Source organism: Chlorocebus sabaeus, chromosome 9 (genome assembly GCF_047675955.1).
Source record: "Chlorocebus sabaeus isolate Y175 chromosome 9, mChlSab1.0.hap1, whole genome shotgun sequence".
NCBI classification, from domain to species: Eukaryota; Metazoa; Chordata; class Mammalia; order Primates; family Cercopithecidae; genus Chlorocebus; species Chlorocebus sabaeus.
Window position 1 is genome coordinate 126925118 of NC_132912.1, and position 563305 is coordinate 127488422.

General features: G+C 49.3%; 6 protein-coding genes and 1 pseudogene across 20 annotated transcripts; 3 read left to right on the top strand and 4 right to left on the bottom strand.

Annotated features, from left to right (window-relative positions):
* Positions 1 to 65194: 65194 nt before the first annotated feature.
* On the bottom strand, positions 65195 to 87520 carry OAT (ornithine aminotransferase). Of its 3 annotated transcripts, XM_073019436.1 has the most exons (12): positions 87435 to 87520; positions 82938 to 83024; positions 80747 to 80831; positions 80174 to 80399; positions 76266 to 76490; positions 76068 to 76163; positions 72985 to 73112; positions 71336 to 71458; positions 70488 to 70616; positions 69301 to 69414; positions 68416 to 68560; positions 65195 to 65994 (listed from the first exon to the last, which is right to left on the bottom strand). In XM_073019436.1, the coding sequence occupies exons 4-12, from the start codon at positions 80370 to 80372 to the stop codon at positions 65834 to 65836; spliced, it is 1320 nt and encodes a 439-aa protein (XP_072875537.1). In that variant the 5' UTR covers positions 80373 to 80399; positions 80747 to 80831; positions 82938 to 83024; positions 87435 to 87520; the 3' UTR covers positions 65195 to 65833. The 3 variants fall into 3 exon arrangements, with proteins under 3 accessions (XP_072875537.1, XP_007962526.1, XP_007962527.1); XM_007964335.3 differs by lacking the exon at positions 80747 to 80831; XM_007964336.3 differs by lacking the exons at positions 80747 to 80831; positions 82938 to 83024.
* A 25176-nt stretch (positions 87521 to 112696) lies between these two features.
* NKX1-2 (NK1 homeobox 2) lies at positions 112697 to 117560 on the bottom strand. The gene is made up of 2 exons (XM_007964344.3): positions 117241 to 117560; positions 112697 to 115646 (listed from the first exon to the last, which is right to left on the bottom strand). Exons 1-2 carry the CDS (start codon positions 117452 to 117454, stop codon positions 114931 to 114933), a joined length of 930 nt encoding a protein of 309 aa, XP_007962535.3. The 5' UTR covers positions 117455 to 117560; the 3' UTR covers positions 112697 to 114930.
* A 10896-nt stretch (positions 117561 to 128456) lies between these two features.
* On the top strand, positions 128457 to 279817 carry LHPP (phospholysine phosphohistidine inorganic pyrophosphate phosphatase). 4 transcript variants are annotated; one of them, XM_073019437.1, is made up of 8 exons: positions 128458 to 128641; positions 149487 to 149674; positions 153934 to 154087; positions 163215 to 163278; positions 164257 to 164349; positions 183784 to 183875; positions 246551 to 246668; positions 279025 to 279817. In XM_073019437.1, exons 1-7 carry the CDS (start codon positions 128517 to 128519, stop codon positions 246654 to 246656), a joined length of 822 nt encoding a protein of 273 aa, XP_072875538.1. In that variant the 5' UTR covers positions 128458 to 128516; the 3' UTR covers positions 246657 to 246668; positions 279025 to 279817. The 4 variants fall into 4 exon arrangements, with proteins under 4 accessions (XP_072875539.1, XP_072875538.1, XP_037865606.1 ...); XM_007964340.3 differs by lacking the exon at positions 246551 to 246668 and having other exon boundaries at positions 128460 to 128641; XM_038009678.2 differs by lacking the exons at positions 183784 to 183875; positions 246551 to 246668; positions 279025 to 279817 and adding an exon at positions 168022 to 170374.
* Positions 279818 to 284326: 4509 nt separating this feature from the next.
* Positions 284327 to 372201, bottom strand: FAM53B (family with sequence similarity 53 member B). Its single transcript, XM_007964346.3, has 4 exons — positions 372098 to 372201; positions 361631 to 361685; positions 346835 to 347607; positions 284327 to 288651 (listed from the first exon to the last, which is right to left on the bottom strand). The coding sequence occupies exons 1-4, from the start codon at positions 372173 to 372175 to the stop codon at positions 288289 to 288291; spliced, it is 1269 nt and encodes a 422-aa protein (XP_007962537.2). The 5' UTR covers positions 372176 to 372201; the 3' UTR covers positions 284327 to 288288.
* A 42-nt stretch (positions 372202 to 372243) lies between these two features.
* EEF1AKMT2 (EEF1A lysine methyltransferase 2) lies at positions 372244 to 456926 on the bottom strand. 10 transcript variants are annotated; one of them, XM_073019440.1, is made up of 8 exons: positions 456749 to 456926; positions 455297 to 455362; positions 454376 to 454490; positions 437829 to 437936; positions 431029 to 431245; positions 427306 to 427427; positions 425222 to 425339; positions 413357 to 413921 (listed from the first exon to the last, which is right to left on the bottom strand). In XM_073019440.1, the coding sequence occupies exons 1-7, from the start codon at positions 456856 to 456858 to the stop codon at positions 425271 to 425273; spliced, it is 807 nt and encodes a 268-aa protein (XP_072875541.1). In that variant the 5' UTR covers positions 456859 to 456926; the 3' UTR covers positions 413357 to 413921; positions 425222 to 425270. The 10 variants fall into 10 exon arrangements, with proteins under 10 accessions (XP_072875544.1, XP_072875541.1, XP_037865611.1 ...); XM_073019443.1 differs by lacking the exons at positions 413357 to 413921; positions 427306 to 427427 and adding an exon at positions 372244 to 372349 and having other exon boundaries at positions 456749 to 456923; XM_038009683.2 differs by lacking the exon at positions 427306 to 427427 and having other exon boundaries at positions 413413 to 413921; positions 456749 to 456923.
* Positions 456927 to 465800: 8874 nt separating this feature from the next.
* ABRAXAS2 (abraxas 2, BRISC complex subunit) lies at positions 465801 to 494107 on the top strand. The gene is made up of 9 exons (XM_038009687.2): positions 465801 to 465927; positions 469739 to 469829; positions 475468 to 475504; positions 478262 to 478328; positions 482764 to 482954; positions 485110 to 485229; positions 485987 to 486071; positions 487945 to 488059; positions 491942 to 494107. The coding sequence occupies exons 1-9, from the start codon at positions 465829 to 465831 to the stop codon at positions 492409 to 492411; spliced, it is 1275 nt and encodes a 424-aa protein (XP_037865615.2). The 5' UTR covers positions 465801 to 465828; the 3' UTR covers positions 492412 to 494107.
* Positions 494108 to 522708: 28601 nt separating this feature from the next.
* On the top strand, positions 522709 to 523981 carry LOC103216668 (nucleophosmin-like; annotated as a pseudogene).
* Positions 523982 to 563305: the final 39324 nt, after the last annotated feature.

Sequence of the window (563305 nt, forward strand, 5' to 3'; positions counted from 1 at the left end):
TCAAGCTAACCATGAGGAAGTAAGAGTGTCTGGAATTCCCATCCCACCAGTTTGACCTAGAAACTGGACAAAACATAGGAAACTTTTCAGACATTGGAAAACAGGCATCATAGGACTATGATGCCTGAGAAAACGGGAAGTGAATAAGGCAAATCTCACTATTACTCAGGCTTTATGCTTAGAGATCATTTCTGGTCTGTGGTGCAAGAAGAACCCAGAGACCTACAATTTCATGGAGTAGAAGAGACAGAGATTGGTGTTCAGGAAAGCCAGAGTAACTGGGATTCATGGGGAGAGTACTCAAAAGAAGGGAGCATTAGAGAGAAACAAAGTAGGAATTTGAATAGGGGTCCTCTTGAGTCTTGGGCTGAATACCAATCTAGGCATGAATAGAGTGATACACAAGGCCAACAAGAACAGCTTCCAGGGAAAGGGACATTACTGGAGAACTGTGAGATGAACAATTTCAAAAGCTCACACAGGACCGGGAATTGATCATACTCACTGCAAACAGAGTGCTGAGACTCATTCAACACACAGAGTCTCTGGACTCTGCAGGGAGCTAGATCTGCAGAGTGCATTTGGAAGAGAATGCAGAAGGGCCATGCCTTCAAAGCAGAGGCTAAATTAGCCTTAGGATAAAGGACATTTGATACCCACCTACAAATCCTAAAAACAAGCCCCAAAGAATCAAATTTAACTTAACAAGTAACGTAACTGCCCTTCCGAAAAAGGGCAGTTAAAGGTTAAAAAAAAATACACCAGAATCCAGCACTCAGTATGAAATTGCAAAGTCCTTTATCCAACAAAAAATTATTACATAGACAAAGAAGCAGGAAAATGTGCTCCTAGGTCAAAAGAAATATCATATGATGGAACAGACCCAGAAATAATGGAAGGTGGAGCAGAAAGAGACATTGAATCATTTATTAGAAAGGTATCAAATCAATAACTTAAACCTCCATTTTATGAAGTAGAAAAAAATGACAAACTCAATGCAAGCAGAAGACAAAAATCGTAAGAGAACAGAAATCAGTAAAACTGTAAGCATAAAAGCAAGAAAGAAAACTCAGTGAAACCAAAAGTTATTCTTTGAAATGATCAATAAAATTGATAAACCTCTAGCAAGACTGATAAATTAAAAAAGAGAAAAGACACAAATTACCCATATCAGGAATGAAACAAGGGATATCATTGCAAATGCTGCAGGCATTAAAAGGATAATATAAAGGAATGCTCTGAACAACTCTATGGACATAAAATTGACAATGATGAAATGTAACAGTCCCTAAGAAAAGGAACTACTAAAACTCATCCGAGATGAAATTGTAATCTGAATAGTCCTATAACGATTAAAGAAATTGAATGTATAATTTTTTTAAAACCTTCCAAAAAAGAAATTTCCAAGCATAAAGGGTTTCACTGGTGAGTTCTACAAAGCTTTTAAAAAATAACCCCAATTCTACACAATCACTTCCAGGACATAAAAGCAAAGAGAACATTTCCCATCTCATCTTATGTTGCCAGCATTACTATGCAATCAAAACCAGACAATACAAGAAAAGAAAACTATAAACCAAAATCCCTCATAAAGAGAGATGCAAAAGTCCTCAAGAAAATATCATCACATCAAATCTAGCAATATATAAAAAGAATTATATGTCATAAGTAAAAGTGCAATTTATCCTGGGAATGCAAGCCTGCTTCAAAATTTGGAAATAAATCAGTGCAATCCACCATATTAATGGTTTAAACAAGAAAAATCATATGATCATTTCTATTATGGGGCTGAATTATTTACCCCCAAAAAATCTGATGTTTAAGTCTCAACCCCCAGCACCTCAGGATATGAATGTGTTAGGAGACAGAGTCTTTAAAGAGGTAAGTAAGTTAAATGACATCATTAGGGTGGGCCCTACTCTAATATGACTGGTGTCCTACTGGAAAGTATACTTACCCATTCTCATGCTGCTAATAAAGACTTATCTGAGACTGGCTACTTTATAAAGGAAAGAAGTTTAATTGACTCACAGTTCAGCATGGCTGGGGAGGCCTCAGGAAATTCACAACCATGGCAGAAGGGGATGCAAACACGTCCTTCTTCACATGGTGGCAGGAGAGAGAAGAATGATAGCTGAGTGAAGGGGGAAACTCCTTATAAAACCATCATTTCTCATGAGAACTTACTATCATGAGAATAGAATGGGGCAAACCACTCCTATGATTCAATTACCTCCCACCGGATCCCTCTCACCACAAGTGGGGATTATGGGGACTACAATTCAAAATGAGATTTGGGTGGGGACACAGCCAAACCATATCAAAAGGAAGAAGAAATTTGGACTGTCTTAGTTCAGGCCACTACAACAAATAACCATAGACTGGGTAGCCTAAATGATAAACGTTCATAGCTCAGTTCTGAAGGCTGGAAGTCAGAGATCAGGATGCCAGCATGGTTGGGTTCTGGTGAGGGCCCTGTTCCAGGCTACAGACAGCTGACCTCTCCCTGTAACCTCACATGGTGGAAACAGGACAAGCTAGCTTTGGCCTCTTTTTTTTCTTCTTTTTTCTTTTCTTTTTTTTTTTTTTTTTTTTTTCCAGAGACAGGGTTTCTCTCTGTTGCCCAGGCTAGAAGGCAGTGGTATTATCACAGCTGACTGGAACCTCGACCTGTCAGGCTGAAGCCATCCTCCCACTTCAGCCTTCCAAGTAGCTGGGACCACAGGCATGCACCACAACACCAGCTAATTTTTTTTTTTTTTTTTTAGAGATGGGGTCTTGCTATGTTGCCCAGGCTAGTCTCAAACTCCTCAGCTCAAGACATCCTCCCACCTTTGCCTCCCAAAGTGCTGGGATTACAGACATGAGCCACCACAACCAGCCTTTGCCTCTTCTTATAAGGACACTAATCCCATTCATGAGGGCTCCAAAGACCAAACCTCCTAACATCATCACTTTGGAGGTTAGGATTTCAACACAGAACTTTTGGAGGACGCAAACTCAGACCATAACAAACACAGATACGCAAAGAGGAAAGACCACGTGGAGATAGAGGGAGAGCATGGCCATCTGCAAACTGAGGGGCTAGGCTTCAGAGGAAATAACTCTGTTGAACTTGATCTCAGACTTCTAGGCTTCAGGATTATGAGAAAATAAGTTTCTGTTGTTTAAGTCATCTAATCTGTAGTACTTTGTTATGGCAGCCCTAGCAAATTCATACATTAGCTATTAGCAAATTCATACATTATCTATTACAGGAAAAGTATTTGCCAAAATTCAAATCCATTTATGATGTCTTAATAAAAAACTCTTAGCAAACTAGAAATAGAAGGAAACTCCTTAACTCAATGAAGGGCAAATACAAAAAAACTATTCCTAACATCCTACTTAATCGTCAATGCTTCCCCCCAGATAAATAGCAAGACAAAGATGTCCACTCTTCACCACTCCTATCCAACATCATACACGAAGTCCTAGCCAGTGCAATAAGGAAAGAAAAATAATTAAAAGGCATACACATTGGAAAGGAAGAAATGAAACTGCCCATTTACAGATGACATAATTATCTACATAGAAAATCTCAAGTAATCTAAAAATGAAGACTGATAAAACTAGTGATTTTAGCAAGGTTGAAAGAGAAAAGATCAACACAAAAATCAATCACATATGCATGTGTATACCAGTATTGAACAATTATAAACCAAAATTCGAAAAACCAATACATTTTACTAAATCTCAAAAAAACATACTAAGCATAAATAAAACAAAATATGTAGAGAATCTGCATGCTGGAAACTACAAAAGCTGATGGAACAAATCCAAGAAGCCAACCTCATGTTGAAATTTGATCCTCAATGTTGGAGGTGAGGCCGAATGGGAGGTGTCTGGGTCATGGGGGTAGATCCCTCATGAACAGATTAATGACATCCCTGTGGGAATGGGGGGTACACAGGAGTGGCGATAAGTACGTTCTCACTCTATTAATTACCAAGAGAGCTGGTACTTCCCTATAAATCAAGAGGTATACCATGGTCATGAATGGGAAGACTCACAAAAGTAAGAAGTCAATTCTCAGACCTGTAGATTTAACACAATTCTAATCAAAAATCCTACAAGGATCTTTACCTTCTTTTTCTTTTTTGTGAGGCAGAGTCTCGCTCTGTCGCCCAGGCTGGAGTGCAGGGGTGCGATCTTGGTTCACCGCAACCTCTGCCTCCTGGATTCAAGCGATTCTCCTGCCTCAGCCTCCCTCTGCCTCCTGGATTCAAGCGATTCTCCTGCCTCAGCCTCCCAAGTAGCTGGGACTACAGGCACGTGCCACCATGCCTGGCTAATTTTTTGTATTTTTAGTAGAGATGAGGTTTCACCATGTTAGCCAGGATGGTCTCAATCTCCTGACCTCTTGATCCGCCTGCCTCAGCCTCCCAAAGTGCTGAGATTACAGGCATGAGCCACTGTGCCGGGCCAAGGATCTTTATATATATATAAGCAAGCAGATTCCAAAATTTTAATAGAAAGGTAAAGAAACTAGATACCCAAAGCAATTTTGAAAAGGAAAATTAAGTTGGGAAAACCACATTACCTGATTTTTGAACCTACTAAAAGCTACATTAATCAGCCAAGCACAGTGGTTCACGACTGCAGTCTCGGCACTTTGGGAGGCCGAGGCAGGTGGATCACCTGAGGTCAGGAGTTTGAGACCAGTCTGGCTAACATAGCGAAACCCTGTCTCTACTAAAAATACAAAAAATTAGCCAGACATGGTGGTAGGCGCCTGTAATCCCAGCTACTCAGGAGGCTGAGGCAGGAGAATCACTTGAACCCGGGAGACGGAGGTTGCAGTGAGCTGAGGTCATACCACTGCACTCCATCCTGGGTGACAGAGCGAGACTCTGTCTCAAAAAAGTAAAAATAAAAACCACTTTAATCAAGACAGTGTGGTATTCTGGAGGGATGGATACATAGATCAATAGAACGTAATAGAGCACCTAGACATAGACCCATACAAATACGGCCAATAGAGTTTTGGCAAAGGTGCAAAAGCAAGTTAATGGATACAGGCTAATCCTTTCAGCAATGGTGTTGGAACAGTTCACCCCTCACCATGCTTTCTGCCCTGCTTGGCACTGACGGGGGACTCCCTGCTCAAGGGGCAGGGTCACCAAGAGCCCCTGATATGGTTTGGATTTGTGTCCCCACCCAAATTTCATGTCGAATTGTAATCCCTACGTGTTAGAGGAGGGGCCTGGTGAGAGGTAATTGAATCATGGGGGCAGATTTCCCCCTTGCTGTTCTCACGATAGTGAGTGAGTTCTCATGAGATTTGGTTGTTTGAAAGTGTGTAGCACTTTTCCCCTTGGCTCTCTCTCTTTCTCTCTCCTTTCTTTCTCTCCCTCTCTCCTGTTGCCATGGTAAAGACATACTTGTTTCCCCTTCACCTTCTGCAAGGGTTGTAAGTTTCCTGAGGCCTCCCAGCCATGCTTCCTGTACAGCCTGAGGAACTATGAGTCAATTAAACCTCTTTTCTTCATCAATTACCCAGCCTTGGGTAGCTCTTTATAACACTATGAGAACGGACTAATACAGCCCCTCACAAACCAATCTGACACCTGGCAGCACCCAGCACTCACCCTGCAGACAGAACAGCCCAGAGTCTGGTGGAGGGAACCAGCATGTGTAGAAGAGACGGAAAAAGGATGACGCAGGTCCTGGGCAGAGCAGCTCTGCACACTTTTGGCACCCAAGCAGAAGTCCTTCCCTTTTATTATTGGAAGGTCTGTGTCTCACTCAGCTCAGGCTACTATAACAAAATGCCATAGAGTGGGGCTTAAATAATAGATGTTTATTTTCTCATGATTCTGAAGCTTGGAAGTCCAAGGTCAAGGTGTCAGCAGGGTTGCTGTCTGGTGTGACCCTCTTCCTGGCTTGCAGGTGGCCGCCTTCTCGCTGTGTCCTCACGTGGCAGAGAGAGAGAAAGAGCAAGCTCTTCCACCATGAAGGCCCCACCTTCATGACCTTGTCTAAACCTAATCACCTCCCAAAGGCCCCATCTCCAAATACCATTACACTGGGGGTTAGGACTTTGCTGTATGAATTGGGGGGAGGGGACAATCCAGTCTATAGCAGTCACTGTGAGTGTGCCACCCCTGTGCAGAAGCCATGGGCACCTCTCCTTCACACACTGGGCTGAGAGCCATAGTTGAGTTCTTCCATCCACTAGGGCTGGCCTCCCGTTTTGTTTTGTTTTGTTTTGTTTTTTTGAGATGGAGTCTTTCTCTGTTGCCCAGGCTGGAGTGCAGTGGCATGATCTTGGCTCACTGCAACCTCCGCCTCCCAGGTTCAAGTGATTCTCCTGCCTCAGCCTCCTGAGTACCTGGAATTACAGGTATGTGCCACCACGCCCAGCTAATTTTTGTGCTTTTAGTAGAGACAAGGTTTCATCATGTTGGCCAGGCTGGTCTCAAACTCTTGACCTCAAGTGATTTACCTGCCTCAGCCTCCCAAAGTGCTGCAATTATAGGTACAAGCCACCATGCCCACCCCATCCTGACCATTTTTAACTCAGGTGGGGCTTATACACCCCTTCCTCATTAAATGGGACCAGGGAGCTCCCTGATGCTCCCCAGCCATGCAAAGTGAGCAGAAAGTGGGCAGCTGGCACAGCTGTGAGCCAACAACTTCCCACCACAGAGCTGCCCCAAGCGGGCTGGAGCTGGATAAGAGATGGGGAGCTGGGATCGCCCACAGCACAAGGTGGGTCATGGGAAGCCTCGATCTACACATGTGGGCTTGCTGTGCCTCCACCACCTCCGATATGCATCTCTCCAGCCCGCAATTCTTGAGCACTCGCGCCATAAGCCAGGCAGGCTGCTGCAGGAAGGAGAGGAGAGTTGGCCAGCCCCTTCCTGTCCCTGAGGCTCCACCAACCCCGCATCAGATGCTATCAGGTGTTACAGACACCCCGGGTACCCCAATGCTTGCCAGCACAAGGCTTGTCAGCAGCCTCTCAGTGGAATAATGGGCCCCAGGGTCCCCCTGACATAGACACCCGGTGCCAGGTGGCAGCAATCTCACAACTGATGTAAACAGTGACAGTGACACCCACCATGCAGGGACCTTGGGGCCAGCACTGTGAACACAATTCACATGCAACTTCACTTCTAGGTTTGGGCCAATTATACCCAATATGGCACAACTGTCACCCCTTTTTCAGACTAGAAAACTGAGGCTCAGAGATGGGAAGTCACTTGTCTAATGGCTCAATTGAGGTATGACCACAGGTCTGAGTCCAGACACTAAGGAGCTTCTGTTTTGGCTCCACTGTTGGGATCTGAGGCAGTTCCCACCCTGGAGAGTGGGTGCTGCGTGAAACGCACCCTCTTCAAAGGTCCTTTCCCACTTCCCCATCATGAATCTTTGCTCCACGGTGACCACATGGCTGACAGATTTTCACAGGAGCTTGGGGTTGAGGCTGACTCTGTAAAGCTGTGTTTAATCTCACCCTGACCCTGTATAGTTTCCATACACAGACATTTTTGTACCATGACTTGCCATTTTCCCATGATTTGACCCAGTGTGCTTGCTGCATCAACTTGTTTACTTTCAAAACATTTGTGTTTCTCTAGGCACGCTCTTGCAAACACCCTCTGGGGCTGACGGGCCTCCAGCAAGAAGCCAGCTGCAGGCCACAGCTGAGCATCCTGTTCTTGAGCCACGCCAGCCTGGTGGAGGCTGAGACCACAGCAGTGAGCCTGGAGCACTGACCCTGATACTGCCCTATGACTGTATCATGGGGCACCAGGCTGCTCAAAACCCTTGTGAATGCATCCATGCAGGCCCCAGAGTAACCACGATCCTCCTGCTCAGCATTACTTTGCTGAGTGTGGTCTGAGACCACCCCAGAGTGACACCAGTATCCCTGCCTCCTTTCCCGGCACAGATGGTCCAGCTCTTTGCCAAGGCAACTGTAGCCAAGTGGCCTGGGACAGACCCAGAGAAGCAGGAAGGGAAGCCCCCACCTGCCGTCTGGGGGCTCCAAGACCCAGGAAGGCACTTCTAGGCAGCAAAGTCCAAGGAAGGGGCTATCTGTGTCCAGGTGACGAGCCCTTCTGAAAAGGCAACACAGAGAGGAGGCCAGGAGCAGGTGCCAGGAAACCTTGGCAAGTCACTCAAAGTCTGAACCTCAACGTCCTCCACTGTCAACTGCAGATAATAATATGAATGATAGAAGGCGTCAGCAGCCCTGCCCCAAGGATTGGATTCCATCCTGAGCGTGAAACTCTGCATGGTGCAGGGCAGTGGTTAGAGCTAGCTAGTGTTGCCATCAACACTGGAGATGGGGGGCCAGGCAGGACTCACTGGCCTCCTGCACCAGCCGCTGAATTAATTTAGTTAATACTATGCGATGTGCATTCAGTGCCTTAGCATCGAGCTGGAGTCCAGCAGGAGGAGTGTCCTGTTCCCTTGCGGGGCACGCTCCAGAGACAGAGGCAACCAAATCCCAGTGCCAGCACCACTCCTGAGCCAGGCCTCCATGGCTGTGAGCTGCCTGCAGATCACAGGAACGTAGTTAAAGCATATTCCTGCAAGCTGGGGCCAGAGCGCCTTCCGGAGCAGCTGCCCTCCATCAGCACATCCGTCACACTAGATGCTCCATGCACTTTATCTTGCTTCATTTCCTGAGAGCTCTAAGAGGCAGGGACTATTGTAAAGCCCATTCGGTGGTGTGGCATCCCCTCAGGGTAATCAGAAATCCCCAGGGTGTGGCCCCAGGAAGACAAGGAGCTCGCCCTGTACTGACGGCAATATGAAAGCTAAAATGCTCACCAGCTGCAAAGCCTGGACTCCCAAGACAGGAGCTCAGAGCAGAGGCTACACTGTGGAGGCAGTGGGGCCACACCCCTGGGCTGCACAAAGGCTGCCCGAACATCCTCATTCTTCCACTGCACACACCCCCCAGCCCCAATCACCCCGGAGAGCTGGGGTCTCTGGACGTTGGTGAAAGTCGTGCATCCACGTTGTGCTACAACACCTTTGAGAGACAGGTCAGCCTCCTAGCCCAAGTACTGCCCTCCTACCGCCCCCAGGCCCTGGGCAGCCCAAGGGGTAGAGCAGGGAGTTAGGACATGGGGGCAGAGGAAGAGAGAGGCCAGAGGGCGAGGACACCGGGGCCTCCCAGGATGAGTGTTTCCTGGCCAGGTTGGCCAGGTTGAGGACTGACAGGAGCCACCCACAACACCAGAATGCCTAGCAGTAGGGTTTCTCCTGGCTCCGACCCACAGGCCCCCCCAGACCGTGTGGGCTGACTCAGAGAGGTCACAGCCATTACACCGCATCACCCTTCACAGTGCCACTGAGTCACCATGTCACAGCCTAACCACATGACAGCATCAGCACACCACAGTGCCACCTTATCACTGTGTCCACATTGCCCTGTCACTGTATTGCAGTCACAGTGTCGCATCATCACGGTCACTGTCACATCACAGTGCCACCATGTCACACCATCACTGTCACACCATCCCCCATCTCCCTGTCATTGAGTCAATGTCACCACATCACACACATGTCAGTCACCCTGTCGCCCTGTCACCACACCCTGCGTCACCATTTATTCTTCTCAAGAGTTTTCCAGGTCCTGCTGATAGCCGCTGAGAAAATATTTTCAGGAAAAGCCACTCATGCCCAGTGACCCACCTGAAGCTCTGCTGCCAGCAGAGACGGAGATCTCCAGCCCCGGAGGGTGGGGCCGTCTACACTGGCTGCAGATCCCCGAGGGCTGTCAGTTTGAAAGCTTTGTGTGACTCCCTTCGCTGTACCCAGGACTTTGTGTGGATCGACTTTTGGCCTCAATCTCTGGATGCGTGGCCTGTCCAGTCCAGGAGCAGGTGGCCTGCGGACGCCTCCCAATAGGACAAATGTGTCCATGCTCACGGACCTTTGCTCCCAGGGGTCATTTCCTCTCAAACCGACAGCTAACAAGGCCACCAGTCCCCTCGATCCAGGGCCACTTCCCTCATGACCAGCCACCAGCAGAAGCAGATGGCCTCAGGCAGATGGCCAGCGTCACCCACTCCCTAGGGCATGAACTCCCCCGGCTGCCCTGCTTCAGGCCGCTCAGCCCAGGCATCACTCACCTGCGACCAGCAGAAGAGACTGATTTCACGAAGGCCAATGCCCCAGAGAAGGGACTGGTCCTGGGCTCCAAAAGCCAGGCCTTCATAGTCGAGAGACATCAGCTCATTTATAGGGCCCACTTCAGCCTGTTCCCCAGTGCCTGCCCACCCACCAGGTGACTGCAAATGACCTTGTCCAGGGGTGGTCAGGCCGTTGAGGGAGATCCACAGAGACACACAGCATCATCGTAACAACACACATTCATGGCGTCTTCACTGTGGGCCGAGCACCATGCCTCACGCAGCAAGTGTGCCGGTCATCTCTTCTCTCGCAGTAGCTACCTGGCCCTGATGTCTGCCTCTTTCTGACCTGCAGTCCAGAAGCTCATCCCTCCCCTCAGCCCCTCCCGCCTCACTTTCGGTCACTTGCCACACTGCCATCCATTGGGAACGCCCACTAGAGATGCAAATCTGACCACAGACACCTCCTCATCCTGTCTCGGAACCTGTTTCCTCACCTGAGATCAGGAGGACCCACACGACAGTTTTCTAGATTCCCTATCAGGCACTGTTCCAAGGTCTTTGGTGAAACATTTTATTTTCTTCCCCCAACACCTTATTAGGGAGGGTTGGTCTAGTTTAGCCCCATTTTCCAGGTGAGAAACTAGGGCTCCAATAAATCCTGTGACTTCCCACCGCCACACATTTGGTCAGCATTGAGTCCCTGCGTGAACACGGGCCCCAGGGCCATGCCAGAGCTACACTCACGCTCACGAATTTTCTAATTTTATCCTTACAGCCTACAAGAAGCCATGTACACAGCTGTGCACAGGCATAGCCAAGTGCAATGAAAACCTCCCAAAGCCACCAGGTCTTGCACAGCTCCCTGGTCCCCACCCCGAGGGCCCTGCTATCGATATCAGCAGACCAACATACGGGGCTGGGCCTCTTTCGGACCCCCAGACCCACGCCCAGCTCAGAGACGGCGGAACCACAAAGCTCCACCCCCAACATGTTTCATACAGCCAAGTGTTCTGCTTCTAAAATTGTGTTTGTCTCAGTCATTTGGGGATAAACAAGATGCAAATTCATTCATCAGAGATATTTCTGAACTGGGAACATGAAAGTCCAGGAGCTGCCTCCAGGCAGCTGTCCCTTCAGCTCGTCTGGCTCCTGGGGGAGGTGAAGCCCTTCACTGGTTTGGACGGGACCAGCAGGTACATGAGGGACTCACCCCTCTCCAGCAGCAAAGCCCTTGCAGCAAGCCGAGCCCACAGTAGCTGTGGTTCCCTCAGCAAATCAGGAAAGGGAATTGACCCCTCTGGAGGGAAGCTGGCCTTTCTGCTCCTGAGTCCAGGTTCCCCAGCCCAGAGGCCACTGTTGGTGTTTCAGGCCCTGGATCCAGCCTTTGTTAGGAGACCTGGGAAGGAGGTGGATGACCTATGGAGGCTGTGTTCATTCTCCTAGTGCTGTTGTCACAAATTTCCACAAACGTACTGGCTTGGAACAACACACATTCATTACATTCCAGTTCCAGAGGTCAGAAGACCAACACCATCTCACTGGGCCAAGATCACGGGGCCAGCAGGGCTGTGCTTAGAGGAGCACCCATTTACCCGCCTCCAGCTTTTCAAGGCCTCGGTGTTCCTGACCCTTCCTCCAGCTTCACAGCCAGTAACGTTGAGTGAGGTTCTTCTCACAGTGCATCCCTTTCCCCCTCCCCTGCCTCACTTCTACCCTCGAGGACCCTTGTGATGACATTGAGCCCATTCAGATAACCAGATAATGCAACCGAGTCGAAACTCATTCTGCCGGCTGCACAACACCCAGTAAGTCAAGAGACAAGGAGGTGAGGCAAGGAAAGAGACTTTCAGAGAACAGCAAACTGAGAAGATGGCAGATTCGTGTCCTAAAGCAGCAGTACCCAACCTTTTAGGTACCAGAGACTAGTTTCGTGGAAGACAATTTTTCCGTGGACAGGGTGTGAATGATGCAATCACATTGCATTTATTGTGCACCTTATTTCAAGTATTATCACATTGTAATATATAATAAATGATTATACAATTCACCATAATGTGCAGCTAGATGGTCCCATCTGGGGTGATGGGAGACAGTGGGAGATCATCAGGCATTAGAGTCTCATAAGGAGCAAGCAGCCTAGACCCCTGGCATGCGCCGTTCACAATAGGGCTCATGCTCCTATGAGAGTCTAACGCCACCACAGATCTGACGGGAGGCGGAGCTCAGGCGGTCATGCGAGTGATGGACAGTGACTGTAAATACAGATGAAGCTTTTCTCACTCACCTGCCGCTTACCTCCTACTGTGCATCCCTGTTCCTACAGGCCACCTACCAGGACCAGTCTGTGTCCCTGGGGTTAGGGCCTCCTGTCCTAAAGAACCATCTCAGAAGGCAGGAATCCCAAGCTTCCTTTTATAATAGGAAAGGGGAACCAGCAGAGGGTTGAGGTCAAGAGGTAACTAGTGACCACACACAGCTGGGCAACAGTGGGGGTCCAAGGAGTTTGCAAAATTTCTTTGTCCTTGGTCGGGTCACAGTGCTTGTATAAATCTTCAACACAACACTGTGACCTGTGTGTACACCCTCCTTATCTTGTTGGGATTTGTTTTGGGAAGGGATTATGATTATCCTTGCTTTAAACTGTAGACTAAATTCCTCCTGTAGTTAGCTTGACTCCGTGCAGAAATGAACAAGGACAGTTAGCTTGTGAGGTTAGATGCAAGATGGAGTCACTTATGTCAGATTTCTCTGACTGCTGCAATAACACAGGATAATCTCCCTATCTTAAGGCAACTAATTAGCATTCTTAATTCCCCTTGGCAATACAAGGTAAGATATTCACAGGTTCGGGGAATTAGGATGAGGCTTCTTGGGTGGTGGGGTCGGGGAGGCACATGATCCTGCCCACCTGAGATGGGGAAGAGACTGCACAGTACCTGGGTGAGGAGTGAATGTGTGCCTGGAACCCAGTGGGCCTCATGCACAGGGTCCAGCCTCACAGAGCCTGTGGAGGTTGGACACTGAAGGGCACAGGGGCTCTTCAGCCAAGCAGGAGGTCTGTGGAGAGGCCCCAAGAGGGGAATCCCCTCAGTCCCTGGAGCACAGACCACTGGCCAGCCCAGGACCCCACACGCACTGGCACGCCCCACAGGGCAGTCAAAGTGACAGGGTCTTACTCTATTTCCAGGATCACATACGGCCCAGGTCTCTTAGGGGGCCCAATGCAGTGGGGGAAGGGTTCCCACAATGACTGAGCCAAACCTGTCACCAACTGGGCTCAGAGCCAAATTTCATTTAACTTCTTTGCTGGATTTAAATGTATATATATAGCCGGGCATGGTGGCTCACACCTGTAATCCCTGCACTTTGGGAGGCCAATGAAGTTGAATCACCTGAGGTCATGAGTTGGAGACCAGCCTGGCCAACATGGTGAAACCCAATCTCTACTAAAAATACAAAACTTAGCCAAGTGCAGCGGTGGATCTCTGTAATCCCAGCTACTCGGGAGGCTGAGGCAGGAGAATCACTTGAACCCAGGAGGCGGAGGTTGCGGTGAGCTGAGATCAAGCCACTGCACTCCAGCCTGGGTGACAGAGCAAGACTCCATCTCAAAAAAAAAAAAAAAAAATTAGCTGAGCGTGGTGGCAGAGGTTGCAGTGAGCTGAGATCGTGCCACTGCATTCCAGCCTGGGCAACAGAGCAAGACTCCATCTCAAAAAAAATTATATATATATATATATTTCTTGCTCTTGAGCCCCATGGGAAGGAAGGTTCTTTCCTGTTATACCAGAAACACATGGGAGAGAACGGTACTGTCATGTTAGGGCACTGGTGATGTGCAGTGGCCACCTCTTGGGTCCCTGCCACTCTGACTGGCCTTCCCTCCTTCCCACTCTCCTTCCAGCACGCTCAGGCCTCAGTATATGGCCCACAAACATGGGTAAACCCTGGTTTGTTTTGTATTGTTTTGTTGAGATAGTCTCCCTGTCGCCCAGGCTGGAGTGCAGTGGCGCAATCTCGGTTCGCTGCAACTGAGATTCACAGGTTCAAACGATTCACAGGTTCAAAACGATTCACAGGTTCAAACGATTCTCCTGCCTCAGCCTCCCGAGGAACTGCGATTACAAGCACGAGCCACCATACCCAGCTAATTTTGTATTTTTAGTAGGAATGGGATTTCACCATGTTGGCCAGGCTGGTTTCCAACTCCTGACCTCAAGTGATCCCCCTGCCTCGGCCTCCCAAAGTGCTGGGATTACAGGCATAAGCCACCACGTCCAGCCAACCTTGTTTTTGTTTGTGGAGACAGGATCTTACTCTGCCACCCAGGCTGGAGTGCAGTGGCACAAGCATCATTCACTGCAGCCTCCACGTCCCAGGCTCAGGCGATCCTCCCACCTCGGACCCCCAAAGTACTGGGAATACAGGAGTGAGCCACCATGCCTGGCCAAACCCTGCTTTCTTTGACTGCCCTTAACCTAGAAAAAGGTGCTGACAGCTGTACAGGTACCTGTTCTGAAAACACCCTTGTGACAGGGAAACAGCAGAAAGGACAACGCTCCAAACCGCAGAAGCAGGCCATGCCCGCACCCAGAGCAGTGTCCAGGCACCATCGCCCCTTGGCTGGCCTTCTCTCTGCCTCCTGGTCTCCTCTCCCTGTCTCCAGCCCCAACCCCTGTGTGCAAGAGAAAACTAAGACTCAAGGGTCATGGGTGGGCACCTACCGCGGGTCAAGCCCATTATTTCCTTTATCCACACGAGCCCACAAGACAGCCGCTGATGTAAACCTAAGAAAGCTGAGGCTGAAGGCATCCGATAAGGTGCTCAGGATCTCCAGCTGGTGTCTGGCGGTGGCGGAGTGGAAACTCACACCCTCCCCTGCCCAGCCTGTGCTCTTTCCCTCGCTGCCTCTGCATGGACGCCCTTTTCCAACAGGCTTGGATCCCTGTGGAGTGCACAGGGCATGTCACACACTATTTGGCTTGTACCACGGAGGAAACAGAGGCCTGAAAAGGAAGAGCCATCTGCCCAGGGCGGCTGTTGGGAAGAGCAGAGCTGGCACCGCTGAGTCCTCACGCCCCTCTACGCGTGCATGACAGTTACTGGCAGCAGTGTGCACGGGACAAAGCTGGCCTTCGCTCCCCAGGTCTTCAAAGCCAACTCCTTTGCACAAGCCCCAAACCCTCTCCGCCTGAGGAATCCCAGGCAGGTCCCAGGCTGGGAGTGAGCACCATGTTCTTCAAAATGTCAACAGCACCTACTCCAAGCTCCCAAGGCCTGAAGAAGCTGGGGTTACAGGGGTAAGCCACCGCACCCAGCCCCTAATGGCAGCTTTTAGCATAGCATCCAGGCAGCGTGCTAACCCAGGCCCAGGGCAAGGCCTCCCCAGACTCATTCACTCAGCAAAGGTTCATTTTGGGTAGACTCCTGGTACTTTGCTGTGAAAGAGACCAACGAGGCCCCTGCCGTCCAGAATTTACAGACAAAATTCAGGTAAACTAACAGACAAAACAGTTACTAGCCCTGGTAAATGCACAGAAGGAAGTAGAAAGGGTGTGCTGAGAAAGGAAATCACAGAGGAGGCTCTGCTTGAGACGGAGTGGGGGTCGGGGAGGGCCACTCTGAAAAGATGCTATACATTCTGGGGCCGCCTGATTGAGAGCAGCACCAAGGCCATTCCAATAGCAGAACCGCAGTGCCAAGGTCAAGGTGGGCTAACAGCTCAGAGTCAGTGAGTTCCTACCTCCCCCAGACACCCCCAGCCCTTTGCAGGTAATGTCTTTCTTCCTGCAAGTCTATGAGGGAGGTACTATCATCATATGTTACAGATAGGGAAACCGAGGCACACAGCAATGAAGTGACTCACCCAGGATCCTACAGCTGGAAGTGATGAAACAGCATCCAGCTAACCAGGCGGTGACCAGGCGGTGCCCAGGCCCGATCTCCCTCCGAGGATGCTCCCAGCTCGGGAATGGCCCTGCCTGCTCATGATCTCATCATTGCCTGGGCAGCTTGGAGCAGACCCAGAGCTCTGGAATCTGAGGGCGAGATCCAGTGGCTCCCAAAGAGTGCTGCTGAGATTGGGTCACTGATTGGATTGGAGAGAAACTTGGATACTGTGTGCTTCCTGCAGCACAACGTGGCCGTCTGGCTCGGGATGGGGCCAAACCCATCCTGGGTAGGCCAGGCCTCCCACAGCCTCAAGTTCAAGCTTGATCCAAGGTAAGGTTAAGCCACTCTGTGCCTCACTTCCCTCATCTGTAAAGTGGGGATGATAAATGAAGGTCACATGAAAATAGCTACAGAATCGCCCTGCAGTGAGAAGGCTTCCCGCACCTTGGTAACCTGCCTTGGGAAATCTCTTTGTCTTTGGAGGGAAAGGGAAACGCTCTCCGTCTTGGTCCCCATTGGCCATGCAGGGCTTTCTGGTGCCTGGCAGGGACACACTACACATTCATATCAGTGTGCCCCTGAGAAGTGGAGGAGAGCTGGCCACCAACCAGGCTTGTGGCTTAGCAGAGCGACCTGGAACAAACTCATAAGCTCTAAGGGGACCAGCTCCCCGCTTGCACAGCCAGTCTGGTTCTCTTCTGTGTCATGCAGGCGCGCGCACACACGCACATGCACGCACACGCACACACGCGTGCACACGCACAAGCACCTGCACACACGCACACATACACACGCACAGCCTCGGGCAGCACCAGGAGCCACGGGGGACACCACAGCAGACACATGTAACCAGGCCTTGGTAGGATGTCCCTCCACTTCAAAGATCCAGGGCAGGGTGGAGGCCCCAGGTAATGACAGGGAACCCCCGTGCAGAAACCACCAGCCTCAGCAAGAAAAGAAACCAGGCCCGGTTTACAGCTAACCCCGTGTTCCTGGGCTTGTCAGCCTATGGCCAGCACGGTGCTCGAATGGCTGTTAGCTGGCCTGTGGCCAACACAGGCCTGCACCCCGACAGCTCCTTCCCCCCAGCTCCTTCTCCTCTGATGTTACCTGCCTCAAAATAGGACACAGTCCCACCCAGCCCCCAGCCTAGCCCGCCTCTGGGCTCTGAGGATGGCCACTCCTCCACCTTCCTCCTGACTTTGTTCCCCCAAAATTCCTAGAAAGCCAACACGGGGCTCCCTGCAGGCGGAGCATGCATGTGAGACAAATACGTCAGATGGCCCTGTCCTTCCTCATGCCTCAGGAGTCCTGCCTGCCTCAGGACAGTGCAGGGCTGGAGGGAAGGGGACAGCTCCCCACTGCAGCTTCGAGCCAAGGAGGTGACAACAATCTTTTTTTTTTTTTTTCCTGAGACACAGTCTCAATCTGTCACCCAGGCTGGAGTGCAGTGGTGCGATCTTGGCTGACTGAAACCTCCGCCTCCCAGTTCAAGCAATTCTCCAGCATCAGCCTCCCCAGTAGCTGGGATCAGAGGCACGTGCCACCACACCCAGCTAATTTTTGTAGTAGAGACGGAATTTTGCCGTGTTGGCCAGGCTGGTCTCAAAGTCCTGACCTCAAGTGATCCACCCACTTTGGCGTCCCAAAGTGCTGGCATTACAGGCGTGAGCCGCCGCACCCAGCCAGAGGTGAGGACCTTTGTGCCTCTCCAGCCTGAGCAGAAAAACAAAGGTTCTGGGTCACTGCAGAGCCCTAGAGATGAAATCAGAGATCACCAGTGAGTCCTAAGGACCTCTGGACAGGAGTCAAAATCACCTGGGTTCCACATCACACACCAGGGCCTGTCGCGGGGTGGGGGACAAGGGGAGGGAGAGCATTAGGACAAATACCTAATGCATACGGGGGCTTAAAACCTAGATGACGGGTTGACAGGCACAGTAAACCACCATGGCACATGTATACCTATGTAACAAACCTGCACATTCTGCACATGTATCCCAGAACTTACAGTAAATTTTTTTAAAAGTAGTCTGTGTTCCAGTTAGTAAAACGCCCCCACACCCACCCTGACTTCTGGAAATTGTTCTTCCTAGGCCCCCAGGGCTCCACTGCCTCCCATGTCTCCCCCTCCAACTCCCTTCTCCCTCCCTAGCCTCTCCTGCAAGTTCCCTGGTCGGTTCCGTCCATTCAATGTTGGGATTCCTCAAGGTCTGTCTTGAACCCTCTTCTGAGCCTGCCCTCTCCCTGGGCCAACTCAGTCACCCCTTCTTATACACAAATTTGTTTTCAATAGAAGTTACAATGAGTGTGCCTGCCTCTCCCGTCTCTCCTGCGCCTCCCCTCTACCTCCTCCACTTCTTCTGCCTCAGCCACCCCGAGACAAGACCAACCCCTCTTCCTCCTCAGCCTACCCAAGGCGAAGACTATGAGGATGAAGACCTTCATGATAAGCCACTTCCGCTTAATAAATAGTAAATGTATTTTCTCTTTCTTATGATTTTCTTAATAATTTTCTTTTCTCTACTTTATTGTACGAATAAAGTATATAATACATGTAACACACAAAATATGTGTTCATTGACTGCTTATTTTATCAGTAAGGCTACTGGTCAACAGTAGGCTATTAGTAGTTAAACCTGGGGGAACTTAAAAGTTATACACGGATTGTGGACTATGTGGGAGGTCAGCGCCCCCAACCCCTGTGTCGTTTATGGGTCAACTGTACAGTCGTATTTGTTACCCCAGTGAATCCTTACAACCTCCCTGCCAGATACGGGTGTCCATTTTACAAATGAGCAAATGGAGACTCAGCAAAGGGAAGAGATTCGCTTCATGCAAAGTAATCAGTGCACTCTTGGACACCCACCTGCTCACATTTTCTGGACAGACAGATTCATTTCCTTCTTGTGGCTGGTGGTGTCCTTTGGCAGGCCCTGCCCAGGCAAACTGCCAGGCCAGACAGTGGGTTCTTGGTGCCCTCCTCTAGAAGTGCCCCTCTCTTGCCTCATGCCTCTCTAACTAAGAAGTGTCCAGGGAACATGGGGACCCAGCTGAAAGAGACCCCTGTTGATCTTCAGGACCCAGGATGAACTGCAGCAGGGAGCTGCAGTGATCACACACACATGCTCACACAGATACACACATGCACACACACCCCCCAAGGCGGGGCACCAACATGCCAATGAGGCAGCACCAGTTCTGCCATCTTCATGCTGTGTGACCTTGAGGGAGTTACTCAACCTCTCTGAGCCTCAGTTTCTGCAATATAAAAATGGAGACAAAGGCAAGGCACAATAGTTCAAGGCTGTAATCCCAGCACTTTGGGAGGCCGAGGCAGGTGGATCACCTGAGGTCAGGGGTTCGCGACCAGCCTGGCCAACGTAGTGAAACCTCATCTCTACTAAAATCACAAAAATTAGCCAGGCATGGTGGTAGGTGCCTATAATCCCAGCTACTTGGGAGGCTGAGGCAGGAGAATCGCTTGAATCCACAGGGCAGAGGTTGCAGTGTGCCTAGATCGCACCACTACACTCCAGCCTGGGTGACAGAGCAAAACCCCATATCAAAAAAAAAAAAAAAAAGGAGAAAAATACCAACTGCCTGGGGTTTTATGAAGATTAAATGAGAATTCATGAGAAAGAATTCTGCAGTTAAAGGCCATATAATAAGACACTTATCATCATCATTATGTGTTAATTATTTCAGTCTTCTTAATATTAGCATTATCATCAAGAGCCCAGGGTGTCCTCCCCAACTAAATCAGAAAGACCAAGAGATTATTAAAATGCAATTGAAGGGCCAGGTGCAGTGGCTCACACCTGTAATCCCAGCACTTTGGGAGGCCAAGGCAGGAGAATCATGAGGTCAGGAGTTCAAGACCAGCGTGGCCAACATGGTGAAACCCTGTGTCTACTAAAAATACAAAAAATTAGCTGGGCGTGGTGGCAGGCCCCCGTAATCCCAGGTATTTGGGAGGCTGAGGCAGGAGAATCGCTTGAACCCAGGAGGTGGAGGTTGCAGTGAACCGAGATCGCGCCACTGTACTCCAGCCCTTGCGACAGTGCAAGACTCCATCTTAAAAAAAAAAAAAAAAAAAAAAGAAAAGCAATTGAACAGCCAAGATAACCCTTGGGTAAGCACAAGAGGGTGGAGAAGGGTCCCTGGACCTGAGAGAAGACCACAATCACTGGCCCTGTTGGCCCAAGGCCTGGGGTGCCTGTTCTGGGCAAGGACCTCATTCCTCAAGGCTTCCCCTGACTCCCCAGCTACACGGGGAGGTTCCTGGGAACATCCAGCCCTGCAGACCTCCTTCTTCTCTCACAAGGCTGCCTCGTGGGCCAGGAACCCATCTCCAGGGCAGTCATAGTCCAGGGAAGGTGTCCTCAGTGTGTTCCCCCACCCTCAGCTTCCTCCCCCTGGCCCCTTGCTGTCCTCCTTTCATCTGGCTCCTCCTTGGGTCAGGCAGCTGCTAGAGATCCCGCCCTCAAGAGTCCAGGCATGGCCACCTGCCCCTTGGCCCCCATGGGAAGTCCTCTGAGCCTGAGCCCCATTGATGCAGAGAGTACTGGCCAAGGGGTGCAGGAAGGAGGTCTTCCCAACACTCCAGACCACAGAGCATAGTTTCTCCTGGCTCCAAACCATATGCCCACTCTAAAGCTCCATGCTGCAGCCAGAGACCACTAAGGCACAGGCTGGGGGAGCAGAGGAAGCCATGGCCCACCCTGGATGAGACTCAGCATCACCAGTGTCCCCGCAGCAGGAGTCCCCCCAACTCCCTACCGCAGGACAGCTGTGGTCTCAAGCCCTTGCGGGTTCCATGACCCGGAGATCCAAGCCAGCACTGCCCCACTCAGCTCTCACACACTGCCACCAACACTCCCAGCCCCAGGAAGGAAAAGAAAATCCTTTTTCCTCTGAGCACGGCTGAGACAGGCAAATTCTCAAAGAAGTGCTGAGGATGCTAGAAGGAAATCTAATCTTGCCACTTACTGAGAGCGCAGGCCACCGTCCCGTGAGTGGCCTCCCATCTCCCTCCTGGGTCCCTGCCTTTGTCCCAGCTTCTTCCTCAGCTGTGCTCACTAAACGAGCAAGGATTTGAACCAGCCCTGCACCCATCAAGGGAATTCCCAGGCAATGCAGGGCGCCAAGGATATCTGCAGGCCCAGAGTACTGGGAAATACAGCCCTGGGCGAGGCCCTCAACCTGCAAGCTGAGCAGGTGGCGGCGAAAGCCCCCAGCAACCTCACCCCTCCCGTGGGATGCCCCAGGCTTCTGCTTCCCGAGACCCCCGGGGAAGAGGGGTCAGCTGCCCTGATAGTGACAGTTCCCAGGCTCACCTCTCCACGCCAGGTGCTTCCAGAATCACCTCCCAAATACACACCCCTCCCTCCAATGCTGGTCTCAGGGTCTGCTTTTAGGAGTGAGGAAACCAAATCAAGATAGAGGGCAAAGACTGAGAGGTTGGCAAAGGAGGGACCCATTCAAAGAAGTGGTCCATGATAGAGGAGACAGGATGGAGGCACCTCCGTGTCGTTTGAGTCTCTCTATGGTCCCTTAGGGTAGGTGATATTATTCCCATATCTCAGCTGCAGCCACTGAGGCTCAGACACACCCCACGTTCCCCATCAAGGACAGGTGAAGCTGGGATTCAAACCCAGGTCACTGACCAGAGCCCAGGTCCCAGATGCTTCTAGGCAGAGCTGGGGGAAATGGCATGTTCTCTAGAACTGGGATATTTTCAACCATTCCACGAAGTTAATACGATGACCAGAAACTGGCTTATTGAGTCCCTGGGACTGATGCGAAGGCAGTCAGAGGGAGGACCACATTTTATGCTCCCTATCGCCCCATCCCCTCCCCCTGCAGGCCCCCTGCCTCCCACAGGCCCGACCACCCGCTCATTCCGCACATTGAACAGCCTCATCTCCCTCTTTTCCCTTATCTCAAAAAGCCCAGAGCTCAGCTTTCTCTTCAAAAGCTCCGCTAATGAGAAGCGCATTTGATTTCCTCGGGGGAGGCAGCTGTGGGATGAGAGTCGGAAGTGTAAACTCTGCTGGTGGTTGAATCATCGCGGTGCTTCTTAATTTTTTTATGGTGATGTTTTATAATTTTCTAAAAACACATAGAAGAATGAGGCTCATCACTCTCGTTATCGGCAATGACTGGAGTGGAGTTCAAAAGGCTACAGGTGGTGTTGAAACATTCTCCACAGGCTGCGGAGGCTGGCCTTCAGAACCCAGGACCCCGTACTCTTCGGGCCAGGCACGGGGAAGGCAGGACCCAGGGTAGCAGCCAGCACTGCGCGTGCTGGGAGTGTTCAATAAACACAGGCTGAATGAATGAATGAACTGATGCAACCAAAACTTGCTTTTTCTCCAAGAAAATTAATATGATTGGCCTATGGTGACCCATTAATAAGATGGAATATGATACAGTCCTAAACTTAATGATTGGGAGAATATTTAATGACATGATAAAGTCTTCCCCTTCTATTTTTAAAGTGAAAAGCAAATTTTGAAAAATAGAGTTAGATCCAAGCTTTATTTTCAACATAGGTATGTAAATAAGCCAGGCACAGAAAGACAAATGTTGTGCATTCTCACTTATTTGTGGGATCTAAAAATCAAAACAATGAATTCATGGACATAGAAAGTAGAAGGATGGTTTCCAGAGGCTGGGAAGGATAGTGGGGGGTGGGGGCAGGGAGATGGGGACACTTAATGAGTACAAAAAAATAGAAAGAATGAGGCCAGGCGCGGTGGCTCACGTCTATAATCCCAGCAGTTTGGGAAGCCAAGGTGGTTGAATCGCCTGAGGTCAGGAGTTCAAGACCAGCCTGGACAACATGGTGAAACCCCGTCTCTACTAAAAATACAAAAATTAGCTGGGCGTGGTGGTGGGCACCTATAATCCCAGGTACACGGGAGGCTGAGGCATGAGAATCACTTGAACCAGGGAGGTGGAGGTTGCAGCGAGCTGAGATTGTGCCACTGCACTCCAGCCTGGGCAACAGAGTGAGACTCCATCTCAAATAAAAAAAAAAAAAAAAAGAAAGAATGAATGAATGAATAAGACCTACTATTTGATAGCACAACAGGGTGACTATAGTCAATAACTTAATTGAACATTTTAAAATAACTAAAAGAGTGTAATTGGATTGTTTATGACACAAAGGATAAATGCTTGAAGAGATGGATACCCCATTCTCCATAATGTGATTATTATGCATAAAATACCTGTATCAAAACATCTCACGCACCCCATAGATATATACACCTACTATGTACCCATGAAAGTAAAAATAAATTTAAAAAAAACAAAATATATGTATATAAATACAGAGAAATATAGCAGAAACATAAGGACAGGCACAAATGCTAGTGGTAGTTATCGCTGAACTGTGGAATAAGGAATGGTTTGCAATTTATTCTTTGTCTTTCCCTGCATTTTCCAATTTTCCATTATGAACATGTGTTACTTCAGTAATCAGGGAGAAACATGTCCGATGGCTGCCAGGACAGGGCACCACCTCACCTACTGGCTGCCTCCCCAGAATCCGTGGTCTACGCTTCCCCCAGAAGGACCAGCGTTCCTCTTTGTCGAATGTGTTCTCTTCTCCATTGGCCATTTCACATTGCAAGGAAATGACCGGCTCCCCTAGATCCAGAGGTGGATCTTATTTTCTAAGCCAATCAGCATTTTCCATTTTACCAGGCTTCAGTGATTGGTTTTGGAATGGGGACCCAAGCCAATCAAAATCAACAAGGCCCCTTCTTTCATAAGAAAGCAATTCAAAGAGACTCAGCCTTTCCCGCTGGACACGAATGGAAAACAATGTAGCCCCAGGAGCTTTGGCAGCCATTCTGTGCCCATGAGGAGAGCGTCTGGATGAAAACATGCCAATACCAAGGAAACAGAGCCAAGAAAAGAAGAGAGAGGAGCCAAGTCTCAAAAAAAGTCTCAAAGGCTCAAATAGTTACATCGTTTGAACCCTGGAGCAAATCATTCATGATAGTTGAGTTTCAGGTGCCAATAAAATATCATGTTTTGCTGAAGCCAGTCTGAGTTGAGCTTTCTGACACAAACTAGAGATCCAAATGGCATGTGGTATATTGAGGGCCTTCTCTCGAGGCCAAACAAGTGGAAAACAGCCAGTCCCAAGAGGGTGCAGCTCCGCCCAGCCAGGAATCAAGGCGTCAGTCAACCAAAGAGACAGGAAAGGACAACCCGGAACCTGGGTTCACCGTGGGAGCAGCAGAGGGAGTGTCTCCTCTGACAAAAAGGGGAAGCCTTCGCTCAGTATCCTTTGGAGAGGCAGGACAGCATGGGGGTTACTTACCAGGAGGGACCCAGGTCTGACTGGCTCAGACCCCTGGACTTGATCCCAGCTCTATTTGTTGCTAGCTGATCACCTTGGGCACCTTTCTTAACCTCTCTGGGCCTCAGTCTCTGCACTTCAGGATATAGTAGCCCCTGTCATGTAGGCTGTTGTGAAGATTAAACAAGTTAATACCTGCAAAGACTTTAGAACAGTAGTTGGCACAGAACTAGCCTCCTTAAGAGATTTCAGCGGCTGCTGTTTTTCTTAATATTATTAATGCTAACGCTTTCCTTGGATGAGTTCCACTCCGGAGGTTTGCGGCCCTCCAGCTTCCACCCACGTATGCATGAGGCCCCTTTGGGCAGGCACTACCCAGCCCTCCCCTGAACCTGACCTGATGCGCTGCTCTGGACCCACCCACGCCTGATAGTGGAGGCATGCGCACACTCAGAGCTCCGCAGCCTTGCCCCAGCCCCAGGCTGTGATGTGTTTCTGCTGCAGGTGACAGGCAGCCTTCCCCACCTTGGATAAATGGGGGAGATGATTTCACTGTCAGGGCTCTGGGGTCCGATGAGGCCGCAAACACTCCACCTCCCACACCTTCCTCAGTCACACTTACCTCTGGGCTGGCGTCACCTTCTGGCAGGGCATTTTCAAGTCAAGAATAGCTTTTCTTTTTTTTTTTTTTTTTTTTTTTTTTTTTTTTTTTAGCTCTGAAGGCTCAACAGATCGGTCACTTAAAAAACTAGAGTTCACAAGAAAGTCATAGAGAAAGATAATGGACTGAATAGCTGAAATTGCAAAAATGCTGAATAATCATGAACATACTACGTGTAAAAATTCATGGGTAATGATTAAAGTTGTTCTTAGAGGAAAACTCAAAGCTTTTAATATGTTAATTAGAAAACAAGAAAAACTGAAAACAAATGAGTTCAACTCAAGGAGCTTAAAATAAACAACAGTCAACTCAAGGCAATAAGGGCATAAGAGAATAGACAAGGGCAGAATTCAATAAAATCAAGAACAAAACAGGAATGTTAAAAAAGTCAAAATACAAATATAGAAAATGAAAACAGAAAACAACTCACATGTAGCAATCGTTTTGGATTTGGGGGGTGTTCTTTTTTTGAGACAGAGTCTCACTCTGTCACCCAGGCTGGAGTGCAAATGGCGCGATCTCTCAGCTCACTGCAACATCTGCCTCCAAGGTTCTAGCGATTCTCATGCCTCAGCCTCCAGACTCCTGAGTAGCTGGGATTACAGGTACACATCACCATGCCCGGCTAATTTTTTTTTTTTTTTTTTTTTTTTTTTTTGTATTTTTAGTAGAGATGGGTTTCACCATGTTGGTCAGGCTGGTCTCAAACTCCTGACCTCAAGTAATCTGCCCACCTCAGCCTCCCAAAGTGCTGAGGTTACAGGCATGAGCCACCACACCCAACCACACATAGCAATAGTTTTAAGTGAAATAATTAAGAAATATTATTCACAACTACAAACCAAAACTTAAAAGCAGATAAATGGATACATTTCTGGGGGGAAAAAAAAAGTGCCAAAACTGGTACAAGAGGAAATAGAAAAGTTGAATAGATCAGTAGCCATGAAAGAAAATAAAAACCCAAGAGAAAAAACAAACTGTTAGAAATAATAGGAGGCGGCCAGGCACAGTGGTTCACACCTGTAATCCCAGCACTTTTGGAGGCCAAGGTGGGCAGATCATGAAGTCAGGAGATCGAGACCATCCTGGCTAACATGGTGAAACCCCGTCTCTACCAAAAATACAAAAAATTAGCTGGGTGTGGTGGCGGGCACCTGTAGTCCCAGCTACTTGGGAGGCTGAGGCAGGAGAATGGCGTGAACCCAGGAGGTGAAGCTTGCAGTGAGCAAAGATCGCGCCACTGCACTCCAGCCTGGGCAACACAGCGAGACTCCATCTCAAAAAAAAAAAAAAGAAAAGAAAAGAAAAAGAAATAACAGGAGGCTTCAGCATGGTTACCAGACATATACTCAACATACAAAAAACAACCAGCCAAAGATATAATAGCATTGGTCATAGCAGCAAAAAATATAAAGTGTCTAGGAATCAGCCTACCAGAGAATGCATGACATCTGTATGAAGAAAATTTTGCATCTACTAAAGGTACAAAATGATATGTGAGCAATGGTGAAATGGACCTATTCACTTAGCACTGCCAAGGGTGATTTCCCTTACCCATTAAATTTTTAATTTAATCTGTAAATTAAAAACAATTACATTAAATCTAACCAAAAGCACAGCCACATATTTTCAGGAATGTAACAAATCAATTTGAAAATTCATCTGAAAAATAAAGATTCATGAATGGCTAAAACAATCTTTTTTGAAAAAACTATCAAAGAAGTAGTGTTGGCAAGAGAAATAGATCAGAAACAGATCAAAGAAACAGAACAGAAATTCCAGGATCAGACCAAAATGATGGATGTGGCATCAAAAGTCAAGGAGGAAAAAAATGAATTATTTAGTAATTGATGTTGGAGATACTGAGCTTGCTATGTGGAGAAGAGCTTGGCTCCTAGCGTACATAGGCTACACCGCCAGGGAACAGCCCCTGGCCCAAGCATGACTCACTGGCTGCATTTACCACCAAAATATTGTGCTGGCTACTGGACAGTCACTGTTCTGGGTATTGCAGTGTGTCTGATAATTTTCACATATATTCATGACATTTTTCAATGTTTAATGCATATTAAATACTTATGTAATTCAAACTTTTCCTACACAGAAAAGTGGTTGAAAGAAACAAGTTCTAAGTGAAAAGCAGGTTTCAAACTCTTTACACTGAATTAAGCAAGAAAAAATTCAGGCTGCTTCAAAGATGAGCAACTGAAGCCTTCGACTTCTAAAAAGACAGAGGTAAACTACCAAAGATGAACAATTCCAACTCCAGTAAGGCAGCATTGCAAGAGTAAGGAGACAAAAGGAATTATGAAGAAAAGTGTTTATCCTGGCTATTTACTTCTTTGGGAATAGGGAAGGCCCAGTGCGCTAGCTGACTCCTGTAATTCCAGCACTTCAGGAGGCCAGGTGGGTAGATCACTCAAGCCCAGGAGTTTGAGACCAGCCTGGGCAACATGGCAAAACCTCATGTCTACAAAAAATACAAAAATTATCCAGGTGGCTTGTGCCTGTAGTTCCAGGTACTTAGGAGGCTGAGGCACGAGAATCACTTGAGCCCAAGAAGTGGAGGTTGCAGCGAGCCAAGGTTGTGCCCCTGCACTCCAACCTGTGTGACAGAGTAAGACCTCGTCTTGAATAAATAAATAAGCCAGGCATGATGGCGCACACCTGTAGTCCCAGCTACATGGGAGGGTAAAGTGAGAGGGTCGCTTGAGCCCAGCAAGTCAAGGCTGCAGTGAGCTGTGATTATGTCACGGCACTCCAGCCTGAGTGACAGAATGAGACTCAAAAATAATAATAATAATTTGGCTGTGCGCGGTGCCTCATACCTGTAATCCCAGTACTTCAGGATGCCAAGGTGGGTGGACTGCTTGAGCCCAGGGGTTCAAGGCCAGCCTGGACAACATGCCAAAACCCTGTCTCTACTTAAAATAATAATATGTTTTTAAAATTTTTTTAAAAAGGGGGATTTTTGATTATTGGTGTAACTTGTGTAGAAGAAAAAACACTAAAAGCTCTTTAGATGTCATTTGTGAAATTTTCGTGTTGTACACAAATACAAGAATATAAAAGCTGAAAAACACGCATGTGCATATAACATAAAATAATATCATATATTATATGATATGGTTTGGATCTGTTTCCCCACCCAAATCTTGTGTTCAATTGTAATCCTCAGGGTTGGAGGTAGAGCCTGGTGGGAGGTGACTGAATCTTGGGGGTGGATCTCATGGTTTGACACCATCCTCCCTTGGTGCTGTTCTCATCATAGTGAGTGAGCTCTTGCAAGATCTGGTTGTTTAGAAGTGTGTAGCACCTCACTGCTCTTTCTCTCTTGCTTCTGCTCTGGCCATGTAAGACATGTTTGCTTCCCCTTTGCCTTCCACCATGATTGTAAGTTTCCTGAGGCCTCCCCAGAAGCCACTATGCTTCCTGTACAGCCTGCAGAGCCATGAGCCAATTAAACCTCTTTTCTTTACAAATTACCCAATCTCAGGTATTTCTTTATAGTAGTGTGAGAATGGACTAATACATTATACATTATAATACATTATAATACTTATATATACATTATAATACTAATACATTATAATACAATGTATCATATACACACACATATACTCCAAACAGTTTAAGGACTACAGATGAAAGTTAATTATAAAGCTAATAAAAAGCCAGGTATGGTGGTTCATACCTGTAATCCCAGCACTTTGGGAAGCTGAGGCAGGTGGATCACCTGAGGTTAGGAATTTGAGACGAGCCTGGCCAACACGGTAAAACCCTGTCTCTACTAAAACTACAAAAATTACCAGGGCACGGTGGCAGGAGCCTGTAATCCCAGCTACTCGAGAGGCTGAGGCAGGAGAATCGCTTGAACCCAGGAGGCAGAGGTTGCAGTGAGCCAAGATCATGCCATTGCACTCCAGCCTGGGTAACAAGTGTGAAACTCCATCTCAAAAAAAAAAAAAAGCTAATAAAAGAAAAAAAAAAAAAAGCTTTATGGTCTCAGAGTTTGTTTTTTATTTTTATTTTATTTTATTATTTTTTTTTTGAGACAGAGCCTTGCTCTGTTGCCCAGGCTGGAGTGCACTGGCACTATCACAGCTCACTGCAGCCTTGACCTCCAGTACTGTACTCAAGCAATGCTCCCACCTCAGCCCCCCAAGTAGCTGGGACCACAGGCACATGCCACCACACCCAGCTAATATTTTTTAATTTTAATTTTTTGTATAGACAAAGTCTCGATATACTGCACTAGGTGGTCTTCAACTCCTGGCCTCAAGTGATCTTCCCACCTTGGCCTCTCAAAGTTCTGGGATTACAGGTATGAGCCACCTTGCCTAGCCTCAGAAAGAGTTTCTTAAACAAGTCACCAAAATAATAAACTATGAGAAGAAAACTGACAGAATCAACTTCATCAAAATTCAAGCTTTCTGGCTTGGCGTGGTGGCTCACGCCTGCAATCTCAACACTTTGGGAGGCTGAGGTAGGTGGATCACCTGAGGTCAGGAGTTCAAGACCAGCCTAGCCACATGGTGAAACCCTGTCTCTACTAAAAATACAAAAATTCGCCAGGCATGGTGGCACACGCCTATAATCCCAGCTATTTGGGAGGCTGAGGCAGGAGAATTGCTTGAACCCAGGAGGCAGAGGTTGCAGTGAGCCAAGATTGTGCCACTGCACTCCAGCCTAGATGACACAGTGAGACTTGGTCTCAAAAAAAAAAAAAAAAAGTTTTCTACTTGATAAAGTATACCACAGACAAAGTAAACAGATGACTGACAGACTGGGAGAACTTTTATTCAATGCCTGAAATTGATAAGGCATTATTACCCAAATTATTCAAGTAACTCCTATAAATCAGCAAGTTGAAGATAGTCAACCCTTGAAGAAGATGAAAAAATGTTATGAACAGACAATTAGCAGCAGAGGAAATCCTGTTGTCACAAAGTAAACGAGGAGCTCCACCTCACTAGTAACCAGAGACACGGAAGTGAAAAGGGGCTCGCACCTTGCTGCCACCTTTGCAGAAAGCAGAAGGTCAAATGATAGCAAGCGTAGCTGTGGTTTGCAGAAATGGGATTCCTCATCTCCCGCTGGTGTGACAAGCATGCAGGCGTTGCAGAGAGCCATCCAGGAGCATAGGTGAGAGGCATGCATGCCCCTGCGACACTGAGATGTGGCTCCTACATTTACATCCCAAAGACACTCTTGCATGACCCGCAAGAAGATACAGAGAAGGACGCTCAGCACAGCATTGCTTTCTACAAAGAGTAGCAGGCAATGGAGAGGCCATCGCCCCGGAACCAAAAAGGTTTGTGTTTTCTTTAATTTTTAGTTGGTTGGTCAGTTGTTTCGGTAGAGACAGGGTCTCATTATGTTGCCCAGGCTAGCGTTGAACTCTTGGCCTCAAGCGACCCTCCCACCTTAGGCTTCCAGAGTGCTGGGACTACAGACATGAGCCACTGCACCTGGACTATTTATTTATTTATTTATTTATTTATTTATTTATTTATTTATTTTTGAGACAGAGTCTCACACTGTCCCCCAGGCTGGAGTGCAATGGCTCGATCTCGGCTCACTGCAACCTCCACCTCTCGTGTTCAAGTAATTCTCCTGCCTCAGCCTCCCAAGTAGCTGGGATTACAGGAGCCCACCCCCCCACCACACCCAGCTAATTTTTTGTATTTTTAGTAGAAATGGAGTTTCACCACATTGGCCAGGCTGGTCTTAAACTCCTGACCTCATAATCCACCCGCCTCGGCCTCCCAAAGTGCTGGGATTACAAGTGTGAGCCACCACGCCTGGCCTGGACTTTGTTTTTAAGTATACTCACACATTGGCAAGTTCATGCAGTCATCAGATGTATTGAACCAGACTTACATATAGCAAAAAGCCAAATCTCAAAAACATAATATCTGGCGGAACGAAGAAGAAAGGGATGAGATTTATGGGCCAATACAATTTATGTAAATTTTAAAACACACGCAAAATAGCGCTATATATTTTCAAGGAGTCTCTTATTTTAAAATAAATGTATAATGTGTTGAAAGTGGATCGGAAGAACATAAATGCATGAAAGCACGTATTATTGGGAGGAGGAAAATGGGAGGGAGGAGGGAGGAGGAAGGGAAAAAATAATAAAGTAAATAAAACCAAAGTGTAAGGCTGCTGGGGAAGGGGGCAGGTCCTCAGCTGGGTGGTCAGCTCAGTTCGGCGGACCTGCGGACCCCAGGAAAGATGAAAGGTGTGTGCCATGCAGACAGCACCAGTCACATGGATGAGGACCAACCCAGACATTTCCCACCATACAAATTCGTGGTATTTGTTGCAATGCAGAAGTTGGGATCTTTCCTGCAACCAGGTAAGCACCAAAGGGCCTTCCCCTTCTGTTTTTCTCTTGTCCACCAGCCCTAGCCCAGCACCTGCAGGCTCACCTGTCTACAGCCCAGCTTCCCTCAATAACACAGCTAGACCCAGGTTCTTGTGTCACCAAGGCCCATCTGCATTGTCCAACTGCCTCTGAGGTCTCTGGCACTCCTGACCTTCCACCCACCCACCCCTCTACCCCTTTGCCAGAGACGCCAACCAGAAATGGAGGTGGTGGCTCAGAGCAACCCAGTCAGGTGAACAACAGCAGTGCCTGGGTGGCAGGTGGGTCTGTCTGTCCCACACACCCACTCCGCCTCTCGGCAGAGCCCCCTGGGAACCCAGCATACACTGAGGGTGAGCCCCAGAGTCTCTGAGAGCATGGAGTCTGAAAAAGATGCCCCAGATGTCACCCAGGTGACAGCCACAGTCCAGGTGCTATCTGAGTAACTTGGGAGTCTTATTTCTTGCTCATTGGGTTTCAGTCCTGATCATTGCAGAATTAAGGGGAAATGCTCCTCGATTTCAGGGATTCCCAGGCATGCTTGGATAGGGAGGGGTGGCCATCTACCCCCTGCAGCAGCAGCGGTGGATGAGGACCCAGATGGCCTCAGGACCGGCTGGTGCCCTGACAAGGCATGGCACTCATTTACTGCCTGAGCAGCAAGGCCTCCGGACAGGCTGGTGCCCCTCCAATGGCACAGGGACTGAGGGATGCCTGCGGAATCCACGGAAGCAGCAAGGGATGGTGGGAAGGAAGGGAGCAGGGAGGGAGAAGAGTGGAGGGAGGGCCTGAGGAAGGACAGGAGCCACCACACCTACGGGCAAACCAGGCCTCCCAGGTGCTGGCTGAGCAAAGGGACACAAAGACTCCCTGACAGTACAGGCTGTTCCCCACACACTCCTGGCCATGGTATAAAGAAGCCTGCTTCATAAAAGCATGGAGCAAGCTAAGCACATTTTAGAATCTTCCGGGCAAATAAAACGTATCCCTTCAAGCACCAGTCTTTTTATTATAACATTTAGAATAACAACACTCGGAGGAACACGCTCATGCTCCCCACGTTTCAACTTATTCCATCATTTATTTCATTACCCACAGGATACCAAGTGTCATTTGATGTTTTCCCAAAGAAGTCATCTGGAATTTGTGTCTTCCCTGTTGTCACACCACGAGATCCTCAGAGTTCATGAGGCCTGAGCGTCCAACCAGCCTGCCCTACCAGCCCACTGGCCTGCTCTCTGCCTACCCCACCTGCCCACTCTTCTATTGCAAACTTCATTCTTCCTGCTCAGACTCCTGGGACCTGGCAGCTACTTCTCTCTCCACCAGGAAGAAGGGAGCCCCGTGTTCCTAGTGAGGGCTCTGCTGAGCAGGACAGCTCCTTGGAGGGACCTGACCTCCTCCCACCCCCAGCGGGGCCAACAGAGGACTGGGGATTCAGCCTCAAGCTTGAGATGAGGAATCATCTGCAAGCTCCGGGCTGCGACGGGGTGAGGATGAATGAGGATGCTCACTGGGACCCCAGCTCAGAGAAGAAGGGAAAGGATGTGGCTTAGAGGACAGCAGGCATTCTCAGCTGCTGGTGTTTGTGTTCGCCTGAGAGAAGCAAGGATAAACCAGAAAACCCATCATGAGCAAAGGCAGTGAGAGGGAGACTGGATGCCCGGTGTGGTCAGCTGGGCATGGAGAGGCCAGCACAGGTGTGCCCAGGGCCCAGGGCCTCAGCACGGCCCAGCTCTCCCCTACACCAGCTCCTCCGCATTTCCCTGCCCACTTATAGACCCAAGAGCCCTGGCGCTCAGTCCCTGGTCCTCTCTACTCTGTCCACACTCAACCTTGTTAATCTCACTCAGTTTCAAGGCTTAATGTCATCTACATGTTGGAAACTCCCAAGTTGACTGAATTGATCTCCTGAATTTCAGACTCACGTATCCAGTTTCCTACTTGTGTTTCTGCTTGGATGTCTAATAGACATCTGTGGGGATAATCCATCACTCCATAACAAACTCCCCAAAACTTAGAGCCCCAAAAGAATGATGTATTGTTTCTCGTGATTCTGTTGGTCAGGAGCTCATCTGGATGGTTCTTCTGCTCTATATGATGTTGGCTAGAGTAGCTCCCACAGCTGCATTCTCTGGGAACTGAGCTGGAACTAGAAGTTGCTTCTCTTCTGCGTGTTAGTTGGTGCCGATTGTCTGTTGGCCTCAGCTCTCCTCCACGTGGCTTCTCCTCCTCCCACAGTCTGCTTCAGCTTCCTTACAGCATGGCAGCTGGTTTCCAAGAAAGCAAGAGGGGAAGCTGCTAAGCCTCTTCGAGTTCAAGGTGAGGCCAGGAATTGGCACGGCTTTATTTACTCCACATTCTCTGTTTTCTCTTTCCTTTTTTTTTTTTCTGAGGCAGGGTCTTGCAGGTCTTGTGCAGTGGCACAATCATAGCTCACTACTGAAACTCCTAGACACAAGCAATCCTCCTGCTGCAGTAGCTGAGTAGCTAGGACTATAGACGTGTGCCACCATGCCTGGCTCCTCCCTCCACATTCTGTCAATTAAAGCAAGTTAGAAGACCATCCCTAATTCAAGGAGTCAGCGGTGTTCTGAGGAGTTTCTTACCAGGACGTTGCATACCAGCCTGCCAAAATCAAGCTCCTGATCTTTCCCCCAGACATGCTCCTCTACAACCTTCCCCCCGTGGATGACAACTCCATCCAGCCAGCCTTCCAGCTGGAAACCTGCATGACACCTAATTCATTACAAGTCCTGTTGGCTCCACCTTGAAAATGTATCCCAAAACCTCGCTTCCCACCACCATCCCAGCTCCCGGCAAGTCTAAGCCCCCAGCGTCTTTCTCTGAGTTCCTCAGCAGCTTCCCAATGGCCTCCCTGCCTCTGCCCTTGGAGTCTCCTCTTCACGTGACAGCCAGGTGGATCTTTCAGTGCTCTGGGCCAGAGAGTAAGTCAGGGGGTTCTGCTCAGACCTTCCTGTGTTTCCTGCTTCCCTCAGAGTAAAAGTCAAAGCCCTTACAATGGTGCTGGGCCCTATGCCGGCTATAGCCCACCCCATATACGCTCGGCATGACTGCCCAGGCCTGGCCCCACTGCAGCCACCCAGGCTCACCCAGACACCCTGGCCTTCCATCCAGCAAGCCCCCTGCCATCCCCTAGCCAGGACTGGCTACATAATTCACAGGTCTCCATGCAAAATGAAACACAGGCCTTTCTTCCAAATGACCGAGCATTTCAGGACAGCAACTGAACAGAATGAACCCAAATGCGGGACCCTTGAGGCTGGGGCCCTGTGTGCTGCCTGCACAGGTCACACACTGTGAAGCGGCCCCTGGAGCAGCCCAGTGAAGCAAGCAACACGGAGCTTTTTGTCATTTTCCTATGTCAAGATCAGGAAACAGGCTACAAGAGGGCCAGGATTGGCCAGGGTCACACAGCTGGAAAGCAGAGGACTCCTGCTGGACTCCAGTCCTCAGCAACAGGGTCTGGACTCTCCTCCATGCCCACCTCCTTCCCCTCCATGCCTGAATCCACCTGAGAGAAGAAAGACCCGGAGTCCCCTTCTTCGCTGCCCCATGGACACTCCTACCTGGCACACCCCTGTCCTTCAGCCTGGGGGCATCAGAAGTCCAGTCCCACCTGCCAGGCCCTCCATGGCATGCCCTGTGTCATGGTCAAAGCCCCTCCTTACTGGGAATTAGGGCTTTGTTTGAGCTGGGAATGAGGCCAAGGAAGATGGTGAAACAGGGAGAAAAGCAGAACCCAGTGGGAAAATGTCACTTCCGAGGACAGGAATCAAGGGACACGAGGCTGGCGGAGGAAACCTGCACAGCTTTGAAGGGGTGGAAGGTACAGTGTAAACCAGAAGCCCCCGCCCAGCCCTGGAAGCCTGAGACAGCACTGCCTGACTCCAGGGCCCAGCCCAGCAGGGCCTGGCCAGGGGAGGTCTCCCGGAGGACCAAAGCCTGGGGCAGAGACACAGGAGCCCTAATTAGGGGCTTGCAAAGGGCTTAGCCTCGGGATTACACAAAGCCTGGAAGCCAGGCCACGTGGGCCCCAGCCTGTGTCGGGACAGACTTAATGGCCTGGGCTGGAGTCGCCAGCAACATAAAGTATTCTTGTTCCCAGCGATTTTAACAAGGCATTTATGGACCCGAGACAACCTCAGGACAGCACTTGGCTGAAGGGGCTGGCTGCCCAGACAATCAGGGCACAGAGTCAGGTCAGCACAAGGGCCCAGTGATCAAGGCCAGGAAGGCAGGAGAACTGAGGGGCCATTCACCCCACGGTGCAGGGATGGCCCCTCCCCAGCCCTGTTAAAACGCAGCCAGTTGGGCTCAGCCCTGGGGGGCCTTCCCCTTCATAGAGGTGAGGAGAGGGCGGGGACACACTGAAACCAGATTCCCAGGCCTGGGACGCCCACCACCAACACCGACACCAATTTCCAAACATAGCCACAGTAGACACTAAAGCACCGGGGGCCAGGTCCCTGAGTCACTGTCCCCAGCAGCACCAAGCACCCTGGGAATATCTTGGGCTCCCTCAGACTGCCCCGCTGCTCCCTGTGTGATGAACCCTATGCACTTCATCACAGAGCGATTAATCTGTTGTCCCGGTTTTTGCTCATCAAAGTGGCCATAACCAGGGTCCAGTGTAGCGAGATGAGCCCTCGTGTTGATGCAGTTCCAACCAAAAGCAAAGACACTTGTTTTGGTTCATCTATCTCAAATGACTGTGAGATTTCCACATTCTACTTGTCTGTAGCTACTGTGTACGAATAATTTAGTGAATGCAAGACCCTGGGTAAGGGCCGCAGTGGGATCCTCTCATTTAGAACTGACAGCAGCTTGGAGGTGCGCGTGCAATCATCAACCCCACATTACAGCTAAGGAATCAGGTTAGGAATAGCCCGAGGCCAGGTACTGGTGGTGACAGGCCAGCATTCCACCCTAGGTGTGTGGCAGGTAGTGCCAGCGTCCTCCAGCTCTCCACATCCTCGTCCACACAGGCGGCCTCCTCAGAGGTAAGGGAAGGCCAACCAGGGAAGAAGCAACCAGCTTGGCAACACCTGGCCCAGTCAAAGGCTTCCTGGAGGTGTGATGTCTGAGTTGGGCCTAGAGTGACAGGAGAGTTTAGCTAAAAAGAGGAGGAGGCTGGCCGCGGTGGCTCACGCCTGTAATCCCAACACTTTGGAAGGCCAAAGTGAGAGGATAGCTTGAACCCGGGAGTTCGAGACCAGCCTGGGCAACATAGTGAAATGTAGTCTCTACAAAAAAAAAGTCAGATGGGCATGGTGACACGTGCCTGTGGTCCCAGCTACTTGGGAGGCTGAGGTGGGAGGATTATTTGAGCCCGGGAGGTTGAGGCTGCAGTGAGCCATGATCATGCCACTGCACTCCAGCCTAAGTGACAGAGTGAGACCCTGTCTCAAAAAAAGGAAAACAAGACAGAAAGAGGAGCAAAGAAAAATGGGGCAAAGAAAGGGGCCCAGGCATGGCAGGAGGGGACCAGAGGAGTCCTGGCCACAGTGTACATCTTTGGAGACTCTGACATTTGAGTTCTGTCCTTTTTTATTTTAGAGACAGGGTCTTGCACAGTGGTGCAATCATGGCTCACTACAGCTGTGACCTCCTGGGTTCCAGCAATCCTCCTGCCTCAGCCTTCCCAGTAGCTGAGACCACAGGCATGCACCACCACCTCTACCTTTTTTTTTTTTTTCCTATAGAGACAGGGTCTCATTATGTTGCCCAGGGTGGTCTCAAACTCCTAGGCTCAAGCAGTTCTCCTGCCTTGGCCTCCCAAAGTGCTGGGATTACAGGCATGAGCCATAGCACCTGGCCTGCCCTATTGTTATTAATAACAGTGACAGCTATCACATATCCAACATTTATTAAGCGCTTTAAAGAATTACATTTTACCCTCACGAATAACCTATGAGAGAAGAACGTTGATTATCTATAGAAAACTGAGACACAGGGAGGTTAAGAAAGTTACTGACGGTGCAACCTTAGGCAGGTAGTGGCGCCAGGTCTAAAACATGGGCCTCATTGGCAGCCAGTGACCACATGCCTGCCGACAGGGTGGGTTTATGTGAGCTGGCAGAAACAACTTTGGACTTGGAATAGGGACACCCTGGTTCCACTGAGCTCTGACACTCACTTTACAAACTCTGCACATCTCCATGAAATGGGGACGCAGCCCCTTTCCCTCCACTTCCCAGGGCAGTGAGCGGGATTGGAGAGGCTGAGCCAGGGGAAGTGCTTTGCTGGCAGTGGTAGCCAAATAATGGCCCACAAAAATGTTCAGTCCTAATGCCTGGAACTGAGCCTTTGTGACTGATATGGTTTGGCTGTGTCCCCACCCAAATCTCATCTTGAATTGTAGCTCCCATAATTCCCACATGTCATGGGAGGGACCTGGTGGGAGGTAACTGCATCATGGAGATGGGTCTTTCCCATGCTGTTCTCCTGACAGTGAATACGTCTCATGAGATCTGATGGTTTTATAAAGGGGAATTCCCCTGCACAAGCTCTCTCGCCAGCCGCCATGTAAGATGTGTGCTTTGCTCCTCATTTGCCTTCTGCCATGATCACAAGGCCTCCCCAACCATGTGGAGCTGTGAATCCATTAAGCCTCTTTCCTTTATAAATTACCCAGTTTCAGGTATGTCTCTATTAGCAGCATGAGACCAGACTAATACAGTGTCCTTACATGGTAAAAAGGACTTTGCAGGTGTGATTACATTAAGGATCATGAGATGGAAGGTTGTCCTGGATTATTATTCGGGGACCCAATGTGATCACAGGGGTCCTTATAAGAGAGAAGAGTGGGGGCTCAGAGGCAGAGAAGGAGATGCAACCACAGGAGCAGAGGCCAGAGAGATGCTCTTTGATGACGTAGGAAGAGGCCAGGGGCCAAGGCCAGGGCAGCCTCTGGAAGCTGGAAAAGGCAGGAAACGGATTGGACAATCCTTGAACCTCCAGAAGGAACCAGCCCTCTGATACCTTGATGTTAGTCCAGTGAGACAGATTTGGACTTCTGACCTCCACAGCTATAAGATAATAAACCTGTGTTGTGTTACACCACCAAGTTTGTGGTAATTTGCCATGGCAGCCACAATGAACTCACAGAGTGGCTCAAACACCCACTCATACGGGAGCAATTCCATCCGCAGCTCTGAACCCTGCGGATTTCACAGAAGTGTCTGCCTTGGTCCGGGCAAAATGATTGCAAATTCCACTCTTGCAGAACAGAAAAGAGGCTTCAGATCATTCCGTTCTACTTCCTGCAGAGGGTTTAAAGAGTAGGAGCTGAAAACTATATTACTGTAAACGACACCAGACTCTTCCTGCTGCCCCCAAATCAAACACATTTTCTTCTCAGAGAGTGATTTTAAGGTGTTTTCTGACAAAACCAGCCCTGTTCAGGTGGAGGCCACTGTCCACCACCAAATCACCCCATGTACCTGTGGACTCTGCCACCAGCCACGGCTAGGCTGAGATCACAGCGCAGGGAAAGGAGCCACACTGGCCAGGCTGGGCAGCCAAGGGCTTTAGACTTTGACAGGGTCGAGGGTTTGAGGCTGTGGGGCAGGGAGTATCCCAAGAGCTATGAATATAACAAGTCATCTGTGCACAGGATGCTGCCCTCTTATATTAACAAAACTTATGGAAATGTATAGGCCGTGGAAGGAATCAGAGCCAAGCAGACGCTTCCTCATCAAACTGCCCAAACAACAGAAAGCAGAGTCCATGTGGATGTTCCCGAACCTGGGGAGACTGTCAGTGCTTGACCATGGGGTCTTGTCCTTCTCCACCAGGGTCCAAGCACAGACGGACTTGGTAAGCAGAGCCTCGACAGACCTGCCTGCATGCTGACACCCCTGCCAGGGAAGCCCCTCAGTGCAGCGGGGGTGAAGCAAAAATGGGAGGTCTCAAGATGAAGATTCCAGTCCCTGCTGTGAGCCAAGGCTGTATCTGGGCCTCAGTTTCCCCAGCCACAGCCAGAGTCAGCTGGGGTATGGGACCCAACCTGAAGGTCTGGGCTCCCCTACCCAGATCCCCAGGCTCAGGACTAGCTCCATCTCTCTCTGCTCACCTCCTCACAGATGTGGCCCCAGCCCAAGCCAGAGCTTCCTCAGTCCCAGATTCTGAAAACGGAAGCTCCTTTCTGCTTGAGGCTCTCCGGCTCCTCCTTGCTCCTCCATCTCCTGGAAGTCCCCGCAAACTTGAGCTTATTTCTTCACCACCTGGCCAAAGGAAACTTTATTCCTAACCCTCTTCATCCCTGGGCTTTGCTCCCTCTTCTTTATTTTCTTCAGAATCTTTGCCCCCTGTCTTAGTTTGGGTTTCCCCGAAGACAAACAAAGCAAAGAACTTGGATGCAGGTAGTTTATTTGGGAGGCAGCCCAGGAAGCACAAGGGAAGATGGAAAAGCAGAGAGGGTGATGGGGGTTGAATCATGTCACCCCGAAAGATGTGTCAAGTCCTGACCCCTAGTACTTATGAATGTAACTGATTTGGAAATAGGGTCTTTGCAGTAATTAAGGGTTAACGTCTGATATGGTTTGGCTGTGTGCCCACCCAAATCTCATCTTGAATTGTAGCTCCCAGAATCCCCACATGTCATGGGAGGAACCCAGTGGAAGGTAATTGAATCATGGGGGGTGGGGTTTTTCCCATGCTGTTCTCTTGATAGTGAATAAGTCTGGAGATCTGATGGTTTTGTGAAGGGCAGTTCCCCTGCACTTCTCTCTTGCTTGCTGCCATGTAAGATGTGCCTTTGCTCCTCCTTCACCTTCCACCATGATTGTGAGGCCCCAGCACTGATGGCCTCCCCGGGTTCAGGAATGTCCAACTGGACTCTGTTTTCTGTTGTGTGGACAGTTTGATGAGGCAGTGTGTGCTTGGTTCTGATTCCTTCCATGGCCTATACATTTCCGTAAGGATGTAGAGCCATGTGAAACTGAGTCCATTAAACTTCTTTCCTTTCCCAGTCTCAGTTTATGCCCTTATAGCAGTGTGGAGAACAGACTAAACAAGGTCTTTACATGTAGATAAGCTGTAAGTTAGGATCCTGTGATTGGGATGAGCCCTAAATCCAATATGACTGTTGTCCTTATTTGAAGAGGAGAAAAGACACAGACACACACACAGAGGAGCATGCCCCATGAAGGCACAGTCACAGTGGGAAGACAGAGACAGAGATGAGAGTGGCATAGCTGCAAGAAAACAAACGCTAAGCACTGCCAGCAAGCACCAGAAGCCGGGGAGAGCATGGCCCTGGGTTTGTTACTCAAAGCCACCTAGTTTGTGCAGCACCACTAGGAAATTAATACTCCATATATATATGTGTGTGTGTGTGTGTGTGTGTGTGTGTGTGTATAAAAACACACACTCTCTCTAACGGTTCTTCTCCTCCAATTGAGACTTGAGTGACACATGTCATTCTCTTTGGCCACCCAGCATCTTGATATACCCCTTCCCCACTTCATGTATCTTGGAGGAAGGCAGAAACCCCAACCCATGTATAAAGCCTGAAAATACCAGAAACCTACCTTCGCAGCCTCCCTTGCAGCCAGGGAAACAGACATTTGATAAGGGTTCTGCCAATTAGATGCATGTGAGAGCCAGCAACATAAAAAGTCTGTCACTCTGTGGATGCCAGTTTTGGGGTGTTGGGGTAGCAGAGATACCCACTGTCAGTTCTAGAGGCTTCCAGAATTGGGTTGAAGCAGTGATGGCCAGTCCTTACACTGGTGGAGTCAGCAGCACACAAGGAGGTGTCAGTACCCATCAGAGGTCTCAGGGTATCTCCCCTGGTCCTGCAACGTGATTTTGAACATTATTTCCAGGCTGCATAGCCTTCAAACCTTGTTGTCCAACCTATGCAGAAATCCTGTGAGCTGCCTGACATCCCTTAGTACATTTCTGGTTTGCTTTAATGAGCAAAAATTACCAGCAGCTGCTTGCAGCTATGCTCCTTGATTGGCGTGCAGTTTCGTGCACACAGCTATTCCGACTTTTGCTTGCAGCTCCTCTAGGATTCTGGTGGGAAGCTTTGGAGTGAGCCAGGAACTGATCTCGGGGTGACCTCCCACTTTCAAGGCTAGGCTGCTGGCTCTCTCCTCTTTCCCATGAGCAAAGTAAGAGAGTGGTTTTGAGTATAGGCTTCAGCAGCCACAGGCATGGGTTAAGATCCTGGCTCGTTGGGGGCTCTTGGGTGAGTTACTTAGCCTCTCTGACTTTTTTTCCTATTTTTTTTCTCTCCCCTCCTCAACTTCTCTGAACTTTTATCTGTGAAATGAGAATAATAGTACTGAGGATTTGTGATCAACCTCAGGATTTTTCTCCCTGAAAATGCTTTCTTCCTTCCTGGTGATAGGGCCTGTTCTTTCTTGCGGGGAGTTCACTCGTGACTCATTCAGGGACGGGCATGGGTCTACAAGAGGCTCATTTAAGTGCCCCAGCATGTTTCTGGTTAAACAGGACCAACTGTTTCGGGTGGAGTGGGTGTGAAGTTTGAGGTGCATCCTGGTTGCAGGCGGCTGTCTCTGCCATGATGCAGGGAGTGCCTCTTGGGGTGACCCAGTCTCTAAATGCCAGCTGGGGAGAGGGGGTTCTGATGACACCTTCCGGCTCCTGGATCCAGATGGGCTTGGAGTTACACGAAAATCAGCCAGTCAGTTTTCTTTTCCCTTCAGCTGGTGTAAACTAGGTTCTTCATCTCCATCGAGTCTCTGAGCAGGATTCAATGAGAAAACACAGAGTTGCTGAGTGTGGATCCCAGGGTAGAATCTGCCAGGTTTTCTTTTCCAGGACACATGAGGATTCAAGTAGACTCCAGGTGGCTGCCAGGAGTGCCCCCAGCCTGCCAGGCATGCCCAGGCCTCAAGCTCAGGGCTAGACAAAGCTTAGATTCAGTCTGCGGCCCCGGCTACACACAATTTTGTATTCTGCTTCACACTGTGTTGTGGTCATTTTTCCATATCATCAATATTCTTTGAAGGCCTGGTTTGTCATGTCTAACAATCCAAAATGAGGATTTCTCATAACTCTTTTCAGCCATCCTCTACTATTTGACATTAAGGTTGTTTCCCATTTTCTACTTTAGAAGTCGTGCTGTTAAATCATATTTGTGCACAAGTCTTTGACTGCATTGTAGATTACTTTCCTGGGATGGATTTCTAAACATGGAACGACTAGGTAGGTCATGGATGTCTTTAGAGCTCTTGATGCCTTTTGAGATGCTCAGTTTTGAAAGAGCATCTGTACCCTTTTTTAAACGCATCATTCCACTGTTAACCAATCTTCACTGCCAGAAATTCTTCCATGGCTACCACTCATTTAGTGCTGTGGGCTAGGTACTCTTGTAAGCACCCATTTACAACAAGCCAATTGCATGGATAACATTACCGCCCAGTTTTAGAGATGAAGAAGCTGAATCTCAAAGGTTTGCAACTTGCCAAAGGCAATGCATCTAGAAAGAGGGAAGGCAAGATATGCGCTAGGTTTGTCTGCCTAAATCCTATACTGTTCTGCCTGAAACCTTCTTCGGAGGGAGGGATCACTTCCTACTGGGAGTCCTACCTGAAAATAATTCCCCCAGCTGGTGCCTGGACACTTCCTGTGTAATACCATGAGATATCCCAGTAGAAACACATTCTAAATTATTAGAAGAGGATGGCCAAAAGTGGTAAAACCTCATCTCTAATAAAAATACAAAAACTAGCTGGGTGTGGTGGCTGGTGCCTGTAATCCCAGCTACTCAGGAGGCTGAGGCAGGAGAATCACTTGAACTTGGGAGGCAGAGGTGGCAGTGAGCCGGGGCCACGCCATGGCACTCCAGCTTGGGTGACAAGAGTGAAACTCCGTCTCAAAAAATAAAAATAAATAAAGATGGTGTCTGGGACAGAGACGTCCTGGAGATGGGAGGAATGAGTCGAGTACCATGGCCCAGGTGGGCGAACCTCAGCCAATGAGGGAAGAGAATCCTTTCTCCATAGGCACCCACACTGGCAGCACATCCATCCTCTCCCTCGGTCTGACACTGCTGTAAGACCACCTTGCCTTCCGGTGCCCTTGGAGCCCCTCCACTCGGGTTCTGTGGGGCCAAGTTAGTTCCTCCCAGCACCCAGGGCTCCCCCGGCTTCTCCCGAAGGCACTGTTAACAAAGACATCATATCACATCATTTCCTCCTTCCAGATTACGGCACACAAGTCAGACAGGAGGTAGAGGATGAGGTAAGGAACTGGGGGAAATGCTGTCATTTCCCCACATTCATTCCTGCAGGTTTTTGGACAGGAGAAAGGCTTGTTATTATAGAGCCATCAGCCTCCTTCTGAAAGCAGGTGGGTGGAAGTCAAGTCCATTTGAGGCCTCCATCCCCTTGGCCCATTCACCATTCAAATCCTCCCCAGAGTGCTCGCCAGTGGCAAAGCCCCGTGGAGTCTCAAGGACTGGGATCGTCTCCTGCCCCGACCCCTACCCCACTATCCCAGGTGAGATTACAGATTTGTGAACTTGGGTATAAAGGAACTTTTTGAAAATTCCACTTCAAAGAGCCAGTGTGTCTGGGCATAACCTCCAAGGGGTGGTAGATGCTGTCTCTCCCAGCCCGAGTCCCTGTAGGGGTTGTTCACAGAGGTTGTGCCTGAGTTTTCTCTCGTGCACGAAAGACTCTACAGAAGCCTTGGAAGACTGTGGCTCTGCCCCTTTCTTTGAGATCTTCCGGGGTCTCCAAGGGACAAGAGTGCATGGGGTTCCTGCCAGTAGCCCCCCCTTCCTCTTGGCTGCCAGGCTTTGTCTTAGAGGGAGCCCGGCTGTTGGCACCAAGTAGGCCCCCCACACTGTGCCGTCTTTTGGAGTGAAGACCACATGGAGGTGGTACGTCAGTCTTCGAGACCACCCTCCTGGTGCCCTTTTCTTTCTCTTCCCTCCCCCTTCTTCCACCACATCACCCACCCCGTTCCCCCTTCAATCAGCTGAGTGTCCATAGGGACCGGCTGCAGGTCCAGCACCTGCTCTGTGAATTGACGGTTTAGGAAATGAATAAAAGGAGGTGGGGAAAGAAGATGGCAGTGGGAGCACCCAGCCCTGTCCTGCTTCTTTGCAGAAGTGGTCGGAGAGTCCCCTAGAGTCAGGAAGAATGATTTTGGCGGACCATGAGCTCCTCCAGGGCCGGGACTGTGCCTCGTCACCTTTGCACTGACTTGGCTCCCAGGCTTCCACTTGCACACATGTGAAATGGACGCCATAATGCTTCCTTCTCAGGGCTGTTGCAAGACTTAGATACAATGCCGCATGGCAAACGACCAGCACAGAGTGCTTGTGGCAGTGCTCTCTCAGCACGGGAGGACAACGTTGGGCAAACTTGCTGGGCCACACGTACATAGTGGTGCTAATGGTAGTGCCTGCCTTGGGATCCTGGGAGGATGAAGTGGAATCCTGATGGTGAGGACCATTCTGGAACCTGACACTTTGGCACCCAGTGAATGTGATTCAGAGACAGTGTGGGGAGCCAGGTGCACACCTGTAATTCCACATACTCAGGAGGCTGAGGCAGGAGGATCACTTGAGGTCAGGAGTTCGAGACCATCCTGAGCAACATAGCAAGATCCCTGTCTCTAAAAGGAAGAAAGGAAAGAGAGAAAGAGAGAAAGAGCGAGCGGGGGAGAGAGAGAGAAAGAAAGAGAGAGAGAAAGAGGATCATGGAGGAGATAGCGAGGAGAGAGAGAGGAAGGAAGGAAGGAAGGAAGGACGGAAGGAAGGAAGGAGGAAGGAAGGAAGGAAGGAGATGCAGAGGGCAGAGGAAGGGAAGAATAACTGGGCACTGGGCTTGTGCTCTTGAAGACTGCCAACTCCTGCCCGCCCAACACAGCCTAGCCCCTGCATGTTTATTGCAAACCTGGTGACATGGAAATGCATATGCCATTTGGGGAAAGAATCAGCCCTCATGGGAGGGAGGATGCAGTGAGGAGGGATGGAGGAGCCCTAAGTCCAAGAAGGAAGAAGGTTGTGTAGACAAGGCCAGGTGGGAAAGGGTCAGGACAGATGCAAAGAAGATGCTAGGTATGGCCAAGGGTGCTGACGCTCCTCTTAGCCCAGGCAGGCTCACCAGGGGCGGGTGGAGAGTACACCTGCCACCTATGCAGCATGAGGTCCTAAGAGCCAAGGGCAGCCAAGAATGTTACCCTTCAAGTAACCATGGAAGGTAAGTTAACTTCAGTCTTCCCAGACTCCATGGTGCCCACAGTGCCCAATTTTGGAAGGACAGTTATGCAAGGATACGGACAGAAGGCCTGGAAAGAAAGTTGCAAGCCATCTTCAGGAGTTCTATCTGCCAGACGGGATTATGGATGATTCTTCCCTCCTCCTGTGTATTTTTCTATTATTAAGGGGTTTTCAAGGAACATGTATTACTTTTATTTCAATTTTCCTTCAGCCTCTAGTTCACTCCAAGCAGATCTACTTGATGGGCAAAGCCACAGCCAAGGGAGCCTGAGCTGGGCAAGACCCGCCGATTGGCACCCAGAGGTATTCCATAGGCAACAAACAAGGCTGCTTCTCTTGGCCTTTCCGACACCAAGGGCATACCTGAGGCTTGAAACTTCCAAGAGGTTTAGTAATCAATCTCTAGCCTCCTGCTGGCTGTTCCCAATTGTCAGCAGAGATCTCAGGGTGGGGAGGTGGCTGGCAGGCATCCCTCATTCAGGAGGCATTTGCCAAGGACGGTAAGGGGCGAGTGTCTCGCCCCCTTTAAGTATCAAAAATCCCAGGCGCTGTGTGTACAATCCCCTCCCTGGCCTTTCCAAGGGTGGCACGAGTCCTAGCCCAGTAAAAAGACTGTCGAAGAGGGAGGAAGGCTGCTGAGAAGGCCTTGCAGGGAGCAACAGGCTTGCCCCAGGGGCCGCTGGTGCCAGCCAGGACAGCCCATAGTGGATCCAGCTTCTTCCCCAGGCCATTCAGTTCCACAGCACAGGCCGTGGAGAGCCTGCCCAGCCCCCTCACTGCAGGAGTGCAGATGAGTGGCAGATGGCCATCCAGTGCCTCTTGGCCCTCGGCTTGGGGACCAAAGGGTTTCCCATAGCTCAGGGCACGTGCCCCACTCCAAAGAGCCAGATTCACAGCAGGTACCCAAGGTTTATAATTTGGTACCTTCCAGCTGATATTCTTCATCTATTTGTTCAAACGTATTTGTTGACTGCAGGAAGGAACCAATGCTGCCTACATTGTGTGCAGGGTAAAGGCTTGATGACATGGGACTTTCCAGCCCGGCAACCGCCACAGAGGCACTTTGAGAGGCTGTTAATTTCTCTCCACTTCCCAGAGCCTTGCGCAGTGATAGGGGCAGGGTCTTTTTACATTTTGCCAATTCCGCTTATTTTCTGTGATGCTGTTGTGTCCTTAAAGGTTGAGATCCCGGGGAATTTTGCCGGCTGGCTCCCTTCAATCTACTCTGCCCGCTCTGCAGCCAAGCAGAAGCAGCCATGTCCCACCACCGACCCCTGGGCCTGCCTCCATTTCCCTTGAGGTTCGCACTCCTCCCAGGCTGCAAGGCCTGATGTAATGGCACCTCCTCCCTGCTCCTCCCCGACTCCCCATCTCCTCCCCACCTCCTCTGTGCTCCTCTCCTGACTCCCCATCTTCTCCGTGAGCCTCCCCTGACTCCCCAGCTCTTCCCCATCTCCTCCATGCTCCTCCCCTCACTCCCTGTCTCCTCTGTGCTCCTCCCGACTCCCCAGATCCTCTCCATCTCCTCCATGCTCCTCTCCTGACTCCTCAGCTCCTCTGTGCTCCTCCCCTAACTCCCCAGCTCCTCCATGCTCCTCCTCTGACTCCTCAGCTCCTCCCCATCTCCTCCGTGATCCTCCCTTGAATCCCCAGCTCTTCCCCATCTCCTCCATGCTCCTCTCCTGACTTCCTAGCTCCTCTGTGCTCCTCCTGACTCCCCAGCTCCTCCCCTGACTCCTCATCTCCTCTGTGCTCCTCCCCTGACTCCCCATCTCCTCTGTGCTCCTCCCAACTCCCCATCTCCTCCATGCTCCTCCTCTGACTCCTCAGTTCCTCCCCATCTCCTCTGTGCTCCTATGACTCCCCAGCTCCTCCCGACTCCCCAGCTCCTCCCCTGACTCATCTCCTCTGTGCTCCTCCCAACTCCCGATCTCCTCCATGCTCCTCCTGATTCCTCAACTCCTCCCCATCTCCTCCATGCTCCTCTCCTGACTTCCCAGCTCCTCCATGCTCCTTCTGACTCCCCAACTCCTCCCCTGACTCCCCATCTCCTCCGTGCTCTTCCCAACTCCCCATCTCCTCCATACTCCTCCTGACTCCCCATCTCCTCTGTGCTCCTCCCAACTCCCTATCTCCTCCATGCTCCTCCTCTGACTCCTCAGCTCCTCCCCATCTCCTCCGTGCTCCTCCCCTGACTCCCCAGCTCCTCCGTTCTCTCCTGACTCCCCATCTCCTCCATGCTCCTCCCCTGACTCCTCATCTCCTCCATGCTCCTCCCAACTCCCAGCTCTTCTGTGCTCCTCCCAACTCCCTATCTCCTCCCTGCTCCTCCCCTGACTCCGCAGCTCCTCCATGCTCCTGACTCCCCAGCTCCTCTGTGCTCCTCCCAACTCCCTATCTCCTCCCTGCTCCTCCCCTGACCCCGCAGCTTCTCCGTGCTCCTCTCCTGACTCCCCAGCTCCTCTGTGCTCCTCCCAACTCCCTATCTCCTCCCTGCTCCTCCCCTGACCCCGCAGCTTCTCCTTGCTCCTCTCCTGACTCCCTAGCTCCTTCCCATCTCCTCTGTACCCCTCCCCTGACTCCGCAGCTCCTCTATGCTCCTCTCCTGACTCCCTAGCTCCTCTCAGCTCCTCTCTGCTCCTCCCCTGACTCCACAGCAACTCCGTGCACTGCCCTGACACTCCAACTCCTCCTCTGATGCCCCAGCTCCTCAGTGCTCATCCCCAGCTCTGTCCCAACCACTTCTTCCTGACTTGTATGAGTTTTGCTCTTTTTTGTCTCTCCTCCCACACGACCTTGAGATGCTATCTCTTTCCTTAGCTTTCATTCTCTGGCCCCTAGCTCAGATCCTGACACTGTAAACACCCAATAGACCCTGGTTTGATTTCGAATTGCTCATCAATGTCTGAAATTAATGCACCTCAAGCTTTTCTTGGCAGTTGTCTGCAAATTGATTCACGATGCCCAGCCGGGCAGGGGCAGGTGTGCTGGGGAAATCAAGGAAACCAACACCCCCACCCCTGCTGGGAAGGCCTCCCACACTCTGACTCGTCTGGTTTCCCTTCACACGTGTATTTGCGGGAAATGAACTTCTGTGCTTGAATAAATATGCAGTTCTTTGTGAACATCAACGTTATAAGTGCAATAAATCACTGGAAACAAGAGGCACCTCTCGCGGTGGAGAACAGGAACGGCTTTTGCAAGCCGCTATCGGAAAGCAGCAGCGACATCAATAAAGCCGCCTGTCAGAGCTGAGGAAGGAAATCAAAGCCCTTCCTGTGGAGGACACGGTTTAATTGATGTCTGCATTCAGGGGATTGCGGAGTATGATCAATGCAGACTGGACTGACTGAGAGAACCCTGAGCGCGGAAGGCTAGCTGGGTGCCCCGGGCTCCCAGCCAACCATGTCAGAGCCAGAATGGGCACCCAAGGATGGTAAAGACAAGACCCCATCTAGAGACAGAAGCGCCCAGAAGCCTCTGTCATCACCCTGCCCCGGCTGTGCCATGGATGGGGGCCCCCTGGCAGAGCCACAGAATGTGTGAAGCTAAAATGAGTGTCCCGGCGTTCAGGGTTCTCTCTGTATACCCGCCTCAGCATCCCCGGCCTCACACACAGCAGGTTCTCAGTAAAGGTGGCTGACTGACGGGTTCTCAACTCCCAGTGCTGGCTGTGGGTCAGCACTGAGCACATAATCCCAACTGCACGGTCTGGTGCACACCCAGGAAAACAAGCTGGTCAACAACTGTCACCAGAGGAAGTCAAGACTAGCTCAAGACAGTGGACGGCACATCTCTTCACTGACTCGCTGATCCGATCGAATCTTCTTGCTTTGATCACTGAAACTTTGCTCCAGGCGTTTTCAACCCTGGCTGTGTTGCAGAAGCACTTGGAAAGTCTGTTAAAATATGCACGTAGGCCAGGTAAAGTGCTTCACGCCTATAATCTCAACACTTTGGGAGCCCAAGAAAGGGGGATGACTTGAGGCCAGCCTGGGCAATATAGCAAGACCTCATTTCTAAAAAAAAAAAAGAAAAAAAACAAAATGTTGGCCAGGTGTGGTGACTCATGCTTATAATCCCAGCACTTTGGGAGGCCTGGGTGACAGAGTAAGAATCTTTCTCAAAAAAAAAGAAAAATTTTTTTTTCTGTTTTTTTTTTTTTTTTTTTTTGAGACAGAGTCTCGCTGTGTCGCCCAGGCTGGAGTGCAGTGGCACAATCTCAGCTCACTGCAAGCTCCGCCTCCCGGGTTCACACCATTCTCGTACCTCAGCCTCCCAAGTAGCTGCGACTACAGGCGCCCACCACCACGCCTGACTAATTTTTTTGTATTTTTTTTAGTAGAGATGGGGTTTCACCTTGTTAGCCAGGATAGTCTTGATCTCCTGCCCTCATGATCCACCCGCCTCAGCCTCCCAAAGTGCTGCAATTATAGGCGTGAGCCACCACACCTGGCCAGAAAATTTTTTTTTATTAGCCAGGCATTATGGCACACACCTGTAGTCCCAGGTACTCGGGAAGCTGAGTGGGGAGAAGTGATTGAGCCCAGGAGTTTGAGGTTACAGTGAACTATGATCACACCACTGCACTGCAGTGTAAGTGACAGACTGAGTCAGGCCCTGTCTCCAAAAATAAGAATTATATGTATACATACACACACGTATGTGTCGGACCCACCCAGACAAGGCATAGAGATGTTGTAAACATGCCCACATGTCCCTGGAGTGCTCCAAAGACTGAAGACCGCTAGCCTCACAGAGGGCCAGAGTGGTGGGACCCTGTCCCAGCTCTGCCTCTGACATCATGTGAAATCGGTGCTAGGCAGACCCTTAACTCTCTTGTCTGTAAAACAGACATCATAAAACCCTAAGGGACCAGGCCAGGCACGGTGGCTCATGCCTCAATCCCAACACTTTGGGAGACTGAGGCAGGCAGATCACCTGAGGTCAGGAGTTTAAGACCAGCCTGGCCAACATGCTGAAACCCCATCTCTACTAAAATTACCAGAAAAAATTAGCCAGGTGTGGTGGCGGATGCCTGTAGTCCCAGTTACTCGGGAGGCTGAGGCAGGAGAATCACTTGAATCCAGGAGGCAGAGGTTCCTGTGAGCCAAGATCACGCCACTGCACTCCAGCCTGGGCAACAAGAGCTAAACTCTGTCTCAAAAAAAAAAAAAAAACTCTAGGCCCCCACTGACCACATAGGTCCACCCCAAGCACAGGAATCCACTCTACAGACTTATAAAGCAGCTGCCAGTCACAAATATTATTTTTATTTGTGTAAAGAAGTATGAGTTTGCTCTATGACACTCAGACTCAAGAAATATCTCATTTGACAGTTTTTCTAAATAAAATTACATCTAGCTGAACTCCCTGACACACCCCGACCTGGCCACCTTGCCTGCCTACTGGCTCCAGGGTAGACCTGACCGAGGGCCCTCTCCCGACTCAAGCACAGTCCATGCACCACTGAGTCGGCTGCACGCGCAGCCCCAGGCAGGCACCTCACCCACACCACAAGCCCCTCCAGCCAGCATGTGGAATCGACAGCCATCACTCCGAGTCTTTGCGATCCTAAAAATGACAGACACAGTTCAAGGTCTCTTATGACTTTTTTTTTTGACCCTGGGTGACAGGGTCTCACTCTGTCACCCAGGCTGAAGTGCAAGGGTACGATCATGGCTCACTGTAGCCTCAACTCCTGGGCTCAGGCAATCCTCCTACCCCATGAATAACTCAAGATAGTGAACAGTACATCTCTTCATCTGCTCGCTAATTCAGCAGGTTGATCTACGCAGTCTCCCCAGCAGCTAAGACCACAAGTGCATGCCACCACTCTGGTTAATTTTTTTTAAGGTGGGGTCCCACTATGTTGTCCAGGTTGGTCTCAAATTCCTGGACTCAAGCGATCCTCTTGCCTCAGCCTCCCATAGTGCTGGGATTACAGGTGTAAGCCACTGTGCCCAGCCTGGGCTAGCTCTCCAGGGGCTGAGGAACTCACATTTATTTCCAGAATCTCTGGCCACCAATCCTTCATTTAAAACCAAAGCAGAGGCAAGGAACCAAAAATGTTGAATTCCTCTGCAATCAGGACACTTGGTGGCCCTTCTGGGCTCCATTCAGCCTCACAGGACCCCAGCCAAGACTTCTCTCACCAGAATGAAAAACCTGCCAGGGCTCAGAGGGCAGGATCCCAAGGGACAGCCTAAGAAATAGCAACCCACTTTTTCAATCCAAACTGAATTGCTTTAGGAGCAATCTGCTAGCTAAGCAAAGCTTTTCCATTTTTCACCTGTCCAAGCGCATTCTTCTGAGTCCTTGAGAGAGGACCGATGGGAATCCCAGCTCTCCCTTCATCCTCGTCACAGACTAATTCACACAGGAATTCATGGTGCCAAGGCCCCAGCGAGAGGTGAGGGGCCTGCAGTAGGGACGTCCCCACATGCCCCTGCCTGACGCCAGTCGGCAGCATGACAGGGAGGGATGTGTTGTCCCGTAGCCAGCGTGCTGCCCCACAGGGAGGACAGGGAACAATGGGGACCAAGCAGTGCCCCGGCAGCCTTGGCCTGCAAGCCCCAGGCCTGTGCGCATGGTTAGCCCAGCACTGCCTGGCACCTCAGTGCTGGAGGGAGTCTCTCAGGACCCCCTTGCTCAAGACCCCTCTGTCCTACCTGATCCCAGTCCCCCTCTCTCTGCCTCTGGCAAGACCACTGAGCCCTGCTCAACCCCAGGGCTCTCTCCAGCAGCAGACAGTTGATCGCCCCTTTGGCCCCATCTTTTGTGATCCGTTTCCCTCACTCCTCAGCATCCCAGAACAAATGCCTCCTAGGGGCCAACCTCCATGCCAGGCACAGACAGTGGGCACAAAATCAAGTGACCTCCCGTGAACCCACTAGATGCCCACCAACATGCATTCAGACCATTCTTAAGCAAACAAGCCGCTGTCATTATAGGGATAGGAACCTCTCCAGAAGGGTCTGGAAATGACTCTCAGCTGCCATCACTGCTACATGGGACAATAGAGTATCACATGCAAAGCCTGGGCATCCTGCAGAGGGGGTCCCTCCCTGGGCCTGTCTTCACGCTGTCCATCAGCACTTTTAAAGGATTCTTCTTCACTTTCCCCAGAACCAGGGTGTCCCGTGTGCAGTGAGACCACAGGACATGGTGGCAAGAGGTTATCTGGACCAGAGATCTACACAGTCCAACCACCGGGGAGCTTTTTACAACCTCACATGCACAAGCCCCATCCATACCCAGAAGGCAGAATCATGGGAAAAAGCCTGACCCCAGCGTGGTGTGACTTGCCTAAGTCAGTTAACCTCATGGAGCCTCAGTTTTCTCACCTGTGGAATGGAGCTAATAATAGACCTTCCAGGGATGAAATGAAATGGGAGACTCTGGGGCTTCGCAGCCTTTCTCCGGACAGCGTGTGTGGAGAATGTGAATGGATTTACATAGTGCACCTAGTACATGAGCAAGCCTGCCTCCGGTCACCCCAGGGCTGAAGGGACCCCCCTCTCAGGTGCAGGAGGTTAAGGGGCAGCGGTGGGAAGGCCCGATGGCTGCAAAGCACTAGGCAGAGGACTGGTATATCGGAGACCCCCAGGCAATTATGGTTTCTGTGGCTCAGCCAGGAGGCCTGGGTTCGGGCTGACGCATCGCCATTGTTTAAGGAGCTCCCTGCCTGACTCTGGAGCAGCTGGCCTGTAGGGTCAGGTGTGGACGGAAAGGTTCCAACAGCTCAGAACCAGCAGGTTCTTCCCCAAACAGGGTCACCAGCTCCCCTCTACATGCCACCCCTTCCTGCAACCCACACACCAGTAGGGTCCTCCCTGCCTAATTAGCAGGCGAATCCCTTTCTGGGAGAACTGAATGGGTCCCTTCTGCTGCGAGGGCTTCCCTCACACTGTCCCTTTGTAGCCACCCAGCGTCTCCGCCAGGCAAAACTGGGTCCTCAGCTGTTTACTCTCCCTGCAATTTTGACTGTGCTCCTCTGGCTCCCACCTTCAAAGCTTCAAGCAGGGCTGTGGCAGGGGACTCCAATGGCACTGAGTTTTCTGCTGGAAAAGTGGCTGGCCATGGGCAGGGCCTGGTCTGGTCACCCCAGACAGGGCTGTTTGCAGGGGCCGTGGTGACCCAGACAAACATGCTTGGGAGGCGAGACCACAAACAGCCCGGGCCCAGGGAGGCAGAGTCCTCGCAAACGGGGTCAGGCGCAGCTGCTGACACTGCCCCTCTGCTCACCTGAAGGTGGAGAAGCCTAAAGAAGCTGGGAGGGGCGGCTCTCCCCGGAATGCACCACGGAGGCAGACACTCCTCCAAACAGAAAGGCAAGGCCCTTCCCACCCCAGGAGAGCACACCCGCTCTTCTACAGGGCAGGCTGGCAGACCCTCTCCAGAGAGGGCCACCCACCCGGGCAGGAGGGTGGGCTCACAACTTGCTAACCCTAACCCCAGGCAACAGGAACAGGTGAGGGAGAGATAGACTCGGCCCTCCCCTTACCCCAGGTCTCCAGACATCCTGGACCCAGCCCAATCCCCCCGCCACACTTAGCAAAGCAACCAGGCCCATTCGCGGTTGGAGAACACCGGAATGGAGTTTCACTTCACTCCACAGCACAGTCCGGGCTGTCCGGGACCAGGCCCAGGTGGATCCAGCCTCAGCGCCCCACCTTAAGACTCTGTTAAGAGGTGTCTGAACTCCCTGCACCTGGGTCCTACGAACTCTGGCTTTTCAAGGCTGGCGTGGGGATCGTGGGATGTAATGCATCAACCGGCCCTCCATAAAGGAAGGGTGATCATCACCATTCATTCACGCATCAGGCTGAGACCGGGGAAGAGACAGGCACAGGGCAAGTAAGCCCAGGATTAGAAACCAGGCCCCGGTCAACCAAAGCCAGTTTGAGGACCTACCCCCCGGGGTGTCCCAGGGTGTCCTCGCTTCCCCGAGCCCTCTTAAGTGGAACACTGATTCAGCGTCCCCAACTAAACCACTAAAATCCTTCTTTCTCAACAGGGTCTTGTGGGACTGGTGGGCCTAGGGAGGGTACCTTCCTGCTGTCCCATGGCCCTGGCACTTTCTTGCCCTGTGCTGGGGGCTGAGAGGGTGCCTGACCAGACCCTAAGAGGGTTGTTCCCAGCGGGATTCCTGGTGCCACCCAAATGAAGCCACCTGTCAAAGCAGGGCCAGGGCCCCTGTGTGTTTATCAAGCCTCAGGTGATCCCAGAGAGCTCAAGAGTTTGACGTCAGGGGCAGAGGGAGCTACAGGCAGGACCAAGCAGCCAATATCACCCTCCCTGCAGCCCGCTGCTCCCATTTCTTCATGAGGACAGAGACTCCAGAGGTTGTGTGACCGGTCCTAGGTCTCAGAGATGGTAACTTGCCTCCTGGGACGCAGACACAAGCTTCCAGACCCCCACCTCCTCTTCCATCCACAAAGTCCAAGGTGAGTCCAGGACTGGGCCCTGGGCACCAGCCTTGCCCTTGGCACTAATGGGGTTCAGGACATGGTACCCCAAAATACGGCACCTTGGCATTTGAGGAAACAGTAGAAGCAGAAAGGTCGCTTTCACCTCCTGCCCTCCCTTCTCCCCTGAAGCAGGATGTAAAACCCTCATTCAGGTGTTAGTCTCCCTATACCCAGAAGAAACATCCTCACCTCTGAAGACACAGGGACAGAGGAGACTGTGAACACGTAGGCCTGGCTAAGTCCCCACATCTGTTACGGTTACATCAGACATTTGTTTCCAATCAAACTTTTCTAGGACTATCCACTTTTTATTTTATCAAACCAAGCATAAAAAACACAGGTTTGGGCTGGGCGCGGTGGCTCAAGCCTGTAATCCCAGCATTTTGGGAGGCCGAGACGGGCAGATCACGAGGTCAGGAAATCGAGACCATCCTGGCTAACACCGTGAAACCCCGTCTCTACTAAAAAATACAAAAAACTAGCCGGGCGAGGTGGTGGGCACCTGTAGTCCCAGCTACTCAGGAGGCTGAGGCAGGAGAAAGGCGTACCCAGGAGGCGGAGCTTGCAGTGAGCTGAGATTCGGCCACTGCACTCCAGCCTGGGCAACAGAGTGAGACTCCGTCTCAAAAAAAAAAAAAAGAAAAAAACACAGGTTTGACCAGGTGTGGAGGCTCACACTTGCAATCCCAGCACTTTGGGAGCCCAAGGTGGGCGGATCACCTGAGGTCAAGAGTTGGAGACCAGCCTGACCAATATGATGGAACCCCATCTCTACTAAAAATACAAAAATTGTCCGGGCCTGGTGGCATGCACCTGTAATCCCAGCTACTTGGGAGGCCGAGACAGGAGAAATTTCTTGAACCCAGGAGGCGGAGGTTGCAGTGAGCAAGATCCTGCCATGGCACTCCAACCTGGGCAACAAGAGCAAAACTCTGTCTCACAAAAAAAAAAAAAAGAAAGAAACAAAAAAAACCAAAAACACGGGTTTACACATTTTTTGACTCTTCATTTCCTTATGAAGGCTCCTGCATCAGGTAAAAATTATATCAAATAAATGTGTATGTTTTTCTCTTGTTATATGAGTCCTAGGCAGGAACCTAGGATGGTGAAGAAAAGCTATTTCTCCTCCCTATAGCATCCACACACCCAGGGCCTGCCACACCTGCCCAGCCCAGGACCGTCACTATCTCAGTGACCAGTGGACAGCGGCCAGCAGGGCCACACGGATCAAGGTGGGCCCCAGCCAGGCAGGGACCAGGCCTCGCATCACTCCACAACTTCGGTCCCCTAATCACCAGTGCAGGTATGAGTAAGGCCACTGCACAGTGGCAAAAACTGAGGCCCGCAGTGGCCCAGGGACCACCACTCAGATCCCTCCCAGCACAGCACAGCCAGGAGCTCCGGAGAGAGTCCCAGGAGGCCCTGCCCACAGGGTCAGAGCGCCCCTGCCCCCGGCCCAACGGACGCGCAGGTGACCATCACCTGCCAAGCTCGTCGCAACGCGGGAGGTGGGGTAGACCCTCCCCTGCCCGGGAGCCCGCACCTCTGCACGGTGAACCGAGGCGCTCCGAGGGGTGCGCGGACAGCACCGGGCACTGAGGAGGTGAACGCGACTCCCACACACGCGGGGCTGAACCAGCGACCCAGAGCCCCAGAACGTGCATGGGCCCGCGGGGCCGCAGCCCACGCCCGGGACAGCCGCCCGCAGTCTACGCAGGGAGCGGCCGCGGGGCTCTGGTTTCTGCATGTTCTGAATTGTCTCCAAGGAGCACATTCCACCGTCAGAATAATAAACTTTTACAGAGTGCATTGCTCTGCAGCGCGGGGGGAACTTGGCCCCGAGAAAAGCGAGCGCCCTACAGGACTCGGCAGAGAAGGGACGACCCCCAGCCCTGCTCCTGGCCCCGCCCACGGCCCCGCCCCAGTCCCCGAGCCCCGGCCTCGCGCACGCGCGTCTCGGCGGCTCGCAGGTCGGCCGGGAAGCAACGCTTTGCGGGCAGCGCCCCCTGCCGTCCCTAGGCGCCTGGGGCCCTGCGGCTGCGAGCAGTTCGGGCAAAAGCCCCAGGACCGGGCCCTGGGGTTGTTGACTTGCACGTGGGCGCTGAGTCTTGGAGGCGAGGGGACAACTCGCCACACCCCCGTCCTCTCCCTAGAGCTCGAAGCCCCTCTCTGCTGAAATGGGGCCTCCTTTTCTTGGGAAACTTACTTTGGGGAAAACTAAGTCTCAAGGGGATCTTAAAACCCAAGACGGGGGAATGGGAACCCCACAGGATGTGAGGGCGCTTTTCTGGCCATCTCTACATAAAACCTGCCAGGGTCCTCAGACCCTGGCCCCTCTGTCAGTTCCCAAGACCCGTCGAGCGCCCACCTGAGCCCAGTGCCCTTCTAATATGGCGGAGGTCCCAAAAGATTGTACCGTATTTTTGCTGTGTCTTTTCTGTGTTTACCTATGCAAATGCTCAGCATTGTGTCGTAGCAGGCTGTGCCATCTGGGTTGTGTAAGTACACGCCATGATGTTCACATGACGACAAAATCGCCAAAGGACGCATTTCTCAGTACATACACCTGTTGTGAAACTACACGTGACTGTTCTGTCCTAATTCAACCCCCTCATTCCATAAAGGAAAGAGAGACATTGAGTTACCATAGGTCTCCTGGTTGTCAGAGGCAAAAGCAAAACTGAAGCTCAGCGCCTCGCAGCAGTCACCCACCGCACCCCTCCCATCATCATCAGGAGGCCTCCCCAGGTTTCTGCCCCAGGAAGCGCAGCCGGTGGACAAGTCCCTTCCACACTCTGAGCCTCCAGCAACATGAAAACACTGGCAGGAGACCCTCCATGATTCCAGGGTTCCCAGAACACTGGCAGGACACCCACAGCCAGTGCCCACTCCCAGGTCACCCCACTGAAAGCCGGCAGCTTTCTGTATGGTCTGCATCCATGGTTTCTATTTCTCCCAGGAGTAATTACTCCATTTGTTCACAGGTACACGGCTTGGCACTCAGGGGCCATAAATTAAAGAGATGTTGTGATAAAAAGGAAGGCAGGAGAGATTAGGGACTGGTGGATCCCACTTGCCCTTCACCGCCCGTCTCAGAGACCGGCCTAGGAGAAAGCCACCAAGATCAAAGGCCCCCAGACCCTGTATCCCCATGGATGTGCAAGCCCGAGCTGTCAGTAGTCCTCCTGAACCCTGCCTTGAGCCATGCTCAGCCATTCCACACAAGCCTTATTTGTAGCAATCATCTGCTGGGCTCTTAAGCATTGTGATGCAAATTATAAAAGCCATATTAGTTCAGATATCTCATTAACAATTTGAAGGACTAGGTTGATGTATAGAGAAAAAATCTCATTTGCAAGTTAATCAAAATAAAGGCTGGGAAACTAATAACCTCTTCTGAGCCATTATACATGCGTGGAACACTGGAGTGAGCCCTGAAATATATTTTAAAGAGCTTTTTTCCTCCATCCTGGCTAACACGGTGAAACCCCATATTTACTAAAAATACAAAAAATTAGCCGGGCATGGTGGCACGCACCTGTAGTCTCAGCTGCTTGGGAGGCTGAGGCAGCAGAGTGGGGTGAACCTGGGAGGCAGAGCTTGCAGTGAGCGGAGATCATGCCACTGCACTCCAGTCTGGGTGAGACAGCAAGACTCTGTCTCGGGGGAAAAAAAAAAAAGGGTTTTTTTACTAAATGGACTAAGCTGCTTTTATATATATATATAAAAAATTCATTTTGATGCCTCCTGCTGGTATTTTAAGAATCCATCCTCCAAGTTCAAAACAAATTGAAATGCTTTACAGGTTGCAGGAGCCTCTCGGCCAAGCTCTTGAGGCAAAGGGAGGAGCTGTCCTCAAAGCCCCCAGTCTCTGAGGTACCAGGACCATCTACTGGCTCCCTCAGAAGGTTTGTCCAGCCCATCCAGGGCTCTTGGGCATCAGCACTATTTCAATGACCTAAAGCAAGCTTGTGTTTCTGAGCCTTGGTCTCCTCATCTGTAAATGGAAGTAACAATACCTGGGGTGAGACTTAAGGCATTTGAAATAGTGCCTGGCACAGACTGCTGAATAAATGCTATTTATTTGAACCACTGTCTATCCTCCGGGACCAGCCAAGTGGTACTCAATAAACATTTTTGAAATAAATGTACCTGTTAAAAAGCCCCTTGATGCCAGGAATCGTGTGCCTTATTCACCAGTAGCCATCAGTGCACCAGCATGGTTGGGTGAATGACACCCTGCCTCACACTCAATACCTACTTTGCAAAGACTGCACATTAGAATCCCCAGGAGCATTTAGTATCCAGGTGCAAGGCCCATCCCGGGAGATCCTGATGTAATTGATTTGAGGTGAGGTCTGGCCATCAATATTTTTTTTTTTCGAGACAGTGCTTCACTCTTGTTGCCCAGCGTAGAATGCAATGGCACAATCTCGGCTCACTGCAACCTCCGCCTCCCGAGTTCAGGCGATTCTTCTGTCTCAGCCTCCCAAGTAGCTGGAATTACAGGTGTGCACCACCACGCGTGGCTAGTTGTTGCATTTTCAGTAAAGACGGGGTTTCACCATGTCAGTCAGACTGGTCTTGAACTCCTAACCTCAGGTAATCCACCCACCCCGGCTTCCCACAATGCTTAGACTACAGCCATGAGCCACTGCACCTGGCCGATAGTAAATTTTTTTTTTTTTTTTTTTTTGAGACAGAGTCTTGCTGTGTCGTCCAGGCTGGAGTGTGGTGGCGCGATCTCGGCTCACTGCTGCCTCCGCCTCCCGGGTCCACACCATTCTCCTGCCTCGGCCTCCTGAGTAGCTGGGACTACAGGTGCCCGCCACCATGCCTGGCTAATTTTTTGTATTTTTAGTAGAGACAGGGTTTCACCGTGTTCATCAGGATGGTCTCGATCTCCTGACCTTGTGATTCGCCCGCCTCAGCCTCCCAAAGTGTTGGGATTACAGGCATGAGCCACCGTGCCTGGCTATACTAAATTTCTAAGCAAGCCAGGTGACTCTGAGTGCAGCTGGCATTGAGCAGCACAGACCTAAACCTATAAGTGTCCCCTATATGCCTCCCCCCACCGCTGTGGTGCTTCCCCATCACATACAGATATGCTGCAGAGAGCATGCTGGGAGCTTCACAGTCCTAGTGCTTGACACACACTGTCACTTTCACCTCTGTTATTCTGGGTACGTCAGATGTCCTGTCCCAACCTCAATTTTCTTACATGTGCAATAATTTAGATGAGTATTCTGGAAGGTCAGAATCCAAAGAACAAGTTATCATTAGGGGTTGTGGAGAGTGAACGTGGTGACTATTTAAAGTGCAAAAATGTACCGAGATTATCATCTTTCTTTCGCACATATCTAACTATGCATCTGGACACCACATACTCTATGAGTTCTCCTCTACTTTGAACCACTCCTCCCCGAAGAAGAAAGACCTTCTAACTTTCTCTGAAGAATGTGATCCCCTTTAAAATTATCAGGCCCAGAAAAGTATCTAAAATATAACAGCAGTCAGGTCTCACTCCCCCTTGAGCTAAATAATTACCTCTTGAAGCCCCTTGCCATGCAGCTCTAAGCTAATTGAAGCCAAATGGCCACAAAAACGCCAAACATCCTGTACTTCAACAATGAATAGCCAATCGCTAACCGATGCCAATTCTCTAGACCAATGAATAGCCAATTGCTAACTAATGCCAATTCTCTAGACCAATGAGAGTTCCTAATAAATAAGTTTTATAATCACATCTTCTCCTGATCTGTCTTTTTTTCTTTATAAATATTCTCCAGAGCACTCCCCAAGGCAAAGTGATGATGTATCCTGGGCTGCAGTTCTCAAGCTTGGCCCAAATGAGAGAGGATTTTTCTTGGCCCCTTTGCCAGGCATGCAGTAGGAGGCACCCCATCTACTGGGCCTGCCAGGCCACGTCTGGCTGGCACTCTGGTACAGATCCCACAGCAGCTGCTACTGCATGCTCAGGCCCTGGTGGGAGCGGGTATGTGAATGAGTAGTGTGGGGTCCGGCCAGCCATTCCAAATGGTGGCACAGGGGCAGGCTCCATGCAGGGTTTGTAGCTGGACCAGGTGTGTCACCCCAAGGGCAATGCAGTGGTTCCCAGGCAGGGGTGCCCATGACCCCAAAGGCCCCAAAGGGTGTTACAATGTGCTCATTAGCTCTTTTAGTCCCACCATCCACAGCCCAACAGTCAGCCCCTTGCCCCATTCCAGCCCACAGCTCTGGGGCCAGCTCAGCGCCATTACTACTTCCCATCACGTGAGGCAGCTGCCCTCCGCCAGTGGAGGGCAGAGGGCCACAGTGTTACATCCTTATGAGTACCCATGTTCAGTGAGTCTGCAGTTCTTGTCCCACATCGAAGAGGAATGAGGTCACACTGGCAACGGAGGGGTAGTGAGGGCAGAGAATTTCATTAAGCGACAAAACAGCTCTCAGCAGAGAGGAGATGGGAAGGTGGTCTCCTCCACTGTGGCTAAGTCTGAGGTTTTTATAGGCACAGGATGGGGGAGAGGCAGGCCATAGGTAGTATCAGAAAAGGCAACATTCAATTGGTCAAAAAACATTATTCAGAAAGAACCCATCGGAAAAGGGTGGGCAAATAGGAACAGAAGTTCTCACTCCAGGTCACACGTTTCATCCAGAACCAACAGTCCTGTCTTTCAGACTTCAGGTTGTTTTGGGCTTGAAGGTAGGGTTTCACTGGGGACCCACCCCTATAGGCCTACGAATTTTGTCTGCCTCCTGCTATCACAAATAACTCTGATTAATTTTGCCTCAGCTTCTTCCTTTAACTTGACATCCGCTTTGTGATACAGCCAGCCTATCAGCTCTATACCATCTCTTCCTTATCTAGATGTCACCCTTACCTGAAAGATTCCTTCTCCAGAAGCTTCCTCTCTCCCAAACTCCTCCAACTGTGTGTGTTGGGGGTGGGGAGGGGGAGCTAGCAACTCATTTATTGATCTGCAACTCTGTGCCAGATCCTCCGCCAGGAGCATGAACTACTCCATCTTTTTTAATCCTCCTAACTCCCCTGAAAGGTAGATAGCACCCCACTTCCTCACAGCTAAGGAAAGGGAGTCTCTAACCACAGCAAGAGCTCTGATGTTCCACCCCAAATCCAAAGCCTGTGTCTGACTCTCCCTGCCTCCCTCTTCACCACCCCTCCACTTCATCCCCAGGGCACTAAGTGCAGTCAGCAGGTTCCTGCCCGCCTGTTCACCACTGGACATAGGCCCTGAGGCCCTACAACCAGTGTGTACTGCATGAGTAAGCCCTAAACCATCAATCAGAAAGGATTTTCTTTTGTTTGCTTCTTTTTTGAGACGGAGTTTCACTCTTGTTGCCCAGGCTGGACCGCAATGGCACGATCTCAGATCACCACAACCTCCATCTCCTGGGTTCAAGTGATTCTCCTGCCTCAGCCTCCCAAGTAGCTGGGATTATAGGAATGCACCACCACGCCCAGCTAAATTTTTGTATTTTTAGTAGAGACAGGGTTCCTCCATGTTGGTCAGACTGGTCTCGAATTCCTGACCTCAGGTGATTCGCCCACCTCAGCCTCCCAAAGCGCTGGGGTTACAGGCGTGAGCCACCGCGCCCAGCCTAGGATTTTCTAACAAGGTCATGCCCCGCCCCTGCTTCAACCCCCTCCTTCAATGACCCCACTGCTCACCAAATTAAGCCAAAATTACCCAAGGCCCTCATCGTCATTAGCCACCTTCTCCACAACTCCCTGTGCTTTGCTACCTCTGGGTCCTCTCTGACTTTTAAAGCCTTCAAAGAACTTAGCAGGAAGATAGTTTTGTTAAAAATCACCTGGCCCTAAGGTCATCTCTGGTGAGAATAGCTGAATGCAAATTAAACTGACTCCTGATAATAATAGTATGCCCTAAGGCAACCTGCAAATGTGGAGTCTCCAGTACACACAGAGACTGAATTCGAATCTGCATCTTAAGGCTGGGCACTGTGGCTCACACCTATAATCCCAGCACTTTGGGAGACCAAGGCAGGTGGACCACTTGGGCTCAGGAGTTCAAGATCACCCTGAGAAACACGGCAAAACCCTGTCTCTACCAAAAATACAAAAAATTAGCCAAATCTGGTGGCACACGGCCATGGTCCCAGCTAGTGAAGAGGTTGAAGTGGGAGAATCACTTGAGCCTGAGAGGTGGAAGATGCAGTGAGCCGAGATCATACCACTTCACTCCAACCTAGATGGCAGTGAGTCTCCAAAAACAAAATCTCCACCTTAATAAGATTCCTAAGACCGGTTCTCAACCTTGAATCCCCTGGAGAGCTTGCCCGGCCTGGGTGCCACCCCAGTTGTAATTGGTATGAGGAGGCCTCACCCATTTAAACGTAGTCATTCAGTGACGGAACACTACCCTGACAGAGTACCAAAGACCCAGCTCTCATACTAAGAGGTAACTTTTTAGAACCTGGGGGAGGCAGGGAGGAATGTGACACCATTAACTTGAGAAGTTTTTTCTCTTTGAAAAGCAAGTCACTTCTAGGCATTTACTCCATAGAAACACTGTGCACTTTTGCACCATCATGAAATGATATGAAGTGGTCACAAGCTTTATTCAAGTCAAATGATCCCCTGATATGAGATGAAATTACAGTATACCCACATATGATGAAATGCTAGTTATCTGAGAATGAGACACAGAAAAACAACCAAAATACTCTGTTCAGGTAAAAAAAAAAAAAAAAGTTGCAACACATATAAAAAGGATAACTTTTTAAAAATGATAAATATTAGTATATGCACAGGGAACACGCTGTTTTGAAAGGGAAGTATAAGAGACCTATCTTTTAGATGTATTCTTTTTATAACTTCTGGTTTTCTGTAGATCAGAGTTGAAATGCTCTTAGAAAACACATGGAATAGGCCAGGCGCAGGGGCTCACGCCTGTAAACCCAGCACTTTAGGAGGCCGAGGCAGATGGATCACCTGAGGTCAGGAGTTCGAGACCAGCCTGACCAACATGGTGAAACCCTGTCTGTACTAAAAACACAAAACTCAGCCGGGTGTGGTGGCGCAGGCCTATTGTCCCAGCTACTCGGAAGCTGAGGCACAAGAATCGCTTGAACCTGGGAGGCGGAGGTTGCAGTGAGCTGAGATCGCACCATTATACTCCAGCCTAGGTGACAGAGCAAGACTCTATCCCAAAAAAAAAAAAAGAAGAAAAAGAGAACATATGGAATAAAGAAGAGTCTCAAAAAGGTTAAAAATGTAACTGATAATACTGCAGTAATAGTACAGTGACATGGGGAATAAAGAAATCTTGTATCTGAAGAACGTGAGCCCCTTTAAACTATCAGGCCCAGGTCAGGCATGGTGGCTGACACCAGCACTTTGGGAGGCCGAGTCGGGGGGATCACCTGAGGCCAGGAGTTCAAGACCAGCCTGGTCAACTTAATGAAACCCCATCTTTACTAAAAATACTAAAATTAGCCGGGTGTGGTGGTACACACCTGTAATCCCAGCTATTCAGGAGGCCGAGACAGGAGAATCATGTGAGCCCAGGAGGTGGAGGCTGCAGTGAGCTAAGATCACACCACTGCACTGCAGCCTGGGTGACAGAGACAGACTCTGTCTCAATAAATAAATAAATAAATAAAAACTAAATTATCAGGCCCAGAGAGGCGTTAGAATGAAACTGTAGTCAGGTCACTCTCTCCCAAGCTAAACAATTATCTCTTGAAACCAAGTATCTATCAAATGCCATATACCCTCCAGTTCAACAGCTACAGCCAATCACTAACCAAGGTTAGTTCTGTAAACCAATGAGAATTCCTGACAAACAAACAGCCAATCACTAACCAAGGTTAGTTCTGTAAACCAATGAGAATTCCTGACAAACAACTTTCGTAATCACCCCTCACCTTGTGTCAGTAGAGGGCATGAGAGCAGCCGATCTATCCTTTTTCCTTTAAAAAATGTTCTCTGGAGAACTCTCCAGGGCAACCTGGAAGTGTGTCCCGAGCTGCAGCCCCCAGCCTTGGCCCACCCAAACATTCTGTATTAATTTTGCCTCAGCTTCTTCTTTTTAAGGTTAAAACTCATCACAAAACAGACATCTGAAATATAAGCTTTATTTTAAATTTAAAGAAATATTGAAAATAAACATTTTTTACAAATTATAATCAAGCACTCAAAACAATTTAAGAATGTTAAACACTAATTCTTAATTCAAAATAATGACTTCCATAGAATACAACCCTGGTGTTGGCCAATATGAAGTTTACTTAATGCTAGTATTTTATATACACTTAACCATTAATCCTTCCTAAAATTCAATAACAATGATTTCATTTTATAAGGTGAAGCCTTTTATGTAACACCCCAGAGATAACTTTTTCAAATATGAAACACTTATACCAGTGAGGAAATTATAAAAACATATATAAATTATACTGAAGAACTTGATTTAGAGGCTGTCTGTATATAGATGCATTTCACTTAGAAAGTACACATGCACATCAAAACACTTTCACTGAATATATATGCCATTACATTCTCTTAGTTATGTTACAAAGCAAATAGCAGGTTCAGAAACGTTGTTCTATTATGTATCAACTGAAAAAAATATATATTCAAAAAAAAAAGTTTTTGAAGACTCATGGGAGTGGAATGTGCCCGCATTAAGAACAAAGCTTTTACAGGACCACCTGTCTCCAGCTGGCTCCCCGGGACCACTGAAAACAGCTGGCTACCCTCAGAAAGACAAGATGGCCTTGTTAATAATTTCAATGGACTCTCGAAGCTCATCCTCCTTGATCACCAGCGGAGGCGCAAACCTGATGATGTCACCATGGGTTGGCTTGGCCAGAAGTCCATTATCTCGAAGTCGTAGACACACCTTCCAAGCATCACAATCTAAAGAAAAATAGTAAAACATACATGCTCAAAGATAAATGTTTAAACATCCCTTGCCATATGTATGGGCAAAGTGCAGCCCAGCAAAACAAAATTCCCAGAACTTGCTCAAATAAGGGAAGCTTGGGCTGGGAGTGGTGGCTTACACCTGTAATCCCAGCACTTTGGGAGGCCGAGGCGGGCAGATCACAAAGTCAAGAGATCGAGACCATCCTGGCCAACATGATGAAACCCCATCTCTACTAAAAATACAAAAATTAGCTGGGCGTCATGGCGCGCACCTGTAGTCTCAGCAACTCAGGAGACTGAGGCAGGAGAATCGCTTGAACCCAGGAGGTGGAGGCTGCAGTGAGCAGAGGTCACGCCACTGCACTCCAGTCTGGTGACAGAGCAAGATATCATCTTAAAAAAAATTAAAAAAAATAAAAAAGGAAGGGAAGCTTGGAGTTGCAAGCTTGGTTTGTTTTTACTCCTAAAAGTGAAGTTACTTTTCACTTTTCAGCAAGCACATAACTAGGTTTGAATGATATGATTAGACATATCATAGTGTTTCATAAATGAAAAAGATCAGGCCAAAAAAAAAAAACAAAAGTGCTAAGGCTGCTGTATTAATCACACAAGGAACTAATGCAAAAGAACTTGGGTATGGGCTGGGCATGGTGGCTCACACCTGCAATCCCAGCACTTTGGGAGGCCGAGGTTGGCAGATCACAAGGTCAAGAGATCGAGACCATCCTGGCCAACATGGTGAAACTCCACCACTATTAAAAATACAAAAATTAGCTGGGCGTGGTGGCACACACCTGTAGTCCCAGCTACTCAGGAGGCTGAGGCAGGAGAATCACTTGAACCCAGGAGTGGAGGTCGCAGTGAGCCAAGATCACGCCACTATACTCCAGCCTGGTGACAGACACTCAAGCCCCACAGAGCGAGACTCTGCCTCAAAAAACAAATAAATAAAATAAACAAATAAAATTTTAAAAAAGAAAAAAAGGAACTTGGGTATGAAACAGATGATTAACTAACATAAAATAGGCAATACTCAAAACCCAGTGAACACTACACATTCTGAAAAGGGACTCACTTCCTGAGCTCAACATTTTATGGCTACGATTCTCAACCTGGCTACACATCAGAATCACCTTAAAGGCTATTGCTAATGCCCGTGCCCCACCCCAGATGCGTCAAATCAGAATCCCTGGGGTAAGGCCAGGCTTTGACTCATTTTTTTAAAAAGCTCCCCAGGTGATTCTTTAAGTGCAGCCAAGGTTGGGAGGTTGGAATCGTTGCTTTAAAAGGAAGAGTTATCACAAGAATATCCAGCAAGGAACACTTAAGGGTTATAAAGGATGTACTAAAACACCCAATTAAGTGACAGCCAGCATTACTTTTCTTATTGACACCATCACTGTCACTCATGTCATTGTTACTGCTGCTCCTATAACCTCTACTGACACAAAGCATGAAAGCGAGGGAGGGAAGGAGAGCGAAGAGGACATTTTCTAGTCCAGACTCACCAACAAAAAAACTTGAACTCTCTAAATACCGCCTGACTAACTTAAGGCAGAAAAACAAATGTCTTAAAGGAACAAGAGTCAAATTGGTTAAATGTGCCTTCATTTAGAAAACAGCTATATTTTTTATACTCTTAATGTAATTATAAATCAGACAATAATCTATCTAAAAGGCTTGGTCATTATGTCAGTCAACAGTTTCAAACAGAACCAACAACCAATTAAAATCCCAAGTATAGCCGGGCGCGGTGGCTCATGCCTGTCATCTCAGCATGTTGGGAAGCCGAGGCGGGCGGATCATGAAGTCAGGAGACAGACCATACTGACCAACATGGTGAAACCCCATCTCTACTAAAAATACAAAAACTACCTGGGCATGATGGCATATGCCTATAATACCAGCTACTTGGGAGGCTGAGGCAGGAGAATCACTTGAACCAGGGCACTGGAAGTTGCAGTGAGCCAAGATAGCACCATTACACTCCAGCCTGGCGACAGAGCAAGACTCCATCTTAAAAAAAAAAAAAAAACAAGTGTGGCCAGGCGTGGTGGCTCACGCCTGTAATCCCAGCACTTTGGGAGGCCAAGCCAGGCGGATCACAAGTTCAGAGTTCGAGATCAGCCTGGCCAACATGGTGAAACCCCGTCTCTATTAAAAATACAAAAATTAGCCAGGCATGGTGACATGCACCTGTAATCAATCCCAGTTACTCAAGAGGCTGAGGCAAAGAACTGCCCAAACCCAGGAGGCAGAGGCTGCAGTGAGCCAAGATCGCACCACTGCACTCCAGCCTGGAAGACAGAGCAAGACTGTCTCGAAAAATAAATAAATAAATAAAATAAAATACCAAGTGTATTTTAGGTCTTTCTAAAAAAATTATCTTGAGTAAAAGTTTTATCTCCATACCTTTGGTTTCTTTAATAACAATGGCGTTTAATAATCCTTTTCCTCTTACGGCAGTTACAACATCAGAAGGTAGCTTCATGAGTTCATTTCTCAAGATAATGCCCAATTTTTCTGCATTTTCAGCAAGGTTTTCTTCTTCTAAAACCTACATTTTAAAAAAAATTATATAAATGTTAAGACTGTCCTTTTTTTTGTTGTTCTTTGGAGGACAACGGGGACTGTAAGCACAGGAAAAACATGACTAAAGACCAGAGGAACTTAACCTTCATTGCTATTTTTCAAAGCCTGTATTAATTTCTAATTAAACATACACTAGCTCAGAGCCTTGCTTTCGTCACAAATCTATTACCAATCATTCATGGCAAAATAAGGATTAAAGTTTATTTAATCCAACTCACATACTGTCATTAATTGAATACATCAATGGAGGAAATGTAATTCTTAAACTGCAATAGTTTCTTCCCCTCCACAAAGATCTATCCTCAGAGATTACATAATAATTGTATGCCTTCAGCAGGCACTTAAAAAAATCGGCCTGAAAACATTATAAATCCACACTTAAAAGAAGACTTGCTTGCTAAGCAAAATGACAGGGCTGGTAGGTGGGTCACAGTTGAGAGTTCTGTGAGGGCCAGCAAGGGCCGAAGAACCCTAAGCACCAGGTGTCTGTGAACTCAGGAAGCCCATGGAAGAAATCCAGTCTACTAGGCCAAGTTAAAATTACTTTTTGAGAATATCTTGTTCCTAAAATTTTTCCTCTGTACTTCATGTCTTCTAATATTTGGCATTCTTATTGAATGTCTTATTATACCAGTGAGCCCAAATTAAAAATCACCTCAACATTGCTTTAAAGAATAGACACTGTGTGGCTGTATCAGTTTTTACCTCAAGGGCTGCGATGGCCACTCGGCAGCCTAGTGGATTGCCACCATATGTGGATCCATGCTCCCCCGGTTTAATGGTCAGCATTATGTCATCATCACATAGCACTGCCGACACCTGAAAGACAGTCAATTCACCACGTCATTTCTCAGCACTAAGCATTCTACTAAGCATTCTTACCCCCAGAGTCTCGCTGTCACCCAGGCGGGAGTGCAGTGGCGTGATCTCAGCTCACTGCAATCTCTGCCTCCCGGACTCAAGCAATTCTCCTGCCTCAGCCTCCCAAGTAGCTGGGATTACAGGCGCCCACCACCACACCACACATGCAATTTTTTTTTTTTTTTTGTAGTTTTAGTAGAGATGTGGTTTCACCAAGTTGGCCAGGCTGGTCTTGAACTCATGACCTCAGGTGATCTGCCTACCTCAGCCTCCCAAAGTGCTGGGATTCCAGGCGTGAGCCACCGCACCTGGCCAAGAAGCTGATACTTAATGACTTCAACAAGAGTTTACATCTGCCAGCCTGAAACTACTGGCAACAAACTAAGTCATACCCTAAAACATTACAAATACTTTAGGTACAAATGGCACAAAACAATATACTTTTGCAACTAAAAGAGAAAAGCTATTTCTGCAATGATGTAATTCCACAATTCCTTCCAACGTCAAGATGAAATGCTTTGTTTAAATGCTTAAAAAACAAAGTTGAGCAACTCTTTTTAGCAAAAGTTTTGTCTATTCAGCAAAACCATCTATACTTCAGAGACCTCTGATACAGTAACAATTACTGGCTCTGAAAGGCAAACCCAAGACATGAACTACAACAAACATTAATTTTTTCAGTCTCTATGTTCACCAGTCATGGTTTTAAACAATTAGTAATATGCCATGCTTCTGAACACTGGAAAAAAGGACAGGAGTCTACAGGAGTCCTTTGAGAGTAAATTGTTTCCACCCAAATCCAATGTCATAGCAAATTCCAATGCACACTCAATTCTTCAGGCAATAAGTAAGTGGGTCACACACTGGTACCTTAAATGTTTTTATTACAGATATTCCAAGTGGCCTACAGCACACTTGGTAAAATCAAACCATCTGAAAGGCATTATTGTCACAATCAGCTGATGTATAAATACTTTAGGGGTATATTTTACAAGAGTAGGAAATGGAAAGAGGGGGGACATGAAACTTACAGGGTATAAGCCCCCAGAAAGGGCCTTTCCAAGGAGGACTATATCAGGTCTGACATTTTCATAATCAACAGCCAGCCATCTACCAGTTCTGGCCAATCCTGTCTGTATTTCATCAGCAATAAACAGAACCTATTGGGGAAAAAAACTTAACTCCATTAGTGATCATTTTCATTTCCACAGGGAAAATAGCCATCTTTATTTCACTGTTCCCCCACCAACAATAAATGTGTAACTCTGATGTGCCCTCGGATTTGTAAAAACTACACACACAATTTGTAAAAACTACACACACAATTTCAAGACTATTTTTATGAGAATCCTGTAGACTACACACACAATATCAAGACTATTCTATGAGAATCCTGCAGACTCACCAACTATTTCCTTTGTCAGGCCACTATCTCCCTAAAGGCCCATTCTGCCCTGCTCTACACAGTGAAACGGTGCTGATGCAAAGCTGAGGGTTTTGTATGGCTTTTCTGGACATAACTACCCTCTGGGAGCAAATTAATTTATTTGTTTATTCCACAAACATTTAATATGTGACAAGAACTCGCCAATGGTAAATAAAATATACTACTATCAGCCCTGGGAGAAAGCAGGAGAGAATACAACAAAGGGCTTGCAGGGGCTCACAGTGAAAGGCTCTTAGAGCAGCGAGGAAGGAAATGCTGTTAAGGCCAAATCTGCAGCTCCGCACCGGGCCCAGGACAAGGCCAGAGACAGGAAAAAGTCGTTTCTAAGCACTAGAAAGTACTAAAGCTCTTAGAATGCCATCGCCCTCTAGTGGAAACTAATGTAAGGGCAGGAGCCCATTCAGTCTTATCACAAACAGCAAACGTGACAACCTGGTGCCTGGTGCAGAGCTCTCGCACTCCCATTAGGTAACCTGGATCCGGAACAACAACGCCTGCTTCACCCTGAATTGGTTCTACCATGAACGCAGCCACATTTGGATCCTGAAGAGCACGCTACAAAAGAAATAGGAATAGGTTTTAATAATATTCTTTCTACCACACTTGGAAATCTGAAAGCATACACCACACATATTTTCTATGAAGTATGCAAAACAAGTTTTTGCACTAACATAAATTCTGACTTCACAAGAATTTGAAGTGGAAGACTTCAAATTCACTGCCATTCAATTATCAGAAGCTCCAAATACTTCACCTTTAAGTTACACTAGCCTACATTTCCTTTTTTGCCTCATTCTGTTGCCCAGGCTGGAGTATAGCGGCACAAACAGGGCCCACTAAAGTCTCAAACTCCTGGGCTCAAGGTGATCCTCCTGCCTCAGCCTCCCAAGTAGCTGCGCACCATGCCCAGCTAATTTTTTATTTATTTTGGTTTTTTATTTCTTTTTTGGAGATAGAGTCTCACTCTGTCACCCAAGCTGAAGTGCAGCGGCACGATCTTGGCTTACTGCAGCCTCTGTGTTCTGGGTTCCAGCAATTCTTCTGCCTCAGCCTCCCAAGTAGCTGGGATTACAGGCGAACACCACCACACCTGGCTAATTTTTTTTGTATTTTTAGTAGAGACAGGGTTTCACCATGTTGGCCAGATTCATCACAACTCCTGACCTCAAGCAATCTGCCTGCCTTGGCCTCCCAAAGTGCTGGGATTATAGGCGTGAGCCACCGTGCCTGACCTTGATTTTTAAATTTTTTTGTAGAGACAGGCTCTCCCTATGCTGCCCAGGCTGGTCTTGAACTCCTAAACATAAGTGCTCCAGCCCTGGCCTCCCAAAGCACTGGGATTACAGGCATGTACCACCATGCCCAGCCTGTTTTCTAATATATAAATGTAGTATGAATTAAATCTGGCTGGGCACAGCAGTTCATGCCTGTCACCCCAGCACCTTGGGAGGCCAAGGTGGGCAGATCACTTGAGGTCAAGTGTTCGAGACCAGCCTGGCCAACAGGGAAAAACCATGTCTCTAAAGCAAATAGAAAAGTGAGTTGGGTGTGGTGGTGTGTGCCTGTGGTCCCAGCTACTTGGGAGGCTGAGGCAGGAGGATTACTTGAACTCAGGAGGCGGAGTTTGCAGTGAGACGAGATTGTGCCACTGCACTTCAGCCTGGGTGATAGAGTGAGACTCTGTCTCAAATACAGAAATTAATTACTTAAATTAAATCTAAAGTAAATAGCCTTTTAAACCCAACTTAAGGCTTTCTTTTAAAGTCTTCCACTTCATAATTTTAAAAAGCTAGCTAAAAACAGAAATTTTACCTAGCAAGTAAAAGCAGGTATACCCAAGTTAATTGTTATGAAGGACACACATCTAAAGCAGCTGGCGGACTCTACAGAGTAGATCACAGAACTCAGCTTTCTCTGTGTTGGAAACTAATTGCTCGCTACTGAGAACAAGTCTGAAATCGTGGCCTAACTTAAGTGAGATAAATTTGCATTACTGTCATATAATGTATTTTGAATTCATATATTCAACAGCTTTAATTTCTATTCACAATGAGCTAAGCACCATGACGCTAGTGAAATACCTCCAGTGCAGGCAGATCATTATAGGGAATGATGTCGAATCCCGGCATAAATGGTCCAAAACCATCGTAACTGGTCGGGTCTGTGGAACTGGAGATAGCAGACAACGTCCTACCCCAAAAGTTTCCAGCTAGAAAGGAGAAACAAACAGCGATTATTTCAAAGAAACCCAAAATTCAATAAGCACTATCCCCACAAAACACCACAAGAAGTTTGACTCAAAAAATAATCAAGGGTTTGCTTTAGTGCACCTTCAGTGGGCTTTCAATTGTTAAAACAAAGTCTGATATTAAACACCATACCTCCTATGACACAAGACCACTAGGTCTGGCCTTGTAATTCCTATTTTAGTCTTTTCTCTCTACTGAGCCTCTTGACTGGAATATATAGCCCCTGAAGTTAGATAACTTACTTTTCTTTCAATAATCCCCAACCCAGTAACAAGCCCTAACAATTGAGGTAATTGAGGTCTTCAGTGCATGCTTTCTAGAGAAGGTGCATTTATGATACTTATATGAGAAAGAGAATATCCTTCACAATTAGCAGTTTTCCTTTCAAAACTCCAATACTGGAGGCTAACAACAGAATGCATTTCCAATTTCATTTGGAGAAAAGATCTTCAAGCAATCCAAACATGCTTCCATTTTGCCTTCCTTGATATTACAATCCTTTATGATGCTAAATGACAGAGGTTTCCCTTTCTTCTGGAACATTTTTTATCTGTTAATAAAGGTGACTGAGGATCTACTATGTGAGGCATTGTTTTAGATGTTGGGGAATAGGCCGGGCATAATGGCTCACGTATGTAATCCCTGCACTTTGGGAGGCCGAGGTGGGCAGATCACCTGAGGTCAGGAGTTCAAGACCAGCCTGGCCAACACGGTGAAACTCCATCTCTACTAAATATACAAAAATTAGCCAGGCACAGTGGTGCACACCTGTAGTCCCAGCTACTCAGGAGGCTAAGACACGAGAATCGCTTGAACCCAGGAAGCAGAGGTTGCTGTGAGCCGAGATCACACCACTGCACTCCAACCTGGGTGATAAAGCAAGACTGTCTCAAAAAAAAAAAATAATAATAATAATAATAATAATAAAGATGTTGGGGAAGCCAGGTGCAGTGGCTCACGCCTATAATCCCAGCACTTTGGGAGGCCAAGGCAGGTGGATCACCTGAGGTCAGGAGTTCAAGACCAGCCTGGCTAACATGGCAAAACTCTGTCTCTACTAAAAATACAAAAATTAGCTGGGCGTGGTAGTGGGCACCTATAATCCCAGCTACTCAGGAGGCTAAAGCAGGAGAATCACTTGAACCCTGGAGGCGGAGGTTACAGTCAACCAAGATTGTGCCATTGCACTCCAGACTGCAGACTAGGTGACAAGAGTGAAACTCCGTCTCAAAAAAAAAAAAAAAAACATTGGGAAATAGATCAGGATCACAACTGGCAAGATTCCTGTCCTCAGGGAGCTTCCTTTCTAGTAGGGAAAAAACACTTAACATAAACCAGTAAAGCAAGTGAGCTGGATAGTTTCAGAGAGGGTTAAATTCAAGAAGGAAAGACACCATGTAAAATGACAGGTTGGGAGTTTGTGACATCATGAATGTTTTTATCTTCTTACCATCTCTGCCAGCAGCAACTCAATTAATCAGTGCTGGATTATCGTATTTTGGCTTCATCTTGTTCTAATTACTATTCTTGCAAAGCGTCTTTCACCAGCATCCCTTACCTACAAGTAGTCTCTTCTTTTACTTGTCCACAAACAATAGCACATTGATTTTGACTAGGTTTGTTCAAGAAGAAATGCACTGATTAGACTATAAGCCTATTTTCTTTCCCCTGCCTAGCCTCAGGAACCTCATCCTTGGTCACTTACCCTGCAGGTATAAGGGACTTACAGTTAGGGACAGTCTTCCTCTGTCTCTCCACCCCACTGACTCACCAGCTTCTTTCAATACTCAGGTGAAAACATCTTTGCACCCTTTGCTATTAAGAAAGAGACTGGACACAGTCTATAAGAATGAAAATCACCAGAAACACCATTTTTGTTTGCAAGAGACAGTTATGTTGTCCTACAATGAAAGCACAAGATTTTTAAATGGCAAGTTCCAGAGTTTTGCAAAGATTTCTTCTTTGGGAATACCAATCTGTCCCCTCAATTACCAATTACCTCTGGCCTTCAGTTGAACTCTGGATTCTATTACGTTATAGGGTTTATCATTTAACTGCATGTGTTCACAAGGCAGAATATTTAATGATTTCAATGATCACAAGAATGAACTTTGACCATTATAGCGACAAATCTATACATACCTGTTTTTAAAAAAATAAAGCTTAAAAAACAAGTGAACATCATATAAAGAATCCAACAGTCAAACTACATCTACTCAATTAATTACCAGTCTCCCTAACCAAAATTCAAGTTATTCCTTTCAACCAGTCCCAGAAGCCTAACAAGGGCAACTCCAAGCCTCCTCTTTCCAACAGCTTCTAAGAGGAACATGGCATAACAGCACCTCCAACAAACCACAGTCTACGTAGGCCATGGCCCCACACTAACTTCACCCAACCCCAGCACCCAACACAAACCCTCCACCAGTAAGACTATCTAATTAACTGGATAACTGCTATAAAAAAAATCTGACAGGCAAATGAGAGGAATAGGGAGTTCAGAAAGAGAAACCCATACATGAAGAAATAATCTCCAAGAAGAAGAAATCCCTCATTAATTGTTATGAAACATTCAGCAAGTACGTACCATGTACTAGGCAAAACATATTACAAGTATTTCATCAGTAAATTAAAACAATAAATTACATATATAATGTTTTTATATATAAAATATATAAATGTGTGTGTGTATATATATTTTTTATTTTTTTTTATTTTTTTTATTTTTTTAATTTAAATAGAGACAGGGTCTCCCTATGTTGCCCAGAAGGCTGGTCATGAACTCCTGGGCTCAAGGAATCCTCCTGTCTTGGCCTCCCAAAGTGCTAGGATTACAGACATGAGCCACCACACCTGGCCACAGTAAATTATATTGTATGTTTCAATCATAGAAGTTAATATTTAATTTCACATACCTGCAAAAACAATCTTTGCTTTGTATTTCTGAATACCCTTCACGGTATAGCCCCACCTACGAGCTAGCTTACAGGCAGTCTCTCCAGCCTCCACTCCTATCAGGAGAGAAAAATGTTCGGATTTTTTTAAATGTTAAACAATCAAAAAATAAAAAGGTTATTTTTGAGGGTATTTAACAAAAAAGGGAAACATTTTACCTGTATTCATAGGAAGAACTTTGTGGTAGTTGAAAAGTTTAGTAATATACTCCTCATATTCACCAAGTACGTTATTATAGAAAGCTCTAGATGTTAAGGTCAATTTGTCCACTTGACTCTTCAGAGCATTCACAATCTTGGGGTGACAATGCCCTTGGTTGACAGCACTGTAAGAACTCAGGAAGTCAAAATATTTTCTGCCTTCTACATCCCATAAGTAAATACCTAAATATATAAGAAAGGAAAATTATTTTAGACAATTACTATGTGGCATGAAGTCCAAAGATTAAGAGTGCTAGGAAGCCCGCTGAATGCCTACATATGAACCTCTATTTATATATTTGTAGCTATATATATACATAGTTATAGTTATATATAGTTATATGTAGTTATATATATATATAGTATTTATATATTTGTAGTTAAAGCTTGTTTTAGCTCAGGCATAATAAACTTTGATTTGTAAGGAATTATTAAGAACTGTATTTTGTCTGCCTGGCTTCAAAATACACATTTAACAAAAATAACACAAAAAGGTTATAAACTGTGGAGTAAAACCTTTACCTAATTCTAAGATTTAGGACCCAAAATTAGAATTTAAGAGGAGAAGTTAGGCCGGGAGCCATGGCTCCCGCCTGTCATCCTAACACTTTGGGAGACCAAGGCAGGGATCGCTTGAGCCCAGGAGTTCCAGATCAGCCTGGACAACACAGCAAAATCCCTGACTCTATAGAAAAATGCCGGGCATAGGTATGGTCCCAGTTACAGAGATTGAGGTGGGAGGATTGCTTCAGCCTGGGAGGTAGAGGATCCAGTGAGTTGAGATTGTGCCACTGCACTCCAGCCTGGGCACCAGAGCAAGATCCTGCCTATAAATAAAATAAAATAAATAAATAAAATTTTAAAATAAAAAAGCAGAAGTTATACATAACAGACAAAAATTATGAGAAATAGTCTATAATAACCCTTAGGATGGAAAAAAAAATTGTAAATCATGTGTCTGATAAGATCTAACTTCCAGAACTCTTACAACTCAATTTCAAAAGGACAAACAACCCAATTTAAGAAATGAGGAAAAGCCGGGCGCGGTGGCTCCCGCCTGTAATCCCAGCACTTTGGGAGGCTGAGGCGGGCAGATCACAAGGTCAGGAGATCGAGACCACGGTGAAACCCCATCTCTACCAAAAATACAAAAAATTAGCTGGGCACGGTGGCGGGCCCCTGTAGTCCCAGCTACTCAGAAGGCTGAGGCAGGAGAATGGCGTAAACCCAGGAGGCGAAGCTTGCAGTGAGCCGAGATCGCGATCGTGCCACTGCACTCCAGCCTGGGTGACAGAGTGAGACTCCATCTCCAAAAAAAAAGAAAAAAAAAAAAAAAAGAAATGAGGAAAGACTTGAATAGCTGTTTCTTCAAAGAAGATATACAAATGGCTAAGAAACACATGAAAAGATGTACAACGTCACTAATCATTAGGAAAATGCAAGTTAAAACCATAATGAGATACCATCTCACACTCCCTGAGATGGTTATAATTTAAAAAACCAGTTTTGACAGGATCTGAAGAAATTGGCACTCTCATACATTGCTAGTGGGAAAGTAAAACAATGTTGCCGTGTCATGTAATATGAAACAGATTTTCCACAGTTCAAAAGAAGATATGTCTATAATACTGGCACCAAATAAAATACAGGCAAATGACAAAAATGTGTGATACTCTTATATTGTCATTTTCTGGTACAAAGCTAAGTAATAAATTTTGGTTTTATTTGGTTAAGGCTGTTATTTATTCCAAATTATAGATTAAATCACCATTTGGCAACTATCACAGTAATCATTTATTCAGGCAAGAATCATTAGTGGATGCTAAAATTGTGCGTAAAACTTCATGAGTAACTGGGTATTTACAGAGTTTTACACTCTGTCCCCACAAGATACTTAACACAAAGGGAAAGAAGACCAAGACACCCAAGAAGAATTGAGGAACTGTTCTGGGTTACAGAAAACTAAACATGACAACTGAATGCAACTCATCAGAGGTTTTTCTTTTGTTATAAAAGAGAACAAACAACATCTGGATTAGGTCTCCAGACTCACGGTGCTGTACCAGTGTTAAGTTCTTGATTTTTACAATTACTCTATGGTTATAAAAGAGAAAGTCAGCTGGGCACGGTGGCTCACAACTGCAATCCCAGCACTGTGGGAGGCTGAGGCGGTAGGATCACTTGAGACCAGGAGTGCAAGATCTCCCTAGGCAACATGGCAAAATCTAATCTCTACAAAAAATAAGCCAGGCATGGTGGGGCACACCTGTAGTCCCAGCTACTTGGGAAGCTAAGGTGGGAAAATCACCTGAAGCCAGGAGTTCCAGGCTACAGTGAGCCATGATCGCACCACTGTACTCCAGCCTGGGCAACAGAATGAGACCCTATCTCAAAAAGTCATTGTGTTTTAGGAAAGACACACTAAGTATCTATGGGTAAAGAAATGTCATGTGGCAGGGCGCGGTGGCTCACGCCTATGATCCCAGCACTTTGGGAGGCTGAGGCGGGTGGATCACCTGAGGTCAGGAGTTCAAGACCAGCCTGGCCAACATGATGAAATCCTGTCTCTACTAAAAATACAAAAATTAGCTGGACAAGGTGGTGTGGACCTGTAGTCCCAGCTACTTGGGAGGCTGAGGCAGGAGAACCACTTGAACCCAAGAGGTAGAGGTTGCAGTGTGCCGAGATCACACCACTGCACTCCAGCCTGAACGACAAGAGTGAAACTTCTTATCAAAAAATAAAAGAGACGTCATGTACGGCCAGGCGTGGTGGTTCACACCTGTAATCCCAGCACTATGGGAGGCCGAAGCGAGTGGATCACCTGAAGTCACAAGAGTTGGAGAGCAGCCTGGCTAACATGGTGAAACCCCATCTCTATTAAAAACACAAAAATCAGCCAGGTGTGGTGGCACATGCCTGTATCCCAGCTACTTGGAGGCTGAGGCGTGATAATTGCTTTAACCCATGAGGCAGAATTTACAGTGAGCTGAGATCGTGTCACTGCACTCCAGCCTGGGCAACAAAGCGACGCTCCGTCTCAAAAAAAAAAAAAAAAAGGGAGAGTCATGTCTGCAACTTCCTCTCAAAACAGGTCAGAAAACAATGTACAATATGCAGGCGTGGGAGGGCAGAAAAGAAGGAAGTGAACACACTAAGACCAAAGCAGTAAAAAGTTAGCACTTGGAAAATCTGGGAGAAGAGTAAAAGAAAAATGTTAGTACTACTTGTTACAACGTTTCTTAAGTCTAAAATTACGCCAAAATAAAAGTTAAAAGAAAAAAATGACAGCAATATGACCATACTTTCCTTATTTCTCTTGCATTCCCTCTTGGTAAGGTCCACATGGCAAAGACAATGGTTCCTCTTTGAAGCCTCCATAGCACCTAACACGGCAGCACTAGACACTCAATAAATGAATTAACTGGCCGGGTGCAGTGGCTCACACCTGTAATCCCAGCACTTTGGGAGCCCAAGGTGGGAGGATCACAGAGTCAGGAGTTCGAGACCAGCCTGGCCAACACGGTGAAACCCCATCTCTACTAAAAATACAAAAATTAGCCGGGTATGGTGGCGCATGCCTGTAGTCCCAGCTACTCAGGAGGCTGAGGGAGGAGAATCGCTTGAACCCGGGAGGCGGAGGTTTCAGTGAGCCCAGATTGTGCCACTGTACTCCAGACTGGGTGACAGAGTGAGATTCCGTCTCAAAAAAAAAACAAAACAAAACCAAAAAAAAAGAATTAACTGTGTCTGCAATATATACATTAAATACATCTAGAAAAATGTATATTGAGAAAATATGGAAGCAATTTTTTTTTATAAAAGGTTTCAAGAAAAGGGAAGAGACAGATTAATTTGAAACGTACCTTTTCCTCTCTCCAGGGCTACAGGTAAAGGATGGTAGTTGTGCGCACCATACTTATATTCCCTTTCAAAAATGTCTTCAGAGGTTGGAGGGCCTTGGACTGTTTTTTTTGTTGCAACAGATGTAGCAGAAGCCACTGAAGAATGAACTCCGCGACTAAGTACAGCAAACCTCTGCAAATGTGCTAGTTTGGAAAACATTGTGTCCTTCAAGCAGAAAAACCAGATCTGTCCAAAGAAAAGAGAATGCATTAAGAGTGAGAATCCTTGGCTTATGCCTATAGTCTTAACACTTTGGGAGGCTGAGGCCAGAGGATCACATAAGCCCCAGAGTTTGAGACCAGCCTGGGCAACACAGCAACACTCCATTACTACAAAAAATTGAAAAATTAGCTGGGTGTAGTGGTGTGCACTTGTAGTCCCAGCTACTTGGAAGACTGAGGTGGGAGGATTGCTTGAGCCTGGAAGTTGAGGCTGCAGTGAACTGAGATTGTGCCACTGTACTCCAACCCGAGAGACAGAGTAAGGCCCAGTCTCAAGAAAAAAAAAAAAAATGGCCAGGCGCAGTAGCTCACATCTGTAATTCCAGCACCTCGGGAGGCCAAGACGGGAGGATTGCTTGAGCCAAGGAGTTAAAGACCAGCCTGGGCAACACAGTCTCTATAAAAGAAAAAAAAAGAGTGAGAATCTTGAGTCAGGTGTGGTGGATTGTGCCTGTAGCCCCCAGCTGCTCAGGAGGCTGAAGCAGGAGGATCACTTGAGCCCAAGAGTTTGAGGCCAGCCTGGGCAACAGAGTGATACCCTGTCAATCAGTCAATCAATCAACCAATCAGTAAGAGTGAGACTCTTTCCAGAGCTAATGCACTGTGTGTTGACCGAATACCTACTAAACACTAAGTATTTGTTAAGCGCCTACCACAGTTCAATACCATCAGGCACGATGCTATGAGACAGCTACAACCGTAGGGCAGAGACCAGAGGCAGGGAGACCAAATCAGAGAAGATTGCCAGAAACTAGGCATGGGGCAGGAGACAGAGGGACTGGCAACTCGTTTGTCCTTGTATATGGAGAGTGAAGCAATTAAGGTAGAATTTGGTTTCTACCAAAATAAAAGGGACCATCCTAAAATAAAAACAACAGGTGTGGAGAGGAAAAAGTTGACTTCTGGGGTATGGGAATTGTTTAACACCAAAGATCTAAACTACAAAAAGTCAAATCTTTTTTTTTTTTTTTTTTTTTCTCCCGAGGGTGGGGAGGACAGGGTCTCGCTCTGTCATCCAGGCTGGAGTGCAGTAGTATGATTACGGTTCACTGCAGCTTCAATCTCCCTGACTCAAGCAATTACCTGACCTCAGCCTCTCTAGTAGCTGGGACTACAGGCAGGCACCACCACACCCAGCTAATTTCTGTATTTTCCGTAGAGATGGGGGTCTTGCCATGTTTCCCAGACTGGACTTCAACTCCTGGGCTCAAGCAATCCGCCCACCACGGCCTCCCAAAGTTTTCGAATTAAAGGTGTGAGCCACTGTGCCCAGCCTAAAATCTTTTATTTAGCCACAAATACCTAAAACTTCTGTAGGTCAAATTTATCATAAATAAAGGTGAAAGGCAAAAAGACTAGGAAAAGAATGCTAACTTATAATAGCTTTAAAGTGTTCACAGTAAGTTGAATTAGACCAAACACATACATACATACATAAATACACACATACACACACACACACACATATATATGAGATTCCCAAACAAAACAATCTATTCTGCTAGGATGGTTGTTTCTACAAAACTTATCCTCAAAAAATTGTAGCGTAAAAGCTATTGTTGGCTGGGTGCAGTGGCTCATGCCTATAATCCCAGCACATTGGGAGGCCGAGGCAGGCGGATCACCTGAAGTCGGGAGTTTAAGACCAGCCTGACTAACATGGAGAAACCCCATCTCTACTGAAAATACAAAATTAGCCAGGTGTGGTGGTGCATGCCTGTAATCCCAGCTACTCAGGAGGCTGAGGCAGGAGGATCACTTGAACCTGGGAGGCCGAGGCTGCAGTGAGCCAAGATTGCACCATTGCACTCCAGCCTGAGCAACAAGAGTGAAACTCCGACTCAAAAAAAAGGAAAAAAAAAAAAAAAAAAGCTATTGTTAGCAAAAGGTAACTGAGAACTACAGAGTGTCAAACTACAAACCACAATCTGTTACTTGTATGAGCCTTAAAGTCTAAACATCACTGAGCAGGCTGCTGTTTACCCTGCCGCCCCATCACATAAGGCAGAGTCAGGGCTACTCTCCCAGTCATCCCCAGCCCTAAAACCAGCCCCTCCACAAGGCTTCACATACCTCTTTGTACCCAATTTACCATTAAGCATCCTGATAAGCCATGAAGTAAAAACTAAACTATGAAGGAAACTAACAATTAAAAGGAAATTAGAGCATGTGCATAGGAATCACCTCTGGAAGGAAAAAAAAAAAAGCTTAAAGATAAATTCATGATTAGGAGAAAGCTGCTAAAAACTAGGCATACTTATTCTATCTATACTTACTTTCTAAAAGACTAGTTAATTCATGTTTCAACAGAAGTCTACCAATGACAAGTCAAACCATGTATAATCTCACAGCACTCTTGATTTGAGCTGCCAAATTAGCAAAACATAATACTCGGAGTTTGGCTTACTTCCCTTTAAACTTGGCACTACCCAGTAAATCCAGCATGTTCAGGAATTTGCAATTACTAAACAAAATCCAGCACTCCAGTTTGCCAAAGACTCACCGACTATTTTTTCTTCCCACGGTTCAGACCAGAATACAGATTTTTAACCCACAATCCAGGGACAGTCTGCAGAGAGCCCAAAATATCCTGAAATAAAATGCAGAATTATATGCAGACTCATATTTTTCCAAGAAGGTGGTCCATAACTTTCATCAGACTTTATCTCAAAGGGGTAGGTACCAACAATCAAAAAAAAAGTGATGTAAGAATTATCAAACTGGAAGTAGCTGCTAGCAAAAATGTCTAATCGTACCATACAGAACTTCCCCAAAATACTACTGCAAAGTCTAAAATACTCATATATGATTTCCTTCTTGGGCTCTTTATGCTTTACTCAGTATGAATTATTTGATCAACTAAAAAATTAGAACATTAATTTTTGCCTATCAAATTAGCAGTAAAACACTCAGGCAACACTTAGTGGTGCTCTAAACTGTAACAACTTTCTAGGGCCAGGCACAGTGGCTCACGCCTATTATCCCAGCACTTTGGGAGGCCAAGGCAGATCACTTGAGCCCAGGAGTTAAAGATCATGGGGAGACCCTGTCTCTATAAAAAATACGAAAACGAGCCAGGTGTGGCGGCGTGTACCTGTAGTAACAAGTACTCAGGAGACGAAGGTGGAAAGATCTCTTGAGCCTTGAGTTCTGGGCTGCAGTGAGCCACGATCTATGCCACCAGCACTCCAGCCTGGGCAATAAAGTGAGACCGAGTCTCAAAATATATATATATCTTGAGATTATCTAAATTCAATATTCTTATTTTATATAAAAGTTATCTGCACAGCTAATTTCCAACAGAAATGGAATGAAAAATTCATTTACCTGTCAAGTTTAGGCAGTTTTATTAAAGAATAACTGGTGATAAAATAATAACATTCAAAACATTACGAATACTCATTCTCAAGGTTTTTGCTTCGTTTCGCTTACAGATGGAGTCTCAGCTATGTTGCCCAAGTTGGCCTCAAACTCGAGGGATCCTTCTGCCTCAGCCTCAGGAGGAGATGGGACCACAGGCGCACACCACTGGGTCAGCTATTCTTAAGGTTTTTAAGATGAAGTCTGGATATTTAATTCGATTGGGAAAGGTCAGAAACTCGATGCGCCATGACGTATCAAAATCCTGTAAACGCATTTCTATTAAAGAACCTTCTGTGTTCAAGTTACTGTGCTTGGCACTGTATGAGAAATCTTACAGCAGAATTAAGATGGACTTAAAAATAGCCAACATCAATAATATCTTCTTCCCCAAAGGTTTCAAAACCAGGAGAATCAAGTGGAAAATACAGAGTTTGGAGACCGGGATTTTAAATTCTGTCTGTGGTTCTTAAGAGTAACTCTGGGTGATGTTGTCAATCTTTCTGAGCTTCAATTTCCCCATTTGTAAAATGAGGTTGAAGCGTTACTGAGGATTAAATGGGTTAATGTTATTGTGCCAAATCCAGCACAAAATGGCCACTCAGTTCCCTTTTGCCCTTAAAACTAGCCAATTTCTGAAATATCAGAATCAACAGTGCCATGATTTCTTTTTAAAACTATTTAAAAAGACACACACACACACCATTTTTCAGTTGATAAAAAATTAGAAAACACAGACAAGAAAATTACCTGCAATTTTACACTTGCATGATAATCACTAACATTTGGTTATTTTTTCTATGCATAGTTAGCATCCGCATTAGCTTTTCTTTCACCCTTCCCTATAGAAGTTACTATTTAAGTCCCTCCTAAAGACTCCCCGGGACTGTGCAGACTTGTAACGGGTCCTAACACTTCAGGCCACTTGTTTTTATGCCTGTAAGTCTATACTCTAACCTCCTTTAAAAAACAGTAAAATTCACTTTGCATTCCTAGAACCTAGCCCAGGTTGGGCATCCTGTGGGCCTTTGTCAAATAAACGACGTCAGTCTTACTTAGGACTCCTGAGGGAGTCAAGGTAGCAAGTGATCAAGACTATGGGATCACCTATTCCTGACCAAGTTGAGTCTAACTCTAAGAGGGGGTGTTCACTGTCTGACCTCATCTAGAAGAACTCATCTCTTCATCAAGAGTTTACTTCATTAGATCTAATGGCCTTTAAAGGTCAAAATAATGTGTTCCAGGTTGCTATCATGCATCTACCTGAGGCCCATACTCAGGTCCCGGAAATGAGAACAAATTGCTCTTGGCAAGCTAGAATTCTAACACTGAAGGTTTCATCCACATAATTAACAGAGTCCTTCAGGCTACCATTACTCTCTCCATCTAGCCCATCCATCTACATTAGAACATACCTAGAGTAGAATTTCCACAAAAGGCTGCATTTTGAAGTTAATTTAGCCTACACTCTTAAAAACTATTTTCTTACTCTAAAAGAATAGTCAGTGTAAAGTCATCCAAAAGCCACTTAAAATATTCAACTTGAGGAGTAAATTTGTTCTTGCTATTTTGACAAATATTTACTTTTCCTGAGGTAACCATTCACAAACACAGGCCTTTTAAAAAAAAAAAAAAGTTCTACCAACAGAGGTCTCTTTTACGTAATCAGTATTCTGGCTAAAATTCAAGTCAAGTGCATCATTGGCAAACAACTAGTTTTACTACTCAGAAAGGATTGGGGTCAACTACAGCACATCCTCCACACACATCCAAATTCGGTGCTTTCATCGCTATTTGTAAATGTTTGAGATTTGACTGGTCCTCAAGAACTCACTAAAGGGCATAAAATATGCACACAAATAACTGTAATAAGGGCAAGCTATGGCATAATACAAATTAAGACAGTTGCTTTGAAGGAAAAAAAATGTCTTTTAAAAATGTTTACTATTTAAAGTTATACTGGGTTTTCTTTGGGAGGGGGGATGCAACACTAATCTTAAACACCATGAAAAACTGCAAACCCAAAACTATAAGCTTTTTTTTTTTTTTTTTTTTTTTGAGACGGAGTCTGTCGCCCAGGCTGGAGTGCAGTCGCATGATCTCAACTCCCTGCAAGCTCTGCCTCCCGGATTCAAGCAATTCTCCTGCCTCAGTCTCCCAAGTAGCTGGGATTCCAGGCGCGCACCACGATGTCTGGCTAATTTTTGTATTTTTAGTAGAGATGGGGTTTCATTCACCATGTTGGCCAGGCTAGTCTCAAACTCCTGGCCTCAGGTGCTCTGCCTGCCTGGGCCTCCCAAAGTACTGGGAGCACACAGGTGTGAGCCACTGTGCCTGGCCAAAAATAAGCTTTTTAATTTAACTCTTGTTTTTATGAAAAGATTCATCTAAAGACAGAACCAGGATACTCTAGTGAAAGGAGTCCATTGTCATTTCACATGGATAAGAGTGATGGATTACAATCTAAAGAACAGTTCCGGGGTTAACTGAAAGAACTGGCTTATCCACAGAAACCCTTTCAATCCCAGACGAAGAAATTTAGAATTTAGAAACTGAACATTAGTCATTTCTTAAGGTAAAGCCACTTCATTCCAAAGCCATTCTCTTTTCCTCCTTATCACTGTAATTTATCTAAGAGGTAAAACTGAACACCAAAAACGTAAGATGTAGACTGACAAAAGGAGACGGTGGGTCACAGGGCGAGTGCCCAGGTGACTTCGGGCCTCAGTCCTCTCGCCAGCAAAGGGCAGACAATGACCGCTCCCGTCCGGCCCGGGAAGGCGACCGAGGAAAGGCACCGGTCAGGCCCATCTACTGATGCTCAGCAGGATTTGCAAAAAGCCCTCAAAGCGAGGTTTTCATGCTGAAAGTCCTGTTGCCCCCCCCCCCCCATCCCCCACTATCTAATTAACCTGCACATTACTGTAAGGAAGGTTCTGCTTCCGTAATTTTCTTTATTGCGACAGAAGCTGGAGAAAAAAAATCATAGGCTGGAAGAGGGGAGCGATGGGCAGGCCGATCTGCAGGGCGCAGAAGTAGGCCAGGAGGACCCAGCCCTCAAAGGCTGCATCAGCGCCCCCGCCGCGTGACCAGGGCCACCTGTTTACTGCACAGCTCCCCCGTCCCCAGAACGCAGCCTCCCCGCCGACCCCAGGAATCGAGAGTGCCCGAAGGCCTCCTCCCCGGAACCCCGGGGCGCCTCGGGGTCTCCGGGCCGGGTGAGCCGAGTCCTGGCCTCCACAGGCCGCGAGCGCAGGGGGCGGCGGCTCCGCCTGGTCTGGCAGGCGGAGCTGCCACATCCTCAGCCTCTCCCTGCCACCCGCCCCACCCGCCCGCCCGTCGGCCGCTCTGGGCTGGAACCAGTACTCTGGCCTGCAAGCCGTGGGGTGCCACGCCCCTGCCACCTGAAGATGCGCGCCTGCCGGCGACTCCAGGGCGCCCGGGTCCGAGCCGCCCGCAGAGTAAACCGGCCGCGGAAGCGGCACTCGTTCCCCGGCCGAGGCCCAGCGCGCCCCCTCAGCCAGCATCCCCAGAACCCCGACCGCGGCCACCCCGAGCCCGCCCGCCTCCCCCGCCGCCGTCAGGGAACCCCGGCCAGGGCCCAAGCCAGAGCCCCACGACTGCGGCGCCGGGGCGGTACCTGACGGCGCCTGAGTACAACCCGCGACACGCGGCGTCTACGAAGCGCAGCCGCGACGCCAGCGCGTCACTGCAACTTAAAGGCTGATTCCGTCCCGCCCCCAAGTCGCCCTCGCCGCTCACTGGCTGGGGCGGAGGGCAGGGCACCAATCGCGTGGGCCCCGTCCTCCGCCCCGCCTTCCCGGCCGCGCATCAGGGATTTTTGCTCCTCCCGCGGGTTGTATCCGCGCTCGCGCCTCCTGAGCCCGCCGGCCTGTATCTGAGCTCAGGCACCTCGGTCGCCTCCTCTGGCGGGACGAGAAGGGTCATTGTCTGTCCTTGCTGACTGGAAGACTGAGGCCCGAAAAGGAAGTCTGTTGGGCCCCCTGCGCGGGCCGGGTGTGGCTGGAGACCGAGAGGCGTGAGGCTGGACCGCCCGCCCTGTGCTCCCGGAGGGAGGGACCAGCCCCAGCTCTGCCCAGCCACAGCTGCGGGAGCCCCATGCCCTTGAACCCTGATGCGCTGCGCAGCTTAGTTGTACCTCTGAATCCACCTCCAAAAGTCGTCGCTGCTTATGGAAAACACACTGTCCACCTGTTCGCAGCTGCTGTCAGATAATTGAGTGGCAGCAACCTACTCAGAGTACAGATTTGCCTGTGGTGCCCTCTGCAACCGATTATTAAATTCAGAACACAAAATAGATATTCCGGGACAATCTCATGTTAGAATTGGAAGGGACTTGGATTTCACTTAGCCCACAACATTTATGTTAAATATTGGAAAACAGAGACCCAGAGAGGGAAAGCGACTTAACCCAGTCATCCAACAGTAGGGGCAGTCTGTTCCTGTATGCCCCTCGCCACCCCTCTCAGAGGGCAGGCGCTGGCAGCTGCCGGCACCACATTCCATTAAACCACAGTGACCAGTCAGGGGGCCCAGCTGGAAACAGAGGGCACACTCCAATGTGAACGTGTCCTAAAACGCGGTGGTGGGGGCCCGTGGCTCACGCCTGTAATCCCAGCACTTTGGGAGATCGAGGCAGGAGGATTGCTTGATCCCAGGAGTTCCAGACCAGCCTGGGCAACACAGTGAGATCCCGTCTCCACAAAAAAATTAAAAATTAATCTGGTGTGGTGGCACACCTATGTTCCTAGCTAATCCAAAGGCTGAGGTGGGAGGATCACTTGAGCCCAGGAGGTTGAGGCTGCAGTGACCTATGATTGCACCACTGCACTCCAGCCTGGGCAACAAAGCAAGACCATCTTAATCAACCAATCCATCAATCAGTGTAGGCAAGTAAACCACAAGGGATGGAGAAATAACCAGGATCTCATGCACCAGGGAAGGCCATTATCCACCCTAGGCCTAACGGCCTCCAAGAGGGGTTTCCAGAATTCCAGAACCCAAAGAGAGGAGTGTGGGAAAGGCTATCTGGTCACGAAAGTCATCAGCAACTGTATGGGAAGGAGCTGGATAATAAGCATCTCCTGTCAGGCTTCCACATGGGCTGAAGCCATTAGGAGGCCAGAGGCCAGGGGAGCCCTTTAAGACAGGTCAGCCTCCTAGGACACACAGCAGGGTGGAAAAGGGTGGAGACGGGGTAGGGAAGCAGTTGGAAGACATTCAACATACATAACTGGCTAAGATAAGTCATAGCTAAGCAGAAAGTAAAGTCCATGCTAAATGGTAGGGGTAAGAAAGTGATATGGATGCAGAGCTGTGAACAGCAGAGCCAACATCTGCAGATGTACAGAACAAGACACCGAAAGGGATTCAGTCTTCCTGGGCTCCATCTGCCCTAGACAAAGGTCATTCTCTCAGACTGTTGTGGCCATGGGCTCTCCAGAACTCACTGAGAGCAGAACGTTGCCTGTTCTTTCTTTGATGTTCCTCCACAGCACCCAATACAATGTGATTAACTTCTTGGAAGTTAGGTTATTCCACCCAAGGGGTCAGAAAGGAAAGGTTTCTCCATGGTCCTGCTCTGTAAACCTGGGCAGGTATGTGGGGCCATGCCCGGCTCTTGGAACTCTTATAAAGCCCAAGACTTCCCAGTTATGCCTTGTGGAGGAGGAGCAGGTGAGTTCAGGAGAAGCACATGACACCCAGGATCCACGGGTAACACAAAGTACGTTACAGTGTCTTTGGGCTCACAGATAAGGTGCTCTTTAAGGAGTTTCATGTGCAAGAAATTGCTGGAAATGTCTGGGTTTTATCTCTTTCCTCTTATCGGAAAAATGCAATAGGTCCAGAGAGCATGATAACATTTTATGGTTTCTGTACTAGAGTTGTTTTTCAGCATAATGTGGCCTTGACAGGGAGATCTGACCTTGAAAGCTACTTCTTTTCTACCAAGAAACAGAGCTGCTTATTTGTATGTATTTTATTTGCACAATCTGGAAACATAAAGTTAAAGTGTACATTACAAAGATTTTTGAGTCTCTGAAACTATTAATAATTCAAGTAATTAACTATATGGGGGCCAGAAAACCTGAGGATATAAAGAGTGGCCCTCAGGCCGCGCACAGTGGTGCATGCCTGTAATCCCAGCTACTCGGGAGGCTGAGGCAGGAGAATTGCTTGAATCCGGGAGGCGGAGGTTGCAATGAGCCGAGATCGTGCCATTGCACTCCGGCCTGGGCGACAAGAGCGAAACTCCGTGGCTCTCATAACAGACATCCAAGACCTAAATTCATTTCATCAGTTCATTCAACAAATGTCCCTTGAGTGCCTCAGGTGCCTGACCTTGCGAGAGGTTTCACATCATCAGGCAACACCATGTGAGTCCTTTTGTTTGTTTGCTTGTTTGTTTTTTGAGACAGAGTCTTGCTCTGGCGCCCAGGCTGGAGTGCAGTGGCATGGTCATGGCTCACTGCAACCTCTGCCTCCTGGATCCTCCCACCTCAGCCTCCTGAGTAACTGGGACTTCAAGCGTGTACCACTACGCCCAGCTAATTTTTGTATCTTTTTGGTAGTGACGGGGTTTCACCATTGTCCAGGCTGGTCTTGAACTCCTGGACTCAAGCAATCTGCCTATCTCTGCCTCTCACAGTGCTGGGATTACAGGCATGAGCCACCTTGCCCAACCCATATTAGTCTCTTCAGTAAGGAGGGAGAAGTTCCAGAAACGTTCCTTTAACAGGTGTGAACAAAAACCTTGCAACGTTGGGAATCTAAAAAAGCTGCAACTGTATTTTTAAAAAGGAAAGAACCATTGATTTTCTTACATAGACAAGTCTCTATTTTTTACTGGCTAGAAAAACAACGCATGGGCTATGCAGGTCTCTTGCTTTGCATTGCTTCCTTCATCGTCCCACTCGTCCTGACTTCTTATTAGTATAGCCTGCATATACCTGGGCTTCAAATGATTAAAAAGGAAAATCCAAGCTGACAGCCAAGGAGGAAAACTGATAATGACACAGAGAAAATAAGTGTTTGGTGATTTTTACTCAGCAGGAGAAATTTTGTTTCCCAGATTGTATTCAAACTAAAAAGATGTCGCAGCAGAAGTCTGGGCAGCATGTGTAACGCATCCTTCCTGCTCCCAGTGCACCAAGTCAGGGCAGGTATTTAGGTCTGGTGGAGAGCAAACTTCCTTTAAGTCCAGAAGGGCAGGGATCCAGAAGGAGCAAGTTAAGCAAAGCATCGAGGACAGTGGGAGGGGGATCGATGGTAAAAGTTCTGAACTGGGAACGATAGACAGAGACTTAGAAATGTTGCTCTTCATCTACGGGTCCTCATATGAGGCTGTGGCTGACGGGAGTATTAATTTTTCTCTCCCCTGAGCTAAGCTCCACCTAAGAACTCTGGCTGCAACCCTTCCCTTCCCCCAGGTGAGACTCTCCCTGATGACTGAGACTGCAGGGGCCTCCTCCTCTTCCTGAGCACTTCCTGTCCACATCAGGCTGGCCTGCAGTCTTTTTTTTTTTTTTTTAATTTAAAAATATACATAGAGACAGGGTCTGGACATCTTGCTCAGGCTGGTCTCAAACTCCTGGGCTCAAGCAATCCTCCGGCCTTGGCCCCCCAACGTGCTAGGATTACAAGTGTGAGCCACCATGCCTGACCTGCAGTCATTTTTTAACCTACAGTATCTCTCTAGATCTCTAGCTCTGTCTATCAATGGTGAGAAAAGAAAACTCATTCAGCCAGGCCCAGTGGCTCATGACTATAATCCCAATACTTCGAGAGGCTGAGGTGGGCGGATTACCTGAGGTCAGGAGTTCGAGACCAGCCTGACCAACATGGAGAAACCCTGTCTCTACTAAAAATACAAAATTAGCCAGGCATGGTGGAGCATGGTGGAGCTGTAATCCCGGCTACTCGGGAGGCTGAGGCAGGAGAGTCGCTTGAATCCGGGAGGCAGAGGTTGCGGAGAGCCAAGATCACACTATTGCACTCCAGCCTGGGTAACAAGAGTGAAACTCTGTCTCAAAAGAAAAGAAAAAAGAAAAGAAAAGAAACAAAAACTCATAGCAGATATGCAAGGTTTGCGAAATCAGGCCAGAGAAACACCAATACCCGACATCAGTTACAACCCCCACAACTCATGCCCCGGGGGTAGATGTTTAAAGGCATTTTTGTTCCCGACTACCTAACGTACTCATGATCTTCATGTTCCTGGAATTTACGTTACAAAAAACAATGTATAGACAATCAGTAGCTTGTTATTTTAATGTTAATTCTTGGTAAACAATTTAGGAATTGCCTTTTCTTTTTTCCTTGAAAACCCACTTGGGGCTGGGCACAGTGGCTCATGCCTGTAATCCCAGCACTTTGGGAGTCCGAGGCAGGCCATCACTTGAGGTCAGGTGTTCGAAACCAGCCTGGCCAACATGGTGAAACCCCATCTGTACTGAAAATACAAAAATTAGCCAGGCGTGGTGGCACGCGCCTGTAATCCCAGCTACTTGGGAGGCTGAGGCAGGAGAATCTCTTGAACCCAGGAGGCAGAGGTTGCAGTGAGCAGAGATCACACCACTGCACTCCAGCCTGGGCGACAGAGCAAGATTCTGTCTCAAAAAACAAAAACGAAAACAAAAAAACCCTCTCGTAACTGATGTCAATCACAGTGTATGGTCAGGGCAATTTGAATGGATGTTCCCAGGTGGCCATCCTTAACTTTGGGCTTGAATAAACTCAATACTTCACTGTATTTTCTGAGTCTCGTTATTTAAGGTTGACAGCGTCTTATCTTCCCAACCAGGTGTAAGCTCTTAAAGGTAGAGCTTGTCTTGCAGGATTTTCACAGCCTCCCAGCGCCCATCTCTACATGGCTCTAGTAGAAATTACTATTCTCACTTGTTTGTCACTACTCGTCTTTCTTCCTGTGGACAGGAATTAGAGGCAGAGCACGTAGTCATTATCGGAGTGGTTCTGAGATTCCAAAAGCCTCTTCTCAACACTAGAATAGTGACAGCTATTCAAATTAAAGCCCCAGAAGCTTGAGTTGAAGGCAGGAGGATACTCCACAGTATTATTGCCCATTTACACTTTGCTAACTGTCCCGCTGAAGGAATGTCGCCCGGGCCTGGCACGTTTACAGTTGTCTGGAGAGGAGATGGACAGTTCTCTGGATGTGGCATGAGATCTGGAGGGGAGCCTCTGTGAGGATCTTGAGAGCTGCGGGGGCTGAGGCCAGAGGACATTGGGTGCCTGAAAGACTAGGTACAGGGGAGTGGGGGGAACAGAAAATACCAGCAGAGGGATAGAGGAGGACCAGGCCCATTCAGTTCACCAAGCGGGGGGGTCAGGGCTATTCAAATTAGCCCAAAAGCAAACACGTAAAAAGCCATTAGGCTCACGGAACTGTGAAAGTCAGCTAAATCTCAATATTGAAAAATAATATGTTGGCTGGGTGCAGTGGCCCACGCCTGTAATTCCAGCACTTTGGGAGGCCCAGGTGGGCAGATCCCCCGAGGTCAGGAGTTCCAGACCAGCCTGGCCAACACGAGGAAACCCCATCTCTACTAAAAATACAAAAATTAGCTGGGCGTGGTGGCAGGCACACTACTTGAACCCAGGGAGGCGGAGGTTGCAGTGAGCCGAGATCACACCATTGCACTCCAGACTGGGGGACAAGAGCAAGACTTCATCTCAAAAAAAAAAAAAGAAAGAAAGAAAGAAAAATAATATGTTTTCTTTCTTATGAATATAAGCATTAGAGATGCAAATACAGAATAGATTTTAGAGATAGACACTTTAAAACCTAATCTAGGCCAGGCTTGGTGGCTAATGCGTGTAATCCCAGCACTTTGGGAGGCTAAGGTGGGCAGATCACCTGAGGTCAGGAGTTCAAGACCAGCCTAGCCAACAGAGTAAAACCCCATCTCTGCAAAAATATTAAAAAAAAAAAATTAGCTGGGCATGATAGCAAATGCCTGTAATCCAGCTACTGGGGAGTCCGAGGCAGGAGAATTGCTTGAATCCGGGAGGCAGAGGTTGCCATGAGCCAAGATCCCACCATTGCACTTCAACCTGGGTGACAGAGCTAGACTCTGTCGCAAAAAGAAAAAAAAAAAAAACCTAATCTAACTCTTTTAAAGGCAGAGAAATCCAATCCAAGATTCCAAGGTAAAGGGCCCCCATCAGTGTTACGAAATGGGTCACGGGGGCAGCCAAGAAACTGTGTGTTCTACCAATCATGTGTTCCATATTTGAGACATTTAATCAGAAGTAAGAATTTTGACTAAGAACAAAAAAGGTTGAAATAAAAATGTTTAATAAAAATGTAAGGAATGAGCAGCAGTATTTATTTAAAGAATATTACATTGCTAGCTAATTTTAAAAACAAGATAAACCTCGATTACTAGTTAAACATTTACTTTATATCCTTATGTATTTAGGTACCAAGAAGATCAGTGTGTTTTGCAATAATTTTTTTTATTGATTCCATGATGGCAAACTTAGATAACTTTGATTACTTTTCTTTTGAAGACTTTAATTCGGACTCTTTGAAGTTGGACTATAATAAAAACAAACCAGAAAAGAAAAAATTTCCACAATTTATTCCTGAAATTCTTGACCTAAGTAAATGTAGCTTTAAAATTCTTTAAATTTCAATGGGTATTGTAAATCATTTCATCTTTGCTGAAAACATTTAATATTTTTCGCATAGAACTTTGCAGACAGTTTCACCGTTTTGGATAATGGAGTTCACCAAAAGCAATGCCAGTCCTGGTATTTGGGTCATCAAAACGCTCTGCCTTTGTGGCTGTCACATCCTTAATAGTGGTATAGGAAGCTGGGCACAGTGGCTCACGCCTGTAATCCCAGCACTTTCAGAGACCGAGGTGGGTGGATAATTTGAGGTCGGGAGTTCAAGACCAGCCTTGCCAACATGGTGGAACCTCGTCTCTACTAAAAATACAAAATTAGCTGGGTGGTAGTAGTGTGCACCTGTAATCCCAGCTACTCGGGATGCTGAGGCAGAAGAATCACTTGAACCTGGGAGGCAGAGGTTGCAGTGAGCCGAGATGGCGCCACTGCACTTCAGTCTGGGCAATAGAGTGAGACCCTATTTCAAAAAAAAAAAAAAAAAAGTCATATAGAATCCTTTCTTTCTTTTCTTTTTGTTTTCTTTTTTTGGAGTTGGGGACGGAGTCACACTCTGTTGCCAGGCTGGAGTGCAGTGGCACGATCTCGGCTCACTGCAACCTCTGCCTCCTGGGTTCCAACAATTCTCCTGCGTCAGCCTCCCGAGTAGCTGGGACTACAGAGGGGCGCCACCATGCCTGGCTAATTTTTGTATTTTTTAGTAGACGCGGGGTTTCACAATATTGGCCAGGCTGGTCTCGAATTCCTGACCTTGTGATCTGCCCACCTTGGCCTCCCAAAGTGCTGGGATTACAGGCATGAGCCACTGTACCCGGCCAGGATCCTTTCCTTTAACCTGAATTCTCCCCCAAAAGATTTTAGTTACAGGCCAGGCACGGTGGCTCACCCACCTAGCACTTTGGAAGGCCAGGGCGGGCAGATCACTAGAGGTCAGGAGTTCGAGACCAGCCTGTCCAACATGGTGAAACCCCTAAAAATACAAAAGATCAGCTGGGCGCAGTGGTGTGTGCCTGAAATTCCAGCTACTCAGGAGGCTGAGGCAGGAGAATCACTTGAACCCAGGAGGTGGAGGTGGAGGTTGAAATGAGTCGAGATCTTATCACTGCACTCCAGCCTGGGTGCCCCAGTAAGACTTTTACTCAAAAAAAAAAAAAAAAAAAAAAAAGATTCTTGGAGATCCTTAAGTTACATTCTTCTCCACCACCTAAAGTTTGACTTAGTCCTTTGATCATACAAATTACTTTTTTTTTTTTTTTTTTTTGAGACAGGGTCTCGCTATGTCACCTGGGCTGGAGTACAGTGGCACAATCACAGCTCTCTACAGGCTCGAACTTCTGGGCTCAAACAATCCTCCTGCCTCAGCCTCCCAAGCAGCTGGGACCACACGTGTGTGCCACCATGCCAAGCTACTTTTTTTTTTTTTGTAGACATGGAGGGGGTCTCACTATGTTGCCCAGGCTGGTTTTGAACTCCTGAGCTCAAGTGATCCTCCCACTCAGCCTCTCAAAGTGCTGAGATTACAGGTGTGAACCACCACGCCTGGCCTCTCCCCATTTTTAATTCAATTTTGAACTGTTTCTGCAGGGCTCCTAACTTGCAAAGGGCAGTGCACAGCCCTTTGATTCCAAGGAAAATCAAAGCAATTAAATACATTTCAGCTCTGGCCCTCGGAGGCACATGCTGGCGTCAGTCTTGACTGTGGCGAACGCTCTAAGAAACATGTTATCCAGACCCCACAGCACCCAGCATTCATACTACAGAGTGCCTGAGAGAGCAGGCTTTGGATTGAGTGAGGCAATCCAGATGTCAAATCCTGACTCTATTGATAATTAGTTAGGTAACCTGAGACCCCAAGCCTCACTTATCCCATCCTGTAAAAGGGGTTGTTCTGAGGATCCCTGACACATGTGAGACTTCTCCAGCTACTTCTAAGCCACCCGGTGGCTTACATGGTGGTGTAATTATCTTTATTTAGAATGATAAGTAAAGGCCCTTCTCCAAGTCCTCTAGCTTTGAATCTTCCCTCTTCTACAGAGATTCTTATTGAAATCTAAAGAAATCAAGTACACGGCCGGGCACGGTGGCTCAAGCTTGTAATCCCAGCACTTTGGGAGGCCGAGACGGGCGGATCACGAGGTCAGGAGATCGAGACCATCCTGGCTAACACGGTGAAACCCCGTCTCTACTAAAACAATACAAAAAACTAGCTGGGCGAGGTGGCGAGCGCCTGTAGTCCCAGCTACTCGGGAGGCTGAGGCAGGAGAATGGCGTAAACCCGGGAGGCGGAGCTCGCAGTGAGCAGAGATCCGGCCACCGCACTCCAGCCTGGGTGACAGAGCGAGACTCCGTCTCAAAAAAAAAAAAAAAAAAAAGAAATCAAGTACACATACTTCGAAAGCTTTTTTTTTGTAAAGTGTCCATTTAAAAGGCAATGATGTCGGATGCGATGGCTCACACTTGTAATCCCAGCACTCTGGGAGGCCGATGTGGGTGGATCGCTTGAGTCCAGGGATTCGAGACCAGCCTGGGCAAAATGGCTAAATCCTGTCTCTATAAAAAAATACAAAAATTAGCTGAGCATGGTGGTGCGTGCCTGTTGTCGCAGGTAGTCTGGAGGTTGAGGTAGGAAGATCACCTGAGCCCAGGAAGTTGAGGCTGCAGTGAGCTGCACTCCAGCCTAGCCCAGGTAACAGAGTGAGACCTTGTCAAAAAAAAAAAAAAAAAAAAAAGGGCAATGAGATTTTTATCACTAGGATCTGGGATCTACTTGAGTAATTGTATTCAGAAAAATCCACTCTTTAATTTTACTCTGTTGAATAAGATGTCCTTCAGACAGCTCAGAAAACTGTTCCCAAGTATGAAGCCAAAGTTTGAATTGGGAAAATTCATGGAGCTTCATGGTGAAGGCAGTAGCTCTGGAAAAGCCACTGGGGATGAGACAGGTGCTAAAGTTGAACAAGCTGATGGATATGAACCACCAGTCCAAGAATCTGTTTAAAGTTCAGACTTCAAATAGTGGCAAATAAAAAGTGCTATTTGTGATGAAAAAAAAAAAAAGAAAAGAAAGAAAACTGTTCCCACTCTGGCACAATCCCTGGCCACCCTAGAGTTATCTCTGCCACTCCCTGGAGTTTGGGAAGCCCAGTGAGGCTGGATTACAGGTTTTGAATTTCACTCTGAGTTGGTCTTCCTCCGCACAATAAACAAGCCATATTAACACTTCCTACTTGGTAATTTTCTAGAGGAAGCTTCAGATAAATCCAGGGAGGTAGCCCAATGCCCCACTGGCAGATTGTCAAAAGACAGTTTAAGTTTTCTTCTAAACTTCCAAAGATTGATGCTACAAGGAACTTTGGAAACCTTCAAGGCATGTCAGTTAAAGCATCTAGCTCTTTTCTTTTTCTTTTTTTTCATCACTCTATAGAACTACTTTCCTCTTTGACATTTTCTCCCCCAGGCAACTCATTCTTTCTGTTTCTTTTTTGTTTGTTTGCTTTTTGTTTTTGTTTTTGTTTTTGAGACGGAGTTTTGCTCTTGTTTCCCAGGCTGGAGTACAATAGCACAATCTTGGCTCACCACACCCTCAGCCTCCCAGGTTCAAGTGATTCTCCTGCCTCAGCCTCCTGAGTAGCTGGGATTACAGGTGTGCGCCACCATGCCCAGCTAATTTTCTATTTTTAGTAGAGACGGGGTTTCTCTATGTTGATCAGGCTGGTCTCGAACTCCCGACCTCAGGTGATCTTCCCGCCTTGGCCTCCCAAAGTGCTGGGATTACAGGTGTGAGCCACCACACCTGGCCTTTCTATTTTATAAACAGCTAATTCATTTCCTTTCTTCACAAATCAAGGCAAATTAAAAAGTACACTCTGAGAATTCTCTTTCCTGCTTCAACCCCACTCAGCCCATAGTGGGCAATGCTTTATACCGTTTCCTTGTTTATCCTTTCAATGGTTCTTCATGCAAATAGAAGCAAATACAAATACATGTCATTATTTTCTTCCCTGTAACACATATGTGCTTTTCGTGCTTTACCTTAAAAAAAAAAAAATGAGGGCCGGGCGCGGTAGCTCAAGCCTGTAATCCCAGCACTTTGGGAGGCCGAGACGGGTGGATCACAAGGTCAGGAGATCGACACCATCCTGGCTAACCCGGTGAAACCCCGTCTCTACTAAAAAATACAAAAAACTAGCTGGGCGAGGTGGCGGGCGCCTGTAGTCCCAGCTACTCGGGAGGCTGAGGCAAGAGAATGGCGTGAACCCGGGAGGCGGAGCTTGCATTGAGCTGAGATCTGGCCACTGCACTTCAGCCTGGGTGACAGAGCGAGACTCCGTCTCAAAAAAAAAAAAAAAAAAAAAAAAAAATGAGAGTGTATTCTTTTTTGCTTTTTTTTTTTAGATGGGCTTCCAAATGCTGGGCTTACAGGCATAAGCCACTGCACCTGGCCTGGGACTTTACCTTTTAATACCACAGACTTCTCTCTGTGTCAGTATGGAGAGCTCTCCTTCATTCTTTTTTACAGCTATATAAACAGCCCTATGTTGCCAAACACTTGGATTATTTCCAGTCTTTTGCTATGATGGACAGTGCCACAAAGAACACTTTGTCTCTGACATTTCATGCAGGTATGTTTGCATGATGAAGCCCTACAAGTGGGATTGCTGGGTCAAAGGATTTGCCTACGTGTCCAACAATAAGGTTAAGACTCTAAACCCAGGGCTTGGACGAGAGGAAGCGTGCTGCCCAATGTGCGGTCCATGGGCTGATGCCAGTCTTTCAAGGAAACACTGTGGAAATTGACAGTAGTCAGAGAATTTAGAGCAACTTTACCTTGTTGCAATACCAAAGTGCATTATCCTTTTTCTAAGGATTGATTTTAACAATCTGTGACCACAGATACGAAAGAAAAAAATTACTTTTTTTTTTTTAAATACGGTCTTGATCCGTTGCCCAGGATGAGTACAGCGACACAAGCATGGCTCATTGCAGCCTCAATTTCCCAGGCTCAAGTGATCCTCCCACTTTAGCCTCCACTTTAGAGTAGCTGGGACTTCAGGCATGTGTCATCACGCCCAGCGAATTTTTGTTGTTGTTGTTGTTGTTGTTGAGATGGCCTCGCCCTATGTTACCGAGGCTGATCACAACTCCTGGGCCAAGCAATAACTCCCACTTTGGCCTCCCCAAAGTGCAGAGATTATAAGCATGAGCCACCGAGCCCAGCCACAAAATACTCCTCATGGCTATGCAAGACATGTTTGAAATTACAAACAAAAATGACACCAGGTGTAGTATCTCACGCTTGTAATCCCAGCACTTTTGGAGGCTGAGGCGGGCAGATCACTTGAGGTCAAGTGTTCGAGACCAGCCCTGCCAAGATGGTGAAACTCCATCTCTACTAAAAGTACAAAAATCAGCCAGGCGTGGTGGCGGGCGCCTCTAATCCCAGCTACTTGGGAGGCTGAGGCACATGAACCATACGAACCTGCGGGGCAGAGGCTGCAGTGAGGCGAGATCGCACCACTGCACTCCAGCCTGGAGACTCCTTCTCAAAAAATAAAATAAAATAAAATAAAATAACAAATAAAAATGAATGTTTCCAAAGCTACAAACAACTTCTTTATTATTATTGTTATTTTAAAATTTTATGTTGCCCAGAATGGACTCAATCTCTTAGGCTCAAGCAATCCTCCCACCTCAGTCTCCCGAGTAGCTGGAACTACAGGCGTGCACCACCACATCCAGCAAAGCTTTTTTGTTAACGTGAGATTTTCCTTTCAAATCATTTCACATCCAGAAAGGATTATTATTCAATGGAAGAATAGAACTACGCCTAAACATCAAAAAATAAAATATAATTAAGCTAACGAAAAAGAGAAAACCTATTTCAATCATTTAACAGCAATGTTTTGAACATCAACATATTGGGGTGTGAGAGATACAAGATTCATCAAACGTGGATGAATTGTTAGAGAGAGAAGGAGTGAGAGAGGGAAAGCGCACCTCTCCCAGATGAAACAAATGGCAATGGCACAGTACAAAATGGTGCTAAAGGACACGGTGACATCTCGCCTGCAAAAGTCCCAGAATCCCCAGGCAGAAAAGCAAAGCATCAGGAGTCAGTCTGTCTACTGGGATCCAATCTCCAAAAAACGGGGAGTGGGGATAAGACAAAATATGAATGAGCAGAAAGAAAAGGTTAGAAAATCTATTTATGTTTTATAAGCTTTTCCCTTTTTAAATTCTGATTATTAGTTTTTTGAGATGAAGTCTGGCTCTGTCACCCAGGCTGGAGTGCAGTGGCGTGATCTCTGCTCACTGCAACCTCTGCCTCCTGGGTTCAAGAGATTCTCCTGCCTCAGCCTCCCGAGTAGCTGGGACTACAGGTGTGCACCACCACGCCCGGCTAATTTTTGTAGTTTCAGTGGAGACGGGGTTTCACCGTGTTGGCCAGGCTGGTCTCAAACACCTGACCTCAAGTGATCCACCCGTCTTGGCCTCCCAAAGTGCAGGCATTACAGGTGTGAGCCACCGCACTCAGCCAATCTTATTCTTTTAAATGTACATTTTACTTTGCAATGTAGATAATCTATTAGCACTGAAGCATATGTAAACATACACATAGTTCAGATAAATACATATATTGGGGATGATGCAGGGTCACTATTTTCTTATTCTGAATGGTATGTGATCCAAAAAGCTGATATGGGCCAGGCGCAGTGGCTCACACTTATAATCCCAGCACTTTGGGAGGGCCAGGTGGGTGGATCACCCGAGGTCAGGAGTTCCGAGACCAGCCTGGCCAACATGGTGAAATGCCGTCTCTACTAAAAATACAAAAATCAGCTGGATGTGGTGGTGCACACCTGCAGTCCCAGCTACTTGGGAGGCTGAGGCAGAAGAACCACTTGAACCCAGGGGGTGGCGGTTGCAGTGAGCCAAGACTGTGCCACTCTAGCCTGGGCGACAGAGTGAGACTTCGCCTCAAAAAAAAAAAAAAAAAAAAAAGCTGATGTGGACTCAACCTAAGTGCCCCTCAATGGAAGAACAGATGAGGAAAATGTGGTACATATATACATAAGAGGATTCTCTTCAGCCTAAAAAGAAATGAAATTCTGTCCTCTGTAGCAACGTGGTTGGAATTGGAGGTCATTATGTTAAATGAAATAAGCCAGACACGGAAAGACAAATATCGCCTATTTTCACTCATATGTAGGAGTTTAAAAGCTGATCTCAGGGAGGTAGACAGTCAAGTGGTAGTTACGAGATGCTGGGAAGGGTGGGGAGGGGTGACGAGAGGTTTGATGAATGGGTACAAAAATACAGTTAGGGGCTGGGCACAGTGGCTCACTCCTGTAATTCCAGCAATTTGGGAAGCCAAGGTGAGAGGATGGCTTCAGCCCAGGAGTTCAAGACCAGCCTGGGCAACATGGTGAAACCCCGTCTCTAAAAAAACAAAACTACAAAAAATCAGCTGGGCATAGTGGTGTGTGCCTGTAGTTCCAGCTACTCAGGAGGCTGAGGTGGGAGGATCTCTTGAGCCTGGGAGGTCGAGGCTGCAGTGAGCTGTGATTGTGATGATGCCACTGCATTCTAGCCTGGGTAACAGAGGGAGACCCTGTCTTAAATGAAAACAAAAACAAAAACACACAAAAAGACCCCACATAAATATAGTTAGAAGAAATAAGTTCTAGTATTTGATAGCACAGTACGGTGACTATAGTTGACAACAATCTGTTGTGTAGTGCAAAATAGCTAGAAGAAAAGATGTGAAATGTTTCCAGTACAAAGAAATAATAAATGTGTGAGGTGCTGGATCGCCTAGATACCCTGATTTGATCATTACATGTCGTGTGCATGTATCAGAACATCCCGTGTACCATGTAGATTTGTACAATTATTATGCATCAATTTAGAACAATTATTTTAAGCTGAAAGGCCACTGGATTAGATACATGGCAGGAATGGAGGGCAGGGACCAGGCTTTCTTGCTCACCATTGCACCCCCAGGGCCTAGCACAGTGCCAAGAGGGGTTATGTGGCTGTTTACAGCCTTGAAAATAAGTACCCGCATCAAGAGCCAGCATGCTTCTGCAGGTGTGGTTGCTAAATATTTCAGTTTCTAAAGACAAGGATAAGGCAAAACATCCCATATCTGCCCTGCCAGGGAGTTGTTCAAACACAGCATTTTCTTTTCTTTTCTTTTCTTTTTTTTTTTTTTTTTTGAGATGGAGTCTTGCTCATGTTGCCCAGGCTGGAGTGCAGTGGCATGATCTTGGCTCACTGCAACCCCTTCGCCTCCCGGGTTCAAATGATTCTCCTGCCTCAGGCTCCTGAGTAGCTGGGATTATAGGCACCTGCCACCGTGCCTAGCTAATTTTTGTATTTTTAGTAGAGATGGGGTTTCACCATCTTGGCCAGGCTGGTCTCGAACTCCTGACCTCGTGATCCACCCACCTTGACTTCCCAAAGTGCTGGGATTACAAACGTGAGCCACCAGGCCCGGCCAAGTATTTTCATCTTTTTGAGTTGAAGGAGAAATTTGAGGCCAGGTGCGGTGGCTCATGCCTGTAACCCCAGCACTTTGGAAGGTCAAGGTGGGTGGATCACCTGAGGTCATAAGTTCAAGACCAGCCTGGCCAATATAGCAAAAACCCATCTCTACTAAAAATATAAAAATTAGCTGGACATGGTGGTGTGCGCCATAGTCCCAGCTACTCGGGAAACTGAGGTAAGAGAATCACTTGAACCTGGGAGGTGGAGGTTGCAGTGGGCTGAGATTGCGCCACTGCACTCCAGCCTGGGTGACAGAGTGAGACCCTGTCTCAAAAAATAAATAAATAAATAAATAAATAAATAAATAAATAACCAGACGCAATGGCTGATACCTGTAATCCCAGCACTTTGGGAGGCCGAGGTGGGCAGATCACCTGAGGTCAGGAGTTCAAGACCAGCCTGACCAACATGGTGAAACCCCATTTCTATTAAAAATACAAAAATTAGATGGGTGTGGTGGTGTGTGCCTGTAATCGCAGCTACTTCGGAGGCTGAGGCAGGAGAATCACTTGAATCCAGGAGGCAGAGGTTACAGTGAGCCGAGATTGTGCCACTGCACTCTAGCCTGGGCAACAGAGTGAGACTTCGTCTCAAAAAAAAAGAGAGAAATTCGAAATCAGCTGTGGATCCTTTTACATGGGTTTGTTCTCTGTAAGCACATGGAATCTTGCCACCTGGAAGACAGAGAAATAGAGACTGCCAAAACACAGTTAAGGTGGTTATAAATCAGCTTATTGTAGAAAACCATGATGGAAGCTCATGGCTTTATAAGTGAAAGGAGCCAGTTATGGTTCAACTAAAAAAAACAAAAAACAAAAAAATAAGTAACTCTGGTACTTTGAACTTGCCTTGGTAATATCATTGACTTATTTGTGAGTAATGTTTTGCTACACTCTGGGAGATATAAATGTCTGGGAGGACTTTTCTTTTTTAAAAAATCACATTTTTTATTCTTTATAGAGATGGGGTTTCACCATGTTGCCCAGACTGGTCTCAAACTCCTGGCCTCAAGCGATGCCCCACCCCCCAACCCCCAGTCTCCGCCTCCTAAAGTGCTGGACTTACAAGCATGAGCCACCAAGCTGGGCCCCTGGAAAAACTTTTCTAAAATACACACCAGATCTGTATAGAACAAGCATGGCAAAGGAGGAATTAGTAGCACAGAGTTCTTTCTTTCCAGCCTGAATCCTAAATGACATCAGTGCAAAGAGCAAGGTTTCTTTGTACGGAAACAGCTGACGAGAAAGCCACGGAATTTTCTGCACTGCATTGTACCAACCATCACCTGTCTGTGACCTCCATCCACCTGAGCTCCCTCGCCAATGCCAAGCCAGGGTCTTCTGTTGTACTCCCAGAGCCCAGGGTAGCACCTGGCACACAGTTGGTGCCCAATAAATGTGCAAAAGAAGAGAGGAGGGAATCTTTAGATCATATATTTATTTTAATTTGTTTTAAAATCCCAAGTACCATGTAGATTTGTACAATTATTATGCATCAATTTAGAACAACTGTTTTAAGCTGAAAGGCCACTGGATTAGATACATGGCAGGAATGGAGGGCAAGGATCGGGTTTTCTTGCTCACCATTGCACCCCCAGGGCCTAGCACAGTGCCTGACACAGCAAACCAAGAGGAGTAATGTGGCTGTGTATTTATTTATTTATTTATTTTTAGATGGAGTCTTGCTCTGTTGCCCAGGCCGGAGTGCAATGGCAAATTCTTGGCTCACTGCAACCTTCGCCTCTTTGGTTCAAGCGATTCTCTCACCTCAGCCTTCTGAGTAGCCAGGATTATAGGCGCCACTACACCCAGCTAATTTTTGTATTTTTAGTAGAGACAGGGTTTTACCAGGTTGGCCATGCTGGTCTTGAATTCCTGACCTCAAGTGATCCGCCCGCCTCAGCCTCCCAAAGTGCTAGGATTACAGGCATGAGTCACTGTGCCTGCCCCATATAGTTATTTTAATATACAAAAGAAATGGAGGGAGGATATAAATGTTTTGAATGAAGAACTCTTAAAACTCAACAAGATGAACAACTCAATTTAAAAATGAGCAAAGGACTTGATGAACACTTCTCCAAAGAAGACATACAAATGGCCGGCAAGCACTTGAAAAGATTCTCAGTGTTATTAGTCATTAGGGAAATGCAAATCAAAACCACAAGGAGTTACCACTTCCTACCTACTAGGATGGGTTTTTTTCTTTTTTTAACTTTTTGAGACAAGGTCTTACTCTGTCACCCAGGCTGGAATGCAGTGGCGCAATCACGGCTCCAACTGCAGCCTCAACCTCCCAGGCTCAAGCGATCCTCTCACCTCAGCCTCTTGCACGGCTGGGACTGTAGGTGCATACCACCACACTCGGCTAATGTTTGCATATTTTCTGGTAGAGACGGGATTTCGCCATGTTGCCCAGGCTTGTCTGGAACACCTGGGCTCCCAAAGTGCTGGTATTACAAACATGAGTCACCCTGCCTAGCCTAATTTTCTTTTTAAAATTTTTGTAGACACAGGGTCTCACTTTGTTGCCCAGGCTGAACACCTGGCCCCCAGCAACCTCCCTTCCCTCCTTCCCTCCTTCCCTCCTTCCCTCCTTCCTTCCTTCCTTCCTTTCATCTTATTCTGTCACCCAGGCTGGAGTACAGTAGTGCAATCTTGGCTCACTGCAACCTCCATCTTCCACGCTGAAGCAATTCTGCTGCCTCAGTCTCCCAAGTAGTTGGGACTACAGGTGTGTGCCACCATGCCCCACTAATATTTTTGTATTTTTAGTAGAGATGGGGTTTTGCCATATTTCGCAGGCTGGTCTCAAACTCCTGAGCTCAAGCAATCCACCTGCCTCGGTCGCCCACAGTGCTGGGATTACAGGTGTGAGCCACCGCACCTGGCCTCTTTTTTTTTTTTTTTTCATTTATTTTTAATTTTTTTTTTTTTTTTTAAGACAGAGTCTTACTCTATTACCCAGGCTGGAGTGCAGTGGTGCCATCTCAGCTCACTGCAACTTCTGCCTCCCATGTTCAAGAGATTCTCCTGCCTCAGCCTCCAAGTAGCTGAGATTACACGTGCCTGCCACCATGCCCGGCTAATTTTTGTATTTTTAGTAGAGACAGGGTTTCACCATGTTGGCCAGGCTTGTCTCGAACTCCTTACCTCAAGTGATCCGCCGCCCTCGGCCTCCCACAGTGCTGGGATTACAGGCGTGAGCCACAGCACTTGGCTTCTTTCTACTATATTTTTTTATTTCAATAGCTTTTGGGGTACAAGTGGTTTTTGGTTTCATGGATGAATTGTGTAGTGGTGAAGTCTCAGATTTTAGTGCACCTGTCACCTGAGTAGTGTATATTGTACCAAATGTTTTTTTTTTAATCCATCATCCTCCACTCATCCTCCCTGATCCTGAGACTCCAGTGTTCATTATATCACTCTCTACGGCTTTGTGTTGGTTTTAATTTTTTTTTTTTCCCCTAGATGGGGTTTCGTTCTTGTTGCCCAGGCTGGAGTGCAATGGCGCAATCTTGGCTCGTCGCAACTTCTGCTTCCTGGGTTCAAGCGATTCTCCTGCCTCGGCCTCCTGAGTAACTGGGATTACAGGCATACGCCACCATGCCTGGCTAATTTAATATTTTTAGTAGAGACAGGGTTTCTCCATGTTGGTCAGGCTGGTCTCGAACTCCCGACCATGGGTCATCCACCTGCCTTGGCCTCCCAAAGTGCTGGGATTACAAGCATGAACCATGGTTTTAATTTTTAAAAAAGGAAACAAGCCGGGCGCGGTGGCTCACACCTGTAATCCCAGCACTTTGGGCATGGTGGCATGTGCCTGTAGTCCCAGCTCATTGGAGGCTGAGGCAGGGGAATTGCTTGAACCCAGGAGGCGGAGGTTGCAGTGAGCCAAGATCACACCACTGCACTCCAGCCTGGCGACATGAGACCCTGTCTCAAAAAAAAAAAAAAATTACCCTGGAGTCATCAGGCCTGATTTCAGGCTCTTCTATTTATTTATTTTTCTTTTGAGATAGGGTCTCACTCTGTCACCCAGGCTGGAGTGCAGTGGTGCAATCATGGCTAACTACAGCCTCCACCTCTCCAGGCTCAGGTGATCCTCCCACCCCAGCCTCCCGAGTACAGGCACAGGCCACCACGGCCAGCTAATTTTTTGTAGTTCTTCACAGACACAGGGTGTTGTCATGTTACCCAGGCTGGTTTCAAACTCCTGGGCTCAAGCGATCCACCCATCTCAGCCTCCTAAAATGCTAGGATTACAGGCTTGAGTCACTGCACCTGGCCATCTCTTCTCTTTTTCTTACTGTGTGTGACCTCAGACTAGTCACTGAATCTCACTAGGTCTCAGTGTCTTTGGGAGTAATGCAGGTGACCTGGGGAAAGTAACTTCCTCTCTAAGGATCAGTTTAGTTAACCAACAAATGTGGGGTTTAGTCAGTGGACAAAAGACTTGACCAGGCACTTCACCAAAATACATATCCAAATGGCCAACAGGCAGACAGAGTCAACATCATGACTCATCAGGAAATGAAAATTAAAACCACAGTGTGGGTCAGGTGTGGTGGCTCATGCCTGTAATCCCAGCACTTTGGGAGGCCGAGGCGGGCGGATCACAAGGTCTGGAGATCGAGACCATCCTGGCCAACATGGTGAAACCCCGTCTGTATTAATAATACAAAAAAAAAAAGAAAAATTAGGCCAGGTACGGTGGCTCACGCCTGTAATCCCAGCACTTTGGGAGGCCAAGGCGGGTGGATCATGAGGTCAGGAGATCGAGACCATCCTGGCTAACATGGTGAAACCCCATCTCTACTAAAAATACAAAAAATTAGCCGGGCATGGTGGCGGGCACCTGTAGTCCCAGCTACTTGCGAGGTTGAGGCAGGAGAATGGCGTGAACCCGGGAGGCGGAGCTTGCAGTGAGCCGAGTCTGTGCCACTGCATTCCATCCAGCCTGGGCGACAGAGCCAGAGCGAGACTCTGTCTCAAACAAAACAAAACAAAACAGAAAAATTAGCTGGGCGTGGGATCACACGCCTGTATTCCCAGCTACTCAGGAGGCTGAGGCAGGAGAATTGCTTGAACCCAGGAGGCAGAGGTTGCAGTGATCTGAGATTGCACCACTGCACTCCAGCCTGGGTGACAGAGCAAGACTTCATCTCAAAAAAAAAAAAAAAAGTGTTTGGCAATATGTACTACAGCTAGACATCTGCATAACCAGTAGTCCCACTTTTCATTTTTTTTTTTTTTTTTTTTTTGAGACGAAGTCTCACTCTTGTCCCCAGGCTGGAGTGCAATGGAAAGATCTTGGCTCACTGCAACGTCTGCCTCTGGGGTTCAAGCGATTCTTCTGCCTCAGCCTCCCGAGTAGCTGGTATTATAGGTGCCTGCCACCACGCCCGGCTAATTTTTGTTTTTTTAGTAGAGACTGGGTTTCACCATGTTGGCCAGGCTGGTCTTGAACTCTTGACCTCAGGTGATCCGCCCACCTTGGCCTCCCAAAGTGCTGGGATTAGGCGTGAGCCACCACGCCCGTCCTAGATATTTTACCAAAGGTTTATTTACCAAAAGACATGCTTAAGAATGTTTAGTCATAGTAGCCCCAAAATGGAAAGAACTCAGTTACCTATCAACAGACAAATAAGTTGTGGTGTTCACAGTACCGTAAAATACCAACAGTAACAGGAATGAAAAATCTACAACTACGCAAAATGATTTGGATGAAACTCATAGTGTTGAGCAAAATAACCCAGACATGAGAGATCACACCATATGATTCTGTTTTTATAATTACAGGAAAAAAGGAGACACAACTTCTCCCTGCTGTTTGAAATCAGAATCATGGTTTCTCTCGGGGAGGGTAATTATTAGAAGGGACACTGGGGTGCTGGCAAAGTTCTGTTTCTTGTTTTGTTGTTGTTGTTGTTTGTTTTTTCTTTTTTCTCTTTTGTTTTTGAGACAAGGTCTCCCTCTGTTGCCCACGCTATAGTGCAGTGGTAGAATCATGGTTCCCTACAGCCTCGACCTCCTGGGCTCAAGCAATTCTCCTACCTCAGCTCCCCAAGTAGCTGGGACTACAGGCACAAGTGCACCACCACATCTGGCCAACTTTTATATTTTTAGTAGAGATGGGGTTTTGCCATGTTGCCAGGCTGGTCTCAAACTCCTGAGTTCAAGTGATCTGCTCGCCTCATCCCAAAGTGGTAGGATGACAGGCAAAAGCCACTGCATCTGGCCTTTCTCCATTTCTCCTTCCCTGAATCTGTGTCTTCCCAATTCCCCTAAAAGTAGGTGTTTCAACTGACCACAGGATGGAATTACGCTTCCAAATGTATTAAAGACTTCATTTACTTTACCAATAAATGTGGGAATTAGCTAGTGGGAGAGGCACTTCATCAAAACAGATCACCCAAATGGCTAGCAGGTATATAGAATTGTAGTATCTTATCCAAAAAGAGTATTCCAAATAGCATTTATTGAAAACAATTTTGTGTTACCCTACTCATAATTCTAAAATCTAGTTAAATTGGTTCTTAGGAGTATTTCTGGGGCAGACATGATTGCTCATGCCTATAATCTCAGCACATTGGGAAGCCGAGGCAGGGGGATTGCTTGAGCCTGGGAGTTTGAGAAAAGACTGGGCAACATAGTAAGACCCCATCTCAAAAAACAAAAGTTAGCCAGGCATGGTGGCTCATGGCTGTAATCCCAGCACTTTGGGAGGCTGAGGCCTCTTCACCCAGATTTTCCAGGTGCTAATATTTTACTGCTTTGGTCTTGGTATGTTCACTCCCTTCTCCCCTCCCACGCCCACATATTGTACATTGTTTTCCGAGCTGTTTGAGAGGAAGTTGCAGACATGATGTCTCTTTACCCATAAATATTTAGTGTGTTTTTCCTAAAGCACAATGACTTTCTCTTTTATAACCACAGAGTAATTATAAAAATCAAGAACTCAACGCTGGTATCTAGAGGCCTAATCCAGATTTCATTTGTTCTCCTTTACAACAGAAGGAAAACCTCCAATGTGTTGCCTTGCTCTACTGTTTAGGCTTCTTTAGCCCAGAACAGTTCCTCAGCCTCCCTTGGTCGTCTTGGTCTTCTTTCCCTTTGTATTAAGTACCTTGTGGGGACAGAGTGTAAAACTCTGTAAATATCCAGTTGCTCATGAATTATTTCTTTTTCTTTTAGAGACAAGGTCTCACTCTGTCACCCAGGCTGGAGTGCAGTGGCACAATCACGGCTTGCTGCTGCCTTGACATCCTGAGCTCAAGCGATTCTTCCACCTCAGCCTCCCGAGTAGCTGCAACTACAGGTGTGCACCACCGCACCAGGCTCATTATTATTATTATTTTTTTCGAGATGGAGTTTCGTTCTTATTGCCCAGGCTGGAGTGCAATGGTGCAATCTCTGCTCACTGCAACCTCCACCTCCTGGGTTCCAGCGATTCTCCTGCCTCAGCCTCCCGAGTAGCTGGGACTACAGGTGCGCGCCACCATGCCCGGCTAATTTTTGTATTTTTTAGTAGAGATGGGGTTTCACCATATTGGTCAGGCTGATCTCGAACTCCTGACTTCGTGATCTACCCGCCTCGGCCTCCCAGAGTGCTAGGATTACAGCTGTGAGCCACCGCACCCGGCCAATAAAAGGAATTTTTTAGTACTATTGTTACAACTTTTCTTAAGTCTACAATTATGCCAAAATAAAAGTTAAAAGAATAAAAAATGACATACCTATGACAGTACTTTCCTGATTTTTCTTGCATTCCTTATTGGTGAGATCCACATGATGAAGACTCAATGGTTCATCTTTGTAGCCCTCATAGCACCTGACACAGCAACTAGCCACTCAGTAAATAAATTAACTGCATCTGCAAAACACACGCTACATGTATCCAGAAAATGTATATTGAGAAAATATAAAAGCAACTAATTTTCATAAAAGGTTTCAAGCAGAAAAGGGAGGAGACAGATTAATTTAAAACGTACCTTTTCCTCTCTCCAGGGCTACAGGTAAAGGATGGTAATTGTCTGCACCACACTTAGATTTCCTTTCAAAAGTGTAATCAGGCCCAGCACGCTGGCTCACGCCTGTAATCCCAACACTTTGGAAGGCCTGGTGGATCACTTTCAGGAATCGAAGACCAGCCTGGCCAACACAGTGAACCCCTGACTCTACTAAAAATACAAAAATTAGCCAGGAATGGTGGCACACACCTGTAGTCCCAGCTATTCAGGAGGTCGAGGCAGAAGAATTGCTTGAACCCAGGAGGTGGATGTTGCAGTCAACTGAGATCATGCCACTGCACTCCAGCCTGGGCGACAGAATGAGACTGTGTCCTTCAATTAGGAACACCACAGATCTGTCCAAAGAAAGGAGAATGCTTTAAGAGTGAGAATCCTGCCGGGCGTGGTAACTCACACCTGTAATCCCAGCACTTTGGGAGGTCGAGGCGGGTGGATCACAAGGTCAGGAGATCGAGACCATCCTGACTAACATGGTGAAACTTCATCTCTACCAAAAAAACAAAAAACAAAAATACAAAAAAATTAGCCAGGCCTGGTGGCAGGTGCCTGTAGTCCCAGCTACTGGGGAGGCTGAGGCAGGAAAGTGGCATGAACCCGGGAGGCGGAGCGTGCAGTGAGCCGAGATCACGCCACTGCATTCCATCCTGGGCGACAGAGTGAGACTCTAATTGTCTAAAAAAAAAAAAAAGAGTGAGAATCCTTGGCTTATGCCTGTAATCCCAGTACTTTGGGAGGCTGAGGCTACTGGACTGCTTGAGCTCAGGGGTTTGAGACCAGCCTGGGCAATGTAGTAAGATCTCTTATCTACAAAAAATACATAAAAAATCAGCCAGATGTGGTGGCAGGACCCTGTAGTGCCAGCTACTTTGGAGGCTGAAGTGGCAGAATTGCTTGAGCCTAGGTAGTTAAGCCCAGCCTAGGCAACCAGACCTTATCTCTACAAAAATTAAAAAATAAAAAATTAGCCAAGCATGGTAGCATGTGCCTATGGTCCTAGCTACTCAGGAGGCTGAGGTGGGAGGCTCATTTGAGCCTGGGAGGTTGAGGCTACAGTGAGCCTTGATTGTGCCACTGTACTCCAGCCTGAGTGACAAAGCAAGACCCTGCCTCAAAGAAAAAAAGTTATTACTATAAAGATAAACACACTGAATTAATTTCTGCCCATAAATTGGATTATGGTTCTCTCAGGGTAAGAAATGCTCTCCAGTCACTGCTATAAATACAGTTCCTTGACTATGTGGTTTCAAACAGGGATCTAAAATGGTAATATTTAACATCAGAAATCTATGACCAGCAGATGGCTGAAGTCTGAAAAGTTACCAATCAGGCTGTTTTGGGGTATTAAGAACTTGTAAGGTTAAGGCTAAGAAGTTAATGTCCCAGAAATCTAATAGGTTGGTGTTGATGTAATTAGCAGCCACTAACTCAAATTCTGTGAAGATGCTTTGCTTCTGCTAAGAAAATGGCCTGAAATGTGTGTCTGTATATACTGCACGCAAATATAGCCACTCTGGGTATATCTAGCATGGGTCTGAAATGGCTGAGCAAAGGAGTGTTAGTGTAGAAATATTCCCTATTTAGGGATTGCGGGGAGAAGGGGAGATACATATATACTTATTTTAAAGCTTTGCTAATAGAAAAACAAGGAATAATGAAACAAGAAATAAAAATGAATGCATTACAAAAAGAATTTATTAGACAAACACACCAATAGATTGAGTCTAAGGATTTGGTTGGAAAGCCACTGGGCCTTTTAAAGCAGCGGAAATCCAAAGTCACACGCTTCAAGCATTACTCTGCAACAATCTGTGGAAACCAGAGGGTCAGGAATTACAGCACCGTGCTAGGCCACGAACACATCAGCCTCCCACCTCCCTCCCTATTCCCTCTCTTCTACTGAAGTCCGTGATTCTGGTACCTGAGAAGACTGGAATGAAATGTTTCCCACTTATTACAGAAATTCAGCGTATTTGTTACAGAGGAATGGTCACACTTGAATTGTCTGTTTAATATGGGATATTGCTTTTGAGAAACCAACGAATAGTTATTAAAGGAGTGTTTACCAAAGGGTAAGGTAAATATTATCTAGTATAGTACCTGCATTTTTAATCTCATCTGGCACCAACTGTCTTTTAGAAAGTTACAATGTGTTGTCTGGGGGACATTCTTCTTTAGAAGGAAAAGAGTCTAATTAGTGGATATTAAGTAATTAAATAATATATACTATCAAACCTTATGAGAGTCACATGAACCATAAGGTCTTCATTTAATTTGGGAGAAATGGGGAATATTTTCTATCATTCCTGATGATAGAACGAGCTATTTCAAGATCATAGTAATGGAACTGCAACCCATAATGCCAAACAGTGTGCTTTACTTTGAAGCCATCGACCACTAAATTTGATTGTTAGTAGCATAGGCTACCAACAAATAGCAAGGAATATGGTATCCACATAGATCTCAGCTGACCTCAAGTAATCAAAAGTGAGAATGAAACATACATGACACAACTGGGGACCTCTGGGTTTCTGAGATGTGGGCTACAAGATTATATTAGGTAGAAAACTAAAGGAAACGTATCCCAAGGAAAAGTGGCAAGGGAATTTCGCAGAACGAATTTTTTAAGGGAGGTAATAAAAGCAGCAGTTAAAATGCATGTCCATGTATCAGGTTCCTGGAGGTGAATCCAGTAGGAACATGACAGCTCTTCACACCGAAGTATTGCTTTCATGGGCCCTTACAGTCTCCACTTGTTCACCACTGTGGAGAGTCTGTTTGTAGTAAGAATTGTTCTCAAGTCAGAATCCTAGATGAAGATCTAAAAATGTTGAGTTTGTGCTTTTAAAAAACAGTTCAGCTGTCCACATGTATTGTGTGCTGGTGGAGCTAGCTCTTCCCCAACTCGGCTCACTATTGGGAGCCCAGGAATCCCTGGGACAGGCAGAGAAGCCAGGACTGAAGTTTTAAAGAATCAGCTACTGCAAATCAAAGTAGGCAGCCTCATGCATAGACTTCCTGATATTAGTTGAGCCATTGCTGCCTTCATTATCATTTTTATGCCTTTGGGGCCACTGTGTGGTTTGGTCCAAGCTGTTCTCAAAACTTGCAGTGCAACAGACCTGTGTCTACTTTAGCAGGTGAGTCTAGCTACACATCAAAGTCACCCTTCCTACCACAAACTTCCGGCCTACTCAGAAAACCAAGGTACCCCCTCCCTCAGGAATAACCTGGGGAGGTTATTTGGAACAAGTATTGCGCTCCAGTCCGAATCTTAAGTAAAGATCTAGAAATGCGGAGTTTTATGCATTTTAAAAATAGTCGTTTCAGAATGGCCGTGTGTGCTCCAGGACCAAGCTTTCCCCAGCCTCGTTCAGGATTTGGAAATCTCTGGGTTTGGGCTGAACCATCCAGCATGACGAGGGGAAGCTATCAGTTGTGAACAGAGACTGTTTCTCAGCCTTTGATGAGCCAGCACCTTTAAAGGTTCCATCCTAGCCGCCAGCAGCTGGCAACCAGGGCGTCTCTGCTCTCCGTGTTTCCCTCCTGGCATCTTGGTTAGCCCCGGGCCGAACACCCAGGGCCTCAAAAAATAGCCCCTGAACTGAATTAAACCTGACCCACAGTGAACAGCAAGGTCCAGAAACCGCAAGGTCTGGGGTCAGCCTCCGTCCCCAGACACTCTGAAGGATAGCAGATCCCTGACCCCGGTGGCTCGCGAGGATCGCAGGTGCCCGCGGCGGGCAGAGGGGCGGAGTCTCAGGCCTCTGGAAGGGAAGGGGCGCGCTGACACCCGCGCACCTGCACCCCAGGTGGAGGAGCCGAGGGCACACGACGATGCCAATCCCTCGTGAATCCCGCGAAGGAGGGGCCGGGGGCTCCTGATTCATAGGTGCGGGGCGTAGAAGGGGGTCAGGTAGGAACGCCCGAGGAACGGCGCGAAAGGGCTCCCGGGAACGGCAGCCGTCAGCGGGAAGGAGGGGGCGGCCGGGAAGAGGACGTTGGCCGCGGGGTAGGAGGGGAAAGTCTGGAAGGGCAGAGCGCCGGTGCCGGGAGGGCCAGGACTGCCCCCTGAGCCGCCGCCGCCGCCCCCCGCCGCCCCTGGCTGGGGCGCGCCACCCCCAACCTGCGCCGCGCCGTCGGCACCCGGGTTCTGCTTCTTCCACTTGGTCCTGCGATTCTGGAACCAGATTTTGACCTGCGTCTCGGTGAGGCTGAGCGACAGCGCAAGGTTCAGACGCTCGCACACGGACAGGTAGCGTGTGGCCCGGAACTTGTTCTCCAAGGCCACCAGCTGCTCGTAGGTGAAGGCGGTGCGCGCGCGCCGCGGCTTGGCGCAGTTGGGCACCACGCGCCGGCGCCTGGGCCGCGGGGAGCCGGGAGAGCCCGGAGGGGACCCCACAGGGCCGCCCCCGCCGTCCTCGCAGGGCTCCCCAGACGCCAATGCCCCGGCCGGGGCGTCAGGTGAGCGCGCTGGGCCCGGCAGCAAGCGCGCAGCCCGCTCCCGCCGCCGCGGCCTCCCCGGATCCTCCGCATCCTCCTCCTCTTCCGCTTCGGAACCCTCCAGGGGGGACGCCTGGCCGGCGCCTGGGCCCGCAGCATCTAGGGGAGAAGGGGTCGGTGAACAGAAGCCTCTCCGGGTCCCCAAACCTCCTCCTCGTCCTCCCTAGAGCAAGCAGTTCTCCCCGCAACCCAACTCCGGGTGCTGCTCCTGTCCCCACATCGCGCTTCCCTCAGGCCGGACTGCACATCCTTGCCAGCGGGTTTAGGGGAATGGTGTCCTCTTGCCGTTTACAAATCTGCCATCAAATAGGCGTCCAAGAAATGTATGCTAAATGAATGAATGACACTCCGCATTAAGAAAAAATAATGACCTTATTGGGTGACCATATCGGGAGGTAGGATCATTGTATTAAGACATCTAGATGTCAAACGCCTTTAGGGCTGTACCTTCCCCAGACCCTGGAAGCCTATTTTGGTCTAGGACTCCTAGCAATTAAAAAAGAAGTTATTAAGCTCTCTGCCCCACCCCACCCCGACCGCCGCTTTAAAGTGAAATTCCCTTTCCCATCTTCTCTCTCCCGCCGTGTTAATAGAGTTTCAGATTTGTGCGGGGCCGGATCGATAGATGTCATCTATTAAAGGTAAGTTTTAATCGAACAATATTAGGATCAGACAGGGAAAGGGGGTTTGAAGTCCGTACCTGCAAGCTGCGGGCAGGAGATATGCAGGCGCCAGTAATAGAATATCGATCACGAGGGTGGGGGAAGGGAGCGCGGCCCCTCGGAGAGAAGATCCGAACAATTACCAGGCCGCTGGCCCGGGCCCACGTGCGGCCGCCAGAGGCGCCCCGGGCCCCAGGCAATCACCGCCAAACTTGGGGAGGGGAGCAGGGGGCTGCGCGGCATCCAGCCTCCCCGGGGACCAGAGCCACTGACCCTTCAGGGAGCCGCCTTTCCCTGTCTGATCCCACGCTCCACCCAGCAGGACTCCTGCTGTCTTCCGTCCTTCCTTCCAGCCACAAACTTTCCCAACCCCTTCATCAGGTGTCCGCCAGCGTTGGGAGTAATTCAGAAAGGGTTTCGAGAAGAAAGTACCAAATGTTTCCCAGCACCTCATCCGAGCCCCGCCCCCAGCCCCAGTCAACAGTTGGGTCTGGGGAGCTTGAGAGCGTGGGGCAGCCCAGCCCCGCAGGCATCTCCAGGTGGCACCTGACCTCTCTACTTACCAAGACCCCCGGCGCAAGCCTTAGCCTCAGCTCCTCCATCCATAAAATGGAGGTGATGTTAATGATGCTGTCCAACTCTCAGGTTCCGAAGTTTTCATCACCTTTATCCCAGCCCTTAGCCCAGGTCCTAGCACGTGGCAAGCGCGTTAAATGCCCAATAAATGAGTAAGCCTGGCAAGGTAGGCGCCAGGTAAGTTAAGTCTCCACCGCGAGCATCAGAGCTGTGGTGCGGGTGAGCTTGGAGGGTGAGCAGGGATGCAGCAAATCCCTGTCCCGTAATGCGGGGAGCCTCCTCTCTGCCTCTATCCAGTTCCGAGGCGGGGGCTACACTTCGCACCCGGTCCCGTGCGCCTTCTCTCTTTGAGGAAGACGCCGTTAAGGGCCACTCACCGGGCCCGAGTGTTCCCCCATACACTCCGCAGTGTTGGGGCTGAGGCCGCCTGGGGCCGGGGCCACCTTGCATCTTACCAGGGGTCTCCAGCTGTCGTACAGGGTCCCTGGAGCTGGCATCTTTCCCCGCTTCGATCTCCGCCAAACTTTTCCTGGCTTCCCGGGGCGCCGGGCGCACGGCCGGGAGCGCTGCGCGGGTGAATTTCTGCGGGTCCAGGATGTCCAGGACGGAGAAAGAGATCTTGTGGTGGGAGGGAGCCGCCTTGGCCCCGCCGTCCTGCCATGCCAGCATGCCCGTCGCCCGCGGGCCGGCGGTCGGCGGCGCGGGGTCGGGGATGGCGCCGCTAGGGCTTGCCTCCGGCTATGGCTTGGCCGCAGCTCTCCAGCCGGGAGCCGGGTCCGCGCGGCCAAGTGAAGCTGGGGAGGGGGGCGGGGAGGCGGGGCGGGGAGAGCGGCGTAGGGGGCTGCGCTCCGATTGGCACCGGCGCAGCGCCGGCCAGCCTCGGGACTATCCGGCGCTGTAAGGAGGCCCCTTGCCTGGGCTCCAGGAAGCCTCCGCGCGCCCGGTGCGCGTGCCCGCGGGGACAGTGCAGTCGGCTCCGCGCGCCTCCGCCCAACCCTCTGGGACTCTCGGAGGGCGTCACGTAGACTTCCATCCCGGGGATCCCTTCCCCCGACACACACACCTCTGTGACTTGAGTTTGTGCCCTTTCTCCGGCGCACCCGCCTTAGACTTGGGGATGCAATTGAGGCCAGGACTGCTTACTTCCAGGGAATGCTCAGCGCATCTCCTTCCCCGCCAGTGAATTACTGTAATAGCTTCAGACCCGGTTACCTCGGAGGTAAAATCCCTCACGTTCTCACAGTTTAGAGTTCACAAAACCTTGAGGTTTGCACGATCTCTTTTGATTCTTTGAGCATCCCTGTGAGATGGGCGTCACGTGGCACAGACCACTGTCCCCGTTTTAAAGATGAGGAAATCGAGTTTCAAAGGTAAGAAGAGATTTGCCCAGAGTCACTGTGAGTTGGTGACAGAGTCTGGGTTTGGACCTGGGTCTTCTACTGGACTGGTCAGTGCTTTTTTAGTACGTCCTGCTATCTCAGAAACGGAGGGAGAAAATCCCGGACTCTCAGTCTTTTGCTTCCACCCAAAGCTAAGCCAGAGGCCAGCAAGAGGTTTGGAGAAGTGATGAGCCCCCACCGGGATGCCTGCCGCTTTGGAAACCTTAGTGGCTTCAGGCACAGAGCCAAGTGAGATGGCTGAAGGTGTCTGCCCTGGTTTGCTATGACCCGGAGCACAGCCCTCGATGGACAAACTTCAGGCCTTCTCCAAAGTCACAGGTTCGATCATTTGCAACAGAAATTGGATCTGAGAATTAGGTTGCATCTCAGACCCCCATTCCCTCCCAGCCCCAGAAGCAGAAGATTCAGAAATGCCTGTCTGGTTTGAATTTAAGGTCAGAGAAGAGAAACAGTTGAAATGGCCCTCATCTGCCCCACCAAGTCCCCTGGGAAGGTGATCACCAGTGGTTGGAGAAGCTTCCACTGACCACACTCATCCTAAATTTCTTCTTTTGTCTCTTGGAGGGCACACAGCAGTCTGTGAGCGCTAAGCATTTGTTTCAGGCAAATTCTGAGACTTCTCCTAGTGTTTGGCTCAGAACCACCTCTGACACTGCTGTTCCTTTCTTCTCTGCCCCATGGGGTTTCCAAACAATGACTTGGCAATTAATATTGTCTGAGCAGGTAAGGAGTAGGAAGAGGAGGAGAAACCTTCTCATTAAAGTGCTGGGGGCTGCTAATCCCATCTGTTATTGAAGAGGCATCCTTAGAAGCCAGCTCCTTGTAGCTTTTCTCATTCAAACCTTGCTGCCCCTCCCAGAGGTGGTCACTGTATTCCCTGCGGACTTTAAAGCCCTGCCGAAATTCAAGCCAGCTTCAGTCCTAAAGTGGAGATGGATTGTGCTTTTAAAGCTCAGGAGAGGAAGTGCCTTTCCCAAGCCCACTGGACCACCTCCCACGAAACGGACTGCACACCATGTGAAAAACCCAAAGAAAAGATGGCCCTGAAACTAAAAAGTGGTGCCCAAGAACCTGGACTGCAAATCACAGAGCCTTCCTGAAATACAGATAGGGTACTTTGTTTTCTGTTTTGATAACGCTTTCTCACCCAGTTCTCGATTTTTTTTTCTAATCTTCTTTTTTGTTTCTTCCCCTTCACCCTTTTGATCCTAGCCGCTACTTCTACCTTTTCCCACCATGTTTACTTTTTTTTTTTTTTTTTTTTTTTTTTGAGACAGAGTCTTGCTCTGTCACCCAGGCTGGAGTGCAGTGGCGCGATCTCAGCTGACTGTGCAACCTCTGCCTCCTGGGTTCAAGCAATTCTCCTGCCTCAGCCTCCCGAGTAGCTGGGATTACAGGTGCACGCCACTGTGCCTGGCTAATTTTTGTATTATTACTAGAGACAGGTTTTCAACATGTTGGCCAGGCTGGTCTTAAACTCATGATCTCAAGTGATCTGCCCACCTCAGGCTCCCAAAGTGCTGAGATTACAGGCATGAGCCATTGTGCCTGGCTCATGTTTACATTTTTAAATGCTAAGGTTCTTCAGGGTAGTTAGTAATAGGTTTCCTTAAGTTAGCCCCAGATGGCAGTATGTGGCTTCCCACTGTCCCTCTTATTCATTCTCCTGTAAGAAACCTTGAGACTCTTTATTTTCACAGGATGGTGGGCATTCCAGGGGCCACCCTATACCTTGAACCAGAGGGTCAAGGGAGGCCCAGACGGCCAAGAGTAACCCAAACCCGGATCATTTCCATTGTACTCCATAGATTACCTCAAAAAATTTTGTTTAAATGATATGACTCATCTTTCCCTTGAGGTTCACGGATGTTAAATATAGGAAAGGAGCTGAAAAAGGAAGAAGCAACAAATTGGAGAAAAAGCCAAGAACGGTAGAGGCCATATTCCTTAAACCTGTGAATCTTTACAAACTCCTTATTTTAGTGATTTTCTATTTTGCTTGCCCCTTATTTTTCTTTTTTTTTTTTCTTTTTTTTTTGGGGGGGGGGTGGGACCGGGTGTCGCGCTGTTGCCCAGGCTAAAGTGCATTGGCGCGATCTCAGCTCACTGCAGCCTTCACCTCCCGGGTTTAAGCGATTCTTATGCCTCAGCCTCCTGAGTAACTGGCGAGTAGCTGCGATTACAGGTGCGTGCCACCACGCCCGACTAACGTTTTGTTTTGTTTCAGACAGAGTCTTGCTCTGTCTCTCACACTGGAGTGCAATGGCACGATCTTGGCTCACTGCAACCTCCGCCTTTTGGGTTTAAGCAATTCTCCTGCCTCAGCCTCCCCAATAGCTTGGATTACAGGCACACACCACCATGCCTGGCTAATTTTTGCATTTTTAGTAGAGACGGAGTTTCACCAAGTTGGCCAGGCTGGTCTTGAACTCCTGACCTCAGGTGTTCCGCCCGCCTTGGCCTCCCAAAGTGCTGGGATTACAGATGTGAGCCACCGCGCCCGGCCTGCACACTTGTTTTTGACTCTCCATGTCCCTGCCGAGTTTCTGCATCTCCATAGCTTGCGTGAACATGTGTCCCTCAGCGGCCACCCATCTCCATTTTCCTTGCCCATTAAGCTCAAGCACCCACCAGTGGCAGGCAGCATGTCCTAAGATGAGGGAGTCGATCTTTTTAAATTTTGGTTTGGGGTCAGGTGGGAAGGCTATATTTTCAACTCAGTTTTCACAAGTTAGTCTATGAGGTGTTCTTTTGTTTGTTTGTTTGTTTTTTAGGAATGCTTGCTGTGCTTGGCAGCCAGAGTTCAAAGCTCTGGTAAACGCTAGCCTTTAATTGTAAATGACCTCTCCAGCACCAAGGGACATAGAGTCCGGTAAACTAACGACGGACTCTGCTATTTGTGGCTTCCTTCTAAAATCTAGTGCCTGCCCTCTCCCATCTTATAGACCAATTTGAGATGAAGAAGCACATCTTGGGGCAGGTGGCTGAGGTACTGGGAAAAGGGGTTACCCACAGGCTGTCTGGCAGATGAAGTTTCCCTGTTTGTCATCAAACTGTCTTATGAAGCTGTCTCTTTGGCATATATATCCTGCCCTGGGGGCTGGCTCAAAATGCAGGGTTTTACCTGGAGAATTTCAATTGCATTTTACTTCAGGAACATAAGATTTTATCTAAAATGCTTTAACACGGCTCATAATATTGCCTGCCCCCACCCACCCCCCCACACTCCCTCTGCATAAACTGCAAATTCTTTCCATTGTTAACACTATTCATGGCACGCAGCGGCTCTTCAAGGCTGTGTTGGAATTATAAGCACCTTTGTTTGTGGAATACCTTGGGAAGCTTGGCACCATTGATTTGCATCAGTGCCTCCGGAATAGCCTTTGCCTCCTCCTTAAAGATACTATCTAAACTGTGAAATTCATTAAATAGCCCCAGAAATGGATCAGGTTATTTAACACAACATCCCTAATGGTGCAATATCTCAGCTGTCTGCACTGATAGTGAACATTGTCTTGGATAGTGTTATCAGCCCAGGACACCCGCTATGAATATTGATCCTGAGCTTGTTACAGGCATCACTTGCCATCAGGACAGGTCAGGGTTGGAACCCACCTAGCATCAAAGCAATTTAAAGACAGCACTCAGGCAGAATTTTAATACCCAGGCTGGAAAAAAAAAAAAAAAAAAAAAAATCAACTCCATGCACAGAGGGAGGACTTGCTAGATCTGGGTATATTTTATAGAAATACCGTGGGTATAAATACACATGTGAGGATGTTAGCGAGCCAAACACATGGCCAAATTGTACTGAAAGGGATGCTCATTGCCTCCTGGTCTTTTACAAAACAGGTGGCCAGAAAAAAAAATTACCTAGGACCTCCTCCTCCACTGTTCCCCATGTTGAAGAATGTATCCTGTTCTTTGGGTAGCAGGTTTCTCTTTAAGTTGGATGAGTAAGAGAGGACATTTCTATCCCTCCGGTGTTGATGGGAGACCCAGTGGAGTTTCTTGTGTGCCATCTATTGCCTGCAGCCAAGTACTAAGCATGAGCATTCACATTACCTCGTGCTACAATGAACACAGAGATCAGAAATACCTGGCCAGGCACAGTGGCTCATGCCTGTAATCCCAGCACTTTGGGAGGCCAAGGAGGGCAGATCACTTGAGGCCAGGAGTTCAAGACCAGCCTGGTCAACATGGTGAAACCCCATCTCTGTTAAAAACACAAAAAAATTAGGCCAGGCGCGGTAGCTCACACCTGTAATCCCAGCACTTTGGGAGGCCGAGGCAAGTGGATCACGAGGGCAGTAGTTCGAGACCAGCCTCGCCCACGTGGTGAAACCCTATCTCTATTAAAAATATAAAAACTAGCTGGGCACAGGAGTGCACACCTGTAGTCTCAGCTACTCGGGAGGCTGAGGCAGGAGAATCGCTTGAACCCAGGAGCAGAGGTTGCAGTGAGCTGAGATCATGCCACTGCACTCCAGCCTGTGTGACAGAGTAAGACTCTGTATCCAAAAAAAAAAAAAAAAATTAGGCCAAGGGAGGCCAAGGCAAGTGGATCATGAGGTCAGTAGTTCGAGACCAGCCTGGCCAACATAGTGAAACCCTGTCTCTACTAAAAATATAAAAACCAGCTGGGTGCAGGAGTGCACACCTGTAGTCTCAGCTACTCGGGAGGCTGAGGCAGGAGAATCGCTTGAACCTGGGAGGCGGAGGTTGCAGTGAGCCAAGATTGCACCATTGCACTCCAGCCTGGGCAACAAGAATGAAACTGTCTCAAATACAAACAAACAAACAAACAACAACAACAAAACAAATGCAGAGCAGAGCGGAGAAGCCACAAGAGACAGGCAGACAGGTGGGCTCCAGCCGCTGCCACTGTTGCTGACTTCTTCCTAATGCTGGTTGTTCCATTCCGGGTTCCCTGGGAGCCTCACTGCATCCCTACAGTACTATTTCTTCTTGAGGGCTTCCCTGATTTACCCCACGCAGACTGGAGCACTCCTTCCCAGTTGTTTCTGGGGCACGCTGCCATCATAACCCTTGATGGACGTCTCTTGGTTTTGCCTGATCTGAGGATCCACTCCCCTTTTTCTGGTGTCTGTAGTTGATTTTGCTGAGACCCCCTGGGCCCCCACCCTTGTATGTGGTAGCGATGGGACTGCCAATCAGGCCCCCCAACCTTCTTCTGGCCAAGAGGTCAGAGTGAGCTCCTGCAGAAGTAGAGTCCTACTAGCCTCTCTCCCGGGAGTATCTGAGTCAGAGTGACACGCTTCATTGTGGCAGTGGTGCCCAACACGAAATAATCTGTTATTTCCCACTCTTGACACTGACAGTTCCAGTACTTGCCCGGGTCTCGTTGTTCAGCATTTCCTTTGATTTTGTAAATTGCCTACACTCTACCCAACCTTCTCTTCCCCTCTGCAGTTTGGAATTCAATTAGCCAGAGTCAAGGAACCCTGACAGGCACAGCCTTTATCACACTGCCTGGCATACAGAATCTGGTCCTTGGATTGTCTTAAAGTCAGGGAGTGCAGAGCATACATCCCTGTGCCCATAGTACCCTGGTGTTCAGTAGGTTGAAGACTTGAAAGCAATAAATGGTGGCCTAATAGCACAAACCCAAAGCCCCACAGTTTGACTAAGATGTATTGGAAACCCATACCTTAAGAGACCATATAGGCTGAAGACAAAAATTGGATCAAGAAATGTTTAGGTGTGGATATAGGTTCATAAGGGGTCTGACTCCCATGCTGAGCATCCGTGTAACTAGCTTATGCTTTTATTCAGGTCATCCATGCTAGGTACTATGTTCTTTATAAAGAAAAATGCAGGGGCCAGGCACAGTGGTTCACACCTATAATCTCTGCACTTTGGGAGGCTGAGGCGAGAGGATACTTAGCCCAGGAGTTTGAGGCTGCAGTGAGCTATGAGTCATGCCACTGCACCCCAGTCTGGGTGACAGTACAAGACCCTGTCTCAAAAAGAAAGGAAGGAAGGAAGGAAGTGAGGGAGGGAGGGAGAAAATAAAAATTCAGGCGTAAAACAGCCATGAATTTAACCCCACATGGCGTTTCTGACACTGGTAGACGTGTTGCGGTATCTAGCCTCGAAAGATGGCCACCCCTAATCAACCATGCTGCTTAGTGCTCATGCCCCTGTGTCATCCATTCCCACACTGAGCCTGGCATGGCCCTGGGTGACCAGTACAACATGACTGAAGTGACTCTGTGACTTCCAAAGCTAAATCACAGGAAGCCCTGCAGCCTCTACTTTGTTCCCTGGGAACACTTGCCCTTGAGACAGCTCCTCTTTGACTCTTGCTGTCATGCTGTGAGATACACAAGCCACACGCAGAGGCCATGTGTAGGACTCCAGAAAATAGGCCACATCAACTGACAGCCATCTTCCAGGTTCCCAGGGCCACCCAGACCTCCTGAATCTAAACCTATGTTTTAAAAAGCCTTCCAGGTGAATCTAATGCACATTAAAGTTTGAGAAGCTTTTCTTTTTCTTTTTCTTTCTGACAGTCTCGCTCTGTTGCCCAGGCTGGAGAGCAGTGGCGCAATCTTGGCTCACTGCAACCTCTGCCTCCCAGGTTCAAGTGATTCTCTTGCCTCAGCCTCCCAAGTAGCTGGGACAATAGGCCTGTGCCACCATGCCCGGCTAATTTTTATATTTTTAGTAGAGATGATATTTCACTGTGTTGGCCAGACTGGTCTCGAACTCCTGACCTCAGGTAATCTGCCCGCCTTGACCTCCCAAGGTGCTGCGATTACAGGTGTGAGCCACTGTGCCTGGCCTGAGAAGCGTTTCTATTATCAATGGTGCTCCGATTTTTTTTCCACTATAGCCCATCTCAGTAAAACAGAAGATTCTTTGGCTCATATGGGCCTCACTTGGTCTGGCCTCACTTTCCAGGGAGATGGACTTTGATAATAAGAAAGTTCTTGGTGACTGGTGGGCACCTGCTACTTTTGCCTGTACCATGTTGCTTCCTTATTCCTCTTTCACAGTGCCCTGCTTTTTTGCTTTCTTTTTACTTTTTCTTTTCTTTTCTTTTCTTTTTTTTTTAAGCGAAGTCTTGCTATATTGCCTAGGCTAGGGTGCAGTGGCCATTCACAGGTGCAGTTGCAGTCATGTACACTATAGCCTCCAACTCCTGGGTTCAAGTGATCTTCTTTTTTTTTTTTTTCTTAGATGGAGTCTTGCTCTGTGGCCCAGGCTGGAGTGCAGTGGTGCAATCTTGGCTCACTGCAACCTCCGCCTCCCGGGTTCAAGTGATTCTCCTGCCTCAGCCTCCCGAGCAGCTGGGATTACAGGTGCGTGCCACCACACCTGGCTAATTTTGTATTTTTGGTAGAGATGGGGTTTCACCATGTTGGTCAGGCTGGTCTTGAACTTCTGACCTCGTGATCCACTCACCTCAGCCTCCCAAAGTGTTGGGATTACAGGCATGAGCCACCACACCCGACTTCAAGTGATCTTCTTGCCCCAGCCTTCAGAGTAGCTGGGGCTTCAAGTAGGTGCTACTGCGTCCAGCTAATGTACCCTGCTTTTTGCTGGGGGGCTTTTCCTCTCCCTTTCCTTCTGGTCATGGTGGAACTGTAGGCATGTGCCCCGCCTCCAGCCCTGGTAAGGGCACAGGTCAGGTTGGAACATGACAGTATCACTTCCACTGGAACACATACAATGGGGGACACTGACCCAAGAGAACCAATCAGAATTCTTTCTGGAACAGCCAGACCAAGTTGAGGAAAAGGATCCTCACCAGGTGGTATACCGGAGACTCTGTGAGCCCAGAGCTGATAACCAGCCATGCCTGACGATGTCCATTGGTAGACTATCTGGTTGTGTGAGCCAATAAATTCCTTTTAAATTTAAGCCATTTGAAATTTGGCTTCTGTCACTGGCAGCCGAAGAGTCCTAACTATGACAAGCAAATCTGAAAGGATGAGACATATGTCTAGTATAGCAATAGATGGTTGATGGATTCATAGTTGAGCTGAAATTCAACATGAGTTGTAGATTTGTTATAGCAGGCCGAAAGCTCAGTCAGTGTGTGTGCTTCCTGGCACACTATAGTGTTCATGTACCATCTGACTAGCTCTGGCCCAAAAGATGTAAACTAGAGTCTATTGGACCAGGGTTCCAGGGAAGCTTTTGCTTTCCGGGTATAAAGGGTAAGACTTGGCTGCCACATGCCCTTTTTTCTTTTCTTTCCCCTCCTTCCTGCCTGAAATGCAGTCATGATGCCTCGGGTGGAGCAGGAATCTTGTGAGCATGAGGGGCAGGCTGCATGCCGAGAGGGTGGTGGAGCAGAAAGCAGGAGGCAGCCTGATGGTCCTGGGAGCTGTTGTCCCATCCAGGGTTGCCTCCCTCTTGGCTTCTTGATATATGAGGAAAAGAAAAATCTGATTTGGTTGAGCAACTATGGCTGGGTTTCTGTTACATGCAGCCAAATGCAACCCTAACATAGACAATGCCCTACATTCATTGCATCCCAAGAAAAGCCTGGAATTCTCAGATCAAGTTTTAGCCTATCAGTGGCCCATACTTAGAGACTTGCCCCCTTGGACCAACTTGTCATTTTTCAGGTGAGGGACCTGGATCCCTGTATTTGTTTCTTGTCACTACTGTAAGAAATTACCATACACTTAGTGGCTTAAAACAACAGATGTATTATCTTACAGTTCTGGAGGTAAGAAGTCCTAAACTTGAAGTACCAGCAGGGCTGCATTCCTTCTGGAGACTCTAGGGGAGAATCCAGTTCTTTGCCTTTTTTAGCTTCCAGAGGCCACCTGCGTTTCCTGGCCCATGGCCCCTTTCTATTCAAGGCCAGCGGTGTAGTATCTTCCCATCTTTCTCCTGACCTCTGCTTCTGCTGTCACACCTCCTTCTCTGCCTCTGACTCTCTCCTGCTTCCCTCTTTCCCTTAGGAGGACTCATGTCCTTACACTGGGCCCACCTGGACCATCCAGGATAATCTCCCTACAGGAGCATAGGCTCTGCAAGATCTAAGTCCTTTCTGCCATGTCAGGTAATAGATTTAGAGGTTGTGGGGATTGGGAAGTGGACATCTCAAGGGGGCACTATTCTGTCTACCGTAGTCCTAGAAATGAAAAGTGACTTGCTCAAGAGTACCCCACAGAGCTGGCTGAAGAAACAACTATAGGTAAGCTCACACCACTGGCAGAAGCACCCCTTTTCCTCCTCCTTGGCATGAAGCTAAAGCCCAGCCATTCTCCAAGGTCCGTTTCAGGCTGCCCCTGCCCAGAAGCCACAGCTGCCCTCCTAGGCCTGCAGAGGTCATCCTCTTGACTGTGTCTGTGTCACTCATTGCCAGTTGGCACACATTTCATCAGCAATCATGAAGGTCTTCCATTGTTCTCTGCCCAGTCTTGATCCTGGAAGGCAAGGATCACACCTTAGAACTTTTTGGTACCCCTAGTGCCCACTGCACAGAGTAGGGTCTCAATACGTATATGGTTCATGATGTTCCTAGCAGATTCTCCAAACTGACTCACTCAGCCCCTGGAAGACTAAAAACTGCATTTCCCAGACTCCCTTGCAGCGTGGACTAGGTTCCACCAAGCCAGACAAAGTGAAAGTGAGTGGGTGGCCACAGGTGGAGAAAGAGAAACTTCGGAGGGCACAGTGGTGGGTATGTTTTGTTCTTTTGGGGGCAGCTGTGCTGGGGGCTGTGCTAAGAAATGGGGCAGTGGTCCCAGTGGAGTAGTAAAATTAAGTGTTTCTCATAGCTGCATGGCTCCTAGCTGTGTAGGACTTAGACTCGTCTCCCCAGGAAATCTGTAAGCTCCTTCACGTCCCATGTAAACAAAACCCCTCTAGCTGGAGTGGTTTCTATTGTCTACTAAGAACCCTTTTACAAGGTATACTACTCCCCAACCCCATTAGTGGAAATCCCCAAAGGGTAGGAATTCTATTTCATTTCACTTGTAAACAGCTCACCTAGTAAGCGTATCAACAAAATATACACAATTCATTGAACTGGACTAAAGCTATAACATCTCAACGAATTCCTCATCCTTTCTGTGAAGCAAGAGCATCCTTTCTGTGAATCAAGGGACTTGTTTTCTGCTTTTCCTGCTCTTTGTCCGCTGATCTCCTGGGAAGAAAACTTCCGAAAAGGAATACCGTTTCGGGGGCGAGCAACGCCAGAGTGCCCAGGCCCTGCCCCAGTTCCGGGTTTGCGCCCGGTCTTCCCGCCCTGCCCCGCCCGCGGGACTACAGTTCCCAGGCGCCCCTGCGCGGCGGTGCCGGCGCCAGTTGGGACGCGGAGCGGAGGAGCACGGCCAGGCGCCATGGCCCCGTGGGGCGAGCGGCTGGCTGGAGTGCGCGGGGTGCTGCTCGACATTTCGGGCGTACTGTACGACAGCGGCGCGGGCGGCGGCACGGCCATCGCCGGCTCGGTGGAGGCGGTGGCCAGGTGAGTGGGCCGCGAGGCGCCGCTGGGGGCGCCGCTGCGGCCGCCGAGCTCTAAGCTCTGCCTGGTCCCCGGCTGCCGACAGGGGGCGGGGCCGCGGCTCAGGCCCCGCCTCGTTCCCCCCCTTCCCACCCCGGTGAGCTCACAGCGCTGACCCCAGACGACCCCACTGCTGCCCCGGGCGAGCACCAGGCCTCTGCTGGTTAGGGCTGTGCGATCAGACAGGGCGGCCTCCTGGTACGTGGGCTGCTGAGCGCTTGAGCTGAGGCCAGTCTGAGTTGAGATGTGCTGTAAGGGTAAAATGCATACCGATGAACAAGTCTTGGCCGGGCGCGGTGGCTCGCATTTGTGATTCTAGCACTTGCAGAGGCAGAGGAGGGAGGATCGCTTGAGGCCAGGGGGTTGGCCAGGGGGTTGGAGACCACCCTGGGCAACATGGGGAGACCCTGTCTCTGCCAAAAATTTAAAAATTAGCTGGGTGTGGCGGTGCACGCCTGTAGGCCCAGCCACATTGGAGGCTGAGGCAGGAGGATCGCTTGAGCCCAGGAGGTCAAGGCTGCAGTGAGCTGTGATCACGCCACTGTACTCTAGCCTGGACTGCAGAGCGAGACTGTCTCAAAAACAAAACCCCCCAAAACATCAGATTTCGTGAGTAAAATGTAAAATAACACATGAAAATGGGTTTATGTTGTTTGCCTGTTGAAATAATATACTTTTTGTTTGTTTTGTTTTTTTTAGACGGAGTGTCGCTCTGTCGCCCAGGCTGGAGTGCAGTGGCACGATCTCAGCTCACTGCAACCCCCGCCTCCCAAGTTCAAGCGATTCTCCTGCTTCGGTCTCCTAAGTAGCTGGGATTACAGGCACCCGCCATCATACCCAGTTAATTTTTTTATTTGTTTTGTTTGAGAGGGAGTTTTGCTCTTGTCGCCCAGGCTGGAGAGCAGTGGTGCAATCTCTGCTCACTGCAACCTCTGCCTCCCAGGTTCAAGCGATTCTCCTGCCTCAGCCTCCCGAATAGCTGGGATTACAGGCATGTGCCACCACACCCGGCTAATTTTTTGTATCTTCAGTAGAGATGGGGTTTCACCATGTTGGGCAGGCTGGTCTCTAACTCCTGACCTCAGGTGATCCACCTGCCTCCGCCTCCAAAGTGCTGGGATTACAGGCGTGAGCCACCGCACCTGGCCAATTTTTGTATTTTTGTAGAGGCGGGGTTTCACCATGTTGGCCAGGCTGGTCTGGAACTCCTGACCTCAGGTAATCCACCTGCTTCCACCTCACAAAGTGCTAGAATTTCAGGTGTGAGCCACGTGCCTGGTTGATAATATTTTTAATACACTGTTTTAGGTTAAAATATTTGAAATTAGTTCTACCTTTTTTTAAAACTTTTGTTAATGTGCTTATTAGAAACCTTTAAATTACCTTTGTGGCTCTCATTATAATTCTGTTGGACTGCATTGGTTTAGGTGAGAGAAAGAGGAAGAGAACATCGTGCCTGCCAAGACTTGACCATGGAGGACACTTTTTTCTTTGAGACAAAGTTTCGCTCTTGTCTTCCAGGCCAGAGTGCAGTGGCGCCATCTCAGCTCACTGCAACCTCTACCTCCCAGGTTCAAGTGATTCTCCTGCCTCAGCCTCCCAAGTATCTGGGATTACAGGCACCTGCCACCATGCCCAGCTCATTTTTGTATTTTTAGTGGAGACCAGGTTTCACCATGTTGCCCAAGTTGGTCTGGAACTCCTGACCTCAAATGATCAGCCTGCCTCGGCCTCCCAAAGTGCTGGGATTACAGGCGTGAGCCACCGTGCCTGGCTGACACTTCTTTTTATAATTTTTTTTTTGAGACTTGTCTCATGATGTTGCCAGGGTGGTCTTGAACTCCTTGGCTCAGGCAGTCCTCCTGCCTCGGTCTCCCAAAGTGCTAGGATAACAGGCATGAGCCACTGCGCCTGGCCTAATTTTTTTTTCTTTTTCTTTTTCTTTTTTTTTTTTTTGAGACAGGATCTTACTTTGTCGCCCAGGCTGGAGTGCAGTGGTTCAATCTCAGCTCACTGCAACCTCCACCTTAAGGGCTCAAGAGATCCTCCCACCTCAGCCTCCCAAGTAGCTGGGACTACAGATGCGTGCCACCAGGCCCAGCTAATTTTTTTGTATTTTTTGTAGAGATGGGGTTTTACCATGTTGCCCAGGTCGGTCTTGAACTCCTGGGCTGAAGTAATCTGCCCATCTCAGCCTCCCAAAGTGCTGGGATTAGAGGTGTGAGCCACCGTGGCCAGCCAGAAGGACACTTTCAGTAGCGTGGTTGGCACCACTGGACCTGGGCTCTGTAAGGCCTCCTGTTGGCATCCCAAGTCAGCACTGCCATATGTTGATAGGCAGTCGGGAAGGGCTAATTGCCAGGACTTGGCCTCCCAGAGTCACTCGCTGGGGCACTTGGTAGCCTGATGTCACTGGGCCGCAATATTCCTATCTGTAGGTGGCAGTTAAGTGAGTCTCTTGGTCCTTCTTAGAGACCCCATCCTGCCAGTCTACACATGTCTGATGTCTGGGAGCTACTGAGATAATAGGGACCCAAATGGTCCTGCATAGTGAAGCCTGAGGTGCTTGGGAGGCTGGGAACTGGGAACAGGGAGACTTGGCTTCCAGGAGCAAGCGTGAAGGGCAGCCCAGACCTAGGACACTCAGCTGGGTCCTGGGTCTGCTCTCAGTGTTGGCTGAAGTTCAGGGTTAAGTGATTCCTGACCTTAGTCTCCATTACTCCAAAGCTTTAGATGAGCTCAGTCACAGATGAGAGCATTCTGTAGGTGGCACTGGTGGGAAACCAGCAGAGCGCTCTGGGCAGTGTTTTGGGGTGAAGTGGGCCTCATTTGGGGAGCAGGAAGCCAGAGCTCAGTGCTGTGACTGGGGCAGGCAAGGCTTCATGGGAGACCTTGCCACTCATTGCTTGCGGAAGATGGATTTGGCATCATCTACCAGTGGTTCCACTTCTGAGAATTTGTCCTATCTCATGCATGAGAAATGACACGAGTACAAGGTCATTCCTGGCAATGCCTTTTAAACAGCAAAAGACTGGAAGCAGCTCAGATATCCATCAGTAGGGGAGTTAAAGGGTCTGTCTGTTTATACAGCAGAGTAACATGCAGTATAAAAAGGAACGAGCACCCCTGTCTATAGACATATTACCAGTGGAGACAGCAAGCACACAGCAGCGTGCACGGTGCACTGTTTCTCGTATGGAAAAGGCAGAAATGCTTGAATGTATTTCTCTTGCTGTGTTTGCATAAAGACACTGGAAAGCTGCTTCAGAGTCTGGGGAGAGCTGGAGGATAAGGAAAGTGGGGGCCACTGTGTGGTTGGAGACAGGGTAGGAGAAAGACTCTTCACTGTATAACTTTGTATATCAACGTTTTTGTTTTTGAGACAGAGTCTTGCTCTGTCACCCAGATTGGAGGACAGTGGTGCAATTTCGGCTTACTGCAACCTCTGCTTCCTGGGTTCAAACAATTCTCCTGCCTCAGCCTCCTGAGTAGCTGGGATTACGGGCACCTGCCACCATGCCTGGCTAATTTTTGTATTTTTATTAGAGATGGGGTTTTGCCATGTTGACCAGGCTGGTTTCGAACACCTGACCTCATGTGATCTGCCCACCTTGGGTTTCCAAAGTGCTGGGATTACAGGTGTGAGTCACCGCGCCTGGCCTGCATATCATTTTTAAGGTTTTTAAACTATGCGAATGTATTTTCTATTCAAAATATTACAGTTCAAATATTAAATTGAATATTAAAATTCAGAATATTAATGTTTGGGCACAGTGGCTCACACTTATAATCCCAACGCTTTGGGAGGCTGGAGGTAGGAGGATTGAGACCAACCTGGGCAACATAGCAAGACCCCATCTCTACAAAAAATATAAACATTAGCCGGGCATGATGGTGCACACCTGTAGTCCCAACTACTTGGGAGGCTGAGGCAGGAGAATTGCCTGAGCCCAGGAGTTTGAGACTATGAGTGTGCTACTGTACTCCAGCCTGGGTGACGGAGTGAGACCCCAACTCCAAAAAACAAAATTGTTTTTTATTTAAAATATTTCAAGGAGATCTCTCTGGCTGCAGTGTAGAGAATAGGCTGGTAGAAGGGCAGGGGCCAGAGAGGACACAGAGTCACCAGTTAGATGGTTCCGGTGGTCCAGGGAGAGCTGGTGGGGCTTGGACTGGGTAGAGGGCAATGGAGATGGGGAGGAGGGCATGAATTAAAGAGGTGTGTTGGAAGCAGGACCTATGGGACCTGCTGACATATGGGGTATTGTCGGGGTCAGGGAGAACTTGAAATAAAGGGTGGTTTCCAGTGTCTGACCGGAACAACTGGCAGGGTGGAGAGGGGGCAGGGCGGGGGTCACGGGGTGGGTATCATGATGGCTCATGATGTATGTCAAGTTCCTGGCCTAGTGTTTGGCACACAGTAGACCCACAACAGTGTAACATTGAAGACCACTTTCTTTTCTTTTTCTTTTTCTTTGAGACAGGATCTGTCTCCCAGGCTGAAGTGCAGTGATAGGATCACAGCTCACTGCAGCCTTGACCTCCTAGGCTCAAAAAAGTCTTTCTACCTCAGTTTCCTAAATAACTGGGACCACAGGTATGCTTCCACATGCAAGTTTTCTTTTGTTTTTTTTAGAGACAGATTCTCTGTCTGTCTCCCAAGGTGGAGTGCATTGGTACCATCTCAGCTCATTGCAGCCTCCACCTCCCGGGTTCAAGCGATTCTCCTGCCTCAGCCTCCTGAGTAGCTGGGATTACAGGTGCCTGCCACCTTGCCTGGTTAATATTTGTAATCAAGACGGGGTTTCACCATGTTGACCAGGCTGACCTCAAACTCCTGACCTCAAGTGATCCACTCGCCTGGGCCTCCCAAAGTGCTGGGATTACAGGCGTGAGCCACCATGCCCAGCCCCCCAGGGACAGTTTGAGCCCTGGCCTGCCCAACCCAGACCCCTACTTGGAATCCTTGAGGGAGAAGGGGCTATTGGGAAACATCACAGGCTTCTCTAACAGCTTATTCTGAGCAGATGGCCCCCACCTGATACAGAACTGTCCAGCAGACATGTGCAGAGTCCAGGTTGTGACATTGGAAGGGGTTCTGTTACCTTCTGTGGGTTCTGGGCTGGCGTCTTCTGACCGATCGATCGCCAGGAGGGTTTTGTTTTGATTTGCTTTGGCTCCTGCAGATTTATCTAGGTGGAGGTGTCTCTGGTAGCAGCTACACTGTATACATCTAACAGCAATATAATAATCCTGAAATGTAATACGTCCTGTTAATGTAGCTGGGAGAGGCTAAAAGCTCCCTGCCCAAAAGCATATGGGATTATTTTTGGTGAGGGGACATCATACCTGTGATCTGGAGGGTTTTGTTATTGTGCTGTCTGTGGGCCTGCAGAACTGATGGCCTGGTCTCTCAACCCTGTGGCTTCCCATGCCATAGAACCAAGTCCCCACGCCCTGCCTTGTCCACAGGGGCCTTCTCAAGTGACCTTTATGGCCTCTCGCACTGGCCCCCAGTTACACGGACTTCTTGGTAGGGTTTTCATGAAGGGGCCGCTGAGCTGTCCAGCACTCACACACCTGTTTCCGCCCACACCGGCAGGCCCTTCAGCTCTCGGCAGACCTTTGCAGGGCCTCTTTCAGCCTTTCTGTTGGCTTTTAAGGGCAAGGCCCCTCCACTCCGGCCCAGTGCTTCTGGGGCCAGATCATCACGCTCAGGGCCCGGGAAGCTCCTATACCCTCCCTTGCGTGCCTGTGGGGCCCGTGACAGGTGCCCAAAGTGGCTGCGAAGGTGGTGCAGGAAGCTCCCCCTCCAGGAAAATGTGCCGCTTTTGGAATTTTCCCTGGGGATTTTCCAGAGGTACAGGACGCCTGTTTTCCTCGCCTGGTGATTGAACCAGGAAGCCTTCACGGAGCAGGCCCTGCTTGCCCAGGTGAAGCCTGTGTGGCCCGCAGCCACCGGGGCGAGGTGGCCCTGCGCCTTTCATGCTGTGGCCTCCTTGATATGCACAGCCTGCTTTGAAGTCCTGCAGGAGCTCAGAGGAAGTTCCTGGGGTGAGACCAGCCACCGCAGAGGGACAAGTGTGATGGGGGGGTGGTCTTAGGGTGGGCAGGGGGAACACAGGCCTCCCTGGTAGCTCCCGGCACTGTGGGCTTTCTGGCAGTATTGTCCGTTCTCTGAGCCTGCGAGGGGTGACACACTGTCACCATTCTTCTTGGATTTTCTGTGGTGACAAGGGTCCTCCGATTTTATTGAGGGCCACGGAGCATAGGGGGAGTAGAAGCTCAGGTTTTTAAAATAATATCCGCAGCCACAGCAGTCACCCTGCATTGAGGGAGGCCTGTCATGCGCCAGGCAGGTGCTTAACCACCCGCCTTCCCTTCACTCCAGCCCCTGAGGTCGGGGGGCTTCCTCTTTTCAAAGTGAGGGCCACAGATTGGAGAGATTCAGAAACTGGCAGAAGTAGAAAAGGTTGCTGAACCCTCATTAAAGATGCACGCGCGCACACACACACACACACACACACACACTCGTTCATTTATTCCTTTTTATTTTTTTTCATGCATTCATTCCTTTACTCATACACTCAACAAGCATGCACTGAGTGCTTCTGCTGTACTAAAAACACCAACCTAGGCCCTGGGGATGTGCCGCAGTGAACAGGCAGATGGCAACCCGTGCCCTGGTGGAGCTGATGCTGCAGTCGTGTGGGACCAGCAGGTGACAGCATGCACTAGGGAAGGCTAGAGCATCTGAGACATGCAGCGAGGTGGGGAGCCCAGGGCTGGGTGCCTGGCCTCGCAGATCCCATGGCGAGGGAGCCAGCCAGGCAGGCGTCTGGGCTAAGGTGGAGGAGCAGGAGGCCCAAACCTCTGAGGCCACACTGGTGCTGCTGGCCAGGCAGGGCCTACATGCTGCTCTAGGACTTGTAGGTGGGCGTGGTCACAGGCCAGAGGACATCTGTAACCTGCTGTGTCCCCCCAACAGGCTCTTTATTGAAGCCCTTTCATGGGCCGATTGGGTTCCCCGAGGGGAGCCATTCAGAGGCAGGGCCGGGCACAGCGAGGGGTGCAGAGGCCCAGCCTCGCGGCCCTGGCCCTATGGCTGGGAGGCATCTGCATGTGAAAGAGGGTGGGCATTTACTGCATCCTGTCTTGGGCCACTAAAGCACATCTGCTGGGCCCAGCCCAGGCCTGGCCTGGCCTTTTTGGAGCCGGCGGAAGGAAGCAGGCTTGGCCCAGGGCAGCCTTATAAAGCAATTCCCACCCAGGACCGCCCCAATCGCCCTGGTGCTATGGGGCCAGGCCCACAGCCCTTCCCTCCAGTAGCACCTCTCAATCGCCTGTGTGTGCGGGTGTCTTGGGAATCCTGATAAAATGCAGGTGCCTCCCAGCAGGTCTGGAGCAGTGAAGGCCAGGGCCAGGGGATCTTTGAAGTCCAGCTGGTCCTGGCACCCCAGGATCCCCTCCTTCATGCCTGGCTTCCCTGGCACCATCCGGCCCTAGGGACACAGGTCCCTGGGAGTAGCAGCAATAGTAACAATAACAACAACAACAATAATAATACTAACATGGACTGTGGGCCTGGGCTGGAGGTTCATCTGTGTTGCCTCATCCAACCCCCATACGCGGTGTGGCACCTGCCAGAGGGGTCTGGCAGGACATTGCAGGGAGAGGGCTATTTGTTTGCATTTGTTTAAGCCAACAGGAGCTTTCCTCATGCAACCTGGACCTTGGACAAGGGGTGTTTGTTGAAAACGTGCTGTCGTCACCTGTGGTCCCGTTTGCTGTCAGGAGGTGAAGCACTTTGTCTTCAGAGATGGGAGCCAGTGCTCTTTCATCCTGGGTTCTGTGATTTCAGCTGTCATTTCAACATTTTAAGTTTCATAAGAAATAGGCGGCCTCCTTATGTAAACATTCTCACCAACCAGTGAATATACGGAGTGAAAAGTCCAAGTCCTCCGTCCTAGACCAAGTCCCAGTCACTTCCCCAGGGTGACATGATACATCCTTTTCCTTTGTATTCCTCAAAAGTGCAGAGGATTTTGAGCCACAGCCTTCCCTGACTCTTGTCCAGGTGTGCAGGCACCCGCCCCATCACTCTTGAATGCCACCGCCCCACCATTGCCTAAGGCACGTGTTTGGATAGTACACAGGTCACTGGGGGCTGGAGACTCTTTGCGGGTCCCAGGGTCAGGGGTTTTGAATTCTTTGTAGCCTCAGAGCACTTATCCAACCAAATGAAATTTTGAGTAGAACTCCAAAATTAAATATATATATATACACACACATACACACACACACACACACACACATAGATATACACATATATATGTATGTGTGTGCGTGTATATATATATATGAATGATGTTTGAATAGTATATTATTTTTAATAGGGATGGGATCTTACTGTATTGCCCAGGCTGGTATCAAACTCCTGGCCTCAAGGAGTCCTCCCACCTCAGCCTACCCAGTAGCTGGGATTATAGTTATCTGCCACCGTGCCTAGCTCAGAATGGAATATGTGTTCTATGTTCAAATTTATAATGTGTCTTCTGAAGTCAGTTGATGAAAATGAAGGAAGTGTTTTTATGAATAACAATGTTGGGCCAGGTGCAGTGGCTCACGCCCGTAATCCCTGCACTTTGGGAGGCCAAAGGCGGACAGATCACATGGGGTCAGGAGTTTGAGACCAGCCTGGCCAACATAGTGAAACCCCATCTCTACTAAATATACAAAAATTAGGTGGGTGTGGTGGTGTGCATCTGTAATCCCAGCTACTCGGGAGGCTGAGGCATGAGAATTACTTGAACCCAAGAGGCAGAGGTTGGGGTGAGCCAAGATCGTGCCACTGCACTCTAGCCTGGGTGACACAGCAAGACTCTGTCTCAAAAAAAACATGTTGAGGCCTACGGCAGTGAACCGCACAACACAGTGTATGTGCTTAGAAGTTTATGTGAGTGCTGGAAGTGAGCTTATTAGGAGGGATGAGTGAATGCGTTCTGGTTTATCCAGACTTCAGACTGTTAGGCAGCTATGAAAGAATGAGTTCACTCTGTTTGGGCTGACATTAGTTTATGTGACATGAGTGCTGCATGTACCAAGTGAAAAAACTGTAGAATAATGTGTATAAACTTCCTTTTCTTTTTGAGATGTATCTCACTCTGTCTTCCAGGCTGGAGTACAGTGGTACGATCTCAGCTCACTGCAACCTCGGCCTCCTGGGTTCAAGCGATTCTCCTGCCTCAGCCTCGTGAGTAGCTGGGACTACAGGCACCTGCCACCACGCCCGGCTAATTTTTGTGTTTTTAGTAGAGACGGAGTTTCACTATGTTGTCCAGGCTGGTCTTGAACTCCTGACCTCAGGTGATCTGCCCACCTCGGCCTCCCAAAGTGTTGGGATTACAGGCGTGAGCCACCACGCCCAGCCTAAACTTACATTTTTGTTAAGAAAAAACAAAGAAAGGAAACACAGCCACCCCCATATATCTAGGGTAGAGTCATAACAGAATCACGAACTTGAACTGTATGGAAGGAGACTGAGAAAAATCTCATGGCTGCTTGGAAGCTTTGCCGTGGCTCTAATGGCAGGAGTAAGGTCTGCTTCTCAGTTTCTGATCTCAGCCTTGGTTGGCAGGGGTCGCCCTGTGAAAATCAAGGGCAGCCAGGGTGGGTCTGGCACAGGATTATTGGTTTACCCTGCAGGTGCTGCCTCTGGTTAGAAGCCCTTGGCCAATTACGAAGTGACTGTGGCACAAGTTACAAATGGATGTTACTCATGAATGGAATCCTGCTCCTACCCCCAGTGCCCCACAATGTACAAGAATCCATACTGGCAAAGCAGTGCCACACCTGCCCACTGTGGTGTGCAGGGTGATTTCCCAGGTGCCCGGCGACAGGCACGTTGCTGTCCAGCTTGTAGAGGAGGAACGTAAGATTCACAGAAGTGAGAGGACTTATTCAGACACCTTTCGAGAAGGAGTCTGCTTCTGCCTGCTGCTTCTGCCAGGGCAGGCACCACATCTTACCTGTTGCAAAGCTTCATCCTGTCACATAAAGTGCCAGGCGCCAGCTCTACTGTGAGAACGTGGGTTTCCAATCCCAGCTCTGCCCCATAGTTGCCATGTGGCCTCAAGGAAGTCCCTTAGCCTTCCATCACCCCATTATGGCTGTGGCTCAAAGGCCCCAGTTTCCTATGTGTAATTCCTGTACCCAGGCTGTAAGAATTAAGTGAAATATTTTCTCCTAAACCAACTTTTGGGCTGGGCCAGGTGGCTCACGCTTGTAATCCCAGCACTTTGGGATGCCGAGGCAGGTGGATCATCTGAGGTCAGGAGTTCAAGACCAGCCTGGCCAACACAGTGAAACTCCATCTCACTAAAAATATTAAAAAATTAGCTGGGTGCGGTAGTGTGCACTTGTAGTCCCAACTACTCAGGAGGCTGAAGAATCACTTGAACCTGGGAAGTGGAGGTTGCAGTGAGCCGAGATTGCGCCCCTGCGCTCCAGCCTGGGCAATACAGTGAGACTGGGTCTCAAAAAAGCAAAAACAAACAAATGCCAACGTTTTCCTTTTTTTTTTAAGTTTTTGTTTTCTTTTCCTTTTTACCTTAGACTATGAGGAGATAAAAGCTAACGTTGTACTTATTCCATATCCAGGAGCTAAAGGAGCATTTTGTTGTTGAAGGGGCAAATAATTTTGAGGAGTGGGTTGTTTTGCCAATAAGCAGACTTTTTTTTTTTTTTTTTTTTTGAGACAGGGTCTCACTTTGTCACCTAGGCTGGAGTGCAGTGACACAGTCTTGGCTCACTGCAGCCTCAACCTCCTGGGCTCAAGCAATCCTTTCACCTCAGCCCCCAAAGTGGCTGAGACTACAGGTGCACACCACTGCACCTGGCCAATTTTTGTATTTTTAGTAGAGACAAGGTTTTGCCGTGTTGCCCAGGCTGGTCTTGAACTCCTGAGCTCAAGGGATCTGCCCAGCTCAGCCTCCCAAAGTGTTGGGATTACAAGTATGAAGCACCGTGCCCAGCCACACGAAGTCGTGTAGTTGTTGAACACGGCGCACATGCTAAACTGAAGCACATAGTTCTGCTCAAGGAGCTGTGTTGTCCACATCTGTTTATGTTTCCATGAGGCTAACGTAAAAGGATTCTCATCCCAGTTCTGTCCCTAGATGAGTCACTGAGCCCCTCCAAACCACAGGTCCCATCTCCAAACCACAGGTCCCATCTCCAAACCGCGGGTCCCATCTGTAAGTGGAAACTTGAACCCACCTCTCAGATTGTCAAGAGGAGTTGACGTGAACATGCCGGTGGGGCTCGGTGGGGGAGGAGCCAGTCACTAGGTGCTGCTGTAGCCACGGCTGGGGGGCTCAGTTTGCCCTGGGCTACCTGCTGGTGTCAACTTCCCCCTCTTCCTAAAGGTGCCCCGGGCGATGCACTCTGGGCTGCTCCTGCTGGCCTGCTTCCCCAGGCACCTGGCTTCCTCTCAGAATGTACCTGCCCCAACCCTGGGTTTGTCAGATACGTGGTTGTCATTGTCACCACCACAGTAATTACTGCCATTTATTTCGTATTCGAAATGTGCCAGGTGCTTCTCATGTCTTTTTTTTTTCTTTTTTTTTGAAATGCAGTCTCGCTCTGTCGCCCAGACTGGAGTACTCCCTCTCAGCTCACTATAACCTCTGCCACCCAGGTTCTAGTGATTCTCCTGCCTCAGCCTCCTGAATAGCTGGGATTACAGGTGCGCACCACCACACCCAGCTAACTTTTGTATTTTTAATAGAGAAGGAGTTTCACTATGTTGTTCTCCATGTTGGCCAGGCTGGTCTCAAACTCCTGACCTCAGGTGACCCGCCTGCCTCGGCCTCCCAAAGTGCTGGAGATTACAGACATGAGCCGGTGGTCAGGAGTTCGAGACTAGCCTGGCCAACATGGTGAGACCCCATCTCTACTAAAAATTCAAAAAATAAGCTGGGCATAGTGGCGGGTGCCCTTAATCCCAGCTACCTGGGAGACTGAGGCAGGAGAATCACTTGAACCTGGGAGGCAGAGGTTGCAGTGAGCCGAGATCGTGCCACTGCACTCCAGTCCGGGTGACAGAGTGAGACTCCATCTCAAAAATAAAATAAAAGAAATAAATAAAAAATATGATCTTCATGACAGCCCTGTCCAGTAGCTACTGTTAGTGCCTCATTTTACAGGTGAGGAAACAGGTTGCAGAGAGTTAGGTGACAAGCCACAGTCATACAGGGAGGAGGTGTGTCTGCTTCCTGAGCCAAGCTCCCACCTTACTCACAGAGGCCTGGCCTTTGTCCCCTGCAGCCACCGTGGCCCTTGGGGACGTCGGGCTGCTGCTGAGGCTCCTAGGCTGAGTGGAAGAAAGGACCCAGGATCCCCACCCCTCTACCCCCACGTGCCACGAGGCATTTCCTGTCCCTCTGGGCCTTCGTATCCCCCTCTGTGAAGTGAGCCACTCGGGCTCGTGGTCTCCAAGGTCTCTGGCTGCCGATTCCTATGCACTTGATTCTAAATTGTGTTTATTGATTCCTGGGACATCGATGCTCATGGGATCAACATGTTCCTGTGATCTGGGCTCCGTGGCACAGGCACTTCAGAGAACACTCTAGATGGGAGTTGTGCGGGCAGGTGAGGAGGTGCAGGTACAGGAAGGTGTGCTTCGTGTTTTATAAGGGCCCTAGCTGGGGACCTGCCCCAGCGTGACCTCATTGCCGCCCCGCTCAGGTCACTGCCCAGCTGACCGAGACCAGGAGGCCCAGCTAGGGACCAGCTCCTGTGTCACTGCGTCTCTTCTCTCCATTCAAACTTTGGACACTGACGACACAAGACTGTGTGCAGCTGCTCAACAGTGTCTAGCGGACCATGGGGAGGGGTCCACGGGTAGGGGCCAGGGAGCAGCTGGCTGCCCGCCTCACTGCTAGGGTTGCCCTGGCCCGTCAGCTGGAAGGAGGAGCAAGTGCAGCAGGTTCAGCTGGAGCCAGTGTGAGGCCTGCCCCGTGCCAGGGGCCTATGGCGTCTCTGCTGTGCGCAGCCTTTACCTCGTCTCCTTCATGACAGCTCTGGAGAGCTGGAAGGCTGGGCACCACCATCACACCGTTTATGGCTGGGGCTCAAGACTCCACGAGCCTTGTGCACGCGCCAGGGTGGGAACCCAGACCCCACTCCTGGGGGACAGATGCCGATCTCTTGCTACTCCTACCTGCAGGTTGTCCCCCAGCCCAAGCTGGTGTGCATCATGGTGCAGGGCACAGGGTGGGCTCATCCCCACATCAGCATGGGCATCCGCGGGGTGTATGTGAATAACTGTATATTTCTATTGAAAAACAACTCTGCTTTGCTTACGGGGCTCCTGCTCGACCTTCTGTTTTGGAAAATTGGAGTTTTGGAGGAAATGAGCACTTTGTGGGTTTCAGTTCTCCAAACGTGCATGTTCAATCTCCATTGCTTTCCAAAGGGGAGCGACTGAAGATCTGAAAATCAGACAGTGGCTAGCACTGCCCAGAGGCCCCGTTATTAAAAACATTTCAAGGTCAGGTGCAGTGGCTCACGCCTGTAATCCCAACACTTTGGGAGGCCGAGATGGGCGGATCACGAGGTCAGGAGTTTGAGACCAGCCTGGCAAACATCGTGAAACCCCGTCTCTACTAAAAATACAAAAATTAGCCGTGCATGGTGGTGCATGCCTGTAGTCCCAGCTACTCGAGAGGTTGAGGCAGGAGAATCACTTGAACCCAGGAGGCAGAGGTTGTGGTAAGTTGAGATCGTGCCACTGCACTCCAGCCTGGGCAACAGAGCGAGACTCCATTTCAAAACAAAACAAAACAAACATTTTGGTGCCACTGGGGCTGCTGAGGGCCTGGGGCTAGTGCTGCGCCTGCATCTCCTTTCACTGCAACCCCTGGGAAAGGGGGCTGGTCAGTGTCCTTTCCCCTCTCTGAGGAAATGGAGGTGTTGAGCTTGTATTTCTCTGCACTGGTTCCTATTTCAGTAGTAATAGCGACCCTCCAGCGCACCAGGTGATGTCTGTGACGTGGCCCCAGGAGGCAGGAGCAGGCTAGGAGTTAGGGAGGCTGAAGTCTGAAGTCTGATATGGGGAAGTGCTGCCCCTCCCAACCCCGCTCCCTGGGAACCAACACTCCACTCCTTTGCCCGCTGCCTCCACACCCCTTTCCTCTGGCTGTGAATTTCTCCATTACCAAGTGGGCCCATCAGATCTGGAATTTGGTCAGTTAAGTGCTTCTCCCAGTAAAGCACTTACTACGCTGGGTACTGGGTACTGTGCTGGGTAGATTTTGGACGGGATTCTTGAGAGCATCCCGCAAAGTTGCTGCAGGAAAGGGCCAGTCACTGCCTGCCAGTCTCGGCACCTGTGAACCCGTGAGTTGACATTTCTCAAATTCCAGCCTCACTCTGTGGGCCAGACAGCCCTTCTGACCTATGAGCTGCCAACCTGGGCCTTTTGATGACACTGACCCCAAGGGTTCCCTGCAGCCCTATGTACTCCTGAGAACCTGGTGGCCCCTCTCTGGCCTCCGAGACCCTGACCTGGGTGCCCACTGCCCCTCATCCCTACACAGGAGATGCTGGGGTGACTCCTCTCGGTAAACCAAGGCTCTGGTCGCTGAGGATGGGGCTGGTCCTGTGCCAGGGTGCCCCCAGGTGCTGATCTTGGCTCCACTGTGGTTGGGCACCAGGCATGGCGGGGGTGCTGAGCAGATAGAGCCCTGCCCTCCCGAGCCCCGAGGCCCCGGCTTGCAGAGGAGGCAGAGGAGGGAGGTGGTGATGGCAGGACCAGAGCAGCACCAAGGGCTGTGTGAGCGCAGCTGGGAGGATGGGACCTGCCTGGGCGCATGGCTCTGGGGCCTCCGGGAGAAAGAGGCATGTGAACCCTAATTTGTAGGATGATCAGGGCCAGCCCCCAGGGGAGCGTGAGGCAAGGACTCAGGTGCTGTGAGGGCCTCTGGGTCACACAAAGGTGACCAGTACGAGGGCTGGAGGGCAGGGGGCCCAGCTGGGAGGGGTTCATCCTGCCCTTTTCCTGCAGCTCCCCACCTCCTGCCCAGCCTCCCCTCCGAGGGAGCCCCTGCTCCTTCCAGCCTTAAGACCCTCGGCGGTCCCCAGAAGGCCAGCTATTGAGCTGTCCCAAGGTCACTCAGGATGTCCAGTAATTGTCCTAACACTTTACCTGCTGTGGAACAGTAATGAGAGGGTTTTCATTATTTGCGGGTGAGTGCTCCTGGCAGATGCCGACAGCCAGCAGATGTGGAGAGTCCGAGGTGATTTGTAAGGGCCGGTTCATCTGATGCTCGGTAATTGCCCCAGGCGACGTTGTCACTCAGAGGCTCGTCCTGGCCTGCTGAGATGAGGTAAAGGTCAGTTCAAAGATCCACTTTGGGCTGGGCGTGGTGGCTTAGGCCGGGCGCGGTGGCTAACGCCTGTAATTCCAGCACTTTGGGAGGCCAAGGAAGGTGGATCACCTGAGATCGGGAGTTCAAGACCAGCCTGGGCAACATGGTGAGACCCCATCTCTACTAAAAATACAAAAATAAGCCGGGCATGGTGGTGGGCACCTGTAATCCCAGCTACTCGGGAGACTGAGGCAGCAGAATCGCTTGAACCCAGGAGGAGGTTTCTGTGAGCCAAGATTGTGCCTTCGCCCTCCAGCCTGGCTGACAGAGTGAGACTCTGTTTCAAAAAAAAAAAAAAAAAAGATCCAGTTTGGCCACAGGAAATGGGAGCAAATCCCCACTCTTGGACTCCTGGGGAGGAGGCAGCGTGTTGAGGTGGGGGCCATGGTCTCAGAGGGGCTGTCTGGCAGCCAGGACCCTGCAGAAGGCCCCTTCCCCGAGGTTCTTGGGTGGGGGGGTGGGAAATAGCCCATCCCAGAGCTGGGCTTGTCCCTCTTTGCAGGGGCTCTTGATGCAGCTCTTTGCAAGGCTTGCTGGGATCCTGGAGCTGTGCCTGACTAGGGCTTTCCTGATATTTTGGAATTCTTGTACTCCATGCCTCCCAAGGCCAAGTCTGTGACATCCTGTGGCAGGCCCCACTGAGGGATAACAAGGATTTGCTTCCTTAGTTGTCCTGGTCGGCCTGGGCTGCCATAACAAGTGCCATTGATGGAGGACTTCAACAGTAGACGTTTATTTTTTCACAGTTCTGGTGGCTGGAAGGCTGATATCAGGGGTCAGCATGGCCAGTTTCTGGTGAGATCCCTTTTCTGGGCTTGTAAGCAGGTGCCGGCTTGTTGTGTGCTCACACGGCCTCTTTGTGCATTCATGGAAAGAGAGAGCAGGAGTGCTCTTTGGTGTCTCTTCCTCCTAGGACATATCCTATCATGAGGAAGTACCACCCTTATGCCTTCATTTTACCTGAATTACTCCACAAAGGCCCTGTCTCCAGATGCAGTCACATTGGGGGTTAGGACTCCCTGTCTGGGCTCACAGGCCTTGCTGCTTACAAGCTGTGTGACCTTGGTCAGGTCTCTGTCTCCTGAGGCCTCCATCTTCTCCTTCTAGAGTGGAGATAATGGTTCTTGCCTCATAGGCTCATTTGCCCAGTGGGTACGACTTATTGAGGGCCACCTGTGAGCCAGGCACCTGGCCCTTGGGGATGTGCATAAGGGAGAGCAAATACCTTGGGCACGAGGACAAAATCAGATCATGGATCTTGAGTGATACCACTGTCCTTATCCAGAGGCAAGGCTCAGTGTAATGTTGTATTAATATTTTACTCTTTAAACAATAGTGCATACTTTATTTTCAGTAACTTAAAATAAGGAAGAGGCAACCTGGGGCTGGTCCCTGGTGATCAGAATGGGTCTCTGGTGACGGCTCAAAGGGGGGTGTGGTCGGGCACAGAAAGACAGAACCCAACGGGAGGGCACTTACCGTAGCATTTCACATCAGATTTTTCAGGGACAGATTTCATCTCTAAAACTAATGCTTGATATTATAAGAGCATATAGGTTGAATGAACTTATGTTGGCATTTCAAAGGAGGCCAGTGGCTTAAGAGTCCCAAAGTGAGTTCTGTGACTTACTCATCTTTCATCCACATCTGAAGTTGTGTTTGGAATAACAGATGTGAGGCACTGTCATCTCACTGTCACATCGATTGCTCACTGTTCTGAGAAGGTCACATCATCATTCATTAGCAATAATTAGTCCCCGGGGACCCCCTGCACTTCTTCACTCAACTGCTCCATTAACTTGGGTGCGAGTCACATGTTCCAGGTGCCAATCAATGGAGATCTATCCATAATGTACAAGGTGATGCTATTAGTTACAATATATTAACTGCCTAATTTAAAAATAAAAAAAAGCTATCTTTATGAAGGGCAATTAACCACTAAGTGTAATTGATAATTCATAAACCTCTGATTAGGAAAGACAAATAGTAAGAAAGGAATGAATCACTTGTGCTATTGAAGAAGACGTTGCCGGCCTCTTGTCTGCATTCACTATGTGGTCAGCAGATCTACACATTTCTTCCTAAATTGCCCCTGTCAGCTCCACAGCTGGGGGTCTGGAGGCTTATTTCAGCGCAGAAACATGTTTTTCATCACTGAAGCCTGTCTGTTTCTGGTGGGAGTTGTAAGGAGGCTGCAGGCTCAGGACACCCTCAGGGAAGTAGCGGGTGAGGTCATTTAGACTTCTCCATCAGTCAGTCATTCAGCAAATGTTTAGGGGGGATTGTGAAGTGCCAAGCCCTGTGGGAAGCCCCGGGGATACCATGGAGGCCGGAGCAGATTCATGCCTAAACTCCTGGAGTTCGGAGGCCAGTAAGAAACACAACAGATGCATAAATCAGATGACTGGAGACACTAGTTAGTGTTATAAACAAAAACTGACAGAGACAGGGTGTGGCAATGTCACACAGGATGGTGGGAGGAGGGGACATTGGCCTGAGTCCTACCACCTTTTCCCAATAGCTGTCACTACCACTCAGGGCTGTATTTGGGGCCCTCCCTCAGTAGTGGGGAATCGTGCCTGGCTTATCTGCCCGTATTTTTGCTTTTGTTTTTGTTTTGAGACAGAGTCTCACTCTATGGCCCAGGCTAGAGTGCAGTGGCTCAGCTCACTGTGACTACCTCCTGGGTTCAAGCGATTTTTCTGTCTCAGCCTTCTGAGTAGCTAGGACTACAGGTGCCCGCCACCACACCCAGCAATTTTTTTTTTTTTTTTTTTTTTTTTTGGTATTTTTAGTAGAGACAGGGTTTCTCCATGTTGACCAGGCTGGTCTTGAACTCCTGCCCTCAAGTGATCCACTCACCTCAACCTCCCGAAGTGCTGGGATTACAGGCGTGAGCCACTGTGCTCTGCCTTATCTGCCCTCTCAGTGGTTCTCCACTCCAGCCTCATTTTCTGGCTCCACCTTCCACATACCCCACGCTGCTCGGATAGTTCTTTCTATCCGAGAGGGCGGGGCCAGTGCATACCTGCCTGTGTGCAAGGTGGGCTGCCCCTCCCACCACCTGGCCTGCCCTTTCCTGCCATCTCCTTGTCCGTCCCTCAGGTCTCTAGTTGGGCCTGAATCCCCAGTCTTTAAGACCCCACCCTGGGCTGTGTCCTTTCCCCACTATGCGGGAGAGCTCCAGAGTGCCGATTTCCTGTTCCTGACTTCACTGTGAGTAGATATCAGCTCCACCTCCAAAGTCTCAGGCTCAAGAGGGGGAACAGAAAGCCCTTGACATTTCTGGGCTTCAGTCCCTCACCCATAACATGGATACATGCCATTCACTGTGGGTTCAGTTTGAGTTGAGTTTTTAGTTGGGTCTCACTTGCTCAGATGGAAGTTGATTTCAAGCTGTAGTTCTAGTAACTGGGTTGAATGTGCATGTATTCCTTTCCTTGGGGCCACATCTGTAAACAAAACTTGAGCACATGCCTCCTCTCTATGTGTATTTTCTATAAATTTTAAATTACGCATTTAACACTGTATTGCTGTTTTGCTTAAATTGTAAAAAATATGCAGCTTGAAAGAATAGGTGAAGAGCCAAGACGTCTGCATCTTTGGAGCTCAGTGAAATGTGTGTGTTTCGGGACCTGTCTGAGAACAGCGCCGGATGCAATTAGCATGGCTGATTAATTTTACTAGGGTTTCTTAAAACCTTCTGCCCTTGGGCTTGCAGCTTGATGTCTTTTCTACGAGTCCACACTGCAGCTCGATGCAGATGTCAGATATATGACCACTGCCTTGTTGGGGCCGGTTTGTCCAGGGAGGCCTCTTGTGATCTGGGTGAGGGAGCCAGGTCCAGCCTGTCACCCTCCCCCCAGGTCTGAGTGGCCCACCCCGCCCACCTCTGCAGGTTCCTCTAACGTGCTCGGGTCCCTTCCTGGTGGGCGCCAGGTCCTCCAGCCTGCTCTCCCTGCACAGAAGCACCACACCCTGGCCCTCACTCTTGCTTCCCCAGGGAGGCCTCCCCTGGCCTTCCCACCCCACCTTGTCACTCTCTGTCTGCTCACCCCATTTATGTTTTGCAATAGCGCCTCTCTCTTATCAGTCACAAATTGCCTTTCCTTCGTGGGGTCTCTTGTTTGGTGCCCTCCTCCTACCCCAGCCTGGATAGTGGCCTGGAGATCCAGGACCTTGTCCATGCTCACAGCTATAGCTCTGTGTACCAGGCCAGTGCCAGGCACGTAGTAGGCGCTCAGTGACAGTTTGCAGAAAGGTGGATGTTATTTCATTTGGTGCATTCTGAGAACTTGCCCAGGTGCAGCCTGGATTCGCGGGTCTCCTGTGAAGTCAGGAGGGAAGAAGCTCGGTGCCGCCGGCCAGTGGCAGCATCCTCAAGTTCATGAGACCTCCAGGCTGGGTTTGAGCAGGATCCAGGTCCTGTCTGTCCGTTCCAGAATAGTTGGTGTCCCTGATGACTTTGGCAAACCTTTCTCCATTGACAGTGATGAGAAGACAAACCTTGTCTCAGGCCATCTGCCTTTGTACTTTTTGGGAAATATGGATCCAGAGTTAGTAAGGCATGGACGTGTGCAGCTCGTTTACAAGTGGAAATGCTAAGTGTGGTGGAAAGGGACAGAAAAATAGCTGTGGACACTCAGAGGTGGCCCCTAGCCAGGCTGAGCAGGACTGTGGAGAGGAGGTATTGCATGGCTCTCAGGGGCTGGGTAGAAGTGGCACAGGTGGGCCAGGCATGGCGGCTCACACCTGTAATCCCAGCACTTTGGGAGACCTGAGGTCAGGAGTTCGAAACCAGCCTTGCTAACATAGTAAAACCCCGTCTGTACTAAAAATACAAAAAATTAGCATGGTGTGATGGCAGGCACCTGTAATCCCAGCTACTCTGGAGGCTGAGACAGGAGAATCGTTTGAATTTGGGAGGTGGAGGTTGCAGTAAGCTGAGATCATGCCACTGCACTCCAGCCTGGGCAACAAGAGCGAGACTCTGTCTCAAAAATAAAAAAAAAAAAAGAAAAAAAAAAAGAAGTGGCACAGGTGGAGATGCGGGGGCACAGAGCTGCATCCCAAGCAGGGGGAGAGGCAATGAAAAGGGAGGTCAGGTGGGGAACCTCAGGGAGCCTCAGGTGTATGAAGTCCAGTGAGGGTGGAAAGAGTTGGGGCGTGGTATGGGGTCCTCTGAGAAGGGGTCTGCTTCAGCTCAGAAATCTCAGTCTGAACACACCCGGGGTCAGCCAGGGCCCCCTCAGGGGCTCGCAGTGGCCTGGCCTGTTCTGGACTTTGCTGGATGCCCTCTGAGAAGCACCGTGCAGCCTCCTTCAGAGGCCCCACACTCCACGTACTGACTGCCCGGGCCCGTGTCTCCGTTGCTGCAGACTGAAGGGCTCCCGGCTGAAGGTGAGGTTCTGCACCAACGAGTCACAGAAGTCCCGGGCAGAGCTGGTGGGGCAGCTTCGGAGGCTGGGATTTGACATCTCTGAGGGGGAGGTGACCGCCCCGGCACCGGCCGCCTGCCAGATCCTGAAGGAGCGAGGCCTGCGACCATACCTGCTCATCCATGACGGTAGGCCTGCTGGGCACCAGGACCTCACGGGAGTGAAAGCTCCCCTTTCCCAGGGTGGGGGCTGTGCAGAGGGCCTCTTTCACTGGGCTGGACCGCTGACTGAGCTAGGCCATCAGCACTCATGGGTGGGGGGCAAAAACCTCATGGGACTTCCTGCTGGGGGCTGGGGGCTGGGGGCTGGGGGCTGGGGGCTGGGAGCAAGTTAAGACCCAGCCCCATCCATTCCTTGGCCTCACACCAGAGGGTCCTTAGAGCAGGTTCTGGATGGCTCCTGGGAGGAAAATCCTAAGCTCTCTTTCCTGATCTAGGATGGATCAAGGGACCAGGGAATTGTCAAGGGGGTGGAGTTCTAGCTCCTGTTGAGAAAGAGACAGAGAGAGAGAGCGAGAGAATATCAGTGAGAAGCTACGTTGAGGTCCATAGCTTCTAACGTCTGGCACCATAGCCTTGAACTATGTGAAAACCAGCTCTGCTCTTTGGAGCAGTTTGCAAATGGCTGTAGGAACAAGGTTTGCATCCTGATTTTAGTCTGAATGCAAGAACAGAGAGCCCCTTTGACCCTCAGCGGGGAGGTTGTTTTGGAATGAAGCAGAAGGAACAATATTATCTGGTGCCTCCTGAATATTTAAAAAGAAGAGACGTTAGCAATTCCAGACACTTCTCCGTTGGTCCACTGCGGCTTCTCCTTCCTCTGCACTTGATATTTTTTTTTTACAAACCACTAGGCAGAGGCAAGCATGGTTTTTCCTTTCCAGGGCAAAGCGGGGGCTCTCAAGAAGTGGCGGGGTGCCCCCTGTAAAGCCTGAATGTTGACTTCATAGACCTGGTGCCAGTGAACACTGACATGCCTGGCCTTTAGAAATCATGTTTCTCAAAATACTTTTTCCGTAATTTAGGATCCCTGCTAGTGTCTTTAGAACATGGTCTTCAAAGAAAGAAGATTTAAGAAAAATTATCTTCCCCTATCCTTCAGAAAAGGGTTGCTGGACCTGGGAATAGAGTTGGAAGAAGCCAGCAAGAGAGGGAGGTGGGCATCTGCTTGGAGGGTGGCCTTGGCCAGTGAATCAGACAAGCAGATGACACAGCTGGGAGGCTGGAGGGAGGATGCGTGCCCTTCCTCAGCTGTAATCCTGCATCCGTGTTCAATAACTAGACCCTTGTTTTCAAACTTGGAATTTTTTTTTTCAATCATTGGTGGATTTTCTGTCTAACATTCTATGAAAAATTTCAAGCATACAACAAAGTTCAAGTAATTTTTACTTGGAATATTTTTTATTTTTTATTATTATTTTTTTTTGTGACAGAGTCTCGTTCTGTCACCCAGGCTGGAGTATAGCAGTGGTATGATCTTGGTTCCTTGTGACCTCTGCTTCCCGGGTTCAAGCAATTCTTCTGCCTCAGCCCCCCAAGTAGCTGGGGTTACAGGTACGTGCCACCATACCTGCCTAATTTTTGTATTTTTAGTAGAGATGGGGTTTCACCATGTTGGCCAGGCTGGTCTTGAACTCCTGCCCTCAGGTGATCCACCCACCTCAGCCTCCCAAAGTGCTGGGATTACAGGAGTGAGCCACCGCCCCCTGCCTTACTTGGCATAGTTTTATACCTTTCACCTAGGTTGTCAATGACATTTTTTGATATTTTCTTCACTTTATATCTGTCCATCCCTCCATCTGTCTGTCCATGTTATTATTTAGATGCATTTCAGAGTAAAATGCAGACACAGGTAAACTCCCCTAAACACTTTAGCATATCATTAGAGTTCGGTATTTGTTTACAGTTTTTCCTGTTGATGTAAAATATACATACAATGAAATGTACACACCTCAAGTGTACTTTTGCTGAGTTTTGACAAATACATGCACCCATGGAACCCAGCCCCGTGAAGAGCTAGACCATCACCATCACTGACAGCTCTGACAGCTACCTCGTGCCTTGCCCAGGCGATCTGCACCTCCTGTCCCCTTAGAGGCAACCACTGTTTGGGTTTTTTTCATTATAAATAAGTTTTCCTGTTCTAGAATTTTATGGAAATAGAATCATACAGTATATAAATGTACTGGGGCCTCCAGTGCTACCCCCAGGCTGAATGATTCATTAGAAGGACTCACAGAACTTCGAAAGAGTATTACTCTCAGGTAGACTTATCACCGTGAAGGAATAAAGATTAAATTCAGCAAAGAGAGGAGACACGTGGGGCAAAGTCTAGGAGAAGACAGGAGTGAGCTTCCAGTTGTCCCTTCGAAGTGGAGTCCTACTGGGCACACTTGATTCTCCCAGCGATGATGTATGACAACACGTGGGAAGCACTGGCCACCAGGGAAGCTCACTGGAGCCTCAGTGTCCAGGGTTTTTGTGTAGACATTAGCACCTGCGTGACTGACCTTAGCAACTCAGTCTCCAGCCCTGCAGAGTCCAAACTGATACAGCTCGGCCAGGGCTTCAGGCATACACAAACAGGTGTTCACCATAAACCAAGCTGTTAGCATAAATGATCTGGCCAGACTGAGAGAGCAGGGCCCAAGGCCTTGAGCACACAAAACCCCTCTTATCAGGTAGGACATTGCCGTGGTTCAGAGGTTATCTCCCAGAAGCCAGTCCTGAAGACAGGCCTTTTTTGGAATGTACAGGGTTTGAGCAACCTAGTCCTGCTGAATTAACCCTTTCTGTCACAGTAGTGTTTTGTGTAAGGCTTCTTTTACCCAACATAATGTTTTTGAGATTCATCCATATTGTTGCTTGTATCAGCAGGGTTGTTCATTTTTATTGCAGAATAGTATTCCATTGAGTGAACAGACTACAGTTTATCCATTCACATGTTGTTGATACCTGGATTGTTACCAGTTTTAGTCTATTATGAACAAATCTGCTCTGAACATTCTTACACAGTTCTTTTGGGTAAATACCTAGCAGCGAAATTACTGGGTCATAGGGTACGTGTATGTTCACCTTTATAAAATACTGCCAGACCTTTTTTACAGATGGATTGTACTATTTTACATTTTTTCCATCTGTTGCAGCTGTTCAGTATCCTCACCAGACCTTGGTGTTATCAGTCTTTTTAATTCTCACCATTCTGGTGGGTATGAAATGGGATCTCATTGGGTATTTCAGTTCGTTCGTTCCTTCCTTCCTTCCTTCCTTCCTTCCTTCCTTCCTTCCTTCCTTCCTTCCTTCCTTCCTTCCTTCCTCCCTCCCTCCCTCCCTCCCTTCCTCTTTCTGTCTCTCTTCCCTCCCTCCCTTCCTTCCTTCCTTCCTTCCTTCTTTCTTTTCTTTTTTTTCTTTCTCTTTCTTTTTTTTTGACAGAGCCTCACTCTGTTGCCCAGGCTGGAATACAGTGGCACAATCTCAGCCCACTGCAACCTCTGCCTCCCAGGTTCAAGTGATTCACCTGCCTCAGCCTCCTGAGTAGCTGAGATTATAAGTGCCCACCACCATGGCCGGGCTAATTTTTGTATTGTTAGTAGAGACAGGGTTTTGACCATGTTGGCCAGGCTGGTCTCGAACTCTTGACCTCAGGTGATCTGCCCACCTTGGCCTCCCAAAGTACTGCGATTATAGGCATGAGCCACCATGCCTGCCCTCAGTTTATTTTTAATTTAGAAAGGTCGACATCTAATCCTAAGAGATATGACAGCATGTTTCTTCTAGGATCTGAAGACACAAAGCCAATGATTTGATGTATCCTTGCAAATTTTCCTATTTTAATTTAAAATGGGAGAAGACAAAGAAGGAGAAGGAGGTAGAGAGTTTCCTAAGGGAGCTGGTGAACTGGGCCTGTGGAGATAGAATTCTGCTTTTTCTTCAGGACATATATGTGGGGTCGCCTGAAATGTGTCAACGGTTCTTACAGTTTGGGACCAGTAGTGCCAACCCTCCAAGGCTTGCAGGCAGCCCCGTTTCCTCCTGCTGCAGGCTCTCAGTGTCTTCTGAGCAGATTTTCCTTCTTAGTTGCAAAGCTGTGGGTTTCCTGGCTGCGATAGTGACCTCAGGGAGCTCCTGGGGCTGATGCGGTATTGGGATGGAGGGTCCTGGGTGGGTCCACCTTTCTCCTCATAAGCCCTCTGTGAGGAGCCAGATTCCCTCCTCTGTCAAATAGGAATAACACCCTTCTGTGTCCACCTCCCATGGTAGCTGTGAGGATCAGAAAGAAATGCATCTGAGAAAGGGGGAGGACATATGAAAGGTGTCCCTGTAGGAGACGGGGAGGTAGGCCACCTCCTCCCAGGGCTCCGTTGCACTCTTTCTCTCTCTCTTTCCAGGAGTTCGCTCAGAATTTGATCAGATCGACACATCCAACCCAAACTGTGTGGTCATCGCAGACGCAGGAGAAAGCTTTTCTTATCAAAACATGAATAACGCCTTCCAGGTGCTCATGGAGCTAGAAAATCCTGTGCTCATATCACTGGGAAAAGGGTAAGTTGGCTGCAGGGAAAGTCATTTCTCAGTGCTCTAGATGAGGCTGTGCTAGTCTCTGACGTGTGGAATCAGGCAGAGAAGGAAGCAGAAGGGGATGTGGGGGGAGCACCGGTGACCTTCTTCTCCCTCCCTTTTTCATGCTTTCTCTCTTCATTTCTTTATTCCTCTCCTTTAATCATGTCTGTAGGAAATAGGAACACTCTGTCTTCAGGAACTGGTTGATGAGGCTTCCACGTGGAGTCTAGACTAGGAGAGGGTGTCACTGCAGATGGAGATCCTTTGGCGATCTCAGGCCAGGTGTTGGTTGTCCCAAGTTTAGAGCAAAGAAGGAGAAGGTACGTTTGCATAGGGTGCAGCAGGATGTCGGAGAATGCTGTCCAGGGTTGTCTAATTAGTAAAAAATAGGCTTGAGGCCTACCCAGTCTGGGCACTGACAGTCTCTGGCCACAGATCACTGTCTCTGTAAAGGTGTGATTTTGTGATCAGTGTTTTATCTGAGCCTCTAGCACGTGCCTTGCCATCTCTTTCTTAAACAAAACAGTGTTGGTTATTTTTAACATTTTTCTTACACTGAGAGAGCACATGTTCATTGAAGAAAAATTAGACAATACCGATGAGCAAAAGAAGAAACCAGAAAATATTTTTAGCCCCACTGCACGAGGAAAACACCTGTCACTATTTTGGTGTATGTCCTCACAAGTGGCTTCCTGTGCGAATAGACCATTATGGATGGAGGTATTCACAGCGTTGGTGTCACACTTGACCTTGTTTTGTCATCCGTTTTTTATTGTTCACCAAACAATATTTGTGAATGACTTAGCATGCAGCAAATGGATATGTCTTGGGGCACGGTTATCTGTTGTGTGGCTATCTTGTTTTTTTTTTTTTTTAGACTGAGTCTCGCTCTGTCACCCAGGCTGGGGTGCAGTGGCGTGATCTCAGCTCGCCGCAACCTCCACCTCCCGGGTTCAAGCGATTCTCCTGCCTCAGCCTCCTGAGTAGCTGGGATTATAGGTGCCCGCCACCACACCCAGCTAATTTTTGTATTTTTAGTAGAGACGGGGTTTCACCATGTTGGCCAGGATAGTCTCGATCTCCTGACCTTGTAATCCACCTGCCTCAGCCTTCCAAAGTGTTGGGATTAGAGGCGTGAGCTGCCGCACCCGGCCTCTTATAATTTTTTTCTTTCTTTTTTTTTTTTTCTGCTTATAAGTTTATTCAATGCAAAAATAATTTACTGAGGTGGCTGACCACATCTACGACCAAATACTCTAAACTGAAATTCGGTTGCTGACCCAGCCCCAGCCTCAGCTTTCTCATTGACACCAGGGGGGACAGCGCTCCATCTGTGGGTGTCTCTCTCTGTCTGTGGGTGTCTCTCTGTCAGTGTCTCTCTCTGTCTGTGGATATCTCCTTCTGTCTGTAGGTGTCTCTCTCTGTCGGTGTCTCTCTCTGTCTGTGGGTATCTCCATCTGTCTGTGGGTGTCTCTGTCTGTGGGTGCCTCTCCCCATCTGTGGGTGTCTTTCCCCATCTGTGGGTGTCTTTCTCTATCTGTGGGTGTCTCTGTCTGTGGGTGTCTCTCTGTGGGTGTCTCTCTCTGTGAGTGTCTCTGTGTGTGGGTGTCTGTGGGTGTCTCTCTGTGGGTGTCTCTCTCTGTGAGTGTCTCTGTGTGTGGGTGTCTGTGGGTGTCTCTCTGTATCTGTATCTCTGTGAGTGTCTCTGTGGGTGTCTCTGTGGATGTCTCTGTCTGTGGGTATCTCTCCCATCTGTGGGTGTCTCTCTCTGTGGGTATCTCTGTCTGTGGGTGTCCCTGTCTGTGGGTGTCTGTCTGTGGGTGTCTCTGTCTGTGGGTGTCCCTGTCTGTGGGTGTCTGTCTGTGGGTATCCCTGTCTGTGGGTGTCCCTGTCTGTGGGTGTCTGTCTGTGGGTGTCCCTGTCTGTGGGTGTCTGTCTGTGGGTGTCCCTGTCTGTGGGTGTCTGTCTGTGGGTGTCTCTGTCTGTGGGTGTCTCTGTCTGTGGGTGTCTGTCTGTGGGTATCTCCCATCTGTAGGTGTCTCTCTCTGTGGGGGTCTCTGTGGGTATCTCTGTCTGTGGGTGTCTCCCTGTCTGTGGGTATCTCTCCCCATCTGTGGGTATCTCTCCTCATCTGTGGGTGTCTCTCCCCATCTGTGGGTATCTCTCTGTCTGTGGGTGCCTCTCTGCCTGTGGGTATCTCTCTGCCTGTGCGTGTCTCTCCCCGTCTGTGGGTGTCTCTCCCCCTCTGTGGGTGTCTCTCCCCATCTGTGGGTGTCTCTCTGCCTGTGGGTGCCTCTCTGTCTGTGGGTGTCTCTCTCTGCCTGTGGGTGCCTCTCTGTCTGTGGGTGTCTCTCCCCATCTGTGGGTGTCTCTCCCCATCTGTGGGTGTCTCTCTGCCTGTGGGTGCCTCTCTGTCTGTGGGTGTCTCTCCTGTCCGTGGGTGTCTCTCTGTCTGTGCGTATCTCTCCCTGTCTGTGGGTGCCTCTCTGTCTGTGGGTGTCTCTCTCTGCCTGTGGGTGCCTCTCTGTCTGTGGGTGTCTCTCTCTGCCTGTGGGTGCCTCTCTGTCTGTGGGTGTCTCTCCCCATCTGTGGGTGTCTCTCCCCATCTGTGGGTGTCTCTCCTCGTCTGTGGGTATCTCTCCTCATCTGTGGGTGTCTTTCCCTGTCTGTGGGTGTCTCTGTTGGCTTCCCCTCTTGTGGGTCGTGAAGGTCGGTCATGCTCCAGACCTTTAGGCCGTAGCCCGCCAGTCACCGGATGGCTGTGGCATGGGATAGCAGACACCCTCTCCAGGGGCAGATGGTGGTAATCACAGAGATTCTGGATACCCGGATGGGGGAGGTACCAGTAGAAGTGTCTCCAGGCAAACTTCCTTCACGCAGCCTCAGGACTTGAGAGACTGCCTGACCTTCAGGACATGAAAGTTGGACGCATTCTCATCTGCCAGCTCTGGGTCTTAGGCAGGTGGACATTCTTCTTGGCCACCATGATTCCCTCCTTAAAAAGGAGTTCATAAATAGCAATCTGGTTCTTCTTAGGCATCAACATCTCTGCGACTGTAGGGTCCGGGGCTGGAAAGGGCAATTTTTTTCTAACTGATCCCTGCTAATGGCATCTAGATTGTTCCTGGTTTTTCACCATAGTAGGGCTGTGATGAGCCTCTTGGTGCATTTCAGATGACATCTCCGGATACAGTTACAGAACAAGTATTTTTGAAGTTCTTGAGGCATGTTGCCAAGTTGTTTCCAGAAAGCTGCACAGATTTATTCTGCACAGCCTAGAATTCTAGAATCACAGGGTTCTGCGCAGCTAGAATTCTAGAATCGCAGGCTCCTAGGGTTGCAAGGACCCTTTGGAGTGTCTACCTCCGCTTCTCATGAAGTGTGGGAATTCCGAGACCATGCAGAGGAAGTGTTTTCCAGCTTTGGTGCTTCTGGTGACAGTGCTCACTGCCTCTGCTTGCTGTGTGGGACCAACTGATGGAACAGACGGAGGGACTTTCTATCTGGCCATTGGCCATTGCCATGCACTTTGTGTACCCCATTTTGTGTAATTCTGACTACAACCTTGTGGGCTCTAGGCAGGTCATTGCCGTTTTGCAGGTGGGGGTGTTAGACCACAAGAGATGAAATAAGCTGCTGTCCCTAGCCGTTGAGTGTTGATAAGACCAGGAGCGCCCCTGGGCATGGCCGACCCTGGACCCTGTGCTTGTTACCTCTAAGCTACATTCTAGAGCAGACTTTTTGCCCACACAAGCCTTAAATGTGGGCTGGGGACAGTGGCTCACGCCTGTAATCCCAGCACTTTGGGAGGCCAAGGTGGGCAGGTCACCTGAGGCTAGGGGTTTGAGACCAGCTTGGCCAACATGGTGAAACACTGTCTCTACTAAAAATACAAAAAATTAGCCAGGTGTGGTGGTGCACGCCTATAGTCCCAGCTACTCGGGAGGCTGAGGCATGAGAATTGCTTGAACCTGGGAGGCAGAGGTTGCAGTGAGCAGAGATTGCACCACTGCTCTCCAGCCTGGGCGACAAGAGCAAGACTCTATCTCAAAAAAAAAAAAAAACAACAAACAAAACCTTAAATGTATTTTTGAGGCTGTGTTTAAAAATGGGGAGATTTTACACAAAATATCCAGATTTCTGGATTCTTTGAAGAATCAGAAGATCTGAAGATACTGAGCCTCACATTCCTGCACACACAGCGGCGTTGCTGGAGCCACTGCCTCCATTAGTTTCAGTTTACCACAGACCCCACCCCTCCCTGTTGTCCCTGTCTCCAGACCGCAGAGTCAGTTGCCATTGATCATGTGCCGTTTGTTGTTTTTTTCAAAGTAGAGAAGTATTTCTTCACGCTTGTTGTCTCTATCAAAAATGGGCAAGTGAAAGATGTTTCAAGAAATCAAAGAGGATTTTCTTTATAGTAACTACAAATTTCTAGTGTGTTCCTCATATAAATAAAATGGGTCCTGTATGTAGTCAGGGTTCCTCACTGACAGAGAAGCCCGAAGCTACAGAACATAGACATAGAGAGAGATTGACTGTGGAGGCTTGGCGAGTCCCAAAATCTGCAGGGTAGGGCTGGCAGGCTGGGGACTCAGGAGCGCATGGCCACGGAGTCCTAAGGCGGTACGCTGTGGAATTCTTGCCCGGGGAAGGTCAGTCTTTGTTCTAGTAAAGCCTGCAACTGGTTGGATGCGGTCCACCCACATGGCAGAAGGGAATGTACTCTCCTTCTAGTTCACCAGTTTAAATGTTAATCTCATCCAAAAACCCCTTCACAGAAACATCCAGAATAATGTTTGACCACATATCTGGGCACCGTGACCCAGCCAAGTTGACATATTAAATTAACCCTTGTAGTCCCTTTTTAAACTTACACCCATTGCAACTTAGGTCGCTGCTATGGAGCAAGCCACAGAACCTGGCCTCTTCACTCATTTCCCCGGGCCGACCCATTAGGCCTTTGAGTCACCAACACCCACCTCACTGGAGAACAAGCATAAGGAAGAAGCTCTGCTGTGATTCGTCAGTGTTAACACTTTTTTCTTTAAAGATGTCTCATGCCGAGCTTGGTGGCACACGCCTGTAATCCCAGCACTTTGGGAGGCTGAGGCGGGAAGACGGCTTGAGCCCAGGAGTTCAAGACCAGCCTGGGCAACATAGTAAGATTCCATCTCTACAAAAAAGAAAAAAAAAAAGTAGTCTCATAATTATTACAAACCACTATTCCAGATCATGGATAATAATAGTCAGAACAGTTATATTGTTGAAAAAGGAAAAAAACAAAAACGGAAGCAGTCACTTTCAGCTTTGTAATGCTGCAGCAAATGTCATAGTAGACAAGGATTTGTTTAGAGTGGGAGATGAGTGTGGTCTCTGCTGACGGGGGTTCTGGCTGTTTAAAAACCAGAGAAAGGAACTGGCAGTTTTGGGGGCTAGGTCCCAGCTTTTCAGGACAGTCCTAGGACCTGCAAAGAGCTGCCATCACTGTGCTGTCCTCGGCTGTGGGTCACTGCTGGTAAGGCCTGTCTACACTGCAGGACGCAGGGGCACAGGCTGAGCAGCTCCCACCAAGGGAGCAGGAGCAGCGGGTGGAGGCGCCGGGGCAGACTGTCCCTCTTCTGGAAATGGAGTGATTTACATTTGGCATCTGTTTGGACCGGAGAGTGGGAATTGGCTTTGTAATTTCTTCTGTCATGCCGCTCTCAGAAAATTAAGCTGTTTACCCGACAGACTATGGAAGGTTAATGGCTCTTCTGGGAAAGGTCAAGTGGTCATTTGCAGGGAGGCTGTGCTGAATAATCGGAAACGGCAGAAGAATAAAGCCTAAAAGCGCATCTGACTCCTCCTCCCGGGCTTCCCTGTTTCTTTCCAGCATCCATGGGTTCCTCTTTGTGGCTAGAACATTCGAGTCCTAAGTGGGGCTGCCATTGGCTGGGTTAAACCAGTCACAGGAGAAATACATCGCATCTCATGTGTGTGGAGATGACCAGACCTTCATATTAAAAAAAATTTTAAATGCTTATATTTGCTGTGTCTCTACAAAAATGTTTTCAGGTAACAGTTGGCCTCAAAATGCCTTTTTGTTTTTCTGAATGAATAAGGAATAAAGAAAAATTCTGGGCACTATAAAATCAAGCCCAGATTCAGTTTTTTAAAAAAGAAATGTTAAAGTTTCTCATTTTGATTTCTGGAAGTTCGTGTTCTCCTTAGACTCTAAAGATTAGCATGCAAAGACAAGGTTTTGATTGTGTATTTTAAGTTGCACGTTCAGTTTTTTTAAAATCCCATCCAGGACTAAATTTAAACATAAGAAAATCCAGGTTTCTTTCACTTTAGAAGAGGCTGCAGGGAACACGAGGCCAGCAGAAGTGGCGCGCGTGGGTCCCTTTGGGAGGTTTTGCCAGATGATGGGAGGTGCTTGCTCCCGTCCACCCAACCTCCAGCTCCTCCAGCTGGCCCCAGGGTAGCTGAGGGACAGGGGTCTGGGCCCAGAAGCCCCCAGAATCCTCAGCTCCAAACAGAGCTGTCCCTGTCACAGTGGAGTAGTTGTGTTGATTTCAGGTTTTCTTTTGTTGCTGGGTAAGCATTTCCCATGTGGGGCACTTTCTTTCCTCCGTCCTGGCTTACTTCCACACATCACTTCCTTAGGGAGGCCCTGCCTACCCACCTCCATGCCCTCCTTCTCCTGGCACAGGTGGGCAGGAGGAGACGAGGGTCGTGGCCTTCGAGGGCCTGCAGAGGGCCTTGCCTGTGGTGGCGTGGCCACCCTGGTCCTCAGCAGGGTGCTCCCTGGACCTGGACCTCCCCTTCATTCCTTTTCACTTAGTCTCAGCTTTCCATACCTCTCCTCCCTCCCTGTCCCCAGCCCGTCTCCCGCCCTGTTCAAGCAGACTGCCCATCACCTGGGTCCTGCCCTTGAAAATTTTTCTGTGGGCTTCTGTGCTTCCCTACCAGACTGTGAGTCCCTGGGGAGCAGGCCTGGGGCTGGGAGTGTCCCCGAGTCCTGCAAAGGATTGTGGAGCATCTGGGATCGTTAATGCCAAGGGGGACAAAGGTAACCTGGGCCATTTGCAGCAGCAGCCAGTGGAGGCCCCCGAACCTGTTGTCCCCTCACCATTTCCTGAGAACTCTGGACCCCACCAGGGGTCCAGAAAATCAGGAAATCATCAGACCAAAGTAGCTGATTGTCCAACTGGGAAAAGAAAAGGCAGTACTTTTTTAGGCCATGTAAATGCAAAATATACGTTTGAAGTCTGCGTCTAAGACATGAACTTAGAGATTTCTAAGCCTGTTTTTGGGGGTCACTCTAAAAAGGAGAGCATTTTCAGGTGCCCTCTCTGCGAGCCTGTTCACAGCATCCCAGCCAGCCTGTATCCCTGTGTTGTGACCCCAGAGCACAGAGCCTCAGAGGCTGTGGAACAGGCCTGGGGTTCACGTGGAGAGTCGCAAGCCCACGTCACGACAGGAGATGCCCACACCTTCAACAAACAGACTCCAAGCTCCAAAGATGCCTAACAGGGGGGTGGTAGGGGACCAGCCCTGGCAAGGCCCGGGTTTGGCTGAAGCTGGTACCTGCAGCCCAGCTTGTAAGTTTAGCCGGGAAGCGTCTGAGGCAGGCAGTGGAGGATGCCCAGGGGTGAGCGGTTCATCCAACAGGAGTGGCCGGGTGGCTTGTACAGCTTCAAGGCGTCAGGCCGGGCAGAAAGGGACAGGCAGAGTCCCCGGGAGTGGCGAAACTGGAGGAAGTGCACAGACCCGGGGGAGCTCAGTTCTCACACCCCAGGTGGTCACATAACACATTTCAACCCCCCAAATTGAACAGGACCGTGTTCATTTTTTCCTTCCCTCAGCTTATATCTTATTGCCTGTGTCAGCCTGGGCGAGCGGTTATTTATAATAATATTCTATCTCATCTGGGCAGCTTCTGCATGCAGGGTACCAAGTTAATAACTCTGCATGCGTTATTTTGTTCAAGCTTCACAGCAATCCATGAGGAAGGTATTGTTTGTTTTTCATTTTGCCCGTTTTACAGATTAGGAAACAGGCCCACAGGCGTAAGCACCCCAAAGCCACACCGTTAGAAGGCAGCGAGATCTGAATGCTGAAGTCAGCATGCGCTCTTCTTCCCTCTCGTTCTCTGCATACGTGCTTTCTCCACATCTCCCAAATCCGAAGGGCATGGCAGGAGGAGAGGGAAACTGATGTGATGGTGGATGGCAAAACATTTCAGTGGTTCCAAGAATCAAGCCCCCTTGCGTATTCTTGGGTTTCAGTGAATTGCGTCTTTAGAGCAGTGCAGGTTAAACCACTTTCTCCCCTCATTGTAGTCAGTTGACTTTGTTCAGCCAGAGCCGGGTCTGGCCTGCCATGTGTCTGGACTGTGGGTGTCTTGAGGCTCAGTGAGACGCCATCGTAGGGTGGGCCAGGCCGGGCTGCAACCAGCCACCAAGCCAGCACTGGGCTCAAAGAGCAGTGAGGCCACTTTGAAAAAGGAATGCTCCCTCATGCAAAGCCTGTCTCCACCTCCGTGAGACATGGGAGAAAATAGTTGTCTTCTCATAAAAACATCTGGCGCCCGTGAAACCTGGCACCTCGCTTGACCTCTGGCTAATAGGGGATGCAGCAGGGTGCTGTGGAACTAATGGAGTTCCCTTCTTCAGCCAGCAATTAGGGGTTAATTATTAGCAATTAGGGGTTCGCCACATGTCCTGTGGACCTGCTGTTCCTTCCCAGGACACAGGTCACTTGTCATTCTCTGTGTTAGCAACTGGAACCATCTGCCCTCCGGGTCCCCTGTTAATCATTGCAGCAGGGTCCCCAGGAGGCTGACAGCAGGGGCACATTCTGTGTGACCCATGGCGTTCCTGGAGCTGCTGGCTGCTGCGCTCTCCCTGCTGGGTGTGGCAGCCGCCACCGGGCTCTGTGGTGCTGGTCCCCTGTGGTCATTCTCAGCGTGGTGCCTGGACCGCCCCTCAGCCCCGGCTTGGCTCTGCAGCCAGCAGGACAGGCCCGGTGCTCAGCTGCCAATGCTTAGCATCCTGCGCTCAGCTCCTCGTGCTCAGCTTCCTGTGCTCAGCACCCCGTGCTCCCTTCTGTTCTCTCCTAGGCGTTACTACAAGGAGACCTCTGGCCTGATGCTGGATGTTGGTCCCTACATGAAGGCGCTTGAGGTACCAGCCCTGGTTCTGTCCCAAGCTCTCTTCAGACCTCAGGGCACCTGGGACTTTTTGGGTCTTTCTTGAGAAGAGGCTGTGCTTAATTAACGTATGAATGGCCTTTTGTGTTTCCACAAAGGCTGCCCTCCTATTCCGGGCTCCCCTGGCCAGCCCTCGCTGTCCTCCTTCCCCATCTCTCCCTCCTCATCTCTCCCTCCCCGTCCTCCAGTGGGCACAGCCCCCCTCCCGCCGTGGACCCTGCTGCTCTCCCAGCTGCTCTCTGCCACGCTCTTCTTGGGCTTGTGGCTTCTGTGTCAGTGCTGGCCACCGGTGTCGTTCCTGACCCTGGGCATCTGCAGCACCTCAAGCTTGGCGGGTCCTCACCGGCCTCCTTCCTAACTTCCCCTTCAGTTTCCAAGAGCAACTGAGGCCAGGCCTCTGGGAGGGGTTCCCCCAGGTCCACTCTGGCCCGGGTCCCATCAGCCGCCCCAGGTCAGCCTCATATCCCATCCCATCCTCACAGCTGTAGCAGCTCTTGCCTGCTTGCCGTCAGGTGGGAGGGAGAGGCAGAGGAGCAGATGGAGCCCCGGGCTTGACCCAGGAGGCCTGTGATGAGCTGGGAGTGGGCAGGGGAGAAGAGGGGAGAAGAAGGGGAGAAGGGATGAGAGGATGGAATTGCAGGTGAGTGAGCAGAGCACTGCTCTGCTGGCCCTTGGGAACCCTGTAGTTTTGCCAGCTGTTGGATGCCTTCTGCTGTGGGTAGGCCTTTGAGTGAATGGCAGGGTGTCTGGTGCTAGATGACCTGAGCGACCCGAGCAGCCCTTTCTGGAGTTGTGAGGCTCCTGCCTGTGAGATGTGTTCTCAGGCCCACAGCATCCTGCTTCTTCAAGGCCCTTGACTCTTGGGGGCACATTTGGGACAGGGTTTCTGTGGCTGGGCATACACCTGTTCCTTGATCCCAAACCCATGCCATATCCCTCTCTCTTTTCCCAGTATGCCTGTGGCATCAAAGCCGAGGTAGTGGGGAAGCCTTCTCCTGAGTTTTTCAAGTCTGCCCTGCAAGCCATAGGAGTGGAAGCCCACCAGGTAGGTTGGCGCCTTGTGAAGTGGGTCGGGGGAGACAGCCCTGTCAGGGAGGCCCTGGAGTTTGGAATGGATTGCAGGACCCAGGCAGCCTGTGGGGTTGGCCGGGCGGCCAAGCGTGGGCTCCCTGTGAGAGCTGACCTGGCTGGGAAGGAGGGGGAAGGCAGCAAATGAAATGCACTGAATAATTTCAACAGTGAAGTTACTTTCAATGTGAAAGCGAGAAGCGGAAATGCCTACGGCTTTTCCTGAGTTTTTGCTGCTTCTCTGAAAGGATAAGAATTGACGAGTCCTATCAGTGTATTAATATAGCTGGCTGACAAGACAGTGTAACGGCAAGATTACAACAATATGGAAGAAATAATAAAGTCACTCATTTTGCAACCTTTATATTTTGACTATTTTGGGATAGATTGCCTTCCAAACTTCTAAATTTTAGAAAGGAAAAAGAATCAGTTATGATTTTATTGTCTACACCTATCCCATCCCCACCCTAAGTGAGTCTGGCTTCATCCTCCAGCGAGTTTTTTCTTTCTTTCTTTCTTTTTTTTTTTTGAGTCAGTGTCTCCATTTGTCACCCTGGCTGAAGTGCAGTGCAGTGTAGTGGCGCAGTCATGGCTCACTGCAGCCTGGACCTCCCAGGCTCAAGCGATCCTACCACCTCAGTGCCCCCTTACCAACCAAGACCCCCCACTGAGTAGCTGGGACTACAGGTATACGCCACCATGCCCGGCAAACCTTTTTTTTTTGAGTCGGAGTCTCACTCTGTCACCCAGGCTGGAGTGCAGTGGCACGATCTCGGCTCACTGCAACCTCCACCTCCTGGGTTCAAGCAATCCTCCTGCCTCAGCCTCCTGATGAGCTGGGACTACAGGCGTGCGCCACCACACCCAGCTAATTTTTTATCCTTAGTAGTGACAGGGTTTCACCATGTTGGCCAGGCTGGTCTCCTGACCTCAGGTGATCTGCTCACCTTGGCCTCTCAAAGTGCTTGTGCTGGTGGCTCACGGTGTGAGCCACCATGCCCAGCCCCGGCTAACTTTTGTATTTTCCATAGAGATGGGGTTTTGCCATGTTGCCCAGCCTGGTCTTTAACTCCTAGCCCAAGCCATCCTCCTGCCTCAGCCTCCCAAAGTGCTGGGGTTACAGGTGTGAGCCACCACACACAGCCTCCTCCAGCAGGTTTTCTGAAAGATTGTAAGAAACCGGGCAGCTGGCATGGTGGCTCACACCTGTAGTCCCAACACTTTGGGAGACTGAGGTGGGCGGATCACTTGAGGTCAGGAGTTTGAGACCAGCCTGACCAACGTGATGACACCCCATCTCTACTAAAAATACAGAAAAAAAAAAAAAAATTAGCAGGACGAGGTGGTGCATGCCTGGTAATCCCAGCTACTCAGGAAGCTGAGGGATGAGAATTGCTTGAACCTGGGAGGCAGAAGTTGCAGTGAGCTGAGATCACGCCACTGCACTCCAGCCTGGGTGATAGAGCGAGACTCCTTCTCAAAAAAAAAAAAAAAGAAAAGGAAAGAGTCCACAGCTGCCCCAGACTGTCCTGCTGCCTCCTTGGAAGTGGGCAGCAGAAGTATGGGTTGGGGGTCCCCCAGGTGTCAAGCCTGGTGCGTGTTTCCCCCGTGTACATTTCAGTCCAGAACACTGGTGCCTCATGGTGCTTTGAGTCTAGACACTGTACCTGTACCTGCCCTGAGATCCATAGAGATGTCAGAAGATGCAGGCTCCCTGGAGTCCCCAGAAAACACCTGGGAAATGTCATGTTAATCTGTTAGAGAAGGAGAGGTTTGTGTTTTGAAAGAATGAGAACTGCAGCAATACATAACCTGGCTTTTTACTACCTTGCTTCATAGAGCAGAGTTTCTTTATTTTGAGAGATTTCAAACATACAGAAAAGTAGAGAGAATGATACACATCCCCATTATATCCATCACCCAGATTCAGTGGTTAAGATTTTGCCACGTTCCTTTCTTCTATCATCTTTTTTTTCCTTTTAAAAAATTTACTGGCTGGGTGCGGTGGCCCACGCCTATAATCCTAGCACTTTGGGAGGCTGAGGCAGGTGGACCACCTGAGGTCAGGAGTTCAAGACCAGCCTGACCAACATGGTAAAACCCTGTCTCTACTAAAATATAAAAATTAGCTGGGTGTGGTGGTATGCTCCTGTAATCCCAGCTACTCAGGAGGCTGAGGCAGGAGAATTGCTTGAGCCCAGGAGGTGGAGGTTGCAGTGAGCCGAAATTGCACCACTGCACTCCAGCCTGGGCAACAGAGTGAGATTCCATTTCCAAGTAATAGTAATAATAATAATAATAAAAAATTTACTTTTTTTTGCTGTCACATTTTAAAGCAAATCTCAATTGTATCCTTTCATATTGTAGCATGACATTAAAAAAATGGTGATTTTTAGAAATAACTACAATACATTAAAACCCCTAACATGGCCAACAGGCACACAAAAAGATACTCAATATCATCATTCATCAGGAAATGCAGATCAAAACCCCAATGAGATACCACTTCACACTAATCAAGATGACTGTATAGTTAAAAAAAAAAATAGAAAATAACAAGTGTTGCCAAGGATGTAGACAAATTGGAACCCTTGTCTATTGCTGGTAGGAAGGTGAAATGACAATGTTGCCACAGAAAGCCACTTTGTGGTTCCTCAAAGTTAAACACAGAATTTGCCATATGACTCAGCAACCCATTTCCAGGTCTATACCCAGAAGAACTGAAACAGGTGTATCAAACAAAAACTTATACACCAATATTCATAGCAGCTCCATATACAGTAGCCAAAAGGTAGAAAAAACCAAGATGCCTGCCCATCAACTGATGAAAGGATAACCAAATGTGGTGTGTCCATACAGTGGAATATTATTCAGCCATAAAGAGGAATGAAGTTCTGACACACGTTACAATGTAGATGAACCCTGGTAACATTATGCTAAGTGAAGGAAGCCAAACACAAAAGGACACCTATTGTATCCTTCCATGTATAGCAAATGTCTAGAATGGGCTAATCCATAGAAATGAAAAGCAGATTAGTGGTTGCCAGGAGTCAGGGTTGCATGGCAATGGGGAGTGCTGCTTCAGGGTATGCGGTCTCCTTTTGGGGTGATACAAATATTCTGGAACTGGGCTGGGCATGGTGGCTCACACCTGTAATCCCAGCACTTTGGGGGGCTGAGGAGGGCAAATCACTTGAGGTCAAGAGTTCGAGACCAGCCTGGCCAACATGGTGAAACCCTGACTCTACTAAAAATACAAACGTGAGCCAGGCGTGGTGGTGGTGCACGCCTGTAATCCCAGCCACTTGGGAGGCTGAGGCGGGAGAATTGCTTGAACCTAGGAGGTGGAGATTGCAGTGAGCTGAGATCGTGCCACTGAACTCCAGACTGGGCAACAGAGCCAGACTCTGTCTAAAAAAAAAAAAAAAGAGAGAAAACAAATATTCTGGAACTGGACAGTGGCGATGGTTGCACAATGTTCTGAATGTGCTCAGTGCCAGTGAACTGAATACTCTGGTCACAGTCATAAATTTTACGTAGTGTGTATTTTACCACAATAAAAATGTTAAAACCACCTAAAAAATTAACAGTGATTTTTGTTAGTATTATTTAATACTAACGCATATTTAAATTTATTTGACTGTCTCAGAAATGCTCTTTGACCGTTGATCTGTTGGAATCCAGTCTGAAGAAGCTCCGTGACTCGTGTGAGGTTTTCGTTTCCTCAGCCTCTCTTTTTAGCCTTCCATCATGGAACATTTGAAATGTCTATGTCAGTAGAGAGGGCAGCTCAGGGAACTCCTAGGTACCCATCACTGTGCTTTAATAATTATCAACTAATAACCCTTTAAAATTGTTTTCAACTTTTCATTTTGAAGTAACTTGACACAAAAAGTTGCAAACATAGTACAAAACGTTCACATGTGCCCTTCACCAGCTTCCCCATCATCATCCAACGATGATAAAACCAGGAAATCAACACTGGCACAAGGCTGTTAGTTAACCTAGAGACCTTATTCAGACACCATCAGTCATCCCACTCATGGCTTTCTGGGGACACATTGCATGTAGCAGTCATGTCCCTAGTGTCCTTTATCTGTGAACTCTGATCACCAGTTGTCTTCCAGAGTTCTCCATTGTCATTACAATTTGTCCCTTTTAATAAGTATCTTTTTTTTTTTTTGAGCAGGAGTCTCACTCTGTTGCCCAGGCTGGAGTGCAATGGCCCAATCTTGGCTCACTGCAAGCTCCACTTCCCGAGTTCAAGTGATTCTTCTGCCTCAGCCTCCTGAGTAGCTGGGATTACAGGCACCCGCCACCAAGCCTGGCTAATTTTTGTATTTTTAGTAGAGATGGGGTTTCTCCATGTTGGCCAAACTTGTCTTGAACTCCTGACCTCAGGTGATCTGCCTGCCTTGGCCTCCCAAAATGCTGGGATTACCAGTGTGAGCCACTGTGCCTGGCCTTAATAAGTGTCTTGTGGGAAAGTACTTTGACACTATGTAAATATTCTCTTTCTGATCATTAGTTCTAATTTTGGCATCTCTTGATAATTTTTTTTTTTTTGAAGCGGAGTTTCGCTCTTGTTGCCCACGCTGGAGTGCAATGGTGCCTCAGCTCACCACAACCCCCGCCTCCTGGGTTCAAGCAATTCTCCTGCCTCAGCCTCCTGAGTAGCTGGGATTACAGGCATGTGCCACCATGCTCAGCTAATTTTGTGTTTTTAGTAGAGACGGGGTTTCTCCGTGTTGGTTAGGCTGGTCTCGAACTCTCAACCTCAGTGATCCGCCCACCTCGGCCTCCCAAAGTGCTGGGATTACAGGCGTGAGCCACTGCGTCCGGACTTCATTGGTGTATTTTATGTGTGGCCCGAGACATTTCTTCTTCCAGTATGGCCCAGGGAAGCCAACAGATGGGACACCCCTGCTCTAGAGGTTTATGACCAAAATACTGTATGTAAAGCTGCTAGGAATAATTCTTTTTTGTGGGTAGTATTCCACCAAGTGGACGCTCTATGAATTCATTTTCATTTTGATGTTTAGGGAATTGGCTTCACATTTACATTTGTTTTGCACTTATGTAAAATATTTATATGGTTCTAAAATCAGATCCACAAAGCAAGACATATTCAAGGAAGTCTAACTTCTGTTCTTTTCCTTCGATTTTGTTTTTACCTGTCTCTTGTAGGTAGCCATGTTTATAAATATCATAGCTGTAAATATTTTATAAAGATTATATATTTTTTTAATTTAAAATATAAGCAACTATGTATATATTTGTATTCCCCTCATAGGAAGAATTTAAGAGACAATAAATTCTCAAAATAATTTGCTTTATATATAGAGAGAAAGGCTAATGCTTTAATCTGAGTTTAAAAATCAATATTTAAAAGTTTATAAGTAGGCTGGGCATGGTGGCTCACACCTGTCATCCCAGCACTTTAGGAGGCCAAGGAGGGCAGATCACCTGAGGTCAGGAGTTCGAGACCAGCCTGGCCAGCATGGTGAAACCCCATCTCTACTACAAATACAAAAATTAGCCAGGCATGGCAGCAGGTGCCTGTAATCCCAGCTACTGAGGAAGCCGAGGCCGGAGAATCACTTGAACCCAGAAGGCGGACGTTACAGTGAGCCGAGATCGTGCCACTGCACTCCAGCCTGGGTGACAGAGTGAGACTCTGTCTCAAAAAATAATGTAAGTGGTATGATCACAACCATCTCAAACAGCCCCCTTCCCCCAACCCAAAACCCAAACAAAAACAAAACCCTGCCACTGCCCGGAAAATAAGACCTGGCCGTGCGCAGCGGCTCATGCCTGGAATCCCAGCACTTTGGGAGGCCAAGGTGGGCAGATCACTAGAGCCCAGAAATTTGAGACCAGCCTGGGCAACATGGCAAAACCCCGTCTCTACAAAAAAAATGCAAAAAAATAAATAGGCAGATGTGGTGGCATGTGCCAGTGGTTCCAGCTACTTGGGAGGCTGAGGTGGGCAGATTGCTTGAGCCCAAGAGGTTGAGGTTGCAGCAAGCTGAGATTGCACAACTGCACACGAGCCTGGGCAACAGTAAGACCCTGCTCAAAAAAAAAAAAAAAAAAAAAAAAAGAAGGAAAGGAAGGGGAGGGGAGGGGAGGAAGGAGGGAAGGAGAGGGAAGGAGAGGGAAGGAGGCGAGACTAGCTGTCCAGATGGCATTGCTGGTGATATTTGGATGGTCTGACCTTGGGTGTTCTCCCTGCCCTTTTTCTTTTGGCATTTTCAGTTATTTTCACAGTCAGATTCTTTCACATTTCAAATGAGATGCAGCTCATCCCCCAAAGGAGACCCCTCATGGGGGTCTAGTGAATCTGGGTTTGTCATTTTTGGATGCTGGGGCCATGCGTCCGCGAGGGAGTGGGGCTGTGGATTCCTGGCGGGTCACCGTGGCTGCTCGCGGTTTTGGTCACTGCGGCTGCCATCCACCCTGAGCATCTGTGGCTCTGGAGAGCGAAGGACTTGTTTTCTCCGGTGGCTCCGAGCATATGTGGCAAAGCTGTGTCTCATTTACCTCCCACATCATCCTCGTCTCCCACCCTCATGTGACATTTCTGCCTGTCCCTTTGACAGTGGAGCAGCAACTGCATGTTGCGAACGTCCCCACCCTGCCGTTTTCCTAAAATGCTCACTAATGTTATTTGATGCTCAGGATGTGTAGACATTTTAAAGCAGTATTTCAAGATAAGGCCGTTTCAAATGAATGTGTCTTATGCACAGGGTAGTAATTCTCTGTTCCTGGCTTTTTTATTTTTAATGAAAAATGCCTGCAAGGACTTCTCTTGCTGCTGAAGTGCCAGGCTGTGGCAAACCTTACGTTTTTCCAGATGCTTTAATCAATAAAGTTATCATCAGTCATTTCCCTTGATGACTGCTGCTTCCCGAGACCCTGACCTGCTTCTTGCTGCTGAGTTTTCAGTGTGCACTCAGAATAGACGTAACTCCCCAAATCCAATTTTCATTTTAACCTTCCCTCAGTAGCCTAGAAATCACAGATTGCTGGTATTACACTCATAGATTGGAAATTCAAACCTTTTAGAGGCAACCTGGCCCTTTCTAGGATCCAGTAATAAGGCAAAGAATAACAGACCTTAAAGGTTACTTCTAGAAATATCTAATTCTCACGGTTTAAGCTTCTGAATCAGTGGATGGTTTTATGGTTTCATGTGAAGGTTTTGGCAGTTTTCCATCATCATAAGAAGTTCTGTGGGATGCAGGTCATGCAGATTTGGTGGAGACTGAGACTGTTCAAACCAGAGCACTTAGTTATATGTAGCAGCCAAGGAGCCTGGTCCGGAGGGGCCCGTTTCACAGGTGAGGAGCCTGAGGCTTAGAGATGAAATACCCTGTCATAGGTGCTTTGCATTCCCACCATGAGGTAAAGGCAGGATTTCTCAGGCTGGGCGCAGTGGCTCACACCTGTAATCCCAGCACTTGGGGAGGCCGAGGTGGGTGGATCACGAGCCCAGGAGTTCGAGACCAGCTTGGGTAACATGGTGAAACCCTGTCTCTACAAAAAATACAAAGAATAATGGCATGGTGGCTGGCACATGCCTGTGGTCCCAGCTGCTCAGGAAGCTGACGCACGAGAATCGCTTCAATCTGGGAGGCGGGAGATGGCACCACCACTGTGCTCCAGCCTGGACAAGACAGTGAGACCTTGTCTCAAAAAAAAAACAAAACAAAAAACAAAAAAAAAACCCGGATTTCTCAACCTCGACACTTGACGTTTTTGGGCTGGATCATTTTGTGGTGAGGGAATGTCCTATGCATTGTAGGGTGCTAAGCAGCATCCCACTGTCCACCCACTACATGGGACCGCCCCCTTCCTAAACTGCGAAACCAAAATTGTCTCTAGACATTGCCAGATGTGCCCTGGGGAGAACCGCAGCATTAAGAGAACGGTCACAGAGAACTCTAGTACTGAACCCCAGATTACTTTGCCAATGAGGAGTGAAGCTGGGCTCCAAACCATCGTCTTCCAACCGCATCCAGTGCTCTTAGCCATAGCCCAGTTCTCAGGAAGGGCCAGCGGCGCAGCAGAATTTCTTAGGGAGGTGAGGAGGTTAGGGAGGATTTCAGGTGGGGGGATAGGGAGGATTTCATATTGGGGAGTAGGGAGGATTTCAGGTGGGGGAATAGGGAGGATTTCAGGTGGGGGGTTAAGGAGGATTTCAGGTGAGGAGGTTAGGGAGGATTTCATATTGGGGGGTAGGGAGGATTTCAGGTGGGGGGTAGGGAGGATTTCAGGTGGGGGGTAGACAGAATTTCAGGTGGGGGGTAGGGAAGATTTCAGATTGGGGGTAGGGAGGATTTCAGGTGGGAGAATAGGGAGGATTTCAGGTGGGGGGTAGGGAGGATTTCAGGTGGGGGGGTAGGGAGGATTTCAGGTGGGGGAGTAGGGAGGATTTCAGGTGGGGGGGTAGGGAGGATTTCAGGTGGGGGGGTAGGGAGGATTTCAGGTGGGGGGTAGGGAGGATTTCAGGTGGGGGTAGAGAGGATTTCAGGTGGGAGGTAGGGAGGATTTCAGGTGGGGGGGTAGGGAGGATTTCAAATTGGGGGGTAGGGAGGATTTCAGGTTGGGGGGGTGGGGAGGATTTCAGGTGGGGGGTAGGGAGGATTTCAAATTGGGGGGTAGGGAGGATTTCAGGTGGGGAGTAGGGAGGATTTCAGGTGGGGGGTAGGGAGGATTTCAGATGGGGGAGTAGGGAGGATTTCAGGTGGGGGGTAGGGAGGATTTCAGATGGGGGAGTAGGGAGGATTTCAGGTGGGGGGTAGGGAGGATTTCAGGTGGGGGGTAGGGAGGATTTCAGGTGGGAGGTAGGGAGGATTTCAGATGGGAGTAGGGAGGATTTCAGGTGGAGTAGGGAGGATTTCAGGTGGGGGGTAGGGAGGATTTCAGGTGGGAGTAGGGAGGATTTCAGGTGGGGGGTAGGGAGGATTTCAGGTGGGGGGTAGGGAGGATTTCGGGTGCAGGGGTGGGGAGAATTTCAGATGGGGGGGTAGGGAGGATTTCAGGTGGGGTGGAGTAGGGAGGATTTCAGATGGGGGGGTAGGGAGGATTTCAGGTGGGGGGTAGGGAGGATTTCAGGTGGGGTGGAGTAGGGAGGATTTCAGGTGGGGGGGTAGGGAGGATTTCAGGTGGGGTGGAGTAGGGAGGATTTCAGGTGGGGGTGTAGGGAGGATTTCAGGTGGGGTGGAGTAGGGAGGATTTCAGGTGGGGGGGTAGGGAGGATTTCAGGTGGGAGTAGGGAGGATTTCAGGTGGGGGGTAGAGAGGATTTCAGGTGGGGGGTAGGGAGGATTTCAGGTGGGGGGTAGGGAGGATTTCGGGTGCGGGGGTGGGGAGAATTTCAGATGGGGGGGTAGGGAGGATTTCAGATGGGGGGGTAGGGAGGATTTCAGGTGGGGGGTAGGGAGGATTTCAGGTGGGGTGGAGTAGGGAGGATTTCAGATGGGGGGGTAGGGAGGATTTCAGGTGGGGGTGTAGGGAGGATTTCAGGTGGGGTGGAGTAGGGAGGATTTCAGGTGGGGGGGTAGGGAGGATTTCAGGTGGGTGGGATAGGGAGGATTTCAGGTGGGGGAGTAGGGAGGATTTCAGGTGGGGGGGTAGGGAGGATTTCAGGTGGGGGGGTAGGGAGGATTTCAGCTGGGGGAGTAGGGAGGATTTCAGGTGGGGGTGTAGGGAGGATTTCAGGTGGGGGAGTGGGGAGGATTTCAGGTGGGGAGGGTAAGCAGAGGCTGCCGTGATCCCTCAGGACCTCCTCATGGCTTGTGCCCTCAGAACTGCCTTGAAAAATGGGGGTGAGGTTTGTAGGCTTATCCAGAAGCCTGGCCATATAAACTGGAGGGTGCCCTACCATTTCATTCCATGATTCTCAGGGCATCAGTCCTAACTATAGGGGTCTACGGACAGTCTGTACCCCTAGGGGGAGGCTGGTGAGTGGGGAGTGCATGTCCGTCCACATGGGGGCAACTCTGGGCCAGTTCTTCCTGCTGTGGCCTCCCTCCCCCATGGGTTTTTCCACTGAGGCCTCCCCGTGAACTCTGTTGACTGAGCCCCGCCTCCCGGCCGTGGGCATTTTCTTTGGGTGTCAGTGTGGGGATGACCCTGCTCAACTCCTGACTGGGAGCAGGCTGGCCTGCTGAGCGGTGCCCACTTCCAGCACTGAAAGAATGGGCCCAGGAGGGGTTCAGTCCTCCTGCATCCTTGGTTTGAATTGGAAACTCTTTCCACCGATGCCTGGCACCTGGCATCTAGCCCTGCAGCTGTGGGTCTGAAACTGACAGGAGTTGCAGGAGCTTCCGGCCCTGGCCTTGTCTCTGTGATGTGTCCTAGTCATAAGGTGCTGTGAGACCTCATGGCTTAGTTTTCCTTCAGAGTTTTTCTCCCTTGGAGCCTTTTTTTTTTTTTTTTTTAGTAGATTTTATTTTCTTCTCAAAACACAAGTATTTAAAATATCTGATTATGAAGCAACTCATGCTCATTAAAGGAGCTAGGAAAAATTCAGAAAAGTACAAGAAAAAAAGAAACCACTCATCATCCCACCAGCCTAGAATAACACAAATCATGCTTGATCTTGCCAACTTTTTGTGTCTAAATATACATTTTTAACACAAAATTGGGATAATCTTGTATCTGCTATTTGAAATCTGAGTTTTCCCCCTTAATATCCTATTGGGAACAATTTTTTTTAACTTATATTTTAGGTTCAGGGATACGTGTGCAGGTTTGTGATATAGGTACATTGTATGTCTTGGGGGTTTGCTGTGCAGATTATTTTGTCATCCAGGTCATAAGCGTAGTACCTGATGCGGTAATTTTTCAGTCCTCACCCTCCTCCCACCCTTTACCCTCAGGTAGGCCTTGATGTCTGTTGTTGCCCTGTGTCCATGTGTATTCAGTATTTAGCCCCCACTCATAAGTGAGAATAGGTGGTATTTGGTTTTCTGTTCCTGCATTAGTTTGCTTAGGGTAATGGCCTCCAGTTCCATCCCTGTTGCTGGAAATGACATGACCTTATTCTTTTTTAGGGAACAGCTTTCTTTGTGCTTATGTAGGCACTTTAACAAAGCAGTTTTCACAGCTGCGTACTATTCCACTGTTCAGACTCCCGTCATGTTCTTGACCATTCCCTGTTGATGGAGATGAGAATGCTTTGAATTTCACTCTTGCGCATAACCCTGATGACTACGTCTTGTATGTACATCCTCTTGTACATTTCTGATTATTTGCTCCAAATCCTAGCGATGTGACTGGGAGGCTGTGATGCGTGTTGCTTATTTCTGTTTCAGAAAGGTGTGTCCAGTCACCTTCATCACCTGCTGCGTATACAGCTGCTTGTTTCCCCAAGTCCTTACCAACACCGTGATTTCTGGCTTTTTTTTTTTTTTTCAAGTAGTCATTGAGTTTTGCTGTTAGTCTTATTCCTTATGAGGGTGTCCGACCACAGTGACAATCACTCAGCATCGCACTGTCTCCAGGTCTCCGTGGGAGCCTGGGTTCCTTTGGGGCCTAGGTCCAGGGCTCATCCTAGAGTGAGCCGTCATCTCAAGGCATCTCCCTGGGGGATATGAGCCCCCTGGGGCTGCAGTTACAGACACTGAGCTCACTCCACCTTCACTATCCAGCCCTGCTGCTTCCCGCCCTAATCCTCCTGGCAGAGCCCCAGGATAAGGAAAATATTTGTGAACCACGGAAGCTCTTCGGCGCTGGAAGTTTGCACTCCAACGCATTGCCGCCTGTTAGACAAGGTTTCCCTCCAGCACCTAGGACGTTGAAGAGGACACCAGGGCAGGCAGGCAGATGTGTAAGAGGGAGGATTGACAGCTGTGGGGCCCGACCCAGGACACCTGCCCCTGAAACTGTGGCGCCTCCCTCCGGCTCTCTGGATTCTGGGTTCTGGGGGGTCCGACCTTTCATTTTTTCTCCACCTCACCCCCAACCATGTTGTGTCTGAAAGGAAGCGAAGCCCAGCCCTGGCAGGTGGAGTATTTTTATTTCCCCTGACGGTGCACCTCCTGACCTCTATCTTCTTGCCAGTGATTTTTTAAATCCTAAATGATTTGGTAATAATTGCTCCTCCTTGCGTGATTATTGCCCTTCACCGATAGTAAATCTGGGAATCCCCCGGGATCCTGAGTGCACTTTGGTATGCGGAGCCCACAAGCTGGCCTGGACAGGCATCGCTGCTCCGGGCAGCTGTGCACCCCGCCAGCCCTGGCGTCCCGGCCCCCAGCCTCCGCCTCCCTCACCAACAGCTTCCCGGGGCTCTGCCTGGATGCAGCCTCGCTTTATCCCACAGAACCTCCATGCTGTTCCTGCATGAGAACTCTTCCTCCGAGTGACCATGTTCCTCTGGTCCTGTCTCCGTGGGCCACATCCACAAATGTCCCAGCCCAGGAAGAACCGAGAGTCTCTATTCTGGGAGGGAAACGTGTGTGCTGTCTGGTTGTGTGTGTGGGAGGAGCATGCACAGTTTTATTTTCCCCAGAAGCAGGGAGGTATAGGATGACATGTAATATTTGAAGACCCGTTCCATTTCCAAGGAACCTTCTAGCAGGATGGCCCTGGAGTCTCTGGCAGCAGAGGACATGGTCCTGAATTGGAGGGCTGTGAATGTTCACCACGGACCTCACAGTTTGAAGACAACTCCTTGAGAAGGGCAGAGGGGACTCGAACACGGGAGCTCTGGCCAGCCCTGCTGCCAGATGCCAGCAACCATGGGGGCTGCCCAGCCAGCCCTGGCTTTTCCTGACCCTTAGAGTGCCCTGTGTACGTGCAGCGGACACTGGGGCTGGTCCCATTCCAGGGAGCACGCGGTGCCACTGGCTGTTTCTTGCCTGGCCAGGAGCTGGTTTGATAGACACAAAAACCTCATTTGGATTTGGCAGGATTTTCCCTAACATCAGTCATTCTGGAAAAAGCACTTTGAATTTTTACCATATCTGGGTATTTTTACCGTATCTGGGTACTTGCCACTAGCTCTATTTACTTCACATTTCTTAAAATTGATTCATTTTATTACTTAAATAAATGTATTTTAAAAGGAACTTTTGATGACTACTATAAATGGAAAACCAGAATCTCTCACTTACCATAATAGATTAATCTAAAAATAAAGACCACATGGTTACATTAAAATGTATGTCCTTGCTCTGCCTGGAGTCAAATAGTATGTCACCCGTGTGCATGACACACTCTGGGAAGCACAGGGGTAGGGGGAGGAAAGACCAGAGAAAATCTGTGCAAAGTATGAAGTATAGAGCACCACACCAGGAAGACGTGGTTTTATTTCAAGCACCTTAAGTCTCGAAGTGGCTTGCGGCTACCAGCAATTGGCAGAATTCTCAACATTGCAGCCCTCAGCCACCTCCTCCGAGCTCTCTCTCAGCACCACCATCCCCTGTGGCTTCTCTGAGGGAGGCCCCTCTGGCCTCTGCTTGACTGTGATACCTGACGAGTCCATGCCAAGTGGCAGAAAAGCTCCGGGTTCAGCTGAAACTACCTCCCTGGCCTCAGGGGGCCTCACTGGCTCTGTCTTTGTCCTTTACCAGGACTCCTGGTGATTCCTTGGTTATCTGAAGGCCTGCTTGGACACAGTTCCCAGGACAGTTGCTTCAGGTTTATATGCGTGTGCTTTCTGGAATTCATGGCATGGCCTGTCCTGGTGAATGGTGGGGAGATGGATAGTGAACACATGTGTGGTAGCCCCTGCTGGGTGTATCCCACCTCTCCTCTGTGTCCTACAACCTGCTTGACTCCTTTTGCCTATCAGACAGAGCAAAGCTCAGAACTTCACCTCCTCTGGGAAGCCTTTCCTGACCACCCCCAAGTCCAGTAGGTCAGGAGATCAGGCCTCACAGCCTCCTGTGCGTTATCCCAGGCCCTGATGATGAGACTGTGGAGTTACCTGATTAACGTCTGTCTTTAGCTCTTGTCGTGAGTTCCATAAGGGCTGGGACTCATCTGTCTGATTCACACTGTGCGCCCACTGCCTGGCCTGGCACCGGCCCACGAAGGCCCCGGGCAAAGGTATCAAGTAACCAAAGCAAGGGCGCCTGCTGCAGGTCGTCGGGCCTCTCTCTCTCTCTGCTGTGGTGAGATAGAGAATTTCCTCAACAAAACCTTTCCTCATGTTTCTGTTTCCTTTTTAACATGTTCAGATAACTTATTATGTCCTGGCCCTGTGCTGGGTGCTTCACTAAGATGATTTCCTTTAAACGCTGCACCAGTTATACCCATTTTATAGATGGAAGTGGAGGCTGGCCCAAGGTCACACAGCCAGCAAACAGCAGAGCTGGGATCTCCACCCCGCTGCTCTAGCTCAGCGTGAGACAGGAGTGAGTCTGTGTGTCCGCTGGCCACATCAGGCCCAGCCCCCCTTTCTGTGGTCCCCTTCCCCCAGATGGAAAGCAAATTTGGACCCATCCTTGCAGGCAGAGTCCAAATCGATGGGCCCCACACTCAGTAAGACTCCCCCGGCTTGGGCATGCTTCACAGTCCTCGTTTCATTTTGTCTTGATTTTGGTTTGTGTGTTTATCGGTCATCCCCACTTAGCATCTGAATTCCAGGGAGGAGACCTGTAGTTTTTTTGTTTTTGTTTTTGTTTTTTGAGACAGAGTTTTGCTCTTCTTGCCCAGGCTGGAATGCAGTGGTGCAATCTTGGCTCATTCTCCTGCCTCAGCCTCCCAAGTAGGTGGGATTATAGGTATCCGCCACCATGCCTGGCTAATTTTTTGTATTTTAATAGAGACAGGGTTTCACCGTGGTTGCCCAGGCTGGTCTGGAACTCCAGGGCTCAAGTGATCTGCCTGCCTCGGCCTCCCACAGTGCTGGAATTACAGGCATGAGCCACCGCGCCCAACCTATTTTGAAGCTTTTAATCAGATATTGGAGTAGGGCAGTGAGAGAAGCTGGTTGGGTTTTTTTTCTTTAAAATTATTATTACTTTTTTTTTTTGAGACCAAGTCTCACTCTGTCACCCATGCTGGAGTTCAGTGGCACAATCTTGGCTCACTGCAACCTCCACCTCCCAGGTTCAAGCAATTCGTGTGCCTCAGCCTCCCAAGTAGCTGGGATTACAGGTGCATGCCTGGTTTGTATTTTTATTAGAGACAGGTTTCACCATGTTGGCCAGGCTGGTCTCGAATTCCTGACCTCAGTTGATCTGCCCATCTCATGGGATTACAGGTGTGAGCTACCACTCCCAGCTGTTTTTTCTTTAAATTACATGTATTTATGTAAAAAAAAAAAAAAAAAAAAAAAAAGAGCATGACTCCATTTAAGCAATAACACATGTTAACGTGGCGAAAGAAGACCCACAAATGACTGACATTTCGGCCACACTGGTGGGGACTGTACGACTCCCTCCACTCTACGTGGGTGACCAATGGGAAGTCTTGTCTGTGACTCATAAGTGTGTTCAGACACAGCTGGCCTTGCCATAATGCAGAGCACTCATCTGCTCAAGACACATTTGCTGAGCATCAACTAAGTGCCAGTTGTCACCCGGATTCCTTGTCCTGAAGGAGCTCCTACTTCTGGAAGGGTGGGATGAGCAGAGTCCATTATGCACTATGACATGGGTGGCACCAGGGTGCGATCCCAGAGTGCTTTGGGAGGGCCACGCAACCCAGCCTGGGGGCAGGGGAAGGGTGGTGGTCACCGGAACTGAGTCCTGAAGGCCTGGGAGGAATTAGCCAGCAGAGGAGGGAGCTGAGCAGGCAGAAGGTCAGCACATGCCCACAAGCTGTTTTTCTGGTGTTGATGTGTATTTCCAGCTATTGTCATTTTCCCTCCCCCTGAAGGACTTCTACATTTCTTTTTTTTTTTTTTTTTTTTTTTTCTGAGACGGAGTCTAGCTCTGGAGTCACCCAGGCTGGAGTACAGTGGCCAGATCTCAGCTCACTGCAAGCTCTGCCTCCCAGGTTTATGCCATTCTCTTGCCTCAGCCTCCCGAGTAGCTGGGACTACAGGCGCCCGCCACCTCGCCCGGCTAGTTTTTTAAATATCTTTTAGTAGAGACGGGGTTTCACTGTGTTAGCCAGGATGGTCTCGATCTCCTGACCTCGTGATCCACCCATCTCGGCCTCCCAAAGTGCTAGGATTATAGGCTTGAGCCACCGCGCCCGGCCGACTTCTACATTTCTTGTAGGGTAGATTTCTAGAGCAGCGGGGTGGAGATCCCAGCTCTACTGTTTGCTGGCTGTGTGACCTTGGGCCAGCCTCCACTTCCATCTGTCAAATGGGTATAACTGGTGTGGCATTTAAAGGAAATCATCTTAGTGAAGCACTCAGCACAGGGCCAGGACATGATAAGTTATCTAAATGAGCCAAGATTGCACCACTGCACTCCAGCCTGGGCAAGAAGAGCAAAACTCTGTCTCAAAAAAACAAAACAAAACAAAACAAACTACAAGTCTCCTCCCTGGAATTCAGATGCTAAGTGGGGCTAAGTGATAAATACACAAACCAAAATCAAGACAAAATGAAATGAGGACGGTGAAGCACGCCCAAGCCGGGGAATCTTACTGAGTGTGGGGCCCATCGATTTGGACTCTGCCTGCAAGGATGGGTCCAAGTGGTGATAAATTCTTCCTCTTCGGATGTCTGAAATATCTTTATTTCATCTTCAGTTTGGAAAGGTATTTTTGCTGGGTACAGAATTCTAGATGGGCATTTTTTTCTTTTACTGCTTAAAAGATGGCACTCCACAGTCTTCTCACTTGCATTGTTTCCAACAAGAAATCTAACATCTTCCTTTCTCTGTATATAAGTATATAACATGTCTCTTTTTTGTCTGTTTTATAAGATTTTCTCCTTGTCACTACTTTTGAGCAATTTAATTATGGTGTGCCTTAATACAGTTGTCTGTGTGTTTCTTGTGTTTGGTGTTCATTGGGATCTTGGATCTGTGGATTTATTGTTTTTATCAAGTTTGGAAAATTTTCAGTCACTATTTCTTCAAATGTATTTGTGTCTTCTCTCATCTCACTTTTTTTTTTCTTCTAATTTTGAGACAGGGTCTTGCTCTGACGCTCAGGCTGGAGTGCAGTGGCACGAACAGAGCTCACTGCAGTCTCAAACTCCCAGGCTCAAGTGGTCCTCCCACCTCAGTCTCCCAAGTAGCTGGGACTACAGGCTTGAGCCACCACATCTGGCTAATTTTTTAAATTTTTATAGAGACAGGGTCTTGCCGTGTTGCCTAGGCTGGTCTTGGACTCCTGGGCTTAAGTGATCCTCCTACCTCAGCCTCCCACAGTGCTAGGATGATAGGTGTGAGCCACTGTGCCCCTGCTCATCTCACTTTCAGGAACTCTAATTGCATGTACATCAGGCCACTTGAAGTTGTGCCATAGCTCACTGATGCTCTGTTCATTTTTAAAAATAATTTTTCTGCCTCTGTTTCATTTTGGGTAGTTTCTATTGCCATGTCTCCGGGTTCATTAATCTTTCCCTCTGCAGTATCTCTTCTGGCATTAATCCCACCCAGTGTATCCCTGTCATTGTAGTTTTCATCTCTAGAAGCTTGATTTGGATTTTTTCTTTTATCTTCCATTTCTCTACTTTTGGAGCATATGGAATACTATTACAAGGGCTGATTTAATGCTCTTGTCTGCTCATTCTCACCTCTCTGTCAGTTCTTTCTCAATTTGGATGGACTCATCTTTCTCCTCCTTCTGCATGATATTTTCCTTCTTTGCACGTCTGATCATTTTTTATTGAGTGCCAGACATGATCAATTTTACCTTCTTTTTGGGTGCTGGATATTTTTGTGTGCCCATAAAGAATTGCAGACTTTGTTATGGGATGCAATTATATTACTTGAAACAGTTTGATCCTTCCAGATCTTGCTTTTAAGATTTGGGGGCAGCACCAGAGCAGGGGTTGCCCTGGATGAATTATTCCTCACTGCGAAGCCAGCGGCTTTGAAGATCACACTCAATGCCCCGTGCGTCGTGAGTGAGCTTTCCCAGCCTGGCTGGTGGGGACATATGCAGTCCTGTGTGAGACACAGGCACCGTTTTCTCTAGTCATTTGGTGTGGCTCTTTCCCAGACTCAGGGAGTTTCCTCCCTCACGGGTGCTAGCAGTGGTCTGCTGAGCACTTGAGGGGACCCTCCACTTTCTCCACGGCTTTTTGTCCATGCAGCCTTCGCCTCTCTGATTCCCTGTCCTGTGGACTCTGCCCCTGGGACTCCCCAGAATCCTAGCTTTGTCTCCCCAATTCAGGGATCCTACTGGGCTCTACCTGGGTTTCCCTCTGTATTAGTCAGCCCAGACTGTCATACAAAACACCACAGACTATGTGGATTTAATAGCAGAAACTCTTTCTCACTGTTCAGGAGGCTTGAAGCCTGAGATCAGGGTGCCGGCAAGTCCAGTTACTGATGAGGGCTCTCTTCCCGGCTTGTAGATGGCCGCCTTCTTACTGTGTCCTCCCATGGCCTCTCCTTTGTGCTTTTGTGGAGTGCACTCCAGTGCCTCTTCCTCTGGTAAGGACAGCAGTCCCATCAGATCAGGGCCCCCTCTGACCTCCTTCAGCCTTAATGAATTACCTCCTTACAGGCCCTGTCTCCAAATACAGTCACACTGCAGTCTAGCGCTGCTTCTTCAAGTGAATTTGTGGGGGACAGACTTCAGTTCACAGCACCCCTCCTGTGCCCACAGTCTGGAAGCATCGAAGGCAGTATGCTGGGGACAGTCACAGGAGCCCACCTTGTTTGTTTCCTGCGTCTCAGAAGTCATTGTCCTTCATTGCTTGATGTCCAGTGTCCTGAAAGCTGTTGTTTTCATCGTTTGGTTTTCTGGTTTTCTCAGGTGAGAGAGTGTATTCCAGAGGCTGCTTTTTGAAATGATACCCGGGCTGCGAGCATTTCCTCTGTGTATGTGTGAATTTTGGTTGGTCTGTTATTTTGTTTTTAAGGCAATACCTTCCCCATTGAAAGCAAAACCTATATAAAGCAAAATTTACGAAGATATGCCAGAGATTTGCTTCACTTTCACAGAATCAAGGGCAAATAACCAGGTTACAGAGTCTTTAGGGGCAGGTGGAATTTAGCGTGTGTTCCAGCGGAGGCCAGGCAGCGTTCAGCATCCCCGCACGTCCTTGGGGTGCCAAATCACTTTGACGTCTGCTGATTGATTTCAAATTGCACAAATATATAGCGTTCAAAGCCATGGCCTGCAGGGGCAGTGTGAGATATATTCAAGGTGGGTTGACTTTTAATCAATACGATGACAATATTATCTTGTTTAATTTGTATGATGGTGGTTTTAAACATCAAATCAAGCCATTTATTACGTCAAAAAAAGATGAAAGAGCCCAGGAATAAAACTCTCCTGACATCACTTCTGAGCATATTTCACTGCCGTGACAGGCCGTCATGATTGGGGACGATATCGTGGGCGACGTCGGCGGTGCCCAGCGGTGTGGAATGAGAGCGCTGCAGGTGCGGACTGGGAAGTTCAGGTCAGTGCCAGCGGGAGTCATTTGTCCACCTTCCTTCCAGGGGATGACCATGTTCTCATTCTGTTTTGTTCTTCAAAATAAAGGGGGTATTTTTCCAAATCAAAGAGCAGTATGTGGGCATTCACTGTCTTGTATGTAATGGACCTCTCAGAACAGAGCTGGGTGGTCTTTTATAGCAGACAGTGATAACGTAGAGTGGCTTTTGATACAGGGTCTGGGTTTTGAAACGGTGTGCAGTGCGGAGAAAAATAAGCAAAGGCACTGTCCCTCCTGGCGGCGGCCCACCGGGGAGTTAGGCCAAATTTGTGCTGCTGTCCCTTCGGCAATTTGATCAGACCCTGCACTGTGGCAGTTACAGCTGTGGGCACTCAGCCCCTTGGGCAGCCTCCCTCTCCTTTTGTTCACCTTCTCCACTCTGAGAGACACAGACAGCCTGGAGATGACAGAGGGTTGCTCAGGGATGCCCTGGAACAGAACCTCCATCTCGAGAAGAAGCTTGTGTTTTATTTGCTGGCAAAAGTCTGCCTGGTCGGAGCAGCTGTCAGGGGTTGGGAGCTCCCGGGCATGTGGAGGGCCCTGTGGTGCCTGAGCTTCAGCTCACCTGGTCATTGAGAGGATTTTGAACATCAGAGTGTTGCCTGGCCTTAGGCTAGATGGTTTCTGTTGTGGCCATTCAGAGAATGCACATCTTTTCTGATGCTGGGGAGACTTGGTTGAAACATGGTTACCTGGGGGTACCTGGATTTGGGGTGGGGTGGGAGCAATTATATTCGTGCTGAGAGATCCACCTAGGCAGGACCAGAGAAGACAGATCGAGGGCCTGACCATGCGCTGAGGTCTCTCCTGCAGGTTGGGGACCGTGGCTGAGTGCAAGGTGAGTGAGGAATGCTCAGCGCACCTGGGTCTACGGTCAGGAAGTTGGTCCCTTCCAGCTACCTCCCAGACCCTCCCAGGCTTGGGGGCCCCCATGGAGCCCCCAACATGTATGACATATGGGCCTTCTTTCTTTCTTGAAGTTGAGTTTTGTGGCTCCCCTTGGTTAGGCCTGGCCTAAGGGAGTGAGGGAGACCCCACTCACAAGCCACAGGAGCATTTCTTCTAAGAGACCAGCCAGGGGTCCCCCAGTCCCCAGTCCTGCCTTTCCTATAAAGGTTGCAGAGGCTGGTCCTGCTGCTGCTCCCAGGCGAGGGGCTATCCGCTGACAGTGGACCTCGGGGCCCTACAATTGATGACAGGCGCTGCCTGGCATCAGCCATCAGGAGCCCAGCCCAGCACCTCGTGCATCTCAGGGCACGTCTGTGACCCGTGAGCACAGGTGGCGCCTCCCTGCTTGGGAACGCAGCGGTGTGACTTGGCAGGAAGTGGAGGGGAGAACCGTACCTGTTGTATACTGGGCTGCTTCTGGTTCCTTGGAGGAGACACATGTTTGCCCTGGATGCCACCTCAGCTGGGGTCTTTCTGGCCAGCCCAGGCCAGGTGCCCCTATAAACTGATAATGGGCCTCTGAGGAAGGCCCCTCACAGCCCACAAATGCAGGTGGGCATGAGGGAGGCTGTGACCACCCTATGCCAGCAAGGGTTGGTGCTTTTCAGATTCCGGTTACCTGCATGCCATTTAAAAAAGAGTATGAGGTGGACGTTCCCCCATGACACTGTCTCCCGGAGAGAGATAAACTGTTTTTTGTTTTTTTTTTTTGAGACAGAGTCTCACTCTGTTGCCCACGCTGGAGTACAGAGGTGCAATCTCAGCTCACTGCAACCTCTGCCTCCCAGGCTCAAGTGATTCTCCTGCCTCAGCCTCCTGAGTATCTGGTACTACAGGTGTGCACCACCATGCCTGGCTAATTTTTGTATTTCTAGTAGAGACAGGGTTTCACCATGTTGGCCAGGCTGGTCTCGAACTCCTGACCTCAGGTGAACCACCTGCCTCTTCCTCCAAAAGTGCCCGGTTGATAGGCATGAGCCACCGCGCCTAGCCCCAGAGAGAGAAATTCCGTCAACAGTTTGCCGAATCCTTCCACATCGCCTTGTCTGCATGGATAAACAGACTGGTAATATCTTGGTTTTTTTCTTTTTACAAAAATGTGACGATATTGTTTGGCAGCCTCCTTTTTCCTTGAACACTGTTTTATGGCCTCTTTCTACAAGCGTCTTCGTAATGGTTTTTTTGGTAATTTTTAAAATTTCAGTAGTTTTTGGGGAACAGGTGGTTTTTGGTTACATGGATAAGTTCTTTAGTGGTGATTTCTGAGATTTTGGTGCACCCATCACCCAAGCAGTGTACACTGTACCCAGCGTGTAGTCTTTTATTTCTCACCTACCTCCCACCCTTCCCCGCAGCCCCCAAAGTCCATTGTATCATTTTTATGCCTTTGCATCCTCATAACTTAACTCCCACTTACAAGTGAGAACATACAGTGTTTGGTTTTCCAGTCCTGAGTTACCTCCATTCCTTGAGGTCTCCAACTCCATCCAGGTTGCTGTTAATGCCATTATTTCGTTGCTTTTTATGGCTGAGTAGTATTCCATGGTGTATATATACCACATTTTCTTTCTTTCTTTCTTTTTTTTTTTTTTTTTTTTTTTGAGATGGAGTCTCACGCTGTCACCCAGGCTGGAGTGCAGTGGCGTGATCTCGGCTCACTGCAAGCTCTGCCTCCTGGGTTCACGCCATTCTCCTGCCTCAGCCTCCCGAGTAGCTAGGACTACAGGCGCCTGCCACCATGCCCAGCTAAATTTTTGTATTTTCAGTAGAGACAGGGTTTCACCGTGTTAGCCAGGATGGTCTTGATCTCCTGACCCCGTGATCCACCCACCTTGGCCTCCCAAAGTGCTGGGATTACAGGCGTGAGCCACTGTGCCCAGCCTCTTTCTTTTTTTTTTTAACTTTTAAGTTCAGGGGTACATGTGCAAGTTCATTACATAGGTAAACACGTATCATGGGGGTTTATTGTACGGATTATTTCATCACCCAGATATTAAACTTCGTACCCATTAGTTATTTTTCCTGATCCTCTCTCTCCTTCCCTATCCACCCTCCAACAGGCCCCAGTGTGTGTGTTGTCCTTTGTGTCCATGTGTTCGGATGCTGTAGGAAAGGAATCAGTGTAGTTCCGGGCACACAGCAAGCCCTCAGCAAATGGCCAGGGTGGGGAGCACATTCAGCCACTACCATCTATATCTATCCGTATCCATCCGTATCTGTCCATATCCACCTAGCTCCAGACACGGAGTCACTTGCCTCTGTTGAAGAGAATGGGACTTAGCCCGTTTGTTCCTAACAAGATTTGAAATGTCGGATCTTTTGATTTGTTTGTAAGGATGCAAATCTCTCTTTGTTAACATGCAGGACAAAGGGAGAAGAGCGTTAGCTTGGCTAAGGTGGGGATCCAGCCACTGGGGGAGGCCACACGGGCATCAAAGGAGGTGGGGCTCTGCGTGTGTGGGTGCGCCCTGGTTAAAGGGATGGGAGGTCTCCCAGCCTCTGGAGCTGCGCTATCAGACACAGGAGCTGCGAGCCGCAGGGGTGACTTGTAGCTCGTCCACAGTGAGACGCACAGGAAGTGTAAAATACACACTGGATTTCAGAGACTGGGTGGGGAGAAAGGATTGTTAAAGAGCTCATGAGTTTTTTTTTTATATCGGCTACATGTTGAAATGCTGATATTTTGTGTTAATTTCGCCCGTTTATTTAAATTTTTGTTAACGTGAATACTAGAAAAGGTTCACTGGCCTCTGCAGGAGTGTTGGTGGCCCCAGGGGGCAGCTGCCCTCCTCCTGCACTGTCCCCTTCTCCCTCTAGATGGTACTCTCGGTGCACAGATACACTGAAGTGCTGGAGGGGCATGGGGTCCTGGATGAGCCGGGCTGCGGACTCTGATGGGATCTCGCTCTCTGGAGGGCCGTGCTGGGCCTGGAAGGGCCTGCGTGGTGCTCCCTGTGGATGTGTGGCCGGCCCGGGGCCAGCAAACAGCCTCTGGAGTCAGCCGGGCACCTGCCACTGGGCCGGCATCCCTTGCTTCCAGGAAATGCCCCCAGCCAGGCTCTATTGAGCAGCACCTCACCCTTCCAGGGCACCCCAGCCCTCTGGCACCTCAGCACGGCCCTGTTCTGCACAGAGGTGAGCCCCTTAGGGGCAGCAGCTGTGTCTCCTCTGCAGCCGAGGCATGTTGTCGCAACCCTTTGCTGAGCCTCTCCTCTCCTGTGAGTGGCCCAAAGAGGCCTCACGGGAGCCAGTGACCACTGGATGGGTCAGCTGGGCATCAGAAGGCCTTCCGGGCTCTGTCCTTTGTTGGTAGCCTTGGCCTAGCCTTGGCTGAAATGGGAGAGTGAAGGGGGAAGGGGGGTGGCCTTGTCCTGGGCCCAGGTGGCAGAGAGCCCTGCAGTGAGTAACTGCGCCCACACTTGGTTTGAGGCCAGGGCAGGATGGGGAGGCCGTCCAGGCTGGAGCAGCTGGCGGGTGGGGGCAGCGGTCAGTCCTGCCAGTCACTGGCACCGGGAAGGGAGGGAAGCTGGAGGGCTGACTGAGGCCTCCCACTGGTCCTCCTGCAGGATGTGCCCTCAGCCACGGTCTTCTGGTACGGAGCACACACACGTGCATTCACTTACATGTACACACACATACACACACACACGATTGTGTTTCTGAGGCAGCTGTCAGGAGTCTGAGAGGCCGAGAGGTGGCTGAGGAGTGGGATTCGGCCGCTCACTGGCAGTGAGATCTCCTTGTCACCTTGGATGTATCCATTTCTCTTGATTTCATTATAAAATGGCCCAAAGAGAGTGAAGCCTCGGGGTTAGGAGAGACTGCGGGTGGCTTAGCTCCGGAGGGAAAGTTTTGCAGGGCCAGCTCCCCAGGAAAGCATCATCCCTGGGCAGCGGGGTCCGGAACTTGGCCCAGCAGGGCTGCGCAAGAGCCCTGGACAGGGAAGCACAAAGCTTTCTTTTCATACCTGCTCCGTGTGGAAATCCTGCCCAGCCAGGGTGCGGCCCTCACCTGGATGGCAGGTAAAGGCCTTCTGGGTGTCCCCCGCCTGCCCTGTTCCCAGGACTCCTGGTGCATTGGACATGGCTGCTCCCCTGGACCCCTCGAGGTCCCATCCAGCCACAGCATTCCTGCTGCCCAGGCCCTGGACAAGAGTGTCTCCTCCGTGGGGGGTCCTGTGCCGTGGGTGGCAAATCCTCATGGATGAGCGCTGCAGCTCCAGAGGGTGCCGCTGCCCTGCCGCGAGAGGCCTTTTCAGATGGGCCACCTAGGACCTTGGCCAAGGCCATCTGGCAAGGTTTTACAGAGGCTGGACTGGAACCTGGGCGGGTGCTTTTGCCTGCACTTTTCCCTGCTGGAATGTCCTGCCCTCGGGGCCACATTTTGCAGTAGTCACAGGGCCCGCCTCACTCCGGGGCCCAGGCAGGGCTCTGCCTTTGGATGTGGGTTCCGGTGGGTCAGTGCACTGTTGCCCATGCCCCGCCCGCAACACTGTCGCCCCGCCCTGCTTGCCTGCCTGTCAAGGCAGCCCTCATCTTCCTTGGAGGATGGGGCTGGGCTGGGACCCTGTGGCCTCCCATTCTGACAAATGAGTAGAGGGAAGGGACGTTTGGCCCAGTTCCAAGGCGCCCTCTCTGTTCTCTGGACAAGGAAGAGCCACTGGCACGTCTGCGCCACAGACCCTTCCTGCCTCTCATATCCCCACCAACCTGTCTTCCTGTGGACATGCCAGAAACCAGGCAGTGTGGCCCCTCAGCATCCCCGTCACTCTGTTCCCTGTTCCACGCCACACCCCGCAGCCACCGCCCAGGCACAGGCGCACCCCGCAGCCACCGCCCAGGCACAGGCGCCACTGCCTGGGAAGCCCCTGCACTAGTCCTGGAACTGCTGTGTAAATAAAGCAGCCGTGCGGGACTCACCTCAGGGCTTCTCTTATTGTTTACCCAAGGCTGGCAGATGTGTTATGAGCCCAGAATGTTCTTGACAAACAGCTTGCCCTTCCAAGAGGGAAAGTTTCCTGGACCGTGATTCCCGACGTCCTGCAAGGTCCCTTCTAGCTGGAGCCTGGGTGCTGACGTTTTCCCCCAGCAGGGCGGCCTGCCGATCTAGGATTCCAGCTGTCTTGCGCAAAGCTGGAAGATGAGGGGCTGCAGGGTGCGTGGCTGTGGAGCTGGCTGGGTGGGGAGAGAGAGGGCCCCCATGCCTGACCCTCTACCTTGGAAGCGGCTGCCGTCAAAGCAGCACCTTGTCCCGGGGCTTCCAGACTTCGCAGCCATGGACTTCAGAGTGTTTCCTGTCAAGAGAAGGCTGTGGATTCGCTTTGGAACACGACAGATTTTTCTTCTGTGCCACGTGGAGTGTGAGGGAAGGAAGTGAACCTGGTGTTAATTTTTCAGCAGTCACATGTCAAAGCGAGTGACTAGCAAGGGGAGGTCCAGGCTGTGGTGGCCCTGGTCAGCCTTCCAGGAGTCAGGACCCTCCTCCTGCCCTCGTGTGTAAACAGACCAGCCAGAGAAATCCTGGCCAGCCCAGGTGGAGAGAAAGGGCCAGTGCTGGGCTCGGGAGACCACCCCAGGTTCCTCAGGCACTCTTCCTGGCAGTGCAGGGAAGGGCGATGGGAACAGGCCTGTGGAAAAATCCACTGTGCAATGAGTCCGTGAATCCCAGACATCCCCTCGGCAGCCCTCTGGTCCTGCCCGGGGTAGAGGCTGTGGCTTCTGGTGTAGGTGGGCACTTCTGGGCTCAGAGGGGTCACTTAGCTCACCTGAGGTCACACAGAGTGGGACACACCCAAATTTAAGCCTGTACATTTTTTTCTTTTGTCTCTTTTGGTAACAGCTTTATTGAGAAATAATTCCCATGCTGTATAAGTCAGTGGTTTTCATATATTCACAGAGTTGTGCAGCCATCACCTCAATTTTATAACATTTCATCACCCCAAAAAGAAGCCTCAAATCGTTTCGCTATTATTAGCAAAGTGCCCCCGCATTCCACCCAGCCCCAGACAATCACTAGTCTACTTTATGTCATGCTTTCCTTTTCTTTTTCTTTTTCTTTTTTTGAGACAGAATCTCACTCTGTCACCCAGGCTAGAGTGCAGTGGCATGATCTTGGCTCACTGCAACCTCCACTTCCCAGGTTCAAGCAATTCTCCTGCTTCAGCCTCCCAAGTAACTGGGATTATAGCCACACACTACCAAGCCCAACTAATTTATGTATTTTTAGTAGAGAGGGGTTTCACCATGTTGGCCAAGCTGGTCTCGAACTCCTGACCTCAAATGATCCACTGCTTGGCCTCTGAAAGTGCTGGGATTACAGGCATGAGCCACCATGTCTGGCCTTATGTCATACTTTCATCTGAAAAAATTTTAAAAATTAAATTGGCTCAGGAGTTTGAGACCAGCCTGAGCAACATAGCAAGACCTCGTTTCTATTAAAAATAAACATTAACCAGGTATGGTGGCACCTACCTGTGGTCCCAGCTACTCAGGAGGCTGAGACAGGAGGATCTCTTAAACCCAGGAGGTCCACAAGGCTGCAGTGAGCTATGATCATACCACTGCACTTCAGCCTGGGTGACAGAGCAAGACCTTGTCTCAAAAACAAATTTTTAAAAAATGTGGTAAAATATATATAACATAAAGTATGCCATTAAACAATTATGGTGTGATGTGAATACATTCGAATACATAGCATAATGAATAACAAAGCGAACACTCTCAGGTCAAGAACTAGGAGGCTATCAGCTCCCCGGAAGACCTAGTCCCTGATTGACACGCCCAGTCCTCCAGAGGCTGCCCCGCCCTGCTGAGGGCACAGTGGCTGCAGTGACTGGGCCTGCTCTGTTCTCCCACACGGCCGACTTCCCTCCAACACGGTGCTGGCTCTTCCTTCTCTGACCTTTATCCAAATGGATCACACACTGTACCGTTGAGCTGTGGCTTGTTCCTCGTGTCCTGTGTGGCTCGAACACCCCTCTCTGCCCATCCCTTGGAGGGAACATCTGGGTGGGTCCCAGTTTGGCCCTTCTGCACAGGCTGCCAGGAATGTTCTGGTTTTTGTCTCCTGGACACATGGGCGTGAGTCCTTCTGGGGCACATCTGCTGATAGATGCCAGCGCTGGGTCATGGAGGAGCATATGTTCAGCTTGACCAGATGAGGTCAGATGAGTTTACGTCCCCACCATGGGGGGCCCTGTTGCTCCCCGCCCCGACCTTCACGAGCTGTTCTGGGAGGGAGGTCCATGTTCTTCCCAGTTTATGGTCCTGGGAGGTTTCTGGACATTGTCGGCACATGGCAGTCCCAGACGCTGGGCCTCCTAAGAGAGCGGGGAGGAAACCCGAGGCAGAGGTGGGTATGTGAAAGGAGGCTGGTGGGGTCCACGTGGCTTAGCAGGTGAACGTGGGGTTTCCAGGGGCAGATACGCCGTCGTGGCCCCCATGGCTTTGTCTGGTTGGGGCAGCGTCAGCTTCCTCCTCCTCTGCTGGGTTTCCTGCCTTCTGTTGGCTGCTGCGGCAGGGCAGACAGGATTAGGAACGGTCGCCCTTCCTGGTACTGACCCTGTTTAGCATTCTTGGTTCCTGACCAAGGCTGCTTCGTGTCCAGGGCAAGAGGGGAAAGATGTTAAAACCTGAACGCCCCTGCTGGGCTTGGTGCCGCCTGTGGGGGAAACCAGTGGACTGAGGGCTGGTGGGCTCTGAGCTGAGGAAGGGTCCCAGGTGGAGGCCGGGAGGTGGCCGCAGAGTGAGGCCACAAGGCCTGGGGGTTGGCCCAGAAGGTAGGACCCCTGTAGGCAGCCTGCCAACCCCAGGAAGTTGCCTCCTGGGAACGTGCAGGTCCTTGAGGCTCTGGAGTGGTGTGACAGGGATTGAGGGAGCATCAGCAGGGCCCTCTCATCTCCCTAGAGCCGCTCAACAGATGTTGCAAGGCGCGTGCTCTGGGCCCGGTGCTCACACGTGCTCTTCTCCCAAGACACTCCCTGAAGCGCGTTCCCCAGGAGCTGCAAGGGAGATAACGCAGGTATGCCTCATGGTGGGACGCGTGCTCGTGCTTACATACACTCGGCCTCAGCTCGTCTACACCCTGCAACAGCCCAGAGAAGCCGCCCGCCTTCTTACCCCTACGATTTAGATTTGCAAATGGAAGCTCAGAGAGGTGGAGTAACTTGCCCAAGGCCACACAGCCTACCAGTGTCAGCGTCGGGATTCAAACCTACGTCTGCCTGATTCCAAGACCTGTGCCCCTGAACATTCTCAGGCCACCCCCCAATTAGCCAAGTGTCGCTGGAACTCTGAGCAGGGTCTGGGCCTCATAAAACAAGAGTAGCCAGTGTGAGTGCTCACAGGACTGGTCAGCTCCTGCCCTCCCCCGCTTTGGCCCCCTCCACACACACACACACACACACACACACACACGACCTGCTGCTGAGCTGGACATAAGCAGGACCTGGCTCTGGGGGCTTCTGACCTAGGGCAGGCCCTGAAGTCAGTCATTAGACCCCACCCACCCCACCTGAGAGCCTGGGGGAGACGTGACAGGTGACAGCCCCAGAAGCCCCATTACTGCTGCCTTTGTGGTTAAAGTCCACTGAACCCGAGCGCTCTCTTTCCCTCCAGTGTGTGGTGGGGAGGTGGGGGGGGGGGGGAGGGGACCCAGGAGGATCTGGGCAGCCGTGGCCGGGCCGCAACAAGCAGGGGAAGAAGGGGCCCATAGTGAGCTTGCAGCAGGAGCTGTGGCCACCATCCTAGCCAGGCTGGCCGCCTGCCCAAAATGTTCTCAAACCTTAACATGAAGCTGGGCCACTTGGGCTCTGCTGGATGCCCCCAGGGCTGCCAGAGCCTGTCCGCCGCAGGGCCCCTCTGAGAGCTGGAGTCTCACCTGAGTCCTCTCGCTGCCCACAGGGCTGGCCTCTGCGTTTCTGCTGCTGCCCTGCGGCTCGGGGACATGGCCAGAGCTGGTGGCACTTACAACCCAGGGGCAGGCAAGGGCACGTCCCCCACAGCCTTCACCGTCGCTGCTGTTTTCTCATGCATCAGGGAATCTGCATTTTTTATCCTTTGATTGCTACATCTTTTCCAGCCTGGAAAAGTAAAGAAGGGAGGAAAGGGGGCTCAGAGGCCCCTGAGTCCCGTCCCTGCAGACACAGCTGCACGCAGTTCTTATTTTCAGCCACCTTGCAGCAGTGGTTTCATTTGTGCGCAGGTCCCTCTGTGTCATGGGTGGGACCCAGGATGTGAACCCAGTGTGCTCCCCTAGCTCCATTGTCCTCAGGTTGGGGACAGCCAGGAACAAGGCCCCCTACTCCGGCCTCCAAATGTAGTTCCAGGCTGGAGTGCCCTGTGCCCAGGCCCAGCCTGGTGGCCCCGGGTGCTCTCCCTGACTTTTCATGAGCCCGGGGGCTGAAACCAGAGCAGCAGGGGGACAGAAAAGCCGAGCCCCACCCTCCAGAGGGGGAGTCCAGCTGCCCGGAGACCCCAAGAGCACCACCAGAATCTGGGTGTGAGACCCAGTCCCTTGCTGCGTGCTAACCATGTAACCTTGGACATGATCTCTTTGTGCTTTTTTTTTTGTTTTTTTTCTTTTTGAGATGGTGTCTTGTTCTGTTTTCCAGGTGGGAGTGCAGTGGCACCATCATGGCTCACTGCAGCCTCTAACTCCTGGGCACAAGTGGTTCTCCCACCTCAGCCTCCCAAATAGCTGGGAAACAGGTGTATGCCACCATGCCCAACTAATTTTTAAATTTTTTGTAAAGATGGAGTCTCCTTGTGTTGCTCAGACTCCTGGGCTCAAGTGATCCTCCCACCTCGGCCTCCCAAAGTGCTAGGATTACAGGGGAGCCACTGCGCCTGGCTTGAGCATGATGTTTACCTTGCTTGGCTCTTGGTTTCCTCATGTATCAAGTGGGGCTGAGCCCCAGCTGTGTGGACTGAACAGGGGAGGGTTAAGCTCGGCCCCTAGGGTGAGGGCCCGCCATGGTGGTAGCTCCTGCGTGGCCTATTTCCCTAACGGTTCCCATTTGGTCTATCCTGCTAGACCAGGCTGGTGGGACATATACTACCTCTGGGGTTCTCTCCACCCTGTGGGTGTGGTCCACCACATGGTCATGGTGGCTTTCTAGGGCAGGCTTGACCTTCCCCACTGCCTTTATTTATTTATTTATTTATTATTTTATTTTATTGTACTTTTTAAAAAATGGAGTCTCACTCTGTTGCCTAGGCTAGAGTGCAGTGGCACAATCTTGGCTCACTGCAACCTCTGCCTTCTGGGTTCAAGGAATTCTCCTGCCTCAGCCTTCCAAGTAGCTGGGAATACAGGTGCCTGCCACCACACCCGGCTAATTTTTGTATTTCCAGTAGAGACGGGGTTTCATCATGTTGGCCAGGCTGGTCTTGAACTCCAGGCCTCAGGTGATCCACCCGCCTCAGCTTCCTAAAGTGCTGGGATTAGAGGCGTGAGCCATAGCACCTGGCCTTCTCCACTGCCTTTAAAATCTCGATGGTCCCCACTGCCCATGAGAGGAGGCCCAAGCCTGTCCTCCGTTAGCCCCCTGGTCCCCATAGATATTTACCAAGCACCTACTATGGTCAGGCACTGTTGAAGATGTGGGGGATCGAGTGAATGTGGCAGGTGTCCCCTGCCCTCTAGGGCTGTTCTTGCTTCCAGGGAGGGAGGTTCAAGCCCTCTCCTGACACCCAGCTGGCCTCCCAGCGTCATGGATCTCTGCTCTGCTGGTCCCCTGGAGTGGCCCTGGGGCCACCATGTAACCCTCTTGTAAGAATAAGAGTTATTTTTTATGGCACAATCGCCCCTGCCCTGGGTTTGTGAATTTGGGGGATTCTTTTTTTTTTTTGAGACAGAGTGTTGCTGTGTCATTCAGGCTGGAGTGCAGTGGCGTGATCTCGGCTCAGTGCAAGCTCCGCCTACCAGGTTCATGCCATTCTCCTGCCTCAGCCTCCCGAGTAGCTGGGACTACAGGCACCCACCACCATCACACCTAGCTAATTTTTTTGTATTTTTAGTAGAGATGGGATTTCACCGTGTTAGCCAGGATGATCTCGATTTCCTGACCTCGTGATCTGCCTGCCTCGGCCTCCCAAATTGCTAGGATAACAGGTGTTGGGGGAGTCTTAAGAAGGAAAACCACCTGAAAGTGCAGGGTTATTAAAAACAGAAACCAACCCACGTACCCACCACTCGTGAACAGCCCACACAGCTCCCACCTGACCAGGCTCCCTTCTCATGGGCGAGTGAAAGTAGCTGAAAATAGGCCTCCTGGTGAGGAATCTCCCAGCCAGCCCTAGCGCAGCCACCCCTATCAGTGGCACTGAGGCTGCGCTCCGACTGCAGCATCCACCATGTCTGTCCTCGTTACTAAGCAAAGATTTGTGCAGAGGGGTGCTCCACACTTTCCAAGGGTTTAATCCAGGAGCTCAGGGCCAGGGGCTCCATGACCGTAGACTCACACAATCTCCTGGGCCACAGTCATCCGTGGTGGGGAGGACAAGGGGCCACACCCTGCACTCTGTCCCAGCATCCCCTCTCCCTGGAGCCGTGCACGGATGGCCTCATTTCGTCCCACACTCACATGCAGGTCCTAGACACTGGCTCATGCAAACACACACACGCGCGCACACATACACACGTGCGCACATGCACCCACGCTCTCTCTTTGGCCTGTGGGAGGGCAGGATCCCAGCCGCCCCGGCGTGGAAGGGGAGTGGACAATCAGCCCCGCAGATGCGGTGGGAGGGGCAGACATTGCATGCTGATCTTTGGCAGTGTGGTCCCGAGTGGGTGTGGCTGGAGGGTGCCTTGCTGCAGGGCCCAGGCCACCCACATGCATCCCATGAGGCTCTCCAAGCCCGTCTGCCCTTTATCAGACAGGACACCCCCGACACGGGGAGGGAGGAACCTGGTGAAGCCAGGAGCGGTGGGCAGGGGCCAGCGAGGACCCCCAGGCCCCCAGGGCAGTGCGCATCTGGCCTTCTTGCATGCCCACCTGGCATCCTCCTTGCCGCCTCCTTCCGCCCGCTCCACCCCTCCTCCTGCGTCCCACCCTGGCGAGGTCTCAGGGTTCACTCTCATTTCCTCCTCCCCACGCCACCTGCTTGGGCCACAAGAGGGCGCCTTGCTGCCAGGGATGGGCCGGGCCGGGCCTGCTGGAGCCAGGGCTGATGCACAGCCACGTACACTCACCCGGGCCCACATGTGCTCACGAGGGGCCCCATACCCACACGATCGCATATCCACATGTACGCACGCCAGACCCCACAGGTTCTCAGGCCCAGGCCACACATCCACAGGCACCCACACACACACACACAAACACACACACACACACACGTCCAGCCTCCCCACACCCCAGGCCGTACATGTGGGCCTGCTCACACTCCACTCATTCCCTCCCAGATGCCGTGGCACCCCCGTGCCCTGTGTGCCCTCTGCCTCTCGGGGCCCTGGGGGCCCCAGCTCCAAGAACCACGAGGTTGCTTTAGCCTGGCCTCCTCAAGCCTGCCAACTCCTCCGGACACCGGCCCTCTCCTCCACCACCCTTCACAGGTGCAGATGATGAGCATGGAGAACACCACAGCGCGCAGGGCCAAGAGCCACCATCAGAGTCTCCTGCAGCCCTGGAGTCCCCAGGCCTGAAGCATGCAGAGCAAGCCGAGGTGGCCTCACCAGCCCATCCTCCTAGTCCCCCTGTCACCTTCTCAGAGAGAGGCCTAAGATCACACTCTGGGCGTTGGGGCCTCCCAGTGTTCCCTGCGAGTGTGGAGAGGCCAGGTCCCTGGGATGAGGACACCCCCCCACCCGCCAAGCTCCCCTCCTGCCCGTCCCACCTGGAACCTTTGTGCACGCTATGTGCCCTTCACCTGTCCCGCCACCTCCTCCTCAGCCCGTCTGGATCCTGCCATATCCTCAAGGCCTTCCCTGGTGATGGAATTCCAGTCTTCCCAATTGCAAGGGACCCATTGTCCCTTGACCCCCTACCCCGTCTCAAGGCCATGTGCTAATCCCGTGCAAGCTGGGGTGTGGTCTGCCTGCGAGGCCAAGCTCTTTTCTATTGTACTCAAAACACAGTCTCACCTCCAGAAGAATTACCTGGCACTCCCTGGAGTTCCCACAGCCTTCTCATTTTCAAATAATTTTCAGATTTCCAGAATAGAAAGACATTCCATACACCCTTCTCCCAGAGACACACCCCATTCAAGCTTTGCCAGTTATTCCATGAACTCCTCTAGAGAGTTCCAAATCACCCCCAGCACAGCCTGGAGGCTTCCCGTGCTCCCCATGACCTTGTGGCAGTCAGTGTCGCCCAGGCAGAGTGTGGCACACCTTGGGGACCAGCCTCTCCCAGATGGATAGAGAGAGGAAGACCCAGGTCGGGGCCAGGCAGCTCTCTCTGGTCTCTCTGGACTCTGTCCTGGAGCACTTCCCTGTCCTCGCCTCAGCTCTCACAGATTGCCAGTTTTGAAGATTACGAGACAGTCGTTTTGTGCGATGTTTTCTCACGATACAACCCAGGTTGTGCGTTTGGGGCTAGCATTGCATAGAAGTGGTGCTGTGCTTGTTCTCATAGGCATGTAATGTTGGTTTGTTCAAATATTGATGATGTTAACTTTGACCTCTTGTTTAATGGCAACCATGTAACATTGTGTTTTTCCCCTTTATGGTTGATACATATTTGTGGGGAGATGCTTTGAGGTGATGCGATGGCCTGCTTTCATCTGCCAGTTTTAGTGTCCCTTAGCATTTCTTGGTTGAATGAATTATTTGTATGATGGTTGCCAAATCACTCCATCGCTCTTCCTTGTATTTACTCCTGGCATTTGACTTTAAGGAAGGATGTTCTCTTCTTTCCACTGATGTATGTATGCCAGTGTGGGCTCCTGGCTTCTTGTGTAATTCAGTGGGTTATCATCTGTTAACCGTCATTATTGGGATATTCAGATGGTCCCCGACGCAGGCACTGGCAGCCCCTCCAAGCTGGCCCTGTGTCCTTTGGGCCCATCCTCACCATTCTTTGAGCCCTTCCTTGCATTTTGGCCCAAAAAGATGTTTCAGGTTCATTTGTTCTGTTTTCGCTTCAGCCCTGGAATCGGCCATTTCTCCAAGGAGCCCCATTTCCTTCCGGTGGAGAGCGCTGTTTAGAATCTCAGCCAGGGCGCCAGTGTGCTTGTGTTGTCTCTGGGAGTTGCTGCTCAGGCCCTGGCAGGGGACAGAGGTAGGAAAGATGCTCATGGTATGCAGGCATGACACACACGTGTGTTCGTGCCCACCTGGACCTGCCCGAAATCCCGAGCTCACACCCGTGCCTCTGATTCCAGTCCAGCAGCACAGGGCTCCTCCTCACCTCATGCCCGTGCACGTTCGTGCCTTCCTTCCACAGCAGGAAGAAGCCCGGCTTCCTCATTCTCTCTCCATCTGCTTGTTGCTCCATCCCATGTAGAGCCAAGTCCCTGACCTTGCCTGTGGTGGACACTCTGCGTCTGTTAAACTGAATAACAACAGTCCTCCCTATTGGGAGAAGCCTTTTCAGCTTCCCAGCCCATGTCTGCATTTGTGGTTCTCATCCAAGCCTCGTGGGCAGGCACAGAAGGTCTTCTCTGTTCTCCGGGGAAGCTGCAGACTCACCCAGGGTCATGCAGCTGGTAAGGGTGTAGTGGGACAGTGTCAGCATGTCTGTCCCAATTGTCCCTATGGCCCCTATAGAAGATTAGCCACATGGTGGCAAAGCGTCCCAGGGAAGTGGCATTCTGGGATGTCCAGGTGCTCGTCTGGGCTGGGACTACCATGGAAGGACTTGTACTCTGGAAATGAGAAAACCCCAGGCTCAAATCTTGGCCCCACTGCTGGCTGGCAGGAAGACCGCTGAGCCTCAGTTTTCTCATCTGTAGAATGGACTTGTTTTGGACTTATTTCCAGGGTATCCTCAGCACCTTTATTACAGGAGCTCCATTAATACCTGGCTGCAGGAGGTAGTTCAGGGAAGCAATGGGAGTGGAGTGCCAGGTGCATCGCGGCCTGGGGCTGTCGGCCTGGCCTCTGCAGGCATCTGAGATACTCCTGAGGGCAGATTCAGCCAGGCCCACACTTCTGGATAGAACCACAGGGCCATAAACCGAGACCATCAAGGGAGACCACTTGGCTTAGAAAACTCGCCCAAGACCATGTGCTCTGATTTGCAAAATACACCCCCCAGAGCGACTTCCTGCCTTCACTTTGTATGGAGTTGGGGGGCGGGGGGTGGATGGACTGTGTCACCCAGAAGTTTGTGTCCTCGGTTGGGGAGGGGAGAGTGTCTGCCCAAGCACAGTCTGGAGGCTTCCCGTGCTCCCCATGACCTTGTGGCAGTCAGTGTCGCCCAGGCAGAGTGTGGCACACCTTGGGGACCAGCCTCTCCCAGATGGATAGGCGCTTGATTGGAAAAGTTGACTTTTCACTTAAATAAGTAACAGTCAGGGCCTACTGCATGGCGAGGAGGAGATGGCTCTTCCCTGCCTCTGTCCTCCCTTGCCCCCGTGAGTGGGCAAACCGCCTGTTCTCACCCAGGTGGCCCGGTCCTCCCACCCCCACTGTATCCAAGACACAGCCCAGCTTTGCAGGCACCTGCCGTGTGCTCAGCAGTGTGCAGGGTGATGAGATGAGCAAGACCATGTGGCCCGAAGGGTCCCACAGTGCAGAGGGCTCCAGCCCAGTGCCGGACCCCAGGTGTGTGCCTGGAGTGACTCGGGTGCATGAGGAGGACTCAGTGGGATACAGAATGCAGGGCCTGAGGCGTAGGAGGTGGCACAGGGGCTCACTGGATTGGCAGGGACCACATCTGCCCTGGTAGATGCCCTGCCCATGCAGGCTCTAACGGCAGTTTGGGGATTGGGGCGGGGGATGCAGGGGGCCTGGGGTGGGAGCTCGGGGGCAGTGGGCCAGGCACAGCAGAGCCCTTTGCTGTGTTGGAAACCCGTCGGAGGCCCTAGGTGTGATAAGTGAGTGTGACGCAGGAGAGTCCTGCTGCGTGGGCCACCCACGATTGCAGAGAAGACGCCCTGCGTGTCATGGGCTTGGCAGTCCCTGCCGGGCATTTGACATCACCGTTTTTCCCCCGGTGCTGGGGAGCTCAGCAGCTGGAGGCAGATGCTGGATTGTCTTTCTCTGCCACAGCAGGGCCGGTGGCTTGTCTTTTAGTTTGTTTTTTTAATCTCCTGTATCTGTGACTGTGCAGAGAGCCGACGGCAGGAAGAGGGCAGCACTGGCTCATCAGAGGCCGAGGACGGCTTAGACAGGAGGTCTGGAGGCTCTCAGCCTGGCCAGCCCTGGCCCAGGGCCGGGGAAAGGCTGGGGCTTTGGGGTCAAGGGCAGGGGATGAGATCTCAGACCCATGACCTAACCGTTGACCTGCCTGGGCCACTTCACCCCTGCGTGCTTCCTTCCCTGTCTGTAAAAGCGGATCGCGTGAGGGGCCTTGCAGGAAGCTGTGAGGCCCAGTGAGGCCCCCATGGGGACAGGCGAGGCCACCATAAGCGCCCGTCCTTCCTGCCCAGTGCCTGGCAGGTTCCTGAGCGCTCTCGGGGCTTCAGGCTGGGGCACTGCTGTGGCAAAGGGGGCTCTCCCCAGGCTGGCGCTGTCGGTGGTGTGGCTTTGGGCCCCAGGCTGGCGCTGTTGGTGGTGTGGCTTTGGCTGACACGAGGTTGGGAGGATCTTGTTGACTTAACTGTATAAAGTAGCAATGATGCCCTACAAGTAGTTCTAGGCCTGGAAAGAAAAGGGAAAGAAAGAGGGATGGAATCTGGCATTTTCTCGGGTGTCCTGGACACCACCTGAAAGATTTCTCCATGGGAACCATTCCCTCCTGGGTCCTTGGCGCCTGTTGTTACAGCACTCAGGTGCCCGGGCTGCGGCCTGGGGGTGAAACCTCATTCGATTGGCCATAGCTGGTTACTTAACTTCTCTGTGCCTCAGCATTGCCACTGTGGGTGGTGGTGGCAACACGACTTCTTCTAAGGTTGTTGGGAAAACACCGATTGCAACAGCGACAGACACAGGACCCACTCCACCAGAAATTGTTCCATGAGCTTGTATGAGACAGAACTGACATCGTCCCCACTTTGCACAGAGGTCAAGTAACTTGCCTGAGGTCACATAGCCTTTGAACCCTGGGAGTCGAACTCCGTCATCTATGCTCTGAACCACTCCGCCACGTGCGGTGGTTACTGTTGGTTCCATTTCTTTCCACACAGTTTTAAATTCGTCCTGTGGTTTGGTTTTATTTTTATTTTTATTTTTATTTTTATTTATTTATTTTTTTTGAGACGGAGTCTTGCTCTGTCACCCAGACTTGAGTGCAGTGGCGCAATCTCAGCTCACTGCAAGCTCCACCTCCTGTCACGCCATTCTCCTGCCTCCGTCTCCAGAATAGCTGGGACTACAGGCACCCACCACCACGCCCGGCTAATTTCTTTTTGTATTTTTAGTAGAGATGAGGTTTCACCATGTTAGCCAGGATGGTCTTGATCTCCTGACCTCGTGATCCGCCCACTTCGGCCTCCCAAAGTGCTGGGATTACAGGCTTGAGACACCGTGCCCATCTGGTTTTATTTTATTTTTAAGACATGGTCTTACTCTGTCACCCAGGCTGGAGTGCAGTGGTACGATCACAGCTCACTGCAGCCTTGACCTCTGATGAGATTCTCCCATCTTAGCCTCCCAAGTAGCTGGCACTATGGGCACATGCGACAATGCCTGGCTAATTAAAAAAATGGTTTTTTGTAGAGACAAAGGTGTTGCTATGTTGCCCAAGCTGGTCTTGAACTCCTGGCCTCAAGTGATTCTCCCACCTCGGGCTCCCCAAGTGCTGGAATTAGCTTGGCATGAACTGCCATGCCTGGCCTAGTCCTCACCATGCGGGGTCACCATGCGAGTCTTACCATGCAGGGTCACCATGCGGGGCTTCAGCAGCCAGCTGAGCACCCTCCCCACCCACAGTCACTCTCCCTGGGGTCTGTAAGCCTCCCTGGGCCTGAGCAGCTCCCAGCCTTGCTGCTGCCTTTCCGCTTCCTGGCAGTGAGGTCTCCTGGGTGCCTTCTCTCAGCCCCTTGGGATGTTTTGCATGAGGAAGGGAGGCTTCGGTGCCTCGGAGGGTCTGTACTGCCCACTCCAGTGGCTTCACAGGAGCAGCTGGCTGTTTGTTCTGAGCTGTTCCACCTTGTGCCTGCCGGAGGGGAGACTGTGGACAGGCCTCCCTCCCCCGAGTGGTGTGGTGGACCCCCTGCCCGCTGTGGCCCCATACACAGGGGCCACGCACCGCTGCCCTGGGCCGTGCAGCTGCTGTGGGGAGTGTGCTGCTGAGACCCGGAAGAGACGGAGGGCGAAGTTGTGTTGCCAGATAGTCCATTTGTTCCGAGACTCGCTTGCCTGTGAGAATCCTGGGAATTAACTAGCCCCTTCTCTCCCATCCCGTTTTACAGAAAAGTGAGACCCAAAGTGGTTTCTGACTTGCCCAGAGGTCATCACTGCTTGGACGCTCGTGGTCCTCAGAGCCTGGGTTTGCTGACCAGCGCAGGCTCTCACAGCCACTCAGCTCCTGCAGCCGTGGCGTGGCGGAGGAGGGAAGCACTTCCTGGGATTTGTGCTGCCTGCCTGACGTTTCAAGGCCCTTCGTTTCTCTAAATATTGGAGGGGTTGAATTATTTTTAGTTCAGCCTCAAGGGATCAGCGAATAAGCTTGCAGCAACGTTGGCAGATGGGCTTCTAGTGGAGAGTGGTTACTCAGGGCCTCTTCTTGAGAGACTTGGATGATTTGAGGAAATCTGGGATGTCCTGAGGCGTACCAGAGGACCCCCAAGTTTTTCTTGTGGCTCATCTGCCATCAGGAAACCAAAATGACTCCCCTCATCCTGGGTTCTCCAGGGTGTGGACCTGGAAAGCTTAAGGGGAGGCAATGGTATATCTTTAAGACAAGCGCAGCTCTGGAGCTGCTCAGGTGCCCAATGCCACATCCTGCTCAGGGCACTTTGGGCCTTAGTTTCCTTATCTTTAAAATAGATGAAGGTGGCCAGGTGAGGTGGCCCATGCCTATAATCCCAGCACTTTGGGAGGCCAAGGCTGGCAGCTTGCTTGAGCCCAGGAGTTCGAGGCCAGCCTGGGCAACGTGGTGAAACCCCGTCTCTACTAAAAGTACAAAAATTTGGCCAGGCATGGTGCCTCATGCCTGTAATCTGAGCGCTTTGGGAGGCTAAGGAGAGCAGATCACTTGAGGCCAGAAGTTCGAGACCGCCTCTACTAAAAATATAAAAATTAGCCGGGCGTGATGGCTCACGCCTGTAATCCCAGCCACTCGGGTGGCTGAGGCAGGAGAATCACTTGAATCTGGGAGGTAGAGGTTGCAGTGAGCTGAGATCGTGTCACTGCACTCCAGTCTCGGTGACAGAGCAAAACCCTGTCTCGGGAAAAAAAAAAAAAATTAGCCAGGCATGGTGGCATACACCTGCAGTCCCAGCTACCCAAGAGGCTGAGGTGGGAGGATTGTTTGAGCCTAGGAGGTTGAGGCTGTATTGAGCTGAGATTGCACCACTGCACTCCAGCTTGGGTAACAGAGCAAGACCATGTCTCAAAAAAATAAAGTAAAATAGACATAATAAGAGTACCTACAACATAGCACTGGGGAGACCAGAATGAGATATCCTGCCGAAAGCACTCGCCGCACTTCCTGGCGCACAGCAAGGGTTCAGTTACCAGCTTCTGCTCATTTTCTTGATGTTCTCATCAGTATGATTATTTGGGGAAACTTGGGTCCCCAGATAACCGTGGGGAGGGGAGGGCTTTGCCCCAGGTGCCCTGGCCCAGCTGTTCCTGCAGCGCCATGCTGTTTCTGTGGCTGTGCACCTTGGTGGAGATGCTGTGGGTGGGTGAGCAGGTGTGCCTTGTGCTATGGCCTCCAGAAACAGGGAGGGCTCTCACCCAGGCAGGGCCCTGCAGCCCAGGCACACAGCCCCTCCCTGTCCCTCCAGGTCCACATGGCTGTGGGTTCCCACCAGGGGGCGGCAGGGCCTTGTGGCCCGGGACCCAGCCTGTTTCCTCCCGCTTTGTGGCCAGGTGGCCTGTGCAGGACGGGGCCTTTTCACCACTGCCTGGAGCCGCTCGCTCACCAACCCCACTCACAGCTCTCAGTCCCCGTTTTCCCGAGCGCCGTTCACTCTGAGGCACAGCACAGCCTTGTGTTCCTGGCCCCACTGGCCTGCTCCCTTAAGCTTCGTTTGCCTTTGCAGTTTGAGTGACATTTTTGCTGGGGATTTGGGGCTGCTCGGGGTGGCCTTGCACACCCCCTGCACTTTGGCTGCCTGGAACACGGCTTGGGGTTCACGGTGCTCCGTGGTTTGACTGTCACAGGCAGGGTTCCAACGGCCACAGAGAGAAAGAGCATCTTCTCCAGCTGGCCCTGCAGCGGCCCCGGGACCCCAAAGGCTGCACCGAGGTGGCCACCAAGGCCGGGGGCAGAGTCCTCCTAAGTGCTGGCCCTAGCTCTAGGCTCCAGATCTCCCAGGAGTTGGAACCAGAGGAACCTGGGCTCATTTCTCTAGCAGGCTCTGGACACACGATGCCTTTAGGGGCTCATGAAAATGTTTAAATTTCTTTTAAAATTAGAAGGAAAAAGTCTCTGGAACATTTAGGGCCAAAGAAAATGTTTTCATGTTTTCTCTCACTTTAGAAATAATATTTTCAAAAATCTATTAAATTATTTAACCGCTTTTTTAATGGAGGAAAGGGCCCCCCAAATCACGAAGTGGCCCTGGGCCCTGGGATGGCCGGGCGAGAGCCTGCCATACCTACGCAGTGTGCCTGAGTCCTGGAGCGCGATGTATTCTGAGCCATCCAGAACGGAGAGTCACCGAGAGGCAGCTTGGAGGTGGGCCGCCACCCCTGCCCACTGTGCTCCGGGGAGACAGCTGACCCGTCCAGCCTGCAGTGCCAGGATAGACAATTTGCGCTGGAGCCAAACTTGATCAAAGGGAGGCTGACTTTTATCGAGGGCTGCTGTGTGGAGAGCGTTCGTTGTGGAGAGAGCCCAGGAAGGAGCTCTCCACCTTGCAAGAACATTGCCTGTGGCTCAAAGTGGCCACATGGGATGCAATTCCTGAGCTTAGAGTTGGCAGAAGAGCCAGCCTCTGCTAGCACCAGACCTAACGGAGGCGCGGCCCATGGCCACCCTGAGGAAGTCCACCTGGACGGTGTCCCTAGCATATCTCGAATGGCAGGCTAAGGCTCAAAAGTCTCATGCCTGTCTGCAGGACTCCCACATGAGCCTGTGACCACCCGTGGGGACAGTGTGTTGCTAGGCCTTGGACAGTCGAGGGGGCACTGAGGCCCTGGAGGGCTTCTGTGGGTGGGAGTTCCCATGACATCATCCCTCAGTACAAGCCACGAGGGCTTCCTGGGACACATTGGGCATCGGGGGGGCTGTAATGGTATTTGCACAAATTTGCAATGCTGGAGACCAGAGTGGGGTGGGCTGGGTGGGCCAGGCCCCAGCCTAGATGGGGTGACCTTTCTTTCCTTCACCCTACTTCCCCACTGCAGGGGTGCTGCCTTCCCAAGGCCCTGGGGAGATGCTGACACCTGCTCATTGGCAGAATGCCCTGTGCCCACACTCTGTCCCTGTCCAGACATGAAATGGACAGCAGGAGGGGGCTTTGAGGGGTCTCTCCTGAGACACCTCTCCAGCTGAGGCTCCTGGAGTTGGAAGCCCCTGCAGACTTGGTGGCTGCCTCACCCAAGGCCCCATCTTGCATTTGCCCCTGTGACCTTTCCACTATGCCTGGGACTGCAGTTAGAGCTGACCAGCACCTGGGGTGGTCTGGGGCCAGGGACTGGTGTTCGGGCCAGCATGGAACGCAGATGCCTTCAGTGGCTCTGGTGGGCACATGGCTTGCACAGATCGGACTGTGACCCCAGGCTGTGGGACTCAGCCACCAGACGACTTCACTTAGTTGTTTACTGACCTTGAAGTTATCCAGCACTTACATGTTTACAGATACCTGCACAACAGCCAGAGAGGTACGAATCCATCTCCACCTACAGGTGAGGGCACAGAGAGGTTAGGGGACCCACCTGAGGGGACGCAGCCTGCAGGTGGGACTTGGGCCCTGGCAGTCTGTTTCCAGCCTGTGTGCTCAGGTCCAGGGTCTCCCTGGGACTGGAGAGGGTGCTGGGGGAATGGAGCCGTCTCCTGTGTCAGAACTTCTCCTGCTTCACTCAGCCTGAAGCTCTCCTGGACCCCCAGGTGGGGACCAGAGAGACGGGCAGGCCGGTGCCACCCTGGGGGAGGGGGCAGTTACTGACCCTGGGCTGCATCCCAGCACCCTGCACCCTGGGGCCCAGCCAGGCTGGAGGCCCATTTTTCCCAGAAGCCCACTTCCCCGCCTCCTTCCAGGGGCTCACCCTGCCCTGCTGCCTCTTCCTGATCGCCTCCTTGCTTCTACTCTCCCCTCTGCCTTCTCGCCTTCCCTCATGTTCATGGGGTGTTGTGGATGCACCTGCCTGCCTTTCACCAGTGGTGTCCAGCCATCTCCCTGACCGAGGCTGAGGGTCCTGCACATCTAGGCCCCGTCATGGTCATCCTCCCCGGTCCTTACCTGCCCATGGCTGTTGCCACAGTGGGGATGCAGCAGCTCTGGGTTGAGTGTCTGTCATTGCCACTGCACTGTGTGTGCCCTGGGAGTGGGGGCTGCTGTGCTGCATCTCACTGCCATCCATGCCCATCTCAGGGTGTGGGCCCACCAGGTCCTCAGGCTGTACCTGTCAGGGGGTTAGATACGGGGCCTTGTCCAGGGGTTGAATAGGAGAGAAAATGCCCCCATTCCAGCCTGGGCAGTACAAGCCTCCATCCTCCCAGACTCCGCCTCCCTGGCTGCTCCTTCCTGTGTGGCCCCCACGGGGGTTGGCAGGGCACACTCCCCAGAGAGACAGGAGTTTGTGGCCAACCTGAGGGTAGACACTGCCTGTCCTCCAGACCCTAGACACCCCCGGTCGGCCCAGGTGTGGGGTCTGCCCAATCCCAGAGCCATCATTCCAGCGAGGACCGTGCAGGCCCAGGTGGCTGTGCCGTGGCTGCGGTGACACGCTCACCGGGAAGGCAGAGGTCTGGGAGCCCCACAAGAGCTGAGCCTTGGGGCCTCGAAGCAGGGAGTCTTTTCTGGGCTCAGGGCCTTTCTGGAGGTGGGACTTCTAGGTTGCCAGGGCCACTAGCCATGAGGAGTTCAGCTGCCCGTGGTGGCGGTGGCTGGGCTGTATCTTGCACTTCTCAGCTGTCTGGAGGGGTCCATGGGCCTGTCTGGGCTCAGCACAGCAGTGCACAGAAAAGCCACTTTATATATTTGGGATTCCATTAATCCTTCTAGTTTGTACATTTCTGATGGCACCTTTGATTTTTTTCTTTTAAAAATTAATGTATTTTTTCCGATTATATAAGAAATGCATGCCTTCTTTGGAAAATACAGAAAATCACAAAGAAAATAGCCTGGGAGGATGGTGGCTCCCAGTGGGTGTCTCCCTGTCTCTGCCCCACCCCGGGGATGTGGGTGCTTTGAGCCGAGTGAAAGAGGAACTTCTCCAGGAGAGAGCTCTGTTTGCCACCTCCCTGGTGGCCCCACCCCCGCGGCAGAGCTGTCCTTACAGGCCACAGCCTCTGCTGGCCCCACAGCCCCTGTGCAGTGAAGGAGGACTCCTCTGTGCGGCTCCCTCCGGATGGACAAAAATCAGGTTTGGATGCCAGGGCCTGGGCCGAGTCCCTCGCTTCTCTAAGCATTCCTGTCCTCGTCTGGAAAGTGGGGGTGTAGTATTGTGTGAACCTCCCAGGCCATCCTGGGATGAAACAAGATCATGCCCATAACACAGACTTCTGCCTGGTCCCTGCTCAGAGCTCTCCAAATGGTCATTGCCACATCCAAACACATTGTTGTTTCTGGGGGGCTGGGGGCCCTGCGGTGGTGCCCATGGCAGCCCATGCGCCCGGGCAGGAAGCTTCTTTGTGCAGGGGCAGTGTGGGCAGGCCTGACAGACTCCTGAGTGGCAGGACTATGCAGGTGCCTTATTGAGCTGTCAGCGGCTGGCAGCTGCTCCCAGGTAGCAGGAAGATGGGCCGAGCTCCACGTGGGCATGAAAGGCCCAGCGGGTGTGTCGGTGGGGGGTGGGAGTGTTAGTGCGAATGTGAGTGTGCGTGCATGCTTGCAGGATAAAGATGAGTTTTTAAAATGTGTCTCCTGTGGTTTTTGATTTTTTTAATCTTTCCCAAAATCAATACAAACAAATCACAGGCGTAATTTGGGTCTGTAAAGGCCGACGCTGTCATTCTGCTGCAAGAGGCAGGGAAGTTCAGGTGGGGGAAAAATGCAGTGCTTTTGCTGTCATTAAGTCCAGTGGTGGCTGGCGACAGTCATGGCAGTGATGGAGCTCAGAGCAGAGGTGGGAGGGGTGGTGTTGACCAGGCGTGTGTGTCTCCGGCGTGTGATATGAGAACCCGGGGCTCCCCGGGATGCTCTCCTCTCTCCATCTGCCAAGCTGGTGGGAAGGCCCTTGCCAAAGCGCACAAGACCCCTTCACACAGCAGGGCACAGGGTCTTTGAGGCAGAGTCGCCTCCAGGCTGGGGCAGAAGGCGTGTGCCCCAGACCCTAAGGATCGCCCACCTCTCCAAGACCATCCCTGGCCGCTGTTGGGCAGGGTGGGAGGGTTGTTAGCACCTGCTGTGGCCAGGGCCGTGCCAGGTCTGTACACGTTGTGCCCTTTGCTGGGCAGCAGCCACCACGTATTCTCAAGGGCCTGTGCTAGGCCCCTGCCAGGCCCTGGGTTGTTCCCTTCCCTGTGAGCTCCTGTTATCAACTAAAGAAGACACTGAATGATCTCATGCAATTGTATCTTTTTTTTTTTTTTTTTGAGACGGAGTCTCGTTCTGTCGCCCAGGCTGTAGTGCAGTGGAGTGATCTCGGCTCACTGCAAGCTCCGCCTCCCAGGTTCACGCCATTCTCCTGCCTCAGCCTCCTGAGTAACTGGGACTACAGGCACCCGCCACCACGCCCGGCTAATTTTTTTGTATTTTCAGTACAGACGGGGTTTCACCGTGTTAGCCAGGATGGTCTCGATCTCCTGAACTCGTGATCCGCCCACCTCGGCCTCCCAAAGTGCTGGGATTACAGGTGTGAGCCACTGCACCCGGCTTTTTTTTTTTTTTCTTCTTTTTTTGAGACAGAATCTCGCTCAACCAACCAGGCTGGAGCACAGTGGCACAATCTCCGCTCTCCGCAACTCCGTCTCCCAGGTTCACGCCATTCTCCTGCCTAAGCCTCCCGAGTATCTGGGATTACAGGTGTGCGCCACCACGCCCGGCTAATTTTTTGTATTTTTAGTAGAGACAGGGTTTCACTGTGTTAGCCAGGATGGTCTTGATCTCCTGACCTCATGATCCACCCGCCTCGGCCTCCCAAAGTGCTGGGATGACAGGCGTGAGCCACCGCGCCCGGCCTCATGCAGTTGTATCTTGGTGGGTGAGGCAGGTCTTTCTGTGCCCCACCTGCCAACCTCATCATCCATGTTCCCTGCCTCGTCATGCTTCTCTTGCTGTTTGTCCACATGCACACCTTTGTTTTATATCAGTTTTTAGATACAGAAATAGCACAGGTAGAATTCTGTATTCTCCATTTTCAGGGAACATCACATCACACATAATGCTGCTCTTTTACTATGGTTTTAATATTTTCTGTACCTCTCCCACCCTTACCCCACCTCCCACCCAGATTTAGCTCTGCTAACCCTTCAGGCTTCTTTTTCTGCACACACACACGCGTGTACACACACAGGAGGTTGTCCTGTTAGGTTTTTAGAAATGGGATTGTCCTGTTCCTCTTTGCACCTTGCTCATTTCACTTCATGGTACGTCCCAGATACCCCCTTCTGAGTCACCGGCAGAAGCAGGACCTTGCGCTTCCCGATGGCTGCAAGCTGTCGCGGCGGCATGCCTGTCCTCAGTGTGGAGTTCCAGTTCATTCCTGCAGTCGCCTGTTAACGGACGTTTAGACTTTCCCTTTTTTCCCCGTTTCATTACAAACAAAAAAACATTTGCTTTCTTAAACTTTTTTCATGTTTTAAAACTTTCTGATTTCTCGTAATTATTTCAACTTTAGATTCTGCAAGTGAATCTACTAGTGTCAGGCTTTGTGGAAGAAAGAAACGTTCTAGAAGAGTCTACAGCTCATTCTCCCACCCTATGCCCCCACTGTCCAGGGTGAGCTTCTGTCTCCCGTCTCTTGGGTGTCTTTTCCACTCAGGGCCTCCCTGGGGCTGCTCTGAGTGAGTAAAAAGCCTCTCCCTGGGCACCCGAGGCCCCTGGCCTGGATGCCGTAGCCTTGCCTGAAAGCGGAGGAATTCTGGCTGCCTGGTGGAGGTCAGGGCTGGCCCTACCCCTCCAGGAGAAACAGTTCGGGGGAGGGCTGCTCAGGCTGGACCCAACCCTGGCCAGCAGGGCCATTGGGCCTCCTGGGCCCTGGCAGGATGTCGTTCCAGGGATACAGCACTTCCTTGCTTCTAAACTGCTGAGTGGTCAGTGTTGGTTATCAGTTGTCCACGTGTATTGCATAATCTCAGATCCTGGCTTGTAACAGTGAGTGGAGGTGGGTGGCCACACTGTCCCTTTAGAATTCTGCACGTGGCCCTGTCCAGGCAGGCAGCCTCTGGGCTCCCACCCACTGCCTGACGCCCCTGTGCCTGGTGAGCCTGGGCTGGGGTCTGTTCGCTGTGAGTGGGTGTGCTCGGAGTTCCCCAGTCAGCAAGCTCCCTTTGTCTCTGGGGGAGTTCCTGGAGGAAAAGGGGAGCCTTTTCAAGCCACAGGGTCACCCAGAAAACCTATGTAAGCACAAAAGTTCAGAAAATCCAGCCAGCCTTGGAGATGGGGAGACTGCATCCCTTGGGGCCCGGGCCACTCCAGAACCATTTCTGTGATGGTAAAATGAGTGGGGGCCCCACGCTGGCTCTACCTACTGTGAACATGATCATCTGGTTTGTTCACTTTCAGGCTCCTGCATGAGCCGAGTGGTTGGTGTTAACCCCATTCTCCTCTCTTTCCACCCGGAGCCCCCTGCCCAGGGCTCCAGGGAGCTCCACCACAGCCAGGGAAGGGAGGGCTCCATTCACCTCCTTCCGAGTTCCTGATTTTGCTCCACTGATTATTGTCTGCAGTGCGTACTCAATCAGCCTGGACCCCAGAGAGGCCTTCTGTCGAGGTGGGTGGGTCTCAGAACTGCAGGCTGCTCCCCGTCTTACCTTGGGGCCCCCACTGTGCACCTGTGGCTGGGGCATGTTTTCTGGGGTTCCTGGCTTTGGCCTGCACGGCTGGGTAGGAGGAGGGCACTGCAGGTGATACTGCTCACTGAGCAGGGCCTGCTTTGGCCGAGGCCTGTTAGATGCCCAGGTAGAGACCCTTGGTGGGGGGGCAGGTGGATCTTCGAGAATGGAGCTCTGAGGGACAGGTTGGCTGATCTCAGCGAACCCTGAGGCTTGCCCAAGGCCACACAGCTTGTCTGGCAGAGCCTCGACAGGACAGGAGCCCGGGTCCCCAGACACCGAGGCTAGCTCTTTCTGCTCTGGCCTTCTCACAGGCCAAGGTGGGATCGCAGCCTTGGTAGCTTTGAAGTCTCCCTAACCTGGCAAGACAGTGGAGAATGGGGGCAGCCCGTAGAACATTCCATTGTAGGATAAATATATGCATGGTAAAACACTTGACATCTAGTAGCTTTTAAGTGAAAGTAGTGATTCTTGTGGTTAGACCTGAATGGGAACTAGTAAGTCTAAAGTGAAAATCTAATTTGATTTTTTCCACAAAACAATTTTCCAGCAATGCGTTGTGGACATAAAGGTTTGATGAATGTATAGCCAGGCACAGTGGCTCACATCTGTATTCCCAACACTTTGGGAGGCCAAGGCAGGAGGATTGCTTAAGCACAGGATTTGAGACCAGCCTGGGCAACATAGTGAGACTCTGTCTCTATAAAAAAATTAATTAGCAGGGCATGGTGGTGTGCACCTGTAGCCCCAGCTACCCAGGAGGCTGAGGCAGGAGGATCACTTGAGCTCAGGAGTTTAAGGTTGCACCATGATTACACCTGTGAGTAGCATGCACTCCAGCCTGGGCAACACAGCAAGACCCTATCTCAAGAAAAAAAAGGATTTGGCCAATGAATTTTATCAGCTAAACTGGGATATTTAAGAGAAAGGAAGGAACTCCTAATTTCTGAGCCCTGGTTCTGAAAAAACTTTCTTTCTTCTTTCTTCACTTTAGTGTTGTTAGCAAAACCTTAACAGTTCATAGAATAAATCATTTTTTACTTTTTTTCCCTTAATCTGAGCACAACATCTGGGGTCGCCATGGTGGTCCATTGGTGTGATTTGCAGGATGGGACCTTACATCCGGGGAAGGGGCTGCCAGGCTGGGCCTGCCTCTGGCGCTGTTGGCATGTCTGGGAAGGGCATGGCATCTGGAATCAGAGGCCTGGGATGAATCCTGGCTAAGTGCCTAGTGGGGCATTTTGGGACAAATGGCAACCTTTCTGAGCCTTACTTTTCTCATCTGTAAATGGGGTGGCATTGCCTACTTAGTTGAATGTTAAATGAAATGAAGTCACGTCTGTGAAGCACCTGGCATGGTAATCGGTGGCCGTAAGGACGACTCTGGCCTCACAGGGACTGGGTGGCACAGGTGCCCTGACCTTGGCATGCAGGGCAGATGGGCCAGGCTTCCAGCCAGTGCTGGATCTCAGAGGCCCAGGGGTTAGAGAACTAAGGGCCTCTGAGCTAGGCTCCTCGCTGCAAATGGACTCCTCTCCTCTGTGTGCTGTGTACTGGGCATGAACACCACCTGTGATGGGGGGCTCACTCCTTGCCGAGGGAGCCTGGTCAGCTGCCAGCACAGTCATCCTCATACCCTCTCCCCTGACCTGTGTCTTGTGGCCTCTGCCCCCAGGCAGCTGTGGGACAGGGGGCTGGGGTGAGCCCCGTCTTGGTTGTTGAGCCCTTGCCCTTGCTGGAGGGTGACTGTTCCCCCTACACCCCCCCACACAAGGCACAGCCTTTCTTGTAGCTGTCAGGAGAGAGGGTCCATCCTCCTTTGCGCCCACGCTGTCCCCGTGCCCTGTGCCACTGCGTTCAAAGTGAGTGCGTCTGCTTTTGTTTCTTCCTAGGACTTCTGAAAACATGTGTGGGTGGGGTGGGGTGTAGAGGGTTTGTGCGGCGGGTGGCTTGGCTGCAGTGGCGTGGGAGGTGGCCCCAGAGAGGCGGAGCCGCAGCGTGTTTATGTGCACAAGGCCGTTCCCTTCCTGTCCCGCGTGTGAACACCAGTGTACAAATGTGTGCACACAGGCGTGTCCCCCATGCCTTTTCCCTACCTTGGCTGGCCGTGGGGAAGAGAGACTCGCTTCCCCTCTCCAGGCGGCGATTCCAGAAAGGAGGCTCTGGAATACCAGCTGGGGGCAGGGAAGCCAGAGCAACCAGGAGGGACCTGGCAGGCCCACAGAGGTCTGGGACAGCCGAACCCTCCTGCCCATGGCCCTTCCGTCCCCGTGTGTCCCCAGGGTAATGTCCAAGCTCCACAGCAGGGACCAACCCTGGGTCCCACAGAGGAGACTGGTCCAGCTGGTAGAGTAGAGCTCCACTTGTGCCAGCGTGGGTGCAGAGGCCTGGCCCAGCCATTCCTAACCTTGCCGTCCTGGGCCAGCGGTTCAGCCTCTCCGTGCCTGTTTCTACACAACCCATCCATAAAATGGGGCCATGGGAGCCACCACCTCCCATTAAATCATGTGTCCCCCTAGGCCTGTTGCCATCATTGGCCCCTCCACCAGCATTAGCGCCAGTGTCTCCATGAAGTTGGGGTTCCTGGGGAGATGGCTCCCCCCAGCCTCACCTCCTCCCTGCCTCAGAGACTGAGCAGAAGGAAGGCAGCTGGACTAATGAGCAACTCGCCCAGGGCCCCAGAGAGGCCCGATCCCATCCCGCCGGGGCACATCCCAGGTCCACGCCTGCCTGGGCACCCTTAGGGCTCTGGACTCACCTCCTCCCCTCCCTCTGCGCCCTTGGTGGTCACACTCACCATCAGCAAGCCCGGCACCCCCGGCCTCTCCAGACACCCATCCTTGCCCTCACACTGACCCCAGCACCCCTTCCCCAGGCTCCGGTGGACTCCTTGCTCAAGCTGCCTGCTCTGGGGGAGTAGAACCTGCCAGCCCCTCCCACGCTTCCCTCACCAAATCACGGGACACTTGAGGTGGAGGCCGGCACATGGGAGGTCAGGGTCAGGTGGTGGGAGGCCGTCCTCAGCAGGGATCCCAGAGTAGGAGACCCGGAGCTTTAGGAGCCCAGCATGTGGAGGCGCCAGGATCCCTGGGGCGGGAAGACGCCTCAGCCAGGGTGGGTGGAAGTGTCGCAGTCCCTGAGACCCTGCAGGCTTGGCTGGCCCCCCGGGAAGAAAACCCACAGCTGGGAGGGCAGTTCACGCAGGGCGCGTGGGGAGCCAGAGCCCTCCACCTGCAGGCCGTGGGGAGCACCAGGCAGGGCTCCCCGGGGAGCAGGGCTGCCACCTCTGACCTCGCTCCAGGCTGACCTCACCACGGAGGTACACGCAGGATGCCCGCAGGCCCCCAGGTGGCAGCTTCCTACAGCACTTTTCCACCAGGGACCCTGCTGAGGCCCAGGGCCCTGAGACCCTCAGGCCCATCGCAGCCTCCCCACCGAGCACAGGCACTTCCATCCCCTCCCCTTCACCTGTCACCTGTCTTCCAGGCTTCACGGGGCTTCCCAGTGCCCCATCCCTGCTTGTCAGAAGAGGGGCTGGGAGAATGGCAGGGCCTGGCACTCCGGGCTCCCCCTGCCCTCCTGCGCTCTTGCCCTCCAGCTTTTCCCCACCCTGGAAGTGAGTTAAGGATGTTAATGGCAGCAGCAGCTGTTTGAATGGAGCAGTCATGGTGCACCAGGCACTCACTCTGCTAAGCACTTTATGCACATTCTTAAATTGCCGGATCCCCGTGATAGAAACGGAGTCTTAGGTTGAAAACCTACTTGACCAAGGTCATCCCAGCTGTCAGTGGCAGAGCAGGCCCTGAATCCAGGCAGCCCAGGCTGATCAGCAGCCCTCTCTCACATACAGGTTCTAGGCCTCCCGTCTGTACTGGAATCCCCCGCAGCAGATCCACCTAGAACTGTCTAAAGGAGCACCTGCCCCTTCCCCGGATGAGGCGAGAAAGCCATCTCCACCTGGAGGGAGAGCAGTGAGGGGCATCATTAGTGGGCTGGTGGGTGTCCTGATTTATTTGAGAGAAGACGGGCTGAGCAGGCACAGCTCTTAATCCTCCAGCCACTGCCCCCCAGGCTGGGGCCTGCCAGCCCACGCCCCTGCAGTCATTTCTAAATCGGGTCTAGATGGACTGGACGCGTGGCTGCCAGAGACCCTTTGAACCCCCCTACCTCCAAATTCCCCAAAGTCCCCGCCTACAAAGGACCAGCCCCAGCATGAGGCCCTGAAAGTGGCAACATTCAATAGCCTAACCCTGGACAATCAGGACGATCCCTTTGCTAATTTATATGCTATACGTTTGGGGTTTAATTGGACCGTAATTGTAATCCATATGCCTGTTAAGGTAATTACACTTATAAACCTAATATAATCCATAGATCAATGGGTTTGGAGCTAATTAAGGCAACCATAATTAACATTTACCAAAAACCTTGCAATTACTGGAATATCCTTTAAGCTGGCCTTCCGAGCTGTTAATGAGCGCCGCTCAGCGCTCCACGGCCTCCTACCGCTCCTTTATTCTGCACAAGGGGGCCTTCTGGGACCTCGATGTGGGGGGGGTCAGTGCCTGCTTTTAGCACCCTGGGACTCCGAGACAGGCACCCAGCTGATGAGTGGCAGCACTACGGGAAGCTAGGTCCCTGTGACTTGGCCGTCCCCAGAACACAGCTGATTTTCTGGCTCAGTGGACTCAGCCTGACAAAGGGGAACTTGGAGAAAGAGAACAAGAAATCGATATGCTGAGCTGGGACAGAGCCCAAGTGGGGTTCTCACGTAGGGAGAATATGGCGCTTTCCTCCTGGCCACCTCCTGCACCTGCAGCCGGGATGCACCTCAGCCCAGACTGCCCTGAAATCCCAGGAAAATCCCAACAGTGGCACCATAGGGCCAGGATTACAGCCATTCTCAAATGTTGTGTGGCTCCCGGTGATATTGTCACCTTGGGAGCTGCACAGAGACCCCCTGGCCAGGCCCCTTCTCTGTCTGCAGGAGGAGGTAAGGGGCCTACCACATCTGTCTTACCACAGGCTGAGCTGTTGGCATCTGTTCTTTTCCTGCTCCAGGAGGGACAGAGCCACCCTGTTGTCCTTGCAGCACCGTGTTCTGGGAACTGGGTGCTCCTGTGGACAGCTCCATGTGGGTCGTCTTTGAGAGATTCCACTGCAGATAGAAGGAGGCCTCGAGCCTGTAGTTGGGGGTGGTAGTCAGCCTGGGCTGCCTGGATTCTGCTCCTGTTCTGGCATTTACAGCTGGGACGACCTGGGCCAGGTAGAAGTTTTTCAACCTAAGACTCAGTTTATTATTTATTTATCTATTCACTTTATTTATTTATTGACAGGGTCTTGCTCTGTCACCTAGGCTGGAGTGCAGTGGTGCAATCACGGCTCACTGCAGCCTTGACTTTCTGGACTCAGTGATCCTCCCACCTCCACCTCGTGGGTAGGACGCATGCCTGAGGTGGGACAACTGGTATGCACCACCACACCGGCTAGTTTTTAAATTTCTTGTAGAGACAGGGTCTCCCTGGGTGGCCCAGGCTGGTCTTGAACTAGGCTCAAGTGATCCTCCTGCCTTGGCCTCCCAAAATACTGGGATTAAAGGCGTGAGCCACTACACCCGGCCTGGACTCAGTTTCTATAATGGGATGTGTCAATTTAATAATGTACATACAGTGCTTAGCGTGGTGCCTGGTGCAGAGTCACGGGTTCATTAATGCTGCTGCTGCTGTCCTTGTCATCTCTATCATTGAGCTGAAGGAGCTGAAGGGGTGGGGCCGGGCGGGAGGGGCAGGGGTGGGGCAGGGCCAGGCGGGCTGTCCGCACCACGCTGACTCCTGGGTGGGCTGTTAACTTGGCAGGTCCCAGGGCTCACTTTTCCCCCATCATCATTTGTGTACACTTTTTCCATCTCTGGGCCTTAGGGCCTTTCCAAAGACTTTGCAACCCTGGCAGAAATTTCTAGACAGAATTAGGTTATTTAATGGAGGAATGAGGCAGATGTGGACAGGAGATTGTTCCTAACAGTGGCTGTCATTTATTGAGCGCCTGCTGTGTGCTCTTAGCCTCTGGGCTCAACACTGCACAGATAATCACTGATTGCCAACAGCAGCTTGATGCGGCTGGTATTTTAGTCTCCCTTTAGGATGAGGAAATTGAGGTTCAGAGAGGCTGAATCACTGGTTTGAGTACGTCCAGCGAGGAGGCAGCTGGGCCAGGATTTGAAGTCAGCCATTGTCAATGCCACTGTGCTGTCCGCCTCCTGAGTGAGGGCCCTGAGCCCTTTGCTGTCTTCCTGGGTGGGGCCAGTGGAGCTGGGTGAGGGGTGAGAGTGTCCGTGTTTCCCTCACTCCAGTAGTGGAGAATGGGCAGGGTGGGCGAACTCCTGGCTGGACCAGAGCCACAGGCCTGCAGGAGGCACCCTTGCCAGAGCAAATGAGGACTGTAGTCTGGGAGACCCTAGAGTGAGATGGGGGCTCTACAAGGCACAGCTCCTCCCTGGAGGAAGGGAGGGTCCCTGCCTTCCAGGGCCTGGCCCTCGCCACTTGCCCAAAGCCCACCTGGGTCCTGGTGTGTCAGCGCTTTGCACCACACCCTGTGCTACCCACCCAACCTGTGTCCTCGTCTGATCTCCCTGGACCCTCCCACAGCCTGGGAAGGGTCCCCCAGCTGTGAGGTCAGCATGGGGGACCTTGCTCTGCAGAGGGCACCTGTAGGGCTGGCCTCATTGGAGTCCCTCCTTTCTAGACCCACAGTCCTGTGCTGTCTGGTTGCAGGGCCTGAATGTCATCATTTCATATATTTTACCCGGTTTTCTAGTTGCTTTAAGGTACTTTGTCTATCATGACTGTTAGCCTCTTTATTTTTCAAAAAAAGAATTCAGTATAATAGTTTGCATTTTTTCTTACTGATAATAAAACCACTGACATTATTGAGCTCTTGTTCTGGGCCCAGCTCTGCCCCGAGCTGTTTCTACATGTTCCCTTGCTGAACCTGCACCCAAGTCCTCAGGCCATTATTCCCCCTTACAGATGAATGAAGTCAGTGGCCTGAGGTCACACAGCTGGGACGTAGTGGAACCAGGCTGGGCACTAGCTGGTTGACCCCAGTGCCCAGTATTTATTTAGTGCTTACACGCACTGGCTCGTTTTGTCTCTACAGCCTTGCAGAGGCCACTGTTATGAGGTGGCGGAGGTGGTATTCAAATTCAGGCCCCTAAACTTGTGTTTGTGTTCCCTCTTGAAAACTTCAGCAAACTGAAGAAGTGAAAGGCAGAGAGTAAACCACTGACCAGCCCACCATCCAGAGGTGACGGTGACCTCTGATACCGCCGGGTGTCCACCTTCCAAACTCTGTGCCCAAATGTGCCCTCTGTGTTCTAGTCCACAGTGAGGTCAGGAGCATGGGCTGTTTTGGGATATCTCTTCCTAGTGCCCAGTTCCAGAACACCCTTCCACACCACCGTGCGTTCTCTGGGGCCATCGTTCTAATGGCTGCACCCTGCTCCCGCGTGTGGGCGCAACCTAAACAGTCCCTTATTATTATGGTTAGTTGCTCCATGTGTTTCCAATTCTTCATTATTGTAAACCCGACTGCATTGCTCATTCTTGTAGCATGACTTTGCACTTATTTTGGATTTTTGCTTGAAGATAACTTCTCACACATGGAATTGCTGGGTCAAAGGGTATGCAAAATTCTAAGGTGTTTGGTACTTTTGCAGAATTCTCCCTCCAGACACCAAGTTGCTCTCCCATCTGCACTGTGGATAATCCTGCAACTCTCGACACCCTCACCAACAAATAACACCAAGGACTAGCAGTGTCATTTTTAAAACGGGCCTCCATTGATAGGAAAAGAATGGGATCTTCTTCGATTGATAATGACACTAAAGGCTTTTTCTGTCTTCCTCGGTCGCTGATATTTGTTTCTTCTATAAATTGCATATTCATATCCTTTCTCAGTCTTTTTTGTATGTTTTTCAAACGAAGGTTTTTCTTTAATGGGAAATCTGCATTTCATCAAAGATGGAGCACAGAGTCTGTGGTTCATTTATTCTCTGGAGAAGATGTTTCTCTTTTGTTCTCTAACCAGAGACCAGCCTGAAGATGCTGGCAAATTAATTTCAGGTGCACGAGACAAGCGGTCGGTGCTCACGAGGATCCTGGCCGAGGAAATCACATTTTAGTCCCAACTCCTCGAAGTGTTGAGGCCGCCTGGAGTCCACACAGACCAGGGTTCAAATCCCCACTCGGCCACTTTCTAGCAGCATGACTTTGGGATGTCCCTCAGCCACCAGAAGCTTCACTTTCTGGGCTGTACCACGAGGCGTTGGTGTGCAGTTTAAAGGAAGTTTGAATGGCTGTTCAGTAGGCAGACCTGGTTTTGAGATGATAGACAGAGAAGACCCATGCGAATGGGCAGAGCTGGGCCTCGCCAGGGCCTGGCGCTCAGTTGTGCTCAGCAAATGCCTGTTGCACAAGGGATGGTGCCCAGGTAACCTGGGTGAGCTACAAACCAGAGCCGCTGGACGAGTTCCAAAGGGAGCTCGGGCACACTAGCCCCCTTTGTTTGTGTTTGGAGTGGGAGTCACGACGTAGCTTTATTCGATTACTTTTTACCCAAATCCCCGTATCCTCAGGAATTCAAGGACAAGGATACATAACCAAATGATTTTTGTCTCGGAGTAAATCACAGTCCACTTGGAAAATCTCCATCCTAGAGGAGGGTGAGGGTGCAGGTCTTGGGATGAGGCTGGAGATGAAGCCTCCCATGGCTTTGTGGTTACCCTGCTGGTGGGCTCACTCTCTGCAGGGCCATTGTTGGAGTCACATGATGCTGGGCAAGGCTGGCCAAGCAGGGTACAGAGCACATTGTGGGAGGGATGGTTGCACAGGGGCAGACCGTGGGGGATCCAGGGTGGGGATCCCACCTGGTGGCCTTGGGCTGAGTGGTGGAGCGTGTTGGCTGAACATGTGAGCCTGCAGACATCTAGGGAGCTTAGGGCATGGCAGGGGTAGGGTGTGCTGCTTGCAGCCTGGAGTGGCCTCGGCTCCTTCATGTCAGCACGTCCTGCCACTGTGACACTGTGTGTGGTCACCTGGAGCCTGTCCTCTTGTACCTGCTTCATCTCTGGCTTTCCTGTCCATCTGCCTGGCGCTTTGGAGTCACAGTAGAGAGGCAGCCTGATGGCGCTCAGTGACAGTGGAGGGTCACCCGGCTGTGAGGAAGAAGCAGCCGCGTGGCCCCGTGTTCTTGTGCTGCAGCTGGGCCAGCAGATATGTGGGAAAGGCCACTTCCTAGTGGCTTTCTGGTGGGAGGGAGCCATAGTCATGAGTCTGCAAGCTGAGCCCTGGCTTGGGAGCAGCTGGAAAGGCTGCCTGTGGCCTCCCTGAGTGGATGTCCTCTAGCAGTTGTTCAGCCTCACTGTCCCCAGCCAGCCACCATCTAGTTGGCACTCCCAGTGGGCCCCACGAGCCGTGTGTTGCTTTGCACAGCCCTTACTAGAATCCCACTTTCCAGATGAGGGCGACAGGAGGAGGAAGCATTAATCCCTTACCCAAGGTCCCACCGGCGAGAGGCTCTGAGCCCAGACATGGCCCGCTGAGCTGCTCTGTCGCCCCTTGGCGTTGGAGCGTCTCAGCCTCTCCCAAGAGTGTGTGCCCTTGCGTCGCAGGTTTAGAAGCCAGAAGGCTTGCAGGGGCAGACCTAGGCGGAAGCCCTGAGTGGGCATCCTGGTCAGCCCTGTGGGAGTTGGGGGCCAGTGGGCAGGGGCACTCACCATGCTACCCGACCCGCCATGGCACCCCCAATGTGGAACGCACGGGCTTAGGACTCACTTTTATTTTGGTAGAGCATGGAGTCCCCATTTCCATATTTTGTTTTTCTTTATAGTCCCAGTGTCGAGCCTGGCAGGCCACAGATGTCTCAGCAAACAAAAATGGGAGCCATCCGAGCAGGCCCTGGGCCATAGACATTCCCGTGCGCAGTGAAACCAGGCCCTCTGGCCAAGCACTCTTTGGGAGGATATTTGGAAAAAATGTCAAGGCATTCGTTTTTCTCTCGACCTTTTCTGTTGGAATTGTGGGGCCTTAACACTGGAAATAAAAGGAGTTATGAGACACGGCTGGCTTCCTGCACCCGGGACAGCCCCAGTGGCCAGACCTGGCCCTGTTCTCCCATCTGGCCCTCGGTGGTTCCTGCAGAGGTTACCAAGCACAAGGGCCCGGCTGTGGCCCCCACCTCTGTGCAGAGCAGTTGGCCATGATGTCCAGGTAGCAGAGGTGCAGGGGGCGAGGTTTCTACCCCCAGGCTGGTTAAGGACAGAGGAGACTTGAGGAGGGAGAGGAGCAACAGAGGACACTCTACGGGGATGGCTTCTGGCAAAACAGTGCTCTCTGAAGATGAGTGTAAAGTCAGGAATGTTTGCTGAGTTGGCCTGGATATTGGAAGTGCCCTTTCTTTTGAGCCCTTTGGCTGTCTTGGCACTGACCATCTGCTGGCAGAACATGGGCAGCCTCCCAGAGCACCTGCCCGTGTGATGTATGCCAGCTGGCTCTCAGCTACACCTACGGGCCTGCGCTGGTGTAGATTTGGGTCCCAGGCTCCCAACCAGGGGCCTGGCTGGCTTCCTCGCGGCCACACCCTTCCAGCGAAGTCACATCACCAGTTGTATGGAAATGGAGGCCACCACCCTGGCCGCAGAGGTGAGGCTAGTGAGGCCCAGGGTGTCCCTGCTGGGGATGCGGCATCCCTCGCAAGTCCAGCTGCTCGAGGCTGGAAGCCGCCTTGCTGCGCATGTCATGTAGGATAATGCCTGGGCTCTTTTCTCGGTCCTGGAGGACTTCCTCGGCCAGTCTGGAGTAAGCCGTGGCTGAGGAGATCGGTTCTTGGAAGTGCTGGGCTTTCCTGCATTTTTGGTCCTTTGGTGGCACAGGCCTTCCCTTGCAGGCCTGAGGCACCTGTCTGGGGTGTGTGCCACTGGCTCAGTAGCCCACGGGCAGTAGGTTCCGTGGAATCAGGCACATCTTCAGCCAGAGCTGCCAAGTGCTCCCTGCAGTGGTGTTACCACCTGAGGTGCCACCCAAACCAGAAAACCCTGGGGCTGGGCAAGGCAGCAGCTTTCGGGAGCTGGGAAGAGGCATCATTTCCACTTTCCAGGCCCTGCGATCTGGTTTGTAGCCTGTACCAGGGCACTGGAGTCCTGCCTTGGCACAGCTTGTGGTCTAGAGGAATAACCCCAGGTCCAGGTGAGACACTTAGCCTGTGATGGCTTCATATGGTCACTATGTTGTTGTATATGGAGAGAGGACTGTTTCTTGGTTTTAAATTTTGTTTTTAATTTTATAAATGTAATATATTCACATGGAAAATGTGGAAAGTATAAACAATCAAAAAGAAGCAACTAAAAAAAGTCCTTTCATGATCCACCGACAACATCAGTTAACTTGTGGCATATTTCCTTCCCGTCTCTTCCACTTCCATTTTTTTGGACTTCTTAAACATAATTGAGATTGTGTTTTATGTACAATTTTATAGCATGTACTTGTTAGCTTTGAAACAGACCCATCTGCGTTTGCAATTTGGCCTGCAGGGAAAAGACCAGATTGCTGAGTCTTAGCTAAAGCTGTGGGAGAAGGAAATCTAAAAATACCCTCCTCGTTGGCCTGCTCAGGGAGCGCCGCGGCCTCTTGTTCTCCTCCCTGTCAGTGCAGCAGAATTAGCCATGACTCAGAGCGGGCCTCCGTGGTGATTCTGCCTCCAGAGAACATGCCGTGCTCCCGACATCAGGCTCACAGGTGAGCGGGGACACTGGCCGGGGACGAGGGGCTGGAGCCTGGCCAGCCCAACTACAGAGGGGCCTGGGGTTCGGCTCCTGCCTGAGGAGCTGCTCTAGGATTCTCCAGGGTCTTCTGTGGAGCGAACACTGAGGGGGGCATCTGTCAGAGACACGTGATGCTTCTTCACCCAAGCCCCACCCTGCCTGCAAAAGGAGAAAATCAAAACCATGAAGAGCATTTTAGAGACTTCCACTTCCAGCGAGATGGAGCAGAAGTGCCTTTCCCTATTCCTCCTGCCAAGTGCAATGAAAAACCCTGGACGTCAGTTATGAAACAAACAGAAGAGGCTGAAAGGAAGAAAGGAGAAAGCAGACTGGCCAGGGACCTCAGGACCTGGGGAATCCTGAGGGGGATCAGTGGAGGGGTGAGTTCCCTGGGTTTCCTCTGTGCCTTGAACATTCTCAGATGTGGAGCTGAAGAAGCCAGAAGAGCCTCTGCAGAAGCCTGCTCTCCCTGGCTGAAGGACCAAGCCAGGGGCACCTGGCGAGACAGAAAACATTTAGGCAATAACTGTGGTACTCCAGCCAAACACTGCAGAAATCCCTGTGGCCCCATCCCTACTCGTGCCAGCAAGGGCTCAGTAGGGAGCCTGGACCAAAACATTCACCGGCTGAAATCAGCCCCTACCACTGGGGCTCAGAGAAGGCCAAGGAGGGAGCCAGGAGCACGGTGGGAATGAGGTCTCCCTAGCTGGAGCATCAGTGGAGACCACATGGTAAGCCTGTGCTTCCCCCAGTCAGTGGTGACAAGACATCCCTTCCCCTCCTACTGGACGGGCAGTGTCACACTGAAGAGTCAGGACTTCATCGCCACTCAGAGGTTACAAGGCCATCCCCCCACAACAGTGTCGATGGAGCCCACATGGGACACAATAATGAGGGGTTCCTGCACCTCCCAGCCAGGGGAAAACTTCCCCCTTGAAGAGTAGTAATGAGAGCACGTCCTCCACCTCAGTGTCAACAGAGGCCAAGTTGGGAACCTGGACGTCCACCCCACCAAAGCAGAATAAGGCAGCACTACCCTCTTCCCCTGCCTGAGTTGTGTCCAGAGAAGGCCAGCTGAAAGAGAAGGTTTAAATAAGACTCAGAGTCTCACACCACACACCCAAAATGTCTAGCTTGCGGTACAAAATCACCTGTCATGCTAAGAATCAAGGAAACCCCAACATGAATGAGAAGAGAAGACCAACAGACACCAGCACTGAGATGACCCAGATGTCAGGGCAAAGACTTTAAAACAGCTACTGGAAAAATGTTTCTATCAGCAATTGCAAATATGCTTGAAACAAATGACAGAGTAGAAAGTCTCAGCAAAGAAATAGAAAATATAGGGCCAGGTATGGTGGCTCACGCCTGTGATCCCAGCACTTTGGGAGGCTGAGGTTGGTGGATCATTTGAGCCCAGGAGGTTGAGACCAGACCTGGGCAATACAGGGAGACCCTGTCTCTACAAAAATTTAAAAATTAGCTGAGCATGGTGGCGCACACCTGTAGTCTCAGCTACTTAGGAGGCTGAGGTGGGAGGATCACCTGAGCCTGAAAGGTCGTTGTAGTGAGCTGAGATCGTGCCACTGCACTCCAGTCTGGCAACAGGGTGAGACCGTGTCTCAAACAAACAAACAAATAAATAGAAGATATAATGAAGAGCCAAATGAAAATTTTAGAACTGAAAAATACAGTAGCCAAAATAGAAAACTCCATGGGTGGGTTTGACAGCAGAATACAGAGGACAGAGGAAGGAGTCTGTGAACTTGAAGGCAGGAAAATAGAGATGACCCAATCAGAACAGAGAAAAAATAGACTGAAAAGAATGAACAGACGTGTCACCAAAGATGATATCCAAATAGCAAATAAGCACATAAAAAGATGTCCCGAGTCACTAGGGCAACACAATTTAAAGCTACAATGAGATATCACTACACACCTATCAGAATGGCTAAAATAGGCCATTTTGGAAGGCTAAGGTGGGTGGATCACTTGAGGCCAGTAGTTCGAGACCAGCCTGGCCAACATGGCAAAACCCTGTCTCTACTAAAAATATAAAAATTACCTAGGCATGATGGTGCCTACCTGTAATTCCAGCTACTTGGGAGGCTGAGTTGGGAAGATCACTTGAACTGGGGAGGCGGAGATCGTAGTGAGCCAAGATCATGCCACTGCACCCCAGCCTGGGTGACAAAGCAAGAAAGATTCCATCTCAAAAAAAAAAAAAAAAAGAATGACAAATTTCAAAAGCCAATGAGAACAATGAGAATCTGAATCACTCAGACATTGCTGGTGAGAAGGTAAAATGATACAAACACTCTGGAAAATAACTTGGCAGTGTCTTAAAACTCTAAATGTAAAACTGTCACATGACTCAGCCATGGTACTCCTGGGAAGTTATCAGAGAAGTGAACAATCATAATTTACACAAAAACCTAGGCCGGACGCGGTGGCTCACGCCTATAATCCCAGCACTCTGGGAGGCCGAGGCGGGCGGATCACTAGGTCAGGAGACCATCCTGGCTAACACGGTGAAACCTCATCTCTACTAAAAATACAAAAAATTAACTGGGCGTGGTGGCGGGCGCCTGTAGTCCCAGCTACTCCGGAGGCTGAGGCAGGAGAATGGCGGGAACCCGGGAGGCGGAGCTTACAGTGAGCCGAGATCGCGCCACTGCACTCCAGCCTGGGCGACAGAGCGAGACTCCGTCTCAAAAAAAAAAAAAAAACAAAAAGCAAAAAACAAAAAACCTATACACAAATGTTCACTGCAGTTTTCTTGATAATAGCCCCAAACTAGAAGCAACCCAGGTGCCCTTCAGTGGGTGACAAGAGGACCTGTATGCATGCCATGGAATAGTACTCAGCAATAAAAAGAAGCAAACTCTCTTTTTTTTTTTGCATAAAATCCAGACCCTACACAAAAAGGAAACAAACTTGATACCCACAATGACTTGGATGGACTCCCAGTGAAAAAGGCTTATCCCAAAAGGTTATGTGCTTTCTGATTCCATGTATAGAACATTCTCAAAATGACAAAATTCGATCAAGCAAAACAGATACTGTTGGATGGGGCGGGGCCGGAGGGCAGTGGGTGTGGCTATAAAGAGCAGCCTGAGGGGTCCTGGTGGTGATGGAAAGCTTCTTTATTTCACTGTATCAATGTCAATATGTTGACTTTGATATTGTTCTATAGTTTGCAATATTATTACTATTGGGAGAAACTGAGTCACTTAGTGGCGTTCTTACAACTGCATGTGAATCTCCAATTATCCCCAAATTAAAAGTGTATTAAAACAACAATGGAACAAGATAAAGAAAAGCCTTTGTACATAGCAACCCAAAACGCGTATGGTAAGTGGCAGGAGCTGATGACAGGCGTTCTTGGTTCAGAGCAGTGACAATTCTGGGACAAGCATGCCGCTGGGAGAAAGAGACCAGGAGCTGCACACCCAGGCAGGTGCTTTTGCAGCGGGATGGTGGTGGGGGGTTGGAATGGATCGTCATTTACTTTTTATATTTAACACTTTTTTTTTTTAAAGAGATGGAATGCTCTGTCACCCAGGCTGGAGTGCAGTGGTACGATCATGGCTCACTGCAACTTTGAACTCCTGGCTTCAAGCGATCCTCCCACCTCAGCCTCCTGAGTAGCTGGAACTACAGGTGCACGTCGTAGCACACAGCTGATTTTTTAAAATTTTTTTTCTTTTTTTCTTTTGAGACAGAGTCTCGCTCTGTTGCCAAGGCTGGAGTGCAGTGGCGTGATCTTGGCTCACTGCAACCTCCACCTCCCAGGTTCAAGCGATTCTCCTGCTTCAGCCTCCCAAGTAGCTGGGACTACAGGCGCACGCCACCATGCCCAGCTAATTTTTTGTATTTTTAGTAGAGACGGTGTTTCACCGTGTTACCCAGGATGGTCTCAATCTCCTGACTTCATGATCCGCCCACCTCAGCCTCCCAAAGTGCTGGGATTACGGGTGTGAGCCACTGCATCCGGCCAATTTTTAAATTTTTTATAGAGACGAGTCTCACTGTGGTGCCCAGGCTGGTTTTGAACTCCTGGACTCAAGTGATCCTTCCACTTCAGCCTCTCAAAGTGCTGGGATTACAGGTGTGCCCCACTGTTCCCAGCCTTGGATTGTCATTTAGCATCTGTTGGAACATCAGTCTCCTACAAATATGAACAGAGCCCCTGTTAGGCATGAGTACTCGGAGCACAAGCTCCTGGTTCCCCAAGTGGGAGACGGATGTGTAAGGAGGCAGTCTCAGGGAAGGATGTGGAGTCTAGGCTGGGGACAGTGCACTATGCTGTGGAATTATGGAGAGTTTTTCCTCATATCTCTGAGTCCCAATGTGTGGCATGGTTATATTACATTTTTATGATGGAAAAGTTATACCGTATATTTAAATGAATTAACAGCATTTACAATGACCTGGATGAGATTGGAGACTATTATTCTAAGTGAAGTAACTCAGGAACAGGAAAACCAAACATCGTTGATGTGTGGGAGCTAAGCTATGAGGACACAAAGTCGTAAGAATGATACAATGGACTTTGGGTATTTGGGGGAAGAGTGGGAGGGAGCGAGGGATAAAAGACTACAAATAGGGTACAGGGTATATACTGCTCAGGTGCTGGGTGCGGCAAAATCTCACAAATCACCGCTAAAGAACTGACTCATGTAACCAAATGCCACCTGTACCCCAATAGCTTATAGAAAAATAAAAGTTATAGCATATATTTAAAAAGGAAACCACATAAGCGAAGTCAGGCTTCTCTGCTAGCCATTCCCAAGGAGCTCATAGGGTACACCGAGTTTCTAGAAAGTCACTTGACAGCCGCTCTGGGTTCTAGGGTCTGACTTGCTAGGGTGGAAGGAAACTGGTTCTGGCCACTTTGTGCTGGGGCTCTGCCCTGCGCTTCTCTGACACCTGCATCCTCAGCTGGGCCAGACCCACCTGTTCTAGCCTGTCCTCCCACCAGGCAATAAGCCAGGAGGCTGTGTCCATGCGGGAGTGAGGGGGAGGCTGTCACAGGAGCCTGTGTGTCCGTCCAGCAGTGGTGTCCTTGTCCAGCAGGCGCTCCGTGTGAGACTCCATGCATCTTTATGCACTCTGCTCTGATGTTTGCAAACACAATGCCCGGCAATAAGTGAGGCCCCCATGAGATACTCAAGGGGTTCCATTCGCCGAAGCTCCCCTCCCCACAGCAACCTGAGCTGCTGCGAAAGCTGAGAAACACGCGTGAGAAGGGCACTTCCTCTGCTTGGAAATAATTGTTTTGGTTGCAATAGGGGGTTTTGTTTGTTGGTTGTTTCTTGCTAGCTTGTTCTTGCAGAAGGAAGAGCTGGTCTCCTTTGCCATCCCTTACCGAGGGTCGAGAAATACAGACAGGTGTGTTTGGGCTCTCTGTGCAGGCCACAGTCCCCAAGAATTCACTTGTGAGCCTCTGTGGCACTTTATGTTGAGGATTAGGTTTAGTTTGCGGGGAGGAGGATCCCTGGGGCTGGGGTTCCAGATTTGATGTCTAATTTTAGAAAGGACACTATTTTTAAATCAATAGCTGTGCAGCCTAGGGTATCAGTCTGACCCTGTGCCCTTCAGGGACACAATGGGGAGGACATTGTTCAGGACACAGCCTGACAAGGAAGGAATGCTATCCCACGCCCTGCGCCCCAGGCGGCCACTGTCGTCCAAGAATTTCCAGGTCTTTTCTGGTATCACTTCTTGGCACAGGCGGAAGAAGCCTCGTTCTCATCGTCCCAACATGCAGCTGGGGACCTGGAGAGCGTTTTGGCCTCACTGAAGGTCACAGGAAGGCAGGGGGAAGGCTGGCGAGGGCCCTGTGGATCCGCCCTGCTCCAGCCCAGCGTCAGGTTACAGCAGCGGGGCTGGGAGGGGAGGGGTGTCACTGCAGGAGCTAAGGAGAAATCAGGGGTTGACACCCTCAGAAACTGGAGACCCAGGAAGCAGAGCGGAGGGTGCCCCCTGCGGTCCGAGGAGGGCCTTTGCCGAGATGGGCGTGGAGCCGTCTCCCTGCCCCTGGGTGGCCCGCAGAGCCAGTCTTGGCCGCCTGGCAGTGTTTGTTGTGGGCAGTTGCCATGCCACTCCGGCAGCAGCAAGAGCAGGGACAGGTGTGGCAGAGCCCGGTGGTTCCAGCCCAGCCTGGCCTCCCAGCCGCACCTTCTCCAGTTACTTGAAGCAGGCCAGGTCCTGGAGACCGGTCGTGTGGTTATGTGCTCTCCAGATTCTCGGCGTCTTCCCGATTGCAGGAGTCTGGTTAGCATCATGGGACCCCTGGGAGACCCACTGTCAGGAGGGGCTGTCCTTCCCCCCCTGGGGGACACACTGCTTACTTGTCCCCTGGGAGCACTGGGCAGGGAGACTGCAGGTGCCAGCCACTCCTGCAGCTTCTGCCCAGTCTCCTCTGGTGCCCCCTGCACTGTCACCAAGCCGTGGCCTCGAGCAACCTGTGGGTGCCTGTGATTTAGGCCTTGGGGTTTTGGAGCCTGCTTGGACCAGCTGGCAGGAGTCAGTTATGACGTCTTTTGCCAACTCTGTTCTGTAGCTTGAAATTGGCCACGGTGGAAGTATTTACACCATGAAAGTTGGCAAATGCACAGACCAGCGTTCCCCAAGCCCCCACTGGAGAGCCAGTTACCAGCACACTTCTGCCTTTTGGGGTCTTTTGTGCAGGGCTGATGGATGGAGCCCCAGCAGACACTTGACCTGGCCACTGAGAGGCTGTGCAGTTGGAGGTCGGGGGCACCTGAGACAGAGGGAGGAGGCCGAGAGTCTGAGGGGGCAGCCAGGCCTGGAGGGCCGTTTGGGATTCCGTTGGATTTCCCTGCACTTTGTCCAGGGGCAGGAGCCTCCCTCCCAAGGTCAGGCCCCATTTCTAGCCGTGCTGGTCACACACCCCTGTGAGCAGGGGTGCTGAGGAGAAGTGGTCCCGCAGGAGCCCCACACCCACTCCCATCCAGCTGTCCTTCAGATGGCACCTCCAGGCACCGGGACCCTGCAGAGGCAGGCCCTGTTCAGCCTGCAGAGCTCCTGGTGGAGAGGGAAGGCGGGGTCCAAGTGGCCTGAGGAGAGGGGTGCAGGCCAGCTGAGGGGCTTCCAGAACTCCAGGAGCTCAGAGACGGGCTCTCACCCTTGCAGCCCATCCTTGGGATGTCCCAGCCCTTCGACCAGACCTCTGCTGTGATTGTGTCGGGACCTGTCCCTGTAGTGGACTGGAAGCTCCAGGTGGGCAGTCCTTGCCATGGTCACCTGTGTCCACAGGCCTGGGCAGAGCAAACTGATGAGCGTTTACTAAATCAGAGAGAAGACCCAACCAGGGAGCGAGTGCATGCCCAGGCCAACCAGGGCTGTGGGCATCACATCCCACTCAGCTGCTGCCTGCCCTCCACGTGCCCCTGACTGCCCCTGTTAGCCTCGGACCCCTCCACTCATGAGTGGGAATAAATAAGAGAGTAGAAAACGTCAGTGAGGTTCTTGGCTGACCGCCCAGCTCATAGCAATGCTTAATTGATAGTAACTGGTATTATGAGTGAAGACGTCCTTTGTGGGCTGTTGGAGTTCTTAATATCCCTGAGTAACCACATGGCAATGCTCTGGCTTGACAAGGGACAGCACTGCTGGTCAGCAGCCCAGCCAGCCTAAGCGGCTACTTGTGTTCCCAGCTGTGGCTTGTGATCTGTGGTTGACTGAGCTGTTACTCTCCTCAGTTAGACACGCATGTGCACACACGCACACTCACGTACTTACACATGTGCACGTGCATGCAATGCACAAGCAAACACACGGACATGCACATGCACGCACACACTGTACACACGTGCACACACATGAGTGCACAGACACGGAGGCACACTGTGATCTGCTCTAATGCATGGTCTTAATCGCTATATAATGTTCCATGGTTCTTTTTTATTTCTTTCCTTTTTAAGACGGAGTCTCGCTGTCGCCAGGCTGGAGTGCAGTAATGCGATCTCGGCTCACTGCAACCTCCGCCTCCTGGGTTCAAGCGATTCTCCTACCTCAGCCTACTTAGTAGCTGGGACTACAGGCGCGTGCCACCACGCCCGGCTAATTTTTTGTATTTTTTAGTAGAGACAGGGTTTCACCATGCTGGCCAGGATGGTCTCCATCTCTCGACCTCATGATCCACCCACCTCAGCCTCCCAAAGTGCTGGGATTACAGGTGTGAGCCACTGTGCCCGGCTGGTTATTTCTTTAATTTTATTAAAGAATAACATACCTACAGAGGCGTGTGCATATCACAAGGGTACAATTTGATGTATTTTCAGAGGGAAATACATGCCTGAAACCAGCTCCGGATTGAGAAGCAGGACATTTCCCACCCCCTTCTTGCCCTTTTCCTGCAACCCCCATCCCCGGGGGAACCATTCCCCGGCCTCTGCCCCCAGGACAGTTTTGTTCGGTCCTTTGCTTTGCGCGCGATGAGGACCCTTTCGAGTCTGGTTGCTTTTGCTCAGCCCTGCGCTTGTGAGATCCCTCCCTCTGCGGTGCTGTGGGAGGTGTGGCTTCTTCTCGCTCCCTGGCGTGTCGTGTTCTGCCATTTCTCTGTATACCGATAGCAGCTTACAGTGCTGGACCGCGGCTTACAGTGCCGGACCGTGAAATGGGGTCTGGAATGTTCTCATACAGGTCCCGTGGGGCAATGGGCGAGTGCTGGCACTGGGATTCTGTGTCTGACACTCTTCATCCTAGACCCGTGAGAGGAGACTGTTGTCCCCAGGGCAGTGAGGAGGAGGCCAGCTTTGGAGTCGTCACCCTCACCTCGCCTTTACATACCTCACTTCATTTAATTTTTAAACAACAGTCCCGCTGCTGGTGGCCTTTTCTGTGTTCTATAGAAGTGAAAGCAGGTGACTGGGGACACTGGGAGGCCCCCCTAGGTTTGTCTGTAAGAGCTTGTGCTGGAGACCGGCATGTTCTGTTCCCCCCACGGCTCCCAGCGCCCTCCCACAGCTTCGGGCAGTTAAGACACGGGCTTGGAGTGGCCAGCGCAGGACCTGCTGGTAATGGGGGTGAGGGGTAAGCCTTGTTTCCAAGGCAGGTCTGTGCCCTGGGGTCTTGTCCCCCTCCACATGCACCCTGCCTGGCTGGGGCTCATTCCTTCGGGCAAGGCCCGGGATCAGGAATGGCTGTCTTTCTTCTGCCCAGAGGGAGCTGCTTGTGGCTTCACGTGGCCCTGAGACTGTGAGACAGGCCACTGGGAAGCCCAGGCTTTTGCAAAAGTGGGGATTTTTTTTCTCTCCCTAGTTTTGGATCAGGTTTTTGAGGTTGTGCAAACGTAGGAATGAGGCCTTTCACCCTGTCAGTTGTCTGTCAGGCTGTGTCGCACAGTGGCCCCTCGGGACAGCTTACAGCGCAGCTGTCTCTTCCAGGCATTGCTGCAGGGCCTGCTGTCTCTGCCGTCCTGGGCCGAGCGTGAGTTCTGTGGCAGAAAGTCTGAGGGCAGAGCTGGGAGGGCAGCGTTTCCAAAGCAAATGGAAAAGGCGAACGGGAATGTGGCGGGCAGGGTGGGCAGGGCAGGGTGGGCAGGGCAGCCTGGACACACACCCTTTGTCCCATGCAACTCATTCACTCGACCAGGATTTGCCGAGTGGCTGGCTGCACTTTGTGGCCCTGAACCAGGGCTGGGGGATCTCGGGGACATGTGTGTCCACACAGCCTGGAGGGGAGACAGGCACCTGCCACCTCCACCATCACAGATGCCATGAAGGCTGTGAAGGGAAACAGACCTGGAAGGCAGCAGAGCCGAGATGGGGTTGATGAGTGTCGCTAGTCACAAGCAAGGTGTGTCGTTTGTTCTTCTACATGTTTATCGAGGTAGAACACCCAGGAAAGGACATCAAGTGTACAGTTTGAATTTTTGCACACACATACACCCATGTAACCCCCACACAGATCAAGATGTGGAACATTCCAGCACCCGGAAGTTTCCCCATACCCCTTCCCAGTCAGATCTCCCAACCCCAGGTCACTCCTGCCCTGACTCGCAGTGTAGAGCTCACCGGCCACTTCCTCTTTTGCTCACAGCAGGTAGGAGGGCCTTTTACCGGGAAAAACTGTGACTATTAATTTAGGTTTAAAATGTATTGGTAACAGGCAGATCTGGCCAGTCCCTCCCTGGCTTCAATCTCTTTGGTGGCTTCCAGGATTAATCTTAGGAGGGACTGGAGGAAAAGCCCCTCTCTGTCACCATGGCACCCACGGTGACTGTCACAGCCCTCCTTTGGGCTCTCACTGCTACCACTGGACTCACTGTCTCCACCTACCCTGTGCACAGCTCCTTAATTTGGGTCCCTCTGGTTTAGCTCAGTGCAGCCAGAATACACCCAGTGCCTAGGGGAGTTGGGCACTGGGCTGGCCCAGGGGCCTCTGGGATGAAGGGGACAGTCGTTGAGCTGGGGTTATCCCCAAATCACACGTGCGACCTTACGAGCAGCCAGGTTTTTAATTTTGTAATTGAGATATTCACATGCCATAAAATTCCTCTTCAAATACACAATTGAGTGGTCTTTAGGTTTTTAATATATTCACAATGCTGTGCAACTATCACCTGTAATTCCAGAACATTCTGTGACTCCAAAGATAAACCCTGTACCCATGAGCAGTGACTTCCCACTCCCCACACCCCCAGCCCCCAGCCCCCAGCAGCCTCCAGCCACTTTCAATCTCTGTGGATTCACCTGCTCTGGGCATTTCATATAAATGGAATCAGACGATATGTGGCCTTTTGTGTCTGACTCCATTCACTTTGCTTAATGTCTTGACCGTTCATCTGTTCTGGTGTGTGTCAGAGTTTCACTTCTTTTTTGTCCCGACCCGCGGGATCGTCAATGTAGGCCCTAGAAGAGGGAGTGGGAACTCGGGGGGACAAGAGACACGAGAAATGGAGACAAGACAGTATCCTGATCAAGTCTCGTTTATTGGTGGCAGTGTAATGCCTTATATAGACCAGCAGGGTGGAGGTTGGGCCAAGGCGATGATGGTGGCCCTGCAGTGGGTGTGGCCAGGTAGGTATTGGTTTCTTCAGTCGGACGTCATGTTGCGCCTGCGCCGTTGGTTGGTAATTTTCCCGGGCGCGGGATGGCGCCTGCGCTGTAAGTTGATCATTTTCCTGGGCGCAGGAAAATGGGTGATGAAGAACCCAGAAGAGCGCCATTTTGTACTGGCGTATGAGACAGCAGAACAAGGAAGAAAGTAAATCTAGGGAGGAGGCATAAAGTGGAAATATATAGAGCTCAGGTGTCAGTCATCAGTTATAATCGCTATGGCCAGGCCACGCAGCTCCGGACACTTTTTGTGACTGAGTACTATTCCACTGTGTGGACAGGCCACATTTTGTTGATCTGTCATCAGCTGATGGACATCTGGGTTGCTTCCTGATGTGGTCTGGCTGCATCCCCACACAAATCTCATCCCCACACAAATCTCATCCCCACACAAATCTCATCTTGAATTCCCACATGTTGTGGGAGGTCGTTGAATCACGGGGGCAGGTCTTTCCCTTGCTGTTCTGTTCTGGTGATAGTGAATGAGTCTCACAAGATCTGATGGTTTTAAAAAGGGGAGTTTCCCTGCACAAACTCTCTTCCCTTGTCTGCCGCCATGTGAGACATGCCTTTCACCTTCTGCCATGATGCTGAGGCGTCCCCAGCCACATGGAACTGTAAGTCCATTAAACCTCTTTCTTTTGTAAACTGCCTAGTCTCTCTGGTATGTCTTTATCAGCAGCATGAAAACGGACTAATACACTTACACTTTTTGGCTGTTGGGAATAGTGGTGCTGTGAATACCAATGTACAGGTTTTTGTGTGGACACGTTTCCAGTTGTCTTGGATATATACCTAGTTGTGGAATTCCTGGCTCATGTGGTAATTCATGTTTAACTTTTTGAGGAACGAGTGGCCATTTTTAAAGACTGGATAAGAATATGTAAGGAAGAAAGTAAATTTATGGGAACCTTTAGGGGCTTGGCTGGATGGCCCTGCACAAGGCGTCTAGGATGCACTGCCTGAAAGCTGTGGACCCTGTGCCTGGGAGGAGGACCAGCGAAAGGCAGAGGCCCCCATGTTTCAGACGGAAAGGTTAAGTAATATGACTCTGGTAATGCAGTCCAGTTCATTTATGAGATCATGGACCTCTTATACTACAGATGTTTTTGTGTTTTTTGCTGAGTCTTTTGCTCCTTAACCATATTCCCTGGGTGGCCACCCTGCCAGCTGGCCCTCAGGAAGCATCGTCAGCCAGAGACACAGGCCTTTGCTGTGGCCTCACTGCCAGCAGAGGAAGACAGACAACATGGCAGTGGATGAGGAAGTTGGGTTGTCTGTAAGAGGATGACAAGGGCTGTCATTAAACATTAAAGGTGGGTTCAGGTGGGTCTCATTGAACCGTGAGATTTGAACCAAGACCTGGGGGAGTGAGTGAGGGGTTGGGGAAGGGAGATTAATGCGAGTTCTGGGGAAGGAATATTCCAGGTGAGGAAACAGCCGCTGCACAGCCCCTCAGGTGTTGGAGAAAGACACTCAGGTGGATGGAGGGGTGGAGAAAGCATCGGACAGGGAGAGGGCTGCCGAAGGCTTTGCTTCTCTTCTGCCAGGCCGGCCATCACGTGCACAGAGGAGAGCAATGACCTGCCTTCGGGTTTCAAAAGGTCCTTCTGGCCGCTGTTTGAGAGAAGGTCACAGTGGGATGAGGGCAGAGCAGGGGGACTGCTCAGGAGGCTTTCGCAGTAACCCACGGCGTGGTGGCGGTCACTGGCACCGAGTAGTGTACATGCTGTGAAGAAAATACTCTGTTCAGGAGGCCGGGCATGGTGGCTCACGCCTGTAATCCCAGCACTTTGGGAGGCCAAGGTGGGCAGATCACTTGAGGTCAGGAATTCGAGACCAGCCTGGCCAATATGGTGAAACCCTGTCAATACTAAAAATACAAAAATTAGCTGGGCATGGTGGTGGGTGCCTGTAATCCCAGCTACTCGGGAGGCTGAGGCAGGAGAATCGCCTGAACCCAGGAGGCGGAGGTTGCAGTGAGCCAGATCGTGCCATTGCACTCCAGCCTGGGTGACAGAGCAAGACTCCATCTGAAAAAAAAAAAAAAAAAAAGAAGGAGGGAGGGAGGTTGGGAGGAAGGAAGGAAGGAGAAAATGCTCTGTTCGCATAAAAAAGAAATGCAGACGTTTGACCACAGGTGTCATCTCATCGCTGCACTCGACAGAAGTCATTGCTGCTGTTCCCGTCTGGCTCAGTCCTGTCGTCGGTCCCTGTTGTGTGTAAAACACATACTCTGTACTTTGCCGGGATTGTAGCAGAATATCAGCTCCACCAATTGTGGTTCCCCGATGGCGACACCCACGCACTCAGGGCGTGTGTCCGTGAGCGTGGAGTTGCCTTGCGCTCGCCTGCGTGGTGTGTGTAACGCAGCTGTGCCATTGTGTGTCTCACAACTCCCAGATGGGTCAACATTGTTGCTTCTAGTTTTTTGCAACTTAAGCAGTGTCACAGTGAATATTCTTATATAAACGTGTGTTTTAAAAATTAGCTTATTTTGGAATAATTTCATATGTACCGGAAAGTTATGGAGTTAGCATGTTTTCATCCACTCTTCATCCAGTTTCATTCGTGAACACCTCACACATCCATGGTACATTTATCACAACCAAGAAATTGACATTGGTACCCACACTATTCATGAGACACCAGACTTTATTTGGACTTTTTTCTTTTTGGGATGGGGTCTCACTCTGTCACCCAGGCTGGAGTACAGTGCTACAGATCATAGCTCACTACAGTCTCCATCTCAAGTGATCCTCCCACTTCAGCCTCCCAAGTAGCTGGGACTACAGGGGCACGCCCCCACACCCAGTTCAATTTTTATTTTTTGTAGAGACAGGGTCTCACTGTTTTGCTCAGGCTGGTCTTGAACTCCTGACCTCAAAGGATCCTCCTACCTAGGCCTCCCAAAGTGCTGGGATTACAGGCGTGAACCACTATGTCCACTCTTTATTTGGACTTTACTGCAAACATACGCTTCTGTATACTTGTGTGACTATTTGTTTAAGGTGCAGTCCCTGAAGTGGGATTGCCCTGCCTGATCCTTGCTGCCACATCGTCATCCCGCAGGGGACAGGGCCCCACTGTCCCCCATCACTGAGCAATGTGCCCAGGCGAGATCATAGACTTGGGCCCCCTAGGCCAGCCCAGTCTCTTTGTAGCCGAGAAAAGTGAGGCTTAGCTGTCGGGGGCTGTGGGGGGATGCAGCTTGCCACGCCTGACACCCAGACGCTGATTTTGTTTACATGAGACTCCGGTCCGAGCTCATGTCTGAGACCTGGGAATCAAAAAGCCGCCACTGCAGCCTCCAGGGACACGGCTCCCCTGGAGCCACCGTGCTGCCCCGCAGTTGTCGCCCATGGAGGCTGTAGGAGCGCCTGGCATGGCACAGGGGACGCAAAGCCCGGGCGCTGGCTCCTCCCAACGCCCATGTGAGTTCTGCCTTCCATAGACCACGTGTGTCATCTGCGTGCACATGTGTGAAACCCGAAAGACAAGCAGATGAGACCCGCCTGCCAAAATATTTGCTGCCGCGCAGAACAGTAAGTCGTTTTTGACATATGGATCTCAGCGCGCAGCCACAGCAAACAGGCAGCGCGGCGCTGAGGGGCACAGGTTTGCTGGGGGATGTGAGCTGGGAGCGTCGCCAGCAGCAGGCTCACTCCCTTGCGAGGGCACGCGTGGATTCGCTTGCCACTGAGAGCAGGGCCCCGAGGGGGGTCCTCGGCATAGTCCCCTCAAGTCCTCAGAACTTCACAGGCAGAGAGCCTGGCTCGAGAGTGGGCGGGAGCTCGGTCCGGCTTTGATCTGCAGGAGGTGTTGTGTGCAGAAGCTGTGGGTACCGGGGGTTACAGAGCTTCAGACCTGGAGCTGCTCCCAGGGCCGACCCGAACCCAGCACCTGTGCTGACCCAAGGGTCAACCAAAGTCCTGAGTTTGGCCGCACCGAGGGAGGGGAGTGGTCACATCCCACCGGGCGTGTGGAATGGCTGGAAGAAGTGTCTGATTTGGGCCCTGTAGGGCCAGAGAGGGGATTTGTAGGGACAGAGCAGGAGGGAGTGGAGCTGAGGCTGGGGGAGGGCATGGTCGGAGGTCCAGAGGTGGGAGAGGGGCCGCCATCCTGAAGCACACCCCTTCTGGTCTTCCTGCAGCCTCCGTCCCTTCCTGATCTTCCATGTCATGGGCTCCAGAGGGGCTTGGCTGGGGCCCACAATGTCCTTCTCCACTGTCTCCCCAGGGGACCCACCTGGGTTGTGGCCTTAAACCTAGCCAGATGATGCTTCTCCAGCCTCTGCCTCCAGCCAGGCCCTCCCCTGAGCTCAGGAGCTGCCATCAGTAGCTGTGCGACCTCCCCCTTGCCATCATGAACTATCTCAAACTTGGCAGCTTCAAAACAGGGCCCTTTGGGAGTTTAAGCAGAAACAGAATATTTATGCATCATCTTAAAGTAATTCCCTCGACCTCCAAATATTTAGCAATTACAAAGGGCAAAATAGGGAGTTTACAGTGAAGAATCCTGGTAGACACAGCCTTGGCCAAGTGATCAAGGTTCGTGTCACCAGTCATGAAGCGGCGTGGGCTCCTGGTATGCTGAGACGGGCAGCTCACCTCCTGCGGGTGCCCTTCCCCCAGCACACCACTCAGCCTAACCATGGGGAGCATCAGACAAAACCAAGCTGTCCGCATCTCCAAGGACAGGCACGCTGGGGGTTAGGGTTTCAGTGGGGATGAGGGTAAAGTTTACTCCCTAATTTGCCCTTTACTTGGAGAAGCCCTCGCCAGCTGCCCGAGGCAGAAGCACCCGGTTCTGTCTCTGCAGGACCCCTGCTTTGTTCTTCCTGGGATGTGTCAGCCCCTGATTTTCTGTGACAGTCCCCTGAGCCCACGTCCTGCTGCCTCTCCTGGGGGCGGGAGCTACAGGGTTTCTTGACTCCTACCTCAGCCCTGGGTCCAAGCTCTGAGCAGAGACCTCTGTCTGCATCTGCAGGACTGGCAGGCCCTTGTGTCTGTCTCTCCCCTCGTCCTGGCCCCGTTTGTCCACTCCTGCACCAGCTTCCCTGGACCCACCGCCACTGCGTCACCTGGTCGGATCTGTGTCTCCTGCACTCTCACCACCACAAACTTGCATCCTGGTCCCCCACACCCTGGCCCCCAAAGGCACTGTGCATGTGGATGAGTGAGTGAAGGAAAGGCTGGCATGTTGGGTGTGCGAGCTCACAGGGCGTGAGGTGCCTGGATGGCAGAGAGCCAGGGCTGGGTGAGGACCTGGGTGCCAGGTGGGGGGGTCGGGCAGCCTGGTGACCCCCTGAAAGGTTCACACCCCTTGGGGTCTGCTGTGATACATACTAATCTGTGCTTCATGAGAAACGTATGAGCCAAAAGAAATGGGGGTTCCCATTGGATTGGTTGTTTCTGCATTGTCCGGAGCTCTTAGACCTGGTTTCTTAACCGCTGTGTTCACTGAACACCCCGGGTTTGATGATCAGCTGCTGAGGGCGACGTCACGTGAGATTGTAATCGTACCGCCTGATGAAGTGCTCACACATGTTAACAACCACCTGGCAGGCAGGAGTTAGAATACAGCTTTCCCAGAAACATGTTCAAAGAAAAACCCATCACCAACCCGGCAGAACATACAGCACTAGTGTGGGGTGTGAGGCAGCAAGTGGGGGCGCTGGGGCGGCAGCAGGGCCAGACTCCACTCCAGGGGTTGCCCCCAGGACCCCCTTGTGGTACCCCCATACCCCTCCCCCAGACTCCTTTACATGAGCTGCCCCCAGACCCCCTCATATCCATCCTGCCTCCAGAACTCCTATATCTTGCTCCCACCCCCTCCCATATGCTTCTCCCAGACCCCCCTCCATGGCCTCCCCCCAGATCCCCCTTTGCTACCCCCCCGTATCTTACTCCCAGACCCCCCCATATCTTGCCCCCAGACCCTCCTCCATGGCTTGCCTCCAGGCCGGCTGGTAATGTGGGATACAGAGGTCTCCTCCCTGCACACACAAAACTCCTTCCCTGAGCAAGGGATAAGCAGAGGTGAGGGCGGGGGGACTGGGGGCTGGGGTGGGGGGTTCTTTAGGGCAGGAGTTACCTGCCCTGTAGATGGGGAGACCACGTTAGTGTTTGTGCAAAGCCCTGCCCTCGTGCACCTGTCCTTCCATAGCCCACGATACCCCGTCCAGCCCGGGCCCTGGGTAGGCTGCTGGGCACCCGAGCACAGCCAGGCCTCCACGTGCCACCGTCAAGGGGACTTGGCCAGCCATGATCCTGCGCACACAGGTACATTGCTCCACCCACCCAACAGCCACGACCCAGAAATAAAGCAGGCCCTGTCATTTGCATTTTGAGGATAAGGAAACTGAATAATAGAGTCTACTGAGCGCATACTCAGTCTTTCCAGACCCTAGTGAGTAGGTACCACTGTCATCCCCATTTCAGAGCTAGGAGAGCAGAGGCCAGACAGGTTCCATAGCCTGCCCAGGCGGGACCAGGAGAAGAGCCAGGCGGACTGATGGGTCCCGAGCTCGTGCTCCTGACCGCCAGGCTGTGTGTCCTGATGGCCAAGGCCAGGGTGGCTCTGCCAAGCCCAGCCAGCCCAAGACTGGACCATCCCCAGAGTCCACTCCAGCCTCCTGGGCACGGGTCACCTCCCACCCCTACCCATCCATATAGCCTTTTCCCATCTAACCTTTTCTTTAAAGCAAGACATCCCTTGGAATGGGCCCACCCTGAGATTTTATGGATCCAAAGAAAAAACTTAATTAGCTTCATAAACTGTCACTTGAGACTCTCCAGGGGACACACCTCAGCTTTCAGGTTCCCCAGGGAGTCTGAGGCTCTGAGGCGGGTGCACAGCCAGGTCCCTCTTCACCCAGCACCAGGTGACCTGAGAGGCCTGGCCCTGCCTTCCTCATTTTGAAATGTCATCCTGTGGTCACCTCTCCTTCCCTGATGTGAAGCAGTGACCAGCTCTGCCCCATCCTACGCATGTGTGCACACATACACACGTGTGTATACATGCACACACATGTAAATCCACATGCACGCACAAGCATATGTTTACACACATGCACATACCTTCACCTCCCTATCCTCCTCAGGGAAGGCCTTCCTCGGGGCCGCCCCTCCTCCACTCTGCCAGCATTGGGACTTGGGTCTTGTGGCCCTATCACAACTGTGCTTAGCTACTCCAGCTCCTCATGTGACCTCTCGGACCCCAGGCTCTGAGCTACCTGAGGTGAGGTGGGGCCACACTGGTCCCTGCCTCCGTGCAGCACACACAGCCCCGTCCTGGGAGTGCCACCCAGGTGCCCTCTAACAGTGCTTTCTAGGGGCTGGGAGGACCTCTTCCTCTGTGACAGGTGTGGTGCCAGAGTGGCCCCAGCTGAGAACCTGGCTGGCACCAAGCCCCAGGAGAGTGGTCCAGCGCGCACCTGAGTCGCTCTTCCTTCCATAGACACATTTGGAGTTCCCACTGCCTTCCTAGGCCCCACCAGATGCTGTCACCTCCAGGAAGCCTTCACAGATTCCTCCCTGCTGATAGCCTCAACCTGGTTCCCAGGGCATTTGCAAGGGAGTAGAACAAATACCAAGTTCGTGCAGGGGCTGCCGGCTGTGTGCTGAGCACGCACCCCGTGACCACCTCAGGGGCAGCTCTGCGAGTCCCCACCTGGCAGGTGAGCCACAGGGCCACAGGCATGGCTGGGGGTCCTCTGCAGAGCCTGATGTGTCACTGGCCCTCATGTGTCCTTCTCCAATCTGCTCATTCATTCATTCATTCAATCATTTATTCAGCAGGGGTTCTTGAGTGCCTCTGAGGGGGAGCGTCTGCTGTGAAGGACTGGCGGGATGCAGACGGTTACCACTGGTGTGACGGGCTCTGATCAGGAGGCACAGGGTATCGGGGAGCTCAGAGGCTGACATCTCACCCTGCCTTGGCAGATGTGGGGAGGGAGAGGGGTCAGGAAGGACATAACTGTGTGTGTGGCAGGCGCTGTGGCAGCAGAGCCGAGGGGACATAGACACAGTTGCTGGATGCAGGGCTCACACCGTGCCATACATCAGAAGCTGGCAGGGACCGAGCAGCATCTTTGCCCTCCCCCTTGCACCCTCACCACCCAGTGCAGCCCAGCACCTGGGGGGCATGGGTCAGTGCCTGGCACATTTTGTCCTGACTGTGGAAAACTCTTCACAGCCCTGAGTGCTGCTTTAGCTTTGGCCCCACCCATCTCAGGCTGCTTGGAGGCCTGAGGCCTCTCTGGAGGGCCAGAAGGGATTCCCAGTGGCCGGGTAGCGTGGGCAGGGGGATCTGCTGTGTAAGCCTGGGAAATGCTGGCTGGTTGAGGTTGGCACACTCCCCTGAGGCTGTTCCAGGCACAATCACTGGGTCTCCCCGTTGAAGTGGCTCTAAGGCAGGTCTTCCCGGTTACCAGCAAGCAGATACATGTTGCAATGGGCTGAGAGCGGGTGTGTATCTCATATTTCCCAGAGGAGATTAATGACAGCCCCTCTTTAAGGAACATCTCCCGGACCCAGCGTTCTGAGCGCCCTCTGAGCAGGCAGCCCGCCACGGGGGAGCCGGCCAGTCTGAGTCAGTCCTGCCTGGGAGGCAGTCAACTCTGGGGAAGGCAGAAGAATCACAGCACTGAGCGCCGTCCAGTTTCCCCTCAACTATATTCGTGGACACGGCGCCAACAGGGGAAAACTTACATAGCACCTATTCATTCTGAGGCCTGGCCGGCCTCTGGAAATCAGCATTTCAGTGTTGGCCAGGAAGGAGGCCAGAACTGGGCTGTAGCATTTCAATGTATGGCTGTCGCACATTTTATTTTTTTTATTTTTTTTATTTTTTTATTTTTTTATTTTTTTTTGAGACGGAGTCTGGCTCAGTCGCCCAGGCTGGAGTGCAGTGGCGTGATCTCGGCTCACTGCAAGCTCCGCCTCCCGGGTTCACGCCATTCTCCTGCCTCAGCCTCCCGGGTAGCCGGGACTACAGGCGCCCGCCACCTCGCCCGGCTAATTTTTTGCATTTTCAGTAGAGACAGGGTTTCACCGTGTTAGCCAGGATGGTCTCGATCTCCTGACCTCGTGATCCGCCCGCCTCGGCCTCCCAAAGTGCTGGGATTACAGGCGTGAGCCACCGCGCCCGGCGGCTGTCGCACATTTTATATTCCAGTCCCCTGTTGATGGACACGTAGGCCGTTTTCAGTTTTTTTCATGATCATAGATCATGCTACCATGAACAGCTCTGGACGTGTCTCCCTGTGCAACTATGGTGCTAGATGGTTTTCAGAGCATTTTTCTCCAAACTTGCCGGGTAATATTGGGGAGCTTGTTAAATATGCATATTTCCAGGTCTGTTCTGGTGGGTCTGATATTTGGAGCCAGGAATCTTTTCTTTCTTTTAACAGATACTTAAGTGATTCCTGTAGTCCAGGAAGTTTTACAAGCCCTGATGCGGAAGAGCTCACTGGAGCAAACATGCATGTTCTGTTTTACTAATTAGATATACACTACTGATGACGCCAAAGTGGACGTGCCATTTCTATCCCCTCCAGCAGTAGGAAAGAATCCCATTATCCCACATCCTGGCCAATTCTTGGTATTGTGAGATTTTTTTAAACTTCTTCTCTGAAGACTGTGATGGTATTTTGTTGTAATATAATCCACATTTTCTGTATTATTACTGTGCTTGAGCACTTCTTCAAATGTTTGATGACCTTGACCATTGAAACTTCCTTTTTGTGAATTACCTATTCATATCCTTAGCTTCACTGTGGAATGCTTGTTACTGATTTGTGGCCATTCTTTATACATTTCACTCCCACTCCTTTGTCAGTTATGTGTGATGCACACGTCTGCTCCCAGTCTGTGGTTTGTCTTTCCACTTTGTTTATGGCCTCTTGTTGGGACACAGTTTTAAATTAAAATATAATCAGATGTATTAATCATGTTGTTGTAGTTTGTGCATTTTCTATCTTGTCTAAGAAATTCATCCCTCTCCTTGTTATACCTAGAAAGAAAGATATTTTACATTCTCCTTCAGGAATTCTAAAGATCTGCTTTGCACATTCAGGTTCCAAATCTACTTGAATTTGACTTGTGTATATGGTGTGAGGTAGGGATTTGATTTTTATTTTCTACATGGATAACAGTTATTCCATTATCCCTTTTGAATAGTCCACCCTTTCTCTCACTGACTTGTAATGCCACCTCTGTCATATGTCAGCTTTTCATATTTGCTTTATCAGTTCCTGTTAAATGTGTTTTTAAAACTTTATTGAGACATAATTCACCTATGATACAATTTACCCATCTAAAGTGTATAATTAATGTTTTTCTTATAGTCGTACACCATCGCCATCAGTCAATTTTATAACATTTTCTTTTTCTTTTTCTTTTTTTTTGTTTTTTTTGTCTTGCTCTTGTCACCGAGGCTGGAGTGCCATAGCACCATCTTGGCTCACTGCAAACTCCGCCTCCTGGGTTTAAGTGATTCTCCTGCCTCACCCTCCCGAGTAGCTGGGATTACAGGTGCCTGCCACCACACCCAGCTAATTTTTGTATTTTTAGTAGAGACGGGGTTTCGCCATGTTGACCAGGCTGGTCTTGAACTCCTGATCTCAGGATCTACCCTCCTTGGCCTCCCAAAGTGCTGGGATTACAGGCGTGAGCCACTACACCTGGCTATTTTCATTACCCCCAAATAAACCTTGTACCCTTTAGTTACCTCCTCATCTCCATAGCCCTAAGCAATCACTTACCTGCTTTCTGCCTCTGTGAGTTTCCCTATTCTGAACATTTTTTATGAATGGAATCGTATAGTATGTGGCCTTTTCTGTCTATCTTCTTTTACTCTGCATGTTTTCAAGGTTCATCCATGTTGTAGCATGTATCAGGACTTCATTTCTTTTCATGGCTGAATAATACTCCACTGTATGGATGGACCAGTTATTTATTCATTCCTGTGTTGGTGTATATTTGGGTTGTTTCTGCCTTTGGCAGTAACATATAGTAATGCTGCTATAAGGATTCATGGGCAAGTTTTTATGTGGACGTAGGTCTTCATTTCTCTTGGATATATGCCTAAGGAGTGGAATTGCTGGGTCACGTGGTATCTGTTTTTAATCACTTGAGGAACTGCCAGACTATTCAAAAGTAGCTGCACCATTTTATACCATTTTACATTCCCACTAGTAGTGTATGATAGCTGATTTATCCATGTCCTTACCAATGCTTCTTATCCGACTGTTTAATTCTAGCCATTCTAGTGGCTGGTGAAGTACTATCTCATTCAGATTTTGGTTTGCAATTCCCTACAATGATGACTAGTGATGTCAGGCATCTTTTCTTATACTTATTAGCCATCTGTGTATATCTTCCTTGGAGAAATGTCTATTCAGATTCTTTGCACATTTTAATTTTATATATATATATATATATATTTTTTTTTTTTAAAGTCAGGATCTCTGTCACCCAGGCTGGAGTGCAGTGGCACAGTTACAGCTCACTGCAACCTTGAACTCCTGGGCTCAAACCATCCTTCTGCCTCAGTCTCTCAAGTAGCTAGGACTACAGGTATGTACCACCATTCCTGGTGAATTTTTATTTTTATTTTTGTAGAGATGGGATCTTGCTATGTTGCTCAAGCTGGTCTCAAACTCTTAGCCTCAAGCAATTATCCTGGCTAGGCCCCTCAAAGTATTGGGATTACAGGTGTGAGCCACCACATCTAGCCTCCTTTGCACGTTTTAAAAGTGGATTAGTTGCCTTTTTATCATTGAGTTGTAAGAGTTATTTGCATATTCTGGATATAAGGCCTTTATCAAATATATGATTTACAGATACAGTTGACCCTTGAATAACATGGGGGTTAAGGGTGCTTGCTTCCTATGCAGTAGAAAATCCGTATATAACCTTTGACTTCCCCAAAATTTAAATACAAATAGCCTGCTGTTGACCGGAAGATTTACTGAAAACATAAACAGTTGGTTAACACATATTTTGTATTTGCATTATACCCTATATTCTTACAATAAAGGAAGCCAGATAAAAGAAAATTTAAGAAAAGCATAAGGGACTGGGTATGGTGGCTCACACCTGTAATCCCAGCACTTTAGGAGGCTGAGGCAGGTGGATCGCTTGAGCTCAGGAGTTCGAGACCAGCCTGGGCAACATGGTGAAACCTTGTCTCTATTTAAAAAAAGAAAATGTATTTACTGTTCATGAAGCAGAAGCGAATTATCATGAAGGTCTTTATCTTCATTGCCTTCACACTGAGTAGGATGTGAGTAGGCTGAGGAGGTGGAGGAAGAGGAGGGTTGGTCTTGCTGTCTTGGGGTGGCAGAGGTGAAAGAAAAACTGCATATAAGTGGTCCCATGAAGTTCAAACATGCAGTTAAGGGTCAACTGTATTTTCTCACATTTTGTGGGTTGTCTGTTCATTTTCTTGATGTTGTTTTTTAAAGCACAGAAATTTTTAAAGTTTTGATGAAGTCCATTTTATCTTTTCTTTTGTTGCTTATGGTTTTGGTGGCATATCTAAGAATCCTTTGATAAATCTGAAGCCATGAAGATTTACCCCTGTGTTTTCTCCTAATAATTATGTATTTTTAGCTGTAATAGATAGGTTTTTGATACATTGTTAACTCACTTTTGCATATGGTGTAAGGTAAGGGTACAACTTCTATTCTTTTGCATGTGGCTATCCAGTTTTCCCAGCAACATTTGTTGAAGGCTATTCTTTCCCCTTTGGATGGTTATGGCACACTTGTCAAAAATCAGTTGACCATTGTAGTAGGCTGTTCTTGCACTGCTATAAAGAAATGGCCTGGGTAATTTATAAGAAAAGAAACTTAATTGGCTTATAGTTCTGTAGGTTGCACAGGACGTATAGCAGCATCTGCTTCTGGGAGGCCTCAGGAAGCTTCCAATCATAGTGGAAGGCAAAGCAGGAGTAGGCATCTCACATGGTGAAAATGGGAGCAAGGGTGGTGGGGGTGCCATATACTTTTAAATGACCAGATCTCATGATAACTCACTCACTATTGCAAATATGGCACCAAGCCCTGAGAGATCTGCCCCATGACCCAAACACCCCCCACCATGCCGCACCTCCAGCATGGAGGATTACAATTCGACATGAGATTTGGGTGGGGACAAATATTCAAACTAAATCAACCATATACACAAAGTTTTATTTCTAGACTTTCAGTTCTATTCCATTGATCACTGACATGATTACTGTTGCTTTGTAGTAAGTTTTGAAATTAGGAAGTATGAATCTTCCTACTTTGTACTTCTTTTTCTAGATTGTTTTGGCTATTCTGGGTCCTTTATAATTCCATATGAATTTTAGATTCAACTTGTCAATTTCAACAAAGAAGTCAGCTGGGATTCTGAAGGGGATTGTATCACATCCGTAGCTCAATTTGGGGAGTATCTTAGTCCATTTGTCCCGATATAACAAATACCTGAAACTGGGTAATCTATAAATAAGAGAAATTTAGCTTGGGCAACATAGGGAGACCCCATCTCCAAAAAAAAAAAAAAAAAAGCATGGTGGCATGCACCTGTAGTCCCAGCTACTCAGGAGGCTGAGGTGGGAGAAACACTTGAGCCCAGGAGGTCAAGGCAGCAGTGAGCCATGATCCACTATTGCATTCCAGCCTGGGCAACAGAGCGAGACTCTGTCTCAAACAAAAAAAAGAGAGAGAGAGAAAAAGAACAGCAGTTTATTTCCTCACAGTTCTGGAGTTGGGAATTCAAGATCAAGGCACCAGTAGGTTGGTGAGGGCTACTCTCTGCTTTCAAGATGGTGCCTCTTGGTTTGTCCTCACGTGGCGAAGGAGGGAAAGAAGAAACAGGGACAAACAGTGTTCATAGCAGCTCTTTTATTTATGAATTGCTAATCCCATTCATGACAGCAGAGCCCTCCTGACTGAATCACCTCCTAAAGGCCCCATTTCTAAATACTATCACGTTGCTGGTTTAGTTTCAACACATGAATTCTGGGGGGACGTTCAGACTGTAGCAGGGAGCATTGCCATCTTAACAATATTAAGTCTTTTGCTCCAGGAACATGGGATGTTTTTCTATTTATTTAGATCTTCTTTAATTTCTTTAAACAAGTATCATTAATCCAAAAATCTGAAATCTGGTATGCTCCAAAACCCGAAACTTTCTGAACACTAACATGACAGCAACAGTGGAAAATTCCACCCCTGTCCTCACGTGATGGGTCGCAGTCAAAATGCAATCAAACCTTGTTTCATGCACAAAATTATTTAAAATTTTGTATAATTACCCTCAGGCTATGTGTCTAAGCATATATGAAACACAAGTAAATTTTATGTTTAGACTTGGGTCCCATCCGCAAGACAATCTCATGTATATGCAAATATTCCAGAGTCAAAAAATATATATAGAAATAAATTTGAAACACTTTTGGTCCCATGCATTTTGGATAAGGGATTCTTTACTTGTATTTGTAGTGTTCACAATATAAACTATAATATAATACAAACAATATAAGCTTAAATATAAAATTTGCCCTTCTTTTGTCAAATTTACTACTGAGTATTTTATTCTTTTTGAGCTACTATAAATGGGGCTGCATTCCTGTTAGATTTTTTTCTTTCTTTCTTTTTTAAGAAATGGAGACTTAAGGGGAGGAATGGCATTGGGAGTTATACCTGATGTAAATGACGAGTTGATGGGTGCTGACGAGTTGATGGGTGCAACACAGCAACATGGCACAAGTATACATATGTAACAAACCTGCACGTTATGCACATGTACCCTAGAACTTAAAGTATAATAATAATAATAAATAAATTAAAAAAAAAAAAAAGAAATGGAGACTTAGGCCGGGAGCGGTGGCTCACACCTGTAATCCCAGCACTTTGGGATGCCGAGGCGGGCAGATTGCCTGAGCTCGGGAGTTTGAGACTAGCCTGGGCAACACAGTGAAACCCCATCTCTACTAAAATACAAAAAATTAGCCAGGCGTGGCGGCATGCACCTGTAGTCCAAGCTACTTGGGAGGCTGAGGCAGGAGAATTGCTTGAACCCGGGAGGTGGAAGTTGCAGTGAGCCGAGATCATCATTTTTGGAGATAGAGTCTTGCTCTGTCCAGGCTGGAATGCAGTGACACAATCTTGGCTCACTGCAACCTCTGCCGCCTGGGTTTAAGTGATTCTCCTGCCTCAGCCTCCCGAGTAGCTGGGACTATAGCTGTGTGCCACCACACCCAGCTCATTTTTATATTTTTAGTAGAGGCAGGGTTTTGCCATGTTGGTCAGGCTGGTCTCAAACTCCTGACCTCAAGTGATCTGCCTGCCTTGGCCTCCCAAAGTGCTGGGATTACAGACGTGAGCCACCGCGCCCAGCCTAGATGTGTTTTTAAAACAACATTGTGTAGTAAATTTTTCTTAGGCTGGTTCAAGGCTAACATGCTGAAGGTCCCAGGTAGTGAAGCAGGTGAGTCCTGAAGGACTGTGCCCCTCCCACACCCACCCTAGCAGCTGTTTCACGTTGTAGATGGGTCCCTGCGTCCCTGCATTGTCACCTTCCTGTCTAAATGAGAGGCGGGGAGAAGGAGGGGTGAAGACCAGTGAGCTTAGTCACCTCGAGGAGTGGGGCCCGTGTAGAGAAAGATGTGAGCTGTTCCCCTAGTCCTCTTCCTTCTGGGGTTGGGAGGGGGAAATAGCCCTGATCCAGCATGGACTGTGGTCAGTTACAAATGTGAGGGGGCCGGGCCCCTGCCCTGAAGGATCTCCCAGATTTGTGGGGAAGACACAAACTCAGCACAGAATGGAAAGGGGCCTGGGGACACAGTGCTATGCCGAGCTTGGAATTTGCTTCATGAAGGGACAGCCAGTAGTGTCTGTGCAGGTCCAGGGAGGCTCCACAGGGGAAGTGAGATTGGAGCTGAGGCTTGAAAGAAAGGCGGACTGAGAGGAGAGACGACTTTCGAGGACAGGAAGTGGCCTGCACAGAGGCCCTGAGGCGGGAAGGACCACAGCTCTCCTGTGGACCTCCTCTTAGTACTATCAATTTTAATTACTCAAAGAATTATATAATTAAAGGTTTGCTCATTTAAACAGACCTTCCCTGGATTAAGAGTAATTAGGTTTTATTGTCATTATCTTGGAAATTGCCTTGCCATGGACCTGTGAACACCAACTTATTTATGTATATGTGCAGAGAAATCATCTCATGGATTTTCTTTTCAACTGAGATGACCTTGGGCGATTATCAAGGTCAAGTGGTGCCCATTAAAGGTAACAAACAGCCTTTTGGGCTGGTGTAGGGGAGCCCTAATTTGCAGCGCTTTCCACTTTTTTTTTTTTCTTTTTTGAGACAGAGTTTCACTCTTGTCACCCAGGCTGGAGTGCAGTGGTGTGATCTTCGCTCACTGCAAAACCTCCGCCTCCCAGGTTCAAGTGATTCTCCTGCCCCAGCCTCCCGAGTAGCTGGGATTACAGACACCCACCACCATGCCAGGCTAATTATTTTTGTATTTTTAGTAGAGATGAGGTTTTGCCATGTTGGCCAGTCTGGTCTTGAACCCCTGGCCCGAAGTGAGCTGCCCGCCTCGGCCTCCCAAAGTGCTGGGATTACGAGCATGAGCCACCATGCCCGGCCTCCACTTTCTGTGGTGTAAATATTCCTACCATGGCCAGTTTCCTCTGGGGGATCCATGTCCCCTCCACTTCTGCCTCCATGGTCTTTGCTTGTTTATTTTCAAATGTGGCCAAAGTCCACCCTGAGGCTGGGTGCAGTGGCTCACGTCTATAATCCCAGCACTTTGGGAGGCCAAGACAGGCGGATCACCTGAGGTCGAAAGTTTGAGCCAGCCTGACCAACATGGGGAAACCCTGTCTCTACTAAAAATACAAAAATTAGCCGGGCATGGGGGCACACGCCTGTAATCCCAGCTACTCGGGAGGCTGAGGCAGGAGAATCACTGGAACCCAGGAAGTGGAGATTGCAGTGAGCTGAGATCACGCCACTGCACTCCAGCCTGGGTGACTCCATCAAAACAAACAAACAAACAAATAAAAAAACCCAAAAAAACCCACCCTGAGTTTAAAAGAAAACTAAGAAATGCTTGCTGGGCTGTCTCGGGGTGGCCACGGAGCTCCCGTGCCTGCCACAGATGAGGACGTGGAGGCCCTGGCTGGGTGCTGAATGCAGGTTGTGGGACAGGGCTGCCGGCCTCTGTAAGGATGGGGACCCCAGACCCACCCGGTGGAGCTGGGGCTGATGGCTGTGATAAACACAGCCTCACCCCGGCATTGCCCACCTCCACTGGCTGCCAGCTTTGATGGACGGCCCCACTGCCACTGCCCCTCTCCAGGCAGGCCACATTCACAGGTGCTCTGTACAGAGAGTAGAAGTTTGAGGAAACATAACCCCTGAACAGGCACTTTCTGAGGCCCGGGGGCTTCATGTGTCAGGCCCAGAGGTGGCCACAGGCACAGCACGCGTCCCTCAGTCTCGCCACCTCTGCTGCCTTCCAAAGTGCCCTGGGTCCAGCTGACGGGAAGCACTGCTTCCTGGAGCAGCCACTTATGCTTGTACTTTTTTCTTTTCTTTTCTTTTTGTTTTTTTTTAGACTGAGTCTCGCTCTGTTGCCCAGGCTGGAGTGCAGTGGCACGATCTCGGCTCACTGCATTCTCCAGTTCAGGTGATTCTCCTGCCTCAGCCTCCTGAGTAGCTGAGATTACGTGCATCCACCACCATGCCTGGCTAATTTTTGTATTTTTAGTAGAGATGGGATTTTGCCATGTTGACCAGACTAGTCTCGAACTCCTGACCCCAAGTGATCCGCCTGCCCAAAGTGCTGGGATTACAGGCAGGAGCCACAGTGCCCAGCCCTGCTTTTTCATTTTGAAATCAATACAAGTTTTTACAAATGTCTGCAAAAAAATATCCATATTGGTAGGTCCTGGCTCCTCAGAATCTGAGGTGACAGCAGCTTGCAGAGGACACTGCTCCCCCAACACTGCCTACCAAGGGAGACATGCCCCACCCCAAGGCCTCCCTTGTCCCCTCCCTCCTCTGACAGTCAGGTCCAGGGGGCCCTGGAGAGGGCCCTGGCCCACCCTCCACACATGTTGCACAGTGCCCTGGGAGTGAGGAAGGAAGGGCAAAGGTTAGGGAAAACCAGACGTCAATTTCTTGACCAGCCGCAGCCCGCGCAGCGCGGTTATTTATAGCCCTGTTGGAGCGCCCCTAAATCAAGGCTTTCCCCAGCAGCGCGGCTGTGAGGGCTCCGCGATGATGTCATGGTGCCCCTCCCTTGAACCATCCCAGAGAGCAGGCCTGTCACCTTCAAGGACCAGTGCTTCTGCCGGGACTCGAGCAGAACCTGTTCCTGCTGCTGCAAGGTTTACAGGCAGCCTTGGGGACAGTCTGTGCAGAAATGTCAGGAGCCTTTTCCTGCATAAAGTATCTCAGAGCTTATAGCACCTCCTTGGCGGTGGCCGTGCCTGCAGTCTGATACATGGGACCTCTGACCTCTGTCTCACTTGGAGTGTGCACCGCAGGTCCTAATTCCTTCTCTGTTCCAACCGCAAAAGCTTCCACTGCGGGATGGAGCCCTGCTATCATTCAGGCTTCTGAGCTACCTGGAAGGCAAAGGCCTCTCTGTGAAAATGCAAACTTGGCTTTAAAAAGCTGACACGGGGCTGGGCGCGGTGGCTCAAGCCTGTAATGCCAGTACTTTGGGAGGCCGAGACGGGCAGATCACGAGGTCAGGAGATCGAGACCATCCTGGCTAACACGGTGAAACCCTGTCTCTATTAAAAAATACAAAAAACTAGCCGGGCGAGGTGGCGGGCGCCTGTAGTCCCAGCTACTCGGGAGGCTGAGGCAGGAGAATGGCGTGAACCTGGGAGGCGGAGCTTGCAGTGAGCTGAGATCTGGCCACTGCACTCCAGCCTGGGCGACAGAGCGAGACTCCGTCTCAAAAAAAAAGAAAAAAAAAGCTGACACGGGCTCAACCATGGAGTTGTTTAGATGCAGTTCACAATCTCGCAGGCTCACGGCAAGATTCCACCCAGGAGAAGGTCCTGGAGGTGGCCATGTGGCTCAGCAGAATGAGCTGGGAGGAGTGGGACCGTTGACACAAGAGCAGGGGCCAGGCTCAGTGCACGGGTCCCAGTGTGCAGAGCTCACCGGCCCCAGCTTTCATCACCCATCTGTGATCGGCCTCCTTCACTCCCGTTCGTTCTCTGGGACTTCCTTGCTGTGTTAGAGACTCGAGCAAGACCTTTTCTCGGCCATCCCCGGACGGACCTGCCTTTCCTGCATCTCGGGGGTGAGGTCGGCTCTCGTTCAGGCCTGCAGGGTCCCTGGTGCCGCAGCCCCTCTGGTTGGAAGCACCCCTGCATGCAGCCCTGTTCTCCAGCCCTGCTCAGCTCTGAATGAGTTCATTATTTCTCAGCTCGCCCTGGCCGCCAGGCTGGCAGTTCTTCGGGCCGGCGGGGTTCGGGAGCTGTCAGCCTGCCAAATCCAGTTGTTTGACTTCATGTTTCAAGGCCAAGTCCTTTCAGGAAAGTTCTCTCCATCCCACCACTCCACCACCCCCCGCCCTTAGAAAAATAAATGCATGACTGACTGGCTTTGCAGGTTTTTCGTCCACGGTTCTTTCCAAAGAATAGTGTGAAGAGCTCATTTGGCTCGTTCCTGTGACGTCCTCTCCCAGTCCCTGTCTCTCTCTCCTTCCACAGCCACATGAAACTGAAGTGGGAGAACGAGGTGTGGAGCATTGTTGGGGGTGGGGTGCGGAACAAGCATTGGCTTTGGTTGAGGTGTGCAAAGGAAAGCACCACCACTGCCAGGCTGCTCAGGAGTGGCTCCCACCCTCGACGTCGGGGAAGTGCTGGAACCCTCTGCACGAGGGCAACCTTTCTTGGGCTCTGAAGGCGCCTGTCATCCTCTGAGCCCAGCAGACTTCTCCTGACCCAGAATTCTGAGTTGAGTTCTGATGCAGGCATGGGCGATGCTGAGCAACTTCAGGCTGCCCCAAGAAAGCCACTGTGTGACCCCATTAGGGGACTTGGCTCCCCTGCCAAGCCCCCACCCAGCACCTGTCCTTTGTGTCATGACTAGACTTGTCACTTCTAGCCCAGGAGCTCCAGGTGAAGGGGACTGCGTTGGCCCTGTCTGCCCAGGGCTCACAGTGCACCTGTCCCACGGAGGTACCAACAAGGCTCAGCTGAGCCCCTGCCAGAGGAGACACGGTGGGCTGCAGCCCCAGCGCTGCCACCTGCCTGCCTGCTCTGCCACCAAGGGAAGCCACGTCCCCTTCCTGAGCCTGCTTCTCTGTCCACAAAACAAAGACCAGATAATTAGAGTGCATACTTGGAAGGACAGGATGGCTTCGTATCCATCTGGCTGTGCCCTGTAACTCAAGGGATGGGACTGTGTCATTGGTAAACACTTCAACAGGCCTCCTTCCCAGGAAACAGGATCTCTGTCCCAGACAGAAGCGGTCTCGCCCATCCTGGGGCCTGAGAGCATCATTCCTTTGTGAAGTTTCCACCAGACTCAAACCTGAGGAATTCCTGTTTCCTCAAGTCTCTGTGTGGGGAGTGCAGAGCGGTCCTCTGAGCGGGGTGGAGTGTGCAGGAAATAAGCCGGGGGAGGGGGCACAGCGGGTGGGTGTTAACTGCTGCTTCGGGGTCCAGTCTTGTTCATGAAAGCAGGGGCGAGGCAAGGGGGGAAGACTCCCTGCACCCGACCAGTGGCGTGTGTGTGGCTCCAGCCGGCATGGCCTGAGCTGCCAGTGAGGGAGAGGGCCTCGGAGAAAAGACAAAAGCTGGGGTACCCCTGAAGGTGGGGCAGAGCTGGGGCAGTCGGGTTCTTCCACAGGTGCAGGCCTGGGGCTGGAGGACAGAGTCCATATCACCCCCTACCCCCACCATCTCCCCCACCATGGACCGTGTAGAGCAGGCTTCTGAGGATGAGGCAGCCTGACTCCTACCCCTGGGCTGTCCCCCTGACTTCTGCTTTCTCTGGAAGCCTGGGGTTCCAGGCCACGCAGGTAGAGAACATCAGGTTTAGGACAAAGTCATTATGGGCACTGAGGCCCAGAAAAGGGACTTGCCCAAGGCCACATAGCAGGTGGCTGGCACTGTGCCCGTGTCTCTGTTATTCCTTCCTCTGCTTGCTTTGGGGTTTATTTTGCTCCTCTTCTACTCCCTTAAGATGGGAGCTTCAATGATCAATTTCAGACCTTTCCTCTCTTCTAACAAGCATTTGGTACTATGAATTTCCCTCTGAATCCTGCTTTAGCTGCATCCCAACTTCTGATACCAGGTAGGAGTAATTGTTCTAAGCTCCACAGCTGACTCCAGAGAGCGGCCACATTTGAGAAACGTTCTCATCTTCTCTCTGATCTTGGGTCTCTGACAATGGAACTAGCAACACTTCCTGGTTCTGAGGGCTCCGAGGAGCAAATTAGACTCTGTCTGGTGGTGAAGAACTTTGTTTAGGAACAATTTCAGATGCCAACAGGTTCATCTGCTCTCCTCCCTCCTTCTCCCCACCTTGTAACACACCCTAGACAAGTCAGCGCTCAAGTTTATATGAACAAATAAGCAAGTAAAATTAGTTAGGAAATCAAATCTTGGGCTTGGGGAACAATAAGAGGAGGCAAGCCCTATGGGATGGTAAACTGCAATATAAAGCCCCATTTGCTGGCACAGTGTGGTCTGGCATGTGACTAGGTGAGGGACAGTGCAGGGTGGCCTCCTGCATATGCCAGGCTCTGTGTACTGCATCTCTCACCAGGAAGGCAAAACCTGGCAGATGGCACCTGGGTCTGATGGATCCTCAACCCTCTCAGCACCCCAAAGAGGGAGGTCCCATTACCCTCGCTCACCCAGCCCCAGGCTGGCCCTATCAGCTCTCGAACTGCAGCATTACCCAAGCCCTTAAAGCACAGTGGACCTAAGGCTCAGGTTTGAGCTTTCATGGTGAGACCCTGAGGTTACTGGTGGGGAAAATGAGTCACTGGAGCATTCCCCGAACTTGGGAAAAGCCCTGGCCCCAGAATCCTGAGCCTAAATTGCTGCCAAGTTCCCGATTTCCCTTCCAGTCCTCAGTTTCCCCTTCTCTCTGGCACCCTCCTGAGGACCACTGAGCCTCAACCATCACCATGCCCATGGCTGGTGCCCAGGAGGTGGGAGCTGTGGAGCTGCCTCCAGGCCTTCCCGGAGGCCCCATGGCTGTCTTACTTGGTTTATGGCTTCCCAGTAAACGGTGGGACAGGACCAGGGTCTGAGGAAAAGCAAAGCAGTGTTGACAGAGTGCCCTGGAGGGCGGCTTGTCTCCCTTGCCTGGAGATGAAAACTGAAGAAAACAAGATTCCGTCTAGGAATCGTCCAGGGCGCGGCGGCCCGCCAGGAGACCAGGCAACTTGGATGGGGTCCCTGTGGGCACAGTCGGCCCACTGTGGGGTGCACTGCCCCGGGCAGGCTGGCGTCTCGGCGGCCAGAATGAATGGACCCTCACTGGGCCGCTTTGACAATTTATGAGGTGACGATGTTGCAGCTATGATTAATGAGGTGGCCTCAGTCAGCGTTTCGGGGAACCGGGTGCAAGTTGCTAGGTAAATACAGGGGGAGGGTGCTGCCCTCCTCACTGGCCTGCTCCAGGTCCCTGTGCTATGCCTCAGTCTCCCCATCTGTGTGGAGGAACTGATGAAGACAGCACATGCCCCCTGCCCTGTCCCCTGGATTGCAAGTCCAGACAGGAGAGAGCATCCTGGGAAGCCAGCCGAGAGTGCCTCTTTCTGTTCGGGTCCTGCAGCCCGTGGGTGGCAGGCGGGTAACCCTGTCTGCCCAGAGCCAGGTTGCGCTCTCAGGAGGGACACAGACTCTTCTCCTCTTAGGTACAGCCTCCCTGGCTGCCTTGGGCGAGCATCTGCCCTTCCCAGGCCTGTTTCCACACCTGAGATGTGAGGGGTTGCGCCCTAAAGGCCCTCCAGCTCTCAGGTTGGGGGAGCACTCTTCTTTCCCTGCAGTTGTTTCCAGCATTAGAGTAACGCTGGGGTCCGCGTCCCAGCCCCCGCATGCTGGCTGCATGACCCAAACTTTACTCCCATGTCTTCGTCTTGGGGGTGTGACATGGTCTTCCCCAAGTGACCCTGAGTGAGGCACCACTATGGACCTGCTGGGCAGACCCTCAGGGCACTCTATCCAGAGAGTGGCAGATCCAAACATGACATCCCCAGTGGCCATGGCTGAGGAGAGGGGCTGGGGCGAGGACCAGCCTTGGGCAGTCTCCAGGTCATGTGTGTTTGACGCGGGAGGTTTCACTGACTCCAGGGGCTCCCTCGGCTGACTGAAGCTGTCCCTTACTCCATAATTTACTGATATGGTCTGTGGAGCAGGTGGCATTTGCCATGCCTGCCCTGCTTGGGTATTTGGCCCCAGGGCCAGGGCTGGCCTGGATTTTCCCTCCCACAGCTATTGAGCACCAGGCCCTTGCCGCGTCTGGCTGGGCTGCACAATGCTTAGTACCTCTGTGGAATGGCACCATGACCAAACTAGAGACTTTGCTCTTGTTATGCACATTATTAAGACAGCATCGCCAGACATGGTGGCTCACACCTGTAATCCCAGCACTTTGGGAGGTTGAGGCAGGCGGATCACTTGAGGTCAGGAGTTCGACACCAGCCTGGTCAACCTGGGGAAACCCTGTCTCTACTAAAAAATACAGAAGCTAGCAGGGCGTGGTGGCGTGCGCCTGTAATCCCAGCTACTACACTCAGGAGGCTGAGGCAAGAGAATCGCTTGAACCTAGGAGGCAGAGGTTGTAGTGAGCTGAGATCATGCCATTGCACTCCAGCCTGGGCAATAGAGTGAGACTCCATCAGAAAAAAAAGAAAAGAAAAGAAAAAAAAGAAAAAAAGAAAAGAAAAAAAAGACAGCATCACTGTAGCCAAAGGAACTTAAAAGAAAAAAGTGCATGTTTACACAGTTTTCATTTCCTCCAGTTTCCTGCCAGCCCCCTTCTGTAGCTATGGGCATGTGCACATGTAAAGTCTTGTCTTCTCTTTCTCACCCTGCTCATTGTTCATGGCTGCATAATATTTTACAGAGCAGATAAACTCTGCAGGCCTTAACTACTCCCCAGAGTCAAACGTCTCCTTTTCTGTTGTAAATATCTCTGCAATTCCTATAGCTTTTTCCCTTCAATTCAGTAAACTTTTATTTTTTATTTTTTTAATTTGAGACAGAGTCTCACTCTGTCACCCAGGCTGGAGTGCAGCGGCATGATCTCAGCTTACTGCAACCTCTGCCTCCCACATTCAAGCGATTCTCCTGCCTCAGCCTCCTGAGTAGCTGAGATTACCGGCGCCTGCCACCATGCCTGGCTAATGTTTGTATTTTTAGTAGAGATGGGGTTTCACCATGTTGGCCAGGCTGGTCTAGAACTGACCTCAGGTGATCCACCCACATTTGCCTCCCAACGTGCTGAGATTACAGGTGTGAGCCACCGTGCCAGGCCCAATTCAGTAAACTTTTAAGTTAAAAACAAATGTATTTTTAATTGACAAATAATTGTATTAGTGAGACTTTATGGAAAACTTTCCACGTGCCAGGCTGTGGGTGGGGTCTCTTTAGAGCTGAGTCTCTGGGAAAGGCTTCCAGGAGGGGGGTTGAAGAGCACGATCTCCTCGTGGAGTTAACAGCAACATTCGGATCGCCCCCAGCAGAAGCGCCGCCAGCCGGCACCTCTGGGGAGGGAGATCGCCGTGGAGAGCGGGTGTGCGAGCAGTACAAGCCCTGCCACATCACCAGCCAGGAGCCCATCACCAGCCAGTGCTTCCTACGCGGTGCCTAGTTGGTCCTCACACTGATGCGCCTCCGAAGGGAGCCACCTGTTCAGAGTGAGATTTGGATCTGGAGCATAGTCTGGAGCCTGTGCTGGAAATGTTACAGCCAGGCCCTCTGCACCAGGGTCCCGTGCACCCCAGGGGGTACAGTCACCTCCCTGGGCACATGGGGAGTTCCCACTGGAGCCCAGTGATGGGTGGGAGCTGATGGAAGCTGACGTCCCGAGAGGGTCACGAGTGGGCCGGATGCGGTTTCCTGTTCTCCCCACCCCTGCAGGGCTGGACTCCAGTGATGGTTAGCGTGTGCTGGGCCATCACCCGGGACCCTCACCACAGAGCATGTGAGTGTGCAGAACCGGCATTAAAATATTTCATTCCATCAGTGTGGTGGCTCATGCCTGTAATCCCAGTATTTTGGGAGGCCAAGACAGGAGGATCACTTGAGGCCAGGAGTTTGAGACTAGCTTGGGCAACATAGCAAGACCTCATCTCTACAAAAAAAAAAAAAAATCAGCTGGGCGTGGAGTCGTGGAGTGGCTGTGGTGCTGTGCACCTGTGGTCCCAGCTACTCAGGAGGCTGAGGTGGGAGGACCACTTGAGCCCAGAAATTTAAGGCTGCAGTGAGCTGTGATCACCACTGCACTCTAGCCTGGGTGACAGAGCAAGACCCTGTCTCTAAAATAAATAAACAAAATGTTTTGTTTACCATGCGATATGGTTTGGCTGTGTCCGCACCCAAATCTCATCTTGAATTGTAGCTCCCAGAATTCCCACATATCATGGGAGGGACCTGGTGGGAGGTAATTGAATCACGGGGGCAGGTCTTGCCCGTTGCTGTTCTCGTGATAGTGAGTAAGTCTCATGAGATCTGATGGTTTTATAAATGGGAGTTCCCCTGCACAAGCTCTGTTGCCTGCCGCCACGTAAGATGTCCCTTTGCTCTTTTTTTGTTTGTTTTTTTGCTTTAGACAGAGTCTCACTCTGTTGCCCAGACTGTAGTGCAGTGGCGTGATCTCTGCTCACTGCAACCTCTGCCTCCCAGGTTCAAGCATTTCTCCTGCCTCAGCCTCCCAAGTAGCTTGGAATACAGGCATGCACCACCACACCCAGCTAATTTTTGTATTTTTTAGTAGAGAGGGGGTTTCACCATGTTGTCCAGGCTGGTCTTGAATGCCTGATCTCAAGTGATCCACCTGCCTCAGCTTCCCAAAGTGCTGGGATTACAGGCGTGAGCCACTGCGCCCAGCCCCTTTGCTTTTCCTTTGTCTTCCACCATGATTGTGAGGCCTCCCCAGCCATGTGGAGTTGTGAGTCCACTAAACCTCTTTCTTTTTTTTTTTTAGACAGTCTCGCTTTGTCGCCCAGGCTAGAGTGCAGTGGCCGGATCTCAGCTCACTGCAAGCTCCGCCTCCCGGATTCACGCCATTCTCCTGCCTCAGCCTCCCCAGTAGCTGGGACTACAGGCGCCCGCCACCACGCCTGGCTAATTTTTTTTGTATTTTCAGTAGAGACGGGGTTTCACCATGTTAGCCAGGATGGTCTCAATCTCCTGACCTCGTGATCCGCCCGCCTCAGCCTCCCAAAGTGCTGGGATTACAGGCGTGAGCCACTGCGCCCAGCATAAACCTCTTTCTTTTATGCATTACCCAGTCTCAGGTATGTCTTTTTTAGCAGCATGAAAACAGACTAGTACACCATGTCATTTAATGAGGCTGGGCCTGCCTCTCTCTGATGGAATGACTCCTCCCCAGGTGACAGCCTCTGGTCCCCTCTGCCATCACACTGGCCTTTGGAGTGACTTCTGCATGGGGGTGCTGGGCGCGGTTGGGGGGTGAGCACTGGAGAGGGAACAGCCCCAGCTCTGTTCTTCCCCACCCGCTGCGACCTGGTTGGGGACACGAGGAGGGCACCCAGCAGGCTGCCGGGGGGAGGAGGAGGGACTGCAGTCTGGCCCCAGAACCTGGCTGTCCCCTGTGGCACCACACAGCGGGGACCTCAGAGTTTGCATTCGTCGGAGATGGCCAGGGGTCTGCTCATGTGGGAAGCGTGGCTTCTGAGCCCCCAGAGAGCCTGTGCTGGAGCCTGTGCTGCCATAGAAGGCCATTCACATCCCTCACGCCCTGGCCTGTGCTGCTGGGAAGGTTGTCACTCCTAAATAGTTATCTGCTTCTGTGTTAACCTACAGGGATTACTTCTTTGCTTTGGCTGCCAGGGAACTCAAAGCTAAGTTTTTTCACTCAAATTCCCAGGCCTCTGGTGTAGATATTTCCCTTCTTTCTTACTGTGGTTTCTGAGCCACCCTGCAAACTTCCTCTGGATCTGTCCCAGTACAAATATAACTGTGTGCCCTTCTAGGCTACCTGGGACACTTAAAAAGAAAAAGTAAAGATAACTCTTTGAGGCTTAACGTGCATACAGCGAAGTGCATGAATCTGAAGTGTGTGGCTGATGAATCTGTACACATGACTGTCCCTGCACAGCCACCCAGAGATGATGAGGAGTACCTCCAACACCAAGCCCCCTCCACCCAGTCACCACCCTTCTCCAGAGGGAGCCAGCCCGTGCCTTCACCCCCCTCTTCTGCCTGATGGTAAACTTGAGGTGAATGGGCTCCTACACATGTACACCCACTCGTTCATTTCATGCGTGTTGTTCTGTGCAGCCAGACTCCGTCCTACGGCATCTGTGGATGTTTCATCACGAGGCTGGACCACGATGTATTTGTCGTTTCACTGTTGCTGGATACGGGCTGTTTCTGGCTTGGGGTCCTTATGAACAGAGCTGATCAGAACGTGCCTGTCTTGGTGGACATAGCCTCATTTCACGTATGTGACTCAGGAGCGAGGCTGCCGGGTCCCGCGGCATTTATGTGTTTAGTGTGGGAGATTCTCGCCAAACATTTCCCCACAGTGTCTGATGCACCATATTGCGCTCCCGCCAGCCTCGCGTGAGTTCCCATAACACCATGTCTTCTGCAGCACACGGTGTGACTGGACCTCTCCACGCTGGCCATTCAGGTAGGCGTGGAACGGTGTCATTTCCTTCCTGAAGGGCCTGCATGAGTCCCTTTTAGGTGGAACACACGCAGAGTGGGCCGACACGCATAGGAAGTCCCGTGTGAAGCCTTGGAGAGCCATGGAGGTAGCACAGCCGCATCTCTAAGTCGGGGCCGCGCTTTTCTTGGAACAAGAGCCCTATACGTGGGACCCTAAACAACACCCTGGGAGGGGCAGCCTGGCCTGTGAGCAGGGGGGCACCATGAAATTGTGTGAGCGGGTGGGGAGGCCTGTCTTTAAGGGACCTGCTTCCCAAGCAAACGGGCCAGGACAGAGGCTGCAGGTGTGAGGCCTGCCGTGCCACCATGATGGTGAATGTGAGGTGTCAACTTGATTGGATTGAAGGATGTCTGGATGGCTGGTAAAGTATTGTTTCTGGCTGGTAAAGTGTGTCTGTGAGGGTGTTGCCAGAGGAGACTGACATTTGAGTCGGTGGACTGGGAGAGGGAGACCCACCCTCAGTGTGGTGGGCACCATCTCATCGGCTGCCCATATGAGTGGAACAAAGCAGGTGGAGGAAGGTGGGAAGACTGTTTGCTGGGTCTTCTGGCTTTCATCTGTCTCCCGTGCTGGATGCTTCCTGCTCTTGGACATCAGACTCCAGGTTCTTTGACCTTTGGACTCTGGGACTTGTACCCATGTTTTAGCTGGAGCTCTCGGGCAGTGTCGGCTTCCCTGCTCTTGAGGATTTTGGACTCGGACTTAGCTGCTACCAGCTTCTGTCTTCCCCAGCTTGCGTACGGTCTATCGTGGGACCCGCCTTGTGACCGTGTGAGCCAGTTCTCCCTAGTAAACTCCCTTTCATATATCAACATGGATCCTATGAGTCTTGCGCCTCTGGGGGGCCTGCCTAACACAGTGGCGTAGCGCTCCAGGCAGGCCCCTCACCTGGCCTTCCGCTTCAGTTTCTTTGCCTACTGGGCCGAATATTGGTGTCACCACCCAGGATAGCAAGTCCCCATCAGTGTCACTGCCACCTGTCAAAAAGATCCCCCAGCCCAGTACTCAGGTCTGTGAGTGGCAGTGGAGATGACACTAGGCTCTGAAATAGTGGGGCTGAGTGGCTCCAGCACCCCTAGGACCAGCAAGGGCACCCTGAGCACTGGGGGAGGACTGGTGCCACCTCTCTGAACCCCTGCTTTCTCCTGGGCCACTGGGTTAGACATGGGGCCTCCCTGCCCCCATGTGGTTTGACCTGAAAAGGAGAGGAGGTAGGGTGACACTTGTGGGGCGGCCCAGAGTGAGTGCCCTGCCGTGAGCCCAGCGTGGGCCCCACCTGTGCCCCTGGGTGGGGGGTGCATGCAGACCTCGGGGGGATCTGGCCGTTGGAGCACACGCTGGGAGGGGTGGAGTGAGGCCTTTTTAATCTAAACACACACCAGGTGCTTAACATGTTTTTATCAAAATATTATGAACAGCTGCAAGAGGCTGCTCTGCTCTGAGGCCCTTCACCCAGACCTGTCCCTCTGCCAAAGCGAGCCGTTTAGGTGAGCCCTGCCGGCCACCTGCTAGCCCAGGCCCCGGCTCCTGGTGGGCCCTGGACCAGGCTGCAAGCATCTCCAAGCACACGGTGGCGAGGCATCCAGGCCTCCCAGTCCCGCTCTGAGCCTCTGGTCAGCAGTAAGATGCGGCTGTGGCACCTACCTCCCCAGCTGCTGTGAAAACCAAGTGAGCAGAAGCATGACAGCCCCTCACCAGGTCCCCAGTGGGAGGACTCGGTGACTGGCACTGCCAGGAGTGATATTACGAGACGAGCGTCTCATCAGCCTGGAGGGGCCACAGGCTGGGTCAGCACCCACAGGGGCTTCCGCTTCTCTGTCTCGGGGAGTCCAGGGTGGCCCCTTGCCCTGGTCCCCAGGCACAGTCACACAGGTGCCTCTGCAGGGTCTGGGAGTCAGCTGTCCAGGGCCTGCTTGGCTACTGCGGGGCAGGAGTGTGGCGCCGTGAGCCTGGTGGCCTGGCTGGGCGCGGCCTTGAGGTTCTGTTGAGGACCCCATGGGGAAGCCCCCTTGAGGTGTTTGGGCATCGGACCTCCCTGCCGTCTCCTGACAATCACATCAGCATGAGTTCTCATGAGCCCAGGGCCAGCACGAGCATCTGCTGCGAACAGTCCATCTACCCATCCGTCTCTCCATCCATCCATCCATCCATCCCTGTCCACCTGTCCACCCCGATGCAGTGCCTGCTGTACACCCTTCTCTGTCCATCCCCGTCTATCCATCTCTATCCATCCATCCGTCCACCTGTCGATCCCCATCCATCCATCCCCCTGTCCGTCCCTGTCCATTCGTCCACCCATCCACCCTGATGCAGCACCTGCCATCTACCATTCTCTGTCCATCCCCATCCATCCATCTCATCTATCGATCTCTGTCCATCCATCTCCATCCATCCATCTGTCCATCCACCTGTCCATCCCCATCCATCCATCCCCCATCCATCCACCCTGATGCAGTGCCTGCCGTCCACCCTTCTCTGTCCATTCCCATCCATCCATCCGTCCATCCCTCTGTCCATCCATTCATTCATCGTCCATCTGTCCACTCATCCATCCACTCATCCCACCCACCCACGCATCCACCCATCCGTCCCCAGCCATCCATCCTCCTGTCCATCCCTGTGCATCCGTCATCCTTCCAGGCGTCCATTTGTCCATCCCCATCCACCTGTCCACCCATCCACCCAGGCGAGCGCCTGCCATGCCCACCACCTGCACCATCTCGGTGAGTCTCCGCCGTAGCCCCAGGAGGGGCTCTCTTAAGCCCCACTTTCGGGATGAGAGAAGGGAGGCTCTGAGTGGCCATTTGCCCAAGGTCACACAGAGCTCAGGGCCAGCCCTTCCCATGGCCAAAACCTAGGCCCCCTCTGCCAGCCCCGCCTCCGGGCTTGCAGGTGGAGCAGCCAGGAGTTCCGTGCTCCCTGCCAGGCAGCCGCCAGCCCTGCCCGCTCCCCTCTCGGGTCCTCAGCCTGGCTGTGGGAGGCCCCAGCCCCTCATGTTGTTGGAATTAGGGAGGCCTGGCTCTCAAAGCTTTCTATAAACAAGGAGAAAAAGTGAAGCCACGTTTGCTGTGGGGACGTGCTGTGGGCATCCTGGGGAATGTGCTGCCCCCTGCCTGGGGCCTGATTTGGAGTGCCCGGAGCTGTGTCTGCGCCGTCGCCTTGAACCGGGTGTCTTGCTCTGTGGACAGAGCTGCTCACTCAGGGTGCTCTTCCCATGGCACCGTCAGCCCCCATTCTGGAAGGTCCCAACTGGGTCCCCCAGACCTGCATCCCAGAGACCTTCCAGGTCTTCATTCATTGATCATACATGTATTTGGGGGGTAGGATAGGTCCTGGAGACCACGGGGCAGGGATCTCTGAGTTGGGCCTGGCGGAGTGAGGGAGGTGAGAGAGTGTCCAGGCAGAGGAGGTGGCAGAGAAAGGCGCCAAGTGAGGCAGAGGCAGTTGAGGACATGAGTGCTGGGGAGCGGGGATGGGGGGCAGCTGGTGGGTAAGCAGCGGCCAGCTCCAGGGTCCCCTTGTGGGCCACGTCAGGGAGACAGGGTCTGGCCTTGTTGGTAGTGGGGCCCCTCGCGGTGATGGGTCTCCCGTCAGACCTCCAGGATCCCGGATTGCTGATTTGGCGCAGCCCTGGCTTTGAGAGCTTTCATTTCCATCACTGGTGTCTGCGGCTCTTCCTAGGCCCCTGCCCTGGGGCACTGGTGCCTGCTTCGCCAAAGGCACAGAGGGCTGCAGACGGCCGGGGCAGGGTGGGGGGCTTGCCTCTTAGGGCTCAGCTTCACTGGCCAGAAACAGGGCTGGCCCGATCTGGGTGCTGGCCTGGGTGGAGTGGCCAGCATGCCCACACCCCTCAGTCTGGATGTGGGGAGAGGGTGTTCCAGCCAGGGCAGCTGGTCTCCAGAACGAAATTCTCTGTAGCTGGGTGCTGCAACCTAGGTGCCCGGGGTCTCATGCGGTGGGGCCTCCCCTGAGGAGGTGAAGTGCATGTGGCCCCTCGTGCTGGAGCTGGACTCTAGGGAGGACCAGGAGGGTGAGCTGAGGCCAGGGCGCCAAGGCCCTGAGCCCCAGGGGCCTGCCCGTCTGCCCATCACTCCTCCACTCATGGGGAGGGACTGCCCCCCAGCCCAGATTTCTAGGAGGGCCGGGGCTCATAGGAAGCCAGTGCCGGGCAATCACCACAGTCCCCAGTGGTCGGGAGGAAGGAGGCTGCCTGCTTGTCCGCTCAGGCAGTTGGCCGACTGCTCCTGTGCTCACTAGGATCCAAGGCCGTGAGGCCACTAACAGAATGTCCCTGATCTCAGGGATCTCAGTGTGGAGGGGGCAGCACACAGGTAACCAAACCATTGTAGCAGATGGATGGGTGCTGTGATGGGGTCCACACAGTTGCCATGGAGTGCAGAGTGGGCACCTAACTGAGGAGGCGAGGGTTGGAGGGAGGAAGGCTTCAGGGAAGACTTCCTGGAGGAGGTGACTTGTTCTTGGGGAATGAGGCCCAGGGAGCTAAAGCTTTAGGGCAGGGCAGCAGATTCAGAGACACCCACAGGGGCAGGGGGAAGGGCACTAGAGTGACGGCTGCCTGGTGTGGGAACAGGGAGACAGAGAATGGCGGGAGTGTGGCAGGCTGGGCCCACCTTGCCCCTTTCAAGGGAGCAGCTGCCGTGTCACACCCTGCAGCACACTCTGCTGCCCATGGTTTGTCAGCCCATATTGTGGGATCGTTCACATTTTCTCAGGAAGCCAGATTTCCAGCTCCTAGTTTTGAAAAGTTCTATGTGCGCTTGACTGGGGGCCCTATGTGCATGAATTGGGTGAGGGCCTGAGACAGGCGGGTGAGCACTTGCCGCACACTCCAGCCAGGGTCCGGAGTTCAAGGGACTGCATTTGCCACGTGAGGGAGTCTCTGGAGACCACCAACCAGCTGGTGGGCGGCCAAGCATCACCACCAGTCCCTCTCGGTGCGTCCCACCTCTGTTCTCAGCCGCTGCGGTGCCTGAAGTCAGTGGGGCAGCGAGAACCACGCAGGAAATAGCTGGCGCCATGGTGTCGGTTCTGGTTGACAAGGTGCCACCTGGCTAAACCCAGCTGTAAATAAGCCCCGTTTCCTCCCTGTGGACAGAGACTGGTGGGTGCCAAGGTTCACGGCAAAAGCCCTTCCCTGCCAGCCCCACTGCTCTCTGCCTGCCTGGCACATGCCCTTGCCTCAGGCCTGGCCCCCCAGGTCCTGTTGATCACCAGGCTGCAGATCCCAAGGAACACAGGCATCTGGGTGGCTCCACGAAGAGCACTGGCCAAGGGGAGGCGGTGGGCTACCAGGCCCCGCGTGCACTCCCAGCACGCACCAGCTCCCGTCTTCTCCAGCTCCCGTCTGCCTCCACATATGCTGTGCCCCGCCCCCCGCTGCACTGCCTCTTCTTAGTGCCCCGGCTCCATCCGGGGGAGCTGAGCTGGGTGGGAGGGAAGGCCCCTGCTTACAGGCCTCCAGGTAGCCAGAGTCAACCAGCCCACCAGAGACGCCCAGATGCAGGCTATGCCCCGTGTGCCCAGGGAGGATTCGCTGACGTGAGCCCAGATTTCGATTGTTGTGGGAGGGAGATGAACCGGGTTTAAACCCCAGCTCTGCTGCTTCTGGCTGTGACTCTGGGCATGGCCCTTCCTCTCTGGGGTCTCTCTCCTCATCTCAGAGAAGCGGATCGTGGTGCGCTCCCCACGGGGCGCTGCGCAGAGCACATGGAGATGCCACCCGCAGCTGGCTCACTGCAGAGGCGTGGGCCAACTGTGGTATCGCGGATGTCCTGGAGGCCACACATCTGCTAGCTAGAGGAGCCTCGCCTGCATCCCGGGGCCTGCCCACTGGCTGGTGCAGAGCTCTGGGTTGTGGGCAGCACGCAGGCCTATTGCCAGTGAGTCTGTGGCTCCTGGGGATATGTGAGACCTTGGGCAAGTCCCATCCTGTGCCTCAGTTTACCCACTAGGGCTCAGAGTCCCAGGGGACTGGCTCAGCGAGGAGAGACTTTGTCCTTACTAGCTAGAGGACAGGTCAGCCGGGGCAGGCTCTGGGCCCTGGGTACCACCCACTGGAAGGAAAGGGGGTTCAGTTAGCCCAGCCCTGCCCCCCAATGGAATAAAATTGGGGTTCAGTTAGCCCAGCCCTGCCCCACCTCAGCTCTTCACACATCCAGATGGGGGCCAGACCACCAGGAGACTGTAGGGATCCAAGGTCGTGCCCCTTTCCTGTCTCTGGGTTGCATCCACCCACACATGTACACACAGGGAAGGTGTCTCTCTTGGTTGGGGGCACAGGACCCCACCTCACTCTTAGCTCTGAGACACCATTGTCAGTCCTCCTGGACAGGGAGTGACGGAGCAGGGTGGGGTGTGGCCAGCTGCAGTCCCTGGGAGGGGTACTGGGCCTGGGGCCAGGCCGGGGCAGGACAGAGTTGGGGAATCCAGGCTCCTCACCATTGCCCTGGCTGTCTTTGTACACAGTGCCGCCTGGGGGCCGCAGCCTCGCTGGATACCTGCAGTGCCCTCGTGCCCAGCCCTGTGGGTGTCTGGCTTACCCCGGGTGGGAGGAAGGTGGACGGTGGTGGTTTGGGCTGGGTAGGCCCAACCAGGGTGCACAGCTTTCTCATTCACACATGGATTACATGTGTAGGGGCTCAGGGGGAGGGGTCACCTCCTCCCTCTCCACCCCTCCTCGTTACAGAAGAGCAGATGGCCAAACGGATGGGGGATCGGCACCTGACCAGGCCGCTGCTCCTGATCTCAGCTGGGCCAGTGGGAAAGGGAGCTTGGCACCTCCAAGGGAGGTGTCCCCATCCCTGCTCCTGGCCAGAGAGGTGAGGGACCCAGAGAGGCCCAGGACGAGGACTCCTTCAGGCCTGAGTTTTTCTTTGGATTTTATTTTCTGCCAAGTGGCTTTAAAGCAGCCCAAGAAGTTCCTGTATGTGTGAGCGGGTTGGGCAAGGGGAGGGCAGGTCTCCAGGCTGGGAGCCTCCCTGCGGCCCTCGCCTCAGGGCTGGTATGTGGCCCTGGACCCTCCGGTCCCTCTAGGCCACCCTTCTTGCCAGGACCCAGCTAACTTCAATGTCAGGAGGTGCCCTGGGCTGGAGGGTCCCCAGGCTGGGCTCCGGGGCTCCAGGTTGACTCACAGCAGTCCCCAGGCCTGTGGGCAGAGTTGGCCTAAGGGGACACAGGCCTGAGGGCTGAGCAATGCCTGAGTGAGAACAGGTAGCTGAGGCTGGAGCCTGTGTCCACCAGGCACCTGCTAAGGCCCGGGCCTGGAGCTGGAGTGCCAGGCTCGGGTGCCATGTGAGCTCTTTGCAGGCAGGGACCAGGTCAGAGTCCTTTGTGTGCCTCTTGACCCCCAGGCCCTGGGAGAAGAGGGGCTTGGGAGGCCTTGGCTGGACGCACAGGCTCCGTGGGAAGGAGCTCCTGCTCGGGTTTCTTTGTAAGCAGCAGGACATGGCACCTTCCCAGAGGTACAGGGGTCTGGGCATGTCATCCCCCGACCTACTTCCAGAACCCAGGGCACAGAGGGGTCAGGGCTGCCTGCCTGAGATCTGCGGCCATCTCCACCCCACCACCCGACCATCCCATGAGGAGGCCACCGACCCTCGGGCACCTGCCAGGAGCCCAGCTCAGGCCAGGTCATGGTCTGGACTGGATGTGGGATGTTCTGGGCCTCCTGCCCACCTCACTGGGCCCCAGCAAGCTGCTGTCCTGAGGGTGGCCGTGCTGGGCCAGCACGTGAACAGCAGGGAACCCCGTGGCACAGGCCTAGTGTCCGTGACGTGCCAGTGTAGACCATCTGATAATCAGCCTTCAGAGAAGCTGCGGGTGTCCAGGCGGAGGCAGGTCTCCCAGCCGCGTCCTCCAGGCACTTGCCAGGGCCAGGCTCTGGTGAACACCCTTCTAGAAATAACCCCCCAGGACTCCGGGGGTCTTGGGCTCCTGGGGTTCTGATGGAAGGATGCCCCTTGCCTGGCCTCACTACTTCCACCTCATGAATCACCCTCCGTCCTTGCCCTGCAAGTCTGTCAGCACAGCCGAACTGGCGTCACCCTCTGATGCTAGTGCCCGGATCCCTGAATTCACGGGGCAGTCGCTCCCAGCACCCGGCTCCCAGCCACTGCCTTTCCAAAGCAAATGGGGACGGAGATGCCTGCCTCTGCCCAGGGGCAGCTGTTGCGGCCTCCAGGTGTGAGAGCCTCTGCCCCACCCTGCCCCTGCCCCTGCCCCTGTAGGGTGAGGAGAAGGTAGAGGCGGGTGGGCCACCCACTGGGAGCTCTGGGCAGCGCAGGTCCCTCAAGAGCCCCTCCGGGAGAGGCCGCACCTGTCTCCCCTTGGTCAGCGTTCCCCAGGAGGCGGTGCTGGCCTGCGTGTGCCCCGGAGGCGGCGGCAGGGAGACTGCCCTCACTGGTCTCTTTTGCTGCGGCCCGGCCACCATTTTCCTTCGATTGGTACAAAGACTGTGCCTGTGAAGCTGGCCGGCGACAGGCACAGAACCGCCTTGTCTTCTGCCTGTCACTCAGCCATTCCCTGCATTTGGCTGACAGGGCGTGAGCGGGAGGAATCACTGGGATGACAGGCACTGGCCTGCCCAGCTGGGGCCTTTGTTCATTCATTTGGTGGGCACTTCCTGGGTGCCTGCTCTGGGTCAGGCCTGTGGGAGGACCACCGAGGGCAGGAAACCTGGCCTCTCCCTCCAGGAAGCGAAGTCAACACTGGCACCTGCAGGTGAAGTGGCAGAGCAGCCCCCAGCTGTGATGGCATGGAGTGGGCGGGGGGCGCATTCTGCATGCTCAGAAGAGACAGCAACTCGCCCTGTGGAAGGAGCTTAGAGTGGGAGATGGGGACAAGTGAGTGGGGTCTTAAAGCATGAGTAGGAGTTTGCAGGTGGAGCAGGTTTCAAGAGCATTCCAGGGCATAGCATGGGCAATGGCAGGGAGAGCTGGGATGTCTGAAGAGCAGCAGCCCAGGCACCGAGTGGCTGGCATGGGGAGGGAGGTCCGTGGGTGGGGCCCCGTCAGGATGGACTCGTGCCATGCTGAGGAACCAGGCTATGATGTGGGCAGTAGGCAGCCACAGCAGTTTACACAGGGGAGGCAGGAAGCAGGTGGGTGAGCTTTTAGGGAAGCTACTCTGGCTGCAAAAGAGAGGAGAGGGGACCAGGCTGGATGGAGGAGCCAGTGGAGGGGAAGGGGAAAGGGAAGGCAGTAGACTTTGGCAGAAGACCTCCTGTCCCCAGGGGGCCCAGGTCACTCTCTGGGGCCTGGTGGAAACCATGCTGTCGCCAGGCCGGCCTCCTGGTCCTGCGGCCCACACGCCTCCCAGCCATATGCCTCCGCTTCCACCTCCGAAACCGGGGCAGCAGGACCCACCTTGCAGGCTGCTGTGCAAGGATGGGGGAGGTACCTGGAGGGCCACCCCACACCAGAAGCAGGTTCTCAGCCAGAGACACCCAAATGCAGCCCGAGGGAGGCTGCACCCAGGAGAGGAGAGGAGAACCCACGGTGGCCCTGCAGGTGCCTGGGGAAATCTCTCACTGCTTCCACCTCCCAGCCAGGCCCCTAGGACCGGGCACTCTGGCTTAGCGAGGAAGCCGCCCTGCAAAGGCCTGGTGTCTCCACGCCATTCTCAGGAGGACAGCAGCAAGGACGATGGATGGGAACAGTGCTTGGCCTTAACGTTCCTGTTTCCGGAAGCGTCCCTGCCCTGCTCCCTCTCCCATCAATGCCCTCAGACTCCAGGCCCTTTTCTTTCTTTCCCAGCAGTGCTGACAACTGAGTGTGGAACTGGACTGTGAACCCTGGAGGGCAGAGGGTGGAGGTGGGAGGGTGCAGGTGCCGGCGCCAGGGCGAGCTGCAGGGTCCCCAGGTGCAGGGGAAACGCCAGCTTTGTGTTCAGTCTTGCCTCGTTTCATCTGTTTCATCTCAGAGTGGCCCCCAGAGCCAGGCCCTATGCCACCTTACAGATGAGGAAACCGAGGCTCAGGCAGGTGAAGAGACCGGCCCTGGGTCATGCAGTTTGTTGGGGACAGAGCAGGGTGCTCAGCTGTCTGGGGGCCTGGGCTGGGCCTGGGGCAGGGGGAGGAGCAGTGCTGTGACCCCCACAGGGAGCCCTCAGCCAGGCCCGTAGGCCAGGGAAGGGCAGAGGGGCTTATGCAGGCCCACGTGGCCAGGGCACAGAACCATGGGGGCAGCCCCAGCCCCTCCCTGTCTGTTGCAGGCCCCTGCCCCACACTTGGTGCTCTGTCTCTCTCTGTTCCTGTGTCCTATGCCTGTCCCCTCCCTCCGTGTGTGGCCGTGTCCCTCTGTCTGTCTCTTCCTCCTCCTCTGGCTCTGTCCCAGCAGGGCCATTCAGGGCAGGATGGTCTGAGGCCCCTTCTGCTTCACCCTCTCCGCTCTGTCCCCACTGCCAAGGACGCACCTTTGCTGGGTTTCTTGGTTCAGCTTTTGTACTGTGACATCTCTGAGGTCCACAGGTCACAGAGCACTGGCCCGCATGGGGCAGGGACCCTTCCTATTGGGCAAAGCAGAGCTGCTTCAGGGGCTTGGGGCCACCAGGCCAGGAACAGGTCCCCTCCTGCCTACCCCAGCTCCCTGGGAGACACAGCCCACAGCAGCGTCACGTAATTAAGACATAAAAGTCCACGATTTCCACTGTGTGTGGGCAAACACCAGCCGGGTGCTAATGCAATCCTCTCTTTTAGTGGATTCTTGAATTTAAATGATATGTAATTAAACATAATTAGCCATGGACGCCATTCGGCTAGGTACGTGTGCGGAGTGGGGCTGGCCGGATTCTCGTTACAAAGCGTCATCTTCTATGGGGAGAACTCTTGTTCCCTCTGGGGGCTGGTTTCTTTTGCCTGGACAGTAAGCATGGCCCCAGGGCACCTGGGGTAGGTGTCCAAGGAGGGAGGTCCTGGGGGCCGCTCCCCCGGGGCTTGGATGGTGACTCATGAGCGGTGTTTGCTGGAAGAATTTTTGTCCGGCTTTGGGCAGGAAGGAGCCCAAACCTCTCACTGTTGCGGGAGAAAAGCTGGGAATCAGATGGGAACGGGCTGCAGGACCAGAGAGGACGGCAGACCTGGGCCGCGGCCTCAGCCCCCGACTCCTTGTAAGTGTGGGCTGGGTGCACACATGGCGGTGGCGAGCCGTGCTTTGGAGCTCATGTCCTCAGACCCTAGTGGGAGCTGAGAGCAGCCCAGCAGCGCTGATCTGGGGCCATGCACACAGGCCAGGCAGAGGTGAGACCAGGGAGTAGCAGCGCCGCAGGTGCAGAGGGCAAGAGCGGGCAGAGCTGCAGCACAGGAGCGAGTCTGCTGGCCCTTCCCGCAGGCACCCTCCCTAGTGCCAGGTCTGCTGGGACTCCAGGCTGTTGGGATGCCCCCTAGGGTGCTGCTTGGAGCCTTCCTGACCCTCCCCCTCCAGTGCCTGTGCTGGGCTTCCTCTCCACTCACCCTGTCCTCCCTGTACCCCATGCAGCCTATGTCCGTCCGCCTGCCTATCTGCCCCCTCACCAGCCTGTGTGCCCAGGGGAAGGCTCAAGGCCGGTCACGCTCCACCTCCCTGACCAGCCCAGCCCTAGCCCATGGTGCATTTCCTGGACAGGACTGCTGAGTTTTCAGTTTTAGCCACGACAGCAGCCACACCCGCACCAACCAACCTGTCCGTGCCACAAGTGTCGGTCCCTGCCCTCCGCACGGGAGCCTGTGGTACATGCTATTATGACCTCGGTCTAGAGGCAGGGACACCAAGGCACAGGGGCTTAAGGAAGTTGCCTGAGGCCACGTGGCTGGTAGGGGGTGGAGCCAGGTTTATCCTCATGGCCAGAGGAGGAAACTGAGGCAGAGAGCTGTTTTGCCAGGGGGCTAATTTACTGATGCAACCAGCCGTTCTGGTTCTGTCTCTGTCTCGTTCGGAGGGTCCCTCCCGCCCACCTGCCCACCCAGCTTGCCGTGCCCTTGGCCAGGGCCAGCAGTCTCAGAGGTAAAGCTGCAGAGAGAAGCCCCTTCCCCTCATGATGTCTGTCCTCCAAGAAGGATCTGAGTAAGCAGGGAAGCATCAGCAGCCTCAAGGGGACCTTGGACCCCTGCCCACCCTTCATTCTGTACCAGGACAGGGTGTGTCTGCACAGCCTGGAGCCAGGCGTGGCTGGCAGCCCCGGGAAGACTGGGCCAGCTCTGCCGAGCCCAGAGCAGCCGCGTCTCCTGAGCAGCGGGGCACTTGAGTGGAAGCACTCGCTTCCCAAGAGCAAGAACTTGCTCCCAGGAGGGCCTGTCCAGAGACCTGGGGGACGGTGGACAGCCCAGCCCAGGGGTCCGGCCTTTCCTGTAGGGGCCGAACTGTTACCGCTTCAGGCTCTGCCAGCTTCCATTTGGTCTCTGTTGCATATTATTTTCTTCTTTTTACACCCTTTTAAAAATATAAAAACAGGCCGCAGGTAGGATTTGGCCCACTGGCCTTTACAGTAGCATCTGTGATCATCACATGTGGCTTTTCTTTCTTTTTGAGACAGGGTCTCGTCTGTCACCCAGGCTGGAGTGCAGCGGTGTGATCACGGCTCACCACAGCCTCCAGCTCCCAGGCTCAGGCGATCCTCCCACCTCAGCCTCCCAAGTAGCTGGGACTGCAGGCACCCGCCACTATGCCTGGCTGATTTTTGTATTTTCTTTTTTTTTTGTAGAGATGGGCTTTCACCATGTTGCCCAGGCTGGTCTCCACCTCCTGGGCTCAAGCAATCCTCCTGCCTTAGCCTCCCAAAGTGCTAGGATGACAGGCGTGAGCTACCACGCCTGGCCCATATGCGGCTTTTTAAATTTTTGAGGTGTAACACTAGTAAAGTGCTCTAAAAGTGAAGAATAGGATGTTAGCCCCACCCAGGTAAGATCTAGAACATTCCCGGCACTCCTATTCACCTTTCCGTTGGGAAGCCGCCATCCCACCCTCTGTCTCTAGTCTGCCTTCGCCAGCTCTGGAGCTCTCTGTAAGTCAGTCCTACTGTGTGTATTCCTCAAGCCTGGCCTCGGTTGCTCTTCAGGTCAGGGACTCACCCGCATTGCCGTTGCGGGAGCTCATCCCAGTTTGAGTCATTGTGGAGTATTCCAGTGTGCGATTCTGCCACTGTCTCCCATCCTCCCCTGGCGGTCATTTGTCCAGTGTTTGACTTTTGCTATTGCAACTAAAGCTGTGTGGAACATTCTAGAATATGCCTTTGGTGACTGTGAGGATGCATTTCTGCTGTGTACATACTTAGGAGTGGAACTGCAGGGTCGCAGGTGGATATCCACACGCAGTTTTCCAGCGTGGCCCCTACCGTAGGCCTCGTGGTGGTGCCGAGTCCCTATCCCAGCACTGACAGGATCGCACGGTGCCGAGACCCTATCCCAGCACTGACAGGATCGCGCGGTGCCGAGTCCCTATCCCAGCACTGACAGGATCGCGCGGTGCCGAGTCCCTATCCCAGCACTGACAGGATCCCGCGGTGCCGAGTCCCTATCCCAGCACTGACAGGATCGCGCGGTGCCGAGTCCCTATCCCAGCACTGACAGGATCCCGCGGTGCCAAGTCCCTATCCCAGCACTGAGGCAGGATCGCGCGGTGCCGAGTCCCTATTCCAGCACTGACAGGATCACGCACGCTTCAGTGCCCCTCTCCTAGATCGTGGACACCCTGTGTGCCATCACAGAAGGGCCCACACAAGACAAGAGGCCTCTGAAGCCCCGACACTGACATGGGTTGTTCTTGCTGGGGCTGCTAATGGAGCGGGTGCAGGTGAGGGCGCTGACGGGGCGGGCACGGGTAAGGGCGCTGACCGGGCGGGGTGGGTGCGGGTGAGGGCGCTGCACACTCGTCCCCTTGCCTGGTCCCCCAGGCTCATACTTTGGTGTGTGCTCAGTCAGGAGCAGCAGAGTGGCCACACTTGGGAGGGCCAGCCAAGTGATCCCCACTGGTACTGGCATCTGTGGGTGCCCCTGCTTGGAGCGGGTGCTGTCAACCACCCTTTGCTGGAAGGGGCAGGAATGTCCAGCAGTGGTGGAAACTCTTGAAAGAACACAGGCTGGGAGTAGAACTCAGATCCCAGCTCCGCTGTCCCTGCTGTGTGACCTTCAGCAAGTCTCTGAACCTTTCTGAGCTGTTTCCTCACCTGTTCAAAATGGGGGTGACCATTTCTTCCTTGGAGGATGGAAGGGAGAGGGTTGTGAGGCTCCTGAGTGCTGTGCTTGGAGACGGTGCAGGAGGGGAAGCAGCCGTAGCCCCATACAAGCGGGTGGGCGAGAAAGTGGGGGCACTGGAGAGGCTTGGGGGACAGGGTTCTGTCCTTGGGACCTGGACAAGAGCCAAAAGGTACACCCTCCCAGTCACAGGGGAGCCCACACTGCCATCCCCTCCCAGAGACTGCCCTTGTGGCCCCTGTCCAGGTCTACCGCCTCAGCAGTCCCTGAGGGCCAGGAGGTAGCCTCCAGGCCACTGGGCTGAGAACCCTTAAAAGAAAAAGCGCCCCACCCATGACAGTCATTTTAGGGTAAAGAAAGCCCTTTGCAGAAACTAAACCCTTTGAAAGGGATAACACGGCTTTTAGATGTGAGAACCAACTTCAAGCACTTCCTCTTAGACCAGGGTGGCAGCTTCCAAAGTGGGGGCGCTGCTGCCGGGAGGCTGCGGTGTCCCTGCTTCTCAGGAAGCTTAGGCCAGGCCGTGGGGTGATCCGAGCAACACGTCCTTTGGCAGTGGTAGGTTTGCAGATGGGCTGGTCCCCACTTCCTGCCAAGCTCCAGCAGCGCCTCTGTGGGTGCAAGGCTGTAGGGAGGGGCCTTCTGGCTCACAGCCCTCCAGGCTGCCCACAGCCCCTGGGATGAGGTGCCACTTCCTCAGATGACTGTCAAGACTCTGGGATGTGGGCCGGGCAAGGTGGCTCACTACTGTAATCCCAGCACTTTGGGAGGCTGAGGCGGGCAAATCACTTGAGGTCAGGAGTTGGAGACCAGCCTGGCCAACATGGCGAAACCCCATCTCTACTAAAAAAATGCAAAAGTTAGCCGGGCATGGTGGCAGGTGCCTGTAGTCCCAGCTACTCACAAGCTGAGGCAGGAGAATCGCTTGAACCCAGGAGGCAGTGGTTGCAGTGAGCCAAGATCGCACCATTGCACTCCAGCCTGGGCAACAGAGTGACACTTGGTCTCCAAAAAAAAAAAAAAGACTCTGGGATGTCTGCGCCTGGGGCTCTCCTCTCCCACCCATGTGTCTACCCATAGCCCCTACCTGCCTTCAGGACTCAGCCCACAGCCCCTTCCAGAAAGTCTCCTGGCAGGGAGGGCCCAGAGGCCTCTGCACTGTCTCATGGCCTCATTCCTGTGTCCTCAGCATCCAGTGAGACCTCGGGAGATGCCTGGGGAATGGTTGAAGGCTTTGGGAGGTTCCTGCCCCCAGAATCCCAGCCAGAAAGCAGCTTATCCAGGAGCCCGGTGCCTCCTCTGTCGGGTGGGCGTGGCCTCAGAGGGCACCAACCAGAAGGCATGTGCTGTCACTGACACAGGGGCCCCCAGCGTTAGGGCAGGCAGGAGCTCCGGGTCTCTGCCCCCAGCTGTCCCCACAGTGCACATGTACTAGGCTCCTCCCATGGGCCACTAGGCCAGGCCAGGCGTGTGGGGTGAGCCCCTGGGGAGCCCAGAGCAGGGTACATTCACGTCCCCACCATCCAAAGTGAGATGCCTGTGCTGGAGGGCCAGAGGGAGCTGGGCTGGCTGTCACTGCACCACAAGGCTGAGCAGGCTCCCAGTGGGAGACAGGTCTGGGGAGGTGTCCAGGTTGAGGGCACAGTCAGGAGGGGCCATTGTGCCTGAGTAGGGCACAGGGAGGAGGGGGATGGCCAGTGGCCACGGGCCAGGCTGCCTGGCAGGACCTGGAGGTTTCCTCAAGCTAAGGCCAGGCCCGTGCTAGATGCTGCGAGGGTGGGTGTGGCTGCAGAGTGGTCAACGTAGGGGCACCTACTAACCTCCGGCAATCCTCTCCAGGCCCAGTGACGAGCACCATCCAGAAGTGAAGGCTGATGGGTACGTGGACAACCTCGCAGAGGCGGTGGACCTGCTGCTGCAGCACACGGACAAGTGACAGCCTCCTGGGAGAGCCCTGCTTCCTCCACCCCTGCCTCTCCTCCACCCACCCCAGTGCCCAGACCACCCAAGGCCCTGACAGCCCTGCCCTCTGCCCTCTGCCCTCCGCCCTGCTGCACAGGCAGGCATTTGTTCCCTGCCTGGGTGGCTGCTCCCCTGCCTGGGCCCTGACTTCAGCTCACTGTAGTGAAGTCCAGGAGGGTGGGACAGACCTGTCAGGCCTCTGGGAATCTCCCAAACCCCAGAACTCACTCACCCACCATGCGCACCTGGTCCTTTAAATTCGGGAAACTCCACCTAACCGGATTCAGAGGCACTGGCCCCGCTGCCTCCTCTTCAGACTCTGCATTTCAGTGAAGAGCCTAGAAGAAACCCAGGGGCCTCCTATGCACAGATCTTGCAGCCCAGAACCAAGTCAGCCTCCTGCGACTGCCTAGGCACACTGCCCACCACCCCATCCCCGAAACAATGCCAGCCCGCTGCTTTTTCTGTCCTCCTAGGCACCTTTGCAAAGACCAGGGGCAGCTCCTGAGGGAACTGTGAAGGCTCCCGTGCCACACAGCAAGAACTGCAGCCTCTGCGCCCAAGGCACACAGGGTACTTTCTGGAGCCATTGCTGGACAGACTTAAAGGTGTCATGCCTGGTGTGTGCAGGAGGAAACTAACAGTTCAATAAACTCCGCCTTGACCAGCAGCCTTTGACTGGGGCTTTGACTGCTAGGAAGAACTGTATGGGGGAGGCCACCAGCAGGGTCTGGGCCACTGTCTCTGGTCCTGCCTTATGCTTGAGCCATTGAATATCAGAGGTACGAGGGACAAGGGCCCTGAAACACCTCACCTGCTCCAGCCCCTTCACTTAGCAGATGGGGAAACTCAGGCCCAGAGGGGCCAGTGAGCTGCTGTTGGCCCCATCTGGAACAAGGCAGTCCAGGGCAAACTTTGGCACTGCCTTCCCTAACGGAGCAGCCTGTGGCCTGGTAGTAGTGAGCGCTGCTTTCCCGACCAAGGGCATGGCGGCCTTCCCACAAGGGAAGCAATCACCCATCACTCAAGTTTCAAGTTTCAGAATCAGTCAGCTCAACAGATGACTTGATTGCTCCATTTCTCCCCAGATCAGTTCAGAAGCTACTGATAACCCTTGGGAGACTGCTTCTTTATTTTATTTATTTATTTAAGATGGAGTTTTGCTCTCGTTGCCCAGGCTGGAGTGCAGTGATCTCAGCTCACCGCAACCTCTGCCTCCCAAGTTCAAGCGATTCTCCTGCCTCAGCCTCCTGAGTAGCTGGGACTACAGGTGCCCGCCACCACGCCTGGCTAACTTTTTGTATTTTTACTAGAGACAGGGTTTCACCATGTTGGTCAGGCTGATCTCGAACTCCCGACCTCAGGCTATCCACCCACCTCAGCCTCCCAAAGTGCTGGGATTACAGGCGTGAGCCACTACGCCGGGCCTGGAGACCGCTTCTTATGAGAGAAGCCATGGGTCCCCAGAACAGGATTTCCATCATATGAAGGTGGACAATGAAAAAGTGTGGGACCCACGCTGGGGAGGGGCAAGTGCAGCCCCTGCAAGGCCGGCCACCATTAAATCAGGATTGGGGAAAGCGGTGACAGTCTTTTCAGCAAGGTGAGAGGCCACCAGCCAGGCCAGTGTCACTGGATTTGAGGGAGGCCATTTGGCCCCTTCGTTGGAAAATACACAGATGACTGGCCCCTTGACAGAGTCCCCTGATGGCAGCTCCTTAGGAGACAACACAGCACGTTCAGGCGGCGGCTACAGTTCAGTGGCGGCCTGGAGGGGCTGTGCGTGATGCTGGGTTTGTCTGTGGGTCTTTAGTTTTTTCTCCTTTCTTTTGTGTTTAATGGGGAGGCTTCCAGCCAAGACAGCGACCCCTCTGGGGGAAGGAGTTCAAGCTGAGACCTCCTCTTTCCAGCTGCTGCCCAGGACTGGGGTGCCCAGAGGGATAGCCCCTGGAGGTGCAGACCCCTGCTTTGTTGGTGCCGGGAGTATGCTGCCCTCTGAGCCGTGTTGGGCTCAGTGAAGTGGGCGTTGTCATCCTTCCCATTGCACAGGACTAGAGTCGGGCGCAGTGAGCTACAGTGGCTTGCTGAGGGCAAACAGTTAGTGAGGGGTGGAGCTGCACCTTGCAGGAAGGTCCAGCCCCACCTCCCAGGTCCTTTCCAGCCCCTTCCACTTCCCACTCCTGCCTGGAATCCTCCCGTGGGGGAGGCATGTGGTGGCCCCTGTGGCTGACTGTCCGGCTGAGCTGGGGAACCGGTGTCCTCGCTCTAGAGATGAGCTCTTCCGAGGGGTGAGGTCCAGCCACACCTGTGGTGGGGTGGTGTCATCCCTGAGCCTGTTACCCCATCTATAAAATAGGGGGATTCACTTCTTTAACAGGCACTTCCTGGCCCTGCGGGGCGCCCTGTCCCCTGGCTGGAGCTGATGAGTCGTGCTGTGATGCTTACCTGGGGATCGGTGCTGCCCACAAGTGAGGAATGACGTCCTTCCCCCGGGTCCTTCTGGCAGCCTGGCCATTTCCAGCATGCTGGGGGGGGGTCCCGGCTCCTGGCAGGGACGGCGTGGAGCCACTGGCCACATGTGGGGCTGGAGTTCAGGGCTGGCAATGGGCTAAGGCCCTGTGTTCAGCACATGTCATGGAACTGCCATGAAAAAGACTCAACACCCAGGGCCACAGCTCCGGGGCGCTCCCAGGCGTCTTTCCCCCCAAGGCCCGGAGTGAGCAGCAGCCTGGGCCCAGTCACACCTCCCAGGCTCCGGAGCTGCCAGGTCAGGCAACCGTGAGGAGTAGCAGGGTAGGGGGTGGAGGGGAGGGCAGGGAGAGCAGGTCTCTCACCCATCCTTGCACCTTCCAGCTCTAGGGCCCACACAGCACCAGGTCCTGGGCTCAATATGTCACCTATGAAAACTCAATTCAAATTGGTTTAGTCCAACAAGAGATTTGGTAGTCTCACAAGACTTCAAAGTCCAGGCCTGGCTGGGTCTGGGGTCCCAATCGCTGCCACAGGAACCCCATCTCTTCCCATCGCAGCTACTTAGCAGGTGGCAGGATGCCCCCCAGCCACCGACTTCCCCCTGCCTGCTCAGCAACCCCAAGGCCTGCAGAAAAGGCCCAGGAGATTCAGACTGGCAAAGAGACCAGGGCAGACCAGGAACAGGGGCGCAGTCTCCGTCCCACCCAAACCCTAACCAGAGAGAAGACGGCATGTTGTGTCGGACGGAGGACAGAGGCCAGCCAGTGTCCATGCCCTCATCGCTGACGAGGCTGGGAACTGGGCCAAGTGAGGCAGAGGCCTTCACGTCAGATGTGAGCGCCACTGGCCCAGGTGACTGCAGTTCTTCCCTCCTTCCGTTCAGCTTGAGCCCTCTGGAGGATCGGAAAGGCTGAGGCCTGACTTGGTGCTGCTGTCCTGGGTGGGCCTGTCCTGCTGGGCGGTTCCTGCCCTCTCGGGGAGGCTGGCTGGTAGCTGCAGGTGGAAAGACTCCTGTGTTCACCTCAGGGCAGAGGTGGGGACACGGGGCGGGATGGGCGAGGGTGGCGCACCTCTGGGGTGGGCGCTCTTGGGTCCGCCTTCCGTCCCAGAGTGTGTGTCAACAGTTCCATCTGCCCCTCTCAGAACTGTCCTGGTTTAGGTGGTAAACACACTGGGCAGCCTACATTCTACATGGCTTTTTTTTTAACATTATAAAAGCAGTATGTGTTATTACGGGAAATTTAACAGAAAAGTATATAAAAAGAAACCAGAAGTCACTCGGGAGTCTGAGCACTGTGCTCTCTGGGGCCTTTCCTTCCGGCCTTCTTCCTTCCAGCCCTTTCCCTGCACACTGGACAGAGTGACTGTCCAGGGTGGCCGTGGAGTTTGCACTGATTCTCTCTCGTAAGCCCACAGGGTTATGATCGCTGTGCAGATAAGGAGACTACACGCGTGTCCCATGTCAGAAGCACCTGCGCCTGGCCTGGAGTGAGGCCTGAGGCCAGGCCCCATGTGGGGGCAGAATGGAGCTGCTACCCAGCCAGGGACCTCATCTAGGGATTGGGGACGGCAAGGGGCTGGTAAGGGCCAGAGGTTCTTCCAGGGCCACTCTGTGCCCTACCCTCAGGTGGGAAACAATGGTGGGGGCACTGTGCTTGGTAGAAGCCCCCGGCTGGCCTCTGGCCTGCCAGTCATCCGTCAGATATGGAGGCAGGGGTGAGGTGTGCTGGGGAAGTCAATGCGCCCAGCCTCGCATCAGTGAGTCCCTGGGCCTTGGGTAAGGCAGGGCTGCAAGGATGGCAGTGAGGACGAGGGCCTCACCTCCCAGCAGCAGCCCTGCTTCACCTGTTTCTTGAGTTCAGTGTTCATAGACTTAAAAAAAAAAAAATCTTGCTAAAAGGAAAAACAAACCAAAAGAGAAGTGGGGGCTGCAGAGCCTCATTCCCAGAGGGCTGCTCTGGCCCTAACAAGCGTTCTAGGCCAGACTTCTATGGGCAGGTCATGTGGGCAAGTGCTGAGCTATGGAAATCAAGAAAACCTCTCCACGCCTGTCCTCCAGGCCACAAACACCCCCATCTCCTGAGAGCGGGTAAGCAGAGGGCCACGCACGGAGACGGTGGCCCACGCTGGGCTGGGCTCCCTGCTTCTGGGGCCCCGCAACTCATGCAGCAGAAGTCTGCACTGTGCTGCCTGCAGCGGGGGCAGAAGCCCGGAGCTGGTGAACCTGTCTATGCCACCTCAACCACCCTGGTGGGTGGGTGGTGGGGGCCATCCCAGGCCCCTCAGGGCTCCAGGCCAGGCTGGGCCCCTCTCCGCACACTGCCGTACGGCCTTACCTCCCAGCACTGTCGAAGGCTGAGCTGATGTGCTCAGAAGGACAGACTCCTCCATGGCTTCTAACTCAAGTGACACAAGGAGTGTCTCCCCGCTGCTGTCCTGGGGCTCCTGGCCAGAGCCAGGAGAGCCTAGCCCTAGAAGGGCTCCCCATGATGCAGCCGTGACCACGGGCAGGCCTTCTCCCATCCCCCAGCCTCTCCATAGCTCTGATGTCTGCTAGCCCCATTTTATCGATTCAGACCCCAAAGCTTGGAGGGGACAGAAGGGTCCAATCTATGTCCCTCTCAGCCCAGAGCTAATGCTCCTGTGAGCAGGAGGGACCTGCTGGTTCACCACACCCCACAGAAACCACACAGCTGACACTAGGCACTTGGGTATTGAACCAGGAAGCTTTATTTACACAGTAAAAGTAACAAGCAAATTCCTGAGAGACTAGAGCGGCTGGAGCGCAAGCCACGGCCTGTGCGGTGAGGCCAGGCTGCAGGGAGGCAGGCCCTCGGCCCCGGGTCTACACTTTCTGGTCGCCACACTTCCTGAAGCTCTGCAACACCCACAACATCCAGCTCAGGGAAGCTCCTGCAACCCCAGAAACAGCCTATGTGCTATCTGTCACCCAAGCCCCCAGGACAGCTTCCCCACGCACTGAAAACACAAATCATTTGCCAAAAAGACTACGCTAGGTCAGACTATCCTATCTAGGCTACAAGATCTCCACTTCGGTCTGCCATTAAAAAACAAAACAAAACAAAACCTTTCTCTTTTCTCTTTAAAGAGGCATGACAGAGGGGTTTGACCAACAGCGTGGACATGGCAAGGTGCGGCATCATTGCCAGTGTGGGGCCAGGGTGCCTGATCCCGGTGCGCGGCCAGCCTGCTGCATCCCTGCCGGCTGACGTCTAGAATGACCATCATTCAAGTGACCACCCCCCAATAGTCACAGACGGCACGTCAGTGGAAACGGGGGTGCAGCAGGCATGACACCAAGGCCGAGCCCGCAGCAGGGGGCCCAGGGGTTCCGCAGCTAGGGGAGCTTGCTCAGACAGGCAGCACACCCAGTGCATGGCCACTCACGCCCCTGCACCAGGAGACCCATTTGGAAGTTGGGGTTTGTTTTCTTTTTAATGTGGACTTCCCCTTTATTTAAATTTTCTTGCAGTGTACAAATTCACAAAACTGGCTACAAAAATTTGGTTGAAAAGTAAGGCTTTCTGAGAATGAAAATCTGTACGTCTGGTCAGAACAAGCTCCCCGTGGGCCTAGATGCACGTCTGTCCGTGCAAGTCTGGCCTCCACCGTGAGTAAGGCAAGAGGGTGTGGCAACGAAAATGGTGAGGCTGTGGTCCCGGCCCCCAGGCCCCACAGGTGGATGGCAGCCCCTGGCAGTTTGGTGGCTTTGAAACGAGTGGGGTGCACGTGGCGCTAAGCCCCTCCTCCCACTCGCCTTTCCTGTAGGCTTAGCCCGCTCTTCAGGGCCCACGAGCAGGCAGATGGCCTGGCACGGCTTGCTCCTGGCTCTGGCCTTCCTTGGTCTCCCCTCAGAGGCAGGGTTCGCGGGCAAGGCTGTGACAAAAGCGAGGCTCCTGCCGCTGCCCCCAGCTGGGGCCCTCATGCTGGTGGGGTGAGCTGCCTGCCTGCTGCCCGTGGGGACACCAACGTGGGGGGCACCTCCTGGGCAAGCCTCCCTCCCAGAGGACTGAGATCAGAAGTCCTGGGGCCAGCAGGGTGGAGTGCAGGAACAGGCCGCTCTGGGCTGTGTGGCGGCTTGGATGATGGGGTGGCGCCTTATAGATAGGGTCTACTCTCTCCAGTCAAGAGACAAACACGAAACCAGCTGCAGGCCATTTCTTTCTCTAAGCAGAAGGGACAGCCACCATCTTCTCCCGATTGCTGTGTGGTGGGCTTGGGCTAGGAGCGGTGGTGGCCCAGGACAGGCAGGTGGGGTCTGAGGAGGCTGGGCCATTTCTGCCTAAGCGCCCGGAGGCTGGGCTTGCTGGTCAATGGGACCAGCTTGCAGGGAGGTGGGGAGGTGGCTGTGACTCGGCCAGCTCCACAGCTTGTCCCTCCCTGCCACCAGGCCTGAGTGGGGAGGTGGCAGGCAGGGTTTGAGGGCAGGTCACCCACACCCCAGTCCCATGACACACACCTGTCACCATGTGCCTCCCGCCTCTACCCTCAGCAAAGGCAGCTGGGGGCTGCTGCACGCCTTAGCCTCGGCTGGCACCGCCCGCCTCCCTCACTGCCTCTGCCTTCCACAGGAAGGCCTGCTTTAGAGGCTGTGTGCCCTCGGTGGCCACACTGGCTGTGTGACGCCAGGACCTCCCGTGCCCGGTGATACTCTGGGAGTGAGGCATGGCCATGTGCTCTCCACATTCACCCAACAACTGCCCGGTCTCCTCTAAGAAGGATTTACTCCAAGAAGACATGGTCTCCAGGACCCCCAGGCAGGGACAGGCCAAGATGTCCCTGCTCAGAGCCACCAGCTCTTGGGTTTGGCTGTCCAGGATCACAAGGAGATGTGCCTCTGGCAGGAGCTACAGCAACCAGAGGCGAGCTGGTTCCCCCGCTCTGGGACCTGCCCAGTGCCCGGCATACCCCCATGTGCCACCCACCCTGGGATGGCAACACCATCTCTCAGGGCTGTGGAGCTGGGGGCTTTCTGCCAGCTTCTTATAGCTGATTTGTAAGAAGTGCCACCCACATATTGGGAACTTGAACCACCACCCTTTTGATGTAGTAAAAAAAAAAAAAGAAGGTTTAAACAAGGTTTCCCAAAAAGCAGCTTTCTTGAGAAGAAAGGCGAGAAGCATCTGGACTCGACCTGCAGAAGCAAGGCGTTCACTCGTCCATGGAAGACGAGTAAAAGCAAAATGACTACAAAAGTGCTTTTAACGCATATCAGCTAACGCGAGGGAGCACACCAGTTATTTTTAGCCTTATGGGAAAATGAGCCACTTACTCCTAAGCCAGCCCAATTGCTATTGTCTGCAGAAGATGCCAAATTCACTAAAAGCCAGATTCCCATAGAGCAGAGCCCATGTGGTGGTGTCTGCAAGGGGCGGGAGAGCAGCTACAAACCCGGAGAGGACAGCAAACCCTCAGGGGGCTAGGCTCCTTGGATGCCCCAGGGTGAGGAGCCAGGGCGGGGTAGGGGCGGGGAGTATCAGTTCAGCTTTGTGCCCATGGCTGGGCCTAAGACAGAGATGCAGCCCTCAGGACTGGGCTCCCCCGAAGCTGACAAGGGAGGGCGTTTGTCTTGAGGTGGGTGGTGTGCCCTGGTTACAGCCAGCAGCCCTCAAGGACAAATGGGAGGTGCGTGGAATCCTGCAGGGGCCTCTGCAGATTGGTCAGCGGACGCCCTTCACCCCTGAATGGGCACAGGGCCTGCAGCTGTCCACCTGCCCCCAGCTCCTGTCTCCCAAGGCCATTTTCAAGAGGCTGCCCTGGTATCGTGCCATCCCTACACTCACCAGAACCAACCACACTTATCACTCAGTGACCAGTCAACCACAGAGAAGGGCTGCCATCTGCTAACCCTGCCCCAACGGTGGCAGAGCGATGGGGTCAGGCCCTCCATGCTGCAGGAGAGGCAAGAGAGTCCGTTCAGAAAACAGACCCACCAAATTTCTGCCCAACATGGAAGGCCCTAACATGCGCCCCTCCAAACTGTTCCTTGGGCCCGAGACTCTGGACATGGGCTTACCCTCTGGGGGGCCAGTCCAGCACCCCAGGGATTCTGTCTCTCACACTGGAATTAAGGCCAAATGGTTCTGGTGTTACAGAAGGAAGCATCTCCCGAACCTTCCCAAGCCTGAAGCAGGGAGACCTGGGAGAGAAGGCACGGAGTAAAACTGAGTGAAAGAAGCTGCGGGACCGGCTCTCCAAAAGTGAACCTGAGAGAGGCCAAGAAGGGCCCTGACACAGCAGATGGCCCCTGGCCCCCACCCCAGGGCCTCCCTGACAGCCCCCACCAGGGGGATACAGAGCGGTGCCCAGCTCTGCCAGGGACAACAGACACTGCCCAACATCCCACGGGGAAAGAGGCAGAAAAGACGCAAACTCCAAAGCTGTCCTCTGGGCTGCAGTAGTTCTGTGGACCTGGTGGCTGCCACACTCGGGGAGCCAGTGAGAGGCTGACACACCCACTGTGTGACGCGGCCAGGCGAGGCTCTCCCCAAGGCAGCGGGTGGGCTCCCTCTCTGGGACCCGACACCCCACTCAGGAAACTTTCATCAGGCCCACGAGTTGGGCTCCCCTTCCAGGGCCCACCTAGTGCCCAAAGGGAGGGCTGTCGATGCCAGCGCACCCCAGCCCTGCCTGGGCCCACACGTCCCCTCAGTTCTTCTCTATCTGCTCGATGTCCAACTCGCCATCCAGGGAGCAGAGGCTGTTCCCGGGGGCCCCGCGGTCCCGCCAGGCTGCGGCTGGCTCTGCTCTCCTGCCGCAATCCTCATCCAGGGCACAGCCGTCTGACTCCTCACAGGACAGGTCCTCCTGGCAGGCGAGGTGGTCGTCGAAGGAAGAGGGAAGAGGCTCAGGGACCGGGGTCCCAGCGGGGGTCCTGCCCCCTGGGCCGGAGGCTGAGAGCAGGGCGGTCCAGGCCCTGGTGTTGCTGACGTGGCGGGCGAAGGGGCTCTGGGGACCGCAGTCCTCTGTCCCTGCGCTCAGGCAGCTGAGGCTGCTGAAGGTCTGACAGTTCTGTGGAGGGGCAGACACACAGGTTACTAAGGGTTACTCCCCTCCCGGAGCCCCAGGACTGCACACCCTACAAAGCGACTGGACCACCAGGCTGTGGCAAGACCAATCAAGTCCCGGGTTCCTCCCATCCAGGCAAGGACAGGGGCCATGAGCAACGCACTCATGAAGATGCACCTCCGGCCAATGAGCGCTCTGTGCTCATAAAGACACGCTCAGTTCCATTCTTCACCTACTAACTCGGCAAAACACACAAATTTGATGCAGGCCCAGTTCTGGGGAGCTGCAGTGAAACAGAAATGCTCCTAACACTTTGTCCACAGCCTTTCTGAAGCGCAACCTGGGAAAAATGTATCCAAGTCCTTGATCAGGTAATTTCACTACTCGGATTTTTGTGTTAAGAAAACATTCTAAGATGTGTGTAAAACTTCGGCAACATACTGTTAAACAGAAAAGACAGCAACCCAAATGCCCTACAATGGTGGTGAAATCAATGATGTTTCTCAGGCAGGACCTCTATGCAAACATAACTGACGCACCGCGATGCTCCCCTTGAGAAGAGACCTGACTCGGAGGAAACGCCAGGCTGTGCTGCCAGACAGGAGGACACGATGCCCACTCTACCGCTCTCTCCACAACCAGAGTGGGAGACACAGGCTAGAAGGGGCCGAGCTGAAGTCCTGAGCCTCGTGTGTAATAGAGTCACACAGGGAGCTGGGGAAACATGAGTTCTCGGCCTCACCTGGAGACGCCGAGCCTCTAGAAAGGAGTGGCCCCATGCCCTCCACAGGTGCTGGGGCCTGGGGGGTCTGAGCTGCTGAGGAGAGGCCAAGCTCTAGGTTCTAGTGCCCACCAGCTCCCTGCCTGCCTTGCTGGGCCCCTTGAGGCCCCAGAGAGAGAGTATGCAGCACAAAAGCTTCTCCGCCCACCAAGTGCTCCCTCTGTGTGGGGTCTGGCCTGGGACAGGAGGCAGCCTGGGGCCTTCTCCAGTGGCAGGTATAGCTTGAACAGGATGGATTTCAAGGGTACACAAGCCGGTTCTGCTTGGCGTCAGCTGCCAGCGATGGGGGCAGGGCTGACACTGTGCACAAGTGTGTGCAGTTCAACACCTGCTCCCAGGACAGAGCACAAAATCCAGCCTTCTCCTCAGAATGATGCACACTCCACAGTCCAGCCACAGACAGGATAGAGGCTGGGACAGTGAGGGGCACTCCCGGCCCAGTCCTGGATATCCCTAACAGGACTGCAGCAACAAGGTCACATACCAGAGGGGAGCGAGGGAAGAACTGCGCGCAGAGGGCAGGGGGGAATTCCAGCCTTTGGTCTCTTCCCGGCAGACGGGTGGACTGGGGGAGCAAAGCAGGGCTTGGAGCACCCGCCGCCTCCCTCGCCGCACGCCTGCCGACACCAAGACCACAGACCTGTCCCGAGGGCCTGATCCTTTCAAAGGCTGCAGTGTTTGTGTGTCTCTTTGAAATACAGGTGACCACCGGCTGTCACAGCCAACAAGCTGTTGAACCAGCCTCAGCGAACGGGAAATAAAAGGTGTTCTCTCCGGAGAAAGGTGTATGTGCCTGCCATGGGCACGCTCATTGTTCCTGAACACTCCATGGAGGAAGCCGTTCTGATGGGTTTGCTTTGCTTGAAATCTTTTGATTAGCTGAGAAAGGTGGAGGCTGAGGTGCTGCAGGGAGCTCTGCACGGGGTCAGGAGAGGGGCAGGGGCACCCATTAGACTGAAGATGCTGGCCCAGGCTGCTGAGGGAGCCCTGTCCCTGCAGCTGGCCCCCCACGGAGCCACAGGTCCACCCTCTGGGCCATGGTGGGATTCGACACAGCCCAGTGGTGTGCACACAGCACACTCCCCCAACCATAACAGAGGGCTGGAGACGGCAACCCCTGCACAACAGCCCCAGGATCCTCGCCTGCCCCGGTCAGGCCTTGGCGATGGACCAGCACCCAGGATCCTCGCCTGTCCCCGGCCAGGCCTGGATGATGGACCAGCACCCAGGATCCTCACCTGCCCCCGACCAGGCCTGGACGATGGACCAGCAGCTCCCAAGGCAAACCTGCCGCTTGTAAGGTGGAGGCCCCAGTGCTTTCGAGGGGGAGGGTCTCTGAGGCTCCTCCTGCTTCTCAGCCACCCTCTTGACTGGCCTAGACCTGAGCCAGGACAGAAGAAAAACTGAGTAGGGGGCACAAAACAGGGGCAAGAAGGCCCACCCTGGGTGACCTCAGCCATGTGTCCCAGGCTCTGCTGAGCCAGGCTGCCCCGACAGAGGAGGCCTAGGATGAGACCAGGATGCATCAGAGCCTGAGGTCCCCAGGGAGCCAGACCCACCCTCTCCTGACCCTGAGCAGTCTGTTTCTTGGCCTGTATAGAAGCCGTGGTAAGTAAGAATAAATAATCACGTCCAGTCAAGGCCACAGCAGCTTGGATGATGTGCTGTGAACAGGTTCTAGGTGGGTGACGGGTACTGAGGCTGACTGCCTTGGGCGTCAGCCACATCTGTTGAGACCAGTGTGCTTGACACCTGAACGTGTGCTCGCGTTTTCTGCGAGCTGTCATGTGAAGGGCCTGGGACGTGGTCTGCTGCGAGTGTTTTCTGTGGCCTCTCACGTGAACAGAGCAGGAGCACAGCCTGTACACTCGGACAGAAGCCGCACAGCGCTTGTCTGTGCTCACCTTCTCGGTCCTGCTCGGAGCTTCCCACTGACCACCTCTGGCATAAGGTGCAAGTGGCAGAGGTGTCCAACTTATGGCCACCATGACTGTGTGGGTCTGGGCACTAATCGTGGTGCTACGGTCTAAATGTGTGCCCCCCCGCCCCCCGCCCATTCCTATGTTGAAATCTAAGCCTCTGTGCAAAAGTATAAAGAGGTGGGGCCTCTGGGAGGTGATGAGGTCATGTAGCGGCCTTCACAGATGAGATGAGGGCTCATAACAGAGGGAGTGCAGGTGCCTCTCTCGCCAGGTAAGGATGTGAGAAAGTGCCAACTATGAAGAGCAGGCCCTCACAAGACCCCAAGCCTGCTGGCACCTGGATCTTGGACTTCCCAGCTTCTAAGTAAGAGAAATACATTTCTGTGGTTTGTAAGTTCCCCAGTCTAAGGCATCTTTGTCACAGCAGCCCAAACAAAGTGAGACATGTTATGCGTTAGCCACAGCCAGGCGCGGGCGCTGGGGACCCATTAGCTGGACCCGTCACAGACGTGTGGCTTTTGCCTCACTGTGCTCTGGAAGGGGCTGAGGTTGGACAGGCAACACGGAGGCAGACTCTGTCCGCATGGGCATCACGGCGCCAGGCAACTCTTCCACCTCCGGGCGGCAGCCGGCCTGCCTGCCAAGTCAGGGTGTTCCGGGCTCTCTGGACCAACTGGGCCCTTTCTGCTGTGATGCAGGGGGAGTCTACAAGGAAGGGCTGGTGAACCTCATCACAAGCAAACCCCAGAATGCCACTCAGCCCCCAATATCTTCAAATATACCAGCTCCTTGGCCACAAAGCCAGCGAAACCTTGAGAACTCTGTTGACTCAAAACAGCCATTTCAGCCACAGTGAGAGAAAGCCAAGAACCACCCACTGTTTGCCCCAGCTGGTGGCAAGCCCCACCTGTCAGGAAGGAATGTGACTGCCACAATGGGGCGGTGTGTGTTCTGCCCAGAGCCCCATCCCTCGTGAACAACCCCCAGGCAGACACCCAGGGTGTCTGTGCCCTGTGCCCTCCGTGCCCCGGGGGCAAGGTCCCGTCCAACATCTCCTAGCAACTCCAGCTACCCCATGGAAGAACACTGCATAGGCAAGTTGGAAGCCTGGAGGCCTGTGTGCCCTCAAAAATGTCTGCAAAAAGCTGCAAAATGGCTAAGTTCAAAGTGCCGTATGAACACATTATTCCAAGGTGAAACTGCTGCTCCAGGACCAACTGTCCCCCAGCCCGCCGACTTCTGCTCTCTTGACATCCAGCCCCAGCTCTGGGCTGGGCCACCAACTCTGGCACAGGCCTGCCCAGGTAAAAAAGCTCAGTGGAAACTGTCCACATGGCCTCAGGCTAGTGGCCAGGGACAAGGATCAAGACCTACTCCTAGAGTCTGCAAAAGGCAGACCACAGCAGCCTGCCAGAGAGGCAACTTTGGGATGGAGGCCCTGCCTTTTCCATCAGACCCCCCTAGACCTCAGCTCTAGACACGACAGAGGCCCTGGCCATTCCTTGGCCATTCCCACCGGCCCCAGCCGGGGTTTCCTGCTCTGCCCGCCCCAGCCAGCCTCCCCAGGGCTTCCCAGCTAGGAGCAATGACCCTTCTTCTGCAGGGCTCTTCTGTGCAGATATTTATTCCTATACTTTCTCCTGAGTGGGAGGTCCCTGGCTGGGCACGGGGATACAGATGAAGGTGGCCTGGTCCTTGCCTTCTAGGTATAAGCTGAAATCCAGTTCCGCCTCAGCAAACTCATTGACTCAACATACCAGCTCTGTACTGCTGCCAGGCAGACCACCACTCACTCTGTCCAGCCTCAGCCCAACAAGTTCATTCCCTCTGCCAGGTGCTGCTGTTCCTGGGCCAGCAGGGTGAACACGTAGTAGAGACTCTAGAAACATCTCCTGAGCTGAACTAAACCACATGTTTTATCAGTAGTGACCGAGAACCCACTCTGGGCTGCGAAGGGCAAGGTCTGGGGAGTGGAGGGGAAACAGCCCCAGGATTTCTCTAGGGACTGCTGCCTGGGGCCTGGGAGTCCCCAGAACTCATGAACTACACCCCCACATGCAGGAGTGGGCATCCGGTGACAAAGACAAAGCTGGCTGGTCAGGTGATGTGTCTGGGAGCAGACAGTGACCACTCCCCTTTGTACTGGTTGTCTCCTCCAAAGGAGGCCGGGGCATTCTCATCCCCTGGGCCCTGGCTCTCCCCAGAACCTGGAGGGTACCGGAGAGGAGAGTGGGGAACTAGATTCTGCAGTTGGAGGCACTGAGTTCCTCCACTGACCAAGTGGCCTCACTTCCCGTTTCCTCTCCTGGGGAGTAGAACTGCTGTCTCTGGCCAGGCAAGGGCCACTGCAAGGATCCTAAGAGGAAAGCCAGGCTGCTGGTGTCCTGCCTGGAGTCCCAAACCCACGGCAGTGCCCACTCTCCACTGCTGAGTGTTGGCTCTGACAGTTCATGGCTGCCCCTTCCGGAACTATTCTGGGCTGGGAGACCTAGGACAGGAAGGAGGCTACCCTTTCCCTTTAGGGTCACCTCCAGCCAATGACTGACAGGTGCAGGGACAGGAGCTGCCCCTCGCCTTGGGCAGGATCAAGTCCCACGTGCTAGTCACACTTTGCAGCTCCCGAAGCACCAGGCTGAGAAGCAACTTCAGCTGAGCCCACCTCTTTGCTGGGCCTCTGTTGGTCCAGGGGCTTCCCTCGCCTCCCTGAAGGTTCCTGCTGGGAGCATCCCTCTCGGTGTTACTGGCATAAGAATCCCCAGCTCAGGCCCTGCTTCTAGGGACCCAATCTAAAGCCACAGGTAAAAGCACCCTGGGTGTTAATGTAGTTAGAGGTTATGCACCTGCTTCTTAGTACTACTGTTCTTTCTAGAACAGGAATGTCAAGCCGTGGTCAGAGATTGGCCACGGGGCCCTGTGGGGAGTCCAGTTCCTGGCCCCAGTCCGCCTGAGACGTGCTGGGGAGCGGCGGGTGCTGGGGACGCCTCTCCTGGGTTAGTCGGTGTCTTAAGCGTAGTGCCCACGAGGCTTCCTCTGGGCCCCTGCCTGCGCCAAGCCCGTCTCCCGGAGGCGCTCGAGTGCCTCTCTTTTGGGCGAATAATGACCACTTCCCTCCTGTGCCACCGCTCCTCACGGCGGGCCCAGCTGTGTTTCCTCCTTCCCTTGCTCTCTCCCTCTTTTTAGTCCAGTTTTATGGCGCTCTGTGTTAGACGTCTTCATGGAGCTACCTCAAGTCCCTCTAAGAAAGGGCCATCAACAAGCCCAGCTCACAAGTCAGGAGCAGAGCCTGGCCTGGCAGCTGCCCTGCTAAAAGCTGCAAGGGCCCCAGGCTCCGGCTGAGCGGACGCATTTCCTCCCCAAACATGCTTGCATGAGAACAGAATTCTCCAAGTATCAAGAAAACACCAGGCTATGAGAACGGATGGCCAACAGCCTGGAAATTTTCTAAGTCCCATTTGTGCTGGAAGCTGGCACAGAAACAACCAAGACGGCAAGGCATGTGGTTTCCTAGGCTCTTTAAAAAACTATTTCAGAAAAGAAAAAAAGGCACAAGCATATTTCTGGCCCATCTTTACTCCATCTTTGGTAAATCTGGATTTTGCATGAAGGCTGTACTCTTTCTCACAGGAAGCTGCTGCCCCTGCCCCTGGGGCCAGAGGGGTCAGGTGGCCGCGGCTTCTTTTCCTCAGAGGTGGCAGGTGCTAGAGATGCCTCGAAGGTCATGGGCGTGGCCAACCTTTCCCTAGGGGCTGACTGCCCATGCTCTGCAGGGCCCTTCCCCCTGGGCATCTGGTCTTCTGCTGCTTCACAGCCACCTCCTGTGTAGGCCAGGCCAGCTGCTCGCCCAGGACTGTGTTGGTGCCCAGTCTTAAAAAGGGATAGCATCAGCCAGGTGGGGTGGGTCACACCTGTAATCCCACAACTTTGGGAGGCCAAGGCAGGTGGATTGCTTGATCAAGATCCCAGGAGTTCAAGATCAGCCTGGGCAACATGGCAAAACCCCATCTCTACCAAAAAAACTAAAATTAGCCTGACATAGTGGTGCATGCCTGTGGTCCCCGCTACTCAGGAGGCTGAGGTGGGAGGATCACTTAAGCCCAGGTGGCAGAGGTCACAGTGAGCCGAGATCGCACCACTGCACTCTAGCCTGGGCGACAGAGCAAGACCCTGTCTCTCCAAAAAAAAAAAAAAAAAAAGCGGGGGACAGTATCATGTCCAGCCCATTTTTGTGAAATGCTTACCACCTTTGGACCCCAAAAGAGGCAGCCCTTCTGAGTCTGGACTGCCCTCAGGAATCAGGGCAACACTGGCAGCAAAACCCAGATGGGGAAGCCAGGTTGCCAGGGCCTGAAAATAGGGAAATTAAGTTGCCAGGAGCGGGAAGGTCCTCCAGGGTCCTTGGAGCTCCACGGATTCGGCAATGGATACTCAAGGCTCTTCCCAGACCACAGGTTCTAGAAGCAAATGGCCCAGTGGGGGTGGTAAATATCTACAGGGTGGAAGGCTGGCCCTGGTCAGTTACTAGGGAAGTGCCCGCCTTCCTGTGACAGTTTCCTCAGCTCATTTCTGCAGAGGCCAGCAAACGTGTACTGAGCGCCTGCCACATGCCAGACAGACTGTGGTCACGCTGTTGCAGGAGCCAGTACCTCAGGGGACAGACTTTGGAGGCACTGACTCAGGCTGGTCAGGTCCACAGGGCAGGCACCATTTTCCCTTTTCTGTGGACAAGGTATCTTGCCCCAAATCTGACATCCCCTCCAGGTCTGGGAGGCCCAGGTGGTGCCAGAGCCAGGTGTGCTGTGTGGCGGCCAGTCCAGGCCACCCTGAGTCACTTCGGGAAGGGTGGCACCAGTTTGGGGCTCTCTCCATGGTCTCCACACCCCCAGCCATCCCTGGGCCTTGCTGTCCCTGCTCTGGTGGCTCTCTTGGGGCCCCCATGCTGCGCATCGGGGGCACCCCTCCCACTGGATTCTTTACGCAGCGTGGCCTTGCCTCTGGTAACTTGAGGCCTAGGGCCCAGCTGGGGACGAGGACTATAAGGAAAATGACCTATGGCCTCCAGAGGCTGAAGGAATCGGGGAAGGAGGAATTAATCTTCGGGACAGCCCATCCCCAGCCCAGACACCTAAAAACCTGGGCCTCTACAGACAGACCTAGGGCCAGCAGGCCCAGCCTACCATCTCCCCTGCCAGACCCGAGGAAGGCAAGCGCGGGCTCCAGCAGGTCCCCTGTGGACTCCACTCATCCCGTGGGCTGTCAGCAACAGAGGGTTCCTCGTAACGGAGCCCTGGAAAGTCACTCCGTTGGTCTAGGGAGTTGTAAAGTTCACCAGAGTGGTGCTCATCGGGCCAAACCCGCCAAGCAGGCCAGAGCCTGGCCACCACTCTCGAATGGCCTTCCCCAAGTCCCCTCTTCCTCAGGTTCTGCTGCCTGGGCCCCTCCGCCCTTGCTGTTCCCACTCATGCTCTGGCTCCTTCTACAGCAAACCTCTTTCAGCCACATAAACCCCCTCTACACCAGCCCTGGGTCAGCACCATCCTGATGGCCCCGCCCTGTCTCCCTCTTCACTGGCAGATACCTTCTCTCCCACCAAAACCCACCTCTGCAGCAGCCAATCCGGAAGCAGGCCCAAGCTCCTATGTGTACCCCATTTCCTGCCAAGCATGCAGGGAACCCTGACCCCACATGCCATGGCCTGATTCACAGTGGGTGCATCGTGCAGCCTGGGGGCAGAGGGTAGGTGGGAAGGAAGGGTCCACCCCGGTTGGCCCTCCCGGCTAGGCCTCTGTTTGCACAGCCCTGGGGTCCTGCGGCCTACACCCCAGGGTGCTGTGGGTAAGAACAGGCCTTGGAGGCCCAGAGCCACGCGTGTCCTCTGAATGGTGGCCAACCCAGTGGCCTCTCTGAGGGCACCCCACAGGCCACACGGTGGCGACGTTGCTTCTGCACCAGGCCCCAGATGGCAGATGGCCTGCCCGAACACAGAAGGTGTGGGAGCTGACGCCAAAGGGCCTCCCGGCGCTCTCACAATTGGAAAACAAACATTTTGTTTCTGTGGTGTACATTCCAGCCAGCACACACTCAGGACAGGACTTGTGAAACCACCTCGCTCGCAGCTTGGCGTGAAGAGAATTCTTTGCCTAACAAAAGTCGAGGAACCTTTCCAAAGCACACAGGGTCCTGGCGGGGGCTGAGGCCAGCACACTGCCTGCGCCCACAGACCTTCAACAGAGCCGACCAGCAGGGCGCACAGTGTCGGGGGTGGCTTCTGAGCAGGACTAGCGATGCAGAAGGTATGTCCGAGGCTCTCAGAGGGGCTGCTGGGCACTCGTTCGCATTCAGCTGCCTGGGGCCACGTCGGGGTGCTGAAGACAGGACTGCAGGGTACGGGGGCCTCTGGGCTCCACCCCAGCAGCTCACAGCTCTGTTCCAGATATCGCCTTCCGTGGAGGGCACACTGGAGAAAGGGGACCCTTCTTGGAGAAGTGAGCAAATCACCAACCGGTTTAGCCACTCTTGCAGATGAGCAGACAGAGGCTGAACGAGGAGAAGGGATGTGCCCCAGACTGCACAGCTGTGTGACGTGCAATCGGACCTCATCACTCCTGCGCTGTGCTCAGGAAAGCATGCGGTCCTCCAGCAGGGCGGTGGGGTAGTACAGGCTGGACAGGCCTGGGCTGGAATATCCCAGCTCGGGTGTGCCCTGAGGGACCTTGGCAAATCATTAAACTTCTGTGCCTCAGTTTCTCATGTGTACGAGGCTAATAACAGCCTCAAAGCCTCAGAAGTGTTTGGAAGGATAGAGACCACCAAGGAGGCCACGGAGAGTGCGATCCCCCCTTCCCACACTCCACCCCACAACTGTGCCTGTGACTCTCTCTCTGGACACAGCGAAGCCACAGCAAAGGGGTCTGGGAGCTCTGCTTATATCCAACTGCTCTTGCTAAAAAAAATTTGCTTTCAAGAGCAAGAAGACACGCCAGCAACACAAAAGATAAAATACCTAGGAATGAACTTGTAAGAACTGGTAAAACTGATAGAAAACAAGAAAACACTTTAAAGAACAGAAAAGTAAGACTGAACAAATGGAAATAAATCTTGTGTCAGGGATAGTTAGATTCAACCTCAAGTAGGTGTAAAATCTCCCTAAATTAATTCATAAGTCTAATATGATCCCAATCTAAAATATCAACAGCACTCCCAATCCCCATGGTCTTAGGACAAACTAATTTTCAAGTTTTTAATGAAAAAATAAACAAGTGAGATTAGTCAGGAAACTCTGTAAAGAACAGTGGGGAAGCTAACTCTCCTAGACTAGTCCGTATCATATAATATGCCAAACACATTGCTAAGCCTCCAAAACTACAACAGCATATTAGTATGAACGTACATGCATACCTACAGAGACCAATGAAACAGAATGTTCTCAAACAGACCCAGTTTAGTATATGACAAAGGTAGAATCTCAAAGCAGAGAAGAAAAGATGGCATTCTCAACAGACAATACTGAAACAGACGGGCAGCTACATTAAAGAAAAGGTTGGCTCCATATTCACACCACACACAAGATAAACTCAACACAGACCAAAGAGTGTAATATAACCCATAAAAGTACTAGAAGAAAACAGGAGACTTCCTTTATCATCTTGAGAGAAAAAAAGGCCTTTCCAAAACTCAAAATCCAGAGCCATAAAATAAATAAGTCATAAATTTGGTAAAAACATTTACACGTCAAAAAACGCCAAATGCACTGGTAGGAATGTAAGATGGTGCAGTCACTGTGGAGAACAGTTTGGCAGCTTCTCAAAATGTTCAACACAGAGTTACCATCAGACCCAGCAATTCCACGTCTAAGAAATGAAAACATATGTCTATGCAGAAACTTGCACACAAACATTTACAACAGCGTTATTCATAATATCCAAAAAGTAGAAACAGCCCAAATGTCTATCAACTGGTGGGATACATAAAATGTGGTCTAGCTGTACAACAGAATATTATTTGGCCATAAAAAGAAAGGAGATACTGATACATGCTATGGTGTGGAAGACCCTTGAAAGCATGATGCTAAGTGACAGAAGCCAGACGCAAAAGGCCACGTATTGTGTGGATCCATTGATATGAAATGTCCAGAATAGGGAAACCCACTGATTCGGTTTGGCTGTGTCCCCACCCAACTCTCACCTTGAATTGTAGTTCCCATAATCCTGACGTGTCGTAGGAGGGACGCAGTGGAAGGCAACTGAATCATGGTGGCAGTTATCTTCATACTATTCTTGTGATAGTGAGTTAGTTCTCATGAGATCTGATGGTTTTATAAGAGGCTTTCCCTGCTTTGTTCAGCACTTCTCTCTCCTGCCACCATGTGAAGAAGGATGTGTTTGCTTCCCCTTCTGCCATGATTGTAAGTTTCCTGAGGCATCCCCAGCCATGAGGAACTGTGAGTCAATTAAGCCTCTTTCCTTTAAAATTACCCAGTCTCAAGTATTTCCTTATGGCAACGTGAGAACGCACTAATACACCCATCAAGACAGAATGAAGTTTTGTGGTTGCCAGTGGCTGGGAGTAGGGGTGGCTGAAGGGGATGGAGAGTGACTGCTAAGGGGTATGGACTTTCTTTTGAGGTGATAAAAATGTTCTAAAATTGACTGTGATGATGGCTGTGGAACTCTCTGAATATATTCGAGACCACTAAGTTGTACACCTTAAATGGGTGAACTGTGTGGTATATGAATTATATCTCAGGAAAGCTCAAGAATCTCAAAAGCAAAGTCAGAAAACAAAGAACAAATTAGTAATAAGTATTTGTAACTCATATCACAGGCAAAAATTAACCTCCCTAATATACAATTGAGAAGAAAAAGACCAAAGATACAATTATCTTTTATTTTTATTGTTTTTGGAGATGGAGTCTCGCTCTGTTGCCCAGGCTGGAGTGCAGTGGCATGATCTCGGCTCACTGAAACTTCCGCCTCTTGGGTTCAAGTGCTTCTCCTGCCTCAGCCTCCCGAGTAGCTGGGACTACAGGCGCCCGCCACCACACCCGGCTAACTTTTTATATTTTTAGTAGAGACGGGGTTTCACCACATTGGCCAGGCTGGTCTCAAACTCCTGACCTTGTGATCTGCCCACCTCGGCCTCTCAAAGTGCTGGGATTACAGGTGTGCAGGTGTGAGCCACCGCGCCTGACTGACACAATTATTTTAAAAGGGTAAATGAAAAGAACACAGAAAAGGACACAAGAATAGCCTTTACATATACAAAAAGATGTTCAACTGATTAGAAAACTGCAAACCAAAATGACAGAGAAACTGTTTTTTTACCTATCTGGTTGTGAAAATGTCAAATGCTGGACGAGCCTCTGGGCAGTGGGGAAACTCAGGTGCAGGGAGGAAGGGCTCCTATAATGTTAACCTGACAACATCCTCCAAGAGGCCAAAGGCACACGATGTGTGACCAAGCGATCCTGATGGGAATTAACTCAGCAGAAGACGGATCTCCCATGTCCAAAGGGACTCATGCACTCGAAACTCACAGCTGAAGAAGCCCAGAAGAGTCAGCAGGGGACCCCGCAAAGTGGGCACATCTGAGCAGTGGAACACCACGCAGCCAAAAAAAGGGCATGAAAACACCTCCAGGGTTTACTGTTCAAGAAAACAAGGTACAGCAAGGTATGTATTGCATGCTATTATCTCCTTTGTTATAAGAAGAATTGAAATTCCTATTTGCTTGTATTTGTAAAATGAGCACAAGAAACTAGCAGTCTGTCTGAGGGCATGGGGGATGGGAGAGATGGGGCAAGAGTTTACTCCATGTTGTTTTAATTTTCGAACACATGAAGGTACTATCCAAACATGAAATGCAATGTCTATCTCTGTGTGTGTTTATTTACCTTAAGAGCAAAGGATACACTAAGTTAGAAAAGGCCAAAATCCTATTCACATGATCACTTGTATTTCCCAAAGGAGAATCCCCACCCCATCTCCATATTAAAATTTCCCAGTGTTTCTCTACCAAAGTTCTTTTCTTTCCTTTTCTCTTTATTGGTAGCAACAAAGCGTATGCATTTTTTTTTAACAGCACTTTGCAAAATTTGTGGACAAAAGAACTCTACCAGCCCCAGGTTCCTGCACTTAATAATCATGAAATTAAATCTGAGTTTCACACAAGGGGGACATGCAAACATCAGGAGGGGCCGACCCCTAAACGGCCAGTGTGCCACCCTGTGCCAGACACCTGCATGTGGGTGGTTAGCCAGGAGGCTTTTCACATGGCTGGTAGGTGCTTTCACAGAACAACAGGAAGAGAGAGATCCCAGGAAAACACTCACTGTTTTGCTGTTACAGAGGTTCAGGTGGCCTCCTGCCCGCCCACCCTGGGGCAGTTTTGCACCTGCAGCCTCAGCTGCACCTGCCTTGTCCACAGAGGCCCACGTTGGCCACTCGGGGAAGCTGCTGGGCTGGGCCCCACCCTGCGGAGGTTAGAGGAGGAGGCTGCCTGTTGGTCACCAATGGTTATGGGGGGGAATGGTCTCTCGTGTCTGTGAGCAGCCTCAGTGGCCACAGGAGCATCAGGAGCATTCTGACACACACAGAACATGGACGCCTGGGCCAGGTGTCTGCAGTTCTGATGCTTGTGAGGCTGGCCGGAGCCCCGCTTCCACCGGCCGTATTTTCACACCCACTGAGCAGATGAGATGCAGAGGTGGAGTTCACAGAGTCAGATGCATAGATTTCCTTTTGATTTGCTGGGAGCAAGACTTCTTTCCTCCCAACAATGAAACAGAAGTCACAAGGAGAAGGCAGGCAAATGCTGCAGAAACACAACGGATTTATCTGCCCAAACAGGCCTCAGCACAGAAACCTCCAGAAGCAAGCAGTCACCACGACCCTCCAGAGGCTGCCCTTTCTGATAAAATGCTCCCTGCTCCCACTCGAGAGGGCCCCCTTGGAAATGGGGTCTAAACGCATCTCTGGGGACCTCCATCTGTCCTCCATTCTGAGCAGGAGCTGGGTCACCCTTTCTGGGCCTCACAGGGTCCGCAGGTGGCAGGAGACAATGAGACGTGCCATGAGGCAGCGTGGGTCCAGGACGTACCTGGCAGGACCCGGGTGCCTGACGTTGGCTCCAGCTGCCTTGTGCTGGCCATGCCCTGGGGAAGTCTTGCTTGCTCTGGGCCCATCTGCACAATGAGGATCTTCAGCTTGAGCCCCAGGTGTCCCTGCCCTACCCTGCAAGGCCACTGCACTGAGACTAGCTTCGATGCAACTTGAGACCGGGCACCAAATCCAACTCAGACCTGTACTGCTGACCACAGCGGCCCTAATGGCCACCTAAGGCCAGATCCCATCTCGAGCTCCAGACCCAATGGGCATGTCCCTGCTGACGTCCCACGGTCCTCTCAGCTCAACGTGTCTCAAACCTGATCCAGCACCTTCCTCCCCAAGCTCTCAGAATAAAAAGCAAATGCCTCACTCCAGGGCTAAAGGCCTGATATCTCCAGTCCCATCTCACTCACAACCTCCCTGCCTTCTCAGGCTCCCCAGGACACAGAGTCCCTCCCATGGAGTGCCCTCCATAGGCCAAGATCACCCCCTTCCTAAACCTCTCTCTCCCTGAAAGACTCTTCCTCTGCACAGCCCAGCTGAAACAGCCACCCCAGTCCCATTAAAGCCTCCATGGAGCCTCTCTGTCCAGGCAGAGGGAACTGCGCTCTCCATCCTGGAGCCTCCCACACCCATGAGCTGGTGCGTCCTTCCTGCCTGAGTACCTCTGTGGGCTGCATCCCTGATACCTGGAAAAGCAGGGCCAGGTGGCTGAATGAAGCACTGAAATGATGATCCATTTGGGGTGGGATCCTGCCTCTCAACACTAGGAGCGGTGGCTCAAGCCTGTAATCCCAGCACTGTGGGAGGCCGAGCTGGGCGGATCACGAGGTCAGGAGATCGAGACCATACTGGCTAACACGGTGAAATCCTATCTCTACTAAAAATACAAAAAAATTAGCCAGGCTCGGTGGCTCACGCCTGTAATCCCAGCACTGGGGCGGGGTCAAGGCGGGCGGATCACGAGGTCAGGAGATCGAGACCATCCTGGCTAACACGGTGAAACCAACCCCGTCTCTACTAAAAATACAAAAAAATTAGCTGGGTGCCTGTAGTCCCAGTTACTCGGGAGGCCGAGGCAAGAGAATGGCGAGAACCCGGGAGGCGGAGCTTGCAGTGAGCCAAGATCGCGTCACCGCACTCCAGCCTGGGCGACAGAGTGAGACTCCACTCAAAAACAAAACAAAACAAAACAAAACACTAGGACCGGTGTTTCCTTGGGCATGTTACGCAATCTGAGTTTCTTTTTTCCCATCTGTAAAATGGGGAAATAAAACTGCCCTAGAGGGGCCGCCTGGAGTTGAAATGAGATCACAAGCAGCGCCAGGCTCAGAGGGGTTTGAACAGCAGCTGATGGTGCCAGCTGCACCACGACAGAGGGAGGGGCCCACGTTGCCCACGAGCAGCCCCAGGCAGATGCAGCACAAGGAGAACCTCTGACCACCTCACCCCACCCACAAGCAGTCCGTGAAAGCAAAGATCCCAGGCATGCTGGGGACGGGGGAGGCCATGCTGGCCCTCATGACTACTGGAGCCCTTCAGGGCTGAGGACAAGTGGCAGACCAGCAAGACTTGGCCAGCACGTCCCAGCACGTCCAGCAGGGCAGCTGGCCATGGACATGCCCGCTGCTGGTGGGTGTGGCAGGACATTCCTGGGCACATTCTGCCCCTCTGGGCTCAGCTGGCCCCACCTGCAGTGCCAGAAGTGAGAGGTGGGAACAAAATGTGTGGGCCCCTGGTGTTCCCTGAGCCCCAGAGGACCTGCTGGAAGACTACATTTGCTAAGGCTTTTCTCACCTGGAGGCAAACCAAACACTTGCTTAGCTATTGGGTGGAGATGTGGGGAGACTCACCCCAGACTTACCCACCAGGGACCCTTCCTGGGGTGGCTCAGCCTCTTGCCCATATAAGTCCCATCGCTCTAACCCAATGTGACGCCCTGACAGGGAGACCCTAGTTCAGGACTTCTGGACCACAGGGATTCAGGGGTGGGCCATGGGGAGTGGGGTTCTGTATTCTCTACCAGACCTGGCCAGACCCACCCCAGCAGGAAGTCAGGATTCTGTGACAGGTTCAGGCACTCAGGAGACGTTTCCTTAAAGGGCACTGGAAGTGTCAGGAGATCCCCAAGAGGGCTGACGACAGGGCCCATCCTCAGCAGTGGGCACGCAGCCCAGGGCATGCTATTTGCCACCAAACAGACACAGAAATAGAGAATCTGCCCTGTCTAGCTGAGTGGCCTTGGGCAGGTCATGGTGGGCATCATGAGGCAGACCCCTCCAGGCGGCTGTGCAGGCTGGATCAGGAGGGATCCGGGGAAGGCCCAGCTCAAGGCCCAGGGTTCCTGGCAGGTGGCGCTCCCATTCAGAAGCCCAACTCAGGCTCCAGAAGTGTTGGCCGGGGTGGGTCTCTGTTCTTTTTACTTCCCCAGGGACGCACCTCAACATAACTATGAATTTCCTGATAGGCTCCCCCTGCTTTCTATATTTTCCCTTTTTGTTCATTACTGTTTAAATGCTTGGCAGAATATACAAACACAGCACCCGCATCCCACAGCGCCTAGTTGCAGTCTGAGTGAAAGTGCTGGAGACAGATGCCTGGGGCGGCCACGGGGGGACCTCTCACCTCCATCAGCACATCATCCAGGCACGAGGAACAGGTTCTGCCAGCCTCCTGTTTATACCCGGAGAGACAGAGGTTGGTTTGGGCAAACTCTCACCAAGGGGCAGTGGCAGGGCCAGGTTCAAATTCGGATCTGTCTGTCAAAGCCTGCACCCACCCTTAACCACCACGCTTCACCTCACTGCTACCATAAACACCAGAATTCACGACGGCAGAAAATCACTTTCTACCCCTAGGTACCCCCAGCAATCCTTGCCTGCTGCTTGGGAAAAATTCCCAACTACAAGGCTGACGGCCCTTGGGCAGAGCCACCCCACCAACTGGAGCAGCAAAGAAGGAAATTCAGGGAGCCCTGACGGCTGCACCTTGCTACAGGTGCGTTCTCGGGTGCACCCCCTGGGCTTGTCTGCGAGTGTGAGGAGCAGCACAGCCTCGGGCCCTCCACGCCTCTCTGGACAGCACCCTCAGCCTGCACAGCTCTGCATGGCAAGTGGGGAGGGATCATGTTCCTGAGCAGCCAAGCCTTGACCCCAGAAAATGGCAGGCAGGGGCTGGGATAACAAGGGGAGTAGGGGGGCGCACCAAGATGGCCCCTGAAGAATGTGCCGCCTTGGAGCACATTAGGCCTTGGAGCCGCCCTAAATCATTCTTAAATCCACATGTTTCTTCCTGTGCAGAAAACCAACCCAAAGGTGGAGATGCCATAAATCCCATCAGTCCGTCATCCCCTAGAATCTTGTCTTGTCCTGGGAACAAAGGCAGGGCATTTCTGGAGGTCCATTCTGGTGTCCTAGCAGCTGCAGAGCCCCGAATGATGGCAGAGCTAATGTTTACTAAGAATTTACCCTGAGCTCCATGGGATCATCCCACTAAACCTTCACCTCAACCTTGGGAGGGGGCGCTACTGTCATCAGAGGTTTGGAATCTTGCTGAGGCCACACGGAGTGAGTGGGGAGGATCTGAGCGCCAGCAGTCCGAATCTGGGATCAAGTGCTGACCACCATGCAATACGGCCCCCAGCGCAGGATGAGAGGAGGAAAAAGACAGGCCTCCCTGCGGCAGAGCAGAGTGAGGCAACAGCCTGGCAAAGGCCGCAGAGGGCGCGCCCCGCTGACCCCACACTAGGTAGAGCCCTCAGCCAGATGGGAGGAAGGGACAAAGGCTGTGGGTATTTTACTTTTCTCTGGAGCATACCCCGCCTAGGTGACAAATGATGTGTGGGGGAGAGGCTGAAAGCACCCAGAAGACAAAACCAGTAAGACAAAACAGGCAAGAAACCAGCACAGTGCCCAGAGCAGGCAGCCTCCGGGGGACCCCGATTGGCTCTCATCCAGTTCCTTCCCTTAAAGGTAAATGCTCACAGGTCACACACACACCTCTTCCTCGCTATGCTGGATTCACTTCAAGATGTTGCAGTTTCTACAGTGACCAATAATGCTGGGGCCAGTTTAACTCTGAGCCCCCAGTGACCCTTCCAGTGCAGATGTGAAGTGTGAGCTGTGGTATAGCAGTGAGAAGACGGGTGCCTACCACACTACCCCAAGACCAGCTTCAGGGCAGGGCCCCAGCCTCTGGCTAAGACCATCACTGAGCCCATCACTAGCTCAGCCCAAGTGGGGAGATGAGCCGACTCTGTCCTGGCACCAACATCTGGTGCTTCAGAGAAAGCACAGAACCCACTGGGAAGGTGCCTCTCCTTCTATCAGCAAGTGGCTACCACAAAAAGGAGCTGCCAGACACCACGTGTCATCACTGAGGCCCATGTTCACTAGAAAAGGGGAGTCAAGAGTCTCAGGGAACTCAGAGAACTCAGAGGTAAGATTCTAAAATCCTCGAGGGAGCCACCACCATGGCCTAGGGGAAAAGCACCCCCCACCAACACACTGGATCCCCTGTGCCTACAAGAGGCCCCTTCCTTGGGAGCCAGAGAGGAGCCCCTTCTTGACCCCCTGTCCGAGGTGTCAACAGGTGCATCTTATTAAGATGGCAAGCACTAAGACTTACAGGTCCCATGAAGTAGACCCTAACTATGTTCCGGGCACTGCAAAAGGAACTTGGCACACCGTGACTCGCTGGTTCCTCCAGAACCCCCAGGAGGCCTGTGCCAGTGATACTATTTTATAGTTGAGGAAACACAGGCCTAGAGAGGCTGAGGAGTCTGCTAAGGTCACCCAGCTGGAGAGCCGGAAGCCTAAAGCAGGTATCCATCTGAACCAACGGCGTGCGTGCGTATGCATGTGCACACATGCCCACCCTGAGAACCTGAGAGTTCCTCGAGGAAGAACAAGCCATCAGAGCCCTAACTGGAAGTCACCACAACTGCAGTCAGTGGCCACAGGGCGGCCACTTCTGTCTCCCACCCTTGAGAACAGTAGCCCTCCCTGCTGAGAGGCTTTAAGGGCAATCTGCCATGCCAGCAGGTCCTGGAGATCTTAACAAAGGCATGGGCTCCAGGGAAAGAGAGGAGGACAGCCAGAGCGCCACGCATGTGAACACGTCCACAGTGGCGGGTCTCATTCTCACACCAACGCCTCTCCGGTGGTTGTGACAAGAGCAGGCCAGCTTCAAGGGTGGGACAATGAAGGCAGTGACTTTGCCAAAACAGAAGGGCAGCCTGGCATAGCCCAGATGGCCCAGATGTCACCTTCTCAAGCCTGATGACTCCCATCTGCAGAACCTGCCCGGTGGCCCAACAGGCAGATGGGTGCTCAGGCTGGCTTGCAGGCATACCACTCAGCCACAGCAGCCAAACTGGTTAACATCCTTCGGCAGTAATGTCCCTGACTGAACACGGAACTTGAAATCCCTGTGAGTATCCCCAAGAAAAATGGGCACATGCAGCTGCCGATCACAGAAGCTTTAAGACAGTGACTCCAGGTAGAAAGGGTGGCCTTCTCTTCTTATACAGTTGGAATTTGTTCTCATTGTAAAATTAAATAGGAGCCAAGAAATGTCCCTGTAACTGTCCCTGCAGGGTGGAGGCTGGTCTAGGAGAAACCTCTTGAAGTCACAGCACACGGCTCTCTGGCGGTCCGGCGAGACTGTCTTTTTCCTTTCCATACTATGTGCACTCCCCTCCTTCCTTCATCTCCACCACTGTCTCCTCTAAGTGAGACCCCACAGTGTTTTCATGAAAGCAAGAAAAACGGACATTCCTGATGGTATTGTGGGACCTGTTGAGGCGGAATCGCTCACATATGCCTTTTTTCTCACTGTTAGCTTGAGATGATCTTAAAGAAAGAAAAGAAAGAGCACAAAAAGGACACACAAAACACAAACAAAAAAGTCCCTTCCTCGATGGCCGACAGGAAATAAAGCCAGCTCTCTGTCTCTAGAGAGAAACATCAATTGTTGGAACACTCAGGTTAAGGGAGAATCACAGAATCAAGGATCCCACTCACCCAGCTGAAAGCAAGAAAGCAACTTCCAATGGATTGAGGGAAAAAAATTAATTGCAGCTTTAGAAAAACCTCTTCTGCGAGGCTGGGCTGTGGGGCCATTGAAGCCCAGGCGGCTCGGCAGGGCCCTCAGCAGTTCTCCCTATTCACGACGCGCAGGTGGCTGATAAATTTCCCAGGGTTTCTCGGCGCGGTGATTGCGCCTGGCTCTTTCAGCGCGGCTGCAGGAATCTATACAGGTCCACTTAAATCAGTCTGAAGCTGTGAAAGGCTCCATCACTCGCCGCCCGGGGCCCGGCCGCCCAAACAGAGCCCCAGGAGGGCCGGCGGGCGGGTGCAGGGCTGGGAGGACAGTGCCAATTAAAAATCTGAGCCTGTGGGCCTTTCTCTTTCTCGTTTTCATTCCTACAGCTACATTGTGTCCACTGGCAGCGGATTCCAAAGGCGAAGAGGCTGCATTCACAGCCTGGAGCTTTAGAGCCGCCATCCCGAACCAGGCTAATTAAAAACGTGATTTCCCTCACAGGGCTGCCCCGGGGAGCAGTGAGGATGGAAGGCTCAGAAGATGAGGTGCAACTGTACTCGCTGGGCAGCTCCTGGAGTGGCTGGCAGGCTAGGAATACAGGGCCCTTTCTGACCACCGCCCCATCCTCAGAGAGACACAGGGCATCTGGAGGTTGGAGTGGCCCATCTGCACACGGCATCTGTCCCCAGAAAAGGCTACTCCCTTGGGTCTCTGGAACATTCTAGTGTTTCCTGCTAATGCCAGTGGCCTCCACACCTGCTCAGGAAGAAAGGGCAAAACTGGCAGGGTGGGGGAGGGCCATCTCACATAGCCTTGCTCCAACAAGGATATGACTCACCTGCTCCCAGGGCACCTGGTGGGCCGCAAGCCACCAGGCCACTACTATTGAGCTGCTTACAGTTGGGGGAAGAGGGTACCCAGGCCTGGCCACTTTGCAGCTATTTGTCTACCACCTGGTCACTTGGCCCCTCCGAGCCTGCCTCCTCAATTGGAAAATGCTGATAAGGAGAGCTAGCCCACCAAGTCAGCTGGGCTAGCACAGTCGTGGAACACAGCCCTTACCCAGTGACAGCTAAGACTGCAACCCATAGCACTACCAGCGGCTACAGCCCCTTCACGTCCTCTGCCAGCAAACCAAGGAGCTTTGGCTCTGCAAAGGCCAATTAAAACCCCCAGAGACACGGGACTGGCGCTGCTCACTGCCCGCCCTCCTACCTTCCTTCCTTTTAGAATTCCAGGACAGCTCCTAGCCTAGAAATGGATGAAGATGTGGGTGGCAATTCTGTTCTTTCAGTGAAATGCACATCACTTCTGGCTGACCTGCCTGGCATTCAGCAACCCTTCTCCAAATTACCAGGGTTTCCTCCTGGCAGAAACCGCTCAGAAATGCACCACTCAAAGGGTTTTGCCACTGAGGGAGGCCTGAGAGGTGACCTTCCTGGGGTGCTCAGAGAAGCTTGGGATGTCAGTTTCCCAGATGGCTGTGGATAGGGGACCTGAGAGGGCAGACGGGTCCTGGGGGTGGCAGCAGGTATGGGCATGGGGGAGGGAGGCAGACGAGGGCCATTTGGGCTGGCTTTTGCAGCCAGAGCCTGCTCTGACAGGTAGACTGGGAGGCGGACGGGGACATCAGTCCCTCTGCTGCAGGACTTGATGCTGCAAGAACATCTGTTCCTAAGTGGGCGATGGTGGCCCCTCCACATTCCAAATTCTGAGGAGCCTGCCTCTTGTTCTCCCCTTGAATGCCAGGAGGAGGAGCCACGTGACTGTCACCTGCAGGGCTGAAGCCAGGCCACAAGGCAAGGGCACCCAGCAGGGGTCACCTTGGGGACCGCAACAGAGTCATGACCAGGTTCAGCCTCAAGCAAGGGCCCAGAGTACCTGTGGCCACAAGGAGCTGGCTGGAGCCCTCAGCATAGGATGGGGTAGCCAGGGCAACTCAGGCCCTCTCTGGAGGCCTCAAGTGCAGAGTGGGCCCTGCCATCACCGCCATTCTGTACCTATCTGCTCTCTCAGCCTCTTCCTCAAGAGAGTAACTGGGAAAATCCCTTCTCTTTAATTAAAATTGAAAATGGAGAACAATAACAATTGAGAGCAATAATAAAAATAACACTAATTTTGAGTGCCCCTCAGGCCCTGCTGAGAGATGCAAAATCTTAGCCCCTGCGACAGGCTCTAGGGGCCCAAGAGGGGCCCACGCCAGCAGCACTCCCCACCCCACCCCCATTCCACCAACAGCCTTCCCAGCCTCTGCTGAAGGCAGACAGGTGAGGGTAAATTGAGTAGGGATTTTGCCAGGCAGTTGCTAAGGTCACTCCAAGAATCCTGAAATCCTGATTAATGGGCAAGATGGCTCTGTGCTTTGGCAGTCGGTCTCAGGCGCCTTTTCTTATGGAAAGCAGCAACGCACACTGTTGGCGGCTGTCTGGCATAACGCCTGCTTGCCTGGTCTCATTCGAGGGGCTCAGGAGACCCCAGCATCACCCGGGAGCTGGCAGAAGTGCGCCAGGAAACCATCATGTGACCAACCTTCCCAGCTCCTGGGGACTTGGACTCAGGGATAGGGAGGATGGAAAACGTGGGGCCAATAAAGGTAAACAGCCTGTCCCAGGGGGCAGCAGGCCTCTGTGTCTACAGGTAACAGGATGCCCTGCCGCCCAGCTCCACCCCACACTGCATGGCATTTGAGCCGAGTGGGCACCAAGAAGGTGCGTCTCCTTTGCCACTGCCCAATTCAGAAGGATCAGCTTTCCTGTCTAAGGCCAAACAGGTAACAGGGACTCAGGGACTGCAGCCACCAGAGAGGTCAAGGTCTTTCACTCCAGTCAGTGGTTCTCGACCACAGCAATGTTGCTCCCAGCTGATGATCACCTGTCATGACTGGGGGAGGGGAACAATGAGCATCTAGCGGATGGAGTCAGGGATGCTCCCATGAAGAATAGCTCTCCAAAGACCCACAAGCCCCGTGTCCCTCTTCACATCACAGCGTCTCTCCTCTGATCGCCTGTGCGAGTGCAGCTTGCTTTCTTTAGGCATTTGCTATGTGCCTTCAAGAATGTTCCCACTGTGGCTTCAATACAGATGGGCTATATCTGCTCTGGCCCTGCAATGGGCTCAAACATCTTCCCCAGGTCTCTAATGCCTGACAGGAGAGGGAGGAGAAACATGCCATTCTCCAGCCAAGTGTGTACGGAATCCCAGAACAAACGGAACCGTTCTGTTACCATCTCCCCCGGGCCAAGCCCTCCCATTGCTGCACCGGTACCTTCTGTTTCCTCCCTGGTCTTTCTGCTCCCAGCCCGGAGCCTCTGGAATACATGACACGAGGTTCCCAATAGATGCAGGGCTTTACGGCTCCCTCGGTATCCCTGCCCTCCAGCTCAGATGGCCACCCTGTGACACTCTTTCGCCCAGTCTCCTCCTGCTGCTGGGAGACCTGGCCTCCACCCAACCCCCTTTTGTGAATTCTGACTTCCCTTCTTATCTAACTCCTGAGCCTGCAATACTGGGGTGATTCATTCCATTACTTTAAGGAGAGGCTGGAAGCAGCCATGATGGATGCCAGGGAATCTGGGAAAACTGCTGGCATCTCTCGCCCACTGCAGAAGCACCCAAGGCAAGCAAAGAGGCAAATGTGGCTATATGGGTGTCGACCTCTCCAGGTTCTAAGTGAGGCCCCATCCATGGAATCTTACACAGCCAGCCTCCTGGCTGGGCCATTCCTGGGCACCAAGCCCTCCCTTGGCAGACCCTGCACCAGGTGATGAGAACTGGGAGCAGAAGGAGAATAGCCTCCACCTCAGAGGAGCCCACACTCAGCGAAGAGGCGGGACTGGGAGCAGCACACACTGGGAAGGGGTGTGGAGCGAGGCATCAGGGCCACATGTGCTGATGGTCAGGCTGTGCTGGGCGCTCTGCCAAGCACATGGGAAATACCATCTCACTTAATGTGTATCACTGCCCTGCAGCGCTCAGGTTTATTACTAGACCCATTTCATAAATGGGGACTCTAAGCCTAAGTGACTTGAATGAATGGCGCAGAAAGTCACTGCAAATCTCCCTGAGAAATCTCCAGGCCTCAGGTGTTTCTCTTGCTCATAAACCCCACGTCCCAAGCAGTGACAATCAGGCTTTTCAGGGTCTCAAGCAGAGTGCTGATCTGTACATTTTGAAGTTCCTAAGGAACTGGAAGCTCCCTGTAGACAGGCAGGCAAGAGAAGAAAGGGAAAGCTGCTCACCGAGCCCCCACCACATGCAGGAGCTTTACATTAGCAGGACTGTTCTCAGACCAAGTGTGGCAGAGATGCATGTCACAATGCACGCGTGTGGCAGCTGAGGCTCGGGGAGGAAGGTATGTGTCCAGTGTCACAGCTAGGAAGCAGCAGACGGCAGGGAAGGCCTGTACCCTTCCCATGTCACCCCACGGGGTTGGGGGGCTATGTGTCCCTTGGGGTCACCCCCTCCCCCAGGGTACCTCACTGAAGTGTTGAAGGCAGACCCAAGATGGCTGCTTGAGATGAGCCAAGGAAAATGTCTTTGGCTTCACCAGACACAGTAGGAGCTTTATAGCTCAAGGGATGACCCTGGCCTGTGGTCACTGTTTCCTACAAAGCCCAGAACAGCCCAGCGTACATGAAGCAGGTCAGTAGCCACATGGAGCTATCAGCCAGCAGAGCGCTCAGGGTGGAGCCAGGGATGGGAAAGGAAGTGGGTGTGGGCACGGGGAGAGTCAACAGGAAATGCACTGGGGACGCCATGGGGCTGGCTGAGGCCTCACCACCCCCAGACTTCTGCATTCTTGGTTCTTCCTAGGATGCTGAAAATCTGCTTGGCCCCGCAGGGCACAATGGCACGCCCTGCCTCCTCCAGAAAACCGTCTCTCTGGGAACACTGCAGCAGCCAAGCTTCTGGGAGGAAACCAAGACACACCGAGGCACCAAGGCTCCAAGGCTCTGGGAGCATCTGCTGGAAAACCCCACGCTCAAGACCACAGGCCTGGGCACGGCAGACGGCCAAGCCTTGGGCAGAACCTCCAGGGTGGAGAGGGACAGATGGGCAGTGGCTGCCTCCAGCCCAGCGTGCCAGTGCCCACGAGCCTGCAGTCTCCATGGAGGGGAAGGTCTGGGACGCTGGGGGAGGATAGGCTGCGGCCTGCTGTCTCCTGGCCTGGCTCTCCACCACCTGCCATAAGGTCATCATACATCTCCCCTCCCTGGGAGCCTCCCCCCTCTGTAAAATGGCAATAATGACCTCTGTCCTTCCTGCCTCACAGGAATGCCAGGAGACAGACCTCAAGAATCACTGCCATGGGGCTTCAAAAGGGAGAACCCACTAGAAATGCAACAGCAGAGCCCTCCACCATGTCCTCACAATGGGCCAGGCACTGTGCGTGCACCAACGACAAGCCCCCAAAGGTGCTCTTTTTTGCTTTGCAGATGAGCAAACAGGCTCAGAAAGATTAAGTAACGCCCAAGGTCCTACAGATGAAACAGAACTCAGACCTAGTCCACCTGTCCCGCCTGTTTGGGGCTCCTCTTGCTGCTAAGAGGCCTGGCCAGGATTAGCAATTGTGGGAAGCCGCCCTGAGAGGAGAAAGCACCGTCCCAGCCCTTAAGGAATGTGCAGTGTCACTGGAGAAACTGGTGGTGGAAAGTGCTTGCCACAACAAGCGAGCCACTTATGGGAGACAGGATGGAACTGGTAGAGGATGAGTGACAGCTGTCCTACTGACTTGCAGAAGCAGCTGCAGGCCTGCTGGGCAGACTGCAAAAGGCAGGCAACAGCAGCAGTGGAAGGCCAGGTCTGGTCACTGCCCCATCATCAGCTAACTTTTTAAGTGACCCAGGGAAAAGGACTGCAGCTCTCTAGGCCTCAGTTTCACCAGGTACATGACAGGTCCCTTCCAGCTCTGAAACTTATGGGCTCCAGCTAGAACCTTCTGCACCTACCTCTTCAACCTCTAACCTGGGAGTAAGGAAACGAGCCTGGATTATTTCAAAGTTTCCAATGTCTTCCAAGAGAAAATATTGTTGTCTCAGTAGATGGCAGCCAACTAATCCTAGCAGAGGCCTTCCTGCTGTTGTTGGACCAGCTTGGCACCCTCTGACCACCCACCTGACCGAGTAGAACGGAGGGTGGGGTAGAGAGGGTGCTACAGGGCAGGCTGGCCCAGGCATCAAAGCCATGGTGGGAAAGAGAAACAGCAGGCCTGGCTGGCCCCACCTCCAGGCAGGTAAGCAGCTGTTTCCCCCAACATGTCTGCCCTCCGTCGAATAACACAAGGTATTGTCAAAATCCCAACCACTGCAAGGATTTGGACAATGCCAGTTCTAAAAAAGCTTCCAGATCAAGCCTCAGTCTGCTTTCTCACAACTGGATAAAGGCCGCCTACCATGAAGAGTGTACCCCTGTAAGATGGAGGGCTTACTGCCAGCGATCTGCCCTACCTAGAACTCAAGGCTGGCAGTGTTCCTGGCCTCCCTCACACACTGGGAAGTGTGCACTTGATTCTATGTACTCCTTCAGACCCCAAAAGCAACCAAATATACATAAGTCCCCATAAGCAACCAAATATATGTAAGTCCCAGGAAACGTGCCATTCATTTTAAGTCTCCATGGTACCTTTAAGAAGGCACTACTGTTTCCATTTTTCAGATAAGAACTCTGAGGCCCAGGGCAGTCACTTGCCCAGGCCCTCTCCTCACAGGCTCAGTCCCTCTGCACTTTGCCTGCAGATTTCCGGCCATCCACTAGATATTTCTAGCAGTAAAAGCTAACATCATAACAAGATGAGCTGGCGACAGGTACAAATGACATAATTATCTATCAGATGACTTTCTTCCTAATGGAGCCAGGATATTCTCAGTAATATTATTAAGCACAGGATAATTTTACAATACTGTAGGCTCTGCCCTGCTCCCAGAGTAGGCACTAAGGAGGCAGACCTCTCCCTCCAAGGAAGGGCTCTCTACCAGTCGGAGGAGGCCAAAGGTAAAAGAGGCCCAGGTCATTGCGGGACAGGCGTCGTCTACCCTGAATCTGAGAACCAGGCATGAGCCTGGGCCTTCTCAGTGTTCCAGCTGGACCCTCCACACTGGAAAATGACAATGATGGTGGTTTTGGTAGTGGGGCTTGTGATGCTGAAAGTAAGGGTGGTTATGGTGATGATGGTGATGACAGCAGGTGCCATCTGCCAGGCACTCACAGTGTGGGATGTGCTAGGTGCTCTACACCCTTTGGCCTGTGTGATCTTCACACCAACCCTGTGAGTCAAGTTATTCTTCTCATCTCCACTTTACAAATGAGGACTCTGTGGCTCAGAGCTTACCTAGCCAGAGCACACCAAGGCCAAGAGCTGAACCCTAACCCCAGGACTCCAGAGGTGCTGTTTTCTTCCACCTAATGCCTCCCCAAGTGAGGCATTCCTCCTCCAGAAGGAAAACCACTTCTGCAGATGACCAATTTCCAGACTATTTCCCCAGTACGAATGTCCCCAGCCCTGCTAGAAGGCCAACATTCCTCTGCCATCAGCCATTTGTTTTGAGAGAGAGATGTATTTGAAAACAAATGGTTCATCCTAAGGTGGATTTTCTGTGCCCTAAACTCTGAACCCTTCTCTTGCCTTCAACAATGAGAATGAAAACAAACCTAAGACAACAAAGGAAAAAGAAATGTGGGGACTCATGGGTGCCGGGTCACACCAAGGGGCTCCATGCATGTGAATTAGCCATGCCAGACACTGGGAGCCCCTAACCTCCCTTCAGAGGCCACTTTCTGCCCAAACCACCCCAAAGCCAAAGCCACTGCAGCAAAGGTGGTAGCAAGGCGGTGGCGGAGCAGGGCCAGCTGCACTCAGCATGGGGGCAAAGCCAAGCCTTCTGTCCTTGCTAGCCTCGGTTTCTCCCTTTGTGCCACAGGGAGACAGAGCCAGGTGGCCACCACTTTGCTCTCAGAGCCTCTGTTGTGGCCTTGCTGCCAGCCTTTTCCAGGAGCTGAGGCCGCAGGGCCCTAACTCAGTTCCCTCGTGTTCCATTTCCCTCTGCACCTTCCCAAAGGTCCAGAAGGAGGCTGGAGGGGCGGAGCTGAGCAGAGGGTGCTGCCTGGCATCCTCCTGGGCCTGCTCTGTCCTCCCAGCTACACGGGACAGGCAGGGACGAGCTGAAAGGGCTGCCAAGGGAGGCAGTATAAAGGCATGCTGTGGCCCCTCACTGCTGAACTGCAGGCACTGTAGCAGGAAGCCCAGCCGCTGGACAGAATCGCAAGCCCACACACGGGCACCAGGGACCTGGACTACGCACCCCACTCCTCCTGCTGCTCTCCCCTGCCGCCCCCGCCCCCGTGACAGCAAGGCCCAGCGGCCTCATTTCCTCCTCAGGGGAGCACTGTGGAGACTGGCGGCTGACTTCTGGCCCTGGGCCCTGCCTGCTCTGGAGGGTCAAGGTCAGTGAAGCTCCACAGATGTCTAGCCCCTGCCTCAGGTCGGCAGTGACTAGGCACTGGCACATGGCAGGAACACGCCACCCCTGCTGTCTACTATGACTGGGCCTGGAATGTTCACGCCAGCCCCAGCGTCAGGACAACTGTGACTGAGGGTGGTTCTCAACCCAGACAGCCTTTGCTTGCTGGTTCCTTTATTTGTCCCCCATCTGTGAAGCATCTGTGGTCCACCAGGTGCTATCCTGAGCAGCGTGAACTCAGGGGCCAGGAAGCGAGGCCCCTGCCCTCCAGAAGCTCTTCCCAAAAGCATGCCTGGAGAATTTCAAAGCCAACATCAAAGTGTGATAAGAACGAGCATCCTTTTGACGCTGGAATTACCCCTTTAGTTTTTCATTCACAGTCCTCTCTTCCGCTTGGGTCCCAAGACTTTCCCAAGTTTGTCCCTGCCGGTGTCCAGCGATGGTTATGAAAACCCGCAGAGGGAAAAGCTGTTAATTCCCAACTGTTTCTACTCAGTAGGTGTGAACCATACACCAGCGCTTAGGACTAGCCAGGGTCTTACCATGTGCACAATACGTCCACATCCAGCCCTGCCCAGGGGTGAACTGAGCAAGCAACTCATGCCCAATTCACAGATCGGAAACTGAGGCCCCGGGCAGCACCGTCATGGGCTGAGTTCATGCTGTTGTCACGTGTCGGAGGTGGCTGTGGTCACAGCCTTGGGGAGAAGAAGGGGCCCGGCCCACAGGTGCACTCAGATCTGGTCCCAGCCTGTCACCCACAGTGATAACCCTGGGTGACCATGGCCAGCCACTTCCCTCCTCTGGGCCTCAGTGGCTTCACTTGCAGAGGCAAGGGGTCCAAGGAGGTGAGTGACATTCAGTGTTTCCTGGTGCTCACATTCCAGGGCTATAACAAACACTAGTCCCAGAGGTCGTGGGAAAGGACAGTATGTATTTTAATGACACAAGGAAGCCTTGTGGTGGAGGGCCTGAAGCAGCAGCATTCTCCATCTGTCCTATCTGGCTCCAGTTCGGGGTCCCACTTCCTTCAATATGGAAGGCAGCAAGAGTACCCAGGGACTGGCCGAGCAAACTACAGAAAGGCAAAAATCTCCTCCTAGCTGGAACCCTCAGGCTTGTCCCCAGGACAGAGGAGCCTCTTGCCTCTCCAGCCCACACAGGCAGACGACACCTTGTGTTGGTGTGTGCTTGACCAATCAAAGGAGCTGTAGACAAAATGGCCCTACCTTCCCTTGGGAACTCAAACGCCTTGGCCAGGAGGAAACTGCTGTCAGGCCCTAAGAGGTAGGATCCATGTGTCCTTGAGGCCCGGACAGCATTTTTCAACCAGGTCCCCAAGGGCTCTGCAGATAAGTAGTAAGCTAAACGGAGCCTTGAGGGCTGCCTGCCTCACCTTATGTGCCCCAATGACACTGGTAGGGTCTTGCTCTTCAAAAACTATTTTGATACGACTTCTATCCCTGCTCAGTGAATGGGGAGAAGCCCATAGGCTTTGATATGTTTCTCTGATGAAGCCCAAGCTCAAGGCCAGCCAGGAGCTAATGTCCTCCAGATTTCCGGAAGAGCTGTGCCTGAGGCTGGGACAACCAGCTTCCTTTATGCCAGGAGGGTTGGAGTAAAGCAGAGGCTTGCCAGAAGGGCTCTGGCTTGGGAACCCTGATGCTGACTCAATAGGGGCATCTCACAGAGCTGAAAATACCCAGGCACTGCCAGGGTTCTGGATGGCCAGGCCTCACTCTCCATGTTACACTTTCAAGAGGTCTTGCAAGAGCAAGATGGGCTGCCAGCCCCTGCCAGGGCACTGGCCCAGCTGATGGCACTCGTCTGTAGGGCAAAGAGGCCCAGCTGGGTCTCGCTGGCACAGTGGGGTCAGACTCATGAGCCAGACAGACTTGGGTCAAAGCCCTCTCTTAACCACTTCTTCTCAGGGTAACCTTGGCCAGGACCCTCCCAGTCGGAGCTTGCTTTCCTCATCCACATGGCGCAAGCAGAGCCTATCTCAGAGGGATCTTGCAAGAAAGAAATGAACAGGGTGCAAGAACACACTTTGGGACCTCCAAGGTGCTGGGCAGATGAGGGGGTCCACATGTGGCCAGGTCTGGAACACGTGCTGCCCAGTTCAGGGTTGATGCCAGCTGGATTCTCCAGCTTCTTTATACTGACCAGTGCTGTGCAGAAACTCAATTGGAAAGCCCCAGGAGCCCGGTCCCACCTGGCAGCATTCTGGAAGCCGATCAGGCAGCTCCAATCAGTACCCCTCCTGGGCCGAAGTCTGCCAGGTTGCTGAGGGCGCAGGAAGGACAGGCATTCAGAGCCATTAAGGAACCTGCTGGACACTAGCCACAAGCCTCCTTATTTTGAAAAACTGTGGCTCTGGGAACTCAGGTGCTATCCTAAAGAAAGAGGCTCCTATCATTACCAAAGGAAATAATTAGGAAGCATTAAATGAGAAAAATGCACATTGAGTGAAACACTGCACCCAGCCATGTCAAGTGCGACTGTCATCGTCATGCAACGCTATGGTGCTCAGAAAAAAAATCTTCAACCAAAGGACCTGGAGCCTGGGGCCTGGCCCTCCCAACCCCTGGCTCTGAGTGGACTTCCTCTCTCCACACCAGGACTAAAACTGGACCACACTGGAACATCAGCTCTGGGAAGGACCATTTCCGGTCTGTGACCGTGCTGGCAAGGATGGGAAGGAAGGGCGCTCCCAGGGAGGGGTGTTTGGCTCCCCAAAGGTCTGCAGGCATGGGGATGGCAGCAGGGATGGTGAGGCTGACTTTCCAGCAGAACAAAGAAGGAGTTACTGGAAGGCAGAATACACCTCTGATTCATCTCCCCGTGGCCCTCCCTGCCCAGGGCCAGGGTACAAAGCCTGACTCCAGGCATGTGCCGAGGTCCCCAGCCCCAGCTCAGGTGGTAGCAGAACCCATTCCCTTCCATTACAAAGGAAGGGACAGCTCTGTGGACATGAGTGGCATTGTGGGTAGGGCTGTAGGTGTTTGGCCTTCCTGAGGCCTGGGACCTTCTGCTCCCCTAGCTCCGAGTCCCTGGGTTTGTGAGTAGGCCCCTTTCAGAAGGAGGTAAGGAGGCCCTGGCGTGCCTCTGCTCGCCCTGCCCGTATCTGTCTGAGGAGCTCCACAGGGGAAGTCACACCAGGCTCCTCTGGCTCCTTTTGAAAGCAAGACAGGCAGGAAATGCACAATGATTGCTTTGCCAACAGGCAAGACTGCAGTGAGCCACAGGTCCCAAAGTAGTACCCAGGTTACAGAAGCCCCAGGTACACACAGGTCATTGGCCTTGGACAATCCTGTTTTAGATGATGGCAACACTCGAGCTCCAGGGCCCGGGGCTGCCTCCTCAGACCCATTCATAACTTCACTCCACATTGGACACTCTTGGCTGGAGAGGGGGGACTGACCACAGTGTCCTGTCACATTCAGGTGACAAGGCTAGCTTCAGGACACTGTCATCTCCCATCTTCCCACCCACACCCTGGGACTGCCTCTTTGACACCACCCAGTCTCACACAGCAGGAGGCCATTCAGAGGCTCAGCATTTCCACATGAATTCCGGTCAGTGTCAGGACCTGCTGGCCTGGGGAGGGGCCTGAAAGCCACACCCTCCTGGATGTCAATAGGAAGACTAGGGGCTCCTTGAGCTTGCTACCTCCTTGGCTTTCCCCACCAAGACATCTCATCCCATGAACCTTCTCAGGCTGATACCAGCAGGAAACACAGGATGCCGAGGAATAAGGAAGAGCTGCCCAGCACTGGGGCTCTGGAGATGGCCTCTCCTTGGGGTAAGCATGGCCACTCCAGGCAATGTCCACTGTCGTCCAGGGAGTGCTTAGTGGCAGAGCTGGGGTTCCTGACTGTGGCAGTTCAGCAGGCACAGATGAATATCCAGCAGCCTGTTCTCTGCTGCGGTCCCTCTGCACCAGCCACAGCCAGCTCCTCCCACACACGTCAGCCTTGGAGGTCACTCATGTCATCCTTTCAGGTGGAAGAGCCTTCTACTTCTCTGCTCGTCGCCTGTGTCCCATTACCCATGCTCCTTGTCTTTGCAGCACTTACTGTGTCCAACATAATCTGCTTTGCTCCTAATACTGTCTGCCAGTCTATACTAGACGGAAGCTGCCAGAGAGAAGGGTCCATGGCCATCCTGCTCCACACAGTCCTCAGTGCCAAGAGCAGTGTGTGCACACAATAGGTATGTACCAAACAGAACTGGCCCCAGAACGGGATCCATCCAGCAGCAGGCAATGGGGCATTGCTTCTGTTTTTCCTGCTCGACGGCACCAGTACAGTACCCGGCACACAGTAGGTCCCAGAAAGACACGCTGGATTAAACAGGTAGCAAAGAGAAACCTGAACATGGGTCCTTTATGAGTACAAAGGAAATGAGGAGGAGGCCTGGATTCTGCCCACTGGAACAGGGCAAGGCCCAAGATGTGGGAGGCTGACACACAACCAAGAGGCGTCTGGGTCTGCTCACTCAGAGCAGGGCTCCCGCTGTGGAGTGGAGGCGGTCTGGAGGCACACCAGGCCCCACGGTAAGCATGCTCTGAATGATCAAGAGGGCCAAAGGCTCCCGGGAGCCCTGCTGGAGTGGGAGCGCAGGTGTTCCCAGGCGCCATGGCCCTAATGGAGGACTGGTTTGGGTACAATGCCACAGTGAACACAAACTCCCTGAATTCACATATAGACTATTCATTTAGAGCAAAACCAAATGAATCACAGGGCACTGCCCCATCAGCACCCCTGCTCTAGTGTCCATGGCACAAACCAATATTGGAAACGGCTCTTGTTCACGGACAGGTTGGAAACAGTTGGTCAAACTGTGCTTGGTGCAGCCAGGCCAGCCCAGCCCCTAAGGCCAGACAACACGACCCTCCCGAAGGGACAGCGGGATTGATTAACTCATAGGTGATGCGCTGCCCTCCCACTGATGGGAGTGTGTTCTGTGGTGTTAAAAGGAAATAGCATTATTACAAACTAAGGCTACAAGAGCATCAACATTCACAGTCTTTGAAACTGAACAGCCTAAAATAATTCAATTCTATGTTGCACGAGCCAGGAGTGTTTTTAAACTGTGTCTGCTTTTCCTGTCGGATAGAGTAAGAAAGCAGTGCTAAGCTCATATATTTTGTTTTAATTCGTGTTTCTTTCCCCCTTTTAAAGCAACAAATTCGTATTTCTTGTCATTGTTCCACACCTTGGTAGATGCTGATGATTTAAAATCTGTATTGCACCTGTGGAATCCATGAACTCCCGGGGCTAGAAAGAGTGTCAAGAGTCACTACTCAGCATTATAACTGCTTAGAAAATGGACTGCAAGGAACTACACCAATTATTTAAATATCATTATCTCTGTAGGTGGATTTCAGAGGAATTCAAATTTCTGTGCTTTTACATTTCCAAACTGTATTTTTTGTCACCTGAACTTTAGACTTGTTTACATGTATGCATTAAGTTTTTAGCCAGTAGAAACAGAAATGTCAGTGAATCTGAAACTGACATAGTCCTGAGCTGATATACAAGTGTTTGTACCCTCTACCAACAAGAATATTACTATTTATCATTAATTGAGCATTTGTTGTGTGCCATTAGCCCTGAGCATGTGACAGACATTATTTCACTTAACTCCCTCTTTTCATGCCCATTTTACAAATGAGGAAACAGGCTCAGGGAAATACAATGACTTGCTCAAGGTCCCACAGCTAGAGCTGCAACCAGCTCCATCTGCTCCAAAGGCCTTGCTCGCAGCCAGCCTATTCCACAGCTTCTCCCACAGCTTCTCCACAGCCACGAAGGTTCCTTTCTACTTGCTCGCTTTTCTACTCGGCCACTGAAAGCAGCTGTGATGATATGTAGGTCACACTAACCACAAATATTACTGAGACCATGGAATTGGGTGGGCACTTTGGCAGCATCTTGGTTGTGACTGGTGACTTTTCTCCCACAGTCAAAGAACCAGGTCAGTTCCCAGGCTCACCAAGCAGACAGCCTGGGGCAGGGCCAGGGCAGCGAGCAAGAGCCCAGGGGAGGGGCTTTGCTATGCAACAAACTAAGGAAAACTCTGGAGTGCTGGGGGATAGGGATCCTGCCTGGCAAATGTGGAGGCCTCTAACCATATTCTGTGCTGCCATACACGATGCCACCCAAGGAGGTTTCGGGACCAGAAGCACCCCAGGTCACCGCAGCAGGAGTCCCAGGCTACAGACCTCTGAATAGATGTCAAGGGGGACCCTCTTGCCCACTGCCACATCCCCACCCCGGTAACACGTTACTGGTATTTCTCAAAGGCTGCTTTGCCAAGCGGGTGGCCCCCACTCATACATGCAAAACGGGCTAAGAGAGGTATTCCTCACCCCTTCTAGGAGACACAAGCATATTCAGACCTGGAGAAGTGTCACCTTAGTTAAGATCTATTTAATTTTGCTGGACCTTTGAGAACCATCCATACAAGTCCTGGAGAACAGCAAACTACTGTGGGAGACAGGGAGGAAGGTGCACACGGCATGTGGAGGAAGCCGAGATCCTAGAAGCAGGCCAGGTGCCTCCAGCAACATCCCTGTACTTCACCCCGGCAACCCAGGCGCAGCTGCAGTGCAGTGAGCTAAAGGGCCACAGCCTGGGGATGGGACACCAAGGCCATGTTCCCTGCCTCCACCCATGCGACCCGTGTCCACCTATCAAAGCTTCTCCAGCCTGCTGGTCCTCAAACCCTGCTCCCTGTGCCCCCTCTGAGGCTGCACTGCATGAGCTCAGCACACAGACTGCCTGTCACACCACCCAAGTTCGAATCCCACACTTGCCTAGAGCTGGCACCATGGCCCTAGGTGAGTTATTTAAATTAGGTCTGTGCTTCTGTGTCTGTGCTGGTAACCTGGCATGACTAACAGTAGCTGTGTCCCAGATACTGGGATGGCAATGGTGGGGATAGGCAGGTATGGTGGCTGACGTGCACCCACCCCTTCTGCCAGCATCTTGCACATAGTGGGAGCTTGGTGTACACTGACAGGACTTGCAGGACACATACAGTCTTTGAAGCTGAACTACCCTTTGGAAAATCGTGACTCCCTCCACCTCTAGCCTTCCTGCTTTCAGCCATGATAGGCCTAAAGTCTGAGCAGAGCTCCTCACCACGGAGGGACTAAGAGGAGCCACAAGGAGCAACTTTATTTAAAGGGAGAGACACAACTGATCAGCAGCTTTTCCTCCTTGCCCCTCATGTTCTCATTGTCAGTCTCCAAACAGGCCAGTGCCAACAGCAGTGGAGGAAGTGTTCTTGGTTACAGTAAGAACTTTCTAACACATTTCTGGGTCCCCAAAGATGCTCCAGCCCACGCAACAGCCTCCCGGCTCCAGCCTGGCTGCTACAGGTTTCTCAGACAACGGCAGCATCTGCCCTCGGACAGCCTCCACTGCCTAACTGTGAGGTGGGGCATAGGATAAAACCATGACCGGCTGAGGCTTTTAAATCTGAGCCAACCCTCCCCACCCTTACTTTCACAGAGTGGCTGCAAAACCACCTTGCCGGGCCAAGCTCTGTTACCACAAGCTCATCTCCTCTAGCAATTTCTGAGCTGGCTGTCCACCTAAGGGGCCAGAAGACATCTGGCTGAGAGAGAGATTTCTGGGTCCCAGGCCAGAGTCAACCTTGGTTTTGTTTTGTTTTTTGAGATGGAGTCTCACTCTTTCACCCAGGCTGGAGTGTCATGGCACAATCTCAGCTCACTGCAACCTCTGCCTCCCGGGTTCAAGCGATTCTCCTGCCTCAGCCTCCTAAGTAGCTGGGATTACAGGTGTGCGCCACCACACCCAGCTAATTTTTGTATTTTTAGTATAGAGGGGGTTTCACCATGTTGGCCAGGCTGGTCTCAAACTCTTGACCTCAAGTGACCCACCCGCCTTGGCCTCCCAAAGTGCTGGAATTACAGGCGTGAGCCACTGTGCCTAGCCCAGAGTGAACTTCCTAGGGGTTTGTCTTCAGTGGCGAGAAGCCCAGTGCTGCCCTTGCAGTTCACGTCTGGGTTTTGTTCCACCATATGGAGTGTAACAACCCCACCAAAATGCTTCAGGAGACAGAGGAAATTGAGGCAGCAAATGAAAGCAGAGGAAACGATCCGTCCTCGCTGTGGCCTACAGTGTCTCAAGCATGAGGGCAACACAAGACAGCATGGAAAAGACCAGACAAACCACCCAGCTGGTGCTTCCAGAGGAATGCCCCAGGAGAATGCAGTTTTCATTTTAAAAATTACACTTTTGTGCACCGAGATCAGCTGAATACACAACTCACTCTGATACCAAGGCTCCAGTTAGCCAAGCTTCACGAGCACTAAGTGCCCCTTTCCCACAGCCCCCTCACCAGCATGCTTGCCTACCACCTGCGGGGCACAGGAAGGGCCCACACCAGGCCAACGGTGAGCACAGCAGAGCCGGAGACAGCAGAGCCACTGCCTTGTAGCCCTGCCACATTCCTGGGCCCTATCAAGGGCCAGCTTTAGCTTTTGGTGAGAAATTGCCAAATCCAGTGACTTTCCAAACCGAGATGTAAGGTCATCTAGATCAGGTGCCAGCAAACTCTTCTTAGAGAGCCAGAGAGTAAATATTTACGTTCTGTAAGCTATCGGGCTCTGTCATAATGATCCAGCCCTGCCACTACACAACCCTGCCGTTGTAGCGTGAAAGCAGCTGGAGACAACATGTATGTACACAGGCAGAGCTGTGTACCAATAAAACTTTATTTATAAAAATAAAATTTTATTTATAAAAACAGGCAATCACTACATATTGGGTACAATGTACACTCCCTTAAGTGACAGGTGCACTAAAATCTCAGACTTTACCACTATACAATTCATCCATGAAACCAAAGGCCACCCATACCCCAAAAGCCATTGAAATTAAAAAAAAAAAAAACAGGCCGGGCGCGGTGGCTCAGGCCTGTAATCCCAGCACTTTGGGAGGCCGAGACGGGCGGATCACGAGGTCAAGAGATCGAGACCATCCTGGTTAACACGGTGAAACCCCGTCTCTACTAAAAAATACAAAAAACTAGCTGGGCGAGGTGGCGGGCGCCTGTAGTCCCAGCTACTCGGGAGGCTGAGGCCGGAGAATGGCGGGAACCCGGGAGGCGGAGCTTGCAGTGAGCTGAGATCCGGCCACTGCACTCCAGCCTGGGCGACAGAGCTACACTCCGCCTCAAAAAAAAAAAAAAAAAACAAAAAAAAACAAACAAAAAAAAAACCGGCAATGGAAGGATCTGACCTGTGGGCTATGGTGTGCTGACCCCTTCTCTGAGGTGACAGCTGTCGCCACTCCTGGAAGACATGGCCATAACTGGAGTCATGAGTACAGTGAATGTCCCCCTAATCAGGAGGTTCCAGGGGTCTGTCCACTCAGCAGATCTATAGTTAGCATATTAAACGGAGGTTATGTCACATCCCACACAGAACCCAACAGACACTGGGACCTCTGTCCTCTGTGAGTGTTCCCCAGGTCATGCTGTGATGAGAATGGTCCCCAGAAGGTTGAGAGAGGCCCAGGAGGAGACGGGCCCATGGCTCCCCTCTAACCCACCTCAGTTGCAGAGGAAAAAGGCAGAGTCTAGCTCTCCTTGTAAGCCAGGCCTCCTGAAAGGACCCAAACAGGATCTGACTCCTGGAATAAAGGCTGCGCCTGTCCCGTGCTTTTCCTTCTCCCAGCTGGTGGGCTCTGAGACAATTTCACAGCCACCGTCCCGCACTGCGAGGTCTCTCTAGGCCTCAAAGCCAGGGCAGTGGGGAGGAGGGAAGGGACCTTTTATGTCCTCTGCCCCCACCACCCCAACACCTCTGGTGCCCGTCAAAAGCACGAGGGGGTTCCTTAAACAGGCTCCTGGGCTTTACCAAGGCCACCATTACTGCCCCCGTTTGGGCACTGCGTGTTGTCACCACTTAAATTCAAGTTTCAGATTTCAGTAATGATCCAATCTTAGCCTACTTCATCCAGAACAGTGACAACTTAGATGTCTTAGATGGCTCTGATGGCTGGCCTAGCAGGGGCCAGAGCAAGCTCCCTAGATGATGTCATGTGAGATCCCCGCTGCCATCCCAGGTCTGGGTTCCGATCGGTGAGCCGGGCTGCTTGGCTGTCTCACACCAGGGATCCTCATGTGTCCACCACAGCAAGGCGAGAAGTCCTAGCCAAGCCTCAGTTCCATGACTCCAGCCCTCACTGGACCGGAATGCTTTGTGGACAACACCTGAGATGGGAGGGGCCTGGCACCCAGAGCCCTGCCCAGACCCCTTCCTGGGGAGTGGAACAAGCATGGGCCTCATGGCCACAGCTGGTCCTGTGACCATGGCTGCTACTCTGAACCTCAGCCTATTCCGTAAAACAAGCACAACAATACCCACTTTCCAGGGCTGTATTAAAGATAATCCACAACTACACGAACACTTAGCACAGTGCCTGCCACACTGTCCCCAATAAACAATGGTGTCATCCTTGCTTACTGAGTTTCATCAATGTAGGAGCTGATGTGCCCACTAGGGAAGAATCCAGGCCTCCTGCCTCCATTCGTTAGTCCGTCCATCCATCCATCCATCCACCCATCCATCCATCCATCCATCCATCCATCCATCCATCCATGTATTCAATAAATTAATTTTAGAGGGTGGGCATAGTGGCTCACATCTGTAATCCCAGTGCTTTGGGAGGCTCAGGCAGGAGGATCGCTTGAGGCCAGGAGTTCAAGACTAGCATAAGCAACATAGCAAGATCCTGTCTCTACAAAAAATTAAAAGATTTAAAAATCAGCCTGGCATACTGGCATGCATCTGTAGTCCCAGCTACTTGGGAGGCTGAGGTGGGAGGATCTCTTGAGCCCAGGAGTTCAAGGTTACAGTGAGCTACGATCACACCATAGTACTCCAGCCTGGGTGACAGAGCAAGTCCCTGTCAATCCATTGATTTTCTGGGAAACCACTGACACCTTGGTAGGTGCTAGAGGTCTAGTTAAAGAACCACACAGGTACAGGCCCTGGCCTCAAGGACCAGCTGTCACCACTGCGTGGTTACCGTGCCTCAAGCCTGGACTGCCCACCTGTCTACAAGCCTAGACCAGGTGAAAGGGGGTCTCACACAGAGCAGGAACAAGAAGTGGTCACTGAGTCCTTTGCACACTGAGGGGCAAGTCTCAAATCTAAGCTTGTTTCTTCTTGTCCTTGTCTTTCAATGTCATGTGAGTGTGGACCCCAGAAGACCACAAGGCAGGCTGCATCTCCTCCCAGAGCCTCATCCCTGCCTCTCAGAGCTGCAGTGGTGGACGGGACACACACACAAAGTGCAAGCCTGTGCATGACCAAAGCCATCAGTGCTGTCATTGGTGTGTTGTCCAAAGTTCTAAGGAGCGGGGCCTAGGCCAAAGGAGGTACAGAGCTCTGGCTAAGGTTCCTGACATGAACCATACTGCCCTCGTTCCTGGGAAAAGAGACAATGTGAGCAGGCGACCAACATCAGAGGCTAGAGAAAGGCTAGCACTGGAGTGGCTGCCAAGTAAGGCTCTGGCCCCCACTCTGCAGAACAGGCCCAACCTGTCCCCAGCTGCAAGAGGAGCCAGAGGGCGGCCCAAACCAAAGACAAACCAGAGATGGCCTTCCACAGAGGGCCCGTCTCCCATATTCAGCACTTTCCATATTGAAGGAGCTCACGATGCACCTGGTGGTCTTGTTAAAACACAGACTCTGATCCGGCAGGTCTGGGTTGGGGACCGAGCTTCTGAAGTCCCATTGTGCTGCCAGGTGATGTCTTCGTGCCAGATGGTGAACTGTACTCTGGGAGCTGGAAGCTTTCCATGGTGATTTTTGGGCCTTTAACAAGGGTTCGTCGTGTGCCTTCATTTACCCCAGGGTGCCGACCAGCAGCCTGTATTCCCTGTACTTCTACCCTTGGGAGTCTCCAGAGACCGATGCTACTGCTCTTCACCTCCTCCCACCCACCCAGGAGGCTCTGGGCCAAATCTCCCAGGTCTCCCGAGCCAGGCACGGGACACCTCTATGCCCAGCCTCCCTGTTCGTCAGTGTACTCCATGAACACTGCGAGGTTTAAGTGAGCTAACACGTGCCAGGCCCTGCGGTCAGTGCTGCCTGGATGCCTCCATGCTTTCCAGGGAGCTTGGGCACCAGATTCACACACCACCAGGCACTGAGGAGCTTATGAGGCTCAGGCCTCACCTGGCCAAGACACACCTGTGGTGAGCAGGTGCTGGTCTCCACTTGAGAAGGGATGGAACTTGCACACACTGGCACCTCTTCTCGGGTTGGCCCCCAGGGCTGCCTGACACCAGCAGATCGAGCACAAGACTTGCCAGAGAGCAGCCTCCAGCACCTTCACAGAGCCCCTGAAGGGAGGCTCAGAGCTGGGGCTCACTTACCCCGGGCAGCCTTCAAAAGCAATCCAGCACACGTGACGATATTTGGCCTGCCTCCCAGGTGCTGGGTGCCTGGTGTTCACAGGAAGTGGGCAAAACCCCAGCCAAAGCAGGCCTCCAGGACCAAAAGTCAGTGGTGGCTGGTGCACCCTGGCATGCTGCTCGCCTCTAGGAAACTGGTCAGATTGGAGAGCTTGAACACTGGGCCGGGAAGGCAGCGACCTGGGCTCCAAGCCCAGCTCTGCCATCACAATCTGCCTTTCTACCAGGGGCTACAAGGCCCCAAAGTCTTCAAAACCCGCAGGGCTACAGCTCTGAGGGTAGAAAATTCCACGCAGATGGCACAAAGTTAGCCAACTCTCCGGCCCTCAGCAAGTCACCTAAGGACGGCAAAAGACAGGACCTGGCTGTGCCCAAGGCCAGACCCTCAGTACTCATGCTCAGTGGCTACCCCAACCATCCACAGAAATGGGATAGTCCCGTATTCCAAAACAATGATTTATTAGGCACTTGCTGTATGTAGGCACTGCTTTTACCCAATTTTCAGACCAAGAAACTGAGGCACAGAGAGGTTAAGTAGCCTGCCCAGAGCAGAAGTCCCCCCATCATCTCACTGCGTGGGGCCAGAGGGAAGTCCCAAAGCTTCTTTCTGCTGCTGCTTGATCCAGGAGTGTTGCCTCTGGCTTTCTTGGCTCCTGATTTCTGACTCAGGTTGGCTCCCCTAGGACAAAGTTGACAAAGCTCCTTTTTCCCTAATGAACTTTCCCTTCCTGGTAAGGCAGAAGGAGAACCCACTTGACTGGCCCTACAGAGGTCAACCCCAGCCAGTGGCCCTTGCTTGTGTGCACCAGGCCCTTGGACCCTCATTGAGAACCAGGCAAGAAATTCCCAAGGGCTCCAGGCCCAACCAGTTCACAGCTTCCAGTGCTCTGCACAGCTCCACAGCCCCCTTCTCCAATGAAGGGTACCAAATGCATGGGCACAGCCTTCTCTTACTGCCACAAACTTGTCTACCGCCTGAGTGAGGTTCAAGTCTCTGGACACCCTACCCAGGGGCTACCCTTGGCTGCCCAATGCCCACAGAATAAAGCCCCAACTCTCCAGGTGGCTCTCAGGGCTGTGGTCTCCACTCCAACCCCAGTTCCAGCCCGACTGTCTGTTCCTGGTCTTAGGAACATCTATGTGCCTGTGTCTCCTCTCCACTCCAACTGAGGGGCAGACCGAGCCTGTTCCCCTGACAAGAGAGCTTCTTAGCTCCCCTGCAAAGGAGCCAATGCTAGGCCCTGCCCATGACAGGCAGAACCCAAAACATGCCCCTCACTTCCTAGAACAATCCCATATGCATACTAAGTGAGAAATGAAGGCCCTATGTCCATCATCTTATTTCGTCCTGGCAACTGCTATTATGGATCCTGCTAGATGAGTGAGAAAACCAAGGCTCAGAGGGCAGAGGTGGGCGTTGGTCACATGGACAGGTGATATGGCCTTTTCCATATTTCTAGGTGATGACTTGTTGGTCCGGTGACCTCCAGGAGGCCAGGGCTAACTATCCTCTCTATTGTTGCATCCCTGGTGCCTACAAGGGCCTGACTCACAGCAAATACTAGGTAAATAAATAGTGGCTGAACAAAGAGATCAATCTAGAACTGAATCTTGATCCTCAGAGGACGAGACTGGCTCATCTTACTGTGACTCGGCTTATAGTCGGCTACGCAGACACAGCTATCTCCACCCCAGCCCTGTAGCCTGCACCTACCTTACAGGTAAGGATGGGGTCTTGTACATGCTAGTCTTCCCTGAGCCCTGGCCCAGGCAGTTGTTTACAGCTGGTGTTCAATCAATGCATGCTGATTTGAACCAACTTACAAGCTTGTTGGCTGCCTAGACTCTGAGGGCCTAGAAAGTTCCCGTGGTGGGCAGGGCCATGTTTCTGAAGCTCCCGGGCTGATAAGCTAGAGGCCCTGACATTCCTGTGAATCCCTCCCAGAAGGGCGGGGCAAACCAGAGCCACAAATGCAATTTTCCAGGAAAACTATGGTTAAAAGGCTGCCAAGCCCCAGAGACAGGATAGCTCTGGAACCTTCAGCTTGGTCCAAAGCCATCTCTGCCATATTTCCTTCCACTGGGGCCTTCCCTCCACCTGCCACTGTAACCTTCCAGGCTGACACTCACTGCTGGAGTGCTGGTAGGTGGGGCTCACCCCAAGGAGCTCCTTGCTGATGGGGCTTGCAGCTGGCCAGCTGTGTAGAACCTGACACGAGTGGCTCGAGCAGGGGACGTGTGGGGACAAAGGCACAGCCCAGTCATGAAATGCAGGACTACGACCGTGGAAAAATGGCCCAGGGTTTGTCATGCTGCAAAGCTGTCTTCTCAGCACCCCTTGATGAGAAGCCCCTGTCTTCCTGTACCACCCCGTCTCCTGCCACCTCCCATCTCCCCCAGCCCTGCCCTGGCCACACACCAGGAACAGTAGGCTGAGTGGGGCTGCACGGGTACGGCAGAAAAGCAGGCCTCAGAGACCAGGGCAGGATGCTCAGGGAAACAGTGAACTCCCCGGGCCTCCCGGACCAGCCCCATGAGGAAGGTGGAGCAGGTGAGCCTAGGAACCTCTAGTTCCACCATGGACAGCCTGTGGGCACCAGACACTCTGGTCCTCAGGTCTCCTGGGGCCTGCTATACCCGAGGCAGAGGGCACAGCCCAGAGCACTCAGCACCTCAGGCGGGAGCCTCTTGCCCAGTTCCTCCTTTATCAGCTCGCATTGGGGTCTTCCAGAGGAAAAGAGTCTATGGCAGCACCAAGTGGGAACCAAGGCTGACCCCCAATCCCCACTCTTACACCGGTACCCCAAAGCCCCACTCGGCAAAGCTACATGTGGCTGCTAAATGCTGGAGCAGTGGCCAGGCCAAACTGAGACCTGCTGTCACCTGACACACCAGTGGATCTCTGAAACTGATACTAAAAAAGAACATAAAACAGTGCATTAATGATTTACTTACATCGATGACATGTGGAAATGACGGTATTTTAGAAATACTGGGTTAAATATATTATTTAAAGTCATTTCACTTTCTTCTCTTAACAACTGGCTACTAGGAATTTTAAATTATATACATGGCTTAAGTTCTGGTTTCACTGGACTGCTTCCTCTAAGACTCAGCCACAGCCTCTAAAATGGGTAACGACGCGCCTTCTTCATGGGGCTATCCAGAGGAGAAAATACAACAGGTGAGTTTCTTCTGCAAATCTTCTCCCACCTCACCTGCCAACAGTCAGCAGCCCACAGCTGTGGCCCGGCACTCCACCTGCACGGTCAGAGGCTGCCTTCTGAACCTCCACATCTGCAGGGCTGAGGAGGACTGGGCAGGGCTGGGAGAGACTCCTGTTCCTGGTGCCTGGGGTGCGAGGCACCCAACTCTCCCCATTCTCGAACTACAGCCTCCCAGCCCCACCCAGGGTCACAGGGCAGAGGGCTGCTGCCTCCCTCACTGGACTGCCCCTCAAGCTAACGAGAATAATGCCTCCAGAGATGCCTCAAATGGAAGATTTCATAAGAAGCAGAGACCCTACTGGAAGATCACAAGCAGCAACAAAGTAAGATCAAGAACTCCGAGCCGGTGCTGAGCCTCTCCAGGCAGTACTGCACAGCTGCCAGCTCTAGAAGCTCTCCCTCATCAGGCTGCTTAACTCCCACGGAATGAGGAAGAGGACACTGAGGCCCAGGGAGGGGCAGCAACTTGCTCAGGGCTACTCGGCTGGTGAGGGGCACACCAAACCCCACACCAGGCCCACCTATCTCTGAGGCCCAGATTCCTCCCAGCAGGGGAGCCCAGGCCAGACACTGACTTCCACTTCCTGCTGTCCTGGGTTTGGAGCCGATGCCGGCATGCATATTTGCTCATAGTTTTCCCGTGTGAATCAAGCTGAAGATCTGGTGCCTCTGCTGAGTGACAATTAACCTCACACCACTTCAGATGAGATATTTTTTCTTGCCAAACAGTTAATGCTGCATAATTAGCCAACATCTGCTGAAATGCTCTCCCCAAACACACAGCCATCTCACCCCTTCACCTAAACTGTGTCTGAGCAGGACTGCACCCCTCAAAGCAGGGTCTTTCTAGCCACTGGCTCCCCTGCCGCCAGGTATTTGTTCCCATGTTTATTTGCCATCAATTCTCAGAAAATTTTGTTGCCCGAGACTGTTGTAGATTACAGTGAGATGGAAACTCTCTAGGTGAATCAGGCTTGTTTAAAGCTGGCTACCAACTAGCAAGGGGATACAGGCACATACACTTGTAGTTAGAATTGCCTGGCAGACAAGAGCACAGCATTGAGTCCATCCCAGGCAGGACCTGTCCTTCCACAGGGGACACATGGCACAGAGCCAGAAAGGTACGACAAGGCCCAGGCAGCCCACAAGGGTGCTCTCCTTGTCTCATCTTCCTAGGGAGGCACAAGAGCAAAGAGGCAGATGAGAAGTGGGGCCAGGGGCCATGAGGCAAGAGGGGACTTCATGGAGGCTGAGTGCGCCCAGCAAGTGTGCACAGACCAGGCCTGGCGGGGTATGGTGCGGCACAGCCGCCGTTACAGTGAGCCCTCAAACCACCTTCCCCTTGTGTGCCAAGTTTCAAGTGTGGGCACTGATAGGCCTTTTCCTTCTGGGACACAGAATGCCAGGTTCTCCTGCCACTCCCTCCCAAGGCCTGATGCGCCAGTCACTCCAAAGGTGCCCCTCGGGAGGGAAGTGAGTGGAGGGCATCCGGTGCTGCCTCTGGAGCAGCTGCCAAGAGGTCCAAGAGAGGAGGCCAGCCAGGCCCCTGGCCTGGGAAAGTGCAGGGCTGGCTTGGACTTCCTCCCCACCATTCAAGACAAGCCATTTTGGGGGTTGTGGGGGGTAGAAGGCAGTGGCCAAGGGCTCAGAAGTCTTCAGCAAAGTCACCAAAAAAATGGTTCAAAGGTTCTGCTTTGGGCAGTAAGAGGATTATTTCAAATTCTGGATGTGTCCACTTGAAGGATGTAACCCGCACTGTCCACACGCCTCCACTCAGTGTGGCAGAGCACCAGATCACTGGGCCCTTCTCCCTCACGTCCTGGACTTGTACAACCGGACAGCTGAACCGCAGTGCCAGGCAGAACTAAAGCGCTCTTCCAAAGAGGCCATGGTGCTGACCACAGAGCCTCTCTATCACCCCCGTGCCCAGCTTTACCAACCTGCTTATAGCTCAAGAAATGCAGAGTCTGCTCAACGGTTGGGAGGAGAAGTCAGGGCCACTGGGGTTTCAATGATCCATCTGTTTATGGGCCCAGGGGATGTGATAAGTAAAAGCCACACATTCTGAGCACGGCCTGAGTACCAGGCCCTGGGCCAAAGGCTGGGAACAGCCCCACGTGAGGATGTCACCATCCCCACCTGACCATCAGGGAACCCAAAGCCTAGGGCAAATCCCAGACTTCCCTGAGCCCTGTGCTTCACAAGTGGTGGGGGAGCTCACCTCAGGAAGGCAGCCCTATGGAGACACGGGGGCCCACGGGCTGTCGAGGCCAACGACTGAGTGGGCCCCACTCACCGCTCTGCCACGCAGCCAGTGACACATGGCCTCAGCACTCCATTTTCTTCCCTGAAAAGCAGAACAGGAGGAGCCGCTCACAGGGCGGGTGAGGCCCACACGCCTGAGGGAGGACGCCCTGAAAACAGTGGCCCGCGGATTAGGAGTTAGTGACCCACTTCCCAAAGCCAGGGCCAGGCTGATGTGTGTGCAGATATGGCAGGGGAGAACTCAGAACCCCCGTGAGCCTAGGGTGGGAGGTGACACTCATCACCATGAGAGGCACTTGCAGAGGTGCCTGATTAACTTCCTCTGAGCCTGTGCCTGACACTGGGACCTGCCTAAGCATCTCTCTGGTAGGCTTTCACCCTCATGTGCCTTCTTGCCATGACCTCCTTGCACCGGTTTCCCTGGGGCTGTCTGCGGTCAAACCCCCAAGGTGGAAAATAAGCATAGCAGTCAGGTAAGGCAGGTGACTGAGCATCCCATCAGATCCTGGCCCCAGAGGCCCCGATGGCATTCCAACCCTGGGCCCAGGCAAAAAGCCCGCTCCTCACCCCAGCCTGCAAGGACGACCGAGATGGCCCTGCCGACCTCTCAAGCATCCTTTGCACCCCCGACTCAGGAACCTCAGCTTCGCTGTACCCTGCACTCAACCACGCCCGCTCCGACCCCAGTCACCCCAGGTTCGCTGTGCCCTACACTCACCATGCCCACTCCCACCTCTGGCGCTTGCCTTCCCTCTACTTGGGACGTTCTCCCTAATTATCTTTGCAAAGCTGAACACATCTCATCATCTGTGATTTGTGCCAGTGTCACCTCCTCAACAAGGCCTCCCTGTCCCTTCAATCTAAAGCTGGCCATGTCCCACTTCCATCTTCTCTCATCCTGCCTGGTGATCCAAACCACGCTGGCCTGCTGGATTCTCATTAGCGCAAATATCGCCATCTGAAATGGCCCTGCCTGCCTGTTGTTGGCCTGCATGACATCCATCCCCCTTTCTGCATTGCAGAAACATCCCCAGGGCCTAGCTGAATGCCAGGTGGCCAGCACACTCCAGGCAAGGATCTGCTGAGAGAAGAACAAACTAGGACGGAGCTGCGACGTGCGCTAGAAGAGATCTCCAGCCCCGCTGGAGAACGTCAGACAGCATTCAACAGAAGGATGCTGAGCAGAGCGAGGCTGGGGGACAGAGACAGCCGTGCATCTCCTGTCTGCTTCCTGTGCCATTACCATCATCCAGCCATGCTGCGTGACCTGCAGGAGCAATCTGCTCCGTTCGCAGCAGTTGCTTCCCGTTTGCTGCATTTCCAACATTCACAGAACCAATTTCATCACCTTCCCTTTCTGCAGGACCAGCTGGCCGGCGCCCCCGCCTCTCAGGTCTTGCCCTAGCCCAGTGGGGCCAATGGACTCCATGCTGCCAAGCTTTCAGAAGTGCAGTCTCTGCCCGGGGGTCCCCTAGCCCAAAGTGGGGAGTGGCTTCCTGTAGCTGCTTCTGCGTGATACTAATACTTCATTTTCTCTTCTTGGCTTTTCAGTTTTTCAGAAACCTAGCTAACCATTGCTCACAGTGAATTCACCTCATCTAATGGGCTGGTTTCTGCCTCTGACAGGCCCTGGCTGACCCAGGAGGCCTGCCTCACCCACTCCACCCACAGAGCTCCAGCAGTGAAACAGCGGGGGCCTCCATACCGCCACCACTACTCCATGAGGAGTAAATGCAGTCTGTGGCCCTTCAGGGAAAGGGGGGGTGCCTGATGACCTCTAGTGACACATTACTGATGTGAACTCGCGTTACTGCTCACAAATTAAGCTTCTGGTGGTTGCATTATATTTTGCAACCAATTGTTGCTTTTGTTTTCCAAGAGATTTTTTTTTAAGCCACTCCTCCCCCTCCCAAAAAGGAATTATCCAAGAGCTCTACTATGTCTAACTTTCAAAGGAGGCATTGTTAATCTTTTGGCCATAAATAGGCAATTAACACCCACTCTGAGTCTAGTCTAACCAAGTTCCCGCCAGCATGGGGACTGCAGCAAAGGGTTTGTTCTTCGTGTGGCGTTTGCTTTCTGATTTCTTGACTGTGGCCTGAAGTTGCAAGAAAGAGTGGTAATTCCGGATGGCTGATACCACAAAAATGGTAGATAAATGGGCTCCTGTCAGCAGGAGAAATTCTCTACTGGTGCAGTGCTTGGGGCGACAGAGGACCATGCTGCAAAAGGCAAAGTGGGCTAAAGTAAAGGCTTCACACTAATGGACCCACAAAGGTCAGCGGCCTGCATGGTGTCGGGAAAAGGCCCGGTCAGGCACCAGCCGTGCTGGGCTCTGGGCACAGCTCTGTCTCCATCCCACACCCATCTCGCTGATGCACCTCTTTGTGTTTCCTGCTCTGGCCCTCACTGGGCGCAGGCACCATGCTAACCTCGGGCTGGGAGGGGCTTCCCACCAGGCGTTCTCCTGATGTCCCAGATAAGGAAGCAGGAATAAGGCAGACCTCCCTTTCGCTGCATCCTCTGAGGCCCAGCTGGGGATTACTCGGCTTCATTAGGAGAATTGAGGAGGCCATCACAGGCCCCTTGTTTCCGGGAGCTGCTGTCCCAGCTGTTGTAAACTGACCAGATGTGGCACAGCTGAGACAAGATCCAGCGTGACAAGCGTTAGAAACCATGAAAGAATCCTCCTGTGGCCCTAAGCTGCCCCCAGCCCTTCTCCAGCCCAGAGTTCAGAATGGGCAGCCACTTTCAAGTGGACAAGAACAGAGAAGCTTGGGCAAAGGAGTCAGAAGTTTGCAAACTGAGGGCTGACAGGAAAGGGTAAGGAATGGGGCCTCCCCAGTGGCAAGGAGCAGCTGCGCCAGCAAATCACAGATGTGCAAGGACAGGAGGTAAGAGAGTCCCATAGATACTTTCATACAGAGACAAAATAGGTCATGGTGATCCACTGGATTTCAGTTCTACTGAGAACAGATGAAGAAGAAATACAGTCAAAGTGAGGACTGCAGGTTAGATAACAAGAGGGACTTACGATGAACAAACACTAAACAGGGTAGCTTAAAGAAAGTTGCCACCTTTGGGGATTAAGATGATTGATTCTCTGCCCAGTGAAGCCTGTGACTAGAGTGAGTTGGAAGTCAGCCCTGCTGCTTTTACCTTGAGAACATTTCTTGAGCCCCTTATGCCTATCACCACTTCCACTGCCCCCACCATCGTCTAGCCCACCTTCATGTTTGCCAATAGCCTCCTGCCTGGCCTCCCCACCTCCCCCAGAACCTACAGTCCATGCTGCTCACTGTCGTCCCAGAGGAGCTTTTTACGGGGTGCTATTGCTCCCCTGCTTAAAACCTACTAATGCTTCTACCCTGCACTCAGAGTTCCTGTCATTCATTCACTCTGCCGTTGCACACAAGGCAGGATATCAAACAGGGTGTGGAACTTGCCCTTAACAACCCACCCATGAGAACTTGCCTTGGAAATGTTCAACACCATATACTAGAACAGGCTTTCCAGACATTTCTGAAGCAGCGCCTTGTACTCGACTCAGCGTAAGTCAACCCCGAGCCCTCCTGCATGGGCAGTTTCATTGGCAGGCGGGGCACCATTGCTCTGCTTGGCACAGCAGCTCAGTGGGCACTCACCCTAGGACCCGGATCCTCCTCCAGGTCAGACCCTTCCTAATCCAGGCTGAGCTGGTACCTCCTGACTGAGGGACCTGAGCTCTCAATGCCATCTCCATATGACACAAACTAGTCCCTGGGCATCTGTGGAGTCACTGGGCTAGGAATATGCCCATCTCTACCACCCCCACAAGCCACAGACTCAACTAGGGAGCTTCTGGGACCCCGAGGTACTAGGGTTCTGCCCCAGACCTGCTAATTCAGACTCTCTCGGACAAGGTCTAGGAACCTGCAGTGTGTTGGCTTCCAGGTAACCTGACACTCATGGCTACACCTGGGCAGATGCACGCACGGTCAGAAACCCGAGGCTCAGAGAAGCAGGGCAACCAGCTCACAGTCACCACACAGCCAGGTGGCAGAGTGCCTCTCAAACCCAGCTCTTCTGACTCCAACTGCAGCTCTATTCCAACAACAGCGTACCTCTGTTTCCCTTCGGATATGAGAGGCCTCTACCACGTGGCAATAAGGCAAATCCCTGCCCTCAGAGTTACAGAGCCCGGGACTCATACCCCTGCAGCACCGCTCAACAACTCAGTTGTGACCTCAGGTGAGGCCTTCTTCTGGGGAGCAGGGATGCGGCAGAGCACGTCAACGCTGCAGAGACAAGGAATTCCTGAGGGGAGGACAGTTCACACTTGAAGAACAGCAGGTCCCTCCTTTTGCCAAATTTTTCCCCTTACTCCTAAAGTGCAACTCCCAATATGGCAGCCAACTCTTACTGAGCACATGTCCTGGGCACACAGTACTAAGCTCCGAGCACTTCATACAAATGAACTCATTTAATGAGACATTTAACACAGTGAGAGAGGGCGTCACCACCCTTCCTTGAGGATGGGGAAACTGAACCATGAAGAGATTCCATAAGTTGCCCAGGATGAAGATGGGGCTCAGTTCGTGGGCAGGGCTCCAGCCTGAGGCCCCGCTCTCCCACCAGCCCTCTGTCTCCTCATCTCAGCCCACGCTCTCTGCTTCTCCTTCAGCAGCCTGGGAAAAACATGAGGGTTTCTCTAAACCTTCCACTGGGGGCCCTTGGAGTTGAACCAGCCAAAGGGGCAAGAGCCAGCTGACCCACAGGCTGTTCTTACTCTGGCTTCCATGAAGCAAGACTGGCGATATCCTCTGATGTGGCGAGGCCTCAGCTGGTAAGGCCTCGTTCTCCCCCCGGCCCATAAGCCTTCCAAGGGCAGAGCCTGCTAGGGTCTCTGAAGCCTCTTTGCCAGCACCAGAGCAGGGCCTGGCAAGCCAAAAGCACTCCCAGCACACCCAGGGCTCTCATCTGAGCAGCTGGCTTAGGAAAGGGCCCCTACTTCAGAGAGCCGGGGCCTCCCAGAGCCTCATAGCTTCTCAAACATTCTCTGCTCAGGATGGCTCTCAATTGAAGCATGGAAATCAGTAAGTGGCACTAAAAGCTGCCTCCCTAGCAGTCCCCAGATGAACTCCCATTTTCCTCTTCCCCAGGAGAGCAAAGCTATTGTGTCAACACTCGGCCTCGATCCCAGTGACCTTAAGCAGATTGCTTGTGCAACCTGAGGGCTGTGACTACAGACAGAAAGGAGGGATCTGGGCGGAGGCTGCAGTGAGTCAAGATCTCACCACTGCACGCCAACCTGGGCAACAGAGCAACACTCCGTCAAAAGAAAGGGAAGAAAGGGAGGGAAAGGATGGGAAGCAGGGAAGACGAGGACTAGAGCTGAAACTAGTCTCCTGGAAGCCTGACGCCAGCATGCGCCACGGCTGGCAGGATCCCAGCCCACCAAGAGTGGAGAGCCCAGGACACTGTCCAGAGCAGCAGAGGGTACGAGGGGAGCTACCATGGGAGAAAGGCTGCAGCAGGCCCGGGCTTTCTTTGTTCATCAAAGCTGGCATTTGCTGAGTGCCAACCATGTGCCAGATCCATGCCACATGATTCCTCCCACACTCATGAGCAACAGGCACTGCCATTCCCATTTTACAGACACAGACATGAGGCCTGGGGCACACAGCTCAAAAGTGGCAGAATGGGGACACAGCCCCAGTTCTCTGACTCTGAAGCTCCTACTTCTCACTGCCACACTCTCTATGCCCCATGCACATCAGTTCTCTGGAAGGGCCAGCTGAGTGGTCCTCACTCAGGACCAAGCACAGCAGCGGGAGCACTGAGCCTGGGGTCAAGAGGTCAGGGTTCCCACCTTCCGGGGTGCCTCACCATGTGACTTTGGGCAAGGCCCCAACTCCTCCTGGACTCTAGAGGCCTCATCCTCAAGTGAGGGGATGGGTTAGAACAGAGATGGCAGATAACGTTCAGTTACCCATCAATTAGCAATGGCTGCCAAGACTGCCAAGGGGAGGATTCTAAGACCTCCACTAAGTTCACCTGAAAAGGCTGCCATGATTGATTAGCAATGTCTGTCAAGAGCACGGAAGGAGGCGTGCTAGTTCAGCACCCAAAGCTGCCCCCTTGACATCCCTAAACTCTGACAGTCCAGGTCTTACAGGCTCTCTTCCTTTGTTCAAGTCTATCCTAACTATCTCTAAGTCAGAAGCAACTACTCCCATGTGCCTGCCCACAAAAGTTTTTGCCTTTACTTATATTTAGCATTTCTTTCATTCCAATGGGCTTTCTAGGGCTTTCCAAGCCTATCTCTCTCACCAGATCTTCACATTGTCTGCAGTCCGTGTTATAAGGGGTGCTCCACCTCTGAATTCCTCTACTTGCCATCGGCACAGCTTCCCACCCTGAGAGGAAGGGTGCTGAGGGTGCAGGGCGGCGGGAACCATAAGCAACTGAAGAGGAACAGCCACTGGCAGGGTGGACCGGAGAAAGTCACAAAGGTGCAGGCAAGCTGGGTCTGCCACACAGAAACTTGGCCAAGGAAAGGCACAGCTGGCCTGCAGCTGCTGGGAGTGCCGGAGCAAGAAGTCATGTAGCCAACCCCATGGCGACCAAGAAGGGCCACTGTCCCTCAAAGGTGGCCCCCCCGGCACAAAAGATGGAAAGTGGAAGCTGGCTGGGGGGCTTCACTTGGAGAGGACCTGTCCAGCAAAGAGCTGCGAGTCACTGATGAGCATCTGCACAAGCTCTCACGACTTCCTGCAGCAACCCCTCATCCTGCACAGCCCCTGTAGCCCCGCCCACCCAGCTCTCCTGGACTCACCCCCAGGAATACTGCTCTCAGCGGCTTCCCAAAGACATGCTGGCATGCTGGTTTCTACCTCATGCTTCTTTTCTACCCCAAACTGCCCCTGGCCAGCTTTCACGGTCTCTCAAACATCTGCTAACACAACAGTTGCTGCCTGTTCTGAGGCCTGCTCAGGGAGGTTTGGGGACTCAGTGTGTGGGCAGCTGCAATCAATCAAACCTCTGTTTCGGCATCCCGACCCCTCCCCACAAACATCTTGCTTCTGTTTGAAGCACTGTTGAGAAGTACAATTTGTTGCTCTTTCAAGATGACCAGCTTGGAGTTAAAAATACAGCAGGGACTATGACACCCAGGGGGACTGCATTCAATGGGTGATCTTTTTAATTGTTGCTTTTTTCTGAAATCTTTGCTCACACACATGTGATCTATGTCTAAATGGCCTCATATAGCTCAAGTCTTGCTGGGAGCCAACCAATGCTGGGTGGTCAAACCAGGTCTCAAAAAAGCAGTAAGGAAAATGTCAGCAAAAGTCCTGCTAATAAACGACTCACACCCTCAGGCTGGGCCCTGCCCTCAATGGCACACATTGTCATTCTGCAAAAGGAAGGCTGCAGCCTCACAGAAAACACCAACCAGGAGGGCCAAAAACACCATGTGAGGAGGAAAGCTGTGCAGGAGGCCCATGGGGCCAGGCTTGCGCAGGGATAGCAGCACAGCCAGTCCTCTGAGCTGCCTTTGGGCAACTTGCTCTGTGGAACCAAGTGGTTGTAATTACAAGTACAGGGAGGGCGGCCACTGCGGGACTAGGTCCCTGCGTCACTTCCCCCATTAGGGCTTTCCTCACTATAGTCAGTCTCCCCGACTCAGGATCCAGATGGCCACCTCACCTGCAGCCTCATTCAGCATCTCTGCCTGCTCTCTTGGCATTGGGGTTTTAAGAAGACATGAGCAAAGACAATCTGAAAGCAACGTCGACACCCCACCCTGTGCGTCTCATCCCCAACAGACAAGAGTTAACTGGGACAGCTGTCCCCCAGGGATGCGGCTAGGAAGGGGGAGGGTGGCCAGCGTGCCCCCGGGATATTTCCACCCTCGTTTCAAGGGTGACAGATAGGAGAATGCTCACACACAGCCAACTTCCTCTGGCAAGAGGGGGGCGAATCCAATTCTGTCACCATTTCATAACCCTGGGCTCTGAACACAGAGTTGACTGCAGGCTGAGCTGAGCTGCAGGGCAGGCCTCCTTCCCATTTACAAAAGAAAAGCGATGAGGCAAGAAGATGAACAAACAAGACACAGAAAGTGGCATGAACAGAAAAGGGAGGATGGAAACACAGGGAAAACGGTGGACAAACAAAGAAAAATAGGCATAGGCTTTTTTTTTTTTTTTTTTTGAGACGGAGTCTCGCTCTGTCACCCAGGCTGGAGTGCAGTGGCGCGATCTCGGTTCACTGCAAGCTCTGCCTCCCGGGTTCACGCCATTCTCCTGCCTCAGCCTCCCGAGTAGCTGGGACTACAGCCGCCCGCCACCACGCCCGGCTAGTTTTTTGTATTTTTAGTAGAGACGGGGTTTCACTGTGTGAGCTGGGATGGGATGGTCTCGATCTCCTGACCTTGTGATCCGCCCAACTCGGCTTCCCGAAAAATAGGCATTCTCATAGCAGACTGAGGGCACCTCCCAGGAACGTCCACCCTCTGCTCCTACCTCTGCCTCTGGAGCACCCAGAAGCAGCCCACACCTTCCCTCCAAGTCCCGTGACTGTGACGATGATCATGAGTATCTGTCAGCACTCAGCCTGTGCCAGCCAAAGCACTAGGTGGGGGGGTGGGGGGGTGGGGGGGTGGGTGTGTGTACATATACAGACACACACACACACACATATCAACAGATGTGGACACACACACATATACAAACACACACCCATATGGATAGCGCATTATCCACATACGTTGTTTCTCTTACTCCTCCCACAGTCCTGTGGCAGTGGTGGCATTTGCTGCACAGACATGTCAAGCAATTTGCCTAGGGCTTCCAGTCTCCGGCCCCACCTCTGGAGGCCTTCTAGTGTGTCAATGTCGCCTTCTAAATGCAGATCCAAAAGTGAACACCATGCCCAAAAGAGCCCTGGCAAGCATAGGGACCAAGAGAGCTTCAGTTTCCTCAAGAGGGACTGGAATGGACAAGCTCTGAGGTCACATCTCCTGATATCCTCTGCTTCTAGCACAGAGTCTACACCCCCGGGCACTTGCTCCTGCTGAACTCAACGGTGGATACAGATGAGGGCAGGGCCTTGGACCTCGGAGCTTCCTGCCCTCTTACTCTCTTGGGTTCTCTCCCTGGACCCTTTCCTGCAGGCAGGTTGGAGGGGCTCCAGCTACCACAGTCCATCTGGCCATACCGAATCATGGCCAGAGGGAAGACCCCATGTACTCACGCACACCCTCAAGATCTGCTCTGGGCCCCAGTCGGGGCCTCTAAGGGAGCTGGGGCTCTTCAGAATGGCCAGCTGCTCCAAAGGTCTAACTGAAAAGGCCTTCTGCAGACTCTCACACACCTGGCCTCAGAACCCACATACGAAGGGCGCCTTTACAAGAATGCACAAGTGGAGCTCTCACCCCCAAAGGCAATGTGTAAACCAAGATCAAAAGGCCCACGAAAGAGAAGCCAGAGCCCAGCGGAAGGAAGCATGGGCCACACCTGGGTACAAGCCTACCCTTCCAAAGATATGGAAAGCCCAACTCCAAGTCTTGCCTCCATGGGCATGCAGAGCAGACCCCAGCCCCTTCTCAGTGGTCCCAAATGTTGAGTGAAGCCACAGCATGTAGAAACTGGGGTCTGTGGCTAGTGGTCTAACCTCAGTGGCCATCTAGCAACATGTTAGTCCTTGTACACCAGCAACATGCCCAGCTCATCAGGTTACCACGCACAAGGCCCTGCACGGTCCAGGGCTCTTGATAAATACATAGTATGGATACCCTAGGCCTCGTTCTCAGGGCCCCAGAGAAAAGCAAGGCCCACCTCCCCCGGCTAGAAATCAACTGATGATGGAGCCAAAGCAGGCCGAGCCCCATGAAAAGAGGGCTGACTAGGGTCTAGACTCTTGGTGGGGGCATGGCTCAGCGTTCACGGGCCCAGCCTCAGGGCTCTGGCCATAGGCCTTGGGCACACACACTTTCCAGAGGCCCCTCTCTACTTTCCCTGTGCTCAAGACCCGCTGCCAAGAAGGCGGCCAAGGACAGACAGGCTGAGCCAGAGCAGCCTCCTCAGGTTCCACGCACCTTCCCAGATCTGGGAGGCCTGCCTGGGGCCAATGAAGCCATCTATACAACTGGGCGCAGCCCCGCTGAGCATTGTATTTTTAAATAGTATCTAACCAAACGAGGTCAAGAAATGTCTCCAATGATGCCAGTGGTGTTATTCCAGCTGTGGCTAGTAACATATAATAACATATATGTTGTTTTTATTATCTATCTACTCATTAGGTAATAAAATATGCTCAGCATTAAAAATGTAACTGAAGCATTATCACACCCAGAACTCTGGGCTCTGGGTTTTCCTCAGAAGTCACCCAAATCTGTCACCTTTCCAGACTTTTTACCTATTTACATTTTTCTGGAGAAGGGAAATTCCTCTTGGTGTCCAATAAATGCGTTCAATCCCTGTCCAGCTAGTAAAGTCAAAAACGTTCCACTACACTGCAAAAAGAACAGCACATGCCTGGAGCCACGATGGAAGAAATGGAAACTAGCTGAGAAGGGGCAGAAGCGCTGACCCACACCCCTTCAGGCCTCCCCCAGGCGGATCCCACTGACACAGGGGAGAACAAGCACACCACCATCTTGCCCTCCCACTGCCCCAGCCAGTGCCCAGGCTCTTGAACAAAGGTAGCCAGAAAGTCTGGACTCTGGGGCCAGATATGCTTTAGACTTAAGACACTTGCACCTCTTCTTTTCTGGGTAGACCTCTGCGTTGGGAGTAGGAACTAAAGGAGAGAAGAACAAAACCCCATGAAGAGAAACTGCACATTCTTTATAAAAGAAGACCCAATTGAGAAAACAACATTGGGCTTGGAAGGAAGTCAGCTATGCCCGCCCAAAACACAGTGAGCATGATGAGCCCGCCTGCCCTGGATGTGGCCATAGTGCTGAGTGACCAAGGCCAACCCCTCTGAAGCCATCCTCACCAACAAGAAGATCTTCACCCCTTGAAACCCAGTGAGACCAATGTTTACATAAGTAAGTCCAGAAAAGATGATGGTCAGACTGCGGCATTAAGTAACTGACAGCTCCTGGATGAACACAGAGCCAATAGTGTTGTGGCCCATCACATCCACCCATCCTTGAGTCAGAGGTCACAAGGGCCAGCACCACTTCCTCATCCCCAGCCAGAACCAGATGCAGCCAACTCTCAGGCTCAGAGACGCTCCTGATGACAGAGTATGAACTCCAAGTTCGTATCATTCAAATCAATATCCAAGATCAGTGTTAGCACAAGGCAGAGCTCCAAGACAAAGAGGATAAAGTCCAAGTGACAGGGGCGTGTGGCCAGATACTTCTACAGCAAAGGGCAAGGATGACTGCAGAGGCAGCTCAGAGAATGTTGGTCACAGCATCTTGAGGGCCTCACATTTCAACAGTTTAATCAAAGGAATAAGCTCTCCACAATCACTAGCTCTCAGAAACCATTACCCACACCCCTGATCTCAGGACCAGCATAATCCAAGGGACGCTGAATCCCAGTGTGTATAAACATTTCTTGCAGCAGCTGCAGGGGCGGCTTCCTGGGAGAGACGGCTTCAGTGAAGGGCCGGAGGGGAACACCAGTGTTTGGTCCAGTGAGTCTGCCCACCAACAGCCCACCTCTCCCCATCCACCTGCCCTTGTACCCCTAGCACTGCACTCACAGTGAAAGGGAATATTTGGTTGTAAATAGAAAGAAATAAACGCTTTTAAAAAACCAACTGGAAATAATCTTTCTTTGAAAAGGATTTTTAAAAACAAGGAAACTAACCCACTCCTGGGTATTTCTGAAACTGGTGTTCTACGCTTGTCTAGGACGGCCCAGACCCAGCAGAGGCTCCAGTGAGCACCAAGGTGACTCCAGGATGCTGGGGCTCTTACCTGTGCCATCTTGGCAAGGTCTAGAGAAGGCCTCTGCTCTTGCACTTCTTCAGGGCGCCGCCTTTTAACACCGACCTTCTTATCGTTAAGGACACACGGCTGGGAGCGGCTGCGGGAAAGGCCGCTGGAGCGTCTTGCCAGCTCTGGCGTGGAGGCAGGTGTGCTGTTGGCTGAGGGAGGACAGTATTCCACAAAGGAAAACTGCTCATGTGAGCAAGAGAGGGACCGTTGCAGGTCCAGCCGGCCCCCTCCCATCGGGTGCGGGTCAGGGTTCCAGGTGTCACCTGCCTGTCCACACGGGGCTGAGCCTGGCACCCCTTGGCAGGGCTGCCCTCCAAATCGATGGTGGAGTCCTGCCTGGTCGCAGGGTGAGGAGAGCACGTTGGCCCGGGAAGGGAGGCTGAAGCTGGAGCTCCTCTGCATGGTGCTGAAGCCGTTGGAATAGCGCTGGACGCTGCCCCCACTGTAGCAGCGTCTCTTTTCCACAGGAGTCCAGACTTTGGAGCCCAGGGGCCTCCATGATGTCCGGCAGCTGGACATCTCATCGGAGAAGGACAGTGAGCGGCACTGACGCTTGCTAGGGGGTGCTGAGGGGTTCCCGTTGTGGTCGCTGATGCTGAGGTCTTTGATCAGACTGGTCACAGCACAGGCGGTCACTGCCTCCCGGTGCCATAGTGAGTTGTCCTTTTCAGGCAGGCATTCCCAGATGCTGGTGCTCGGTTGGTCAATCTGAAGAGGGCATTTCCTGTCCAGGTCTCGCCATCTGTCATTTTCTGGTTCATAAATGACAAGGAGAAAACAGGATTTGAGAAGGCCTTCACTCCAGCCCTTTAATATCTCCACACCAACAGCCCGTTTCAAAAACAGTATCTTAGAGCCAAAAGGCCCTTAGAAACCATCCAGTCCAACCTCATTTTACAGATGAGAAACTGAGGCTCAGAGAGGAGAAGTGAATCTCAAGGCTTTGAGTTGGAAGTTGGAAGCGGAGCAGGGCCTAGAATCCAGATACACCCCTGGGACTCCTGATATGGTTTTCTTTCCAGTGTACCATACCGTCTCCCAGGAGAATCCAAAGCAATATTTTTCATCCAAAATGCTTTCTCATCTTATGGGTGGGAAACCGACTTGCCCTGAGCCCTGCCCTGGCCAGTAAGAGAGTCAGGACAAGACATACGTTAAGTGCCACTGGGTTCTCTGCAGTTCTCAGGACGGGGACTCGATGCCCTGGCAGAAGCCCACAACCAAAGATGTCTCAACACCTCAGATGGCCAAGGCCAAAAGATGGCTGGGGCACTGCCAGGTTAGTTCACCCCAATTCCACCTTGAAAGCCTTTGCTAATAGAAGCTGGAGCTGGTACTGATTTAGATCACCTCCATCAAAATGCTCAACATCGATGTCACCAATGGCTGCCAATCACAGCATTTTCTCTGTGTTCACTCGATTTTTCACTTAAAGCAATTAAAATCTATAAGAACAAGTCTTGGGCTTCACAGACTTAAAGGCACCACTTAAACTTATGTATTCAGGTCTTTACTTGAATACACAAATAAATAACCTATCCTGCTATGAAATGCTACATTTGCACTTGAACCTTTATTTTGTGAAATATTCAAGAACTATTTACTGTTTTTCTACTATGAAATCAGGCACCATGTGGGGAATTTTAAGAGATGCAAAGATAAATTTGACATAGTTCTTGTATTCAAGTCTACAGTGTAAAAGCAAAGTTAAGAAATATGCCATGCTGTCAGGGAACAACCTGTTAGTACTATTTTCTCGAACCTATATATATTTATAAATCATGCACATGTGAATGGCTTGAGTCAGTCAAGAGAAGAATACAAGTGAAACCTGAAATGATATTTGGTAGGTATTTAAATGCACGCAGGGTCTCACAGCAATGCAGATCACTTACTGAGCATTCGCCTGGGCTGTGTAATCCGCACAGCACCCTGAGTGCAGGTACCATCATGGACCAGATCAGGAGACCAAGGCTTGGGGGACATTGAGCAACTAGCCCAAGGCCACACAGCTAGCACCAGACAGGATGTAAACCCAGCTTAGTCAGGCCCCAGAGCACAGGCCCTTTTCACTACACTGCAGCGCTGAGGCAGACTGCAGGGGAGCCTGACTCTGCCCCTGGCTTTAAGGAGTTTATGGGTCAGGCAAGATGGGCTCAGGTGCAGAAAACTGAGACTTAACCCATGAGTGCTCGAGGCAGCAAGGACTACAAACCTATCTCCTCTACCAGTGGCCACTCCTCAGAGGGCACCAAGAGACACAGCCAGCTGAGCGTCACAAGCAGCAGCTTCTTGACTGACTCAATGGGAATGACCTGTGCAGCCCAAAGGGAGGGCCAGGAGCCCAGAGGAAAAGCTAAGGCACAGCTAACAGTGGTACTCCTTCCTCTTGGGCATCCTGCCAAGGTCATGAGATACAGATTGAGGGGCTGTGCCCCTGGCAGGGGACACTGCTAGAAATTATCCAGAGGCTGTATTCATGGAGGGCCTCAGAAGCTGGAGATGCAGGAGAGAAACCTTCCAAAAGCCCAGGCAAGCCAGCTGCAACAAAGCAAGACTGTCACTAAACATCCAATTCCTTCATCATACATCGTTCATCTAATCTCTGAAATTTCCCAGGGCCTGACCCAGCAGGTCTCAATAACTGCTCCTCCAACTAGACTGGATCAATTACTTCCAAAAATCATCCAACATACCCCTTCCTTCAAGTTATATTAAGTTGTAGACAGGCTTCACCACCAAGGAAACCATTCCCTTTGGGTATTCACCATTCTATTAAATCAGCTTCAACTTGACACTGGTCAGCAGCTGAAAGTCCAATAAACTAATATAAAGTTAAAAAAATTTTTTTTTCAGATAGGACCTGGCTCTGTGGCCCAGGCTGGAGTGCAGTGGCATAATCCCAGCTCACTGCAACCTCCACCTCCCAGATTCAAGCTATTCTGGTGCCTCAGTCTCCTAAGTAGCTGGGATTATAGACGTGTACCACAAGCCCAGCTAATTTTTGTATTTTTTGTAGACATGGAGTTTCACCATGTTGGCCACGCTGGTCTCAAACTCCTGGCCTCAAGTGATCCACCCACCTTGGCCTCCCAAAGTGCTGGGATTATAGGCATGAGCCACCGTGACCGGCTATAAAGTAAAATTAAAGGAAATATAAACTCTTGTTGACAGAGTCACAAATATCCCAGTTATCTGATTTAAAAGAAAACAGAAAGTTATCCTAAGAAAAAAGTGAAGATTTATGTATGATGATGTTCATCAAAATGATGAGTGATAGCAAAATGGTAAACATAATAAAAACATCTTACAGCAGGGGCTGGTTAAATAAATTATCAAGGAATAACATGGAGCATGAAGAAGCAGAGTTTCAAAGAACATTAAATGATGTGGGGAAATGCTAATAACATAAAGTTGAGCATAAAGAAAGAGGATGTAAAACTGTATAGAGGGTGTGATTTCTACTTAGCAAAATATGTCTGTTGTATGTGAAGGTAAGAAGGAAATAAACCAAAATGTTAATAGTGGATTGGCAGACAGCTGGTTGGTTAATTTATTTTTTCTCTTTTGTTTTTCTATAGTCTCCAAATGTTCTGAGAAAAAATGTCTTACCGAATATGTGGGGGATGTGACCACCAAGCCCACTGGTGCTGTGCCCTTGCTGAACTCAGGAAGTGAGCCAGGGTCAGGGTGGGGGCCCACAGCCCGCCCTCTGCTGAGTTGGCTCCTCTGGGTTTTCAGGAAGTTGCTGTACCAAACACCAGTCACTAACTTCTCTTTTGAGACAAGGCACTGAGGCACCAGATGGGCCAGGAACGTGGCCGACTGAGGAAAAAACCAACGTGTTTGGCACAGAGCAGCAAGGGTGGCCGGTGCTCACGGAGCCTGAGACATACTACAGACTGTGTCTCCGCCAGGCCTCAGGGAAACCTGTGAGATGAAAAGGAGTTGATCCCACTCTCAGAGGATGCCATTTTCTATTCCATTTTTGCGCCACTGGCCTGGAATTTTCCCCATCTCTAGGGAAATCATAGAAGAAAGGGAAATTGGGAGGCAGCTAAACCATCCCTCCCATCTGCCCTTCCTTTCCCATGGCCAGCCTGCGATCTTGGTGCTTCTTGAAGGGATCCCTCAGGGCCTCCCTACTCCAGGCCTACCTCTTTACTGCCTCTAGATAACTTCCTGAAGCCCCCACCTATTGTGGCCTATTCGCTTCAGTTGTCACCCGCTGCTTCAGGGAAAGAAGACAAGCATTTCAGACTGGCACCCAGGCCCATCTCCTCATCATTTCCCCCAACAAACCCTACACTCCAGGTAGCAAACCTCCTATGACAGTGGAGGTCAGAAAATAATCACATAGAGTCAAAACCATCCTTGAAGAATTCCTGAACCAGCCCACAAAGTACACCTCCTCTACCCAGCTTTGTGTAGACAACCCAAAAGGGTAATTCTTACGCACCAGCGATTCTTTATAAAACTGAAGTTTAAGTAACTAGACTGCAGGAGCAAGCACAGGTTAAGACCTATATGCAGAAAGGCTGGAAGTCCAACTTGCTGGGCCTTGAGGTAACCACCAAAACCCAGGGACATCAGAGTTGGGTGATGAATTCCTATAGGACCTACTCCTTCTGTGTTACAGAGTAAGCCTCTATGGCCTATAAGATTTGTTGTAGGGAAGATTCGAAGAGTCAGTTTTTAACTGTGAAGACAAGTTGTAGCTTCCCCCAACATCAGCTCTTTCACTCATTCACACCCTTGCAAAGGCCTGGAATGTTCTTTTCCTGCCTTTATCCTCATTTCACCAAGAGTCTCCTCATTTAAAAAGCCAACTCAAAGATCCTCTGAAGATACGCCTTCTCCTAGCTCTATGATTGTACAGCACAGAGGTACCTGAACTTTATGGATCTGCTTACACATCTACTTCTCCTCCTAAAGCCACAGACTCTCAAGCACAGCCCCAATGTGGCTCCCCAGTGCCTAGCACAGAGCAAGGCAAACAGCAGACCTTAGTCAGTGGTGCATGAATGAGGGAGTGGATTGCAAACTGCAGATAAAAGCTACAAGAGGATGTGGTGTCCCCTTGGACTCAGCTGTCTTTTGTCCTTGGCAAAGGTGAGTCTTCCTTGGCCAGGTAAGTCCAACCTGGGCTGTGCCCTGAACTGTCTGCCCCACCTGGGCCATGTGGCCATGTGTGACTCAGCCAGGAGATGGGTTGGCAGAGTCATGTCTAAGACACTCTGAAAATGCAAAGCACTGTTATTGTGTATCAACACCAGCCAGGTGGCCACTTGTTCAGTCTGCAGGCAGATAATATTGTAATTGTTTCTATCTTTATCGCTTTGAGAAGTACAATATGAGAAAAGTAAAAACAATCAAGGCTATGTTTAGCCCTGTGTTTTCCCCATTCGCTCAGGGAACAGAAAGCGATTTGTTGGGTCAGATCACCAGACAAAAGAAACAGGAATAGAAGCTAATTTTTAATGGCAAACTGCCCCAAGCGCTAGGCCCTCACGTCACACCGTACAAAGGGCCTCGGTAGGCCTCCAAGAAGAGGATATGGGGTGCCCCTGCCCCCTCCATTCAGTATCACTTCTGCACAAACAACTATAACTCTTTCAAGTCACAATGGCCATGATGTAGGAGTCTACTGAGCAACAGTCACTTGGTGTAGCGGAAAGGGCAAGGACCTGGGTTCAAACCTCAGCTCTGTTAGTTACTCAGTTCCTCATAGCTATTATGAGAATTAAATAGGCATCTCATACAGGGTATAGAGTAGGCTCTCAAAAGCAGCAGTCATCATAAGGATAATTAACGGTCCGGAAAACGCTCTCCTAGCTGAGGCTTGACTCAACCAGAGCTGCAACTGGGTGCCAGCCTCTGTAGAATCTGGCTGGAATGGAAACCTGGCTTCTCTGACTAGGATTTCTCAAAGTGTGGCTTCTGGGCCACCTACAGGAGCATCCTTTGGGGGTGTTTGTTAAAATGCAGGTTTCTAGACCCCATCTCTGACTTGGTAAATCAGAACCTCTCTGGGTAGGCATTTGCATCTTAACAAGCTCCCCAGGTTATTTCAATGCAAAAATGTTGAGAAATGCTGTTCTGGAAAGCGGATGACATGGAGAACTGAGTTCTCAAACATCTGTCAGAATGGCAGCCCATCCAGACCATCCAGCACCACTGCCCCGAAGCTTCAGGAGGATTGACAATTCTGGTCTCTACAAATGTGAATTCATAACATCACTGAAAGTTGGTGTTTTATGTTTCGGTTTGGGCCAATTCCAGGAAGAAGAATGGAGAAGGATCACTTCACCCTTCAAGTACTTAGAAGTTTCACAGGACAGGATGAGGATCCTTAGGGCCTCCTTCTCAAGCTACACAACATGCTCTCGATGGAGAGCCACTAGCAAAGGCCTTAGAAGCTAATTTACTCCTGTGAACAAGATGAGTGTGAAGCCTCCCACTTTCTCCCTGTGAGCATGCAATGGCCCATCAGCTGTGTCCTAAAGATACACAGAAGGGCCCCCACCCACCTGCAGCCTGACACCAAGCCGCTGGCAGACCTGAGCAGGGCGCGACAGCCCACAGCCTGAGAGCACAGCACCAGCCCATTCAGCTCTATGCTGTGCCTGTTGCTTTAGCCTTTAGGGCATGTAAAGCTTCTCCGTGTCCCCACTAAGCATTATCTTCACAAGTCTGAAATGATACATACGTGAGAGCATGTGCATTTGTGTGTAGCGCAAACACACATGCGCCTTTGCCTGCAGATGGGAGGGCGAGCCACACAAGCATCCTCGGGCCCAGCTCTCTCACAGTCTTGGACAGACTAGGCTCTTCCAAAGCTGAGGCTTGATGACTGAGCTTGCAGTTTCTGACTTTTGACTATGCCACAAAGAACAGGAGAATGAGATGCCTACATATGCAGAGACAAGGACCCAAATCCCCAAATTTGCACTCACAAGGCTCTGGTCCTGTCACTGTTTGACTAAGAAGGGCAGAAGACTGCTGTGTGCACAGATCCTAGAGCTCGAATCAAGAAAAACACTCAGAGGAACACGAATGGTATTTGACCTCAAATGTTCTTATTTCCATTTCTACCCTTAAATTTGAAGGAAAATTCCCAGGGCCCCAGATTGTTGGGGGACTATAAGCCTTCATATATTCAAAAGATAGAGGAGCTTTATAGCCCTGGAGAGCTTGTACTATATTTTCGATGGTGCCTTATGGTCACATAAGTACAGCAGAATGTGGTTTCCAGAAAAGGTTACGCACCTCAAGTACAGACCAAGATACAAAATGCCCCAATTAGCAAGCCTGCTGTCAGATCAGGACCAGCTGACTCATTCTTACATTTCACACCTATCTACTTGTGCTGACAGTGAGTATCTCTCCCCTGCCCTGTGGGTTGGGTTGTGTGAACTTGGCCTCAGGGCCACAAAGATTCTATGCTTGGTTTGGGGAGAAGCTCACCAAATCACCAATGGGAAAATCAAGAGAGCCGAGTGTCTTTCTGAAGGTGGTTTTGCTAAACTGATCTTACGAAAAGAACGTGAGGGTGCGGGGGACACAAGCAGGGCAATGACATGAGCTCCCCCATGATTGTTGCATCTGTTTTTAAATGGACTTGAGAGCCTCTGGCTCCCTGGAGGGTCTCTTTGCTCATATGACCAGAAGGAGACTCAATTCAGAGCAGTGTCAGGAACGAAAGGTCCTCGGGCTTTGCCTGCCAGGCCTTAGCTTCAGGTCCTGCCCACGCACCTGAGATGGACTGTAAAATGGCAGCTGTGTCTTGGGTTGGGGGACAGCAACACAGGACACCAAGTTCCTCACACAAGGCACAAGGAATTCGGACGGCTAGAGACAGCGCTCCATCAGGACCCACATCCAAGGAAGAAGGCAGGCAGGTCTGCAGGGCTCTGGGAGGTGACAGAGGCTACTAAGGACAAAGTTCGGGGTTCAGAGCCATTACCAGGGCCCTGCTCTTACCAGCAGAGTTGTGGTGGCCCATGGCAGCTGCCGCTGCTTCTGGGAAGTCTTTGCTCTTACAAAAAGATGCCCAGTGGGATCCTCAAGGTTAAAAACCATACCAGATGGGGCACTGGGAACAGGGGCCTCAATCTCACGATCTGCACAAGGTGGAGTAGACTAGGGTCTCATGACAGCCCTTTTGGTTCTGACCAGGACTTCCTATTCCACCCCCCAGGCATTCATAAATGTAAGGGAACAGCTAGTATTTGCAATGGCAACAAGAATTCTGAAGGGACAACAAGGTCAGTTTGGTCCATCTCCTCTGGATTTCCATCCTGATTGTGGGTGTGCACAGAGCATGGGAAACGGGCAGCTGCTGGTGATGCATCTCTCAACTGATGTGCACAACAAAGCTGGGTGCCATTAAACAGATGAGGGAACTGGCGACAGGCAGAGCTTTTCACGAAACTGTCAACAAATGCATATTTATTGTTCATCAGCTAACACTCTAATAGGGTCCTTGCTGAAGCTGAGGAAGAGCATGAATGTGCATCCCAAGCATGTGATTCATCTCATGGGCTGTCACAGCAGTCCCCATCTGACTGATGGGGAGACTGGGCTTCAGAACGATGTCACATCTCCCCCATGGACATACGTCCAGCAAATGACAGAGCCCGGATGTCAAAATAGTCTGCAGTCCCAAGGTTATGCTCTTGCAGTTGGGCCAGGCTGCCTAACTTGACCATCTCTTCATGTGGAAGGCATGGCACCCAGATAGGCTGGCAGTGGCCATTTCCTGTCTTCTGGCACTATTGCGGTCCCCTCCCCATCAAGTCAGCCCAACCTGGGTAAGAAGGAGCCCCGGGAAGCTCTGTTTTCACTTGTCACTGGCAACACTTGTCATGTGCCAACCACATTTTACATCTACTTCCATTCTGTGCTTTATTATTCCTGAAACACTGCCTGAAACCAATGAATGGTACAAGGAAGAATTTAAATGCCCTACATGGACAAACTATTTTAGAGATTTTTAAAAATCATGCATATGACCATAATAAAAATAAAAATAAAGCAAACCTTAAAAAATCCTATATACATATACATATATACACACACACACACACTTATATATGGATATAATTTTTTTTCAATGAAAACAAATCTCATTCTAGCCTATACTGGTTAACACGCAGTCTCTTATTGCAGGACCTGGCCCAACGACCACATTCAAAATGGCTGTCCCTGCAAAACAGAAAAAGTGGCAGAGACCAAAAATTGGGCCTGAGAAGCTCTGATTTTGTTATTGCTGTCATTCATTTTGATTCATTCATTTGTTTATTTGTTCTAAGAATCAAAAACACTCAAGCTCTGACGGCCACCCTTTTCCTACAACGCACAATCACTTTCCACTTTCCATGACAAACAGTGGCTGAGTTTAAAGACCAAAGCTACCAAATCTCAAAGCAAAATCTTTTAGTCCTCCCCAGCTCAACACAGCCAACTGGTTTACCCTGTAGAAATTAATACAGAGAGTGCCCCAGGGAACAACCCTTTTATGTACAGAGTAGACTTTAACAGCCAAGTAATTAAACCCTGAAAGTAAGAGCTTATAATTAAAATGCGGACAAACCTGAACTGGGGCGGCACAAGGAGGGCTGCTATAATATTTTTACAATTCCTTTTTATACATAATGTATGATCCTTCTGCTCAAGTTTCCTCTATGTTCTTTGCCTGTGAAATAATTTACATTAATAAATAATTTATTACCATAACTCCTAAAGTAATTATGGGTTTCCATCCAATTTTTTTTAGCACATGAATTGTTTTGTTCTCTGTCCACTGACTTGTATTTACAAGACTTTTCCTAGTAGCCTTTTTAAAATAATTGGTATTGCCTTCGCTTTCTTACATATGAGTGATTTCCAGGTCTCCTCCTCGCCTGAGTGCTGAGGAAAATGGAATGTGTGGTGCCCATTGTCCCTACAATACAAATGCACTGAATGGCTGCAATTAGCCAAGGGTGGTGAATGGAGACTGCGCTCACTCCACTTGCCTGTTTCACCAAAAAAGATTAAACTAGTACACGTGTGACCCTGGGTCCCCCACTGCAAATGGCAGAAGATGTGGAGGGAGCCTGGACTGAGAGTCCACATGTGGCCCTGCTTTTCCCCACACAGGATGACTCTCAGCCACAGCCTGGGCCCCTCTTTGTACCCACTAGAAATCAGAGTCAGGAGCAAGGGCTGGCTCCCTCGCCCAGTCGGCTGACCAGTGGGTGGGCCGCACCACGGAGCTGCCACCTGACCTATGTTTCCTGTGTCGAGGGCACAAGAACCAGTCATATAAATGGCTCTTTCCCAGAGCAGCTTTGTAGAGGAAATTCCATTTCAGCAAAGGTGAGCTGGGGATGCTCTGGGAGATGAGAAAGGAAGCCAAGAGTCAAAACAGCCTCTGCTGGCAGGAGCCCTGTGCTGGGGACTGAGCTGGCACCCTAATAAGGGGCACTCAATCCTGGTGCAGGGCTGGCTGGGCAGTGCTCAGCTCTACCCTCTCTGCTTCTCCCATCCACACTCCATGCTGGCTTTGTTCTCTCTTCCACACTGAGAAGCACAAAACCACTTCTCTGTATCAAGTTCCTAAACTGGGGTAGGGGATAAGAGTGGGGAGGGGCCTGGTATCCAGCTTGCAATCACAGGGCGTGAAGTGCTTTTAATTAAAAAAATAAATAAAAAGCATAGGCCAGGCGCGGTGGCTCACACCTGTAATCCCAGTACTTTGGGAGGCTGAGGCGGGTGGATCACCTGAGGTCAAGAGTTCAAGACCACCCTGACCAATATGGTGAAACCCCATCTCTACTAGAAACACAAAAATTAGCCAGGCATGGTGGCAGATGCCTGTAATTCCAGCCACTCGGGAGGCTGAGGCAGAAGAATTGCTTGAACCTAGGAGGTGGAGGTTGCCCTGAGCCAAGACTACACCATTGCACTCCAGCCTAGGAGAAAGAGCAAGACTCCATCTCAAAAAAAACAAACAAAAAACAAAAATAAAATTAGGCCGGGCGCGGTGGCTCAAGCCTGTAATCCCAGCACTTTGGGAGGCCGAGACGGGCGGATCACGAGGTCAGGAGATCGAGACCATCCTGGCTAACACGGTGAAACCCCGTCTCTACTAAAAATACAAAAAACTAGCCGGGCGAGGTGGCGGGCGCCTGTAGTCCCAGCTACTCGGGAGGCTGAGGCAGGAGAATGGCGTAAACCCGGGAGGCGGAGCTTGCAGTGAGCGGAGATCCGGCCACTGCAGTCCAGCCCGGGATACAGAGCAAGACTCCGTCTCAAAAATAAAATAAAATAAAATAAAATAAAATAAAATAAAATTAAATTAAATTAAAAAGGCATTGTTGTGAGTATTCGATTTATATTAGTTACGTGTTTTATCTAAGTGGGTGCAGAGGAGGCTGAGCTACTTGAAACGGTGGCATTTTAAGAAGTGACCAGGGTGCTGTGCTCCTTGCTCTACTGCACTTGCCCAGATTTTCTGCAGAACATTCGGGAAACTTGAACTCATACTGGCTTCCAGCGAGGACCCTGGCATGGGGGCTCAGGAGGAAAAAATCCTGAGTCACAGGACTAACTGTCCCCAGCTCTCATGGGAGAATTCCACTGATCAGCACCAGAACATGAATCCTTTATCTTCAGGAGACAGGCTGGGGGTTGGTGATTATGATAATTTGGTGTTTTATCTTTGCACAGCATTGTCAAGAGCTAGAAGGGCCCAAAACCCTCTTGAAAAGTCCAGCTGGCCCCTCAGAGTATTCTCTTCCCCACTGTTGAAAAGCTGGCATGCCGGGCGCGGTGGCTCACGCCTGTAATCCTAGCACTTTGTGAGGCTGAGGCAGGCAGATCACGAGGTCGGGAGATCAAGACCATCCTGGCCAACATGATAAAACCCCGTCTCTATTAAAAATACAAAAATAAGCTGGGCGTGGTGGCACACGTTTGTAATCCCAGCTACTTAGGAGGCTGAAGCAGGAGAACAGCTTAAACCCAGGAGGTAGAGGTTGCAGTGGGTCAAGATCATGCCACTGTACTCCAGCCTGACGACAGTGAGACTGTCTCAAAAAAAAAAAAAAAAAAAGAAAAAAGAAAGAAAAGCAAAGCAAAGCAGGTACACCTCTGATGAAATCTTGCTGCCTGGAGTGCACTCCCAGTTCACGGAGCACCAGAAGGGCTGGAGAGGTAACCTGAGCTTCCACTAGAGAGTGTGCAGGGTAAGGCTCCTGACTGCTGACCCCTCTCTCCCAGCAAGTGCAGGAAAGGGACAGAGGCGGGAGGGAGGATGTGCGCTAGTGTGTGGCCGTCACCTTAAATCCCCACAATTTGCAAGGTGAGGAAACCTAGCCAGGAAGACGGGGTGGTATCCCCATAGTTCAAGGGCCTCCACATCTCATGGAAGTTGCCCTAAGCAGCGCGGAATTCACTGTTCATTGATCTTTCTCCTCCACCAGACAGAAAACTCCCTGAGGGAAGGGGCAGGGTCTGACCCACTCTATCCCTCACCAGGTGCCTGACACACAGCAGGTGCTCAAGTCGTATCTATGACAGCACGTCACTGTAAATGAAACAAAACGCAGTCAGTGAAACACCTCAGTGACGCACAGCCATGCAGGTCAGGGTTTTCCTGAATCAGGGAGGGGCTGAGCAACAGAAAGATGAGGCCCATAGACAGAGAGCAGCAGAGGAGAACGAGGGGACTCCAAAGACCTCCCACCAGTACAACGGCTCCCAGCTTCTCCCTCTGCTGCCTCGTAGTGCCCTGGCACTGTCCCACAGAGCAGAAGGAAGACAGGACCATGCTGAAGAGGAGAAGAGCCTGGGACAGAGGCACTGGGACCCCGCCAGCACTTCCTAAAGAGTCACTCTGTAAACAGGAGTCTGGAGACACAGCGTAGTCCCTCCTGGAAACCACGGCCTCCCCGGTAAAAAGCAGGTTGCTGGGCTCCGCAGCCTCCGATAGACACTCCTGGGCCATCTGGGCTTTTCCCCACAGACCTCCTCTCCCCGGGGCCTCTGCCTTGGTCCCTGGGCCTCAAGACCTGCCCCTACAAGGGTGAGTCTCTCTGCCATCACAAACCCACCACACATTCACCTTATTGTAACTTACCAAGTGCAAAGACTACAATCCTTGAAATAAAGACCAACATCTCCACAACCCAGTTGACTGGTCTGGCCCGGTTTACAGCTAAAGTTTAGGCAGGGTTGAGGGTTTGGGCATGCCAGGGCCTCTCTCTCTTTCCCAGCATGACACAGGAAGGAAGCTCAAAGGTGAGGCTGTCCCAGGAAGCAGGCAATGAGGCAGGCTTCTGAGCTATGTGTCTGGGGCGCTGAGGGTTTGCTGAAAGCCGTAAACCATGAGGGAGGTATTCAATCCTGTGGGGACAGGCCTCCGAAGTATGTCATATGGAAAACCAGGGCCAGGTGATCTCCCTGTCTCCATCTTCTTCAGCGGCAGCATCAAGAGCACCGCCACATGTCCCAGAGCCATGGCATATGGTTGAGAAGAAAACAATCTCCCTTCATCGCCCACCTGAGTCCAACTCTGCCTACTGAGGGAGCTTGCAGAGGGCCATCTCACTAGACCTCAGTTCTCCCGTATGTGCATGAAGCCGCTGGCAGAGCCAGCGGGGCCCGGCATGTACGAAGCCTGGCACAGGGCTCAATCTAACATATCGCCTCAGATACAGTTGGAAAAACAAAACACCTCACGTGCAGGAAGGACCGAGAAGGAAAGGCAAGGGAAACTCTGAGGTCTGACCAAAGTAACCTTCCAATCTGAAAGCCCACAGTCATCATCCATCATCCAAGAGTGGTTTCTGAGTCCACACAGACGTTACAGAAACTCATCCGGCAAGACGTCCCCAAAGGTGGGCAAGGAGAGCCACAGACGGACACTGAGAGGTCAAAAATGCCCAATCACCTGAGGCATCAAGAAATCAACATAATCAATGGTCATCTTTTTTGCCCCCTATAAAAAACAGTAATTCACACTTGCACAGAAACAGATCAAGGCAATCTTCTCTGGAAGGCATGTCAGCAAAATGAATCAAGAGCCTTAAAAATGTCCCTGCCCTCCAGCCTGTCTATTCCACTCCTGTAAACTATCCTAGCAAATCACCTCAAAGGCAGACAAGCAGTTAGACACTTACACAGTCACTGTTCATCACAACAGCAAATAAAACAGCCCCTTGACCCACCAGCCTAGATGTAGTTACATCACTAAAGACATCCTGACATGCTTACCACACAATGCGGCACTGTAAACCATTAACATGCATGGAGTGAACAATTGTAATGCTGTGGGAAGATGATGGTAACTACTCCAAGTGAAAAAAGCAAACGAATATAGTTTTACATAATTATATGTTCATCGTGCAGTGGGCTATATAAAAAACGCTAAGAATATAAACATACACAAAAACATCAACAGTAACTCTCCCTGGGCATTGGGGCTATGAGAGATTTTTACTGCATACTTTACACTATTGTGCATTTTCTGAATGAAAAAAATCAACATGAATTACTTTAATCATCAGACAGAAATTCTCAGTGTTGGAGTTGTAAACCACACATTAGTGCCCGTCCCTTCACTCAGGCACCATAGGGGACCAAAATAGTTAAAACACACAGAAGAGTCCCGGGGCTGCTCTTTTTGAACTTGTGTCCAGAAAGTGCTTTGAGCGTCTCACCTGGAGGACTCAGACCCTGGCTGGAAGGACTAGGAGGACAGCTTCCAGGACGGCCTTGAGTACTTACCCATAATTCCACAAGAGAAAAGTGTAGGTCCTTGACTCATCTTCTTTGGCGTGTGCTGAAAACAACCAGAAAAGCTATTCACTCTTCAAATCATAGGAAGCATGTTTTGCACTGACTCTCTACTGATCCCTTCTAAAGTCACAATAAAAGGGTGACTGTCCTTTGCCAATGTCAGATCAGGGAAAGGAGGAAAAGGTATTCAAAGAGAAAACATCTGCACAGAATTAGGCCCAGACTTTTTGTCCCAAGTCTCTAGTGAGTTATAGAGTCCATTGAGTTAATGGGCTTTGAAAACACACAGAAAGCCCCATCACTTCTGACATGAGGGGATTTTTCCACATAAGAGATGTAGAGGCGGCCCAGGGGCAGGATGGATGGTAAACAGTGGAACAAGCTTCCTTGAGCTGGGCTGAGAAGAGACCAAAAGAGGAGGGGACCTCCCTGGGGACACGAAGAACTGCAAGTAGGGAGCAGAGGGCCCCAGGTCCAACTCCGAGACCCCTCCCTTCCAGATCCAGGGGGAACAGCTCTCCTGCTCTGGTGAGAAGCATGGGGAGAGCTCAGAAGGGCTGGCCTCTGCTCTGCAGACGGTTTTGTGGCTACACTGAGGCCCGCTGAGGCATTTTCTCTGAACTGAAACAGAAACTCAAGGGTTATACTTGGTCTCAACATAACAGCGATGGCTTTTGAACTCCTTGGCACTGTATTTCCACAATAGTTTCCTTTCCACTGTAAACATTCTACATCTTTCCTGATGCCCCCCGCCTACCCTCAACTGAACGCTATGGCCACTGGGCAGAAAATAGGCCAACGAGGCCTAGAAGAACCCCAAATCCAGGGCACTTGCTCCACGCCTACACAGTAAGCTGGGTGTAGAATATTCTGGGGGTTCCTCATGCTAGGTGATACCCAGGTCAAGAGGCTTGCCTGGTCCTCTCATGAGCAGAGACTACCCAGCCAGAGCCCCAGGAAGCAGCTCTGCCTCAAGTGCTCCGAGGCTCCCTCACTCACTCGCCCACTCGCTCAGTGGGCACGGGGTGGTGATTCTTTTTGGGCGGGCTGTGCTGGGGGTTGATCATGCAATGGTGAAAGGAGCTCTCAGGCCCAGAGAAATGAGCTTGTCAAAGAAGGCTCTAACTTCTGAAAGGAACCCCCAACACTCCCCATCAAAATGACACAAACAGACAAGGCTTCCAGGCTGGTAAGTGGACGAGGGCCCAGGTTCTGGCTCTTTAAGGCCTGGCAGGACAGTGGGGCTGACTGGGAACACCTGGCCCATCCAGGTAAGAGGGTGGCAAGCACCTGGCACCAGCTCCCTCACCTCATCCCCATCTACCCAATCCAGGGACCTCTGCACGAGGTCAACACTGTGTTCATCCCACAGGGTTACTAAGGGTCCATCCTGACCAGCCTGGGGACACAGAGGTGAAGGAGGGCTCACACTTCATGGAAGACAGTCACAGACAAACCACGGGGAGATCAGGGCTGGAGGGGATGTCCAGGGCAAGTGTGCTGGGATGGGGGTGGACACCGGGGCGGCCTCCTGGGAGGGATGCCTAGACTGGTACTGAGGACCACAGGAGCTTCTAGGGCTGAAGGGGAACAGGGTAGTCCTCCTACAGGTCGCCCTCCTCAGTTTAAAATGATCCTAACAGTATCATCACACTCGGTCACCCTCCTGGATTCCACAGTGATGTAACCATCCCCTCTACCACCATCTGTGGAAATATCTGGGAAGAATTCAAAACGGCTGCACCTGCTTCCTCCCATCCCCCGCCACACAATCCCAGCTGAGAGGTGCAGCTGAGACCACACCAAAGTCATGCATTGGAAAGTGGATGACAAGCGCATGAGAGCCCTGCTGCTGGGGCTGCACTGCCTGCACAGCCGAGAGCTCAGCCTGTGGATGCCAGGCAGGCCCCCAGTTCCCAGGTTCAGAGAGGGAAGTCGGGCCAGGGTCTGGCTTGCCAAGGGAGGTGGCTCCCAGCACTAAGGGAACACCTGGGCATAAGGAAAACACCCCCTGGGGAACCCCGGCCCCCAGTCCATGCCTGCCCGGTGGGAGAAGGCAACCCAGGCTGGGAGGCCACAGAGGCCACACCAGGATGGGGGCTGGGGAGAGCAGAGAGAGCAGGAACACTGGAGCACCCTGTGTGCTTCACTGGCACGCATGCAGGAGGGGCTGGGGCTTTCCACACCGAAGCAGGAAGCCACATAGCGAGCCGCCCCCTGCCTGGCCAGCAGAACAGTGCTTGCTGGCCGCCTCTCACCAAGCCGGCATGTTCTAGACCAAGGGGGACCTCAGGGCCCTTCTGACCCAGGAACACTGCCAGAGATGCCGGGGTCTGTCTGCCCACAGAAACAGCACTGGGCCAGCACACACGCACCCCAGGCACTCGTTCATACATTCACTCGACTTGCTCATTCATTCATTCAGTGAGGACTTATCAGCATCTGCAGCAGGTCCCCAGAGTGGCCTGCCATTTCCAACCTGGAAAACAGACTCCTCGCCACCCCACCATTGGCCCTGATCCCAGCCACTGCCAGCCCCAGTGAACGCCCCTCCTAACCGCTCTTACAGCCTGTACCCTGGGCCCCCATTTTCCCACCCTCCACCCAGAACCCAGAGCCATCTTCTTAAAGCAGAGATCGGACCACGTCATCCTGTTCCAACAACTTCCCACCACAACCAGAATCAAATCCCGGCCACTACCTCTCCTCCACAGTGCACAGTGCTCCACATGAGCCAACCTGAGTACCCCCAATCTTGCTCTGGTCCTCCCCTCCTCACTCACACCACCCAGTGGCGCCAGGCCAGTCACTACCATCTCAGGGGCTTTGTGCCAGGATCTTCACGCAGCACGCTCTGCGCTGTTCCTGCCCCGTGGCCTCCTCAGCGGCCTTGCTGGACCATCCTGGCTAAAGCGGTGCCTCCCACCCACTTTTCTCTCTCCCATCGCCTCATTTAATGAACACAGCAGGTATTGGAACATCTGTTCCTGTACTGACTCTCTGCTCCATGGGAACGGAAGCTTCTTGAGAAAGGAGGGCTGTCTTGGTTTCAACTTCACAGCCGACAGCAGGCACCACGGCTACAGGCACCTGTCAGCGCCAGCCTGTCCCACTCCTGAGGCGACACACTCAATGGATGTCAGGCAACAGACATGGATTTTCACTGGGCAGAAGTTACTGTCTCCCAAAATCGCTGGCCTCACGCAAAGTCAAACCTCAGTGGGGACGGGCTGAGAGGCCAGCCTGAGAGTCAGAGCCAGCTCGCAGGCTGGCCTGGCCTCCTCATGCCGGTCTCCAGCCCTCTACCTAAGGGTTCCCACGAACCAGCAATGGTGCACACTATGATTTTCCAACTCGAAGGAATGACTTCTCCATTTCCCCATCCCAGGCAAGACACTGCTTGCTCCTCACTGAAGAGATGAAACTGCGCAGCCCAGTGGTGCGGCCCCCTTCTTCTGTCAGCAGCACCCCAAATTTTGAATTGGGATACCTTCACCCTCACTGGATCATGTCTTAGTGAGACTGTCAACCAAGGTGCCTCCACCTCCCCTGGCCCCGGGCTAGGCCCAGATCTCAGGCCTAGACACTGGTTCCATGGCTGACTCCTGAACCACAGAGCTGGGCCTGATCCACCCAGCAGGGAGGCCCTCAGTCTGCCCATGGGCACCTGCTTCTGAAGTCCTCCCAGCTGCTCCAGTCATGCCCTTTCTGGGGCCCGACCAGCCCCCTCCTCTCCAGCCCTGAGAGCTCTCCCTGTGCTCCAGGGAGTTCTCTCTTGGGGTGAGTTAGCTGGGGACGGCCTCTGGCGCTGACAAAGGAGGAATCCTGACTAATTTCGTGCTTTACCTTGAGACCAGATCAGGGCCCATCTTGCTTTCTGAGCCCCATCTGTGAAGCTAAGCCAGTGGCGGCCAGGCCAGAACGTCATGTACTGACAGCTTTCCAGGGTGCCAGGCCCCAGTACACCCTGACCGCTGGCAGGTTTCCCTGGTCCAACTCCACATGGGCAAACCAGCAGAGTTCCTGTTTGGCTCTAGGTTGGCCAGCGCCTTTTATTCCCCAGGCTACCCGGTATATGCTAACATTCCCACTGGTATGTACCATTCCTACACACACAGCCTTTCCAACACTTTGAACCTCCTGCACCCACAGTGGGAAGAATGAGCCAATCATGGTGTGGAGGCCCCACCAGGCCCTGAGGGAACCCCTCGGCCCTCTGAGGTTTCACAAGACACTCAGTGTCTGCACTCAGCGAGCATCCGAGCCCTGCAGTGCTGAGTGAGGTCTGCAGTGAAATAAGACCAGAGCACATTTCCCCTTTGTGTTTCTCCCACTGTGAAGCCTCTGTTCCCGAGCCCACCCTGGGGCAGGGCCTCATCTCTGTGAGACTCCTCAGATCACGAGAAAAGGTTTTTGGAATTAGATCCTCGTAGGAAAGGCAAAAGCTGGAAATCAAATGGAGGCTTCAGGGCCATCTGTCTGACTAAAGAAAGCAGCCCTGGCTTAAATAAAGACACAATTAAGGCTCCAAATGAGGAACTGGCCCTGCAGAAAATGCCAGGCCACAACCACGGTTCTTCGTAACTTTCCTCTGCACATTATCAACTAAAGCAACCAAATCACATCTTCCATCGCCTGACACGGTGTTACAGGGAGCCACAGAGCACCTGGGGGAGGCTCACACTCATGCCCTACGGGGGAACAAGCGGAACACCCACACTCCCAAAATGCAACCCCGCGAGACTGTGGCAAAAAGGAGATCCAGGCCTGAGACAAGAAAGAGAAGATGAGGAGGGAACAATGCCTTTGGATGAAGATTCTCAAAGATGCTGATAGAGACACGGTGGCCCTGACTCCTGAGGCTCCGGGGTTAGCCAAAGCATAGGCGGGCCCCTTGGTATCTCTGCCTGCCCAGGGTGAAAGGCATCACACTGCCCTGGACCCTACGCACTCCTGCGTTCTAACTTCAGGCCAGCCTGGGGCCTGCCAGAGATCCTGGCTGGGGCTATTGAGCTCAAAGTGCCAACTTAGCATGGCCCAAAGTATGAAGAACCCCAGTGCCCAGGCAACTGTGTATAAGGCCTGACATGGCCACTAACTCCTCAAATAAGAAAAGTCATTTAGCCTTTGGCATCCTAATCGGACAACTGCAGAAGGAAGTGCTTGTCTATCTACCAGATCAGCCCCTCCAAAAGACTAGTATTGGTTGTTATAGGGAAAGTCAGGCAGTCTGGAGCCGCATACTGCCCTCTGCCCAGGAGCAGCCAGCCATCAGCTCCCTTTGGTCTTCAGCCTTAAGGGAGGATGGGCTGCAGAGAGAAGAGTGGGCCTGGCCAAGGGAGGTGGTCATTCTGGAAACAAGAGAACAGGCTCTTGGCCTGAGCGTGGGCGTGCGGGAAGGAGCTGAGGGAGCACAGTGCTCCAAGGTCAAATGTCTGGGCTGCCTTCCAGGGGAGCAGCTAATGTTAGAACACTGGAAGGAAGAGCCCACTCGACAGAGGAAGGCACCAGGCAGAGTCGGGGAAAGGGGAACTGGACCCAGCCATGGCTGCTGGCCGTGCAAGCGAAGTCAGGGCCATGGGCACAGCTGAGCCTCAGGGCCATCTCTCCCCAGGCAGGTGGGCCCTGTGCTGGGAAAGGCAAAATGCTGAGCACTGGTCAGTCCTTTTTTTCCTTTTTTCCTCACACCTTTCTTTGAGGGAAAGGCAGTTGTTTCACCAGCATTTAGTTTTTTAAAACAGGGGAACCAGAGAAACATGGCATGAACCCCAAAGAAGGCTGGGAGGGAGACCAAGTCCTCACACCCCTCAACAGGCCTCAGAGTTGGCCACGAACTCCTCTTCCAGTGCCACATGACACCCAGGGTTGCGAGGACCCTGGTGACTTTCCCTTGCACGTTGAGACTTTCCCGCCTCTGTGACTGAGGCCTGACTCTGGGGACCCAGGGTGAGCTGCGCCTCTGGGGTCTGCTCCCATAATTCCAAAGTGGCCTGTGCTGATACCAGTCCCGGCCTCCCCCACAGTCATGCTCTCCTTTTAAATCTTAAACCTCTACTTGTCATCTTCTTAGTCTGATTAGAAAACAAAAGAAAATTTATTTTCCATCGTTCCTGTTGTTATCTTGATGGTATTTACACGGGGATGATGTTACCAGTTTAGGAAGCTAAAGCAAAACCCCGTCAACTTCCTCTGAACCTCTGCTGGCTGTTCAAAGCAAATGCTAGCATCAGCGTATCTCACATTCTGTCCTGTGGATGTCATCACTAGACTAAGATTATTTTCGGTATTTCTTCAGTTATTTACATCGTGTATCTCTCCCCAAAGCCTGGAGGGGCTCCAAGGTGATCACAGCCTCTGGAATAGGGCCCATGCGAGAAGGTGCTGGGGGAAGCAGACAAGGGCCTGGACTTGAAATCTGTGCCTGGGGCAGCCCCTCCCTGGGCTCTCTGAGCCACAGCTTCCTGTCTATAAATGGGGTAGAAATGGGTGCACCCCTGCCCCTCAGCAGGTAGCGTGAGGCTCAAGGACAGGGAGGAGGTACCTGGACCTCTGGGCATACAGTTTGGATGTTGTCCCCTCCAAATCTCATGTTGAAATGTAACCCCCAATGCTGGAGGCAGGGCCTGGGCGGGGGTGTTTGGGTCAAGGGAGCGGATCCCTCATGAATGGCTTGGTGGCCTCCCCATGGTAATCAGGGAGTCCTCGCTCTTCTAGTTCATGTGAGGGTTGGTAGTTTAACAGGTCTGGCACCTCCTCCCTTCCCTCTCACTCCCTCTCTCACCTCGTGATACACCTATTCTCCCCTCACCTTCTGCCGTGACTGGAAGCTTCCCTAGGCCTCACTAGAAACAGATGCAGATGCAATACTTTTCCATGCTTCTTTTTTTTCTTTTTTGAGACTGAGTCTTGCTCTGTCACCCAGGCTGGAGTGCAGTGGCGCAATCTCGGCTCACTGCAAGCTCCACCTTCCGGGTTCACACCATTCTCCTGCCTCAGGCTCCTGAGTAGGTGGGACTACTACTCAGGCACCCACCACCACACTCGGCTAATTTTTTGTATTTTCAGTAGAGACGGGGTTTCACCGTGTTAGCCAGGACGGTCTCAATCTCCTGACCTCGTGATCCGCCTGCCTCAGCCTCCCAAAGTGCTGGGATTACAGGCTTGAGCCACTGCGCCTGGCCGGTGCCATACTTCTTATACAGCCTGCAGAACCATGAGCCAAGTAAACTTCTTTTCTTTATAAATTACCCAACCTCAGGTATTCCTTACAGCAACATGATATGAACTAACACATTTCCCAAGACCCTCAGCATAGCCGCACCCCCAACATCTTCCTGCTGGCCCACGCTATAGGGCACGCAGCACTGAGCTGGGCCGGGCCAAGCACTGGCACCCAGTCACTGTGTTCTGGGCGAATCAGCAAACTGAGCAATGAGAAAGCCCTTCTCCAACAGGGCTGTTCCCCACAACAGAGCTCTCATCTGGAGCCAAGGGGAAAGAAAAGGAGGAGGAAGACAGATGGGCCCAACACTGGGTGGTTCTGGGCCTGGACAGGTCAGTAACAAAAAGCAGCAGAAAGAAGGATACTTTCCAACAAAGCAAGGGAGAGTTCAGGAAGAAAGCACAGATTCTAATCTGTGAGGCCACAAGAGAACACGTGGTAGAATCCCTTCCAGCAAAGCTGCCTGCTCTCCCCTGACTGCTTTCCCTTTCTGAGTTTTCCTTCCCTGGCTAGGGCTGGGAGGCCATGCTCCTCCTGGCAGGGACTCAGGCCACACCTCTTGGAAGAGCAGCTCAGCTGACGTTGGGCCCACATGTCCTGGAAACAACTCTGAAGCCAACACCAGGCAGTCCCACCCTGAGAAGGGACCAAGCACAGAGGCGGCCACTGCAGCCAACAGCACAGCTGGACCCGGGAAGGGCTCCTCCCTCAGGACCTCCAGATGGATCCTCACCCTTGAGGTCTCTTCTTTTTGGTCAGAGCTACTCTAGTCACACCCACTCAGTCGTGAACTGGAGCAGCAGCCAGAGAGAGAGTAAGACAATGGTGAATGAGAAGAGGCCAGGCGACAGGAACCTGCAAGCTCATCCATCCACAAACATCCACTGAGCACCTGCTAGGCGCTGGGCCCCGTGCATTCAGCAACAAGCAAGAGAGACATCCCCTGTCTTCACAAAGCTCCCATTCTAGTATAAGGACTCGGTCAAGATCCATAAGGACATGTTTAAAAGTGCCAAGTACCTAAGAGGGAAAAAGATAGGAAAAGAGGAGAGAAAGTGTGGTGGGGGTAAGCGGTGGGAGCTGGTGCTGGGACTGAACTATAGGTTGAGTGGCCAGAGAAGGAAGGAGGGAGGGAGCATGTCCTACTGTGGGGAGAGAGCTCCAGGCCAAGGAAAAAGTGCAAAGGCCTGAGGCAGGCTCACACTTAGCGTGTTGGAACAGGGAGGCCAGTGGGGACCAAGCAGAGGGGGCAGAGTGGCAGATATGAGGTCAGAGCAGTCACATGGACAAGAATACACGGGGCCACATACATCCTAGTAAGGGCTGGGTGTTTGCTAAGCATTCAGTGTAAAGCCAGTGGAAGCTTCTGCGCAGTGGAGGACAGCTCTGACTGGGATTCTCTGGCTGCTGGGCGGAGAACAGGTTAAAAAGAGCCAGAGGCAGGGGACCAGTTACCACAAGAATCCATGTGAGAGAACAGCAGGTGGAACCAGGGTGGTGGCAGTGGGGCTGGTAAGAAGTAATCACATTACACAGCAAATGTGAACTGGAAAGAAAGGGGTGGTGGCAGAAGAGCTGAATGGTCACAGCAGCTCTACTCCTTGCTGCAGTGACCAAGGCTGCCATCGAGCAAACACACCTCAGGTGCCTGCTGTCTGCCCTGCCCCAGTAGTGCTGGGGACGTGGGGAGAAGCAAAGCTGAGTCTCTACCCTTGCAGCTGGGGGTGACACCCCATGGAGACCTCACAGGCTGAGGCCCACGAGCAGAGTAGCACCAGTGTCATGCCTGGTAAGGGCTGGAGAGACCTGACTGAGGGAGGGCCGCCAAGACTGGCGTCCAGACACCAGGCAGTGGGCAGAGGCCTGAACGCAGGCTCAGGAAGTGGGGCTGGAGGGGTTGGAGGGAAAGGGGAGGTGCAGCCAGTGAGACAGTTACTGCCTGCTCCAGGCTGCAGCTGCCTCATTTGTAAAACGAGGAGGCTAGACCCAGTGGTTTCTAAGCCACTTCTTCCCACCCTTCAAGGCCAAATCAAGTATCCCTGCTCTGCAAGGCCTTCCCTGGTGTGCTACAGCCAGGCTGGCCCTGCTCCTCTACACGCCCTGGGCTTCCCGTGGGCTTCAGCTACGAGTTCTTGTTCATGGGATCCTCAAGTTGTCACTGTATTCACAGCTCTCCAGACACCCTCTCTCTAGACCCAGAGCTTCTCAAGGGTGAGAAGTACAGGGCCTGGCTCTGGCTCATCCTGTTCCCCAAACTCCTCCAGCCTAGTGCCCAACACACGGAAGGCGCTCTGTGAGGCCTGCGAAAAGAATACAGATCTCGGTGGCTTTCCCAAGCTCCTGACACAGGCAGAGACCTAGGTCTTATCTGCTCAAGGTCTGGTTTCACTGGCATGAGATAGGGGAAGGCGGCCCACCAAGGAGGCTTAGCATGGGTCCTCGCGAGGGGCTGTGAAGGGCGCCAGGAGGGGTCCTGGGTGAGGCGACCCTGGGCATTTGGGCCCTTCCTGACCACGGAAGCTGCAGAGAGTTCCAAAGACCTGCCCATCTCCGCAAGACTGCTTATGACTGAGCATGGCTTCTCGCTCCCTCCACAGGCGAGCAGCCCCCACTCACATCTGAGAACTGGGCTTCGAAGGACAGGTCTGCTGACAGGGTTCAGCTATTGAAGGCTGGTTTGCTTGCAGTCTCAGACGGCCGAGTTAGCTACTCTCTGCACTAGTCCACCACATGGTCCAGGGCGGGCAGGGCGAACCACCTTTGGCAGAGGGTGGCTGTTGCCATAGCTCAGCACACCGTCCTTCCCCATCGTCTCCCACTCTTGACGTTCCTGAGGCAGCACCACCCTTCAGAGGGATAGGCTTATCTTAGCCCCCATTCAGGGCACCACCCCTCTCTGGAAACCACCTCCCCTTAACGGGTAGAGACAGAAGGAATGTCAGTCCTGGCCTGGCAGGCTGCAGCACCACACTTGCTATTATTTACCAGGGGATAGCCTCCCCTCCTCATTCACCAGATGACCTCAAATCTGAGCTGACTTCCTTCCTTCCAGTGAGTTGTCAGTCAAGCTCTGCTCCTGTGCTCTGTCGCCCCAGCCCAGGACGCCTCACAGAGCTTTGCTCTTGGGGGCTCTGGACTCAATGTGCTAAGCCTGGGTGCTCAGTCCACAGCCCTATCTGTACATCAGGCCTCAGAAATGGTCAGGGAAAGCAGGAAGCCTGCCAGGTCCTCACCAGTTCAGGGCTGAAGGTCCCGCATGCGATGGAGTCAGCTCCCCGGGTGCTGAGGCTTTCACTTAGGACCATCACCATGATAAGGGCCTCAGGCGCTGGGCTCCATCCCAGGGTGGGTATCAGCCATCTTCACTTGGGCAGACTTGGGCTGGGTACCTCCTGGGGAATTGATGTCAGCAGAAACAGCTCCTCATTGGCCGCTCACCCTTGGGGTGGGGCCGTTCCGGGAAATGGCCAAGTGTGGTCAACTCCCTGGAAAGACAAAAGAAAAGCAAAAGGATTCAGGACTAAGAAAGACCAAGGCCCTGAGAGTCACCCCTCCCACAGTACTGGAAACCCCAGGGGATTGGAACCACCTCTCTGCTAGCAAAGGAGATGTACTCAGGGAGAGTCACCAAGGCCCAGAGTTACCTTCTCAGAGCTCCCCACACCCCTGCCAGGCCAGCCTTGGGCTGCCTCACTTGTAAAATGGCCTGGTGGGTAGAACAACAGATTGGGGTCCAGCCACGTGATACCTTTAAGATCTATCTCAGGGTCTGGGTGGCTAACAATCTGCTGTCCCTGCAGCATACTCAAGTCACGTGACATCTTACCACTGAGTTGGCTTTACAGGCAGCTTTAGCACACACCAGGATGCATTAAAGTAGGCCAAGGGTCAGAACATGCCTCATCCCCACATCCACACCAAATGGGTCAGCCCTCAGGCAGCCAACTGGCAGCAGGGGACCAGCAGTCAGCATGCTGGCTCCCTTCTCCACCCAGTTATGAACAGAAGCTACTGGAACAATAAGGAGGGTCCATTTAAAAAGGCATATATTTGGCCAGGCATGGTGACTCATGCCTGTAATCCCAGCACTTTGGGAGGTTGAGGCAGGTGGATCACCAGAGGTCAGGAGGTCGAGACCAGCCTGGTCAACATGGTGAAACCCCATCTCTACTAAAAATACAAAAAATTAGCTGGGTGTGGTGGCATGCACTGTAATTGCAGCTACTTGGGAGGCTGAGGCAGGAGAATCGCTTGAACCTGGGAGGCAGAGGTTGCAGTGAGCCAAGATCGCACCACTGCGCTCCAGGTTGGGCAACAAGAGTGAAACTCCATTCCCCCACCAAAAAAAAAAGGCATACATTTCTGGTCCTTGGAAGTGCCACATTTCAACATCAACATCTTTGCAACACTGGGGGCCTTCACAGCTTTGTCATCTTCCCCAGAAAGAACTAAACTAAGTGAGCTTCCAGCAGTGATGGGACCCACTCAGCACTGCCATTCTGCACAGCCTGTCCGCAGCCCCTCTCCGATAACCCACCACCATTTCCCAGCAAGCAAATGAAGAAAGAGTGCAGCCTTCAGTTCAGGTTTGAAAAATCCCTCCTTACAAACTCATATCTCTGATTCTATTTCCCCACGCAGCTAAACCTTCAAAGAAAGTCACACAGATACAAGGAACCTGAGGGTCACCACCAAAAAGTAAAAAAGAACGATGATAATAGTATTAAATAGAAAAGCAGCTCCTAATCTGTCATCAGAAACAAACTGCTCAACACAGGAAAACATTTTAGAATCTGCTGCTCTGTGTAAAAATTAATTGCACCCTGGTATTTACTTGCTGTCCAGATTGTAAATCATATTTTCCTGTTTACTTCAATTAGACTTTACAGTGGGTGTTATTGAAATTGCTCAATTACAGGCCAGCTGGCAAGCACAGGAAAATTACCTTCTACTGTTCTTCGAAAACAAGGTTCATCCAAAGTGCAAAAGCAGGGAAGGGGAGGAGGGAAATCAATACATGTTCCAAAGCTTGACTGTTCAGGAAGAGAGCCCAAGGGAGGCTGAAGATTCCCAGGTCTCATTGAGAGATCTGGTGCACAGGTTCAACACCACATCAATCTAGAAGTGACACGTTCTGACCAACTGTGGTCTGTTCAAGGAAAGAGTTTCAGACCACTCCTGCAAGTTCTGGCCAGGCAGCTGGGTTCAGGAACAGGCCAGAGAGGTGCTCCTGGATTTGCCTTTCAAAGCAGCCTTTTGTGTCTCCTCAGTGGAGGAAGCCTAATGGCAGCCATCATCTTTCTATGTGTGAGCCCCAATTCAGCTCTCAGGCAGCCAGCCTTAGGCACAAGGCCTGGGAGGTGAGCTGCCTGTTCCCTCCACCCTCATTTCCATCCTCTCTAGGAAGCCAGGTGAGTTCAGTAGCTACAGAGGCTCAGATCCTGAGTCAAGCACAACTGAGTTGGAATACCAGCTCTTGAAATACATTGTTTGAGTGGCCTTTGCCAAGTTACTCTCAGAGCCTCAGTTTCCCTCTCTGTACAACAGGGAAAACAGTGCTTGCCTCACAAGGTTACTGTATCTGATGAAAACAGAGCCCAAGTCCTTTGCACGCTGCCTCGCTCATCCAGGTGAGTGCTCAATCAACAGCAGCTACTGCTAGCAGTTTCATGGGGGAGGCTGGGAATCCAGATCCTCTTCTCGGCAATGGACGCCCAAGCGGCCATCCTCTCAAACGTGTTTAAAGAGAAACGAGCTAAATTCTGTCAATAAGGGCCTGGCTATATGATGGCCCATCCCTCTGATGAAGCAGGAGGAGGCCGGTAAGAATGAAACTGTGGAAGTCTGTCACCATGGGAACACATCAGCCCATCCAGACACAGCTCTGCATAAAGCAGGAAGCCAGAACGAAGCAAAGATGGGGCGGCCCAGCTCTCTCCAGCTCCATCCCCAGCAGAGTCCCGACAAGGGGCCAGGGCTCAGAGAGGCAGGAGAAGCACCAAAAGCGCATGGGTAACTGGGTGGTCAGCACATGTGACAGGCATGGAAAGGAGAAGGCAGGTGTAGCACAATCCCTGCCCTGGGGGGTCTCACAGAGAGTGCAGTGACCCAGCCAACACATTTCAGAGGCAGGCAGAAAGGGGGACGTGAAGTCAGAGGTAGGCTTTAAAGAGACTCCTTTGCACTGTAAGAGCCCAAGAGTGGGGACAACCTCGATGCCTGCAAACAAGGCGAACTGGTTAAATAAATTACGGTGTTGTTACATAAGGGAATACCATGTGGCCTTCAAAAATACTATAATAAGCCAGTTCAAACTGTACAGATATGAAACAATCTCCAAGAAATGCTATAAAGTGACAAAGGCAAGAAGAGCCGAGTCCACTAGCCTGAGCGACAGAGTGAGTCTCCGCCTCAAAAACAAACAAACAAACAAACAAGGAGTCCAGCACGGTCCCACACAGTGGTTGCCTGGAGAAGGGAATGATGGTTCTGGAGAGGAACCACGTCCAACCCTATGTGAGGTCTGAATATTCCATCCCACGTCCGCCCATGGTACTTTTAGTTCTTAAGAAACAGGCAAGATTTCATCAGGAAGGGCAGGGCACCCAGGCAGAGGGAAGGGTGTAAGCAAGGCATGGCCGCCGGGCCAGCCTCGGAGTATGGGAATGGTGAGAACGCTGGTGGCTGGCACACAGGGCACGCAGAGGGCATAGCAGCAGGATGGCAGCTAGAGAGAGACTCAAATCAGACCTAGGGCTCCGAATGTCACACTCAGTGGAGACCTTATCATTGCGGCTGTGGGGGCTCCCGAAGGAAATTAGAAGCTGGAGTTGGCTGCTTTGATCTGTTAGGAGAGCAATTTTTTCTGAACCCTTTGCAACACCTACCACAATCCCTCACATACCCTAACAGCTCAAAACACATTTCCGGAATCGAGCTAAATTGTAGCAACATCTGAAATGATCTGGGCAGGTTCTCAGAATTTGTGAGGCGAATCCAGACCAGCAGAGCCCAGCACGATCTAGAATTTCCTGGGATTCCTATGACCCGTGGGCCTGGCCTGGCCAACTTCACTGCGGAATGCCAGGACCAGGCCGGAGACTTCGAGCCCAGTCTGCAAACACGGTCAGGGTCTTCTCAAAGAGAAGCCGGGGGCACGGCCAGGAAAAAGACAGTAACTGGGTGATCCCACAGGGGGCAAGGTGGAAGCCTCGCAAAGCCCTCCCACAGGCCACCTCTGGGGCACAGACCCTGCCATGGTCTAGTGGGTTTTCTCTTAACCTATATCAAGAATCACTTCTATCTATTGAGCACCTACTAGCTACCAGGCACTTTACACACATTAGCCACAAGCCAGGTTGAATTATCCCCATTTTACAGCCATATACAGCAACTCACCCAGGGTCCGGGTTCAAAGCTGGGATGTGAACCCTGGTGAGCCAGCACCCAGGTCTGCACTTCCCACCAGTGCCTTGCCCCTCCATCCCCTAAAAAACCCCTTCAAATGCCCATTCAAACAACTACCAGCAAGAGTTCTCCTTTGCATTTATTCCAGAGAGATGAAGATTTACGTTCGCACACAAATGTTTGTAACAGCTCTTTATTCATAACAGCCCAAACCAGGAGATACTCTAGAGACCCTTCGCTCAATGAATAATTAAACAAAACGTGGCAGGGCACAGCCACACTGTGGAATACTACTCGGCAATAAAAAGGAATCAACCAGAGACACACGCCACAACCTGGATGAGCCTCCAGAGACTCATGCAGAGTGAAAGAGCCAGTCCCCAAAGGCTCACTATTCTAGGAGTCCATTTATATCCCTTTCTTAAAATGACAAAATTATAGAATTAGTGCAGAGACGAATGGCTGTCAGGGGTTGGGGATGGGGCGTGGGAGCAGGAGGGAAATGGGCATGGCTGGGAAAAGGCAGCGGGAGGGATCCTTGGAGATGGAGATACTCTGTGTCTCAACTGTATCCGTGACAATTTTCTGCTTGTGATACTGCATTAGTTTGGTAGGATGTTACCATTAGGGAACAGTGAGTAAGGGGTATGTGAGATTTCTCTGTATTATTTCCTGTAACTGCATGAGTGTAAATGATCTCCAAAAAAAAAAAAAAAAAAAAAAAAAAAAAAAATTAAATAAATCCCAGCCGGCGCGGTGGCTCACGCCTGTAATCCCAACACTTTGGGAGGCCGAGGTGGGCGGATCACGAGGTCAGCAGATCGAGACCATCTTGGCTAACACGGTGAAACTCCGTCTCCACTAAAAATACAAAAAAATTAGCTGGACATGGTGGCGGGCGCCTGTAGTCCCAGCTACTGGGCAGGCTGAGGCAAGAGAATGGTGTGAACCCAGGAGGCGGAGCTTGCAGTGAGCTGAGATGGCGCCACTGCACTCCAGCCTGGGAGACAGAGCAAGACTCCACCTCAAAAAAATAAAAAAATTTAAAAAAAATCCCAATCTATGCATTTATCAAAATTCATAGAACTAACCACCAAAAGACTGTATTAGGCTACATATAAATTTTTAAAACTTTTTTTAAAGCCCACTGATTATACCAGGGAGGCCATGTGCAAGAGGAGGCAGGGGAACGTGTGTGTGCTGTGGAATTTGGCAGCCCCGGCCTTTGCCATAAAATCACTTGACTTCAGTTTCCTCATCTTTAAAACGGGGGTGAGGCTCGTCACAGTGGCTCACACCAGTGATCTCAGCATTTGAGAGGTTGAAGCAAAAGGACTGCTTGAGACCAGGAGTTCAAGACCAGCCTAGGCAACACGGCAAGACTTCCATCTCTACAAAAAATAAAAACTAAAACAAAAATAGCCAGGCGTGGGAGTGTATGCCTGTAGTCCCAGCTACTCAGAAGTCTGAGGCAAAATCGCTTGAGCCCAGGAGTTTGAGGTTACAAATGAGCTATGATCATGCTACTGCACTCCAGCCTGGTGGTTGAGGGAGACCTTGTATCAAAAGAAATAATTAAGCTGGGTGCAGTGGGTCATGCCTGTAATCCCAGCACTACGGGAGGCTGACGTTGGTGGATCACTCGAAGTCAGGAGTTCAAGACCAGCTTGGCCAACATGGTGAAACCCCAACTCTACTAAAAATATAAAAATTAGCTGGGCATGGTGGTGCATGCCTGTAATCCCAGCTACTCAGGAGGCTGAAGCACAGGAAACACGTGAATCTGGGAGGCAGAGGCTGCAGTGAGCCAAGATTACACCACTGTACTCTAGCCTGGGCCACAGAGCAATACTCTGTCTCAAAAAATAATAGTAACTGTTATTATTATTAATTAAATAAACACAGTGAGGATAATACCTTTGCCCTGGGGCTGCTGGGAGATCTAAATAAGAAAACACATATAAAAGAGCTCGGCACAGAGAAGGCCAGGCATTGGTGTCCGTTCCCCTTTGCACAAGTAGCAATCGTGGGCCGCACTCTCATTGGGCACCATCCTTGCATCTCGACTGCAGTTTTCCTTGCCCTGTATTTAAGTCTTGTATTGTCACTTCCCAGTCCCCGCATTCACCTCCCACCTCTCTCCCGTGACTCCCTGGGCAGTGCTCATGATAGGGGGCCTCCAGCCTGCCTCCATACACAGCTAGGGCTACCCAGTATCTGCCAAAGGAGGGCTGGGTAAGGGTCTCCCCTTGGTTGGCACCCCAACCCGATCATGGGGACACAGTGCTCTCTGACTCAACCCCAGGAGCTCCTACTCAATGACTCATCTTCACCAGGATTTCCACTGAAAAGAGCAAAAAGCAAGGTCAGACTTTCCATTGATCCATGTGTATGCTCCCTGGGTGCAGACAAGGTGGCAGAGGGCCCCTGCCCACCTCCCAAGTCCTCACCTCAAAAGTGCATCTGCCCAAGAACAGCCCCAAACTCGCCAGCATTGTGCCCAAAGCAAGGCCTATGGGTGGGAGGGCACACACACAGGTGGCTGCTGCCGTGGTCAGCAAGATGCCCCGGGCCCAGAGCCTACCTCCACCTCCATGTGCCCCACACAGCCACACTTCTAGCCACAGCCCTCCACCCTCACCTCCATTCCCCTCTCCCTGGGCATCCACCAGAGGCTGGGTTCTTCTCAGCTAATCCTCTCACGTTCCTATGAACAGGCATTATGGTTGGCAGCATGCATATTTTCCAGATGGGAAGATTGAGGCTCCAAGAAAAGAAATCAAGTCATTTGCCCAATATCCTACAGCTAGCAGGGGCAAGACCAGGATTCAAATCCCCAGGCCACTCTGTCTCTGACACCACAGAAACAGGGGAGAAAGCTTTGCTCTCACACAAGTTCTTGCTAACATGAAATTTTCTTGCTTTTGTTCTACAGTCTTCAATATGTCTTCCATTGTTTGCCACCACTGAACACAGCTGTCTGCTATCACTGTGGCCTGGGACTCTCAGCTTCCAGCAAGTGGGAGCCCCACCTGGCTCATCCACTTCAAAAGAGGATTGCATGCTAATGAATTAATACATACAAGAAAGTGTTGCAAACTCTACAATCCTATATAAATCTTAAGAAGATTGGAGGAGTTTACCAAATGCTCTGTAATGCATTTTGAAGGGCTATCCCTTAAAAGAAACTGACCATACGAGAAATCATCAAGACAAGTTTTTCCTTCTTTTAGTGTCTTTATTTAGTCTGTACTTACTACTCGCACATGTTAGTTTCACAGTTAATTTTACCACCTTAAAAACAGGACTCAGATCAAAACCCAAACATGAACTTAGCCACTGACAGTGATTTTCCTGGTGGCTCACGGAAGCCATTGCTCTCAGAGCTTCCATTTCCCCCTCCCATTCAGCAAAGGAAATGGGAGGGAAAGACAGCAATTCCGCAAGGTCTTTGTGCACTTTGAAACTTTTGTAGCTTCAGTTGTTGGTGTGACAAAAGCCATCTGTAGACAGAATCTAGAAGCAAGTATATGAACATTTGGGGAAGGGTGTTGCTTAGTGGGTCATGATGTCTCCTGCCAAATTCTGTGACAACCCAAAAGTGCAAGAAGGGTTCCGAGAGGAGCCGAATGCTGCAGTCAAGCTTCATATCCACCAAGACAAAGGGATTTAATCTGCTTGGGGACGATTCCGCTCGCTGATTTTATATACTAACTAAGTCATCTGAGTCTAAAGGATAAAAGTTAAAAGCTGCCTAAGAACTTTATCCAGGGCCTCTACTTTCCCAGACTAAGTTGATACTGGAAAGACAGTCTGGTGTTTCAACCAGAGGACAGAGCCCACGAATGTGCAGCTTCCATACTATAGTGAACATTTCAACGACCCCGCAGCCGGGGTTCCCATGTCTTCAGGTCCTACTGAGAAAAACTAACAGACAGACCTGCCGGTACCACCCTCAACGGACAGAAAAAAAGAGGCAAAGAAAACCCCTTTCATCAGTACTTTGCTAGTGCAGAAGTAACAGGTGACACAGAGCCTACCTCTTAACGCAGCATGAGTAAAATACTAGCCATAGCAACAGGGCCGGGCCCTGTGCTTACCGCAACCTCAGAGTATCCCTGTCAGAGGGCACTACTGTTATCCCATTTTACAGAGGGGGAAACTGAAGCCCAGGCTCAAGGTCACCCAGTTGTGAACAAGGCACAAAGATTCAACCCACATCTACTGAACTCCAAAGTCTTTGTCTTAACACCTGGACCCCACTACTCCAGGATCTGTAAGTTTCATTGTTAATCATCCCTTCAGTACTTGATTTGTCAGCTAAATGATCAAATGCCAAAGCAGGCACCAATTCTGCAATATACACACTCTCTAATACAGCCCATCCTAAGGTGTCCCAGCCAAATATCAACCTTCTGGAACTGATGTTGAAACATGGTATTAGGGGTTCCACTGCAGGCAGGAAAAATGGGCAGATGACGAGTATCTTGGAGAGGGTAGAAGTGGGACAGGAAGTCATCACTTTCCATTTTTAACTGCATGGATGTACAGACGTGCTGGATAACTTGCAAAGGGTGAAGTGTCTCCCAGGAAGCTCAGGGTGCTTCTGGGCCTGCAGGGAGTCCCAATGGCTTCTTGCAACCCCAGCTGGAACCTGTATCCATCTGTCCCTATCTCCCCAGGTCCTGTGCCTCCTGCCTCTGCCTCCACCACAGCCACCCTGCCCTTCTCTCAAAGTTCATTTCCAGGTTGTTTGTGGGGAGCCCTCCCCTCCACGTGTGCAGCCTAGGTGTGGCCCTCCCTCAGTCATCCTGTGGCCTCAGCACACAGCCTGCCCACAGCAGCAACCTGACTGATGCCTATCTGCTACGTCAGTATCACAGCAAGAGCACTGAACTTGAGTCCACGCTCAGCCTAGCTCAGTCCCAGAGGAGCTGCAGGGCCCTGGCTGAGCTCTGTAACTTTGCTCAGCTTTCTGCCTTTGTAACAGGTAAGAAGTCACCCTTGTTCTGCCCGCCTCAGCTATAAGTTAAGGAGGTAACGCCCTGTAGGTGGGGGCACTACAAAAATATCCCTAGAAACACTGAAATCCTTAGGCAGGCACAATTCCTAGCAGGGCACAGACCCTTATTAAATGCTCATAAATTGGATAAAAGCATCTCGTCTTCACAGCTACAGCATTAGCTTCCAGGGGCCAAGAATATGCTTTTGAGTCCTCCAAGCACCTCGCTCCTGCAAGTGGGCTGGTGGACATTCGCAGGGCGAGTGAGAGTGGCTGGCTGCAGGCATGAAGCACCTGCTGTCCCTAGACAGAGAGGGCATACTCACCCCTCCCTCATCCCTCCCTCCATAGGAAGGTGTGTCCTTGGAGGTGCTTTCTTCAGTAACTGGGGCTAAAACATATTCCCTGATCTAGTCCTTCAGGTAATCAAAGGCTGCCAAAGGCCACACTTGGGGAAGGACTGGGAGTCACACTACACAGCTTGAAAGAGACTTGACCTGTGTCCCTGGCTGAACAAAGTGGCCCAAGCTCCCCTATGTGTCTCCTTAATGGAAGGGGGGAAAGCAAAACAAGACAAAACAGTAAACTGAGCTGCTGAACCAAATCGGAACTCTGCTCTCCTGGACTTTTCAATGTTGTAGGGATTTTCTGCTTTTTAAAGCAAATAACATTTCAAGAGGAGGGGGAGGAATGACATTATTCAGGGACATAAAAGTGCTGAGATCCAAAAAGCCAAAACAAATCTGAACATGGGAATGAGACAGCCCATGTAGTTTCTTGAAACTGAAGCCAACTGCATGCATGACTTGTCAAGAGTTCATTTATCAGTGAAAAACAACTGACAGACGAGGTTCCTATACGCACTCCCGTAATTCTCACGACCGCTCGTGTACTTTTAACCCACAAACACTATGAAAGAAGAGCTTGCTCTAGACTGGACGTTGCTTGATACACTCAGAAGGAAGAAGACAGGGACAAGAGGCACAGAGAGAGGAGAACTCACACTTACCGAGTGGCCACAGAGCTAGATGCCGCCTTCTGCTCCAAACCAGAGGAAGGGAAAGAATGGGAAGAGAATCAGAAGACAATGAGGAGACTGCAGCAGGCCCCAAAGATAATCTACTATCATGTTAAGCCACTTAGCCTAAGACAACCATGACCTGTTCTTCAGTCAGACCTATTTACAAGTATACTGAATTTACTTAAACCATGACTAAAAACCCACAGAAGAGGGGTGAAAAAAAAAGATTTAAAAACAAAAATGGAAAGACCCAAACAAAAGGCTGTGTGGCCTAGGTGGATCAAGCAGGACTTAGGGGATGGGGGCTCTGGGCCTGACAGTGCCACTTACTGGCTCTGCCCAATTTGCCAAGTTATTTCCCTCCTCGGAGCCTCAGTGCCCTCACGTGTCAAATGGGATGCTGGGCCAGATAAGTTGTTTCTGACTAGTGAGACTGTAACTGCAGTCACATATCAGGTATGTGGCTTTAACCAGGTCTTTATGCCTCTCTGGGCCTCAGTTTCCTCATGTGTCATAGGCAAATGGCAGCTCTGGAGAGAGCATGAAAATCAATAGATTTGAAGGTGCTGAATGAACTATGAGAAAGGACAGTAAGTTGATGATGCCCGTCTTGGATCAACTGCTATGCTGGCCTTTCCAGTCCCACTCAGACCTGACATGCAGTTCAAGGTCCAGGAAACTGGACAAAGGCAAAGGCCAAATCCTTACTTGCTGCCATCAAGTGCCCTGGCTATGACCTTCCATAAAGCAGAGTCAGAAGCAGGCCACAGTGACATTCTTGCAATGGGTGGGACAGAGGTAGGGAGGAGGTGGTGTTGCAGAACCAGCCCCCTCTCTTACATATCCATGGGGTGAGGATGGGGATGTATGCATGATTGCATATTCCGAGTCTAATCTTTACGCATACAGGGGCATCTTGGTGTCATTCAATGACAACCTGATTTACAGGAGTTTCTTAGAGAGCCAGGAAGTTAGCCAGTGACCAGTTTTGACATCTTCATCTTCTACCTCTCAGGACAAGAATCTCCTTTTCCTTTACAAAATGTTTATGGGCTCTCGGACTCTCCCTCTCCTGCAGGACACTCCACCCCCAGCCCAGGCTACACACACAGCTTTCCTACCGGTGCAGCTCCAGTCGCTCAGCAGGCAGGGAGAAGCATTCCCGTCGGTGTCTACAGCTCTCACAGAACCCCCAGAGCCACTGCACAGAGGGAAGGTAATCTCTCAGCAGCTGGGCCTTAGAACACAGCTGCGAGGGCAGTGATCTCTTTATCTAGGAGGCCTGCAGTCTGGGACCCCAACACACTGGTTGAAGACAATATCACACTGGGACATGACAGGTGATGCAAGAAGATCCCAACAAGCTCTGTAAGAACTGCTATAGGCACGAGAGGCACCAGGTTGCCCATTTGCCACCCACTCATCAGAGGTCACATCCTAACCTCAGCTCACACTTCAGGACTTCCCCCTTCCTGAACTGACTGAGTCATATCTACCAACCTACAGGGTCTGTTGTAGAAATTAATCAGACAGGCTCATCAATCACATGGTAAGCCTTCCGCCTTCTCCCCTCTACCCCCACATCACGCTGCAAGCTCTACCACGCATTCGAGAATGCCATCATCTGCCAAAACAAAACTGGAGGGACTCTAAGCTGACAGGCAGGTCTGTCATATGACAAGTATACCCGAGCTCTGTGGCACCTCTCAGGTCAAACAGCCAAAGCTATCTACCTGACTCCTACTGCAGAGGAGGGTTCTGGAGGGCAGGATAAACTCTAGTAAGACTACTCCCACCAGCAGCCACAGCACAATGGCGGGGGAGCTGCTGCATGTGTAACAACAGCCATCTGTCTATACACAGATCAAAATAGCACCAGATTCTTGCCTCTTAAGGCAGAGAAAGAGATTCCTGCAAAGAAGAGCTTCACCACCAGGCGCTGTGGCTCACGCCTACAATCCCTGCACTTTGGCAGGCTGAGGCAGGTGAACTGCTTGAGCCCAAGAGTTCAAGACCAGCTGGGCAACATGAAGAAATCCCCATCTCTATAAAAAATTTTAAAAATAGTCCAGCATGGTGGCACACACCTGTGGTCCCAGCTACACAGGAGGCTGAGTAGGGAGGATCACTTGAGCCAGGAAGGTCGAGGCTGCAGTGAGCTATGATAGTACCACTTCACTACAGCTTAAGTGACAGAGAAAGATCCTGTCTCGCAAAAAAATAAAAAAAGAAGAAGAAGAAAGCCTTCATGGAGTCCTAAGTCAAAGCTAAGTCCAGGCATGTGGCTTTAAATTACTTAGAACCGGCCAGGGAATTAAGAAGTCTGGGGGAACAGCTGCTCAACGGGTCTTGAGCTCCTTCTTTATTTTTTGGCATGCCATGGGGGTGGGGGAACAGGAGAAGAAAGGGGCACCTCATTTGTAAACACTTGCCCCACTTCCTTCTAAGCACTCTGGATATGACAATCAGGCCTCCTGACAGGGCAAAGACCTGGATGGAGGAGTGTTAAAGACGAAATTACACAGCCAACCAGAGTCACCCGGCTTAAAAGCAAACACCTTGGGATGCCAAGGTGAACTCTTCTAGGCTTTTCGTTACAGATCTAAGCAAGACTCAAAAGACTCCGGAAGAGTTAACCCAACTTCCAAAAATGAGTAATCATCTTCCTCATTAGAAATGGCCCAGGCTCCAGAAACAAAGATTCATCCTATTGTTTGTCCGCAGCACACCCCAAAGTGCTTGACGGACTGCCAAGTACACCAGCTGCAGCTGTAGCTGTCACTGTCCCCCTAGTGGAGCCATCTGAACCAGGCTTGGGTGTACTTCCCTTGCTCTCAGGAAGCTCATTCACTAAGTCAGCAGCAAAACTCTAAAGCCAGGACTCTGAGCACTCCTCCACGCACCTCCCAAACCAAACGTGGACTGGCCTTCACCTCGCTGTGGAAAAGGGTTCTTCCCCAGTGTCATCTGGATGGAGGAGTTAAAAAATGTGCAGGAGAAGGAAAGGTTACACATCAAACCACCAACACAGCCAGGCACAGTGGCTCACACCTATAATCCCAGCACTTTGGGAGGCCAAGGCTGGCGGATCGCCTGAGGTCAGGAGTTCGAGACCAGCCTGGCCAACATGGTGAAACCCTGTATCTACTAAAAATACAAAAATAGCCAGGTATGGTGGTGGGCGCCTGTAATCCCAGCTACTAGGGAGGCTGAGGCAGAACTGCTTGAACCTGGGAGGTGGAGGTTGCAATGAGCCGAGATCACGCCATCGTACTCCAGCCTGGGTGACAAGAGCGAGACTTCATCTAAAAAAATAAAAAATAAAAACCACCAACACTAGCCACCTCGATCAGGAGCAGATCCAAGGGAGGTGGCACAGATGATGTTCTCAGACTTAAAAATAACAATAATACCAGCCTAGGCAATATAGTGAGACCTCATCTTGACAAAAAATAAATTAGCCAGGCATGGTGGCATGTGCCTGCAGCCCCAGATACTCAGGAGGTGGAAGCAAGAGAATCACTTAGGTAAGCCAAGGCTGCAGTGAGCCCTGATCACATCACTGCACTCCAGCCTGGGCAACCAAGTGAGATCCTATCTCAGAAAATAATAATTTTTTTAAAGTCATAAAATGTAAAAACAAAAAAAGAAACCCTATCAGACTGAATAGCTGGATGGGATCAGAATGGATGAAATTTAACTAGTACTGGTCAGAGGCTGGCATTGAAGCACCAAAACCCAGTTTCCAGTGTGCTGATGAATAGTTAACAGCACGCCACAAACCCTGACAAAAGCCTGCCTGGCAGGCAATTGTGCCCATTCATTCAACAAACCCTTACTGAGTGACTACTTTGTGACTGCTGGGATGATGATAGGGGTTGAAGACACTAACATACATAAGCCACAGTCTCCACTCCCACGGAAGTGAAAACTGTTAACAACTGATGGATGAGTGAAATAAAAACTAAATAAAAATGCACTAAAAGGCAGACAATATTTTTTAAATAGCATGATAAAAATAGCATGATAAAATAACTGGGACCGCTAAAGTTCAGAAATCTGGACCGGCCGCGGTGGCTCACACCTGTAATCCCAGCACTTTGGGAGGCCAAGGCGGGTGGATGGCTTGAGCTCAGGAGTTCGAGACCAGCCTAGGAAACTTGGTGAAACGCATCTCTACCAAAAATAAAAACAACTTAGCTGGGCATGGTGGTGCATGCCTGCAGACCCAGCTACTCGGGAGGCTGGGGTGGGAAGACTGCTTGAGCCCGAGAAGCGGAGGTTGCGGTGAGTCTGGATCATGCCGCTGCAGTCCAGCCTTGGGGACAGAGTAAGAACCCATCTCAAAAGATAAAGTTCATAAACTTGCATCACAACCTTCATGGGATGGCACAAAGTCACCCTGCGGTCTCTCCCTCCCATACCCTGGCAGGTCCTCCGCCTGGACAGACTCTTACTCAGTTCAATTGTTAATAAATCAACAAACTATTGACTAGAACTGTGATGTTCACGAGGCCCAAGTCTAGCAAGTGCCAGAGGTGGCATCCACATCCACAAGGCGCCAGCATACAACGCTGGCAGAGTCGCACTGCAGGCCTCGGTTCTGGCTGGCCCTGTCCTGCAGGGCATGGCCTGAAGGTCAGAGTCTGTAAGGGAGTCTCCCCGAGCAACACCAACCACACCCCTGGGCGAACCTTGCTTCCAGAGACCACACTGGGCCAGGTCTCCTTTCGCAGAGGTTACTTATGGGAGACAGTAAAGGAGTAAGACAGCGTCCCCAAAACTCAGCAGAATCCAACTTAAAAGTCACTTGCCTTTCACAAGGAAAAATAAGTCAACCTCTAGAGAAATGAGCGTAAAACACAACCTGCCCGTGTCCTCGTGCAGTTCTATCCTCCTTACTCACTCTCCCTGTGAACACATGTGCCTCAAGTGCCAAATCAGCCTGCCCTGCAGACTGTCCTACTCATGAGCAAAATAATACATATCGTCTCGTTAGGCACAGCCAAGGTGGGAAGTGACCTAACTGCCTAACAGGAAGGACAGGATAAAAACACACTGCAACACCATGCAAAGGACAAAACACAGCTTTCTAAGAGGCTATGAGAATATGTGGAAGCTTAAAAAATTTTGATGTCATAGAAGTAAAAAGCAGAACAGAGGGGACTAGAGGCTGGGAAGGGTAGGGGGAAGGCGGGGAATAGGAAGAGATTTGTTAAAGGATACAAAAATACAGCCAGATAGGAGAAGTAAGTTCTAGTGTTCTCTAGCACTGTAGGATGACTAGAGTTAACAATATTATATAGTTTCAAATAGTTACAAGAAAGATATTGAACATTCCTGACACAAAGAAATGATAACCGTTTGAGATGTGGATATGCTAATCACCCGGAGCCCATCATCATACATTATATGTGTCGCAACATCACTATGCACCCCATAAATAGGTACAATTATGTGCCAATTTAAATTTTAATTTTAAAAATTAAAAAAAAAAAAAAAAAAAAAGGCTTCAGGAGCCTAACACGTCCAAAGAGGAAACCATCTTCAGGTACAGTGCTAAGCAGAAAACCAAAGATCAGAACCATGGGTATATTAAGCTCCCATTTGGGTGAAACTAAATAAAGAATTGTGCCAGTAATACAGAAGTCCTGGAAGGATACAAAGGAAACGTAACATAAAAGCTGTCTTCCGGGAGGGGAAATGGGTAGCTGGGAACAGAGATGAGAGAAGACTCTTCAAGAAATGGATTTTTGTATGTTTTGAATTTTGAACCAAACGAGGTATTGACTTTCACAAGAAATAGGTAATATTTTCTAAAATCAAAAATATAAAAAACACTGTATTTTTATATACATATTTGTGCGTGTATATATCTGTATATTCTTGCACATGCATATGGAATATCTCTGGGAGGACAAACAAGAAAATGGCATTAGGAGCTCCCCCCAGGAAGGAGGGAGACGTGTAGCTGGGGACAGGGATGAGGAAACTGCTTTTCACTGCTGAGTTTGTACACATCCACATACTGCCTATTCTTAAAACATTCTGGAGTTCTCCAAATACCACATGCAGTTTCCTGCCTCCAGGCCTCTGCTCATGCTGGTCTCTGGGGCTAGACCTTGCCGCCTGCTTCCGCTGTTCCCTGCTGCCCTCTCAGCCTCCAGACTCTCTAATCTCATCTTTTAAACTCAGTTCAGGTGTCACCACCTCCAGGAAGACCTCCACACCCCACGCTGAGTCAGGTCACGCACTCTGCCTCTGTGCAGAATGCAGAGCTTGAATCACAGGGCCATGAAACGAACCAGTGAGCTGCCGCCCCAACAGACTGTGTGCTTCTGGAGGGCATGAGCCCAGCCTCAGTCCCCTGAGCCCCCAGAACCTGGCACAAAGAGCTGCTCAGGAAGTGTCTGCCGAAACAAAGAACACGATCACCACATTAAGTCAAGTCTCAACGTTCTTGGTGCCAAAGATACTGAAATCTCTCTTGCTTGCGGGGGGTTTCCGACAGCTATCAAAATGTTGTTAACACTAATCCCAAGCACTGCACCTCCCGATCCACGGAGGGGCTGAGCTCAAAGTTTTCTGGGTTCCACAGCAGCACAGCATAACAGGAAAACACAGTGACCAGCACAAAAACCCCTGTATCTGATCATGCTCACACCTCCTCAGGAACCTGCAAACACTCATCAGAGTTTCTGTGGGCGGGAGGGTGGCCAGCAGCCCTCTCACACCCAACCATGGGAAAACCGAGAGCCCAGGGCCCTGCCCTAACAGCCTTGTTTTCTATGTTCTTCTTTTAGGAGGAAGAATCTTGCTGCAGTCAGGGCCTGATGTGAGGGAGGCAGCACTTGCAGGGCCGGCCCTGGGCCAGGCAGAGCCTGGACAGACCAGGCCTCTGCAGGAACCCCAGTGGGACAGGGAGGGCCAAGGTCTTGGGAGCCTCCACAGAGAGCAAAAAGGGTCAAGGGGAAGATTATATACACATGTGATGCTGCACTCCTTAGAACAGACTTTTACTCAGAAACAAAAAGTATTTCTAGGTGACTGTAGTTAAACTGGCAACTCTCATGCACGCCCTGTGTCGTGCTTCTCTCTGGACAGTATTTCCTCCCGGCATCAGTCTCGTCCCAAGTCCAACACACACCAGGCTGGCTGTGCTAGGGACTGAGGGATGATGGCAGGTAATACATAAATAAGTTCATGTAAACAGCAAGTGTTCAATTAGGTTTCCCACAAGGCATGGCATGTCATATGATAATAAATCCACACAGAGGAGTGAGCCTGGAATTCCAAGTGGGGTGGTAAAGATCTGGGGAGATTTCCTAGAGGAAGCAGCAGGAGTGTTGGGCAGGAGTTCAATGCCAGAGACGGGGTGAGGGTATTCTATTAGGATGCTGCTAAATGACAGGTCTGACACTCCAGCAAGCTAGGGGCATGGGGCTGGGGGTGGAGGGCCCCTTCCCAGCTTTTGATGGAAGGGGCCTCAGGATGCCCAGACAGGTCAGCCGCCACAGAATCAGCCAGTGCCAGCGCTCTCACAAGGCCCAGGCAGGGGAAGCTCCGCACACCAGACAGCCACAAGCCGCCACCCTGCTCCCTGCCTCCCATCACTCTGTTTCTCTCCACCTCTCAGCGGTCTGCCCTCCCAGAGCTCTCCTGCCTGAATAGCAGGCAAACAAGCGGAGCTGGGGGCACGGGGAGGTGCACAGGCTGGTGGTTTACTCAGCTGAACAAAGCCAGGTGACCCAGGGGCTTCTAAGAGGTCATCCCAAACGTCCTTCTTTTGTAAATGGCAGCATAAAGGTAGGAAGCTGCAAAACAGTGATTTCCATCCCCCAGTATACCAACAGTCCAGCCCTGACCCAAGCAGCTCGCCCAGAATGCCGACAGACAATACAGTAATTGTGTTCTCCCTTGGGGAATGGGAGTGGCCACACACAGCCCCATACGAGAATGTCACGATCATCTCAGACTCCCGAGTTACAAATATGTGATCAAGGCATGTGCTGGGCACGCGCTTCCCACGTGTTTTCGTGGATATGAAAGCACAAGGGCCAACGTGCCCAGCTGCTGGGGACTGGGAGCTGCAGAAGGCAGAGTACTGGGGCAAGGAGAAAACCACACAGAAACGCTCCATTCAAAGCCATGACTGAGTCAGTGTCCCCTTGTTTCTGAGGAGCGAGAGTAGCAGGGGGAACACTCCTTGACAAAACAATACTATGAGCAAAACTGCAAGGCCAGGCAAAGCCAGTGGCTGCCCGCCACCTCCCAGTGACTACATCTGGAGCTAAAGACACAAGACCAGCAGTTCACTCTGGACAACTAAAACCCCCAAATGAGAGGAAACCACCACTAACCACTTAGATGTGCCCACTGGCTGAATGTATGGACTCCAACACTCCACGTCCTGGCTCTGGGCCTGCTTCCCCAGATGGTGAGGGTCTCTCACCTCCAGCAGCCCTGGCTAGGCTCAGGTGTCATCAGGTAAGGGAAAGAAAGGGTACAGCAGTTGATTCTGGACATGGTTAAGCACTCTATTTCCCATCACTGCACAGAGACACTGATTTCAGGGCACCTGAAACAAAGGGCGCCCAGCCTTGGACCTACGGCCGTGAGTGGGAAGCCTCGTGAAGCATTCTCGAGTACAGGGTAACCTGCTGTGTCCATGACAGCTCTGTCAGTTCGACCCAAACACAGCCTGTCTTTGGTGAGAACGGGCAAAATCAACCTATCTGGGAAACCAAAAGCTCAAAACTCAAAATCACCAAGGCTGCCTCTATTAGTATCTGGGTTCCAGGTGGAGGGTGGAAACCGAGATGGATAGTGGATGGTGTGTGTTAGTGACAGAATTACCTAAAGGTAGGAAATCAATGTGTCTCCAGCTATCACGGTGGAGAGTCTGAAGACAGCTTCCACGAAGATGGCTGAATGGAAAACAAAACATCTCTGGGAATCTAGTTTCAAGTTTCCCAGAAAATAAGACACAGTGGGGAAAATGCAAGGAAAGATGAGCCTCATATGCCAGGCAGCTGAGACCCACACAGGCCAATCCACATCCTTGCTGGGGGGAACACTGGGGTATCTGGCACCTGCTTCAGCAATGTGCACTGGTTCTCCAAGCGTGGACCCCGGATCAGTAGAGAATTGCCTGGGAACTCATTAGAAAGGCAAAGTTTCAGTCCCCAACCCCAGACAAACTGAATGAGGGGTGGGACCCAGCAACTGTGCTTAGTTAAGCCCTCCAGGTTGAGTCCGGTAGTCCCTAAAGTTTGAAAAACACATTTTTACTGGATTTGGTACCTAAAACCCTAGTAACTGGGAGGACAATTTTGCAGATGAGAAAATTGGGATCCATAAAAATTGAGTTTCTTGCAAAAGTGATGAGGTCAGAATTGGACAGGTGACCTACTATCCACCCCCAGCACGTCCTCTGGCCAGGCCCTGGAAATCTAAATCTAGATCAAGATGATCCTTGGCCTTCAGGAGTTCCAACAGTCCCTAGAATGCACTGAAGGAGGAGAACAGTGGCATTGTCAGAGCCTTGGGGCCCCTTCTCAAGGCTCTTGGCCCAGCAGAATCAGAGGCTGAACCAACCACCCAGGCGCACAATGCCCTGACCAGTAGGTGAGAAGGAGGCAGGTGAGGATGCCGTGTTTCTGCTGCAAATAAAAGGGGTGGGAAGGGCTTTCAGGCAATGGATTGACAGGCTACATTTTTCAAATTCAGCAAACCATTTGGAATGACACCAAGAATCCCAAAGGTTGACTAGGCGGTGAAATATGTGTGAGAATCAGAAGGAAACAAAAAGTCACAGAATAGTTGCCACAAGAAGAGGCAAAAACAGGGTTGAGTGAAAAAGATAAATAACAGGAGGGACTGCTATTAGATACTTGAAGAAATATGAACAGAACACCTCAATTCTTTGAAAAATATTAATTACCATCTGGCGAATCTTTACTTTACTTCCACTTGCTGTATTGGGTCTCTGTCAAAAGAATGAGCTAGAAGAATGAGCTGAGATGCATGTTTCATCTACCCTAAGAAATGTGTCTAACACCAGAAGTTATCTACTTGGTACACAGCAGCTAGGCTGCCTATCATGAGAATTTAAAAATTAAATCTTTATTTGTAAAAAATCCCTTGCAGTATCTATTAAAATCCAGAAGGCACTTTTTATTTATTTAGTTACTTATTTATTTTTGGAGACAGGGTCTCACTCTGTCACCCAGGCTAGAGTGCAGTGGCACAATCTTGGCTCACTGCAACCTCCACCTCCCAGGCTCAAGCGATCCTCCCGCCTCAGCCTCCCAGTAGCTGGGACCACAGGTGCCTGCCATAACACACGGCTAATTTTCGTATTTTTAGTAGACGGGTTTTCTCTATGTTGACTAGGCTGGTCTCGAACTCCTGGGCTCAAGTAATCCACCTGCCTCGGCCTCAGGAAGGCACTTTCAGATAAGAAAATTAAACTAGGTGAAGCACCTGAGTGATTGGCAGGGGGCGGGGGGGGTGCGGGGGTACAAAATGAATCCCCAGGTCACCCAGCATCACAGGGCCATTCAGGGGGTAGAAGGGCCCCTGGGCTGAGACTGGCTCCTGAGACTTAAGGGACATTATTTGTACTTTCAGAGTTTCTATTAGTGCCCTGAGTACTGGCTTATCTTTGCAAGTTTACTAGCAGGTGGAACACGAGGTAGCAGGATTATGATGGCAATGACCTTGAGCACTGCGAATAGCCTGGGCATTTCTACTAGTCACTGCCATTCACCATGGTTCGCCCCGTACTAATAACCTGGAGAGCCAGAAAATCTGAATCTGTCTTCTGAATGTCTTATCCACTCCCGGGATCTCAAACTCAAATGCCTTCCAGGGCCAAGTAGGAAACATAAATGAGAGAAGCATGCTGCACAGGAACCGAGATGATATATGCCTGGTCCACCATGGACGGCTCTGGCTACAGCTAACTGTGGTGGGCTGTTTGGGAAAGAAGACCCAGGCTACTATTCTTCTGGCTTGTTAAGAGAAACTGAAAGTAAAGACTTCTTTGCACAATCTCCTTTTTATGTTCTCAAGAAATTTAAAAATTTGTAAAGCATCATATGAGCCAAACAAATCATGTGTGAGGACCACATCTGGCCGCCAGACCACCAGAGTGCAAACTCCGGTCTAAATGATGCTGACGATTCAGACCCCCTGAAAATACCGAAACAGCTAAGTTTCATCTTGGTTTGAAGACCTCAATGGACTCGCTTGGCCTTAGCGATTCAGTCACGCATTCTCATTGGCACCACTCCCTTGCTCATTCAGTGAGTTCTAGACAGCTCAGACTGTGTGAAATTCCATGCACAACAAAGTAGACCCATAAAACTCCCAATCACAGCCAGCAGAGGCCTGCCTTCCCACCCAAGGACCTGGAGAGACAGTTGATCCAGTTTGTTCACTTGGCCTGATCCCATGGGAGGCTGTGGCACCCATTCCATGGAGCAAACCATGGCATTATCTGAAGTAAAGCAGAGTCTGGGGGCTGCCCTGCCCCCACCAGAGAGCTCCCTTCTGGCCTCGCCCACGAGGTGGGGTAGGGAAACAGTTTCCATGCCAAATACTTCTAACACATGCAAGTAAACCCAGCAGATGGAACAGACAATTCTGGATCCCTGACGCCTCCAGACTGCTGGCTTTGGTTGGGTCATCATGAAGAGAACAGCTGCTTCCTCAATCATGACTACTGCACAGAACAGAGGATGCTGTTTTGATGACTTCTATGCAAGATATAGAAACAAGAGGGGAGTTTCCTGCCTTTTATTTCAAAATAGCCCAGGACAAATGAAGACTTCTTGTACCATAACAACACATTCAAAGGGAAAGTTTGATGGAGTTGGTTTTCTTAAATGTCACCCCACAGTGAGCAACCTACTTCTCTGCCCACAGGCCGTGATAAAAATGTCATCAGGGACCCATGCAGAGGAGCAAGAGATTTCTCTTTGAAACAGCAGCATGTGCAAGACTGGGGACAAAACTAGGTGGTAAGGAGAAACTGGCTTTGTGAGCAGAGGGACCTGGATTTCAAGCCAGGCTCTAGTCCATCACAAGTCACACTCTCTCAGGGACATGGCAGAAGCTCAGTTCCTGCCCAGTGAAGTGGGGCTAGTCACCCCCGGCTAGCTGTGCGATGAGCAGATGGAGAGAGAATGTATGCAGAGTGCTTGGCACACAGTAGGTGCTCAGAAAACGGCAGCACTCTAAAAACAGATAATTTCCATTATAAATGTATTTGTGCCTGGGTTCTTTTGGGCACATGGAATTAGTCTCCCTAATTCCACTACTAGGACAGCAGTGAGAAATTAAGGGCAGAGCCCAATCTCGAATGATCTCACCCTCCACTGGCTGAAGAAGGAAGACACAGGCCATTTCCAGGAGTGGCTGGCTGGAGGCAAGCACAGTGTCAAAGGTGGCAGCGGGATGGGAGGGGGACACGTAATCAAGGCTGGCCTTCCAAGGCTATTCTTTTCCCTTTTAAACCATGTGGGGAAAAAATCTTCCATGTACGACGTCTTAAACACAACTTCCTCCCTACTAGGTACTTCCTTCATGCAACTGTTCTAGAGCTAAGTTCACCAGGCTTTTACTTATCTGATTTTCTTCTTCTTTTCACTCTTGCCCAAGGTCCTGAAAAGTCCTCCTGGTATCTTATTCTTGCATTTTATAAAGGTTTCCATCCTGATTACAGAGGGAGTGGGCATTGTTTAAAGTGTGAAGATTCATGTAGACTGTACCCATGTAAACCAAACATGGAAAAGCCAGCCATTCCCAACAGGAGCGCTGGACCAGACTTCTGACTGTACAATGCATTTCAGAGACTCCAATGTAGACGGCCTGGACTACAACCAGCCCTCTGGTTGTAGTCACACAGCTCTTCTCCACACTCAGAGTCCATCAGCACGCACAGATGTGGGGGAGATGGGGCCAGCACTGATGCGTTCATGCCTGGGTCTGAGGAACTGGAGATCTATGCCCTCCATATTTGCCTTCACCCCTCAAAATGACTCTGCCCCCAGTTAGCTTCCAAAGAGATTCCTATTTAGAGCATTTATGGACCAAGCAAGACAAGAGCTACAGTTCAGCCCAGCTCTAAGCTACTCAACACACGGCATCAGTGTTAGCAGTGGACAACATTTTAAGAAGTAAGTCACATGATTCTAGCTAGCTGAGGGACCTGGAACTCACCTTCCTTTCTCATGCCACACAATAGCCATCATTTTGAATGAATGAAGTAGTTCTTTATCTGATGCCCATGGAAGACATGGTCATTTCATCAGACCACGTATTTCCCATTCCAGCACAGTAGGAACAATGGTATAACCCATCAGGCCCAAATGGCCCAGAGCAGAACAGAACTGAATACATGAAAATGGGATTTCTGCAGGACCCAGCATGCAAACACACATGGGGCACTGGACATGGCAGAATTGATGAGGCCAGTGGCCCCAGTGAACAAGGAGCTGGGGTTACAGACTGCAAAGGGGCATGGCGAGGGCCTGCCAACCGTCATAAGATCTAGGGACAGCCTCTTCACTCCAGGCCCAGGTTCCCTCTGCCACAGCAGACATTCCTCCATCACCTTAGAGTCAACAAACTAATTTTCAATTTTGTGTTTTGGGAGCAGGAAGGTCCACTGTCTTGTCTTTCACCAGAATGCCTCCTCTGCACTTTTGGTTCCCTCAGATTTGGATTCTCCCCACACTGGGACACAGTCTTGTGTGCTCCTACCTGCAATGACAGCAACGTTCTGGGTCTGTGCTGTCCAACGTGAGAGGTGACCAGCACATGCGACTATTGAGCATGTGACATGTGGCTAGTGCAACCAAAGAATGAAGTCCTCATTTCATTTAGTTTTAGTTAATTTAAATCGCCACATGTGGCTACACCTAACATACTCAATAGCCCAGGTCAGGAGTGCAGAGTATTCATGTGGAGAAGAGGTCAGTACATTTTTTTCCTGTAAAGGCCCAGGCAATAAATATTTTAGGCTTTGTAGACACCGTGGTCTGTAAATTCTACTGCTCTGGTGTGAAGGCACCCACAGATGTTACCTACACAAACAGGTGTGGCTGTGTCCCAGTAAAACTTTACTAACAAATGTAGGCAGTGGGCCAGGTTTAGTTATCAGGCTATAGCTTGCCAATCCTGAAGTTGGGAGTTCAAACCCCAGAACTACTGCCCATGAGCTAAACGACCTTGGGCACTTTACCTTACAGAACCCTATATTCTTCATCTACAAAAGCACTCACTTCTCAGCGTGGTGATATGAATTAACTGCGAAGCCTAACACACAGTGGCATTCAAAAAGTACTTGCTGGGCCAATGGAAACGGGAAAGAACTGGGTGCTTGGACTCGCACTATCCTATTTATTCCTCCTCCTCTGTTAAGTAGGCACTATTATTCCCAGTCCACAGATGAGAAAATCACAGCTCAGAGAAGTGAAGTGGCTGAACCAAAGTCAAAAGCCATCAAGTGGCAGCACTAGAACCCGGGGATTCTTTTTACTGGTTCTGTGCCCTACTCTCTCTTCTCTCAGGCTTTTCTAACTGACATCAGCCCTACCCAACATTCTGTCCAACTGGCTGGGCTCATCTGTACTGCCTCGTACTATAAGAGGCTCCATGTATAAAGGAAATCATTAAGAAACACAAAATCAACCTTTTTTTCTTTTTTTTTTAAGGAATCTAAGACGTTGAACTCTACTAGTTCCTGTTATAGACACTGTTCTGGAGCCCATGTCACCAGCAGTAACTCATTGGAACACCTCTCACAAGGCGGCTCCCCTCTATCGTGCAGGGACCCAATGAGGTATGGCATGCTAGACCATCACATGAAGTTCCGGCTGTGGCCCTTCCCCACGTCACCTCCAAAACTATAAAATGCTTCCCCCACCTTGGAGATGGGAGGCCAGAGAGATGCTCCCTGCAGTTCTTTCCAGAGGTGCAGGGGCCTTCACATGGGCTGACGCAGCTCAAACATGAACTGAATGATGGCTTGTTTCTTCCTGCACTTGGCATGAAGACCCAGCTCCTCCCAAGTCTTCTCCTTATCTCCTCCTGCCTATCTCCTCCTCCATGCCTGCCAGGATCAGCCCTGAGCAGAGGAGACGGCAACCTGGGATTGCTGTCTTCTCCTCCAGGGCCATAAGACACCAGTGGCTGTGACCACCATGCTGGCTCCAGTAGACACCAGGGGGTAGGACAAAAATTGAGCCAAAGCTAAATCAGAGACGAGCAGTCAGCCACTGAGGGAACAAGTGCCTGGGTTCCAACTCTCGCCTGTGCCTACACTCGGGGCTAGAAATCAGCCCTGACTCCAACAGCACCCAAAGCCTGGCCAGGCCAATGGCTGCCTCCCATAAGGGACTCCACCCTGGTTCCCCCAGGTTCCACTGATCCACCCAGAAACGGGCGGGATCAGCCATGCTCAGTCGTCGTCTTACAAGTGCAGGGGAAGGGGTTGGCCAGGCAGGAAGCTGGCAGACCCAGTAGTTTGGTGAGCAGACGGACAGGTGAGCAGACGGACACCACGCTGGCCATGCTCCTCCACAGGAGAGGAGCATGCCACCACGTCATGTCTCAGAACAATGACTTCCTGAACTCATGTGTAACATATAAGGACTTACCTGAACTTCACACATGCTTTTAAAAATCATTTTTTGGCCAGGTGCAGTGGCTCACACCTGTAATCCCAGCACTTTGGGAGGCGCAGGCGGGTGGAGTACCTGAGGTCGGGAGTTCAAGACCAGTCTGGCCAACATGGTGAAACCCCGTCTCTACTAAAAATACAAAAATTAGCTGGGCATAGTGGCACACGCCTGTAGTCCCAGCTACTTGGGAGGCTGAGGCAAGAGAATCACTTGAACCCAGGAGGTGGAGGCTACAGTGAGCCGAGATCACGCCACTGCACTCCAGCCTGGGTGACAGAGCGAAACTCCGTCTCAAAAAAAAAAAAAAAAAAAAAAATCTTTTTTTTCCCCAAAGCAAGTTAGAACTCATTTTCCTGTGGTCTATCACATACTCTCCTGAACCTAAGTGTCTGATCCCCTCTCTGCTCCAACTTCTGGCCATACAGCTCTTTCACTCCAGTTTGCTGCTCAACTTTTGGCCTATGTGGACGCAGCCAGGCCAGATCCTCTTTTACTTTCTTTTCTAACAGGTGAAGGCATGTGCTAACCTCCCCAGGAATGAGATGAATAGAGAGGTTTACTGTTAAAATCAAAACCATCTGCGGCTAACTTACTCACTTTCTTCTTCCCTCAGGAGTAAATGCAGATGAGCAAAACCCTACCAACCCTGGAAAAGACACCCCACAAAGCCAAGATGGGCTGCTAACTGCAGTTTTGCCTCTGCCTCTGCACAGGTTCAGTATTTTTCTTAATTCTCCTCTTCTGGGCCCAGGTCACATGCCACACAGTCAACGGGGCCTGGAATCTGGGCTGGCATCTGAGGGCGGCGGAGGCCTCAGGCGCACTGGCCTCCAGGAGTCAGGTGACTCAGGCCCGCCATTCTCGATTGTCTGTGTCAGCAGCTTCCCCCTGCCTTTGAGAACACCGGTGAGAACAGGCTATGACAGAGCCCAAGAGGCACGGAAGCTCCTTCTTCCATCGCACCAACATGGTTAGGTGCCTGTTTTTCCCTTTAAATAAAAAATAGTTTTACACTGAATTGGACTGTTTCAACTCACACGCCAGAACTTTGACTTCTTTAGTTCCAGTGCAGCACAGGCAAGAGGTTCTAGAAGCTCTTGGGAATCCCAAGTGCCCCCGCTAACTGCGAGAGTTTTGCCTAAAAATAAACAAAGACCACATCACTCTGGCCAAGGCGGCACTTGATGAAAATTCTCAGAGGCTAGTCTCATGCTTCTCCAGGAAGGTCACTCCAAGGTCAAAAAGCTGGGCCCCTGGGCAGTGGCGCCCCGAAGGTGGGCCTTCTCCCAGCACTTCGTCCTTCCCTTTACTGCCATCCTGACCTAGATCAGCTCCGCTCCCCTCTGAAATCTACACTCTTCTCACCCAGGCTCCAGGTCTCCCAGATTCCCTGACACAGTCTCATGCTGCTCTCCTGGTCTGGAATATCTCCTCCTCCCCATTCTTCATCTGTCTAAACTCCTACTCATTCCTCAAGGCTCAGGTCAGCTGTCACCCCCTCCAGGAAGCCTTCCCTGCCCTCCTCTCTTCAGCTCAGTTAGAGAGACCTTCTATGACTTCCAGAGGACAGTGTGACTCACCAGTACCTTGTGTAAACATATCTTCATTCATTTATTACACTGTGTCTGGCACATAGTAGAACCTCAATAAACACCTGCAGTCCAACTGTCCATAACATGAGCTATGAACTCCCTAAAATCAGGGATTCGGTAGATGCATCTCTGAATTCCTCGGGGCCTGATGACGTGCCTGACATACAGAGTAGATGTTACTCCATACTGACTGAATTGCACTGAGCCTGGGGGCCACCACCATGGCAGGTATGTTCTGTGCTTATCACAGGAACAGTGACACACCCAAGGAGGACACAGCGGGCGAGGATGACATACTCCACCTGGCAGATGAGTTCTGTCACATCCATGAGACCAGAGGCAGCCGAGACACCTCGGAGACCTCCCTTATGCAGCCCTCGCTCACAAAGCTTCAGGATCTCATCGTCCTAGCAGAAGGTCTGCTTCAAGGCCACCCATGCCCAGCCACCTTGGTGGTTCCTCTGAGAGGATGCTCTAGGACCAGCCCCAGAGGGGAGGGGCTGCCACAGTCTGGAGTCAGGGCCCCCTCCCAGAACCTAGTAAACAGCATGAGTCTTCACACCCCAAACAAAGGGGTCTCCCTCAAAGCTACCCAAAGTGCAGCAGGAAATCTCATGAGTCAAGACTGTCCATCCTGTTCACCCCACAGGATGCCAGCCAGCCCTAGACTCATGAGGAGTGATGCTCACCAGACCCAGGGAATAGACGCATCAGGAGTCAGAGGCCTGCACCAACAGAAGCCCAGGTGGTGCAGCCTGGACCCTTCCCTCTGTCCTCCAAGCCAAGGGCTCCTTTCAAAGCTTCAGCAAGCTTAGATGAGCTCTTACTCCTGCAGACACTGAGGTCAGGTTCAGGTGGCAAAGGGATCTAGAAGCAGCCAGAATCACACCGCAGGCTGAGCCAGGGGCAGGCGCCCCAGCTGCAACCACATAACCCGCACCCAGAAGACGCTGACTCCAGGTGTCCAAAGCAGCTCCCCCAACATGAGAGGAATAGCAAAAAACAAAGGTGCCCACTGCAAAGCATCTAAACAGAATCCAAAAGGTGGTAAGTGGGCCCCTTACTCTCAGTCTAGGTAGGGGTGCAGCCATTAATTCCTTGGTTTCCAAAGAATTCATTTACAGAAGTGTGGGTCGCAGCAGAGCCAAGACGGTGAGGCCACATCACGACCCATACATGCATTTAACTTTCTATGCTTAGGACCAAAACTAAATCACTTTTGGTAAACAAAGATTTAGTTTCCTAAAGAAAAAACTTAAAAGATTTCACCAGTCTCAACTCTTGGTAACAGACACACTGCAAACTAAACTGTAATGCACACTTTCAACTTTTCCTCCCAAGAAAACCCTGCGCTACCTGAGAGAGGAGGATGCTGGAGGAGAAAAGGCTCTATCTGCCCCAGCCTGACCCGTCCAGCCAAGCCCAACTCCAGCTGAAGTCCCCTCTGCTCTGTCCTGTATCTTGTCACCACTGACTGACCTCCTCAGGGCAACCTGCCTGACTCCCTTCCTTCCGGCCCTCCTTCAGTCCTCACAACAGCACATGATTGCCACGGGCTGTGTGAGATATTCACTAACGTTTGGGGGGCTCTAAGTGTCCCCACGTGTGGTCTCATTCAGGGTCCCGAACCTATCGGTTGGGGTTGCTGTCAGCACTGTCATACTCCAGGTGAGGGAATGGGGGCCAGAGACAGTCACCTGCTCAAAGGCACAAGGCATGGCCAACAAAGGGCAGACCTGGGATTTGAACCCAGGCTTCTGATTCCAAAGCTGAATGCTACTTTTGCCCTCAATGATACAGAACTGGGTTTCACCTAGATTCTGTCCAAAGTTCCTCTGTGATGCCAAAGAGTCCCCATTCTTCCTGCAACCACAAGAAGCACCTGGTTGGCATGCAGCTGACCACGAGCTTTGCAGCAGAACCCCTGCTTGCCCAGTCACACTCATCTCCTACCTGGCATCGCTCTGCAAGGCACTACGCCTGTTGCAACGGGCTTCTCAAACAAGCTCTAAACTGATCTTCCTAAAAATGTTGGGTGGCAGGACCAGCAAGGTGAGAAATCGGAGGCTCAGAGAGGGTTACAGGGCAAATTAGGTCCAGCAAGTAGGCAGTCTGTGCCCACTACCTTCCAGCCAGGAAATTCAATCGTTTGACTGCCAAAGGGATTCCATGGGAGAACGGTTCCTACGGCCCGGTCCCCACGATCATGCCACAGAGGGGCTTCCCTGCATCCTGCTCTCCTTCTGGAGACTCAAAACCACAGACACCTCTTTGCCCCCGGGGCTCAGGAGCCAGGCTCCCTCTCCTCACCCAGATCATGGAGAGAGTCAGCTGCAGAGAACTTCTTTCCACCTCCAAACATGCAGAGAAGCTGCTCCCAGCCAGCGGACTGAAACTCCCTCCGCTCCCAGGCCCATGGCCAAGACCAATGCCAGAGCAAGGGGAATTCCAGGCAGGGCCGGAGGCCTCTCCCAGCTGGGCTTTGTCTGTCAGGGTGCTTCAGGCTTCAGCCAGAGGGCAGCCTGGGAGGGAGGGTGGCCTCCACGAGGTGGGGGCAGGCAGCAGCAACTGGAACCTGCATAAGCTACCTCTCCTGCACAAGGCACGGTCCAGCTGCCAGGACACACAATGGCCCCAGACAGGACCTGTACAAACCCAGCTATCCAGGAGCTCGAGGGCCCACCCACGCCCCCTCCTAGAAGTTGCAGCATGGCACCCGGACAGGAGCTGCCAGGGAACGCCCACTGGGCAATGCACATGTCTTACAGCAGGAACTCTCCTCCCCTGGTGAGCACTGGATGGAAAAGCAGCAGGGTGTGGTAGAAAGAATACAGGACTGAGGTCAGCTGGGCCAAGTTCAAATCCCAACCTCCCCTCTCAACCTGGGGTGAGTGATTTCTCCAGGCAGCATGTCTTCAGCAATGAAATTGGGCTAGTTCCTGAGCCATAGGTTGTGCTGACGATTAAATGAACTAATGAAGTAAAGTGCCCGGCTCCACACTGGACACCCAGCAGATGTCCAATCGATGTCTGCTGAATGAATATGGAAATTGTAGCCCTGAGGAAACACCAATTCTCTTCTCCCTTCACTCAGCCCAAACCCAACTCCCCACAGCGGGGGGAAAAGCCCTTATTCACTACTCACCACCACCACGACACAGCCAGGCAGACTGACACTTTTGGCATAGAGGCCAAAACCTTTTTCATCAAACTCACCTTACAAGGTTTCAGCACCTTCCATTGGGGCTGGTGGGTGGGGACAGGGGATGGATAGCATGTTTCACTTGGCTAATGAACTCTCTGAGCAATGATCGAGTTCACCTGCTGGTCTATGCTAAAGCAGGCTGTCCTGCAAACAAGAATAAGGTTCCACGTCATGAGAGCACAGCAGTAGGGCAGGGACTCAGGAGACAGAGGCTGCACCTTTGAGAACTGGCTACAGGACCCTGGGAGATTCACCTCACCTCTTAAGGATCAGACCTCTCTTCCAGAAGTTTACATCAGCAGGCCCAAGAAGCTCTCGCTCTCCAGGCACCCTGGCCATTCCAAACACAATTCTATGAAATGTCATCCTGAGTATGTTCACAGGAAGACAGGCTCTGAGCTGTCAGGGACAACCAAGTGCCTGATAGAGTGACATTCACTGCAAACCTGGGTGAAAAAGACTCACCACTCACTGAGAGTTGCCAGGATATGCCCTGGAACCTAACTGCATCTTTCCTCCCCTGAGCCCCAGGGGCACATGGTGTGCCAAACCCCCACAAGGAACAAGACCACTAGGACCGTGGGGAGGAAGGGCCTGCATGAGAACTACCCTGACACCACAACCTGAGTAAAATCTGTCCCCTTCAATCTGGAAAGAAGGTGGTTCAGAGGGACTGTGCTGAATCTTGGCCCAGCAGAAACAGAAATGACCTCGAGGATGCCCACAGCAGACACTTCCCCTAGGGACGGTGCCTTTCAGATGCCACTTCACCGAGACATAGCAGCAGTCGCAGCAGAATATGCCAATAGGTTTGCTCCACTCCCGAATATGAAAGCCCCCAATCTCCTGCTAAGGAATAGGGAAACTAAGGAATAGACCCCTAGGTATGCATGGGGTCTATTACAGCCCTCACTCCTCAGTCTTGGATGCACAAGAGAATCGATTCAGGAACTTCAAAGATACCAGTGCGGGATTGTTGCCCACCCCTCCAAGATTGTGATGTAATTGGGCCTGAATGCAGCCTGGGCATCTAGATTTTTTTTTTTTTCAACCTTCCCGGGTGACGCTAATGTGCAGCCAAGGTTCAGAACCACTACTCTAGCTTCTAGAAGTTCCAGCACTCTCCTACAAACTCTTCAGGGGCAGAAAGGACAGCATGCCCAGCCAGGCAGGCCTTGCTAGAGATGGGTCTCCTTATTCTTCCTTCAAAACACACGCATACTCACACACCCCCGCCCCCAGAACCAACCTGCAAAGAGCCATCTGTCTGAGACAGAATGCAGGGCCGCTACCCAGCCCTGGCTGGGGCGTACCAAGTTCAGCCACACTGGAGGATATACAATTGTGTTCAGTGACTTGATTACTTTAGGCACATAAACAAAATATGATATTGTACAGACCCGGAGTGGCAAACACCACATCATAATTTACTCTGAGACATCTGAATTACAAATGCAAAAATAAAAAAAGTTGGAAACGCTTTTAAGAATCTCTTTGAATGGAAAACGGAATCTGAATAAATGGCGGTGCTTCCAGTGGGCTGCCAGGTTTACTTCCTGTTTCCCCCAGAAGGTCACCGGAAATGTTTTCTTGTGAATCTACCTTTTCTGAGATTGAAGCAAAACATCTCAGCCTCCCAAACTATGGCACTACCTTTGGTCCTATAGTACATGCAGATTTCAATCACTCCAAAAAAAAACACACACACACACAGCCATAGGAAAGGGGAGTGGAGGGGAAAAGGCAGTTAAAAGTTCTAGGTTTCCCTGTGGTGTTAACAAGACTAAACAAAATTTCTGCTTTGAAATAAAACAGAACCCAGTGCCTCTATCGTATGAATACACAGCACAGCGTATAGAAAGCAAGCAGGCTCTGAAGGGACAGAGCTCCTTCCTGGCTTTCTGCCTTCCGGCTATGTGGCCTTGGGCCGGTTACTTGGCCTCTCTGAGCCTCAGCTATAACTGCAGGTTTGCTTTGAGAATTAGAAAATGTATACAAAGCCCAGGGCCCTGGGTGGGCCTTCAACAACCAGTGGGTGCTGCTATTATTCTTTGAACAATCTGCACCCATTTCAGCTAAATCCTTGGGAATCACATTATACCAGCGCAGGGGAAGAATCTGTTTCTTTGTTTAATGAGAGAACAAAAAGAGTGAGTGGAGAAGTCAGGAGTTAGCCTGCCACCGCATTCTGGGGTCAAATGGGCTGTTTACCAACATGATTTGCTTTCACCCTCCTGAGAGTGGCACTGTGGAAAAAGTCCTTCCCAAGACTTACAGATGCCCAAGAGGCAATGTGGTTTCCATGATATTCCAGCATGGTCTGGCCAAGCTGTCCCCCATCCCCCATGCAAAAGCCAGCTTCCCCGTGCAGCCCCCACAGCAGGAGAGAGGGAGAACCATTAAAGAAGCGGGGGTGCCTGTCACACTTCTCTGTAACCCCTGACGTGATGTGAAATTCTACAAGGTAGACCCTTTGAAATGCAAAATCTTCCAGAGTCCTTCAAATGTGTTTTTATTTTCTCGGGTTCCTAAGGCTGCTTTCAGATCCACCCATCAGTATTTCCCCCTCTCAATCAACCCACATTTAACAAAAAAAAAAAAAAAGAAAGAAAAGAAAAAACAAGAAAAACCCAAGGACGTCTCTATTTTTCAGAAAAGCTCAAGTATCTCCAATCACTGTGAGGAGAAAGAAAATAAAATCTTCAGCTCCAGCCTCCTTGCATCACTCCAAGATACCCAGAAGCCAAGTTTCCTCTGGAAGATTCCCTCCCATCCTAGCCAGCACAGCAGTCTGTTGCTCAGATCTCAGAGAACTTTCTGAGATAAGAATTCAAGTTCCCCCGACCCAAGTTCGGTAAGGTTAAGACAGGCACCACCAAAACCACAACCCGCAATATACCAAGCCCAAATCTTGCCCCAAAACCCGGTGCACAGGAGGTTTGGATTAAGCATCAAAGAAGTTACCTTAAAGTTGTTTGGCAAAGAAAAATACTTCACTGTAAGAAGAACCCTAGGGAACGGTAAATTGCTTTTGAATATGGACTTTTCAGTGGCGCAGTCATTAATCATGTTAACGTAAACTGCGCTACAACAAAAATTTTCTAAGCAAGTCTCAGGGCACATCAGCATATCTAAGCCTCTGGGTTTGTTTCCAAAGTTCACATCCCGGCAGGCAATGAAACTGCTGTTAATGGGGTCAGCTATTACAGTGCCGTCCCCAACCTTGGGCCATAATAAAGGTGACTCAGCCATCCAGAAAAAACTCTCAAAGTTACGCAGGAAACAAACAAATTAATCAGAGAAAGAGAGTCAATGATTTTTGGAAGGTGTATTCATTGAACAAGTTTAAACAGAAACTCTCCCTGGATGATCGGACTGACACTTCAGGAAGGAGCTGAGGGACAACAATCAACACTCCTCCCAGCACCCAAGTCCCCTGGCCAGACCCTTTGTGGAGTGGAGGGGAAGGCAGCAGCCGGATGAGGCGAGGAGGAGAGTCCAGCAGAACTAAGCTTCACTGAGCCCCGCCAGCTCCAGCCATGTGCTTCGTGTTGGCAACAAACCGGTTCTTTCAAGAGAAGAAGAGTCTGACAAAAAGGACAGCTGCAGCAAAGCAGAAGCTAAGGGTAAAAACCTCTCCAAAGCCGTATAGGGATTCTCCCCTAAAGTTAAACAAACAAAACACCATTGGGGTTTCCAAGGACTAGTTAATCTATTAGTCTTCCCCTTGCTGGATCAATTAAAGAGAGTCCCTCCACATCTGGTTTCCATAGAAAACCGAAACTTGTATTATCAGCACATTACATAACAAATTATGCCTGCAGGTTTCTTTTATTACACATCAGAGAGGTGTGTGTGGTGGTGGTAATGATGGGGGTTGTGCCGATCTGAGTATTTGCTTATTTTAGTCTTTTTATTTAAGGGTAAGAACAGAAAGTTTTCCATACAATGCGCAATTTAACTGCAGAAAGTCACGCCACCCAAATAAAACATCAACTGAACAATCCGAAGGTGGGCCCAGAGCTCAGTCTTCAGGGCCCAAGGCAAGGAGTGAGAAGGCTGTGCTTTTTAAAAGAGCTCTGCAGCGTCCCCTGCTGCCAGCTCCTAATATTTAAACACGGCTCTCTCTCTGGCCTCCAGAAGGGGAGAGCAGGCTGGCCCTTCCTGAGCTTCAATCAAGGGTCAGGCGCCTGCTCACTGGACCCGCTTAAAGGAACCCAAGCCCGCTAGGCTTCTATAGGGAGGATGGGGAAGCTAGTGGGGCAGTAAGGGAATCAACAAGGCGAGAGAAAGACTAAAACATGCAGACAGAAAGGGCCCAGGAAATAAGACCAGGACTTCCCATAAAATGTCAATTAAGCGTAACCACCACAGTGACAAAAAGGTATCATAAAGCTCTTTCCAAAAGAACTTTATGAACTTCCAAAATGCTATGTGCAACATAGCCCAAGTTGAAAAGAGAAGAGGGAAACTGAGTGAAAACATTATGAACCAAGACAGTGGAATGCTCTACTTTGTCCTGAGAATAATGGAACATTCAAGTCCACCTCTGTGGCAATGAGGTTGCTAGTTTCTATTTAAAAACTTGTCTTTGATATCAAAATGACTGCACATGAATCTTACCTTCCCAAAAGAAAATAGGAAGTAGTTGGGCAACATCATTTGATTTCAAATAGCTTCATTCTCTGAAGGAATGTTTGGAAGAAAAAAAATACAGGCCTTCCCCACGCCTCTCCTTAGCTTTCTAACCTGAAAAAGCGCCTGGAAGCTGGATCGGCACACTCCCAGGTCTCATGATGGGTGACAGCCAAGTGCAGACACAGAGTCAAGGGCTACCAATCCTGATCCAGACCTTCTCCCACTGAATGGGACGATCAATTGGGACAAGTAGCTGTTTATGTAGTCCACAGCTAAAGGTGGGGTGGGGGACCCTGTAGACCTGCAATTCAGTATCAAAACTGTAACTGACACACGTTACTCTTAAATAGCTAAATTAAAATGAAACCAAAACCTAGCCTAATAAGGAACAGTCAGTTTCACCTGGTCGGCTAACTCCATTCCTTCCCAATTCCTCAAACCAGGTGGCATCTTTTAAACGAGTCCAGGATCTGGAGCAAGGAGGAATCTCCCTGCCAGCCGGTGGGGACTGCTGGGAACACATATGCTAGCATGTCATTTGGAAGTCTGCTAATATGTTGTAAGCAGCACAAGACGCTTGCCTGGCTTCCCAGGCCAATAAACAATGCCATTCCAACTCCTGCAGCAGTCAATAGGAAACAGTCTCTTTTCTCCACCATCCAACAATTCAACAAACATTTGTTCCTGTTGAACAACCGTCAGCCTGGCTCCATCTGCACCCGCTCCAGCAAGGCGAGCGCAGCGGCACAAATGCCCACCCCAGGATCCCAGACCCGGAATGCAAGCCATTCCGGGGGCCACTTTCCTAACACCACCGAGTCCAGAGATTGTACCGTATGGAAGACTCGGAGTGTGGCCTATAGGAGGCAGAATCCCATTCATCAAACGCTGCAAAGAGCTTTTCTTTGTTCACCATCGTCCTAAGTACAGTACGTGTTAATGAGCCTGGGCGGTCAGATGGAAGGAGCTCGGCTTCAGGGGGCGTCCGAACGCGAGGGACCCGGGCAAACCTGTCCGTGCGGTTCGTCGCTGCTGCGGCGCCCCGGCCCGAACCACGAGCATTGTTCCCCAAGTCCGAAGACGGGGGTGGAGAGCTGGGGGCTGGGGGACACGGTGGCGGGCGGGGGAGCGAGAACACACTTGGGACAACACAAACCGCAAACCCTCCCCGGATTCTGGGTGTCCTCGATTCTTTCGTCTCTGCCCCACCAAGAGAAACCCTGAGCGCGTAACCTGCCTCCCACGGGCTTGCAAAATCCAAGACAGGCAAAAATGTGACTTGACCAGTGTGCCTGTGCCGGACGGCCCTTCTCGCCATGTGCAAAAGCCACGCCGACGCGGACGCCCCCACTCGCAAGCCCCAGCCGTGGCCTCCCCGCGGGCTTCCCCCGCCCGGGACAGAATGCCCCCTTCACCACCATCCTGACCGCCCCGGACAGTCCAGCAGCAGCGGAGCCCGCCGCCTCGCGCCCGCATCCCGGGGGTGACGGGTGCAAACTTCCGCGAACAAAAGAGTTGTCTGCAAACGATGCGGGAACTTCGGGGCGAATGGGGACGCCCGGCTCCCGAGACTCCGCGCCTCCTCCGCAGAGGCTAGTCAAGGCTCAAGTCGAGACGCGGAGAGGACACCCCTGGACGCAGCAGTCCCCGCGGCCGCCCGCCCGTCCTGGCCTGGGGAGCGCAGACTTTTCCGCCGCAGCCAGGCTTGTTCGTCCCCATGCCTGTGCTCTGACAAGTCTCACGCCTGCATCAGGGGCGAGACCGAGCGCCCGGAGAAACCGCCCGACCCAATCCAAACGCGAAACAAGGCAGAAAAAAAGACAACCAGCAACACTAGTTAAAAAAGAAAAAAAAACCAGGCAAGCCCATTGCACACTCGAGCCAGGCTCCCTCCAGCCGGCGGCCGGGACGCACCCGGCCCGGACCTCGCTCGGGGCCAGCCCCCCGGCCCCCGCCGCCGCCGCCGGCCCCGGGTCGCTTACTGTGCGCGGCGGGGCGCTCCGGGCGCGGACCCCGCGCCGTCACCGCCAGCGCTCGCCAAGTCGTTAGGGCTGCCCGCCGCGCGTCCGCCGCGCGCACGCTCGCCTGCCGGCGCCGAGCGCTTTGTACGAGCGGCTCCCGGGGAGGAAATCGACTTGTCACTTCCTGAAGTATTTGCAACTCGTCCCTTTAACCGGCACCGGCCAGGCCGCCCGCGCCCGCCGCCGCCGCGGGGCCGCCCGACAGCGGCTGCGTGAACTCGGCCCGGCGCTCAGCGGGCTGCGTCGCGGGCCCGGGCGGTAGGCGCGGCGGCGGCGTGCAGGAGGCAGGAGGCAGGCGGCGTGCGGCGGCGGCGGCGGCGGCGGCCGAGTGTGCAGTGCGCGCAGCCGCCGATGGGCGGGGAGTGGGGGCTCGCGGCGCGCCGCGGGCGGGGCTAGAGGGCGTCCTGCGGGCTCCGCCGCGCGCCGCTCGCCGCGCTCGCGCCTGCGAGGCCCTGGGACGCGGGAAGTGGCCCCGGGCCTGGGCCGCGCCACCGCGGCTGCCCGGGCCCCGCGCCAGGGGCCCTACGGGCTTCTCTCCCCGCCCCCCGCACGAGCCGGGATGAAAACGCTGGGCCACATAGGCTTCAGGCGTGCAGCTTCCGGGTTGTTAGGTGCCGAGGTTTAAAAGAAACGGTCACTTCAGTGGCGTGCAGGACAGCGGGCGGATGGGGTCGCGGCGCGGGGGGGACCTTGAAGTGTTGTCACACTTTGGGAAAATAAAACGCAAGTTTCCTAACTCGGGGCGCTGATCAAAATGAAGGAATGTGTACTTCAGAAGCCACATCCAAAATACATGCAACTGGCGAAGGAAGGATTTGTGGTTGCTAAGCAGAGGCAGAGCATGTTTAGTTCTGTAACTTAGGATGTTGACTTAAGTTCAGGAATGTAACCCTGATAGAATAAGCAGAGTATTTTCATTGTGCTGCTCACCTGGGGGAGGGGGATTGTTTTCCTTGTGAAGTGAAGCCCTAGATTTCCCATTACTCCTTCCTACCGGTGTATGTTATTTTATTGACCTTGTATCCAAAAAACAATTTTTAAAGAGAAGGTTTTTTAAAACCCCCTATGCCTGTTTTGTGTTCTCCTTTGCCAAAAAAACAAAACACCTCATTACTTTACATGGATTGTGTCTGCGCCATTTGAATGGTTCTATTCATAAATAGGGAAACTTTTTCTGCTGCTTCTAGGAACATTTAATTGGTTTTAATCCAATGTTTCAATCCCAGTATCAAACATAAATGAACAATTAACTTCTTGAGCTTTGTGCGCTTGGGAAACTATTACATTTCATGCTATTGCTGAAATAGTTCAGAATATCATCACACTGGACCCATTCTTTTCAGAAAAGCATGAACTGACATCTCCTTTCACACTACAGCTCACTCCACTGAGTTCTGCTGCATGATTAGAATGGACAGCAATCACTGGAAAGGATATGAGTCTATTCATTTCAAATTACATGATGTGGGATAGAGTCAATTCATCCTAAGAAAGCCAAAATGAACATACAGAATACAGAATACTAAGATACTGATACCCTTACCCATATACGTTGCTTTTTAAAAATGCATTAAGGACCAATCTCGAAAGGAACAAGATCCAAGAACCGATGGTAAACAAAAGAAGGCCCAAGGAATAATTTTAAGAATGCTGCTATGCTTAACCGAAAGAGTCAGTGTTTCCCTAAAGCTATCTGATATCACACAATCACCTCAGCGTTTGAGGGCTTTAAGGACAAGAGTTTAATTTACTAACTTTTTATTAGGAAGCCTAGAGTGACTCCTGCTGGCAAACATTCAGTTTATTCCGACAATTACTAGTTCATCAGGTCAACTTAAAAAACAAGATGCAGGGTCCCAAGCGTGGAAACAATTATTACAACCATTATTCTTGTTGCTTTCAGGATGATTTGCATTTCACATTCCAAGGATGGTGGTCATGGCCAGTTCCTCTGCTGTAACACCTCCTTTCCAACCTAAAGCAGCCTGTTTTTCTGGTTCTGAGGCTTTCTTGAGGCTGTCTAGAACTAATATACTTGCTTAAGAAGTTATGCTATTAACCAATAAATAGTTACTTCTCATTTTCTAGATTTGTATCTCCAAAGACTAAAAAGATACATAAAGACCTGTGTCACACTTAACCTTCCATACTATAGGCTCTTCCCACATGATGTAATAATCCTACAGCTATATTATAAAACACCCTCACTTCTTAGTGCTCAGCTCCATAGTTCTTTACTATGAAAAAATTCTACCCAAAAAATTGTTATATTAGAGTTCTGCTCAATTCAGAAGAGTAGCTAAAAACGTAGAACTCTGGATTTAAAGCTATGTAAAAGCTGCAATGGGGCAGGGACATGAAGCTAAACTCTCTATCTTTGTTCAATCCGAAATGGTCAAACCAAATCAAAACCAGATTTTGAACACAACCAGACACCTAAATGCAAATTCATAGGCCAGTTTAGGAATAAATCCATAAATAATCTAAAAACTATTACTTGTAACTTTTCCGTTATCATCAACCAATGCTAACCTGATTAAGCCAGAGAACACCCTGGGAAATATAAAATGCAAGGATTACTTGCAGTCTTACTTCAAGACCAATATATGATGGCCCCGCACAATGGCTCACGCCTGTAATCCCAGCACTTTGGGAGGTCAAGGTGGGCGGATCACTTGAGGTGAGGAGTTTGAGACTAGCCTGGCCAACATGGTGAAACCCTGTCTCTATTAAAAATACAAAAATTAGCCAGACATGGTAGCAGGCACCTGTAATCCCAGTTACTCAGGAAGCTGAGGCAGGAGAATCGCTTGAACCTGAGAGGCAGAGGTTGCAGTGAGCCAAGATCGCACCACTGCACTCCAGCCTGGGTGACAGGAAAAGACTCCATCTCAAAAAGAAAAAAAAAGAAAAGGAAAACGGGGGAAAAAAAAAAGAAAAACAAGCAAACAAAATATATGAAAACCAGTGATAAAACACAACAATCCTAGTTCCCCCAAAGGAGGACTACCAAATAGAGGCACACTTGTGTGTAAACTATGAAACACATTTCCACTCAAAACTGCTTGGGAGATAGAAACTGAGTATCATTCTATATTAGAGAGCTCCCCTATTATAAGTTTAAAGCTCTTAAGCAACAGGAGACAATAAGGGTGTGTTTTATTAAGGGTGTAACCTACTAAAACTTGTATCAACAAGCTAATAAAAGTATTCACCTAAGCACATTTGTGCAGAGGAGGGTAAAGGTTGGGTTTTGATATGCACTAAGGAGTGTCCTAGGTAGTTAGTGGGTGTTTTATTTTTATGCCTTTAGAACCAGATAAATGTGACATTCACACAAAGAGCTGAGCTTTGAGGCTGGAACAAGTACCAGCAAATGTTCAGTTTTTCCCATCGAATCTATCTGTATGTATGGTTGTAAAAAGAGCTCACCATGAAAAAATTATCAACTGGTTTGAGAAAATAACATACTATCCTTTTCAGACTAACAAGTGAAGTAAGCAAACGCCAAAAGTTATACACTGGACCCAACAGCAGTATGCAGATGCACGTGTATTCACCCCTTTATTTGGCTTCCAAAAGCCACTGCCTCTTTGTCACAACCCTTGTATTAAAAGCCAGTCATTCACATTTCACACTGTTCTTTCTACATTTGAAAAGATCTTTTTTAAAGCAGAACCTTTTAAAATTACTTATAATAAATTATGAGAAGACAGACATCACCAAGTCCACCTTAAGTATTTTCAAAAAGATTGGTGACTAGAAATATGTTAGCAAAATATACTTCTTTGGAAAATATAAGAAGTTTCTGATTATTGATGGAAATAAAAAATCTGAACCTATCATGGGGGCAATTTTCACGTCTTACTCAGAAAAAAAAGTTCTGTAAATTTTCCCACATCTTTGTGCAGCTACAACTAATAACCCTACCTACATTAGCATGTAGCGATCACATGATACATTAATTCTTCTGTTCCTTCTTGTCTGTTCTTTTTATCCACTGATGAAAATAAGAAATGAATTATAGCTCTAGCTGGAATCATGCGTGTATGTATATACATACATACACACATGATATATATACACACACCTTTTTAAAGCGGTATTTGGTTCCTGAGGACAAAATTACTCTTTGATCCAAGAACTAAATAAAACAATTTATTTTCATTGAAAAATAACCTCAGCAATGAGTTTAATAATACCAATCCCACTCCTTTGATACAAAGTAAGAGTTGAAAGCAGCTTGAAGAGGAGTGACTATTGAGATCAGCGCATGTGAAGCCACACAGCTTTGTAACTGACTGTCTAGCACCATTGAGGTACGAAAGCATGCCAGCTGGGCCAGCATTGTGCACCACAAAGTATGGGTTGTGAGCCTAAGTCCTGAGCACAAACCCTGCTTTCCAAGTTGGCAGGTGTTGAAAACACAGCAAATGTCACGCTTGCAACTCACTGGATGGAAGAGTTCTGGTAAGTAAGCTAAAAAGAACCAAGCAACAGTTAAAACTTATTTCAACTTCTTTTTTTTTTTTTTTTTTTTTTCAAAATTAATAGTAGCTACTGGTATTATGTGCTACAAGAAAACACAAGCATGAATAACAAACATTTAAAAGTTTATGTATGGTAAATAAAAAGCTTTAAAAAAGTGTAAGAAAGGCTTTTCACTACATTCAAAGTAAATGGCATACGTAAAACTTATTAAACCTATTTTATTATTCTAATACTAAGGTTCAAAAGCATCTGTTTATGATCTTACATAAAGTAGACTCTATTATCATTATAACATGGTGAGTTCCCTAGTTTGCTTCAGTTACCCCACCAAAAACATATCTAAAAACAAATTACAATATTTTCGTATTGCTATATTATAAATTACATTTAATCTAGAAAATATTTCAACTGTAGACCAGGCTAAATGTTTATGTTAACATCTTTAAATTAAACCATTTCAACTTTTTTTCTTAAACATTCTTTAGAGGAATTCACATTCAGTATTTGAGATATAAGCTCAAAACTTAATTTTTCTCTTGTCAACTATCTGCCATAAGTCATTGTCTCAAGAAAAATCGATTTTTAATTCCTCCCTAGTGATATGCTCAAAGCTACCGCTCTCCTGCCTTTCCCCCTAAAAATGAAACTGAGTAAATTTCATTTTCATTAGGTAGAAAGGAAACTAAAACTAGATACAGTTGGTGATTTCACAGAGCTTAAAAACCCAATCTAAAGGCTGAATCCTTTGGATTTAAAATGTCAAGAAAAGAAATCAGCCTCTAGTTCTAAAGGGTAGAACATTCCTGGGAGCAGTATGAAAAGAACATTTAGCCTACATAGTAGCCTGTGAATTTCTTAACTCTCCTCAGCAGTTTGTCAATCTATTATATTAACCAAAAGCAAAGATCTTTTGTTTGAATTCATACCCATGACTGTTCTAAGAGAGACTAGCCTTGCTGATTTTGTATGTGCGTAACCTGCAGCTATAGGTTGAACTATACCACAATATAAAAGAATTGACATGAATGAGAAGTTGGCTTACTATTTCAATTACTAGTTTACAGCTTCTCTTAACTTTTACAAGGGACAAAAACCAAAAAAAAACACCTTGATCAAAACCAGGTTATCAACCACTGTACTGTTAAACTACCTAACATAAATAACTGGAGCTTTGATTCTGTTCTGTTGTAAAGAGGTACATCATATCATATTGACCTCAACTCTGTAGAACTCTCTCAGAATGGTTAAAAGACTAAAGTCCTCTAGGATGAACTAGAGAAAGCAATATGGCTCTGGCCAACATGTCTATAGTCATACTAAGCAACCTAGACATTGAGATAGTCATATAACCACCAACAAAAAGGCTAAAGAAATAAACAAACCCAAAAAACCAAATGTTTTCTTTTTTTTTTTTTTTTTTTGGATACGGAGTCTCACTCTGTTGCCCAGGCTGGAGTGCAGCGGCACGATCTTGGCTCACTGCAACCTCCGCCTCCCGGCTTCAAGAGCAATTCGCCTGCCTTGGTCTCCTGAGTAGCTGGGACTACAGGTGCACACCACCACACCTGGCTAATTTTTTCTATTTTAGTAGAGAAGGGGTTTCACCGTGTTGCCGAGGCTGGTCTTGAACTCCTGAGCTCAGGTAATCTGCCCGCCTTGGCCTCCCAAAGTGCTATGATTACATAGGTGTGAGCCACCGAACCTGGCCAAACCAAATGTTTCCTAGAGTAGCATAAACAACTGATTCACCATGCCTTTTACACTACACTGTCAATTCTAGTATAAACTAAGGACAAATCAGATAAAGTATTTAAAGTATTACTCAACATCAAACTTGAAAATGTCACTGCGAATGGCACTGTTAGCTTACAGCAAAGGAAATAAACCTGAATCACTGATTAAGGATATCAAATCTGGACGATGCAAAGTAGCAATCAATTATAAAATCTCAGGCCACTGCTTCCTAAATGGCCAATACAAGACCCAAATCCAATTCAACACTTTCATTAAATCCAATGCCACCAGCTTCCTAATGCATGATCCTACAGGGACTTGCTCTTGGTTCTTTTGTCACTTGGAATAATGCTTTGGCACTCAGACCTAACGAAGGAAGGTATATCATATCCTTGTCCATTTGGTTTCAATTCAAATGCACCCACATTAACATTTTCCCCCATCATACCTACATTTCTTAGTGAATTATTACTGGGGCTGGATGCAGTGGCTCACACCTATAATCCCAGAACTTTGGGAGGCCAAGGTGGGAGGACTGCTTGAGGCCAGGAGTTCGAGACCAGCCTGGGTAACATGGCGAAACCCTGTCTCTACAAAAATTACAAAAAATAGCTGGGCGTGGTGGCACATGCCTGTAGTCCGACCTACCATGGAGGCTGAGGTTGGAGGATCACTTGAGCCCAGGAGGTTGAGGTTACAATGAGCCATGATTGCACCACTGCAATCCAACCTGAGTGACATAGTGAGACTGTCTCAAAAAAAAAAAAAAAAAAAATTACCACTTAAAACAGATAACGATCTAAATCCAAGGGGTATTCTTAGTCTCTGCTGACACATCACAAAGGACATTTCATGAAAATCTGGCATTATAATATCTGGTCCTGATTTCTTAAATGACTGAAAAAAAAAAAAAAAAAAAAAAAAAGGTACTTCAAGTCCAGCACAGTGGACTGCTGAGGAGTCCCAGCTACTTAAGAGGTTGAGGCGGAAGGACTGGTCGAGGCCAGGAGTTTGACTCCAACTGAGCAATACAGTGAGACTTGGTCTATCAAAAAAAATAAATAAGTGCTTCAGCACCAGCTCTAGAGACTAAGGAAGAAGACGCTATACAGTATGATTTCTAAGAAGTTCTGAAAGGCCTACCTAAACTTTCCCTCTCACTTATCTAGCACTCCTCCTCTCTTCACTCATTTAATCACTCCTGGAACACAAATGCCTACGATGGAACTGAATATACTAAAACCGTGGCACTGAGGGGTAAAATCTCAAACAATTAAACATATCAGCTTCATGGGAAAAAGGGTCCTTGGAGGAAAGAACACTGATTTGGCCTTGGCGTGTGGCAGCAATCCCACTAAGCTGCTTTACATTTCTCACTTAATATTCACATTCCTAATATGCAGGGTCTAAAGCACTGCTTCTCTCTCCAAGCTGTTTCAAAGAAATGTATGGAACAGAAACCAACCTTAAATGCCCACTATACAGAAGGTACTTTGTTAGCACCTTTAAATACTTCAATTTCACTGGGGAAATAAGCAGTTACAGAGACAAACTGACAGTAGCCTGGAGAGACACAGGGCATCAGGGCAGACCCATATACTATACTCAATATACTATATATACTGTAGTATATACAGCATACTATATATAAGATGGGCAGACCCATATACTATACTCATATGCTACATATACTATAGTATATACAGCACACTATATTTAAGAAGGGCAGACCCATATACTATACCCATATTCTATACTCGCCTTAGAGTGGCAAATTAGGTCATCTGTGTGTAGTTTGTGTCTTGTGTCAAAAAAGAAACATATCGGGGAGATTCCTCAAATTATCACAATTTTTCTAAGGCCCAGTCTTGATCTCAATCTTTCTATATATAAAAATGGAACTGGACTAAACAATAAGATGCAAATTCCTAAGTTTCCTGGATATCTCTAGGCCAGGTGCGGTGGCTCACGTTAGTAATCTCAGCACTTTGAGAGGCTGAGGCAGGAGGATCACTTGAGCTCAGGAGTTCAAGGCTAGCCTAGGCAACATAGTGAGACCCCATCTCTACAAAAAATAGGAAAATTAGCCTGACATGGTGGCATGCATCTGTAGCCCCAGCTGCTAGGGAGGCTGAGGCAGGAGGATCACTTAACCCTGGGAGGTCAAGGCTACAGTGAGTCATGATCACACCACTGTACTCCACCCTGGGTGACTGGGTGACTGGGTGACTGGGTGACAGAGTGAGACCCTATCTTAAAAAAAAAAAAAAAAAAAAAAACCTCTGGTCAAATGCATACAAACTTATCAAATAGAAGATATCAGTGACATTACTCAAATACAAAGTTTAAGAAAACATGGACAAAGATTTTTTTAGACTGAATATTCATCTGACTGCTTCGAATATTTTACGTACATATGTATATATGAGTACAGATACCTTGGTTAAAAAGAACCATCAAGTTACCTAACAACTGACAGTTAGCAAATGGAGTATTTAATCTCCCCACATATACAGTCGACCCTTGAACAACATGAGTTTGAACTATGTGGTCCACTTATACTTGGCTTTTTTCAACCAAACTCAGATTGATAATACAATACTCTTGGGATGCAAAACTCACCTATGTATAGATTTGGTTATAAGCAGGTGGTCCCAGTATCCCTCGTGCATACCAACGGACAGCTATTCTAGAAGCCTATTTCATAGGGCTTTTTCTAAGCCTCAATTGATTTCAGGAGTATTATGGACTAAATGTTGGTTTCCCCCTACAATCTACATGTTGAAGCCCTGACCCTCTACCCCCAACACGATGGTATTTGGAGATAGGGCCTTTATGAAATAATTAGGGTTAGATGAGGCCATGAGAGTGAGGCCCTCAGGATGGGGTTAGTGCTCTTTATTTTGTTTTTGTTTGAGATAGAATCTCGCTCTGTCACCCAGGCTGGAGTGCAGTGGTGTGATCTTGGCTCACTGCAACCTCCACCTCCCAGGTTTAAGTAATTCTCCCGCCTCAGCCTCCCATGTAGCTGGGACTACAGGGGTGCACCACCAGGCCCAGCTAATTTTTGTATTTTTAGTAGAGATGGGTTTTCACCATGTTGGCCAGGTTGGTTTCAAGCTACTGACCTCAGGTAATCTGCCCTCCTCAGTCCCCCAAAGTGCTGGGATTACAGATGTGAGCCACCATGCCCGCCTGGAGTTAGTGCTCTTTATAAGAAGAGACACCAGAGGGCTTATGCGCTCCCTCTCCTCCAACCCCATTGCACATAAAGAAGTCATGCAGACACACATAGATGGCAGCCACTTACAAGCCTAGAGAAGAGGCCTTAAAATAAAATATACCTTGCCAGCACAATGATCTTGGAATTCCAGTGTCCAGAACTAACTTTCTAGAAATACATTTCTGTTGTTTAAGCCACCAAGTTTACAGTATTTTATTACGGCAACGTGAACTAACAAGGATACAGAATGTTAAATACCACCTAAATGCCCTTGTTTTATGGAGAGAAAAACTGAAGACCAGAAAAGGAAAGTGACTTGGCTAGGTCTAATCATTTTTCTCCAAAATTAAATATTTTTTAAAATCATTTGTTTGACATCTATTCTATTGCTTAATAGATTTTAACAAATTACCTGCTGTCATAAAATGAAAGGAACCAAAATAAATTCAACTGAATTTCAAGTTCAGAAAATAATCTCAATTCATTGCAAATAATGAAATGATCTTACTTCTGCTACATAATGTCTTCATCATACAAATTCCAATAGGAAACCTAGGCTCACTAACTGAATACTGGGGGAAGACAGCTTATTTCTTAGTGAGCTCCAGTATTCAGAATTGCTCTTTTAGTTTAATCCAGTTAATTACTTTTTTTTTTTTTTTTTTGAGACGGAGTCTGCTCTGTCGCCCAGGCTGGACTGCAGTGGCACGATCTCCGCTCACTGCAAGCTCCGCCGCCTCCTGGGTTCACACCATTCTCCTGCCTCAGCCTCCCGAGAAGCTGGGACTACAGGTGCCCGCCACCACGCCCAGCTAATTTTTTTTTTTTTTTTTTGTATTTTCAGTAGAGACGGGGTTTCACCGTGTTTGCCAGGATGGTCTCGATCTCCTGACCTCATGATCCACCCGCCTCGGCCTCCCAAAACGCTGGGATGACAGGCGTGAGCCACCGTGCCCGGCCCAGTTAATTACTTTTTAATTAAATAACAACTACAACAATTGGTACTTCCAACTACAAAGCCAAGAATTCTGTCCTATCTCTTGAACAAACTATATTATCAATTGTTTGATCCAACTGGCTCTCTCACTGAATCTGGGCTTCCCCTCTAGGCCTGTTGGAGTTTATAGAGGGGATAAACAGCTCATTCTTGTATGCTTTGCTTATGACCGCTTCTCAAAAATCAAAATATTACTCTCATTCAAAATAACAGTATAAAAGCAGCTTCCTTGAAACACAACTGCATCTCAAAGGTTCTATTTATACATAGCACCACATGTAGTTTTCACTCACAATTTCAGGTCTTTCTTCCAAAGCTTGCCTACAGCTCTTTAATTCCGCCAGGTATGTTTTATTAAATACCATATTATGACTTGCCCCATTCAGAAACCAACTAGGCTTCTTACTGAGAACATAGAAGGAAAAGCTAATTATCAGTGCTTCAATGCATCTAAATTTATTTCATTACCAAAATCAACAGAGTAGGGGCTAGCTGCTTTTGCAGAGAGGCAGACGGATATGGAGTATAAACCGCTCTTTCCTCCACTCTTCCTTCCCCTACTCCACCCCTCAAAGTTCCATGGTTGGAAATCATCCTAACATTTTTTCATCCCAACATTTTTTTAGCCAGGATGTACTAAAATTAGATGGGAACAAAGGCCTGACATTTTCCTATTAGAGAAGGGTTAGGAGGAAAATGTGAACTGACAGCACCCACACTCTTCTACATTTAGCCTCTTCCTCCCAACGGTTCTCTCCTCTTTGCAGCAGTAAGGCAGGCTTAAAAGCTGGGGAACTACAGCCATTCCAACACCATTTCGATTCTGCTATCATCACTGATGATAAGCTGTCTGATCTGTAATATATTAATGAAAAATGAGAAATACAGTTCACAGTCCCCTTATTCAACCAGAGCATTTTCATATTTTTTCCTAAGCTACTCGGATAATATACACGATATGCTAATTGCTGGATCATGTGTAAGTTTTTACATATTTGGGAAAACAGATGTATTAGATTCACTTTTCTTAAGATGCTTCCAGATACTATAAACAATAAAGATCACTCACTTAAATACTTATCATTTGCTGATACGGTACAGTAATAAAAATACATACGTAAAAATATAACATGGAAGAATTTATCATTTCTCATCTCTTCAGGAAACAAAGAAATCATTTCTTTTGAAAACAAAAATGCAGATTTTGGCTTTTTATTTCTTCTTCTAACAAGCTAGGCAAGTAATTTGCAAATACTTTAGGGCTCAATTGATCTCCTAGTTTAAGTCTTTTTTACAATGGTATCAGCATGACAAAAGTACATTCTGCCAGCCTATACATCTCAGTTTTTGAAGTCCTACTCCAGAAAAGCAGGATAGGATATTGATACATTCATGTCTTAGGAATTATTCCTATCTTTTTAAGTTTATTTCCCTAGGCCTAAACTATAGTGACAGCTCAAAATTCATCTAGAGAAGCCCTTTTAATGCTCAGTCTAATACACTGTGTTGCAAAAGATTTTTAAAACTCAGTAAGTACTGACTCAAGCTCTCTTTTTTTCCTGGTTACTAGAGCCCATCTTGACATCTAAGCTGGAAATGAATGATCTTTCAACAACACTCCAGGGATTTTGCTAAGGTCATATTCAATCATTCATTAGGCTTCTTACCCGTCGCTTTTCAGAGTTCCATTGTAGAGCTGGTTTTATTCAGCATTTATGTAGCCTGTGGGCTTGGGTATTTGTCTGCTTGATGTTGAGTTTCATTTCTATGCCCTGAACATAGGAATCCATCAATTGACCAAAGAATTTCAAACTATTCTTTTACTTTTCTAACAAATTGCATGGTGTATATGAAGAATAAATTAGCATTAATTTTCTTCCATTAACTGTTAATAAAACATGCTGATGAGCTCCCCCTTCTTCTATGGACATCTCTGTTTCCTGCCTAACCAAGAGAAATATAAGGATTTCCTAATTTTTTTCCCCACTATGCAATTGTCTTTCAGCCATATATGCTCCTCACCTCCCACAATCAAGCTCTAGGTCGTGGGCAGCCTTCATTCAGTGAAGTGTATGAGACAAGACTTCTTTCAGAGCCCATCAACACCACCACACACACACACACACACACACACACACACGCCCACACGCCATTAGCTAAAGAGGTTACTACTGTGGAACACAAGACACTTGGTCTCATACTATCAAAGCAGAGGGCTGTCCAGGAGCACATACATGTTAGCTTACACAGCCCAAAACAGGAACTCAAACCTCAGGACTCTCCCCTGGAGACAAACTGTTCACATCTGTACAGATTTTCATTGTAGGCCACTAGACAGAGAGAGAGACACACACACACACACACACACACAATTCATAAAATAAAATTACTTAAAAGAACATAAACGAAAGTCATTAACACAGGCAGGAAAACGCTATTTCTTTGTATACCAATTTGAAGAAAATTATTTCAAGGCCATATGAAACTTAACTAATAATGTAGGTTCCTTAAAAATTGAGGTTTCTATTATACTCTGGATAAATGTGAATTGAGGTCAACATACAGTACCGTATTATAGTATCATAGAAATTTTAAAATAAGTAAGTCCACTGAAGCACATGATTCAAAAAAAGACTAAAAGTCTTTTGTATATACTTAGCTCCCTTATTTCTTCAAAAAAAGAAAACCCAGAAGATTGCATGCATACCACAGATGAAGAAAAAAGGAAAACTCAGTGCTACTACAATGGGAAAAAAATCATTCAAGGAGAGTTTGTACTTATTTTTAAATGGCTTTAGTCAGACTGCCAAGAGTGATATCAGGTTTGATTCTCACATACATAAATGCCAGTCCCAAAAAGCAACTCTAACTTGTGCACCTGGCTTAAAACAAAATGTACTGAAAACTTTGTATTTGTTAATTGGTGTAACCCACCCATTCAGGCCTCAATTCCCTTTGGATTTGCACACGTACTTCCTATACACAGAAGTGGCCTGTGCAGCAATAACATCGTAGTGAAAAGCAGCAATTCCAGGCAGGCTGCACTGAGAAATTGCGTTTGCATTTCAAACAAGTTTCTTCAAAATAAGCGTCTTTCGATTAAATGAAATTACAATTCCAAATTCTTATCCACAGAAAATAGCATTCACTACGTAACTTACTGCCCCTTTTTATAACTGCATAATTTGTCACAGTTACCCACATATTTATACAATTTAACAATACTAAGTTAAATAATGTATTTATGGTTTGTTTCAGGAACCTGAGGACATTTGCTGGCCTTGTTTTTAACAGTTTGGTATTATGTGAAAATACTAATTTCTTATTAGCATTTTTGGACCTTCCATTTGTTCTGGTTTTAGTCCCCAAGAAGCTAGCTTCCAGCAGGATTAGAGTAATAAGAAGAGATGACAACTTCCTTTTCCTAATCTTATCAAAAAGCTCTATGGTTAAAAAAATAAATAAATAAAAAACTTCACCTTTACAAATGGCACAAACATGCTCCAAATAGTGACTCAAAAAACTTCTCAACAAAGAACCATTCCAAGCTTTTTGTGAATCAGACTCAACATCTCAGTCTAGTCACACAGAAAGCCTAGTTTTGTAGGATTAGTGCATTAAAATAGCATATACTTAACTCAAAATTCTAAAAGAGTACTTATCTATGTTATATTTGAAATCAAAGAATATTAATGTGAAAAAAAGACAAAGACCAGATCTCAAAAACTATAAAACTATCTACAGTTTAAGATCTCCTGTCTTGTAAAATCAACAAAATTTTGTAAAAAATTTAAATTGCATAATTTTGAAGTAATTTCTCAGTTTTTACATGTTGAAAATAAAAGCTTTTCAAAAATGTTATTTTTGTTGAAAGTCCACATATATGTCTTCAACCATCTTGTCTTAATGGTTGATCAATGTTTATCTAAATGAAAAACTCACTCCCCCGTCTACCCCTCCCCAAAAAGAAAAGGGACATAATGTTAGATTTACTCAATACAGGAGTAACATTTGCCAAATAAACAAAAAGTCTGTTAGTTATGTAACCCAACCGGCACACAAAGCTGAAAATCTTCAAAAAATTATGCAAAAATGTGTATTATGGCTCCAATATTAAAATGTTACCACAAATACATAATGGTATTAAGTATGAATATGCCTTATCTTTTCAAAAACATTACTAAACTGTTTCTCTTGCTAAATTAACTCCTAACTAGAATATCTTTGTGCATGTATCGCTGAAGGCTTATATAACTTACACTACTCTTTCACAGAAGAATGACAAAATTCTTAATAGAAGCAAGTCTTTGAGTACGGAGATTGGGAAAATTAATGAAGGATGATATGAGACAGAGTTGACTGGCTGCTATTCTGATACTGCACAGATGAACACTAACAAAATAACTACCCATCTTTTGTAACTAAACTTTATATCATCATAGGTCTCCAGCTGTACTGTAAATGCTATAAAGGCAGAGACTTAGCACCTGTGAGGGAGAATGTGCTAGAAGAGAATGTGTTTTAAAGTCAGACAGACCCAGATAAAAATCCTGGCTCCCTCCTGTACTGCTGGACCTCATAAAAGTGACTTCACTTCTCTCAGTTTCATTTTCCTTATAAGTAGAAACAAGAACAAGCAATACATACCTCAAGAAGATATTGAAAGGATTCAATTACTTAATAAGACAACTCAACATAGCACTAGCAAATAATAATATTCCTTAGTTCTCTTTCCTTCTACTACCTGTTTATCCCTTACAGTGTATAGAAGATCATAGCTGCAAAATGCAGGCTTGATAACTTTTGAGCAACTGATGTATTTCTCTGATTTTGTTTAATTATATACATAAAGGTAAGAGGCCTTTTCACAGGTATTAAGTTTAAGAATAACCACCATCCAACACAAAATAATATTTCTTGTTATATTTCATAAATAGTCTAACAAAACACTAACAACGTTGTTTTGCTTATTATTCTGATGCTGGAATAATTTGGTCAAATCTTCATAAATAGTTTTCAACTTTACCAAGGCGCAAAAATCAAGAATACATGGTTTCTATAAACTCATTTACTACTTTAAAGTTTTTAACTGTTTAGCAGTTACAGAAAATCTTTTTAATCAAAAACTATTTACATTTCAAATACAAAAGAAAATTAAAAATTATTGATTGATCTCTAAAACCCAACCACTTAGATGCTTATTATTATTATTTTCTTTTACCAATCCAGTATATTCTATTTCAACATGTGCATCCTGTGTACTCACTAAGCATTTATTTACACAAGGATTTTCTGTGTCAGGTTAACTTTGCTGTGTAGATTCTGTGTAGCTACCTGAATTTGTCCAAGAAAAAGTCTCACATTTTTTGGAAAACCAATGCTGCTACACTGTTTCCAGATCTGCCTCCAAAGCTGAACTTGGGTGTTGGCAGCTCTTCGAAAAGTTCAAATCCTGTCAGACAAAATTTAAATATTTTTATTAAGGATTGAGTCTCATAGTTACATTTATTTATATGCATGCATTAACACTGTACCTTTCAACCCTTTGTAAAACTGTAAGTCCAAACTCTAAATTGTGCTGAATTTCACTTCATGGTTTTTCAGTTCTACTATGTACGTACACTATATGTATGCTCACCCAAAATCACTTTGAATTTAACAAGGAAAAGACAAGACCAAAAACAAATTGCAAAAAAACAGGCTTTCCATCCACCTCCCATTTCCTGAACTTCCTGTTTGTCACCCCCGCAAAGCTGTATCTCTGTTAGCCTCTATCACCTCATTTGTAGGAAGCAGCTAGCATGTGTCAAATTTTTTTGTTTGTTTGTTTGTTTTTTGAGACGGAGTCTCACTCCATCACCCACGCTGGAGTGCAGTGGCACAAGCTCAGCTCATTGCAACCTCTGCCTCCAGAGTTCAAGCAATTCTCACCTCAGCCTCCCAAATAGCTAGAATTACAGTTACATGCCACCACACCCAGCTAATTTTTCGTATTTTAGTAGAGATGGGGTTTCTCCATGTTGGCCAGGCTAGTCTGGAACTCCTGACCTCAAGTGATCCACCCACCTCAGCCTCCCAAAGTGCTGGGATTACAGGTATGAGCCACATCACCTGGCCCTGTGTTGAGTTCTTACTATGTGCCAGGCATTATTTTGAGTGCTTTATATGTAGCAATCTAATTAATTCACACCACACACATAAAAGCACTTAATATAGAAAGGCAAAATAACTTGGAAATGTAAGTGAATTTGTAGAAGATGAAAAAGTTCTGGAGAAGGATGGTGAAGACAATTGCACAAAAAATGTAAATGTACTTAATACCACAGAAGTGTACATTTAAAAATGGTTATAAAGTGGTATGTGTATTTCAGCAGAATTAAAAACAATAATTTATAACAAAGATGAAGACTCAAACTAAACTAATAAATGTCCTAGGAATATAAAGAACTAGTAACTTTCAAAGCATCACAGTATGGTTGTAAAAAAATTAACTTTGAATCAAAAATCCTAGGTTCAAGTCTCAGCTTCACCACTTACTAAATGAGATAGGCTATCAAGTTACCTCTACCATGATCCTGATTTCTATGCAAAGAGGCTACTAATACCAATGCGCTCCCCCACCCCACCAAATTCACTGTGATTTTGTAAAGATCCAAATAAGGTAATGTAGTGTTTCCCTAAACTATGAAATAAAATGTTTTATTATTTTGCTTTTAAAAAATAGAACAAATAAAGCTGGAAAGTCACCTACTAAAATGCCAACCAGGGCCTGGCATGGTGTAATCCCAGCACTTTGGGAGGACGAGGTGGGCAGATCACTTGAGGCCAGGTATTCAAGACCAGCCTGGGCAACATGGCGAAACCCCGTCTCTACAAAAAATACAAAAATAAGCCATTGTGGTGGCCTGCGTCTCTGCGCCTGTAGTCCCAGCTACTTGGGAGGCTGAAGTGGGAGATGCCCGGGTGATGGAAGCTGTGGTAAACCAAGATTATGCCACTGCATTCCAGCCTGGGCAACAGAACGAGACTCTGTCTCAAAATAAATTTTAAAATTAAAGTAAAATAAAACGCCAATCAAGCTTTTCCCTTATTGATGGAACTATCAGTTTTGGAATTTTTTTTTTCTTGAGGCAGGGGTGGGGTTCCGTATTTTCTAAATTTCCATGCTTTGAGCTCAAATAACTCTTGTAAACAAAAAAAAAGTGTTTTAAATGATGTATATTGACTGGGTGGAGTGGCTCAGGCCTCTAATCCCAGCCTGAGGCTACTAATACTAATGCGCTCCCCCACCCCATCAAATTCACTGTGATTTTGTAAAGATCCAAATAAGGTAATGTAGTGTTTTCCTAAACTATGAAATAAAATGTTTTATTATTTTGCTTTTAAAAAAAATAAAACAAAGCTGGAAGGTCACTTACTAAAATGCCAACCGGGGCCTGGCATGGTGTAATCCCAGCACTTTGGGAGGCCCAGGTGGGAGAATCACTTGAGCATAGGAGTTCGAGACCAGCCTGGACAGCATGGCAACACCCCGTCTCTACTAAAAATATAAAAATTATCCAGGATGATGATGTGTGCCTGTAGTTCCAGCTACTCAGGAGGCTGAAGTGAAAGGATCACTTGAGCCCAGGAAGTCAAGGCTGCAGTGAGCCAAAATCCTGCCACTGTACTCCAACCTGGGCAACACAGAGAGAGAGACCTTGTTTCAAAAATAAAAATAAAAATTATATTATGGCATCAATTGGTCTATCATACTATTTCATTATACATCCTAATTCATGTTATCTAATTTCACTAAATCATAATAACTCAATATTATAATGCTTATTAAAAGCTTATCACAAAAAAACTTTTCCGGCGGGCGCAGTGGCTCACGCCTGTAATCCCAGCACTTTGGGAGGACGAGACGGGCGGATCACGAGGTCAGGAGATCGAGACCATCCTGGCTAACACGGTGAAACTCCGTCTCTACTAAAAATACAAAAAACTAGCCGGGCGAGGTGGCGGGCGCCTGTAGTCCCAGCTACTCGGGAGGCGGAGGCAGGAGAATGGCATAAACCTGGGAGGCGGAGGCTGCAGTGAGCTGAGATTCAGCCACTGCACTCCAGTCTGGGCGACAGAGCGAGACTCCGTCTCAAAAAAAAAAAAAGAAAAGAAAACTTTTCCAAATTAGGACATTTCTTTTAATAAAATAATATGATGTATCTTAATGCTGGAAAATGCAGGCATTGTGCTAGGTACATACATAGTTATATACCCATATTTGTTTTCAAAAATTTTATAAATACTTTGGATATTTAATAATAAAAATTTTCTGTCTGTATAAATTTTCCAGGACTAACTTTTTAACTCCCTGAACTAATCCTACAGAACTGGAATTATTATATTTCAAAATAGAATACACCAAAATATTAATAGTGGTTGTACTCCACTGATGATAAATGAATTGTCTTAATTATTTTAATCTGTATGCTTATGTGTTGACGTTATTTATATTTTTCAATTATTTATATAATAAATTTGAATTACTTTTTCTTTTAAACGATAGCTCCCCAGCCAAGCGCGGTGGCTCACGCCTGTAATCCCAGCACTTTGGGAAGCCGAGACAGGCGGATTACAAAGTCAGGAGATTGAGACCATTCTGGCTAACACAGTGAAACTCCGTTTCCACTAAAAATACAAAAAAGTAGCCGGGCATGGTGGTGGGCGCCTGTAGTCCCAGCTACTCGGGAGGCTGAGGCAGGAGAATGGCGTGAACCCAGGAGGCGGAGCTTGCAGTGAGCCGAGATCGCGCCACCGCACTCCAACCTGGGGGGCAGAGCGAGACTCTGTCTCAAAAAATAAATAAATAAATAAATAAAATAAAGGATAGCTCCCCAAACCCGAATAGATTCAGAAAGACTTCCTTACATTACTTCTGAAGTAAGATGGGTGGTTATTGCTTTCGTTCATTGTCATGAAGTCAAGTCCCTTGGACATCAAATTAGAACATGGACAACTGGTTCCAGGTAACCCTCACCAAAAAAATTATAACACAAAGTATTTGTATAATCAGGGGTATCATGGAAAAAATGCAACATCTGTTTCAACAGTTTTATGAACATTTATAGTTCAAATAAGAAAAGAACCTTAAAAGATTGGTGAAACAAGCTTTATTTTGTGCAAAGAGAATGTGGCAGCCAGTATGAGTAGTCAGGAACAAGACCTTTGGCAGACACAGGGCAGTGTATTCTGTTACTGTCCCGTATCTAACTTCAAATACCATTTTCTAAGGGACTCATGCCTAAAAAATGTTTTCAATTGTATATATTTATGTAACATTTCCCATGATAACACTTCACTTAAATTCTGTATTTCGATCTAAAATTGAACATAGTTTACTCAATAGTTTTCAGACAAAGACACATTTTTAAGTACTCTAACCAGGCTAAAGTCTGTTCCTCATTATCAAAGACAGACAAATATGTTTTTGTCTGCTGGTTCTAGGAGTAAAAAAGAACACCTGTATTTAAAAACCAGGAAAGAAACTTGCCCTACACAGTGTAACTTTGAGCATTTATTAAAACTGTCAAAGTTCAGGAAGAGGAAAGGCTTATTGATACAGGACCTCACCAGTTCTAAAGGAAACAAATTTAACACGGAAGATAATAAAATAAATGACATGTAATAAAAGACAATAAATCACATATAATTCTTGTTTTCCAGAGGCAATAGTAATGAAGCCATAAGCTCATATTTCAAGCCTCAAACACTTCAGGTTTTATATTATATAATCTGTCAAAGCCACTGAACACACACAAAAGGACATGTGTTAAGTGTTCTCTCAGCCTATTCCCTTAATACTAAAAAGAAAACAAACTCTAAAATAAGGTATATGCAGTACAGTTATAAATAATGGTACACAGTAAACTATTCTCTTGAGGTAATTCACTTCCCATTAGCTTGTGACAGTTGAGGTTCAAAATTTAACCAAATATTGAGTACCATTTTACCCAAGACTCCATCCTGAAAATTTATCCTATCCTTAAAAAAAAAAAAAAGTGCAGGATTTGGAATAAAAAGGGGGGAAAAAAAAAACTAATCTGAAAAGGATTCTAAGAAAAAAACAAGCAAATATCCGTAGATTCTCAAGATACTTTCCCAGAAATGCCTGTGCACTACATGAAAAACTGGCAGATAAAATATTTCTTAAAAAATGCAAGGAACAGTCTGCCAGAGAACTCAAAATATTTTGTGTCTAGATTACAGATTCTCAGTTCTCATAAGATCTCCACTAAGCAGATACTGCACTAACTACACTTTGCTAACTAGGCAAAAAAGGATCCTGCCTCAGCACCAGAATCTTCTATCAATTCCCTACATTTTAATTCTGTGCAATCTTAAAAATAATTGTTCTATATCCTCTGAAAACAAGAATTGTTCTATAATCTCTGAAGACCTAAATGACCACTAGGGCAAGACCAGCTAAAGTATCTATAATATTAAAACTCTCATCATGTTAAGACAAAAGTACTTCTTTCATCTGCATTATTATGGATTTGCCAGTAAATCAGTGCACTGAAGTCAGAAGCACAATATATGTTTTGTTTGATTCTATAAATAATAGATTATCTTAAATAAAAGATTGTACAATTCAAATACAGAACTTAATTTTGTTTTTTTGTTTTTTTATTTGGGTCTCACTCTGTCACCCAGGCTGGAGTTCAGTGGCACAATCTTGGCTCCCTGCAACCTCCACCTCCTGGACTTATGCAATCCTCTCACCTCAGCCTCCTGAGTAGCTGGGACTACAGGCACGCGCCACCAATCCCAGCTAATTTTTTGTATTTTTAGCAGACACAGGGTTTCACCACGTTGCCCAGGCTGAGAACTTAATTTTTACAGGCACATAAATGTTAGTACTTAACTGCCAGGATTTCTCAGAAAATTTTTTAGAAGATCTCTGGATCTCAACCAATGTTATTTCTCTGTGCTTTGCATATACAGTCAAAAGTTATTGTCAAGGTCATTAACAGAGAAAAAAGCAGGCAATTCCCACAAATAGAAAAGTAAACCACTATTAACACAAAATGGGGAGAAAACCTGTTTAAGTACATGAAACCTGAGGTAAGCACACATTTAAATGCCATATAGTCATTTACCTTCACTGAATTCATTTAGCAACTCTTCCTTGGTCCAATTACATGACGTTATCAGAAAAAAGCCTTTTACTTTCAACACCCTGGAAAGAGATTTCACATATTGCTTCCTCTTCTCAATTGCATTGTCAGGATTAAGGCTTATGGCATCAAAAGTCCCTTTGTCAATACAAATATGAAATCCAGACAGCTGTGTGGAGAGATTCAAAAAGTCTTCTACCTATATTAAAAGTCAATGTCTATGTGAGAACAATTAAAACAAAATCCTTACAGAATGTGACAACCTGTAAAAGGTTATTAATAAAAGGACCCATTAGTTATAATGGCATTTTACATATAATAAACATATTTTCAACGTTATACCTTTTATGAGCTTCATTCCAAGATCATTAAAGCCAAGATTAATAAGAGAGACTGATATTTCCTGAACATTCCAAATCTCTACAAATTTGGAAACAAATCAAAGACAGCCATATTCCCTAATAATACCAGCACATTATGGAGCTCACAAGCCTAGTTTATGAAAAAACTGTTTCTGTCAAAAAGTAGAATATTTGACATATTCTTAAAAATGACAATTTATTTGGAAGTAAAGTCACTGGAAATAAGATTTTTGGAGACAGGAGTCTTGCTATGTTGCCCGGGATAGACTTGAAAACCTGAGCTAAGCAATCCTCCCATCTCAGCCTCCTACGTAGATGTGGCCACAGCACTCAGCTATGGGAGTAAGATTTTTAGCTTATATTCCTAGTGTGTAACCTAAAATAAACACAGTAAATCAAAAGTTCTTGGGCCTTGGCTGGTCCGAGTGCAGTCGTGTTTACAACTAATAGATCACAACCAGTTACAAAGTTCCTCCTTCCTTCTCTATTACCACTGCTTCACTTGACCTGCCTTTAAAAAAAAAAAAAAGAATTTCTTGGGTCTTGACTGAGCAGCTCACGAAATTACTAATGGAAATAACGAATGGCATAAGGCTTAAGAAATTAAATAACTTTTAAACTGCAATTACTTAAGTTGGTAGATTTCATGCACTTTAGATGTGTAAAGTCATACATCACCATCTCATTCACTGTCAATAACTTGATGCATAATAAGCATCAGAAATCGCAATCTGTCTCAATTTTATAAAATATTCACAATTTACCACTGAAAATTCTGAAAACTCATTTTGAAAAAAACAATTAGGCAACTAGCTCACAATTATTCATACAAATTTAATACAGTAATTATAAACCATGTTTAATCTAAAACACTTATTGACTTAAAAATGTATATATTATGTTGATGTATATTGGAAGGTAGGTCTTCTCCCTTCTTTCATGTCCAAAGTATTCATGATACCTGAAGCAAAATAATGACTATCACTCTGAAGAGCTAACTTTGAAGAGGCTTCCTCATTCTAAATGCCTATATAAAAATACTCATCTGGCCGGGCACAGTGGCTCATGCCTGTAATCCCAGCACTTTGGGAGGCCAAGGTGGGCGGATCACCAGGTCAGGAAATCGAGACCATCCTGGCTAACACGGTGAAACCCCGTCTCTACTAAATACACAAAAAATTAGCTGGGCAAGGTGGTGGGCGCCTGTAGTCCCAGCTACTCGGGAGGCTGAGGCAGGAGAATGGTGTGAACCCGGGAGGCGGAGCTTGCAGTGAGCCGAGATCACACCACTGCACTCTAGCCTGGGTGACAGAGCGAGACTCCGTCTCAAAAAAAAAAACAGAAAAAAAATACTCATCTATTCAACAAATATTTTGTGGACATCTATTGTCAGGTACTTTTCATCTGGATATAATAGTAAACAAAATAGAAAAGGTCCCTGTATGAAAATATACATTGGCTGGACATAGTGGCTCACGCCTGTAATCCCAGCACTTAGGGAGGCCAAGGCAGACGGATCATGAGGTTAGGAGATCGAGACCATCCTAACACGGTGAAACCCCATCTCTACTAAAAATATAAAAAATTAGCCGGGCATGGTGGCATGTGCCTGTAGTCCCAGCTACTCGGGAGGCTGAGGCAGGAGAATCGTTTGAACTGGGAAGCAGAGGTTGCAGTGAGCAGAGATCACACCACTGCACTCCTGCGTAGGTGACAGAGTGAGACTCTGCCTCAAAAAAAAAGAAGAAAAAAAGAAAATATACCTTATATTCTACAAAGAGAAAGATAAAAGATAAATAAGCTAAATAAATAACATCAGATAAAGTGCCATGAAGAAAATAAAAACCAGAGAAATAAGACACTAATTGACTTGGAAGATAAATAGTTTGGAAAATAGAGTAGAATGTTTTCTCGGCCAGGCGCAGTGGCTCACGCCTGTAATCCCAACACTTTGGGAGGCCAAGATGGGCAGATCACCTAAGGTCAGGAGTTCGAGACCAGCCTGACCAACATGGAGAAACCCCGCTTCTACTAAAGGTACAAAAATTAGCCAGGCATGGTGGTGCATGCCTGTAATCCCAGTTACTCGGGAGGCTGAGGCAGGAGAATCGTTTGAACCCAGGAGACGGAGGATGCGGTGAGCCAAGATCGCACCATTGCACTCTGGCCTGGGCAACAAGAGCGAAAGTCCATCTCAAAAAATAAAAATAAAGAAAGTTTTCTCTAAGGTGTTATTTGAGCAAAGATCTGAATTATGAGAATGAACCAAACATGCTAAGATCTGAGGCAAGAATACTAGGCAGAGGGCAGCAAGTATACAGATTCAAAACAAACTTGACATGTTTCAGGAACAGAGGAAAAGCCAGTGTGACAGGAGTGTTGATGATAAAAGAGGAAGAAGGTAAGAAATGAAGGAGTTTGTAAGGCTGGATGAGGTTCAGAATCCATTTACAATGCAATGGAGAAGTCAATTCAGGATTGTGAGCAAGGAAGTGACATGAACAGATTTACATTTTTAAAAATCTGGCCAGGGCTGGACACAGTGGCTCATGCCCGTAATCCTAGCACTCTGGGAGGCCAAGGTGGGAGGATCACTTGCGGTCAGGATTTTGAGACCAGCCTGGCTAACATGGTGAAACCTGGTCTCTACTAAAAATACAAAAATTAGGCTGCGCACAGTGGCTCACTCTTGTAATCCCAACACTTTGGGAGGCTGAGGCAGGCAGATCACCCGAGGTCAGGAGTTCAAGGCCAGCCTGACCAACATGCTGAAACCCCATCTCTACTAAAAAAATATAAAGAAAATTAGCTGGGTGTGGTGGCTCACGCCTGTAGTCCCAGCTACTTGGGAGGCTGAGGAATGAGAATAGATTGAACTCAGGAGGCCAAGGTTGCAGTGAGCCAGGATGGTGCCACTGCATTCCAGCCTGAGCAATAGAAAAAGACTCCGTCTCACGTCTTTACAGGCGTGAGCAACCACACCAGCCCACCAAGGGTGTTTTTGTTTATGTTTTCATTTTGCTTAATTCTTTAAAACCTTAAAACAGGGCCGGGCGCGGTGGCTCAAGCCTGTAATCCCAGCACTTTGGGAGGCCGAGACGGGCGGATCACGAGGTCAGGAGATCGAGACCATCCTGGCTAATACAGTGAAACCTCGTCTCTACTAAAAAATACAAAAAAAAAATAGCCGGGTGAGGTGGCGGGCACCTGTAGTCCCAGCTATAGGGAGGCTGAGGCAGGAGAATGGCACAAACCCGGGAGACGGAGCTTGCAGTGAGCTGCGATCCGGCCACTGCACTCCAGCCTGGGTGAAAGCGCGAGACTCCCTCTCAAAAAAAAAAAAAAAAAAAAAAAAAAAAAACCTTAAAACAGGACAGGCACAGTGGCTCACACCTGTAATCCCAGCACTTTGGGAGGCTGAGGCATGCAGATCACGAGGTCAGGAGATCGAGACCATCCTGGCTAACTTGGTGAAACCCCATCTCTACTAAAAATACAAAAAATTAGCCGGGCGTGGTGGCAGGTGCCTGTAGTCCCAGCTACTTGGGAGGCTAAGGCAAGAGAATGGCATGAACCTGGGAGGCAGAGCTTGTAATGAGCTGATATTGCGCCCCTACACTCCAGCCTGGGTGATAGGGCAAGACTCCATCTCAAAAAAAAAACAAGATTAATCGTCATATATATCTCCATCAGAGTTCTTGGGTGAATTCATGCATTGTCAATGAACGGTAACACTTTGAGTCTTTTTCTTTTGGGACAGTAGGTCTCAAAAATGGGCTTAAAATATTCAGTAAACCATGCTGTAAACAGATGTGCTGTTATACAGGCTTTGTTGTTCCATTTATACAGCTCATACAAAGAATATTTAGCATAATTCTTATGGGCCCTAGGATTTTCAGAATGGGAAATGGGCTTTGGCTTCAACTTAAAGTCATCAGCTGCATTAGCCCCTTCTAACAATAATGTCGGCCTCTCCTTTGAAGCTTTAAAGCCAGGCACTGACTTCTCCTCTCTAGCTATGGAACTCCTACATGGCATCTTCTTCCAGTATAAGGCTATTTCATCTCCATTGAAAATCTGTGTGCTGTTTAGCCAGCTTCATTGGTTATTTGCTAGCTAACTTGCTACACCTTCTACATCAGTACTTAGTGCTTTATCTTGCACTTTTATGTCATGGAGATGGCTTTTCTCTTTTTTTTTTTTTTTTTTTTTTTTGAGATGGAATCCTGCTCTGTTGCCCAGGTTGGAGTGCAGTGGCACAATCTTGGCTCACTGCAACCTCCGCTTCCCAGGTTCAAGCAATTCTCCTACCTCAGCCTCCCAAGTAGCTGGGATTACAGGCACCCACCACCATGCCCGGTTAACTTTCTGTATTTTTAGTAGAGACAGTGTTTCAGTATGTCAGCCAGGCTGGTCTTAAACTCCCTGGCTTCAGGTGATCCTCTCGCCTTGGCCTCCCAAAGTGCTGGGATTACAGGCGTGAGCCACCATGCCCAATCAAGATGGCTTCTTTTCTTAAATCTCATGAACTAACTACTGCTAGCTTCAAACTTTTCTTCTGCAGCTTCTTCACCTCTCTCAGCCTTCACAGAATTGAAAAGAGTCAAGGCCTTGCTCTGGATTAGGCTTTGGCTTGAGAGAATGCTGTGGCTGGTTTGATGTTCTATCTGGACCACTAAAACTTTCTCTGTATCAGCAATAAGGCTGTTTGACTTTCTCATCATTCATGTGTTCACTGGAATACCACTTTTAACTTCCTTAAAGAAATTTTATTTTGCATTCACAACTTGACTAAATTTTGTCACAAGAGGCCTAGCTTTTGGCCTATCTCAGCTTTCAACACGTCTTCCTCACTAAGCTTAATCATTTCTAGCTTTTGATTTAAAGTGAGAGATGTGTGACTCTACCTTTCAATTAAAAACTTACAGGCCACTGTGTTGAGGTGGGGGTTGTTTATTTTTTGTATTTGTTTTTTTCTTTTTGCTTTTTGAGATGCAGTTTCCCTCTGTCACCCAGGGTGGAATGCAGTGGCACAATGTTAACTCACTGCAACCTCCACCTCCCAGTTCAGGCGATCCTCCTGCCTCTGTTTTTTTTAAAAAAACAGAGTCTCCCTCTGCTGTCCAGGCTGGAGTGCAGGTGGGACTACAGGCACCCACCACCACGCCTGGCTATTTTTTTGTATTTTTGGTGGAGACATAGTTTCACCATGTTGGCCGGGCTAGTCCCAAACTCCTGACCTCAAAGTGATCCGCCCACCTTAGCCTCCTAAAGTGTTGGGATTACAGTCCTTAGCCACCGCACCTATTCCACTATAGCGTTTTTAATTGGTCTAATTTCAATATTGCTGTGTTCCAAGAAAGAAGGAGGCTTGAGGGGGAGGGAGGGAAGGAGAGACAGCGGGAGACAGGAGACCAGCCAGTAGTTAGAGCAGTCAGAACATACAACATTCATTAATTAAGTTCACCATCTTACGTGGGCACAGTTCACGACATGCCAAAACAATTACAATAGTAATATCAAAGATCATTGATCATGAATCACCATAACAGATAAAATAATAATGAAAAGCTCTGAAATATTACAACAATTACCAAAATGTGACACAGAGATACAAAGTGAGAACATGCTGTTGGAAAAACGATGTCAACAGATGGGCTCAATGGGCTTGCCACAAACCTTTGATTTGTCAAAAAACATATCATTCGGGAAGCCAAAAACATGGGGCATGCCTGTCTATAACTCTAGAGCTCAGAAGAGAGGCCTGGACTAGAAATATAAATTTAGGAATCATCATCTCACAGATTATAGGACACAAAAATAAACTAAATGATGTTTGGTGACATTACTACTTGACGCATTTAAAACCTTTTGATCAGCCGGGCGTGGAGGCTCACGCCTATAAATCCCAGCACTCCGGGAGGCCAAGGCAGGGCGGATCACAAGGTCAGGAGATCAAGACCATCTTGGCTAACACGGTGAAACCCTGTCTCTACTAAAAATATAGCCGGGCGTGGTGGCGGGTGCTTACAATCCCAGCTACTCAGGAGGCTGAGGCAGGAGAATGGCATGAACCCGGGAGGTGGAGCTTGCAGTGAGCCGAGATGGCCCCACTGCACTCTAGCCTAGGCGACAAAGTGAGACTCAGTCTCAAAAAAAAAACTTTTGATCTGGTTAATCCATAGTTAAGTATTATGTGTATTTGCAAACATCAGGAGCAGTAGTTTATGAACAAACATACAAAAGAAAAAATAATTTCACCAAACCAACTAAATTTTTAATATAGCTATTTAAAAATGTTTCAATTTGTATTATTTATGATTGATCCCTAATTTACGTGAGTTTAAAACTTGTCAATTAATATGTTCTAGAAACATTTAACCTCTATTATAAATAGGATAGTAATATAAATAATATTACCTTTAACTTAATGTTAGATAAACCTTCTTTTTCTATAACACTTCCAGAAAGCTGAATTGCAGAAGGAGAGTAATCAATTCCAGTAATATCAGAGAAACCAAATTTTGCCTAGACAGAGAGAAATAATTTTATACTTTAGTATAAAATTTTAATATAATGTTTTATGAATTATAATATTCCTTTAGGACTGGGGTTGTCTTATTTTTGTTGTAGAGAAAATGACATATAATCCAATAATTCATAATGCTTAAATTTTATTGTAGACTCTAAATAAAAACTGTAAGTTCATATACTATGACAACGCCTTTGTTTTCATAATATTTTATCTCTTTTTCAAAAGGAAACTCATGTTCTCAAAAATAATGAAAATATATGTATAAGCCCTCAGGCAAAAAAAGGTAACATTAACTTTTGATACTGATAATTTCCAATTCACACATAAATTTGTCATAAATTTTACTTAACTCAATTAAATTATATGAATAAAATAAATGCAAATGTAATAAGCTATCAATTTTTAAATTTTCCCTTCAGTGTAATTATACATTATGCAATTCTCCACCAGCCATGTGATTTTTAACTACCCTACATTTGTATATTACTTTTTCATCTTTAAAAGTATTTCATACATCCCACTAGATCTTTACAAAAAACCTGTGAGGTGGCCAGGCGCAGTGGCTCACGCCTGTAATCCCAGCACTTTGGGAGGCTGAGGCAGGCAGATCACGAGGTAAGGAGATGGAGACCATCCTGAGTTAACAGGGTTGGGCGTAGTGGCGGGCACCTGTAGTCCCAGCTACTCGGGAGGCTGAGGCAGGAGAATGGTGTGAACCCAGGAGGCGGAGCATGCAGTGAGCCGAGATCGTGCCACTGCACTCCAGCTGGGCAACAAGTGAGACTCGGTCTCCAAAAAAAAAAAAAAAAACTATGAGGTAGGGTGGGCAGGTATCAGTATCCCCAAGGAGTTTCTTTAACTCATTGGACTTGAGAGTTTTGGTGTTTACTAGCCATTAATCCATCCAGGCTGTGTAGTGTCTGTGGCAAAAGCATGGAAGCTTCTGGTTTTTACATACCCCCTAACAACGATGAACATTTTTAGACCAATGAGACTAAAAATAATTTCAAAAGAAACATGAAAAACTTTCTGTCAGTAGTTTATTCTTCTAGTACAACTTATAACAAATAGATGTTTTAGGTTTCTAGAGATATCACTCAGGGCCTCAAACTATCTCCAGTGTCTTTCACATTCAATTTCTGGCACCCAAAAATGAGCAGACATTCAAGGAAACAACCAAACCCAAGGGGAGAAATTGACTTTAGAAACAGACCCGACAGGAGACCCAAATAAATGAATTATCAGAAAAAGATTTTAAAGTAAGTTACAAAGTACAGTGTAGCCTGAAATTCCCTTCCTCCTCTTCACCATTTACTAAATGATTACTTCCTTTAAAACTTAACTTACTGGCTGGGCACAGTGGCTCACGCCTGTAATCCCAGTACTTTGGGAGGCTGAAGCAGGTGGATCACCTGAGGTCAGGAGTTCAAGACCAGCCTGACCAACATGAAGAAACCCCATCTCTACTAACTATATAAAAACTAGCCAGGTGTGGTGGCACACGCCTGTATTCCCAGCTACTTGGGAGGCTGAGACAGGAGAATCGCTTGAACCTGGGAGGTGGAGGTTGCGGTGAGCCAAGATTACGCCATTGCACTCCAGCCTGGGTGATAAGAGCGAAACTCAAAAAGACCTACCAAGTCTTTTTAACCCTAAGTAACTGATTCCTAATCTAAACTCAAGAAACAAGTATACCAATTATTTTCTACAGGTAGATTGCTCCCTTTATTTTTGTTTTTAATCTAAAGGTCTAATATTCTCTTTTTTAATGCCAACCTTCTACCCTTTTAGCTGTATCCCTCCTTATTCCTTGAGATCTTATTTTCTCTCCATTTCCTTTAGCTCCTTCTCTGGGAGACCTAGAACCCAGGATGAGTCTATTAACTGATTCTTACTGGTTCCTTCATTTTTTTTTTTTTTTTTTTTTTTTTGAGACAGAGTCTTGCTCTGTCCCCTGGGCTAGAGTGTGGTAGCATTATCTCGGCTCACTGAAAGCTCTGCCTCCCGGGTTCACACCATTCTCCCTCCTCAGCCTCCCACTTAGCTGGGACTACAGGCACCCACCACCACGCCCAGCTAATTTTGTTTTTGTATTTTCAGTAGAGATGAGGTTTCACCATGTTAGCCAGGATGGTCTTGACCCCCTGACCTTGTGATCCGCCCACCTCGGCCTACCGGTTCCTTCTTCTCCCATGCCTGTTTATTCTTCTAGTACAACTTATAAAAATCACAAATAGATGTTTTAGGTTTCTAGAGATATCACTCAGGGCCTCAAACTATCTCCAATGTCTTTCACATTCAATTTCTGGCACCCAAAAATGAGCAGACATTCAAGGAAACAACCAAACCCAAGGGGAGAAATTGACTTTAGAAACAGACCCAACAGGAGACCCAAATAAATGAATTATCAGAAAAAAATTTTAAAACAACTGACAGAAATGACAATGACAAGTGGGAGAATTCTAGCAGAGAACTGAGAACTACAACTGAGAAACAAACAAGGCCAGACACAGTGGCTCACAACTGTAATCCTAGCACTTTGGGAGGCTGAGGCAGGCGTAGCACCTGAGGTCAGGAGTTCAAGACCAGCCTGGCCAACATGGTGAAACCCCATCTCTACTAAAAACACAAGAATTAGCCAGGCGTGGTAGCAGCTGCCTGTAATCCCAGCTACTCGGGAGGCTGAGGCAGGAGAATCACTTGAACCCAGGAGGCGGAGTTTGCAGTGAGCCAAGATCATGACACTGCACTCCAGCCTGGGCAACAGAGCAAGACTTTTGTCTCAAAAATAATAATAATAATAATAAAAATTAAAAAAAACAAAGAAACACTAAATAACATAATTGAAAAACACAATAATTAGGAAATTCAAGAGTGGGCTTGACAGCAGATGAGATACAGCAAAAAATAAAAAAATAAAAATTAGCAAAGAACAATCAGAGAAAATATCCCTGTCATACACAGAATGACGAAAGAATGGAAAATTAAAAACAGGAAAGAATATCAAAGACACAATATGGGCTGGGCGTGGAGGCTCACGCTTGTAATCCTATCACTTTGGGAGGCCAAGGCAGGTGGATCACCTGAGGTCAGGAGTTCGAGACCAGCCTGGCCAACATGGTGAAACCCCATCTTTCCTAAAAATACAAAAATTAGCCAGGCATGGTGGTGGGCACCTGTAATTCCAGCTACTCAGGAGGATGAGGCAGGAGAATCGCTTGAACTCAGGAGGTGGAGGTTATAGTGAGTCAAGATCACACCATTGCACTCCAGCCTGGGCAACAACAGTGAAACTCTGACTCAAAAAAAAAAAAAAAGACAGAATATAGCACAGAATATGAGATGTAACATGCACACACACAGTTATGTGTCACCATGGAGTGTACTTACACACACGTAAATGGTGGAGCCTACTGCACACTTAGGCTACATGGTAGGGCTTATTACTCCTAGGCCACACACCTGTATAGTATTTTCCTGTACCGAATACTGGAGGCAACTGCAGCATAATGGTATTTGTGTATCTAAAGATTTTTTTTTTTTTTGAGACAGGGTCTCAGTCTTGTAAGTCAGGCTGGAGTGCAGCAGGATAATCATGGCTTACTGCAGCCTTGCCCCCTGGCTCAGTCAATCCTCCCACCTCAGCCTCTCAAGTAGTTGGATAGGCTCATGCCACCACCACACCTGGTTAATTTTTGTTTTTTTGTTTTTTTGTTTTTTTTTTGTAGAGACAGGGTTTCACCACGTTGCCAAAGACGGTCTTGAACTTCTAGGCTCAAGTTATCCACCTGCCTTGGACTCCCAAAGTGCTGGGATTACAGGTGTGAGCCACTGTGCCCAGCCCTAAAGATATCTATACATAGAAAAGGTAAAAACACGATATCATAACCTTATGGGACCACCATTGTATATGTGGTACACTGTCAACTGAAACATTGTTATGTAGTGTATGACTATACATACATATACACACACACAACCCTCTATATCCACAGGGGTTCAAGACCAGCCTGGCCAACATGGTAAAACCCCATCTCTACTAAAAACGCAAAATTAGCTGGGCATGGTGGCAGGTGCCTGTAATCCCAGCTACTCGGGAGGCTAAGGCAGGAACCCGGGAGGTGGAGGTTATAGTGAGCTCCTACAATTTTAATACACAGTCCATACACAAACACATACACACAAACATATATATATACAATCCATATGCGGAATCTGAGAGGAAAGGAAATGAGAACAGGGCAGAAGAAAAAAATGGCATATGGCTAAGAATATTTCAATAGTGACAAAGGACCCAAGCCTCAGATTCAAGAAACACTATAAATTCAAGGCAGATGAAAGCAAAGAAAACTCTACCTAGGCACATTATAGTGTATCTGATGAAAAGAACAGAAAAATCAGCCGGGCGTAGTGGCTCATGCCTGTAATCCCAGCACTTTGGGAGGCCAAGGCTGGCGGATCACCTAAGTTCAGGAGTTCGAGACCAGCCTGGCCAACATGGTGAAACCCTGTCTCTACTAAAAAGACAAAAATTAACCAGGTATGGTGGCACATGCCTATAATCCCAGCTACTCAAGGAGAATCACTTGAACCTCGGAGGCAGAGGCTGCAGTGAGCAGAGATGGTGTATGGCGCTCCAGCCCGGGCAATGGCGCAAGACTACCTCCCAAAAAGAAAAACAAGAAAAAAAAAATCTCAAAAACATACAGGGAGTAGGGATGCGGGATACAAGGAGACAGATGACCTTTAAAAGGACAACAATAAGGCTTACAGCTAACAATAAGTGATAAAGAATGGAAGCCAGAAGACAGTAAAAGAAAAATAGTAACCTAAAAGGATATAGCAAAAACATTCATCAAAAATGTAGGAAAAGTAACCATCAAAAATGTTGCTGATCAATGAAAAAGTAGTACGTATAAGAAACGGTCTTCAATGGCTGTTAATATAACAAAAAGATAACCAAATGTTCTACGCCACATATGCAAATATACACCAACACCTAATAAGTTTACTTGCCAAAAAAATAAATCTAATAAAAAATCTCTCGGCCGGGCACGGTGGCTCAAGCCTGTAATCCCAGCACTTTGGGAGGCCGAGACGGGCGGATCACGAGGTCAGGAGATGGAGACCATCCTGGCTAACACGGTGAAACCCCGTCTCTACTAAAAAATGCAAAAAAAAAACTAGCCGGGCAAGGTGGTGGGCGCCTGTAGTCCCAGCTACTCGGGAGGCTGAGGCCAGGAGAATGGCGTGAACCCGGGAGGCGGAGCTTGCAGTGAGCTGAGATCCGGCCACTGCACTCCAGCCTGGGCAACAGAGCGAGACTCCGTCTCAAAAAAAAAAAAAAAAAAAAATCTCAGTCCAGGGTCAGCAATCTTTTCTTATTTTTATGGAAATGGTTTCCTTCTGTGTCACCCAAACTGGAATGCAATGGCGTGATCACAGCTCACTGCTCCCCAGGCTCCAGCGATTCTCCCACCTCAGCCTCCTGAGTAACTAGAACTACCAGCACACATCTCCACACCTGGCTATTTTTCTGTGTCTTTAGTAGACATAGGGTTTCACTATGTTGCTCAGGCTGGTCTCAAACTCTTGAGCTCAAGCAAACCTTCCACCTTGGCCTCCCAAAGTGCTGGGATTATAGGTGTGAGCCACCACGCCCAGCCAGCAACCGTTTTCTATAAAGAAACAGAATAAATATTTTAGGCTTTGCCAGCCATACAGTCTCTGTTATAACCAGTCATCACTTAAGCTGCCATAGACAATATGCAAATGAATAAATGTGGTTTTATTCCAACAAATATTTATAAAAACAACGGAAGTCCAGATTTGACCCATAGACTGTGGTTTGCTGACCCTTAATTTAGATCTAATGTCCAACCTAGAGACAAGACAAGGGGCAGAACACATGTTAAATACTACAGAGATGCAATTAGAAAATTCATTGTGAAAAACCATTTGGACAAATGAACTACCTTCTACAAAAAATAAATCATAATGGTAAATAAAGAAATAATGCAGAAAAAAATTAAGACATACCAACCAATTGCAATGTGTGGACTCAATAGCAAAATGAAGGTGACAGAGAAAAAAGTCAGTGAACCTGAAGACAGATGAATAAAAATATAACATTTGGCCAACAAAGACAAAAATGACTTTTAAAAAATTGAACAGAGACCGGGTGCAGTGGCTCAAGCCTGTAATCCCAGCACTTTGGGAGGCCGAGACGGGCGGATCACGAGGTCAGGAGATCAAGACCATCCTGGCTAACACGGTGAAACCCCGTATCTACTAAAAAAATACAAAAAACTAGCCGAGAGAGGTGGCGGGCGCCTGTAGTCCCAGCTACTCGGGAGGCTGAGGCAGGAGAATGGCGTGAACTCGGGAGGCAGAGCTTGCAGTGAGCTGAGATCCGGCCACTGCATTCCAGCCTAGGCAACAGAGCGAGACTCCCTCTCAACAAAAAAAAAAAAAAAAAAAAAAAAATTGAACAGAGATTCAGGGACCTGTGGAGCAACAGAAAAATTGACATTTCATGTGTATAGACTCCCAAAAGGAAAGGAGAAAAACAGCAATACAGGAAAAAAAATAGAAAAAACAAAAGCTAGAAATATCGCAAATCTGGCAAAAGGCATAAGCTTACAGATGCAAAAAGTTCAGTGAACAACAAATGGGATAAGCCAAAGAAATCCAAGCAGCAGCACATATCATAAGCAAACTGCAAAAAACAAAAGACAAAGAAAAAAAAATCTTAAAAGTATCCAGAAAAAGGACGCATTCATAGGAAAACAAAAATTCAAATGCCTGCAGATTCCTCATGAGAAAACATGGAAGTCAGAAACAAGTGACATAACTTATTTTTTGAGACAGAATCTTGCTCTGTCGCCAAGCTGGAATGCAGTGGCACGATCTTGACTCACTGCAACCCCCGCCTCCCAGGTTCAAGCTATTCCCCTGCCTCAGCCTCCTGAGTAGCTGGGACTACAGGCGTGTGCCACCACGCCCAGCTAATTTTTTGTATTTTAGTTGAGATGGGGTTCCACCATGTTGGCCAGGATGGTCTCGATCTCCCAACCTCATGATCTGCCCGCCTCGGCCTCCCAAAGTGCTGGGATTACAGGCGTGAGCCACTGCACCCGGCCCGTAACATTTTTAAAGTACTGAAATAAATGGCTAGCTCAGAATTCTATATTCAGGCTGGCTGTGGTGGCTCATGCTTGTTATTCCCGCACTTTGGAAGGCCAAGGCAGGCAGATCATCCGAGATCAGGAATTCAAGACCAACCTGGCCAACATGGTGAAACCCCATCTCTACTAAAAACACAAAAATTTGCTGGGCCTGGTGGTAGACACCTATAATCCCAGCTACTCAGGAGGCTGAGGCAGAAAAACCCAGGAGGTGAAGGTTGCAGTGAGCTGAGATTGTGCCACTGCACTCCAGCCTGGGTGACATAGTGAGACTGTGTCTCAAAAAAAAGAAAAGAAAAGAAAAGAAAAGAAAAGATTCTATATTCAGCAAAAAAAAAAACTCCTTAGGAATGAAGGAGAAATAAAGCTATTCTCAGGTAAAGGAAAACTAAAAAATTTATTGCGAGAAAACTCTCTCTAAAATAATTTCCAAGAAGAGTTTCTCAGACAGAAAGAAAAAAAAAAGCTCAGAAGATCCAGAATACAAAGGTGAAATAAGTATCTAGGTGAATATAATTAAATATTCTTAGCCTAGTGCATTCCTTAAAATGCTTGAAAAACATCATAATATTATCTAATGGAATTTTCAACATACAGGTAATATTAAAGGCAACTACAACATAAAGGGGAAAGATCAAGAACCCAACATAATAAGGTTTTCACATTCCACTTATAGTGGTAAAATACTGATTCCAAGGAGATTTTGACAACTATATATATTGTAATCCACACAAGAAACACTAGAAAAGCTGTATCAAAAGACACAGTCAACTGCTTAAAGCAACCACTAAAACAGGCATATGCAAAGATATACATTCAAGAAGATACACATAAATTAAATTGAAATATTAACAAATGTTCAAATAAGCCAATACCAGCAGGAAAGGAGAAAGAGAAGAATAAAAAACAGAGGTTAGGCCGGGCGCAGTGGCTCAAGCCTGTAATCCTAGCACAAAGGGAGGCCAAGGGGAGGGTGCATCACCTGAGGTCAAGAGTTCAAGACCAGCCTGGACAACAGGGCGAAACCCCATCTCTACTAAAAATACAAAAATTAGCTGTGCGTGGTTGTGGGTACCTGTAATCCCAGCTACTCAGGAGGCTGAGGCAGGAGAATCGCTTGAACCCCGGAGGTGGAGGTTGCAGTGAGCCGAGATCCCCCCATTGCACTCCAGCCTGGGCAACAAGAGTGAAACTCTGTCTCAAAAAAAAAAGAAAAACAGGTAAAAAAGAGAAAACAATAAAATGCAGACCTAAATCCAAACACACCAATAATCACATTAAACATAAATGTTCTAAATACACCAGTTAAAGGTTAGAGATTGTTAGGATAAAAATAAGTACCAACTATATGCTGGCTACAAGAAACTCACTTCAAATATAATAAGTTGGCCGGGCACGGTGGCTCAAGCCTATAATCCCAGCACTTTGGGAGGCCGAGACGGGCGGATCACGAGGTCAGGAGATCAAGACCATCCTGGCTAACACAGTGAAACCCCATCTCTACTAAAAAATACAAAAAAAACTAGCCGGGCGAGGTGGTGGGTGCCTGTAGTCCCAGCTACTCGGGAGGCTGAGGCAGGAGAATGGCGTGAACCCAGGAGGCGGAGCTTGCAGTGAGCTGAGATCCGGCCCCTGCACTCCAGCCTGGGCGACAGAGCAAGACTCCGTCTCAAAAAAAAAAAAAAAAAAAAAAGTAGTAAGTTAAAAGTAAAACGATGGAAAAATGATATAACGTGTAAAAACTAAACAAAAAGGGGTTGAACATCAAGTCCACTAGGATGGCTATAATTTAAAAGATAGATAATAAAAAGTATTGGTGAGAATATAGAGAAAAAAATTTTTTTTTTTTTTGAGACAGAGTCTCACTCTGTCTCCCAGGCTGGAGTGCAGTGGTACCATCTCGGCTTGCTGCAACTTCCACCTTCCAGGTTCAAGCAATTCTCCCACCTCAGCCTCCTGAGTAGCTGTGACTACTCAGGCACACACCACCACATCTGGCTAATTTTTCTATTTTTCGGTAGAGACAGGGTTTCACCATGATGGCCAGGCTGTTCTCGAACTGCTGACCTCAAGTGATTCACTGGCCTTGGCCTCCCAAAGTGCTGGGATTGCAGGCATAAGCCATTGTGCCCAGCCAAGAATATGGAGGAATTTAAACTCTCACGTATTGCTGATGGAAATTTAAAATTGTGCAGCCACTGTGGAAAATGGTCTAGCAGTTCCTTAAAAGGTTAAACTTAGAGTATGCTTAACTGGCGTATGACCCAACAATTTCCCTCTTAAGTGAAATTTCACCCAAGAGAAGTGAAAACATATGTACACACAAAAACTTACACATGAATTTTCCTTTTTTGTTTTTGGAGACAAGGTCTGTCACCTAGGCTGGAGTGCAGTGGCATAATCATGGCTCACTGCAGCCTCGACCTCCCCAGGCTCAGATGATCCTCCCACTCCAGTCTCCTAAGTAGCCAGGACTACGGATGCACTTGCCACCAACCAAACCTGGCTAAATTTTTTTACTTTTTTTTTTTGTTTTTGAGACAGAGTTTCACTCTAGTTGCCCAGGCTGGAGTGCAATGGCGCGATCTCGGCTCACTACCACCTCCACCTCCCAGGTTCAAGTGATTCTCCTGCTTCAGCCTCCCGAGTAGCTGGGATTACAGGCATGCACCAACACGCCCAGCTAATTTTGTATTTTTAGCAGAGACGTGGTTTCTCCATGTTGGTCAGGCTGGTCTTGAACTCCCGACCTCAGGATCTGCCCACCTCGTTCTCCCAAAATGCTGGGATTACAGGCATGAGCCACCATACCTGGCGATACATACATTTTTCAAGCTCACATGAAGCATTCACCAAGACACACTGTATCTTGGGTCATAAAACAAACCTTAACAAATTTGAAAGGATTGAAATCATACAAATCATACAAGGCATGTTATCTGACTATAACCGAATTAGACTATAAATCTGTACCAAAAACATAATAGAAAAATCCCCAAAACATGGAAATTAAAGAAATTTCTAAATAACTCATGGATAAAAGAAAACAAAATTAGAAAAATTAGAAAACATTTTGGAATGAATAAAAATACAACAAATCAACAATTTAAAAAACAATCCAGGTGAGATATAGAACAATTTTTTTTAAATACAATATATCAAAATTTGTGGGATGCAGCAGTGCTTACTGATAAATTCATAGCATTCATAGCATTAAATAATTTCGTTAGAAAAGTCTCAAATCAATAACCTAAGCTTCCACCTTAACAAGGTAAAAAAAGGAACAAAGTAAATTCAAGAAGAAAGAAAAAAGAACAGAACTCAATGAAATTAAAAACATAAAAATAGGCCGGGCAGGGACAACACAGTGAAACACTGTCTCTACTAAAAATATAAAAATTAGCAAGGCATGGTGGCACATACCTATAATCTCAGCTACTCAGGAGGCTGAGGCAGGGGAATTCCTTGAACCCCAAAGGCAAAGGTTGAAGTGAGCCTCTGCTGACTTCAGGCCACTGCTCTCCAGCCTGGGAGACAGAGCAAGATTGCATCTTAAAAAAAAAAAAAAGGTCTAAATGTAAAAGGTAGGCTGGGCACAGTGGCTCACCCCTGTACTCCCAGCACTTTGGGAGGCCGAGGTGGGTACATCACGAGATCAGGAGTTTTAGACCATCCTGGCCATCGTGGTGAAACCCCATCTCTACTAAAAATACAAAAATTAGATGGGCATGGTGGTGTGCTCCTGTAGTCCCAGCTACTCTGGAGGCTGAGGCAGAAGAATCGCTTGAGCCAAGGAGGTGGAGGTTGCAGTGAGCCGAGGTCATGCCACTGTACTCGAGCCTGGGTGACACAGCAAGACTCCATCTCAAAAAAAAAAAAAGAATGTAAAAGGTAAAATGTTAAAACTTAAAACAAAAACACAGGAGTTCTAAGTGACTCTGGGTTAGGCAGAGTCCTTAAATATGACAACAAAAGCAGGATCCAAAAAAGGAAAAAATTAATTGGACTTCATCAAAATTAAGAACTTCTGCTCTTTAGAAGATACTGTTAAGCGAACGAAAAGATAAGCCAAAGAATAGAAGAAAACACATGCAAATCCTGTACCTGGTGAAGAACTTATATCCAGAACACATTAAAAATTGTCAAAACTTAGTAAGTAAACAACCCAATTTAAAAATGGGCAAAAGATCTGAACAGACATTTTACTAAAGAAGATAAACAGAACGAGCATAGTGGCTTACACTTGTAATCCCAGCACTTTGAGAGGCCAAGGTGGGTAGATCACCTGAGGTCAGGAGTTCGAGACCAGCCTAGCCAACATGGTAAAACCTGCGTCTACTAAAAATACAAAAAAATTAGCCGAACGTGCTGGTGCACGTAATCCCAGCTACTTAGGAGGCTAAAGCACGAGAATCACTTGAACCCAGGAGGTGGAGATTACAGTGAGCCAAGATCATCCCACTGCACTCCAACTGGGGCAACAGAGCGAGACCCCGTCTCAAAAAAAAAAAAAAAAGATATACAGGTGGCAAATAAGCACATGAAAAGGTGCTCAACATCATTACTCATTAGAGAAATGCAAATTAAAACCGTAAGAAGCTACTACAGTTAATACCAAAAACAGCCTATCTGATAGAAGTGACAGCAGTGGTCACCTTTAGAAGGGAAGGAGTGGGAGGGGCCACAAGGAGGCTTCTATGGTACTAGAAATGTCTTATTTTTTTTTAGTAGCGTTGGTGAATAACCCAAGGGGTTCATTTTGTACCACATATGCTCACCTTTCTACATAAACTACACTTCAATTAAGAAGTTCAGGCCAGGCAGAGTGGCTCACACCTGTAATAGTAGCACTCCAGGAGGTCAAGGCAGGCAGATGGATCACCTGAGGTCAGGAGTTTGAGAACAGCTGGCCAACATGGCAGAACCCCATCTCTACTAAAAATACAAAAATTAGCCAGGCATGGTATATGCCTGCAATCCCAGCTACTCAGGAGGCTAAGGCAGGAAAATCGCTTGAACCCAGAAGGCAGAGGCTGTAGTCAGCCAAGATGGAACCACTGCACTCCAGCCTGGGTGACAGAGCAAGATTCTGTCTCAAAAAAGAAAAAGAAAAGGAAAAGAAAAATTCACCTCAACAAAGAAAAAGACTTCCCAAAAACGACCCTTCATCTAGGTGGTTTCACCAGTGAATTCTAACAAACATTGAAGGAAGAAGTAACACTTTTTTTTTTTTTTTTTTTTTGGAGACGGAGTCTCGCTCTGTCGCCCAGGCTGGAATGCAGTGGTACGATCTCGGCTCACTGCAAGCTCGGCCTCCCGGCTTCAAGCCATTCTCCTGCCTCAGTCTCCTGAGTAGTTGGGACTACAGGTGCCTGCCACCACACCCAGCTAATTTTATGTATTTTTAGTAGAGACAGGGTTTCACTGTGCTAGCCAGGATGGTCTTGATCTCCTGACCTCATGATCCGCCCACCTCGGCCTCCCAAAGTGCTGAGATTACAGGCGTGAGCCACCGCGCCCAGCGAGTAACACCATTCTTAAAATTTCAAAAAATAGAATTTCAACTAATGATACCAGCATAACCTGACAACAGAACTTGACAGTAGCATCAGAAGAAAATTAAAGGACAATCTCCATCAGGAGAGAGCTGCAAAAATCCTAAACAAAATATTAAACTGAATCTAGTGGCATATATGAGTTTGGTTTATTCCAGAAATACACTTAACATTTGAAAATGGGCCAACATAATTTATCAACATTAATAGACTGTAAGAGAAAAATTACTTGATTATCTTGATAACAGGAAAAACATTTGACAAACAACAAGATTCATAAGAAAAACACACACAGCCAAGTGTGGTGTTGGGTGCCTGTAATCCCACCTACTTGGGAAGCCAAGGCAGGAGAATTGCTTGAGCCTAAGTGTTCAAGGCTGCAGGGAGTTATGATCACACCACAGCACTCCAGCCCAGGAGACAGAGTGAGGTTCCGTCTCCAAATTAAAAAAAAAAAAAAAAAAAAGACACCAGCCAGGTGTGGTGGCTCACACCTGTAATCCTAGCACTTTGGGAGGCCAAGGCGGGCAGATCACCTGAGCTCAGGAGTTCGAGACCAGCCTAGGTAACATGACGAAATCCCATTTCAACTAAAAATACAAAAAATTAGCTGGGTATGGTAGTGCACACCTGTAATCCCAGCTACCGGGGAGGCTGAGGCACGAGAATCACTTGAACCTGGGAGGTAGAACTCGCAGTGAGCCAAGACTGTACCACTGCACTCCAGCCTGGGTGACAGAGTGAGACTCCGTCTCAACAAAAAAAAAAAAAACAAGAAACACACATACATATATACACATACACACACACACACACACACACACACACACACACACACACACACCTCTCTTAGCAAAGCAGGAATAGCTTCTTTAATCTGATATGGAGTTATCTACAAAACAAACAGCTAACATCACACCTAAGACTGAAATATTGAAAGCATTTTCTGAAAAGGGAAAAGAACAATGTCTTCTACCACCACTTCTTTTCAACATTCTACTGCAGGTCCTAGACAATGTAGTAAGAGGAAAATTTATAAAGGATTGGGAAGAAAAAAATAAAATTGCCACTATTCATAGTGTACATAAGTGAAGAAAGCCTAAAAGAATCTACAAACTGGCCAGGCACGGTGGCTCATACCTGTAATCCTAGCACTCTGGGAGGCCAGGGCGGGCAGATCACTTGAGGTCAGGAGTTCAAGACCAGCCTGGCCAACAGGGTGAAACCCTGTCTCTACTAAAAATACAAAAAAATTAGCCGGACATGGCGGTATGAGCCTGTAGTCCCAGCTACTTGGGAGGCTGAGAGGCAGGAGAATTGCTTGAACCCAGGAGGCAGAGGTGGCAGTGAGTCAAGATGGCACCACTGCACTCCAGCCTGGGCTACAGAGTAAAACTCTATCTCAAAAAAAAAAAAAGAAAGAAAGCAATCTATAGGCTATTAATCTTGAAGGATAAATCATTAGCCTCTACCAGTAAACTTTTAAAACTCAAAAGAACCTATGTAAGTAAACAAAGAATAAATGAAACTGATATCATTGTACAAAGGAATCTTTTTTTTTTTTTTTTTTTTGAGATGGAGTCTCACTCTGTTGCCCAGGCTGATCTCCGCTCACTGCAAACTCTGCCTCCCGGGTTCACACCATTCTCCTGCCTCAGCCTCCCGAGTAGCTGGGAAAACAGGTGCCCGCCACCACTCCCAGTTAATTTTTTGTATTTTTAGTAGAGACGGGGTTTCACCGTGTTAGCCAGGATGGTCTCAATCTCCTGACCTTGTGATCCACCTGCCTCAGCCTCCCAAAGTGCTCGGATAACAGGCATGAGCCACCGTGCCTGGACACAAAGGAATCTTATACAGCAATAAAAATGAACTACATAGCCAGACATAATGGCGTGTGCCTGTAATCCAAGGTACTCAGGAGGCTGAGGCACGAGAACTGCCTGAACCCAGGTGGTGAAGGTTGCCGTGAGCCAAGATCCTGCCACTGCACTCCAGCCTGGGTGATAACAGCCAAAACTCCGTCTCAAAAAAAAAAAAAAAAAAAAAACCTGAAAGACACCAGAAATAGCACATCCTAAAGAGTTTCATTTATACTTTCAAATGTATAAATGAAAACAGGTAAATTAATCTGATGTTAAAACTCATCTTTGGTTCATGATTGGTAGATAGTGGTTACTTTTAAAAAGGAAGGAGGGCCAGCCTGGGCAACAGAGTGAGACCTTGTCTCTATGAAAAAAATCAAAAAATGAGGAGACAGGATCACTTGAGCCTGAGGGGTTGAGGCTACAATGCGCCATGATCACACCAGTGCACTCCCACCTGGGTGACAAAGTGAGACCCTGCCTGGAAAAAAAAAAAAAAAAAGGAAGGACGGAGCAACAATTGGTAGGGAGTTAAAGGGGAATTTCTAGAGTTCTGTAATATTTTACATCTTGACCAGGTGATTGTTAACGTGGATGTATTCACTTTCTGATAATTCACTTAGCTGTACACTTCTGATTTGTGCATTTTAATGTATACATACTATATCTCAATGTTTCAAAAAGGGTTATTTCAAATATTTCTAATCATATTCCACTACTAAAAACACTTTAACAATTCCCCATAGCCTAAATGCAAAATTGAAGCTCTTAAGCATGGCAAAGCATAATATGGTTCCTATCTTTAACTTAATCCTCATGTCTGTCCATCCCCACGGATACTTTGTATTTCAATTTGTCAAATTATTTACAGGCCCAGAACATAAAATACTGCTTCAGCCTTCATGCCTTTAGATAATATTTCCATTAGTTGAAATTTTCTCCCTCTTTACACTCCACTAGGTCACCATACTGTCCTTGAAATTTCCACCCAACTTGGATATTAACTCCTCCAAGATGCTTCCCTATCCTTCCACTCCAAAATTAATCACCCTCTTTTCTATATTCAGTGTAATACTGCATGCATCAAGTGATAGCACAACTGTCTAGGTCAGTCCATACTCTATTGTAATGTAAACAATTCAAGCACTAAGTCTAAATTTTCATGTTGCCAATGCCAAACATGAGGCTTGGCATGTGGCGGTTACTCAACAAATTTCACTCTTATGTTTATTTCTGTACTAATTAAGACTGTAAAACTATCTAGGATGAAACCTAAGTCTTATAATTCCTCCATAGCACACAGCATAGCAAGAGCACACTACAGGCATACAACAGCGATGGTTTAGCTAGCAGTGGAATGTTTACCAAAACACAGTTCCATGGACAAAATGTGCTTTTCAAACCATATGCTCACCTAACATATGTATGTCCTACTGGAATGGCAGAAGGTCATATTTTTATATCTATATATGTGTGTGTGTGTATGTATATATGTGTGTGTGTGTGTATATATATATGTATTTCCAGAGTTTTGATCTACAAGAAACCAACAGCAATCACCTAGTTACAACCCTTAGGGAAGAACTGAAGCCTAGAAAAATTAAGTGGCTTGCTCAAGAATAAGGCTATAGCCAGAAGTCAAGACTAGGACTGAGATTGCCTAGGTTCTCTCACAATCCATGTACCCTCCCTTTTGTACTATGTGACTTCTCAAAGTATGACTGCTTTACTGTTTTATATTTACATGGTTAATATCCACAATTGCAGGGCTTTTAAAAATTTTCATCTTAAAATTTGTCTCTAACGAACAAATACTAAAAGTACCAACAAGTTCAACCAGGAAAACACCATTTCCAGTTCCAATATCAAGCACTGAAGCATCCAATGGAATCTTGTGTTTCTGCATCCACCTTATTAGTCGGTTCATACTCTCTTCTCCAAACCTGTTAGAGAGAATCAGTCAAATAACTGAGGGGTACAGAGCAAAAGTCACCACTACATTCCATTTAAGCTATTTATACCATATGCTCAAACTCTTATTTGAAAGTGACAACATCTGTGACTGCTTAAGCTTTGTCTCTACTGTAATTTAGAAGAAACCACCTCCAGGAATACAACAGAATAGACAAGGTCAGTATGTTACTAACATTTCTCTGTATCAGCATTAACACTTGTATGTGTTGGTGGCTCAAAATTTTATTGCTTATTGAAAAAGGACAACTACAGGGTGAAATGTTGTCATCAAATGTAAATGTGAGATTTTAAAAGAGGACTCACACCCATTCTCCCAACATTTGGGAAGGCCACAGTGGGAGGACTGCTTGAGGCCAGGAGTCTGAGACAGCCTGGGTAACACAGTGAGACCCTGTCTCTACAAAAAAGAAAATTTGCTGGGCATGGTGGCACACAGTTATAGTCCCAGCTACCCAGGAGGCTGTGGCGCGAAGATCACTTGGGCCCAGGAGGTGCAGGCTGTAGTGAGCTATGATGATCATGCCACTGTACTCCAGCCTGGATGACAGAATGATACCCCACCTCTCTTAAAAAAAAAAAAAAAAAGTAAAAAATAAAAAATAATAAAAGAAGAGACATACTTTAAATCTACCCACTAAAGCCAGACTTAATCCAGGGTTCCCAGGATTTTTAAGCTTTCTTTGGGTATAAGCACTTGAATATATACATATTTGTTTAAACACACACATATACATACAATCTTCTAGATTATAACTTGATTCTTTTCCTAACTCACCAGATTTCACCTGTATCTCCAAATTCTCGGAAAGTTTGCAGTTCTCTCTCATAGACAGCATCCCAACTATGTAAACAATGAAATGCAAAGCGAAACTTTTGAATTAAACTGTATTATGAATGAAATGTATGTTTCTAATACATTACAGAGCTATTTATGACAGAGGTTTAAAACATCACTAGTGTTATTAATAAGTACACATAGTTCAATCTTTTAACACCCTTGAGTTAAAAGAATGAAATACCTGGGCAAGCAGAATACATTTATACTGTACACGTAAAGCATTTACGACAGTATCTGACGCACAACAATAAGTTTTAGCCTAAAAAAACACAGACATTTGTCCACGTATCCCTAAGTCCCTGACCCAAGTTCAAAACTTGATGAAACAAGCACATCTGGTCTCAAGCGTGCAGGCACACAGTCTCTTTCCCGTGCTATTTGTCTCTGCCTATTCCAGTCTTCTAGCCCTCCGTTTAAATTTTCTCTCAACGCTTTTCTTTCTTTTTTGGGACGGAGTCTCGCTCTGTCGCCAGGCTGGAGCGCAGTGGCGCGATCTCTGCTCACTGCAACCTCCGCCTCCCGTGTTCAAGCGATTCTCCTGCCTCAGCCTCCCGAGTAGCTGGGACTACAGGCGTGCGCCACCACCCTGGCTTATTTTTGTATTTTTAGTAGAGACGGGGGTTTCACCATGTTGGTCATGGCTAGTCTCGATCTCCTGACCTCGTGATCCGCCCGCCTCGCCTCTCAAAGTGCTGGGATTACAGGCGTGAGCCACTGCACCCGGTCCTCCGGATCCTTTCCATTTGCCTTGTCTTTTCCTACAGTGATTCTCTAGAATCCCTGCTCCCTCTCATCCCGCCAATTTACCTCTCCCCAGCGGTTCCCTGCAGTTATTGATCCACCCACATTAATTCATTTAATAATTCCTGAGCGTCTATTTTACGTCAGATCGCTTTCTCTCACCCCATGATCCCCCACCCTCTTCCTCGCTCCCGCCTCGGGCCATCCGCTATTCCCACCCCACTTCTAGCTCCCACATCCCTCCCCTCCTACCCTTAGCCTTTTCAGCTCCCAGGCCCAGCACTTCTCCCTCGGTCTCTCACTCTCGCCCACCAGCCCTATTCGCCAGCCTCGCCCTCTCCCCCTTTCCCCCAAGCCTGGGCCTCGGTTCGAGACTCTCAGAAGGCCTCCCAGGAGCTTCAAAGCCTGTCCCGCACCCACAAGCCCCTTGGGCTCCCATGGCTTGAAACGTCGGTTAACCGCGCAGGGCGACCCCTAGAGATTCCACTCTTTCAAATCCCCCTGAGACCCCCGCCAGGTGGCCCTGCTCCCGTAACGCTCCCGAGGGTCTCCCTGTCCCCGAGCCCTGGGTCTCTACCCCGCCGTCCCCTTCTCGGGGCCCAGGCAGGGCGGCACGGCTCATCCTCCCCTGCCCAGCGTCACACTCACTGCTCGCGGGTCCCCAGCGCCGACGGGACGAAACCGTCCTCCCCGGGACTGCCCTTGTCCGACAGTGCAGCCACCTCGGCGCCACTGCCGCCGTCAGCATCCCAGCTCATCTCGCTCCACGTCCTGGACGGCCGTTGGGTCCGCCATAGAGACGGGGCACAGGCAGAGCGGACAAGCGGGCCGGCGCCTCTAGGCGGCGGGAGGCCGCCCTCTCGACTGCTCCATCCCCCGCGCTGGGGCTGGGCTGGGGACGCGAAGCCCTCTGGGCTGTACCCGGCCTCCAGGCGCCGGCGCGGACCGTGGGCTCTCCCCAAAGCGTTAGTACCCCCTTCGTCGAGGTCCAGGCGCGGCTGTATTTGGGGACTGCTGTTTGTGAGGGACCATTACAGATATTGCCTTTTGGTAAAAGGCTAGCTTCGGTACTGTGGACACCTAAAGCCGACGCCGCTCTACCCAAACGCAGAAGTCACCTCACCTCTGCACCGGGTGCGCCCGTCTGCGAAGCGGATGAGAGCGTCCATCCAGTTATTCGGCTTCTCGACAAGAGGCCAACTTCGTTTCTGGCTGAGATTCTGACTTCAAAATTGCATTCTGGCCTCTTGTGATTTGATGTCACCAGTAAACGATGGAAATTTATGTCCAGGGAAAGGAATGCCCTGCAACTCCCCACAATATGCCGAACACGGGGATCAGTGTGTTGTGAAAGAAAGACTGCTAAGTGAGAGGATGCCTGGCCTCGACCCAAGCACCTGGCCTTGTCTAAGTGTGTTGGGGTTTTTTTGTGTTTTGTTTGTTTGTTTTGTTTTGTTTTTTTGAGACAAAGTTTCGCTCTTGTCGCCCGGGCTGGAGTGCAATGCAATGGCGCCATCTCGGCTCACCGCAACCTCCGCCTCCCGAGTTCAAGCGATTCTCCTGCCTCAGCTTCCCGAGTAGCTGGGATTACAGGCGTGCGCCACCACACCTGGCTAATTTTGTATTTTTAGTAGAGATGGGGTTTCTTTTTTTTTTTTTTTTTTGAGACGGAGTCTCGCTCTGTCGCCCAGGCTGGAGTGCAGTGGCCGGATCTCAGCTCACTGCAAGCTCCGCCTCCTGGGTTCACGCCATTCTCCTGCCTCAGCCTCCCGAGTAGGTGGGACTACAGGCGCCCACCACCTCGCCTGGCTAGTTTTTTGTATTTTTTTTAGTAGAGACGGGGTTTCACCGGGTTAGCCAGGATGGTCTTGATCTCCTGACCTCGTGATCCGACCGTCTCGGCCTCCCAAAGTGCTGGGATTACAGGCTTGAGCCACCGCGCCCGGCCGAGATGGGGTTTCTCCATATTGATCAGGCTGGTCTCTCCAAGTCCCGACCTCAAGTGATCCGCCCGCCTCGGCCATCTCGGCCGTCCCAAAGTGCAGGGATTACAGGTGTGAGCCACTGCGCTTGGCCTCTTGCCTAAATCTTAATCTCTGTGTGTTTCCTTCCTGTACCATGTCAGAACTAGGCGGTGACTTTGTTCCACAAGACTGCTCCCAACCCGCGAACCGAAGATTGCATCTGCCTCTAGGTCTGACTGCCATTGGTAGATCTGCAGTATAATACGAGAGATCTTATGGGCCAAAGTCTGGGGTATTTTCTGTAGTAGCTATGAAATGCTGTTGGTTCAGTGTCCTAGGAAAGGCCCCCAAAGACCCCTAGCGAGACTGCCTTCCAACCAAAAAGCATTGTTTCTAAGCCACGTTTCTGTTGGCTTGGCAGACAGAAGCGCAGTAGCAAGTCCCTAAAGATAAAACAGCATTAGAAATCCTTCCTAGAATCGGAAGCGCATCTCCTATGCGTGGTGTTCTGAGGTCTTCAGGCAGCCACTAGTAATAGGGTAAGGTAAAAGGCACATGGGAGGCCAGACGCGGTGGCTCACACCTGTAATCCCAGCACTTTGGGAGGCCGTAGGCGGGCAGATCACGAGATCAGGAGATCGAGACCATCCTGGCCAACATGGTGGAACCCTGTCTCTACTAAAATACAAAAAATTAGGGCCGGGCGCGGTGGCTCACGCCTGTAATCCCAGCACTTTGGGAGGCCGAGACAGGTGGATCACGAGGTCAGGAGATCGAGACCATCCTGGCTAACACGGTGAAACCCCGTCTCTGCTAAAAATACAAAAAATTAGCCGGGTGCGGTGGCGGGCGCCTGTAGTCCCAGCTACTCCGGAGGCTGAGGCGGGAGAATGGCGTGAACCCGGGAGGCGGAGCTTGCAGTGAGCCAAGATCCTGCCACTGCACTCCAGCCTGGGCGACAGGGTGAGACTCCGTCTCAAAAAAAAAAAAAAAAAAAAAAAAAATACAAAAAATTAGCCAGGCGTGCTGGCGGGTGCCTGTAGTCCCAGCTACTCAGGAGGCTGAGGCAAGGGGAATCACTTGAACCCGGGAGACGGAGATTACAGTGAGCGGAGATTGCGCCACTGCACTCTAGCCTGGCGACAGAGTGAGACCCTGTATTTAAAAAAAAAAAAAAAAAAGGCAGATGGAAATCCATGTGCATAGTGGTTAAACAAAAGGCCGGACGCAGTGACTCAAGCTTGTAATCCCAGAACTTTGGGAAGCTGAGGCAGGCAGATTACTTGAGGTCAGGAGTTCGAGACCATCCTGGCCAACATGGCGAAACCCCATCTCTACTAAAAAGACAAAAATTAGCCAGGCATGGTGGCAGTTGTCTGTAATCCCAGCTACTCAGAAGGCTGAGGCAAGAGAATTGTTTGAACCAGAGAGAGGATGGTTGCAGTGAGCAGAGACTGCACCACTGCACTCTAGCGTGGGCAACAGTGTGAAACTTTGTCTAAAAAAAAATTTCAAGAAAGAGCTTTAGTAACCTTATTACAGAGCAATAAAACCGCCTGATGCCACAGCCAATTAGTGCTGGGCAAGTGGTTGTTTTGATATTTTCTAGGTTCTAGATGCTAGAGAAAGCAAGCTTGATTGGGGCTGAGTGAGCCTTTAAGAGTTTTAGGTCAGCCAGGCGCAGTGGCTCACGTCTGTAATCCCAGCACTTTGGGAGGCTGAGGCGGGCAGATCACGAGGTCAGGAGATCGAGACCATCCTGGCTAACATAGTGAAACCCCGTCTCTACTAAAAATACAAAAAAAATTAGCTGGGCGTGGTGGCTCCCGCCTGTAGTCCCAGCTACTCGGGAGGCTGAGGCAGGAGAATGGCATGAACCTGGGAGGTGGAGCTTGCAGTGAGTCGAGATCGCACCACTGCACTCCAGCCTGGGCGACAGAGTGAGACTCTGTCTCAAAATAAATAAATATAAATAAATAATAAATAATAATTTTTGTGAGTACATGGGTGTATATATTTATGGGGTACATGAGATGTTTTGATACAGGCATGCAATATGAAATAAGCACATTGGAGAAAGGGGTATCCATCCCCTCAGGCATTTATCCTTTGAGTTACAAACAATACAATTACATTCTTTAAGTTATTGTAAACAATTAAGTTATTATTGACTGTAGGCACCCTATTGTGCTATTGAATAGTAGGTCTTATTCTTTTTTTTTTTTTTTTAACCCATTAACCATCCCCACTCCCCACCAACTTCCCACTATCCTTCCCAGCCTCTGGTAACCATCCTTCTACTTTGTATGTCCATGAGTTCAATGGATTTGATTTTTAGATCCCACAAGTAAATGAGGACATGTGATGTTTGTCTCTGTGCCTGGCTTATTTCACTTAAGGTAATGATCTGCAGTTCTATCCATGTTGTTGCAAATGATCACGTTTCTGTTGTCTTGGCAGACAGACAACTTTGGCCCTCATTCTTTTTTGTGTATTCCCTTGTATCTATGTGCTACATTTGCTTTATTCATTCATCTGTTTTTGGACACTCAGGTTGCTTCCAAACCTTAGCTGTTGTAAACACTGCTGCAACAAACATGGGTGTGCAGTTATCTCTTTGATACACTGATTTCCTTTCTTTGGGGTACATACCCAGGAATGGGATTACTGGATCATACAGTAGTTCAATTTTTAGTCTTTTGAGGAAACTCCAAACTGTTCTCCACTATGATTTGACTAATTTCCATTCCTACCAACAGTATACAAGGGTTCCCTTTTTCCATGTCCTCGCCAGCATTTATTATTGCCTGTCTCTTGGATAGAAGCCATTTTTTTTTTTTTTTTTTTTTTTGAGACGGAGTCTCACTCTGTCACCCAGGCTGGAGTGCAGTGGCAGGATCTCCGCTCACTGCAAGCTCCGCCTCCGGGTTCACGCCATTCTCCTGCCTCAGCCTCCCAAGTAGCTGGGACTACGGGCGCCTGCCACTACGCCCGGCTATTTTTGTATTTTTAGTAGAGACGGGGTTTCACCGTGTTAGCCAGGATGGTCTCGATCTCCTGACCTCGTAATCCGCCCGCCTCGGCCTCCCAAAGTGCTGGGATTACAGGCATGAGCCACTGCGCCCAGCCGATAGAAGCCATTTTAACTGGAGTGAGATGATATCTCATTATAGTTTTGATTTGCATTTCTCTTATGATCGGTGATGTTGAGCACCTTTTCATATGCCTGTGTTAGTGACTTCTGATTCCAACCTCTTGCTCTCCCTCCAGATTTGTATTTTCTCTTATTTTATTGTATTGCAGCTGCCTGGATGTCCCTTGCTACATTAAACTCAATGTGTTCAAAACTGAACTCACTTGCATTACCATCTCCACACCGTGCCTCCCCTCCAAACCCTTTCTCCTCTGTGTTTGCAGGTGGTCCCTGACCATCTACACTGTCACCCAAAGCGGAGCATCATCCTCCTCCTTTCCTTCCTGCTCACCTCCTCTTGGTCTCTTCCTGGTCCCTGGGCTCACTTCCTTCTGTCCACTCAGGCCATTGCAGCAGCTTCTGAGTAAACCTTCCGCGAGCCATTTGGCACTTGGCCCTTCCTCAGGCCCCAGCTATGCCTTGTTTCCCATTCCCTCTTGAAAGGCCTCCAAGACTTGCCCAGTTTTCCTCTCCTTCAGTGCCTGACATCACTCACTCTTTTCCTTTGCATTTTCCCACCTGATCATGGACTGTAGAGGCAAACCGACTTGAACTTGAATCACAACTTAGTCCATACAAGGTATGACCTTGAGTGAGTTACTTAATTTAAACATCTTAAGTCGCAGTTTCCTCAAATGGGCATAATCCAAATGAAGCTGGACTTTCTTGCAGGCCCATCATAGCCAAGTGTGGCATTCTCATGCAGAAATGCTTTGCATTGTATTGATACATATAAATGGAATCTTACTATTTGCATGTTTGCATTTTACATCTTCATTTAACAATATCCCAGTGATATACTGTACTTGGAAATCTTTTTTTGTCAATGCCTGTGGATCTCTTACCTTTTAAACTAATTCATGATAATAGAAATGATGGCTAGCAATCGTACAGCTGTCACTGTGTGCCAGGAACTGTGTTCAGTGCATCCAATGTATTATTTCAGTTACTACTAAAGATAGCCACATTCCTAGCACTTTGGGAGGCCAAGGCAGGCAGATCACGAGGTCAGGAGTTCGAGACCGGCCTGGCCAACACAGTGAAACCCCATCTCCACCAAAAATACAACAAATTAGCCAGGTGTGGTGGTGGGTGCCTGAAATCCCAGTTACTTGTGAGGCTAAGGCAAGAGAATCACTTGAACTCAGGAGGTGGAGGTTGCAGTAAGCCGAGATCATACCAGTGCAGTCCAGCCTGGGTGACAGAGCGAGACTCAATTAAAAAAAAAAAAAAAAAAAAGATAGCCACATGAGGTAGATACTAGTATTAGCCTCATTTTACAGATGAGCTAACTAGGGCACATAGAAGTAAGTTCTGGAGCTGAGATTGGGACCCAAGCTTTCATAAAGTTTTCAAGCATAACCACTACATGAGTGTGCTCTATCACTATGGGTGTTTTGCTGAAGATTTTCTTTTGTTTGTTTGTTTGAGACAGGGTCTCACTCTATCCCCCAGGCTGGAGTGCCGTGGCATGATCTCGGCTCACTGCAACCTCTGCCTCCTGGGTTCAAGCAATTCCCCCACCTTAGCCTCCCGACAAGCTGGGATTTCAGCTGCATGCCACCACATCTGGCTCATTTTTTTGTCTTTTTAGTAGAGATAGGATTTCACCATGCTGGCAGGCTGGTCTTGAACTCCTGACCTCAAATGATCTGCCCGCCTCTGCCTCCCAAAGTGCTGGGATTACAGGCATGAGCCACTGTACCCGGCCCAGTGGCATGATCACTTAACTCACTGCAGCCTCGATTTCCTGGGCTCAAGTGATCCTCCCAACTCAGCCTCCCAAGTAGCTGGGATTACAGGTGCCTACCACCATGCCCAGCTAATTTTAAAATTTTTTTGTAGAGACAGGGTCTCACTATGTTGCCCAGGCTGGTCTCGAACTCCTGGGCTCAAGCGATCCACCTGCCTCGACCTCCCAAATTACTGGGATTACAGGTGTGAGCCACCAAGCCTGGTCAGAGCCTAAAAATTCTTTATCCTCATCTCTCTGTCACCAAAGTCCAGAACCTCACTGTAGCCACTCATCTCTTCTTCTCATCCTCTTTCTCCTTCACCCCCTAAATTTTCCCAGTTCATCTGCCTCTCTTTCCTCTCTCATTTCCTACATCCCAAATTGTTTCTTCAGTGAGCAAACCTAGGCACCTCCTTATTAGCAAGCCTACACCTTTTATCAGCTACTTTTGTCTCCATCCCCCTCCAGCACCCTGCTGATCAAACACAACTATCTCCCCTAAAACCCGCTCACTTTTTCATGCAGCATTCATTCTACAGTCCTGTATTGGGCAACATGTACATGCCAGCTATTATTCCAGATGATGGACATGCAACAGTAAATAAGCAGGAATCCCTGTCTTTGCTAGATGTGGTGTCTCACGTTTATAATCCCAACTACTGAGGAGGCTGAGGCAAGACGATCACTGGAGTCTAGGAGTTTGAGGTGCAGTGAGCTATTGAGTGACAGAGCGAGACCCTATATCTAAAAATAAAAATAAAAATAAAAGAATCCCTGTCTTCATGAAGTTCAGAACGTGCTCCGAGAGGGAGAAAGACAATGGACAGGAAAGATGAATAACACAGAGATGCTGCTAAATGATAAGTGGTAAAGGGAAAAGTAAACAGGGAAGTACTACTGAGAACATAGGGTGAAGGTTGCAATCCTTGATAGTGTACCAGGGAAGGACTGTCTGAGGGGGTGGCAGCACTAAGTGAAAACCTAAAAGAGGTTGTCATACGTTTTGTTCCCAGGGAGCAAAGTGTGACACTGAGATGAACAGGGAGGAAGTTGATGAGGGAGTATTCTGAGAGTCATCAACTGTTGGAGAAGAAAAAGCAGCAGGATTGGCTGAATGAAGTAGATGGACCGAGGTACCACTACAACAGAACCTCAGCAAATCCTCCCGGCCCTCCCCTGTATTCATCTCCCTCAACCAGGTATTCAATGCTGGATGCCCACAAAGGGGAGGACTGGCCTTAGGCAATGAAGCTCTCTTCAACTAGGAATGCTTACAGGAGACAGCTGACCTGCAGCAATGGATCAATCCTGCAAGGTGGACCGGAAGTCTCAGTGGCACATCAAAGCATCTAGGGCGGAAACAGTAAACCATGCAGCTGCCTGGGAGAAAAGCATCCCAGGCAAAGAAAACAGCAAGCGCAAAGTCCCTAAGGTGGAATGAGCTAGGGATGTCCAGGAAGCAGAAAGAAGACCAATGTAGCTGAAGCTCCGTAAATAAAGGGGGCAGTAGCAAGTAATGAAGTCAGACAAGTAATAGGGGCCAGGTCTTGGCAAGACTTGTGTGTTTGACCAAGAAGCAACATGGTTTAATTTTTACATGTAAATGTCGACCATTTTGCTATGTTGAGCATAGATTTGGCAAGGAGGAGATTAAAAGCTGAAGCAGAACACCGGGTTTCTCAGCCTTGTCACCACTGATGATAATTATTTGTTGTGGACCTGTCGTTGTGCACTGTAAGATTTTTAGCCACTTCTCTGGCCTCTACCCACCCACCAGATGCCAGTGGCACCTGACTCCGCATTATGATATCTGATAATGTTTCCAAACATTGCCACTTGCCATTTTGGGAGGCAAAACTGCCACCAGTTCAGACTCGGTGAGTAAGAGGATACAAAATTCCGAGAGAGAGAGATGATGGTGCCTTGAACCACCATTTCACTTCCCTCCCACCCCATGACGCTACAGTCTCAACTCTGCAGCCAAAGCAGTCGTATTATCTGTTATCACATTATGTCACTACTATTCCAAACTGTTTATTTGCCTGAATTACCTTTGTCCTTTTATCCTTGAGCTTGGTAAATGTTGGCCTTTTTTCTTTTTCTTTTTCTTTTTCTTTTTTTTTTTGAGACAGAGCCAGAGTGCACTGGCACAATCTCGGCTCACTGCAATCTCTGTCTCCCGGGCTCAAGTTATCCACCTGCCTTGGCCTCCCAAAGTGCTGGGATTACAGGTGTGAGCCACCGCGCTCAGCCTAAATGTTGGCCTTTTTTTTTTGAGACAAAGTTTCGCTCTTGTTGCCCAGCCTGGAGTGCAATGGCACGATCTCGGCTCACTGCAACCTCCGCCTCCCGGGTTCAAGCGATTCTCCTCCCTCAGCCTCCCGAGTAGCTGGGATTACAGGCATGTGCCACCAAGCCCGGCTAATTTTTGTATTTTCAATAGAGACGGGGGTTTCTCCATGTTGGTCAGGCTGGTCTCGAACTCCTGACCTCAGGTGATCCACCCAGACCTCAGGTGATCCACCCACCTCGGCCTCCCAAAGTGCTGGGATTACAGGCGTGAGCCACTGCGCCCGGCTAGAATGTTGACTTTTAATACTAAGAGTTTCACTTGCAAAGGGAAAGAACTGTTTGTGGAATTATCAATCGCTGTCTGAGGTGTGTCGGAAGCGACACCCCTGCGGAGCATACGGTGCCGGGGTCCTTCCGAACAGGCGTTCCTCAGCCTTCAGGACTGGGCGGGCACAGGGCCCTCAGCCGCTGCCCGCCGCAGACTCCACTTCCCATGATGCCAAGGGGTCGGGCCGGCCGGAAGGCCGTGTGCCCTCCGCGGGGCATGATGGGGGAGCTAGAGATTTCCATCATGGCGGCGTCCATTTCGGGCTACACCTTCAGTGCTGTGTGTTTCCACAGCGCCAACAGCAACGCGGACCACGTAGGTGCTGGGCCCCCTGCTGCAGCCGCTGGGGGCTTTCAGCCTCTGTCTCGGGCCGGCGCTTGCGGCTAAGCCGGAACCTCATGCGGCTCGCCCCCTGGGCACCAGGGCCGGCCGGAGGAGCTGGTGACCCGGGCGGCTCCCGCCCCCGGTGAGCTCTTGCCTCTGGGGGCTCCTTCCCCCCTGGGACGGGCCCGGTAGCTTCGCGCTCTCAGCCGCTCGGCCGTCCCGGCACAGCCGCCTCCCATACAGCAAAGCTGTCCCACCTGGCCTCCTGCAGTGTCAGGAGTCGCTCGGTGGAAACCCAGCGCCTGCCCCTCCCTGAAAATCAGGCTTCTAGACTTATGAGGGGCGCACGGGGTCGGGAAGGAATCTAGAGGCCGGGCGTTTAGTCCAGAAGGCGAGGTACTCATCCCCACCCGCCAGTCTTACAGGTTGTCGTGGGGGTGCTACGAGTGAAACCATGGCTGTCACTATTGATACTTGTTAGACACGGTTGTGTGTTTTCTTCGCCCTGATGCAAAATGGAGAATGTAAACAGGAGCGTTAGGTGCACGTTCTATTTTGTATTTCCTTGAAGTTGCGTGTTTAGTTCTTTGGCCGGAGTTCTAAGACCACGGGACTAGTCACAGTGAAATAGGGAAGTGACAGGCCCACTAGTGAGTGATCGGAAATGCATAGGCTTTGGAGCCCACAAGAGGATCAGATCCTCTCTGTTTTAGTGCCTTTATTTTACAAATTGTCTTTTAACGTCATTGACCTCTGATTGGAAATGCTTTGTGAAACTAGATCACTTCTCTCTTAAAGGGCGTATATAATTTGGCTACCAAATTGGGGGATTATTTTAAGTTATGTTAACAGTGAATGATTCAAACTCATTAAACCTATGTGTGGGGTTTTTGGTTGTCATTACAAAGCAAAATGGTACACTGCAGAAGGAGGAACCGCATTTGGTTTGATGTCAGCAATCTTAGCCTCTATTAATAAAAACTGATTTCACAGAGAGGTGATTCCATTAGTAAATTGAATGCAATTAAATTATTGTACCTTTCATCCCTTCAGTGTTGATGGTAGAACTTAATGATAGGAATAGGAATATATACATCATGGGTTTTTCCAGAGGCAGCTTTGAACACTATGGCCTACGGTACTACAACCAGCTGTTTAATAATGTAATATAGTTCCATATGTAAGGTTTTGTGATACCCTTAGTGTCCATGAACTATTAAAAATGGGTCCTTTATTTCTTGAGTGCCTAGTAATATCACAGTTTATGTATATGGCAAGATTACTGTAAGAACAAGCAGCTACCTGTTGAAAAAAATTAATTCAAGAGATATCCCTTAATATCTACTCTGTGCAAGGCGTCGTACTAGACTTCATAGAAATTTTCACCAATGCCAATAGTTTGCAACTGTGTTTTATATGACCATGCCTGTTTATATTAACTTTCCCACAATTATAGATGTGGAATCCTTGAAAATAATTTCAATTTTAAGGTTGAAGAACCAACAATTTACTTTTGTAGTACATACTTATTTTGTCCAGGCAAGAAATTAATTTAAAACCACTCATCTGTAGACCTGGGGCTGGCATACTTTTCTGTACAGGGCCAGATAGTAAACTTTGTAGGCTTTGTAAGCCATATGGTCTCTGTAGCAACTATTCAACTCTGCTATTGGGAGAAAGCAGCTATAGACAGTAAAACATTCAAGTGACTGTTATTAGCTGGGCGCGGTGGCTCATGCCTGTAATCCCAGCAGTTTGGGAGGCCGAGGCGGGCAGATCACTTTAGGTCGAGAGTTTGAGACCAGCCTGACCAACATGGAGAAACCCTGTCTCCACTGAAAATACAAAAGTAGCCGGGCGTGGTGGCACATGCCTGTAATCCCAGCTACTAGGGAGGCTGAGGCAGGAAAATCCCTTGAACCTGGGAGGCAGAGGTTGTGGTGAGTCGAGATCATGCCATTGCACTCCAGCCTGGGCAACAAGAGCAAAACTGCGTCTCAATAGTAATATTTAAATAAAATAAAAACATAGAAACCATTCTTAGCTTACAGGCCATACATTAATAAGCATTAGGCTGGAATTAGTCCCCATGCCATAGTTTGCCAACTCCTACTATAAAGTAACAGTGGCTCAGATAATCCAGACCAGTAGATGTATAAACATTCCTCTTATCCTTGGCTTTAGAATGTCCTTTTAAAAAAAAAATTACAGACAAGTCTTGCTGTGTTGCCCAGGCTGATCTCAAACTCCTGGCCTCAGTCGATCTTCCCTCTTTGGTCTCTTGAAGTGTTGATTTTACAGGCGTGATCCACCGCATCTGACCTAGAACACTGTTGAGTTATATCGTTATTCCACAAACGGAAGACTGTTGTAGGGTTACCAGATGAAATACAGCACACTGAGTTAATCTGAATTTTAGATAAATAGCAATTTATTTATAGTATAAGTATATCCCAAAACTTACAGAAGAAATTATTTGTTATCTGAAATTAAAATTTTATTGTGTGTCTTGTATCTTTTTTGCTAAATCCAGCAACCCAATAGTGTAGAACACTAGGAATCTAGCTAAGTTCTTAAGGTCTAAAGTTCTGTGTGAACATGAAATTATTTTTTTGCTTTGATTTTTTGAAAGTGGGTTTTGGTTTGGTTTTGTCTTTTGCTTGTGCAAGACAAAACTGCTTTTGTGGTGAGAATTCATAACCGAAAGATTTTCATAGGGTCAAACAAGCTTATTTAGGCAGTGTTTCTCAAATTAGTAGTCATGGACACTCCTTTGGGTCTCAGAGTTTTTTTTAAAAGAGAATATATATATATATATATATATATATATATATATTTTTTTTTTTTTTTTTTTTTTTTTTTTTTGAGATAGAGTCTTGCTCTGTCACCCAGGCTTGAGTGCAGTGGCACAATCTCAGCTCACTGCAACCTCTGTCTCCTGGGTTCAAGCAATTCTGCCTCAGCCGCTCTAGTAGCTGGGATTACAGGTGCATACCACCACACCCGGCTAGTTTTTGTATTTTTAGTAGAGACAAGGTTTCTCCACGTTGGCCAGGCTGGTCTCAAACTCCTGACCTCAGGCAGTCCACCCACCTCGGCCTCCCAAAGTGCTGGGATTACAAGTGAGAGCCACTGTGCCCAGCCTACGTATTTCTTAAGTTTGAGAAATGCTCTGTGATGATTTGGTATTTTAGGACACTCCCCCTCCTCAAATCAAATACAAAAATTAGGCCGGGCGCGGTGGCTCAAGCCTGTAATCCCAGCACTTTGGGAGGCCGAGACGGGCGGATCACGAGGTCAGGAGATCGAGACCATCCTGGCTAACATGGTGAAACCCCGTCTCTACTAAAAATACAAAAAACTAGCCGGGCGAGGTGGCAGGCGCCTGTGGTCCCAGCTACTCGGGAGGCTGAGGCAGGAGAATGGCGTGAACCTGGGAGGCGGAGCTTGCAGTGAGCTGAGATCCGGTCACTGCACTCCAGCCTGGGCGACAGAGCGGGACTCTGTCTCAAAAAAAAAAAAAAAAAAAAGGTTTAGGTGATGAAATTCACTCTTCCAAAAACTGGGAAGAGTTGAAGGGATTAAAATAATATTTTATCTTGTTATCCTTTTTTGGAACAATCCAATTAATAGATATACCTCAGATTGCTTTAGACTATTTGTTGGTTTATGGAACAGTGGTTTACATGGGAAGCTTGTTTGGATTATTGTGAAAATTATAAATTTATATATCCTCAATTCCTCTTAATTTCAGTAAAAGTCATTTTTATTTTTAGTCTGCAACTATTTTCTTTAATTTTAGGAAGGATTTTTACTGGGAGAGGTAAGACAAGAGGAAACGTTTAGCATCAGTGACTCACAAATCAGCAACACAGAATTTCTGCAAGTAATTGGTAAGTAAACTTCTCAATGACTTCAGAAATATCTTTTTTGTATGTTTACCTAATGTTCGTTTTGTTGTTTTGCCCTGAACTGATTTTATCCTAAAGAATTCAGAGTATGCCGGGTACAGTGGCTCAAGCCTGTAATCCTAGCACTTTGGAAGGCCTAGGCAGGCGGATCACGAGGTCAGGAGATCGAGACCGTCCTGGCTAACACGGTGAAACCCCGTCTCTACTAAAAATACAAAAAAATTAGCTGGGCATGGTGGCTGGCACCTGTAGTCCCAGCTACTTGGAAGGCTGAGGCAGGAGAATGGTGTGAACCAGGGAGGCAGAGGTTGCAGTGAGCCAAGATCGTGCCACTGTACTCCAGCCTGGGGGACAGAGCAAGACTCCATCTCAAAAAAAAAAAAAAAAAAAAAAATCAAAGAGTATGTAGAAAAGAAACTAAAAGGCTGGCCATGGTGGCTCATGCCTGTAATCCCAGCACTTTGGGAGGCTGAGGCGGGTGGATCACCTGAGGTCAGGAGTTTGAGACCAGCCTGGCCAACATGGTGAAACTCTGTCTCTACTAAAAATACAAAATACAAAAATACTAAAAATACAAAAATGAGCTGGGCTTTTTTTGGTGGCAGGTGCCTGTAATCCCAGCTACTCAGGAGGCTGAGGCAGGAGAATCACTTGAACCCAGGAGGTGGAGGTTGCAGTGAGCCAGGATCTTGTCTCAAAATAGAAAGAAAGAAAAAAACTAAGATTATTTGCACTAATAAATGATACAAGATGTTTTTATGTCACTATAAAGTCAGAGAAAACAGAATGTCTAACTATAAGTATGGGTCTTCTATAAAGTATTCCTTTCCCACCAGTGGGGGTGACTTTCACTGAATTGCTGTGTGACCACTTGATCGATAGTCTCTTCAAAACCACCATGAACCTCAAGTTTGCAAATTAGGCTCTCCCCATTGCCAATATCACCTCATACTATAACAAATGCATCTGTTGTGCTGGTCCTTCCTAAAGGGATCCAGCAAGGATATTTACATTTGTTTACATGGGATATTACTAAACCTATACAGCCTTCTGAGGGATAAGCCAGATACCACTTTGGAGGAGATATCTGGGGAAGATGAAGGAGTCTTTGTAGATATAGATGCGCCCACTCTCTGTGGATCAGCCTCCTTTTGGTGAATAGAGGTCATAGTCCTTTCAGGTACACTTCAGGCAGATCACCAAACCGCATATCCTAATACTCTGAACAAAGCAAGGAACTTTTCATTTATTTATGCGGCAAACATTTATTGAAGAATTTTCATATGTGAGGTGTGTGCTGGGCAGTGAAGGAAATACCCAGAATCGTCCCTGCCTTCTAGAGCTGCTTGGAGGATTAGACAGGCAGGAAGAAATACCAGACAGTATGAGAAGAATGATATAAGAAAGTAATAAAGAAAATCCCCGAAGTGCCCAAAGTTGAGAGGAAAACTGCTAGTGGGGAAATCAGTGAAGATGTGTGTCAGGAGGTAAACTAAATGGGCAGTACATTCAGGGGAGCACAGAACAAGGTCTGCATAAAATACACAGGGAATCTGGTCTGTTCATATGACTAAAATACAGAATATGTGGAGATGAGTGGTTTATGGTTTGAAATACTGTTGGCTAGCCAGGTGCAGTGGCTCACGCCTATAATCCCAGCACTTTGGGAGGCTGAGGCGGGCAGATCACCCAAGGCTGGGAGTTTAATACCAACCTGATCAACATGGATAAACCCCGTCTCTACTAAAAATACAAAAATTAGCCGGATGTGGTGGCACATGCCTGTAATCCCAGCTATTCAGGAGGCTGAGGCAGGAGAATCGCTTGAACCTGGGAGGCGGAGGTTGCGATGAGCTGAGATCGTGCCATTCTACTCCAGCCCGGGCAACAGGAGCAAAACTCTGTCTCAAAAGAAAAGAAAAGAAAAAGAAGGAAATACTGTTGGCAAATGGCAAGTTCGGTCATGTTGGGAGCAAATAATTAATTTCAAGCCTGTTCTGATAGGCTTCTAGTATGTGGGGTAGGGGACAAGGGTGTTTTATTTATTTATTTATGTTTGAGACGGAGTCTGGCTCTGTCACCCAGGCTGGAGTGCAGTGGTGCACCTGCCTCGGCCACCCAAAGTGCTGGGATTACAGGTGTGAGCCACCACGTCTGGCCCCAAGGGTATGTATTGAAGTTAGGTCAGGATTAGGGGGAATCAAGAGACTGAACTACCTACTAATGCAGGCTTGTCCAACCCACGGCCTGTAGGCTGCATGCGGCCCATGAAGCTTTGAATGCAGCCCAACACAAATTTGTAAACTTTCCTCAAACATTATGAGGTTTTTAAAAAAAAATTTTTTTTAAGACCAAGTTTCGCTCTTGTTGCCCAGGCTGGATTGCAATGGCGCGATCTTGGCTCACTGCAACCTCCGCCTCCCAGGTTCAAGCGATTCTCCTACCTCAGCCTCCTGAGTTGCTGAGATTACAGACATGCACCACCATGCCCGGCTAATTTTTTTGTATTTTTAGTAGAGACGGGGTTTCTCCATGTTGGTCAGGCTGGTCTCGAACTCCCAACCTCAGGTGATATGCCTGCCTCGGCCTACCAAAGTGCTGGGATTACAGGTGTGAGCCATCGTGCCCGGCCATTGTGAGATTTTTTTGCAATTGTTTTTAAAGCTCATCAGCTATTGTTAGTATATTTAATGTGTGACCCAAGACAATTCTTCTTCTTCCAGTGTGGCCCAGGGAAGCCAAAAGACTGAATACTCCTGCCCTAGTGGATCAAAACTATAAAACCCACTCACCACATTATTGACTTGACTTATTTACTAAGTAAAGGCTTGAGGCTGGGTGCAGTGGCTCATACCTGTAATCCCAACACTTTGGGAGGCCGAGGCAGGAGGATGGCTTGAGGCCAGGAGTTCAAGACCAGCCTGAGCAAGGTGGCGAGACCCTGTCTCTACAAGAAATTTTTATAATTAGCCAGGCGTAGTGTTTTGCTACTGTAGTCCCAGCTACTCAGAAGCCTGAGGTGGGAGGTTTGCCTGAGCCCGAAAGTTTGAGGCTGCAGTCAACCGTGATCGTACCAATTCACTCCAGCCTGAGCAACAGAGCAAGATCTCATCTCAAAAAAAAAAAAAAGACTTGTGATGTGTAAGACAGTAGAGCTAGTCTTTCATCACGGGTGTTTTTGTTTTGTTTTATTGAGACAGAGTCTCGCTCTGTCACCAGGCTGGAGAGCAGTGGCACAATCTCGGCTCACTGCAACCTCCACCTCCTGGGTTCAAGCGATTCTTCTGCTTCAGCCTCCCTAGTAGCTGGAACTACAGGTGCGCGCCACCACTCCCAGCTAATTTTTGTATTTTTAGTAGAGATGGGGTTTCACCATGTTGACCAGGATGGTCTCGCTCTCTTGACCTTACGATCTGTCCGCCTTGGCCTCCCAAAGTGCTGGGATTACAGGTGTGAGCTACTGCACTGGCCCATCAAGGGTGTTTTTGTTTTTATTTTCATTTTGCTTAATTCTTTAAAACCCTAAAACAGCCGGGCACGCTGGCTCAGAGATTGTGCCACTACACTCTAACCTGGGCAACAGAAAAAAAAAATTAAAAAAGAAATGAAGCAAGAGAATCGCTTGAATGTGGGAGGCAGAGGTTGCAGTGAGACGAGATTGTGCCACTGCACTCCAGCCTGGGTGACAAAGTGAGACTCTGTCTCAACAACAACAAAAAAGAATATCACCTTTTGAACATGAAATGTCTGCATCTTGTTTTGAATATGTATGAATTGAAAAAGCTGTGCTAACTCACTTGAAGCAGAGCTGTCCACCCTTAGTTCTAGGAGTGGCAGGGAGAAGGCAGCAACAGACGTGTCCCTAGTTAATGAGGTGATGCAGTAACAATTATTGGAAAGAATGAAAGGAGGAAGGAGAAGAAATGTTCAACTCACCCAACAGAAAGAAAAGCAAGAACAATGGTACCACACAGCAGGGATTTGTAAAGAAATGTGTGCTGCGAGGCGACGTGTACATGAACAGGTGTCTACTGTGTTGTTGAGGCACAAGAAACTCTGGAAATTCCAGGTGAGGCTGCCCAGCCCCTGCCTGCTTCCAGAGGTTTACCTGTCTATTAAGGTGTCCTCCAACTTCATTTCGATCTGCAGTTTTTCATGTTTGAGATAATCACCCTGTTTTTCCATGAGTGCTTAATATTGCAAAACATCTTAGAAAGCTTTAACTTCCTTCAAAAAATACCACACAATTTCCATAGAATGTCTTTAGCGTGCTTCTAATCCAGTTTGTAAAGTTGAAAGAAACTGCTTTGGTAACTGTGTGCATTCAGAGTTCAGAACTTACTCCAGGAATTTCATTAAATGACAGTTCTTTAAAGTAGAAGATGATTTTTTTGTATTTTTAGTAGAGACGGGTTTTCACTGTGTTAGCCAGGATGGTCTCGATCTCCTGACCTTGTGATCCGCCACCTCGGCCTCCGAAAGTGCTGGGACTACAGGCTTGAGCCGCCACACCTGGCCTATGGTTTCCTTTTAATTGAGTTAAGATTACAGCCTAGAACTCTGAGGCTGTGGTTTTTTAAACAGCAGGTAATAAGCTGCTCTCTAGGAGAATGTGATTATTATAACTGAATGGTCAATTAGTTTCATGGTCTTATAAAGAAACCCAGACCCTAAGCCCCCTGATGAGCTCGAAGAAATTGTTCACTCTGCTTAATCACAGCAACTTTTCAGAAGCTGTTACAATCTACCCTGTAGTGATTGTTTCCCTCGGTACTGACCATCTTTGAAAGGATTAATAGACTTCCAGAGTTCCTTCCACTTCAAAACACCTGGCCCAAGTTGTCATGAGTTATTGGTTATTAATGGTAGGGCGAGGGTGGTTAAGGCCCTCTGTCCCCAGGCTGTCCTCACTGCTGTTTTTTTTTTTTTTTTTTTTTTTTTTTTTTTTAATGAGACAGAAACTCACTCTGTCGCCCAGGCTGGAATGCAGTGGTACAATCTCTGCTCACTGCAGCCTCAGCCTCCTGGGTTCAAGCGATTCTCCTGCCTCGGCCTCCTGAGTAGCTGGGATTACAGGCGCCTACCACCACGCCCTGCTAATTTTTGTATTTTTAGCAGAGACGGGGTTTCACCACTTTGGCCAGACTGGTCTTGAACTCCTGACCTAGTGATCCGTCCGCCTCGGCTTCCCAAAGTGCTGGGATTACAGGCGTGAGCCACTGCACCCAGTCACCTCACAGCTTTTATCCCACTTGATTGAATGCTTCTAGTCAGTGGTTGCTTTTTCCTGTGATGCTTTTTTAAATAGATAAGATTGAATAAGGCACATAATAGCTGCATATTCCTGAATAATAATCTTTCAGATGTGTGCTCATCATACATGGGCAAATAGAACTAGAACTTTCATTCTGTAGTCTCCTTTATTCTGAGAGTGTGTCACTGAGGGTGAGTGTTCAGAGGTCGTGCTGCCTTCACTGGTGTACACGTAGCAACTGTTTGGCAGAGGAAAAAGCTGTCTTTGTTGTCAGAGATTTTGGTTAAAAAAAAAATCCTGAGCTATTTTATAGTTGCCTATGTCTTATATGATTAACTAAGATGTATTTCCTCTTTCTAATTACAGAAATCCATAACCATCAGCCTTGTTCAAAACTTTTTAGGTAAGCCACGTGTAAGCTTTTAGTCCTTATTGAAAGGATTGATTGATGAAAAGCTAGTGAATTTTGGCCTGTAGCTGATTGTGGCTGTAAAGTCACGAGGGTACCCAAATCCATGGATTTCTTGAGTGCTATGTACACGGCATTGTGTTAGGTTAGGAAAAGGGAAGGGGAGAGTGTCAGTTGTGGCCATAGTGATTTAGAATGGAAGTATTTCCTCTCAGCCTATCAAGGGCTCTTCAATTATAAAGAAAAAAGTTAATCAACATGAAATAATTCAATGGATGTTCTTAAGAGGAATAAAAAATGTTTAGTGTTCAACTTTAAAAATGTAAGAAAGGCCGGGCGCGGTGGCTCATGCCTGTAATCCTAGCACTTTGGGAGGCCGAGGCGGGCGGATCACGAGGTCAGGAGATTGAGACCATCCTGGCTAACACAGTGAAACCCCATCTCTACTAAAAATACAAAAAATTAGCCAGACGTGATGGCGGGCGCCTGTAGTTCCAGCTACTTGGGAGGCTGAGGCAGGAGAAAGGTGTGAACCCAGGAGGCGGAGCTTGTAGTGAGCCGAGATCGCGCCACTGCACTTCCAGCCTGGGCGACAGAACAAGACTCCGTCTCAAAAAAAAAAAAAAAAAAAAAAGTAAGAAAAGGGAGTATAAAACGTTCTTTTTGTGTTCATTGAAGTGAATACAGTAGTCCCTGCTTATCCTCGGGCGATATGTAGCAAGACTCCAGAAATCATGGATAGTACTGAACCGTATCTATATGTACTATGGTTTTTCCTATATGTACGTACCTATCATGAAGTTTCACTTATGAATGAGGCACAGTAAGAGATAATTGAAGTTATGTGAATGTGTCCACTCACTGTCAAACATATTTGAGAGATTGACCAAGGGTAACTGAAACTGGAAAGTGAAACCACAGGTAAGAGGGGGACTACTGTATTCACCAATGCCATATTATGACCAACTAAAGGACAGAACGAAAAAGAAATAAGGGGAGAAACGTTCGGAAAGGAGAAAGCATACAACAGAGAGACATCTGGAGGGAAAGGAGTGAGGAAGAGTAAGTCCAGGGTCTCTTACTCACTGGACTTCCTCCAAACCACCACCAGGCCTATGCCTTCTTTCTCAGCCCTAAATCCTTCCACCTAATGGCTGGGATCATGATTTCAACTCTGTGTTTCATAAAACTCCTCCAAGACCCAACTTCTTACTCCCTTCCAAAAGCCAGGCCAATACTTTCCTTCTAGCATTGCCCACATGAATACTACCAGCATTCCTCATCAGCACTTCCTTCTGTAACACCAGCCAGCCCTTTCGCTTGCCTCTTCCTGCTGTTCCCTGCAGCTTTCACCCTGACCACTCTCCCACTGTCAGGTGGCCCAAACACCTAGCCCCCTTGCCCACAAACCCCTGGAGACTTGTGTCACATTCACCCTCGCACATCCACCCCCACCTATTGATTGCTTCAGAGAATTGTCACCATGCAAGATGGCTACCTATAAATGAAGCTATCAGTTGCTGAGAACCTCACCTCTTTGAGATTTACACATAACCGAAAGAGGAATGGGGAAGCAAGACGAGCAGTCAGCAGTTCGTTTGAGAGGAATCTCAGAGCAAGTGAAATTGTTTAGACTCTGGTTCACACATTGCCTCTGGTCTACGAAGGTGTCTGATTTGGTTTTGACTGTCCAAAGCTTCACTAGGTGTACCCTGCCTCAGCCTTCTGAGGAATTCATTAAAATACTGTCAGCAAAGCAGTACTAGAACAAGGATTTGAGTTTAAAGAATAGACTCAGTTATTAGAGCCAAAAGAAACCTTAGATAACATCTGTCTATTCCAAACTCCTTATTTTGCAAAAAATGGAATGGAAACCAGGTGAAGTGACTTGCCCCAGATCATACAGTGAGAAACAGAACAGAAGCTGGAGCTTGTGTCACTTGCCTTTCAAGTCAGTGGTTTTGTTTGTTTGTTTGTTTGTTTTTAACCATATCTTGAATTCCTTTCTGTCTTATAAGGCCCGGGCTTATGGTGGTAGGGAAAGAGGTAGAAGTGTGGCTTTCCCAAGCCCACATCCAGTGATAGAGGAGGCCCATGCATCATTATACCTGGATGTACACCACGGGATCCTGGTCATGTTGGTCTATTTTGGAGGTGATTGTATTAGGTTTGAAGCTAGCCAGACATGGCTTCAAATTCCAGCCCCTCTGTCTACCAGCCCTGTGATTTGGAGGAAGTCACTTGGCCTTGGTGCGTTTATCTACGAAACTGGGAATAAAACTTGTGGAATTGTTGGGTCAAACTAATACCTCCCAGCACTGAGGCAAGAATGGAATGAAACAACCTGAGAAAGTATGCAGCCCAGTGTCTTCTTCCGCATCCCACAAATGTTTATTTCCCTTCTTCATTTCTCAGAAAATGAGCTGCTATGTTATCTTTTTTTCATAAGTAATTGATACCTAGAAACAAAGAAAAGATGTCATAGCCATTTGAAACCCCACATTTTATAATTACTTGCTATCAGCACCTCCCACATGTGGAAGTAATATCTCTTGAATGTACCAATCTCTTGAGTATTCTTCGATGCAAAAGGTACCTCATTTCAGAAAAGCATTTAGACTGATTTCTCTTTATGTGCCTATGTAAGGTGAGAAATTAGGTCTTCATTAGGGTTACCACAGACATGTAGCTCAGCACATCTGTGTTACAAAACTATGTGGTTTTAGTAAAAGATTTTTTTCTCTTAAACAGTTTTTATGACTACGCAAGCAAAGTGAATGAGGAGAGTTTGGACAGGATTCTTAAAGATCGGAGAAAGGTATGTTCTGTTTGTTGCCCAGTGTGATTCTGAAATCGTTCCTTATCTCCCAAAGCTAAAACCAGACAGGAATGTAAAATGGAACAATAAGATTTGATGTTAATATGTAAGAGTTTTGTTAACCTATATAGATTTTTTGATATATTAATAGAAAAAAATTTAGATATTTATAGCCTGATACCATTATTGTTATACGCCTGTAATCCCAGCTACTCGGGAGGCTGAGGCACAAGAATTGCTTGAACTCAGGCGGCAGAGGTTGCAGTGAGCTGAGATCGCACCACTGCACTCCAGCCTGGGAGACAGAGCGAGACTCCATCTCAATTTAAAAAAAAAAAAAAAGTTGAACACAGATGTTTCTCCAAAAGGTCATGTGTTTATTATTTCTATCAACATTTGCATATGATGTTCTAGTTATGTATAGACTAGGTAAGCAAGTCTGAATACAACTGAAAATAAACCAAAGTTTTCTTGTTGCAGTAGTGACTAATAATGCCATTTGTAATTTACTGTGTTGTACTATGTATGGGTTTTACTTTTTACCTTGGGATATTCTATAAAAATAGATCCATTACTAACCATTTCTTAAGAAAGAAAGTACCAATAAAAGTTTTCAACTTGTTGCCGGGCACAGTGGCTCATGCCTGTAATCTCAGCACTTTGGGAGGACGAGACAGGAGGGTCATGAGGTCAGGAGATCGACACCATGCTGGCTAACATGGTAAAATCCTGTCTCTACTAAAAATACAAAAAATTAGCCGGGTGTGGTGGCAGGCGCCTGTAATCCCGGCTACTTGGGAGGCTGAGGCAGGAGAATGGCGTGAACCCGGGAGGTGGAGCTTGCAGTGAGTCGAGATGGCACCAGTGCACTCCGGCCTGGGCGACAGAGTGAGACTCCGTCTCAAACAAAAAGGTTTTCAACTTGTCAAGCGGGAAACAAAATGCCTTTGTTTAACAGTGTTAGGAGTAAGTGCAGTTAGATTAAAACAACAGCCTTTCTAATGTACAGGAGGAGGTAAGGATAAAAGGAAGAATAGGAAGTGTGGAAGGATAGGTCAGAAGAAAGGCAAATGGCTTTATGCATGATAGTAAGCTGAAGAGGTGCTCCATTCTGGTAGTCTAACCAAGCTGCCTGCCCAACCAGGAAGGGGTATTAAAGCAGCCACAGGCATCACATGGTCCAGCACTCTCATATTAGTGATTTGCCTGGGAGCAGACATTCTGGAATCTCTTAGCAGCCCATCCCTCACCTCTCAGATGCTACTTTACACCCTCATTTTTCATATTTTAAATTATGAACCTTTATTATACTTTTTAAAAAAATTTTTATTTATTTTTTTGAGATGGAGTCTGACTGTGTCACCCAGGCTGCAGTGCAGTGGTGCGATCTCGGCTCACTGCAAACTCCACCTCCCAGGTTCAAGCAATTCTGCCTCTGCCTCTGCCTCCTGAGGAGCTGGGACTATAGGGGTGCGCCACCACACCCGGCTAATTCTTACATTTTTGGTAGAGACGGGGTTTCACCATATTGCCCAGGCTGGTCTCAAACTCAAGTGATCCACCTGCCTCAGCCTCCCAAATTGTTGGGATTACAGGCATGAGCCACCGCACTCAGCCATGAATCTTAATTATACTTTCTAAAACTAAAATTTGTTCTATACAGATTCTTTTTGGAGCACAATTTTCTAGAGCATTCACTACATATTAGAAGTACCAGGAAGTATTTTTTTTAAAACAGATTTCAAATTTTTATTTGATTTGATTTGTATTTATTTATTTTGAGATGGGGGTCTCACGCTGTCACCCATCCTGGAGTGCAGTGGCATGATCATGGCTCACTGTAGCCTCGACCTCCCAGGCTCAGGTGATCCTCCCACCTCAGCCCCCCAAGTAGCTGGGACTACAGGCATGCGCCATAACACCTGGCTAATTTTTTTTTTTTTTTAGTAGAAACGGGGTTTTGCCATGTTGCTCAGGCTAGTCTCAAAGCCCTGGGCTCAAGCGATCTATTCATCTTGGCCTCCCCAAGTGCTGGGTTTACAGGTGTGAGCCACTGCACCTGGCAGATTTCAAAATTTTAAGTGAGAAAGATGAGTAACGACCTTGAACAGGAAATTCACAAAAGAAGAAATCGACTGGGCACGGTGCTCATGCCTGTAATCCTAGCATTTGGGGAGGCTGAGGCTGGTGGGTCATGAGGTCAGGAGATCGAGACCATCCTGGCTAACATGGTGAAACGCCATCTTTACGAAAAATACAAAAAATTAGCCAGGCGTGGTGGCATGCGCCTGTTGTCCCTGGTAGTTGGGAGGCTGAGGCATGAGAATTGCTTGAACCTAGGAGGTGGAGGTTGCTGTGAGCCAAGATCATGCCACTGCTCTCCAGCCTGGGCAACAGAGCAAGACTCCATCTCAAAAACCAAAAAAAAAAAAAAGGCAGCTAGGAAAAAAAATGAAATAAAAGAGTTCAAATTGGCATAACTGAAAAGCACTGTTATTCATCCAATAGCCACTTGAAAGATTCTATTAGTCAATGAGTATTTCATGAAAACAGCCAGTGTGCTGAGCACCGTTCAGGTCTTTGCAGGAAGGCAGGGGAAGTGTGAGGCATGCCTGAGGTCTACTGAGTAGGTAATTCCAACATTCCAAATAGGAGTTGGGTACAGAGTATTGAATCTTAGAATGAAATGTGCCGTGTTCACATACATCAATAGCTCTATCTAATTGTATCCACATTTTCTTGAAAACTACTTTTACCTTTTTTGTGGCCACCATCGTGTCTAATGTAGAATGTGAAAGTTAGTGTTGCCCAGTGGAAAGAGGCAGGCATCTTGATTCCACATCTTGGCTGTCACTCATGAGCTCTGTAACTTTGGACAAAACATCTCTTCTATAAGATTATATACTGAGGCCAGGCACAGTGGCTCATGCCTGTTATCCCAGCACTTTAGGAGGCTGAGGCGGATGGACCACTTGAGGTCAGGAGTTCAAGACCCACCTGGCCAACATGGCGAAACCTCCTCTCTACTAAAAATACAAAAATTAACGGGGCGTGGTGGCGCATGCCTGTGATACCAGCTGCTCGGGAGGCTGAAGCAGGAGAATCACTTGAACCCAAGAGGTGGAGGTTGCCGTGAGCCGAGATCGTGCCACTGCCCTCCAGCCTGGGCAACAGAGCAAGACTCTGTCTCAAAAAAAAAAAAAAAAAAAAAGATTATACCCTGAAAGAAAAGCTTGGGTTTTCTTTTTATTTAAGGAATATCAGAATTAATTGCTTTAATCTATGGGAAGATTTGTTTTATGTTCAGTAGTACTCCTTGAGTCAGGAACTCTTGCTTATTTCTTTGTTCTCTGTAGTTCTTTGCATGTGATATGAACTCAATGGAGAAAACATTATTCACTTAGAGTGGTGTAATTAGTGAAAATATTTGTGACATAGCTAGCCTCAGCAAAAGTTGGCTTACTTTCTACATGAAAGTGTCAAAACAATCTCAATTTACTGTTAATTTTAATTTTAATATGACACTAATAGCTTTAAACTACCTTTACTTCTTAAAACAAGATTTTAGCCCAGAGTTGGTTTCAAAGAAGGAAGCTGTATGAAGATTGATCTTCTAATAAATAATTAAATGTTTTGACAACAGATGTTTTTAAATTTCAATATGCAAAAGAAAAATTCAGAAACTGACTGAAATTCAGATTCCTGGCTCTGTCTTGGGAGGTTCTGATTCTGCAGATGTGGGTGGGGCCCAGGAATCTGCACTTTAGCAGTCTTTCGGATATCCCTGAAGTCATCTGTCTTCCTGATGACCAACAAATCTCATTATGAGAAGTATTCTTCTAGAGAGTGTAACAGTTTCATCAGCCAGTTTAGTTGTGCTGTAGTTAGAGCTGACAAAGCCACACTTTTAAAATAGTTTTATTGAGGTAAAATTGACATATCATACATATTTCAAATGTATACTCTTAGAAGTTTGATGTATGTGTAAACTTGTGAAACCATCACCATACTAGGATAACGAGCATCTCTATTACCTACAAAAGCTTCCTCATGCCTTTCCAGTCCTGCCTTCTCCCCCGATTCCTGTTAACCACTGATCTGCTTTATGTCACTGTAGATTAGTTTTCATTTTCTAGCATTTTGTATAAATAGAACCCTATAACCTATACTTGTTTTAGTGAGGAGGTGTCTAGCTTCTTTCGCTCAGCATAGTTATTTTGGGACTCATTCGTGTTCTTTTTGTTACTAAGCAGGATCCAGTGTATGCCGGAACCAGTCTGTTTATCCATGCTCCTGCTGATGGACACTTGGGTTGTTTCAGTGTGGGGCTTTTGCACATAAAGCTTCTGTGAACATTTGTGCACTTGTGTTTGTATGGATACATTCAGAATTAAATTTGTAAGATTTCATGCAACTCTTCACACTTTTCTTTCAGAAAGTCATTGGGTGGTACAGATTCCGGCGCAACACACAGCAGCAGATGTCCTACAGAGAGCAGGTTCTTCACAAGCAGCTCACCCGCATCCTCGGTGTGCCCGACCTCGTCTTTCTCCTCTTCAGCTTCATCTCCACTGCCAACAATTCCACTCACGCTTTAGAATACGTACTCTTTAGACCAAATAGAAGGTAAAGCTTTCTTTTCCATCTGTCTCACATATAAGAAGGATGTTGGGACCAGGCGTAGTGGCTCATGCCTGTAATCCCAGCACTTTGGGAGGCCAAGGTGGGCAGATCATGAGGTCAAGAGATCGAGACCATCCTGGCCAACATGGTGAAACCCCGTCTCTGCTAAAAATTCAAAAATTAGGCCGGGTGCGGTGGCTCACGCCTGTAATCCGAGCTCTCAGGGAGGCAGAGGCAGGAGGATAGCTTGAGCCCAGGAGTTCGAGACCTGCCTGGGTAATATAGCGAGACCCCATTCTCCACAAAAAGGGAAAAAAAAAGACAAAAAAAAAAATTCAAAAATTAGCTGGGTGTGGTGGCGTGTGCCTGTATTCCCAGCTACTCAGGAGGCTGAGGCAGAAGAATTGCTTGAACCTGGAGGCGGAGGTTGCAGTGAGCTGAGACCGTGCCTGGCAACAGAGCAAGAATCCATCTCAAAAAAAAAAAAAGACAGACGTTGGTACAAGTCATTGAGATTCATGACTTTGAAAATGTGCATTATAGTGCATTTTATGCTTTTTTTTTTTTTTTTTTTTTTTGAGACGGAGTCCAGCTCTGTCACTCAGGCTGGAGTGCAGTGGCGCGATCTCAGCTCACTGCAACCTCTGCTTCCTGGGTTCAAGCGATTCTCTTGCCTCAGCCTCTCCAGTAGCTGGGATTACAGGCACACACCACCATGCTGGCTAATTTTTTTGTATTTTTAGTAGAGACAGGGTTTTGACATGTTGGCCAGGCTGGTTTCGAACTCCTGACCTCAGGTGATTCACCTGCCTCGGCCTCCCCAAATTTTATGCATCTTTAAATAAAAATTTGTATTATTCTCTTTAGCTCTTTTTGTGGTTACAGAAGGTATTTTTCTTGTCAGTTATTTACATAAAATTGTTTTTGGATCAAGAAGCATTAATAAGATGTGTTTATTATGCATAAATCCTTATAAGGAATAAATAGCTGGAAATCATCATTTGCTTCTCCATAATCCACTGTGTGGAAATGCAGTTTTATTGCTGTGGAAGTCTGATTATAATTTTGAAACATAAATTTCATATACAAAATTGTGAAATTGATCCACCTGCTGGTTAATAAGGGTTTTGCATTGTGAACTTGTTAAAGCAAAAAAAAAAAAAAAAAAACCCCATATGATTATACGATCATGTTGTCTGTTTGTAAACAGCAGAATGGTTTCCCTCTGGAAGTTTATTTGTTGTAGAATAAATTGACATCAGTGAAAATAATTGTTAATTGTTAAAAAGGTTTTTATAAGATTTCATTACATAATCTGTACGTGTTTCTTGAGCGCTTACAATAGGCTCAGCATTGTGTCAGTCACTGTGGGTATATGAAAGATGTGTAAGGCATGACCTCTGCTCTCAAAGAGTTGATAAGCAAGGTTTTACTTTATAGGAGGGAAAACATTACTAACTCATGTATCTTTGGGTTTTCTGTAGAAGGAGGTGCTCCATGAGACCTTCCTGTTAGTTTACCAATGTCAGCAACTAAGACTCCTATCACCAAGCCCCATTCTTTTCTTAGTTAATTAATTTTATTTATTTTAATTTTATTATTATTATTGTTTAGAGATAGGGTCTTGCTCTGTCACCCAGGCTGGAGTACAGTGGCACTATCATAGCTCACTGTAACCTTGAACTCCTGATTCTGTCACCTCAGCCTCTTAAGTAGCTGGGACTGTGGGCACATGCCACCACACATGCCCTTTTTAAAGAATTATTCATTTATTTATTTATGTAGAGATAGTCTCGCTCTGTCGCCCAGGCTGGAGTGCAGTGGCACAATCTTGGCTCATTGCATCCTCCGCCTCCTGGGTTCAAGTGATTCTCCTGCCTCCGCCTCCTGAGTAGCTGGGACTACAGGTGTGCACCACCATGCCCAGCTAATTTTTTTTTCATTTTTAGTAGAGAGAAGGTTTCACCATGTTGGCCAGGCTGGTCTTGGTCTCCAACTCCTGACCTCAGGTGATCTGCCCACCTCGGCCTCCCAAAGTGCTGAGATTACAGGTGTGAGCCACCACACCTAGCCCTTTTTTTTTTTCAAACTGTCAATCTCACTTGAATATGATAGAATGGTACATTTAACATGATCTCTTTCTGAATTTTTCCCATAGATATAATCAAAGGATATCACTTGCTATTCCCAATCTAGGAAATACTAGCCAGCAAGAGTACAAAGTGTCTTCAGTGCCAAATACTTCTCAGAGTTATGCCAAAGTGATTAAAGAACATGGGTAAGTTGAAAGGTAAAGTGCTAGTTTTTTCTTTTGTCAGCAATATTTCTTTTGTTAATAACATTTAAAAGGTGTATGGAAAAATGTAAAACCAAGTTTGATATGATTAAAACTGAAGAATACAGTAAGATAATTGTCTGGATACCACCAGCGTGTATCAAAATTTTGTTCTTATTGAAAAGAGAATTTACTTTCATTAATTTTTTTTTTTTTTTTTTTTTTTTTTTTTTGAGATGGAGTCTGGCTCTGTCGCCCAGGCTGGAGTGCAGTGGCCGGATCTCAGCTCACTGCAAGCTCCGCCTCCCGGGTTTACACCATTCTCCTGCCTCAACCTCCCGAGTAGCTGGGACTACAGGCGCCCGCCACCTCGCCCGGCTAGTTTTTTGTATTTTTTAGTAGAGACGAGGTTTCACCGTGTTAGCCAGGATGGTCTCAATCTCCTGACCTCGTGATCTGCCCGTCTCACAATATTTTTTGTAATTGATACAAAAGTTTTGGATAGAGTATTATTTCTGAGGTTCTAAAACCTAAACATAGTCACTGAAAAATGCATAGCTTTTTATTATTTTTTAAATGATCTTGGTAACATGGGTTTTTAAAATTTCTGTAATTCTTGTGGTATGAGCATTATTCCTTAAACACTGTCACCTTGGAGTCACAGCATTTAAACAATAAAGTGGAAGAGATAGGAAAAATGCCTTTCCATTTCACAGCGGTTATGGTAACCTTGTGACATCTTTTTCTGTTTGCCTTCTAGTACTGACTTTTTTGACAAGGATGGAGTAATGAAAGATATCAGGGCAATTTATCAGGTTTACAATGCACTTCAGGAGAAAGTTCAGGTAACTGATTTATTTATTAGTTTTCATCTTATTTGTCTTGCCCAAAAGTTTTTAATTCTACTTTAATTTTTAATTATCTTCCAACTGACAAATAGAGTTAGGATCCGAAAGTCAGAATCTGCTTTCCCAGAACAGAGTCAAGCTGTGGAATAATGATTCGTGCCGTCTTGCAGAAGCCCGGCTCACTCACTCTGTGCCTGAAGTAGATTGTTAATGCTACTGTTTCAAATACTTACGGCCCCATTTGTGATAGTAGTTTTTCTAGGAAAATGTAGAAAGTCTTGCTAAGAACACAGCTATCTCCATCAGTTATATTCTAAGTAGAGACAATATCAAAAGGCACCCATAACTGGTTGCAGCTCTGCTTCTTCATCCTAGTTCACTCATTTTGCCCCCAGCTGCCTCCCTGAAGTGGAAGGATCTCGGCAGAGCCTGTTCATTCCTAGTCATTTATGCAGCAGGCATCAATGGAAACATCTCCTGTGAGCCAACTACTGAGCTAGATGCTAACGATACTTTCCCACATTCTTTTCATCATCCCCACTGTCTTCTTAGGAGTAGTTTGCTCTAAAATCTAAGAACAGAATAGCCTTTGAACTTGCCTTTGAGTACAGCAAAGAAAGTGGTAAAGTTGATGAAGCGCTTGAGATCCAGAGAAAGGCCTGACTTTAAGGAAAAAGGCTTTGGCCAGGCATGGTGGCTCACACCTGTTATCCCAGCACTTTGGGAGGCCTAGGCAAGAGGATCTGTCGAGCCAAGGGGTTCGAAATCAGCCTGGGCAACATAATGAGACCCCATTTCTACAAAATAGTTAAAAATTAGCCAGGTGTGACAGCATGCACCTGTAGTCCTCTGCTACTTGGGAAGCTGAGGAAGGAGGATTGCTCGAGCCCAGGAGGTCAAGGCTGCAGTGAGCTACAATTGTGCTGCCACTGCACTCCAGCCCAGGTGACAGAATGAGACCCCAACTCTAAAATATAAAAATAAAAAGGATGAAGGCCTCAATGAGTAGAAAGAGGAATGAAGGCAGATACTGAAAAAGAGGAAAACAGGCTGAGTTCAGCCCGGGGCAAAAGGAGAAGCATACAAGAGCCATTTTCAGTCTAGTGCTCCAAACTAGGGTCACTGTGCACCTACCAGTATAGGGAGCTTTATACAGACTCACTGATAACCAGCCTACTTTCTGGAAGCTTCTGGTATTTCTGTTATGGAAGGAACGTGCAGTGGAAAATAGCTTTTTGTCCTGAATTCATGACCATGCCCTTTTCAGAATATCAGCACTGGCCAAAAGTGGCTGTTATATTTCATTGTTGATTGAATAAGGCCTGCTTTGAAAATACCAAATCACATAGTTTTCTCAGGGTTATAAATAGCTACATTACACAGATGCAGTCTCAAAAACTACCTTTTATTAAACCTTGACTTTGAAACTTTTTTTCAACTTTTCTTTATAAATATTTTCTGTTAAATTGTCTTATCTGATTTTTTGAATGTTGGTGATAAATAAAAGTTGAAAGCATCTTATTCCTGTCTTATCTTTTGTTCTTCCTTTGTATGCTAAACTGGTACCAACAGTTCCCTTTTCATTTCAATAAAAATGATTAATCAAAGGAAAGAGTAAATCTTTCCTATCTTACCCTTATTGGTCAAGAATTTGTAAGCTAAATAGCGTAATCATCTTAAAATTAAAGCAAATCAGTGAATAATAACAATTCTAGTCTTTTGGGCTTTCTTGATTTTGTTCTACCTTATGTGGCTGCTTTTTAACTCAATAAACCATCTGGACTTTTCCTGGAGTTGTAATCAGCGCTGAATTTATGGAATGCCTTGTGCTTGAACTTGAAGCTAACCTTGTTGTCGTTTTTTTCCTCAGGCAGTGTGTGCAGATGTTGAAAAGAGTGAGCGAGTTGTTGAATCTTGTCAGGCAGAAGTGAACAAATTAAGAAGACAAATCACTCAGAGGAAAAATGAAAAGGAACAAGAAAGAAGTAAGTTTCTTATTAATTTTACCATTCAGTATCAGGGAAATGTTGTTTTAAACATCAGATTATATTATACAATAAATGATATGCCTCTTTCTATGCTCATCAAGTCTCAGATTAGCCTGGCTGGGGCAGAGTAGTCTCTTGTTCAACTTCTCTGGAGGGCAAGTGCTGTTTTTCATAGTAGCCCCCTCAATTCTCTGACACTTGAAGAAAAAGAAGACCAAAGGTAGAAAAGCTGAAGTGGAAATTAGAATAAATCCCAATAAGTTATTGATATAGATTTGTGTATATATTGACAATCGGATCTAGTTACAGTGAATGTGGTGGTTGCTACTTAGTTAACCCTGTCATACCCAGCAGAACACTGTGTCCTGTATTTTTTTTTTTTTTTTTTTTTTTTTTTAGACAGAGTCTCCCTCTGTCACCCAGATTGGAATCAGTGGCATGATCTTGGCTCACTGCAACCTCCACTTTCTGGTTTCAAGTGATTCTTCTGTCTTAGTCTCCCGAGTAGCTGGGACTATAGGTGCCCGCCACCATGCCCAGCTAATTGTTTTTTTTGTTTGTTTTTTCAGTAGAGACGGGGTTTCACCATGTTGGCCTGGCTGGTCTCAGCCTCAGGTGATCTGTCCGCCTCGGCCTCCCAAAGTGCTGGGATTACAGGCGTGAGCCACTGTACCCAGCCTGTGTCCTGTCTTAATATAGCCTCATAGAGGAGCTACCAAATATTATTTTAGCTTTATGTTCGGTCATAGTAAAGGTTTTAAATGTCTAATTTTCGTAACCATGGATGAATAGACACCATTAGGCTAAGGAACAAACTGAATGAGAATTAGGCCCATGAACCTAGTAATTCCAGCATAACAGCCATGTTTGCTGTAACACCACCAGAATTATTATCTGTATGTAAAATTTATAAACATATGGCAGATAATATCAAGTGTAAAAGATAAGGTTAGGGCTAAACTTTTCTAATTTAATAAGAATATATATAATCCAGTTAAAATGTGATTCATGTTTCCAGGCAAATATAACAGTCTGATTTACTGTTACATTTTTCTAGAAATAATCAGAAATACAGTTAGGGCTGGGCGCAGTGGCTCACGCCTGTAATCCCAGCACTCTGGGAGGCCGAGGCGGGCAGATCACCTGAGGTCAGGAGTTCGACTAGCCTAGCCAACGTGGTGATACCTCGTCTCTACTAAAAATACAAAAATTAGCTGGTCATGGTGGCGTGCACTTGGCAGAAGAATTGCTTGAACCTGGGAGGTGGAGGTAGCAGTGAGCCAAGATCACACCACTGCACTCCAGCCTGGGCAACACAGTGAGACTGTCTAAAAAAAAAAAACAACAAAATAGAGGCTGGGCATGCTGGCTCATGCCTGTAATCCCAGCACTTTGGGAGACCAAAGCGGGCGGATCACAAACTCAGGAGTTTGAGACCAGCCTAGCCAACATGGTGAAATCCCATCTCTACTAAAAATACAAAAATTAGCTGGGCATGGTGGCAGGCACCTGTAATCCCAGCTACTTGGGAGGCTGAAGCAGGAGAATTGTTTGAACCCGGGAGACAGAGGTTGCAGTGAGCCAAGATCACGCCACTGCACTCCAGTCTGGGCCACAGGGCGAGACTCTATCTCAGAAAAAAGAAAGAAATACAGATAGGAATTTTTATTTTCATTTTTTTAGAGATGAAGTCTCACTCTATTGCCCAGGCTGGTCTCAAACTCCTGAGCTTTAAACGATCTTCTTGCCTCAGCCTCCCAAAGTGCTGGGATTATAGGTGTGAGCCACTATGCCTGGCCAAAATAGGAATTTAAAGTAGTTAAGTCAACAAAAGTAAAATAATTGAATAAATTACAGTATGTTATAAATATGTATAGCTATAATTTGTCAATTTACAGTTATAAATTTTATTTAAATTATGGTATATATATGTATGATGGAATATTATACAGCCATTGAAGTGAATTTGAGTTAATGCCCAATATATTATTTTATTTTATTTTTTCTTTTTAAGACAGAGTCTTACTCTGTCAGCCAGGCTGGAGTGCAGTGGCTCAGCTCACTGCAAGCTCTGCCTCCTGGGTTCATGCCATTCTCCTGCCTCAACCTCCTGAGTAGCTGGGACTATCGGCACCCGCCACCACGCCTGGCTTAATTTTTCTGTATTTTTAGTAAAGAGGGGTTTTCACCGCGTGAGCCAGGATGGTCTCGATCTCCTGACCTTGTGATCTGCCTGCCTCAGCCTCCCAAAGTGCCGGGATTATAGGCGTGAGCCACCGCGCCTGGCCCCAATATATAATTTTAAGTAAAAAAACTAGACCAGGCACGGTGGCTCACACCTGTAATCCCAGCACTTTGGGAGGCTGAGGCAGGCAGATCCACAAGGTCAGGAGATCGAGACCATCCTGGCTAACGCGGTGAAACCTCGTCTCTACTAAAAATACAAAAAATTAGCCGGGTGTGGTGGCAGGTGCCTGTAGTCCCAGGTACTCGGGAGGCTGAAGCAGGAGAATGGTGTGAACATGGGAGGCGGAGCTTGCAGTGAGCCGAGATAGCGCCAGTGTACTCCAGCCTGGGTGACAGAGTGAGACTCCGTCTCAAAAAACAAACAAACAAAAAAAACTAGGCCAACCGTGGTGGCTCACACCTGTAATCCTAGCCCTTTGGGAGGCCGAGGCAGGTGGATCACTTGCACCCAGGAGTTCAGACCAGCGTGGGCAACATGGCAAACCCCGTCTCTACTTAAAAAAAAAAAGAAAAGAAAAAAAGCCAGGTGTGGTGGCATGCACCTCTAGTCCGAGCTCCTTGGGAGGCTGAGGTGGGAGAATCACCTGAGCCCGAGAGGTCAAGGCTACAGTGAGCCATGATTGTGTCACTATACTCCAGCCTGGGTGACAGAGTGAGACCCTGTCTCAACAAACAAACAACTAGGATATAAAACAGTATAAACTAGGTGATGTCAGCCATGTTTTATATACATGTGTGCAGACAAACACTCAAAGCTGGATAATAAAACCGAGTTCAGCAAGGATTAGTGACTTCTGTAACACAGCAAGGAAGTGAGGGCCTGATACTTACAATTTAGGTCTCTTCGCTTGAAATCTTGTGTCCTTTTCATCCTGACAATGTTATTGGGATGATGGAATTGTGGGCAGCTTTTATTTTCTTTCATCCTTTCTAAATAATCTAAATATTGTACGAGTGTGTATCAGTTTTATAATACTTTTAAAAAATTTAAATGTTACCTACAAAAACTTTCAAGACTATGTGGACTATGTGGGTTCTTTCACAGCATTAATAAAAATAGAGTAAAGCTGTGGTTCAGTACCTACTTAACATAGGGCTTTTAAAGTTTTCAGGTGTATAAGTGTATTATGACAGGTAGCTATAAAGAAATCGGCTTTTTGATAGGAGGCTGCCAAAGAAAGAATCTCACATTTCCATTCCGTGGACAGGAGGTTTCCATTTCAACCTTTGGGCCCCACAGCATGACACAGCAAACCCCACGCCAGGGAACCAGCACAGGGTGTGGAGCGGCAGAGCCTGCATTCTGAGTCTCAGGCCCACTTCCAGCTGTCCCCTTAGCCACATCACCTCACCTTTCAGAACTCTGGTTTCTTTGCATCTATAATGGAAACAGTAGTCATAACGATAATGATGACACTTCAGAAATTTGTCATGGCCTTAAATAAATTAATGTGTAGGGAAATATCTTGTAAATTATCAAGTACTATGCAATTGTAAAATAATTAATAGTAACAGTCAGCTTCATTGCCTCACTGCTGTTTTCCGGAACATTCGGGTTGACCATGTTATACATTGAGATGAAAAGCTGTGAGAATCTAGAAAGTGTTAGAATATTCTTTTCTTTTCATCCAGGATTGCAGCAGGCAGTGTTAAGCAGACAGATGCCGTCTGAAAGTTTGGACCCGGCATTCAGTCCTCGGATGCCCTCTTCTGGGTTTGCAGCTGAAGGTAGAAGTACACTTGGAGATGCAGAGGCCTCTGATCCTCCTCCCCCCTATTCTGATTTTCACCCAAACAATCAAGAAAGTACTTTGAGCCACTCTCGCATGGAAAGGAGTGTCTTTATGCCTCGACCTCAAGCTGTGGGCTCTTCCAATTATGCTTCCACCAGTGCCGGACTGAAGTATCCTGGAAGTGGGGCTGACCTTCCTCCTCCCCAAAGAGCAGCTGGAGACAGTGGCGAGGATTCAGACGACAGTGATTATGAAAATTTGATTGACCCTACAGAGCCTTCTAATAGTGAATACTCACATTCGAAAGATTCTCGACCCGTGGCACATCCCAACGAGGACCCCAGGAACACTCAGACCTCCCAGATTTAACTAAACAAAAGGAACTCTCCACCTAGCACTGGTTTTCTTCATTGCTTACTGAGAGGGTTTTTGAGAACTTAATCTGGGGGGAACTGCTTTCTCAGATACCTTGACTCCCGAGAAGAGAGTCCTTGTGCACAGAACCTGTGGGAGGCTCCATCCGTGGGTCTTTTCCTTTGGATACAGTGTGCAAGCTTCATGGCAGAATCATTAAGATAATCAAATTGTCCTAATTCTGGTGCGATTCATGGATGTACTGGTAAATTTAGGCAAAGTGAAACTTATCAGCGTAGTTTCTGTTCTTTAAAATAAATTGGAAATTAGAGACTAAGCACAATTAGTCTATAAATGTTCTATAAATCAAAAACTTACCTCTTGCACTATCATGCCTTGAAATTTACTTTTTCAAAGGGAAACAAGTTTAGCAGCAGCCTTCAAAGAACTCCTTTCTATGATGAGCCAAATTCATCTTTGCCAGAAAAGAAATTTTGATAATTCCAAGAAACCTGATTGGAATAAATCAGATATACCTTCTCTTGTCTGCATGACTTTGTGAGATAAAAGAGAGGGCTTTCAACTTTTTTCTACTAGCTTGATATGTATTATCACTTAAAATGGTTGCCTTTAAAAAAAAAAAGTAGAGATACTAATTACCAGTAAGTAATCATCCAAATAAATATGTCATAAAATAAATTAATTATTTTTTTCTTGATGGATTACAGTGACTACTGTGTTGCACTGGCACCTGTATGGTCTCTGTTCTGGAATCTTAGAGGACACACAGCAGTGGAGAATAGAAGGAGTGAGTTTTACAATGAACAGATTCCAGACACGGTAGGTTTAGCTGAGTTCATACAGAGGAGATATAACTCATTTAGATCTTCTGACAAATCCTAGTGTTAGTTTTATTTGTGGAGGAAAGACATATAATAATAAACTGTTTGGGAATCTTGGTGAATAAAGATTCATTTTCAAGCTGAATAACCATACTTATTTTATTTTAAGTTGCCCTTTAGGGAATAATTGCGGTATGTGTAGAGACTCTCTTGGGATGCACTTATATTTTTATTTAATGACTACTTGTTTTCTAGTTTTGCCCACAACGTGTGAAACCACTAAGACATTCAGGAGCATGTCGGGCTTCTGGTTTGGAAACTGCAAGACCCGCCATTTATGACAAGGACAGCCAAGAGGGTTAATACTTGGAGTTTAACTGCCTTTCCTTTGAACTAGTTAAAACCTGTAAGAATAAGGAAGTTGTTGGAGAGGCTTAAAATCTGGGTTCTGAAAAAGTAGTTTCGGTTTATAGGATAGACATTTACTCATTGAGCTCCAGTTCCAGTACTAAATTAGACAGTATCATATAGACCGAAAATGAAACGCTAGAACTGCCGTTCTTTGGATCGCCCCTCTATGGGGGTCTGTCTTTTAACTACTCTTCTGGTTTTGTTGGCCTTACACCACTGCCATTTGATTTAAAATGCTGCAGACCACTTTATCTGCAAATGTGTTCCAGTTTTTATCAGCTACCTACTACGCAGCTTCAGCGCCAGTGTGAATTTATTTTTTTTAAGTGCCATTACCATCTCCTCTGTTCAGATTTTGACATTCAGGAAAATATTTTTATTTTGATGCCATACTGAAATCTACAATGTATATCTGACAAAGCAGTTAAATGTGACAATAAAAAACTTATTTAATCATGGTACCATTGTTTTAATGTCTGTCTCAGCACCGGACAAGGCCTTTCCTCAGTGTACTCATTTCTGGCAATTAATAATGGACTTAAAAGAGCTTTTTAAAGGGCATTAAAACTCATCTCCATACAAAGTTTTTGTCAGGCTGCTTTCAGGAGACATCCAGGAACACAACTTGCTAAAATGTTTCTGTGATTTTCAGAAGTTTCTGTTTCCAAAATGTTTCTGTTGATTTCTTGTTACCTACAGAACTAAGTATCAGTTGAGTATAAAATTGAGTCTTGGAAAGGTCCCCACAAGGCATCTTCCACAGAGGAACTGATCTTGTTTAAAGTGACCCCTCAGCCTGGATCCCCTAATAATTGAGATACTGTAGAACTTGCTGCCTGAGAGCATCTTAGGAATCGTGAGATCACTTGAGAACAAGGGTCAGCTGGCTAGCGAGTGTATTCTGGATTCTGAGGGAGCCATTCCTGTTGAGTGACGTATCTCTTCCAAAATGCAAGGGGAGAGTGTTTTCATCAGGGTTTTAACGTGTGAATCACAGCCTTTTAGGGTTCTACTTGACATCTCCAAGAATTTGGAGAAAAGGAAACTGGATTCTTTTTCCTTACTTCAAAGTCTGGAAATGCCCGGTTACATGTTCTAATTGTTTTTTCTGGAGTAAAATCAAAACAGAAATCTCATCCCCAAATATTCAGGATACATATTTATTTTCATTGCAGACCCAATGGGGCATTGACCGTAACTGCTTTAACAAAAATATTTAAATTTTCTTGTCAGTCTGTGTTTTAAGCAGATAAAAAGAATCTGGAATGATGTAAAATAAGAATACAGTGGCAATAACTAATGGTTATTAACTGTGTTCTGGGTCTGACTTGCCTTGGCTGTAGGTTTCATTTCAGTTACTGAAAAATCTTCCTTTTTTCATTAGGATCTGCTTCATCCTTTCCCATAGCAAACCTGAATTCCGCCAGACAGGCAGGAAGCCTGAAGGCAAATGGATTCGTAAATGTAGTGCTAATAAATAATGGAAAATGTTTACTTTTCAACTTTATGACAAACAGACTTCGGAAAAGTTCTGGGATTTAGCTTAGCTGTCTTCCTTTTCTACAGTGATCTTTGTAATGTCCTAAATAAGGCGAGTCCGGACATAGAGTACCTCCAAACTGGGTTACTCTAGGATTCTTCTGATCCCTAGAGATGGGGGGAGGAGTACCTTCCAGCAGTGAGGCTTTGTAACATCTGCAAGCAAATGTCCCTCTGGATGCCAGATGTGACATGTGGTCCAGAATGTAGTACTTAACAAAAGAAAGCTCATTGCAGCATATTTCTAATAGCAAAAACCTGGAAGTGACATTAATCCTAATGTAGGGGAATGGTTAATTTTGATACACTCCAGAAGAAATAGTCTTTGCAGCCATTAACAATATTTAGGTAGAAATAAAAAAGATGGGTGGGCGCAGTGACTCAGACCTGTAATCCCAGCAGTTTGGGAGGCTGGTGTGGGCGGGTCGCTTGAGCTCAGGAGTTCAAAACCAGCCTGGAAAACGTGGTGAAACAAAGCAAAACCACTTGCGGTGGCTCACGCCTGTAATCCCAGCACTTTGGGTGGCCAAGGTAGGTGGATCACCTGAGGTAGGGAGTTCAAGACCAGCTTGGTCAACATGGTGAAACCCCATCTCTACTAAAAATACGAAAATTAGCCAGGTGTGGTGACGCACACCTGTAATCCCAGCTACTGGGGAGACTGAGGCACGAGAATTGCTTGAACCCAGGAGTCAGAAGTTGCAGTGAGCTGAGATCACACCACTGCACTCCAGCCTGGTCGACAGAGTGAGACTGTCTCAAAAAAAAAAAAAAGATTTCTTTACATGGAGATACCAAATGAAGAAACCCAGGTGTCCAAACAGCATGTTAGATCTGATTTTTGTGGGGAAAAAAATTAGTATTGTTCTTGATAGAAAACAATCTGGAAGGATATTCACATAAGTGTTAACAATGTGGTCCTGGGATGTGGCAAGATGGATAATTTTTCTCTCTTTCACTTGTTTGCATTTTATAATTTTTCTGCAGTAAGTGTTTGTATAATAAAAGACTTCAGAAATGGTGGTCACTGACTACATGAGTTATTTCATGCACACCACCTTAGAGGGGATTCTAGAAACATTCTGGATTCTCTGGGTTTATTTACCACGCTTGAATTTTTCAGATCTGTGGTCTGTATAAGATCAACCTTGTTGATGCTCTTCTCTTCCCTTCCGTCAACCTTTATCTCATTTCCAGATAAAAATCATGTTTTGTTTTGCCTTGACACTAATTTTTTTTCTAATAAATCTGGAGCCTGTTCGACTTTACTTAGTTCAGAATCCATTTCCTAAATTTCCAAGAAGCACTTAAGAAATAACTTCAGAGACTGAAGGTAATTCAAAACTGGAGCAATTATTTATATTTTTCTCAAGGCAAAAGTTTCTGTCACATGGATGTTTTGAGTCTTAAAATATCAGGCCAGCTTTCCTTGATCTTGCAGATACTCTCTTTGCAAGATTTTTTCTTTTTTTTTTTTTTTTTTTTTGAGACTCTCTTTGCAAGATTCTTTTTTTTTTTTTTTTTTTTTTTTTTTTGAGGTAGAGTCTTGCTCCATTGCCTAGGCTGGAGGGTAGTGCCACCAATCTCAGCTCACTGCAACCTCCACCTCCCAGGTATGAGAGATTCCCCTGCCTCAGCCTCCCAAGTAGCTGGGACTACAGGCGTGTGCCACCACACCTAGCTAATTTTTGTATTTTTAGTAGAGACAGTGTTTCACCATGTTGGCCAGGCTGGTCTTGAACTCCTGAGCTCAAGCAATATGCCCACCTCAGCCTCCCAAAGTGCTAGGATTACAAGCATGAGCCACCACACCCGGCCTGTTTGAAAGATTCTTGTGTCATGCTTGCTGTAATGCTGAACAATGCCTTTCCTGCCTGGTGTTCCCTTAGGTTGTATTAAGTATTAGGAGATGTAGACCCTTGTTAGTCCAGTCCGCACACGAACAAATCTGGGAGGTGTTTTATTGCAAAGTAAATCTATTTTTGTTTGGGACATTTGTTGTGGCCAATCAGTTGTGGGCTCTGCTTGGTAGAGGTGGGGGCCATTCGGTCTCAACTGATTTGAAGCATGATTTATCTATACTAGAATGTGTATCATCCAAAAGACCTTGTCCAGGGCCAGGCAAGGTGGCTCACACCTGTAATCCCAGCACTTTGGGAGGCTGAGATGAGTGGATCACCTGAGGTCAGGAGTTTAAGACCAGCCTGGCCAACATGGTGAAACCTGTCTCTACTAACAATACAAAAAATTAGCCAGGTGTGGTGGCGCGTGCCTGTAATCCCAGCTACTCAGGAGGCTGAGGCAGGAGAATCACTGGAATCCCGGAGGCGGAGGTTGCAATGAACTGAGATTGTGCCACTGCACTCCAGCCTGGGTGACAGAGCAAGACTCCATCTTAAAAACAAACAAAAAAAGACTTTGTCCATAGTTTCAAGGTATGTGAGTGGAATTGGGCAACAGTAAGTAACTGCTCTCTGGAAATACTAAGCACAGGGTAAATCCCTGGCACACATGTAAGATGGGAAATCTGGAGATGCTTTTTTTTTTTTTTTTTTTTTTTTGAGATGGAGTCTGGCTCTGCCGCCCAGGCTGGAGTGCAGTGGCCGGATCTCAGCTCACTGCAAGCTCCGCCTTCCGGGTTCACGCCATTCTCCTGCCTCAGTCTCCCGAGTAGTTGGGACTACAGGCGCCCGCCACCGCGCCCGGCTAGTTTTTTGTATTTTTTTAGTAGAGACGGGGTTTCACCATGTTAGCCAGGATGGTCTCGATCTCCTGACCTCGTGATCCGCCCGTCTCGGCCTCCCAAACTGCTGGGATTACAGGCTTGAGCCACCGCGCCCGGCCTGGAGATGCATTTTATACAACTTCTTAAAGAGTTCTTCATCTTCTCAATCTGTCACCATCCTACCCATTTTTGTTGTTGTTGTTGTTTTTGTTGTTTTGAGATGGAGTCTCACTCTGTTGCTCAGGCTGGAGTGCAGTGACCTGATCTCGGCTCACTGCAAACTCTGCTGCCCGGGGTCAAGCAATTCTCCTCCCTCAGTCTCCCAAGTAGCTGGGATTACAGGTGCCCGCCACCACACCCAGCTAATTTTTGTATTTTCAGTAGAGACGGGGTTTCACCATGTTGGTCAGGCTAGTCTCGAACTCCTGACCTCAGGTGATCCACCCGCCTTGGCCTCCCAAAGTGCTGGGATTACAGGCATGAGCCATCACGCCTAGCCACATGGCCATTTTTAAATTTTTTTATACGAAAGTTTTAAAAGACATATAAAAGTGAGACAGTAAAAGAACCACAATTTTTTCCTTCCTCACTTTCAAGGATTATCAACTATTTGACACCCTTGTTTAATCAACCCCCTTTCTGTTAAAAAGTTATTGCTATCCTCTTTTAATTTTTAATGTATTTGTTTTTTTAAATTTTGTTTCTGAGACAGGGTGTCGCTCTATTACCCAGGCTACAGTGCAGTAGTGCCATCATAGCCCACTGCAGCCTCAAATTCCTGGGCTCAACCAATCCTCCTCCTTCAGCCTCCTGAGGACCACAGGCATGTGCCACCGTGCCCAGCTAAGTAGTTTTTTTAAGAGATGGGGGTCTCATTATGTTGCCCAGACTGGTCTTGAACTCGAGCCACTGTGCCTGACCTGCTATCTTCTTTTAAAGCAAGCTTGAGAGGGGCACGGTAGCTTGTGCCTGTAATCCCAGCACTTTGGGAGGTCGAGACGGGTGGATCACTTGAGGTCAGGAGTTCGAGACCAGCCTGGCCAACATGGTGAAACCCCCATCTCTACTAAGAATACAAAAAAAATTTAGCTGGGCATGGTGGCGGGTGCCTGTAATTCCAGCTACTGTGGAGGCTGAGGCAGGAGAATCACTTTAACCCTGGCAGTGGAGGTTGCAGTGAGCTGAGATCGCGCCACTGCACTCCAGCCTGGGCAACAAAAGCAAAGCTCCATCTCAAAAAAAAAAAATTATTTTTTTTTTGGTAAATAAAAAGAAAGAAACATAGCGCCCTGGATTGGCCTCAACTTCGAAAAAACTGGAAAAAACATAGGACCTTTGGGGAAATGATTGTGAGTTTTCTTAGGCATAGTAATGGTATGGATATGTGAGAGAGTCTCCTCTCACATATCAGTCTCTGATTTTTTTTTTTTTTTTTTTTTTAGACAGAGTCTTACTCTGTTGCCAGGCTGGAGTGCAATGGCAGCATCTTGGCTCACTGTAACCTCTGACTCCCTGGTTCAAGCATTCTTCTGCCTCAGCCTCCTGAGTAGCTGGGATTATAGGCACGCACCACCACGCCCTGCTAATTTTTGTATTATTAGTAGAGACAGGGTTTCACTGTGTTGGCCAGGATGGTCTCAACCTCCTGACCTCGTGATCCACCTGCCTCAGCCTCCCAAAGTGCTGGGATTACAGGCGTGAGCCACCATTCCCGGCCGAGAATCTCCTGATTTTTAAGAAACACAGGCTGTGTGTTTAAGGGTGAAGAGTCATGATGTCTGAAGCTCACATTCAAATGGCTCAAAAAACACACATGTATGGAGAAGGACAATCATGGCACAGGTTAGATTGTTGAATGTAGCTCATGGGGATATGAATGTCTGTGTCCTAGTTTTTCAACCTTTTTGTATGTTTGGAATTTTACATAATAAAAGTTGGGAAAAAGTAAAAGAAGGGCTGATAATTTCTACTCCACCATTCCATAGGCAGAATGATATTAAAAATGTTCAATGACTGGTATGGAACATAAATTATGCTAGAAATAATAAAATTGATATATGTTCTTTTACTTTTGAAATACACTAAAATGTATAAAGAGGCTGGGCACGGTGGCTCACGCCTGTAATCGCAACACTTTGGGAGGTCAAGGCGGGTGGATCATTTGAGACCAGGAGTTTGAGACCAGCAGGGCCAACACTGTAAAACCCCATCTCTACTAAAAGTACAAAATTTAGCCGGGCGTGGTGGCACATGCCTGTAGTCCCAGCTAGTACAAAAATTAGCCGGGCATGGTGGCACATGCCTGTAGTCCCAGCTACTTGGGAGGCTGAGGCACAAGAATTGCTCGAACCGGGGAGGTGGAGGTTGGAGTGAGCCAAGATCACGCCACTGCACTCCAGCCTGGGTGACAGAGTGAGACTCAGTCTCAAAAAATAAAATAAAATAAAATATAAAATTAAAATAAAATGTATAAAGATATTTCAAATATGTATATACATCTTGAATGAAAGGGTATATAGTAGAGTATAAATTATTTACCACATGATTGTAATAATCTCCAAATCAGTTTTTGATGTTACAGATTCTTAGCACGCTGTTTAGTTAGCTGTCACTAGCTAAATGGCGCCCCAGTCTGGGCCACGATTTGACATAGGAATTGCATCAAACTCTTTCAATGGCTTTCTTGGTAAGTTTAAGTAGAGGAGCATTTCTATCATCAACAATCTTGTTCACAATGCTGGATTCCCTCTTAACTTCTGCTAGCCCCAAAGCATCCACATTTAGACTTTCTCTAGCCTTAATCATACTTAGGTTTTAACATAGCCAGTATCTCTGTCATTAACTGTATTGAAAACACTGTTAGAATGGCTGTTTCATTAATTTTTGTTTATTTAAAATCCACAGAACTTTGCAAACATCAGCTGGCCAAATGTCAGGATTAAGTAAATTAAAAGACCTCAAAGTTTACTATATTTGTTTATGTTTATCATAAAACAGCAAATACGTTCTCATGTAGTTTGTTAGACAATTTAATAGTTTTTCTGGGAATTGGCACTTCATTATTTCAAAACGCTCTTATATTTTTTGTTTTTCTAATGCTTTCTGCCTTTTCAAGCTTTATCAGTTTTATATATCCAATCACTTTTATTATTTTGTCAACTTTAATAATTTATTCCTTATAGACTCAAAGAAAGTACTGACATCTCTGTTAGAATAACATTTACTGCCAGGTGCTGTGGTTCATGCCTATAATCCCAGCACTTTGGGAGGCTGAGGCAGGCGAATCACTTGAGATGGAGTTTGATTCCAACATGGTGAAATCCCATCTTTACCTAGCACTTTGGGACGCCAGGGCGCGTGGATCACCTGAGGTTGGGAGTTGGAGACTACCATGACCAACATGGAGAAACCCCATCTCTACTAAAAACACAAAATTACCCAGGCATGGTGGCACATGCCTGTAATCCCAGCTACTCAGGAGGCTGAGGCAGGAGAATCGCTTGAACCCGGGAGGCGGAGATTGCCGTGAGCCAAGATCGTGCCATTGCACTCCAACCTGGGCAACAAGAGTGAAACTCTGTCTCAAAACAACAAATAAACAAAAAACAAACAAAAATTAGCCCGGCATGGTGGCAGATGCCTGTAATCCCAGCTACTCAGGAGGCTGAGACAGGAGAATTGCATGAACCTGGGAGGCAAAGGTTGCAGTGAGCTGAGATCACACCACTGCACTCCAGCCTGGGCGACAGAGCGAGACTCCATCTCAAAATAAATAAATAAATAAAAGACTATCATTTACCAAAGCCATTTCTCTTTAAGTGTTTCCATTGGCCAGACATTTGACTACTTCTCTTTTATAAATTCCATTAAAGAGAATATTGAAGACTCACTTTCCAAACTACTTTTGTAGCTCTAGCTCCTCAGATTGCCCACTGAGGTCCAAGTATTCTAATTTTTAATTTTTAGGTTCTCAGCTCTTTTAATATATTATTTAATTTTCTCTCTTTGATAGAGTTGTAAATATAATTTTTTATAAAAAAGATATAAGGTGATTTAACTGATATATCTTTTATTACACTATTGACAAATAACTGAATATATTCCACTTAGTATCATATGAAAACATTCAAGGCTGGGTGCAGTGGCTCACACCTGTAATCCCAGCACTTTGGGAGGCTGATGTGGGTGGATCACCTGAGGTCGTGAGTTCGAGACCAGCCTAGCCAACATGGTGAAACCCTGTCTCTACTAAAAATACAAAAATTAGCCAGGCGCAGTGGCAGGTGCCTGTAATCCCAGCTACTGGGGAGACTGAGGCAGGAGAATCGCTTGAACGCAGGAGAATCGCTTGAACCCAGGAGGCGGAGGTTGCAGTGAGCCAAGATTACCCCATTGCACTCCAGCCTGGGAGACAAGAGTGAGACTTTGTCTCAAAAAAAAAAAAACAAAAAAAAAAGAAAAAGAAAACATCCAGAAAATTTTCTAAACTCTAGCCAAAACTTTAGACTTTCTTTGTAACATTACACTGACACTATCTACATGAAATCAATGTTTACTTGTAAATTCTTCTCAATGGAATCATTTCTTTTGAATAGTCAACAATAAAGCTCAGTGGTTTTTTTTTTCTTCTTCTTCTTTTTTTTTTTTGAGACGGAGTCTCACTCTGTCACCCAGACTGGAGTGCAGTGGTGCAATCTCGGTTCACTGCAAGCTCGGCCTCCCGGCTTCAAGCCATTCTCCTGCCTCAGCCTCCCGAGTAGTTGGGACTATAGGTGCCCACCACTACGCCCGGCTAGTTTTTCATGTTTTTAGTAGAGGCGAGGTTTCACCGTGTTAGCCAGGATGATCTTGATCTCCTGACCTCGTGATCTGCCCGCCTCAGCTTCCCAAAGTGCAGGGATTACAGGCATGAGCCACAGCGCCCAGCCTCAGTATGTTATTTCAAGTATTGTTCATAGGACAACAGAAAGCATAATATATCTTTAAATTCTTTAATTTTGTGTCCCAGCCTACTCCAGAGGCTGAGGTAGGAGAATGGCGTGAACACAGAGGCGGAGGTTGCAGTGAGCCGAGATCACACCACTGCACTCTAGCCTGGGCAACAGAGCAAGACTCTGTCTCAAAAAAAAAATCTTACATTTTGGCCAGATATGTTGGTTAATGCCTGTAATCCCAGCACTTTGAGAGGCCAAGGTGGAAGGATCGCTTCAGCCCAGAGGTTCAAGACCAGCCTGGACAACAGAGCAAGACCACCGCGTCCGGCCAGCCTGGCTAATTAAAAAAAAAAAAAAATTTAGGCCAGGCTCGGTGGCTCATGCCAGTAATCCCAGCACTTTGGGAGGCCAAGACGGTCGGATCACGAGGTCAGGAAATAGAGACCATCCTGGCTAACATGGTGAAACCCCGTCTCTACTAAAAATACAAAAATTTAGCTGGGCGTGGTGGCGGGCGCCTGCAGTCCCAGCTACTTGGGAGGCTGACGCAGGAGAATGGTGTGAACCCGGGAGGCGGAGGTTGCAGTGAGCCAAGATCACACCACTGCACTCCAGCCTGGGCGACAGAGTGAGACTCTGTCTCAAAAAGAAAAAAAAAAAAATTAATTTTTTGTTGAAATGAGGTCTCACTATGTTGCCCAGGCTGGTCTCTAGCTCCTGGGCTCAGGCGATCCGCCCACCTCAGCTTCAAAAAGTGCTGGGATTACGGATGTGAGCCACTGCGCTCAGCCCATACCACGGTGTTCCTCCAGTTTCACAACTGCACAGTGTTGACTGAGGGGTTCCAAGCTCCCAGGTGCATGGACATGTTCATGTGCATCAATGACCTGGGCGACTCTGTGGTCCTGCCTGCCATGTGCAGCATGGATGCAAGTCCTCCGCCCTCATCCTTGTTCTCCAGTTGACATTTCTAAAAATGCCCTCGAGTGCTGAAGTCCATGGGACCAGCAGCATTTTGAAAGTAAGGACGAATTTCTTGGACAGTAGCCACTCATTAGGGTGACAAACTGTTCTGGTTTGCCAGGATCCCCCCGGTTTTAGCATTGACATCTCCAGGTCCTCTAGATAGTTGGTCACCTGACCTTCTGTGTAAACTGAACCCAAGGATCCAAATCAAAAGGTATTCAGGGAATGGTGGTTTTGTAGGACACCGCCCAGCCTGCAATAATAGCTTGTTTTTCCCCCGGGAGACATTGGCAAAGCCTTGGAGGATCCTGAGCCATCCAGGCCAGTAAAACTCTATGTTGAATGTAATCACTTACAGGCTTCATAGATGAGAAGAAATGAACACTCCTGGATGAACAGCGACTGTGGCTTAAAGAAGAACCACAGGGGAGAAATCCACTGGGGGGGTGTGGCAGGAGGGTGAAGAAACCAGAGCTGGCCTCCTCAAAATGCCTTAAGCCAGTGTATCCTCCAAGTAATGGGGGCCATCCCTCCTGCCATGGAGTGTTCTGTAAGAGTGGCCTTCAAATCCTCTTTCCTTTCAGAGCGGAGGGACTATCTCTGCTCCCCATCACTTCCCCAGGCCATCAGCTTTGGTCCAGTTGGAAGGATTGATTCCCTGTCCGTTCAGCCCTGGCTTCTCTCCTGAGCCCCCTTTCCCCAAGCACACCTCTGTCCCAGGGAAACACCAAGACTTTCTGTACACACTCACTCGCTGTCCAGTGGTGATGGAGACCTGTATTCTGGTGTGGTGACCTCAGGAGATTCCGGGCCACCCATCCCAGGCCTGGGAAGTAGCTTACAACAGTGGGCTTTGGAGTCAGACTCACCTGACACTTGAATTCCAGCCCTGCCGTTTCCATAACTGTGTGCCCTGGGCAAGTTATTCAACCTTTCTGAGCCTCATCTGTAGGTACAGTAAATATGGATGGATGGTAATACTTTTTTCATAGGGTATTGGAGGATTATGTGAGTTAGAGTATAGAAGCTTTAAAACAAGCCTGGAAGACAATAAACTCTGATAAGTTGTGGCTACTGTTGCCTTGAACTAAGTCTTCTTCCAAGAGGCATCGTTTTATAGACCAGAGGTCAATTGGTGTTGTAAGCGTAGGACTGCTGTACTCAGACCTTCTTTACAGATGGGGCCCCATGGAGGAGCCTGGGGATCATTGTGGGAAACACAGGGGGATCAAGCCACTTCTTGCTCATTTTATCTGTTGATTAGATTGGGCTTTGGGCAAACTTTGCTCAGAAAAATTTTATTTTATTTTTTTGAAACAGAGTTTCGCTCTTTCACTCAGGCTGGAGTGAAGAGGCGTGATCTTGGCTCACCGCAACCTCCGCCCTCTGGGTTAAACTGATTCTCCTGCCTCAGCCTCCTGAGTAGCTGGGATTACAGGCACCCACCACCAAGCCCGGCTAATTTTTGTATTTTTAGTAGAGATGGGGTTTCACCATGTTGGCCAGGCTGGTCTCAAACTCCTGACCTCAGTTGATCCACCCGCCACGGCCTCCCAAAGTGCTAGGACTACAGGCATGAGCCACCGCATCCAGCCCAGAAAAATTTTAAAAGGTCATATAACCACATGGCTGGGTGTGGTGGCTCTTGCCTGTAATCCCAGCACTTTGGGAGGCCAAGGCGGGCGGAACACTTGTGGTCAGGAGTTCGAGACTGACCTGGCCAACATGGTGAAACCCCTCTCTACCAAAAATATAAAAAGATTAGCTGAGCATGATGGCACGTGCCTGTAATCCCAGCTACTCAGGAGGCTGAGGCAGGAGAATCGCTTGAATCTGGGAGACAGAGGTTGCAGTGAGCCGAGATCGAACCATTGCACTCCAGCCTGGGCGACAGAGCATGACTCCGTTTCAGGAAAAAAAAAAAAAAAAAGGGAAAAAGAAAATCGAAAAGGGGTCTCACTTTGTTGCTCAGGTTGCCCTCGAACTCCTGGCCTCAAGCGATCCACCCTGCTCCAACCCACTGCCACCTCCCAAAATTCCGGCATTACAGGTGTGAGTCACTGCACCTGGCCTGAGTTTTAAATTTCATTAAATTTTAATTCATTTAAATCTAGATTTAAGAAGCTGCATGCCATATGGCTAATGGTTACCATATTGGATGACAAAGGATGCTGACCCCTCATTTCACAAAGAGGGAACAAGCGAGGCAATAGTAGCATGGTGATGGGCCCAAGGTCACAAAGCCACTGAAAGACCCAGAGCCCAGGCCTCCTGCCTCCTCCTACAGCTGCATCTGCTCCAGACCATGACGGGCTTGGAGAATGTCAGCCCAGGAAAGGACGGTAGAGATCCTCTCCGGCAACATTTGTCCCAGATTGAAATAAACAAAGAACAGGCTGGAGCATTTGCTCTGGGCCCCACGGGGCTTGGCATACTGCTCAGGAAGTGTGGCTGTCCTCGGCCCAGCCTGGGATACTCTTCATAGTGTCCTGGCACCTTGGATGCAGGCAGGCCAGAGCGGGAAGCTCGCCTGGGGCAGTCGCAATCTCGGCGACCCTTGTCCTGACAAGCACAGTCCTCCCCCTGCTCAGGCCGTGACAGGGAAGGCTGCATCACATAGAAGTCAAGCTCATTTCTGCAGCTCATCCACACCTTCCACCTGCTCAGTCCTCGGCCTGCCTGCTCAGAGGTACCCAGGTGGAGGATCAAATTAATCCCCTTCTTCATCCGGAGGCTGGCATTCAAATCTCCACCCACCCAGGGAGAGTGGGCACAGAGTTACGGGTGAGGCTGAGTGACATCCAAGCCCTCAGGAGAAGGAGGATGGTGAGAGAGAGCCCTGGCACCTTGCTCTAGCCATCTGCTGCCGACCTAGCCTGAGTGCGCTGTGCCTGAGCAGACGCTGGGAGAGGGTGCTCCAGGCACCTGGAGACCAGGTGGGACCCATGTGCAGCCCCGTTTTCTTAGCATCTTCTCTCCCTCCTTCACTCTTTCTCTCTGTTTTTCTGTTCTCCAACCTTCCCTCTCTCCCCACCCCTTCCCCTTCTCTTCTCTTTTGTTTGAGTAAATTTTTATCAAGGTGTAACATATATACAAAAAAGGACACAAACCATAAATGTGTAGCTTGTCAGATTTTCACAAAGTGAACATACCTATGTAACTGGCACAAATATTAAGAAACAAAACATTGGCCAGGCACGGTGGCTCATGCCTGTAAGCCCAACACTTTGGGAGGCCGAGGTGGGTGGATCACCTGAGATCAGGAGTTCGAGACCAGCCTGACCAACATGGCAAAACCCTATCTCTACTAAAAATACAAAACTTAGCTGGGTGTGGTGGTGCGTGCCTGTAATCCCAGCTGCTTGGGAGGCTGAGGCATAAGAATCGCTTGAACCCAGAGATGGAGGCTGCAGTGAGTTGAGATCGTGCCCTTGCACTCCAGCCTGGGAGACAGAGCACCACTCCAACTCTCAAAAATAAAAATAAAAATAAAATGCAGGCCGGGCATGGTGACTCACACCAGTAATCCCAGCACTTTGGGAGGCCAAGGCGGGCAGATCACCTGGGGTCAGGAGATTGAGACCATCCTGGCTAACATGGTGAAACCCCATCTCTACTAAAATACAGAAAAAACAAAAACAAAAACAAAAACCCAAAAAACAAAATTAGCCGGGAGTGGTGGTGCATGCCTGTAGTCCCAGCTACTTGGGAGGCTGAAGGAGGGGAATCGCCTGAACCTGGGAAGCGGTGGTTGGAGTGAGGCCAGATCACACCACTGCACTCTGGTCTGGCCACAGAGCAACCGGGCGGGGTGGAAAGCACCTGTAATCCTAGCTACTCCAGAGGTTGAGGTAGGAGAATCGCTTGAACCCGGGAGGCAGAGGTTGCAGTGACCCAAGATGGCACCACTGCACTCCAGCCTGGGCAACAGAATGAGACTGTCTCAAACAAAACAGAATAAAACAAGACAAAACAGAACATGCCTGTGCCTTACAATGCCCCTTCATGTCCCCTCTTGGTTGTTACCATCACTCTGTTAACCTCTCTCAACATAAAATGACTTTGTCTGGGCCAGGCACGGTGGCTTACATCTGTAATCCCAGCACTTTGGGAGCACTTGGGCAGATCACCTGAGGTCGCGAGCTCAAGACCAGCCTGACCAACATGGAGAAACCCCATCTCTACTAAAAATACAAAATTAGCCAGGCATGGTGGTGCATACCTGTAATCCCAGCTACTCAGGAGGCTGAGGCAGGAGAATCACTTTAACCCGGGAGGCAGAGGTTGTGGTGAGCTGAGATCGCGCCATTGCACTCCAGCCTGGGCAACAAGAGTGAAACTACGTCTCAAAAAAAAAAAAAAAAAAAAAACAAATTGATTTTGTCTGGTTATAGACTTTCCTACTTCTTTCACCCAACATGATGCTCGTATGATTCATTCAGGTTGTTGAGTACCCAATGGTCAACTGTTGATGGACATTTGAGACTTTTGAAAGGAGGGTGCAAATGATGCAGGTATAAACATTCCCATCATGTGTTTTGGTAAATGTATGTCAGATGTCTGCATTTATTTGGGGTACGCAGATAGCTAAGAGTGAATTGCTGGCCAGAAAGGCTGCAAATGTTCAACTTTAGTAGAAGTCAATAGTTTCCCAAAGTTGTCCCACCAAGTCACACTCCCACAGCAAAGTATGGGCATTCCAGGAACCCCATCTTCAACCACATTTGGTATGGCCAGTTTGAAACATTTTAGCCATTCTGCTTAGCCTGTAGATCATTGTGATTTGCAGTTGCATTGCCCCAGAAACTGACAAGCTTATTTGGTTCTGCACCTGTTTGGTCATGTTGTCTGCCTTTTTCTTACAGATTTGCAGACTTCATATATATTCCAGATATGAGGTTTAAGATATATATGCACGTGAATGTATACATATGTGTTGGTATACATACATATGTATATATAACAACTATCTTCTTTCTCCCATTATAATAGCTTATCTCTTAACTCTTTTTCTTTTTCTTTTTCTCTCTTCTTCTCGTGGGGGGAGCAGAGGGTCTTGCTCTGTCACCCAGGCTGGAGTTCAGTAGGTGCAATCCTAGCTTACTACAGCCTCCACCTCTCACGCTCAAATGATTCTCTCAGGCAGCTGGGACTGCAGGCTCACACCACCACTCCCAGCTAAATTTTAAAAAATTGTCAATAGAGGCAAGGTTGTGCTATGTTGCCCAGGCTGGACTCGAATTCCTGGACTCAAGCAATCCTTCTACCTTGGCCTCCTGAAGTGTTGAAATTACATGTGTGAACCACCTCTCCAGGCCATTTTACTCTTTTAAAGATGATTTTTGCTGAACAGAAATTCACAATTACAATCTAATCTAATTTACCAATCGTTTTCCTTTATGGTTCTTTTTGTATCTTGTTTAATAAATCTTTACCTATCTAAGGCCATGAAACTTTGAGTTTGTTTTGTGTTTTTTTTAAGAAGATTTATTGTTTCAACTTTTCACATTTTTATTTTTGTATATGGTATGAAGGAGTGGTCAAATTTTTTATATATTTTGCAATCTAAAGGCCAACATTTACTTTTTCCCTGTGAATATTCAGACAGTCTGGGCAACATGGGGAAACCCCATCTCTGAAATACAAAAAAATTAGCCAGGCGTGGTGGCATGCACCTGTAGTCCCAGCTACTTGGGAGGGGGAGGTGGAGGTGGAGGTGGGAGGAATGCTTGAGCCTGGGAAGACGAGGCTGCCGTGTGCTCTGATCGTGCCTATGAATAGACACTGCACTGCAGCCTAGGTGACAGAGTTAGACCCTCTCTCAAAAAAAAAAAAAAAAAAAAAAAAAGAATGTCTGGATGATTCAGCCCCAGCTGTTAAAAATTATCCTTTCCCACTGCCCTCAATTATTACATTTGTCATAAGTCAAATCAGACAGATCTGTTCCTCGGCTTCGTTTTTTTTTTTTTTTTTTTTTTTTTGAGACAGAGTCTTCCTCTATCCCCCAGGCTGGAGTGCAGTGGCCCGATCTCGGTTCATTGCAACCTCCACCTCCTGGATTCAGGCTGTTCTCCTGCCTCAGCCTCTCGAGTAGCTGGGATTACAGGCGCCCACCACCACGACCAGCTAATGTTTGTATTTTTAGTAGAGACGGGGTTTCACCATGTTGGCCAGGCTGGTCTCAAACTCCTGACCTCAGGTGATCCGCCTGCCTCAGCCTCCCAAACTGCTGGGATTACAGGCATGAGCCACTGCGCCCAGACCTGTCCATATATTTTGATCTTTATTAATTTCTCACTATACTGACTTGGAATCAGTATAGATAGCTTGCGTGCCTTTCATTTGTTTTGCTCTAAGGCAGTCAATGTGTGCTGTGTGTTTGTGTGCAGATGTGTATTATTGTAAATAGTATTATCTTAAAAATTTTATATTCTACTTATTTGTTCTGAATACATTGTAATGCAAGTGACTTTTGTTGATATTGATCTTGTATTCGGCAACCTTGTTAAATTTGATTATTAATTCTAAGAGTTTATAATTTTTTTTCTTTCTATGTATACAATCATGTTTCCTGTCAATACAGACAGCCTTATTGCTTCTTTCCCAGTCTTTACACCTTTTACTTCTCTTTTTACCTTTGGACCTCAAGCATAATGTTAAATAGAAGTATTCCTCTTGGCTGGGCGTGGTGGCTCACGCCTGTAATCCCAGCACTTTGGGAGGCCAAGGTGGGCGGATCACCTGAGGTCAGGAGTTCAAGTCCAGCCTGGCCAACATGGTGAAACCCTGTCTCTACTAAAAATACAAAATTAGCTGGGTGTGGTGGCAGGCACCTGTAATCCCAGCTATTTGGGAGGCTGAGGCAGGAGAATCACTTGAACCCAGGAGGTGGAGGTTGGAGTGAGACAAGACTGCGCCATTGCACTCTAGCCTGGGCAATAAGAGCAAAACTTCGTCTCAAAAAAAAAAAAAGTATTAGTCTCAAACCTGATCTCAGGGAGAAAGTTTCCAATATTTCACACTCAGTAAGATGATTCCTGACCAGGTGCGGTGGCTCACACCTGTAATCCCAGCACTTTAGGAGGCCGAGGCAGGCAGATTGCTTGAGCTCAGGAGTTCGAGACCAGCCTGGGCAATGTGGTGAAACCCTATCTCTACAAAATACACACACTCGAAAATCAGCCAGGCATGGTGGCACATGCCTGTAATCCCAGTTTACTCAGGAGGCTGAGGCATGAGAATCGCCTGAACCTTGGAGGTGGATGTTGCAGTGAGCCGAGATCATGCCACTACCCTCCAGCCTGGGCAACAGAACAAGACTCCATCTCAAGTATATAAATAAATACATACATATATACATACAAAGATATTTCCTCTAGATTTCTTTTTTGGCAGATATTCTATCAGATTGAGGATGTTTCCTTAACTTTCTATAATCTATTCCTTTTGTTTTTCTTTCTTTCTTCCTTTTTCTGTTTTTTTTTTTTTGTTTTTTTTTTTTAAGGTAGGGTCTCACTCTGTCACTGAGGCTGGAGTGCAGTGGTGCGATGGCTGCAGCCTCCATCTCCCAGGCTCAAGCCATCTTCCCATCTCAGCCTTTGAGTAGCTGGGACTACAGGCATGTGACACCATGCCCAGCTAATTTTTGTATTTTGTGTAGAGATGGGTCTTGCCATGTTGCCCAGGTTTGTCTCTAACTCCTGGGCTCAAGCCATCCACTCACCTCGGCCTCCCAAAGTGCTGGGATTACAGGCGTGAGCCACTGCACCCAGCCTTATTCCTTGTTTTCTGGTAAGTTTCTTTTTATTACTATAAATGAATATGAAATGTTATCAAACACATATAATTTTCCCCTTTTTTTAGTTTAATGTGGTAAATTATATTGATTTTTAAATGTTAAAATAATCTTTCACTTGTAGAAGAAGCTAAGTTTCTTGTTAGAGGTATTCACCTTTTCATATGTCACTGGATTTCATTTGCTAATATTTTGCAAAGGGACTTTATATCCATGTTCATGAAAGAGTCACCTGTAATTTTCCTTTCTTATAACATCCTTATCAGATTTTAAAATCAAGATTGTATTGGCTTTGTAAAATCAGCTGGGCAGTGTTCCATCTATTACCATTCTCTTGAAGAGTTTGTGTAACATTGGGGTTATTTTTTCTTAAACTGTTTGAAATAATTATCTAGTAAAGCCGTATGTACCTGGTGTGTGTGTGTGTGTGTGTGTGTGTGTGTGTGAGAGAGAGAGAGAGAGAGAGAGAGAGAGAGAGAGAGACATGATCGTGGCTCACTGCAGCCTCAAACTTCTAGGATCAAGCAATCCTCCTGCCTTAGCCCCGTGGGTAGCTAGGACTGTAGGGGTTCACCACCACATCTGGCTAAGTTGTTTTCCTTTCTTTTCTTTCTTTCTTTTTTTTTTTTTTTGATGGGGTAGAGATGGGGTCTAGCTCTGTTGCCCAGGCTGGTCTCCAACTCTTGGGCCTAAGTGATTCTCTTCCCAAAGTGCTAGGATTACAGGTGTGAACAACAATGCTCAGCCCTCAACTGCACATTTTTCTTTTTTGAGACAGGTTTTCCTGCTGTTGCCCAGGCTGGAGTGCAGTGAGGTGATCATGGCTCACTGCAGCCTCAACCTCCTGGGCTCAAGCGAGCCTCCCACCTCAGCCTCCCCAATAGGGTGGGACTACAGGCTTGTGCCATCAGGCCTGGGTAATCTTTTTTGTTTTTTTGAGACGGAGTCTCGCTCTGTCGCCCAGGCTGGAGTGCAGTGGCCAGATCTCGGCTCACTGCAAGCTCCACCTCCCAGGTTCACGCCATTCTCCTGCCTCAGCCTCCCGAGTAACTGTGACTACAGGTGCCTGCCACCTCACCCGGCTAGTTTTTTGTATTTTTTAGTAGAGACGGGGTTTCACCGTGTTAGCCAGGATGGTCTCGATCTCCTGACCTCGTGATCCACCCGTCTTGGCCTCCCAAAGTGCTGGGATTACAGGCTTGAGCCACCGCGCCCGGCCAATCTTTTATCATTTGGTAGAGAAGTCTCCCTGTGTTGCCCAGGACAGTCTTGAACTCCTGAGCTCAAGTGATCCTTCTCGCTCAGTCCCCCAAGGTGCTGGGATTACAGATGTGAGCCGCCACCCCCAATCACATTTCTTATTTCATTAATTTATGCTTATATCTTTATTATTTGCTTTCTTCTATTTTACTTGAATTTTACTTACTGTTAACCTTTTCCTAGTTTCTTATAATGGATAAAGCCTTTCTTGTTTTCTAACATATGCCTTTAATACTATAAATGTCTTTCTAAGTACAGCTTTATCTGAACACCACAAATTTTGTATTTGTCCAAATATTAACTCTTTCTGGCACTTTCTATTTTTTTGTATAGATCTGCATTTCCATCGTGTATGATTTTCTTTCCGCCTGAAACATTGCTTTTAACATTTCCTGCAGATCAGGTCTGCTAGCGATCAATTCCCTTGGCTTTATTTCTTTTCTTTTAGAGATGGGATCTCACTATGTTGCCCAGGTTGACTCATATTCCTGGGCTTCAGTGATCCTCCTGCCTCAGCCTCCTGAGCAGCTGTGATTACAGGTGCATGCCACCTTGCCTGGCTTCTTCTTTTTTTTTTTTTTTTCCCTTTGATAAAGGTATTTATGTTGCTTTCATTTAAAAAAATATATTTTCTTTTCTTTCTTTCTTTTTTTGAGATGGAGTTTTGCTCTTGTTGCCCAGGCTGGAATGCAATGGTGTGATTTTGCCTCACTGCAACCTCCGCCTCCTGGGTTCAAGCTATTCTCCTGCCTCAGCTGGAACTACAGGTTTGTCACCACACCGGGCTAATTTATATATTTTTAGTAGAGACAGTGTTTCACCATGTTGGCCAGGCTGGTCTCGAACTCCTGACCTCAGGTGATCTGCCTGCCTCAGCCTCTCAAAGTACTGGGATTACAGGCATGAGCCACCATGCCTGGCCTAAAAAAGACATTTAAAAAAAAAAAAAAAAGACATTTCCACTGTACATAGAAAGATAGTTTGATGACTTTTTTGTTTCAGTACTTTGGATATATTTTCCCATTATCTCCTGGTCTAGAAAGTTTCTGATGAAAGTCTACCATCATTTCTTATCTTTGTTCCTCTGTTTGTAATGTGCTTTTTAAATTAAAAAACTCTGGCTGTTTCCTTTTATTATTATTATTATTATTATTATTTTGGAGACAGAGTTTCGCTCTTGTTGCCCAGGCTATAGTGCAATGGCACGATCTCGGCTCACTGCAACCTCTGCCTCCCAGGTTCAAGCAATTCTCCTGCCTCAGCCTTCCGAGTAGCTGGGATTACAGGCCACGCCCGGCTAATTTTTTGTATTTTTAGTAGAGACGGGGTTTCTCCACGTTGGTCAAGCTAGTCTCAAACTCTCGACCACAGATGATCCGCCCACCTCGGCCTCCCAAAGTGCTGGGATTACAGGCGTGAGCCACTGCGCCCAGCCTATTATTATCATTATTATTATTATTATTATTTTTTTTATGGAGACAGAGTCTCACTCTGTCGCCCAGGCTGGAGTGCAGTGGCACGATCTCGGCCCACTACAACCTCTGCCTCCCGGGTTCAAGCAATTCTCCTACCTCAGCCTCCTGAGTAGCTGGGACTACAGGCACACGCTGCCATGCCTGGCTAATTCTTTTTTTTTTTTTTTTCCAGTAGAGATGGGGTTTCATCATGTTCCCCAGGCTGGTCTCGAACTCCTGAGCTCAGGCAATCCGCTCACCTCAGCCTACCGATGTGCTAGGATTACAGGCGTGAGCCACGGCGCCTGGCCAACTCTGGCTGTTTCTAGGACCTCCTTTCTTATCACTGGTTTTCATCAAGTAGATTATAATGTGTTTTGGTATCGTTTTCCCTGTGTCTATCTTGCTTGAAGCTTGTTGAGATTTCTGGATTTGTGGGTTAGTAATTTTTTCATCAAATCTGGAAAATATTCAGTCATTATTTCTTCAAATAGTTTTGCTGCCCTCTCCCCTCCCTTCCTGAGGCTCCAGTTAAACAAATGTTAAGCTATAGAATTTTATCCCACAAGTCACGAGGTTCTATTCTCTTTCTTTCAGTCTTTTTTTCTGTGTGTGTTTCAATTTGGATAGTTTTTGTAGTAGCTACATCTTCAGCTTTACTGATGTTTTCCTGTGTAGTATTTTATTTTCTGTTAAACCTATTCTGTACAATTTTATTTCAGATATTGTAATTTTCATCTCTAGAACTTCCAGGAGGGTTTCTTTTAGATCTTCAATGTCTCTCTCCACTGGGACCCTTTTCTTTAAATACGTCAGCATATTGAACATATTTCTAATAGCTGTTTAAATATCCTTGCATACTAATTTAATAATCTGTCCTTTTAGGTCTACTTCTTTTTCTTTTTTTTTCTTTTTTTTTTTTTTGAGACAGGGCAGTGTCTCACTCTGCCACCCAGTTTGGAGTGCAGTGGTACAATCTCGGCTCACTGCAGCCTTGAACCTCCCTGCAATCCTCCCTCCTCAGCCTCACAAGTAGTTAGGACTACAGTCATGTACCACCACCCCCAGCTAATTTTTATATGTTTTTTGTAGAGACGGGGTTTCACCATGTTGCCCAAACTGGTCTCGAACTCCTGAGCTCAAAAGATCTGCCCATGTCTGCCTCCCAAACTGCTGGGATTACAGGCATGAGCCACTGTGCCTGGCTGGGTCTATTTCTAATAACTGATTTTTCTCCTAGTTTGGGTCACATATTTCTATTTCTCTGCATTCCTGGTAATTTCAAACTAGGTACATTTTGTGTTTTTGAGTATTACATTTTGTGTTTTTGAGTATTATATTTTGTTGTATTTCCTTTAAAGAATGTTGAGCTGTGTTATGGTAGACAGGTTATGGATGGATCAGTTGAGGGCTGTTAAACTTTTTAAGGGCATGGCGTCTAATATTTTTAAACAGAGAGAAATTTAGAAGCTCAAAGAAATTTTAAAAATCTGAATACATATTCTTCAAAGCTACCTCCCAAAAACTGGGAAAAAATATGAAAGTCTGTTCATTTGATGAATGACTAGGGAAGTTTTGTGTTCTACTACGGGAAAACTTTTTCACAGTTGCTGGCAGATTATATTAAGTTTTTATTTTTATTGCTCTCAAATAGCAGCTCTCAAAGTTTTTGGTCCTAGGACCTCTTTAGACTCTTAAAATGTTTGAGGACTCTAAATTTAGGGCTTTTGTTAGGTGGATTATATATATCAATGACTCCTATTAAAAATGAAAATTAAGGACATTTTATTTTATTGGAATCTTGCCATATTGCCCAGGCTGGTCTCAAACTAATTGACTCAAGCACTCTTCCCACACTGCCTCCCAAAGTGCTGGGTTTTACAGGCATGAGCCTGGACAGGAAATTGAGGAAATTTAAAATTTTCATCAATTCATTCTAAAATAACAGTAAACCTGCTAGTGTGAAGACAAATAACATTTTTTAAAAAGAGATGTACATTTTCTTTCCTTTTTTGAGACAGAGTCTCATTCCGTTGCTCAGGCTGGGGTACCGCGGCATGATCTCTGCTCACTGCAATCTCCACCTCCTGGGTTCAAACAATTCTTGTTCCTCAGCCTCCTGAGTAGCAGGGATTACAGGAGCCCACCGCCACATCCAGCTAATTTTTGTATTTCTAGTAGAGATGGATTTCACCATGTTGGTCAGGCTGGCCTCAAACTGCTGACCGCAAGTGATCTGCCCACCTTGGCCTCCGAAAGTGCTGGGATTACAAGTGTGAGCCACTGTGCCCGGCCAAGTAACTACATTTTCTAAAACAAAAATGCTTAGTGAGAACAGTAGTATTATTTTACACTCTTACAAATCTCCTTAATGTATGGCTTAATAGAAGACAGATTTTCATATTAGCTTCTACAATCAATCTGTAGCCCCTCAAAAACTCCACTATACACTCATGAAAGAGTAAGAGTATAAAGAGGTAAATAACAATAACAATTTAAGAATATTATTATTTTCTTTTTTTGAGATGGAATCTTGCTCTGTCACCCAGGCTGGAGTGCAGTGGCGCAATCTCGGGTCCCCGCAACATCTGCCTCCCCGGTTCAAGCGATTCTCCTGCCTCAGCCTCCCGAGTAGCTGGGATTACAGGTGCGTGCCACCACACCTGGCTAATTTTTGCATTTTTAGTAGAGATGGGGTTTCGTCATTTTGACCAGGCTGGTCTCAAACTCCCGACCTCAGATGATCCTCCCACCTCAGCCTCCCAAAGTGCTGGGATTACAGGCGTGAGCCACCGCACCCAGCCTTACTATTTATTTTCTATTTATCTACCAGTTTTATTTCTTTTTTCTCTTTTTTTTTCCTTCTTTGAAAAAATCAGGTATTTACTATTATTTTAAGTTCTAGCTGTCTCAGGAGTTATCAAATCCTTTCAAACTGATTGTGCATATGTGTGTGTTTATCTGGGTTTTCTAGTTTTCAGTGGGAAAATTGGCATATGCTCAAAGCTACCGCATCGCAGCTGAAAGTAGAATCCTTGATGAGCTCTTGAATGGGGCTTTGCTGCAAGTGGGTCATAGCTGAAAGAACTAGCTGTGTGAAGAGCTCGAACCCCAGCTTCACATGCACCAACAAGGTTGCACTTTTAGACAGTGGTAGACTCAGACCCACATGGGGAGCAGGAGCAGGGTGGTTTGGGAGAAGGGTTATGGACAATTGGGCCTGTCACACTAGGACGCTAGGAGTGAATTCTGGCTTGGCAAATTTACTCTTAGTGAGACTTTGAGCTAGTTACCAAGTTTCTTTCTTTCCGTTCTTTCTTTTACTCTTTTTTTTTTTTTTAGATGGGGCCTTGTTCTGTCACCCAGGCTGGAGTGCAGTGGTATGAACATGGCTTGCTGCAACCTCAGCCACCTGGGCTCAAGCCAGCTTCAGACCTCAGACTCCCGAGTAGCTGGGACAACAGGTGCGCACCACTGTGCCCAGCTGAATTTATTTATTCTACTTATTTATTTACTTAAGAGATAGGGTCTCACTCTGTCACCTCGGCTGGAGTGCAGTGGTGCAATCTCAGCTCACTGTAGCCTTGACCTCCCAGGCTGAAGTGATTTTCCCACCTCTGCCTCCCGAGTCCCTGGAACTACAGGCAGGCACCACCATGCTGGGCTAATTTTTTTTATTGCTTGTACAGATGAAGTCTCACTGGGTTGCCCAGGCTTGTCTCAGACACCTGGGCTCAAGCAATCCTTCTGCCTCGGCTCCCCAAAGTGCTGGGATTACAGGTGTGAGCCATTGTGCCTGGCCTTTTAAAATGTTTTATAGAGATGGGGTTGCATCATGTTGCTCAGGTTGGTCGGAAACTCCCGGGCTCAAGTGATCCTTCCACCTCCGCCTCCCAAAGTGCTGGGATTATAGGTGTGAGACACTGCGCCCAACTGCTTATTTCTTTATGAAATAGAGACGGGTGTTCCCCATGTTGCCCAGGCAGGTCTTGGACACCTGGGCTCAAGCGATCCTCCTGCCTTGGCCTCCCAAAGTGCTGAGATTACTGGTGTGAGCTACTGCCCCTGGCTTTGGCTAATGTATGTAAAGTAGATAGTACCGGCTGGGTACTGAGCCAGCCCTGAAGAAATGGATGGTAATGATGTTGTTAGAGTAATTGGGCCTCACTGGGCCTGGTGGCTCACACGTGCAGTCCCACCTAATTGAGAGACTGAGGCAGGAGGATTGCTTGAGCCTCGGAGTTCCAGCCTAGCCTGAGCAGCAACATAGTGAGACTTCATCTCCAAAAAAAAAAAAAAAAAAAGAAGGAAAGACCCCTGGGGTCTGAATCCTTAGCATTTTTTAGACCGCCAAAGACCTGGAAGGGGTCAGAGGCTGCCGCCTGGCTGGCCCAGCTGTTGGAAAGAGGCCTGGGTAAAGGTAGGAAGAACCGTGGATTCCTCCTGGAGGGAGCTGCCCTTCCCAGCCCAGGGTGGGCGTGCTTGGGAGTAGGACCCTCTGGGCATGTGCAAGGAAGTCCCACCAGGCCCACAGCCCAGGTTATGCTTGATGTCTTCCCCTAACAGATTCCAGGCAAGTCTCTTGTCTCCTCCAACCTGTTTTCTCCCCAGCCAGGGCAGCAGAGCAGGTCCTGCTGGCTGGCCTTTGAAGTCCTGCTTTTAACTTAGCCCCATAGCTGGGATGGGGTCAAGTGAGGAGACCTCGTGAGGATAATCAATAACCTGAAATGACATTTCTCTTATCAGTGGATCTTCCCCCTGGTTACACTTCAGAATCCCCAGGGGGGAGCTTCAGCAAATACCATGGCTGGGGCCCAATCCCGGGGTTTCTGGAGCAGGACTGGGGCCACTGGTAGGGTTCAAGAGCTCAGCAGGTGATTTTATTTATTTTTTGAGATGGAGTCTCACTCTGTCACCCAGGCTGGAATACAGGGGCATGATCTCGGCTCACTACAACCTCCGCCTCCTGGGTTCAAGTGATTCTCCTGCTTCAGCCTCCCGAGTGGCTGGGATTACAGGTGCCCACCAGCACGCATGAATAATTTTTGTATTATTAGTTGAGACAGGGTTTCACCATGTTGGCCAGGCTGGTCTTGAACTCAACTTCAGGCGATCCACCCTCCTCGGCCTCCCAAAGTGCTGGGATTACAGGCGTAAGCCACTGCACCTGGCCTCAGCAGGTGATTTTAACGAGCAGTCAGAGTTGAGATGGCTAGTCTAAGCCTCTAGTCATTCACATGCGTAGCCTGTTGAGGCTAGAAGAGCTCTAGAGCCCCTCCGTCTGGCCCTCATCTTACACAGAGAGACTGAGGTCTGCAAGGAGCCCGTGGGCTGGGAATGACGGTCTCTGTTTCCTGCCCTGCCTAGGACCTGAGACTACATTCCTTTTTTAGAGCACAGCACGGCAGTGAACCAGCATCTCAGCCCCAAAACAGGTCACGCCAGGGAGGAGTCCAGGCCTGGTGACCATAACTGCTGTCACTCGGGGCACACCCACTGCCTGCCAGGCTCTGGGCGGACACCTTCCTTCCACCACATAGGTGGCATTGTCCACGCTCTCTGGTGATGACAGTGAGGCCCACTTGGCCAAAGGCCATTTGGGAGGAAGTGACCCAGGCAGGAATCATCCCAAAGCTCACTGACCCTGAGGCCTGCATGTGTCCCATGAACCCTTCCTCTGCCTCTCCCTCCCAGGGGAGGAGACCACCAGTGCCGGAGTCAGCGGACAGGGGCCCCGTCCTGGCACTGCCAGCCAGGCCAACAAGAGGAGAGAGAGGCAGGAGCAAACACCTGCTTGTCTGAGCCTTGGTGTCTCTGGCAGTCCAAATGCCATCTGATCCTCGGTGCAAATATATTTCTAGGAAATCAGTGATGTCCGGGCTGTCTCAGCCTCACCTCTGGACACGTATATAATCATTAACAAATGTCTGCCATTAAAGAGAAATGACTGTCATTTGACATCCAAGCTACATTTCCAAATGGCAGACTGGTATTTACCCTCCTCTCGAAAAGAGTGGATTCTAAAACAGACAGCTGAGCTCACCTCTTCCTGATTTGCAGGAAACAATCCTCCAAATGTAAAGGTCTCAACCCAGCCTCCCAGCCAGGGGGTCCTCTGTCCACAAGGTTAAGGCTCCTATTCAGATTCACCTAAAATGTCACTTCATGAAGTTGACTTTCTTTTATTTATTTATTTTTTGAGACAGAATCTTGCTCTGTCATCCAGGCTGAAGTGCAATGACTCGATCTCAGCTCACTGCAACCTCTGCCTCCCAGGTTCAAGTGATTCTCCTCCCTCAGCCTCCTGAGTAGGTGGGATTGCAGGCACGCACCACCACACCTGACTAATTTTTGTATTTTTAGTAGAGATGGGGTTTCCCCATGTCAGCCAGGCTGGCCTTGAACTCCTGACCTCAAGTAGTCGGCTGGCCTCAGCCTCCCAAAATGTTGGAATTACAGGCATGAGCCACTGCGCCCAGCCAGCCATTGTGCCCGGCCCCAGCCTTTCTTCTAAAGGAAAGCATTTAACTATGTAGGTAGGAAATGTACTCTTCTGCCTTTTAGATTACAAAAATGCTTCCGAGGACATGAGGCGTTCTCTTGTGGCCTCATGGCTGTAGGAAGCCCTTGAGTGAAGGGTAGATGGTGGGGTTTTGAGGGTCACGTGGCAAGTGCTGGGCTCAGCTTGGCCACCGACTGACTTCAGGAACTCGGACAGATCACTTCTCCCTGCGCCTCCACCTCCCCACCACTGCCGTTTGGTAAGGGAGCTGGAGCAGCCCAGCTGTCCACAAACCTAGCCACCCATCAGAATGACCTGGAGAGCTTCTTGGTCTGTTGCCTTTTAAGCTCCTCGTCTCTCTGAAGCATAGCCAGGTTTGGGAACGCCTGGCCAGCAGGCTGCCAAGCCCCCACCTCTGACGGTCTGAGTGTCTGATGGAAAGCTGCAAAGCCCTTGGCCCATCAGCAGGTCTGACCTGATGTTTTTTGCCCACTTCAACTCCTGGCGTGTTGTAATGATGACAGATCTGGTTATCCCGGGATGGTCCATTCAGGCTTAGGACCATAGCTAACATTTGTCAAGCCCTTACGAAGGGTCAGGCTTCCTGACACTGGTATCTTGTTTATTCCCTAGAACAGCCTCAGAGGTAACTACTGTTATTAGTTTTTGTTTATGGCTAGAGAAACTGAGGGACAAAGTATCTTGCATGCATTTAGGTTGGGACTTGAAGCATGGAGCCAGGACTGGAACTTGGAGGGCCTGGCCCCAAAGCCTGTGGTCATAGTCACTCCATCACTCAGTCAAAGTAATGGGACCACCCTTGGGGGTGCAAGGTGAACCCAGAAGGAAAATGGCTGCTTCCCCAAAGCAGCACACTCTCCCGTCCTCATGCCCAGGTACCCCCGATAGGGACAATTTACTGTGTTCTGAAAGGTGTGCAGGGACCTGGTTCAGTCTTTGACATCGTGGCCAACAATCACAAGTACCCTGAACATCTCATTCCTTCCAAAATGGGTTTGCTGCCTGCGTGCCTGCTTTCTTCCTATGACCCTAGAAGAGATTGCTCCGGAAGGTGCCCACTGTGTGGATGGGAAGCGTCAGAGGCAAGACTCTGGGCACATCAGCGTGTCTGTAGACATGGACCTGTGGCTGCCATCTTCTGCCTCTTGGTCAGGTAGTTGTCACTCAGCTACGTTTTTGCTCTGGATCCTTCCGGTGGGCTTGGCCAACCTTCTCCCATGTGCCAGCCACACTGAGGCCGTCTCAACCCTGGCTACTCATTAAAATCACCTGCAGAGCTCTTGAACCCTACCACTGGCCCCAGCCCTGCTCCAAAAGCCCTGGGGGTGGGCCCTGGCCATGGTATTTGCTAAAGCTCCCCAGGGATTCTGAAGTACAGCCAGGGGGAAGATCCATTGATAAGAGAAATGTCATTTCAGGGAATTGATAGTTTAGCCTCATGAGGTCTCCTCACTTGACCCCATCCCAGCCATGGGGCTAAGTTAAAAGCAGGACTTCAAAGGCCAGCGAGCAGGACTTGATCTGCCTGCCTAATGAGGTGGGTGGATCACTTTAGGCTAGGAGTTTGAGACCAGCCTGACCAACTTGGTGGAATACTGCCTCTACTAAAAATACAAAAATTAGCCAGGCATGGTGGTGCACGCCTATAATTCCAGTTATTTGGAAGGCTGAGGCATGAGAATTGCTTGAACCTGGGAGGCAGAGTTTGCAGTAAGCCAAGATCATGTCACTGCACTCCAGCCTGGGTGACAGAACCAGACCCTGTCTCGAAAAAAATAAAAAAATAAAAAATAAAAAGCTGCTATGATTCTATCCTGTGCAGCTGTTCTCTTGAGCAGTGGTTGTTTGCCTCCGTCTGCCTTCTCCGCCACCTAAGTGCATGCCGCCACCCGATGGAAAATTCGATGGACATGGGCGTGGACATGAGTCCCCTGAGGCCCCAGAACTCTCTTTTCAGTTGTGAACTTAAGGCCAACAAAGATGATCACTTCGAGGTAGGTAATGATGAAAATGAGCACCAGTTATCTTTAAGAACCATCAGTTTGCCGGGCGCGGTGGCTCACGGCGGGCAGATCACGAGGTCAGGAGGTCGAGACCATCCTAGCTAACACGGTGAAACCCCGTCTCTACTAAAAATACAAAAGATTAGCCGGGCGTGGTGGCGGGCGCCTGTAGTCCCAGCTACTTGGGAGGCTGAAGCAGGAGAATGGTGTGAACCCGGGAGGCGGAGCTTGCAGCTAGCTGAGATCCGGCCACTGCACTCCAGCCTGGGGGACAGAGTGAGACTCCGTCTCAAAAAGAAAAAAGAACGATCAGTTTACGGGCTGGTGCAAAGGATGATTGCACATTGTTGAAGCACAGGCAATGAATTATGAAGGCAGTCCAATTAAAGTAACACAGGCAACTTTGAAAATGTCTGTACGGTCAATGGTTTCCCTTGGGGACTTTGAAATCACACCACCAGTGGTCTTACGGTTGAAGTGTGGCTCAGGGCCAGGGCATATTAGTGGACAGCACTGAGTAGCTGTGGAGGAAGATGCAGTCAGAAGATGAAGAGGAGGAGGATGTGAAACTCTTAAGTGTATCTGGGAAGCAATCTGCCCCTGGCGGTGGTAGCAAGGTTCCACAGAAAAAAGTAAAACTTGCTGCTGATGAAGATGAAGATGATGATAATGATAGTGATGAAGAAGATGATGATTTTGATGATGAGGAAACTGAAGAAAAAGCACCAGTGGAGAAATCTGTACGAGATGCTCCAGCCCAAAATGCACACAAGTCAAATCAGAATGGAAAAGACTCAAAACCATCAACATCAAGATCAAAAAGATAAGAATCCTTCAAAAAATGGGAAAAAACTAAAATACCAAAAGATCTAGTTCTGTAGAAGATATCAAAGCAAAAATGCAAGGAAGTATAGAAAAAGCACATCGAACAGTCCTGGGCACTACTGATAAATTAAGCCCAAAGATGGGGAGAAAGGAAAAGGAGAGACAAATATAGCCCATACTGAGTGTCATCAACAATCTAGACTGTAGTCTTCTATTTTAATCTCAATCCCCTTTTCTGATTTGCCACCCATGCCTCTTCAGGCTGGAAACAATCTCACTCTTGGTTCCCTAAAGCACTTTCTTCTGACTGCTGTGATCGGTGAACCTTGCCCTTTGCTTTCTATTACTTGTGCATTTGCTCACCTCTGACCGCGTTTTAAATCACCTTTGTGTCTCCTTAGCTGCTCAATACATATTTGAATTAAAAAAAAGAAGCTGGGCGTGGTGGCTCACGCTTGTAATCCAGCACTTTGGGAGGCTGAGGCGGGCGGATCACCTGAGGTCAGGAGTTCGAGACCAGCCTGGCCAACATGGTGAAACCCCACCTCTACTAAAAATACAAAAATTAGCCGTGCCTGGTGGCCGGCACCTGTAGTCCCAGCTACACGGGAGGCTAAGGCAGGAGAATTGCTTGAACCTGGGAGGCGGAGGTTGTAGTGAGACGAGATGGCGCCACTGCACTCCGGCCTAGGCGACAGAGCAAGACTCTGTCTCAAAAAAAAAAAAAAAAAAAAAAAAGCTAGTGTTTGGGAAAGTGTTTATAACCTATAAAGAGCAGGATTTGTCTATTTTTAACATCCTCCCTTCCACCCTTTTCCTTCCTTCCTTTCTTCTTCCCTTCCTTCTTTTCCTGCCTCCGTTTTTTTTTTTCTTTTTGATTCTCCCACTTTCTCCCACTGAATACCCTCAGACTTTGCCCCCTTGCCTGCCACACTCTTGCAATTGCTTCAGTCTTGAAAGCGAATGCCTCTGACCCTAACTTTCCTCCGGAAGCCCCTTCAGCTTTCCCCTGTGGCAACTCGGAGAATCTCAGAGCCTTGCTGGCAGCAGATGGTGGCCTGCACCTTCACCTGCCTGTTAGGGAATGGCTCCCCTGAGTCTTTCCTTCCTTCTCTCTCTCTTTCTCTTTCTCTCTTTTTCTCTCTCTCTTTCTCTTTCTCTCTTTCTTTCCTTTCTTGAGACAGAGTTTCACTCTGTTGCCCAGGCTGGAGTGCAGTGGCATGATTTTGGCTCACTGTAACCTCTTCCTCCCAGGTTCAAGTGATTCTTCTGCCTCAGCCTCCCAGGTAGCTGGAATTACAGGAGTCTACCACCATGCCTGGCTAGTTTTTATATTTTTAGTAGAGACGGGGTTTCACCATGTTGGCCAGGCTGGTCTCCAACTCCTGACCTCGGGTGATTTGCCCACCTCGGCCTCCCAAAGTGCTGGGATTACAGGCATGAGCCACCATGCCAGGCCTCACCTGAGTCTTTACAGCCACAGACTGGTGAATGGGGATGGTGCACTGGGTAGGCAGGTTGGGTGTGGCATGGAGCTGAATGCAGCTAGCAGAGTGCATACACCTGCAGGGCCTCCTTAAACTCAGGCCGGCAATGCCATTGGGCTGTCCCTATGTCAGTCAAAGCCATTGAGGCACCCATGGGCTCGAGTGCCTGCCAACCTCAAGCACAGCACCATCACTCTGGGCTCAGTTTCCCATGTTCCAGAGACTCCTCTGAGGCCCTTTCCTGCTATGAAACTGCTGTTCTGGGGCCAGGAGAACCTGAGGACTGCCCATGTGTCCGGGGTTTCCTGTACCTTCTTGCCTGAAGCATTGGGTGGGCAAGAGAGGACCTCCTCTCCAGCTCCAGCTTGCAAAGTAGCATTGCAGACCCACCTCCTCTGCTGTCCGACAAGAATCCCAGCTGACCACGCCATGTCAGGGGCTGGCTCCATGCAGGGCGCTTCCCACTCTCCACCTCACTGGCTTGTCCTTCCCAAAATGTGGGCCACGCATGAGCCCATCATTTCACCCCGGTGGTGTCAGTGTGAGTCTGCCAAGAAGACACCAGGACAGGATTAGACACGTTTTTTCCTATGGGGGAAGGATAAGGAGAGGAAGCAGGAGGAGCAGGGAGGACTTTCGGGTGGTAATACAGGTCTCACGTCTGTGCAAGGAGCGGTCAGGAAGGAGGTTTGGATAGAAAGAGTCCCAGGTCCCAGGAGATGGAGACCAGCCTGACCAACATGGTGAAACCCCTTCTCTACTAAAAATACACAAATTAGCTGGACACGATTGTGGACACCTGTAATCCCAGCTACTCTTGGGTGGCTGAGGCACAGGGATTGCTTGAACCTGGCGGGCAGAGGTTGCAGTGAGCTGAGATCATGCTGCCGCACTCCAGCCTGGACAACAGAGGGAGACTCTGTTTTGAAAAAAAGAAAGAGGCTGGGTGCGGTGGCTCATGCCTGTAATCCCAGCACTTTGGGAGGCCAAGGCAGGCAGATCACTTGAGGTCAGGAGTTTGAGACCAACCTGGCCAACATGGTGAAACCCCATCTCTACCAAAAATACAAAAAATTAGCTAAGTGTGGTGGTGGATGCCTGTAGTCCCAGCAACTTGGGAGGCTGAGACAGGAGAATCTCTTAAACTGGGGAGGTGGAGGTTGCAGTGAGCCAAGATCGTGCCACTGTACTTCAGCCTGGGTGACAGAGAAGACTCTGTCTCAAAAAAAGAGGAAAGAAAGAAAGAAAGAAAAAAAGAAAAGGAAAAAAAAAAAGTGAGACTTAGGTCTCAGTGCAGCTCTGAGAAAGTCTCAGCCAGGCTGATGGGGAGGCCCAGAGCCCAGAGCCCAGTGGGGAGTCCTGTGTCCTGCAGGAATGGGCCAGAACTAGCTCCCACCATCCCCAGTCATGGGCGGGGAGGAGCTAAGAGAAGTGCATCCCAAGGGGCAGTGCTGGCTGTTAACCACCTGGGCCCCCAGTGGGGCAGGTTCTCGTGAGGGAGACATGGCTGGTGTGCTTCTGTGGCCAGCGCATAAATAGTTACCCAATATAAGTGGAAACAGCTGTCTACAAAAAGTTATACAAAAATGTTCTTAGCACCTTTATCATAATCACCACCAACTGGAAACCACCCACCTGCCCGTAGACAGGCAGACAAAGAAATGGGGCCAGGCAGGGTGGCTCACGTCTGTAATCCCAGCACTTTTGGAGGCGGAGGTGGGTGGATCACTAGAGGTCAGGAGTTCAAGACCAGCCTGGCCAACATGAAGAAATCCTGTCTCTACTAAAGATACAAAAAAATTAGCCGGGTGTGGTGGCGTGCACCTGTAGTCCCAGCTACTGGGGAGGCTGAGACAGGAGAATTGCTTGAACCTGGGAGCTGGAGGTTGCAGTGAGCTGACATCGTGCCACTGCACACGCAATGATGGATATGAATTAAAATGAATGAAAGGGCCAGGCGCAGTGGCTGGCCCTTTCATGGGAAGCTGACGTGGGCAGATCATTTGAGCCCAGGAACTCAAGACCAGCCTGTGCAATATAGGGAGACCCTATTTCTATGAAAAATTAAAAAATTAGTGGGGCATGGTGGCATGGGCCTGTAGCCCCAGCTACTCAGGAGGCTGAGGTGGGAGGATCACTGGAGTCCAGGAGTTCAAGGCTACAGTGAGCTATGATTGTGCCACTGGACTTCAGCCTGGACAACAGAGTGAGACCCCATTTCTAAAAAAAAAAATTTTTTTTTAAGTGTAAAAAAAGGAATGAAGTACTGATACATGCAATGATATCGATGAATCTCAGAAACATTACATGGAAGGAAGCAACACACAGGAGAATACATATCATATGATTCCATTTGTAGGAAGTCCAAGAAGGCAAAATTAATCTCTGGTGATAGATGATTAGTGCCTAGTGGATGGAGAGACAGGGACTTGTCTGAGATAATTCAATGGAGTGATGGAATGCTCTAGATCTTGATTTGGGCTTGGTTATACTTTGTCACAACTAATTGAATTGTACTACAAAGCATATGCATTTTACTGTTGGTAATTTTTACCTCAATAATTAAAAAAAGCCTCCACTCTATGGATGAGGCTTAGAGAGGTTAAGAGTTTGCCCAAGATGCACAGCAGAAGGTTTCAGGTTGGAATCCTGCCTGCCCAGTCCCTAGTGCGTGCCCATCAGGGTCCCAGCTGCCTCATGGCTCCTAATGCTGACTCAAGAGACTCCTGCGCAGCCAGATACACTCCTGGATCCCTCTCCCAGGTGGGAGGCTGAGGCCTCAGGATTCCAGAAGACGCTACAGCTCCTGATCTGGGGTTCAGTCCCTGTCAACAAAGCTGGGAGTTGGCCTGAATCAACCTTCTTCTCCCTAACACCTGGAAACCAGTGATCTTTTCACTGTCTCTATGGTTTTGCCTTTTCCAGAATGTTGTATAGGTGGAATCATACATCATGTAGCCTTTCAGTTGGCTTCTTTCACTTAGCAATATGTATTGAAGTTCAGGTCTTTTCATGGCTTGACAACTCATTTCCTTTTTAGGGCTGAATACTATTCCATTGTCTGGATGTACCGCAGTTTACTTATCCATCCACCCATTGAAGGTCATCTTGCTTGCTTTCAATGTGGCAATTATGAATGAAGCTGATATAAACATCCATCTGCAGGTTTTTGTGTAGACATAAATCTTTAACTTACTTGGATAAATGTGTGATTGCTGGATTGTATGGTAAAAGTATGGTTAGTTTTGTAAGAAACTGCCAAACTGTCTTTCAATGAGGTGGTACCATTTTATATTCTCACCAACAATGAATGAGAGTTCTTTTTTTTTTTTTTGAAGATGGAGACTCGCTCTGTCACCCAGACTGGAATGCAGTGGTGCAATTTTGGTTCACTGCAACCTCTGCCTCCCGGGTTTAAATGATTCTCCTGCCTCAGCCTCCTGAGTAGTTGGGACTACAGGCGCCCGCCACCATACCCAGCTAATATTTTGTGGTTTTAGTAGAGATGGGGTTTCACCATGTTAGTCAAGATGATCTCGATCTCCTGACCTCATGATCCGCCTGCCTCAGCCTCCCAAAGTGCTGGGATTACAGGCGTGAGCCACCGCGCTCGGCAGAATGAGAACTCATGTTTCACATCCTTGCCAGTATCTGGCATTGTCAGTGTTTTGGATTTTAGCCATTCTAATAAGTGTGTGGTGGTGTCTCACTGGTTTTTTGTTTTGTTTTGCTTTTTGAGACACGGTCTCATTCTGTCACCCAGGCTGGAGTGCAGTGGCATGATCATTGCTCACTGCAGCCTTGACCTCCCTGAGCTCAGGTGATGCTCCCGCCTCAGTCTCCTGAGTAGCTGGGACTACAGGTATGGGCCACCATGCCTGGATAATTTTTTGTATTTTTAGCAGAGACAGGGTTCCACCATGTTGTCCAGGTTGGTCTTAAACTCCTGAGCTCAAATGATTCATCCACCTTAGCCTCCCAAAGTGCTGGGATTATAGGCGTGAGCCACCACTCCTGGTCCTCATTGTTATTCTGATTTGTAATTCTCTAATGAATGATGTTGAGCACCTTTTCATATGCTTATTTTCTATCCAAATACAGTCTTTGATGAGGTGTTTATTCAGATCTTTTGGCCTTTTTATGATATTTAACTTTAAAAAATATATTTGCTGCTACTGTATAGAAATAGAATTATTTTTGTACACTGGCCTTCTATTCATGTTTAACTTATTCTAGTCAGTTTTTGTAGATTCTTATTATTTTCTATGTGAATAACTATATCATACACAAAAACAGTTTTACTTAGTCCTTTCTGGTTTTTTGTTTTGTTTTTGTTTTTGTTTTAGACAGAGTCTTGCTCTGTTGCCCAGGCTGGAGTGCAGTGGCATGATCTCGGCTCACTACAACCTCCCCGTCCCGGGTTCAAGCAATTCTCTGCCTCAGCCTCCCAAGTAGCTGGGATTACAGGCACCTGCCACCAGGCCTAGCTAATTTTTGTATTTTTAGTAGAGATGGGGTTTCACCATCTTGGCCAGAGTGGTCTTAAACTCCTGACCTCATGATCCACCTGCCTCGGCCTCCCAAAGTTCTGGGATTACAGGTGTGAGTCACTGAGCCTGGCCCCTTTCTGATATTTATGCTTTCTGTTTCTTTTTCTTGCCTTATTGCAGTTCTAGGAGTGTGTTTAGGTTTGGTTTTTTGTTTGTTTGTTTTTCTGTACTCATGTTTTCAAGAGATTTTTCTCTCTGAATCTTTCTTTCCTTCCTTCCTTCCTTCCTTCCTTCCTTCCTTCCTTCCTTCCTTCCTTCCTTCCTTCCTTCCTTCCTTCCTTCCCTCTCTCTCTCTCTCTCTCTCTCTCTCTTTCTTCTTTCTGAGATGGCATCTTGCTATGTTGCCAGGCAGGAGTACAGTGGCACGATCTTGGTTCACTGCAGCCTCTGCCTCCCGGATTTCAGCAATTCTCCTGCCTCAGCCTCCTGAGTAGCTGACTACAGGTGCGCGGTGCCACGCCTGGCTCATTTGTTTGTGTTTTCAGTAGAGACAGGGTTTCACCATGTTGGCCAGGATGGTCTTGATCTCTTGACCTCGTGATCCACCCTCCTCAGCCTCCCAAAGTGCTGGGATTACAGGCATGAGCCACCACACCCCAGCCTGAATGTTACTACCTTTTTTTTTTTTGAGATGGAATCTCGCTGTATCGCCCAGGCTGGAGTGGAGTGCAGTGGCATCATCTCGGCTCACTGCAAGCTCCGCTTCCTGGGTTCACGCCATTTTACTGCCTCAGCCTCCTGAGTAGCTGGGACTACAGGTGCCAGCCACCACGCCCAGCTATTTTTTTTTTTTTTTTGTATTTTTAGTAGAGATGGGGTTTCACCACGGTCTTGATCTTCTGACCTCATGATCCACCCTCCTCGGCCTCCCAGAGTGGTGGGATTACAGGCATGAGTCACTGCACCCGGCCCTGAATGTTACTTTTTATAGCATCCTATTCTTGTTTCCTGGATGTGATATCATCTGATATCTCTCATTGATCTTTGTTTTTTTATTTATATTATTTTATTTTACTTGAGACAGGGTCTCACTCTGTTGCCCAGGCTGGAGTATAGTGGCACAATATCAGCTCACTGCAACCTCCGCCTCCCAGGTTCAAGTAATTTTCCTGCCTCAGACTCCCTAGCAGCTGGGATTACAGGCATCCACCACCACACCCAGCTAATTTTTGTATTTTTAGTAGAGAAGGGGTTTCACCACATTGTCCAAGCTGGTCTCGAACTTCTGACCTCAGGTGATCCCCCTGTGTTGGCCTCACAAAGTGCTGGGATTATAGGTGTGAGCCTCTGCGCCCAGCAATCTTTGTTGTGTTTGTTTATTTGTGACGGAGTTTCACTCTTGTTGCCCAGGCTGGAGTGCAATAGCATGACCTTGGCCCACCACAACCTCCGCCTCCTGGGTTCAAGCCATTCTTCTGCCTCAGCCTCCCGAGTAGCTGGGATTACAGGCATGCGCCACCACGCTTGGCTAATTTTTGTATTTTTAGTAGAGATGGGGTTTCTCCATGTTGGTCAGGCTGGCCTTGAACTCCCGACCTCAGGTCATCCACCCACCTTAGCCTCCCAAAGTGCTGGGATGACAGGCGTGAGCCACTACACCTGGCCAATCTTTTTTAAATTTAATTTTCTTTCTCTACATAGTCTGTTTCCTCTAAACTATTTTCCTCTTTCTTTCACTCTCCTCAGATCAGTTTTCTCAAATTTTCAATAATTCTTGTTTATCTATTTGCAATTAAGACATGGAGGCTAAAAAAAAAAAAAACATATTGGAAGCTCTGTGCATACGAGTGCGACTTGCTGACTTTGTGCTCCTTCTTGGCATGATCAGGTTACCCACTTACGAGGGAACTCCTGTTGTCAATAACTTCAGATACTTCCTCACGGCCAGCCAAATACCCCAGGAAATAGTCTTCCAATTCTTGGAGAGTAACAGCCTGGCTGCCAGCCTTCTAGGAGCCCAGCAGGAGGCTGTGCGGGATTTGAATAACATATTCGTGTGCACTTGGTAGGGAGGCCACATCTTCAGCCATGCCCGGCATCCCCCAATTCAGACATTCTGTTTTACAGAGGTGGGCCTGGGGTGGAGCTGTCAGCCAGCCACATGGACGAGGAGGGCATCTAGGAATCCAACTGATGACTAACAGCTTCCAGCAGCCCTGATTTTAGTCCATTCCCTTTCTCCTCCAGTGCCAGAGGCCCTGGTATTGCCAGCTTCTGTACTTTTTTGAGGTTCTGCAGCATAAACCAAGTTGGCTGTCAGCTCTCCTCTCTGCCGGGGCAGAAACTGCCTTTCCTGGGTCTTCCAAACCAGTTCCCCTCAGCTCACTGGCTTTCTAGTTTCCAAAACATGGCTGCTGTTTTCCTCTCCTGTTCTCTCTTTGTTGGTTTCTAACTGTGTTTGTTTAATAATCTGTTTATTGTAGGGTTAGTGGATTTCAGGAGGAAGTGAAGTTAGATACATATGTTCAATCCATCATTTCAACCCAGAAATTCTACTATTACCTTTAATTTACTTAATACAGAAATAAATAGGCCGGGCGCGGTGGCTCACACCTGTAATCCCAGCACTTTGGGAGGCCGAGGCAGGCGGATCACGAGGTCAGGAGATCGAGACCATCCTGGCTAACACAGTGAAACCCCGTCTCTACTAAAAATACAAAAAAAGTAGCTGGGCGTGGTGGCTGGCGCCTGTAATCCCTAATTCCAGCTACTCGGGGGAGGCTGAGGCAGGAGAACGGCGTGAACCTGGGAGGCGGAGCTTGCAGTGAGCCGAGATCGTACCACTGCACTCCAGCCTGGGCAACAGAGCGGGACTCCATCTCAAAAAAATAATAATAATAAAATAAAATAAATAAAATAATGTATTGATTCTTCTTACATGGCAAATCTAGTATAACCTTTTTTATTTTTTTTTGAGACAGGGTCTCCCTCTGTCACCCAGGTTGGAGTGCAGTGGCACAATCATAGCTTACCATAGCCTCTGTCTCCCACTGCACCTGGCCTTTCTAGTACGATCTTAAAAATTAATGTGGGTCCCCCAAGATGTAAATGCTCTTGCTTCAAAATTCATTTTAAGGAGAGGTTGCTAGGCTGGGCATGGTGGCTCACACCTGTAATCCTAGCACTTTGGGAAGCCGAGGTGGTTGGATCACCTGAGGTCAGGAGTTCGAGACCAGCCTGGCCAACATGACAAAACCCTGTCTCCCTTTAAAAAAAAAACAAAAATTCGCCAGGTGTGGTGGTGGGTGTCTGTGATCCAGCTACTTAGGAGGCTGAGGCAGGAGAATCACTTGAACCCGGGAAGCGGAGGTTGCAGTGAGCTGAGATCACGCCATTGCACTCCAGCCTGAGCAACAAGAGTGAAACTCCATCTCAAAAAAAAAGGAGACATTGCTCACGCCTTGTAATTCCAGCACTTTAGGAGGCCGAGGCAGGCAGGTTGCTTGAGCTCAGGAGTTTGAAATCAGTGTGGGCAACATGTAAAACCCTGACTCTACAGAAAATGCAAACGTTAACTGGGCGTGATGGCATACACCTGTGGTCCCAACTACTCGGTAGCCTGAGGCAGGAGGATCACTTGAACTCGGGAAATTGAAGCTGCAGTGCATCATGATCACACCACTGCACTCCAGCCTGGGTGGCAGACTGAGACCTTGTCTCAAAAAAATAAATTAATTCATTAAAGAGTGTTGGAAAAAGCCAGGTGCAGTGGCTCATGACTGTAATCCCAGCATTTGGGGAGGCTGAGGCTGGCAGATCACTTGAGGTCAGGGGTTCAAGACCAGCCTGGCCAACATGGTGAAACTCTGTCTCTACTAAAAATACAAAAAAATTACCCAGGCGTGGGTGATGCATGTCTGTAATTCCAGCTACTCAGGAGGCTAAGGCACAAGAATTGCTCAAATCTGGGAGGCGGAGGTGGCAGTGAGCCAAGATCATTGCACTCTAGCCTGGGCGACAGAGTGAAACTGTCTCAAAAGACACAAAAGCAAAAAGAAAAATTAGCCAAGTGTGGTGGCTCACCCCTGTAATCCCAGCACTTTGGGAGGCTGAGGCAGGGAGATCACCTGAGGTCAGGAGTTCAAGACAGGTCTCGCCAACATGGTGAAAATCTGTCTCTACTAAAAATACAAAAAATTTAGCCAGGCGTGATGGCGCATGCCTGTAGTCCCAGCGACTCAGGAGGCTGAGGCAGGAGAATTTTTTCAACCCAGAAGGCAGAGATTGCAGTGAGCTGAGATTGTGCCACTGTGCTCCAGCCTGGGTGACACAACAAGACTCTGTCTCAAAAAACAAACAAAGAGTGCCAGGGGAAAAGCCTTGCTTTGTCTTCATAGTCATTACATAAGAGTTCCTGAAAGCAAGATATGGTACTGACAATTCTCTTGTCTGAATACCTATATTAAGGTGGGACTCAAAAAAAGTATTGCGGACCCACTGTGTACCAAGCCTGAACCATGACTAGTGAGGCTTCAGCTCCGATGACCCCTCCACCAGCCTCTCCTTGGGCCATCTTTACAGGTTCCTGGCTCCAGGAGTCCTAGCACAAACTTCCTGGTCACTTCCAGCCAGTTCTCCCAGTTCCTAGTCCAGCTGGACCTGTGGGGCAGGCCTCCCACTCAGCCCTTCCCACTTGGCTTCTTCCACTGTCCTGATGCTGAGAACAGAATTCTGGAGCTGGTGACCATGTAGTCACTGACACTTATGTGGAACCTCCACTTCAGGTTAATTTCCTCTATTTAGCTAATAAAATGACTTTTGGCCAGGCGTGGTGGCTCAAGCCTGTAATCCCAGCACTTTGGGAGCCAAGGCAGGCAGATCACCGGAGGTCAAGAGTTTGAGACCAGCCTGGCCAACATGGTGAAACCCCAGCTCTACTAAAACCACAAAAATTAGCTGGGTGTGGTGGCGGGCGCCTGTAATCCCAGCTACTCTACTCGGGAGGCTGAGGCAGGAGATTGCTTAAACCTAGGGGGTGGGGGTTGCAGTGAGCCAAGATTGCGCCACCACACTCCAGCCTGGACGACAGAGCAAGACTCCGTCTCAAAAAAATAAATAAATAAAAATAAAAAAATAAAACGACTTCAATGACGACAACAAAGCAAAGCCTGTTCCTGCGATGGATGTAGTCAAATGACCCACAGCGGTTGATTGAAATGTAGTCCCATTTGTTTATGTAACTTTTTCTGTCTAGGAAGAAAGGTTGGTGAGTGACAAGGGTCCCCCTATTCCAGAGATAGGACAGGGACACATCACAGCAGAAAGGCAGAGAGAGAGCCAGGCTGGATCTGCAGGTGTGCCCCGCCCCCACCCACCGCACACGTGGGAGTGAAGAGTGGCTGAGAAGGACGGCCAGACTGGGGGGTAGCGAGCGCCTGGCTCTCCTCACACCCTCCCTCCTCAAGGCAAGGAAGGGGGGCACTGACAGGACCATTCTAGGGAGTGGGGTGCTTGCCAGAAGGAGAAACTGCTAGTTCACCCCTCAGGTTGATGTCTGCAGGACTGCAGAGATTCCCCTAGAGGTGCTACTAGTGATGAGTTTAGAAAAGCCCATGTGTGGGTCAGAGTGGGCCAAAGGCTGCCCGTGAAGGAGTAGGGCAGTGGCATGAGAGCTGGGAGTAGGGGAGAGGTCAGTCCCCACCTGTATCAGGGACTTGTTTGTGTCAGAGAGCCCTGGAGGTGTGAGTGGGTCCCTAAACCCCACCTCTACCCTCCCCGGTTGATCCCAAGAGAAAGTCAGCATTTAGCCACCTGTCATCATAGAGGCATTTGATAACACAGTGAACGTAACAAGCTAAGTAAAAATACACGTGTGATCCTTTGCCCTCCCTTCCTTCTCCATGCCCCAAGCCTGGAGGAGCTGCTGGCAGCAGTCAGCAAGTTGAGGAGATGGGATGCAGAAGACAGGAAAGATGGGCTCTGGCCCCTCTTTGGGCTCACCTTGGGAGAAGGGGAGAAGCTTGGAACTGGTAATGAAATTGCGGTTTTGATTTAAATCAGACCACACTCTTATTATATAAAATGAGAATGGTTGGCCAACACCTAGAAGCCACTGGGAAGGCATGGGATCTGTTGGAGTGTCCTTCGGGAGGGGAAGAGTCAGCAAAGGAGGTTTGCAAAGCAGCGATGGGAGGAAAGTATGGCTCACTCCTGACTGCAGCAAGTCCAGCCTCTTTAAGAACTAGGTTACCCGGCCAGGCACGGTGGCTCACGCCCTGTAATCCCGACACTTTGCGAGGCAGAGGCAGGAGGATCAGGAGTTCAAGACCAACCTGGCCAACATGGTAAAACCCTGTATCTACAAAAAATACAAAAATTAGCCAGGTATGGTGGCAGGTGCCTGTAGTCCCAGCTACTGGGGAGGCTGAGGTGGGAGAATTGCTTGAGCCTGGGAGGCGGAGGTTGCAGCGAGCCGAGACTGCACCACTGCACCCCAGCCTGTGCAACAGAGTGAGACTCCATCTAAAAAAAAAAAAAAAAAGGGAAAGAAAAAAGAACTGGGTTGCCCTTACTGTATAATAAAGAAGGTGCCAGAAAGCCCTCTAGTTCTTCCTACTTATCCTTCGAAACTCAGTTCAGGTGGTCCTTCTCTGAGGAACTTTCCTGGACAAGGACTACCTGGCCCCCGTACCCGCTCTGTCACAGCACACATTTACTCTGTGGTACAGGGTTTATCTGGACACTAAGGGCCACAAGGGCAAGCACCAGTTCTTACCCCTGCGCTGAGCACATTCTGGCACATGGAGACTGCTGAGTGTTTGTTGAGTTAATGAATGAAAAGAAATGAACATGGCAGGCCCGGGTACGGGACCACCTAAAGATAAATTCTATTTGTCTTTATATATATATAAATTAGCCAGGTGTGGTGGTATGTGCCTGTAGTTCCAGCTACTTGGGAGGCTGAGGTAGGAGGATTGCTTGATCCTGGGAGGTCAAGACTGTGGTAAGCTATGATTGCACCACTGCACTTCCGTCTGGGCAATAAAGTGAGAACTGTCTAAAAAAATAAGCAAATAAAAAAGGAAACAAAAATAAAAAATGGTTAACAGCAGGTTAGCTACTGTAAAGGTTAGGGAAACACAGGTCTTTTTCAAACTCATTAGCAAATTCTGTTTATTAAATGTCCTCATACAGAAATAAGTAGTCCCAACTGTCCCAAGAATTAAAGGGAAATGTAGCAAGTAAAAAGTTCCTCTTCAAAGTTTTTCCTTCTTATTAAAGAATAAATCATAAGTGTTAGAAATAATAGTTTCTTTTAAAGACTAACTCCCTTCAAGCCTTCTTGCTTTGTGCTAGTAACTCTTTGTTAAGCCTTATCCTATGTAGCTGTTAGATATAAAGGAATACGCACATTCTATGTCCTTACACTTTAACCAAAATGCTTACGCTAGACATGCTCACAGGCAAGTAGTATATTCTGTGTCCTTGTACTTCAACCAAAATATTTGTACTGGATGTGCTCACAGGCATGCCCCAGCTCGCAGCCTATACCCCTTCCTTATTTAAGAATATTATTACTTTTCTAAGTCCTTTCACAAGCAACTTCCTATTTTCCTCTGTTCTCCATTGCTTTTACCTATTTAAAAAATTTTTAAGCTGTCAGTCAATCAGGTTCAGTTTAGACTGTGAGGTCTGGCTCCAGCCAATGGAAGCAGGGCACAGTAACAGGGACAAACTGCGTAAGGGATAAAAATTGCTTCCCTCCTCTGTTCAAGTGTGCTCTTGCCATTGTTCCATCTGCGAGGAGCACCCTTCCTACAGAAAGTAAAACCGCCTTGCTAAGAAAACTTTTTACCTAAATGCCGATTTTTCCTCGCGGTACCAAAGCACAAGCATTCTGTTTCTAAATAAACATTTTACTTTTAACAGGGAATAATTCATCTCAGCTTCTCGGACCTCTTTTTCTGAATGCCACGTCATTTCACATCTTTCCAGGAGACCAAAGGTCTGAGCTAAAATAGACAAAAATGTGTGCAGTGCTCTTTTTTGAAGTATAACAAGCTTGCCTACTCACTTACCCACACAAAGTTTCTCACATCTGTGATCTCGTTTGCTTCTCACTCTAACCCCATGAGGTGTAAGAGACTCGGCAGGTGTTATCATTACCTTAATTTCAATTTTACAGATGAAGAAACAGCTCAGGGAGATTAAGTGATTTGCCCAAGTCACAGGAAGGAGGTGGTAATGCTGCCAAACCATCTCAGGAATTCTTATTCCAGATTCCGTGTTGCTTTCTGTGACATCAGGCTGTCCATTAGAATGTAAGGGTTAAGAAGTGGGAGCATTTACAAAACAGATTCATTTCAACAGTGTTTGTATGTTGATAAGGTATGTTTAAAATAGAGATGTAGAGAAAAACTTTAGGACAAATATGTTCACTGCAAGTGTTGTTTATAATAGTGTTAAGGACTTAGTTTAGGTGCGGGTATGTATCTAGGTACAATGTGTACACACATGTACATGTAATTACATAGGGAAATTACAAATGTGAGTTTTCAAAAGCAGAATATATACATAAAAACATACACAAACCAAGTCCAATAATGATATATTCAAATAATATCTTTCAGGAAATTTCTTAAAATTTTATCTGTGGTTATATCTCTTGGTTTGTGATATATGGATAACTTTCATTTCATTCTTTACGTCTATCTATATTTTCCAAATCTTTTTTTTTTTTTTTTTTTTTGAGACAGAGTCTCACTCTGTCGCCCAGGCTGGAGTGCAGTGACACGATCTCGGCTCACTGCAAGCTCTGCCTCCCGGGTTCTCCCCATTCTCCTGCCTCAGCCTCCTGAGTAACTGGGACTACAGGCACCTGCCACCAGGCCCAGTTAATTTTTTGTAGTTTTAGTAGAGACAGGGTTTCACCCTGTTAGCCAGGATGGTCTCAACCTCCTGACCTTGTGATCCGCCTGCCTCGGCCTCCCAATATATTTTCCATATTTTCTTATTTATTTATTTATTTATTTATTTATTTATTTATTTGGAGGGTCTCACTCTTTTGCTCAGTCTGGAGTGTAGTAGCTCACTTCAACCTCAAACTCCTGGGCTCAAGCGATCCTCCTGCTTCAGCCTCCCAAGCATCTGGGACTACGGGATTGTACCACCACACCCAGCTACTTTTTAATTTTTTATAGAGACAGGGTCTTGATATGTTGCCCAGGCTGGTCTCAAACTCCTGAGCTCAAGTGATTCTCCTGTCTCAGCCTCCTAAAGTGCTAGGATTGCAGATGTGAGCCACTACACTGGCCCAAATCTTCTGTTAAGAAATGAGTAGGCTGGGCGCGGTGGTTCACGCCTGTAATCCCAGCACTTTAGGAGGCTGAGATGGGCGGATCACAAGGTCAAGAGATCGAGACCATCCTGGCTAACATGGTGAAACCTTGTCTCTACTAAAAATAAAAAAAATAGCTGGGCATGATGGCACACACCTGTAGTGCCAGCTACTCAGGAGCATGAGGCAGGAGAATTGCTTGAATCTGGGAGGTGCAGGTTGCAGTGAGCCAAGATCATGCCACTGAGTTCCAGCCTGCCAACAGAGCGAGACTCTGTCTCAGAAAAAAAAAAAAAACAAAGAAATGAGTATTAGGCTGAACATGGTGGCACACATCTCTAGTCCTAGCTATTTGTGAGGCTGAGAGGAAGGATCACTTGAGCTTAGGAATTATAGTCCAGCCTGGGCAACATAGTGAGACCCCCATCTCAGAGAGAAAGTAAGAGAGAGAGGGGGAAAGAGAAAGGCCAGGTGCGGTGGCTTACGCCTATAATCCCAGCACTTTGGGAGGCTGAGGCAGGAGAATTGCTTGAATCCAGGAGGTGGAGGTTGCAGTGAGCCGAGATGGCTCACTGCACGCCAGCCTGGGTGACAGAGAGAGAGACTTTGTCTCAAAAAAAAAAAAGATAGGAGAGAGAGAGAGAGACAGAAAGAGAGAGAGAGAGAAAGAGAGAGAAAGAAAGAATCAGTATTACTTTTGTCTGGTTTTTATCCTCCTAGAGAAGTGGGCCCTGGGTGAGCAGGTGGTGGGTACTGAGAAGCCAGGTTGGTTGGGCGGCTCATCTGGCCCTAGAGTACAACTTGAAAGTTAGGATACTGGGGAAATGTCACAGCAGAAAGCCAGATAAACTGTCTAATGCGTCATAAACTGGAATAGGCTAGCAAGATGGATAATTCAGGTGCACACTCAAAGAACCAGATGAACTGCAAAGGTTGGGGTAGAGGGTGTCACACTCCTGGGGCAAACAGGAGGGAAATTGAAGGGCTTTTTATTTATTATTTATTTATGTTGAGATGGAGTCTCGCTCTCTCATCCAGGCTGGAGTGCAATGGCGTGATCTCGGCTCACTGCAACCTCCACCTCCAGGGTTCAAGTGATTCTCCTGCCTCAGCCTCCCGAGTAGCTGGGATCACAGGTGCCTGCCACTCTACCCAACTAATTTTGTATTTTTGGTAGAGACAGGGTTTCGCCATATTGGCCAGGCTGATCTCGAACTCCTGACCTCAGGTGATCCGCCCACCTCAGCCTCCCAAAGTGTTGGGATTACAGGTGTGAGCCTCCGCACCTGGCCCTGCAGGGCTTTTTAAGGAGTACTTGTGCCTCCTGTATGGACAGAATCATAATGTGCCAACTCAATGGGGACAACACTTATAATGGTAGAAACGTTGGCCAACATGATCATGGTGGAGTAGTACTGCCCTGAGTCTCCTTCTGTGCGCACAGCCAACCGTGGTTCTCTCAGCATGGCAGACTGCTCTGCCTGTTGCCTTTAAAGAGCAATGGACAATGTCTTGGCAAAACTCCTTTCTAACTTCTGGGACCAGCAACAGTTGATAATAGCAGGACCTACAGCCTCAAAGAGCCACAGCCTGGAGGGATACAGGAAGCATGAGTTTAGGGCCACCAAGTGAAGGGAGAGAAGTGAAGGTGAGGCTGGGCGTGGTAGCTCACACCTGTACTCCCAGCACTTTGGGAGGCTGAGGTGGGTGAATCAACTGAGGTCAGGGGTTTGAGACTAGCCTGGCCAACATGGTGAAACCCCGTATCTACTAAAAATAAAAAAATTCGCTAGGCGTGGTGGCGGGCACCTGTAATCCCAGCTACTGTGGAGTCTGAGGCAGGAGAATTGCTTGAACTGGGAGGCAGAGGTTGCAGTGAGCCAAGATCATGCCACTGCACTCTAGCCTGGGCAACAGAGGGAGACTCCGTCTTAAAAAAAAAAAAAAAAAAAAAAAGAAGTGAAGGTGGCAGCAGTGGCTGTTGGGAAAAGGCCATGAGCCACCAGGACCCAGGAGGATAAATGATCTGGGAAGTGGAGCATTTTCCAGCGGGGAGCTCGGGGCAGGCTGCTGCAGTGCCACTCTGCCCTATGGTGGCCCGGGACTGATGAAGCCCTCTGACCTTCCCAGGCCCCTGCCTTATGCTGGCGGCGTCTCATCCTTATGTAGCTATGTTTTTTTGCACTCCATTGCCCTTCATTGGGGGCCTCTGTAGGTGTAAGATCAGAATGTTCCAGACCCTTGGGACACATATACCTTATCTCTATGCATTTTGAGAGCCGCTTTCTTGAGAGTTAGGACAGGCCGGGCATGGTGGCTCATGGTCGTCATCCGTGAGCACTTTGGGAGGCTGTGGTGACAGGATCTCTTGAGCCCAGGATTTCAAGACCAGCCTGGGCAACAGAGAGAGACCTAGCCTCTAAAAAAAGAAAAAAAAAGAAAAAAAAAGAAAATTACCTGGGTGTGGTAGCATGCACCTGTAGTCCCAGCTACTCAGGAAGTTGAGGTGGGAGGATGGATTGAGCCTGGGAGATTGAGGCTGCAGTGAGCCCTTACAGCGCCACTGCAGTCCTGCCTGGATGACAGAGACCCTGTCTCAAAAAAAAAAAAAAAAAAAAAGGGTCAGGATAACTGTCTAAGTCAGTTGTCCAGCTTTTGTATCTTTGGCCATTCTGCAATGGCCCTCCCTCGAAATGATGCCATTCTGTCCCTGCCACTTGGCACTCTCCTGTTGGTCAAAATGAAGAGCAGAGGCACAGTAATATCCCCTTTTGTCCTCTTCTAGATTATATGGGAAAAAATTGTCATCAAGTCCATAACTCACTGAACTTTTGTATCTGAAATTCTCAATTTTAATGCCTTCAGTGAATAAACGTGTCATCTCAACGCTGCCGTGACTTCTTTTTCTTAGGCCCCTGGCTCAGGGCTGAGAATCTCCAGACACTGTTATGTATTGTGCAATTTGGGTTGCTATGGTGCTGGAAATAGCCTGTAAATGCTGAAATCCTGCAATTGCACGGCTGCCTCTTAGAGAATGACGTGTTATGTGTGGATCTGGGTTATGTGTAGATTTAGCCTCCGTGACATCGGAGATGTGATTTGGTGCTTCTCATCCTCTTCAGATCCTAATCTGATCACCTTCTTGTCCATGTCAATGGACTGAGTTACAATAGATTGTTCAAATAGCCAAATAACCCATTTGATAAAAGGATGCTGAACTCAAAGCTGCCGGATACAGTTTTTTTCTAACCTTGATGGTTCATTGCATTTACAAGCTCTGCGGCTGCTTGTTGATGTTAGCCAAGAAGTCCGTCTGGACTGGGGGCTGGTGACTATAAATCTCCAAAGATGTAGCCCCCCCTGCCACCCTGCTTAGCTCATCATCTTCCATTCCTCTGCTCCCCCCAGCAACAGCCTCCTGAGCCCATTATCACCATGCTCAGGGCACTACCCCCCAGGCTGGAGGAGAGCCCCGACCCCTGGTCAGGGGAGATTTATGCAGCCTCGGGAGAGGAGCTCCATCGTTCCTCATGTCCCACTCCTTCACCCTAAGCCAACTGGACCACCATTTGTCAGACACATTGGGTGTAGACACATTTGTTATAGATACACTGGGGATACTCTAATGCCCTCATGCCCCCCTTTCTAGGCATGCTCCCAAAGCCCTGGCAAAGGGAGGGGGAGCTAGGTAGGCATGTTTGTATTAGGTGATCTCGGCTCCTGGCCAAAGATGATTGAATAAGGAGACATGCTGATTCCATCAAACTCTCCAGAATTTGAGCCAGTGTCTCAGTGCCTGAGTCAGGTGGCTTCAGTGCTGTGTTGGGTGTTAGCGGCCGTCATGGAGCTGCACGTAGGTCCATTCTTGGATGGTGCCTTTGGGCTTGGATGTTACCTCGGGTCCTCCTAGCATGTGCTTTTGGACAGCTCCTTGTGTATACTCACTGGGACTCACCCCTTCACTCTCTCCACTTCGGTCCCCCAAGTAGAGCACCACCTAAACTCCTGTCCACGATACTCACCTTAGCTGTAGTCAGCTCCTCATTGGCCTACTCCTGGCCTCACTCTTTTTTTTTTTTTTTTTTTTTGAGATGGAGTCTCGCTCTGTCATCCAGGCTGGAGTGCAGTGGTGTGATCTTGGCTCACTGCAAGCTCCGCCTCCTGGGTTCAAGCTATTCCCCTGGCTCAGCCTCCCGAGTAGCTGTGACTACAGGTGTGCGCCACCATACCCGGCTAAATTTTTTTGTATTTTAGTAGAGACGGAATTTCACCCTGTTGGCCAGGATGGTCTGGATCTCCTGACCTCGTGATCTGCCCACCTTGGCCTCCCAAAGTGCTGGGATTACAGGAGTGAACCACCGCACCCGGCCTGGCCTTACTCTTTCTTAAGGCCCAGGGCCAGTAACTAGGGCCTTGGAATGCCTTGTATGAAGACTCAGAGGGAGGGAGGGACTAGCAAAAGAAAGGCATCCTGCTGGGCAGTGAATTCTACCCACAGTGCCAGCTCAGTGGGCCCTTCTCCAAGGTTCTCCTCAATCACCGCCAAAGGGGCACCTCACCTGGAGCTGCAGCAGAACTTTTGTGATTTAAATGGAGCTGCCCATTGAAAGTGGAGGTCAGGCTGGGTGTGGTGGCTCACACTTGTAATCCCAGCACTTTGGGAGGCTGAGGCCTGTGGATTGTTTTGAGCCCAGGAGTTTGAGACCAGCCTGGGCAACATGACAAAACCCCATCTCTACAAAAAACACAAAACTTAGCTGTTCGTGGTGGTGAGTAGCTGTAGTCCCAACTACCTGGGGAGTTGAGTGGGGTCCTGAGGTGGGAGGATTGCTTACGCCTAGGAGGTTGAGGCTGCAGTGAGCTGTGATCACACCACTGCATTCCAGCCTAGGTGACAGAGTGAGACCCTGTCTCTAAATAAATAAATAAATAAAAGAGTGTGGAGCCCCGGAGAACAGGCCTGTCCCACCATTGCAGGGCCCAGGGTCCAGGAGTGGAAAAGGAGGCTCAGGTGCATGTGTCTAAATGTTTCAAATCATTAAGCAAGCTCCCTGCTACATAAAATATGTTCTACCCTCTTACTGTTTTTATTTTCAGAAAGTTAGCTAAATATCAAAGGCAACTTTGATATTTTGATTTTAATTATTATTGTGTATGTCTAGATACTTCGTTAATGGGCTGGTGATGTTGCCAGAGCAGTAAAGACGAATACAATTCAAAAATTATTCTAGCCGGGCATGGTGGCTCACGCCTGTAATCCCAGCACTTTGGGAGGCCGAGGCGGGTGGATCACCTGAGGTCGGGAGTTTGAAACCAGCCTGGCCAACGTGGTGAAACCCTATCTCTACTAAAAATACAAAAATTACCTGGGCGTGGTGGCGGGTGCCTGTAATCTCAGTTACTCCAGAGGCTGAGGCAGGAGAATTGCTCGAACCCAGGAGGTAGAGGTTGCCATGAGCCAAGATTACATCATTGCACTCCAGCCTAGGTGACAGAGCGCGACTGTCTAAGAAAAAGAAAAATTCTAATTTAAATTAAAACATTTATTTTTCTTTCCTGAATTTCAGCAAAGTCACTATGTTATTGTAGGCAAAATTTTCATATAATTTGTGTTGAATTAATAGTAATGCTAAGTTAGACAACTTTTCTTAAGTAATTGCAGTTCTTAGATAGTGTTATTAATTTCAATTTGGAAAAACAAAATTTTGCTCTATTGAAGCAACAGCAACTGGAATTGTCAGTAAAATTATCACTGTTATTATTATTATTTTGAGACAGGATCTTGCCTATCACCCAGGCTGGAGTGCAGTGGTATAATCATGGCTCACTACAACCTTCACCACCTCAGCTTCTTGAATACCTGAGACCACAGGCACGTGCCATGCCTGGTTATTATTTTTTGGTAGAGACGGGATCTTGCTATGTTGCCCAGGCTGGTCTTGAATTCCTGAGCTCAAGCAATTCTCCCACCTTGGCCTCCCAAAGTGCTGGAATTATAGGGATGAGCCACTGCACTTGGCCCTTTTTCTCCTATTCATCTGCCCTTTGTGAGTTGATTTTTTTGTTTGTTTGTTTTTTGTTTTTTTTGTTTTTTTAGCAAACCTTTAGAGGACCAAAGGGAAAGCTCTCCCTTGGCCCCTGCACATGTGACAAATTATCTTTATTGCAGAAAATATGTCACAAGTTTAATTTTTATCACGTAAATTGCTATCAGTTATAGTGGCAATCTTCCTCATCTCTTAAAGCAATAGCTAGAGGCATAGAGTAACATACATGGCTGGTATTATGCTTCACACATATTATATCTGGGCCCTACATAGATACATTTAGAATAATATGCGCAGTGGCTTATGCCTGTAATCCCAGCACTTTGGGAAGCTGAGGCAGGCGGATCACCTGAGAGCAGAAATTCAAGAGCAGCCTGGCCAACATGGTGAAGCCACATCTCTACTAAAAATACCAAAATTAACCAGGCAGGGTGGTGTTCACCTGTAGTCCCAGCTACTCGGGTGGCTGAGGCAGGAGAATTGCTTCAACCCGGAGGTTGCAGTGAGCTGAGATTGTGCCACTGCACTCCAGCCTGGGCGACACAGCAAGACTGTACCTCAAAAAAAAAAAAAAAAAAAAAAAAAAAAAAAAAAAAAAAAAAAAAAGGAGAAGAAGAAGAATATGAACTGTGTAATATTATACAATATTTCTTGGTCACCATATGCAGCTGTTGTGAAACGTGCACTAATCTGTGAATGCCTCCCAAGCCTGAATTCAAACATGAGAAGAAATGCAGGGACCCAGGACTACTGGGAAATAATATTTCCATGAGTAAGAATCAGTTGTATTTATACTATCTGACAAATTGAACAACCTGTCTTTCTCTGGCCTAAGGTCTTCCCTTGGCTAAATCCTCTCTGCTCTCTGAAGCAGTGCCTGGCTCCAATGTTGGAAGCAGCACAACCCACAAATCTCCAGGATGACCAGACAAGGTCACCTTCTGTTCAAAGTCAGGGGCCAGGCCTTGTGGAGAAGCATCTCTCCAGGCCTGACACATCCTAGTCCTGGCTGGTGGTGTTTACGGTGACAACTTGTGCTGGGCCAATGCTGAGCACAGGATCCCGTGGGGCCAAAACACCCCTGTGCTCCTCAATACATGTGTTTCATGTGTATGTTTGTTATGTATAAGGCTCATGGAAAGGGCCTCTTGTGCCTGGGTGTAAAGGGAAAGACTTTTCTGTAATGGCATAAATGCAGCCCTGTTTCCTGCAGGGAGTGGAGTGGCAGATACTAAGGATTATCTGCTAGGTTCCAGGCCCTGTGCTAAGCCCACCTTTCTTTGCTTCCTCCCTTTTCTTCCCTCTCCCTCTCCCTGCCCATCCCCCCTACTTTTTTTTAAGACTGTCTTGCTCTGTCACCCAGGTTGGAGTGCAGTGGTGCGCTGCAACCTCCGCCTCCCGGCTTCAAGTTATTCTCCTGTCTCAGCCTCCCGAGTAGCTGAAATTACAGGAGTGTACCACCATGCCTGACTAATTTTTGTATTTAGTAAAGATGGGGTTTCAGCATGTTGACAAGGCTGGTCTCGAACTCCTGACCTCAGGCAATCCACTTGCCTCAGCCTCCCAAAGTGCTGGGATTATAGGTGGGAGCCACCACACCCAAACTTTTTTTTTTTTGAGATGGAGTGTGGCTTTAATGCTTATCGGGGGAACCTGCCCCCAATATTTCAACATAGGTTCTTTCTATTTTCCCTAAGTGTCCACCAGCTGAGAATAAAGAGAAAGAGTACAAAGAGAGGAATTTTACAGCTGGGCCTCCAAGGGTGACATCACATATCAATAGGACTGTGATGCCCACCTGAGCCACAAAACCAACAGGTTTTTAATTAAGGACTTTAAAAGGGGAGTGTACGAACAGGGAGTAGGTCACAAAGATCACATGCTTCAAAGGGCAAAAGGGAGAACAAAGATCACATGCTTCTGAGGCCAATAAAAATCACACGGCAAAGGACAAAGCAAAGATCACAAGGCAAAGGGCGAAATCAAATCTCCTGGTGAGGGTCTATGTTCAGTTGTGCACGTATCGTCTTGATAAACATCTTAAACAACAGAAAACAGGGTTCGAGAGCAGAGAATGGGTCTGACCTCAAATTCACCAGGGCGGGGTTTCTTCCCAGGGTCTTAATTATTAATATTCCTTTCTAGGAAAAGAATTCAGCGATATCTTCCCTACTTGCATGTCTGTTTCTAGGCTCTCTGCAAGAAGAAAAATATGGCTCTATTCTGCCCGACCCTGCAAGCAGTCAGACCTTATGGTTGTCTTCCCTTGTTCCCTGAAAATCGCTGTTGTTCTGTTCCTTTTCAAGGTGCACTGATTTCATATTATTTAAACACACATGTTTTACAATCAATTTGTACAACAGTGGTCCTGAGGTGATGTGCATTCTCAGCTTATGAAGATAACAGGATTAAGAGATTAAAGTAAAGACAGGCATAAGAAATTATAAGAGTATTATTTGGGAACTGATAAATGTCCATGAAATCTTCACAATTTATGTTCAGAGATTGCAGTAAAGACAGGCGTAATAAATTATAAAAGTATTAATTTTGGGAACTGATAAATGTCCGTGAAATCTTCACAATTTATGTTCCTCTGCCGTCGCTCCAGCCGGTCCCTCTGTTCGGGGTCCCTGACTTTCTGCAACAAATGCTCAGGCTGGAGTGCAGAGGCACAGTCTCAGCTCACTGTAACCTCTGCCTCCCAGGTTTAAGCAATTCTCAAACCTCAGTCCCCCAAGTAGCTGGGACTACAGGTGTGCCACATGGCCATGCCTGGCTAAGTTTTTTTTTTTTTTTTTTTTTTTTGTATTTTTAGTAGAGATGGGATTTTGCTCTGTTGGCCAGGCTGGTCTCACACTCCTGACCTCAGGTGATCTACCCACCTCGGCCTCCCAAAGTGCTGGGAGTACAGGTGTGAGCCACTGCCCTGGCCCATCTCTCCCTTTCTGCTTCCCTCCCTCCCTTCCTTCCTTGAAAAGGAACCACATCGACTGGATGCAGTGGCTTATGCCTGTAATCCCAGCACTTTGGGATGTCGAGACGGGTGGATCTCCTGAGGTCAGGAGTTCGAGACCAGCCTGACCAACGTGGTGAAACCCCATCTCTACTAAAAATACAAAAAAAAAAAAAAAAAAAAAAAAAAGGCTGGGCATGGTGGTGTTTGCCTGTAGTCTCAGCCACTCAGCTGAGGCAGGAGAATTGCTTGAACCTAGGAGGCAGAGGTTGCAGTGAGCCAAGATAGCGCTACTGCATTTCAGCCTGGGCGACAGAGCGACACTCCTTAAAAAAAAAAAAAAAGAAGTAGAAGAAGAAAGAAAGAGAAAGAAAGAAAGCAAAAGAAAGAAAAGGAGCCCATGCAAATAGTACCATATTGTGTTCCCTGAACCCTAACGCACCCAGGGCAGGACTACAGGAGTGCACTGGCTAAGAGGAGGGAATGGCTTCAGGAGAACCCAGAGCTCCTGGGATTTTGCAGGGAGGAGAGACGTGGGGACACAGGACTCTGGAGCTTGTCCCAGTATGAAGCTCAGCTCCGAGGATGGTTTATTCCCTTTGCTATGGCTGCTTAGGCTCTCTGACTCTTAGACTGCTGGGGTAAGGGCGGCAAAAGTTTATCCTTTAAAGACAAGTTCAGGGCACTCAACAAATTGGATGTAAGAACTTTGTGCGATGCTCACCATTTATTTTGTGCCCAGCAGAAGACTGACATCATGGTTACCTAATAGGCTTTTCTTTTTAAAAAACACAATTTTTTTCCTTGCCAGAATATAATGGCGATGCTGCCTCTGAAGCCTATGGGACCCGTAGTCAGGCCCAGCTTAATCTCTCTGTGGTCAGATTCCTTATCTGTCAATGGGTGCTGACCTCCAGGAACGGTGGGAATTCTGTGAGCTGGCCTCTTTGAGGGCAGACAGCTCGGCATGCACCGGCAGCTCAGGGGATGTCAGCTCCCTTCCTCCTTCTTTTGTAAATAAGGAGAAAGAAACAAACCTATATGTGCCTGCGTGTGTGCGTGTGCACAGGTACATGCACACAGGTACATGCACACACTTTGCAGGGTATACTCAGTTGCCAGGGCTGCTGTAATAAACTCCCATAAACGGAGGGCTGAAATCCTGAAATCAATAGAAAGAAACTTAACTCTCACACTTCTGTTTTGTTGTTGTTGTTTTGCTTTTTTGAGGCAAGCTCTTGCTCTGTCACCCAGGCTGGAGTGCAGTGGTGCAGTCATAGCTCCCTGCAGCCTCAATCTCCCAGGCTCAAGTGATCCTCCTACCTCAGCCTCCCGAATAGCTAAGACTAGAGGTGCACACCATCATGCTGAACTAAAATTTTTTTCTTAGTAGAGACAAGATCGCACTATGTTGCCCAGGCTGGTCTCAAACTGCTGAGCCCAAGTGATCCTCCCGCCTCGGCCTCTCAAAGGCTGGGATCACAGGCATGAGCCACCATACCTGGCCACTCTCACATTTCTGGTGGCTAAAAATCAGAAAGCAAGATGTTAGCAGGGCTGTGCCTCCTCCAAAGGCTCTAGTAACGTCTCCCTCTTTGCCTCTTCTAAGCTTTTGATGTTCCAAGGAACACCAGTAAAGCTTGGTGTTCCTTGGCTTATAGACACATCACTCCAAACTCTGCCTCCATTGTCACCTGGTCTTCTTCCCTGTGTCTTCTTTGTGTCTTTGTGTGGCCTTTCCTCTCCTTATAAGGAATCTGGTCATGTTAGATTTAGGGCTCACCCTAAACAGTATGAGCTCATCTTATGATCACATCTATAAAGACTTTATCTCCAAATAAGGTCACATTCTGAAGTTCCAGGTGACACTATCAACCCAGTCAGTGTACAGGGTTAAGACAGAAAGCTAAGACTCTATTGTGAGAGGCATCCCAAATTCAAATACATTAAAACGTGAAAAAATGTTTAATGAATCTGAAACTCATTAAATAAATCTGAAACTCCATGGCATATGCCTCTTACACAAACACACGCACACATATGATTCAACAATGTAAGTGAAAAAATGTGTTCTCAGAAGTGGCCACAGTAATCTTTTGGTGGGATCCCCAGTTGAGGTGCCTCAGCTTGGACGGACCAAAGGTACTCACATTCTCCAGAAGTGTTGACATTTCTGGAAAGGCTTTACTCAGGAGGAAGTGGATCCTATGAAATTGCTAGAATTGGGCTTAGTTCATTAAATTGTGAGATAATGGTGGTGAAAATGCTTTGCAAGCAGTCAAATGTGATACAAATAAAGGTCAATGTACATGTGGGTGTCTCTACTTTATGCCCTTAGGGAGGGTCATCCATTCCACACACAAACATATACAAACACACACATAGAGATCATTTGAGGTCAGAAGTTCTAGATCAGCCTGACCAACAGGCTCTACTAAAAATACAAAAAAAAAAAAAAAAAAAAAAAAATTAGCTGGGCCTTGTGGCATATGCTTTTAATCCCAGCTACTCGGAAGGCTGAGGCAGGAGTATTGCTTGAACCCAGCAGGCAGAGGTTACAGTGAGCCGAGATGGTGCCACTGTTCTCCAGCCTGGGCGACAGAGCGAGACTGTTCTCTCTCAAAAAAAAAAAAAAAAAAAAAAAAAAAAAAAAAAAAAAAAAAGGTGGGCGCGGTGGCTCACACCTGTAATCCCAGCACTTTGGGAGGCCGAGGTGGGTGGATCACAAGGTCAGGAGATCGAGACCATCCTGGCTAACATGGTGAAACCCCATCTGTACTAAAAAAAATACAGAAAATTAGCTGGGTGTGGTGGCGGCGCCTGTAGTCCCAGCTACTCAGGAGGCTGAGGCAGGGGAATGGTGTGGACCCAGGAGGCGGAGCTTGCAGTGAGCTGAGATCGTGCCACTGCACTCCAGCCTGGGCAACAGAGTGAGACTCTGCCTCAGAAAAAAAGAAAAAAAAAAAAATGTCCTTTATCACTGGGGTAAAAGAAAGGGCAATTCCTCTGGGTTGATAAACACAAACTTCGTTATTCATCAGGAGATCCATCAGCTCCCTCTGGGTTTATCTGCCTTAGAGCCCTACACAAGTTTCTCACATGGTGGGTTTTTGTTTTACTTTGAGACAGGGTCTCACTCTCTCACCACAGTTGGAGTGAAGTGGTGTGATCACTGCTTACTGCAGCCTCAACCTCGCAGGTTCCGGTGATCCTCCCACCTCAGCCTCCCGAGGAGCTGGAACTACAGATGTGCACTACCACACCAGGTTAATTTTGTATTTTTTGTAGGAGTTTTGCTATGTTGCCCAAGCAGGTCTCGAATTTCTGGTCTCAATTGATGCATCTGCCTTGGCCTCCCAAAGTACTAGAATTACAGGCATGAGCCACTGTGCCAGGCCCCACATGTAGGCTTAATCTATGGAAGGAGAAGCTCTGTGATTTGGTCACAATGTCATATACTGTAGAATTGTGTATATTGTTTTGCACTGAGTCAGTCATTTCAAAAGGGGTTAATAGAACTCTATGCCTGGAAGGGAATTTATTCATGATCTCATCTACCCCTCCCACCTTAAAAAAATAAATAAATAAAATAAAAGAGGCCTAGAGAGAAGTGACTGGCCAGACCATGTGCAGAGAAGGAGTTGGAAGCAGTTTGGGCTGAGGAGGCCCTGAAGGAGATTCTCTGAGGCTCGACCCTGTGGTTCCCTTTCTCCATCACGCTGCTAAGTTTGGGGCACACACGTTCTCGTTTAGTCTTCACAACAACCCTATGAGGTGAGTGTATTATTATCCCCATTTTATGGATGAGTAAACAGAGGCCACCTGAGGCAATGTCTGGCTCAATACAACAGCTAGTGTTATACAGGTGACCCTGGAGCCTGGGCTCCCAACCACCACCCTGTCCTGCTGCCAAAGCAGAAACAGTGAAGAGGGAGGGGGCACCCCGTTAGGAGCCCCTCCACGCCCCATTCCCAGCATAAAATTTCAAAATAAACCAACTGTCTTTATAATACATAAAAGTAATCAGTAAAGAGAATGTTCTGGAGCTTATGAAAGTGGGACAGGAATTGCAGGGTATGGCGAGGAAAGTTGTCATGTTGCCTTAGGGTCTGAAGCATAATTAGGGGGTCCAGAGGACAGTGACTCCTGCTCTGTGGATGTGGAGGCCACAGCGCTGTCTTTTCTGTTTTCAGAGTAGCTGACATTCATCATCTAGCAATGTTCCATTCCAGTAACTATATTTCAGTTTAGCCATTGCTCCAGATGAAGATTCACTCTGATAGTAGCACTAGCCGTAGGGCAAGAGGCTGACTTCCCATGACCGAAAAATGAACCAGATCCTTTGTGCTCCAGATTTTTTTTTTTTTTTTTGAGACAGAGTCTTGCTCTGTTTCCCAGGCTGGAGTACAGTGGTGAGATCTTGGCTCACTGCAAGTTCTGCCTCCCAGGTTCATGCCATTCTCCTGCCTCAGTCTCCCGAGTAGCTGAGACTACAGGTGCTCGCCACTACAGCCGGCTAATTTTTTGTATTTTTAGTTGAGATGGGGTTTCACCATGTCAGCCAGGATGGTCTCCATCTCCTGACCTCGTGATTCACCCACCTCGACCTCCCAAAGTGCTGGGATTACAGGCTTGAGCCACTGCGCCTGGCTTTTTTTTTTTTCTTTGTTTAGATGGAGTCTCGCTCTATCGCCCAGGCAGGAATGCAGTGGCACGATCTGGGCTCACTGAGTTGGAGTGATTCTCCTGCCTCAGCCTCCTAAGTAGCTGGGATTACAGGCATGTGCCACCATGCCCAGCTAATTTTTGTATTTTTCATAGAAATGGGTTTTCACCATATTGGTCAGGCTGGTCTTGAACTCCTGACCTCAGGTGATCTGCCCAGCTCGGGGGAAAATCTCCCAAAGTGCTGGGATTACAGGCGTGAACCACTGCGTCCAGCCCAGAAATGTTTTCCCAACACATCACAGTTCTTTCATACCAAGTATCTTCTCCCTACTCTACTGGCTACTCACTGCTTATTACCTAAGGATACAGTAATGCTTTTTACTGAACGAAACTAAGGAAACAACGTGGGGGAATTATGTATCGTGTGTTGGAATTATGAAACCATCCATGTGGGGATAATTTCTCTGTTGTATTCTGGAAGTTTTCTAGCACTGAATTGGAAACCATAGAGTATGGTGTAGGAAGATTTTGCTACGGCATCTCTTAAAATGTAGACATGTCTCATGTTTTTCCTTTTCCACTTTTTCACTCTCTAGCCGACTGATTTTCAGATTAAAACAAAATTCTAAAACTCCTTTCACAAAGCACAGACCAAAGCAGCAATTTGAAAGGGAAATTATTTTGATTAAGGTTGACAAACAATCTGTAATGATGTTGCTATTAGCATACCTTTTTTTCTGGATGAAATATTACATACAAACCACATTTTAGACCTGGGAGTGAATTTAGCAAAGTCACCATCATTTTAAAGACTGCTCATGTGGTTAGTTATAGATTTGGTATTTTTATGTACTGGGTATAACTAACCAGGCACATATTCTCAAATAGTGACAATGAAGTACAGTATTCAAGGGAACATTATGGAGACGCGAGTCAATCCCCTACACTGAGAGTTTGTAAGTACTCTGCAGATGTAAGTTCTTGATTTATTATCCACTAAGCTGATTACCTAGTACAGATTCTGTTTGACCTCAAAATCTGCCAAGCAACAGAAGGCTGCCCCTGTAGCCTGCTGTGTCTGGGAGGGGACAGGGACAGTTTCCTCAGGGAATGCACTGGAAATGTTACTCTTAGACTAACCAAGTGTCACAGCTCCAGTAAAAGTACCTTTGTAAAAATTCCACTCTTTATCTGCCCTTCCCTGATGACTCTGCTGGAGTTTCTCTCTCTCATATCGAACAAAAAGCCTACCATAGGCTTTTTGTTTGTTTTTTTTCTTTCAGAGATAGAAATGTATTTATGGACAAAATGACAAGATGTCTGAGATTTACTTCAAAATAATATGGGAAGGTAGAGAAGCAGATGGGGAGAAAACTGAAGCCAGGCTGGCCACAAGTTGATCATTGTTGAGACTAGGAGATGGCACCAGGAGTTCGCTATGATTAGAATACTTTGGGGCTGGGCACAGTGGCTCATGCCTGTAATCCCAGCACTTTGGGAGGCTAAAGTGGGTGGATCACTTGAGGTCAGGAGTTTGAGACCAGCCTGACCAACATGGAGAAACCCCATCTCTACTAAAAATACAAAAATTAAAAACAAATACAAAAATTACCCAGGTGTGGTGGTGTGCACCTGTAATCTCAGCTACTTGGGAGCCTGAGGCAGAAGAATCGCTTGAACCCAGGAGGCGGTGTTGCAGTGAGCTGAGATCGCACCACTGCACTCCAGCCTGGGTGACAGAGCAAGACTCTGTCTCAAAAACAACAAAACAAAACAAAACAAAACAAAACAAAACCAGAATAGTTCGGAGAACATCCTTAAGCACGTGCAGGAATTTCCCTAAGCTCCAGAGGAACTGTAGGGCTTACACACATCCTACATTGTATTGGAAACTATCAAATTGCTCTCCAAAGTGTCTGCACAGATTTACATTCCCAAGTCATGCATCTCACCGGAAGCTGAGATTTCATCTTGTTATCCACCTCATTTTAAAAAAGTGGTGTATCTCCTTAGAGTTTCATCTGCCTTATCCTAATCACTGGTGAGTCTGAGCACCGCTGCATATTTGCTGGTTCTTCAGGTTTTCTTCTGTAAGTTCCCTGTTAATGTTGTCCCAGATTTTAGATGAAATCACAATGAGTTCTCTTTCCTCGTTCCTCCAAGCAGTAGTGTGCAATACCCTACTTGCATTAACTTGTGAAAACCAAGCCAATCTCGCTCTGTTGCCCAGGTTGGAGTGCAGTGGCATGATCTTGGCTCACTGCAACCTCCTCCTCCCTGGTTCAAGCTATTCCCCTGCCTCAGCCTCCCGAGTAGCTGAGATTACAGGCGCACGCCACCAAACCTGGCTAATTTGTTTTGTATTTTTAGCAGAGATGGGGTTTCAACATGTTGGCCAGACTGGTCTCGAACTCCTGACCTCAGGCAATCTGCCTGCCTCGGCTTCCCAAAGTGCCGGGATTACAGGCGTGAGTCACTGCGCCCAGCAAGACTTTTGCTAAATTTTCAAGATTATCAAATATTGGTAGCTCAAAAATTGGCCCTGGTGGGAATATTTACACCATGACAACCAGCAAATGCTACAAATGAGGGCTCCTGTCCCCAGAGAGCTAGTTGTTAAACATTTGCCAGTGTGCACTGCCTCCAAGCACTTACAGCTGGACGCAGCCTGGCTCAAAAAAGCATCAAGGCGACCCTGAGGCACAGGTGTGGGAGGTGCCACTGACTCCCTGACTGGGACAAGAAAAGGCTTCTTGACTGAGTTTCTTGTACTTCCAGCATCAGCTGCTGGAGCATCGGCGAGGTTGGGGAGGGTGGCACCTCCAGCACACCCAGGAGGCCTGCCCTGCTCCTGCAGCCAGGCTAGGTAGAACTGGACACGGGTCCTGGCCTCTGTTCCTTGGTCCTTTCCATTTCTGTTCTAGGCGAGGCCAGCTGGATAATTTGCAGGGGTCAGGGCAACATGAAAATACGGGGCTCCTCATTCAAAAGCTGGAAAAAAGCTTTTTCCTTCCTTTACCTGCGGTCTCTTTCTCCACCAATTATGGTGTCTTTAATTTGCTATTTAATGTCATGTTCTCTTGGGAATGAAGATATTTGTGGGTGAACACTAAACCTCCTACTCGCCTGGGGTCTTGCTTGGTGACTTGGTACACGGAGAGTACATGACCCACCTGGAGCCTCCTCGTGCCTGTGCTCAGGACTCCATTCAAGGAGGAGGACAGCAGTGGTGACTGGGCGGTAACAGAGGGGTGGGAACGTATCCTGGGTAGGTGGGAAGGCCATGGGAGCAAGACCATGGGTGAACCCAGGTGCTGGTTCCCGCCGCACGTGCCATCGCCCCACTGGACTTCGCTTACAGAACACAAATTCCAAGATAACATTATTAATACATTCAAGACAGCAGCTGTAGAACATCAAACCCGAAGTATGCAGGCTACTAAGTGTGCAGTCCGTGAAGCCGCTCTGGGGCCAGGCAGCCCAGTGGCCACTGGGCCTCTGCACTGGGAAACTTACCTTAGGCTAAGAACCTTAAGAACCCAGATGTCTTCACCACCGCAGTGGTCACGGTCTAGGTACAGTCAAGTCAGAGGGTGTAGTCAGGTTTAACAGTCCGTCTTGGCTGGGCGAAGTGGCTCACATCTGTAATCCCAGTACTTTGGGAGGCTGAGGGGCAGATCACTTGAGCCTTGGAGTTCGAGAACAGCCTGGCCAACATGGCGAGACTCGAGACTCCGTCTCTACAAAAAGTACAAAAATTAGCTGGGTGGTCTGCTGGAGGCATGCCTGTAGTCTCAGCTACCTGGGATGTTGAGGTGGGAGGATCACTTGAGCCTGGGAGGTCAAGGCTGTAGTGAGCCAAGATCATGCCACTGCACTCCAGCCTGGACAATAGAGACCCTATATCAAAGAAAAAATGAAAATAAAAAAGAAAAATAAATAAATAAATAAATAATAAAACCGACTGGGTGTAGTGGCTCACGCCTGTAATCCCAACACTTTGGAAGGCCAAGGCGGGCGGATCATCTGAGGTCAGGAGTTCAAGACCAGCCCGGCCAACATGGCAAAACCCCATCTCTACTAAAAATACAAAAATTAAAAGGGTGTGGTGGTGCATGCCTGTAGTCCCGAGTGGCTGACGCAGGAGAATCGCTTGAACCCAGGAGACAGAGATTGCAGTGAGCTGAGATAGCACTACGACATTCCAACCTGGACCACAGAGCAAGACTTGATCTCAATAAATAAATAAATAAGTAAATAAGTAAATAAATAAATAAAACCATAAATCTGCAGGATGAAGAAAAAGAGCAATTCCTCCACATCAGGAGTGTAGTATGATTTTATCAGGCTAATTGAAAAAGAAAATTCTGGCCAGGTGTGGTGGCTCACACCTGTAATCCTAGCACTTTGGAAGGCTGGCTTGAGCCCAGAAGCCCACTTTGAGCTCACTTCGGGAGGATCATTTGAGCCCAGGAGTTCAAGACCAGCCTGGGTAACATGGCTGGTCTACAAAAAATACAAAATTAGCCGGGCACAGTGGTGTGTACCTAGTTCCAGCTACTCAGGAGGCTGGGGCTGGAGGGTTGCTTGAGTCCAGGAGGTCCAGGCTGCAGAGACCAGGCTGGGTGACAGAGCGAGACCGTGTCTCCAAAGGAAAGAAAAAAGATCCTCAAAAAGATGGATGTATCTTTCTCACGTACAAATGTCAGGGGACGGGCAGTTCAAGGATGGCCTCCGATGGCTCCAGGGAATCATCAGGGCTCCAGCCTTTCAGCCTTTTGCTCCGCCAGCCTCAAAACCACTTCAGGATTCAGGATAGCCACAGGAGTTCCAGCCGTCACATTCATACTACAGGGAGGGAGGTGGAGGTGGGTGGGATGGCCTATTTCCTGCCCTTTAAGGAAAACTTTCTTTTTTTTTTTTGAGACCGAGTCTTACTCTGTCACCCAGGCTGGAGTGCAGTGGCGCGATCTCGGGTTACTGCAAGCTCCATCTCCCGGGTTCAGGCCATTCTCCTGCCTCAGCCTCCCGAGGTAGCTGGGACTACAGGCACCCGCCACCACACCCGGCTAATTTTCTGTATTTTTAGCCAGGATGGTCTCGATTTCCTGACCTCGTGATCTGTCTGCCTCGGCCTCCCAAAGTCCTGGGATTACAGGCATGAGCCACCATGCTCGACCTTTTTTTTTTTTTTTTTTTGAGATGAGGAGTTTCACTCTTATCGCCCGGGCTGGAGTGCAATGGCACGATCTCAGCTCACTGCAACCTCCACTTCCTGGGTTCAAGTAATTCTCAGTAGCTGGGATCATAGGTGCCTGCCACCACTCCCGGCTAATTTTTTTGTATTTTGAGTAGAGACAAGGTTTCACCATGTTGGCCAGGTTGGTCTTGAACTCCTGACCTCAGGTGATCTGCCCATCTCAGCCTCCTAAAGTGCTGGGGGAAAACTTTCATAAAATCCCTCACAACCACACTTTCACTTGTATATATCATAAATACATTAAGGAGCAAAATGAAGGCCCAGCCATGGCCACACCTTGGTGTAGTAGAAAATTGGAAATACAGTAAAAGCATTTAGCTGGGCAACAACTTTGTTAGAAACTCATGTTCTGTTACTAAGGAGGGAAAGGGGAATGGATGTTGGGAAGAGTTTATAACCGTTTTCGCCATGATCACTCATTTGCTTTTTAAGTTTATGGAGGCTGTGAATTCAGGAAAATAAATTGATACCTAATTCCTAGGTCCTTGAGAAGTTCCATTTAAAAACGTTCTCATTCTTTCTAAAAATCAGACAAAAAAACCCCGGTGAGAAACTAATTTAGGTTCTGTCGCCTTCATTATTTTTGTGTATGTTACTTCCATAGTCTACTTTTCATCCGCTCTTGAATTGCACAGGGAAGCAGTCAAATGACTCAAGGACTTCACCACAGTTGTACAGAGCTTTGTGCTTTACAGGACAAAAGAATTTTTAAAAACCATACATTTGAGACAGGAATAATAGCAGGTTGATTGCAACAGTATTCGTTTCAGCTCTGGACTCTAGAGAAAGCATTTCCAAATGGACATCTTACATATTTTTCTGTTGAAAATAATCAACAAAGAGAGCTTCTCTCTCTTGTTGACCTATGCTGCAATACAGTATCTGTTCAGGCAGTTGTTATACAGTGTAGTGGCTTTCTGATGGAAAGCTAATGTTAAAAAAAAGCGGGGAGGCTGTATTTTCTTAGCTCTTTTATATTTTCCTCTTGGAGATTTTTTTTTTCCCCCTCATGTGACAGGTATTGTCCGACAGCCCAGTAACACAAGAAAAACATCACACTTCAGTTCCATTGACTGTGGGGTACTACAACGTGAGTCAACCTTTGTGTATGGTGACCTAGTGATTGAACTGCTAATATTTTATGGGTGGGAGGTCTTCCCTTATGATCAGAGAAGTTTTCAGGGATATTATGATAAACACAAAGACACATCTTATTCACGAATGTCTGTGCTTTATTAAAATAGATGTATCTCCAAGTTAGGGCTGGCTTCTTAACACATTGCTTTCCTACTTAATAATGTAAGGAAGATTTCTTGTCTCTAATCCTGATTTCAGTGATGAAAATCCCACAGACAGACTCAAAACTGTATCATAAGACAAAGTGTCACAAAAGGAAAGTCTGTCATATCTCCTAGCTATGGAAATAAGAGTTTAATATACAGGGATGACTGGCATTAAATTCAATGTAAGCTCCAACAAATCTTACCTTTTGTGAGAAATCATTTAATTCCTAAGAGATGCTGCTGGATTGGTAACCTATCTGCTTATGGACTTCAACTTTTTTCCCATTGCTTTGGAAAGCCATTTCTTGGTGCCTCTCCATTATTTCCCTGAAATGTTTCTGTGCCACCTCTGATAGCCATCTTTTCTGAGTTTCATGGATAGATTGGATTAGCATAATTCCTTTTACGGCATAAGACCATGCTATAGTAGAAGAAAAAACCCTGATGTTCTTAATTGTCTTTGGATAGAATATTCTTTGCTTAGGAGAAGGGATTCAAAATGGCAGCAGCCGTGTCCTCCAAGTAAAGCTCTGGAAACATCTATTCTTTTATATTTGCTCTGCTGTAGTTTTTATTGGCTGGAGAGCCTCCATTTGTCCTTCCAGATCCATTCTCCCCCCTGACATGTGCTCCTTGAGACAGAGAGACTGGCCAGTACTGCATGAAAGGCTTCTGAGCCCTAAGGTCATCAGTTTGGTTTGGCCAATGAGAGGCCCTGGCAGAGACTGGAGAGAGGAGAAAGGCGTCAGAATATTGACCCTGGCTTGCTCCCTGCTGTGTTTCTCTAGGAAGGCCACTGCTCCTGCCAGGTGGCCCTCCCCAGCACCAACGGCTCTCTCTGCAGGATTTGGTAATGGCACCCTATCATTGCCAGTTCAGGGCTGTTTCACCATCTTTGTTGGTTTTCTTCAACCTTGCCCAATACCTTGTAAAATAATCTTAATTTTCCCACTGGAGTATGCTATTTATTTCTGCCTGGAACCCTGACTGACATGCAAGTTTTCTAACAACTACCTCAAAAAATGGGGGACAGTGGTTATTTTGCCTCTGACTTGTTTTTAGAAAATATATTCATCATGAATAGGATTAAAGGCTATGCCTGTAAACGTTATCTGCTGTTTGTGTTTTACTGCCAGAATTGTAAATTGCTTACATTTTCTTTTTTTTTTTTTTTGAGACAGAGTCTCTCTCTATTACCCAGGCTGGTGTGCTGTGGCATGATCTCTGCTCACTGTAACCTCTGCTTCCCTAGTTCAAGTGATTCTCCTGCCTCAGCCTCCCGAGTAGCTGGGACTACAAGCATGAGCCACCACACCCGGCTAATTTTTGTATTTTTAGTAGAGATGGGGTTTCACCATGTTGGCCAGGCTGGTCTCGAACTCCTAGCCTCAAATGATCCACCTGTCTTGGCCTCCCAAAGTGCTGGGATTACAGGCCTGAACCACTGCCCCTGGCCAAACTGTTTGCATTTTCACAAGAACATAAAAGAGGAAGGCTATGGTTCTGCAATTCAGCTGGTTCTCAAGGCGGGGTGCTGACATCTTGCTAGAGCATACAGATGTGTGTTACGTGGCGATCCTCCTAGCATCACGGTGGCTCAGGGGCAGACGAATGGAGTACTGAGTGGGCCCCAACCTTGTCAACATCTTCTTTTCCTGACCCCAACCCTGCCAGGAGCATTTGATCCAGTCAACTCCTTACCTGCTTGCTTCCTTTTCCCATTACAACCCGGCATCCTATCTGCTGACCCTAACATTTCCAGAGAAATTGTGCCGGGCTCCTAAACCAAAGTGCTGCAAGGCCAATGCTAATCACCTGTACTAAAAGGTTGGCTGAGAAAGTAGCTCATGTGATCAGATTATTTTTTGAAGTTTATCTGATTAAATTTGGGTTGAAGTTGGCTGGGCATGGTGGCTCATGCCTATAATCCCAGCACTTGGGGAGGCCAAGGTGGACGGATCACAGGCTGGTCAAGACCAGCCTGGCCAACACGGTGAAACCCCGTCTCTACTAAAAACACAGAAATTAACCAGGTGTGGTGGCGCGTGTCTATAGTCTCATCTACTTGGGAGGCTAAGGCAGGAGAATTGCTTGAACCCAGGAGGCAGAGGTTGCAAGGAGCCGAGATTGCACCTCCAGCCTGGGCGATGCAGTGAGACTCTGTCTCAAAAAAAAAAAAAAAAAAAAAAAAAAAAATTGGTTTGAAGTTGAGTGTATATGGTATTTCTAACTTTCCCCACCATAGGGATGGATTCTTATTTCCAAAGTGTGGTGAGGCCTATAAACTGATTTTCTGGTAAATTCTATTTGCAAGGATCACTTCTTGAAAAAGCCAATCTTAAAATTAGAGTGGGCACTAATATTTAGTTTTAGTCCACAGATCTTTTATAAAAACATCTGTTAGCTTTGAGTCTTTTGTGTCCCAGCAATGCAGATGGAAAGGCTTGGGAGACGATCACCAGGTTAGGACTTGAAGCACTTGTGGTCCAGTTCCTAAAACGCAAGTGCTGTAACTTCTCTGTCCCTTCCGTCATTTGGAAATAACAACTGCCTGACAACACTGATCAGGATAAAAATGAGATAATGATGGTGAAGTGATCTGCAAATTTAAATATCCTAAAAATACAAATGATTTTCTGAAGACTGCCACACACTGGACAAATTTCAGAAAATATGCCTTGTTTTTCCTTAAAAGATTGTTAATTGCAAAAATTAATGTAAATGTTAGATACAATTTTCATCTTCATTCATTTGTAAGATTTAACATTTAAAATTCTGTGCAAGATATGCAAATAACAGTCTGAAAGAAAAAAATAATGAAAGAGAAATATCCAACTGTCCTAAGGTTTTTTTTTTGTGACAGGGTCTCATTGTCACCTAGGCTGGAGTGCAGTGGCAGGATCACAGCTCACTGCAGCCTTGACTTCCCCACCTTGGCCTCCCAAAATGTTGGAATTACAGACGTGAGCCGCCCTGCCTGGACTTTTTTTTTTTTTTTTTTTTTTTGAGACAGGGTCTTGCTGTGTAGCTCAGGGTGGAGTGGTTCACTGCAACCTCAACCTCCCAGGGTGACCTCCCACCTTAGCCTCCCAAGTAGATGGGACCACAGGTGCGTGCCACCACACCTGGCTAATTTTTCAAGTTACTTTTGGTAGAGACAGGGTCTCCCTATGTTTGAGACAGCTGGTCTCGAACTCCTGGGCTTAAGTGATCCTCCCACCTTGGCCTCTCAAAATGCTGAGATTCCAGGTGTGAGCCACTGTGCCCAGCCTGCTCTAAATTCTTGAGCAAAGTTTAAACGTGTTAGGTTTTTGAACTAAAGTAGTCAGGGTGAAAATATCGTGAAGTATAAAATCAAGAAAGTAAAGTTAATTGATTCATTCAACCAATACTTCTTCAGTAACTGTGTGTGCCAGGCACCATTCTAAGTACTCAGGATACATCAGTCAAAATATCTCACATACAGAAGAGGTACTTTCTGTTTACTAGGCAGCTGTTAAAGTTCCAAGTAATGAATGAATACCAGCAGCCAATGAGTTAATGATTTGTAGAATTCATGCTTTACCTCATATGTGGAACCACTGAATAATTTTGTATATCATAAAAACTAAATTTCTTTCTGATTAGCCCCTTTAAAAATTGTAGCTTGTGTATTTTAAATTTACAGCTACTATAAATCTGCCATATTGAAGGTACTATTGAATATTGTGATCTTCTTGGTTACACTGAAACTGCTGTGCAGATTTTTCTCTTTGGTCCACTATTTGAATTTGTAGATTGTTTTTGAAGCAAATAAATTATTTGCATGAGTCACTTTGGTGAATTTAAGAACTACTCAAATGACGTCATGAATACTTTCAAATATTTTGAGATATTTTTAAACTTTGTGATCTCTGAAATGACTGGAAAGAAAGGAATGAAAAATATTGTGGCATTCCTAACTTCACTATTTTGGAATTACTTTCTGTTAACACCACTTTAGTGTTTGGCAAAAAGGCAGCATATTTTTAATTCCATGAGTATTGTATAATTAAACATGAAATGAAGATTTAGGTTCTAGACTAGTACATTTTGTCTTGTATAAGACTGTGTGGGCTGGGCACGGTG

Bases quoted from the DNA above. Each gene is read 5' to 3' on its own strand.
- OAT (XM_007964336.3), bottom strand. From the start codon at position 80,372: ATGTTTTCCAAACTAGCACATTTGCAGAGGTTTGCTGTACTTAGTCGC. The intron at 76,491-80,173 runs GTACGTTTCAAA...TTATATATTTAG, and splicing joins AGCCCTGGAGAGAGGAAAAG to GTATTTACTTATGGGATGTA. The intron at 73,113-76,067 runs GTATGTGAAATT...TCTCCTTTCTAG, and splicing joins AGCAAAGATTGTTTTTGCAG to CTGGAAACTTTTGGGGTAGG.
- NKX1-2 (XM_007964344.3), bottom strand. From the start codon at position 117,454: ATGCTGGCATGGCAGGACGGCGGGGCCAAGGCGGCTCCCTCCCACCAC. The intron at 115,647-117,240 runs GTAAGATGCAAG...CTTCTCCCCTAG, and splicing joins ACGACAGCTGGAGACCCCTG to ATGCTGCGGGCCCAGGCGCC.
- LHPP (XM_073019437.1), top strand. From the start codon at position 128,517: ATGGCCCCGTGGGGCGAGCGGCTGGCTGGAGTGCGCGGGGTGCTGCTC. The intron at 154,088-163,214 runs GTAAGTTGGCTG...GTTCTCTCCTAG, and splicing joins CTCATATCACTGGGAAAAGG to GCGTTACTACAAGGAGACCT. The intron at 163,279-164,256 runs GTACCAGCCCTG...CTCTTTTCCCAG, and splicing joins CCTACATGAAGGCGCTTGAG to TATGCCTGTGGCATCAAAGC.
- FAM53B (XM_007964346.3), bottom strand. From the start codon at position 372,175: ATGGTGATGGTCCTAAGTGAAAGCCTCAGCACCCGGGGAGCTGACTCC. The intron at 347,608-361,630 runs GTAAGTACTCAA...TTTATGAACCAG, and splicing joins TTTCTCTTGTGGAATTATGG to AAAATGACAGATGGCGAGAC. The intron at 288,652-346,834 runs GTAAGAGCCCCA...GCCCCTCCACAG, and splicing joins ACCTTGCCAAGATGGCACAG to AACTGTCAGACCTTCAGCAG.
- EEF1AKMT2 (XM_073019440.1), bottom strand. From the start codon at position 456,858: ATGAGCTGGGATGCTGACGGCGGCAGTGGCGCCGAGGTGGCTGCACTG. The intron at 454,491-455,296 runs GTGAGTTAGGAA...TCTCTCTAACAG, and splicing joins GGAGATACAGGTGAAATCTG to GTTTGGAGAAGAGAGTATGA. The intron at 431,246-437,828 runs GTAATATTATTT...CTTTTAATATAG, and splicing joins TATCTAACATTAAGTTAAAG to GTAGAAGACTTTTTGAATCT.
- ABRAXAS2 (XM_038009687.2), top strand. From the start codon at position 465,829: ATGATGGGGGAGCTAGAGATTTCCATCATGGCGGCGTCCATTTCGGGC. The intron at 482,955-485,109 runs GTAAAGCTTTCT...TTTTTCCCATAG, and splicing joins CTCTTTAGACCAAATAGAAG to ATATAATCAAAGGATATCAC. The intron at 485,230-485,986 runs GTAAGTTGAAAG...TTTGCCTTCTAG, and splicing joins AAAGTGATTAAAGAACATGG to TACTGACTTTTTTGACAAGG.